This window comes from Aquarana catesbeiana, linkage group LG02 (genome assembly GCF_042186555.1).
Source record: "Aquarana catesbeiana isolate 2022-GZ linkage group LG02, ASM4218655v1, whole genome shotgun sequence".
Taxonomy (NCBI): domain Eukaryota; kingdom Metazoa; phylum Chordata; class Amphibia; order Anura; family Ranidae; genus Aquarana; species Aquarana catesbeiana.
The window spans coordinates 764,741,032-765,285,536 of NC_133325.1; the positions used below are offsets into that span (position 1 = coordinate 764,741,032).

A 544,505-nucleotide genomic window follows, 5' to 3' on the forward strand; every position below is an offset into this window, starting at 1 on the left:
GTAACAGACCACATGTGTAGTACCATGCCAACTGCGGGTCAGAGCTTAAGATGGTTCTTTACTTGGCTGTAAAGCAGGGGTAGGCAACCTCGGCCCTCCAGCTGTGGTGCAACTATAATACCTTCATTCCTCTGCCTCTAGGAGTCATGTCTGTGATTGTTGGACTTGTAGTTTCAAAACTCCTGGAGGGCCGAGGTTGCCTACCCCTGCTGTAAAGGATAGAAGGGTTTAGTTCTGCTTTGTTATACTATGTGAATATGTATAAAGTTGATGTTTTTATCCTCATTTGGCTGCAAAAGTGGACATCTTCCCCAGTGGTGCACAAACTGCAAAAAGTAAGCGAACGCTTTTCACTGCTCTTCATGGTTTGTCCACAAATAGTCAGTTTTAGGAGGCTAACGTGCAGTCTATGACCTAGCGGATAAGCCTTCCTTTGAAAGATTGAATTATACGGATCTCCTTCACAGCACTGTTCTATAATCATTACTCTGGGGAACTGCACTTTCCTGTCAGTGAACCAGCTTCTTCCTGGGCTTTACTAAAGTAGTGGCGAATCTTCACAAAGTTGGGTGAATAACGTCAGTTATCCAACAGTGAGAAGAAAGTTCTTGTTCACTCTGAATGCCCAGTCGCATAATATTAGTACAGGTCAGTGTAATTCAATCTTTAAAAGGGAGACTTTATAGGCAAGGTTGTCCAGAGTGGGTAATGTGTGGTAATAGTAAATTTAGCAGCCTCAAAAGAGCATTTAACTAAAACTAGAGTGCTGTACAATTGTTTGGGCTAGGTTAACATTTTGTGGCAATGCATGCTTTTTCAGCAATGCATAAAAACCATGCATCCCTTTGTAGATGCACAGTGGTGCCATTAATTCATAATGGCTCATGTATGCATCTTACCATGTGTTTTGGCACACAAATACATTGGTAGCACATTGAAAGAAATGGGCTTCCCTGAATGCAGTGCCTGAAAATGTTCAAAAACATTCTCTGCCACACCTGCAGGTGTGAACAGAGCACTAATCGGAGATCCAAAAAATTGTTGCAATAGATAAATGGCTCTTTATAGTCTTACTCTTGGTCAAAAACTGGAGGTTGCAGTCATGTTCCCAACTTCAGGTGTGACTGTAAAGTTGGCCATTTCTCTTGTCAAAAATAAGTGTTGCAATGCAAAAACACTTTTGCTTCACTCCTTACCTAATTGGTGTTGAGAATCAGAACAATCGGGGTTGGTTTTGGGAGCAGAACAATTGGTGCATTGAGAAAAGGTGTAGAAGGGGCTTCTAGAACTTGCACATCTGTGAGGATGCTGATGCAACCCATTGAAGGTGGCCTTTAGTGTTTGTGAGATGGTGGAATGGTAATAAAAGGAAGCGTGCCTGTATAGCAAAAACCTTTTTAGATATTACAGGGAAGAACTTCATTAGAACCTCTGATTAGCATGGTCTTAAATAGTTCTATTCAGCAGCTACAAAAAAAAACAGCCACTTGCCTGTCCCATGATCATCGGTGTGCTCACCCCAGTCGGTCTCCCCTGCTGTCCTGGGCATCTTTACTATGGGCTTGCGGCTTCACAGCTGGGTGCCTGCTGCACATTGTGAATGCAGTCTTCTGGGATCTGTGTCCCAGAAGACTGCAGGGGTCAAAATCGGGTACCTGCTATACCCACCCCCTGCTCATCAGAAGTGGCAATTGTTTAAGAGGAATAGTGTAATGTAATTTATTTATTTTTTTATATATATATATATATATATATATATATTTTTATATTCCAGATTGCATTAAAAATTACTATATTTTTTTTTTTTTTCTCCCCTTCTAGAAACCCGCTCCTCCAAAGGCTGAACCAAAGCCAAAAAAGGAAAAGGCTGCAGTAAAGGTAAATACAAATACTGATGATGGCTACCCAACTAACATTTTTTTTTTTTTAGTGGTGGAACTCTGTAGCTGCCATATACTGTTCAAAAGCTTTGAAAGGCCTAGGCACAATTCTGTGATCTCTGGTGGGAAGATTGGAGTTGATGGTCTGATCTACAGTTTGGCATATATCATGTGACTACTTAAAAATCTTAGTAAGAGTGGTAATCGCCACTTTGAGCAGTAAACTCATTAATCCCCTCTGCCTGTGGTTAATGGCATTGCAGTGTAACATGGCACATCTGATTGGTCGCCAGGAGCAATGGCTTCATGTCAAAAGGAATCAAATGAAACGATGTATAGGCAAAACTGTCCCAACATAGATGGATGTTGTCAAACAGAAAATGGCATTCTTGGAAAAGATTGAGGGCTAAACTGGCCAATAGGAGATGCCGTTTAACTAGCCAATAGGTTAAATGGTGGGTTTTTTCTTTTTTGGCTGGTTACTTTCAGACCAGTTGATTCTCTGAAACTATGAATAGGGCACAACTAAGGCTGAACACTGTCAAACTGTCCTACAACTATTTGAAAACTGTTAGTTTTTTTTTTTTAAATTTTAATGAAAAAGGTTATTAGGACACATTAGTCTGCAAACCAACTAACATAAGCTATATGTAGCACTTAAAATTGCAAGATATTCTGGTGGTGCTACATAATTTGGAGTAGGAAAATTAATTTTGAGATTGCTGGAATTTATCCAGATCCAACCAGGAAGAGGCAGAACAAATGCCCCAATGATCTGATACAGAAAGGTGAGGTTTTTATCAGACTTCTCTATACCAGTGGTATATCCTTAAAGGAGAAGTTTTGCAGGTAAAAAAAGTGCATTTTTGTTTTGGAAGCCTGTAAAGCATTGCATCAGTGATCAGCAGATCACTGATGCTATGCTGGTCTCCTGCAGATCTGTCAGTGTATCTGCTTGCTTGTACCTCATACGAGAAAGCCGATACATTCTGACAGGAAGAATCAATGAACTACTACAGCGCCGTGGTATTTAATTGAGAACTACAAGTCAACAGCCACTAACAAAGACTGTCAGGACTTGTAGTTTTCCGTTCACAGAACACTGAGTGATGCGGTGGAGCCCCACACAGCCGCGTCTTTTAAATTGTGAGCTAGCTGTCAAAGCAGGCAAGCGGGGTCCGTTCCTTTTCATAACCGGTTACACCCTGAATATGGGTGTAACCTGTTATGAAAGGTGATCTTATCCTTTAACTCTGACTATCTTCATGCTGGATTGATAGCATAAATATCAGGGCATAAAAGGTGCAAAGCTGCTGTTTATAAAAGCAATGAAACCAGATCTTCACTTTAGCCATATGCATCATTGCTGTTTGAATAGAATAACTTATTGCTTCCAATTTGCAATTTCACAAGTGTCCAGTTCCTGTGACTAGTGTACTGCTTATTCTCATTGCATTTTCTGAGCTTCGGAACTGCAGTTCATTTTCCCTTGGTTTTATATAATCTTTTTCTAGTTCAGTATTGAATATTTTTAGCTGCTGTAGAACTTGGGTCCCACCTGTCCTGTAGTCTGCTTACAGGGGTTGATTTACTAAAACTGGAGAGTGCAAAATCTGGTGTAGCTGTCCATGGTAGCCAATCGGTTTCTAACGTCAGCTTGTTCAATTTAAGCTTTGACGATAAACCCAGAAACTGTTTGGCTTCTATGCACAGCTGCACCAGATTTTGCACTCTCCAGTTTTAGTAAATCAACCCAACTGGGACTAGTAGTTGTCCAACACACACGGAATGTAGGCTCAGCTCAAGTGAGAGCAGTCGATGTAGAACGCATGTTTATGTTGTTGCTTTCTTTTCAGGAGAAGTCTGAAGACAAAAAGGTTCCAGCAAAGGGAAAGAAGGGTGCTAAAGGCAAACAGACTGAAGAGGCTAACAAAGATGAGACTAAAGAGGACGTGCCATCTGAAAACGGAGAGACAAAGGACGATGAGGTGGGTTTTCTCTGACGCTGACCTGTTTTAAAGCAAATACCATTACAGAACAAGATCCGCATGTAATTCCTGTCTGTTCTGTACGGTTTACAGACCTAGTGGTGTTTCAGGTTCTGTAAGCCCTGGTTCACACCAGTGCGTTTTTTTTAATCGCGCTACTTCAGTGCAATTTAATTGCGGCTTGCAACTTAATTTTAACAGAAGTCAATGCAAGGCGCAATGAAATGGCAGGAACCTTTTCAACTTGAGTTGCAACAATTCGAACTGTTCCATTGCCACAAATGGGGTGCAACTTGTCATGTGATTTGACAGTTCAAAATTGCATGACAAGTTTCACTGGTGTGAACCAGGGCTAATGGTGTTGGTATAAGTCTATGTATACTGACTTGTAAGGAGTCCTAATTGGTTTGTCACAACACAGCCCAGCATTAGTGTTGACACTGTCAAAGGTGAGCGAGCAATGCTTGAAGTGGTATTCTCACTTATGTCCAAACTGCCATCAACTGATGGTGCCACCCTCTGACTTTTTAGTATAGCAGGAGTAATGAGAGACTGAATTATAAATACTTGGAATGCAAGTTTTCTAGAGTATCGATGACCCTTGGTTGAGCAATAATTCTGAACTAACAACAAACTAAATCTAAAGAATGTTTTGTCTGCAAAATGAGCTTTAGGCAAAAAGGCCCTTTCTTGTAATTGCAACCTTGAGTATGCCTTCACAATCCAATGCCTGCATTGGTTTTAAACTGGTGTTTGGATTACTTCACCTGATATCATTTAGGTTTCAAAATGCCCCTGACTTTTCCTACAGTAAACCCTGCATACATGTAGTTTATTATAAGCCTCTTAATGCTACTACAGCATATATGTGCCCTGCCAGCCCAGTGTGCACTTGCTCAGATAGGGCATGCTGCCACATTTAGAATTGTAATTGAGGTGGCATTTTCTTGACCCCCTAAGTGAAAAGTAACTGCCGGTGCATTGAAAACACTTTGCAGATATGACAAGTGATGGGCAGATTACTGTAGACGGTGTAACTGAATAAGCTTCAGGCACTTTTTTTTTTTTTTTTGAAAACGGTACACTTTAAACAAATCGTTTTCTGTTCCCGTATGAGAAAAATCTGGAGTTCGTCCCTCTTGGATATTCGGAATCGGCTGTCGAAAGTTGTGTATACAATAATTGGATGAAAATTCTTTGGATGAAAATGTTCACCCTATTTTTTTTTTTTCTTAAAGCGGGGTTCCACCCATAAAATGAACTTGTCATTATTCAGCAGCATTAAACCTAAAAAATTATTTGGAAAAAAATTTTCTCACGTTTTGATGTCTGTTGCTAAAGGATGCCTTGGAATCTGCCTGCCTCTCCCTGGTGCCTGATGCAATTTCCCTTGGCGCCCGTGCTCGCTAGTGCTCCTGGGAGATGCTTGTCATTTCCCAAGAGCCCGTGAGTAGTGCCGAGGGCTTTGTTGCCGTCACAACTTTTGACGCCGCCTGCTGTGATGGCAACGTCAAGTGTACAGCACTGTGCCGTACATATGGCGCATGCATGAGAATGGGCAGTGCATGCTGGTTGCTCAGCTGCACCAGAGCCCGGAAGATGGTGCTTGTTGGCTTCACATGCCCATAAGTGCTATGGAAACTGCCAGGAATGAGGAATATAAGATATTCCTCTATGCAATCGAGCGCTGATTCAGCACAGAAATGGGAGTGCTATAAATAAGCATTAGAAACGATATTCATCCTTAAAAAAAAAAATTAACAGTGGGAACTCCGCTTTTAAGTTTGTGTACAGGCCTTAACACTAAAATCTGTAAATCTGCAGGTATCAACTGTCTATCTAGCCCTGTAAAGAAGAATTTAACAGCGGAAGCTCTGCAGAGGATCTGGCCGACAACGGCTGTGAAATGGGAAGTGATGTCACCTATAGTTAGTATGGGGCTTCCGTTATCGGCTGCCTTCTCTGCCCGCCTCCATAGCAACGCTGACAGCTCAGCGTGAGACCGGACCAGCTTCAAAAAAATGTTTAGTGTTGGGTTGGACTTCTACGTTCAGCTTTGACAAACTGGAAGCTGATTGGTTTCTATGCAGAGCTACACCAGATTTTGCACTCCAGTTTTAGTAAATCCTATAGTGACAGTTACCAGGTCTTACAAACTATCCTGGTTGTCTCAGGAAGTGTTCTGTTTCTGTCTTTAATGTAGATTACTTTTTGTAGTGACTTGAAATGTCTGTTTTTGTATTGTTCTAGGCCGCAGGATCCGACAAGGATGAAAAGGAATCGAAGTCTGAATAACCTACATCTTGTTCCAAGTCTTTTATCAGTGGTTCCTGTACCTCCCTTGTACAATTCAGAGGAATATTTTTATCAACTATTTTGTAAATGCAAGTTTTTTAGTAGTTTAATTCTAGAAAACACATTTTTAAAATAGGAGGGAATCCCACCATGTCTTTTTTGTTCCAAATTGTTTTTATTTTTAATACACGCTTGGATGGAAAGCCCATTTTTTTTAAAAAGATGTTATCAAGTGTGAAGTATTTACTGTGGAGCACTTAAAGGTTAATTCCATGGCTGGGTTGTGATGAGATGGTTCAAAGTAATTTCACCTCATTTTGACCTATGCCCCATTGATCTTGCTTGCAGGCCAAGTCAGAAGGCAAGGCCTGGATTTTGGTCTGATTCACAGTTTTCAAAGGGTTTTTTTTTTTTTAAATGTCTTAACAGTTAAATTGTTCTCTGTACCCATATTGTCTTGCGTACAATTTTTACATCTAATAAAAGTCCCCAGGTGATGGATTTCCCTCTGAAAAATTGTGTACTTATCTGTGATGTTACCATTTTTTTTTCCTATTTTATTTTTTTTTTTTTTTTTTTGGGGTAGTGGTATTTTATTTTCAGTATCTGTGTAAAAGTGCTGTGAATCTTTTTGGAAAACTTCGAGTGTGTAGTGAGTGTGATGTACTGGGAAGCTTAAAAAAATAAAAGCGGTTTAAAAATGTCAACCACTTCACTCCCAGGGCGGCTGCATTTGTTTTTTTTTGTTTGGTATCTATCCCATCATCTCATTTTTACGGAGAATGGGTTAAGCTAACAGCATCAGATACTGGTACGAGGGGTGCTTTGTGTTTAAATATTTTTTTTTTTTTTTAAATGCCAACTTGTCCTTTAAACTTCAAGTTGGGAAGCCGCTAGGGTTTGTTTGGTTTCTGACTTTAATTTTGACTACATGTTTTTATTCCTAGATTTCCAATCTACTAGAGTTTAAGGAAAAACAATGTACAGATTGTTCATAGTGTCTGTGTACTGATCACCAAACCAATAAAACCTGGTTGAAAAGTTAAGTAACTTTTTGGGTTGTGAACTCTGATTTCTAAAAAAAAAAAAAAAAAAAAAAATTTTACAGGAGGTAATTGCATACGAGATGTAACATACCAGAACAGTGCTATGTAGATGTGACTGTTTTTGGTTTTGCTTGTTATAAACTGGCTACCCTAAGTGCGCAAATCCCCCCCCCCCCCCCCCCCCCCCTTCCTTGCAAGGGTAAGGCCCCTTAAACATGGGGGGGGGGGGGGGGAATTGGTCCGCAGAGCAGGTGGATGACAGGTCCATGTTGTTGCTGTTCTCTATGGGGCAGTCAGATTGTTTCCATCTGACTGATCCGATCCACTCGACTAATGGGGAACCAATCCCCATCTGTCTGTTTTTGGCGACTCAGATGTGGGTGGATATGGACACATCTACCCACATCCGCTTCCCCATAAAGAACAATAGGTGGTACGATCACATTTGTGAAATGAGCAGGCGGACCCGATTGGTCTGCTGGTGTGAAAGGGGCCTAAAATGCTCATTCCCCTCAGGAATGGGTAATGTTAGAATAACTTTCCTCACTAATTGCTTCAATGCTCTCAGTTGTGGGGTAGCCCTTTGTGTACTGGCATGGCTTAGTCCTGCACAAAAGCACATGTGTGAACCATACCCATTGTAAACAAAGTGTTTCCAAATGTTCTGTAAATTGGATGCGGTGTAAGCCACATCTAATTCACAATAGTGTGAACCCAGCCTTACAGATTCTGAACAAGCAGTACTATAAGGCCCCTTTCACACTGGGGCGGTGGGGGCGTCGGCGGTAAAACAGCGCTATTTTTAGCGCTTTTACCGTCGTTTTTGCAGCTGTGTTCGGCCGCTAGCGGTGCGGTTTTAACCCCCGCTGGCGGCCGAAAAAGGGTTAAAACCGCTCGTACAGCGCGGCTATAGCCACGGTATAGCCACGCTGTCCCATTGATTTCAATGGGCAGGAGCGGTGAACACACCGCTCCAAAGATGCGGCTCGCAGGACTTTTTTTACCGTCCTGCCAGCGCACTGCTTCAGTGTGAAAGCCCTCGGGCTTTCACACTGAACAAACAACGGAGGCTGTTTAGGGACGGTTTGCAGGCGGTATTTTTAGCGCAATAACGCCTGCAAACTGCCCCAGTGTGAAAGGGGCCTAAGTGTTGTAAACAAGTTCTTACATTTTTCTTTCAGCCCCCTAACAGTGGCTGTGAGGCTAGGCGTACATGTTAAGATTTTTCTCATTTAGCCCTGCAGACTGAGCGAGAGAAAGCAGTAGTTTAGCCAATCCACTCTAAAGCCTGGTACACAGGATCAGATTATCTGACAACTAATCAACTTTTTTTTTTTTTTTTTTTTTGTTTACATGCTAGTCTCGTACCATAAGTGAAGTGGTTACTCAACTTACGAAAATTCTTGTACAACAAAATAAAACTTCTGAGGTGATGTTGTGTTGAATTATTTTGTAATGTATTCTTTCTTTTCCGAGCAGTCGGTCTCGCTCTTAAGATTATTTTTGGACGTAAACTGTACAATTTCAATGAAAATCAGACAATGTGTTCACGTACGTAAATTTTTTTTTATAGCGTGCAGCTTCAGTTTTTGTTGTCAGAATCAGCCGTCCAAAGCACTAACAATCAGATAATCGCTGATCGCTCGTCATACCAAATTTATACGTCTGATTTTTCTTTTTGTGTGTACAGGCCTTAAGATCTGTTTGACAGGGGCTTCAGCTTGCAGAAGAGCAGCTCTTTCAGTGAGCTTTTAAAGAGGGAGTAAACTGGCAGGGTTAAAAGAGAAAAATTCTGGCTGCAAAGTAAAGGCATAATGTGCTGCGTAACGTCACAACATGCGCATTTACGGGTGGGTGTTCCTTCAGACCATGTGCGCCAATGACATTGGCTGTATATACAGTAATGCACATTTCTCCTCCACACCCCCCCATGAGCTGAAGGACCCTGGGCACAGTGGAGGTTCCCAGAACGTCAGGGACCATAGTCCTGTTCCTCTTCCTTACCTGACTACTGTCAGTTTCCAGGATGTTGCCGGTCAGAGGTTCTCCTCGGTCTCCCTGGTGAGTTACCCTCTTGTCAGCCGTTGGTCCTTCATGAGGCGATGGCACCTCTCTCCACCCATGGAGAGAGGTTCCAGAGAACCCCCTCCTCCAATTTCAGGGAGCTCCTAGCAGTCAAAGAAGCTCTAAGGTCCTCTCCAACAACTCTATGACGGTGGCCTTCCTGAATCGTCAGGGGGGTACCCAGTCACGCTCTCTGATGAGTCTGGTGCAGGAAATCTTGGAATGGGCAGAACAGAGAGTACCATCAATTTCGGCAGTACATATAAGGGGGATTTTCAATGTAGAAGCAGATTTCCTCAGTCGACAGACCGTTCACCAGGGAGAATGGGAGTTAAATCCCGAGGTATTCTCTCTTGTGTGTCGACAACTGGGCATCCCAGAGATAGACCTTTTCGCCCGCAGGGCGAACAGGAGAGTCAAAAGGTTCTTCCCCCTGTCCAGAGAGCAGGGGTCCGAGGGGTGGACGCATTAGCACAAGAGTGGGATTTCAGCCTGGCTTATGCTTTTCCCCCCTTAGCATTGATCCCAAGAATTATTTAGAAACTCAGTCGGTCCAGGGGCAGTTTGACCCTGAACGCTCCCTGGTGGCCCAAGAGGACCTGGTTTCCCACTCTGGGAAATTGGTTGGTGACCTCCCCAAAGCACCTCCCAGAGCGTCAGGATCTTCTACTTCAGGGTCCACTTTGCCACCCAAACACGGGATTTTTCAAATTGACGGCTTGGCTTTTGAGAGGAAGAGCCTGCGCAGGAAGGGCTGCTCTGAGAAAGTAATAGAGACCCTTTTACTGAGCAGAAAGCCGATTACTAGACGCATTTATGCAAGGGTCTGGGGGGTCTTCTCCTGTTGGTGTGAAATGAGGGGGGCTTTTCAACAGGACATTCCTACGATCCTAGACTTCCTACAGGAGGGGGTGGATCGAGGCAAGGCAACCAAGACCCTTAGGGTCCAGGTGGCAGCACTGTCTAGCTTTTTGGACAGAAGTCTGGCTCTGGATCCATTGGTCAAAAGATTTTTGACGGCTAGAGAGAGGTTGTCCCCGGTTCAAATTACTAAATTTCCACCGTGGGACTTATCTCTAGTCTTAGAGGCCCTAACCAGGGCACCTTTTGAGCCGTTGGCTCAGAGTTCAGTTAAATAGCTTTCTTTTAAGACCGCCTTCCTTCTGGCCATTACAACGGCCAGGAGGGTAGGCGATTTACAGGCTCTATCTATGAAAGAGCCGTTTTTTCATTTGTTGGAGGACAGTCATCCTCAGGTAGGATCCCCTGCACCTTCCCAAAGTGGCCTCATGGTTCCATAGGTCACAGGAAATTGTCCTCCTGTCCTTCTGTGTCAACCCACAGAATGAGAAGGAAAGAGTTTTTTATTCACTAGACGTTAGAAGGTGTCTGCTGCTTTACTTAGAGTAAAGGAGTTCAGAAGATATCATCATCTGTTGGTCAGTTTTTGTAGCACAAAGAGGGGTGAGCAGGCATCAAAAACGACTGCTAGATGGATTAGACAAGCCATTTTCATAGCTTATGAACAAGCAGGTAGAACAGTCCCAGCTAATCTCAAGGCACATTCTACACGGTCTCTGGCAACCTCTTGGGCGGAAAGGGCTGGAGCATCGGTAGATCAGATCTGCAGAGCAGCAACATGGTCAAGTCAGAACACGTTCCTGAGACATTACAGAGTGGAACTACTGTCACCTCAGGATTTGGCTTTCGGCAGAAAGGTCCTGCAGGCTGTTGTCCTGCCCTAAGGTAGGCCTGAGCTACTTGCTCTTCTCTAAGGGTGACGTCCTGGAAGACAACTTGAGAAAATGACCAGTTACACTTACCGGTAACTGTGTTTCTGGGAAGTCTTCCAGGACAGCAGGCCTACTTCCCACCCATTTTGTGTTTAGTTAAACAGTTGAACATTGGAGGTGTTTTCACTCTCGTGCACTGGTGTGGGTCAGTACTTTTTCACAACTGAGGAGCACAGGGAGGGGCGGGGTTTTTAACCTCTATCTTGATTGTGTTTCCTGTCAAGTGGGACTGGTCATCTCTCAGGGTGCCGTCCTGGAAGACTTCCCAGAAACACTGTTACCGGTAAGTGTACCTGGTCATTTTTTTAATTAAAATAAGACAACAGTAAAGTGAGCCCAATTTTTTTTCTATATTGCGAAAGATAATGTTACGCTAAGTAAATTGATACCCAACATGTCATGCTTCAAAATTGCGCCCGCTCGTGGAATGGCGGAATATGTTAGGAATATGTAAATAGTTTAATGACCATAATTGGGACCTTATGATAAAAAAAAAAGTAGGCTGTGCTGTTTACACCCCATTCACACTGGTGCGACTTGTCATGTGACTTTGGCCATCAAAATCGCATTTGACACGTCATACCTCGTCTTTTCCAATGATAGCCATTCATATACTGTATGTGCGACTTAAAGTAGTTCATGCACTACTCTGGTCCTGCTTTACTGCAACTTGAGGGACATACATGTTAACCCTCAAAAGTCATACCTGAATGTTTTACATGCAACAGTGGGTCCGACTTTGCAGAGAGACAAGTCGGCCCCATCCAAAGTTGCACTCCAAAGTTCTACAAGTGTGAACAGAGCCTTATAAATGGTGTTGCAGAAAATGCGCACATATTGGTGGCCTGTGCCCTTTGATCGCCTTTGCTCAAGCTGTCATAAGCACAGATTATGAACAAAATGCGCAGTGCCAATCAAAGTGACCTGTGCCCTGTGAGGCCAATCACAGCAATAAAATGTTAACACTACCTGTGGAGAGCCTTCCCAATGGAGAAAGGACTTATGCCACGTACACACAATCGGAATTTCGGCCCGCAAAAGACCGATGAGAGTTTTTCGTCGGAAAATGCGACCGTGTGTATGCTCCATCGGACTTTTGTTGGCCGAATTCCAGCCAGCAAAAGATTGAGAGCATGTTCTCAATTTTTCGTTCAGAAAAATTTCCTATCCGAAAATGCGATCGTCTGTGGCAATTGCGCCGTGCAAAATTCCTACGCATGCTCAGGAACAATTCGACGCATGCTCGGAAGCATTGAACTTCATTTTCTCGGCTCGTCGTAGTGTTTGTACGTCACCGCGTCCTTGACGGTCGTAAGTTCAGCAAACTTTTGTGTGACCGTGTGTATGCAAGGCAAACTTGAGCAGAATCCCGTCGGAAAAGCCGTCATATCTTTTTCCGACGAGAAGTCCGATCGTGTGTACACGGCATTAGGCTACGATCACTGACTGTATATGAGGGTGTAAATCGCACACATTCCCGCAGCCGCACACAAAATCTGCAGGGGGTCCATTAACTCTTAATGGCAATCCCAAGCACTGAAAAACACGTTGTGATTTCATTGCGGCTGCATTTGAACAAAAAGGTACAGGGACCTTTTCTCTGCAGGCACAGCATCCCATTCAAATGATGATATGTGGCACGCAGAGCCACATATGTGTGAACTAGAGGTAAAGGAAGGGGGGTAGGCAATGGCAGATTTCAAGGTGGTGGATTTTGATTAACTTTATTTTTTTTTTTTTAATCCCTTTCACCCCTTAAGTAAGAAATGTACAGTGCCTTGAAAAAGTATTCATACCCCTTGAAATTTTCCAAATTTTGTCATGTTACAACCAAAAGCCCCTGTGAGTCAATACTTTGTAGAACCCCCTTTCACTGCAATTACAGCTGCAAGTCTTTTTGGGGATGTCTCTACCAGCTTTGCACATCTAGAGAGTGACATTTTTGCCCATACTTCTTTGCAAAATAGCTCAAGCTCTGTCAGATTGGATGGAGAGCGTCTGTGAACAGTAATTTTCAAGTCTTTGCCACAGATTCTCAATTGGATTTAGGTCTGGACTTTGACTGGGCCATTCTAACACATGAATATGCTTTGATCTAAACCATTCCATTGTAGCTCTGGCTGTATGTTTAGGGTTGTTGTCCTGCTGGAAGGTGAACCTCCGCCCCAGTCTCAAGTCTTTTGCAGACTCTTAACAGGTTTTCTTCTAAAGCCGCGTACACACGAGCGGAATGTCCGACCGAAAAAGTCAGACGGAAGCTTTTCATCGTATATACTGATCGTGTGTATGCCTCATCGGACTTTTTTTTTTTTTTTATAATTCTGACAGACCTAGAAATAGAACATGTTCTAAATATTTCTGACGGAACCAATTCCTAGCGGGAAAACCGATTGTCTGTATGCTGTTCCGACGGACCAAAAACAACGCATGCTCTGAAGCAAGTACGAACCGGAAGCTATTGGCTACTGGCTATTGAACTTCCTTTTTTCTAGTCCCGTCGTACGTGCTGTACGTCACCGCGTTTTGAACGGTCGGACTTTGGTTGGACTTTAGTTTGACCGTGTGCAGGCAAGACCGCTTGAATGGAATTCCGTCGGAGTTCCGTCGGAGAAACCTTCGGAGTTTATTCCGATGGCAAAACCGGTCGTGTGTACAAAGCATAAGATTGCCCGATATTTGGCTCCATCCATCTTCCCTTTAAATCTGACCAGTTTCCCTGTCCCTGCTGAAGAAAAGCATCCCCACAACATGATGCTACCACCACCATGTTTCACAGTGGGGATGGTGTGTTCAGGGTGATGTTTGTTTTTCCACCACACATTTTGCTTTTAGACCAAAACGTTCAATTTTTGTCTTATCTGACCAGAGCACCTTCTTCCACATGTTTGCTGTGTCCCTCACATGACTTCTCCCAAACTGCAAATGGCACTTCTTATGGCTTTCTTTTAACAATGGCTTTCTTCTTGCCACTCTTTCATAAAGGTCAGATTTGTGGAGCACACAACTAATAGTTGTCCTGTGGACAGATTCTCCCACCTGAACTGTGGATCTCTGCAGCTCCTCCAGAGTTACCATGGGCCTCTTGGCTGCTTCTCTGATTAATGCTCTCCTTGCCGGGCCTGTCAGTTTAGGTGGACGGCCATGTCTTGGTAGGTTTGCAGTTGTGCCATACTCTTTCTATTTTTGGATGATGGATTGAACAGTGCTCCGTGAGATGTACAAAGCTTGAAATATCTTTTTATAACCTAACCCTGCTTTAAACTTCTCCACAAATTTATCCCTGACCTGTCTGGTGTGTTCCTTGGCCTTCATGATGCTGTTTGTTCAATAAGATCCTCTAACAAACCTCTGAGGGCTTCACGGAACAGCTGCATTTATATTGAGATTAAATTACACACAGGTGGACTCTATTTACTAATTAGGTGACTTCTGAAGGCGATTGGTTCCACTAGATTTTAGTTAGGGGTATCGTAGTAAAGGGGGCTGAATACAAAGGCACGCCACACTTTTCAGATATTTATTTGTAAAAAAAATTAGAAAACCATTTATCATTTTCCTTACACTTCACAATTATCTGCCACTTTGTGTTGGTCTATTACATAAAATCCCAATAAAATACATTTACGTTTTTGGTTGTAACATGAGAAAATGTGTAAAATTTCAAGGGGTGTGAATACTTTTTCAAGGCACTGTATCTCTCTCCTTTATATTGATACTTTCATTTACCTTAACCAGCACATCCTTCATCTCCACCCTCCCGCTGTGTGACCTGTAATGTCTTCACCTCCTCCCACTTTATATGACCTGTATATTAAAGCAGTTTAAACCCAAACATAATATATTGCAGCCATATTAGTAATGTAAGGTCCTTGGTGTCTGCATTTGTTTTATTTTTAATGTGGCTTTTTGTTTCCTTTTTAACCTGTTGATCTTGCCTGTAAGTGTGAGGAAGCCTTGTATTCAGTAGTAAAATATCGTTGCTTCTCCTGAATTGCTTAGAACCATTTAGTCTAGGCTCACACTGAATGCAGCTTTGAAATCGCATGATTTCAAAGCTGCATGTTAGTGCGACTTCAGATGTAACCTGGCTGACATGTGTGCAGCTTCATGCACAGATATCTAAGCAAGTCACATTTTAAATCGCCAAAAGTAGTGCAGGTCTTACTACTTTTTCAAATCGGTGCGGCACCACAAAGTCGGCATTGCACTGATTTGAACAGTTCCATTGCAGACAATGTCAAATCGCATGACAAGTCGCACCGGTGTGAAGGGGACTCAGGCTGACTTGCTTTTGTCCTAGTTGCAGATAAGAAGTCGCCAATACTGCTTCAAAACACGGCACCACATACTGTATATAGCTAATGCTACTACATCGTGAGTCTCCATAACTTAGTAATGGAACTAGTTTGGGCCACCTTGGCCCAAATAAACTCTTTATGTGACAGGAAAGCTGGAACTAGGCTTCGACACTGACCGGTGCAATGACAATTGTCAGTGTTTATGTAAAATCTTTACCTTATGTAAAAGCATTAGCAAGCATTCAGCTTTAATTTGTTGGGTAGTCTATCTATGTCTACTAATACAATGGTCTCCAAACTGCGGTCCTTTGCTTGCTTTTATCCGGCCCTTAAAGCATTAGTCCCACCGCTAACACTAACAATGGGGCACTATTCCTTCCACTGACACCAACAATGGGGCACTATTCCTTCCACTGACACCAACAATAGGGCACTTTTCCTTTCACTGACACCAACAATGGGGCACTTTTCCTCCCACTGACACCAACAATGGGACACTATTCCTCCCACTGACACCAACTGACTAACACCAAAGTTCGGGCATTGTTTACTCCCACTGGACACAGGCCGGCTCCTCTGAAGCACAGTAAACTAGCCCTTTCTTTAGTTTGGAGAACCCCATTGCTCGTACACTACCCTCTCCCCAGACTGACAACCCTGAAGTCCAGAGGTGTCTCCATTACTCCTTCATTCAGAATGAAGACACACACAAAAAACAGGAAGTGTTACATTCAAGATCACTGGGTGAAAATAAAGGGGAAGAACCCCTAAAAAATAAAACAAATGCAGCGCCACATTTAAGGGCTGGTACGCTGCATTTTTGGATATGATACAGCTTGTATTTAGTGCACCATTACAAAGCTCCATGTTTCAACCCCTTAATACCAGCATGTTTCTTGATTTCCCTAAAAACTTGGGCAAAATTAGATAACTTCGGGGTGTTTGCCTTCCAAAAAAGGCATCATTTTGGGGGTGTCTCTGTGCTGTTCCTGCCTTTGTTTGCTATGTTTTATAATACAAAGTTAAAAAATGTTGATCTTTTTGTTTTTAACTTGTAAAAAAAAAAAATTCAACTCAGTGCTTATTAAATTACCACCAAAAGAAAGCTCTGTCTTAAAAAGGTGGTATAAAATTCCTTTGAGTATAGTGTTGCTTAACCGCTTACTGACCGTATAACTTACATAGATGGCGGCAAGGCGGCTCGGCTATGCCAGATCGTACGTGATCTGACACTTCGGGGTAGGGGGTACACCGCTGGCACGCAATGGATTAGCGCTGGCACCCAGTGATCGTAAGAAATCAACACAGGACAGAGCCCTGCCTTTGTAAACAAGGCAGAGCCCTGTCCTGTCAGCGGGGAAGTAATGGATTTTCTTTCCCCGCAAAACAGTTTACAATCACTTTAAGACTGGGCCCTGAGCAGCTCTTTCTTTCCTTCCAGACCTAGTGCATCAATTACCCAAATCAGTAACAGCCTCTATAGTAATCAATTCCTTTTTAGGTTGGCCAAGCTAATGGCTGTGTTTGCTGAGGGTGCACACTTTGGCTACTGGATGAGTATCTGCGTTCCGGGGTAAAAGAATAGCAACTGGATGGTAAAAATGCCTTGTGACTGACAGTGCCAGGACAAGGTAATCTAAAGCCCAAGGTGAACATGCCAAACTGTGCCCCCCCCAAATTCAGAGAAGCCTTTGTATTTTGTGAATGAGTTAAAGTGGATGTAAACCCAATGTCATCCTTTATAAACTACTGCCATAGTGGTTATCCATAAGGATATACATGCCTCCTGCATGTATCTTTACCTGTCAAATGTCTCCCCTCTGTCTGTTATGAGACCCGAAAATCTGCAGATTCTGTGGGTGGGTCTGTTGTCTGGAGCTCGGTGGGTGGAGTCATGATGTCAGTAGACTCCCCGCCCACCTCTACACTCCCCTTGTCAATATGCATTTTCTCCTGTGTATTTCCTACACTGAACTTCTGCTATGATCTCTAACATCCAGTGAAAAGACAGGAAAGTAACCACATGACTTCAGCATGCCAAATCATGCTGAGGGGTGGAACAGCCAATCCTTGCATAGCTGCTGAAGAAAGGAGTGGGGGTGGGAATTAAAAAATAATGCATGTCTTAGGCTAGTGCACCAGATGTAAATCACCTGTCACTCACAGCAAGGGGGAGGATTTGACAAAGTTTTTCTCTGTTTGTCAAGTTATATCTCCCTGAACAATAAAAGAGGATTGCTCAGAGCTGGATTAACTCTTTGTGGCAAGACTGGGCTCAAATGATAGTTAATCCTATACTCTACATTATGACATCAAATAAAAATAAAAAAATTTCCGGTTTACATCCACTTTAACATAATACAAAGGCTTCTATGATTGGGCAGGAGGAGGGGAGGGGCAGGCATAGCAGCTGCACTAACTCTAATGTTAAAGATGCTTAGACCTGAAGCATCAGTGTCGGGCTCCCAGAAATACAGTGATAGCTGTCTTCCAGCAGTGCAATAAAACTGTCAGATGTAAATAATAGAGAGAAGCTGAGGAGAAGTCATGCACCTCCTTGGACTTAGTGTGCCTTCATTTTTTACAAAGGAGCTGAATTCCTGAAATTCAACTTTAAGGAAAGCTGACTGGCTGGCGTAAATTACTGTATAACACATCACTACTGGTTGTGCTGTAGCTTAAACCAAGACTTAAAATGAAGTATCACTACATTCCCAGGTGATAGCTGTGGTGGCATAAAAAATAAAATTCTTTGTAGAGTGCAGTGAACATATAAAATTCCTATGATTTTTCAACCCAAATAAAAGTCAGCAGGAGCCCCTCCTTTAGCTGACATGTCGTCCTTTCTTCTCTGTCAGTATGTCGTTGCCACCTCAGCCCTTTAAAACCGAACACATATTAATTACACAGGTTCTGTGGCTGATTAAGGTGGTAATTAAACTCACTTGGTGCCTTATCTGCGATAAATTAGCCTCAGAACCTGAGTAATTCATATGTGTTCGGGTTTAAAGGGATGAGGTGGCAACTCTAGCATGTCGGCTCATTCCCGTTGAAGGAAGGGCTCCAGGAGGAGAGTTTGAATTATAGAAGAGCAGATGCGGTTCCTTAAGGACGTCATCCTGAAAATCTGCCTCCAGGGAGTGAAGCTGTACGACACTGAAGGAGGGGATTGTAACATCAAAGCTGTAGTGAAATGCTTTAAGACAGATCTGTATAACTGTGTTGGATTCATTCTAGAAACCCAAAAAGCTGAAGGACAGCACCCGGGAGCTGTACACCAAATATGTACAGAAGAGCAACAGACAACATCCGCCAGTGGCCATCGTACATCAGGGGTTTTATGGCTTAACATCAAGGAGGGGACGGCAAAAATAATTGAGACAAAAAAAATGGAGATCAAACGACTGCGAAATTCATTCCAATCACAGGTCGCACAGTGAGGATCTGACCTCCATCGGTGGGGGGGGGGCAGATTACCATTACTGACAGCCTCATGAGACCAATCACACATTCCCTGATTTTATTGTAATTAAACATTGCATTTAGTTCCCCACCTCTCTAGACCCCGTCTCTTTTCTCTTCCCAACCCCTCTCTTAACCTCTTCTCCTTTTTGGTTTTCTACACATTTTTCCCTTATTTGCCACTTCTGATCCTTTATATGCTGAATTATCTTTTTGTATGACTGCTCCTTAATAGACACAGTACAGCATTGTCATACATGTTAAATTATCTTTCTGTGTGACTCTGCTGGTCTATGTTTTGCAAGTATGAGATTAGCTATCCCCCTTTTTCTTTTTCTGTATACCATATCTTGAACAAAGAATTTGCAGACAAAAAAAAAAAGTCAGCAGGAGACAACATATTGTTAAATATGTTGGGAGGAAGGGGTTAAAAAGGTAAGCTCCTGAGTATTAATTCATCTTACAACTGTTGAGACGGATTATATGTTATTTTTGGATTATACGTTATTTTTGGATACTCATCAATGGACACTGATTTCTCTTAAGTGCTTTAAAAGCTGCATTTCAAATTAATTAATTAAAAATTCTATCAAAGGAAGCATCAAGGTTTTCATAGTTACACAGATTAAAAATTAAATAAAAAGCGAAACACGTAGGGTGTTTTGCTTTTTATTTATTTGTTTATTTTTAATCACCATCATTTCTACTGAAGGTCCATCTCACACTGGCAATCAGGATCACTTTATTATTAAAGTACTCTTCGCTGGTTCTCATCCTACCTATCCAACCACACCTTTAGCTTTACTTACAATTCCACTTCCTCCTCTCCTCTTCATTTCTCTGTCGGGGTCCCCCAAGGTTCTGTTCTTGGACCTCTCCTATTCACCATCTACACCTCCTCCCTTGGTCAGCTGATCGCCTCCCATGACTTCCAATACCATCTCTACGCCAGCAACACCCAAATTTATCTCTCTACCGCTCACCTCACTTCTTCAGTCTCCCCACGCATCATTTACTAACAGACATATTAGTCTGGATGTCACACCACTTCCTCAAACTCAATCTATCCAAAACAGCTCATAATTTTTCCTCCCCCATATGCCCCTTGCCCTGACTTCTCTGTCAAGGTCGATGGCACAGCTATCAGCCCGTCCCTGCATGCCAAGGTTCTAGGTGTAATCCTGGATTCTGAACTATCCTTTCAGCCCCACGTCCAATCACTGTCCAAATCTTGCTGCTTCAACCTTCGCAACCTCTCCAAAATATGCCCCTTTCTAACCAATGACACCACAAAGCTCCTAATTCACTCCCTGCATCTCTGCAACTCCCTTCTCATTGGCTTACCTTTACATAGGCTATTCCCCTCTTCAATACATTATGAATGCTGCTGCCAGGCTCATCCACCTTACCAACTGCTTACTGTCTGCTACTCCCCTCTGCTAATCCCTCCATTGGCTCCTGATCACCCAACGAATGAAATTCAAAATACTAACAATAACTTACAAAGCCATCCACAACTCAGCCCCCATCTACATTACTAACCTGGTCTCTAAATACAAACTTAATCAATCATTCTCTTCCTTCCTCCAAAGTCCTCCTGCTCTCTAGCTCCCTCGTCACCTCCTGCCATGCTCGCCTCCAGGACTTTTCCTGAGCTTCTCCCATCCTATGGGACTCCCTACCCCAGTTTGTCCGATTATCTCCTACTCTGCTTTTGGACGATCCCTGAAAATGTTCAGAGAAGCCTATTCTGCCCACCTAACAACTGTACTTTTATTTTCTCCATTAGCTCATCCCCCGCAGTTATTACCCTTTGTGTATCACTTGACCCTCCCTCCTAGATTGTAAACTCTAACTAGCAGGGCCTTCTGATTCCTCCTGTATTGAATTGTATTGTAACTGTACTGTCTGCCCTCATGTTGCATATCGCTGTGCAAACTGTTGGCACTATATAAATCCTATATAATAATAATAATATTGCATTCACTGGATTGCATCATTTCCTTGCCAGCAATATGAGGAAGGCATTGTGCCATCATTGACAAAATGCTGCACAATGGAAGTAGCCAAGGAGAGAGCTGGCAAGGGAGCAATAAGGTGTCCTGCACAGTGGTCCTGTCATGGTTGCATATTTACCAACATTTTCCTCCGGTGGACCACACATGATATGCCCACCTTCTGGGCAGTCATATCCGGATCACGCCCACTCTGTTGGAGGTCCTGCCCAAATCCCAGCCCCACCTTATTGCCACAGTCCCTTTAGCTATTGCCTTTTTTTTTAGTTACTGTGTATGCTCAGTAACTCAAATAAGGGTGATCAGGGCCGCTGATAAGACAGTACAACTGGTCCTGTTGTACTGGGCCCAGGCCTCATCAGCTAAACTTTTTTTGATAGCAGCAAACAAAAACTCTTGCACACAAGTGTGTTGATCAGGTGATCTTTAGTTCAAAATGGATAATGTCTCACGCCTTGCTGCCCTCCAGGATAGGGGTATCCTAGCAGTCAGAACAGGAAGAAAAAAAAGAGGGCGCACCAGCCTTGTGCATTATCCTTTGATAAGTTTATTAAAATAATTAATTAAAAACTACTCACAAGCATGTGAAAGAAAACCGCAATGTGAAAGCCTTTGACTGGTGGCAATCGGTCGCCAGGTGATGAAGATGAGGACCACTGCTGGCTGACGCATTTCGAAGGGATACCTTCTTCCTCAGAGCCTGCCGGCTTTTTGTTTATTTCTGCCTGCAAGGAATAATTGGATTTTATTAGACCACACCCTCACTTCTACTTGCTTACTATGGCTTAACTCCTTGCGCGGAGCAAATATGCTGCCTCTCAGCGACCGGGCCTTGACGCTGAGTGGCAGCATATTTGCGTGCTATATCGCCAGTAGAGCTGTGACGAGAGCATGCACCATGCGCACTCCTGGCACAGTTGCCGGCGGCTAACTTAAAGCTCACGTTAGCAGGTTGTGATTGGACGGTCATGTGACCGTAAGCCCGGCCCTGCCTCACAGCATACTAAACTCTTTAAAGGGCACTGGCTCTAAGGGGCTAAATCACATTTCCTCCCGGGCCCCATCGGGTCAACCGAGGGGCCAAAGGAGGTAGGAGCAGAGGAGGGACTTTTTTTTCATTTGGGGAGGGGGGGGGATAGGCGGGGAAATTCAGTGCCGCTGTTCCACTGCACCCTGGGGGGGGGGTGGTGGTGTTGGTGGGGTTGGGGAAGCCGCTTCAGGAAGGCTGTACAGGGCCCCATGATTTTTAACACCAGCCCTGAAGGTGTTGCTGTGATCCTGGGACACAGCCAAGGACACAACATCATTGGGACAGAGGACAGAGATGGGCAAATCTGGGATAGTTGGCACTATAGAGTAATGCACATATTCGCCAGCAAACCATGGATCATCTGTGAATTGTATATATATCCTAGGCAAAATGATTGGAAATCATCTAGAAAACCCATAAATCCTGTGCACTATAGAGTAGTCAGCAGTGACAGGATTGCTAGTCTGACATGACCCTAAGGATTCATTCGCAAAGAGACATCATACCTTTTTTTCAGCATGGGCAAAATGCACTAAAAAGAGAAAATCTGTTGTTTTCAATAAGACCGATTCACACCAATGAGTTGTGTTTCAGGGGTTTGGAAATGAAGTACTGCATGTTGTATTTTGGGTGTTTTGACCTGCATTTTGCTATTTAAATCTATGTAATCCTTTGAACAATGCATCATGCCTAAAAAAAAAAAAACATACCGACACACATCAATGCAACACATACAAAGGAATGCATTATAGTGTGAACGTGCCTGATTCAACAGAAGGCAAACCAAAATAACATTTCCATTATTTGCTTTCAAGGGAAAGTATTGTGTAATTTCAGTAAGCACTTTTTATTGTTATTTTTGCAGTGATTGAGATGTGACTTTCACATTTTTACTGTAGGTTCTATATTGTTATTGCAGAGATTTATGGATTCGACGCTAGAGGCAAGGTAGATTAGTCACTATACTAACTCTGCCCAACAACTGCCGAGATAAGTCAGCCACACTGGGAAAATATTGCATTGGTCTACTCATAGTTGACTTAGTTCATTTAGTAAAGGAGCAGATTGTTCTTTTAAAGAACTGATTTTAAAGGGGAATTCCACTTTTGTAAATATATATATCTATCTATATAGATAGATATATCTATCTATATAGATAGATAGATAGATATCTATCTTACAAAATTGCCATACCAATGATTATGTAATTTAATGTTATACAAAAGAATTACCTTTCCATTTCAATCTGAAGCCGCTATAATTTTCTAAAACTGTAAAAAAAAAAATTCAATGCAATATAGCAATCTGGAGCTGTTCTTCGGAAATGTAACTTATTGCTTGTGTGGTTGGCACACTGATTTTTTTTCAGACATCTGCAGTAATGTACATGTAACATTTTGGGTATCTCCTGCAAATTTTGGTGAGTTAGTACCACTTTAACCAGTTGCCGACCACCCCATAGCAGATTTACTGTTACAGGGTGGCCGCGCTGTGCAGGATCACGTATATATATGTGATCCTGCATCCCCATTTATCGAGCTTGCATTCACGCCGCCGGAGGCTCCCGATCAGCACCCGGCGATCGCTCATTACACAGGCAGAGCAGCAGGTAGCCTATGTAAACAAGGCAGATTGCCGTTCTGTCAGTATGGAAGGCATTGATCCTGTTTTCCTGCAAAGCAGGAACATGGATTAGTGCCTTCCGTTAGTAAAAGCACCTCCCCCACAGAAGTAAACCACTTTTGATCGCCCCTGATGTTAATCCCTTCCCAGCCAGTGTCGTTAGTACAGTGAAAGTGGTAATTTTTAGCACTGATCACTGTATTAGTGTCACTGATTCCCAAAAAAGTGTCAAAAATGTCTGTTAGGTGTCCGATTTGTCCGCCGCAATATCGCAGTCCTGCTAAAGGTCACTGATTGCCGCCGTTACAGGTAAAAAATAAATAAAAATTCCATATATATATCCCATAGTTTGCAGGCACTATAACTTTTGCACAAACCAATCAATATACGCTTATTGGGATTTTTTTTATACCAGAAATATGTAGCAGAATACATATTGGCCTAAACTGATGAACAAATTAGATTTTTTTTCCTTTTTTTTTATTGGATATGTTTTATGGGTGGCACAGTGGTGTAGTGGATAGCACTTTCGCCTAGCAGTAAGAAGGGTCGCTGGTTCGAATCTCAACCTCGACACTACCTGCCTGGAGTTTGCATGTCCTCCCTGTGCCTGCGTGGGTTTCCTCCGGGTACTCCGGTTTCCTCCCACACTCCAAAGACATGCTGGTAGGTTAATTGGATCCTGTCTAAATTGTCCCTAGTATATGAATGTGAGTTAGGGACCTTAGATTGTAAGCTCCTTGAGGGTAGGGACTGATGTGAATGTACAATGTATATGTAAAGCGCTGCATAAATTGACGGCGCTATATAAGTACCTGAAATAAATAAATTAAATAAATAAATATAGCAGAAAGTAAAAAAATATTTTATTTATTTATTTTTTTAAATTGTCAGTCATTTTTTTGTTTATAGCGCAAAAAATAAAAACTGCAGAGGTTATCAAATACCACCAAAAGAAAGCTCTATTTGTGGGGAAAAAGAACATAAATTTTATTTGGGTATAGCACCACATGACCAGGTATCGCAAAAAAATGGCCTGGTCAGTAAGTGGGGCAAATCTTCCGGAGGTGAAGTGGGTAAAAATACAGCTGTTTCTTTTCTCAGATGAGTGTAAAGCCCTTTTTGGATTCTGTACTCAATAATAGACTCCAACCCCCCCCCATCGAATTAACCCCTTTCCCTTGCCAACCCCCCTCCCCCTTTTCTTTTTATGTCCTGTCAACCTTACTCCCCCCTCCACCCTCCTCTTCCACCCCCCCTCCCCCTTCCCCCCTTCAACCTGTCCTCCCTCCCATCTCTCAGCCCTGCACTTCTTCTATATCTGCCACTCCACCTTACATAAAAAGAAGACCTTCTGAATCCTTCGCATTCATACCATTCATTATGCCCTGGCCTGGTCTAGCTAGCGCTATTGTTATTGAATATTACTGTTTGATCACCTTTGCACCTTGCAGTTTATGCACTTATAGATGTATCTTTCTGTTGACTATAGAATGATGCTGTATCACTATGCATATGTATGCCTTCCTTCCATTTTGCTTTACTGCGAATGCTGGATACTTTAAAGAATTTGTAAAAAAAAATAAAATACAGTTATTTTGTTCTTGACACATTCAGGTGATGAAATGTTTACCAGCCAAACGTGTGACGAAAAAAAGTAGATTTTTAACCACTTCAATACCAAGGGCGTCATATGACGTCCTGGGCTTTGAGCGGGTATATCTGAATGATGCCTGTAGTTACAGACATCATTCAGATATTGCCGGTTTCAGCCGGCGAATCTCTACACCATAGGAACGATCATAGCGGCCGTTCCGCCGCTTGATCGTTCCTATGGGAGGCGAGAGGGGACGTCCCCCCCCTCCCGCCGCCCTCCGGTGCTTGCTCCGACTCACCGTTACGATCGGTGAGGCGGAGAGTGGATCCGCCGGCGCCGGATGTAGATCATAGAGATTTCTGGTGGACCAGATGGTCCCCGGAATCTCTATGATCGTCGGAGGCCGGGCGCGATGTTATGACGTCACGCCCGGCCTCTCCATTCAAAAAAACGGCGCCTCTTCGGCTGGGAAGCGGTGATCGTTTTATTTTTTTTTTTAATTTTAGGCTTCCCAGCCTAGTGGTGAGATATGGGGTCTTATTGACCCCATATCTCACTATTAAGAGCACCTGATATGTCATATTGCTATTACAAGGTATGTTTACATTCCTTGTAATAGGAATAAAAGTGATCAAATTTTTTTTTTTTTCAAAAAAGTGTCAAAATAAAAAAAATAAAATATAATTAACAATAAAAAAAAAAAAAATGTTTAAAGTGCCGCTGTCCCCGTGTGCTCGCACGCAGAAGCGAACGCATATGTAAGTCCCGCCCACATATGAAAACGGTGTTCAAACCATACATGTGAGGTATCGCCGCGAACGTTGGAGCGAGAGCAATAATTTTGGCCCTAGACCTCCTCTGTAACTCAAAACATGTAACCAGTAAAAAAATGTCAAGCGTCGCCTATGGGGATTTTTAAGTACCGAACATTGGCGCCATTCCACGAGCGTGTGCAATTTTGAAGCGTGACATGTTAGGTATCTATTTACTCAGCGTAACTTCATCTTTCACAAAATGCAAAAACATTGGGCTAACTTTACTGTTTTGTTTTTTTTTTTTAAACACAAAACTGTTTTTTTCCCCAAAAAAACGCGTTCGAAAAATTCCTGCGCAAATACTGTGTGAGATAAAAAGTTGCAACAACCGCCATTGTATTCTCTAGGGTCTTTGCTAAAAAAACATATATAATGTTTGGGGGTTCTATGTAATTTTCTAGCAAAAAAATTATGATTTTTACATGTAGGAGCAAAGTGTCAGAATTGGCCCGGTATTGAAGCGGTTAAAAAATGGTTACATTTCATTGCCCCTCTAATGCCGCGTACACACGATTGGATTTTCCAACAGGAAATGTTCGATGTGAACTTATTGTCAGAAAGTCCGACCATGTGTATGCTCCATCCAACATTTGCTGTCGGAATGTCCGCCAACAAATGTATTTTGTCAGCTCCATAGTAGTGCTTTACCCTAAACACCCCCTAAAATGTGTACAAATTCCGAAAGGATGGTAGAGGGAAGGTAGTGTGAGTAAAGGGTTGAGGGCTGGACTACATTTACATACAGACAGATACTTGGAGAGATCTGGGGGGTGGATAGGGGTGGGGGGGTGGGAGGTTGTAATGATGGGACTAATTTTATATGTATAGCAGGGTTGGGGGTGACAACCTGGCTAGGCTGAACTGAGTTTGTATGAACGTTTTTCTTTTGTCTCAAAAAAAAAATTCTTAATAAAGAGGTGGGAAAAAAAAATAATAAAAAAATGTGTACAAATGTTATTCGTGTCCTTAAATTCTGTCAGAGTGCCAGAGGCTTTTTTTTGGGTCCCAAACTTATTTGGAACCCTCCCTCCCCCCGACCGCTAAGTCAACCCATAACAATCCTCTATCTGCTGACTTTGCCAAACGCATACACACTATACCTACCTCTTTTGTGGTCAGATTTCTGTATGAATTCCCCAAAGCATGTAGTGCAAGGTCCTGCCTAAATACTTTCAAATGGTACTATTTAAAGTTTTTGTATCCTATTATTATCTTGATAGGCAATTGCAGAATGTTAAAATTGTGTTCCAATTTGGACAGTGTGTGTATATATTTTTGTATTATGACACTTCTTACCTGTCCAGTGGGCTGCTAATAGTACATTATTTAGGCATTCATCTCTAAATGAAGTGGAGAGGGTTACCTGTCCAAAACATCTCCCCCCCCCTAAAATTTTAACAATGGGCCATAAGAAGAGGGGGTGAGGAACCTGATAGGTGGACCTTATTTTGTCTTTAAATACTCCCTAAAATAAATGTTATACTGATGGCCAAGAATGTTTGTTTCTAATCTGCTTTCAATGTTTATATGCAAAATGACTAATTTTTTTATTCTTGTTTACCTCCACAGTTTCCTTCCACACCACAGGAATGGCAGACTGTGGCCTCCCAGTTTGCCCAGCGGTGGGATTTTCCCAGCTGCGTAGGGGCAATTGATGGGAAACACGTCCACATAGTCCCACTCCCCAACTCAGGGTCATACTATTATAATTACAAGGGGTTCAATAGTATTGTGATGTTGGCGGTGGTGTCGGCTACTTACGAGTTCCTGTATGTGGATGTGGGGAAGAATGGCCGGATGTCGGATGGTGGAGTCATCGCCCAGACCAAGTTCTACAGGCATCTACAGAATGGCAGCTTGGGCTTGCCACCTCCAGAAGACAATGCGGAAGGACTCCCATTCGTCTTCGTTGCGGATGAAGCATTTGCGCTGGGGGACCATCTTATGTAGCCATTCCCTATGAGGACCCTCACCCCGGACCAGAGGGTTTTTCATTACCGGCTGGCCAGAGCCAGAAGAGTGGTGGAGAACACGTTTGGAATAATAGCCAGCCGGTTCTGCCTATTTCTTACACCGATACACATGGTGGAATATAAACTCAATCACATCATCCTGTGTTGCTGTGTTCTCCACAACTTTTTAAGGAGAAATTCTTTAAACTATGGTGCCTCAGTTGGGCCTGAGGCCGGAATTCATATTAATGAACCAACCCTGACGGCTCTTGAAACTGTCCGTCCTGGCTTGCCAGACAAAGTCTGAGACATTTTTAAAATACAAATATATTTGAAACTGAACAAATATTTGCTTTGATTTACTGCTTGGCTTTCCTTTAGCTGTCTCCTCGGTTATCTTTTATTAATGTTCTAATTTTTTGGCCTTTTTCAGTGCAAACGAAATTTCGTTGACCCATGAGATGACAATCTCTTCTTCGGCTAACTATTATTATTATGCTGTGGGTCTGCTACACACACACCTTGTTTTTTTTTTTAATGTATGTAATGCATTACTGACAAAAATATTAATTATTTTCAACACCATGACCGAAATTTGGGGAGTCATGAAAATGGCGTGATTGTGTAAAATTAGAAAGCACTGTTGGGTGTTATTTACTAAAGGAAAATACACTTTGCACTACAAGTGCACTTGAGACTGCACTGAAACTGCACTTGCAGTGCAAAGTGGATTTGCCTTTAGTAAATAACCCCCATTGTCACTAAAAACAACAGCTTTACTACAAAAAAATGCTTTTGAGCGTTGAAAGAAGAAGCCACACATTGTTGATTATCAATCTTTTTAATCAAAGCACAATCACATGTGTGTTTCTAAAAGGATTTTTGAGCAAACCAACATGTTTGTTGTATAACATTTTTTTAGGTCACATGAAGTAGAAATTGCCTTTTATGGTAAAACAGGCATGTTTAAAACCATAAAACAATACACAACTCTGGAACTTACAAAGTTCAACTTTTATAAAGTGAAGGCAATATCAGACATGATTATGTACAAACTGTGTTTGATATTGCGTTCAGCAGATTGGGTGATGTCACCCCCGTAAAAGCCAAATTTAGAAGATGAACACAAATTGCCTAATGTCAACATGTGCTAGCTGCCATCATGGGGGATCAATGGACGTGTTTTGTGGGTGCAACCCCTTCCTCTCAGCTACTTTATTATTGAGGAAGGGGTTGCACCCACAAAACACATACATTGATCTCCTGTGATGGCATATAGCACATGTTGACACACTGTGTGCATCTTCTAAATTTGGATTTTAACATACGTAAAAACATTTTGTCACAAAAAACTGGATTTCTGGGTGTTTTAGATTCTCCCTAAAACATCAATGATGTTCTTCATTTTGTTTTGAACATCATTGATGTTTTGCTTTAGGTTTTCTAAATCTCTATTACACCCAATTATCTCCCTGATGAGGATCTGGGCACTTTCACTGGTGAAATGACATTCCTCTTCCACAACATCCCGATCACCTACAAAAAAAAAACACCATGTATTATAAATATGCAGCCATCCATCTCTTACCTGAGGCTGTGGTCGTAGACACTCACCTGTTGTGGTGACAATTTCTACAACATCTCCCTCCTCCTCCTCTGGTTGGGTTTGGGGGATTTCCCCTTCTTCCGGAGGTGGGGGGTCCGTGGTCTCCTCTGATGAGTGGTGTCCTCCGAGTCTTTTCTCCCCTATGTGAACAAAAATAGGTATACTTAGCACACAGATATTTGATGGCAGAAATAGGAATATGAAACAATGAAGTAGGGTACAATTGTCTGTTTTGGCAGAGTTCCAAGCTGAAGAATTTTTTTGTCCTTTGTAAAGCTGGAATACTTACCTGTTTTGTGCAAGCTTCACAGATTGAGACACCCCTATAGTATACAGTGGAGCACCTGTGTGGGCCCCCTAATAAAAAGGGTGTTCTTTTGTCTCACACTAGTGCTCCAGCGTCCAGATGTGTAAACAGCTGCTAAGTGTACTCTCCTTACACAGAATCTAGTTAGCATTTCATTCTAGTTACAAACCCATCTAGACAACAAACTTTTATTAATAGAAGTAGGCCCGAAAAACCGTATTGAACTGCATCTGGCCAAAACATCGTATTTTAGTGGCCGAACGAACAATGCTTCCTACGAATAATTAATGTGCCCATGAACATGAAAGTTGCCATTTTAAAATGTACAACAGTAAAGAAAAGCACATGGAGCAGCACGAACGTCATAAAAAGATAGAATAGGAACACAGCACAACTACTTACTTTTTTTGCAGCACTCTCCTGATCCTTCTATACTGATCGTGCTCCCTTAATTTGAGGTCCGACCACCGTTTCCTCAGTTGATCTTTGGATCGCTGTACCCCAAAATTCCTGTGCAGACACTTCACAACTTTAGCCATGATCTTGGCCATAAAGGCCATATTTGAGGCCTCAAATCTTCTCCTCCGGGATCGTGACGTTTCTGGCTCTGGGCTTTCCTCCTCCTCCTCGTTGCTGCTGTTATCATGCACCTGTTGTCTCTCCACCATGTGCTCTCCCCCACTGCACCGAAAGAGAAGGGACGGGGAATAGACTAGAAAGAATGTCAGGGGCGGGCAGAGTTTCATGCATGAACAGTGTATATAAAGCGTAACACACGTGCGTCGTACGTACGATCTGTGAGCGAAGGAAGGAGTATCGGAAGCGTTGATCGTGATAACGAAGGTACAAGTTTAACTTGGGCCTATACTGCTTATAGATTTAGGCCTATATTGGGACAAGATTAGGAGAGTTTAGCCTGACATTATGGTCTGTCCTGTGTTGTGTCTTGCAGAGAAAATGGATGGCTTCAATGATCACAACTTCCTCCCCCTGTACATAGACAACTACAGGGAGCTGCCCTGTCTGTGGCAGGTCAAATACCCGCATTATAATCATAAACAAAAGAGGCAGGCAGCGCTGAAGAAATTGCTGGAGTTGGTGAAGCCGGTGGTCCCCATGTCAACTATCCCCTATTTAAAAGACAAAATTGGTGGCCTGAGGAGCACTTATCTTAGGGAGCGCAAGAAGGTCCAGGATTCCCAGAGATCAGGAGCTGCAGCAGATGACGTTTATGTACACAGGCTGTGGTACTATGAGAGACTTTGTTTTCTGTCAGACCAGACTGAAGTCAGGGAATCCCTCTCAACCCTTCCTTCCACTCTTCCTTCCACCCTATCTTCCACCCCAGCTGAGGCTTCCGATGTCCAACCTGGGACTTCCAGCCAGGAAGAAGTGGAGGAGCCCAACTTGAGTCAGGTATAGCATTGTTCTACATATTTCTTGGCAAATCATAAATGCTGTTTACTACATGTTATTATTGATCACTAATTGCTGATTTAATAAAGGTGTTTACATATCAATAGACAGTAGTGGGCAAAAATAATTGGGACAAGAATGAAAAATGCTGGGCTCAGAATGATAGTCTTTTCTATTTATTAACATGTCCCTTTTTCATACACAGGAAGACCTCAGCCAGGACGAGGCTGTGGAATGTGGCACACAGGAGGAGGCTGTGGAATGTGGCAGCCAGGAGGAGGCAGGGGTTAGTTGCAGCCAGGAGGAGGCAGGGGTAAGTGGCAGCCAGGAGGTGGCTGGGCCCAGTAGGAGCCTCACACAATCACAGGTTCCTCCCCTCCGCCTTCCAAACAAAAGACCCAGGAAGGGGAATAACCTGGAGGAGTCAGCGCTCAGGCTGATTCAGGAGGCTTCTGCGTCCCTCAGAGCCACCCCCACCCGTGAAGAGGCCTTTGCCTCCATGGCTGCCACAAAACTGCAGGACATGCAGGAGGGCCAATGCCTTATGTGTGAGGAAATCATTTATAAAACATTAAATAAGGGGTTGAGGGGCGAAATCACACCCAATACCCACCTGTGTGAGTTGCATCATCCTCCTCTTGCCACACCTCCAACACCACAGCCACAGCCTGGAAGGAAGAGTGGAAGGAAGACAAGAAAGTGATGGCCTGGGTTCAGTCTGGTCTGACAAAAGATGCAGGCTGTTCTATGAACACAGCCTGGGAACATGTATGTCATCTGCTGCTGTTCATGATCTCTTGGACTTCTGGACCAGATTGTACTTTCTTAGATAAGGACTCCTCAGGCTACCAATTTTGCCTGAAAATAGTTGATGTGTGCCCTGGGGGCCAAAGGCTTCGCCAATTTCTGCTGTTTCTCCAGCGTTGCCTCCCTCTTTATTTGGTTAGGACCCCTTAATAAAGTTTTTTTTTTAAAGTAATACTTGCCTATGTAGGTACATTTCAAAAATTAACAAGGGACACCAACACCAACCAACCTCCTTGAGATTAAAAAAGACAAGATAATAATGGTGTTGTGGTAACTTGACACACAAAACACACCCAAAACTATTCTGGAGATCACCAACAAACAAACAAAAAAAACAAAAACAGGATATCTGTATTTTAAAAAAATACAACAAATAATACCAAAAAGAAAAATTACAAAAAAATAAAGAAAATTTTGGTAGATGTGACAAATAAAAATATTATATTCATGAAATTACGAGAAATAATAAAGAAAGAAGTTTGTGAGAACTCTGTGTGAATATGAGCAGCAAAACAACTTCGTTCTTCTAGCATTATAAAGAAGAAGAGAGTGCGCTGCATTCAACAATTTAAAACATTGCAGCGTGTCGAAAGTGCTATATCCATTACAAACGCTAATTTTACCAGACCGAGCAGTTCCGTCTTGGAATTTATTCTGAGCATGCGTGGCACTTTGTGCGTCGGAATTGTCCACACACGGTCGGAATTTACGCAAATGGATTTTGTTGTGGGAAAATTTTATAGCCTGCTCTCAAACTTCGTGTGTCGGAAATTCCGATAGAAAAAGTCCGATGGAGCCCACACACGGTCGGAATTTCCGACAACAAGCTCCGATCGCACATATTCCGCCAGAAAATCTGACCGTGTGTACAGGGCATTAGACTAATGCACGGTTCCTTCCGCCCAGTCTATGTCTGGATAATTAAAATCCCCCATTATGATGACACTTCCCATCCTTTTTTTTTTTTTTTTTTTTAAGATATTTTATTGCAGTTTTATGACATACAGACATAAAACAAAAGGCTAACAAAAACTACAACACCAATAACAGAATGCTCCTAATCCAGCATATCATGAAAATCCAGGCACTGTGCAATAGTAAACTAGATATTACATCTACCAGTGGATATAAACATCAACAGAGAAGTCAGCTATATAGTTTTTAAACATCCTGGGCATAACAGAAGTTCCTGTTTAATACAACACTCACAAGGTGAACCCCTGTCATGGTAGTACAGGGGAGAGGGTCAGTAGGCTAGCCAGCCACCTTCCCCATATTTTGTAGAACGCTTTAGTCCTCTTGTGAAGGAATGTGATGTAGATAATAATAATAGTAATCTGAAAATGTCTATTTTCTTATGTGCATACATATTTTTCTCCTTACTCATTATATAAGTATACAGATTAGCTCTGTTCCTATATTTTCTCAAGATGGCGCGTACCCCCTACCTCCCACACATCAGAAGAACGCGGAACTGGAGATAAAACCAAAGAGAGCCAAACCTCGTTATGAAAATTCTCCATCTTCTTTATCTTCTTAACCAATGAGATGTACCTATTAGACTGACATAGCAATGACGTATTTGTGTGTATAAAACATTAACACCGCCTTGAATAAATTAGAAGTGTAACAGTAATACTGTGAGCGTGTCTCAGAGTGTTTACTTTTATATGCATGCATATCAACACTTTCAAAATTAGAGACAGCAGCAGATAACCTTGGGCTCGATTGGAGCTCTTAATCAAAACCATAACAGATGGTGCCGAAACCCGGGACCTCAGGCTACAGTCGAAGTTATACCGCGACAAGCATTCGGGCGTTAACTGATTAATGAGAGTGGGGTTTGCGCAGCCCTAACAGTACCGGTGAGTTGATTTATATTCTTACCACTGTACGACTCTCTTATCTTTCGGTTGACGGCTGGATTCTGTCGGTATGCTGAGACTGTCTTAGAGGCAGGTATTTCCTCGCCTGAGGTTGTTTTAACGAACCTGCTGATGGGTTTCTGCTGACTGTATTTTTTGTTCACTGTCTGCCATTCTTTGGGCTACGAAACTCAGCAGTCTAAGGGTGCTACATGTGTGAATGGGTAGTCTCATCGCCAGATGAGCTTTCGGCCTCTGGCATGAGATTGTTTCCCGTGTGGCAAACGTTATGGACGGGTTACTCTAGGTTCGACGAACCTTTGAGGGGAATTTCAGCTGCTGGCTTTGCAGCCTGGAGTGCTACATGTGAGAATGGGTAGTCTCATCTCCAGATGAGCTTTCGGCCTCTGAGATGAGATTGTTTCCCTTGTAGCAAAACGTCTATAAACGTGTTTATTTTGCAAGGTGGTCTGCCCTTGTGGTTATTTTAGCCTGCTGAAATTTTGCAGTTCGAAGAGTGGCAGGTGTAATGTCCTGTCGTGAGTGTATTTGTGATTTACTGTTTGCTACGTTGCTCCCTACTACCCCTGACGTGCTTGTACTGAGATTAAACGTACATTACCCGGTGACAGGGGGGTTTGGGCAGACCCTCGAAGTGATAGAACAGAGAGCCAGAGAGGAGGGTCATCAAACCATTAGTTGTCCTCATTCCCCCTTCAAACCGTCAGCCGAGACTGCGGCAGACGAACAAAACAGAGTTAGAGACCTTGGTTACGTCTTAGGAGGCCCTGAGAGAGGAGGGGGAGATGGGTCAGAACAACTCTAAACCGGAGAAAGGAATTTGTTGATAAGAACGCTGAGAAAAATATTAACTCCTTGGTTGTATGTATTCCCCTCTCAAGCCGTTAGCCGAGAAACAGAAAGTGATGTTGCAAAGAAGATGTTGAAATAGTTAACAAAGTTGAAAGAAGTGAGGAAAGTTATGTTGCTGAAGAGACAGGGAGAAAAATCCTGTGTGATAAAGAAAATTGGATAAAGGAAGTTAAGAAAGATGGCGATTGTATTATGTATGTGTATCACAGAGCTGATGATATGTTGGAACTTTAAACAAAGGAGGGGAGGGACAGCACTGCCCTCCGTCTAACAACCACTCCTTTCTCACTACCCAAGCACAACCCACTGTGACAACTCAGCCCGGCGGCCATCTTAGTGCACCCATGCCTTCACTTTCTACCCAGTCCAGTGCACTTCCTGCCGGCGGCCATCTTGGTACACCCAGTAAGCTTAAACAGCCTGTACCCAGCCCTCCCTGTTTTAAACCAAGATGGTTCATACCACACACCTGTCTTCCCCAATACGGGAGCATTACATTCCCAGGCCGGATATGTTAATGATGAAGAAGCATCTGAGTGGGAAGCCCGACAGCAGGCAGCAAGGCCACCCACTGATTTAACCCCCAATCCGGCTCCAGACTCTCAGTTCCGAGAGGATCTCAAACACATGCTGGCAACCGTAAAGAACAGTGCCTCTTGTCAGCCCCTGCCCCAACAACAGTCTCGGTTACCAGAAGGGGCACCAGTGATGTATGTCGCTTTTACTCTATCACAAACAGCGGCCTTAGTGACAAGTCTGCCTGACCCAGAGAAGCAGCCAATTCCCTTCTACCACAGGATAGTGCAGATACAAGAAACTTACTCAGCTGCCTGGAGAGACTTGATCAGCCTATGCCAAATCAAAGCAGGATATGTCTTTTGGCCAGTCATGCAGATGGCCTTCAATGATGCCTGCCTGACAAGTGCCACTTCCTACACCTCAGGCGTGGAGTTCTGTGCACAACTCCACGACTGGGCAAAGGAGAAGTTGACGGATCAGAAGACCACAATCCAAGATATTACCCAAGATAAAGGGGAGTCTGTGAAGAAGTATCATGCTAGACTCATAAAGGCACACACACACATGTTATCAACTGCTTTTGTTTCAGGGCTCAGAGAGGATATCAGAAAAGGCCTGATGGTGGCCCGCCCTGAATACCATTCAATGAAAATGTCTGATTTATTGTTGGTGACCAGAGGTATAGAAAATCAAAAAGGTAAAAAACCAACGCCCCTCATGGTAACCCATGACGAAGATCCCGCCTACACTAGTCCACCACCACTGCTCAATACCAGGGAAAGGATCATCTGTTACAACTGTGGGACATGCTGCAGGTGTACTCACCCAATCACACGGCATCAGCCTACGCCCCATAGGATATTATTCCTGTCGGCTGGATGCGGTAGCAAGAGGAGGCCTATTGTGTCTGCGAGCTGGATTTGCTACACAAGCCTTGCTTGACAAAACTTTGAACTTGGTCTTCGGACACTGCCTCGTTGTGCTTGCCCCCCATGATGTTGTTGCCATATTCAACCAAGATCCAGCCGAAACACTTGTCCACTACCAGACACTTGAGACTCCTGTGTTCCCTCCTACTGGACAGCATTACTCTATTAAGTTGTCAAACACTGAATCCTACCACCCTTCTTCCACTTCTCGAGGGGGGGAAAGGAGGAGGAGGAGTAGAGTCTTGACTTGTCACCCCATGACCAAACAGGACACGCGGTCACCACTGAAAACACTGTTCTACAAGCTGAAGCCTTAACACCGGTGATGTCTACACAGGAGGCAGAGCTATAAGCACTTACTACAGCACGTAAATGGGCAGAGGGAAAAAGAGCCAACATTCATATGGACTCAAGATATGCTTTCAGCATTGCCCATGATTATGGTGTTATCTAGGACAGAGGATTCCTGACGGCTGCAGGAACACCTGTGAAAAATTGATGCCTTGCTTCTCCCAACCCAAGTGACTATTCTGAGTAAAGCACACGACAAAATGAACTCAAAGGAAGCTTAAGGCAAGCATCTAGCCAATTCAGCTGCCAAACAGACAGCTGGTGGTCCACGGGAAGTGGACAGCAGGGTGGTAGAAGAAGACCACCCCGTGCTTACCTTACAGACTTTCCCAGTGGACAGAGTTTATCTAAAAGAACTACAGGAAACAACAAGTCCGGATAAGAAGGAAAGCTGGAAACGGAGAGGAACAACTCTCAGAAATGGACTATTCGAGTGCAACAAGAAGCCTTGTCTACCCAGGAGTATGTACCCAGCTGTGGTGCAATGGGCACATGGAGCTGCCCACTTGACAAAGACTTTTATGAACTCTCTTATCAACAAGTGTTGCACCAAGAGTTACTCCACTGACCGACAGCTTCTGCAGATCATGCATTATCTGCACCAAATGTAACCCAGGATGCACAGAAGAAGCACAGAAGAAACACCTGGCAAAAGCCCTATACCCCATTCCAGAGGATGCAAATTGATCATTCTCAAGTGCCAAGAAGTGACAGATTTGAAAACGCCCTAGTGGAAGTGGTCACGACTGCCAGGACCACAGCTAAGAAACTACTGAGTGAGATAGTATGTAGATTTGGGGTCCCAGAGGTGATATTGAGAGATCAGGGACCAGCCCTAACAACAACCCTTACAAAAGAGATTTGGGCAGCACTGGGGGTTCAGTTGGCACTACACATCCCATACCACCCTCAAAGTAGCGGGAAGGTAGAAAGGATGAATGGGACACTAAAAGCAGGATGTTAAAGATGGCCCAAGAGACTACCATGAGTTGGCCAGACAGTTAGCCCATTGCCCTGTTCAGTGTCAGACACACCCCCAGGGGAAACATGCCCTATCCCCTTATGAAATTTTGTTTGGTTCAGCTCCCAGACTTGGTTGTTACTTTCTATAACAGTTACAGTTACAGTCTGATGTGTTGACTAATTATGTAACCACATTATCACGAGAATTAACCTGAATGCATGTCCAGGTGTTTTCTTCCATTCCAGATCCTGAATTAGATACAGGAACACACCAACTACTGTCTGGAGATCCTTGAGCCAAGTTATGATGGTCCATTCCAAGTTTTGCTGACCACAGCTACCTCAGTCAAGTTGGCCAGGAAGAACACCTGAATGCACGCTTATCACTGCAGGAGAGCGTGCTTTCGGGTGCTGCATATCCTTTTTCTGTTTGATCTAGGGGGGAGGGGCCCAAGAGGTGGCCATCACAAAAATGATAACATAATTACATTTTGGTGTAACTCTTCAGGTACACATGTGACCACCTTTACCTTAGATTACTGTGACATAGTACCTTGTCCGTTTGACCCTTCATGGTGATGCCATTGGTACAGTGATATCCCTGACGGTAAGGACATATATGTATGCCACACAGACAGTTACTGGGGACAGAGTTGTGGTTTCTGTGGGGGCCAGTGGGTTGGAACACAGGGCCAGAATGGGCGACCACAGAGTGCATTAGACAAAAAAGATGAAAATAGAAAGCCCCCATATCCTAACCAAAGATATCCCTGATACATACACTGACCCAGCACACAGTCAGAGGAGGAAGCGAGCAGCTCTCTCCGGAAGCTTTGATCCTCATGTATACATACATGTCATAGGGGTTACAAGGGGGGTCCCTGATGAGTTTAAAGCCAGGGATCTGGTAAAAGCTGGTTTTGAGTCTTTGATCCCCATAACAACTGTCAGCAAGAATGTAGATTGGATTAACTACATGTCATGGTTATGCAATAGAGTTTGTCAATTAGCATGCCTGTCTCCATGTGTTCATCTCTAGAGACCAGCTGACCCTCACCTGACAGCTTTTGTAACCTCTCCTATAAGCATGGCCCCACCCCAGGCCCTATCAGGGAACCCTATATTAACCTGTGCACTGCAAGCCAGCAGTGCTGATCAACCACTGTGTGTTAGCCTCTGTGTGTACTTGCTGTGTTTCCTACATCTGATTCTGGTTACCGACCTTGGCTTGTACCTTACTTTCCTTGTTGTTCCAGTCTGCTGCCTCCTTCCTCTTCTCCTGTAGTGTGAGCGTGAGCTGTGAGACCCCGGGGGCCGCGACCTGGAGCCAGACTGCAGCGCAGTCCATCCTCACCACTAGAGGCTCTGGTGAACACCCGCTGGCTCTTAGACTCCGCGCCCTGGGGAATCTATGCTCTAGCTCCCAGTGGGATCTGTGTCAGTGATCCAGTAGACCTGATTCCTGAACCTCCCAGGGTACAATCCGCAGCAGTCAGCCGTAGGGTCTACTACCTTGCGGTGCACTCCTGATCCCAACGGTGTGCATCTGTCACCCAGCCTCTAGGTGACCTGACACTACACATATTATAACCAACAGAGATTTGTAAATTACTCTAAAGATGCCCTCCAGGGAATTTCTGATCAGTTAGCCCCCACTTCCTACATGACATTCCAGGACCGGATGGCCTTAGACATGGTGCTAGTGGGGAAAGGAGGTGTTTTGTAAAATCATAGGAAAAACCGGGAACCTGTTGTACATACATTCCTGATAATATTGGCCCAAATGGTAAGGTTACTTTAGCTATAAAGAAATGAGAAGATCTGTCACTGGAGTTGAAGAAGAACTCAGGTATCACAGACCCATGGGATCAATACTTTAGCTGGATGAGTGGGTGGCAGAAGGTGCTCGTCCAGATACGGGTAACGGTATTAATAATCCTGGTTCTTTTAACCCTGATTGTATGCTGTATTTTACCTTTTGTAAAAAAGTTAATGAGTAAGGCTGTAGACAATAGCACACCTACATTTCTCCACCAAGAAGAAGAGGACCTCCTTATGATGGAAGATGACAAACCCTTCACTCCTCTACAGTCACTCCCTGTCCAAAATCTCACAATCCTATAGGGTTTTAGGGATAGATAGCGCCTGACTGCACCTCTCCAGCTGTATTGAGGAGGGAAGTGAACAGTTGCTGCCCAATTCTATATACAGCCTAAAAGAGTTGCTGAGGAGAAGGGCCAGGCCAAAGTGGGACCTTTAGTATTAGGGACAGAAAAGAGAAAATAGTCATTTTAGGGGGGATTGTGAAGGAATGTGATGTAGATAATAATAATAGTAATCTGAAAATGTCTATTTTCTTATGTGCATACATATTTTTCTCCTTACTCATTATATAAGTATACAGATTAGCTCTGTTCCTATATTTTCTCAAGATGGCGCGTACCCCCTACCTCCCACACATCAGAAGAACGCGGAACTGGAGATAAAACCAAAGAGAGCCAAACCTCGTTATGAAAATTCTCCATCTTCTTTATCTTCTTAACCAATGAGATGTACCTATTAGACTGACATAGCAATGACGTATTTGTGTGTATAAAACATTAACACCGCCTTGAATAAATTAGAAGTGTAACAGTAATACTGTGAGCGTGTCTCAGAGTGTTTACTTTTATATGCATGCATATCAACACTTTCAAAATTAGAGACAGCAGCAGATAACCTTGGGCTCGATTGGAGCTCTTAATCAAAACCATAACACTCTTACGGGTGTCAAAAGTAAGTTTATATAGAGGCAGGGAATCATTGACAAGTTTAAGCCATATATTCCGCGTTGGGGTCTCTGACCCTTTCCACGTCAGCAGGAGGGACTTCCCCGCATAGAAATAGAGGATGCAACGTAGTCTCACATATGCTCAGCAGACAGTTTTTAGGTTGCACTATATTTGGCAAACCCAGTGCAGAAGATATGAAGGAGCCTACAGTAGGTGACCGCGATATTGTGTCAATCTCGCCGCTGTTATTGGCGAGATTTGACACCTGCTAGCCCCATCGCGGGAGCCAGCGCCAAGCTGGCTCGCTCATCGGGAAAGGAAAACTTTTTTTCCTTTCACGATGAGCGACAGGCAGTGCTGACAGCTGTCTGGTATGAATCAGGAGGGGGAACGCCGCACCAAATTTTAAATAAAAAACCGGTGTGGGTTCCCCCCCAGGGGCGTATCGGGCCCTTAGGTCTGGTATGGATTGTACCAGACCCCCAACCCCAAAGCACCTTGTCCCCATGTTGATGAGGACAAGGGCCTCTTCCCGACAACCCTGGTCGTTGGTTGTCGGGGTCTGCCGGCGGAGGGCTTATCGGAATCCCGGCCCCCTACCCTATGTGAATGAGTCTGGGGTACATGGTACCCCTACCCATTCATCTAGGGAAAAAAGTGTGAATAAAAAAACACACTACACAGGTTTTAAAAGTAATTTATTAGGCAGCTCCGGGGGTCTTCTTCCGACTTCGGGGGTCTTCTTCCGACTTCTCCGCTCTCTCCAGCCTCTTCTCCCGGTGTTCGGCTTCTTCTCCCGGTGTTTTCCGCCTCTTCTCCCAGTGTCCGCTATCTTCTGCCTGGCCCCTCTGCTATCTTCTGCCGCTCTTTTGTTAGAGGTGGCCTGGTCTTCTGCGCTGTCTTGTCCTCTCTTCTCTTCTTCCGATGTTGAAGATGCGTAGGGACTGTGGCGTCACAAGGGGGCTGAGTCACCGGGTGACATCACCCGGTGATAACGCCCCATGCTTATATAAGTGATCGCGCACCGCTCACACAGCATAACAGCGGGAGACAGCGTCGTGTCAACATCGGGAAAAGAAGAGAAGAAGAAGAGAAGAAGGAACAAGAAACAAGACACAAAACACAAGATGGCGAAGACCGGGCCACCACCGGGAGAAGAGGCGGAACACCGGGAGAAAAGGCGGAACACCGGGAGAAGAAGCTGAACACCAGGAGAAGAGGCCGGAGAGAGCGAAGAAGTTGGAAGAAGACCCCCAAAGTCGGAAGAAGACCCGGAAGTCAGAGGAAGACCCCCGAAGCTGCCTAATTACTTTTAAAACCTGTGTAGTGTGTTTTTTATTGACACTTTTTTCCCTAGGTGAATGGGTAGGGGGTACCATGTACCCCCTACTCATTCACATATGGTGGGGGACCGGGATCTGGGGGCCCCCTTTTTAAAGGGGGCTCCCGGATTCCGATAAGCCCTCCGCCAGCAGAACCCAACAACCAACGGCCAGGGTTGTCGGGAAGAGGCCCTTGTCCTCATCAACATGGGGACAAGGTGCTTTGGGGTGGGGGGTCCGCAGGGTGCCCACCCCCCCATGTTGAGGGCATGCGGCCTGGTACGGTTAAGGAGGGGGGGGGCGCTCGCTCGTCCCCACCCCCTTTCCTGACCGACCGGGCTGCATGCTCGGATAAGGGTCTGGTATGGATTTTGGGGGGACCCCAACGCCGATTTTTCGGCGTAGGGGTTTCCCCTTAAAATCCATACCAGACCTAAGGGCCTCGTATGCCCCTGGGGGGGAACCCACGCCAGTTTTTTAATTTAAAATTTGGCATGGCGTTCCCCCTCATGATTCATACCAGACAGCTGTCAGCACTGCCTGTCGCTCATCGCGAAAGGAAAACAAAAGTTTTTCTTTCCCGATGAGCGAGCCAGCGCGACATGCACAGTACCCTGTCGCCGAGAACCAGCGCGGTGGGATCGCACTGGAAACACAATCTCGCGGTCAGGTACTGTATGTCAAAACAGAAGTTGTGTACCAGTGGACAGGACCACAAGCAGTGGAGAAAATCAGCAGTTTGTCCACAACTGCGGAAGCAGTCAGCAGAGAAGGATAGTCCTATTTTATACAGTCTAGCAGTAGTGAGGTGTGAATGATGGAAAATTTTTAGTTGAATCACCCTGTCCCTCGAGGAGATAACAGAGGTTTTGAACATATCACAGAACTCAGACCAATCCTCTTCTGTAATAGAGATATCAAAGGAGGCCTACCTCTCTTGAGCCCTCCGAAACCTAGGGTTAGTGCCTGTCATGAGAGTGGAGTAATACGTGGATATAAGTTTCGTCTGGTCTGGGTCTCTCAGAAGTTTTTCCAAGTCAGGTGTCTTAATAGGACTGAGCAGAGAATCAGAGTACATATAGCATGTCTGAGTTGGAAATAGTAAAATATGTATGTCGATGGGATGTCAAAGTCTGTCTGTAGTTGAGAAAAGGATTTAAAACCCTGGGGGGTATGTAGATGACATAGGTATTTCACTCCCTTTGATGTCCATCTGATGGGGTCAGGTATACAACATAACTCCTTAAAGTTAGGGTTCAACCACAAGGGACTGTTGGGGGAGGTCTGCCATGAATCAGTGGACATTTTCGCAACTACCGTTCGGAATAAGGAGAGGGAGGTTTGGATTATCGACATGCCCGGTCCAGGTGGCGTGCATCCCCTATAGACAATGTTGTGGAGTGTCTCAAATGAGGAAACTATGGCTCCCTCAGTAGTGGTGCAGATATTATCAGTTAGGGTGGAGCCAATCATGAATGTTAACCAGCTGGGATGTTGGTAGTAAAGGTAGAAGTTAGGGAATGCCAGATCTGCCATATGTGAGGGGAGGCACAGAGTTTCTAGCGCAACTCTAGGGGACTGCCCGTTTCAAACGAACGCAATACAGATGGAGTCAATGCTTTTAAAAATAGATTTGGGAATTTTGCAAGGTGAATTAGCCATAACATACAGTAGTTTAGGTAAGTAAATCATTTTAAGGACATTGGCTCTCCCCATGAGATCCAGGGGCAGATCTTTCCACTGTTTGGTCTGTGTCTGTACTTGTAGCAGTAGGGGGTGTAGGTTATTGGCAATATACAAGGATATTTATAAAAAGCAGTACAGCGCATAAAAAGATAAATTAATCACTATAAAACAATATATTGCGTAAATGTCCATGCAGAGAAATTCCAGATAGAGATCCAAAAGTGCGGGTGACATCCACATAAGATGATTGACTGTAGTGTAATAAACCTCCACCAACGGTAACACCAGCCGCTCACCTCAGCAGGTGGACCCCTGAATGAATCAGTCAGGTCTAAAACAGCCTTTCCCACATTGGGAGATAAGTAGGAGCAGGTACACTTGCGGCCGGTCAGCTGTCAATCTTAGTAAGGCTCGCAGGGATCACATGCAATAGAATAAAGAACATCTAGTGCTCTCTTGTGTCACTGCCGCACAACCAGCTGTCCCATTAAAGTGAATGGTACTGTCGATGAGTCAACAGAGGGGTCAGAGGAGGAGCCGCTGCCTGGTGTCCTCCGACATGAGACCGACCGCCCAGACCTCCGACAATACTGACCGTCCTCCCCGATCTACACCGAGCCTGGCCCTTCACTTTAATGGGACAGCTGGTTGTGCGGCAGTGACACAAGAGAGCACTAGATGTTCTTTATTCTATTGCATGTGATCCCTGCGAGCCTTACTAAGATTGACAGCTGACCGGCCGCAAGTGTACCTGCTCCTACTTATCTCCCAATGTGGGAAAGGCTGTTTTAGACCTGACTGATTCATTCAGGGGTCCACCTGCTGAGGTGAGCGGCTGGTGTTACCGTTGGTGGAGGTTTATTACACTACAGTCAATCATCTTATGTGGATGTCACCCGCACTTTTGGATCTCTATCTGGAATTTCTCTGCATGGACATTTACGCAATATATTGTTTTATAGTGATTAATTTATCTTTTTATGCGCTGTACTGCTTTTTATAAATTTGAGTTTTGGGATTTGATAAGTTTTATCCTCAGTATTCAGCTGCTTTAGTTCTAGTATATGTGATTAGCGCTGGTTGATTTTTTTGTTAAATATACAAGGATAGTGGTAACTGAACTATAACCCCTAGATATCTAAAAGAGGTAGCGACTTGCAGTTTAGTGTTCGAGTGAATCAGCGGGAGTACAGTTTGATATAGTGGAAACAGGATAGATTTATCCCCGTTCACCCGGAATCCGGAATAGTCACCAAATGTGTTAACTTCAGACAAGTGATTATCAAGATGTATGAGGGTCCGCTAGCTAGACTAGAGTATCATCAGCATAGAGAGATATACGTTCTTCAATGTCATTTATAGGAAGACCTTAATAATCGTAGAGCTACGGATCCTTACAGCAAGGGGCTCCATAGCCAAAGCAAAAAGGAGGGGCAATAAGGGACACCCCTGCCTGCTACCTCTAGTAATTGGAAAGGGCTCAGTGACCTGAGAGTTAACTCTCAGTCGGGCAATCGGTGATGTGTAGAGTACCCGTATCCACGCTACGAGTCAAGGGCCAAACACAGTTGCATTACCCAAAATAGATAAGGCCACTCTACACTATCAAAGGCTTTACAAGTGTCAAGTGATACAATCACATGGGTAGAGCTACAGTCATGGGGACAGGTCAAATTGTGGAACAATCTATGAATATTCATTCTGGTTGAACGGCCTAGTATAAATCCCCCTTGATCACTCCCAACCAATTTCGCAACAACCCCATTCAGACAATTAGCCAGAATTTTAACATCCACAGATAGGTCTATAAGAGTCACATTTGAGCGGATCTTTCCGTGGTTTGAGTATCAAAATAGTTAAAGCCTCTCTCATAGAGGAAGGGAGCACTCCATCTTTCAGGGCCTCATTATATTTATTGAGTAAGATGGGACTCAAGAGGTGTCGAAATTGTGCATACCATTCAGCTGGAAAGCCATCCAAGCCCGGCGTCTTATGAATCGGGAGCTGTGAAATTGCCAGGTGATGAAATTGGTAATACATTTCCTATGTTTCATTAACAGATCATTGGAATACTAAGATTTATTCTCTTTACATTATAGACACGTCCCTGACTGTGCTGACATGTGAGCCTTTCGCTGTTGACCACTAGGTGGCGCTATCTCTCCCTGGTCTCCGGGCAGCTTTCTTGAATGGATGCCCTGACATCTGGATCCCCTGACCTTTCGGCGGGCGGCCAGCTATGATCAGGGACATTTTTTCACTGCCCGGTGCACGGGGGTCCCTGGGTCGCAGTCATACCTTGGCCGTGATCGGGACCTCTTTACCTGCAGGTGTTCTCCTGTGGGTGGGACTCCTTCCTGTTTGCGCCTCACTGTGAGGGGCAGACGTGCGGGACATATGTGCGCCGGTGACGTCCCGATGCGGGACGCTGTTCCGTCCCTCAGGGCGGGCCAGCGCCACGTGCCGCATCATCAGAGAACACCGTGTTTGAACACTGCAGCCATTCAATTGGCGCAGCGTTCTTTGACACCGGCCATAGCTGATCATGGTTGCTCATTAGCAATCATCATCAGCTGTACTTACCTGCCCTATATAATCCTACCCCCAGCTTAGGCACTCACATCGATGGTGTTATGCTGGAGGTATCACTTTCATTCAGGCAATCAGTTTAGAGCAGGGGTCTCAAACTGGCGGCCCTCCAGCTGTTGCAAAAGTCCCATCATGCCTCTGCCTGTGGGAGTCATGCTTGTAATTGTCAGCCTTGCAATGTCTCCTGAGACTTGTAGTTTCGCAGCAGCTGGAGGGCCGCCAGTTTGAGACCCCTGGTTTAGAGGTACGTTATGAGCACATCTCAGTAATGTCAGGATTTCAGACTTTTATACTGACTGAGCTTCTTACCTATGTATACTTTCCCTTATTACTATGACCAGCCACTCTTGGCTGGTCTTTTGCTGATATAATACAAGAGTGCTCTTCAGTGCCCTCACTGTTGCCTTTTGTTTTTTTGTCTCTTGTTCAGCTTTAGAGACATACCTGTCAACCAACTTCATTATACACTATTTAGTGGCCGGCTAGCTGTGGTTGGGTATTCCATCCTCATCAGCTAGGTGTTCTTGCAGTGGATTCAGTTGCCCTGTCTCCCGTACCTTGCCGCTGATGGTCAATTTCTTTCCCCTGGTTGTCACCATTCGATCTGTCCTTGGCTGCTTTGTTGATCCAGGAAGAGTTTAGACCAATTCCACTCCCCCCGCTTGTTCATCATCGATCGGCTCGCTCGTGTAAGTACTGATACCCAATGCTATATAGTCATCATATATTCTTTAACATGCAAGTTTCTGTTGAAAGCACGATTTTAATGAGAAATCTACATTGAATTACATTGTTGCTTTTCTATACTAATGTATATTATATTCATATTTATAGAACATTATACGATTGTCCTAAATGACAGTAAGCCTCTGAAGAAGGACGACACCGTCCAAAACATGTTAGGTGTCATTTTCAAGCATACATTCTCGCTAGCCTACCTTCGGTTTTAGGGCAGCTAAGTTTCATGCCTATGTTTTTGTACTGAGCATACTTGTTATTAACATTATATTTCTACATGGCCATTTTTTTGACATTGGAATTTTATCAATTGTGATTATTAAATAAACATTTTTATTCTATACCTGGTCTGCCCTAAAAAAATCCAGAGGGGTCACACCGTGCCTCGAGCACTAGGTTTTTTCTTTTGTTTGACATATTGTATTAGATGGACCAGGTTTACTGCACACACTGCCAATCCTTGCTTTATCAATTGTGTAAAGATCTAAGGAGCCAGACTCATGGACTCCAAGCCACGACCCCTCGACACTTCCTATTCTTGCTGCTAATCCAAATTGTGATAGGAGTTCCGTCTCCCCCTCCTCCCTCAGGTTAGGGGGCCTATAGCATACTCCCAGTATTATTTTCCCCTTAGTTTCCTCCCTTTGGAGCTCTACACGTAAGGATTCCACCTCCTCCCTAGCTCCCTTATTGATGTCATCTCTCACATTCATTTGTGCATTATTCTTGATATACAGGCATACCCCTCTCCCTTTTTTACCATCTCTGTCCCTGTGATAAAGGGAATACCCTTGAATGGTTGCCAGCCAATCATGAGAGCTGTTGAACCAGGTCTCTGAAATTCCCACAAAATCGAAATACTCCTCGTACAACAGTATCTCTAGTTCTCCTATCTTGTCCGCAGGCTCCTGGCATTGGTGAACATGTCACGTAGCTTAGACCGGTCGCATACTGTCTTCTTATTGGATGTTCTGAGATTGCAAATAGGACTTGTTACCATACTTACCTCAGGTTTATGTGCTTTAGTCAACCTACCACTAACGCCCCAATACTACCCTCTGGAATATGTTCCGCGCTGACTATTTCTTTTTTTTTTTTTAATTTATTTATTTATTTTTTTACTTGGAAAAAAACAACTTTATTGATATAAAATACATTTTACAAGCCATTTGGGTACACAAATGCAAGAAAAGTCAAGTACATAACATGACAGCAAAATTCAATAAGCAAAAGTTTTGTAAGATGTGAATTCTTATATCCGTAGGTGTGGTGGATCGATTAGTCCATTAATCCAACCTGCAAACTGCAAAATTGTGCCCCGGATGCAGAGAAGCACCTCACCGGTTATGACCCAACTAAACACAGGTCTCCCCATCCTCCAACCATCTGTCCCATATCTTAGAATATTTTTGCGAAGATCCCCTGTGTGCATAGATCAGTTTCTTGAATGGTAGGGTATCGTTTATTGCTTTTTTCCACATCTGTATCGTGGGAGGTACATTCTGCATCCATCTCTGAGCTATCACCTTACGCACCAAAAATATAGTTTCAGAGATGAATATTGTGTGATACTTATCCACCTCTACATCTGGCAGTAACCCCAATATACATAACTTAGGGTCCAGCACCACAGGGGACCCCATATTGTCATGGAGGAAACGGATAACCTGTGCCCAAAATGTCTGAAGAGGAGGGCAGCTCCATATGAGATGGTAAAATGAACCTGGATCAGCTCTGCACAAGCGACACGTCAGGTCCGGCGTGTGCTGGAACTTCGCCAATCTCAACGGTGTCAGATAGGCCTTATGAACTATATATATATTTGTGTCAGTCTATCTGACATCTTGGGAGATACTGTCTTGGTTCCTTCTAAGATCTCATTCCAGTCAGCGTCATCTATAGGTCCTATATCTTGTTCCCATTGCGTCTTAGCTTTGTGTGACACAACTGCTACTCCCCTTTGTCTAATTGTGTAGTAAATAAATAAAAAAATAAATACAGGAGTGATATCAGCTTTGAGGGGTCATCTCCTAGAATTATACCCAAAACAGGGGGAGGTTCCATTTCTAGTTCCAAACTCGGTAACTGGGTTTTAAGCGCGTGACGGAGCTGCAAGTATTTGAATGCTAGATGGTGTGGAAGGGAAAACTCCTCCTTAAGTGTCTGGAATTGCTTACACGCTGACTATTTCTACCTCTGGACCCTCCCCCCAGTCGCCTAGTTTAAAAGCCCCTCTAACTTTTCGGCCATCTTCACTCCCAGCAGATCAGCACCTTCCTCATTTAGGTGCAGTCTATCCCTTCTATAGAACTGGTGACCGACTGAGAAGTCGGCCCAGTTCTCCAGTTCACTGTCATCCACTCTGGATACCTTGGCCCCCCTCACTACACACAGAATCAGGCCCCCGACCACTACAACCCTGGCAGACAGACAATACCAGAAGCCTCAAAAAACAGAGCCGCGCCCTTGAGCGTCTGTGGCGTAAGACTAATGCCTCGTACACACAGTCGGACTTTGTTCGGACGTTCCGACAACAAAATCCTAGGATTTTTTCCGACGGATGTTGGCTCAAACTTGTCTTGCATACACACGGTCACACAAAGTTGTCGGAAAATCCAATCGTTCTATACGCGGTGACGTAAAACACGTACGTCGGGACTATAAACGGGGCAGTGGCCAATAGCTTTCATCTCTTTATTTATTCTGAGCATGCGTGGCACTTTGTCCGTCGGATTTGTGTACACACGATAGGAATTTCCGACAACGGATTTTGTTGTCGGAAAATTTTATCTCCTGCTCTCCAACTTTGTGTGTCGGAAAATCCGATGGAAAATGTCCGATGGAGCCCACACACGGTCGGAATTTCTGACAACACGCTCCGATCGGAAAATCCGACCGTGTGTACGGGGCATAAGTCACAGCAAGATTTTAGCCAATATAAATCTGCCCTCCAAAAATACCGCCAAACAGACCTACTTTATCACTCTCATTACCACCCTCTCATGCAGTCCCCGTCAACTATTTTCTACCTTTAACGCTCTATTTCGTCCACTAACTTACTCACTGCCCAGGAGATTGCTAATCACTTCAAAAATAAGATTGATACAATTTGTCTCAAGATCTCCACTCTACAGATATCCCCCTCACAGTTCACTCTTTGTTCTCCTGCACAATCAATACTCTCATATTGAGAGTACTAGCTACTATAGAGGAAGTCACTGCACTTTTTTCTAATGCCCACCTAACCTTTTGCCCCCTGGACCCTGTTCCTTCTCAAATACCCTCTGACTTTATCCTACACACTTTAACTCATCTATTCAACCTCTCCACTGGCATCTTCCCCAGCTCTCTAAAACATGCACTAGTCACTCCCATACCAAAAAAGGCCTTACTGGATCCCACCAATCTTAACAACCTAAAACCCATCTCCTTACTCCCTTTTGCCTCCAAACTCCTTGAACATTTAGTCTACAACCGACTGAGCGTCCACCTCATTGAGAATAACCTTCTTGATCCCCTTCAGAAACTGCTCACATAAAACTCATAAACGACTTACTAACAGCTAAAACCAATAGTCATTATTCCGTACTCCTACTCTTGGACTTCTCAGCTGCCTTTGATACAGTTGATCACCCCCTCCTCCTCAAAAAACTCAATTTGCTTGGTCTTAATGGCTGCACTCTCTGTTGGTTCGAATCTCACCTATCTCACTGCACCTTCAGTGTCACTTACAACTCCACTTCCTCCTCTCCAACTCCTCTTATCATTGTGGTCCCCCAAGGTTCTGTCCTTGGACCTCTACTATTCTCCATCTATTCTCCATCCATCTCCATCTACACATCTTCCCTGGGTCAGCTGATAGCCTCCCATGGCTTCCGCTACCATTTATATGCCGATGACCCACAAATCTTTCTCCCTACCCCTCAGCTCACCCCACTAGTCTGCTCACACATCACTAATTTACTAACAGACATATCAGCCTGGATGTCACACCACTTCCTCAAACTAAATCTATCCAAATCCAAGCTTATAATATTTCCTCCCCCATGCACCCCTTCCCCTAACTTCTGTGTCAAGATCAATGGCACAACTATCAGTCTGTCCCCACATGCCAGAGTGCTAGGGGTAATCCTAGACTCTGAGTTGTCCTTTCAGGCCCATATCCAATCCCTGTCCAAATCATGCCGCTTTAGCCTCCGCAACATCTCTAGCCACTTCCTGACCGGCTCACGCTGATATACGCCCGCACTTTTCAGAGGGATATTGTTGTTATGGCAGCAGCTAGCTACCATAACTCTGGTATCCTCTTCTTCAGTGAGTGGTCCGGTTTCAGACAAAAGTGGATTCGCCGCAAGATCACTTTTATTGGCTGTGGGAGAGGGCCCCCCTCCCGCCGCTCTCCGGTGCCCTCCGCCACTTACTAGAGCCATCGGTAGCAGCAGAGGCGATCGGGTCCTCTCCCTGGCTTGGTATGGAGACGAGTGAGGGGAAGATGCCCACCCGTCTACATACCATTGCAGGGCAGAAGCTACACCAAAACGTCACTTCCGCCCATAGCTCTTAAAGAGACATTATTATTTTTATTATTTTTAATTACATTTAATTTTTTATTGCATTCTAGTGTAAATATGAGATCTGAAGTGTTTTTGACCCCAAATCTCATATTTAAGAGGTCCTGTCATGCTTTTTTTCTATTACAAGGAATGTAAACATGAATGTAATAGGAATAAAAGTTACACATTTTTTTTTAAATAAAAGGTAAACTAAATAAATAAAAAAAAATTTTAAACGTGCATCGTCCCGCTGAGCTCGCATGCAGAAGCGAATGCATACGTGAGCAGCGCCCGCATATGAAAACGGTGTTCAAACCACACATGTGAGGTATTGCCATGATCGGTTGAGTGGGAGCAATAATTCTAGCCCTAGACCTCCTCTGTAACTCAAAACATGCAACCTGTACAATTTTTTAAACTTCGCCTAAGGAGATTATTAAGGTAAAAGTTTGTCGCCATTTCTTGAGCGGCCGCAATTTTGAAGCATGACATGTTGGGTATCAATTTAATCAGCGTAACATTATCTTTCTGTCAGAAATCATATAATCAGACTGAGACAGAAGTACAATTAAATCACACTTGTTTAATAATAAAAGTAAAAAGAACAAACGTAGTCAAAACATAGCCAAAGTTCAGTAACTGGAACAGATAGTCAGGCAAGCCAGAAGTCAGGGATCAAAGTAGTGGAACAGCAAGCAGGATCTGGAGCCAGAGGGGATGTCAGCAAAGCCAGTCTTTAAACAGGAACGCAGGAGATGTTTCTTGTGATGTGACCAAGGAGAAGGCAGAGCTCCTCTGGACTGGACGACTTAAGTAGGCAGGACTGACGAGCAGGATCATCAACAGCTGAGTAACTGTGGAGATAGATGGGAGCTGGCAATTAGCCGGCAGCTGAGCGGCCAGCTCATAGAAGGATGGGCTGAGCCCAGCCCTGACACTTTCACAATATGAATAAAATTAGGTTAACTTTACTGTTGTCTTATTTTTTAATTCAAAAAAGTGTATTTTTTCCAAAAAAAGTGCGCTTGTAAGACCGCTGCGCAAATACGGTGTGACAGAAAGTATTGCAACAACCGCCATTTTATTCTCTAGGGTGTTAGAAAAAAAATATATAATGTTTGGGGGTTCTAAGTAATTTTTGAGTGAAACATTTTTTTTTAAACACCAAATCTCAGAGTGTCATGGCTGGGCTCAGCCCTTCCTTCCCTGAGCTGGCCGCTCAGCTGTCGGCTAATTGCCAGCTCCTATCTCTCCACAGTTACTCAGCTGTTGATGATATCATGATGATATCAAGTAGTTGCCTACTTAAGCCGTCCAGTCCAGAGGAACTCTGCCTTTGCCTTGGTCACATCACAGAAACTCCTGCGATCCTGTTCAAGACTTGCTTTGCTGACATCCCTTCTGGCTGCAGATCCTGCTTGCTGTTCCACTACATTGATCCCTGACTTCTGACTTGGCTGACTATCCATTCCGGTTACTGAAGTTTGACTATGTTTTGACTACGTTTGTTCTTTTTTCTTTTATTATTAAACAAGTGTGATTTAACTGTACTTCTGTCTCGGCCTGATTTCATGGTTTCTGACACAGAGAGAGGCTCGGTCCTTAAGTGATTAAAATACGCCCCTTTTTAACCAATGACATCACCAAGCTTCGAATTCACTCCCTGGTTATCTCTCGCCTCGACTACTGAAACTCCCTCCTCATTGGATTACCTTTGCATACACTATCCCCCCTTCAGTCCATAATGAATGCTGCTGCAAGACTCATCTACCTTACCAACCATTCAGTGTCCTCCACCCCTCCCTGCCAATCCCTCCACTGGCTTCCACTCATCCAACAAATAAAATTCAAAGTACTAACAAGAATTTACAAAGCCATCCACAACTCTGCCCCCAGCTACATCACTAACCTTGTCTCAAAATAACAACCAAGACGCTCTCTTTGGTCCTCCCAAGACCTTCTGCTCTCTAGCTCCCTTGTCACCTCCTCCCATGCTCGCCTCCAGGATTTCTCCAGAGCCTCTCCCATCCTTTGGAACTCCCTACCCCAATCTGTCTGACTGTCCCCTAATCTATCCATCTTTAGACGATCCCTGAAAACCCTTCTCTTTAAAGAAGCTTATCCTGCTTCTAACTAATACACTGTTTACTTTCTCCATCAGCTCATCCCCCACAGTTATTACCTTTTGTATCAATTGACCCTCCCTCTTAGATTGTAAGCTCTAATGAGCAGGACCCTCTGATTCCTCTTGTACCAAATTGTAATGTAACTGTAATGTCTGCCTTCAGATTTGTTAAGCGCTGCACAAACTGTTGGCGCTATATAAATCCTGTATAATAATAATTAACAAGTCCAATTTGAGTAGCCAAAACCCCCAGGTCCAGTTTACTCATAAAAAAAAAAACATACAAAGGGTCTTGATTTGGGTCACAAACAGCGGTCAACTGGGTTCCTGGTATGCAACAGCCAATCAGATTTCTCCAACCTAACTCACTTTTTGCAGCTAGGGTGTGCCTTTTGTGCTTTGATATCCCATAGGCGCAGACATATATACCTTTGTATATTTCCTTTTAGAGCTATATATTGCTTAAGGCATGAGAAGCCGTTGATTGGTGGACAGTTCCGTCAGGCCTGCCAGTGTATATTGTTTCTTATATTGTTCACCGTAAGTAGTCTTCACTTACCTTTCCAACTGTTGGCTGTTACCTGTCTTAATCATATTTGTATAGTTATATACGCCCCTGCAGCTAGGTCTTCTTCCCATACGGCCATATGCTTTTCCAGGTTGGTTGCCTCTAGGTGGGGACGCACACTTTTGACATGCCAGTTACTGTTTATATTATCATTAAATAATTGTTACGTTTTGGATTCTGATGTTAGATACATTGTTGGCTGTTCCTGGTTTTAATTATATTTATTTTCTTTATGTGTATTAGACTGCAAGCTCCCGAGGAAGCGCTTACCACCAACCAGCTTTCCCTCTACTAACATCACCACATTTAATTCAGTTTGATCGAATTTTCTTACTGTGGTAATAGCTGGTTGTGTTAGGTGGTGTGAGCATTGTTTAGACTAAGCACCATGTTTTGTTTTTAACATATTATGCCAATATTGTAATTTTTAATCACAAAAATAAAAAATTCTATTTTGTATTTGAATGCTATGGGTGTGCCTCTAAAGTCCATGTCTCCTTCTTTTGAATAAATTCTGTAACGACTGGACCCATCCAGGCCTTTGGATCTCTCAATTACCAGGAACAGACTTCCTATTATACGGTAACAAAGTTTTTTGTTTTAACACGCATAGGAACAATTAAAAATTAAATCGTTCTGAGCTTGTTACAGGATTGTATGAGATTTTTAAGATATAAAAAGAAAACTTAAAGTATAACTAAAAGTAAAACTTTTTTTTTGGAATCAGTGGAGAAGGATTTGATCACCTGTCAGGTTTTCATTGCTGTGCTCGTTAGAGAGATTCGCCCTCTCTATATGTCATGTTTACCATTATCACCATTATCAGTGAAAGTAAAAAAAAAATATGAATTTTCGGTTGTCCCCAAGACTCTAGGCTCTAATTGGCTTGAAAATGGGTGGGCTAACTGCAGCTGATATTCTCTTACATATGCACTTTTACATTAGTAGATAATAGAACCTAGCTATCATTACTGCTGTTGCTATGGCGCAGGACACCATATACATGACTGGAACGCCATATACATGACAAGGACACGCAGGACGCCGTATACACAGCTGGTATGCCATATACACAACAGGGACATGTAGGATGCCCTATACAAAACTGAGAAACCATATAAACAAGTATGTGCAGGATGATGTATACACAGCTGGGACAAGTAGGATGCCATATACATGACTGGGACGCCGTACACAAGGCTGGATGCCATATACAAGACAAGGACACGCAGGACACCGTGTACATGACTGGGACACCATATACACGATAAGGATGTGCAGGATGCCATATACAAAACTGGGACACCATATACGAGACAAGGACGTGCAGGACGCCGTGTACACAACTAGGATAAACAGGACGCAATATACACAACTGGGACATGTAGGATGCCATATACATGACTGGGACACCATATACAAGGCTGGATGCCATATACAAGACAAGGACGTGCAGGACACTGTATACACAACTAGGATGCTGTATACACAACTAGGATGGACAGGATGCCGTATACACCTTAGGCCCTTTGTCCCTGCCCTACCCTCATATGTTCGTGATACAATTCACCTTCTACATATAATTGAGAGTGTCCACGTGTGTGGTGGCTCCATTTTGGCAACTATAGACGTGGAGGCCCTCTACAGTTCAATACCGCATTCTAGAGGGCTTGCATGCATTCCCAACATGCTATCCCAAATTAGCCACCATGAGGAATCTTTAAATTAATTTATACTCTCTCTTGAATATATACTCAAGCACAAAGTTTTTTAATTTGATGGATAACATTTCCTCCAGGAGCAGGGAGTAGCCATGGGCACCTGTTGTGTCCTTGGCTACACCAACCTGTACCTGGGGGAATGGGAACACACTATCTTTGAAGATGAGGGTCTCTGCCACACTGGTTTGCATGGCCGGAATGTGACGGTAGATTCTTTGCCACAGTTTCTGTATGGTTTTGCCTATGTAATAGCAACCACAGCCACATTGTAAGAGGTTATAACTCCCATAGTCTGACAGTTGGCAAAATGTCTGGGGATAAAGGTCCAGCATTGGGTAATCGTATGTTTTTTCCAGAGTCCATGTATTTACAATGGGCACAAAATCTACAGGGGAATGTGCCAAAAAGTTTACACGGAACCCTGAAATTCACTTTTGACCAGCATGTCACCCACAGAAGTAACACGTCTGTAGCTGACTAAGGGGGCAGGTGGTACAAATGATCCCAGACTAGGATCTGAGGTCAGGAGATGCCAGTATTTGCCAAAATTTTTTTGACTTTAAGGTGATCATTATATTATGTAGTGATGATCCTTGTACCCTTGTTATTTGCGGGTTTGTCCTTTTTGGAGAATAAGAGGTTGTGTCTGTTTTTAGTGTCTACATGCTTAAATGCCTTTTTAAGGAATTTATGACTATAACCTCTCTCTAGCAGGCGTTGTTTTAGGCCCTATGTGGCACAGGTACGTAGATGACATCTTCATACTTTGAGATGGACCTGAGGAACTACTATGTGAGTGCTTGGCTACCCTGAACCACAATGAGTTTAACTTAAAATTTACAATGTCCTTAAGTACCTCCAAAGTTAAATTTTAGATTGTTGAAATCTATAAAGACGTTGAAAATATGCTTTCCTGCAAGCTATTCAGGAAGCCAACTGAAGGGAATTAACACATATGCACGGAAGGCTGAAGACAAAGCAGCACTGGATCTAAGCACTGGCTGGGTTTAAATAGTCTATTTGGCGCCAGCGTCAATCGCGGGTGCGCGCAAGCGTCGACGTGCACGGGGATGCGTGACGGCTTGTGTTTGCGTGCCAGTTCTCGCATGCGCACATCTATTCGCCAATACCCAATTCCTACGAGCAAAGGGAACCAGTGTTAGTTTGCGCTCGGGAGTTCTTCTAGGGGGATTAACTTGTCTGCTGGCATGTGTATCCTGACAGGAATACCATCTTACACTCCTCCAGCTTTCACCCCAGGCCCTTAGTCAACTCAATACCCTACAGCCAATATCTGTGAATAAAACACAATTGTTCTAATGACGGAGACTACAAACAGGAGGCAAAGGGCCTAAAACGATGCATGCTAGAGAGAGGTTACAGTCATAAATTCCTTAATAAGGCATTTAATCATGTAGACACTAAAAACAGACACAACCTCTTATTCTCCAAAAAGGACAAACCCGCCAATAACAATGGTACAAGGATCATCACTACATAATCTAATGATCACCTTAAAGTTAAACAAATTTTTGGCAAATACTGGCATCTCCTGACATCAGATCCTAGTGTGGGATCATTTGTACCACCTGCCCCCTTAGTCAGCTACAGACGTGCTACTTCTGTGTGTGACATGCTGGTCAAAAGTGAATTTCGGGGTTCCGTGTAAACTTTTTGGCACATTCCCCTGTAGATCTTGTGCCCATTGTAAATACATGGACTCTGGAAAAAACATACGATTACCCAATGCTGGACCTTTATCCCCAGACATTTTGCCAACTGTCAGACTATGGGAGTTATAACCTCTTACAATGTGGCTGTGGTTGCTATTACATAAGCAAAACCATACAGAAACTGTGGCAAAGAATCTACCGTCACATTCCGGCCATGCAAACCAGTGACCCCGACCTCCCTTTAGGAAGACATGTAGCACAGGCCCACAGTGGCCACTTCTCCAAAGTGTCCATTCTGGTGCTGGACCGAGTGCATCCCAGTTCACGGGGAGGAGATCTCAACAAGCTCCTCCTACAGGTTGGGCTGAGGTGGATCTTGGATTTGAATGCTACCTCTCCACCAGGCCTTAATGAAGCTTTCAATTTGAAGCCCTTTTTACAGGGCTTCTCCTCTGGAGGCTTCGAGAGGGACATGTGACCTTATGGTCCTATTGTCACTTGGCAGACTTACTCCTGTAGACATACTGTCAACCCACTTACTTATGCACGTGATTTGGAACAGAAACAAGTTTTATTAATGGGCGATAAGGGAATACCCTGATATTGGCCCCTTCTCCCCCCCCCCCTTTCTCCTTTCCTCTCTCTTTCTTTCCCCCTTCTTTCTCTTTCTCCCCCCCCCCTCCTCTTTTCGTCCACCTATCCAGGCTATCCGTATATACCATTATTGTGGGCTCTTCTGTACAAACTCTGGCTATCTCTGTCTTTTGGATATGTATCTCTCAAACTAGTTATGCTTAATATACATGATAAAGTGATTTCCCAATAAGTTATGTATTTGTTATCCATATTATTGATGTTAACATTTCTGTGTTTTTTTTGTGTTTTTAATGTTCAGATTGGGCTTTATCTTCTTCATTCCTGTTCCATCGCACGTTTTTCAAGACTCATTGTATAGTGACTATCTTTTATCATTTCTGTTGCATCTTGAACAATGAGGCTCCTAGGTGCTTTTTGCATCTCGGGGCATCCCTCTGGGCTCAGTCCTCTCTGCTATGCTATGGATCGCATCGCACACCGATCCATATGTGCGCAGTATGGTCTTCTCCATCTGGCCTAAGATGTACCGCCCACTCAGTGTGACGGCGACCTTGCGATGTCTGACATCATTGCACCGTGTGCTCGGTTACGCTGGACGTCGAGGGATCGCCTGGCAGACGAGTCCCGGCGCACACCTGGTATACAGTGATCGGTAAAGCTCATCACCTGTGTTGGGCCCCCCGATCACCTGACATCTACCAGCTCCACCTATTGGACCATGCTCGCATTCTGGGCATATACTAAGTGACCCTTCCGCCCTTATAAGCCAGGTAAGCTCAGTCCTTGGTTGCTGCACAGCCAGGACCACACAACGTCCCATATTGGGGATACCTACATTAAACGGCAATCTTAGGTAAGTGTCTTTGTGGATCCTGTGTCCCACTGCCCTTTTTACTGCCAGGATATTCTGCTGCACGGGCCATTTGACCCGCTGGGAGTGGGAGGCCTACACCGTGGCACCCCTTGTGGTGATGCATCCCCAAGCATGCATTTCAGCTTTTAAAAACCTGTGTTCAGCAGAGTTTGCACCAGCGTCTTGTGTGCATGAGGCCTTAATTCTATTACTGCTTTGTACTTAATACATTTTGTATAATTTTTTTTTACTTTTTTTACATGTTTGTTACTCCTCTTTCTGGTTACTACCCTCTGCCCATAAAATCCCTAGGGCACCCCTTTTTGCATTTTCCTCTTTCGAATTGGGATGTGGCGAAGGTTTCCAGTAATATATAAGGAAAAATTAAAAAGTCCTAGCATCCACACTCACCTATCTGAGTATAAATTAATAAAGTATCAGCCAATTCGTCAGTAATAGACGGGATACCTGCCCTATAAGCAAAAACACGATATGAAAAAATAAAAGAGGGACAAGAGAGTCCCAAGAAAGCAAAAAAAAAGCAAAAAAAGGGGAAGGATCCACCACGGCTTATGATACAAAAATACGGTACATTTTCCAGTAATATATACACAACTAGGACAGACAGGACGCCATATACACGACTGGGACACGTAGGATGCTGTATACATGACTGGGACACCGTATACATGACTAGAATGCGAAGGATGTCGTTTACACGACTGGGACACCATTTACATAACAAGGGCGCACAGGACGCTGTATACAAGACTGGGACATCAAATACACGAGAAGGACGTACAGAAAGCCGTATACATGACTGGGACACCATATACACGACAAGGACATGCAGAAAGCCATATACATGAGTGGGACGCCACATACACAACAAGGACATGTAGGACGCCGTATAGATGACTGGGACACCATATACAAGACAAGGACGCGCAGGACGCCATATACACGACTGGGACGCCATATACACAACTAGGAAGGGCAGGATGCCACATATATGACTGGGACACACAGGATGCCATATACATTACTGTGACGCCAGATGTGCAAAGAAAGTTGTATAAATGACTGGGACACCATATAAACGACAACGACATGAGGAAAGCCATATACACGACTGGGATGCCACATACACAACAAGGACACGCAGGACGTTGTATACATGACTGGGACGCCATATACAAGGCAAGGATGCGCAGGATGCCGTATACACAGCTGGGACACCATATACAAGACAAGGACCTGCAGAAAGTCGTATACACAACTGGGACACCATATACAAGACAAGGACCTGCAGAAAGCCGTATACATGACTGGGACGCCATATACACAGCAAGGACATGCACAAAGCCATATACATGACTGGGACGCCAACTACACAACAAGGACACGCAGGACGCTGTATACAAGACTGGGACGCCTTATACAAGACAAGGACGCGCAGGATGCCATATACACGACTGGGACACCATATACAAGACAAGGACCTGCAGAAAGCCGAATACATGACTGGGATGCCATATGCACGACAAGTACATACAGAAAGCCGTATACACAACTGGGACGCCACATTTACAACAAGGACACGCAGAATGCCGTATACACGACTGGGACACCATATACAAGACAAGGACAGACAGGTCGCCGTATACATGACAATGATGCCCTATACACAACTAGGACATGCAAGACACAACTGGAACACGTAGTACGCCATATACCTGACTGGGGCGCCGTATATACAGCTGGAACACCATATACTCGGCAAGGATGTGCAGGATGCCATATACATGGCTGGGACGCCATATACACAAGAATAAGGATGATCTCAGGCGTGTTCGCAAACAGCACGTGCTGAACCCGCCAGGAAGTCGGCACTGCACAGCGCTAATCACAGGCAGTGAGACATTTCCCGATCTCTGCAACCGCGCATTGGGACAATGTCTCACTGCTTGTGATTAGCACTCCGCAGTGCCGACCTCCTGGTAGGCTCTGCACGTGCTGTTTGCGAACACGCCTGAGCTCATCCTTACACAAGAATGTGCAGAATGCTGTATACATACCTCTCAACTTTTTGGGATGGGAACGAGGGACACCTATCAGCAAAAGTATGCAGGCATAGGACACACCCCTTGTCACTCCCCCTTAAAGGAGAATTGTACAATCTATACATCTATATAGATCAGACCAAAATGAGGGACAAATGAGGAGGAAAGAGGGACAGAGGGACATTGCTCCAAATCAGGGACAGTCCCTCAAAATCAGGGACAGTTGGGAGCTATGTGAATACACAACTGGGACACCATATACAAGTAGGGTTGCCACCTTCTCCCTTTAAACCCGAGCACATATGAATTACACAGATTCTGAGGCTAATTTAATGCAGATAAGGCACCAAGTGAGTTTAATTACCACCTTAATCAACCTCAGAACCTGTGTAATTTATATGTGTTCAGTTTTAAAGGGATGAGGTGGCAACCCTATATACAAGACAAGGACGTGGAGGATGCCGTATACACGACTTGGACGCCGTATACCCAACTAGGATGGACAGGACACCATACACACAACTGGGACACATAAGATGGCATATACATGACTGTGACCTCGTATACATGGTTGGGACACCAGTGGTCTAGTGGGTAGCACTCTCACCTAGCAGTAAGAAGGGTCGCTGGTTCGAATCCCAACCACGACACTACCTGCCTGGAGTTTGCATGTTCTCCCTGTGCCTGCGTGGGTTTCCTCCGGGTACTCCGGTTTCCTCCCACACTCCAAAGACATGCTGGTAGGTTAATTGGATTCTGTCTAAATTGTCCCTAGTATGTATGAATGTGAGTGAGGGACCTTAGATTGTAAGCTCCTTGAGGGTAGGGACTGATGTGAATGTACAATGAATATGTAAAAAAGCGCTGCGTAAATTGACGGCGCTATATAAGTACCTGAAATAAATAAAATATACAAGACAAGGACGCGCAGGATGCCGTATACACGACGGGGAGGCCATATACAAGACAAGGATATGGAGGACGCCATATACACGATTGGGACACCATATATTCAACTAGGATGGACAGGATGCCATATACATGATTGTGACGTTGTATACACGGTTGGGACACTATATACAAGAAAAGGACGTGCAGGATGCCGTATACACGTCTGGGACACCATATACATGACAAGGATGCACAGAATGCCGTAAACACGACGGGGACGCCATATACACAACTAGGACGCAAAGGACACTGTATACACAACTAGGACGCCGTATACATGACTGGGACGGGACACCATATACAGACTGGGATGGACAGGATGCCATATACACACAACTGGGACACATAGGATGCCATATACATGACTGTGATGTTGTATACACCGTTGGGACACTATATATAAGACAAGGATGTGCAGGATGCCGTATACACAACGGGGACGCCATATACAAGACAAGGATGTGGAGGACTCCATATACACGACTGGGACGCCATATATTCAACTAGGATGGACAGGATGCCATATACACACAACTGGGACGCATAGGATGCCATATACATGATTGTGACGTCGTATACACGGTTGGGACACTATATACAAGACAAGGACGCGCAGGATGCCGTATACATGTCTGGGACACCATATACATGACAAGGATGCGCAGAACGCCGTAAACACGACGGGGATGCCATATACACAACTAGGACGCCGTATACATGACTGGGACGGGACACCATATACAGACTGGGATGGACAGGATGCCATATACACACAACTGGGACACACAGGATGCCATATGCATGATTGTGATGTCGTATACACGGCTGGGACACTATATACAAGACAAGGATGCGCAGGATGCCGTATACACGTCTGGGAGACCATATACATGACAAAGATGCGCAGAACGCTGTATACATGACTGGGACAGGACACCATATACATGACAAGGACGTGCAGGACATGACTGGGACATGTAGGACACCATATACATGACTGGGACGCGGTATATATGGCTGGGACATGTAGGACGCCATAAACGTGATGGGGATGCCATATACACGAATGTGATCCCATATATGCAACTAGATTATGATTATTATTTTTATTTATACCATTACTGACAATTTGATTCCTGATTTTATTATTTTCTTTACTATTTAGCACTACACAATGTCCTTTCAATGCATTTTCAATGCAGGGGTTCCAGCTGACCTACCCCCTCTATATATAACCCGCGCTGTGTCTGACTGAGGAACTACATTTCCCATGAACCTCCCGAGCGCCCACAGCCTCACAAGGGATCATGGGAATTGTAGTTCTCAGGAAGCGCTCAGCTGATCCCCAGGCAGCGCCGCACTACGTCACGTTCTATTGTGCAGAAAGCGTCTGAGGCGAGGCGCATCACCGCGCGCATGGATACCAGCGTTTTAGATCCTAAAACCTAAAGAGGGCAAAGGGGAAATGATCGAATTCCTTCCACCAGAAACGTTGGAATAGAGAGTGCGCGTCGCTGGGGGAGTCAGGAGGGAGTTTTATCGGGACGTAGGCGGTAAAAGAACGAGGGTCAGGGAGGGACTACTTGACGTGGAGATTGGTGTGAGGGGGGAGAGCGGAGGTGTTGGCAGTGAGAAGACGGAAGAGGCGGAGCCCGGAGCGGAGAGTGTGTGTAGATGTGAGGAGGCCGCTCCGAGGCTCGGAGGACACATAGACTGTCAGCCGGCATGGCTCACCCGGCCGGGCCCAGCCGCTCCAGGCAGCCTGCAGAGTCAGGTAACTGGTCAGCCCAGTCTCTGCTCTCCAGGGTCACACTGTGGATGGGGGCGCCATGCTTGTCCCGCGTTTTGCTGCTTCTTCATAAGTTGCCAATGTTTTCATATCATTTACAAGGGAAGTGCTGCTGGTGGCTTTCAAGTTGTGTTGTGTTGTGCCTGCAGGGTGCCAAATACACCACAGGGACCCTTATTATACCTCATACATGACTGAGACCCTTATTATGCCTGATACACGACCGGGACCCTTGTTATTCTTAATACACGACCGGGACCCTTGTTATTCTTAATACACGACCGGGACCCTTGTTATTCTTAATACGCGACCGGGACCCTTGTTATTCTTAATACGCGACCGGGACCCTTGTTATTCTTAATACGCGACCGGGACCCTTGTTATTCTTAATACGCGACCGGGACCCTTGTTATTCTTAATACGCGACCGGGACCCTTGTTATTCTTAATACGCGACCGGGACCCTTGTTATTCTTAATACGCGACCGGGACCCTTGTTATTCTTAATACGCGACCGGGACCCTTGTTATTCTTAATACGCGACCGGGACCCTTGTTATTCTTAATACGCGACCGGGACCCTTGTTATTCTTAATACGCGACCGGGACCCTTGTTATTCTTAATACGCGACCGGGACCCTTGTTATTCTTAATACGCGACCGGGACCCTTGTTATGCCTGCTACGCGACCGGGACCCTTGTTATGCCTGCTACGCGACCGGGACCCTTGTTATGCCTGCTACGCGACCGGGACCAGCAAGACATCAAATACACAACTGGGATGTTCAGGATGCCGTATACATGCCTGGTACCCATATTATGTCATATAAACACCCCGGATCCGTAGAATGCCATATACACAACTTGGACGCCTCATACTCAGCTAGGACACATAGGATGACATATACACGGCTGGGACGCCTCACACAAGACTGGGGGGGGGTGCACGGGACGCCTCACACAAGACTGGGGGGGGTGCACGGGACGCCTCACACAAGACTGGGGGGGTGCACGGGACGCCTCACACAAGACTGGGGGGGGTGCACGGGACGCCTCACACAAGACTGGGGGGGGGGTGCACGGGACGCCTCACACAAGACTGGGGGGGGTGCACGGGACGGCTCACACAAGACTGGGGGGGTGCACGGGACGCCTCACACAAGACTGGGGGGGTGCACGGGACGCCTCACACAAGACTGGGGGGGTGCACGGGACGCCTCACACAAGACTGGGGGGGGTGCACGGGACGCCTCACAGAAGACTGGGGGGGTGCACGGGACGCCTCACACAAGACTGGGGGGGTGCACGGGACGCCTCACACAAGACTGGGGGGGTGCACGGGACGCCTCACACAAGACTGGGGTGCCATATAAACACCCAGGACCTGTAGGACATCATAAGCACACCTAGGAAGTGTAGGATGCTGTATACACAACTGGAACAAATATTATGTCATATAAACCCCCCCAGATCTGTAGGACACCATATACACAACTAGGACACATGGGATGCCATATACACGGCTGGGATTCCTAATACAAGATTGGGGTGCACGGGACGCATTATACAGAACAGGGACATGCAGCCTGCTGTATACACGGCTGGGATGCCTCATAAACAACTGGGGTGCGCAAGAAGCCACATACATAACTGAAAATATTATTATGCCATATAAACACCCCAGATCTGTAGGACGCATGCATGACTGGGACTCCTCATACACAACTGGGGTGCGCTGGACATCATATACAGAACTGGGACACATAGGATGCCATATACACAACTAGAATGTGCAGGAGACTGTATACATAGCTGGGATGTCTCATAGATGACCGGGGTGTGCAGGACAGCGTAAACACAGCTGGAGTACGTGGGAAGCCATATAAACACCCGGGACCCGTAGGATGTCATATACACAACTTGGACATGTGGGACGTCGTATACACAACAGGGGTGCGTAGGAAGCCATATAGACTATTGGGACATGCAGGATGCTGTATACACAACTGGGGTGCGCAGGATGCCATGTACACAACTAGGACACCTCATACATGACGGGGGTGCACAGGATGCCATATAGGCGATTGGATGCTGCATACATGACTTGGGTGTGCGGGACGCCTCATACACGACTGGGGTGGGCAGGACGCCGTATACATGACTGGGCCCCATATTATGCCATATAAACACCCGGGACCCGTAGGACGTAAAATACACAACTGGCACGCCATATGCACAACTAGGATGTGCAGAATATCATATACACAACTGGGTCATGTAGGATGCCATATACTTGACTGGGGTGCCTCAAACACAACTGGGGTGCGCAGGATACCATATACAAAACTGGGACACATAGGATGCCCCATACACGGCTGGGACGCCTCATACACGGCTGGGGTGCACCGGATGCCGTATACACGACTGGGAAGCCATATCCATGACTGGAACATGTGGGACAAAGTATGCACGACTGGGACGCCCTGTACATGGCTGGGACCTGTTATTACGTTGATACAGAATTCTTTCTTTTCTCAGTTGTATTCTTCAATAAATATTTCACAGAGAAAACCGCAAAGTCAGACTGTGATCAGATATATTGTAACGTTGTAAAGTAACATTTTATCTGTGTGTGTGTTTGCCATACAGTGTAGTGTTACATTTGTTATATAAATGGCAGGTAGAGGAAAGTGTATGATGTTTAGTGACATTTTAAATGGCTAAGAAGCCGTTCTCATAGGTGGCAGTAAAACAGGTGGTTGGCTTTTTTACTGCTCCTCAGACTGCCCCCCTGAACTGTGCAATGGCGGCTGGAGGGGGTAGCGTGTGTTGCTTTGCTCCATGGTGTAGTGAAGAATTTACAGCATACACTGTTCAGCAGGCAGTGCTGCTGCTTAAATGTTGCCTATCCAAGTGAATAGTGCTATCTTGCTACTGCGAGCCATGTGTTTGCTTTAGGCTGCTTTTACACTGAGTTTTCCAAGCGTTTAAAAAATGTGCTTCAAAAGCTCAAGAAAATTGCCTCCCATTAAAATCAATGAATGTTTTCACACTGGGGCGGTGCGCTTCTGTTGTGGTAAAAAAAAATCCTGCTTGCATCATTTTTTGGAGCATGTTTGGGGAGCTAAATAGAAATGCCCCAAAAACGCACCTTACCATTGAAAGCAAAAACGCGCCCGAGATGCATTTTTAGTGCGTTTTTTGTCACATGTCCTGTAAAAACCGCAGACACGGCAAAATCGTGGTAAAGATGAATATGCATTTTTGCATCTCCTATGTGGGCTTGTTCACATTTGCTTTGGTCGCTGAAAAGCAATTCTTGTTTGGACCACTCTTCAGGCTAGGTTCATTAATTTCAATTTAAAAAAATGTATAAATTCCTGGACCCCATATATATATATATATATATATATATATATAATTATTTAAACTGTTGCACACAGATTCACATGGTGCTGCGGCACTAAGCCCCGGACCATTTGGCTGCCCAAAGACCAGAGCACTTTTTGCGATTCGCTTTAACTGACAATTGCGCGGTCGTGCGACGTGGCTCCCAAACAAAATTGACATCCTTTTTTTTTTTCCCCACAAATAGAGCTTTCTTTTGGTGGTATTTGATCCCCCCCTGCGGTTTTTATTTTTGCGCTATAAACAAAAAAATTGCGTCAATTTAAAAAAAAAAATGCATTTTTTACTTTTTGCTATAATGAATATCCCCAAAAAATATATAAAATTTTTTTTTTCCACAGTTTAGGCCGATATGTATTCTTCTACATATTTTTGGTAAAAAAAAAAAAAAAAATCACAATAATCGTTTATTGATTGGTTTGCGCAAAAGTTATAGCGTCTACAAAATAGGGGATAGTTTTATGGCATTTTTATTTAATATATATATATATATACTTTTTTTTTTTTTTTTTTATGGCGCACAGATCGGACACTTTTGGGGAGATTTTGGGACCATTCGCATACAGTGATCAGTGCAATTAAAAATGCATTGACTACTGTGTAAATGTGACTGGCAGTGAAGGGGTTAAGCACTAGGTGGTAGGGGTTAAGTGTGTCCTAGGGAGTGATTCTAACTGTGGGGGGGAGGGGCTATGTGTGACACATCACTGATCACCGCTCCCGATTACAGGGAGCTGTGATCAGTGTCCTGTCACTAGGAAGAACGGGAAGATGCTTGTTTACATCAGCATTTCCTTGTTCTTCCTCTCTGTGAGACGACCGTGGGTATCCCCGCTAACATCGAGTCCGCGGGACCTGCAGTCACACTCACGGAGGTCGCGGCGGCGCGCGCCCGCAAACCGCTTCCTAAAGGGCAACATACAGGTACGTTAATCTGCCTGTACGTGCCCTTCTGCCGACGTATATCAGCATGAGTCGTTCGGCAAGCGTTTAAAGAGTATTGGGTCTAGCCTGCAAGTCGAAAACACAAATAATTTTGTGAGTGCAAGTGTGAATCTAGCCTTGGAGAGCATTTTTACATTTGTATTGTGTCCTCACCGCCTGCTTTAATACCTCAATCCCTGCACTAGTGTGCATTGAACGCGGTTACAGGGTGCTTGCAGAATGGCCCTGTGCACGTGAATGGGTCATGCTCAACAAGGACTATACCTGCTAGAAGTGACCGGATATAATTCCTGCTGCAAAGCATGAAGCAATGGTTGAACATGGTAAAAATGTGTCTTTACTGCCCACAACCACTAATGTGAATGAACCCTAAAAAGCATTGCATCCTGGATCACTTTTTGGAGGAGCGATAGCGTGCTGCCTGTGTTATGGAGGCCTAAGGGTGGAAGGTACTCTGGGAGGTTGACGGGTGCTGCGTTTGGACGGTGCACTTAGTGGTACTTATACTATATTGTCAAAAGTATTGGGACACCTGCGTTATAACAGCTTCAACTCTTCCGGGAAGGCTGTCCACAAGGTTTAGGAGTGTGTCTATGGGAATGTTTGACCATTCTTCCAGAAGCGCATTTGTGAGGTCAGGCACTGATGTTGGATGAGAAGGCCTGCCACGCAATCTCCGCTCTAATTCGCCCTAAAGGTGTTCTATCGGGTCGAGGTCAGGACTCTGTGCAAGCCAGTCAAGTTCCTCCACCCCTAACTCGCTCATCCATGTCTTTATGGACCTTGCTTTGTGCACTGGTCCCAATCATCTGGTGGAGGGGGGATTATGGTGTGGGGTTGTTTTTCAGGGGTTGGGCTTGGCCCCTTGGTTCCAGTGAAGGCGTCAGCATACCAAGACATTTTCATGCTCCCAACTTTGTAGGAACAGTTTGGGGATGGCCCCTTCCTGTTCCAACATGACTGCGCACCAGTGCACAAAGTAAGGTCCATAAAGACATGGATGAGCGAGTTTGGGGTGGAGGAGCTTGACTGGCCTGCACAGAGTCCTGACCTCAACCCGATACAACACCTTTTTGGGGTGAATTAGAGCGGAGACTTCGATCCAGGCCTTCTCGTCCAGCATCAGTGCCTGACCTCACAAATGCGCTTCTGGAAGAATGGTCACACATTCCCATAGACACACTCCTAAACCTTGTGGACAGCCTTCCCAGAAGAGTTATAGCTGCAAAGGATGGGCCAACTCAATATTTAACCCTTTGGACAAAGACTGGGATGCCATTAAATGTGGGTGTAAAGGCAGGCATCCCAATACTTTTGACAGTAGTGTATGTTTAGGACAGTATTCCTCCCTGGGCTAATACTGCCCTAACTGTATTTACTACTTGATGCACCGAGCAGCTGTCAGCGTCTCATAGAGTTTCACAGTCTGCTGGTAGTGGGCTGGACGGTGTGCCTGCACCTACAGGCTATACTCGAAAAACTAGAATATCGCGCAAAAATTCATTTCACCAGTATAACTTAAAAGGTGAAACTAATATGAGATAGACTCATTACATGCAAAACAAGATAGTTCAAGCTGTGATTTGTCATAATTGTGATGATTATGGCTTACAGCTCATGAAAACTCCAAATCCACAATCTCAGAAAATTAGAATATTACATGCAATCAATAAAACAAGGATTGCACAATAGGGACGGAAAGTATTCAGACCCTCCTTACATTTTTCACTCTGTTATATTGCAGCCATTTGCTAAAATCATTTAAGTTCATTTTTTACCTCATTAATGTACACACAGCACCCCACATTGACAGAAAAAACACAGAATTGTTGACATTTTTGCAGATTTATTAAAAAAGAAAAAAGTGAAATATCACATGGTCCTAAGTATTCAGACCCTTTGCTGTGACACTCATATATTTAACTCAGGTGCTGTCCATTTCTTCTGATCATCCTTGAGATGGTTCTACACCTTCATTTGAGTCCAGCTGTGTTTGATTATACTGATTGGACTTGATTAGGAAAGCTACACACCTGTCTATATAAGACCTTACAGCTCACAGTGCATGTCAGAGCAAATGAGAATCATGAGGTCAAAGGAATTGCCTGAAGAGCTCAGAGACAGAATTGTGGCAAGGCACAGATCTGGCCAAGGTTACAAAAAAAATTCTGCTGCACTTAAGGTTCCTAAGAGCACAGTGGCCTCCATAATCCTTAAATGGAAGACGTTTGGGATGACCAGAACCCTTCCTAGAGCTGGCCGTCCGGCCAAACTGAGCTATCGGGGGAGAAGAGCCTTGGTGAGAGAGGTAAAGAAGAACCCAAAGATCACTGTGGCTGAGCTCCAGAGATGCAGTCGGGAGATAGGAGAAAGTTGTAGAAAGTCAACCATCACTGCAGCCCTCCACCAGTTGGGGCTTTATGGCAGAGTGGCCCGACGGAAGCCTCTCCTCAGTGCAAGACACATGAAAGCACGCTTGAAGTTTGCTAAAAAACACCTGAAGGACTCCAAGATGGTGAGAAATAAGATTGTATGGTCTGATGAGACCAAGATAGAACTTTTTGGCCTTAATTCTAAGCGGTATGTGTGGAGAAAACCAGGCACTGCTCATCACCTGTCCAGTACAGTCCCAACAGTGAAGCATGGTGGTGGCAGCATCATGCTGTGGGGGTGTTTTTTCAGCTGCAGGGACAGGACGACTGGTTGCAATCGAGGGAAAGATGAATGTGGCCAAGTACAGGGATATCTTGAATGAAAACCTTCTCCAGTGTGCTCAGGACCTCAGACTGGGCCGAAGGTTTACCTTCCAACAAGACAATGACCCTAAGCACACAGCTAAAATAATGGAGTGGCTTCACAACAACTCCGTGGCTGTTCTTGAATGGCCCAGCCAGAGCCCTGACTTAAACCCAATTGTGCATCTCTGGAGAGACCTAAAAATGGCTGTCCACCAACGTTTACCATCCAACCTGACAGAACTGGAGAGGATCTGCAAGGAGGAATGGCAGAGGATCCCCAAATCCAGGTGTGAAAAACTTGTTGCATCTTTCCCAAAAAGACTCATGACTGTATTAGATCAAAAGGGGGCTTCTACTAAATACTGAGCAAAGGGTCTGAATACTTAGGACCATGTGATATTTCAGTTTTTTCTTTTTTAATAAATCTGCAAAAATGTCAGCAATTCTGTGTTTTTCTGTCAATATGGGGTGCTGTGTGTACATTAATGAGGAAAAAAATGAACTTAAATGATTTTAGCAAATGTCTGCAATATAACAAAAAGTGAAAAATTTAAGGGGGTCTGAATACTTTCCGTCCCCACTGTATATAGAACAATATCAGACCTCTGAATAGTATAAGCATGCATATCTACTCAGTACTTGGTTTGGGCCCCTTTTGCAGCAATTACTGCCTCAGTGCGGCGTGGCATGGAAGCTATCAGCCTGTGGCACTGCTGAGGTGTTATGGAAGACCAGGATGTTTCAATAGCGGCCTACAGCTCTTCTGCATTGTTTGGTCTCATGTGTCTCATATTTCTCTTGGCAATGCCCCATAGATTCTCTATGGGGTTCAGGTCAGGCGAGTTTGCTGGTCAATCGAGCACAGTAATCCCACGGTCATTGAACCAGGTTTTGGTGCTTTTGGCAGTGTGGGCAGGTGCCAAGTCCTGCTCGAAAATGAAGTCAGCATCTCCATAGAGCTCGTCTGCGGAAGGAAGCTTGAAGTGCTCCAAAATCTCCTGGTAGATGGCTGTGTTGACCCTGGACTTAATGAAGCACAGTGGACCAACACCAGCAGATGACATGGCTCCCCAAATCAACACTGACTGTAGAAACTTCACACTGGACTTCAAGCATCTTGCAGTGTGTGCCTCTCCATTCTTCCTCCATACTCTGGGTCCTTGGTTTCCAAATGAGATGCAAAATTTGCTCTCATCAGAAGAGAGGACTTTGGACCACTGAGCAACAGACCAGGTCTGTTTTTCTTTAGCCCAGGTAAGGCACTTCTGACGTTGTTTGTTGTTCAGGAGTGGCTTGACGAGGAATACGACATTTGAAACCCATGTCTAGGATCCGTCTGTGTGTGGTGGCTCTTGATGCACTGACTCCACCCTCAGTCCACTCCTTGTGAAAGTCCCCAACGCTTTTGAATGGCCTTTTCCTGACAATCCTCTCCAGGCTGCGGTCATCCCTGCTGCTTGTGCACCTTTTTCTGCCACACTTTTCCCTTCCACATAACTTTCTATTAAAGTGGTTGTAAACCCTTACAGACCACTATGACCTACAGGTAAGCCTAGATTAAGGCTTACCTGTAGGTGCAAGAAATATCTCCTAAACCTACACAGTTTAGGACAGGGATCTTCAAACTATGGCCCTCCAGCTGTTGTGGAACTACATATCCCATGAGGCATTGTAAAACTCTGACATTCACAGACATGACTAGGCATGATGGGAATTGTAGTTCCTGAACAACTGGAGGGCCATAGTTTGAAGACCCCTGATTTAAACGGTCTGTCAGTCTGGTTCAGTAGTAATCACAATCATGGGAAAGACTGCTGACCTGACAGTTGTACAGAAAACCATCATCGACACCCTTCATAAAGAGGGAAAGCCTCAAAAAGGTAATCGCAAAAGAAGTTGGATGTTCCCAAAGTGCTGTATCAAAGCACATTAAAGAAGAAGTAAACCCTCTGGGGAAAAAAAAAAAAAAAAAATGCGCACCCTGCAAGACAAAGGCATAATGAGCTAGTATGCATAGCATACTAGCTCATTATAAATTACTTACCTGAGATCGCGGCCCCCGAAGCGGTCCTCGTTCCCCTCCTCCGTCGCCATATCTCCCGAACGAGGACCGCTTCGGGGGCTTTGATCTCAGGTAAGTCATTTATAATGAGCTAGTATGCTATGCATACTAGCTCATTATGCCTTTGTCTTGCAGGGTGTGCATTTTTTTTTTTTTTTCCCCAGAGGGTTTACTTCCTCTTTAATGTGCTTTGATACAGCACTTTGGGAACATCCAACTTCTTTTGCAGTTACCTTTTTGAGGCTTTCCCTCTTTATGGAGGGTGTCGATGATGGTTTTCTGTACAACTGTCAGGTCAGCAGTCTTTCCCATGATTGTGATTACTACTGAACCAGACTGACAGACCGAAAGGAACCCTTCGCAGGTGTTATGGCTTAATTAGCTGATTAAAGTGGGACACTTTGAGCCTAGAATATTGCACCTTTTCACAATATTCTAATTTTCTGAGATTGTGGATTTGGGGTTTTCATGAGCTGTAAGCCATAATCATCACAATTCTGACAAATCACGGCTTGAACTATCTTGCTTTGCATGTAACGAGTCTATCTCATATATTAGTTTCATCTTTTAAGTTGCAGTATCACAGTATTTGTGAAATAAATGAACTTTTGCGCGATATTCTAATTTTTTTGAGTATCACCTGTAAATGCCAGAGCCTCATGTACACTGGGTGTTTTTGCCTTAGTGTATGAGGCTCCAGCATTTAGGTGCCGGTAGAAAGTATAGGAAACCATCCGGCCTGCTGCCTGTCAAACTCTGAAAGGGTGACAGCTGCTGCAGCTGAGGGGTGCTCACACTTGAAGCAGTCCAGGTTGGATCAATGTAAGTATGGATATGTCATACCTGCTGGACCACTGTGGAAGCGGAGAATCTCTGTTGGTGATTGGTCACACAGGTATGACATATCCTTACGTCTAAGTTCACCTTTAAGGAAAAAATAAGTGCTAAGTATTTTTGTAGTAAAAGAAATGTGCATTTATGATTGCCTCCTACAGGAGCCTGCAAAGCATTGCACACGCGATCAGTGTCTGGCTCCTGCAGACTCTTCTCCAGCTCTCTGCCTTCACCTCCTGTATAGGTTTCCGGTTAGAAAGCTGAAGGAAGTATCAATGGACTGTGAGTATGCTGGTCAGTCCTCTTAGTCCATTGAGCACTACAAGCCATCGGCCGCGACGGAAGATGGGATTTGTAGTTTAGTCCTTCACAGATCTGCAGATGGAGCCCCAATGTTAATGTGATGGTGCCTGTGGAGGAGAGGAACTGCTGTCATGAACTTTAAATATGCAACTAAAAATCTATACCTGGAGTTTGGCTTTAACCCTTTCCAGACTATGTGAACTGGCCCTTGAAAAATTTGTGATGCCAAAGGTATGCATTCCATGGGCTCCCAATCGTAATAGCTGTGACTGGCAGTCGTAGTGATTACATGATTGGGAATACGGTAGCCAGCAGGGGAGATTGCTCCATCCTTGCTGTTGAGTATGGATAAGGGGAATGAAGTGACTCTCATTCAGCCCATGCACCACGGCTTGTGTGGGACCAGTATTTACTAAAGAGACTCAGATAGCTGCAGTTTGGTTTGAGGGGAGAGAAGTGGTAAGACCCGTGTAGAAACTATTCTTTCCTCCATGGTATCCTGTTCCTGTTTTTCTCTACTTTTCTCTAGGCTCGTTCACATGTGCAGCAGCCCTTGCCTCCCCTGAAAAGCAATCCGCAGTGGATCAGAGGGCATTTCACAGGCAGTGAGGAGTCAATATGTCATCCCTTCACTGCCTCATTTAACCATGTAAACGGTATACCACCGTGCCACAAAATGTGTGCATTGCACACCAATGTTGCGCAGCCTCGTAGACTTGAATGGGTCGTGTTTGGCAACGGTAATGCCCACCGAATGAGACATGCTATTTAATTTCTGCCACAACATGTGTACAGCCCTGAGTGGCAGCTGCTTGCCCTGGTTGAGGCAGGTGATAAAACCACAGCTCAACCACATGGTTTTAACACCCTTTGCCGCATGTGTGGACAAACTCTGAGCTACAGATGGGTCAATCCCCATAGACTTCTGTGGGACCAAGAGCAGAGCACTGGGTTGGAGAGTGGATGGACAGAAGTGGGATCTAAAATTTTGTACATATGTAGAGAAGCACCAGAGATGAAAGTGCGAATTGTGCATTGCTTACTTTCCCCAAAAGGACAGCTTTCTGTATTTCTCTTTACATACATACCCTCACACTAATTACAATGTACCTGATATGGAGATATCCCAACTACCAATTAAATTGTGTACATTTAGCCAACAACCCCCTTTTTTTTTTTTTTTTTTTTTTTTTTTTTTTTTAATTTCATTTCATTTCAAACAGAAAGTTGGTTCGCTAAAGAACTAAGGCCTCATGTACACTGCTGCTGGTAAATGGACGTTCAGGGGCAGTTCGATGCTTTTTTTTTTTTTTTTTTCAGCTGCCCCTGAACTCATCCAATGTTATCTTATGTGTACATGTACACAGGTTCATTTACTGTCGTTTTTTTAAGCAGTTGCGTTTTATAGGCTTTTCTTTGAAGGCAAAAAAATGAATTCAGACACCGAAGTTTCAGACGCTAAACGCGGTATGGGTGTTTTGCCGTGATTTTGTTTATAAGCGTTTTTACAGGTACCCTTTTTTTTTTCGTTACAAAACTTAAAAATGATAGCAAATGATGAAAAAACACTAAAAAAAAAAAAATTAAAAACTTGTAATTGCTTGCTATGTTCATATAGGGTTAGGTTTTCCCATTAGGGTTAGGGGGTTATGGTTAGGGTTTCCCCCTTGAAGAACAAGTTGGGGTTAGGGTTTCCCATTAGGGTTAGGGGGTTATGCTTAGGGTTTCCCCCTTGAAGAACAAGTTGGGGTTAGGGTTTCCCATTAGGGTTTAGGGTTATAGTCAGGGTTTTCCCCTTGAAGAACAAGTTAGTTTCCGGTTAGGCTTATGGTTAGGGTTAATTAAAAATATTTAAAAAATTGCAATTAAAATTTGCATAAAAAAGACAAAATAAATGAATAAAAAAAATGAAATTACACGTACAGCTTTAAAAAAAAAAATTAAACAAAAAATTCTAATAATCATTTGCAGTTTAAAAAATTAAATATATTAAAAAAATTGCAATTAAATTTTGCATAAAAAAGACAAAATAAATTAAAAAAATGATTACATATACAGCTTATAAAAAAATAAAAAAAAAATAAACAAAAAACATACTAATCAATTGCAATTTAAAAATTAAATATATTAAAATAATTAGCATTTTTTCTTCACACATGCTCATTATGGGATCCATAGTAAAAGCACCGAAACTGAGGTAGATACAAGTACATTCCTGCTCTCTCAGCTGCTGCTACTCACTCTGGTCTCACAGAATGGCTGAAATGGTTAAATACTGTTTTTTGGGCTTTGGGAGGGTCCTATGTTATCTTAAACGCTCCTAGACGCAAACGCGCCTTGCAGACGCAGCAAAACGGGCGTTTTTAAACCTCAGCATCCCGTGTACATTAGGCCTATTTGTTAAAGTGAATTTTCACTTTTCCAAATGAATGTTGGTGATTATGGTGAAGCTGTGTACTCTTTACTTAGTCAGGTGCTAGCACAAAGAATGTTTTTTATTTTCCTCACACATTTTTAGATGTTCAAAGTTAACACATTTTGAACAGTGAATGCTAAAAAAAGCTGAACATATTGTTTGCTTTGTGAACAGGTTCTCCTTTTTAGTAAGGTTGGCCATAGATGGGTCTCTTTTATTTATTCTTCCATTCAACCAGCGAGTTAAATTAAAAAAAAAAAAAAAAGTGACCCACTTTCCCCTGACCACACAATCAAGGTGGATAGGGGAATCCTCCCTGCTGTGTATTTATATTCTGACAGCAGGGAGACTTCCCTGCTAACAGAATACACAGATCAGCACTGCATTCTATAGCCTGCAGCGCTGATTGGAAAAAAATGCTCAACAAGGCAATTGAACAGAAGTCGTTTGGTAGAACCACAGTAGCCATACGTGCTGATTGGACTGATTTTTGATCCGAGTATGGCCAGCTTAAAGTGATCTTAAAGTGGAGGTAAAGTTCCATGCATATTTTGTACCTATAGGTAAGCGTATAATAGGGCTTACCTATAGGTACTGCAAATATCTCCTAAACATGCACCCTTTAGGACATATTTACTGCATGTGCAGCTGATGGCATCAGGGGCAAATGCGCTCTGAAGGAACGGCCACAGCGGCTCCGGCGCACATGCATACTAGTACATTATACTTTGCAGGTCAGGGGTGAAAAAATAAAAGGCAGCACCTTACTTCCTCTTTGACCAGTTGCCGACCAGCTTCCGCAGTTATTCTACGGCAGGTTGGCTCGGCTGTGCAAATCGCTGTAGGTGTACATGGCTTGCGTGCGCGGGTAGGGGCCCGAATGCGCGCGTCCCCTCTGTGATTGGATTTGGATTTCTCTGGCTTTCCTGCCCCACCAGGGAATGTGAGAATGCAGCAGGTGGTTCTGCCAGCTGACCATAGAGCTGATCTGAGACTAGAATGGCTCCAATCGTCTCTATGGCCTAAGAAACCGGAAGCTACGAGCATTTTGTGACTTTGGTTTCGCCGGATATAAACAGCGCCATTGGGAAAGCATCTGATTACACCGATCTTGGTGTGGTCAGATGCTTTAAGGGCTGAGGAGAGATCTAGAGTCTAATAGACCCCCTCTGTGAATCTAAAGTGGTAACCTGTAAAGGCTTTTAAAAATGTATATAGTTTGTTGCCGCTGCACGGACAAAAAGTAGAAAATATCATTTTTTTTTCCTCAATTTTTGGTCTTTTTTTCATTTATATCGCAAAAAAAAAAAAAATCCCAGAGGTGATCAAATACCACAAAAAGAAAGCTCTATTTGTGGCGGGAAAAAAGGACGCAAATTTAATTTGTGTACAGCATCGCATGACCGCGCAATTACCAGTTAAAGCAGCGCAGTCCAAAATTGTAAAAAGTGCTCTGGTCATTAAGGGGGTGAATCCTTTTGGGGCTGAAGTGGTTAAAGTCTGTTATTTTTAAACAAAAAAAAAAAAAAAAACATGTTATACTTGCCTTCTCTGTGTAGTGGTTATGCACAGAGTAGCTCAGATCCTCCTCTTCTTGGGTCCCTCGCCCTTGCTCCTGGCCCCTCCCTCCTTCCAAGTGCCCCCACAGCAAGCAGCTTGCCATGGGGGCACCCGAGCCGCTGCTCTGTCTATTCAGACATGGAGCCATGACTCAGCCCCACCCCCTCTTTCCTCATGACTCAATGACTTAGATTGGCGGGAGCCAATAGTGCCCACTGCTGTCTCAGCCAATAAGGAGTGCGGCTGAGGCTCTTGTGCAACATTGCTGGATTGAGATGGGTCTGAGGGGGGCTGCTGCACACACAAAGTTTATTACCTTCATGCATATAATCCACGACTTTAAAAAAAATCTTTCTGCCTTAACAACCACTTTAAATCAATCCCACTGACTTTGTTGTAAGGACTAAAAATACTCGTTACAAGTTTTATATGTGAGTTTTCCTGTAAGGTTTTAAAGCTGCTTTAATGAATTTATAAGAAATATTATATTTCTACCTAAACTGTTAGAATTGCCCATTGGGCTACAAGTATCACTGATTGAAAATCTGTGGTGTGGAGCGGACTACACAGTGTTATAAGTAGGACTCTCCACTGAGGTCCAAAGCAATATGTTCGTATTTATCAGAGCATAGCAGACAGCTAGGAAAGGGGTCCAGCTTTTTAATTCTGTCCAACAGTGGTAAATATTAGCGTTGCACCGATACAGCTATTGGTGCCGATACTAAGCATTTGCACGAGTACTAAATCTGATACCTTTTTTGCGATTTGCATTAACTTCTGTTAAAAGAAGTTGCAATGAAATTGGAGGTCCAAATCACATTGATCTGTTCAAAGCTGCACTGGTGTGAACCAGGCTTTGGGGTTCTCATGCGGCTTTTGTAATGGCGCCGGAGTAGAGCAATTTCAAAGCCACACTGGTGTGAACTAGGGCTTACAGTAGTTCTTCTACAGTTTTGAAATCGTGCTGAAGTGGGAAGATTTCAAAGCTATAGTCCTTCATAATTGTAAAGAAACGATAACATTTTTTTTTTAACCACTTAGAGGAAGTAAACCCTGACACAGGAGCCTGCGATGTCACCGCTGTCCCCTCTGCTACGGAGCGTCCATCTTCTTTCCGGGTATTGTGGCTCCAGCGCTGTGATTGGCCGGAGCCGTGATCACGTCACTCCCACGCAAGCGCACGGGAGCCGCCACTAACAGCATATCGCCGTTAGCAGCGGCATGCTCAGTGCGCCTACGCGCCGCTGTCTACAGCGCATGCCTGTCATTTTGCAAATATCTCCTAAACCGTGTAGGTTTAGGAGATATTTATTGGACCTACAGGTAAGCTTTAATCTAGGCTTACCTGTAGGTCAATGTGGTCTGTAAGGGTTTACAACCATTTTAAAGGACCGAGCCTCTTTCTGAGATTTGGTGTTTACAAGTTAAAAACTTTTTTTTTTTTTTTTTTTTGCTAGAAAATTACTTAGAACCCCCAAACATTATATATTTATTTTTTCAACACCCTAGAGAATAAAATGGCGGTCGTTGCAGTACTTTTTGTCACATCGTATTTGCGCAGCGGTCTTACAAACGCACTTTATTTGGAAAGAATTCAATTTTTTGAATAACAAAATAAGACAACAGTAAAGTTAGCCCAATTTTTTTATAATGTGAAAGATGTTACACCGAGTAAATTGATACCCAACATGTCACGCTTCAAAATCGTGGAATGGTGACAAACGTTTACCCTTAATCTCTACAGGCGACGTTTAAAAAATTCTACAGGTTGCATGTTTTGAGTTACAGAGAAGGTCTATGGCTAGAATTATTGCTCTCGCTCTACCGATCGCGATCTGTGGTTTAAACATATGTGAGCACTACTCACCTACTCACGTATGCGTTTGCTTCTGCACGCAAGCTTGGCAGGACGGGGCGCGTTATAAATTTTTTTTTTTTCTTATTTATTTTACTTTTTTCTATTTTTACACTGTTCTTTTAAAAAAAATGTCACTTTTTTTCCTATTACAAGGAATGTAAACATCTCTTGTAATCGGAAAAAAAAGCTTGACAGGACCTCCTAAATTTGAGATCTGGGGTGAAAAAGACCTCAGATCTCATATTTACACTAAAATGCAATAAAAAAAAAGTCATTTAAAAAAAAAAAAATGTCCCTTTAACTACTTGCCCACCAGGCCAATTCTGACGTTTCTCTCCTACATGTAAAAATCATAATTTTTTTTGCTAGAAAATTACATAGAACACACACATTATATGTTGTTTTTTTTTTTTTTTTTTAGCAGGGACCCTAGAGAATACAATGGCGGTCATTGCAACTTTTTATCTTGCACGGTATTTGCGCAGCACTTTTTCAAACACGTTTTTTTTGGAAAAAAAAAAACTCTTTCATGCTTTAAAAAAAAAACAAAACAGTAAGGCCCTGTTCACACTGGGGTGGTTTGCAGGCGTTATTACGCTAAAAATAGCGCCTGCAAACTGACCTAAAACTGCCGCTGCTGTTTCTCCAGTGTGAAAGCCTGAGGGCTTTCACACTGAAGCGGTGCGCTGGCAGGAGAGAAAAAAAACTCCTGCAAACAGCATCTTTGGAGCGGTGAAGGAGCAGTGTTTTCACTGCTCCTGCCCATTGAAATCAATGGGTCAGCGCGGCTATACCGCCGCTGTAGCAGCGCTATGCGAGCGGTTTTAACCCTTTTTCAGCCACCAGCAGGGGTCAAAACCACACCGCTAGCAGTCGAATACCGCCGCAAAAACGACGGTAAAGCGCCGTTAAACCGCCGATGCCCCCACTGCCCCAGTGTGAAAGGGGCCTAAAGTTAGCCGAATTTTTTTGTATAATGTGAAAGATGAAGTTGCGCCGAGTAAATAGATACTTAACATGTCACGCTTCAAAATTGCAACCGCTCGTGGAATGGCGCCAAACTTCTGTACTTAAAAATCCCCATAGACGACGCTTTAACATTTTTTACTGGTTACATGTTTTGAGTTACAGAGGAGGTCTAGGGCTAGAATTATTGCTCTCGCTCTAACGTTCGCGGTGAATACCTCCACATGTGTGGTTTCAACACCGTTTTTATATGTGGGCAGGACTTGCGTATGCATTCGTGTCTGCGTGCGAGCACACTGGGACAGGGGCACTTTGAAATTTTTTTTTTCTTTTTATTGTTAATTTTACTTAAAATTTTCTAATTTGACACTTTAAAAAAAAAAAAAAAATGTTTTGATCACTTTTATTCCTATTACAAGGAATGTAAACATCCCTTGTAATAGGAATATGGCATAACAGGACCTCCTTACAGTAAGATATGGGGTCAATAAGACCCCACATCTCACCTCTAGGCTGGGGTGAGAAAAAAAAAAAAAAAGATCACCGCTTCCCAGCTGAGGCGGCGCCTTTATTTTTTTAATGCAGAGGCTGGGCGTGACGTCATAACATTACGCTCGACCTCCGGCAATCATAGAGACTCCGGGGACCATCTGGTCCGCCGGAAATCTCTATGGTGGACATCCGGGGCCGGCGGATCCATTCTCAGACTCACCGATTGCAGAGGTGAGTCGTTAGAAGCACCGGAGGGTGGCGGGAAGGGGGGGACGTCCCCTCTCGCCACACGTAAGAACGATCTAGCGGCTGACCAGCCGCTATGATCGCTTTTATGGTGTAGGAAAACGCCGATATCTGATGCCTGTAGCTTCAGGCATCATTCAGATATACCACCATAAAGCCCAGGACGTCCATGGACGCCAAGCAGTTGGCAAGTGGTTAAGAGCTATGGGCGGAAGTGATGTTTTGATGTCAATTCCGCCCTGCAGTATTATGGAAATGGGTGGGGGCCATCTTCCCCTCATTTGTCTCTATGCCAAGCCAGGGAGCAGTCGCGATTGTCTCCGCCGCTAACCCGCAGCTCCGGTAAGCGGCGGAGGGCACCGAAGAGTGCAGGTAAATGTGATCTTGGGGCGAATCCGCAGCAGAGACCACTTTTATCTTGAAACGGACCGCCTGCTGAAGAAGAGGATCCCGGGGTTATGGCAGCTACTGGCAAAGTACTGACGTAAAACGGTGGCGGGCGGTCCGTAAGTGGTTAATAAGTAAAAAAAGGCTACTTTCACACTGAAAGCGTCGGCCTTTGGTGGTAAATAGGGATGAGCTTCGTGTTCGAGTCGAACCCATGTTCGACTCGAACATCGGCTGTTCGATCGTTCGCCGAATTGCGAACGTTATGGGCCGTTCGCGCTAAATTCGTGTGGCGCGTCACGGCCCATAATTCACTGCGGCATCGCAGTGCATTGCTGGCTGATGATTGGCCAAGCATGCACTATGACCCGCATGCTTGGCCAATCACAGCGCCGTCAGTAGAGAGAGCTGTAATTGGCCAAAGCCAGGGTGGCTTTGGCCAATTATGGCTCAGGGGATTTAGTACACACCCCACACTATATAAGGCCGCCTGCACGGCGGCCCTGTGTAGTGTGTGTTCCGGTGTGCTGAGAGATAGAGAGAGAGAGAGAGACAGTGTAATTTGATTTGAGTTAGATAGATTAGGCAGAACAGTCAGTCAGTTAGCTGCACTTACAGTGTATTGTGTATATATATGCATCCCAGGTGTTGCATATATATATATACACTGTATTCAGTTTAGCTAGATCCGTTCCTGTTATCTTCTATCTAGACTATTTACATTTAATGCAGTGCGTCCTGCTCACAGTGTTCAGCTAGATCCGTTCCTGCTATTTACATTTAGTGCAGTGCGTCCTGCTCACAGTGTTCAGCTAGATCCGTTCCTGTTATCTTCTAGACTATTTACATTTAGTGCAGTGCGTCCTGCTCACAGTGTTCAGCTAGATCCGTTCCTGCAATTTACATTTAGTGCAGTGCGTCCTGCTCACAGTGTTCAGCTAGATCCGTTCCTGCTATTTACATTTAGTGCAGTGCGTCCTGCTCACAGTGTTCAGCTAGAGTCGTTCCTGCTATTTACATTTAGTGCAGTGCGTCCTGCTCACAGTGTTCAGCTAGATCCGTTCCTGTTATCTTCTAGACTATTTACATTTAGTGCAGTGCGTCCTGCTCACAGAGTTCAGCTAGATCCGTTCCTGCTATTTACATTTAGTGCAGTGCGTCCTGCTCACAGTGTTCAGCTAGATCCGTTCCTGTTATCTTCTAGACTATTTACATTTAGTGCAGTGCGTCCTGCTCACAGTGTTCAGCTAGATCCGTTCCTGTTATCTTCTAGACTATTTACATTTAGTGCAGTGCGTCCTGCTCACAGTGTTCAGCTAGATCCGTTCCTGTTATCTTCTAGACTATTTACATTTAGTGCAGTGCGTCCTGCTCAGTGTTCAGCTAGATCCGTTCCTGTTATCTTCTAGACTATTTACATTTAGTGCAGTGCGTCCTGCTCACAGTGTTCAGCTAGATCCGTTCCTGTTAAATTCCTACTGACAGGCAGGCTTGTCTGGTTACAGTATATAAAGCTACCTGAAGAAAATTACAGGTGTTCTATTTGATCCTATTAGTACCACGGTCAGGCAGCTAGACTATTTACATTTAGTACAGTGCGTCCTGCTCACAGTGTTCAGCTAGATCCGTTCCTGTTATCTTCCTACTGACAGGCAGGCTTGTCTGGTTACAGTATATAAAGCTACCTGAAGAAAATTACAGGTGTTCTATTTGATCCTATTAGTACCACGGTCAGGCAGCTAGACTATTTACATTTAGTACAGTGCGTCCTGCTCACACGTGTACAGCTAGATCCGTTCCTGTTATCTTCCTACTGACAGGCAGGCTTGTCTGGTTACAGTATATAAAGCTACTTGAAGAAAATTACAGGTGTTCTATTCCAGCTTAGTGCAGCTACAGGCCATTAGTATGTCTGGAAGGCCAAGAAGGAGAGGCAGACAGTCACAAGCCAATAAGAGAGGGCAAGCAGGCTCTGTGTCTAGTGCTGGTCGTGGAGACGGTGCATCCTCATCAGCACGTGGCCATGGGACACGCTTGGCCTTTTTTTCGGCAGCTGGCCGTGTTGAGCCGCAACATGCGGAAGACTTGGTCGAGTGGATGACCAAGCCGTCCTCATCCTCCTCATCCTCTCTCACCCATGCCCAGGGTGCTTTGTCTGGCAAAGCAGCGGCCTCTTCCCCCAGCTCAATGTCATCAGTGACTCCTTCCCTAGCTCCACCATGTCCTCATGAGGATTCCCTCGAACTGTTTGACCACAGTGTTGGGTACATGCTCCAGGAGGATGCCCAGCGTTTGGAAGGCTCTGATGACGATACTGAGCTCGATGAAGGCAGTAACATGAGCACGGACAGAGGGGGTGCCCAAGAAGGACAGCAATCTGGCAGTCATGCTCCCCCTGCTGCAGCATACTGCCAGGTTTGCTCCAGTGATGAGGAGGGAGGGGATGATGAGGTCACTGACTCAACGTGGGTGCCTGATAGGAGAGAGGAGGAGGAGGAGGCGGCGGCACATCACCAACGAGGCAGGATGCCCTCCAGGGGCCAGCCTAAGGGCAGCACATTGACTGTATCACACCCCAAAGCTCCACATGTGCAGGGCGCTGCAGTCTCTGCGCGTTATTCAAAAAGTTCTTTGGTGTGGGCCTTTTTTGAGACGAGTGCATCAGATCGCACCGCTGCTATTTGCAACATATGTCTCAAGCGTATCTCGCGTGGCCAAAACATCTCCCGCTTGGGTACCACATGCTTGACCAGACATATGTTGACCTGCCATGCAGTTCGTTGGCAAGCGTATCTAAAAGACCCACACCAAAGAACAAAGAGGATCTCTCCTTGCTCCTCATCAGCTGAGATTTCCAACCCCACTAGACCTTCAGTCCTCTCTGAGACCTGCAGTGAGAGGAATGAAGGTGTAGAATTAGGTGTGTCACAGCCAAGTACTTGTGGGCAATCTGCTTTTGGTACACCGACGTCAGATTGTACCAGGCAAATTTCCCTGCCCCAGCTGCTGCACCGCCGAAAGAAGTTTGCTCCCAGCCATCCACATGCCCAGCGGTTGAATGCTAGCTTGGCAAAATTGCTAGCACTTCAACTGCTGCCTTTTCAGTTGGTAGACTCTGCCCCCTTCCGTGAGTTTGTGGAATGTGCGGTTCCTCAGTGGCAGGTACCCAAACGCCACTTTTTCTCACGGAAGGCAATTCCGGCTCTCTACCGGCATGTGGAAGGCAATGTCCATGCCTCGCTGGACAGGGCGGTCAGCGGTAAGGTGCATATTACCGCTGACTCATGGTCCAGCAGGCATGGACAGGGACGTTACCTAAGTTTCACGGCGCATTGGGTGACTCTGCTGGCAGCTGGGAAGGATGCAGGACAAGGTGCAGTAGTGTTGGAGGTTGTTCCGCCACCACGCCTCCAAAATGCTGATTGTGACACACCTCTCTCCTCCACCCCCTCCTCTTCTTCTTCCTCCATGGCCTCTTCCTCGGAACCAGCGGTGCTCCGTAGGCGTTCAAGGGGCTACGCAAGTACGCAGGCCAAAAGATGCCATGCGGTGCTTGAGCTGGTGTGCTTGGGGGACAGGAGCCACACTGGGGCAGAGGTTCTGTCAGCTCTGCAGGGGCAGGTTCAGAGGTGGTTGACGCCACGCCAACTTAAGGCAGGAATGGTGGTTTGCGACAATGGCACCAACCTCCTCTCTGCCCTCCGACAGGGACAAATGACCCATGTGCCCTGTTTGGCTCACGTCCTTAACTTGGTGGTGCAGCGGTTCTTGGGCAGGTACCCGGACTTACAGGATGTCCTGAGGCAGGCCAGGAAAGTCTGTGTGCATTTCCGCCGGTCATATAATGCCAGTGCTCGGCTGACGGACCTCCAAAAGGAGTTTAACCTGCCCAAGAACCGCCTAATCTGTGACATGCCCACCAGGTGGAACTCAACGTTGGCCATGCTGCAGCGGCTGCACACGCAGCAGAGGGCCATCAATGAGTACCTGTGCGACTATGGCACCAGGACAGGGTCAGGGGAGCTTGGTTTTTTTTCCCCACTCCAGTGGGCCATGATCAGGGATGCATGCACTGTCCTGTCACCATTCGAGGAGGCCACGAGGATGGTGAGCAGTGACAGTGCATGCATCAGTGACACTGTCCCCCTTGTCCACCTGTTGGAGCACACGCTGCGTGGAATAATGGACAGGGCACTTGAGGCAGAACAGAGGCAGGAAGAGGAGGACTTCCTTAGCTCTCAAGGCCCCCTTTATCCAGACAGTGTTCCTGCGTGCCCGCCGATCACACAGGAAGAGGACAAGGAGGAAGAGGAGGAGGAGGAAGATTGTGTCAGTATGGAGGTGGAGCCTGGCACTCAGCATCAGCAGCAGTCTTTAAGGGATCAGTCCCAAGAAACACATGGACTTGTACGTGGCTGGGAGGAGGTGGCTGCGGACCATGTCGTTCTTAGTGACCCAGAGGACTCCGGACCGAATGCCTCAGCAAACCTACGCTGCATGGCCTCCCTGATCCTGCAAAGCCTGCGTAAGGATCCTCGTATTCGTGGTATCAAGGAGAAGGACCAATACTGGCTGGCAACCCTCCTTGATCCACGTTACAAGGGTAAGGTTGCGGACCTTATCTTGCCATCGCAGAGGGAGCAGAGGATGAAACATCTTCGGGAGGCCTTGCAGAAAGGTCTGTGCAACGCGTTCCCAGAGACTGGGAGGTTACAAACTCCTGTTTCTGGACAACGTGTTGCTGAGGCTTCGGTCAGTCAAAGAAGGAGCGGTGGAGAAGGTGGCCGTCTGACCGATGCGTTCAGACAATTTTTTGGTCCGCAGCCCCAAGGTATGATCGGTTCCAGCAACCATCGCCAGCGTCTGTTTTACATGGTGCAGGAATACCTAGGGGCAAGATCAGACTTGGACACCTTTCCCACCGAAAATCCTCTGGGTTACTGGGTCTTGAGGATGGATCACTGGCCAGAGCTTGCACAGTATGCAATTGAGCTACTGGCCTGTCCTGCATCCAGCGTTCTTTCGGAACGCACATTCAGTGCTGCTGGAGGCGTGGTAACCGATCACAGGGTGCGTCTGTCCACCGACTCGGTCGATCGGCTGACCTTCATAAAAATGAATGAGTCTTGGATCACCACCAGCTACCAAGCACCTGATGCTGATGTAACCGAATAATTTTTTTTTAAATCTCAGATCCCTTCAAAGACTGCCTATGCTGATGCTGAGTGACTATCCCTGAGTAATTATCCTCTTCCTCCTCAATCATCACGCTGATAGCTTGTAAGAACATTTTTGGTTCTGGGCGCCACCACCAGTGCCTAAGGCACAATTTTTCAGCCCCTGTTTAACAGGGGCGTGTAATTACAATTTTTGATGTAATACTTTGCAGCAGGGCTCGTTCCTGCATTCCAACTAGAGTGTCTGTGAGGGGTTGCAGTGTTGTGGCACCAGCACCAGTGCCTAAGGCCCAATTTTTCTGCCCCTGTCTAACAGGGGCGTGTAATTACAATTTTTGATGTAATACTTTGCAGCAGGGCTCGTTCCTGCATTCCAACTAGAGTGTCTGTGAGGGGTTGCAGTGTTGTGGCACCAGCACCAGTGCCTAAGGCCTAATTTTTCAGCTCCTGTTCAACAGGGGCATGTAATTATATATTTTCATATATTTCACAGCAGGGCCCTGTGAGGGCTTACAGTGTTGTGGCCACAGCAACACCTAAGGCCCAAATTTCTGCTGAGTATATAGGGCAGGACCCTACTTTCAAACATCTAACTTACAAACGACTCCTACTTGCAAACGGAAGGAGACAACAGGAAGTGAGATGAAATCTACCCCTAGGAAGGGAAATTCTCTCCTGTAAGAGTTAATATGGGAAAACAATTTCTCCTTTCCACTGATGCTTTCCAATCCTTGTTCCACAAAAAAACCCAAATTTTCAAAAAACATTTTTCATTGGGACAAAAAAGTGAGGTGAAATCTTCTGAAGAGGAGGAAAGACAGCAAAACAAATGTCACAGGGGTGATAACCCTTCCCTATGTTTTCCAAAAAGCTTAGAAAAGATTTTTTGGCTGGAGCTAAACACGTTAAAAATGTTCAAAATTACAAACAGATTCTACTTAACAACAAACCTACAGTCCCTGTCTTGTTTGCACCGCCTGTATACTGCTGTTCAGAGTATATAGGGCCTGGTGGCCCCACACCTTTCCTTATTTTAATTTGGGTGCGGGGTTCCCCTTAATATCCATACAAGACCCAAAGGGCCTGGTAATGGACTGGGGGGTACCCATGCCGTTTGTCTCACTGATTTTCATCCATATTGCCATGACCCGACATGACATTAAACCCGCAAGCAGTTTTAAATGAGATTTTTTCCTTTAAAAATGACATTTGGTGCAGGGACTGTTCTAAACATGGGAAACACGCGTCACTTTACAGGCATACTATAGACACCCCCCAGGTACGATATTTAAAGGAATATTTCACTTTTTTTTTTTTTTTACGTTAAGCATCATTAAAATCACTGCTCCCGAAAAAACGGCCGTTTTTAAAAGTTTTTTTTGCATTGATACATGTCCCCTGGGGTAGGACCCGGGTCCCCAAACCCTTTTTAGGACAATACCATGCAAATTAGCCTTTAAAATGAGCACTTTTGATTTCGAACGTTCGAGTCCCATAGACGTCAATGGGGTTCTAACGTTCGTGCGAACTTTCGGTCCGTTCGCGGGTTCTGGTGCGAACCGAACCGGGGGGTGTTCGGCTCATCCCTAGTGGTAAAGCGTCGCTAGTCTTAGCGGCGCTTTGCCATAGTTTTTAGCTGCGCTTTTCAGCCACCAGCAGGGCACTTTTACCCCCCCGCTAGCGGCCAAAGAAAGGGTTGAAAGTGCCCGTGTTGTGGCGCTGCCCATTCATTTCAATACACCGCTCCCAAACCACCCCAAAGATGCTGCTTGGAGGACTTTTCAGAATGTCCCGCAAGCGCCACCGCTCCAATGTGAAAAGTCACACTGAAATGAATGGAGAGGCGGTTTTCAGGCTTTAGAGGCTATTTCTAGCGCTAAAATGCCTGAAAACCACCTCAGTGTAAAAGCAGCCAAACTGTTGCACTAAAAATGGGCATCGGTGATTTGGTATGGGTGAGTACTTGAGAAAAAGTATCTGTACGTGGCAGGGTGGCTATAAATCAACGATATACATTTTTTTTTTTTTCTCAAATTTATTTTAATAAAATGCTTTTGTAGTAAAAATCTATCTAAAGATAATTTTCTATTTAAGATAAATTAATCATTTAGTTTATTCAGCATGAAATAGAGCTTAGTTATGTAGCATGAGGCTGTATATTCTGCAATATTTACATTTTTGGTAAACTCATTCAATTAATCCAAGCTCTGCAAGGTGCGATAACATGCATTGATGCATTCACACAATTTGACAGCAACCATAATATAAGACAAAGTTCAGGAATATTCCGTTATCCAATTGTTTTGCACATCTATGTTCACTACAAACTGTATGATTGAATCGGTTCTGATATCGCTGTTTTACTACCCTGACAGCTTTTTATTCTAAATGGGAAACCTTCATTTTGTTTGCAAATTTTAAAGATACCAGCAAGAATGAGTCCTTACATTGAATGATCACCTGTCATTTCACATCCATCATGGCAATGCCTGTTAGCGGGCATCCACTCACCTGCTGCCGCCACGTCCCTCACCTTGTTGTGTCACCGCCGCATCACCAGTCGTCCCATGAAAGTCCTCCTCTGACCCGATTTTGGCTCACCGACAGTCTCATTAAAGTGAATGGGACTGTCGGTGAGTCGACAGCGGGTCAGAGGAGGAGCCGCTGCGGGACAGGGATAACGATTGCTTTTTAAAAATGTATAATTTCAATTGAGTTGATTTAAATCAAGCCTTTTACTAGTGATTTCAATCAAATCCACCCTGATACTCGGTCTTAAAGAAGAAAAAAAAAAAAAAAAAAAACTGATATTGGCACATCCCTAGTCAAAGTAACAAATGGAGTAATACTTTCTTGTGTTAGCCATTGGAGCAAGTACACAAGTATAAAAGTGAAAACCTTGTGAGATGGTAGTCTACCACAGGTGTAACAAAATTCACAATTTTTTATTCTGTTTTGTAAGTAAAATCCATTGTTCAACTCTATTTTCTGATGGCATAGTTTGTTAGTATTTACGAGAAGGGGCATTTGCATGGACAGGTATTTAACACCCTGGAAGTTGCCAAGTACGATGTGGCACCATCCATTGGGTCAATGATGCCTTGTGGACTAGAACGTGGACAGATTTTATTTTCCCGGTATTCCTCCCTGCCAGTGGCGGCTGGTGCTCAAAATTTTTGGAGGGCCCCCCCCGTCAATGGCAGCCACTTGTACCCGCCGACTCAGCCCCCCCCCCCACTCGCCAGGGTCGCGGCTCTGGCAGCACAGCCAACCCCCCCCACGCGCGGCTCTGACAGATCCCACCTGGCACTTACCGCCAGGCAGCAGCTCCTCTCAGCGCAGTGAGTGCACCAGAGTGGCGGTGACTTCCGCTCTAGTGTGTGTCTCCTCCGCTGAGTCCGCTCCTCTTCCTAAGGGCCAGGCATCCAATACGGTGGCCTGGCGCTTTGGCCAATCAGGAAACAGGTCTGACGCCCTGCCTCCTGATTGGCGGGGAGGAAGGTTAGTGTGAAAATAGCGAAAATGTATTCGCTCCCGTCCCACAATTGGGTGGGGTCAGGGCGCACTCTCTGCACCCTGAGCCCACCCTATTATGAAACATACATATATATATATATATATATATATATATATATATATATATATATATATATATATATATATATATATATATGCCTCAAAAAGTACCACCCCCTCCCGCCCCCACCATAGGAAGCCATGCGTCTGGCGTCCTGAAAGGGGCTGGGCGCATGGTTGCGGGGGCGGTGCTCGTGCGCCCACAGTGCACAGGCCGCCACTGCTCCCTGCTCTGGAAAGGAATTTTAAAATGTCACAACACATGTAATGTAAAAGCAGGTGCTTCCGATGCCTTTTGGAATGTTGCTTCCCCTGACATAACCTGTGAATGGTAGGCCAAATGAATACAGGCATCCAAATGTGAAAGTGCCATGTTTACAGCAAGCCTTTACAAACTATTTATAAGGCTTCAAGCAGTTTTGTCCAATCCTTTATGGGCGGCTCACACTAAACGTGGTGTGGGAAAGGCACGTGAACACACTGCCACAGCAGTCTGTATGTGGGTACCAATGCATTGTTAATGGCACTCCAAATGCAAGTAGTTTGGCACAGTGCATTTTGAAAAAGTAGTGCAAGCACTACTGTTTTCATGTTCCAATGTGTTTTGCAGCCCGTAATGAATGGGCTTTCAAAACAGACACACGGAAACAAGCATTCTGCGGTGTGAACAGGCCCTTTAATCAAGAAACCTTCGCTCCAGTAAGAGGAGATGTTAAACTCGATGGGTGACCCGATTTTGTCACTTTAAAGCAGAACTTCACCCAAAAGGGGACATTCTACTCTATATTCAAAGCCACCACGCAGCAATTGAGTGCATTGCAGGAAGACCCCATAGACCTACATTAGTCACGTACACCTGCTAAAAGCGACATGCTGCCAGGGACACGAGGCACAGCAGTACAGCTGTGTACAGCCATGAGTGGCTCCGTTCAGGTTGGGCAGTTAGGGGGAAGCAAAACCACCCGTAACAAGCTTCAAGTATTGCTGAATTTTACTGAAGCCTACAAGCAGCACTCCCTTTTAAGATTTGTATTTAACTTCCCCAAATTGGAGCTCTATGGTGCTTCAACATAGCTGATTAAGTTTGACTGAAAGTTTTGCAAATGCTTGGTTTGCTGCTGTACACAAGCTGAGGTCTGCCTGCATATAAAAGGTCATGGTGAGGACTGGCTGTGTTTGCAAACAAAAGTGCTTGGAAATTCATGCACTGTAGGTGTTTAAAATTGGTAGAACTGCATTATAAGTAGTTTTCAAGTGCAGCACTGTGCATGGAGTCTAAGGCCGGGTTCGCACATATGTGAATTGGATGTGGATTTGTCCGCATCCAATTCACATGACCGACTAGTGTGACTGGCTCTCAATGGAGCTGGTTTAGACAGGTCTGGGGCGTCTGCGGTTCGCATTGAAAAAGGGTCCTGTGCGTCTTATGGTCCGATTTCAGGTGTGTATTCAGGCAAAAATTCGGATCCGATTTGTACCTGAACCGGTGAACAGGGACGCACCGGACATCCTGCTGGCAAAACGCAGCCCCATATGTGTGAACTCTGTCTAAATCTACAAGCAGACATCAGTAGTCTGAATTACGGTATTGACAAGGATCATTGTATAAGCATGTTCTCTTTGGATGAAACTGAATTATTGTGCCTATGCAGAGGGGAATCATTCTACATTGGGGTCATCACCTGGCTTGTATTTTATTGGTTTGTCAGGTGAAATTAGGCATTGTTGTTAATGTTATTAAAGGATAACTAAACCAAAGAACAACAATGCAGTATATTGCAGCCTGAGCCTCCTACACATAAGAATATTGAATGAATGATCATCCTTTCTTTTTATTTTATTTATATTTTTTGCATGCTAGTTTCATTTGGAAAAGCAATAAGTTACTAAAATTATGAAAATTCTGATATGAAAATACAACTTCGGCAGTGATGTATTGTAATGTGATCTTTGGTTTCCGTGCATGCGTGGTCTTGGTCACGTTGTTTTTCCGTAGTAATACCATACTAATTACATGAAAATCGTTGGTTCTGGTATTGTGCGAGAGATTTTTTTCATGCTTGTTCAGATATTTTGTCGTGATCGCCTCTCCAAAGCTGTGTACTAATGATCAGATTATCAGACGATTGCTCCGAAAGCGGTATTTTGTGTCTGATTTTCTCTTTGTGTATACTAGGCATTGCAGTCCTTAGGCTGAATTCACATCTCCGCGTTTTGAATCGCAGGCAGATTTGCTGTGATTCTGCCTGTGATTTCAAAGCGCGAGGTGTCAATGATAAATCGCAGAATGCACATTTTAGGTGCCATTCATCTGAATGGCGCCTAAAATTATGGTGCGCTTCTGCCATGATTGTCGCTCTGCAAATCACATCGTGTGAAGCTTGTCGCCCCCAAAAAAAGTTCAGGAGCTACTTTTGGGTGACATGCTTCACACAATGCGAGTTGCCGCAATTGCAGCGCGATTAATCGCAGCAGAACAGCACCGCAATTTTAGGTGCCATTCAAATTAATGGAATATGTCCATTCTGTGATTTGTCATTCTCACCTCGGCGCTTTAAAATCGTGGCAAATCTGTTAGCGATTCAGAACGCCGAGTTGTGAATGCAGTCTTGGATGTAATGACTCCATACATTTTATTTTTTTTTTTTTTTTTTTTTTTCAAATTGAGAACAAATACAGAAAATATCTGTTCTTGTTGGGAATGCAAAGTCCTTGTCATTTCTTGTGGGTTGCACAGAAGACTATCTTCCTTCCTAGCTATCTCTGTGAACGATTGCTCTGCCCCCCCCCCCCCATAACATGGAGATGAGATATGGATAAGTTTGTAGTCCATATCAGGGGAGCAGCCTAGGGTGACAGTCATGGTTACTTCCATAGATACAGTGTTGGAGTTGTGTAGCCACCAATGGAAGGAAGTGTTGTTTGCAGGATTACTAGGTGAAAATAAGGCCCCTTTCACACTGGGGCGGTTTGCATGCGCTATTGCTAATAATAGCGCTTGCAAACTGACCCGAAACAGCCGCTGCTGTCTCTTCAGTGTGAAAGCCCCGAGGGATTTCACACTGGAGCGGTGCACTAGCAGGACAGGAAAAAAAAAGTCCTGCTAGCAGCATCTTGGGAGCGGTGAAGGAGCGGTGTATTCACCGCTCCTTCACCGCTCCTGCCCATTGAAATCAATGGGACAGCACAGCTATACCGCCGGCAAAGCCGACGCCACCCCCCCCCGCCCCAGTGTGAAAGGGGCCTAAAGCAAAAGAAGCTTGGAAAGAAAAAAAACAAATGCAGCGTCCACATCGAAGGCTGGCCATAGACTGTAAGAATCTGGGCCGGTTCAGCAGGAACTGGCCGAGATTCGAACCGTGTGTGGACAGGCTGAATGTACCAATTTGATCCATCAACTTGGGTATAACCAGCCTGCTGGATTTACCTGCGATTATTGCTAGTGTCTGCTATAGCTGCTAGCAATAATCATGGTCTTCTCTTGCCGGAAGAGTACAATGTCTTTGAAAGGAGGGATTTCCCTGTCAGCACTGCAAATTTCTTTGGTTGCAGGAAAGAAATTTGCACCCTCTATGGCCTGCCTAAGGACTGGTAAGAAGCTGCAGTATATTACATCTTTTTTGTTTTGGGTTTAAAACAAAATGGTTTGCACTGCTGAGACTTTTTTTTTTTTTTTTTTCAGGGTGGCAGAATTTCATACATACTTGTTAGTGGTCACTCTTGGGAAAGTCAATAGTAGTTGCCCAGGAAAATTCCGAGAGTCTCAGGCAAGAGATCTCTGCCAGACATGTGAAGGTTGCTCAGTCTGGCCACTCTTCGCTGTCTATTCTTGCCTCTTCATACCTTTTTAGATGCCTACAAAGACTAGAAGAAAACCGATTACTGCAGTGTTAATCCTTTGCTAAGTCTTTAATCAGTTTTCCTCTATTGACCCAGGTCTGTGTTTTGAAGAACTGATATTCTTGTTAGCATGTCAAAAATAATTTCTTGTGTATATACAGATTTCTTTTTTCTTTTTTAAAGTGCTATTAAACCCAAAAGCAAACATTTAATTATAGTATAGCTTACTAATTCTTAGATGTGATGGCTGCATTTTTTTTAATTTTTTTTTTTTATGCTTTCTTATTTGCACCTGGTGATCCAACCAGTAAGTCTGATGTTTTTTAAAAGAACAACCTCTCCTGCAAAAGTAGCAGTTACAGGGGTGGGACCAACCATTTAACACGGACAGGGGTACTTAATGGTCTGCTTTTTATTTATGTAAAACCTTTATCCCAAAAGGAAAAAGTTTGCTGTAACTGCTTAGCTGGGCTGGAGTTTGGGTTCAGTTTGTTAGTGTATTTAAAGCGGAGCTCCAGGCTACTTCAGAAATAAAATAAGTCAGTAGCTACAAATATTGTAGCTGCTGACTTTTAATATAAGGACACTTACCTGTCCAGGGATCCCGCAATGTCGTCACCCTGAGTCGATTCAGCGTCGGTGTTCTGCCGAGAAAGTTCCGCTCGGCGGATAAAGACCCCCTTCTACTGCGCAGGCCCTGCGCAGTAGGATCCGGCGGAAATAGCCGAAGGTGAATAGCTGAAAATCAGCTGTACACGGCGCCTGTAAGAGGGCCCCTTGCGGCTCGCCACGCTTCTGGCACGGCCTCGCTTCGCTCGGCTCTTTTTGATTCCCCCTCTAGGTCCACTTGGATGGTGGGGAAGGGACCTGGACCCAGGGCGCAGGCACCGTGTACAGCTGATTGAAGAGTTTGAACTTCGGCTATCTCCGGCGGCTGACAGTAGTTTGTACTGCGCAGGCGCTGCGCCTGCGCAGTACAGGGGGGGGGTGTCCTTATCCTCAGAGGGACCTTTCTCGGCAAGACACCGGCATCTGTAGTAAGGGAAACAGGAAGTGAAGCCTTGTGGCTTCACATCCTGTTTCCTACTGCACACGCACGTCGTGCTGTGCTTTCTAAATGATACCGCTGTCTTCTGGGACCTGTGTGTGCCCCGGAAGGCAGCGGGGGGGAGGAAGGGCCAGACATACTTGTAGATCTCCGCGGCGATCTTGCCCCAAAGTGGGAGCGGGTACCAGGGGTGGAAAGGATGAGGGGTAGGAAATGCACATAGATCGCTGATCTTACGTGGAACTGGGAGTAGGTACCTTTCAAAACCAGGTACCTGCTCTCACTGGCAAATGTGGCAGTGTGTGTGTGGGGGGGGGGGGGGGGGTAGAGAAGGGTGCGAACAAATGTAACTTCCCCTTTTGGGTGTAGCTCTGCTTTAAATCTGCCTGTATACCCCCCCTGACCGACAATACTGCTGTCCAATGGTGGCCACTGTGCTCTTTCGCCCAGGGTAGGTTCACACGCGTACAGCTGCTGAAGAGGTAAACCCGTGGTTGCCTCACCGGCAGCTGTCTATTGTGGTTGCAGAGTGGTGCACGACTCTGCACATCGCGTTGCTCCGTTTTTTTCTATTTTCCTCACTTTACTTTATTTGAAGTGTACAAAAGTATGATGCGACAAATCGCGCAGCACACCACCCCCCTACTGCATCCGCAACGTACAGCTGCCGGAGAGGAAACTGCAGTAGTTCACGTGATGCACTGCGCTCCTATACAGTGCACTGCAATAAAAGCAGCATGTCTTCGTCACAGCATGCTACAGCACAGCTCCCAGTGTGAATGGGACACACAGGAAGCAATCATTTTCTGTGTGTCTTTGGGGTGACAGGCAGTTTTAACAATGCTGTTGATGGGGGAATCCGTCCTGCTGCGCTATTGTATTCTGATAGCCGGAGGTTTTCCCGTCAGAATACAATAATCACTGCTGCCGGCTGTGATCATACAAGAAAACAATTAAAGGCAGAATTTCGATTTGTGTATGGCCAGCTATACAGTAAATGCTTTGATACATGTACTGTTAGGTTGAGCTTTTGTGGAGACTCTTATCTAGGAATTTGTCAGTAAAAGATTTGTAACAAATTTGTGTTGGCCAAACAAAAGGGCTTTTATTTTATCTGTGAAGTTCTGATGAATTCAAATTTGCTCTGTTTTTACCAACTGCCACAATGTTTTCTGTCTGTCTCTTTCCGCTCACAGTAGTTTAATGCGCTCTGTTAACTTACATATTTTCATAACTTGCATGCAAAAGTGTATAAAGCTGGTTGTGCATGGCAGTTTCAGCCGCTTCCTGATGAACTGTCTGAAGATGTAGTACAATAGTTTTTATTGTAGAAAGCATAACCGCGTAACAACTGTTCACCCATGTAGGGGTACAACATATCAGACATAACATATAGGCATGGGCAAGGAAACATATGATTAGTTAACTTTTATGAATTCTGCTTTGTCCACTGAGTGACCTAGGGGTACAAACCGCAGGTCCACATTGAGACTCTTGTGGATAATTTAAAGTGGGGTTCCACCCAAAAAAACAAAAATACATGAAAAATCCTAAAAAAAAAAACCCCCAAAAAATTTGGATTTTTTTTTTTTTTTTTTACTTTTAAATGCCTGTTGCTAGGGGGTCCCTCGTAGTCTGCCCCTTCCAGTGCCTGCGCTGGTGACATCACTTCCCCCTCGGCACAGGAAGGGCTCGGCTCTGCTCCCTCCCTCCTGTCAATCATCTGGGACCCATTACAGGTCCCAGGTGACTGAGCGGCCAATCACGGCGCGCGGCGCCGCTCGCGCATGCGCAGTGGGTGCCAGGCTGTGAAGCCACAGCCCGGCGCCCACAGTTGCAATGCCGGCGCCGCTGAATGGAGGTGGAGACGAGCGGGGCTTCGATCCCCCGCATCGCTGGACCCAGGGACAGGTAAGTGTCCAATTAAGTCAGCAGCTGCAGTATTTGTAGCTGCTGACTTTTAATTTTTTTTTTTTTTTTACTGGACCCCCTGGGTGGAACTCCTCTTTAAGGAAAGGAAATAGAAGGAAAGCAGGAAAGTGACCTGGAGTGTGCTGTGGTCACGAGGTCAGTATGCCTAAAAGGGGGCATATCCAAGAAGTAATTTAGAAATAAAGAAGTCAAAATAAAAAGAACGGGTAGGTGGGCTAACACGAGAAGAAATGTTGACGGAAGGGAGGCTTAGGGGCTGGCCTTTTAAAGTCTAAACTCCTCCCACAAACTCAGGCGGGTCTGCAGCACGCCTTCCAATCTGTCGCCTAGGCCAGAGGGCGAGCTGTCTGAAATTCACTCCATGGGTGACCCTGTTGTCACCGCCCCTCCCGCACAACATCCTTCTTTTGAAAAATCGAAGCAGCTGGATGGAAGTTTGCAGCGGAAGAGCAGCTTCATCCAATAAGATGCAGCCACACTCCAGGCCTTCTGACAGCCAGCGGCAACAGTTATTAACCCCTTCCTGCCGAACGTACACAGATGTGCGTACTCTCTTTGCAGGGTTATACCGGGATGATGCCCGCAGCTGCAGGCATCATCCCGGTACCGTTGTTTAGAGCGGGCGATCGGCTATCCGAGTATAACAACCGATGCGGCTAAAAGCCTCCCGCCGCTCTTACCGAACGGGAGGCTCGATAACCAATCGGCCAATTGGCTGGGGGCGGGCTGGAACGAAGCTGTGGGCGGCTTCATTCCAGCCTCCTAATCGTAAACACGGAAGCGACGTCATGACGTCACTTCCCGTTTACTCGGCTGCCAATGGCGCCGGTTTAAAAAAAAACAAAAAAAAACACAGTATTCAGAATCGCCGTTTTCAGTGATCTGAGTACTTTGAAGTGCAAAGGAGAGACCGGGGGTCTTTTAGACCCCCGATCCCTCCATAAAGAGTACCTGTCACCACCTATTACTGTCACAAGGGATGTTTACATTCCTTGTGACGGTAATAAAAGTCATCAAAATTTTTTTTTTCAAAACACGATTTATAAATATAAAAATAAGAAATTTTTTTTTTTTAAAGCGCCCCTGTCCCCGCGAGCTCATGCAGCAAAGAAAATGCATACGGAAGTCGCGCCCGCATATGTAGATGGTGTTCAAATCACACATGTGAGGTATCGCCGCGATTGTCGGAGCGAGAGCAATAATTCTAGCACTAGATCTCCTCTGTAACTCTAACCTGGTATCCGTAAAAAAAATTTAAAGCGTCGCCTATGGAAATTCTTAGGTACCGTAGTTTGTCGCCATTCCACGAGTGCGTGCAATTATAAAGCGTGACGTGTTTGGTATCTATTTACTCGAGGTAACATCTTTCACATTATACAAAAAAATTGGGGTAACTTTACTGTTTGGATTTTTAAAATTCATGAAAGTGTCCCTTTTCCCAAAAATGTGCATTTAAAACACCACTGCACAAATACCGTGTGATATAAAATATTGCAACAATCTCCATTTTATTCTCTAGATTCTCTAGCAAAAAATATGGATTTTAACTTGTAAACACCAAATTTCAAAACTAGGTTTAGTCATGAAAGGGTTAACATACAACCGAAGGTTAATCGTATAGATTTATTTTTGTGTGTATGACTAGCTTTAGGCTACAGCCACATGAATGTACAGTATGTAAAGTGCTGTGTAAATTGTCGACTTACTACATGCTGTAATAAATAAAAGCCATTTGGAGAAGTGATTATAAAATCTTTTCACCATGGACACTTTTTTATTTTTGTGAGGAATGATTATAACTCCTCAAATGTTTTCCATTCCCAGTGACTTTCCCTTCCATTTCTCATATGAATGTCACAGAAGCAGGGATTAAAGCCCAGCTCTGGCAAAGTGTAAATGATTCCTTGCAGTGGGGCTGCACCGCAAGAGTTAGTGATTTTACAGGTTCATTGTTTCAAAAAATAATTTTTATACTTGCCTGCTCTGTGTGAGGGTTTTAAATGGCATCCCTAATCCTCCTCTTCTGGGGTGCCCCGGCGGTGCTCCTGCCCCCTGCTTTTCATTGGGTGCCCCCACGGAGAGCTGCTTTCCATGGGGGCACCCTTGCGTCCATTGACACAGACAGCAGGACTCCGCCCCACCCCTCTCTTGGGTCACTGGATTTGATTGACCGCAGCGAGAGCTAGGGCTGGGGGAAAAAAAAAAAAAACGTTTTGAATCTTGAATCGGGTTGAGAGGTCAAATCAATTCAAATTTTCAGCAAATCGATTTTTTTTTTTCCTTTCCCACCAGGACCGGCGCTGACACTGCTCCGGTCCTGAGGAGCTGCGGGCAGGAGTTTTTAGGCTAGGCCACGGTTTCGGCCTAGTCCACGAGGCTGGACGCCGTGGACTATGCCGAAGCCGCAGCCTCGCCTAAAAACTCCTGCCCGCAGCTCCTCAGGACCGGCGCGGTGTCCATAAAAAAAAAAAAGAAAAAAAAACTCAATGTGAATCGCAGATTTTTTTTTTTTTTTTTTTTGAGAAAATCGCCCAGCTATGGCGGGAGCCAGTGGCTCCTGCTGCTATCTATCCAATGAGGACAGAGACAGTGGCTGGAGCTGCTGGAACGATCGAGTTTGGATAATAACAAAAGAGGGGGAGCTTTGGGGGGCTGCAGCACAGGTTTTTCACTTTAATGCCTAGAATGCAATAAGGTGAAAAACCTTGGGACTTTGCAGCCCCTTTATTGCTCATTATGTCTAGGGGAATGGAAAAAAACACTTTTACTTCCTGATCCTCCAATCTGCCAGCAGATTGTGTTCCCCTGCGCTCAGGCTATCAACTGTCCCTCAGTGTCATCATGTCCAATGCAGGGCTATGGACCCTGCTTTGATTTTAATCAGCATTCTCCAAACTGTGGCCGGGGGGGCTAGATGTGGCCCTTTGCTTGCCTTTTTCCGGTCCTTGGAAAACTGTTCCACTCACTGAGACAAGACACTGTTCCTCCCACTGACACCAGCGATGGGGCGCTGTTCCTCCCACTTATGCCAACATCCGGCCCTCCTATAGTCTGTAGGACAGTAAACTGGCCCTTTGCAGCCCCTGGTCTTGATGTCAGGACCCTAGACAACTGGAGCATGGGGGAGAAGAGGGTGTGGGGACCGGTCCAGCTGCAATAGGAGTGCAGGATTGAGAACACTTTTTTTTTTCCCTGCACTTAGGCTTTACAACATCAAATACTGTATATACTCGAGTATAAGTCGATCCGAGTATAAGTCGAAGCCCTAATTTACCACAAAAATTGGGAAAAACTTATTGACCCGAGTATAAGACGAGGGTGAGAAATGCGCAGCTACTGTAAGTGGAAAAGAGGGTCAACAATGCCCATTTGCATTCCTCACTGTGCCCATTTGCAGCCATAGGTCCCCCGAACTTCAAACTCGGTAGTTTAAGGTTTCCTAGATGCCCCCTAGCTGCAGCCAAAATTTGGGGTCTCTGAACCCAAAGGGTCCTGAAATGACATTGCTGCAGATGGACACAGTTAACCGAATTTGGGGCCCTGTATCTCGGGGCCACTTAGTGCAAACCCAGTGGAACTGGTACCACAACATATCCAAAGCTGGGGTTCCTAGCACCAAGTGGCCCTAAGATACGGAGCCCCAAAGTCGGTTCAGTAAATGTCAAGCACTTTTCTGCAGCAGAGAATGACATTTTCTGAACCAATTTTGGGGCCCCGTATTTCGGGGCCACTTGGTGCTAGGAACTCCAGCTTTGTTATGTTGTGGTACCAGTTCCACTGGGTTTGCACACCAAATTTGGGGTTCCTAGCGCCAAGTGGCCCTGAGATACGGGGCCCCAAAGTTGGTTTGGAAAATGAAATTTTTTGCTGCAGAAAAGTGCTTGACTCGAGTATAAGTCGAGGGGGGCACTTTCAGCACAAAAAAATGTGCTGAAAAACTCCGACTTATACTCGAGTATATACGGTAAGCTTTATTCACATCAATGATTTTATTGTAACTTTCTGTAAAAAAGAAAACTACTTTCTGTGAAAAGCTCATGTATAGGACATTATTGGAAATAATCTTGATAAATATGTCCCCATGCTTCTAACGGCCATATAGATGTTGGAAAATGTTGAGGAACCAGAGGTTGTGTGTAGCCACTTGTACCCCCAGGCATGTGAAAGATGTCAGTACAGACACTGGCACATAACTTAAGTCATCCAGTATTTTACATAGAACAATCTACTCACTAGGCTGAGAAAATCTGAGACAATGTTTTAATAGGTAACATCTGGAGATCTGTGAAGAAAAGTGTTTGTACCTTTTTAAAGTGTTACTAAACCCATAACAGTAAAATCAGCCTGTATAAGCAGTAAAGCATGCTTGTTATACTTATTGTGGAACCTAAGGGGCTAATCCTCCGCATTGTGTAAAAAAGCTGTTTGCTCCTGTCTTCTCTGATCCTCCCACCATTCTTCCTCTGTCCCTCAAGTCATTTCCTGATAAGAAAGAGCCTTTGGAGTCACTCTGCACATGCTCAGTTTGGTGTGTATTTCTAGAGTTTTTTTCTTTTTCTTGGGAGGGTGTATGTGTTTAGCACAGGGCCAATCAGCACTGTCTAGACAGAAGGTCAGGGCTACTGCAGCCTCATAGGACAGTCAGAGGAGAATGTATACTCCTACAAGGTTTAACCAGACACTGATAGAAGTCACATGACTGCCGATGAGAAAAGGTATTTAGCAGTTTATATTTACTAAAATTGCATTTCCATGTTCTGTGTAGTGGAAGACCAGATATAGTGAATGTAGGCTCCTGGGTTAGGTAACATCTCAAGTATAAACCGTGTGGACACTTTCCTTGTTTTGCATAACTTTTTTTTTTTTTTTTCCTCCCCTAGAGCTGTACTTCTTGATAGCGCGATTCCTTTCAAATGGACCCTGTATTAAGTCTGCAGAGGTAAGTTAGATTTTTATTTGCTAGTGATATCTACAGCAGCAGGTGCCTTTTTTCTGTTGGCAATGTAAGTAGGTTTTCCTGGCTACTTCAAATGCCAGATGGCTTCTTGACTGGACTCGGTGGCTCCAGAATTCAACATTATTTCCACTCCAAACTGAACTCCAGGCAGTCATTGAATTACACCAAGATTACACATATGGAGCTCTTTTACTCACAAAATGTTTTATATTTCCATCAATCCAGTTTTCAGACCTTTGACAGACGGGGCCAGGTTGGTGAGCTCTCTTCTTTTCTGCTGTTACAGTGCAGTTATCTCTACCTCCCAGTATATTGCTGGACAGCAAAAGAGCAGCAGCATGGTGAGCTCATCCCTCTTCTTCTGTCAACAAACACTATTTTACCAAAAGTACTGGGACACCTGCGTTTATACGCACATTAACTTTATTGGCATTTCAGTCTTAGTCCGTTGGGTCCACCCTTTGCAGCTAGAACAGCTTCATCTCTTCTGGGAAGGCTGTCCACAAGGTTTAGGAGTGTGTCTATGGGAATGTTTGATCATTCTTCCAGAAGCTCATTTGTGAGGTCAGGCACTGATATTGGATGAGAAGACCTGGCTCGCAGTCTCCTCTCTAATCCCAAAGACGTTCTATTGGGTTGAGGTCAGGACTCAAGCAAAGTCCAACAAGACGTGGATGAGCAAGTTTGGGATGGGTGAACTTGACTTGCCTGCACAGAGTCCTGACCTCAACCCGATAGAAGACCTTTGGGATGAATTAGAGCTGAGACTGGGAGCTAGGCCGCCTTGTCCACATCAGTGCCTGACCTCACAAATGCACTTATGGAAGAATGATCAAACATTCCCATAGACACACTCCTAAACCTTGTGGACAGCCTTTCCCAGAAGAGTTGAAGCTGTTATAGCTGCAAAGGGTGGGCCAACTCCATATTGAACAATGTGGGATGCCTTTAAAGTTTTTGTGTGTAAAGGCAGGCATCACAATACTTTTGGTAATATAGTGTATGTGCATGCTGCTGGAGTCCAAATAGATAAAAACATTCATTAATGCAGTTATGTATTTACTTAAAAAAAAAAACTATTTGAAGTTTAAGATAGACCGCACCAATAGGGTTGCGTTTCAAAAATCTATGCTTGCAACCTGGTGAGTTCTAAACAAACCACCAGAGATAATCCATAGATGGGGTTACAGCACCAAGAGCCTAATTGCTCATGGAAAAGATAACTGTTACAGTCAACTTGATGACATTTTTCTGTATGCTAATTAACAATGCACTTGTAAGACTGTAAATTACATTAAAACCCGTTCCTGTCCGGGTCACGCAGATATTCTGCGGCACAATGGCTTTCCTGGGTTAAATTCTGTATGGGTACGTCCTTCCCCTTAGTGGCCGCCAGAGGGTGCACGGCGGGGGAACCGATGTGCGTGGCCAGCGGGCACAATCGCCGCCGGCCCCATGCGATCGCATGCACGAGCGCCAGCACGGGGGTTTGTGTGTAAACACACAAATCCCTGTGCTGCCAGGGCAGAGGAGACATGTCGTTTGTTCCTACTAAATAGGAACTGCGAAATGTCTCCACCTAGTAAGTCACATCCCCATACATTTAAAGCACACTGAGGGAACACACATTCAACCCCTTGATCGCCCCCTAGCCCTTCTCTGCCTGTGACATTTACACAGTAATCAGTGCATTTTTTATGCCAATGGTCCCAGAAATGTGTCAAGTGTCCGATCTGTCTGTCGCAATACCGCTAAAAATCTCAGATCACCGCCATTACTAGTGAAAAAAAATTAATGCAATAAGTCTTTCCCATAGTTTGCAGACACTTTAACTTTTGTGCAAACCAATCAATGTACGCTTATTGCGATATATTTTTTTTTCTTTTTTTTATTTGGGGATATTTATTATAGCAAAAAGTAAAAAATAACGTTGTGTTTTTTTTTTTCCAAAATTGTTGCTCCTTTTTTTTAGTTTTATAGCCGCAGAGGTGATCAAATACTACCAAAAGAAAGCTCTATTTGTGGGGAAAAAAGGACAGAAATAGTTTGGGTACAGCGTCGTACGACTGCACAATTGTCAGTTAAAGTGACGCAAAAAAGAATTGTAAAAAGTGCCCTGGTCAAGAAGGGGGTAAAATCTTCAGAGGCTGAAGAGGTTAAAGTAGAACTATAGGCAATTTTATTTATTTATTTTTTTGGATAGAGTAAGTGAGGGCTATAACCCCATTGCTTAGATTTCCCTTAATTTCCTGTCCCATAGCCAAACAGGAAGTGAGAGGAAGTCCCTGCAAATGAAGGTAATCCCTTGGGGACCCCCCAGATCACTCAAACTAGTGTCCCCATTGCAAGATTTCCCCACTATTGCATCTCTGGGGACAACCCAAATTTGGGATTTTCTTTTCACTCCGGGGGCGCGTAGCGCGGCAATCGCGACCCTGATCTCTTTAACCATGTGATCGGCTGTTTCCAATCACAGCCGATCACGTGTAAACACGGAGGTTCCGGTAATCGGCGCGCCTCGTCTCACACTGACAGAGTGTGAGGAGAGGAGAGCCGATCAGCGACATCTCCTCACAGGGGACAGCTAGGGATGTAATCAGGGCACTGATAATCAGTGCCCTGATTACAATTAAGTGCTCACATATCAGTGCACACAAGTGCCACCTATCAGTGCACACAAGTGCCAGCCATCAGTGCCCATCAGTGAAGGAGAAAAATGACTTCTTTACAAAATTTACTGACAAACTAAGAAACTTTGGTGTTTTTTTTTGTTTTTTCAAACTTTATTTTTATTTATTTTTTTAGGAAAGAATAAAAAACCAAGGAGTGATTAAATGCCACCAACAGAAAGCTCTATTTGTGTGAAGAAAATTTTAAAAATTTCACATGGTTACAGTGTAGCATGACCGCGCAATTGTCATTCAAAGTGTGACAGCTCTGAAAGCTGAAAATTGGTCTGGGCAGGAAGGGGGTGTAAGTGCCCTGTATTGAGGTGGTTAATAAGTTACAAAGTAATCACTGGTTATAGAGTCCTACAACTAAAGTCAAAAGCAGAGAGGTGTATGCAGGGATCCCTAATCAGAATACAGCCAAATGATTCCTGCTCCAAGGGGAGTCTGAAATATGATACATATACACATTTGAGATGCCTAATGTATATACATGTGTATTAAAATATTACTAAAGGAACAAGTGGGGTTTAAAGTCATGACTTAACCCCTTCAATGACAAGGTATTCAACCATCCAGTGAACCTCCCTATGTTCTAGAGTGCTCATGCTACCACTGCCCCTCCTAGACTTGGTGACCTGCTCAAGTGTAAGTTTCAGATCCATGTGTGACCTTCTAAATACAATGTTTGAGAACAGGAAGCCCGGTCTGTTTGGACCTGATGGGGGTACCTGTGCTTTCAAACTCTGTCCCTAATTTTTTGAGTAGTTTAACCAATGTAAGAAAGGTTGCAGGGATACTTCACTTAATTGTATGTTATCTGACACAGCAGTTTAATGGTATATCTCTTCTAACCCATCCAAATGGATAATGATTTTTTTATTTATATTTTGGCTGAGAAACCAAATTGGTAAAAATATTGCCTTTTAATAATGTTGGTACATTCAGAGAATGTTAACAATGTTGTACGGGTTTTCGCAGCCCTAAGAAAAGTGTGGGGTATTTTACATAGAAGTTGATCAGCTCTTATGATTCTATCTATAACTGTGGGATTACATGTTAGGATATGCCATATGAAGAATATGTAAAGGCATTTGATACTAGCAAATACGTGTACTTTCCTTTGCAATTTTGCATGTATTATTTAGAGTTTGGTTCATTGTTTTTATTTTCAAGAAGGATAGAAAAATAACAATACAGATATTTGAGTATTGTATAATTTTCACAATCCGAAGTGCTCATATACTGAGAAGAGGAAAAAGTTGACTTTATGCAATGAAAGTGAGGCGAAGGGCATATAGCCCTGATCCCCACATTAGCAAGTTTCCCCCACAATCGTCACTCCCAGGTTTATCTAAGGGTCCTTTCACACTGGGGCGGTTTGCAGGCACTATTGCGCTAATAATAGCGCCTGCAAACCGACCCGAAAGTACCGCTGCTTTAATTCCAGTGTGAAAGCCCCGAGGGCTTTCACACTGGAGCGATGCGCTGGCAGGACGGGAAAAAAAGTCCTGCCAGCAGCATCTTCGGAGCGGTGAAGGAGCGGAGTGTATAACCGCTCCTTCACCGCTCCTGCCCATTGAAATCAATGGGACGGCGCGGCTATACCGCCGGCAAAGCGCCTCTGCAGCTTTGCGGTGGTTTTAACCCTTTCTCGGCTGCTAGCAGGGGGGTAAGACCACCCCCGCTAGCGGCCGCATACCGACGGTAAAGCGCCGCTTACAATAGCGGCGCTTTACTGCCAACGCCCCCACCCCAGTGTGAAAGGACCCTTAGGCACTTAGTCATGAACATATAAGGCTGTGCACAAACATTATTGGTACTGTAACAATGTTTAACAATTATTTACTGTTTCAAGTTTAAACTGAACTTCCGTCAAAAGATCTAGTTAAACATTTATTTTCCACATCTTTTCTTCTCACATTAAGGCCAGCTATACAATATTCGAAGCTCGGCTGGTTCAGCAGGAACTGGACGAGATTTTAACAGTTAATGGGCAGGCTGAATGTACCAAGTTGATCGATCAACTTTGGTAAACCAGCCTGCCGCATTCACTACTATATCCGCTAGAGGTAATCACTGTCTTCTCCCGGTGGGGGCAGATTCCCCCACCCCTCCCCCTGTTGAGAGAAGACAATGGCTGATTCCCCTTTCAGCACTCCCTGTGTTGATGGGGAAATCCTTGTAAATTTCTTTCCTGCAACCCGTGGTTGCAGGAAAGAAATTCGTACCATGTATGGCCAGCCTCAGACTATGGCGCCTTTCACGCTGGTGCGCCTTTGCTTTGCCTTTTCAGGACAATAAAAAAAGCATGAAAACTATTCCCCATTAAATCCTATGTAAACACTGCGGTTTGAAAAGTCCTGCAGCATCTTTGGTGCAATTTTTCAAAAGCGCACAAAAAAAAGGTACCCTCCAGTAAGTCCATAGGAACGCATCAAAATTTCAAAAGTTTTATAAGAAAATCTATTTCTGGTTTTAGTATAAATGCCACAACCTTGTAATAGTAATTTTACATGCAAGTAGTCCATCTGCATGGGTAATAGATGTATTCAAACGTGCTAAATCTCTGAATGAAGAGAGCCATTGGTCTAATTTTGGAAAGAAAATCTGCTGTATGTCTGATGTACGTTTTTAGTTTTTGTACCAGGGAGAGACAACTCTACCAAGAAATGTAGCCGCTGGACCAAACGGTGATCTAACATTGTCACTATTGGCCTGTCTGATGGATGGGTTGGATGCTTGTGCACTTTAGGCACTTTGTAGAATACTGGGGTAATAGGATATTTCACCCATAGATTTTTCAAAATTTCCTTAGAAACCATATCCAAAATTTAACTCCTGCCTTTTCTTAACGTGATATATATATATTTTTTTTTTTGCTAAATGTACTGCTAAAATAGATTGTGCATGCTCTTGCAGTTTTTTTTAGATTTTTTTTTTTTATTCTCCGAGCTTCCTTCTTTAAAAAACATCAATTTCTGTTTTCGGCCAAGTGCATCCAGAATTTTATTTTGGTGCGCCTCTATCCAAAAGCCTCTTCTCTGTGGTCCTCTGGCTGTCAGACAAACTCTAAAGTCATCATGTTCAATGCAGGAAGGTGAGGGCCTGCAGCCCAGAGCGCCGGAGAGAAGAACGTCAGTGGCTTAAGGAGTGAGGAATAAAGTAAGTCGGCTTGCTCCTCTCCTCACCAGATTTAACAGGGTTTTAAAGTCAGAAGGTTTTTTATCCTAATGCATTCTATGCATTAAAGTGGATGTAAACTCAATGTCATCCTTTCTAAACTCCTGCCATAGGGGTTATCTATAAGGATATACATGCCTCCTGCATGTATCTTTACCTGTCAAATGTCTCCCCTCTGTCTGTTATGAGACCCGAAAAACGGCATATTCTGTGGGTGGGTCTGTTGTCTGGAGCTCGGTGGGTGGAGTCGTGATGTCAGACTCCCCGCCCACCTCTACACTCCCCTTGTCAATATGCATGTTCTCCTGTTTATTTCTTACACTGAACTTCTGCTATGATCTCTAACATCCAGTGAAAAGACAGGAAAGTAACCACATGACTTCAGCATGCCAAATCATGCTGAGGTGTGGAACAGCCAATCCTTGCAGAGCTGCTGGGGGTGGGAATTAAAAAATAATGCATGTCTTAGGCTAGTGCACGAGATATGTAAATCACCAGTCACTCACAGCAAGGGGGAGGATTTGACAAAGTTTTTCTCTGTTTGTCAAGATTTATCTCATTGAACAATAAAAGAGGATTGCTCAGAGCTGGATTAACTCTTTGTGGCAAGACTGGGCTCAAATGATGGGAAATCTTATACTCTACATTATGACATAAAAAAAAAAAAAAAATGTTTGGGTTTACATCCACTTTAAGATAAAAAGCCTTCTGTGTGTAGCAGCTTCCCCAGCACCCCCCTAATACTTACCGGGGCCCCATCTCTGGCAAGCGATGTCCACGAGTCCCTTAGCCATCCCGGACTCTCCCTCCTGATTGGCTGAGACACAGCAGCAGGACTATTGGCTCCTGCAGCTGTCAATCAAAGTCAGTTAGCCAATCACAGAGGGGACCATGCCCTAACGGCAGCTCTGTGTCTGATTGGACACATGGAGCTGCAGCTCGGCTTGGGTGCCCCCCATACCAAGCTGCTTGCTGTGGGGGTACTTGACAGGAGGGAGGGGCCAGGTGCAGCGAAGTTTTATTTATTTTTTTAAACAAGACTTTACAATCACTTTAACAAGCAAAAAACCCTGAAGTGCAGGTGCACATCCACCCGTCCCAAACCCCCAGTTTTTTTTTTATTCATATCGAGAGATATATATATATAGATATATATAGATATATCTATATATATCTATATATATATATATATATATAGATATATATATATATATCTATATATATATATCTATATATATATATAGATATATATATCTATATATATATATATCTATAGAGATAGATAGAGATATATATATATATTGCATTTAGGTGCCCTTTTGATCCTGTACTACTTGTGATGACAGTAGAGTTTTTCCTTCCCCCTTTTGGTGAGATGGATGGTGGAGGTGCAACTGCTAACCTTTTAGGTAAGGTTTTATATGGATGCCTTGTCTTGATCTGACACTGGTAGGTGTTTGTGCACCAATGATTAATTGCTGCTCCTTGGACTATTATGTAATTTTTGTTTCAGTTCCTGCTAGTGGATTGCAGATTTGCTTGAGAAACAGTCAGGATAGCCTGAATCGACCATAAAGCGATATTTACTGTCCTTTGTTTATCTATTTCCATTGTTTCAACTGAATGTTAAAGCTAACTTTTTTTGTCTTTTAAATAAAAGATGTACCTATCTGCTCTCTGCAACAATATTGCACAGAGTGGTCCCTTGCTCCAAGATGTCCCTAATATATTTATTCTTAATCTTCTACCTAAAATTTGAGAAATAAAATTGCACATTCTTTTTGGGTTCTGCATTTGCTGAATGCATAATTCGTTCTATCATGCTTGCTGCACATAAAAACAGTTTAGTGGCAAGATAGTATGTGCAGCCCCTCCCCCCTTGTGTGTTTAAAAATACAGAGTAAGCAAGTTGTCATTTTAGCAAAAGCATGTTATTGCTCCAGTGTGCCACATGTAATTATACTCACAAGTGCATTCCAAGCCTCTGGGGGGGGGGGGGGGGGCAGCTGTGCCATTTAAAGCCACTTCCAAACTTTTAAGTTTGGAAGTGCACCGGTCATTTGTGTTTATATATGAAACTAGTTTATAGTAAAGTGCTTGGCCGTGAATGGATCTTTACCCAGGTCGGAATTTGTATAAGATGAAATCTGACTGCGCATATGCTGCAGGACCATGACTGAAAAACAATGCTACATTAGCACAGACCCCTGTCTCATAGGGGTGTCCTTTGTCACCCCTCCTATTTTACATGGCCATAGAAATGTTGGCTATATCCAATCTTATGAGCCCAAATCTTCAGTGCATTTTTGAGATGTGTACCATAAAATGCCTTCTCTTTGGATACAAATTGTATTGTTCATCACTTATTCAACTACTAAATGTTTCCAAAATCCTTCAGGATCTTAAAGGGGTTGTAAAGGTAGAAGGTTTTTGATCTTCATGCATTCATCAAAAAAATTCACTGGGGGTAAGATGCTTTTACCCCACAAGAAGTCGTCTAAGTCTCCCATTTACTGTTTACATATACTATTTCTCAGCGAAAGAGTTCCTATCGCTACTACCATATCTACTTCCTAACCATGGATTAGCACCTCCCTTTTGTCGCTGGCACTGAACCCAATTCCACCAATTATGCCCAAAAGCCCCCTTACGAATGAAAAGGTGCCCTCACTTTTAAGAATGGGGACACATTTGTTGGCGTTTGCCAAGTCTGGATCCGAGACATCCTGGACCTCTGGGTTAAATCTTCCATTTCAAGGAGGTGCAAAATAGTGTGCCGATCTCGGCCGCTTCCTAGCTTTTTGCCATCCAATCTGCCAGCTTCATACCAAAAGAAGTCAGATTTAATGACTCCAGGCACAAGAAGTGGTTGTATCTGTTTCTTTCAAAGAACGATTTCAAGGTTTCTATTCAAATCTGTTCGGTCAAAAAACCAAATGGGGCAGCTGGCCAATACTGGCCATAAAATCTTTAAACCGATTTCTGTGTGTGCCGAAATTCTGGTTGGAATTAACGAGAACTGTCATTGCTTCTCTAAGACCCGAGGAATTTCTGACATCAGCAGAGACAAGATGCCTATATACACATCCTATATGATCTCGCATCAATGTCTTCTGCATTTTGCTGTGGGGGACTAACCAATTTGTGGCACTACTATTCATGTTCACAAAAGTGCTTGCCTCACTTCTGGCTCTTTTATGACCCCAGGGCATACATGGCATAGATTACCTTGACAACAACCTTCTTCAGCCACAACCTTCTTAGATCTTTGGCTTGATAATCATCTTAAGTCTTTTCTCCAGCCCTCACACTGTCTGGAGTACTTGGATCTAATCTTGGACACGCCAGCATTTTCTTTTCCCCAAGAGAAGATTGCTTGTCTAAGATCCCACATAAAGACCCTCAGGTCAAAATGACACTCCTCAGTTTGCTTCGGCATAAGGGTTTTTGACTTCCCTTTTTCATGTTTCACTGCAGACCTCTTGAATACAACATATTCACGATGTGGAAGCACGAAGCAAACACCAGTCTTTGAATTGCCCAATGTTTCGGTCCAGCCAGGCATAGAAGCTCCCCCTGACTTGGTCACTCTCTAATCCTGGAATTTGCAAAGTATTTCCTTCACATGCTCTGGAAGATGGTGACAACAAATGGCAGTCTTAGAGGCAGGGGTGCAGTTTACAATTCAAAATTGTCTAGGAGCCTGGTCCCTACAAGATTTGAAAATGCCCATTAGCATGCTGGAACTGAGAGTCCTCATATTGTTTCTACAACACCGGACCTTTCTTCTGCAAGGGCACCCAGTCAGGGTGCAGTCAGATAGTGTCACAGCAGTGACATACATAAACCATCAGGAGGACACCAAAAGTCTGGATGCTCTAAAACAGGGATATGCAATTAGCGGACCTCCAGCTGTTGCAAAACCCCAAGTCCCATCATGCCTCTGGGTGTCATGCTTGTGGCTGTCAGTGTGTTGCTATGCCTCTTGGGACTTGTAGTTCTGCAACAGCTGGAGGTCCGCTAATTGCATATCCCTGCTCTAAAAGAAACAAGTCTGATACTCTTCTAGGCAGTGACTCACATTCCAGATCTTTCAGCCATCCACATCCCTGGAGTAGACAATTGTCAGGTAGCCTTCCTAAGCCACCAAAGCACAGACCAAGGGGAATGATCTCTGCACCCAGAGATCTTTCTAAATCAAATTCATTGCACAGATCAGCCCCGATCCTCTTCTGGGGTCCCTCTCAGGCGCTCCAGGCTCCTCCCCTTCATTGGGTGCCCCCACAGAAAGCCACTTTCCATGGGAGCACCCATGCAGGCTAGCTCTCGAGTTCCACTGCTGTCTATGGACACAGACAGCGAGAATCAGACCTGATCCAGTGACACAGGGTTTGATTGACAGCAGTAGGAGCCAATGGCTCCTGTTAATCTGTCTAATGAGGAGAGAGACAGAGTGGCTGGAGGGGGTGCTGGGTAGGCTGCTGCACACAAGGCTTTTTATCTTAATGCATAGAATACATTAAGATAAAAAAACCTTCTGACTTTACAACCCCTTTAAGGTGAAAACCCTTAAAGCTTTACAACCACTTTAATGTTGTGAGTGCTATGTGTCTGCAGGTTATCCTTTTCTGCAACTTCCTGGATTCCCTGCATACTTTGCAACTTCTCCTCTGCTGTTTGCTTTTAATTTCTAAGGCCTACATATCCCATGGTACCTTGCTGTCTGCAAACAGTGATTTCTATACTGACTCCGCCTCCTGAAACTCTTCTTCTCAGTACCTCTGTAGTTCAGAAGGCAGGCTCTGTGAATTCAGTGACACAGCAGTGCCTACTTGCAGGGCATAGTGAATGTGTCACAGAAAACAAGGAAGTAAATATGCAGAGAATTTCACAAAGTAAATTTGGATTAATAGGAGTAGGTTAGAAATTAACTAAATACAATAGGTAAATGAATGATTTTACATTTTGACCATGGTTCTGCTATTATTGTCATTTTAGTTCAGTTTGTTACCCAAAATTTGGGATATCTACCATTGGAAAGACCCGTCCTTTCTGTTGACAGGACGTTTCATGACACAGGAGGTTCCCTTTTTAAGTGCACGTTTTAAAAGGATAACTACACCTTCAAACAAATATTCAGGCAAAACGCTGGCTTGTGTATCTATTAGAGGTTTTTGATTTTATACCTGAGATCACACAAAAATATTCTTGCAGCGCCAGTCGGGGATAATGGCATTCCCTGTGTTGAGCTGGGTGCACAAGCTTGAGAGGCGGCTGCTGTTCTATGCTTGCTGTATATAGGAAAAGTATTACTGGTGGCACAGAGGTTGTGCTGCTACTTGGCAAGCCACACAGTAAAATTAAAATTTTTAGCATGATTTCAGGTGTATGATTATATACTTTTTATTAATATAGCAGCCATTGCAACAATGGAAAGTTTGGCTGTTTGATATACAGTAAAACCTTGGTTTAAGAGTAACTTGACTTGAGAGCGTTTTGCAAGACCAGCAACATTTTTAAATACACTTTGACTTGATATACAAGTAGTGTCATGTGACAACTGAGTATACAAGAGAAGAGAGGCGCCTCCTAAGTGTAGCAATATGGTTACATTTAAGGAAGGTACAACATTTAGCAACATATTGCTACACTTGGAGGCGCCTCTCTTCTCTTTTAAATGCTAGAGCTTCTGCTGGATTTTGCTTCTAATGCCCTTGTGAAGGCTTCCATTTGTGGATGGACATTTTATGGTTACACAACCTGGTCACATTCCTATATTTTTTTTATATGGACTATAAACTGAAGGACCTATGAATAAATGGCTGTGGAACTAATCGTTTGAGTTTACATTATTTCTTATAGGGAATTTGCTTTGATATACAAGTGCTCTGGATTACAAGCATGTTTCTGGAACGAATAATGCTCGCAATCCAAGGTTTTACTGTATTCTTAAAGCAACACCTATCCTGAAAGAGAACCTGTACTTTTCCAGTAAATATAAGACTAAAGCTGGCATTCCACTGGTAACAAATTTTTGTTGTATATTTGGCGAATGCTAAATTTTGAAAGACAGACCTCTTCGTTCAGTGCAGTGAAGCTACACATAAAAACAATTTAATGGAACTGGAGATATAGGTAGCTGAAGCTATATGCAGATCTCAACCTTTCCTGTAATGGTCACACTTGTCCAACACCCCTTCTCAGAATCTCCCTATTGATTTACAAGATCCGTCATAATAAAATTTTAAGGTGAACCTGAACTCAAGAAGTGAAACTTTCTATTTGATAGAACATCCAGAAACGTTAATTGTGTTTGAGCGATGCCTTGATAGATCTATCTTCTAGTCTTGAATTCCTCCTGAAAAATAGCAATGCACTTACTGTGCATAGACACTATTGTGTCTTGCACATCATAGCTGTTGATCTGCATTGTGAGGGCCATACTTTGTTAGATTTTTTTTTTTTATTTAACCTACAGGCTGAATATATATATATATATATATATATATATATATATATATATATATATATATATATATATATATATATATATATATATATATATATATAGTTAAAAAAAAATAAAAATGTCCGATTCCTCAATCCATGCTATCAGCACAGATAGATGACCCCTGTTGGGCTATTGCTGAAAATTCTCTGCCTGACTGCTTCCATTTTTCAATAAAAGGATATTGAGCAGGGAGGGGCCAACAGGGCCACCCACTAAGTGAATTTCAGGAATCGGTTGAAATTTAGTGTGTATGGCCTGCATTAGACACTGCTGCCTTTAACTGCTAGTCTAACAAGATTTGGGATAAGATTTGATACTACTGTGCTACTGTACTGTTTTCCTAGCTGGAGGGAAAACCATACCTGGGGACCTGCAGTGCAAGGATTCCCCGCTTCTGCTTCATTCTATGAATATAGCTTTTCGGTGCCTCTTGTTACTTGAATATTACCCCACTAATTATCAGATCACTTGTTATCCAGGACAAGCCCCTACACGAGAAAGCAAATCCCTTCCTCTACCAATATGGTTGACTCCACAGACACTCAATTTTCTTAAAAATTCAGCTGCTTGTGTCTCTAATTTTCTGATCTTTTTGACGTATGCGGTTAAAGTAACCTCCTTGCAATTTCATCATATGTTCAGGTTTGTGACAAGTTTACTATCGTCTTTCAACTGAAAAAATAAAAGGCAGTGCCTTCCTCCTTGCCCCATTTTCTGAAGTAAATTATATTCTCGGGTACCAAAGGTGCACTTTTGACGGTTTTAAATTGCTTATGTACCATTTGAAATAGACTTTACAAGTCAACTAAATTAAGTTCTATCTTCGCTTTCTTTGTTTGCAGATGCTGAGACAGGAGCTCAACGAATATAAGGTAAGCACTAATCTAATTTTATTCAGGATGTATGGGTTATGTCACTGATCATTTCTCTTTTTAACTCTTTTTAACTGAAATAGCCCCTTTTATTTGATTGCTCATTCACATATTCTGGGGCAGCAAGTAAAATCTAGGTGCAGCTGCACAAAAAAAAAAAAAAAACAGCCTGCATTTTCTCCTCTTTTGGCCACTTCAACACTTTGCTGTTTAGGCTGTGTGTTCTCTTCCCCTTCAGATTTCTGCCAGTGCAGCTCCTGTATACACAGCTGACAGTGACCGGCTTGTTAATACTGTAGTGCTGCTTTGGCAAGAGGGCGGAGCTGGAGAGCGAGAGAGAGCCAGCACATCCTTCCTGCTAGATGACACAATGATCATGTGGGGCAGCAGGGGTTAGAACATGCCAATCTTAAGTGCTCTAGTTTGTAATTTTGTCCAGGACTTACTGTCCAAGCAAGCTCAGTGGAAGAGCTGATGCTAAAAGAATTCTCCAAGAACCCCAATATTTTGTTGTGGGATCTGCTGGTAATTCTTACAACAGTTGGTGTCAGAGTACATGCATCTACATTTAAAAACTACAGTAATTTAATCTTAGTACAGTAGATGTGACAGGGAAAAGCCTTTGGTGTCTAAAAAAAACATTAGAGCAAGCCCTTCATTTTCAATTGAATATGTATGCTTTCTGTAACAGTAAGCTGTGGATTGATGAATTTAAAGCAAAGTTGTTTGGCCATAGTTACTGTAGACTTGTTTGGAGCAAGCCAAAGACAGAATTTCAGGAGAACTTTATACCAACTGTGAAGCAAGGTGATGAAATAATGGTTTGGGGTTGCTTGGTTGCTCCAGGGCCTGGACACCTTGCGGTCGTCCGGTCAACTATGAATTCTGCATAGATCACTCGGTTCTCAATGTTAGAGGCGACGGGGGTACGATGCTGTATCCACCTAGGTAAGTATGTTTCGAAAAAATTAACCCATACTTCTCTTTTAAAGAATATGCAATACTAGCATCTGAGGCCAAGATGTGCTTAATTTTTCAACAGTACAGCATTACATCTGTTGACATTTTTGCTAAATGACTATTTAATTTTTCCTTGTGCTTTTATTCAAGTACATCACCTTTATCTGTAGGCACTGTTAGAAGATCTAATGTTTGCATGTTCAAATATATTGGAAAAAGAAAATATTTCCATGACCTTGTGTAAATTCTGTCACTAAGTTCTCATGTGTTATGGTTAATTACATTTTTAATATTTTAACTGCATTTTTTAAAAAAGCTATCGTAGCGAAATGGTTCGTATAATAGCTTGATTTTATTTTTTTTAGCCTTGAGTTTTGAAAGGTTTTAGAGTTATAATTTTCTTCATTTTCTTCTCTATCCTAGCTACTTCCAAACAGATTGGATTGGCAGGGCAATGAACACAGTAGAACGTATGAGGAAATGGTAAGCACAATCTCATTTTCTGCTATTGTATGTTATTTTGTGTACTGTTTTTATACAGTGAGGCATACACACTGTAATGAGCCTGAAGTATCCAACCACCTACAGTCCCTTGAAAAAGTATTTATACCCCTTGAAATTTTCCACATTTTGTCATGTTACAACCAAAAACATAAATCAGTTTTATTGGGTTTTTATGTGATAGATCAACACAAAGTGGCACATAATTGTAAAGTGGAAGGAAAATGATAAATGGGTTTTCAACATTTTTTACAAATATATCTAAAATGTGTGGCGTGCGTTTGTTTTTAGCCCCCCTGAGTCAAAAACTTTGTAGAACCACCTTTCACTGCAATTAGAGCTGCAAAGTCTTTTTGGGGATGTCTCTACCAGCTTTGCACATCTAGAGTGAGATTTTTGCCCATTCTTCTTTGTAAAATAGCTCAAGCTCTGTCAGATTGGATGGAGAGCGTCTGAACAGCAATTTTTAAGTCTTGTTACAGATTCTCAATTGGATTTAGGTCTTAAATTTGACTGGGCCATTCTAACATATGAATATGCTTTGATTTAAATAATTTCATTGTAGCTCTGGCTGTATGTTTAGGGTCGTTGTCCTGCTGGAAGGTGAACCTCCGCCCCAGTCTCAAGTCTTTTGCTGACTCTAACAGGTTTTCTTCTAAGATTGCCCTGTATTTGGCTCCATCCATCTTCCCATCAACTCTGACCAGCTTCTCTGTCCCTGCTGAAGAAAAGCATCCCCACAACATGATGCTGCCACCACCATGTTTCACAGTGTGGATGGTGTGTTCAGGATGATGTGCAGTGTTAGTTTTCCGCCACACATAGCGTTTTGCTTTTAGGCTAAAAAACTCAATGTTGGTCTCATCTGACCAGAGCACCTTCTTCCACATGTTTGCTGTGTCCTCCACATGGCTTCTCACAAACTGCAAACGGGATTATTTATGACTTTCTTTCAACAATGTCTTTCTTCTTGCCACTCTTCCATAAAGGCCAGATTTATGGAGAGCACGACTAATAGTTGTCCTGTGGACACAGTGTCCCACCTGAGCTGTGGATCTCTGCAGCTCCTCCAGAGTTACCATGGGCCTATTGGCTGCTTCTCTGATTAATGCTCTCCTTGCCCCGCCAGTCAGTTTAGGTGAACGGCCATGTCTTGGTAGGTTTGCAGTTGTGCCATACTCTTTCCATTTTTGGATGATGGATTTAACAGTGCTCCGTGAGATGTTCAACGGTTGGGATATTTTTCTTATAACGTAACCCTGCTTTAAACTTCTCCACAACTTTATCCCTGACCTGTCTGGTGTGTTCCTTGGCCTTCATGATACTGTTTGTTCACAAAGGTTCTCTAACAAACCTCTGAGGCCTTCACAGAACAGCTGTATTTATACTGCGATTAAATTACACACAGGTGGACGCTATTTACTAATTAGGTGACTTCTGAAGGCAATTGGTTCCACTAGATTTTAGTTAGGGGTATCAGAGTAAAGGGGGCTGAATACAAATGCACGCCACACTTTTCAGATATTTATTTGTAAACAATTTTGAAAACTATTATTTTCCTTCCACTTCACAATTATGTGCCACTTTGGGTTGGTCGATCACATAAATTCCCAATGAAATGCATTTACGTTTTTGGTTGTAACCTGACAAAATGTGAAAAATTACAAGGGGTGTGAATACTTTTTCAAGGCTCTGAAAATGCTGGAAAAACATAATTGGAGAGGAATAAAGATTCTGTCTGCTGGGTGATGCTGACAATTCTTATTTTAATCGGTGGAAACCTTGTTAGCTGCTAAAATTAATAAATGCAATGAAAAATGAATAATAAACTAGCGAAAAATAAAATAGACAGCTGCCAGCACTCCCCACATTTCCCTAAATGTGACAATACAAAATTACATAACAAATGTGTGGCGCTAAGACCAAACTGTGAATAACTAGATGAAATAACTATAAAAAATGTATATATTGCACAAATTTACTAAAAAAAATATTGAATAAATGAATATATTAAATTACTAATAAATATATCCTATAAAACAAATCCAAAAACGCACAAATAACATTCAATTACCGTATTTATCGGCGTATAGAACGCACCCCAATTTAAGAGGGAAGTTTCAGGAAAAAAAAACTTTTTTTTTTTTTTTTTTTTAAATAAACCACTTTGAAGCAAAATAATGGTCAGTGAGAATCAATGCAGCCTGACTAGTGCCCATCTGCAGCTTCAGTGCATCCTGTTCTGTGCCCATCTCCCCCATCAATGCAGCTCACCATCACATATGAAATCACTGATCCGTCATCTGTTTCCTCGGCTCCCAGTTGGCAGTGACGCACACAGTCCCGCCTCCGCCATTGGCATTGGACCAGCTTCTGTGATAGACAGGAGCCGCCGTAAATAGCCGAAGATGAACAGCTGTAGTCTAGTCTGCGACTGTGCACTGTACCAAAGTCCCGCCTCCTTGTCCGTGACGGAACACTGTCTCAGTTTCCCAGCAGGGAGTCAGTGTTAAGCCTATCACGGACAAGGAGGAGGCGGGGCTTTGGTACACTGCATGGCCGCTGACTAGACTACATATCACAGCCCCGGGAGATTGTAGAGAATTAATTCCTTCCTTCCTCCCCCAGACCATTACCCTTCATTACCACACTGCAGACAGAAACCTTGACAGGACAGCCGGGAGATTGTAAGGCTGCAGAGGGACACAGTGAGGAAGGAGACTTTACCATATTTATATATATATTTGCTATTCTAATCATGAGAAGATCCATATAGAACAGAATCAATATATATATTTGTGGTGATTATGTATAGTTAAAATTTACAAATTGATTTATTCAAAATATTTAGAAAATTAAAAATTGGCCAAAAAAACAATTGATCAAATTCCTCATTTAATCCTCTAGGCGCTAATAAGCACAATTCGTATACCCACCAGGATTCTCTTTGACTGAGGGTCCTAGTACGGTGACTTACCCCTCCAGTGTCTTTTTTTTTTTTTTTTATGTATTTTTCTAAACCCCAAAACTTCCCTAATACTTTTACAATTCTTATTTTAGGCACTTTGCTAAACGTTGCACAGTCCTTTGTGCTGTGTGTTGAAACATGTGATTGTGCTGTGAATGACTGTAGTGCTCCATGTTTAGGTGAAGGGGTTTTTTTTTTAGAAATTGTAATTTTCTGAACTCGATCGGAGGATTTTTTAAAAATTTTTTGCATTAAGGAAAAACTCCAGGCAAAAATGATTTGGGGATCTCCATGACACGTTCCACAGATTTATCCTACTTTACGCCTTTACCATCAAGCAGTCTTCAATGTACATGTATTCAACGTTCCTTAAATCTGAAGGAACTATAGCACATTAGAGGGATCGGTGGCCCTGTGCTTATTTCTGCCATAAGCTAGTTCCCAGTCGGCAATGGAAGATTCAATATTTGTTCTTGCGTGTTCACTTTATCCCATTAAGGACCTTTTCTTTCCCCCTCTTTTAAGGACCAAGGGTGAACATTGTTCTGGCTGTTTTCAGGAGAACATGTTCTAATTCATTTTCTTGCCCTCTGATAAGTCGTTCTGCCTGTCTTCCCTCTCACATGTAAGTGTTTCACTCCAATCAGTTTTTGAAATTCCAAGCAGTCTTGGATTCTCATATTACGCTTCTGGAAACTAAACTCTTTCAGACTGGATATTGATCCTGAGGACCTGTGTGCACCCCGTAGCCTGCTTTCTAAATTTAGGCAAGGGTTAAAGGCATGTAAATCACCAAGCAAGTGCAGGATTAAAGCGGTGTCTTTTACACTTAGTTTTCTCTGGATTTGGAAATTAGAATTGTAGTGGTAATGGCACACTTGCAAAAACGCAGTTGAATACTGTCTGATTTGTTTACACTAACAGTTAATTCTTTGGGTTAAGTTTTTAGGGCCTACCCATATATGTTTGAAAGGTAGAGTAGATAAGCCTAGCAGGGGTTTCCTGAGACTAGAAAGTTATTTCAAGGGTTCCTCTGTTGAAAAGGTTGAGAGAGGCTGACCTATACCATGACCTGGATTATGAGAACCTTTTCAGATAATGTGATTTTTAATTTTTTTTATTTTCTGCTTGCAGGTATCGGCTAACAAGTGTGTAGCGCCAGACCATTTGCTGAAATTATGTCAGAGTTTAACAACGTTTCTTGATAACCACTCTCCAGCAAACCTATCCAGAGCAAGTTCTCTGCTTGGCCTTGTCAAACAGTCAACATTGCGTACAGACAAAGGTATATTACTCCTTAATGAATTCTTTCTTTCTGTTTTAAAGGAACCTCTACCAATCGAAATATGGGAACTTACTTTCTAGACCATGGTTCAGAGATTCCCTTTGCTTGGCTGTGGCTGGTTTAAAGCCCAACTCAATGGGAAAAAAATAAAAAAAATCCATCTTGCAGTGGGACTAAACTGCACTGCAAAGATTAGATGCCTGTTATGTCAAGGGGATTTCAGAGCAGGTTGTATCTCTTACCTTCTACCCTGCACTGGCTCTCTCCTCCTCTACCTCGAAGCTCTGGTCTGTGGGGTGGGGGGGTGGGGCATCATCCTGTACAGCACAGGGATATTAAAGTGATTTTGTAAAGGAATTTTTTTTTATTTAAAAAAAAAAAAAAAAAACATTATTTTACCTGCTCTGTGCAGTGGTTTTGCTCAGAGCAGACAATAGAAAAAGAAAATGCCGCTCCAGGTGAGTGATGGAACCAGGAAGGCTGGGGAATGGTCTCCTCCCAGGGGTGCTAGCCTCGGCCCGCCGGCCGTGCAATATAGATAAAAGGAATGGATGGCTGCACACCGAGGTAATGATGAATCTCTTTATTGTAAAATCCTTAACATGAATAACACCACAGGACAAGCGTACAGGTAGATGCGTTTCACACAGCGACGCTGAGCTTATTCATTTGCACAGAGCAGCCCCAATCCTCCTCTTCTTCGGTTCCCCCCCGGTGCTCTGCCCCCCCCCCCACCGCCCCCCCTGCTGAGTGCCCTCATAGCAAGCCGCACTGGCTCAGGAGCTCCAACCTGTTAACTCCTTCTACACCGATGTCTGTTAGCTTCTTGGACTTAGTGTTCCTAATCCCAGGACCCTGCATTCACTATATCTGGTCTCCCACAGTACACAGAACATGGAAATGCAATTATTTTAGTAAATATAAACTGCTAAATACCTTTTCTTATCAGAAGTATATAGCAGTCTTCTGGCTTCTATCAGTGTCTGGTTAAAGCTTGTAAGAGGAGTTTTCATTCTCCTCTGACTGTCCTATGAGGCTGCATGACCCTTGACCCTCTGTCTGGACAGTGCTGATTGGCCCTGTGCTGATCACATGCACCCTCCCAAGAAAAAAAAACCTCTAGCAATACACTCCAAACTGAGCATGTGCAGAGTGCTTTCAAAGGCTCTGTCTCATCAGGAGATGGATTGGGGACAGTGGAAGAAGGGAAGGATCACAGAAGACAGGATCAACAGACTTTTTACACAGTGCAGAGGATTAACCCCTTAGGTTCCACAGCGAGTATAACAAGCATGCTTTACTGCATATACAGACAAATTTTACTGTTGTGGGTTTAGTAACAACTTTAACTTGGTGTACCTTCACTTTTTAGTAAGTGGCTGAATTCCTGAAAATTAGCTTTAAAAAAAAGTGAAATGGTATTAAGGGATTAATACAAAATTACAAAACGTTTATTGAAGTTCACACTGCTAAAAACAGGCTGGATACTCCCAGACCGCAAGTTCCCCGCTGTGGAAATGACAATGTTGTCAACCCCCTTTTATGTGTCACACATGGTTCCATATCACATGGTTCCAATGCAGTCAGAGTGACACAACAACATATGGTTAAACAGTCATAGAATGGTGCATCAACAAAGCATATCATTATGGAACACCCTTAGGGATGTAGTAAATATAAACCATGCAAGCCATTATGGATGAGCAGAGACTAGAACAAGCAGCTTAAAGTGTTACTAAACCCACAACATTAAAATCAGTCTGTATATGCAGTGTATATATATATATATATATATATATATATATATATATATATATATATATATATATATATATATATATATATATATATATATATATACTCAATGTGAGACCTAAGGGGTTAATCCTCTGCATTGTGTAAAAAGGCTGTTTGATCCTGTCTTCTCTGATCCTCCCCTTCTTCCACTGTCCCCAATCCATCTCCCGATAAAACAGCCTTGGGGCAAGCTGCACATGCTCAGTTTGGTGTGTTACCAGGGAGGATTGTTTTGTTTTGTTTTTTTCCTTGGGAGGGTGCTTGTGATCATAAATATTGATGACATATATTCAATACAAATTAATGTCCATAAGTGAATATGAGGGACCACAGAGAGGTCCTAATAAGTAACAAAATATGATCCAAGTGGAAATTGACAGTCACTGTAATCTTGAACAGGCATCAGAAAATTGAGAGTGACATAGAAAGTCCTCCACCAGAACCACCTGTCTCTTACCGGAAAGATTGGACTCATGCAGGTGTACACCTGACGAGCAAGGCCAATCAGCACTGTCCGGACAGAGGGTCATGGGCCCTGCAGCCTCATAGGACAGTCAGAGTAGAATGAAAACTCCTCCTACAAGATTTAACCAGATACTGGTAGAAGTCACAAGATTGCTATTTACCACTGAGGAGAAAAGATATTTAGCAGTTTATATTTACTAAAATAATTACTTTTCCATGTTCTGTGTACTGTGGGAGACCAGATAGAGTGAATGCAGGCTCCTGGGTTTAGTAACAATTGAACATCTGTATGTAAAGGAAAACCAAACTCTGAGTGGAGCCAAGTTGATACAATGCTGCTTGAAGGCTGAATCAAGTGCACATGCAGCCTACAAGACACACATGTATCCAGTGATGTGCACAGAAGTCCTCTTTCTTTACAAACAACCTGTCAACAATGAATGCAGTTTACTGTGTATCAAGTCATTACTTGGAAACTCTCAGATAAACAGCGCAGCTACACAATGTGCCTGTTCAAATGCTCTTTAGTTTGCTTTCAGACAGCAATGGCAGGATAGATGAACACAAGCCAGCAGGTAAATAAGGTGAAACACACAGCAATAATCAACTTTTCCCAAGGCTTCTGCTGACAAGGCAATGCTGAAGTGCTAAGATAAACTGTCACTGTGTTAAGTTGTATATAAATCACACATGATACCGTTGCTCTCCTCGGTTATCAATGAGAGCTGAACACCACGGGTGATTCTCGTCATCTGTCCAGAGTCCTGCTGGGCTGTGGGTCCAATGTGCTCGCAAAAGAGGAACGTACACCAACCGGTTTAATCTACTTACATGTGGAATCTGTCAGGGTTAAGACAAGGCTAAACCCTGCATGGACAAACCTGTATTTAAAGGGTAACTCCACTTTCATGGGGAAAAAAACTTGCTAAATTAAAAAAAAAAAAAAAAAATATATACAGTATATTGTATTCAATTGCAACACAAGTCATATTGTAATTAAGAGCCTTTTCACCCTGAGGAGTTTTACAAGTGCTTTGGCATTACAAAAGAAAGCTGAAAACTCACGAAAACTGCTTCCCATTAGAATCAATATAAACTTTCACACTGGGCAGTGCGCTAAAACAAAATCTGACATGCAGCATCTTTGGGGCATGTTGTAAAAGCTAAAAAAAAAAAAAAAAGCATCTAAAAAATGCCCCTATCCATTGAAAGGAAAGGAAGTGCCTGAAAAGCGCTTCAAGCGCCTTTAAAATGTTTTTTGAAGAAGTTTTTGAGTCACGTGTTCTTTAAAAAGTGCACCGCAAATGCCTCAGAAGTGCTGCAAAAGCCCTCCAGCGTTTTTTGGACAGTTTAGAAGCACCTCAGTGTGAAAGGACTCTAAATGTTAGTTAAAAATTACCTTTTTCCTTTCAATTCTGCAAAATGCAACATGGCTCCCCCTGGGTATGTAATTTCCTGCTTGTGTGATTTGCTTGTACTGATTTTCCCAGAAGTCTGCACTAAGATACAAATTAGATTTTGAGCATCCCCTGCAACAAAAATTACATTTTTGGTGGAAAACTCTCAAAGGGAAATTGCGTCTGATGGAATGCAGACCTTGCAATTTCCCTCATTAGAGCTTTGCGGGTGAAGCAGCTGATTTATTATAAAAACGCTCCCATACAGATTCACTTTGCACCTGAACACTGGCAACACAGTGATGTCTTCAGAATAATAAACGGTAGGAATCTGCATCAAAGTTTGTTAAAATTTTTGCAATGTACATAGATCACCCAGAGGGGAATTTTTTTTTTTTTTCAACAAAAGGGGAGTTTCTCTTTAACCAGTTCAGCCCCGGAAGATTTGGCTGCTCAATGACCAGGCCATTTTTTGCGATACGGCACAGCGCCGCTTTAACTGACAATTATGCTGTCGTGCAACGTTGTACCCAAACAAAATTGACTTTCTTTTCTTCCCACAAATAGAGATTTCTTTTGGTGGTATTTGATCACCTCTACGGTTTTTATTTTTTGCGCTATAAACAAAAAAAGAGCGACAATTTTGGGAAAAAAAAACAAAAACACTATCTTTTACTTTTTGCTATAATATCCCAAATAAAAAAAAAAAAAAAAATTTTTTCTCAGTTTAGGCTGATATGTATTCTACATTTTTTGGTAAAAAAAATCGCAATAAGTGTTTATTGATTGGTTTGTGCAAAAGATATAGCGTCTACAAACTAGGGAATAGGTTTATGGCATTTTTATTTATTTTTTTACTAGTAATGGCGGTAATCTTTGATTTTTTTTTTTTTTTTTTTTTTTTATCGGGACTGCGATATTGCGGCGGACAAATCGGACACTTTTGACACAGTGCTATAAAAATGCACTGATTACTGTATAAATGACCCTGGCAGGGAAGGGGTTAACTGTGTTCCCTAGGTGTGTTTTCACTGTGGGGGGGATGGGACTGACTAGGGGAAGAGAGATCGGTGTTCATACTTGGTATAAACACACGATCTGTCTCATCTCCCTTGAGCGAACTGGGATGTTTGTGTTTACACACACACACACATCCCCGTTCTCGTTCTGTAACGAGCAATCGCGGGTGCCCGGCGGTGATTTGCGCCCCGCCAGGCACTCGCCTCCAGCAACGTCTTAAAGAGCCGACGTACAGCTATGCTGGCTCGCGCAGGGGAGCCAACCTGCCGCAGTGTAACTGCGGCAGCTGGTCCAGAAGCGGTTAACGATTGCTTGTTAACACCTGCCCGTGTGGGACCTCTGACTGCACTGATTACACTTCCATGCCCAAATGTTGGACACCTTTTCAATGAGGAATTAATGGGGAAAATCAAGTAATTTTCTTTCCTTCCACCCATAGGATGAGATGGGGTACCATTTATTTGACAAAAGGATGCCAACTAGCACTTCAGTTCCCTCACTGTAGGTTCCCTTATATCAGTGGTTCTCAACTCCTGTCCTCAGGACCCACTACACGGCAGGTTTAAAGTATTACCTTGGGGGAGATGCAAACTAGAAGAGCAAATTAAATCACCTGTGATGTATTTCAGTTATTGTGCAAACCTGATCAGTTAGTGGATCCTGAGGACAGGAGTTGAGAACCAATGTCATAGATGGACTGTCTGATGGGGCCTTTGCTAGGCCTACCTTGAACTTCACTTGGGCTGTTCTCCCAGTAGGCTTTAAGTTCCTCTTATAACGGCATTCCTGTAAAGCATATGTCAAGGAAAAACTTTTCAAAAAAGGTTTGTGCATCCCTGGAATTTAATTTTTATACATTCACACTTCCCCATGTTTTATTCCTTTCATCACACTGCAAATACAGAAAAGTAACTGATGTGCCAGAAATAAGCGGGCTCCTTTTTTCCTCTTTTACGTGACAGCACAGTGTATATTGGCTATGAATTCCAAAATAAATGTAAGCTTAGAAAGTTATCAACTCTTACTATTTCTGGCAAAACCAAAAGGTGTTTTTTGCACTTTTAAAAAATAACAGCAGTATATTTAGCAGGCGAAAAAGGCGCAAATGAGAGGTTAATTGTTAGTTTTAACACACTTGAAAGATTATTTTCTAGACACTTTCTCATATGCCTGTATTTTTTTCATACCACATTGTTTTTACTTGTCTTAAGGTCACAGAAATGCTCAGTGGAGTCAGAAGTCATTTGCCACTCTTCAGCGTGGGAGACCACCAGAAGTGCCTGTTACCAGGAGGAATCCTCCATTTGTTGGTATGGCAAAATCCTTTCCATATGTATGCTGCATCTGACAACACCCACTAATCACTCTCACTACTACGTTTTTTGTGTGTTTTTTAGTGGATGTGCATCAGGGGAAACATCTTACCGGGGCCATGCAGTTCGCTTCTGCATTTCCTGTTACCATGTACCAGCAGATAAAGATGCAGAGGAGGATTCTGGGTCATCTCTCTTCTGTCTACTGTGTTGCATTTGACCGAACAGGTCAAAGAATTTTTACTGTAAGTTGGCTAATTCTAAATCCATAAATTAACAATGTTTAAAAAAAATATGTAAAACCCTTCACGCCCAAAACCAAGGTAATTGGGACTTTTATATGTGCCACTGAGAAATCGCACAAAATGTAAAATATCAGTAGTTTTTTAATTTTTTTATTACATCTTTCTAAGACCCCTCTCACACTAGGGCGCATTGCAGGCACTACATCGCTAAAAATAGTGCCTGCAAAGCGCCCTGAAACAGCCGCTGCTGTCTCTCCAATGTGAAAGCCCCGAGGGCTTTTACACTGGAGCGGTGCGCTGGCAGGACGCTGAAAAAAGTCCTGCTAGCAGCATCTTTGGAGCGGTGAAGGCACGGTGTATACACCGCTCCTGCCCATTGAAATCAATGGGGCAGCGCGGCTATACCGCGGGCATAGCGCTGCTGCAGCAGTGCTTTGCAGACGGTTTTAACCCTTTTTCGGCCGCTAGCGGGGGTTAAAACCGCCTCTCTAGCGGCTGAATACCGCTGCTAAAACTACGGTAAAGAGGCGCTAAATATATCGCCGCTTTACCGCCGATGCCCCCACTGCCTCAGTGTGAAAGGGGCCTAAAAGCCTACCTAGAACAAAGGACATACTGTATTAGCATATAACACACACAGGTGTATAACACACACCTGAATTTTAGGAGGGATATTTCAGGAAAAAAAAACTTAAATTTTAATTAAAGAACTTGAAGCAAAATAAGGGTCAGTGCCCAACAATGCAACCTGATGAGTACCCATCAGTGCAGCCCGATCAGTGCCCATCTACAGCCTCACTATTGCCCATCAATGCAGCCTGATCAGTGCACAGGGATTAGAGATGCCGGATTACATAGAGCGAGGAGCTCCCGTTTACTCGGCGGCCACTGTAAAACGAAGTCCTGCCTCCTGGACTGGCTCCTATGATGGAGAGAACACTGGTCCAATGTCGGGACATATGATGTCTATCATAGCCGATCCAGGAGGTGGGACTTCGTATTACAGTGGCTGTCAAGTAAACAGGAGATCCCTGCTCTGTAATCCGGTGGCGCTCAACCCTCCCCGGCAGCCCATGTAAAATATTGGCGTATAACATGCACACATGATTTGCCCTCTATTTTCAGGGGGGAAAAGTGCGTGTTATACGGTAATTAAAAGCACATGGTTCGATGTTTGTACTATGTACAATGTTTAAAGGATAAGGTTAACATTAGTCCCTGTTCCCACCAGTGCGACTTTTCATGCAATTTGATAGTTCCAAATCTCATGACAAGTCTCACTCCATTGCCAGCAATGGAACTTCATATCGCCGCAACTCATTTTCTAACTTCCTGGCCATCAAAATAGTTTTCGGAGCTCATAAGGCCGCCTTCCATGGAAAGTGGAAAAAAAATCTCTTCTCTCCAGCTATCGTGTATTGTTCACTCTTTTTAAACTCCATGTGGCACAGATCTAACAAGTAAGGCCGACACATCCTCCCAAGGTGGAAATGGACCCTATCCTGTGGACTACACCAAGCGTTGGCAGGGCCCTAATTTTGCCACCAGCAACGATCATGCTGGCTGTGGGCCCCTCCTGTAACAGGGAAGAGATGGGGTGCAATTTATTTGACACAATAGCACTTCAGTTCCCTCACTGTAGGTTCCCTTAGATGGGCTCTCTGATGGGGCCTATGCTGGGCTTTACTCTGAAGGGCGTTCTTCATTTGGGCGGTTCTTCCAGACCCAGATTATAAAGGGAGAGGCTAGGCCCACCCATGGTACCCACCCAGGGAGGGGTTTCTCTAAAAGGGGTGTGAACGCGTCCCTTGTTTGGCATATGTGCACTCGGCACAGTTGATTGGCTCTTTGTGCTAACTATCTCCTAGTTTGAGCTCTGCTGCACAGTGACTGCAGGAGGCTGTTATTTGCACCACTAAATTTAAAACATGTTTTAGTATTCTCGGTTGCATTTAAAATGTGAGTCCTACTCCACACTGTAAAAACACTACAGTACTTTATCTGCATCCAGTTAGGTGCATTGCAGATAGACTTGTCCTGTTTAGTTGGTTTTGTATTCTTTAAAATAGGTTAGCAGTACCTTTTTGCAGATGGGTTATAAATCACAAGTTGTCGTTGTTTTTTTTTTTTTTTTTTTTTTTTTTTTTTTCCATAGCTAGTACTCATGTAGAATAAAGTTGGCAGTACACTTTGCAAATGCAATGAAAGTGGATTTGTTTCTCCCACATATATTTGAAAACTTATGCTGTAAAGATCTCTAAATACGGTTTTAGATTATTAGACTGTTTTGCCATCTTTGTCTTTATAGGGCTCAGATGACTGCTTGGTGAAGATCTGGTCAGCACTTGATGGCCGGCTGCTAGCTACACTAAGAGGTCACTCAGCTGAGATCTCGGAACTTACTGTGAACTATGAAAACACTCTGATTGCTGCTGCAAGCTGTGAAAAGATTATCAGAGTTTGGTCACTAAGAACTTGTGCCCCTGTGGCTGTGCTGCAAGGTCACTCTGTGTCTGTAACCTCTTTACTTGTAAGTATCTAAATGTTTGTGAATCACCTAGAAAATCTTGGGCCCACATGCACCGACAAACCGATTTTTGTTTCAATGTTTTCTCCTTTCACACTGGGGCGTTTTTCAGTCGCTTTTGGGCTAAAAAGCGCCTGAAAAACACCTCCCCTGCAGCCTGTGTGAAAGCCTGAGTGCTTTCACACTGAGGTGATGCGCTGGAAGGACGTTAAAGTCCTGCAAGCAGCATCTTTGGAGCGGTGTATACACCTCTCCGCCACTACTTCTGCCCATTGAAATGAAAAGGCACTGCTGCTGAAGCGCCTGCAAATCGATGTGGCAGCGGCGCTACACGGGGCATTTAACCCCTTCATCGGCCGCTAGTGGGGGTTAAAAGTGCCCTGCTAGCGGCCAAATAGTGGCCAAATAGCGCAGCTAATATGACAGTAAAGCGCCGCTAAAACTAGTGGTGTTTTTACCGTCAACGCCCACCCGCTCCAATGTGAAAGCCTTTGTTACCCTAAAGAAAAAAAAGATTCTGTTCCCTTTTAAAACGTGTTATACAGCACAGTGCTTGTGCTGTGTAATTTGGCCCCTTGTATCATATAAAATACCTGGCTCATCCTGCCTGGTTCTGCCCTCCACCCTGTAAACTGACCACAGTTTATCATGGCTGGTGTCAGCTCGTGGTAGTGCCCGTCCCTTCCCCTCCAGCTGCTATAATACATGTTTATATGTATACGATCCCCTGTGTTTAATAAGGTTATGTGCCCCAGTGTCTGTGTTTTAGAGAAAAAAAACGGTTTCTAACTTTTATATCAGAGCGTCTCATGACTCCTATCTGCTCTCCTCCCCTCCTCCCTGGCTGACGTCAGCTGGAGTTCTTGGCCCCTCCCGCTGTAGTTGTCAGCCCTGGAGAGGAAAGAGCCAAGGAGTTAACTGAGCACCGGGAGACATAAGGTAGAAATTGTCAGATTTTTTTTTATATAACATTGACACTGGGGCACATAGCGTGTTAAACACAGGGATTGTATGCTATTAAACAAGTGGCTTTACAACCACCTGCGACTTGGGACAGCAAAGTCGCATGACACGTCATACCCCATGATTTCCAATGAGTACCATTCATATCTGTACGACTTCAAAGTAGCCCCTGCACTACTTTGGTCCAACTTTGATGCGACTTGAGGTCCATAGACCTCAAGATTACACAGGCATTGCTTCAAATCGCGTCAAAATTGCACGACTTTCAGGTCACACAAGTGTAACCGGGACCTTAATATGGCATCGCCAGTTCCCCCATGGTCATGGTTAACTTCTTAATAGAGAACGATAATCTGGAAAAAGAAAAGGGGGGGGGATTGGGAAAGACCCTTGATACTTAATACGGGAGGTTTAGGGCAGTGTAATTGAGAGTGAAGTAATGCAATGAAATTTAAAACAAATTTTATTGCAAATATGCATTTAAAAGAGCTCATGGGTCAGAAACAACCATTACAAATTTTCAACCATAAAATACAGTCATCATAAAACAACAAACAGGCATTGAATAATTAAAAGTAGTTGATGCCCATAGTGTAAAGTGGTTTATTCCAACGTGTTTCCCAGACCATTGCTGCTTCATCAAACTATGTAGACAACTGAAAAAATTGTTTAACAATACATTTTATTACATTGTACATACGGGTATCACCATGCATGTAATATGGAGACTTACCATCTAGACTTTTTAGCCAAGCTTGCGTAATTCGCTGCCATCCGAGGGGACGACCCAAATAACGCACCAACCGACCTCCACCAACGAAGGACAGGGGGGGGTGGCACAACGGTTATGTGACCACCCAGGGAGGAAAGCAGAGGCCCCTGACCAGCCACACCACAGCAACTGCAAAAGTGGAATATCCTCACTAGACTGAAACCACTTAACTTGCCCCACCACTAATAGAGAAGGCACAGGTGTGTGCCATAAACATGCTGTCACCCCACAAGCCCTAGTCCACTATAAGATCCATACTAAATCACCCCCAGTCATAATATATTCACATACAGTGCTTGTACACTGCTGTAGTGACCACATGAGTACCACAGCTGTCCTGCTTTGTTGTATGCTCCCATTTCTCAAAGTACCTACAGTAATACATTTCTACCTCGGGTAGTATTTGTGCCGCCTTTGGATAGCACTGGATGTAAACTTTATTCCTTAATTAACTTTTAAAGTTTTGTGTTTTTTTCCCCTTTTTTGCAACTATATGTTGGTAATGGCAAAAATGATTGCAAAGATTTAAGGAGACACATTTCAGGCATTCCATGCATTATCAAACTTGCTAGATGTTTTGTGTTTGAAACAATACAAAGTGTCTTCAGCAATATGAGAAAAATGTCAAGTTTGCCTGCCTGTAATCATTTGAAGATATTTAAAAGAAACATGGTTACAAATGGCACAGTGTGATCTTGGCAGAAATTGTAGAAATTTGAAAGCACAAAAATTGGACTTTAAAGGCACCAATTATACAAAAAATAAAGTAAATTGTATTACATGTATATTACAAACACATGTTAAAAAATACTGCCCAATGCAATGATGACTAAACCTCTTCAATGTGAATCATACACATCAAAAACATGTCAAAATAAGACCTATAAATGTATACTGAATAATAACATGAATTGCTAGCTCTACATGTTTCGCGAGAACGCTTCTTCAGAAGCTGAGTAATTTTTAAGAGAGGAAAAGAGGCAGTCAATAATTTTAATGGCGTACAATCAATAAAAAATATTTGTCTGAAGGAATCAATGTGCCCCCCATGGCAGCAGTCTGAACAGGATCAGATACAGGGCATGCAAGTAGTGCAATGGACAACATGTGGGGGCGTGCCTAGTAGGAGTGGCAGGAAAGTATCTTGAGATAGGTATACCATGCAACAACATACAGTGCAATCAAGCACTAAATGTGGGTATATCCAATATAACCGTGAATAATATAAACGGCCAACACCCCCCATGTATCAGAGACCTGTGCTGATATATCCGAAGAGAGTATGTAAAATATAAGTCACTAGTAGTACCTTTTATATGCAGTATAGATGACTAAACTTCGATTTGTTAGTAGTAATAAAAAGGCATATAGCAGCCTAGAGAATATTAGGCAGCAAAAGGACTACCTATAAAAAGTATGAGTATATAATCACTATAGAAAAAGATCTGTTGAATTCCAACAGTATGCAGGGTCTGTAGAAATGTAAAGGGTGAGGAGCACACCATTATTAAAAGCATAATGGTCTCACCTAGAGCTTGGGTAGTAATTTGTATGACACAAGCCAGGTGGTGGGGCAATACAGATATTGAATCCAAATTTCTTAAAAAGGAAGAGGATGTAACAAGATGGTAAAGGTTTATACTTAAACCGCAACCAAAGCCAGCAGGCTTGGTATGTGTGGCATCTAAAACAGAGCAATGAAATTAGTACAGCAGAGAAGAAAAAGGCAATCACTAGGTTCAAGTTGGAGTATAAGACAAAAAGGTATTGTACCATCTGTAATCAATTGGCAGGCAAACAGGTCCAAGCATGCAGGTGGTAGGTAGGGTGTGTTGGCCGTGATATAGGGCTGAATAGACAGCCCTATATACACATCCCAATCAGGTGTGTGGTGATGACTTCTGCATCACCTGACTCGGCCGGAGTTGTGTGTGCGCGCACCGTCGCCGTGATCGCACATGCACAGTACAAAGAGCACCGCAACAGGCGCGACCACAGCCGCGGGAGCGTCACACACGTGCCAGGCAGGCACATGGAAGCTACTTTCGCATCACCTGACTAGATCGGGGACGCCTGCGCGAGCATCGCCGCCACGCTCGCGCATGAGCAGCACAATACAGTGTGATCTTGGCATTAAATGAATACATGCTCCTAAACTTTGTGCAAAGCAGTATTAAACCCAAAACCAAAAATGTATTATATTGCAGCTTAGCTATCATTAGAAATGGTGGCTGCATTTGTTTTCTTTTTTTCCTTCTCTGTTTTACCCTGGTGATCTGCCCAGTAACACCTCCTGTATTAGAATGCCCCCACTCTGGATGAAGAAGCACAAGGGGCAGATTTGGAAAGCAACATTGTCCGTCTGGGGGAGGGTGTGTATGTTAGAACTACTTGCAGATTTAAATACAGTAGCAAATTGAAGCTCAACTCTAGCTAATACTTTATAAGCAGGTACAGCAAACCGTTTTTTTCCTTTTGGGATAAAGGTTTTACATAAAATCTGATCATCAGTCTTAAATGGTCTGTCTCATACCTATGACTGCAAGAGAGCCTTCCTGTTAAAAAACAGACTTACTGGCTGGATCACCAGATGAAAATAGAGGAAGGCCTAAAAAAGGAAACTAATATATTCATCACATGTAAGAATTGGTAAGCTGCAATATAAATGTTTGGGTTTAATAATGCTATAAAACCAATATTTTTAAGTTATAATTACACTCTCAGCAATCAGCTAAGTATACAGTTGTAATATCTACCTTTTTTTCCTCCTAATAACTTGTAATTTTGTTTTGCCAGTCTTATGATTCACATGCCTCTGCCACATCACACAGCCAAGGACATTACTCTATTTCAGTGTTTCTCAACTCCAGTCCTCAAGGCGCCCTAACAAGGTCATGTTTTCAGGCTCCTCATTATTTTGTACAGGTGATTTGATCAGTTTCACTGCCTTAGTTATTACCACAGTCGTTTCATCTGAGGGAAATCCTGAAAACATGACCTGTTGGGGCGCCTTGAGGACTTAAGTTGAGAAACACCGCTCTTTTATGATTCTGCTTCTCCCCTCTCCTCGTTGGTCAGAGTCGATGAGACTGATTCTTTGTCCAGTGAGGTTGCTTGAGGTGACACAGGAATCTGCACTGCGGAGCAAAGTAATAGGTGTGTCACCTGCTGTTGGTGCAGTGTGGAGGTAGTGTATAAATGACAAAATCCACTCTCAATAGGATTATTTTGTCAGGTAAGCCTGTTCATATATTTTGGTCCATTGACCTTGAGTTCAGCTTTCAATAATCGCCAGGAAGCATCATTACTGCATTGGTAACAGTGCATTCCATCTCTGCCCTTCATTCTGATATTGGGTCCTGCCGTGTTTCTTTTGGAAAGCAATTAAGAACCGTGTGCATTTGCCCAGCACCTTGATTTTCATGTGAACGCATACATCCCAATTTGTAGCCTCTCCAACCTCCCACAACTTCTGTCAAGAAAAGAAGGGTCTATAATTTTTATCATAGGTGTATTTTCTAAATGATGGAGACAGAATATCAACCAAAAATCAAGAAAAAACACGTGATACAAATGTTATTACAGTTCAGTGAGTAAAATAAGTATTAAAATCCCCAAGAAAAACATGACTTCGTACATGGAGAAACCCTTGTTGGCAAACAGAGGTAAGACGTTTCTTGTAGTTGGTTACCAGGTTTGCACACATATCAGGAGGGATTTTGGTCCACTCTTCTTTACAAATTTTTTCTAAATCCTTAAGGTTTCTTGGCTGTCGCTTGGCAACTCAAAAGTTTCAGCTTCCTCTAGGATTAAGGTCTGGAGACTGGCTAGGCCACTCCATGACCTTAATGCTTCTTCTTGAGCCACTCCTTTTTTTGCCTTGGTATGTTTTGGGTCATTGTCATGCTGGAAGACCCATCCACGACCCATCTTCAGTGTTCTGGCTCAGGGAAGAAGGTTCTCATCCAAGATTTTGATTTGATTTTTGATATGGGATTTGTACTGCGCAGAATGCGCTCCGTTAGGTCCCTCAAAGTGGCAAAGTCAGCCTGTACCTTTAGCACAGAAACAGCCCCAAAGCATAATGTTTCCACCTCAGTGCTTGACTGTAGGGATGGTGTCCTTAGGGTCATAGTCAGCATTTTTCTTCCTCCAAAGATGGCGAGTTGAGTTAATTCCAAAGAGCTATATTTTGGTTTCATCTGACAACAGCACTTTCTCCCATTCCTTCTCTGAATCATTTAGCAAACTTCAGACGGGGCTCGTACATGTGCCTTCTTAAGGAGGGGACTATGCGGGTGCTGCAGGATTTCAATACATGGCGGCGTATTGTGTTACCAATGGTTTGTTTGGTGACTCTGGTCCCAACTGCCTTAAGATCATTCACAAGCTCCTCCCTTGTCCTGGGCTGATCCCTCACTTTTCTCGTGATCATCCTTACCCCATGAGGCGAAATCTTGCATGGAGCTCCAGACCAAGGACGATTTTTTTTTTTTTTTTATTTGTTCCTTTTGCAAATAATCGCTCCAACAGTTCTCCTTCTCACCAAGCTTCTTGCTGATGGTCTTGTAGCCCATTCCAGCCTTGTGCAGGTTTACAATCTTGTTCCTGATGTCCTTTGACAGCTCTTTGGTCTTGCCCATGATGGTGAGGTTTGAATGGAAGAAAGCAATTCTGTGGACAGGTGTCTTTTTTTTTTTTTTTTATACACATAACGGGTTGTCGTTAGGAGCACCTTCTTAAATTGACAGGACTAATCTGTGTACCAGATGAGCACATACTGGAGCCAGAATTATTGTTGGTTGGTAGGGGATCAAATACTTATTTTACTCAATGTATAACATTTGCATCATGTTTTTTTCTGGATTTTTGGTTTGTTATTCTGTCTCTATCATTTAAAATACACCTATGATGGTTATAGACACTTCATTTCTTTGTAAATGGGCAAACTTACAAAATCTGCAAGGGGATCAAATAATAATTTTCGGGAGCGCATGCGCGGATTCTCCAGAGATGGCCGCTTAGCCACGGAGCTCCGCATCATCCCGATCCTCTGAGACCCGCCACAGCCGACAGAGCCCTCGGACCGGGCCGGTTCCACAGCGGTTCGCTCGGGGAGACTCCCGGGAACACCCGGATGAACGGGTGTAACGCTAGAAGGAGCCTTTTTAAACAGCTAGAGGAGACATCCCTCCTGTCAGGCCGGTCCAAGATGGCGGCCGCGACCCCACGCACACAGGGTCTGATTCAAGAGCCAGAGAACTCCATCGCAGACCAGAATGAGGGGACAGCCTCTATTTCTGGACTAGGGATGGCCACAGTGGATTCACACTCCATGCCCCCGGTCTCACTAGCCTCCACTGAATCCCTGATAGGGAGAGCCATGGGGGATTTCCACCCCACCCCCCTAAACGACATGCTGTGCAGCCCTGATCATGCTGGGATAGAGAGACGTACACCTTATCCACCCCCTACAGATCTCCCAGCATTAATGGAGGCGTTTTCTACAATGCTGGCCAGAGGACTCGCTCAGACAGCTTCTCAAATCACTACTGCCATACAGGCAGACCTCCAACACCTAGGCCTGAGAATTGAACAAATTGAGCAGAAAACAGACCAGTCAGCGGCCAGGATCAATCAGAATACAGCCAGAATCCAGGACATACAAGACCAACTTGATGTGGCCCTCTTTAAGATTTAGGATCCGAGGCCTCCCTGAATCTATAAAGGAAATCCAGCCGGCGGTTCACATTCTCCTCAAGAAGCTTATCCCGGATATCCCTGATCACAAACTGGAGCTGGACAGAGCACACAGAGCACTTCAGCCGCCGAGGAAAGATGGGCTCCCCAGGGATATTATCGTGAAGCCCCACTATTACTCGGTGAAAGAAGACGTGATGAAAGCTGCATGGACGAACACCAAGCTCACTATTAGAGAGCATCAAATACAGATTTTTGCGGACCTTTCCCCCCCTCACGGTCCAAAAACGACGGTCCCTTAAACCGTTGCTACTAATACTATCTCAAAAAGAAATTACCTACAGGTGGGCCTTCCCCTTTCGCCTGAACTTTTCTTTCCAGAATAAACCCTATGGCTTTTAATCCTTCACTGAAGGTGAGCGACTTCTGATTCAACTAGGCCTCATTTCCCAGGAGATGACACCCCAGTTCACAGGACAAGGATCCTCATCAGTCAAGAGACCGTCTCCTCCTAGCCCAATTTCGCCAGTCTGGCAGAAACAACAAGTCAAGAGGTCCAGGGACGGACGACCCCCTTAAAGACCCGACTGAAGACAACTGTGATTTCCCTTTGACCAGCTCCCGCTGAAACTGAACCGTCGGATCCACAGAAGATCCCACCTGAGCCTTTGGCAATGGTTACCCCCTTGTTATTTTCATTTTGGTTCCCCCCCCCCCTCCTTTTTGACACTTAGTGGCACGGCTTACGCAATTTATACATAAGCTGCAATTCTTTTATATTTGTTTACCGATTTTCCGGGACACTTTTATGGTTTGACGGAGGGAGGAGACTGGGGGGATTTTGGGGGTCCCTGGGAGGTATGGCTCCTAGGTAACCCTATAGAAACCTTCCGTACCATTGTTATAAAGTACTAACTCCTCGCCCCCCCTCTTCCCCCCTCTTTGTTTTTTTGCGGTTTACTTCACAGATCATACTGTTTATGTGCTAGAAGGCCTGTGCCCCGCTAGAGGCTAGATAAGAAAATATTAAATGTTTTTAGGGCGGGCGGATCGGAATGGCTGCCATACGCTTCAACCAGTTTTCGTGAGGATGCTACAAGCCTCTCGGAAACGTTCTAAAATTTCCAGGGCGGAAGAAAGTCACGCCCCCCTGGACTTGGGGGATGAGGGCGGCAACACCTTCTCCCCTAGTATTACCCAATATAACGATATGTACAAGACTTACTTAACATGCTCTTTTTTCTCTGTCCTATTCCTCCTCTTCCACCCCCATTCTCTCTCCCACTTAACAGGTCACCTCAGATTCACGATCAACCAGGGGAGGTCCCGGCGACGACTCTCAGGCTCAAGGCGGCAGAAACCTTCCCAACATACTATCCATCCTGACCACCAGGGGTAATCTTCAATTTTCCTTACAGTGCCCCCACCTCTTTGATCCATGACAGAGCCCGCTAAGGTACCGTGTAAAATGCTGATCCTTTCTCACAACGCCCAAGGGCTAAACTCCCCCATCAAAAGGCGGAAACTATTCCACCAATACCACAGCCTGAAAGCGGATGTCATCTTCATTCAGGAGACACATTTCCCCTCCTCGTATACTCCGACCTTTCGTCACCAAAAGTTCCCACACTTCTACTTGGCTAATGCTGAGAGCAAAACCAGAGGGGTGGCGATAGGCTTCTCCAGAGGAATTAACTACTCAATCTCTGAGGTTGTCAGGGATCCAGATGGCCGATACTTGATGACCACAGGCACAATAGACGGAGAGGCATACACCTTCCTCTCTTATTACGCCCCCAACAAGGGTCAAGGGAAATTCTTTGAGGTCATGTTTTCTAAATTGAGCCCACTCTTTCAGGGAAAGGTGGTTATAGGTGGGGACTCGAACATCTCCTTTGATACGGTCCTTGATAAATCCTGTGCACGAGGATCCGTGGCCAGACGCCCCCCTAGGCAGAGTCTCAAAATTGCTAAACAACTAAACGCACTAGGGTTGGTGGACATCTGGAGAGAGCTCAATCCGCGAACTAAAGATTACACCCACTATTCAGCCCCACACCAGACCTATGCCAGGATAGATCACATCTTTTTACCAGCTATCTCAATCCCCCTTGCAATACAGTCCCGAATTAAGGACACCTCACTATCAGATCACTCTATAATGTCCTTGACAATGGAATGTAAACAGGGAGTACGACAAACCTACAAGTGGAGACTAAATGAATCTTTATTGAGCAACCCAGTACACTGCTCGCTGCTAGAGACATCGATTAAGGAGTATTTCCACACTAATGACACAGGATCGGTCTCACCCTCGATGCTTTGGGCGGCACATAAATCGGTGGTGAGGGGGAGTCTGATCCAATTAGCCTCTAAACTGAAACGGGAGAGAAAGGCTGATACCCAAAAACTCATGGACACCTTCCTGGCTGCTAGTAAGGCACACAAACGCAGCCCGACGTCGGAATCACTCTCCAAACTAGATTCGGCCCGCGTCCAACTGAACCTGGCCCTGACCACTTCTGCCGAAAAACATCTCTGTTGGACAGGAGCCAGGTTCTATTATCAATCTAATAAAATAGGGACCAAGCTGGCGACTAGATTGTGTCCCAAGGCACGGCCCATCTCTATCCCAAAAATCCGAACAGCCACTGGGGATCTAACCCAGAACCCCATTCACATCATTAACACCTTCCATACCTTTTACCAAAATCTATATACAAACAGTTACCCTCCCTCGCCTTCCAACATAGAGGCCTTCCTGAAAGACCTCCCAATACCTAAACTTATTGAAAACCATAGAGAGCTCCTAGACGAGACCTTTTCTGAAGCAGAGGTTATTGACGTTATCAAATCACTTAAACAAGGCTCAGCTCCAGGCCCTGATGGCTTCTCTAGCGGTTATTACAAAAAGTTTAGCCCCCTGCTGGCCCCCTACCTGACACGATTCTTTAACTCACTACGGGATGGAGCCCCCCTGGACAGAGACCGCAACGTGGCCTTTATCTCAGTAATCCCAATACCAGGAAAGGACCCCAGTGAGGTCGGTAACTACCGCCCTATCTCGCTTATAAACAAAGATATCAAAATCATGACAAAAATGTTGGCTACCAGATTGTCTAGTCTCGTAGCGCAGTATATAAGCAAAGACCAGGTGGGCTTCATCCCGGGGAGGCAGGGACCTGATCAGGTGCAAAGAGCTATAGATATAATTTCCCTATTGAAATCCCAATGGGATGGAGGCCCTCCACAAGCTGGGATGCTACTCTCGATAGACCTGGAGAAGGCCTTCGACTCTGTAGCTTGGCCTTACCTGTTTGAGATTCTAGAGAGATGGGGATTTGGCCCCCATTTTATGGGGACCATTCGCTCACTCTATTCTACCCCCAATGCGCAAGTCAGACTTAGGGGTCACTACTCAGAAAGCATAAATATTAGAAAAGGCACCAGACAGGGTTGTCCCCTTTCCTCACTGATCTTCGCTATCGCCATTGAATCCTTAGCCATAGCCATCAGATCAAATCCAGACATCAAGGGGGTCTCAGGCGGTTCCCAAGAACATAGCTGCGCATTATTTGCGGATGATATGTTATTATTCATAACATCTCCCCTGGTATCCATTCCTGTCCTCCTTAAAACGTTCCAACAATTCAGCAAAGTCTCTGGCCTCTCCATCAATACCAAAAAGTCACTAGCGCTCAACATTTCGATCCCTCCACCTCTTCTAAATCAACTAAAACACAATCTACCCTTTACCTGGGCCTCCACTTCAATATCGTACTTAGGGATTACTCTTACAGATGATATTTATAAACTTTACAAAGCTAACTATCCTCCGATGTTTCGGAAATTGGAGAATGACCTCAAAACCTGGGCTAGAAGTGATCTATCCTGGCTGGGCAGGATAAACGCGGTAAAGATGACCCTGATGCCACGGATTCTATACCTGTTCCGGTCCCTGCCAATTCCCGTTCCCAAAAAGGACATTGATAAATTCCAATCTAAAATAGTGGCCTTCGTCTGGGGTAAGAGGGGTCACCGTCTTTCTAGAGATATCCTTTTCAGGCATAATAATCAGGGGGGGCTGGGCCTACCGAATATAGGGTGGTATTATCAGGCGGCGCAACTAGTGCAGCTATCTATAGCATACGGGGTCCGAAGCCTGACTGGCTTGCAATAGAGAGACATGCGGTTCCCAATCACACAATAGATTACCTTCTGTGGTGCTCGCCAAAATTAAGACCCCCAATACTAGCCCCTACCCTCTCCCATTCAGTATCCCTGGCACACGTTCTACACAAACAAACCTCCTTAATCTCTACCTTAAAACCTCTTTCTCATCTATTCCATAACCCAAACTTCCAACCGGGGATGAATATTCAAGCCTTTAAATGGTGGTTGAATAAAGGCTTATTCAGAATAGGGCACTTCTATACCTCATCGGGCCCTATCTCCCTAGGAGATTGCCTAAGCAAACTCGAGATGCCCGACAGGGAGCGGTTTCGTTTCTTCCAGATTAGGCATTTCCTCCACTCCCTATGGCCGGATAAATCGCCCCCAACCCCACCAACTATGAACAGTGGTGCTATAATCTCATGGATCAGAAAGGTGGTATTTCACTTATTTACGCCTCATTAGCACTGAACAAGACGAAGCCTGCCTATGCCCGAGCCTGGGAGTCTGACCTGGACCTCCATCTGGATTCGGAGGTTTGGTTCTACTCCTTCAGACGCTCCTACAAAGGTATTATGAACACAGGCTTAGTGGAAGCAAACATCAAATTACTCACTAGGTGGTACCATGTCCCCACAAGACTAGCGAAGATTTATCCAGATGCTTCCCCTCTGTTTCAGGGGTTGCGGTCACTTGGGTACCATCCATCATATTTGGTGGACGTGTCCGCGGGTTCTGGAATCATTTCTTTGCTCTTGTTCGCAAAGTCACTAAAACACCGATCCCCCAAGACCCTAAAATAGCGCTGCTGAACCTTAGAATCAACAACATTCACAAACATATGCAAGCTTTAATCTTCTTTGTTTCTGGGAGCCAAAATATCTCTAGCAAGGGCCTGGAAGAAACCCAGGGTCTCTATCCAAGCGACAAAACGCAAGATCTCATGGATAATGACCCAGGAACAGATGACGGCAACGCTCCTAGACAGGACCCAAAAGTTTGTAGCCATATGGGAACCTTGTGCGGATTACACTAGGGTATCATTGTATCCTGGTCATATATCGCCATAATCTGCCTGTCCACTAGAGGTGACCTCCACAGTCCCCCCTCCCTTCTTCCCCCCCACTCTTTCTATTCCTCTCTTTTTCTCTTGTCTGTCCCCTACCAGGTAAACTCCTGATGCGTAGAGGGGCATCAGGGGCTGTCACCTATTATTGAGCACAAAGAACCGAGGTAACCTCGACAAGCGGGAAGGAATCCTCTCGAGGAGCCTGTGTACAGGTTCTGGATACACCTTCATATTTACGAGGGAGAGTAATTGCGAGATGCTCAAAAGGCCCAACGAGAGCTAAAGGGGTTGCAGTAAGATCCCAAAGGGGTGACCCGTGCAGCTCTCTGGTGCCCATTTCTATAAGATTGACTCTCCCAATCTTTCCATGTACCAATCCCATTGTTCCTATCTTGCACCCTCAACCTATACTTCTTAGTTACCTTGGTTAACAAGGTTCTTTCTTATGGACCTCTGTTTCATCCTCTGTAGCTGTTTAAATTATAGATATTCAAGACCCCTAGCTGGGCTCTTGTATTCAGTTTTATACAGTTATGTTTTGTTTTTTTTCCCCTTTTCTTGTTTTGTGTTTATTGCTGATGTACTAAATACGTCTTTTTCCTTCATGATAGGGTCATGTTGGCCCAGATCATAAGATATCGATTTTGTAACGATTATTTGTACTTTGTTCTTAAAATTCTCAATAAAAATTATTCAAACTAAAAAAAAAAAAATAAAAATAATTTTCGCCACTGCAAATGTTTTTCATTGGGTCGTTCCACTGTTCCTCCCCACAACCCAGCACTCTGCCTCCTTACTGTCACGGAAGGGATGGTGTGTTCTAATGATGGGCCTTGCTGACTCCTCTCCAGAGTGTTTTATGGTTGTGACCATCAAGTTTAATTTAAGCTTCATCAATCCAAATGATTTTGTACCAAAAGTTTTGAGAGTTCTTTACGTGCTTTGTAGATTCTTTCCTTAGTAGCTGTGTGTACATCAGGCTGTATAATGATAATTCCTGAAGAGCTCCTGAGACTGTAGGATAAGTCACATAGCTGATTTCTTGACTTTTACTAAAGCCTCATTAATACTGGGCATTTAGCTCCGGTGCTTGAGGCTTTGGTGTTTAGCTGCAGCTGGAGGGCACAAGTGCACTGCAACAGTACTTTTGTTTAGGGCAGTATACGTCTGGCATCCAATGCCTGAAATGTGATTACTTCCTAGGCATTTGTCCCTGGGTGCATACTGCCTGAAACATACATACCGCTAGGGGCACTGTCTAGCGACCAGGGGTCTCAAACTGGCGGCCCTCCAGCTGTTGTGAAACTACAAGTCCCATGAGACATTGCAAGGCTGACAGTTACAAGCATGACACCCACAGGCAGAGGCATGATGGGACTTGTAGTTTTGCAACAGCTGGAGGGCCACCAGTTTGAGACCCCTGGCTCTAGCCGCATGCGCTGTTAGACCGTCAGAGTTTGACAGGCTGCCAACAGTGGGGCTATATGATGCAATTGTGCCATCCAGTTGCATCTAAACGCCAGAGACTCATGCATTGGGGCTAAACGCTCAGTGTGCATGAGGTTTATGTAGGATTTTTGTTCAATCAACCAGGGTTTTGATATCTTATTTCTGTAGTATTATGTTAAATCCCTGTTCCCTGTTTTTGTAGTTCAGCCCACTGGTCAAAGGTTCTGTGCGCTACTTGGTGTCTACAGGAGGAGATGCAACTGTCTGCCTTTGGCATTGGAATGTGGACACCCTGCAGTTCAAGTGAGTAGCTTATTGGATACCATTTTTGCTTCTCTAAATTGGCAAACATTACACTATATGAAGGTATTTTGTAAATGTAAAATTGGGGGGTTCTGTGTAATTTTTGGATTTTAATTCAGGTTGGCTACAGCAGCCAGAATGTGTGTAAACTTCACAAGCCAACTGTCTGCTTTCATATCTGCAATTAATATGATGCCAATTAAGTGGTAAAAAAAAAGGTATATGTATAATTGTAGCATTTGGGGATATGAAAGTAAACAAGCAAAAATAAAGATATGAAATAAATTAGCACAAGCTTTTCAGATGCCTAGATCAGCCTTTTTCAACCAGGGTGCCTTGGCAAAATGCTTATAATTATAACAAAAATTGTTTACAAGCCAGCAGGTGGATGAAGCCTTTTAGTTACACAAAGCCAGGGGTTTTCATTATGCACCATTAGGACTTGCTAGACACTGGCATCCTACCAACCAATGACAACATCAGTTAATAAGTCTGTTGCCTCCACAGCATCCTTGTTTGACCCTTTTTGTGTCACTCTCCCTCATCACTGGGGTGACATTAGCTGACTGATGGAGAGAAATTGAGGGAGAAGAGAAACCTAGGAATACTAGTCAGTACCAGTGTGCAAAAGTGTATTTACTTTGCAAGAATAAATCACCTCTAACTTTGGGTGTCCTATGTGTGGATGTTACTGCATTATGTAAAGCTATTAGAATAGTTTTTTACATTTTAGAATGGGGCGCCTTGAGACTGTGCATAATTTTAAAGGGTGCCTTGAATGGAAAAAAGGTTGAGAAACACTGTCCTAGATCAATATTTCCGGGATAAAATCTTCTGTTCTGAGCACCATACAAACACCAAATCCTTCAGGACACTTATATCTGAGGGTAGCCACAGTGCTGTTATGCAAAGGGAAAAAGAATGTGGACCATGTTTCTGTTCAGTTGGTTCCCAGATTAGGAAGGCACTGTGTTTTACAAGGAAACCATAAGACAGCTGGTTCAATTCTTTTATAGTATGTACCTTTTTAAACTGATGTTTTTTTTATTGGTTTTACTAGATGTTTAGAATCTTTGTCAAGTGTTAAATATTTGAGTATCATGCGATGGCAGATGAACTTATATTTTTTTTCTCTTGATAACCAGTGATCGACCTTTGAAATTTATAGAAAAATCTGGACCTGGAGTTCAGATGCTTTGTTGTTCCTGCAGTGTTGGTAAGTGATGGTAGCTATTAGCACTGTGTCCTGATAAACTTCTTAAGTTTAATCCGCTTATAATTTGCCTTTCCAGCTTTCTCTTACCCCCCCAAACGTACAAATTTTTTTTTTTCTTTTTTTACTAAAAACTTACCGTTGTATTCATCATTGAATTTCTGTGCAATGCAGCGATATAATGGTTCATGGGAGGGGTTGGCAGGACACTGCTATGGTAATGCCCTCATGTGGTGCTGAGCCTTCATAAATGAAAACAATGTAATCGAATAAATGTAAGGGGAAGGCCAGGGACGATCAAGCTGGGTAGAAAAGGGCTAGATCATGCATATTGTCCTCCAGCCAGGAGAAATGTCTGACTTGTGTGACTGAGTTGCTGCAGCTTCTACTATTTGCTTTTGAGAAGCTCAGTGTGCACTTTAAAGTCAGTCTCTGAGTTTTCTCTTGTGGATGCTGCAGATCTGAGGACATGGAAGAGGAAGATCCATCCTCTGCTATTGGGATGAGAGGTTTGCTGCTGAAATCTTTCTGAAACGTAGTTACCATTACTACCCCTATTGAAGGGATATGCTTGTGTCTGATGTTTGAAGCAGCCTGAAACTGTCTGCTTTAGGGTCTCCAGCCTAGATTCCCCAAACAAATTCCCAAACTTTCATAGATTTTCCCAGTTCATTTTTTCTATTAGAGCCTGTCTTGTACAGTGGATGGCCTCGCCCGGAAAAACTTTCAGCAATATTTTTGCTCAGCAATACCCTGTTGAGGAAAGTTTCCTTAAAGGAGAAGTCTATCCTAAGCTTGTTTGGCTGGCCTTCTCCTATGGCTCACAAGAGTGCAATTCATTTCTGAATTCCGCTCTCTGCTGATGTCACGGATATCAGTTCAGGCACCGCGTCATCACAACGAAGTCTGGTTCCACCAGCTGCCTGGACTGATGGCCGTCTCAGCCTCTCAGCGACCTGCTGAGAGCCTGAGACGGCCGTTCCCCGCCCCTCCACAGCTCAGCGCTCCAGTGAGTGTGGAGGAGCAGAGCTGCTGATTGACAGTCGTCAGCTCTCCTCTCAGGGAGCTGTGAGAACCGAGCTATCGGCGGTGTTCGATGGCTTGGTTCTCGGTGCAGATGCGCTGGAGGACAGATGCAGCATCGGACTGATGCTGCAGCCACCTAGATAAGTATAGATTTGGCAAAAAAAAAGCCATACTTCTCTTTTAACCATTTGCCTCCAAGCCAACCCCCACACATTATGTTTTGTTTTTTTTTTTTTTTTTTTTTTAGCAGAGACCATAGGGAATAAAATGGTGGTCATTGCAACTTTTTATCTCGCATGGTATTTGCACAGCAATTATTCAAACGCTATTTATTTTGGAAAAAACGTTTCATGCCTTAAAAATAAAACAAAACACTTAATTTAGCCCAATTTTTTTGCATAATGTAAAAGATGTTACGCCGAGTAAATAGATACCTAACATGTCACGCTTTAAAATTGCACACACTCGTGGAATGGCGCTAAACTTCGGTACATAAAAATTCCCATAGGCGACGCTTTAAAATTTTTTACGGGTTACCTGTTTAGAGTTACAGAGGTTTAGTGCTAGAATTATTGCTCTTGCTCTAACGTTCATGGCAATACCTCACATTTGTGGTTTGAACGCTGTTTACATATGTGGGCTTGACCTATGTATGCGTTCGCTTCTGCGGGGGGGCGCTTTAAGATTTTTTTTGTTAGTTTTACTTTTATTTTACTATTTTGACACTTTCTTTTTACCTTTTTTTTTTTTTTTGGTTATTTTTATTGATCACTTTTACTCCTAAAATGTAAACATCCCTTGTAATAAAATAGGGCATGACAGATCTAGAAGTCCCCAGATCTCACCTCTAGGCTGGGAAGACTGAAATAAAAAAAGATCCTGGCTCATTGCCTCGGCTGGGAAAGGTCATAGAGACTTCTGGGGGCCATCTGGCCTGCAAGATTCTCTATGGTAAACTTCCGGCGCTGGTGGATTCTTTCTCTGGCCCGTGGATAGAAACACCGGAGGGTGGTAGTAGGGGTTGGGGACACCCCCTCCTGCTGCCTGTAAGAACAATCATGCGGCTGAAAAGGCCGCTATGATTGTTCTTATGGTTCAGGGAATCTTTGGCTAAAAAAAAAAAATCTGAATAATGCCTGTAACTGCAGGCAACATTCAGATATCACTACTCAGTCCTCAGTCTGCGACATCATATAACGTTGCCCCAGTGAGAAGTGGGTAAGAAATGGACAGTCCCTGTGACTGACCCAGTCAATTCTTAGCTTAAAGCGGAGTTCCGCAAAAATGTTTCTTTCTAAAGCCAGCAGCTACAAATACTGTAGCTGCTGACTTTTAAAATATGGACACTTACCTATCCAGGGCTCCTGCGATGTCCTCACCCGAAGCCTATCTGGGTCTCGGGTGGAGGCGCCGCCGTCTTCGGTAAGGGAATCAGGAAGTGAAGCCTTGCGGCTTCACAGCCTGGTTCCCTACTGCGCACGTGCAAGTCGCGCTGCGCGTCCTTACTGGTTCCTGCTGTCTTCTGGGACCTGTGTGTCTCCTAGAAGACACGGGGGGGGGGGGGGGGGGGGCGGAAATGGCATAGATCACCGCGGAGCCTGCGGTGATCTATGCCTGGAATACCTGTGTATTAAACAGGTATATTTTCCCCCCTGAAAGGTGCCAAATGTGACACCGGAGGGGGGGGGGGGGGGAATCTGATCAGCGGAAGTTCCATTTTTGGGTGAAACTCCCGCTTTAACAAGACCTAGATGGTTCCTGTGGCAGACAATTCCAGGGCAGTTGGAGGCACTCACTCCATTCTGAATCTTAAGACTTTCCACTTGTTCCTGTGTTCAAAATGTCCACATGGAATGTGTCGGGTAGCTTTCTGCCTCCCTTCTTCAGAGGGACCCTCTGGCCTCCATGGGCATCAGGAATGCTTACTTATGCATCCCCATCTTTTCACTTCATCAGCGCTATCTGTATTTTGCTGTGGTCAAACAGTACCAACTTATTTGCCTTCCTTTTGGGCTGTCCACAGCACCCTGGATCTGTGCCTGGGTCCTAGCTGTCGGTATCTATGCTGTGAGATAACTAAATGATCGCCTGTTAACCACTTTTTTAACTTGTAATGGTGGTGATCAGCGATTCATTTATTTAGTTATTTATTTTTAGCGGGGCTCTGACATTGCGGCGGACAGATCGGACACTTAGCTGACACTTTTTTGGGAACCAGTGACATTATTACAGTGATCAGTCCTAAAAATATACACTGACACTGTATAAATGACACTGGCAGGGAAGGGGTTAACATCAGGGGTGATCAAAGGGTTAGCTGTGTTCCCTCATTGTGTTTCTAACTGTGGGATAGGGGGTGGGCCTACTGATTAGCAGAAACACTAGATCAGAGTGTCCATGCCTGACAGCATGGTGGTCTGCTTGTTTACATTGACAGACCGGCATTCTGTCTTTGTGGGGAATGATGGCGGGATGCAATGTCTGCCGGGCCCGCTGATTGGCTCCCCCCTGTGGCCAATTGTTGTGCAATCGCGGCTCCAGTGGCGCGCGTGGGCCCTCCAGTGGCGCGCGTGGGCCCTCCAGTGGCGCGCGTGGGCCCTCCAGTGGCGCGCGTGGGCCCTCCAGTGGCGCGCGTGGGCCCTCCAGTGGCGCGCGTGGGCCCTCCAGTGGCGCGCGTGGGCCCTCCAGTGGCGCGCGTGGGCCCTCCAGTGGCGCGCGTGGGCCCTCCAGTGGCGCGCGTGGGCCCTCCAGTGGCGCGCGTGGGCCCTCCAGTGGCGCGCGTGGGCCCTCCAGTGGCGCGCGTGGGCCCTCCAGTGGCGCGCGTGGGCCCTCCAGTGGCGCGCGTGGGCCCTCCAGTGGCGCACAGGTACGTGATTTTGTGAAATAGAGCCGCCTTGCTGCAGTATATGTACAGAAGTGGTTAAAGGATAAGTCTAAGCAAGCCATCAATCTCCTGAAGCCATCACTGGACCCAACTCCTCGCTTGTAATGTCTGGAGCTGCCCGGGAACAAACTACTCTCCTTGGCTCGCATGCTCAAACTCTTTGGTCCAAGATCCAACCCCCAATATATACAGTGCTCAGCATAAATGAGTACACACCTTTTTGAAAAGTAAGATTTTAATCAATATCTCAATGAACATGAGAACCACTTCCAAAATTTTGATAAAACTGAGTTTTCTAGAACATAAACAAACGCTCATTACATGAAAGTAAGGTTAATAATATAACTTGGATTACAAAATCTTCAGTTTTACTCAAATTAGTTGATGCAAAAATGAATACACCCCACAACAAAAACTACTACATCTAGTATCTTGTATGACCTCCATGATTTGTAAGGACAGCACCAAGTCTTCTAGGCATGGAATGAAGAAGTTGGTGACGTAACATCTATCTTTTTCCATTTTTAATAGACCTCTTTTAGAGCCTGGATGCTGGATGGAGAGTGATTCTCAACTCGTCTCTTCAGAATTCCCCATAGGTGTTCGATTGGGTTCAGATCAGGAGACATACTTGGCCACTGAATTACTTTCACCCTTTTCTTCAGAAATGCAACGGTGGCCTTATATGTGTGTTTTTGGATCATAGTCATGTTGGAAAAAGTGCACGACGACCATGGGCACAGAGAGATGGTAGCATCTTCTCTTTCAATATAGAGCAGTACATCTGTGAATTCATGATACCATCAATAAAATGCAGCTCCCCGACACCAGCAGCATGCATGCAGCCCCACAGAAGGACACTGCCACCACCATGTTTCACTGTAGACATCATGCATTTTTCTTTGTACGCCTTACCTTTGCGACGCCATGCAGTTTTGAAGCCGTCAGTTACAAAAACATTGATCTTGGTCTCATCACTTCAAAGTACAGAGTCCCATTAGTTGTCTTCTTTTTAACATGGGCCCTGGCAAATTCTAGGCGTGCTTTATTGTGCATGCGCTTTAGGAGAGGCTTACTTCATGGACGACACCCATGCATGCCATTCCTCTGCAGTGTACACCGTATTGTATCAAGGGAAACCATCACCCCAGTTTGGCTTTCTACTTTAGCTGACAGCAGTAAACTTGCATGGCGATTTTCTTCAACCCTTCTCATCAGAAGATGCTCCTGTTGAGGTGTTAACTTCCGAGGATGGCCTGGGCATCTCTGTGAGATAGTTGCAGTTCCACCATTGTTACATTTTTGTATCACTTTTGCTACAGTATTCTGACTGATAAGTAAAGCTTTGCTGATCTTCTTGTAGCCTTCACCTTTCTTGTGTAAAGAAATTATTTTCTTTCTCCAGGCCTTGTGACATTTCTCTTCCAGGTGGTGCCTGCGAGGTCCAGATATTTGTTTCCCAGCTCTGGAGTCTAGAACCCCCCCAAAGATGGAAAAAGTTCTCACAACAGATGCCATCATTTCAGACTGGGGAGGGGCCTTGGATGCCCTTTCCGTGCAGGGACCTTGGCAGTCAGAGAAAGCTTGAATTCCCATCCACACCATCCTGGAATTTAGCAGCTTGGTTGTCCTTTCTATGATTGAGGTCACCTGACCAGAATCCATTCAGACAATGCCAGGGTGATGGCCTACCATCAGAGAGGCACCAGAAGTCGTGTCACTCAATAGGAAGCAAACCTGGTTCTGTCTTGTATTCTCCAGTCCTGTCTGCCATCCACATCCCAGGCAATTGGAAGACAGATTTCTTCAGTTGTTAACATTTGGTTCCTGGGGAATGGTCTCTCCACCTGGAGGTCTTACAAGTCCTTTGCTACGAGTGATGGACATCAGACAATGGATCTTTTGGCTTTCTAGGTTGAACAGCAAACTAGACCAGTTTCTGATCCAGGATCCCTTCGTGTTTTGCATTGGTAATCTGTAGGATCAGTTCAACCTAATCTTTGCCTTTCCACCTCTTACTGCTCCCTTGCCTGCTCCGCAGGATTGAGATTGAGCATTCTGGAGAAAGATCCTCACTGAACCAAACTGGCCCAGTAAGGCCTCATATTTGGACATATTTAGACTATTAGCAGACTGTCTGTGGTCCCTTCCAGATTATTGGGACCTTTTGCCCCAGAAACCTGCTTCTCAGTTGTAGGCTTTAATGGCATGGCTGTTGAAACCCAGGCTCTGAGAAAATATGGTATCCCTCTGCTTTGATAGGCTACCAAGTCAACTTCTTTCAAAGTATGCCATCTCAACTAGAAGGCCTGCTTTGTGTGGTGTGAGGCTAAAAAAAAATTCTTCCTAGGAAGTACTCAGTGGGATGCATTTAGCCTTTTTATCAATCTGGTCTGGACCAGCATCTGGCCTTGAGTACCAGCAAGGGGAAAATCTCTGTCCTGGCCATTCTGTGTCAGAGACTGTAGGCCTCCTGTTTTTTAGTTAAGACCTTTTGTGCAGGGTGTTGTGAACATTGCTTCCCAAGAGTGCCCCCCTGTGGCACCATTTGGGGGTCTGAACCTGGTTCCTTTGGCCCTTCAGAAGCCACCCTCCTAACCCATTAGTGATGTTTTCTTGTTTGACCTCAATCACAAGGTGTCTTTTCTCATTGCTATCACCTCTGCATGGCAGATTTGAGTTGGTGGTCCTATTTTGTAAAGATTCTTACTTGGTGTTACAAAAGGTTTAGGTTATTCTAAGGCCTATGACTTCTACTCTCCCCAAGGTGGTTTCCTCCTTCCTCGTTACCCATAACTATTTTCTTCTCTCCTGTTCTGAATCATCCCAAGGAAGTTTTCTCTTTACTACCGATGTGGTGCTCACTGAGAGTCTACTACTAGCTTCCTTTCTGCTATCAGATTGCCTCTTTGTCCTTCCTGAAGGTTCAAGAAGGGGGGGAGCCCTGTTTCATGCCCCATCATTACTAAGTGGATTAGACAAGTCATCTTTCAAGCCTATAGCCCTAAAGCAGGAGTCTACAAACTTTGTAAACAAAGGGCCAGTCTACTTCCCTTCAGACTTTGAGGGGGTCGAACAGTGGCCAGTGAAAGTAGAAAATGCCCCAGCGTCAATGGGAATAAACCATGCCCCATCATTGGTGTCTGTGGGAGGAATAGTGCCCCATCATTGGTGTCTGTGGGAGGAATAGTGCCCCATCATTGGTGTCTGTGGGAGAATTAGTGCCCCATCATTGATGTCTGTGGGAGGAATAGTGCCCCATCATTGATGTCAGTGGGAGGATTTGTTTCTTTTACTAACAGTGGAGAGGCCCCCAGTCAGAATACAATGTCCCAGCGGGTGATTTCTGCATCCGCATTGCTTGCACGGATGCAGGAATCCTTCCTTTTTTTTTTTTTTTTGTTCAGCCCCCTGGCTGAATTAAATTAAAAAAAAAACAAAAAAACATCTGATAGTGTGTACCCAGCTTTACAGCCTTTCTGTTAAGGCACATTTATCAAACCCATTTTTTCTGCTAAAAAGTTAATTGTTCACACAATCAACATATATAACAATTTTTTGGTAAAATATCAACTATATTTAAAATTGAGCACACTTGTTCATAAGTGATCACCTTAAAAGCCATTACAGGTCAACAGTTCAGAGAATGATGCCCCTAGAATTCTTGCTCTGTTTGAGGCAATACCTAAATGTGTAATACAGCAGCCGTTTTCGTATGTAGGTGCACCTGACCCTATGTTTATATTGTATGTGTGTACACCCCCCCCCCCCCTTTTTTTTTTTCTACATGCATCGCCTTTATTTTTATTTTTAAATTGCACTTTATTGCTAAACAAAATATATACATAGTAGGGTTGAGGTTTTTATTTGATGGCATAGTAGAAATCCCAGGTCCTCTTAGAGGAGAAATCGGACGTTACACATGTATGGCCCTCTATATATCTGGATACCTCAGCAGTGAGATCTTCCTTCCTGCCATAATTCTAGACTCTGTTCTTGGCCACTTGGGAGTTTTTTGGGTGTCTCCGCCCACCTTTGTGTTTTCCAACTCTTCCTGTTGCATTCTGCATAACAGTTAAAAAAAAAAAAAAAAAAATGAAATCCCAATAGGTATGGTGGGAATCTCTAATGGCCATTGTAGCTGTGCAGTCTCAAGCACATGGATCTTGGCGATGAAGAAAAACTGTTTTTGTTAACTTTCTCTAACATCTACAAAAAACTCTGATATCTGTTTCAGGTAAACTGATCTTTTAAGGTACAAAGCAGGGAGTCGAGACTAAAGCATGGTCAGTGACAGGCAGGAGAATTTTCTTTCCTTTTTGTATTTTATGCTAAGTCAAGCAGAAGATAAGACAAGTCAAAACATTTTAGGGTTTTTTTGTTGTGTTTTATGATGGTCTTTCTTCACTCCTTGTACTTGCACTGCATACGTTCTTGTGGCAAACAGTGTTTTCTATTATAGGTGGAATGTTTATGGCTGTTGGTGGCAGTGACCATGCTATCAGAATATATTATTTTGGCAATGAAACACCAGAGAAATTGTCAGAGCTGGAGGGTCACACAGTGAGTACTGGTCACATGTTATCAGTTTTATTGGAAATGCTAAAAAAAAAAGCTGAATTTTGGGTTGCTTGCTCAGTTGCAATTGCTCCTGGACCTTAAAGCAACCCTGAGGTTCAAAAGGCCGTCTTTTTGTATATTCCTGTCCATCTAATGTTTCTCAAATCTTTGCCTTGTTCAAGGGATAAATTCTCCAGCATAGTCTTCACATGGTGCCCCTCAGTGTGCCACGTGGCTCCTGTATTGCTACAAGAAACAAACGATCTAGGGGCAGCAGATAGAACCTGAATGTGTGGTGGGACATCTGGAAGCCTGTCTGATTTGAAGATTATGCTGGAAGTCAGCTCTAGAACGGAGTGAAGATTCAGGAATGGGCAGCAGTACTATTTGTTTCGGGGGTGGGGAAAGGCTGCCCAGTGCAGCCCGATTTAATACTTTGTAGTGTGGAGCACCTCAGAATTGATCTAGGCTTGAATATTTACAAAACTGTTAGCTGCCACAGCCTGAAAATGGGTCTGGGTGTAAGTTAATACATGTGCTCATGATTGAACATTATTTGTAGCAGAGAAAATGTGTGTGAAAAATACTTTTGACCAATATTTAGTTACAGGAGATGTTTCTGCTACTTTAAGATGTATCTCTTCTATAAACATCACTCAAATGCATTTTAATGTAGCATCTTATTTCCATTTGATGGCTTAAAAATAAAGCAGATATTGGCTTCCTTTCAAGCAATACATTTGTGTGTTTGTCACCCCAGAGTAGGAATTGTACAGCACACCATGTTTAGATTCTCCCAAGCCGCTACTCCTATGAATAGTGCATGTCCCCTGTCTGCAAGCTGCAACCAAATGGGAGACGGCTGCCTTGTGGAGAACAATGGTTGGGTTGAGTCTGACCACACCCATTTGTCTGCAGCTTGAGGACACTGCCAGTTTATTCTTTGTAATGTCTTACTACCCATGATGAGAAAATCAGACTAAAAAAAAAATTCATTCGGAGCGATCGTCCTGTAATCTCTGTTCGTTGGTACAAAGGCAGCCTATATCAAATGCACACTAAAGCTGGCCATAAAGAGCTTAAATTTATGTCCATTCTTGCTGAATCGGGCAAGTTTCATGCTGTGGGTTGCTCTTTTCAGCACCAACCAGCTCTACAAATTTTGATAAATCAAAGAAGGTAGGTGGAAAATGATCAGCCGAACAGTAACTGCACTGTAGTGATTCAGTCACTGTTTGAGTGTTCAGACAGCTGGGAGTGTTGCGGATGTCTGAATAGAGTATCTTGCAGGGGAGATTACACCATCCACGCTATCGTTTAGCATGGATTGGGGGAATCAATAGTTTTTTTATCTGTTAAGCCTGTGGCTAGCTTAAGAATGTGTTTTTTTTTTTTTTTTTGGTTTTTTTTTTTTTTCTTTTAGATGTGGTCTCTGTTTTACAAAATCTCCATATATAGCCCAAAGCCTTTCTCTTATTTTTTTTCTGTTGGCTAATGTGCAGTTTGCATCTCCTACTGTCTGAAAAAGCTTTTTCTTTTTTATGCAGGACATAATTGACAGTATCCTCTTCTCATTCAACAGTGAAAGGTATGTTTTTATTTCATTACTGACACATTGAAAGTGGATTTGTAGCTGTAATGGTATGCATGAAAAATTGTATTTAAACATATTTTTCTTTACATGATCATTTTAGATGCATTTTTATTTCTGTATTTGTATATACATGCCAGAACAAAAAAAGTAATATAGTGCAGCCTACCACTACTTGTGGTGATGTGTTTTCTTTTTCTTTTTTAGTCCAGGTTCACACTGAGCTGCGGGAATGAAGCCGTGCAAGTTCAGCTGAACTCGCACAATTTCCCTCCCGCATGTCGGTCCCGATTTCGGCTGCAATTTCACAGACATCGGTGCGGATTTCTGCACAGATGTCAATGGAAATCGCACCCCAAAATTGCAAAAAGTAGTACAGAAACTACTTTTTGACATCAGTGCGGCATTGCACCGATTAGTATGTCAAATCGCACCAATGTGAATCAGGGCTCAAGGCTGCTTTTTTTTTTTTTTTTTTAACACTTTAACCTGGTGCTCCAGCCCTAGATCTGATCTGTATCAACAAAGGAGCAGCATTGTGTCCCTTGGGCAGAAGTGCTTTAGGACTACAGAACCTCTTCCCCAGTCCTTTTATTCATTCCTTGGAAGGGGAGGAACTGTTTTGTCTCTACAAATATAGCTGTAAACATTGCAGGTAATGCTACATAGTACACAGGAACCAGTGAAATCATTGGATTTCTGGTAGGTTCAACAGATATTTTGCACTTCTCAAACAGGTGTAACAAAACACTTTCAATTGTACATATAACAGACTAAAAAGTAGCACATAAAAGCAGGCCTTTGTGTGGGTTAACATACACTTGAGCCTGGTAAACACAAGCAGTTTTTTTTTCGTTCAACCCATCGGGCTGAAGGAAAATAAGGACTGAGAAGCTTTCTGTACTAAGTATGCAATGATAGTACAGTGATCTCCCTTCTGAGCTACTGTGTTCGGACTCCTGTCAGAACACATTGGCTGCCAGCGCTGATCAGGTGCTGTTTTGTTCAGAATGCCCATTTGACAGAAGCCGGACAGGTTACTGTACACACTGGCCGAATGTCAGCCGGTTTCTGCTGAACCAGCCGACATTCAGCGACCATATCGTCGGGATCCACCCAGGAGTCTGGACTGGTTCAGCCTCTCAGCAAGCCGCTGGGAGACTGAGCCAGCCCTCTCCTCAGCCCAGTGCCCCAACAAGCTGTAAGGGAGCAGAGCAGACAGCAGTGACTTGACAGTCAAAGGCTCTCTGCTCAGAGCAGTGGTGAGAACTGAGCGTTCAGCTGTGTTTGATCGCTCAGTTCTCAGCCTTAGAGCCGGCGTGGGACACAGAAGCATCATTGGATTATTGCTGCATCCACCTAGGTAAGTATGATTTTTTTTTTTTTTGTTAAAATGCAACCCAATGCTTCTCTCTTAAACTGGGAGAAATGCTAACAAGCCAAAAAAAAAAAACTTCTGTTCTGAAGCAGGCATCCAGAATCTTTTATTGCTTGTGCCGTCACATCTTTAACATCGTTTTTGAATAAGTGAACAGTATACAGAGTCTGTTCTGCTGCAAAAGCTGAGATTTGTGACATGCTAAGAACCGGGTATGAGCAGCAAAATTTCAGTGAAATAGATTTTGCCTTTAAAGAAATTCACCTCCAAATGACTCCATTCCTTTTCACTGAAGTTGCTGTGAAAGGAATTTCTTATCCCTAGACATGGATAAATGAAACAGACAAAATGTTAGAAAAAATGCAGGCAATTTGAGTAGATGTGGCTCCTAATCATTATTTCCTTTAGTTTTTACACTTTTGACAGAAAAGACGATGAAGCCAGGTGGAAAATCCTTGTCTGAACAGTGACTGTGTCCAATCAGATGTCGCTGTTTTAGGTATTCAAGCCACTGGCTGGGGAGATTCCTCCATCCATGCTATTTTGCATGTATGGGGGAAGTTACCGCTTTTTTTTTTTTTTTTTTTTCTGTTCAGTTTGCAGGCTGAATGAAAAATCTAGGGCCTTAACACTTTTTACAAGCACTTTAGGGGCAGTGTGGTTAAAAAAAAAATAAAAATGCTGCATGCTTTATCTTTGATGTGCTTTCATCAAAATACATTTTATAAAGTAAAATGACAAAGCACCTAAAGTGCACGGCACTAGGCCTACACTGTGAATGGCTAGCTTAAGAATAATCACTTTATTACAGGTACTTGTATAGCACCGTCAATTTATGCAGCGCTTTACATTATATACAGTATTGTACATTCACTTCAGTCCCTGTCGTCAAGGAGCTTGCAGTCTAAAGCTGGCCATAAATGGTTCAAATCTCGTCCAGTTCATCAGGGGCAGGCTGAGTGTACCCAAATCGATTGTTGTATGACTTTGGTGCATTCAGTCTGTCGGATTTTCCATGCGATTATTGCCAGTGGGTTGATTTCATAGGGTTGATTTCGGAGAGTGTAAAATCTGGTGCAGCTCTGCATAGAAACCAATCAACTTCCAGGTTTTATTGTCAAGGCTTAAAAGAAAAGTATGTTTTTTGTTTTTTTGGATATTCATACTTACCGAGGTGGATGGAACATCAGACCAATGCTGCAGCTGTCCCCCGGCATCTCTGCATTGAGAACCGAGCTCTCCCCTCCCCAAATGGTGAGCTGCTGACTGTCAGTCAGCATCTCTCCTGCTTTGCTCCTCCAAGCTCATTGGAGCACTGAGCTGTGGAGGGGCGGGGAGCGACCGTCTCAGCGGCTTGCTGAGACTGCCATTAATCAAGGCAGCTGGTGGATCCAGACTTCCTATGTCGGGATGATGCGCTGCCTCGACTGATTCAGTGATGTCAGTTGAGAGCGGACTCCAGACCGCTCTCCACTGAAAACGGGTCACAGAAGTGCAAAACGAATTGCATGCCTGTGACCCATAGGAGAAGCCCAGCCTAAAAAGCTCAGGCTGGACTTCTCCCTTTAATTGAACAAGCTGAAGTTAGACGCACGATGCACAGCTGCACCAGATTTTGCAGTTTTAGTAAGTCTACCCCACTATGTTGCCCTGGCAGGGATGGCTCCCCTGTGCACCTCCCCGCCAGGAGAACGCAACAGATCTGCGGGAGGGATTCCCCCATCAACACTGACTCTGATGGGGAATCGAGCGAAAGAAAATAACAATCTATGGCCAGCTTAACCGCTTGCCGACCAGCCAGCGCAGTTATACTGCAGCAGGTTGGCTCGGCTGCGTGAATCGCCATAGGTGTACATCTGGCTCCTACACATCTGTGGGAGCCAATCAGCGAGTCCGGCGGACATCGAGCCCGCAATCGTTCCCCGCAGAGACAGAACAGGGATCTGCCATAGTAAACAAGGCAGATCTGTCAGACAGAGGATCACACAGAGCTCCTGTCTTTCTGCTATGCAGGAAGACGGATATATGTGTTGTCCCATGCAGCCCATCCTCCCACACAGTTAGGGAACACAGTTAACTCCTTGATCGCCCCTGATAACCCCTTCCCAGTCAATGTCATTAGTACAGTGTCAGCGCATATTTTTAGCACTGATCACTAGAATAATGTCACTGGTTTTCAAAAAAGTGTCAGAAATGTCAGGTGTCCGATCTGTCCACCGCAATGTCAAAGTCCTGCTAAAAATCACTGATCGCCGCCATTACTAGTAAAAAAAAGAACACTCAATATACGCTTATTGGGTTTTTTTTTTTTACCAAAAATGATGTAGCAGAATACAAATTGGCGTAAATTAATGAAGAAAAGATTAAAAAAATTATATATATATATATATAGTTATATAGTGTGTCCCACTTGGTAAATTTACAATAGGGTGGTAGCTTATAAGCCGCCTTATGCATTTTAAGTCTGGTGTGGTTCTGTTTCTGTTTGGCACATCAGTTGAGGGGGGTCTGAACCAATAAAATGATGCAATAGGAACATTGTAAAGTGTAAAAAGAGCTAAGAATAAATTGGCTGCATTGATTTTGAGAAAAGCCTCCAATTTTAAATCCATTTTAAGCTTTTCTTTTAGAATGATCATCTGAAAAGAATGAGGCCATTTCTCTATCGTGTTAAATGGGAAATTCCCACTTATATTTCAGGTTGTAACAACTAGGACAGACTGCGATCTCAAAATAATGAAGCCGCCTTCAAATTAGATGTTCATTGAACTCCAGTCTATACCTGTTTATAAACCCAAGGGCACTTAAATATCACTGTAAATACATGGAATAAGAAGCACAAGAAATTGTATGAAAATTTCCCTAATGTAAACGTTTAAGCCCAGTTAAAGTTTTGGCAAAAACATTTCACTTGAGGCTGCATCAAATTTATGCTTATTTCTATCTTTAGAATGGAGCCCCTGTTTTGGTCTAAAACTCCTTTCCTCGGGCTGCAGAGAAATGCCACTTTCAGTTTAATCTCTGTGTCTGTTTGACACATTCCCTATTAAAAGAGAAGTATGGGAATTTTTTTTTTCCCCCCATAATCCTACTTACCTAGGTGGATGCAGCATCTGTCCCCCGCCGCCTCTTCACTGAGAACCATGTGATCAAACACCACCGATGGCTCGGTTCTCTCAGCTCCCCGAGCAGAGAGCTGCTGCCTGTCAATCAGCAGCTCTCCTCCTCCACGCTCACTGGAGAGCTGAACTGTGGAGTGGCAGGGAGCGGCCGTCTCAGTTGCTTGCTGAGATGGCCATCAGTCCAGCCACCTGGCGGATCCAGACTCCCAGAGTCGTGGTGCCTGAACTGACATTGGTGACGTCAGCAGAGAGCAGGCTGCAGACCACTCTCTGCTAAAAAAAACGGGTCACAAAAGTGCAAAACGAATTGCACTCCTGTGACCTGTAGGAGAAGACAGCCAAACAAGCTCAGGCTGGACTTCTCTAAGTCGGAGCTAGAACTCTGCAATTGGCAATGCTCACACTCCATGCTTGTTGTGGAGCTGAAACTCTAACTTGGTGATGTGGGGGGGGTATGTTTTTCTGATACCCAAAGATCGCTGCTCTTAACCTTGGTACACATAGATCGAAATTTGGCCAGTTCAGCAGGGACTGGCTGAATTTCGATCTGTGTGTAGCCGTCTCTGTTAGAAGCTGATCAGGACTGCTGGAAAACCTTGTTAGATCAGCGTCTTGCAGCCAATAGACTGCAGCACTGATCAATGTATTCTGATATCGGAAAGTCCCCACTGTCAGAATACATACTGTGGGGTGGGGATTTCTGCACCTACATTGCTTGTGTGGATGAAGGAATCTTTTAGTTTTTTTTTATTTAATTTTTTTATTTTTTTTTCTTCATTTTGGATAAAGTAATGGAGGGTTATAATAACAGTCAGATTTTTTTTTTCCGCCATCTCTGTTCCATTTCGGAGATTTCCTTCCCTATAACCAAACAGGAAGTGAGAGGAAATTACTGCAGATTAAGGGAATCCCTTGGGGACCCCCAGGTCACCAGAACTAGTGTCCCCATTGGACGATTCCCCTCTATTACTTTTGGGGACAACCAAAAATCTTAGATTCCTTTTTTTTTTTTTTTTTTTAAATGGTAAACCGGACAAATAGAGAGAGGGCACAGACCACAATAAAGATTGACAGTGTTCTAATCCTTCTCCATTCTATCCAAAAAAATAAAGTTTTGCCCTTCGTTATACTTCATCACTGAGAGCATCGATCCTTCTCTTCAACCAGGGAAAGAGGAGTTTGGTGCTTCATAAGGATGATTTGAAAATGATGAAACTTGAATTAGCAACTTTAACTAATTTTTATGCTTTTTTTTTTCTTCACTTTTAACGTGATAATCTGATAGGCGTGTTTTTTTTTTTTTTTAAGGTTCGTCAGTGGAAGCAAAGATGGAACAGCTCAGATATGGAGCTTGAAACAACAGGAATGGCACAGTATTACGCTTGATATGAGTGTAAATGTGGATGACAGGTATGCGATTAAGGTTGAGGTAACATAAATAATAATTCCTGTGATCTCATCAATCCTACTGAATAAACTATAAAGTTACCCATAGACCATATGTGGCCCACAGTCGTCGTGATCGTTGTGTGGCCCCTGCAGTCCCTCAGAACCTTTGTCTGAAAACATTCTGTGCTATATATAGGCGGTCCTATAGTTACAAACATACGACTTACAAACGACTCCTACTTACAAACGGAGGGAGACAACTGGTGAGGAAATCTACCCCTAGGAAGGGAAATTCACTCCTGTAAGCGTTATTATGGGAAAAAGGTGTCTCCATTGAAGCTTTATCACCAGTCCAAATTTCCACAGCAACTTAAAATTTTCATAATCCAATTGCCATTGGGACAGAAAGTGAGATGAAATCTTCTGAACAGGGGCACAGGCAGCAAAACAAACATTATAGGGGTGTAAACCCTTCCCTGTGCTATCCAAAAAGCTTAAAAATAGATTTTTGGCTGGAGCTATACTTTAAAAATTTACCTGTTCCGGCTTACATACAGATTCAACTTAAGAACAAACCTACAGTCCCTATCTTGTTTGTAACCCAGGGACCGTGTATATATATATATATATATATATATATATATATATATATATATATATATATATATATATATATATTTCTCAAGTCAGAAGTGTGGACATTTACAGGTGCATCTCAAAATTAGAATATCATCAAAAAGTTTATTTCAGTAGTTCAATTCAAAAAGTGAAACTCATATATTTTATATAGATTCATTACACACAGAGTAATATATTTCAAGCATTTCTTTCTTTTAATTTTGATTATGGTTTACAGCCAGTGAAACCCCAAAATTCAGTATCTCAGAAAATATTGCAGAAGACCAATAAAAGGATTTTTTCATTTTCATTTTTAATACAGAAATGTTGGCTTACTGAAAAGTATGTCCAGTATAGTATACCTTGAGGCGATTCAGTTCGCATTTGCTGTGCTTTACAAATCATTCATTCATTCATTCAGTATGCAGTCAATACTTGGCTGGGGCTCCTTTTGCATGATTTATGACATCAATGCGGCGTGGTATGGAAGCGATCCATCTGTGGCACTGCTGAGGTGTTGTGGAAGCCCAGGTTGCTTTGATAGTGACCTTCAGCTTGTCTGCATTGTTGGGTCTGGTGTCTCTCATCTTCCTCTTGACAATACCTCACAGATTCTCTATGGGGTTTAGGTCAGGCGAGTTTGCTGGCCAGTCAAGAACAGTGATACCATGATCGTTAAACCAGGTATTGGTACTTTTGGGTAGTGGGCAGGTGCCAAGTCCTGCTGGAAAATGAAATCAGAATCTCCATAAAGCTGGTCAGCAGAAAGAAGCATGAAGTGCTCTAAAATTTCCTGGTAGAGGGCTGTGCTAACTTTGGACTTGATAAAACACAGTGGACCAACACCAGCAGATGACATGGCTCCCCAAATAATCAGACTGTGGAAAAAGTTTGCATTACAATCTAGGTCCGAGAGTCTGGAGGAAGAGTGGAGAGGCACAAAGTCCAAGTTGCATGAGGTCCAGTGTGATGTTTCCACAGTCCGTGATTTGTGGAGCTTCTACAATGCAGGAAAACTAAGGGTAGAAACTCTTCCGTGGAAATGTAACAACCAATCATGGTGATGCCGTGGTAGGGTCAGCTAGCCATTTAGACCACACTCTCCTATTTTGCAGGGCAACCCTGATTTAGCATAGGTATCTTTTTATATAGTGGAAGCTTATTATTCACTAAGCTTTTCCAGAAGGAAATTGATGGGAAGGGTGGTTTTTTTCAAGTGTCACTTAATAGCATTCCTGGCATAGAAGAGAAGACTGACCAGTGTCCTCTCAGCTACAGTGGGAATCTGGTTCCCCACCAAACCCAATAAGCAGATCTCCATAGTTGGAGGTACCCGGATTAATGACACCGTATTAATTTATAGACAACACATCAGTCCAGAACCCAGTGATGACATGGCAAGTCCAGAAAATATTGGAGAAATCTCCCGAGGATTGACCACATCTCCAATACTCTGGGGAATGTGAACAATTTATTTTATTTAGTCTAGAGGGAGTCAAGTAGGCCGTATGTACCACCTTAGATTTTATAAGTCTGTCTTTCAGGGAGACTAATGTGTGGAAAGTCCCAAATATTACGCCAGCATCCTCATCCAGGTGTTGGATGTCACACTACCACTTGGCCCTAAGAGCATCTAGGGTAGGTAGGGATATTGAGAGTGAGAGGTGGGCTTCTCCGTACATTCAGTCCTTGGCACTCATTCAAGGGCTGATTGTGTCACTACGAGGGAGGCCTGTGGAATTTGGTTGGAAAAGGCAAGGGACAGCAGCAGATATCAAAAAATGTATGTAGTAGGAACATTAAAGTCAGATGATAGGTGTGTGAGGGGTTTCAATGAAGCATCCGTTACCACTTGAGAAATGTACTTTGTTGTATTTGGTTCATGCTCCCGGTTTGGACAGCATATAGAAATGGGATAAGGAGGGGTTCAATCAGTGTGGAGTATTGGGTGAGACTGCTTGATCCCGGAAGTCTTCTTTTGAATCACTTTAATCTATTATGCAGAGATACGCTTGGCACATTTGACCAGTAGCCAGTTAGCCCCTGGGTGTGTTTTAGTTCGAGAGAAAAAAAAAGAGTAACCAGAACACTTGCAGAAATCCATTCCGAACAAAAAGAACATGCAGCATGTGTTCCTGGTGGAAAATTAACCCCCAAAAGCTCTACTATTGACACCCTTTTTCTTCTGGAAGTTGGCTTTCTCTTTAATAAACTGTAATTTGCCCAGAAGCAAGCTTTTGACTGAATGAAAGTACTTTTGCTTTCTTGAGTTGTTACTATTTTGTTCAAACCTATTTTTATTTTTAGATACCAATGCAGCGATATTCCACAATATTCTAAGCCAAAAGTCCTTATGATTGCATGGGATCTTACCGACAACTTTGTGGTGACTGCGTGTAGTGCCCACCTGCTAAAGGTCTGGGATTCTCATACTGGCAGCCTGCTGCATGTTTTGAAGGTGAGTCTCAGGCCATCGCACTCGGAAATGGTTTTTTATTTGTTTTAAAGATCTTCACTAAAGCACAGTTTGTAGCCAACATTGGCAGTTTGCTTCAAAGGGTAACTCCACTTTTGTGGGGAAAAAAATTGGCAAATAAAGAATTAATATAGCGCATACAGTTGTTACACAAGTCAAATTGTAATTGAATGTTATTAAAAACCACCTTTCTTTTTCAATCTGCAGTGCTGTATTTTCTGTAAAATGCAATATGGCTACTTGGCTGCCTTCTGTACACAGGGTGGTGTACAGAACGCCCCCTAGATATGTCATTTACTGCTTGTGTGATTGGCTTACTGATTTTCCCAGAAGTCTGCACTAAGGTACAAGTCAGATTTTGAACATTTTCCTGCAACAAAAATGTTATCTTTGAGATACTCCCAAAGGGAAAATCATGTTTAAAGGGATGCAGACCCTGACACTTTCCTCATTAGAGCCCTGCAGATGCAGCAGCTGACCATTATAAAATCACTCACATACAGATTTAGTATGGACACAGACAAACAGCTATTTCTCCAGAATAACAAAAGGTGGGAATCTGCTTCAAAGTTTGTTAAAATCCCTGAGGGAAATTTTTTTCCCAACAAGAGTTATTCTTCAAACTCAATCTAGTGTAAAAAAAGCACTGCTCCAATCCCTTTGTATGAAAGATCAGATGCTGGCCCTTCCCGTGAGCACATCTCACCCTTCATAATTCTCCATGTGTTTGGGCCACACACTGTAAATGTTAACTGCAGCAGTAAAGTAAAAAAAAAAAAAAAGCTTTAGCTTAGTCTCCTCCCATAGTACACCCCCCAGATGTGTTTCACCTGGATAGGGCTTAGTTGTAGAGGTCCTCTATGATTTATGATAAACAGATGAAACACATCGGGTTGGGGGGGGTTACTACGGGAGAAGACTAAGCTGAAGCTGGTTTTTGAACTTGACTGGTGCAGTTAACATTTACAGTGTGGGGGACCCAGTCAAATGCATGAAGTTTGCTTTATAATGTTGAATAGGGATAACTTTCTGTGCAGTAGCTGTTATTGCCATCCTTATATCTCTACCTGGCCAGGTCCATGTGAGCTGTCGCTACTCTGCTTCAAAATGGTTTCTCTCTGAGCTGCCCTTGTATGAGCTGCACACATTTGTAAGGATACTGGGTACCTGACTAGCAGTTCATCTGTGTATTTGAAGTGCTGCTGTCACAGCAACCTTGTGAAATCCCAGCGTATTATTTTCAAGGAGCTACTAACTTGCTAACAAATCAAATGTTAAAGCAGAGTTCCACCCAAAACTGGAACTTCCGCTCATTTGTCTCCTCTCCCCCTCCCGTGCCACAATTGGCACCTTTCGGGGGGGAGGGGGGACAGGATACCTGTCAAAGTCAGGTATCCTGTTCCCACTTCTGGGAGGCTGGGCCTTCGCCACGTGACATCACCGCGGGCGTCCCTCCTCGTCCCTCCTCGTCCCTCCTCGTCCCTCCTCGTCCCTCCTCGTCCCTCCTCGTCCCTCCTCGTCCCTCCTCGTCCCTCCTCGTCCCTCCTCGTCCCTCCTCGTCCCTCCTACTCTTCCTGTCGCCGGGCCAGTAGGAGAGAGGAGCGGGGCCTCGCGCTTGCGAAGTAGGGTTCTAGGCATGAAGCCGTAAGGCTACACTGCCAGGTTCCCTTACCCGCAGTGGCAACGGCAGCACTCGACAGCTGATGGAAACATCAGCTGCTGTACCGACATCACGGAACTCCAGAACAGGCAAGTGTCCTATTGTTAAAAGCCAGCAGCTGCAGTATGTGTTGCTGCTGGCTTTAAATTTTTTTTCTTTTTTTTTTTTTGGGCTAAACACCGCTTTAACAAACTAGAGATACATTGTAATTGCTCATCAGGGTTGGATCTGAATTATTGCTGAATAGTAAACACAGCAGTCTTGTATAATTGAAAGTTTACAAGCTATTCTCTCATTGCCAAGAAAGGAGGTCATGACTTGCATCAACTGATGTGTGACAGCTCTTCATATGAAAAATTTGTATGAATTTATCTGCAATAGAACAGCTCACTGATTACTTCAGCCGCTGGTTAACCATGCTATAGAATGTCCTTGATAGGTGACACGTTGAGGTTGATTTACTAAAACTGGAGAGTGCAGCTCTGCATAGAAAACCATCGACTTCCAGGTTTTATTGTCAAAGCTTAAAGAGTAACGCCAGTTTTGTGGGGCAAAAAAAACGGCAAATAAAAAAAAATTAATATAGCATATACAATTACGACGCAAGTCATATTGTATTTGAATGTTATTAAAAATGACCTTTCCTTTTCAATCTGCAGCCGCTGTCATTTTCCGAAAAATGCAATATGGCTACCTGGAGTTCTGTACACAGAATGTGTACTGAACACACCCCAGACACATTTCCTGCTTGTGTGATTGGCTCACCAATCCCAGAAGTCTGCCTAAGATACAAGTCAGATTTCAGGCATGCCTTGCAACAAAAATGTACCTTTTGGTGAGATACTTAATAGGAACATGTCTAAAGGGATGCAGGCCCTGCAGCTTTCCCCATTAGTGCTCTGCAGCTGCACAGCTGATAGATAATTATGAAACCACTCCCATTAGAACCACTCAGCACGGAGGAACGAATAGAGATTTCTTCAGAAGAACAAAAGGTAGGAATCTGCAACAAAGGTTGCTATAATCCTTGCAATGTACATAGATCACCCAGAGGGGAATGTTTTTTTTTTTCCCAACAAAAGTGGAGTTACGTTTTAATAGAAGAAGCTGAAGTTAGAAAAGTTTGTCTACCATGCACATCTGCACCAGATTCTGCACTCTCCAGTAAATCAACCGCATTGTGTGGGTGGGCCTTGGTGAATGCCTTGCAGAATTGAAATGCTTCTCTCCTACCTTTTTTTTTTTTTTTTTTTTTTTTTTTTTCTGTAATCTTTTGAATATGGTGTACTAGGTTATTTGTTTTATAAATAAAGCGTGTCCTGCTGCCCACTTTAATAAGGGTCAGTGTCCAATGTCTCATTAAAACCACATTCTCTGAAGCAGGGTTACCCCATTGCACCTTTTTACTACATAAAAGCAGTGGCAATAGTGGAGTAGAAATTGGTGGCACGCTGATGCCATCTACGATGTAAAACCATTTTTAATATATTAAATAGAGGAATCTCAACATAAAGTCTCCCCTGTCATCCTCCCACTCCTGACATGTTTCACCCCACAAAGGGCTTGATCATGGAGAAAAGCAAATTGTGGACTTCCATTGTTACTATAAATCTTAGTGATGTAATTTGCAACAACCATTGGGAATTTATATTTGTGGGCTGACAGCTGGATTGACCACTGCTGCTTGAACTCTTATTAAAATTTTTCTAGTTTCATCTGTTATTGTTTACATACAGGGTCATGAAAATGACATTTTTGTCTTGGAGCCTCATCCGTTTGATCACAGGGTGATGTTATCTGCAGGGTATGACGGAAACCTCTTCTTATGGGACATTATTAATGGTGTTCAAGTAACGCATAGCTTCAATGCAGTAAGTTCTTTATGAAAATTATTTTAAAAGTTTGGATGAGAGAACTTGTTACAATGAAACATTTGAAGAAAAAGCTATGTGTGTTAACTTTTAGGGTCTGCATCGATGGGCTTGTGTTATTGGAATGGGTTTAATTTTTAAAGATGTTAACTGATATACTCATTTCTGGATGTTAGATCTTTTAGACTGTTCAGGTCATCCCTTCTTATGTATTCTCATCTAGAAGCTTATGTACAGTGCCTTGAAAAAGTATTCCCACCCCGTGAAATTTTCCACATTTTGTCATGTCACAACCAAAACTATTTTATTGGGATTTTATGTGATAGACCAACACAAAGTGGTACATAATTGTGAAGTGGAAGGAAAATAATGTTTTTCAAAACCTTCTTTCAAATATCTAAAAAGTATGCATTTGTATTCAGCCCCCCTGAGTCAATACTTTGTAGAACCCCCTTTCGCTGCAATTACAGCTACAAGTCTTTTTGGGGATGTCTCTACCAGCTTTGCACATCTAGTGAGTGACATTTTTGCCCATTCTTCTTTGCAAAAAAGCTCAAGCTCTGTCAGATTGGATGGAAAGCGTCTGTGAACAGCAATTTTCAAGTCTTGCCACAGATTATCAATTGGATTTAGGTCTAGACTTTGGGCCATTCTAACACATGAATATGCTTTGATCGAAACCATTCCATTGTAGCTCTGGCTGTATGTTTAGGGTCGTTGTCCTGCTGGATGGTGTGTTCAGGGTGATGTGCAGTGTTATTTTTCTGCCACACATAGCGTTTTGCTTTTAGGCCAAAAAATTCAATTTTGGTCTCAACTGACCAGAGCACCTTCTTCCACATGTTTGCTGTGTCCCCCACATGGCTTATTGAAAACTGCAAACGGGACTTCTTATGGCGCTTTTTCCAACAATGGCTTTTTTCTTGCCACTCTTCCATAAAGGCCAGGTTTGTGGAGAGCACGACTAATAGTTGTCCTGTGGACAGATTCTCCCACCTGAGCTGTGGATCTCTGCAGCTCCTCCAGAGTTACCATGGGCCTCTTGGCTGCTTCTCTGATTAATGCTCTCTTTGCCCTGCCTGTCAGTTTAGGTGGACGGCCATGTCTTGGTAGGTTTGCAGTTGTGTTTTTTTTTTTTTTTTTTCGGATGGTGGATTGAACAGTGCTCCATGAGATGGGATTTTTTTTTTATAATCTAACCCTGTTTTCAACTTCTCCACAACTTTATCCATGACATGTCTGGTGTGTTCCTTGGCCTTCATGAAGCTGTTTGTTCACAAAGGTTCTCTAACAAATCCTTGAGGACTTCACAGAACAGCTGTGTTTATACTGAGATTAAATTACACACAAGTGGACTGTATTTACTAATTAGCTGACTTCTAAAGGCAATTGGTTCCTCTAGGTTTTAGTTGGGGGTATCGGAGTAAAGGGGGCTGAATACAGATACATGACACACTTTTCACATATTTACTTGTAAAAAAAAAATTTAAACCATTTATCATTTTCCTTCCACTCACAATTATTTGCTACTTTGTGTTGGTCTATCACATAAAATCCCAATAGAATACATTTACATTTTTTGATTGTAACATGACAAAATGTGGAAAATTTCAAGGGGTATGAATACTTTTTCGAGGCACTGGGTGTTTAGGATCTGTAATTGTGCGTATGAAAAGCATGGATAAAGATCTTGCGTTTTTGTGATGGTTACAGTACATTTACACTGTCAATATATTCAGTGCATTCAAAGTACTTTTGATATGTACTGCGGGGAACAGTTCACACTCCTTGGAACAGGGTTTATGCACGACACCAGTTCTAGTGTTGTGCATCCACCTCCCTCCCTCTGCGAATCTGTTCACAAAGCACAGCATAGACGTCATTGTTGTACTTTGTTACTGACACAGGAGAGTGAGCAGGGCAGAGAAATGACACTGGAAATCCTCATTCATAGACTCCATGCCAATGCAGCAGCTAGCAAGAAGTACGACTCCCCACTGTACATGTTAGCCGCACTCAGAGGAGCTTAGAAAGGTCTGAAATGATAACAAATTGATAGTGTCAATAAAAGTATTAAAGCGTTTAACCAAAAAAAAAAAAAAAAAAATGTATCTTGCTCTTTTAAAGCATGTTATATGACACAGTGCTTGTCCTGTGTCATTTGGCCCCCGTAACATCTAAAAAACTTGTCTGATCCTGACAGTTTCTCCCCACCCCTCTGTAAACCGACCACGGTGTATCATGGCTGCTGAGACCAGACACTGTGGTCAGTTTACGTGCCTTCATCATCAGCAGCCTGCGATCTGCTCCTGTGTTGTCCTCCCCGTCCCCTCTGTGTGTGAGCCGCCCCTCCCCCCCTCTTGCTGCTCTCATAACACTAACCTGTATACACCATCAGCAATGCCTCCTATTGCAGTTATCCCCCTCTGTGAATGATATGTAAATGCTGTAAATACCTCCCATTTAAGAGCTAAGATTGTGATCACATGAGCAGTCAGCTCTCTCCTGCTTCCCTCCAGCAGAGGAATCCCAGCCCCGCCCGCTGCATCCCTGAGGAGAAAAGGAGAAAGCTGGCTGGTCATGTGATTGCAATCTCAGCAGTGAAATTGGGTATTTGCAGCCAGTGGTGGTTTGTGCTCAAAATTTTTGGAGGGTGCAAACAAACTGAAAAATACTGACACCCCCCCCCCCCCCCATATCAATTGCAGCCACTTGTGCCCAGCCATACGCAGCCAGGCGTGTCCCCCGGCTCGGTTGTTGCTTCACTTACACACCGCCCCCCTGCAGCCCTACGGCGGCACTTACCAAGTGACGGGGCTTCCTCCTCTTCTTCTGTAGTGGCGGGAAGCAGGGGGCTGCGGCTCCTGTGTCTGCTCAGCTCCTCAGGCTTCCTTCGCCGTGTCTCCTCTTGCACGTTAGGCATCCAATAGGATCACCTAATGCTTTGGCCAATTGGGAGACAGGTCTCACTGACCTGCCTGCTGATTGGCAGAGAAGAACGTTGGTGTGAAAATTAGGGAAAATTAATTAGCTATGTCACGCAACAGGGTGGGATCGGGACGCAGCCGCAACGTCAAATGGTTCCTCGGGCTCGGCAGTTTGAACGGTAAGCCCGAGAAATGCTGGCGGGAGGGGCATGCTCGGAAGGCTTTCACAAGAGAGTCAGCTACGGGCTGAAAAAAACAATACCAGGGGTTATGGCTTGATAGCTTCAGCCATAACCCCAGTAAACCACTTCAAAGCCACAATGTAAATATATGTGTTGCTGTCTTGAAGTGGTTAACAACACCGTTCCAGTTTAAGGCAGAGTGACAGCATCTGAGCATATCCCATCCTGAACATTTTAATATTTTATCTCCAGTGCTACTCATTCTGTGGTCACCACTGCAAAATTCTCCATTCCTAATCGTATGGGTTGTCCCAAGCACTGTCACATGAAGAAGTGATGACATTGCTCCCCTTGTGCGATGACACTAGTTTTTTTTTTTTTTTTTTTTGGTGGCAGCTGTAAGGAGTACATGTGGGGGTCGTTTAAATTGGTTAGGAAGTGGGCTTTACACAGTCAAGTCACTTTGCTTTAAATGTGCAAGGTGACGTATCACAGAGTGCTCCTTAACTCCTTTCCGCTACATGTACACGTATGCGGCCTCACCTGAAGTGGGTCTTCTTCCATGAGGCTACATATATGCATATGTGCCTGTGTTTGGGAGCGCACTGCGCAGCATGCTCCCAACAAGGGAATCGGGCTCTCCATACTAATATAGGAACCGGAAACCAGGTTCACAGTTGGCTGATTGCTGTAATAGCTGCTGATTGGATATTAGTGATCAATCGCTGAAAAAACTCACCCTTGTGTATGTTTTCTCTTCTGAATAAACAAAAGTGTGTGTGTGTGTGTGTGTGTGTGTAAAAATAAATGAAGAAAAAAAATAAAGAAAAATAACTAGATCATGCTTTGATCTACTGTAGGTCAGGGTTAGAGTTTGGGTCTGGGTCAGTATATTTTAGGTAGGATTTAAAACAAGTAATTTTTAGATTTGTGTGGGTGTGTTTTAGGTAGGATTAAAAAGCAAATTGTGCACGGTTTCTGAGCCCTACTATGGGTACAAACAAAAATAACATTTATTATCACTGAGATTGTCTGGAGTCAGAACATTTATTTTGAGTTGTTTTTTTGGTGGTAGGTTATGTTAGTAGCAAGAAAAATACAAATACGTTTAAAAAATAATACTTTTAATTTTTGCTATTTTTGGGCGTTTTCCTTAGGAAAAAAAAACAGGAGATATTCATTACCATTTGCCACCAAATGAAAGTCCAATTTGTCCTGATACACCTGGGTACACTAAGTACTTTAGTAAAAATTGTGTTTAGGTAATTTTTTGTATTACCCTCCATCATGAAGGGGTAAGCACAGCATGCTTGCATACTGAAGAGTTGTGGAAGCATTCAGTGTGAAATTGTTTCTTAGATTTTAACTCTGGCTTTAGCATAATTGAGAAGTACTGCTGTTGGAATTGGTATTATTATAACCACCCTTGCGAAATAAATGACTCTCTTCTGTATTTTTCAATCCAAGATTGAAGGGCAAGGTCACGGTGCCATTTTGGACTGCAAACTATCCAACAATGGGCAGCACGTGGCGGGTACAGATTCCCATGGACATCTACTGATTTTTGGCTTTGGCAGCAGTAAAGCATATGATAAGGTAGGTCTGATTAATCTAAAGTCGATCTGCAGTAGGAAGAATTGGAAAATAAGCATTAAAACACATACTAGGGACACAGCTAACATGCTCATCCTGAGAGCATTTTTTATGCCACTGACTAAAGCAAAAAAATGGTTACAATGAGTAACAAATGGACTATTTTTACCACATTATAGTGTTACTAAACCCAGGAAATATAAACTGTTAAATACCTTTTCTCGTCAGCAGTATATAGAAGTCTTGTGGCTTCTATCAGTTCCTGGTAAAGCTTGTAGGTTCATATTGCACTGAGCTGTCCGATCAGGATCCAGGACCCCTGAAGCTCTGTCTGGACCCTGCTGATTGGCCCTGTGTTGATCACATGCACTCTTCCAAGAGAAAAAAACCTCTCTAGCAATACACACCAAATTGAGCATGTGCAGTCTGACTTCAAAGGTTCTGTATTATCCAGACATGTTCTGGAGCCAGTAAAAGAGGATCTGTTGTGCATACAGAATCAAACAGTCTTTTTACACAATGTCGAGGATTAACCCCTTGGGTTCCACAGTGAGTATAACAAGCATGCTTTACTGCATATACAGACTGATTTTACTGTTGTGGGTTTAGTAACACTTGAACTGGGGTTAACAGACAACAGACTGTCATTAACAACTTGCTGACTGCCCCCCGTCAATTGAAGCAGAATGGCATGTCTGCGAAAATTGCCGCAGCTGTACGGCAGGCGCTTTAAGACGTATAGGAGGCGCACACGCCTGCAGCGTCCCAAAGGAGCCGATGCACGTGCCAGCAGCTGTCCGGCGGACACCCGCGATCACTCCTGACAGATCGAGAACGGGGATTTGTGTGTGTAAACACACAAATCCATGTTCTGCCTGGGGTGAGGAGACTGATCAGTTGTTCCTGGTATATAGGAACAACGATCTGTCTCCTCCCCAAGTCAGTCCCATCCCCCCACAGTTAGAACACACAATGAGGGAACATATTAAACCCCTTGATCGCCCCCTAGTGTTAACCCCTTCCATGCCAGTGACATTTATGCAGTAAACAGTGCATTTTTATAGCACTGATCGCTGTATAAATGTCAGTGGTCCCAAAAATGTGTGAAAAGTGTCAGATCTGTCCACCGCAATGTCACAGTCCCGATTAAAAATCGCAGATCACCATTACTAGTATAAAAAAAAAAAAAATGCCATAAATCTAGCTCCTATTTTGTAGACACTATAACTTTTGCGCAAACCAATCAATATGGTTTTACCAAAAATATGTAGAGGAATATATATATCGGCCTAAACTAATGAAGAAATTTTTCTCTTTTTTTTTTTTTTAAATTGCGATATTTAGTATAGCAAAAAGTAAAACATATTTTGTTTTTTTGGGGTTTTTTTTCCAAAATTGTCGCTCTTCTTTTGTTTATAGCGCAAAAAGTAAAAATCGCAGAGGTGATCAAATACCACCAAAAGAAACCTCTATTTGTGGGAAAAAAGTTGTTTGTGTACAACGTCGCACGACCTCGCAATTGTCAGTTAAAGTGACGCAGTGCCATATCGCAAAAAATGGCCTGGTCATTAAGGGGGCAAATCCTTCCGGGGCTGAAGTGGTTAATCCCCCAGTCCCTTCTCTTTGTTTCAGGCTATCAGTCCCAACAATAGGCTGTAACTTCCTTCTCCCTTTGTCCACACACATCACTAGGTGGAGGGAAAAAAAAAAAAAAAAACGGCACAGCCTGGGCTCCCTTCAAAGAGCAACTTGCTGCTGTGTGCCTGGGGTAGTGGCCCGGACATTACTGCACTGGTCACTGCTGAGTTTGAAACTGCAGGAAGCTCCCAATAGCCTGAAGTTCTGGTAATATTTTAACTGCAGTCCCTAGGCAAAATCCAAGGAGTTCCCACTTCTGAAATAGGATGGTGGAGAGGTTTTCCCTGGACCAGGAAGATACAGGCATTGAAAAACAATCTTTGCTGGCATTGTGCTTTTAACAAACGCAAATATCATTTGTGACTGGAAAAGAGTTCCTAGAAGGTATCTATATCTTATATCTATGGATATTTTAACAATTGCACAGTGCTGTATTGTGCTGGCCGTTGACAAAAGCAGAAGTTTGGATTTAGGATGTCTATTGACTAAATAGATTGTTAAGCAAACTTTCCAAGCATGCAGGCCTCAAGGTACAACCATGTCTGACCTAAGACTGTGTATAGAGACAGTTACTTAGAACACCTCAGGAGTAATGAACTAAAACAAGAACACAATCTGGCAAGAACTAACATTCAGATATGAAAAGGAGTTGAGTAAAAAAAATAACTGCAGCCCTTCCTTCAGAGATCATAGTTTTTAAAGAAATATTTCCTAAGCTCCCTCTGCTAGCACTGACATCCTCCAAACCTAAAACAACTTATCAGAAGCTCACTGAACACATCAGAACACAACATCACATCCCCATTCAGGCAGAAAATGTCAAACAAATGCCAGGTTTACAGAATCAATACAGAATACAAGCAAATCTCAATTTTGGTATACAAGGTCAAATGTTCAAAATGTCCTACAGGTCTCTTTTGGTGAAAGTGGGCAAACACTACTTTGAAAAAAAAAAAAAAAAGAATCTACACAGATTAACTATCAATCACAACGAAGCTGAGCTCCCAGTAGCGGCTCATTTCTTCAGGAGACACCACAGTCTAAATGACCTTTGTGTTACAATGCTGAATGGAGGTTTTACGTCGCCAAAAGAGCGATTGTAGTGGGAACGCAAATTCATAAATATGTGATTTTTCTGTGAACAATCATCCTAGACAAATCTTTACACACCTTACAAAGGCTCACACCATCTCCACTTACCCCTTAGGTGTGAAGTGTGACTGAACTGTTCCTCCATCTCAGACACTGATCCCTATGTGTATGTCCTAAATTATTTGCAACCGATGCCACTCATGTGTCTAGTTGATAGGTTGTGCTTTTTGTTTCATGCATATAAAATGCATTTTTATCACTTTTCATGTTGCTTAAAAGAGGAGTATGGGAATTAAAAAAAAAAAAAATTTATACTCACCTAGGTGGTAAGTCCGATGCTGCATCTCTACCCCAATGCATCTAGGAGCGAGAACTGAGCGATCACATGACCACTGATCGCTCAGTTCTTAGTCTTCAGTGAGCAGAGATGGGTGACCTCCAGTCACTGTCTCTCTGCTCTGCTCCTCCAGTGCTCATTGGAGTGCCGGGCTGTGGAGGGGGTGGGAGCGGCTGGTTCAGGTGCTTAGCAGCTTGCTGAGAGGCTAAGGCAGCTGCCTTTCGGGTATCTTGGGGATCCCGACATTAAAGTCAGGATCCCTCCAATGTTTAGGCTGGCTGACTGACACCAGTGGACTTTAGCCTGCTGTCAGCTGAATACGGGTCACAGGAGTGCAGAGCTAAGTGCACCCTTGTGACCTATAAGATAAGTAGGGCCAAAAGAGCTTCGCCAATCCTTTGTAAGAATTAAATTGAGGTACGTCCCCAGTAGTTTTATGCATAAAATGCTTTTTTCTTGCTGTTCATATAAATTAAAGAAGAAGCTAGAGTTCTTTGGCGGCTTGCACTGCAATCTTTTAGGTTAGCCAATTCATAGTAATCACCCTTATTCTAAATATCTACAATGTATATTTTTGAACATACATTTGCATTCCAGGTAGAGCTGAAAAGTTTCACTTATGCTCCAGCTTGTGTCAGAATTTGATCAGCTCTGCTTAATCTCTGGGCAATGGAGCCAGAGCTTTGCCAACCCTAATGTAAAATATAAATTGATGTACATTTTGAGTAGTAGATTTCATCTTTTTCAGATTCCAGATCAAATGTTCTTCCACACAGACTACAGACCTCTTTGTCGTGATGCAAATCATTTTGTCCTTGATGAACAAACCCAACAAGCTCCTCACCTCATGCCACCACCATTTCTGGTAGATGTTGATGGAAACCCACATCCAAAAAAGTATCAGCGCCTGGTACCTGGGAGGGAAAATTGTGCAGATGAGCACCTGATTCCTCAACTGGGATACATGGAGACTAGTAAGGCTTTTCCCATTAAAAAAAAAAAAAAAAAAAAAAGTCTTGGTTTATACTATTTAGATTCAGGTGGTTTATACATCTGAGACTTGTTTTGCAGTTGCGCTGCATTTTTAGGATGTTTCCTTTTGAATACTGTTAATCCCGATGGATGATGCATTTTAGAATGTTAGATGAAAGACATTGGGAACATTAATTTAGGCAGGCCATACTTTATGCTATCTTTTTCATTAAACCAGTGGGTTGAACGAAAGAAAATGCTTTGATTTCCCCATCCAGACCTTTGATGTGGATGTGGGAATCCCTCCCACTGAGTATTGTATTCTGACAGCAGTGAGTCTTCCCTGCCATCAGAATACAATGACCAGTGCTACCGGCTGTAGCTGGTGGCACTGATCATTCGGGAAGAACCTGGCTGGTTGTACAGAAGTTGATCGATCGACTTATGTACAACCCTTCTGCCCATACATGAATCGAATTTCAGTCTGTCCTTGCTGAATCGGCTGAATTTTGATCTATGTATGGCCAGCTTTGAAAGTGTGTCATGTGAATGGCCACAGTTTTTTGGACTAAAACTGATCAATGACTTTAAATGAAACCAAGTGCATCCTGCTGAAACATCTTAAAATTGTGGCATGCTTCTCTGTTTAACAGGTGATGGTGAAGTTGTGGAACAAGTAATCAGCCAGCGGACAAACTATGATCAGCAAAACCAAGAGCGGAGCGTCCTGGATGGGATGATCAGACGGCTACAACTCCAGCAGGATCAGAGACGTGTCCTCGAACAAGAGCCTGGCTCCAGCAGACAGGCTGTCTTGGCAGATCCTGCAAGAAGAGGTCAGTTTGATTTTTCATCACATATTGTTTTAACCTTTTTATAACCAATTGAATTGAACTTTACCAGTTCAGCTCTAACAAGCATTTCCTAACTCACAATATGATTGATCTTGTATCCAGACATCATATCTCCTCCAAATATTGGTCTGAGACGCAGTGGGCAAGTGGAGGGTGTCCGTCAGATGCATCACAATTCACCCCGTAGTCAAATCGCCACTGAGAGAGATCTGTTAGCCTGGAAGAGGAGAGTGCTAGTTCCAGAGATACCAAGTAGCATCTTCAGGTATGTTGGTGGAACAATCGTTACATTGTTAACAATCTCTTGCACGACCTAGAGAGCATTATGTGAGAGGTAGGAACTCGAGATAGAGGATTTCAGATTTTAACTTTTATTAAAATAACTACTGATCTGAATGTCAATGTTTAGGTAGTTATTATAGAGTGACAGCACCATGTGACAGTCTCAGAGTTGTTCACCTGCATTGTCACCCTCAAACGCTTTTCCAGTGGAGATTACTGCTGGCTGTGCCTAGGCCTCACATAGCCCAAGCAAGTCCCACTTTGTTTTGTTATCAAGAAACCCACCCTAAGAAATGTCATTCAGTCATTCTGGAAGTGCTTGTAGACCAGGGGCAGGCAACCTTTAAAGAGGTGGAGATCTACCTTAACAACATAGAAGTCAAAGATCACCGAGCACAGTGTCATCTCCTCCCACTTGATTTAAACCTCCTAATTGCCGTACTACTGTGTCCCAATTGCGTACATTGCACGGCAGTCATGGGCTTAAATCGGGTGGCGAGGATACAACATATTGCCTCTTCACCACCTGTCAAACACACTTGGATCACTTTTCAGAGGAGCAGCAGTGCCTGCTGCACTTGTGAATGAGCCGTAGTTGCATTCGGCAGCGGCACCCTTAGGGCTCATTCACATCACTTGAGTCGTAGTTTTACTGCCCCTAATCTGTATCTCCTTTAGCTGCTGAGGCAGCAGCCAAAGGTGTACACATGCTGTAGCAGGAATCAAAACCCATGTTGCTTTTGGTGAGTGTTACTGCCTGCCAATTGCGACCCATTCAAGTAAATGAGGCAACTCTGCAAGTGTCCCGCAACTGCATGCTTCTGCGGGGTCCAAGGGGGTGAGAAAGCAACACAACGCTGCCGGCTTTAACTCCTTGTTTGCTGTACTGCACAAGGTTGCAGGGCACTTGCAGAGTGGCCTCATTCACTTGAATAGGTTATGCTTGGCAGGTGCTACAGCCACCAACCATGACCAGGCATATAACTCCTGCTGTGACGTGTACACCCATGGCCACTGCAACAACGCGTAAAAACATTTCTTAACCATAGGGTTTTACCACCCCCCAAACTGTAAATGAACTGTTTTGAGCCCCGTATAAGGCTGCTTTCACACTGATGTGCTGCAGTTTACCTGCAGTGCATCTGCGACTTTCCTGGGTTAGCTGCACTTTGCCATAGACTTCTCTTAAATCCTGCAGGTGTGGTGCACATTCTGAAAGCGCTCCAAAACTCCTGCATTCAGAAAGTGCACCACACATGCAGGATCTAATAAGTCTATGGCTAAGGGCAGCAAACCCGCAGGTACACTGGGTAAACCACAGCACATCAGTGTGAAAGCAGCCTTATACTATTATGGTCCGTGTATTGCTTCACACTAGTGTTGCCAACCGACAGTATTTTTACTGGCAGCCAGTAAAAAAAACAGGCAATTTTCTCCTGCCAGTAAAAGTAAAAAGTTGCCAGTTTAAAATATGGCTACGACGCTCGGCTTGGTCTGGAGCCAGCTGAGACCATCCGAGTGCCTGCTACAGTGCGTTTGGGCGGCTCTAGCGGAGGCGGTGCCTGAGCATGTCGTGTGATGTCATGGTGCAATGGAGCTAAGCAGAGTGACCAGAGCCTTGTGTGCAGGTCTGTAGTATGGGAGCAATGCAGGCTGGAACTGGGACCGTCGGTGCTCTTTAGACTGGAGGGACCACTTGGTTTGGAGAGAAACTGTCTCTGTGACAGGAGGGAACGTGTTGTGTCAGTGAGGGGTCATCATCATCTGTGCTGCTGCACACTGCTGTCAGTGTCACTGTGAGAGTCAATTTTATGTGTGCCTGCCCATTGTAATATCTTGCCCCCCTGAGTCCTGTCCCTGAGCTACTTACTATATCAAAAATAAAATGAGAAATATGTTGTTTGCCTTATTATCTACCTTAAATCCTATTGCTAATTGCGTATTGTATTTGTTTGTAGCCTAAATACTCTTATTTGCACTTAAAACTGTAATTTTGTAACTTTTGGAAATGTCAGTAAAAACTTGGCTGTGCTAGTAAATTTTGGGTGTGGTGTCAGTACATTTCAATCTGATAGGTTGGCACCACTACTTCACACTGACCTGAAGATCTCTTCTTTCCTGCTGCTGGTACCACTCTGGAGACTACTGTTTGATACTCTGGGATGGCGGGTCAGCGAGCCCAGACCGCAATCCACAGGTTGCTTACCCCCGTTGTAGACTGCATGGGAGCTGCTTCATCCCAGTATGAGAGTATGGCTGTATGCAGCACATGTACAATTGGATAAAAAAAAAAAAGTTAACCGGCCCAGAAGAAGCATTAATTGCAGAAGTGGCATTCAAAGTCTCTTCTATCATAAAAAGTCTGTCTGCATTTTTTGCTAAATATTGTTTAGTTCTTTAAACTGAACTCCAGGCACAAACTGTTTAAATAAATCTCTCAATAGCCACAAAATATACAAACCACTTCGTGTGTACCAAATGTTTTTGCAACCTGTAGCGGAAACCCCTTCCCACATTCCGCTTGAGTGTTTCCATCATATACCGCTTCCCATAAGTTTGAACATAGATATCAGATATTACAGCCCCATATTGCAACCAAGAACGAGGCGAAACTAGCTAAGTTACAAAACTGGAAGACGCTTTATTTTAAACACAGACACATACTTTTATATCCCACAGGAGGACAATCCCCTCCTGATCATATTACCCTAACAATACAAACTGTAACCAGAAACCTAATTACAACAACCAACATATACTATAAACATTATGTTAATTAGCCACCCAGATAACTCAGAGGTCTCATTGCAGATCAGACTTGCCGACTTCAAGCTCAGAAGACACAATACACATTATAATTATAAATGCACAACACCTTCAGATAATAGCAGGAGACCCCAGTAGCAGACTGTCCGGCTCCTATACATTGAACAGAGGCCAATGTGACCAGCTCTCTCAATTAACATGTATAGTTCAGAATCAAACAAACCAGGAATAGTCTTCATATATTTCCTGGGAGAAATTGTGGATAAATATTACTGTTCCATTTTCAAGTAATCCAAACCAGATTCTCAGTGTCCATTAAGTAGTTGTTCATCATTTTCTCAGTCACCCTGTGCCCCTAATAGACACAGTGTGACTTGCACATAAGAGGGGCATGAGGAGCTTGAAGCAAGGGTTTCCCAACCTCTCCAAGGGAAGCGCTGGGTTCCACGGGCCTCCCGTCACACAATCCAATAACCTTGTAACAGACACATGAAAATTGACATCCTCACTGTTCTGCAGAGAGCAGAGCTGTGAGAGGGACTCAGCAGGCCCACCTATTACAGACTGCCTTCAAAAAAACTACAGGGGGGGGGGGGGGGGGGGGTGCAGAAACAAGACCAGTTACCCTGCGCAAGGAAATACAACAGCAGTTATGGGCCTTTAAGGCCTCTTGTACACGGTTACCTAAAAACTCAGCATTTTTAGGCATATAGACATTTTTTTGTTTTTGTTTTTTTTGCTGATCTAAATGCAGCCAATTGTTTTCAATGTGCCTGTACACACAGTAGCATAAACATACGCTGCATATAGATGAGTACAAAAATGATAGAAATCTGAGTTATTAATTTGAAGAGGTTAAAATTCCATTATGGGAGCTTACATTTTTTGCTCCTGTACAATCAAATATGTGCAAAATAAATGCAAGATTTTGGCCAGGAATAAAGATTTTCAAACATTGTTGAGCAAGTACCAGAAAACAGGAAGCTCCTGCACAGAGGCCACATTTCATACTAAATTATGGCACGGTTCTGGAAAAAATGCACAAAGATCCATACCTCCATGTATTTAGATGACATTTGCTTACCCTGGAGTACAGCTTTAGGAAAAAAACAAAATTCAGTTTCTCCTGTACATGCACTGTTGACGTCCTCTGATAAAGCCTGCTGTGGGCAAGAATTAGACTTTCAAAATGGATTTTCCTGGATAATTGCTATTGCCTTCCCCAGTGCATGGAGCGCTTCCTTCTCTGCTTAATAGTCACAGATGTACATGTTTATACAAGGATTGTTTAGCAGTCAAGCAATGCATGAATAACTGGCACCTAGTGTCTGTAGCCACCTTCACACAGGTTGGCATAGTACATCAGTAACTAGTATTCCAATCATATACCAGTTATTGTTCTAATGGCTTAACCTCATAACTGTAACATGACATCTCCTCCACTTCACAATTCCTGCTGGCAGGAGCACAGTGACTCTGTGAAGACAACAATGCATCTAAGGCTTGTCATACACAAGTCAATAGATCGACTTCTTGGGAACGGCCCTTCATAGATCGAAATTCAGCCTGTTCTGCTGAACTGTCCAATTTTCGATCTATATATGGCCAAGTTAAAATAAGGTTATGCAATAAAATTGCAAATGTTTTTTTCAAAAAATTCATTAGCATGTTGATGAAGGGGGTGTTAGAAGGAAGGAACCGAGGAAGGCAACTAATGAGCAGACTAAACTTCCAAATTTAATGGAATCTGACCCAAAGCTTGTTCAAGCCACCTGTGATGGAAGCAGCCATTTCAGCTTCATAGAGGTTGCTGCCCCGTATTTGTTGTACAGCCAATAACAGCATTAGGGGCTTCTGGGACTGATATATTGTTGCTGGGCAGGTTTGTTTTAACATCCTGTGCTACTTTTCCTGGCACTCAGTTTCACTCCTTGTCTGTCTTTTATATCCTGTGTTGCAGATTGGAAGAAGATTACAGAATTGCTAGAGGTGGGCAGGAAAAGCTTGTTTTTGCAAAGCACAAAAGGAAGTTACGAGACTCTTCTCAGGAGGTGAGGAAAAACTTTTTCTGTGCATACTGAATAAAAAAATTAAACAAACAACCTATATGTGATGCTTGCAGTCCTCTATTCTGCTAATTCATCCATCAGACCCAGTTTGTACATTATACTAGGAGAGCCTTTGTACATGGGAGACTTGATGTGATGTGGCGGGTCCATGTTAAAGGGCCACTCTGCTCAGCTGAGTGCTAACTGGCCCTTTTTAAAGTTAATGGCTTTTTCACTGCCCAGTGAGAATCTTTACTTGCCACTGAGGCAGTCTCATTGAACACTGGCATGGCAGATGGTGGGACATAGTCATGAAGTCAAGCACCCAGTTGCAAGGTGAATTTGAATTGTAAAGGAATACAGAATACCATTTCTGGGTAATAAACCAAAATAAGCAATAATCTTGTGATGTGTGCTCTTAGGCAGCACTTTTACATATAAAACCACCCACTGGGTCACTTTAAACACTTTGCTACCTGAGCAATTTTTTTATTGTTTACACACATTAAAATCTGAATTTTATGCTAGAAATTACTTTAAATCACCCAACAATTACTGTATATGTTTTCTGAAAGCAGAGTCCTTTTTGTTTTTTGTTTTTTTAATCCAGCAAAGATTTTTATTAAAAATGCAGCAACATACATTGCCTACAGTGCATAGGAGTGTAAATTACAGCGGAAACACCCTCCACTGAGATCAAATCCAGAAAGGTATTAAACACAATAATACATTACCAAAGTCAATTTGCATAAAAAGGAAAACCAGAAAACATTTATTTTTTGACCTTTCAGAGATTTGGACCATTCTGTCCACTCTTGAGTATGCTATCATTATACCCTGCATAAATGAACCAAACTAGCCAACACTGAGCCCAAGCAGCCTATCCATGGTCAAATAAATCGGTGCAAGCCCCCGGAACATCTGACCACCATGCCCATAACCTCTCAAAAAGCAAAGGCGATTTAGAATAAAATTGTAATTGCAATTTTGTATGTTGCATCATATTTGTTAATCAAATGCATAATTTCAGGAAAAAATACTAATGAATTTTAATGCAAATAAAATATAATACCCATTTTTTTTAGAACAATATAAAAGATGGAGTTCCATTGAGTAAATGGATACCAAACATGTCAAACCTTAAAATTGTGTGCTCCTATGAAATTCCAAGAAACTATGGTGCCCAAAATTTTCCACAGATTACACTTTAAAAGCCTTTGCAAGTTCAGTTTAGTGTTCACTGTGAATTATGGCCACAGAGCTATTGTGACTGCAACGTTCCTGTTAACATCTTACATGTGGTGCAGTTAATGTTTGCATTTGTGTAGGGGGATATTTTAACATATTTATTTTTTAACTTTTTTTTTTTTTTGCTTCAACTGCTATCACAAGGGGGCTAACAACCCCCCCCCCCCCCCATGTTGATAGCATAGCAGATTACAGGTGCACTTTATGAAGACTTTAGAGCTGGCTCCATCACTTTTACTTGAAAGCCAATTGAGGCTGAAAAAATCCACAGCAAATTCATGGATGAAGCAGCCATGAGCTTGTTTTTAACCCCATGAATACCAGGATGTTTATAAATGTACCTTAGGTAGTGTTGCACTAAGCCCATTATGAGTGAGTTGACCATTGCTGACATCTTCTGAAAAAAAGAAGCTTGGAAGTTATGACACACTGGCCGCAGTTTTCTTTTCTCTAGCTTTTTATATGTCAACCATATTGATATTATTCAGAGTGACTTCTGTGTCCGTGATCTGCGAAAGAAGATAGTGCGTCGCAGAAAACCACCACGGCCTGATGTAGAAGAACTTATAGAATTTTCTGCTGAGGAGAAAGAAGAAACCATGTCTTCTGTGGATGAGGAAGAAGTAAGGAACTGCAGTTGTAACATTATCATTGTGCTTAAAGTGATACCAAAGTCTTGTTTATTTTTACACAAAAAAAAAAAAAAAATATTTTTACCTGCTCTGTGTAATGGTTTTGCACAGAGCAGCCCAGATCCTCCTCTTAGGTCCTTCGCTTGTGCCCTCCCTCTTGCCTAGTGCCCCCACAGCAAGCAGCTTGCTGTGGGGGGGCACCCGAGCCACTGCTCTGTGTGTCCATTCAGACACGGAGCTGGGTCTTGGCCCCACCTCCTCTATCCTCATTGGCTCGCTGACTTTGACAGCAGCGAGTGCCAATGGTGCCTGCTGTGTGTCTCAGCCAATCAGGAGGGAGAGTCCTGGACAGCTCAGTCTCTCTTGCAACATTGCTGGACCGAGAGAGGGCTCAGGTAAGTATTAGGGGGCTGCTGCACACAGAAAAAACCTTCTGCTTTTAGATCCACTTTAAAGTAACTTTGCAAACTCTGCATTTTCATATGTGTACAGTAACACCTTTTATCATTGGTTTGTTTTTCCTGAGCCCCAGTGAGGTGATGTAGCCTAGGTTGAGGTGATTCCTTAAAGGAGACGTCCAGCCTGAGCTCATTATCTGGGCTTCTCCTACGGGTCACAGGAGTGCAATCCGTTTTGCACTCCTGTGACCCGTTTTTCAGCAGAGAGCGGTCTGAAGTCCGCTCTCTTTTGATGTCACACAGATCAGTCCAGGCATCGCGTCGTCATGACAATAATGTCTGGATCCGCCAGGTGCCTGGACTGATAGCCCTCTCAGCAAGTCGCTGAGACGGCAGATCCCCGCCCCTCCACAGCTCAGCGCTCCAGTGAGCGTGGAGAAGCAGTGCTGCCGATTGATAGTCAGCAGCTCTTTGCTCGAGGAGCTGAGGGAACCGATCCATTGGTGGTGTTCAGTGGCTCGGTTCTCAGTGCAGAGACGCCGGGGGACAGATGCAGCATCAGACCAATGCTGCATCCTCCTAGGTCAGTATGATTATGGGTAAAAACCGGATTCCCATACTTCTCTTTTAAGTGGCTGAAACACTGAATCTTTTGAAGCAAGCTGCATTGTGAGTGGTTGCAGCAACTAAGAACTGCACAGGCAACGAGGTTCACAGAATTGTTTCATCTCTGAGCTGGCATCTCACACCAGGAAGTAGGTGCTGACACTGAAGGGGGAGAACTGTGATTTGTGAGAGGTAATACATGTAAATGTGAGGCCTACACTTTACTCAGCAAGACTGCAATTAGGCTGCGTTCACATCTGAGCATTTTGAACTCGTAAAACGCCAGAAAAATGCCCAACAAGCAAAATCCCATAAATTTTAATCGCACCTGTTACCATCTGAGTCATCTGAAGCTCAAAGTACGTGAGCTTCTTTTTGGGCTGATTACAGGCAGTTTTCTGCTTTTTACATTGGTGACCTTTTGACCTTTATTAAATTGCGGCCAAAACACGCGACTTTCTGCCTGAAAATGAAACGCTAAGGTGTGAATGTAGCCTTAAATTAAAACCTATGATGAAGTTTCTGGATAAATTACTGCAGGTGCCTGTAGGTAAAGGGGGTGAGTGATGGCCGCTTACAGGTTCAGTTCAATATGAAAAATGTATTTGAAACTCAGTCCACTTTATGGTAGACCTGGGGTGTTTTAAACTATTTAGGGATAAAATAAGGAGTTAGAAGCAAATGTAAAGAAGCGACTACACATGCTTTTTCTGTATCCTGAATACCCCAGTTCAGATTATCCTTCCCTGCCCATGTATGCGTCTATTGGTTAGGCACAGTTAAAATGAAGGAAGGCGATGGAATGATCTTAAACTCAGTGCTGTAAGGCATTAACACATTCAGCTTCTAATTAAATTCTTGTTTCTAGGTAATGCCATATTTATGATGGTATGCACTGTGCTTTCTGTTTAGTGCAGGACAATGATTTTTTGCTTTAAAAAGTTTGTAAACTCTTGTGAAAAGACAAAGGCATAATGAGCTAGTATGCATTGCATACTAGCTCATTATGAAATACTTACCTTAGAACAAAGCCCTCCAGCGGTGCCCGCACACTGCTGAGACGGCTGTCCTAGTGTTTTTTCCGGGTTTGCGAGTTGGCGGAGCTGTGATAATGTCACTCCTACAAACGCGTGGGGGAGTTGCCAGTCACGGCACAGGGCTCTGAAGAAATGTGGAAATAAAGGTGCCACTCTAAGTGCAGTAAAACACATGGAGTTTAATAAAAACTGTAAGAAGGTACATTGTAAACAGGAATGTTGGCAGAAGCTGCCGGATATTCTGGAAGTGGGTCTGATCCGGTTCCTGGATTGCAGTGGTCTCCGGTGGACAGGCTGCGCCGATGGATACTGACACTTCCTGTCGTTGGAACGCACGCTGTGAACCAGGGGGATGACGTCACTTCTGAAAGTGGGAACGAATAGGCGACGCGTTTTGCGGAGCTACGCTCCTTCCTCAGGCCTAACGTGGGCTGTGATTGGGCAGGGCTTATACAGCCAGTGGGTAGCGCTGATAGGTTGACAGAAAGCTCCATGCATTGGATAATGCTACGATCACTCAGAACTATTGAGGAAGTGGCTGATCAGATCACATCAGATACCGGGTTGTGTTAATATCACAGTGCATAAATTACATTAAAAACAAGCTAAAAATGAGAACGCACATAAGGGACTATGTGTGTGTATGTGTAAAGGGAAATCAATGTAAAACCAATTGGAAGGCCTTTTTTCCAGTGCTGATGGTGCCGCGTGAGCCCATGAAGCAGGGGATAGCACAGGATGCTGAGAAAAGGAGGATAAAAAATGTGCGGAATATGAAAAAGGGGAGGAAGGATTGATGTGCAATTTGAAAAAAGGTTGATGGATGAAAATGAGTATGAAAAAGGGGGGGGGGGGGGGGGGGTTATTAGAAAAAATCAAAATAACAAAAACCATAAAGTGTAAATAAATGAAAATAAATAAAATGAACTAAATATACAGAGGAAAATGGAAATAAAAATAAATATATATATATAAAAATAATATATATGAAAGTAAAAATAAGCGCAGGCTTACCTATAGGTCAAATTCAGTAGTAGAGTTTACTTCCTCTTTAATGCTCCTCTCCCTGTGCAGTTCTGTCAACTGCTTGGTTGAATCCATACTTTTTTTGTGGCTAATTGATTTTTATTTCAGTTGTTACTGAGCAGGAATGCTTGCTGCATTACTTTTTGTATACAGGTAGCCACCAGAAAGCACATCAGAAGACATCATTAAAAAAGTAAACCAGCAGAAAGCATGTAAAAATGTCATGTCACTTCAAAGATTAATTAAAATGTCCACATTCACTGTAGATGGGCAGTGTGTTCAAACTACTGGTATCTAAATTTAAGTGAACTTTCTGTTTTGGGTGGAGCTGGAGTATTGCATGTCCTTGCTACTTTTTATTGCCCGATTGGTATTACATGTTAATGTCCAGCATTTTTAAACACATAATGGTTTTTCTGCCATAGACAGAGAATCAAGCAGAAAATTCATCGGATGCTGCCAGTGATGACGAGGAAGAATGGGGAAATACAAGGTACAGTATTCACTATTGACCTATGTGAGCCTAATGAAGCACCTACCTGTCTGAGTGACTTAAAAAGTTTCATTATCGGTGACAAACTGATCCCCCTTGCATACTATTACTCATCACGTGCTCCAGAAGCATGATACAAATTTATAAGTAGCATGATAAAAACACTTTGAATGTTGTGTTATCAAAATACACTAAAAAGCCTGTAGGGTTTCTAAGGTGTGTAGAAGGGTAACTGATAGACCCACCTAACATTGAATACGCCCCGCTTTTGCCGCCCAAACCGCATGAAAACCACTAGACCTCTGAAAGTGTGCTGTGGTATCTGGCACCAAGCCGCAAGTAGCAGATTCTTTAAGTCCTGTAAATTGTGAGGCGGGACCTCCATAGATCAGACCTGTTTTTCCAGCACATCTTACAGATGCTTGATGGATTGGATCGGGAGAATTTGCAGGCCAAGTCAACACTTAGAACTTGCTCAAACCATTTTTGCAGTACGACAGGGTGCATTATCCTGAAAGAGGCCACTGCCACCAGGCAACTCCGTGAAGGGGTGTACTTGGTCACCAACAATGTTTAGGAAAGTGATGCATGTCAAGTAACATCCACATGAGTGACAGGACCCAAGGTTTCGCAGCATCACATTGCCCAAAGCATCACATACCGCATCCGGGTGCCTTCTATTCCCCAGGTCAGCGACATGTGCACACACACCCGGCCATCCACATGATTCAGAAGAAAAAGGGCCGGCCCAAGACATTGTGCTGCCTGGGCCCAAGAATGAAATGCTGCCCCACTCGGAAAAAAAATCACGTCCACCAAAAAGCCCCCACATTCATTATTTTATATCATAATAATTAAAACTAAAATTAAATTCATCAGAAAATCTGATTTACATGCAACAGCACCTTGTCTATATGCAAAATTATATCACAAATCATTACGTTCAAATCCAAACCTTTTTTTTTGTTTATAGCACAAAAAATAAAACCGCAGAGGTGATCAAATACCACCAAAAGAAAGCTCTATTTGTAAGAAAAAAAAGGACATAAACTTTGTTTGGGTACAACGTCGCACGAGCGCGCAAACGTCGGTTAAAGCGACGCAGTGCCGTATTGCAAAAAAATGGCCTGGTCATTAAGGGGGCAAATCCTTCTGGGGCTGAAGTGGCTAGTCAGGGCTGGGCAAGGGAAGTCCCTATCGGGCTTTCATGTCTCATCAAATTGTTATGTGTGTTTGTACTTAGTTTTGATTCAGACTCCCACAGACAATGCTGCTATGGGGAACTCACTGGTGGCAAAATGGACAGGGTGAGGATCGTAGGCGTCTGCAGCCTGTTGCATTAGGGTGTGTCCCCCAAAGCTCAAACACACGTGTGTGTGTATGTGTGTGTGTGTGTGTATATATATATATATATATATATATATATATATACACACACACACACATTATATTGTCAAAAGTATTGGGACACTTGCCTTTACACACATAATTTAATGGCATCCCAGTCTTAGTCCGTAGGGTTCAATATTGAGTTGGCCCACCCTTTGCAGCTATAACAGCTTCAACTCTTCTGGGAAGGCTGTCCACAAGGTTTAGGAGTGTGTCTATGGGAATGTTTGACTGTTCTTTCAGAAGCGCATTTATGAGGCACTGATGTTGGATGAGAAACCCTGGCTCTAACGCATGCCAAAGGTGCTTTATTGGGTTGAGGTCAGGACTCTGTGCGGGCCAGTCAGGTTCCTCCACCCCAAACTCGTTCACCCATGTCTTTATGGACCTTACTTTGTGCACTGGTCCAAATCATTTGGTGGAGGGGGATTATGATGTGGGGTTGTTTCTCAGGGGTCGGACTTGGCACCTTTAGTTCCAGTGAAGGGAACTCTTAAGGCGTCAGCATACCAAAACATTTTGGACAATTTCATGCACCCAACTTTGTGGGAACAGTTTGGGGATGGCCCCTTCCTGTTCCAACATGACTGCGCACCAGTGCACAAAGCAAGGTCCATAAAGACATGGACTTAGCAGGGGTGGTGGAAAATTAACTTCATGTGCAATTCACATTATAATAGTGACTAAAACATATAAAATTAAGTGTAACAATGTAAAAAATAAAAATTCCAAGGTGCTATAATGGTGTGAACTATCCAACTAAAAAGTTGTTGCACTTGAAGTTTTTTGTATTACAATTATCTGTAGAGGGGTTTCCACCATCCCTGCTAAGTTTTATTAGTTATGTCTTGTTCTCCGTTTGAAGTAGATGTGAAGTTGCATATCACAGAGACCAGTATTGTGGTAATATTGTGCCCCACCAGGCCGCCCCCCTCCCCCCATGGACAATGTGCCTGGCTGCAGAGTTCATCTCATCTCCCCATCCCTGCAGTAATGTACACTGATTGGCGGCACTGATTAGCACAGAGGAGATGGGGAGTTTCACATTGAGCAGATCATAAGGCTTGCCAGAGCCCCTCTGCGTCAAAACTGTCAGCTAATGTAACTGCATTGAGAAATCAGCTGTCACAACTCAGCGGTGATGTCGGGGGTGGGCGGAGCCACGGGACTGAGAAGCTATCAAACACCAGCCAATCATCGGGCTGTTTAAGAAAAGGGCCGAGCCACATAAATGTAGCGGCCCGTCCAGACCCCATCCCATTGGCTGGCGTTTGATAGCTGTTTGGTCCCGCCCACTCCCGACATCACCACTGAGTTGTGATAGCTGATCTCTCTCCCTGCATACAGTTACATTAGGTGTCACAGACTCAGCGGCTCTTTTTTTCAAACCATGATTGTTTATCCTGCAAGACACTCACAATCTTCATTTCATGCTGATCCAGGTAAGCTTACCTTTTACCGGGGCTATAGCGATTCCTAGACTTTTGCATGCAGTTGCAATAATGATTTTGGCCGCTAAAAACATAAAGTAAATCAAAGTGTGTGCGTGTCTCGGCACATTCTCAGCCGGTTTGTGTCTGCTTCTTTAGTAATATTCACCATAGTAACTGAGTATATAAAAGAGTGTAGCCTCATCCAAAATTGGAGAACTTTAGGGCAAGTCCACCATATGTGCAAAATTTTGCCCAACTGACCACAACCCCTGAAGCAGGAAGCTGACGAGCATGGGAACATCTTCAAGTATCACCTGGCATAAACTTTTATACCCTGCTTCAATCAGAGCAGTATTTAGCACGCCTTTGTGGATACAGGTACTCCAAAAACTCCAGTCCTCCACCTCAGGAGCTATTTTCAGATCCTTAACGTGTCACCTGGTAAGAAAGTTTATCAGATGGAGTGATGACCAGTTTGTATAACGTAGATGTGCACCCCTGCAGTGGGGTCTTTTGCATACATCGGTTTTCAAACATGGTGCATACTGCTAATCAGGACTATATTTCTGTATAGTGTTCAGAAAATGGTAAATTTGCTGCAGATGGAAGTTCTCTGAGGAAGGCATCTCCAAGCTGCGAATAAAGTACGACGAAGGATATATCCCTTTTATGATAAAGAAAATCCCCTATATCAGGGATCTGCAATTAGTGGACCTCCAGCTGTTGCAGAACTACAAGTCCCATGAGGCATAGCAAGACTCTGACAGCCACAAGCATGACACCCAGAGACATGATGGGACTTGTAGTTTTGCAACAGCTGGAGGTCTGCTAATTGCACATCCCTGCCCTATATGGTAGAGTCCCTTATTCAACTACCAACCAAACCTGATTGCTTACCAGGTGGAAGAGGGGGTTGTTGAAAAGGGAAGCCACAGGTATATGGGGAGAGTGCAGGGGCCATCTTCTACAGTTAATTCCCCATACATTTATGGAATGGGAGAGCGTACGACATAAGATCTGCTTACGATTTTTATTTTTCCAATTTGGAGACTTGTGTGGGGGACCTTTTGGAAAAGGTCCCGGTGGCCTGAGTCTAGATGGAGGGGGTCTCTGATCCCTCTCCGGTGATCTCTAGGAAACTCTTCTAGAGGTGGGGTTTTGTAGGTTTGTGGTCTGGAGGTTTCCATATGTATTGACTGGTTACCTTACCACCTTCCTGTCGAGGTGGGGGAACAGTGACGGGCACTGTAGTTTCACCCTCCCCAGCCATGATTGTACTCTGCAATTCAAACACTGTCCCTGTTTTGTAGTCTCCTACATCTCTACTGATTTTTTTCTTTTTTTTGTTCAAGCTCTTCCATTTTCTTATAGCTTTTTAAGGCCAATAGACCATTTGGAGGGGGTCCAAAGTATTGAATCTATCGCAATTGGAAAGCAAGTTATAGCCTGTAAGGACACCCAGTCTGGCCAATAATAGCTACTATGGAGCAACCTTCAGATTTTTGATGAGTTGCTTATTTACAATTTTGCATACCTAGTCCCAAAACCTAAAGATTTGTTATCTTATCAGAAACCTTTAGAAATGGTAATTGTGCCAAAGCAGTACCCTGAAAGATTTACCTTTTTGTCTTGAGTTCAGGTAAATATCAATGCACTGTCTGTGCTTAGGCACTCCTGTTCTGTAGATTTGATGATGGTACTACTGTATCAGTGTAATCGTTGCTAGAGAGGACCAGCAGTAAAAAAAATCTCCCAGCTCTTGCTTCAGTCGTTCTGTGAATCCCTTCTTTCTCTATCTCTTCTCTGATTCTTGATCATTACGCCACCAATTATGGGAGAAGGTGGGGCAACTTTGACATAAGGAAGCAAAGCCCCAGTTCCTTATGAAAATGGCTGTCCTAACACAGTGTGGAACAAAGCATGGTGAACAGTAGTGTGGAAAACCTCAGCCCTCGGGAACAGCTTCCAATGTACAAGGCCCTCTTTTAAAGCAGTTTTTTTACCTTTTCTGTGTTGTAGTGACTCTTCCAGCGAGTATTCTGATTGGACGGCAAATGCTGGAAATAACCTGCATCCTCCTAGCAGAGTTTCTGCGAGGCAAAGAGCTAAAAAGTTTATCAGCAGTTCTGAGGATGAGAGCTCTGCAGAGGAGAAATCCCCAGAGAAGGCTTCAACTCCAAGACAGAGGTCACCCGAACCCAGAAATGAGAATGAGGTATGCTGCATGCTGAACATCCTTTTTAGTCGGCTAGTGTTACCCCATTCTAAATCTGACGTTTACATTTGTTTTCTAGTCTGCGGAAGGTGTTCAGAGGCTTCCTGTAAGCAGAGAGCTCTCAAATGAATGGCATCCTTCAGTATGGATCACAGATACAAATCCTCGAAGGTCCCCTTTTGTCCCACAAATGGGAGATGAAGTGAGTTAATAGATGAGTGAGACCTTTTTGTCAATATCTAGTGTTCACTTTCTCAGGAGCTTTTATAACCTGAAATGTCAGGTGGTTTGGTTAAGATATAGTAAGCATTGTACAAGAATCAACCTCAACCTAGTATCTGCATTTACCATGTGCTGATGAATATTTAAATGTATTGAAATAAATATATATATATATTACAGCTGCGCGATTAATCGTTAGGAATCGCAATCTTTTTCCCTTCCTGATCTTCAAAACAGCATGTCACAATCTTTACAGAGTTCTCACAGCTGGAAAAAAAAAATCCAGGCAGCCTGCCAAGTTTTATTACAACACTGTAATTAGTAGAAACTTTATCTTTTCGTTCTTTTATCAAAGGAAAGAACTCTGCGTGTAGATGAGAGAAGTTTAACCATTTAAATATTAAAAACAGTGATGAATCCCGCGCCACAAAATAATTAAAAAAATGCTAATGAGCTGCTATCCCCAAAAACTGAATGATAAAATAGTGCATAGAGCTGCACGATTCTGTCCAAAATGAGAATCACAAATTTTTTGCTTAGAATAAAAAGATCACGATTCTCGCGACGTAAAATCTTTCACATTATACAAAAAAAAAACTTTACTGGTTAGATTTTTTTTTTTTTTTTTTTATTCATTAAAGTAATTTTTTCCAAAAAAATTGCATTTGAAAGACCGCTGCACAGTGTGACATAAAATATTGCAACAGCCACCATTTTATTCTCTAGGGTGTCTACTAAAAAAATATATGTTTGGGGGTTCTAAGTAATTTTCTAGCAAAAAAAAATCATTTTAACTTGAAACCAACAAATGTCAGAAAAAGGTTTAGTGTTTAAGTGGTTAAACTTTTTTCACTTACACAGGAAGTCTATTCCATTGATAAATTGTTACAAATCCCCGTGCTGGCTCTCGTGCTTGCGAACGCGCGTGGCCGGCCATGTGCATCCGGGTCCCCCGCTGTGCAGCGGGCGCACACCTCCGGCGGCGCTCCTGGGCAAAGCCGTATATATACGGGATTTCGCCCAGGAGAGCCATTCTTTCGTAGTATATCTGCGTGAGCCAGTCGGGAACCGGCTAAAGGGTCTCCCTTCTGAGGTGTTTTAATACTACACCCAAGTACTCTTTTTGTGGCTAGTAAATGTCTTCAAAAAAGAGGAGCAGGGCTAACACTACAGGGAAGGGCACACCAATGTTGTCAGTAGTTCCTCATGAACCTAGTGGTATCCCTAGTGTTGTATCCCCTGAAAGACCAGAGGCTTCCGGGCAATCTGAGCCGCTGCGCCTATCTGGTATTGTGCCTGCAGTCAATGCTACTGCTTCACCCTTTATCACTAAGGATGAACTGTCCTCGGCCCTAGCCGGGTTAAAGCACAGGATTGCTGGCATGACTGCCTCCATCCCGCAGGGTAGCAGAAAGCGTGACAGATCCCCCTCTCCGGAGCCTCCTAGTCTGGAGCAGGAATGGATTAAGGATGGGGAAGAGCTTAAAGCTCAGGACTCTGTGGAGGGCCCGTCAGATAAGTCAGCTTCCGAGCAATCTGGAAAAGAAGATATCCAGTTGCTGTCTGCCTCTCAGTCGCAGAGGCTTTTGATCCTTACTCTGACCGAAATGGTTCATTTTGCCTTTAAGTTACCTCTTGCAAAGGTGACTGAGCCCCCCTAGTCCTCTTTGGGATCCCTGAGGCCTCTTCAGGCCGCACAGGCTTTCCCCCTACACCCCCTGTTGGAACAGGCGGTGTATGCTGATTGGGAACATCCTGACAGGTTTTTTTATTTCCTCCTAAGGGGTTTTCCCTTTTATATCCCATGGATGAAAAGACTCTGACAAGAAATTGGAGTCATTATTAAAGGCTTCCTTTTCTTGGGCCAGTTCAGCTATTCAGCCAGCTGTTGCAGCAATTGGTATCTGCCAGTCTGTAAAGGATCAGGTCAAATGCCCTGATAGGCCTAACCGGGAGGATGATTTGCCTGAAAGTAAGACAGATATTTCTCGAGCACTGTGTTTTGCTATTGACGCCTTAAATGATTCAATACAGCAGGTTTCTCGTTTGGCTCTCTCGTCTGTACATATGCGCAGACTCTTTTGGCTTAAGAACTGGTCAGCCGAGCTTCCTTGTAAAAAGTTATTGGCAGGTTTCCCTTTTCATTGGAAACAGTTTATTTGGTGATCATTTGGACAAATATATCCAAAAGATTTCCGGAGGGAAGACTTCTCTACCTCCTGTGAAGAAAAGCACCAGAAGTCCCTCGTTTTAAACCTCAGGGACTGCTTCCTCCAATGTCTCAGCATCAAGGCGGTTCCGTTGCCAAAAGGGGGCAAGCCGCAGGGCCAGAAGAAACCCTGGGTCCAAGATTCTTCTAAACCCAGCACCAAGCCCTCCTTTTGAGGGGACGCCCCCACTCCATCGAGTGGGGGGAAGGCTGCTGCACTTTGCGGACATTTGGAGAACAATAATTCAAGACGAGTGGGTCACCTCAATTATGTCTCGTGGTTACAAGCTGGAGTTAGAGGTTTTTAAGATCCAGTGTTACCTCGGATCCTCCAAAAAGAATCTTATTGCTTCAGGCACTACATAATCTAGTGCATTTAGGAATGATTGTAGAGGTTCCGGTATCCGAAAGAGGCACAGGGTTTTAATCAAACCTGTTTACGGTTCAGAAACCAAAGGGGGACACAAGGCCCATTTTGGACCTAAGCGCCCTGAACAAGTATCTACTGATACAGTCCTTTCGGATGGAGTCTGTCCGCTCAGTAGTAGCCTCACTCCAGAGGGGAGACTTCCTAGCCTCCATCGATATAAAAGACGCGTATTTACACATACCTATCTTTCAACCTCATCAGAGGTTCCTACGTTTTGCAGTAGAGGAACGTCATTTTCAATTTTGTGGCTCTACCCTTCAGGCTGGCTACAGCTCCCTGGGTGTTCACAAAGGTCCTAGCACCAGTGTTGGGTCTTTTAAGGGCCCAAGGGATCCTTTTGCTCGGGTATCTGGACGACCTCCTACTGAGAGATCACTCATTACTGGCTCTAGAACAGAGCATAATATGCACAGTTTTTGAAAAGCTTAGGCTAGATCATAAATACCGAAAAGTCAGCCTTGAAACCAGCCCAAAGTCTAAAGTATTTAGGTCTGATCTTAGATGCGGTTCAAGCAAGAGTATTCTTGCCATCTGTAAGGATCTGTGCCCTAAAGGTTCTGGTACGTCAGTAAGGGGCACCAGACAACCCTCCATTGGGCTCTGTATGAGTCTTCTAGGGAGGATGGTATCCTCCTTCAAGGCAGTGCCCTATGCCCAGTTCCATTCCAGGCCTTTACAACAAGACATCTTGTTGGCCTGGAACAGAGGACAAGCCCTGGATTATCCAGCGTGCTTATCTCCTCGGGCACGCTTAAGCCTAAACTGGTGGTTGCAGGATCAGAACCTGCGAAAGGGAAAATCCTTTCTCCTGGTAACTTGGAGAGTACTGACTACAGATGCCAGTCTCTCAGGCTGGGGAGTGACTCTAGTGGGGCTCACAGCTCAGGGGAAATGGTTAGGGACAGAACAGATCCTGCCCATCAACGTCCTGGAATTACGGGCAGTGCGTATGGCCCTACGGTCATGGATGGTGAAAAATTCAGGACTGCTCTATCAGGATTCAGTCCGAAAGTGCCATTGCAGTGGCCTATATAAACCACCAAGGCGGTAGCAGGAGTCGTTCAGCTCTGAAGGAGGTGAACCACATACTAGTCTGGGCAGAGGGACATGTGCCGATTTATAACGACAGTCCATATCCCGGGAGTAGAGAACTGGAAGACAGATTATCTCAGCCGCCAGCAGATCGGCCGGGGGAATGGTCCCCATACCCAGGGATGTTCCAGGAAATTTGCCAACGTTGGGGATGGCCAGAGGTCAACCTACTGGCATCCAGGTTCAACAACAAGTTACAGCAGTTTGTGTCTCGAACAAGAGATCCTCTGGCAATCAGAGCAGTTGCTCTGGTAGTTCCATGGAGCCAGTACTCCCTGGTTTATGCTTTCCATCCGATCCCTCTCCTTCCACATTGATTGTGCAGGATTCGGAGAGAGGGGGTTCCAGTCATTCTGGTGGCACCAGCCTGGCCCAGAAGGCCCTGGTTCCTGGAGATTGTGAGACTGACAATAGACGGGCCATGGATGCTTCCACGTCGCCCCAAACTACTGTCTCAAGGTCCTATATTCCACTCCAATTTACAATCTCTAAATTTGCTGTCTGTTACAGAAACAACCATTTGAACAAGGAAATTCCATTAGACTTGCTGTCACGCAAGCTAGCTTTCCTGATGGCTATCACCTCGGCTAGAAGGGTGTTGGAGTTGGCGGCCCTTTCATGCAGGGAACTGTACTTGATCCTTCACCACGACAGGGTCGTGTTACAACCTGTTCCATACTTTTTGCCAACAGTGGTGTCCTCCTTTCATTTAAATCAGGATATTATTTGCCGCCTTTTTTCTCAGCCTCGCTCGGCGGAAGAGAGACGCCTGCACTCATTGGATGTTTGGGCAGTCAAGATTTGTCTAGATCTGCGGAGATCTGAGGATCAGATTCGTTTTTTGTTTTACCAAAAGCACCCAAGAAGGGACAGGCAGCTTCCAAGGCTTCCATTGCCAATTGGGTCCGTCAATTGATCATTCAGGCCTACGGTCTGAAACATAAAGCTCCCCCCTTTAGTGTGAGAGCTCATTCTACCAGGGGTGTAGGGACCTCCTGGGCTTTTCGCCATCAGGTATCTGTGGCTCAGATTTGTAAGGCTGCTACCTGGTCTTCAGTGCATGCGTTCACAAAATTTTATCAAGTAGATGTTCGATCAGCCAAGGATTTGGCTTTCGGCCGCAGTGTACTGCGGGCTGCCATACAAGTTCTGATAGCTATTGTTTGGCAGGGTGTCTCCCTCCCCTCAAGGCTATTGCTCTGGGATGTCCCAGTAGATAATGAATATTAGCCTGACTCTGTGTCCAATGATGTATAAAAAAGAAAATAGGATTTTTTCGTCATACTTACCTGTAAAATCCTTTTCTTTGAGTACATCATGGGACAGAGAGATCCCTCCCCTCTTTTTTGAGGATTCAGTGCTTGCTACAAAACTGAAGTGCTTCCTGTGTGGGAGGGGTTATATAGGGGATCACTTCCTGTCTGAAGACCTTTGGTCTACCAGTGTCCTTTCACCTGGCAGTGGAGTATAACCCAGTAGGTAATGAATATTAGCCTGACTCTGTGTCCCATGATATACTCAGAGAAAAGGATTTTACAGGTAAGTATGATGAAAAAAATCCTATTATAATGTTTGGGGGTTCTGAGTAATTTTCTAGCAAAAATATGATTATTTTTACATGTAGGAGAGGAGTGCCAGAATAGGCCCGGTAGGGAATTGGTTAAATACAGGTTCACTATAACATTTGTAGTCAGTTTTGTTAACCTATGGCTGTGTTTTGTTTTGCATTGATATGTTAACAGGTAGTTTACTTCCGACAAGGTCACGAAGCGTATATTAATGCAGTCAGGAGAAGGAACCTCAGTATCTTAAACGTAATGAAAGAGCCATGGAAAAAATGTGAACTTAGGGTAAGTGCTCCATTTCTGTAGTCTGATTCAAGGGGTATCCTATAGTGTGCCAGAAGAATGTTGTACCTAGACATCTTTGTGTAGACATTCTCTTCTCGGTCTTGAGTTCTTTACGTGTTATGTTTTTGACCAGGACCAGGAGTTGGTGAAAATTGTTGGGATCCGATATGACATTGGACCTCCCACTTTGTGCTGTCTTAAACTTGCCCTGATAGACCATGTTAGTGGAAAGCTCATGGGACAATTCTTCTCTCTCAAGTATGTTTTTCCTTTTGCTTTGATTTGATTATTTATAACCTAATCACTATTTATACCAGTTAAACACTTTTATTTTCTCAAGTTTATAAGGTGATGGAAGCCCTAATAGTAGATAATTATAGATTTGTAGGCTGTGACCGTGTCCACCTCAGCTTCTCGATTTGATTCCTTGGTAGCAGATATATTACACCTTGCAGAAAAGTTGTGATGGATGCGTATCCCTATGCCAGACCACTGTGACTGGTTTCAACATACAAATGCCTGAATTGGTTGGGTCATTGGCAATTGTGTAGTGTACACCCAGTGCTAGTGAGCTTCATAAATCTTTAGAGTCATGCACTTGAATTTTATTGAAAATTACGTTAGTAATTTTAAAAAGGTTGAGCTCCTTCTACCCATGTGTCCTTTTAATTTGTATCCCTAACATCATATTTTTCGCACTAAGGTTAGTTGTTTGAATTTTTTTGCAGCTTTTGCCTAAATTTACGTGGTACATTCTCTGATGATGCAGAAATATTTTAGCATAAAATTTAGCATATTTCACACACTGCTTGATTAAAATGTAGCTCCCCCCCTCCTGCAGATTAGCCATATCTGCAGGTCAGCTGAAGCCTTGGGGGCTGTCTACTGAGAGTTAAATGTTGATCATGGGTTTTTTTTCTGTAGATATCATGACATGCCAGATGTGATCGACTTCCTTGTATTAAGACAGTTCTATGATCATGCTCGGAGTACAAACTGGCAGGCTGGTAAGTTTTGTCTGTTTCGATAACTGAATCAAGCAGCTGTATTATTATCACTGTTGTTTTAATAATAGGGACATTCCTATGTCAGCTAGAAGTATTATTGTTGTTTGTTTAATGGTGTTGTATTATGCATTGCTGTTTAACCAGCAAGCAATAGCTTTTTGTTTCCTTTGGTATAAAACAGGAAAAGAACCATCTGAAATCAAGAACGCAATTTTTAATAAAATTGTAAAAAGAACATCATATCGCCTTTTTTGTGTGGGTTTTCTTTTCTCGCCTTTATTGCCCTTTTTTGGTAAGGGTGTGTTTTTGTTTTTTGTTTTTCCCCCCTCACTCTGTGGGTGATGGTAACTAGCAACTATTTTAGGAGCCTATAGGTTTACTTTGTTTAAAGCAAAGTTCAGTCAAAGATTTGGAATTTGTAGAGTTTTTTTTTTTTTTTGTCATTTTTTTTTACCACTTTAGCTCCTAAAGGTTTACCCCCCGTCATGACAAGGTCTTTTTTTTTTTTTTTTTTTTGCAACATGGCACTGCGTTACTTTAACCACTTAAGCCCCAGAAGATTTTACCTCCTTTCTCATCAGAGCACTTTCTACAATTTGGCTCTGCGTCGCTTTAAAGAGGAAGTAAACCCTGATGGGTTTTACTTCCTCTTTGTTTCCCTGCAAAGGTAAAGCATAATGGGCTACTATGCATCGCATAGTAGCCCATTATGTGTCACTTACCTGACACAGGAGCCTGCAATGTCCCCGATTTCCTCACTAGCAGCGAACGTCCATTCTTCACCCCTCTTCCTTCCGGGGCTGCATGCTCCAGCTCTGTGACTGGCCGGAGTCGGGTGACATCACTCCGCGGGAGCCGCCAGTCACGGCATGACCCCAGCTTGAAACGGCACAGAGTGCCCTTTCAAGAGTGTGCATGCACCGAATACATTTTTACTTTCTGCTGTAAAATATACCCAATAAAAAATGTAAAAAATCTAATTTATTCATCAATTTAGGCCAATATGTATTCTGCTACATATTTTTGGTAAAAAAAAAATCCCAATAAGCGTATATTGATTGGTTTGCGCAAATGTTATAGCTTCTACAAACTATATATATCTATCTCTCTATCTATATATCTCTATATATATATATGTCTATCTATCTCTATCTATCTATCTATATATATATATATATATATATATATATATATATATATATATATATATATATATATATATATATATAATGTGTATGTGTCAGCACTTTAAACGACAGTAGCTCCTCTATTGGATTGGACTACATGGGCCAGCCTTTGCTCTCCATGTGCATTAATGACCCTGTCACTGATTTTCTTTCTTTGGACCACTTTATGATGAGTTCCCAGTCTGCAGTGGTCAGGATTTATCACAAGAGCTGCAATTTTGGAGTTGCTGTGACCCAGTCATCTAGCTATTGCAATTTGGCCCTTGTCAGAGCTGCTCATATCCTTGCACTTCCCCATTTTATTCTGCTGTCAAGAGATCAACTTCAGGGACATGTTCACTTGATGTCTAATATATCCCACCTGCTTTCAGATGCCTTTGTCACAATTTAATTAAGGTTATTCACTTTGCCTGTCAGTGGTCATAATGTTATGGCTGATCAGTGTATGTTCCAAACCACCATACACTCCCATTAAGATGCAAGTGGCATGTTTACTTGAAACTTGAGACAGAAATCCTGTAAGGTCCTAAAACTCTTCTTTAATGGGAGTTCGGAAACCATTATATAAAAATTACTTTCACAACTTTTTACCTCCTCTTCTGTTTTTTTTTTTTTTCTTCTTTAGGTGACAAGTTCCGTTCTATAATAGACGATGCTTGGTGGTTTGGAACAGTGTTGAGTCAAGAGCCATACCGGCCCGAATATCCAGATAGCCTTTTCCAATGTTATACTGTGAAGTAAGTTTGTCTTTCCCCTGTGTCCTTTCTTTATACATTTGATTAACATTTTGATAAATCTTGTTTTACATGCATTTCTTCGTAATAGGTGGGATAATACAGAAATTGAGAGGCTGAGCCCTTGGGATATGGACATCATTCCTGATAATAGTATGTCTTTTTAATGTTACTCTTCTGTCACATGAAACTTTCCAGTAAAATGTTTAAAAAAAATCTTAATCTTACAGTACTGGTCACAGGCTTCATAGCAGCAGCGGCCAGTCCATAAGGGGCGCCACCCCTCTAATCTCTATGCGCCAGCCCCTTATCTCAATTTTTTAAGCACAGGATTAGAGCCGCAGAGCAATACGCCCCCAGCCCACCTACTTGTGAGATTAGCGAATTAACATTCACTATTGTCTTCCTGCTTCTCCTCCTGGCCAATCAGGACAGGAAGCCAGCCTGTCCTAAGACCAGATTGGTTAGGAGGAGATGCCAGGGAAGCCACTAAAGCTGCCCACGACCTGAATGGGGTAAGTGCCCCCCAAAAAATGGAGCACCAGGGCACTGCTTCATAGATCCTTGGCTTTAGGCTTGTACCTTCAGGTGACTAAACACTAGCAAAATTTTTGAGGACACGCCCCATGGGTGCCTCCTCTGTAACCCTACCCCACTCCATGAGTCAGTTTTTTGTTGGTGTCCTAAGGTGATGGACCTCTTCTCCCTTACAAAGAAACCTCTTGGCTTAACTAGTTACAGTATATTTTCAAATTTCCTAAATAAACTGTTTAATCTCCAGCTCCTCTGTCTTTACATGAGTCGGATCACAATATGCCCTGCCTTAAAGAGGTGGACATAGAAGGGAACCAAGAGGACCCAGGGACAGTGTTAGATGAGGCTGTAGAATATTTTGCACCCCCAAACTAGTGGTGTGCTGAAACCAGAAAATTCAGGATGCATCTGGCCGGAAATCGAAATTTACAGTTTTTTTTTTTTTAAACATTTTTTTTCTTAAATTTAATTCATATGTTTGGTGTTTTTTGCATCAATGTCAACGGGACGCAGCATTATCGGCAAAACGCTGATAACCCTATTTTCGGTCGAAAATTTTAGGTGGCTGATATATCTTTGCAACCCTTACTCCAGCTTCCTATACTCCTGAAGCTGCAGCTTCTTGCAACATACTTACTATTGTGGGGATTTTTCTGCTGTGTACAAAAGCCTTGGCATTGTTGCACTTAATTATTCCCTGTCATGCCTCTTTGGGTACAAAAAGACCTGCAAAATCTATAAAGACATGCTCCTGAATAGTGGGCATTTTGAAGAGTGGGTCACCCCAGAAAAGATTTTTACTCCTTTAAAAATTATTGGCAAACTCTGTCCAGTGGAAGATGAGTTCTCTAATATATGGTCGGCTCCACTCTTATGCCGCATACACACGGTCGGATTTTCCAACGGCAAAATGTTCGATGGGAGCTTGTCGGAAATTCCGACCGTGTGTAGGCTCCATCGGACATTTTCCGTCTAAATTTCCAACAAATAAAATTTGAGATCTGGATCTCAAATTTACAACCGTTGTCGGAAATTCCGATTGTGTGTACAGAATTCCGACGCACAAAATTCCACGCATGCTCGCAGTCAAGCAGAAGAGTCGCACTGGCTGTTTAACTTCATTTTTCTCAGCTTGTCGTACATGTTGTACTTCACCGCGTTCTTGATGTTAGGAATTTCCGACAAGATTTGGTGACCGTGTGTATGCAAGACAAGTTTGAGCCAACATACGTCGGAAAAAAAACATGGATTTTGTTGTCAGAATGTGCGATCGTGTGTACGTGGCATTAAACATCTCACTATACCAATAAAAATGCTCCTTCATTGAAACATTCTGTAGTTTCAGAAGCTTATAAGGTGCTCTCTTTACACTGGCAGACCCAGCTCTCGACCAGCTGTCACTACGATTTGTCAAATAGCAGCTGACTGGACTAAGGCAATAAATAACCAACATAATTCTGTTTTTCAGACTTTGCCTTACCTGAGCAATTTGCGGCAGTTACCTTCTACTCTGCTCTTTTGTATTGATTCTCCTAGAACATGTGATGAAACTAATTTCCACAATAGCCCTAATCCCCATTCACATGCAGAATCTTGTGTTTCAAAGGCTTGGCAGTTGAAGCTGCCTGTAAAATGTGGCTGTCATGTATGCTCTTTTAAAGGTGGATGTCTTTTTTTTTGGAGGCACAAATTCATAAAAGATGTCACAAGAGGCAAGGTTCTACTTAAACAGCAGGAGACTCCAAACCCCCCTCCTTTCCTCAGGAGCCTCCATCTTTTCAAAACACAACACAATTGTTCTACTCAGACCTCAAAACCTAAGTTTTAGTCTTTTCAGCATACAACTTGGTCCACAAAGCCCACAAATCTTCCCCAATGCCCTTTCCCAATATAGGGGCACCATCACTCTCAAGAGTAGGGGGACGTCTGTTTATAGCTTGCCTCCTGGGTCCCAGACTTGTGGGTTCAATCGGTGGTTTCAAAGGGGTGCAAAATAGAGTTCAAAGCTCTACCCCTACTGTCATCTCTAAAATCAATCAAAAATTGCCCAAGGGTAGTCAGATTTGCTGAGTCAAGCAAATATAGAAACATCTGTGTACTTTTTAGACCCTGCAATTGATGCCAGCTGCTGCACACTGAATATCCCACTGATCTCAAACTATATAAACCTAAAAATTTAATGCAGCAATAAAACTTATCACTCCCCTCATCATTTATCCAATTTCTAAGCATACAACCTATTACAGATATTCATCACTGTGCAGTTCTGACAATGACCTTTTGCTGACTAATTGTATTGGCTGAGGTTTGGCCTGTGGCGCAATTTCCGGTGGTTGAAACATGCGTATGTACTCAGAGAAATACAATTTATTGCAATTTATTTTATGTATATTATTTTAATAAACTATACACTATAGAAGCCTTTTGTTTGTACCCAATGTATATATGTGATTGATGTAGACCGGGACCTTTGGAAGCAAACAGGCACTGGTCTGCTACCACTGGGGTACCAGGAACTCTGGAGAGGAGTGCAGATATAAACGATACAAGCACTCTTGGACCCACTCTGTAAATAATGGTGTCTCAACATCTGGTGAGTGCATTCACTGCAGGGGACAAAAGTGGTTGCACCTGAGGGAGGTATCAAAGCTCGCGGGTACTGACACAGACCGCAGTGTGAAATTTTAGACACGGTGGATTTTTTGTGGACGGATATTCATAAATTTTCTTTTAAGGACATCACTAAATACCTTAGCACAGTTAATTGTTTTTAATAATGCAAGACACAGTAATGAGATGTTTACGTCATTATTTATTGCATAATATTTTCAGCACTACAATATATATATATATTATTTTAAGATAGGATGTTTCAACTTATAGATTTTTTACTGGTATGTATTTGGCACTTTAGCATGGCACTTGGTTTTGTTGGATGAATTGCATAGGGATAATTAAGTAGAGTTGTATACTTCTAAATTGGATATATGGTGAGGGGAATGATTGGTTTTACTGCTGCATTTAGATTTGCAGAATGTCTTGAACCATCTCTTGTCCCAGTAAGTAGTTGTGCCAGTACCTCAACAAGATGGGTTCAAAGTATTCTATTTAAACCTGTTCACAGAACTAATGCCCAATGGCAGCATTCCTTCAATTTTCAAAATTTTGCATGGAATTTGCTAGGCCAGTGATTGTCTCTTTGAGACAAAGGGAATACCTGCCCATCCATAGACATTCAAGCTGTCTATCTGCCTATTCCCATTTAGCCACTTAATCAGTTTTTTTTCTGCACTTTGCCGTAGCAGACAGTCATTTTCAGTTTGACATACCTCCTTTTTGACCTATCCACTGCTCCCAGAGTATTCACAAAGGTCTTAGCACCTCCTTTTTTTCACCTCCTTAGAGTTCAGGGCATCCAGATCACAGGATATCTGGATGATTTTCTCCTGTAAGACTCGTCTCCCTTCAGCTGTCTGCAAATATCCAGAGGGCAATTTTAGATGCTCCAGGCTGAATGATCAATTTCCAAAATATGCTCTCCAGCATTCTCTTCACCTGTAAAATTTGGGCTTAGTCCTAGACATACTCCAAGCAAAGGCTTTTACCTCCAGAAAGAAAATGCCCTCTCTGAGCTCACACTGAGGAGTTGCAGTCAGTCATCCCAGAGTGAGATTCTCCATGAGAAATCTAGGCCTCATGGTATCCTCCTTGGAGGCTGTGCCATTTGCCCAGTTTTATTTGAGACCTCTCCAGCACATCTTGTTGACTTGGCACAAGCATACTCCTTCCAACCTACCCATACTCTTGTCCAGTCAATCAAGACATTTCTTAATTTGGTGGATCTCCAGCCCAGCCTTAACAATAGGGAAATCGAAAACAGATGCCAGTCTTTTTTAGGCTGTGGAGGAGTGTTCCAGCCCCTCATGGTTCAGGGAGTAGACATAAGTGGAAGCCAAGCTCCCCATCAACATCCTGGAGCTCAGAGCAATATGGATGACTCTGCAACACTAGACATCCCTTCTGCAAGGACACCCAGTCAGGGTGCAGCCAGACCTTGCCAAGGCTACAGCCTACAGCAGCCACCAAGGGGACACCAGGAGTCGTGCAGCCTTGAAGGAAGCAAGCCAGATAATCCCATGAACAGAGACTTTCACATCCCAGGAGTGGACAACTGGTAAACGAAATGGAGTGAGGGAGAGCTGGCGATTTTCATTGCAGTAGACTGACCCAGAAGAGCAAGGTATACAGACCTACTCAGATTACTAAGAGTTGACCCCTGGCCTCTTCCCAACTTGTCAGACCTGCTGCTGAGATGGAGGGTTCTCTGAGTCTCTCATTCCTACCTTGCTGAGAGCAAGAAAAGCCGCTCCAGAAAGATCCATTATTGTACCTGGAAATCCTTCTTTACCTGGTGTCAACACAGGCACTTAATTCCAGAGATTACTCTGTGCCTCGTATTCCAGCCTTCCTACAATCAAGTTTTGACAAGAATTTAGCCTTATGCGTTTTGAAAGAACAGATTTCAGTCCTTCTACATTTTTTTATTTTTTATTAAAAACCTCTGATTTGGCTCTCACTTGCCTAAACCCTTATTCCAGGTGTATTTCGTATCAGGCCCTGCTTGCAGTGCCCTGTGCTTCATTGGGACCTTAACTTTGTTCTCTCTGCCCTGCAGAAACCACCTTTTGAACCCATCAGAGATATTCTTAAATGACCTCTTGTGCAAAATGACCTTTTTGTTTGCTATCACTTATTGGCAGATGTTTTGGCTACAAGCTCTCTTCACAATGGAAAGGTAGTTCTACTCCCAAAACCATCCTTAAGGTAGTATCAGTGTTTCACCTCAATAAAGACATAGTCCTGCCATCCTTATGTCCTGCTCCAAAGCACCCAAAGGAAATTGTTCTTTATCACTTGAATGTATTCAGAGACATAAGAGTCAACCTCAAAGTGCAACAGCTTCGACCAGAAAGATAAATCCCCTATTTGTCCTTTCCTCTGTGCATTGCAAAGGACATCCTTCTTCAAAGTCCCCCATCTCTCAATGGCTAAGTTATCTGATTGCTACAGCTTACACTCTCAAGGTCAAATTTTTCCTGTGCTTTTATGTGCCCACTCCAACAGGCCAGTGTGAGTTTCCTGGGTGTTCTGGCACCAGGCCTCTGTAGCAGTCCACCATCTGGTTTTCTGTTCAAAGCTCTACCAGGTAGACGACCAGTCTTCTGCAGATGTATCTTTAGGCTGCAGGGTTCTTGTAGATGCACTCTGAAGTTAGGTCTGTTGACCCTTGTTGTGGTGGGGCCTGTTGGAACACTTTGGTTTGCCTAGTTGTTTGCTTACCACTCTCATTCATTACTTGGGGACATTCCAGGGTCTAAGAATACTGTATGATTAACATAGGAGGAATTTTGACTGACCTGTAAATACCATATATTGAAGTACAGGTCACAGGCCATTCTCCCTTCTCTTCCATGGTTCCTCTGCATTGCTTGCTACAAAACTGATGACTCAAGGAGTAGGGTTATATAGGAGGTGCCCTCAAAAAGCTTTTGCCAGTGGCCCATCACATGGAGGTATCTGCCTATAACCTAGGGTCTATGAATATTCAGCCTGTGTTCTGTACTGTATTCCGAGATGTAGAATCTATAGGCAAGTCAAAATACCTCTTTTATCAGCAATGGAACTTAAAGTGGATGTAAACCCGATTCATGAAATTTGAGCTGGGCACATATCTGCAGTGTTTTTCTTATCTCTCTTTAGAGCCCTATGTCCTGTAGCTTTGTCCTCCTCCATTCTTCTGTTATCAGCCTGATAACTTTTTACAAGCTCTCCAAGACGGGAGCCTGAAGTGTGCGTTGGGGGAAGTTGTAAATAGATTAGCAGACTGCGAAACAATTCACAGGCAACTTCTGCATGTGTGGAGAGGAGGTGTGCCCCTTTCCTCCAATCAGCTGTCTCCAGTGTCTAGCAATAATCCACTCCTACAGATGAATGAGGAAGTAAAAAATCTAACAGGATGTACTTTCTAAACAGTATATAAAGGTGAAGACAGAAAATATAAAACTTATGCAGGGAGATGCTTCATCTGTGTATCATCTGAATCTATTCACTTCACTGGGTATATGTGAGGGATTACATCCACTTTAAAGTGCAGGTGGATTAAAAAGTAAACCCTAACTTAATGACATGACATTTCATCATAAACTGACAACTTTTTTTTCTTTTTAGTTAGCAATGATACTCTATAACAGGAAGTGCCTGAACCAAGGGGCAGCTGCATAGTAATTTTTACTGCTGAATACAGTTCAACTTTAGGACTTGCTGTTTTGGGTGTATGAAGTGTAATCTAAATCCCTGGTTTATGTAAACGGGGGTTGATTACTTAAACCTGCAGTTGCCAGAGACTTGTCTACACAGTGACAGTAACCGTGCATGAGGGAATTTATGGATTTGCCAGTCCATTTACGTTTAATATATGTTGCTTAGTGCAGTTCATTATTTATTTTTATATATTTTTAGTGGTTTCACCAGAAGAGCCAGGAACCAGCGTCTCCATAACAATTGAAGAGATGGATGCTTTGCTCTATCGCCCACAGGAGGGAGAATGGGGGGATAGTGATCAACACACACAGTGTGAAAGAATTATTTGTGGCATCGATCAACTTTTTAATATGGGTTAGTAATTGGGTGAATGTAAAGCTAAATACCTAGTTCCCTCGACTGTTTTATTATCATTTTTAGATATCACCTTTAATATCCTTATTTGCTCAAATGGTTAATTTTTTGACAGATATCGCTACATCTTTTGCTGCACCTGTGGATTTAAATGTCTATCCGGAATATTGCATGGTGGTGTCATACCCTACAGACCTCAGCACTATACGTATGAGACTTGTCAACCGTTTTTACAGGTGAGATGCATGCACACATGATCCATTTTATCTTCTATGATCTTGATATTAACCCCTTATATGCGGCCTCTTGGCGCAAAGAGGCCGCATATTTGCGTGAATTGCGGTCAAGACAGCTGTGCTGAGAGCGCACGCGTGCTTCAGGCACTGTTACCAGCGCCTAACTAAAAGCTCCGTGTCACATGACAGACAATCACGGAGTCTTAAGCCCCCGGCAACCTAAACCTCTTGAAGGGCTGGGAGGCGCCGGCGTGAAGAGGTTAAAAAAAGTAAACTTTTTTTTCTTTCAGTTTTGGAAGTGTGGAAGGCTTAATAAGCTTTATTGGTATTTTTGTACAATTGGGGAGATTTTCCTTCACTTCCTGTCTGGTCACCAGGACCAGATACTGTCATGGCCAAAAATATTGGCACCCCTGCATTTGACTGATAATGCACCACTTCGCCCAGAAAATTGTTGCAATTACAAATGTTTAGGCGTGTTTATTTCTTTGGTATTTATTGGTATGACACAAAAAGACAATTCTGACACTTTCCACGAAATCTTCAAAAATGAACTGGGCAAAGTTGTGAGCACCCTCAATTTAATATTTGGTAGCACGTCCCTCAATGAGTTTCTTACATCTCTCTACTGGAATTTTGGACCGCTCTTCTTTCGCCAACTGTTCCAAGTCTGGAATTTGGAAGGGTTCCTTTTCCAAACTGTTTTGAGATCTCTGCACAAGTGTTCTATGGGATTTAGATCTGGACTCATTGCTGACCAGTTCAGTACTCTCCATCGCTGTTTTAAACCAATTCTGGGTGCTTTTTGGCGTGTGATTTAGGTCATTGTCCTGTAAGTACAGGGCTTTTTTCCTTTGCCCATCCTCTCTTCTCCAACCTGTCACCTAACAGAAAAGCTGGTAGAGGAAGTTTTCTACACAACTCACCTCTAACGGCTTCTCTGTACTAGCGCTGGGCACCCAGGGCTCCTACCCTCGAGCAGTGACGAGTGCATTGGGTCCCGGCACCGCAGCTCCCTGTGATCATTCCAGAGGCAACTTCTGTTCCTGCCGCCGCTACTCAGACACTGTAGCATGGAGCCGAGTAAAGAGCTCTGAAACTCCTCCTTGACTCTTTGCTACAGTTCTAATAGGTGGAGCTCTTCAGTCACACTGTACTGTGCTGAGATTAAAAAAAAAAGCCTGCGCATACCATGCAGAGCAGTGTCGAAATTCCTGCAGAGGGGAGGGAGCTGTGAATGGAAAAGGGGAGGACGACGGGGAGAGGTGGTTGTGCAGAAAAACAGGCATGGGAAGGTTGCAAGCTTATTGCAGGGGTGAGAGCTTGGGAGGGGAGAGTGGATTTGAGCAGAGAGTACAACTGAGAGAACTTTAGCAGAGGGCAGAGGTTGGGAATTTTTGTAGAGAGGAGAACTGGGAAAGAGTGGGTGGGGGTAGGGGGGATATGTGCAGAGAGGAGAGATTTAGTAGGTGGGGATTTGTGCAGGGAGAAGAACTTTGGGGGGGGGGGATTTGTGTAGAAAGGGTGCTGGGGGAGTGGGGGGGAGGAAAGCTGTGGGGGGGGGGGGGGTTGTGCAGAGAGGAGAGCTGGGGGGGGGGGGGGGATTTGTGCAGAGAGTAGAGCCTGGGGGGGGGGGGGGTTAATTTTCACAGGGAGGAGAACTGGGATTGGTTTGTGTAGAACTGGCGGGGAGGGGGATTTGTGCAGAAAGGAGAGCAGGGAAAGTGTGTGTGGGGGGGGGGATTATTTGTGCAGACCGTTGAGCTGGCGGAGGGGGGTGATTTCTGCAGTGGTAAGAGCCGCAGAAGGCAGGTTGTGGAGGGGGGAGCAGGTTGTGCAGAAGTTAGAGCTGTGGGGGTCGGTTCAGAGGCGAATGATTGGGGGGGGGGGGGGGTGCTGGGTTCCATGTTACATATTCCTAACCCCTAGACTCTGTATTCAGGGCTATATGTTGCATATTTCTGAACATTGAATGTAAGCACTATCCCTTTTGCTGATTATTTCTTGCGCCCTGTAAGCTACACACTTCTACCCACTGCACAAAACAGACTCCTGATCTCTGTGTGTTATGCACTCCTGGGTCCTGTGCTTTGAGTCAAGTTTTTGAGGTTAAATCAATTTTTCACCATTTTAACTGGTTGCCGGTGTGATTTCTATATTGTCAGCACCTGTTAATTGATACTGGTGAGTTTAACTTCAAATTATAGCAGCATCACAAACTTGCAATGCAGTTCTTTCTTACAGTGGTGCCAATAATTCTGTCCAGTCCATTCTTGGAATGTTTCAGATTCGGCTTTTTGTTTTTCCACTTTTTTGTGTCATACCAATACAAACAGAAGAAATGAGAGTGCCTTACAAAACACGAAAATGCCTAAACATTTGTAATTGCAACAATTTTCTGGGCAAAATGTTGCAATATCTGACAAATGCAGGGGTGCCAATATTTTTGTCCATGACTGTATGCAAAATCTCAAATAGTGGCACATAAAGTAGTAATACAGTAGATCTTAATTGTACAGGACACAGGCTTGGATATTTATAGACTCTGGGTTTTAGGTACTACCTTCAGGTGATTGACCACCAGCAAAGCTTTTCGATACGCTGCCTTTGGCACACCTCTATAACCCTAGCTCACTCCATGAGGTTTTTTTGATAGTTTCCTGTAGGTTATGAACCTCTTCTCCCCTGTGGTGTACTTTCTATGCTTAACTAGTTCTTATTCACCTCAAATTTCTCTTCAAACAACCAATAACTGCCGCCTTCTATAACAATGGAAGCTGTGCAACCTCAGTAATGCCTTGGGAATCTGGACCCTACGCTGTAGGGACAGCCTGTAATGTTGCTTTGGGAAAGCTTTGGTGGGTGTTTGGCAGGGGGACATTGCGGGCAAGTGGGTCCGCAACATAGTTGATTGAGGTTACAAGCTAGCATTTCAGAGCATCCCTCCTTTTGCTCTTTATGCTTTCAAATGTTTTTAAACCTGCAAAAAGACTGAGTGATCATCCTGGTCCAGAAGAGCGTAAAGATTCTACTCTAACCACTTAACGGTCCCTAGACCAAATGGCCATGTTTGCCCCATCCTGGACCTCCAGAGACTGAGTTTCTCAGAGTACAGAAGTTCCGAATGGAATTGGTCTGGTCACTGGTTGTCTCCTTGCAGCAGGAAGATTTTCTGGCATCTGTGAGTATTAAAGATGCTTATCTATGTGTCCTAATATTCCTACCTCACCAGTTGTTCCTGTGGTTTGAGATTTAAGAATTTGTGGCCCTGCCTTTCAGTCTTTGCACAGCTCCCAGGGTATTTACCAAGGTGCTAGCCACAGTCTTTGGGGCTCCTACATGCTCAGGATATTCCTTGTCCTGGCTTCCTGTGCAACTTACTTCTGAGGGAGCATTCCACTCAGCTTCTAGAGTTTAGTGGCAATCGAACAGTGCAGGTTCCGGAGAGCTTTGGATGGGTCCTGAACCTTCAAATGCTGGCCTTCGTCCCAACCAAAAGATTGGAATAGATAGGCCTGGTGTTGGAGTTAGACCAATTGAAAGTGATCCTACCCCAGGAAAAATGCCTGTTCTGAGCACTCAGGTTGAGTTGCTAAACTGTGACAAACCCCTAGATTCAGCTTTTCATGAGGGTACCTTTTACCCAGTTTCATTCCAGATCCCTCAAACTGAGTATCTTATCGACATGGGACAGGGGAACAGTCATTGGATTCCCCAATGTAGTTACACTTCAGAACAAGACTGTCTCTGGACTAGTAGATTTTTTCATAAATGCTGGAGATGGGAACATCTTTCCTCCCTCTGTCCTGGAAGGTCTTGATGATGGACTCCAGCTTGGCAGGCTGGGGTGGAGGTCTGGACAGTCAGTCCAAGGGAATTGGTGACCACAGGGGAAGTCATTGCTCATCAACATCCTGGAATTAAGGGTGATTCATCTTGTCCTGTTGCACTGGATGGTGTAGGTGGAGGTCCTCCCTTTTAAGGGCTCAGTTGGACAGTGCCACAGCAGTGTTCTACATAAATCATCAGGGAGAGACCAGAAATGTGGCTGCTCAGGATTCAGCAGATATTATCCTGTCTAAGGCAGAGCTTCATGTTAAACTGGATACATACTATACAATTTTCTGTAGACTTTTTCCTTCAGATTTACCAAAACCATATAATATGAGGTCAAACCTTAAACGTTTGGTAAATCTAAAGGAAATCCGACAACAAAATTTGTAAAGTGTTTATGGGGTCTTACTCTCTGCCATCCGCATTCCTGGCGTTGAATATAGGCAGGCAGACAACCCTTTTTCCATGGAAAGCACACATGGCTAATACTTTAAAGTGTGGGGCCCCCTGGATAGACTAAAATGCTCAGGGTAACATTGACCATACTCTACGCCCTTTATAGCCTACCTTAGTAGAGATTGCTGAGGCCTACTGGTTGGACTACTCGGGTTTATTTTTTTTTTTACATTTCTCCCTCCTCTCTGCTTTCTTGGATTCTTCTTCCCAGACAAGTACTTTTTCTTCATAGTCCCACACCCCCTTTTTTCCCCTCTTGCCTGTTAGTAGCACATCTGCTTTCCTTTTTGTTACCCAGTGAGCCCATCAGCCCAGCCAACCAAGAGCAAACTCTCCCTTATTTGGAATATCGCTTCAGAACTCTTTACAGCCCTATCTTGCTCATCTCGTGGAGTCTTATTGTGGTTATTTGCTTAGGCCTTTGCTACTAAACAGTACCTTGTTTTGTGACTGTTTTACTATGCGGTTGTTTGTCATTTCATACACTTAACTGCCTTTTGCATGCAGTCTATTTATATTTCTCTATGCGAAAAAGAAAAATCTTCAATAAGACCCCTTTCACACTGGTGCGGTTTGCAGGTGTTATTGCGCTAAAAATAGCGCCTGCAAACCGACCCAAAACAGCCGCTGCTGTTTGTTCAGTGTGAAAGCCCGAGGGCTTTCACACTGAAGCGGTGCGCTGACAGGAGAAGAGAAAAACTCCTGCCAGCCGCATCTTTGGAGCGGTGAAGGAGCGGTGTATTCACCGCTCCTTCACCGCACCTGCCCATTGAAATCAATGGGACAGCGCGGCTATAGCCGCGCTATATGAGCGGTTTTAACCCTTTTTCGGCCACCAGTGGGGGGTTAAAACCGCACCACTAGCGGCCGAATATCGTGGTAAAATACTATATAAATAGCGCTGTTTTACCGCCGACGCCCCCTGCCGGCCCAGTGTGAAAGCAGCCTCCGTCCTTTGTAAAAGAAAATAGGCAGGCAGATTTCCTCAGCCGTCAGTTGCCGTCTTCGGGGGAGTGGGCTCTTTACCCAGAGGTGTGCAAAGATCTCTGCCGATTGGTGAGTAATGCTGGTGGGTCTGGCATCATGTTCAATGCAAAGCTGGGCAGATTTATATCCAGAACCAGGGACCCCCGAATGTCTGCGGTGAGAGCTCTGATGACATTGTGGGATCAGTTATCCCTAATTTATTTCTTTCCACTGCTACAGCTTCTATCTTGTCTGCTTTGCAGGACACTGGATCCAGGTAGAAGGCGTTCCAGTAATTCTGAATGCCCGACCTGGCCCAGGAGAACGTGGTACTCTGACATCGTAAATTTGCCGGTGGACGAAAGTTGGATCCTCTCATATATTGACCTGATCTCCTGTTACAAGGTCTGATCCTCTATTCTCCTTTACAATTGCTGGCTATAATGGCATGGCTGTAAAGTCGGCGTCCTGAGAGACAGATGAACCCTTGATTTGATCATTCCTACATTGCTGGAAGCTAGGAGGTCAAGTTCAAGGAAGTAGTATGTTGCAGGCCACATTCTGGCGTTTCTGCAATCTGAGACAGGCCTTGAATACAATCAAGGGGCGGATTTCAGCCTTGGCGGTCCTCTTTCAGAGACCTATTGCTTTGCATTTCTTGATTGTGTGCCTTTGTACCAGGGGTCATGCGTATTGTTCCACTGGTCAAACTGTCGGACCTCAACTTGCTATTTTCTGTATTGCAGAAATCCCCATTTGAACTTATTCAGGACAGCACCTTGGTCCTTCTGATATGGAAGGTCAATTTTCTGGTTTCCATCACTTTGGCTTGAGTCTCAGAATTGTTTGCTCTTCTGAGCCTAGGTTGACATCTTTGCATTCACTGCCTGCCGCATTTGCACGGGCACAGCAGCCCATTAATTTGAATGTGGCTGCTGTAGCTACAGGAAATGCAGGGAAATGATCCCTGCGCCTTTTCATAACTGCAGCAGCAGGGAAACAGCATGGGGCTTTTTGCATTGTGTGGTTTTATGCACCTAAAAAAGTAATGAGCTTTCAGATGCGTGGGGTGCCATTAACAATTAAAGAACCACATGTTATGCCTGCGATTTTATATGCATTCCTAGACCCAAATAAGTGTGAACCTAGCCATAGAAGAACCTTTCCTGGTGTTTCACTGTGAAAAGGTGGTTTTATGGCTTCAGCCGTCTTTTTTACCCAAGGTGTCTTCAATCCATCTTTACCAGCATTGTTCTTCTTTCTGTCCTAAGCCTCAGATGACAGGGGATAGGGCCCTTCATACCTTGGATGTGGTTTGCGCAGTCAAGACCTGAAGTCTTCTGCTAGAAGCCATTAATCTGGTTCCCTCCTCATGCTTTGGTCACACAAGGAAGGGTCACGCATCTTCCAAACCTTGCCTTTCTCAATGGATCCATCAGCTTATTGCTCAAGCTTATGGTCTAAAGGGCAACATTTTACCATTTGCAGTGTCCGCTTATTCTGCCAGGAGTGTTGGTACTTTCTGGGCTGTTAGATATCAGACTTCGTAGCTCAAGTTTGTAAGATTGCTATTATCTGCGAACCACACGGGCCGTGCGAACAGTGGCAGCCGCGCATTAGGTGCGCCGCCCCCGTAATCCATGCGCCTGGTCCCTAATCTCCATGCAGGGCGTTGGACGCATGGATTACAATGAGGTGGTTATTCTTTCCTTTTTTTTTTTTTTTTGGTGCATGGGATTAGAGCCGGAGGCACTGCGACCTGAGCCCACCCTGTTGTGTGACATTAACAAATTAATATTCGCTAATGTCTTCCTGTTTCTCCTCCCAGCCAATCCTGGGTCCTGGGACCCCATTGGCCGGGAGGAGAAGCAACGGAGGGGGAAGCTGCCGCTGTAGCCATGACCTGCTTGGACTAGCTGCAGGGCTGCTGGGTTGCTCGGGGGGGGTGTGAGGGGTGTGGGTATGATGTGCGGTTGCGTCCCAAGCGACGCGGGGGGGGGGGGGGTGTCTATCTTAGACCCCCACCCCAATGTAAACCCTGAAGTCTTGTATGATGAGCTCTCACTGCCGTAGTTATGAGAATTTTAAGATGATCCTTTCTAATTTTAGTCTCTTTCTTATAGGAGGTTGTCTGCACTAATCTGGGAAGTGAGATATATTGAGCACAATGCCAGAACCTTCAATGAACCTGACAGCAACATTGTTAAATTGGCCAAGAAAATCACAGACCTTCTACAAAGATTCATCATGTAAGGATTGGCTGTTATATGGTGTTTTGCATTTTGAGTTTTTAAAGTATATCTAAAGCCAAAACTTTTTTTTTTAAATTTCTGTATCTCAGGGATATTTCCTTTCCTCAGAAAACAGTGACCCGATATCTTTCCCATCTGTGGAAAATCCCAACTTGGTTGACACGCAAACAAGAGCCTCCATTGGAATATTTCTCCTCTATTCATGTTCTGTTGGCGACTCAAAATTTTGAATTTACCACTCTTATTGCATTGGTGATTAGAACAACTGGCCTTCATTCACATCTAGGCGATTTGAATTGTCAGCGAAATCCCTGCGATTCCACAATCACGGCAAAACGCGAGACACATTTGCGATGCCATTATTTATCAATGGCACCAGAAATGCGGAGGGATCTCGTGCAAACAAATGTCCCGTGAAATCGCAGCAAAATCAGTCCGCATTTGTGGTGCCATTGGGAAATAATGGCATCGCAAACGCATCCCGCGTTTTGTAGTGATTGTGGAATCTCGGGCATAATCGTAGCGATTCCGCCCTCGTTGCAAATTGCTTAGGTGCGAATGCAGCCTTAAAGCAGAATTCCACCCAATAATGGAACTTCGACGAATACCCTCCTTTTAGAGGCATCCAGCTCCCATGTCCTCCCGGGGCTCCGTGGCACCGGAAGGAAGTTCACCTCTCCCCCCTCCCTCCCTGCAATCTTCTGGGACACGTCACAGGTCCCCGAAGATTGCCCGGCCAATCTCAGTGCGGCTCATGCATGAGCAGTGCATGCCCGACTGTGAAGCCACAGCCGGGCGCCCGTAGTAGTGATTGAGAGGAGCGGGGCTTCGTACGCCCACATCACTGAACCACTTTTTTTTGTAGCTGCTGACTTTTAAAGTGACTCATCAATAGGGACACAGACCGCAATAAAAATAGTGGTTCTAACACCGGTCCTCACTATCCAATGTTAAAAAAAAAAAAATACGTTTTTTGCCTTTAAATAAACTTAGTTTTTTTTTTCCCGTGTGGTAGCCCTATGGGGAATAGACTTAATATCTATCTCTCTTTTGAATTGTTTTGTAGATTAGTATTTTAGTCTGACATTCTAATATTTTAAACATACCTGCTTTAGTTTTTTTTTTTTTTTTTTCTGCAGCACCACTAGGAAACTTGGTCATCTGTAGGTGCTACTGAGTGGCTGTAAACACTTAGTATTAATGTTTTTCATGTAGTACATATTTGTATAATGCTCTTCTCTGTGCTACTTAAAGAAAAACTCCAGCCAAGCAGATAAATACACAGGAGAAAAATGTCTGTCTCAAGATGTGCATTTTTGTTCAGCCAGATGGGAGACACCCCTAGCAGTCAGCCACAGCCAGGTTCCTGGACCACTTTGCTGAATAAATCTAAAAGATCTAGTCTGGTCCAAGACTCTACCCAGCCTATGACTGTGAAAGACCAGCAGCACATTGATGAAGTTATCCCTGTGTATTCTCTTTCCTGTAAGCATGTTCATTGTAAGAGGTAGAGGAAAGTAATACTGTTGCATTATAAATGGACCCCTTTATTCTTATAATGACACAGCTGGCTTAAGTGGTGTTTTTATCTGCCTGGAGTTCAGCTTTAACCACTTGCTTACTGGGCACTTAAACCCCCCTCCTGCCCAATTTTTAGCTTTCAGCGCTGTTGCACTTTGAACGACAATTGCGCGGTCATACAACACTGATTTATCATTTTTTCCCAAAAATAGAACTTTCTTTTGGTGGTATTTCATCACAGCTGGGATTTTTATTTTTTGCTAAACAAACAAAAAAAGATGGAAAATTTTGAAGAAAAAAAAAATCATGTTTCATAGTTTGTTATAAAATTTTGCAAACGGGTAATTTTTCTCCTTCATTGATAGGCGCTGATGAGGCGGCACTGGTGGGCACTGATAGGCTGCACTGACGGGCACGGATAGGCACAGTCAAGGCGGCACGGATAGGCACAGTCAAGGCGGCACTGATGGTCACAGTCAAGGCGGCACTGATGGTCACAGTCAAGGCGGCACTGATGGTCACAGTCAAGGCGGCACTGATGGTCACAGTCAAGGCGGCACTGATGGTCACAGTCAAGGCGGCACTGATGGTCACAGATAAGGCGGCACTGATGGTCACAGATAAGGCGGCACTGATGGTCACAGATAAGGCGGCACTGATGGTCGCAGATAAGGCGGCACTGATGGTCGCAGATAAGGCGGCACTGATGGGGGCAGATAAGGCGGCACTGATGGGGGCAGATAAGGCGGCACTGATGGGGGCAGATAAGGCGGCACTGATGGGGGCAGATAAGGCGGCACGGAATGGGTGGCCTGAGATGGGTGGCGCTGGTGGGCACTGGTAAGCGGCACTGCTGCCTATTGCTATGTGGCACTGGCAGAGGGCATAGGTAAGCACTGAAGATCTGGTGGCACTCTCCGTGAGAGGGACTGATGTCCCTCTCACAGCCGCCGGTGATTGTCTTTTTTTTTTCCTCCCCACGCTGTCAGCGCGAGGAGAAAAAATAGCTGATTACCGGCTCTGTTGATGTCACATTATCAGCTGTCATTGGCTGACAGCTGATCACATGGTAAGGGGTTGGGATCGACCCCTTACTCTGATCTGTGATCAGGCGAGTCTCATAGATGCGCTGATCACAGAGCGCGCCGCACGCACCCTGCAGGGGGCACGCAGGCCGCTCGTGCACGGAACTACGTCAATAGACGTAGTCCCGGCAAAGCAGGTCTGCGCTGTAGCCGTCATTCGGCTATAGCGCGGATCTCTAGTGGTTAAGCATATCCTCTAGAAAAACTGTTAAGTTTTGCACTTAGTGTAGATAATTTGTATATAACTTTCCCTTCAACCCTCACTTATTCTGTTGCTGCTCAGAGGCAGTGCTATATGCTGGTTCTGTCTTTTTACAGCAGTGCTATATAAGCCTGGATTCACACTGATGTGATGCCAGACATCGCATGTGATTCGCACCTCATGCCTGTGCACATCGCATGCGATGTCTGTGCGATGCGAATTCAGCCATACAAATCGCATCGCATTTGCACCAAAATGGTTCAGGACCCTTCTTTTGGAACGCACTGGAATCGGATCGCATGGGTGTTCAGACCCATGCGATCCGATTCAACAATTCGCACTGTGTTCTGCAAACCGATTTGTGGGTGTCAACTTTGTATTGACACCCGCAGCGGTTTGCAGAGAGCAGTGTGAACTGCCTGCGAGTCAGGTGCGATGCGGAAACCTGCACCAGAATCGCTGTGGTTCCCGCATCGCACCAGTGTGAGGCAAGCCTTAGAGCCGGAGAAATGCCATCTTCTCTCGCATTTCTTTTTGTCCCAGTTATGTACGATTTAAAGTGTTCCTGTGCTGGCATCATTGCATAGCCCTATATATGGGTGTTTTTCTGAACGTGTGGTGGAGGACTGTATAAAGAAGGCCTATTGAAAAATATGCAAGTTGTTTAAAGTGGTTTTAAAGGCAAATTTTTTTTTTCTTTACCTCGATGCATTCCCTTTTTTCTTAACGCAGCCCCAAATAAAAAAACTATCGTGCAAGTAAGAAAGAGGCCTTAAAGATTTTGAATATTAATGGGTCTTTATGACTGACCCATTGCACTGACATACTGTAGTCATGTCACTGACATCATGAAGTGTCATGCGTGCAAAATCCAATCATTGCGCCATTTTAGTTGCAGTGCACATGCCAAAGTCCACATCCATATGAGCATAAACATCCACCTGTGCGTGTTTTGTATGTTATCTATATGTCACTGTTGCTGTGCCCCTGTGCCAGTTTGATTCATCATTCCAAAGTCACTGTCATTGTAACAGTTGCTATAAGAGTACTTGTGGGCCAGTCACCTCATATTACTTTGCTTTAAATGCAGGTACCAAAATATGAAAATTGTTTCCATGGCACGCTGATGTACCTATGCTAGTTAAAGGCCCATCATGCCATATTTACTAATTTCAATAATGTACAGTGCATCTGAAAAGTATTCGCAGTGCTTCACTTTTTCCACATTTTGTTATGTTACAGCCTTATTCCGAAATGTATTAAATTAATTATTTTCCCCAAAATTCTACAAACAATTAACAGCCTTTGCTCAATACTTTGTTGAAGCACCTTTGGCACCAATTACAGCCTCGAGTTTTTGAGTATGATGCTACAAGCTTGGCACACCTATTTTTGGGCAGTTTCTCCCATTCTTCTTTGCAGGACCTAACAAGCTCCATCAGGTTAGATGGGGAGTATCTGTGTACAGCCATTTTCAGATCTCTCCAGAGATGTTCAATCGGGTTCAAGTCTGGGCTCTGGCTGGGCCACTTAAAGTGATTGTAAACCCTCGTTTTTTTATTTTTTTTTTTAAATAACAAACATATCATACTTCCCTCCACTGTGCAGCTCGTTTTGCACAGTGTCCCCTCTTCTGGGGTCCCCCGGCAGCTCTCGCAGCTCCTCCCCTTATCAGATAACCCCCTAGGAGAAGCGCTTTCTCGGGGGGTTACCTTGCTGGCACGCTCCTGAGTCTAGCATTTCGAATGCCGGACTCGACCCTGGCCCCATGGTCATTGGATTTGATTGACAGCAGCGGGAGCCAATAGCTGCGCTGCTATCTATCCAATCAAGAGCCGAGACCCCGTAGAGAGAGGGAGAGCGCATCTCTGCCGGGGGAAATACGGGGCTTGGCTAAGTAAAACGAGGGCTGGGGGGCCGGTCACTGCCAGGTGTTTTTTCACCTTAATGCATAGGATGCATTAAGGTGAAAAAACACAAGGGCTTACAACCTCTTTAGGGACATTCACAGAGTTGTCCTGTAGCCACTCCTTTGTTATCTTGGCTGTGTGCTTGGCATCATTGTCCTGTTGGAAGATGAACCTTAGCCCAGTCTGAGGTCCAGAGCACTCAGGAGCAAGTTCTCATTAGGATGTCTCCGTAAATTGATGCATTCATGTTTCCCTCAATCCTGACTAGTCTCCCAGTTCCTGCCACATCCCCACAGCATGAAGCTGCCACCACCATGCTTCACTGTAGGGATGGTATTGGCCAGGTGATGAGACATGACACTTGCCATTCAGGCCAAAGAGTTCAATCTTTGTTTCATCAGACCAGAGAATTTTATTTCTCATGGTCTGAGAGTCCTTCAGCTGCCTTTTGGTAAACTCCAGGTGGGCTGTCATGTGCCTTTTACCTGTGGAGTGGCTTCTGTCTGGCAACTCTACCATACAGGCCTGACTGGTGGAGTGCTGCAGAGATGGTTGTTCTTCTGGAAGGTTCTCCCCTCTTTACAGAGAAATGCCGGAGCTCTGTCAGAGTGACCATCGGGTTCTTGGTCACCTCCCTGACTAAGGCCCTTCTCCCCCGAACGCTCAGTTTGGCCTGCTCCTAGAAAGCGTCCTGGTGGTTCCAAACGTCTTCCATTTAGGGATGATGGAATCCACTGTGCTCATTGAGGCCTTCAATGCTGCAGAAATGTTTCTGTACCCTTCCCCAGATTTGTTCCTCCGTACAATCCTGTCTCCGAGGTCTACAGACACTTCCTTGGAATTCATGGCTTGGTTTGTGCTCTGACACGCACTGCTAACTGTGGTACCTTATATAGACAGGTGTGTTCCTTTCCAAATCATGTCCAATCAAATTTACCACATGTGGTCTCCAATTAAATTGTGGAAACATCTCAAGGATGATCAGTGGAAACAGGATGCACCTGAGCTCAAGTGAGTATTATGGCAAATGCTGTGAATACTTATGTACATGTGATTATTTTTTTTCTTTTTGGTTTTTATTTTTAATAAATTTGCAAAGATTTCAAAAAACGTATTTCACGTTGTCATTATAGGGTATTCTTTGTAGAATTTTGAGGAAAATTAATGAATTATATCCCTTTTGGAATAACGCTGTAACATTACAAAATGTGATAGAAGTGAAGCGCTGTGCATACTTTCCGGATGCACTGTATTGCCTGTATTGTATTGCCTTGAATATGCATTCAGCTCATTGTATGTTCTGTCTCTGTCTTCATACATGACATTTTCTCCCAGGTCAGCCTTTTTTTTTTAAATTAAATTTGCTAAATCTCAGTCCCTGCTCTTCATGTGAACTGCTTTTTGTCCCTGCATTAGAGTTATACAGTTGGTCATTGCAGTAGTGATGTACAGTTGCTGTATGAACTCAGGGCAGACTCCTAATAGGACTGTATTTTGAATAGCCCTGCATCTCTCGGGTAATCCATTTGTGTTTTTGTATGTGTATTAATAGTTTGGCCCCTATTCACACAGATCTACATTAGGAGCCCTAAAACAAAATGAAAACATGATGAAAGGCTTTGTTTTGCAGGGACAGCAGCTGTACACGCATTGAAGACCTGTGCAATACTACTGAAGAGCAGGACTCCTGTGATGGACAGGTAACTTTGTGCATTAATTTAAATTGTGAAGCGCTACCTAACCCAGGGCCTATAGCACTAGACCCTTGTACTGTAACTCAATAGTGACTCTTAAACAGTAATACCTCAGATTGCGATTTAACGCTGTTTACGAGTGTTTCCCAATGCGAGCTATTTTTTAAAAATCCTGACTCGGTTTGCGAACGTTGTCTCGCAAGACCAGCAGGATTCAAGCCAATGGGGTGTGCAGTACTGCATTTGGCCAGAGATGCGGGGGCGCCGGTGAAACTCGGAAACACTCCGTTCCCGAGTGTCTCCGAGCCTCTCCCAGTGTCTCCGAGTGCATCCGAGCGGGCTCCAAGTGTCTCCGGCGCCCCCCCCCCCCCCCCAATCTCTGGCACATGCATACGATAGCAGGGTTTTTTGAGGTTGTAGTTGCCCTGTACTGCAAACAGGTTCTATAATCACATTGATATCTAAATTAATTTTACACCTAATTCAAGCATTACTTGTGACTGTTCACCATTGGTCAATGCAGACTTTCCCTGTGCAGATCTTGCAGGTGAGCACCAGCTATTACCAAGTTTTAGCTTCACTCATCTGCTGAGGAATGGAATGGCACTTCCAGGGGCTCAGTGTTGCATTCACAGATAGGGCAGTTGCTTAATCACTCCAGCTCTGGAAGATTTTCCCCCCTTCATGACCAGGAAATTTTTTGCTATTTAACACTGTGCTACTTTAACTGGCGGTTGCGTGGTCATGCAATGCTGTACGCAAACAAAATTTATATTATTTGTTACCCACAAATAGAGCTTTCTATTGGTGGTATTTGATCACCACTGGGTTTATCTTTTTTGCACGATAAACACAAAAAAGAGCATTCATTTTGAAGAAAAAAATTTCATTTGTACGTTGTTAGAAAAACATATCCAATAAAAAAATGTAAAAAATCAGATTTCTTCATACATTTTAGGCCAAAATGTATTCTGCTACATGTCTTTGGTAAAAATCCAATAAGTATATATTATTTGGTTTGCGTGAAAGTTATAACTTATACAAACTATGAAATGTATACTGGCATTTTTTTTATATACTAATAGTGACTTTATAGTGGGACAGCAGGCAATCTGACACTAATGGCCCATACACACTATCCGAAAATCGGACAAAAAATGTCGCTTTCGAAACGATCGTACGATAATTGGATTGTTAGTACAGAGCTTTTCGAGAGACGATCACGACACTTCATCCGATATCATCTGATGGGACAAACGAAAATGTTTCTCGAATGATACCAGATTGTAAGATTTTCGTATAATCAGTACAGTTGTCGTCCGAAAATACAATAAAAATACACTTCAACACATGACTTCCGATTTTTTTTTAAATTCTGTCGTACGAGAGTTTTCGTAACTTTAGTAACCTCTCCATTTTTGATATGCGACTAGCATACAAAAAAAAAAAAACGGACGATCTCTGGTCCGATTTTCAGATGGTGTATACAGGCCATAACTGGCACTTTGTGGGAACTGGCTAACTGCCACTGAGCTCTCCAGTGACACTAATACAGTGATCAGTGCTAATAATATACACTGACACTGTACTAATGACACTGGCTGGGAAGGGGTTAACATCTGGGGCGATCAAAGTGTCAACTATGTTCCTAACAAATGTTAATGTGTGCTGATTTTATTTAGCAATGTGCCGTTTTTTTTCCCCCTTTGCAGGGAAACAAAAACCGGCACATTGCCGCTGTCAGAAGACAGCTTTGTGTTTACATACACAAAGCTCTCTCCTGTCACTCGCTACAATGATCGAAGGGGCCTGGCCATAAATCATTGGCCGTGAACCGCTGATCGGCATTTGCTGGACCTACCCGGAAATACTGAATCGTGTGTGTGTATGTGTGTGTGTGTATATATATGCACACTGTAGTTTTACTGCTGCAGTCGGCACGCGGTTAATGATCTGTTCTAAGAAATTTCCATTTTTTGCTTGTCGCTCCCATAGTGGAGATTGCAGGTTTTTTCGTTAAAGTATATGTGAACCCTTACCTTGTGTTATATATATATATATATATATATATATATATATATATATATATATATATATATATATATATATATATATATATAAAAAAAATTTCCCAGTGAATAGCTGTGCAGGGGGTGGTGGAGTGGCAGCACAAGCCAGAAAACTGATCATGCTGGGATGAAGGTGCTCTCCTGCCTAGCAGGGCCAGTTTGAAATGGGAAAGTAGAGGGACTGGCACGAAAAAGAGGTATTTCACACAAAGGAAGCAATGCAAAGAGGGCGGGATACTTTAAAATACAAGCACATTTCAGGAATATGGAATGTTGGGGTAACATTCTTTAAGCAGTTTGGTAACAGTTTGTCGTTTTGGATGTATACATTGCAGCCCACTATCTGTTGTTTCTTGTATATTTTTCAGGAAAATACAGTTGATCAACCTAGATCATCAGGAAACACAGTAAGTTTTGTAGATCCAGAATCTTTAGCGGCAGAAAATGATCCTTGAGTTGCTTTAATTTTAGGCATCATGAGCATGGCAGGTTGAGGCATCTGACCTATTTTTGCACCTAGAAGAGAAAGCTGCATTCAGCGTGTAGAGAAAATAGCGGAAATGGAGAATTTAATCCATCAAGCTAAAGAGAACCCGACGAAATATCAAAACGTGGGCTTGCTATTTACACTTTCGAGACTCCTGAGATTTCCAACATCTCTTAAACAACTCATAACTTCACCACACAGTGTGAACAAGCAGACGTCTCCCACACACATCTTCATCCACAGCAAGGATAGAGTCCCTGCCACCTCCACCTACCCATTCTTAACCATCCCTCGCAAAACGAGAGCCCCCCGCACATCACTTGGGGGAAAAAAAATAAAACCCAACACCAACCTTCGAATGTAGGGCCAACTTAAAGAAATTATATAGGTGAGCTTCTCTACATAATTGTCTATTGCCACAGGTTAGCCCTACAAAACCCTTATAAACACGAAGAGGGTCAGCTCCACCACTGCGTAAACCAACACTGATGGGTCATCTCAAAAAGACAACAACCGCCCCCTCCCTCACACAGTTTGACCCCCTTAGGGGTGTTGGGATTCGGGTAGGATTGCATTGGTTCACCTGATCCTCTAATGCAGACTCTCCAAGACCTCACAACAGAGACTCCTCTGATCACAATACTCTATACACGCTACAAATGCTCTTCATGTCAGATGTATGAGTACATGTACCGAATTTATCAATTGAAGTTTCTGTTGCTCTTGTCTGTAAACTTAAAATTTAATAAACGTTTGAAAAAAAAAAAAAGAAAGCTGCAACATGCAGCTGCCCACAGTAATGGGTAGCTGTACGCAGGTATACACTATGCTTGCATAAACTCGAACACGGTTGTAAATCCCCAAGCACAGCTTTTTTTGCGTTCCTGGATTCACTCCTGTGCACGCATTTATGCAAGCAAAGCATATATCCACATACAGCTTCCGTAGAGCTATTCAATAATGTGGGCAGGTCTACCCTGCAGCTGTCTCTACAGTTTGTAAATACAGTAATACCTCGGATTGCGAGTAACGCGGTTAACTAGCGTTTCGCAATACAAGCTGATATTTATTTTGAATCTTGACTCGGTTTGCAAGTGTTGTCTCACAAGACGAGCAGGATTCAATGGGGAAACTATGGGAAAACTCGCTTTGATATGCGAGTGCTTTGGATTCCAAGCATTCTCCTGGAATGGATTATGTGCATAATCCAAGGTTCCACTGTATGCCCAAAATTTACATTGGATGCCTGAAGGCATCCATGTGCATTGATTTGATCAAAGATTGTATGGCTCAGAGTAGTGGGAAACAAAGTCTTACTTTGGAAGTTTGCAGTCGGGGTGTCCAAGCTGAGGTGTCCTCCCACACACCAATAGACAAACGGTCATCGAGTAAAAGAGGCAGCCGGCAACTCCATATCATCAAGCATATTTATTTTCAAGCCTCCACAGTGAGTACAGTCAGCAGCAGACTAGTTTAGGCGATAAGCCTTGTTCACAGCACTCATGCATGTGCATTGAGCGTCACGTCCAGCCTTGCAGTTGTAAATACTGCCGTGTACTTGACTGGAAAGGCCGAGATTTTTTTTTTTTTTATCTCAGCCTTTCCTGCCTAGGGGGAGAGATGTGGGGTCTTATAGACCCTACACCTCTCCATAAAGAGGACCTGTCATGCCCTATTCCTATTGCAAGGGATGTTTACATTCCTTGTAATGGGAATAAAAGTGATCAAAACAAAATAATTTAAAGGGAAAGTGTTTAAAAAAATAAAAAAAATTTTTAAGTGCCCCTGTCCCCGCGTGCTCGCATGAAGTGAACGCATAGTACGGCGTGACCACGTGTAGATGGTGTTCAAACCACACATGTGAGGTAGATGCGTTAGCTAGAGCAAGAGCAATAATTCTAGCGCCAGACCACCTATAACTCTAAACTGGTAACCTGTAAAAATGTATAACGTGTAAGGGTTCTGAGTAATTTTCTAGCAAAAAAATGATTTTTACATGTAGGAGAGGAATGCCAGAATAGGCCCGGTATGGAAGTGGTTAAATAAACAGGAGATTTCACTACCATTGTATTTTTTTTTAATTATTATTTTCTCTAAACTGGAAACCTATTAAACATTTTTGTTCCTTTATTGTCACATATTACAAATTTTGCATTTGATTACTGCCCATTATAATGTAAATTTTTTTGCAGCAGAGATTAAAAACCGTGAATAGCTGGAAGAGGTGCTGCATGGACCTGGTTGAATTCATTATAGTATGTGAAGATTCTGAACCATTCAGACAGCCTGTAGACCTGGAGCGGTACCCTGTAAGTGTGAGCAGGTGCTTTTTATAAGCAAGCTTGTATATGTAAATTATAAAATAATTGGGGCCTATTATTTTGGTAGGATTGGACAGGAGTATCAGTTATCCCATTGTTAGATTGCTGCTTCAGGAATGCTGTAGAAACACTGGGAATGTCGTTTTTACAGTTTCTGACATCTGTTTATCGTTGCGCATCATAGAATATGTCCTCTTACTGGGGACAGCAGATGCACTTTTCCACAGTCAAACGTAAACTTACACATGAAGCCTTGACCTCCGCAAGGCTCAAAGTGTAGTTTGAGACCATGCAGAACACTAACCTAAATTTTTTTTTTTTTTTTTTTTCCATTTAGAGTCAGAGGAAGTCTGTAATCTTTGGGTTGGACTGCTGCCTACAGAGGAATTGGACACTGGCAAGCACACAAACTGTAGCTGGCCCAGGTTAACCGCTTCAGAGTTTACTATTGTTCTAGGAGGATGAACATCTTTTACCTCTGCTGTGATGCTCATGGAGTGAAGCCTGTCCATCTTTGAAGTGTTCCGTGGATGGAGCTATGATGCGCTTGTGGGCAGGCACCCGGCATTTCAATTTATCCCTGCAGGGAGGATGGGAGCAGTGTTCCCTTTGATTTGGCAACGAACTGGAGTTTCACTGCCTGCCCTCTTCTCAGGTTCACCACACAGATGTCTATCGAACGCACTTAGGTCTTTTGGATCAAGATTTCACTGTCTCCGTTCCTGTGGCAGAACAGCTCCAGAGTTTTTACTCCAATCTGTTCACGGTTTCCCATTTCAAAACTCTGAATATCATCATTTGAGTCCTGAAATTCTTCTACCCAATTTATCATCACCTCCTTTCACACGGGAGACCTTCTGTAGACATCAAAAGATGCTTACATGTCCATATGTTTATAGCACACCGATTATTATGCTTAGCTTTGGAGTCCTAAAACTACCGGTTCATGGCCCTGCTCTTCAGCCTCCAGTCTGAACCTCTGGTTTTTCACCAAGGTGTTGGCAACAGTACTAGCCTTACTGCTCTCTCACGGCATCCTTATTGTAGGATACTTACAAATCCTCCTGTTGAGGAAACCGCGCAGGCTCTGTTGGACGTAGCTTTGATTGTCCAGACTTTACCACAGTTTGGATGGATCTTAACCCTTCAGCAGTCCTCTCAGACTCGTCATGTGGAGTTTCTGAGTCTAGTCCTGGATACAGCTCAGGGCAAAGTGTTGCTTCCACAAGAGAACTGTTTGGTTAAAGAGCTGTCTGACTGTTTTTGCATGAGAGTCCCTGGCTTGATTGTAATCTCCTTTTGAAGCTGTTTCTTATACCCACTTTTACTCTGACCTCCGCAGCGCAACATTCTGTGGGAAAATTCAGTCTCTAGACGAACCTATTTGTTTGTATTGGCCCAAGTTATCTTTGGATTGGTGGCTCAGAATTCAGGTCCTGGAGTCATGATATGCCTTGCTTGCTTCCTACCTATTTTATAAGGTTCTTTGTGATGAATGGCACTCTGTGGGCTAGGTATGCACCTTATTTATGTAGGGGACTTGGTCGTTGGCGTAATCTCGTGTCCTTACGGCATCCTGGAGCTTTGGGAAATTTTGCTGTCCCTGCACTGTTGGACCATCCTGCTTGGAGGATCATCTGATTCAGGTAGACATGGCACGTACATCAATCTTCCTAGAAGAACCAGAAGTCTTGCTGTGCAAGTGAGGTAGATGGGATCCTTTCCTGTGCAGACTTTTGTTCCAGTCTTGTCAGCAGTGTGTAATCTAGGTGTAGACCATTGGCAGGCAGTTTTCCACAGCCGGCAGCCCCTGGACCTGGGTTCAGAAACAAACTGGAGAGGTTTGCCTCCGGGTACAGGGGTCCTCCTGGGATTGCAGTAGTGCTGTTGGTGGTCTATGTAGTTCCTCAAACTTGTTCTTTGTTTGCTTCATAAGGTCAAGATGGAGGGCTTTCCATTGCTCTGGACTGGCAACTGCTTTGTGGCAACTGCTAGATCATCCGCATCCCTCCATCTCAGTGGCTGTTCCAGGGGAATCTGAGTCGGTGATTCCTATGATGCGCAAAGCAAAGACGTTTACTTCAGCAAGGTCTATCATTAGACATGTATCGACATACAGGGGGTCTCACATATAGTTTCTCCCATCTGTTCCCTTGTGACTTAGGGAATCTGGTCCTCTGTCTTTCAGAATCCAATGATTGAACCCATTAGACACACCTCTACAGCCTTATCCTACAAAGAATCCTTTCTGGATTTGCATAGGGACAAGGTGGTGTTGCGGCCCAGGACTACCTAATTACCTAAGGTAATTTCTGCCTTCAACTTAAATCAGTAAAATGTTCGTCCATCTTTCTCTGTCCAGAACTAGTTCACCAAAAAGAAATTTCCCTCCATTGTCTGCATGTTTTAGGGCTACTTCATTAATTCCATGAATGCTTCCTTGGCTTTTCAGCATCAGGAAATAGCTTCTCAAAATTGTACAGCTCCGACCTGGTGTTCTGTTCACATGTTCTCCAAGTTATACCAGGTGAATGTTTCTGCCCATGCCAACTTCAGACGTATTGCCTTTCAGGCTGCTTTTTGATCTGCAGACTGCCCCCAGTCTTTTTTTTGTTACTGGCCAGTTAGCATTTGTTGCCCATTACACAGTTAAATAGCTTTTGGTAATTCTAGAGATTAGGCTTTGTGTTCCTTTCAAAGGGGGAAAAAATATTCAGTTTTTGTACTCAACACTGCTGATAACATCTTTTCCTGGAGTTCATTGAGGGGCACATGTCCCCTCAATCTGTGCTTATGATCATGCTCTTGGTTGTCTTTGCTATAAAACCATGACCAGTGTTCAATCCTCCTGTAGGCAGCAGTATAACCCGAAGGATAAAGACTGTGTCCCTAAATGCAGTCCAAGAAAAGGATTTTATCCTGGGTGCAGAAATCCTATTTTTGTGTTTGTTTTGGGTAAAAATGTGCAAGAATATGAACTTGACTCTTTTGAGGTGTTTTGTTGTGCCCTTGTTTTAACCACTTGCCAACCGGCTCCTGTACATACACGTCAGCAGTTTAAAGATGGATATCTCAGTAACGGCAGCAGCTGCTGCCACAACCGGGGTATGCATCTTTTGGGTCGGCGATCCTGTTTACGATGATGGTGGTCTCTGCGGCGTATTCGCAGCGAGATCACCGTTGGCAGCGGGAGAGGGGCCCTTCACCACTTACCGGAGCCAGCGGCGATCGGGACCTGTCCGTGGCTGGGTATGGAGACGAGTAAGGGGAAGATAGCCCCCACCCGTCTCCATACTATAGCAGGGCGGAAGCGACGTCAAAACATCACTTCCGCCCATACATCTTAAAGGGCCATTTTTCTGTTGTCATTTTTTTAAATAAGTTTTTTTTTTTTTTTTTTTTTTATTGCATTTAAGTCCAAATATGAGATCTGAGGACTTTTTAACCACAGATTTTATATTTAAGAGGACCTGTCATGCTTTTTTTCTATTACAAGGGATGTTTACATTTCTTGTAATAGGAATAAAAGTGACCCATTTTTTTTTTTTTTTTAAAAACAGTGAAAAAATAAATAAAATCAAGTAAAATAAATAAGAAAAAATGTTTTTTCACAGCGCCCCGCCCCGACGAGCTCGCGCGCAGAAGCGAATGCATACGTGAGTAGCGCACGCATACGAAAACGGTAGTCAAACCACACATGTGAGGTATCGCCGCAATTGTTAGAGCGAGAGCAATAATTCTAGCCCTAGACCTCCTCTAACTCAAAACATGCAACCTGTAGAATTTTTTTAAATGTCGTTTATGGAGATTTTTAAGGGTAAAAGTTTGACGCCATTCCACGAGCGGGCGCAATTTTAAAGCGTGACATGTTGGGTATCAATTTACTCGGCATAACATTATCTTTCACTATCTTTTCAATATAAAAAAGAATGGGCTAACTTTACTTTTGTCTTATTTTTTTTTATTCAAGAAAGTGAATTTTTTCCAAAAAAAGTGCGCTTGTAAGACCGCTGCACAAATACGGTGTTACAAAAAGTATTGCAATGACCGCCATTTTATTCTCTAGGGTGTTAGAAAAAAAAATGTATAATGTTTGGGGTTCTAAGTAATTTTCTAGCAAAAAAACTTGTTTTTAACTCGTAAACACCGAGTCTGATTAAGAGGCCTGGTCTTTAAGTGGTTAATGACTTGTGTCGCTGGAACAGGAAATAAAGGGAAATTTCCCTCAACAGACACATGCTACAGTTATAACCTGAATTAGTCGCTAATGCTTCCTCATGCTTTACAGAACCCCAAAAAAAAATTGCTGAAGAACAATGTGCTTTCTGTCTGTAGGATTACTATGATGTGGTAAAGACCCCTATGGATTTTGGGACCATTAAAGAGAAACTGGCAGCCGGGAATTACAACAGTCCATTGGAGTTATGTAAAGACATGAGATTGGTCTTCTGCAATGCCAGGTTGTACACACCCAACAAGCGCTCTAGGGTGAGAGCTGCAGATTTAAAATATTTATTTGCCTTCCACAAGCTTTTTATTGTGTTTTTAATAACTTTTTACTTTGTTTGATGTGCTTTGAGCAAATCAAGGTTTCCAGTTTTGCTAGACAACCTTTTAGGTTGGCTTCACATAAGCTACAGTTGCACAGATTTTACCTTAAAGAATAATTCCATTCACCAGCAATGTTATACATGGTTACATTGGTCCAGCTTGGACCATTTCTGTCTGATCAATCCCAATCACTGAAGTAGACTTTGCTACTTTAGTGATCTCTGCTTTTAGGTTCCATACTGAACGGCCAGCCTGATGCATTGTGAACACCCCAGAGATTGGCTGCTCTGCGCGGGTGCCATTCAGACATTGAGTAGCATTCTCTGAATTAGTGCAAAGCCTTCTCTGGTTGAATGAGATCAAAAGAGCAAAAAGCCACTGCCCCATGTCTCCACCCCGTCCAGTCAGAGAACCCTTTGCAGTTCAGAAAATGCAAAAACTTCTCTGAATGGCCGCCCTTCAATATTCAAATGGCTGTAGAGCAACCCCTCAGGACAGGACCCAGAAGCAAGTGAAGATCACCTGAGTAGTGGTGTTTTCAGTGATTTCAAGCTTCCAGGGGCATCAGCCAGGTGTAGTTACGTTGGTCTAAGCTGGACCAGTGCAACTACATAGAACATGACGATGCCTGGAATTCTTCATGTAATCTGTTTCAGCTTACCAATCATTAGATGTAGTGACTGCATTCATTTCCTTTTTTTTTTTTTTTCTTTTTTTAGGCTTTTTTTTTTCCCCCACTGTTTTCACCTGGTGATATGGCCAGTAACACCACCTGTATTAGAACGCCCCCACTCTGGATCAGTCAGCACAGGGAGCACCTTTGGTCAGCAGCATTGTCAGTCTGGGAAAGAAACAAGGGGGGGCGGGGGGAGGCACCTCTAAGTGTAGTATTAAAACAGTATAATTTATTGCACAAGATTAAAAACACTTACAAGATATAAGTAGGAGTAATGCTCATCATAAGTATGTGGTCCTGGCTGTTCTACTGCGTCCCAAAGGTTCCTTGCACGATCCGAGTAGCTGGGAAAGGTTCAGGTTCTATGCTGCACAACATCACACCAGAACCTTTCCCAGCTACCCGGATCATGCGAGAAGCCTCCCACTTATATCTTGTAAGTGTTTTCAATCTTGTGCAATAAATTATGCTGTTTTAATACTACACTTAGAGGCGCCCCCCCCCCCCCCTTTGTTTCTTTTATATTTTTTGCAGAGTTGCTGGACACACAGAGGATGGCTGCCTCCTTTTTAAATCACCCCTTTACCGTGGTTCAACTTTGTTTTTACCTAAAGGCTGACTAATCAAATGTACATTATTACAAACTAAGGGCATTGCCTCCTGGAGCACCAGATACCCAGTTTGCCTCCACTTGTCAGTCTGGGAAGAGGGGGTAGAGGTAGACTACTATCAAATTTTAATTAAATCTAAACAAATTTAAGCCAAACTCTAGCTAATACTTTGTAATCCGTTGCAGAGAACAAAACTGATCATTGTAGGCAGGGTCGCCATCAGGAGGTTACATGTACTAGGTCCGAGTGTCTGCCGGGGCCCGGTGACAACCAGGAAGTGTGCAGGAGAGAGGAGCCGGAGGAGATATAGTGCAGGTCTGCAGGAGAGACGCGGCCGTAGGCTAAGCATTGTAAGCTGGCAGGGCTGGTACTCGGGAGATGGTATGAGGGAAGGACTTAACAGCCCTTCAGTTGCCCATTGGCTGAGGCAGCAGGAGGCGGCTGCTCCGCCTCCTGCTGCCTCCTTAGCCAATAGGTACACAGTGTGCACTGTCCATCACTGAAGAGCCTCGTGCTTCCTGTGTTGGTGGGAGGGACAGAATTCCTCTGTAAAGAAGCTGCTGCAGAGATCGAGGTAAGTGAAAAGAAAACAAGTGTTTCCCTGAAGCTGCTAGAAGGCATGTACAGTGCACAGCCTGTGCTCCCCTATCATCAATCACTGTATTGCCAGACCTGTTGCTGTCCTTTTAGCAGAGTGAAAGTAACATTACACATGTGCAGCATAGGTTTCAGCTTATGTCACCATGTTAAAAGGACAGCAATATGGGTAGCATTACAGTGATTATTAGTCCAGGTTTAACTAAACTAGCCATGCAGATTGCTTTTCAGGCCCCTTTCACATGAGTGGTCCGATCGGGTCCTCCTGTCCGTTTTTTAGGCAACCTGATCGGACCGCCCATTGTTCTCTATGGATCGGCAGATTTAAATGGAAATTTGTCCGTTTACACCCGCCTGCCTCTAATCTTCACTGGCTAAAAGAAAAGATTGAAGGGCCCCCATTCCCCTCCATCTGGCCAGATCAGAGGGCAATTGGGTGTAAACGGACAACATGAGCAGACACAGGACTGTCAGTTTCCCACTCAGCTCAGCAAGGGATCTACGGACAGATCCCCTGCTGAGAAAAACTGGATCGGCCCCTGTGAAGATTGCAGCTAGAATGCAGATAAGAACGGCCATAGATGGTTTGAATTCTGTTTAGCAGAGACTGGCTGAGATTCAAACTATGTATGGACAGGCTGAATGTACTCAAGTTAATCGATGGATCAACTTTAGTATGACCAGCCTGTCAGATTTTACATGCAATTATCGCTAGCAGCTCTTGTAGCCACTAGCAATAATTACTGTGTTCTCCTGGCAGGGGCGGTTTTCCCACCCCCCACTGGGAGAATACAATGGCTCCATGGCAGGGATTCCCCCATCAACACTATCTGTGTTAATAGGGGAATCAAGCTATTTTTTTTCCTGCAACCCGTGGGACACAGATGGGGACAAACAATCATAATTTGGCCAAAATCGGGGAAAAAAAGTGCTTGCTTTAGATATACTTTAGTATGATACATAACTAGAACATCTAACAGGGTTATGTCATTGCAGGAGATTTCCCCTCACTTTCTGTCTTGATGTCACCAGAAGAGGAAGTGAGGGAATCTCCCTGTGGGAATATAGCCAGCAATTGTTTATATATGTTTTTATATATATATATATATATATATATATATATAATTTTTTTTTTTTTTTTTTTCTCAATATAATTTGGACATTATAAGTCAACAATTGCAAGCTATTTCCCCACAGTGAAATTCCCCCACTTCCTGTTCTGGTGAAACTAAGACAGGAAGTGAGGGGTAATCTCATGCATTGATATAACCCTATTAGATGTTCTAGTTGTGTATAAAAAGTATATATAAAGCAAGCACTTTTTTTTTCCATTTTGGCTAAATTATGGAAGAGTTAAAACTACATTCTTTTTTTTTTTTAATATCTGTGTCCCATTGTGAGGTCACATAGGCGCAACAGGTAGTGAGAGAGAAATACCCTTGGAGACAGTTGCCACCAGAACTAGAGTCCCGGGATGGAGGAGGAGGACGACATGGGATGGAGGAGATGGGACTGGAGGAGTATGTGGGATGAAGGAGATGGGACTGGAGGAGGAGGATGTGAGATGAAGGAGAATGGACTGGAGGAGGAGGAGGAGGATGTGGGGTGAAGGAGATGGGACTGGAGGAGGAGGATGTGAGATGAAGGAGAATGGACTGGAGGAGGATGTGGGGTGAAGGAGATGGGACTGGAGGAGGAGGATGCGGGATGAATGAGATGGGACTGGAGGAGGAGGATCTGGGATGAAGGAGATGGGACTGGAGGAGGATGTGGGATGAAGGAGATGGGACTGGAGGAGGAGGATCTGGGATGAAGGAGATGGGACTGGAGGAGGATGTGGGATGAAGGAGCAGGGACTGGAGGAGGATGTGGGGTGAAGGAGATGGGACTGGAGGAGGATGTGGGATGAAGGAGATGGGACTGGAGGAGGAGGAGGATATGGGACTGGAGGAGAAGGACATGGGATCAGGGAGATGAGACTGAAAGAGGGGGACATGGGATGGGAACGGTGGAACTGCCAGTGGGCGGGCCCTGGGGAATGTTGATGGTCAGGGGTGGGGAGGGGCCAGGCCTAAAACTGTGTAAGGGGCCCCAAAATTTCTGATGGTGGCCCTGATTGTAGGCACCCCTGTCCATGGTAAATGGTTTGTCTCATCCCTGTAACTGTAAGAGGGCCTGTTCTTTTTTTAAAAACAGCAGACTTACTGGCTGGATCACCAGGTGAAAATAAGAAAAAAAGAGCCAACAAATGGAGCCATAACATCTAAGAATTGATAAACTGTAATATGTTTGCTTTTGGTTTTAATACTGCTTGAACATACCACAACGCTCAGCACAGTTGGTGCAGTGCAGCTAACCCCAACACACATAAGTGCAAGTGGTGTTTTGTTTACACATAAAAGGTAAAGTTCACCTTCGGGGAAAAAAAAAATCAATCCACATATTTTTGCAGGGAAAAAAAATGTAAATTAATTTTTTTCCCCAGGAGCCTGCAAAGCCATTCGTCCACGAACAGTGGATCGCAAGTGCAATGTCAGGCTCCTGCAGACACATTCTCCAGCTTTCTTGCCTGTACCTCTGTGCAGGCTTTCTGTTAGGAAGCTGGAGGAAGTGAGACCGTGTGCGGCACGGTTTCAGTATGGTATATATTTAATTATATGTGGAAACACATATATAATGTGGGCAGTAGTAGAAATAGTTACAACATAAAAAGGATAGATATATTTTTGAGTACAGCACTGATTGCGCTGAGGTTTTTTGTTCCATAAGCTGGAGGAAGTGTCAATGAACTATGAGGGCGCTTCTCAGTGCATGTATAGTTCATTGAGAACCACAAGCCATCAGCCACAGTAGAAGTTGGGACTTGTAGTTTCCTTCATTCACAGATCTCTGTGAATAAATGACATGGCTGTGGGAACAGAGCCCAGTACAACTACACCGATTTTGAATGACAGAGGTGGAGAGAAACCCCTGCCTGCTGTCAGGGGGGTTAAGGGCAATCAGAGGGTAAGGGGGGAGATGCTGGAACATGTTACTCCCATGTTTAGGGTGTAACATGTTTCAAAGGGTGAACTTGCCCCCCCTTTTCTTTTTCTTTTTTTTTTTTTATCTGATTTTTGTCAGTACTTTCTTTGTATTTACAATCCAGCCGCATTTTTTAGTAGGCCTACTTTGAACATATTTGCAGACCTTATATAATACAGACCTTTATCTGTAGCCTGTAGCAGGGCAATATGCAGAGATGAGAACGGTAGCCTCTGCAGGATACTCAACTATATACAAACTATACAAGTATACTATTTATATTTCTTGCCAGCAATTAAAGTATAGTTGGGTGATCAGGTTATTTCCTAGTGTCTATGGATGCTTTTGCAGTTGTATTGCATGATTGAAGAGTCGTCCTCTCTGACCCTATGCTTTAAAATTATCTGAATATGTTCTATTTTCATTTAGATCTACAGTATGGTATTAAGGCTTTCTGCACTTGTAGAAGAGAAGTTGAAGGTTATTTTGTCAGATTATAAAAATGCTCAAAGGTCCAAAAGCAAGTCTGGAGAATCAGGCAACATGAAGAGAGCTGGAGCCAAGGAAGGGAAAAATACCAGAAATTCCCTCAGGTAAGTTGTGGTTTTCTGGGTACCTAATGGGGTTATTTACTAAAACTGGAACGTGCAAAATCTGATGCAGCTCTGCATAGAAACCAATCGGCTTCCATTGTTTTTTTTATTTTTATTTTTTTTCTCCAAAGCCTAATCGAACAGTTAAAAGCTGATTGGATACCATGCAGAGCTGCACCAGATTTTTGCACTCCAGTTTTAGTAAACCAACCCCAAACTATCCCTAAATTTCAAATGATCCTATTAAGCTTCCCCTACTTACACCCCTTAACCCGCTGGATTTATTATTTAAACTCCAGCCAAACCCTAAAAAATGTCCACACATACAGCACTGCTCTGCCCCACCTCGCTCTCTCTCCTCATTGGCTCACTGGCTTTGATTGACAGCAGCCAATGGCTCCCATTGCTGTGTGAGCCAATGAGGAGAGAGAGACCTGGGAGAGCCACTGCTCTTATGCACATCGCTGGATTGAGATGGGACTGCCATTTGTACTCAATACAAATGATTCTCGGAAAGCCAAAATGCATTAACATTTAAAATATTCCCTTAGCTGAGGGAAGATTGTCATTTGTATACTTCAGTCTGGAGCCACTACTGTGGCTGAAAATTCACAAAACATATTTTTGCATTCAGTTTATGCATTCAGTATTTGCTTAGGGCAGTGAGTTTGTGAGAAATGCTTGTCAGAGTACTCCTTTTTCAGCATTAAGCATTTAATTGTTTTGCAGTGACGTCTACCAAAAAAATGTCAGACAAAGAAGAACATCTCCAAGTCAGAGAATGAATGGCTCCCTGCAAAAAACTTCATTGCGACCTACCTCAAGCGGAACACCACCTACTACCACCCAGACCAGCATAGGTAGTTCCTCTGTTAGACGCACGCGTGGACAATCACCTGACAGTGCCTCGGGACCTTCTGCTAAATCTTACACAGTCAACAGAGTGAGACATAACGCAGCAAGCTGCTCTTCATCTTCAGGTGGGTATAGTAAATTGATCTTGTCACCTCCGCGGCAGTAATAAACTGCAGACACCCTGAAAGCTATGAAATACTGTCTTGTTTTGGTGGATTAAAAAGGCAAATGTTTGGGGTTTTTTTCCCTATGCCCCATGACTGCACAACTGGGACTATCAGCTAGGGACAGGAAATCGATTAATAGATTAAGGCAAGACCAATTCCTTCTAAGAGCAGGTACTGCCATGGGACCTCATGGTGGTGTTCATGTGATCTGTTTGTGGCAACCTTTTAGGTTGGTTCTTTCTTCCCCATAGCCGGTATAACTCAAGATGGAGGGAGCCTGCTAGCGTAACAGCCTGACTGAGACGTGGAACTGGGGATACAGGGAGTAGGGGATTCACCAGCCAGCTTCTAAGGGCCCTTTCACACTGGGGCAGTTTGCAGGCGCTATTGCGCTAATAATAGCGCCTGCAAACCGACCCGAAAGTGCCGCTGCTTTGTCGCTTTGTCACTGCTTTAGCGGTGCACTAGCAGAACGGTAAAAAAAAGTCCTGCTAGCAGCATCTTCGGAGCGGTGAAGGAGCGGCGTGTATACCGCTCCTTCACCGCTCCTGCCCATTGAAATCAGTGGGACAGCGCGGCTATACCGCCAGCAAAGCGCCTCTACAGATGCGCTTTGCAGTGGTTTTTAACCCTTTCTCGGGCGCTAGCAGGGGGTAAAACCGCCCTGCTAGCGGACGAATACCGACAGTAAAGCTCCGCTTACAATAGCGGTGCTTTACCCCCGCCCCAGTGTGAAAGGGCCCTAAGTGCAAGTTCCTGCAGGTGGCAGGCAATCCTTAGCCTTTCCAGCATGCTCCAAGTGCGACTTAATCACGGTCTCCTCTTTTGTGCACTAGGAGCCTATATAGTAATAGCTAATGCTGGGTGTGTCGAAGGGAGCAGAGTCAAGGAAACCAGGTTTCTGTGTCACATGGATAGTGGTTTTTATATTGATTTGGCTGGTTAGTGATAAATGGAGGTTAAATAGCAGCTCTTTGGTATGTAGACATGTGCTGTTCCTAATGTATTTATCTTTATTTACATTTTAATACATTCTGGTGAAACACTTGATTCAGCTGATCAGTGCTGGAAGAGCTGCTAGTCTTTGGATGTCAAACCAAGTCCTAGCAGCTACACCTCTACATTCCCATCAGCTATCTGTATCTATCTGCTCCAATGATCTCCCTTTGTTCATGGATTGCTCTGAAAACTCTGTTTTCATACCCAATGCCAAGAATATACTGCTAGGTTAACTGGCTTTCACACAAGTTGACTCTATTGCATGTATGTTTTGTAACTGCAGTAGAGACTTCAGAATGTTAGCTGCTTTTGGGACAGGGATTTTTATGAATAAGGTAGTGTGCTTTGTAAAGCACTGCAGAATTGGTTGAGGGTATATAAAGAGTAGAAATATTCTTTTCTTAGGTGTATATTGTGTACTCAATGGATTTAGCCACCTGGTACACTTAACCTATAATGTAAAATGATTTTAGTGTTGCTTTGTGTTAATAACATGTATTGTGTATATCCTTTTATAGAGAGTGACACAGACTCCTCTTCATCCTCTTCTACCTCTGCTTCAGCACATTCCTCCCGCACGTCATCTTCTAGCTCTGACGGTAAGTCCCATGACAAAACTGATTCCTTACATAAAAAGATAATGCAAAGGCAGAGCCACGAATGTGAGATACACCAATGTCTTTAATTCCAGCTGTGTTGGGTAGGTCTATTAGAAAAATATTCTGTTTATCTGAAAGAGTTGCAGCAACTCTTTCAGATAAAATTGATCTGGATGGGTTAGTGTGTTTATTCAACTTTACCAACTATGTAACTGAAATGTTTGCAGAAGTATTAAAAGTTTTGTGGTTTTAGATTACGGTTAACCATTTGAGTACCAGCCTGTAATACCCCTTCATTACCAGTTCATTTCAGTTTTCAGTGCTATGATAATTTCACAATTACTCCATCATGCAGCGCTGTACCCAAATTCGTTTTATACTATTATTTTGAGACAGGGCTTTCTTTTGGTGGTATTTAATAACTGCTATGTTTTTATTTTTTTACTATAAAAAGGGGAAAAAAAAGTTAAAGAAAAAATATTCTTTCTGTAAGTGTAAAAAATAAATGCCAGAATAGTACAAAAATCCCCAAAATGATCCTTTTTCTTCTGAAAGTAGACACTCCAAGGTGATCTCATTTTTTGCCACAATTTTTTGGAATTGAAGGAACATGCCAGTACTGAGAGATAGAGCTTGTTAACCATTTCCAGCCAAAAGGACATCATATGATGTGACATGATATCTGAAAGATGCCTGTTTAGGCGCTTGATTGCTTTTACAGGCGGCGGAAGGGGATGTTCCCCCCCCCCCCCCCCCCCGGTACCACCCTCCGGTGCTTCTGCTGGATCGCCATCGATGAGCCGGAGAATAAAATCGCCAGTGGGCGGCGTTTTACCCTAGAGCTGACTGCAAACCAGATGGTCCCTGGCCAGGTCTATGACCCTTGAAGGCCGAAAGTAACGTCATGACTTTGCTTCCAGCGCTGGTAGATGTAATTACTGCAGGGTTTTTCGCTGGAAAGCCAGAAATCTATTTTTTTTTTTTTTATCTCGGGCTTTCCAGCCCAGAGGAGATATCTTGGGACTTATAGAGATCTTGCTGTAGAGAGAACCTCTCATGCCCTATCCCTATTACAAGGGATGTTTACATTACCTGTAAAAATGAATAAAAGTGATCACAAAAAAAAGAAGTGTAAAAAAACAAATAAAATTTTAAAAAAATTTAAAGCGCTCCCATCCCCCCTGCTTGCACGCAGAAGCAAATGCATACATAGGTCACTCCCACGTATGTAAAGGGCGTTCAAACCACACGTGTGGTATTGCTGCGAACGTTGGAGCGAGAGCAATAATTCTAGTGCAAGATCTCCTCTGTAACTCTAAACTGCTAACCTGTAAAAAACATTAAAGTGTCGCCTATGGAGATTTTTAAATACCCAAGTTTGGGTTTCCACGAGTTTCCACGAGTGTGTACAATTTTAAAGCATGACATTCTAGGTATCTACTAACTCGGCATAAGATTGTTCACATTTTACAAAATAACCGGGCTAACTTTAGTGTGTTTTTGTTTGTTTTTTTAATTCATGAAGGTGTTTTTTTTTTTCCCCCCAAAAAAATCGTGTTTGAAAAATTCCTGCGCAAATACCGTGTGGCATAGAAAATTTCAGCGACTGCCATTTTATTCCCTAGGGTCTCTGCTAAATAAAATATATATATATAATGTTTGGAGGTTCTGAGTAATTTTCTAGCAAAAAAAAATTATGATTTTCACATGTAGGAGAGGAGTGCCAGAATTGGCCCGGTATGGAAGTGTTTAAAGGTGTACTAGATGCAAGCCTTGTACAGGTAATACAGAGAAAGAAGGCAGTGAAGAGGTTAATGTACTGGTCACATACAGTGGGAGGATGGAGCTGAAGGGATTAATGTTCAGATGGGCAGGGTATGGGAGGTGAGGGGTTAATATGCAGGTCACATAGAGACAGCATTATACCTACCAGTTGTAGGAGAGGAAGGGGGCAGAAAATGGTTTAAAAACTAAAATAATTATTCACTGCAACCAACAGAATGACTTAATGAAAGCTGCAGGCACTGATCCATTCATTCTGTGCTCATTGAGAAGCACTGAGCTCTCTCCTTTCCCTGTAGTAAAGGGAAGGGGAGAGATCTTTACAGTAAACAATACCACGTGATCTCTGTGATTGCCAATCACTGCGACCGCATGGTACCTAGTTGGGTTTCTGAGTACACAGCAATCACCTGGCGGATCGGCCACCCAAGGTCTGTTCATCCTGTGCCATGCACTGGGAAAATAAAGGGCCACCAAACCGTTGTTGATACACGCACAGTAGTAGGGAAAAAGCGGAGTGATTAAAGCCGAGCGCCAGCAAAAGGGGAAGCTCCATTTGTTTGCTTCCTCCTTTTCTGCTGCCACATTTGGCACCTTTCAAGGGGGGGGGTCAAAACCAGGTACCCGCTCCCACTTCCGGGTAAGATGGCCACAGTCGTTGTGCGGTGATCTACAAAACTTCCTACCCCTCCTCCTTCCTCCCCCTTGCTGCCTTCTCGGAGACACTCAGGTCCCAGAAGACAGCGAGACCGTTCAGAAAGCATGCGCAATAGGAAACGGCTGTGAAGCCCCAAGGCTTCACTTCCTGTTTCCCTTAAGTAAGAATGCCGGAGCGGATGGATGGATCGGCTTAGGGTGCCGACATCACGGGCTCCCTGGACAGGTAAGTGTTCTCATATTAAAAGTCAGCTACAGTATTTGTAGCTGCTGACTTAAAGTGGTGTTCCGGCCGAAATTATACTTTTTAAATAAAAATACCCCTATAATACACAAGCTTAAGTTAGTCTGTAAACTGAGGTCTGTTTTGTTAGTTTATAGCAGTAGTTTGTTATTTTGTAAACTTACAGCAGGCCGTGGCCATCTTAAGTGTGGGCATCTGAAGCCAGACTGTATTTCTTCCTGGATCTCATCCTTGCAGATCTCGCACATGCTCAGTGCAGCACAAGCAGTGTAATAGGTTTCAGGTCAGGTTGCCATAGCAACTGCAGTGTCAGAGGAAGTTGCCGCCCCTTCCCAGAAGGCATTGCAAACAGGAAATGATGCAATGGGCCACCGCTAGAGAGGAGGAAGTGAAAAATGAATACAGCAGATATACAGTAGGTGCTGAGAAAAAAACATTTTAAATATCCAATTCGTTTACAGTGCACAGTTTAGTGAGGGAGGCTGAAGAGTTGTAAAAGTGAGTGGAACTCCACTTTAATCCTTTCATGCCTAAGCCCATTTCTGACATTTGGTGTTTACAAGTTAAAATCCGTATTTTTTGCTAGAAAATTACTTAGAACCCCCAAACATTATATATACTTTTTTAGCAGAGAATCTAGAGAATAAAATAATGATTGTTGCAATATTTTATGTCACAGGGTATTTATGCAGCGGTGTTTTAAATGCAACTTTTTGCGAAAAGGGACACTTTCATGAATTTAAAAAAAACGAAACCGTAAAGTTAGCCCAATTTTTTTGTATAATGTGAAAGATGATACGCCGAGTAAATAGATACCAAACATGTCACACTTTATAATTGCACGCACTCGTGGAATGGCGACACACTATGGTACCTAAAAATCTCCATAGGCGACGCTTTAAATTTTTTTTACGGTTACCAGGTTAGAGTAAGAGGATGTCTAATGCTAGAATTGTTGCTCTCGCTCTGGCGATCCCTCACATGTGTGATTTGAACACTGTTTACATATGCAGGCGCAACTTCCGTATGCGTTTTCTTTGCTGTGCGAGCTCGCGGGGATGGGGGCGCTTTAAAACATTTTTTTTTTCTTATTTATTTTATTTATTTTTATATTATTAAATTGAGTTTAACAAAAAAAATGTGAGCACTTCTATTGCTGTCACAAGGAATGTAAACCTCCCTTGTGACAGTAATAGGTGGTGACAGGTCCTCTTTATGGAGGGATTGGGGGTCTAAAAGACCTCCAATCCCACCTTTGCACTTCAAAGTATTCAGATCGCCGAAAACAGCGATTCTGAATACTGTATATTTTTTTAAATCTGGCGCCATCGGCAGCCGAGTAAACCGGAAGCGACGTTGTGACGGCTCTTCCGTGTTTACATTCAGGATCATTCCTGTCTGTGGCTAGACGCCGGAAGTGGTGCATCGGGTCTCCCGGTGGGACGGGAGGCCCAGTCAGAGCGGCAGGAGGGGGGAAATGTCCCCTCCTCGTCCGGGATAACAATCAAGCGGCTTTTAGCCGCATTGGTTGTTATCCCTGGAAAGCCAATCGCCCACTCTAAAAAAAAAACGGTAATGGGATGATGCCTGCAGCTGCGGGCATCATCCCGGTATAACCCCCGAAAGCCCAGGCCGCATATCTGCGTACACTCAACAGGAAGGGGTTACATTTTTTTTGTTCCCCCAGACTGGAACTCCTCTTTATGCCCTCATTCTTATAATTCCTAAGCTGTTGGAAGTCTATTAATCTCAGATGGGTCTGCTTTCTTTTTACAACACTAGGACCAATCCATGTGAATATAGTAGGCAAATTTTCCCTCTTTGCAATCTTTGTGCAGTGACCTGCATCATTATCTACAGGACAAAAGCATTTGCAATCATGTTTGTAAGCTTGAGCTCTGCCATTGATGATCCTCTTCTCAAAATGTCTTGCTCCCAGGCAGTCATGATGACCACTTTGCTTCAGTTTTGTGTCATTGATCCAAAATACGTACATTAAGGACTTAACTTTTCTCTGACTTTCTTGATCTGCTTACTTGTTCCGGATCTGTGAGACAAAATATCCAGGGGGTCAGTATAAGAGAAACTAGTTTTTTTTTTTAGAATAGAATCCACAATATCTGCCCCTGCCTTTCTCACAGAACAGGTTTGATTTAAATAAAAATAAAAAAAGACTAATAGCAGCTCATATTTATCTTTTCAAACATTCCCCTAAAGTAAGGCCTCATTCACACGAGGCGGTTCCGCTGCCACGGAGTCCGCCTCGGTCCGCCAGCTCAGCGGGAGATCTCTCCATTGATCTCCGCTAAGCCGGCTGATGAAAGGTCTGTCTCTGCTCACTGAGCGGGGAGGGGCTTGTCGAGCGCCGCTGCTTCCTTTGGAGAGATCGGACGAAAACGGACAGCATGTCCGTTTTCATCAGATCTCACCCGATCCGCCAGGGACGGATGTGAACGTAGGGCCATCCGTCTGCTTTTAGCGGATCGGACCGGGTCGGATGTCATTGGACATTTCACCGCTGTCATCCGTCGCTCCGTCAACTAACATGGAGCGCCTGTTCAGGTCTGCCGACAAAACTGACAGGCGGACCTGAGCGGTCCGTTCATGTGAAAGGGGCCTTAGAGGTCTGTGTATGCATACTCTGCCCATGCCTCAGTTGTTTTGGTTGTTTGAGAAATATAACTTTCTTTTTTTGTTTTAGCATCTCAGGGCAATAACCAAAGGAGAACTGTATCTGTTAAAAGGAAAATTCCAAGCTATTCTGATGATTCAGACTCTGCATATGAGGGAAAAACTCATCATGGAACAAGAAAGAAAACTCTCCGCAAGAGCGCTGCCATGGCAGCTAATAAGATCAAGTGTATGACTGACGTGGAAGACAGTGCCTCCAATTCAGATAGTGACTGTAGCGCAAGCAAAAAAAGCAGAAAACTGCCAACCCGGACAGCTGCAGCAAGGGCCATGAAACTGCTCTTAGATGGCAGTGAGGAAGAGACTGCTTTAAGAAGTGAGAGCGATCAGGAGCGTGGAAGGAGGAGAGCCTCTAAGACCCCACCAAGGATGTGTTCAAAGCCCCCCCGAGTCCCACGGAAGTTAAACACTGACTCCAGCATCTACAGTTCAGATAACAGTATAAAATCCCCACCTCCAAAACATTCTGCAAGTAATGATTTGAACAGGGAAGGCCATCATATCAATGGTGGCAACCAAAGTAGGGATGAGATCTTGGACTCTCCATGCCCTCGCCTGGCCACCAATTCTCGTAGGTGCATTGTGGAATCTGACTCGGACTCAGACTCATCGTCCTCCCCAGAAAGTGTTGTGACAGTATTAAAGGAAGCCCAGAACAATCTCAGCCATAGACAACCACAAGAATGTAGGGTAGTCCTAACCAATGTTTGTTTAGCTGGGGCAAATGCATACTTACGGAGTCCCTGTCTAGACAGACCATTGCCCCGGACTGCACATCAACCTAGAAGCTCTGACAGTGATTCTGATTCAGCATTTGAAACTTTGGTCAGCAAAAAGCGAAAGAGTGACGCATCCTCGGTAACATCTCCTCCTGCTAGAAAAACAAAAGTATTAACCGACTCCGAGGACACATCCGATTCAGGAAGTGAATATAACAACTGTAAGTTCTCAAGCTCTGAAGAGAGTTCTTTACCTAAAAAGAACGGAGCCCAATTCTCTGATTCAGGGTCCTCTCTCTCAGACAACACAAGCGTTGTCAAACACAGAACGAACAAGAGTCCTTCAGTGAGACCCAAAGCAACTGATCAGAAGAGGAAACGGGCAAAGAGCAGCTGCGATGACGATTGGGAGCATCGGGACACCGGAAACCGCAGAAAAAAGTTAACTCGTAGCACTAAGATCCGTACACGGAACCAGGGCAAAAGGACCGTGCGATATGACGATGACGAGAATGCAGCTCAGAGTGACGAAAACTTGAATGGCAGGCAGAGTAGCGATACCTCTGTGAGGAGACTGACCCCCAGAGACAGGGCCAGGAAGTTCTTGCGATAACCAACACAGCAAAAAAAAATTACTGACTTTTCTAAATGTTGAAATTCAGGGAATATACTTCTATTTTTCTACAGAAAGAGAAACTATGAATGTGACTACAAACTGTACATGTTTGACTTGCACTTGTTATATTAAAGCATTATCAGCACAGATGCCAACATGTGCCTCGAGATGGGGCAGGGGACATCTGATTGCGCTAACTAATGGTGTTTTCCGAGGTTTTTAGAACCCGCAAGCTTAGTTTTTTTGCAGTGAGAGTCCATTACTTAGACCCTCATTTTATTGCTAGACTTCTCAGCCATTGATCTCTAATTTGCACAGTTTAAGTTTACAAGTGTTTTTTGGGCTTTGTTTTGTATTTTTTGTTTTTTATTATTCTTGAAAAATTAACAGGTGCAGAATACACAAATAGTTTAGCTCCATTTTCCTTAAAACTTGAAGATAACCTTTCTTCCCATAATACAGATCAGTGCCATTAATTTATTTCTAGTCTCAGAAAGCTAAATCTTCTTTCTGGAATAATTTTTCTTTTCTAGTGCACGTTTTCCCCTTCAGGATACTTTCTGTCATAACTCAGAGTATTACTTTACCATACCATGTTATGGTAAAGGCCAACATAACAAATCAAGGATAGATGAGGATAGTGTGCCATACCAAGTTATAATAAAGGGCAGCATGAGAAACAGGATGGAATAGAAGAGTGTACTGTACAATATTTTATTAAAGGGCACCATAACAAATTGAGGATAGATAAGGTTAGAAGAGTGCGCTGCTTATATGCTCTGCTGTTTTTTTTCCACTTTGTCTTGTTTAAAGCTAAATTCCAGGAAACCTCAAAATTTTCCCTTATGTGTTCATTTAGTCTAGAGTTTGGCAAAAGCAATTTAACTTGCTCGATTCTCTGTACCTCCATCACAACGCTCTCCCTTGCTCCGTCAGTGGACTGTCCCTCAGCATCGGCCTTTTGTCCCTGAATCATTCTTGATGGATGTCAGGACCTTAGACCACCGGAGCATTGGGGAGAAGAGGTTGTGGGGACCAGTGTAGCAGCACCGAAGAGCCATCAAGAGTGAAGAATCGGGCAAATAAATCTACTTTTCTATACCCCTGGATCTAAATTGAGCAGTTCACCTTTGCAGTGTGGGCGTGGGCTCCACTGCTAAGGAGGAAATTCAATTTTCTTGGAGTTTACCTTTAAGAGGAACTTGTCACAAATTTATAACCAGTGCAGGAACCCTCTGCTAGAAACTGCCACTTTGTCTACTTGCAAACCTGTGGACAGTCAGTTATGCGAATACTCTTTAAAAAAAACAAAAGAGCAACAAAAGAGCTTTAAAGTGACACTTTTTCCTGTAAATATTAAAAATGAATGATCCCCTTCAAATAAAACATATACATAGACTTTGTGGTGCAGGCAGCAAAAGAGGTGTGCATTCCTTTTTGTTTTACATTGGCGCTTTAATTGTTTTCGCAAAGAAGTTGCTTTAAAACAAGCTATTGCTGACCTTTGAAACTGCAGGCAGAAGTGGAGCAATTAATGACGTTCTGCTGCAGAACAACCTGAAGGTGTTCACTAGGGTTGGGGTCAGGGCTGTGTGCAGGCCATTCAAGTTCTTCCACACCAAATTCAAGGAAACATGTTTTTTTTATGGAGCAGCTATTGTGTACAGGGCGCAGTCATGCTGACACAGAAAAGGGTCTGTTCCAAAATGTTGCTACAAGGTTGGAAGTGCATAACTGTCTAAAATGTATGCAGCGTTAATGATACCCTTCACTGAATTGGGTAATACTGGAGGGGTTCCCATATGCTTTTGAACATATAATGGGGTGTAATGGTCAGGTGTCCGCATACCTTTGGCCTTTATAGTATACCTGTAAAGTAAATATAAAACATTTGTGTATGAAGAGCATGTTTTGTAGCTGTAAAGCTCTAGTAGTAACTGCTAGATGTTCACAGATTAGTGACAGGTATGCTTTAAAGTCATGATTTGAGTTTTTGGGTGCTGTTGTCTTCCCTCTGCCCCCCCATGCATTATTGTACCTGTTAAGTTTATAAAAAGCTCTCTACCATTCAGGTATAGCTGAAGGCACTTCTACGAATCACTCAGATAATAACTTTAAAAGAAAAAGGGCTGTGGGTATAATGTTTTATAATTTCACACGGTCCACCCATCTCCAGCCAAGACAGCCACAACAAATACATATCAAATGATTAGCGCTCAGTACTGGCAGCCTGGCAATGTTAGTTTATGTGGACCTTTCAGCACTTAAAACAAGTGAAATTGCAAAGCTGTACAATTGGGTTGATTTACTAAAACTGGAGAGTGCATAATCTGCTTCCATGTTTTTTGTTTTTGTTTTTGTTTTGTGTTTTTGTTTTTCAGGCTAGGTTCACACTGCTGCAGTGCGAATTTACCGCGATTTTACCGCGAATTTACCGCGATTTTACCGCGAATTTCAGGAGTTGGATATAGCTGCGATTGATAGTCTAGCCAATGGAATCATAATGTAAAAAAAAAAAGGGTCTTAACTTCCTGTGTACTTCCTGGTTTTTGTGGAGAGTAGTGTGGTGGAATTCGCACATATGTGAACCAATCAATGCGATTCAAGAACGATTTACATTGATGTCTATGGAGACTAAATTCGCAACCCAACGCAGTAAACTCGCACAGGACCTTTTTTTCACGCAGGTTATATTCGCAACGCGTCGATGTGAACGGCACTAATGTTAATCTATGTAATTTAAATGACTTGCGAATTTGAGCGATCGCAACGGCTCAAATTCGCAATAGAATTCGCAGCAGTGTGAACCTAGCCTCAAAGCCTAATTGAACAAGCTGAAGCTAAAAGCTGATTGGATACCATGCAGAGCTGCACTAGATTTTGCACACTCCCTATTTTAGTAAAGCAACCCTAAATTATCTATTAAGCCTCCCCTACTGAAACACTGTACCCACTAGATTTATTATTTTAACCTTTAAACCCTAAAAAAAAAAAAAAAAAAAATTAACAAAACCCTTAATCGTTGAATATAAATTTACCCCTAACCTGTTCTGTCAAACTAGATGACTTCTCCTGGCCTTGCTACTGTGTGAAGCGCTGTCCCAACAAATCCTTAGTGTATTTTTTGAAAGTATACAGCTTCCGTATATCCCATACAAGAGACACAAGAAGCATTTCTCGTTGTGGTTACCAAATGAATATCTGCTCTTTGAGGAAATCTTTGAACATGTTGAAAAATGGGATATGGTGTCTGAGAAGGTTTTCCTTTATCCAGGTCATGGTGTAGCTGGTAGTAGTTGGTCACGTTGAACTGGACTTGTTTTCTGTACTGTTGAAGGCTAAGAAAATTGTTTGGATAAGGAGAATAAAAAAGTCTTCACAATTGCAAAACAAGTACTGCTGAACACAACTAATGACTACTAGCTGTAATTGGATTGTTTCTTCACAGAGAAATTGAACTTTGAAGTGGGTGATAAAAACCTGTGTTGTGTAGATAAGGAGAAAATATTTTAAAGCTAGCTATGAGACTTTTCCAAAAAGCTCTTCATGTCCATGCAGATGAATTGAATGCAAAACACAGTTTGACACACGACTGTTTTTCGACTCTACATCCCATTCTCTAAACCCCCCTCAGTCAGGGGATGGAGCCTCCATTTCCTTGTCTTTATTTGCTAGTAAGGTCTCTTTGTGGACAACCTACAGCACTGGCTGAATAGCCTGGCTTTGTGGTAGAGGTAAAACACTTCCCTTATCCCTCCAACGTAACCTTTATCAAAAGCGTGGATTGTGGGACAACCATCAGTAGTATTGCTAATTATTACCTGAATAAGTCAACATATTTACTTATAGATCTTCCATTGTTTTCAACAAAATAAATTTGTGTTAAACCAACAGAAATTTGCGTTGGGTAATATATTTCCATCACACATGACAAAAACCTTTATTTTGTGGACTTCATGCTATTTTCAGTTTTACCTAAACAGATTTATTTAAAAAAAAAATGTAAAAAATATTCTGATTAATTTTAAAAGCCGGTAGTACAGTTTAAACTGTTTCTTTGTAAACAGGAATAAGCATGTAGTCTACACCATGCCATTGTCGCCCTTGTTTTAAAGGGCTGGTGTGTGTGAACCCTTCACCCAATTTAAAGGATCTTGTCACGAATGCTCCTGGGAAACCCTGGCTTCTCTTGTCTCTCAGAAGTGGTGACTCTGACCCCTGGCCTCAATATTGGACTGTATCGCCTCCAGTGCTGCGCTAATATGGCAGCAGCATCTAGACTGCTTCCGTTGGAAGTTTGATTGCTCATTGGAGTCCCTTTGCCACATGTTAAACTGAAAGGCATGCGTATACAGTGTTTTTTTTTTTTTTTTTTTTTTTTTTTAATTAACAGCCCTAAAAAATGTCAATTTGCACTGTTTGCTTTTTGGGTCACCTCAGTATGGATGTACACTGTGAATGGAGGTATTCTTAATGGCTATTTGATTCATATTGAAAAGTGTTTTCTGCTACAGATTAAAGTTATGTGCAATTTCAGGTGTTGTGTCTTATTTGTTTCCCCTTTATGTTGAACCCATGGCAGATAGTAAGAAAAACAAATGTATTTAGTTATTCAATAACACAGCAGACTTATTTCTGGGTTCCTTCTTCTAAAATGTATTATGTGCTTGCTTGTCCTGCAGATCTAAGGCGATGTAACCAGCTGCCTGAGCAATGACTAAAAAGATTCTAACCAGTCAGGTCCACAAACAAACCTTTTACAGTCTGTGTACCCACGTTAACAAGACACTGGTCACCGCCCACACCCATAACTGGCCTTCACAGTAAGGAGCACATGGAGGGCATATACATACATACAAGAAAAGGACAATTCCATAGCTCAACTCACCAACCAGTCTGCTGACCAACCAAAGCAGCAAAGGCGTCCAGTGTGTCCCCGACCCAAATATACACACTGGACGCCTTTGCTGCTCTTGCTGGGTGTCCAGTGTGTGTCCTGTCCCTTTAAGGGGGCTAGGGCGGCCTCCAGGCTCACCTGTCTCACACCTATCCATTCAATGCATGTGCTTCCACTGTGGAGACACTTATAAATTTAGTGTTAGGACTGCAAGTAATACAGGGTGCCTTGACGAGGCCTTGCAGCTTTCACATGCGTTTGCAAATGTGTGCTAACTAAACCCCTGCTTTTAACATACGGTTAGACAGGTAAATTTGGTTGGTCAGCAGACTGGTTGGTGAGTTGAGCTATGGAATTGTCCTTTTCTTGTAAGTCTGTGTACCCAGCAGTGTTAATTTGGGCAGCAAATTTTGATTTAGTTTTAGTCTTAGGAATAAAATGGCATTTTAGTTTTAGTCCTATTTTTAGTCTTCTGCAAGTGTTTTAGTGGACTAAATCTCCAGTACGATTTAGTCGACTAAAACCTTATGGGTGTAGTAAAATTTGTAATGCATTATAAGCATTTCTCTACAATTTCCAAACTCATTATATACTGCTGCTGGCATGAAAAATCAAATATGTTGTTATTAATGGTTAGTTTTGAACATGCACTACAGACACAGATTTAGTTGTTATATAATGTCTTTATTTAAGTAAAACTATTTAGTCAAGAATATTGTTCTTACAAAAGGGTAACGTAAAAATACCAACCCCCCCCCCCCCCCCAAAAAAAAACTAAGAATTCTTTGCGTGACTGTCATGCCAACAGTAAAGTATCCTGAGACCATTCATGTGCGCAGTTGGCTACTTCTCAGCCAAGGGAGTGGTGGGCCCACTCACAATTTTGCCTAAGAACACAGCCATGAATACATGTTACAAAAACATCCTCAGGCTCCGAGAACAACTTCTCCTAACCATTTAAGAACAGTTTGGTGATGAACAACAATGCCTTTTCCAGCATGATGGAGCTCCTTACCATAAGGCAGAAGTAATAACTAAGTGGTTTGGGGAAGTGGGAACAAAAAACTGAAATTTTGGGTCCATTGTCAGGAAACTACCCAGACCTTAATCCCTTTGAGAACTTGTGGTTGACCGCTGGTCATGGTCAATCCGACCTCAAGAGGCTGGTGAGTGAACCAAAAAAAAAAAAAAAGAAGAAGAAAAACATCTCTCAGAACCCACTGGTCCTGGGTTTTTTTTTTACAGCTCAAAAATGCCTAGGTAGGCATGAAGCCATAGACAGACAAGCTGCAAAAAACGCTCAAAAAAGCGGCTGTAAAAACGTCCGTGTGCATTAGGCTTTATTGTGATTTTCTTTTTTTTTTTTTTTTTTTACCAAATACATGTAGAATACATTTTGGCCTAAATTTATTAGGAAGAAATCTCATTATTTTGGATATGTTTTGTAACAGAAAGTTGAAAATATGTGTTTTCTTGTTTACATAGCAAAAACAAACCAGAGGTGTTAAAATGCTGTGTTTGTTTTTTTTGCTATGTAAACAAAAAAAAAAACAGGTGATAAAATTATATAAATTTCATTTGTGTACAGTGTTGCATGACTGTGCAATTACCAGTAAGGGTCCTTTCACACTGGGGTGGTTTGCAGGTGCTATTGTGCTAATAATAGCGCCTTCAAACTGACCCGAAAGTGCCGCTGCTTTGATTCCAGTGTGAAAGCCCCGAGGGCTTTCACACTGGAGCGGTGCGCTAGCAGGACGGTAAAAAAAAGTCCTGCTAGCAGCATCTTCGGAGGCGCTTTACGGTGGTTTTTAACCCTTTCTCGGCCGCTAGCAGGGGGTAAAACCGCGCCGCTAGTGGCCGAATACCGACGCTAAAGCGCCGCTTACAATAGCGGCGCTTTACCGCCGAGGCCGCCCCCGTGTGAAAGGGCCCTTAAAGTAGTGCAGTGCTGAATAGCAAAAACTGGCCTGGTCATGAAGAGGGTAAAACCTTCCAGAGGTCAAGTGTGAAAAAAGCAATATATAAAGGTACAGGTAAACCCCGTCTTTGCTTGTTTATGCCGCTGGTCCCGTCCAGAGTCCAGGCTTCGCCTGTCATGCTGAACATACCTTCAAAGCGGTCTTCAGGGTCTGGGTGTCATAGGAATGGACCACGGCCCTGGACCTGAATAGCACCCTGCGCTTAACTCACTGTTGTGCCAAGGTGAGCGCCAAACACAGGCTCTAGTGCCAGGGGCAAACATTACAGGCTAACCCCACTGGTCTGGGTACAGAAAGTGATAATGAGCCATTAGGTAATAAGCAGTCAGATTTTGATAGAAGTGTCTGTTGAAGGAAAACTAATGAAAAATAGAAAAAAAAAAAATTTCTTCTCCAATGGGGAGACGTGGTCCATCACATAAGAACATAAGAGCCAAAAAACTAGAACTTTATGGAGTGAACAGGCTTATATAGATACACTGGCAGTAAAGCAAAGGAGTGCCCAATCACCTAAAGGTAACCAGAAATATCTCCTAAGAATCAATTCCTGAGTCCTGCTCTGTATGGTTAAGATATTGTTTTTTTTTTTTTCATTACATACACAAAGCTTTAACATTTTACTAAACCCACAAAAGTAAAAAAAAATCTGTCTGTATATGTAGAAAAGCATGCCTATTATACTCACTGTGGAACCTAAGGGGTTAATCCTCCGCATTGTGTAAAAAGGATGTTTGATCTAGTTTTAGTGAATGCAGGCTCCTGGGTTTAGTAACACTTTAGGTAACCTGGGCTCAAAGGAAGTGGACTGAATGATGCGGCTTGTCATTCAAGCTGGAAGAGCAGCGCCATCTATTGGAGAAAAGAATTTCTGCAGAGAACAGCACTAAAATTTGGGTGTGCATGCAGACATGGAGTAAAAAAAAAAGTGAAATTTACAAAGAGGAAATAATATGTTATGGAAATGATTAAGAGCTCCAATCGAGCCCAAGGTTATCTGCTGCTGTCTCTAATTGGAAAGTGTGGCTATGCATGCATATAAAAGTAAACACTCTGAGACACGCTCAGCACCGTTACTTTTTACACTTCTAATTTATTCAAGGCGGTGCTAATGTTTTATACACAAAAATACGTCATTGCTATGTTAGTCTAATAGGTACATCTCATTGGTTAAGATAGAAAAGAAGATGGAGAATCTTCATAACGAGGTTTGGCTGTCCTTGGTTTTATCTTCAGTTCCGCGTTCTTCTGATGTGTGGGATGTAGGGGGTACTCGCCATTTTGAGAAAATATAGGAACAGAGCAAACCTGTATACTTATATAATGAGTAAGGAGAAAGATATGTATACACATAAGAAAATAGACATTTTCAGATTATTATTATTATCTACATCACATTCCTTCACAATCCCCCCTAAAATGACTATTTTCTCTTTTCTGTCCCTAATACTAAAGGTCCTACTTTGGCCTGGCCCTTCTCCTCAGCAACTCTTTTAGGCTGTATATAGAATTGGGCAGCAACTGTTCACTTCCCTTCTCGATACAGCTGGATAGGTGCAGTCAGGCGCTATCTATCCCTAAAACCCTATAGAATTGTGAGGTTATGGACAGGGAGTGACTGTAGAGGAGTGAAGGGTTTGTCATCTTCCATCATAAGGAGGTCCTCTTCTTCTTGGTGGAGAAATGTAGGTGTGCTATTGTCTACAGCCTTGCTCATTAACTTTTTTACAAAAGGTAGAATACAGCATATAATCAGGGCTAAAAGAACCAGGATTATTAATACCCTTACCCGTATCTGGACGAGCACCTTCTGCCACCCACTCATCCAGCTAAAGTATTGATCCCATGGGTCTGTGATACCTGAGTTCTTCTTCAACTCCAATGACAGATCTTCTAATTTCTTTATAGCTAAAGTAGCCTTACCATTTGGGCCAGTATTATCAGGAATGTATGTACAACAGGTTCCTGTTTTTTCCCATGATTTTACAAAACACCTCCTTTCCCAGCTAGCACCATGTCTAAGGCCATCCGGTCCTGGAATGTCATGTAGGAAGTGGGGGATAACTGGTCAGCAATTCCCTAGAGGGCATCTTTAGTGTAATTTACAAATCTCTGTTGGTTATAAAATGTGTAGTGTCAGGTCACCTAGAGGCTGGGTGACAGATGCACACCGTTGGGATCAGGAGTGCACCGCAAGGTAGTGGACCCTACGGCTGACTGCTGCGGATTGAACCCTGGGAGGTTCAGGAATCGGGTCTACTGGATCACTGACACAGATCCCACTGGGAGCTAGAGCATAGATTCCCCAGGGCGCGGAGTCTAAGAGCCAGCAGGTGTTCACCAGAGCCTTTAATGGTAAGGATGGACTGCGCTGCAGTCTGGCTCCTGGTCGCGGCCCCCAGGGTCCCACAGCTCACGGTAGACTACAGGAGAAGAGGAAGGAGGCAGCAGGCTGGAACAACAAGGAAAGTAAGGGACAAGCCAAGGTCGGTAACAGGAATCAGCTGTAGGAAACACAGCAAGTACACACAGAGGCTAACACACAGTGGTTGATCAGCACTGCTGGCTTGCAGTGCACAGGTTAATATAGGGTTCCCTGATAGGGCCTGGGGTGGGGCCATGCTTAGAGGAGAGGTTACAAAAGCAGTCAGGTGAGGGTCAACTGGTCTCTAGAGATGAACACATGGAGACAGGTATGCTGATCGACAAACTCTATTGCATAACCATGACATGTAGTTAATCCAATCTACATTCTTGCTGACAGTTGTTATGGGGATCAAAGACTCAAAACCAGCTTTTACCTGGTCCCTGGCTTTAAACTCATCAGGGACCCCCCTTGGAACCCCTATGACATCTATGTATACATGAGGGTCAAAGCTTCTGGAGAGAGCTGCTCGCTTCCTCCTCTGACTGTGTGCTGGGTCAGTGTATGTATCAGGGGTATCTTCGGTTAGGATATGGGGCTTTCTATTTCCATCTTTCTTGTCTAATACACTCTGTGGTCGCCCAGTCTGGCCCTGTGTTCCAACCCACTGGCCCCCGCAGGAACCGCAACTCTGTGCCCAGTAACTGTCTGTGTGGCATACATATATATCCTTACCGTCAGGGATATCACTGTAACAATCGCATCACCATGAAGGGTCAAACGGACAAGGTACTATGTCACAGTAATCTAAAGTAAAGGTGGTCACATGTGTACCTGAAGAGTTATACCAAAACGTAATTATGTTATAATTTTTGTGATGGCCACCTCCTGGGCCCCTCCCCCCTAAATCAAACACAAAAAGGATATGCAGCACCCGAAAACACGCTCTCCTGCAGTGATAAGCATGCATTCAGGTGTTCTTCCTGGCCAACTTGACAGAGGTGGCTGTGGTCAGCAAGACTTGGAATGGACCATCATAACTTGGCTCAAGGATCTCCAGACAGTAGTTGGTGTGTTCCTGTATCTAATTCAGGATCTGGAATGGAAGAAAACACCTGGAGATGCATTCAGGTTAATTCTCGTGATAATGTGGTTACATAATTAGTCAACACATCAGACTGCAACTGTAACTGTTGTGGAAAGTAACAACCAAGTCTGGGAACTGAACCAAACAAAATTTCATAAGGGGATAGGGCATGTTTCCCCCGGGGGTGTGTCTGACACTGAACAGGGCAATGGGCTAACTGTTTGGCCATCTCATGTTAGTCTCTTGGGCCATCTTTAACATCCTGTTTTTAGTGTCCCATTCATCCTTTCTACCTTCCCGCTACTTTGAGGGTGGTATGGTATGTGTAGTGCCAACTGAACCCCCAGTGCTGCCCAAATCTCTTTTGTTAGGGTTGCTGTTAAGGCTGGTCCCTGATCTCTCAATATCACCTCTGGGACCCCAAATCTACACACTATCTCACTCAGTAGTTTCTTAGCTGTGGTCCTGGCAGTCATGACCACTTCCACTAGGGCAGTGGTTCTCAACTCCAGTCCTCGGGACCCACCAACAGGCCAGATTTTAAGTATTACCTTGGGGAGATGCAGACTAGAATACTGCAATCACTGAGCAGCAAAGGAGATCACCTGTGATATATTTCAGTTATCTTGCAAACCTGGCCTGTTGGTGGGTCCTGAGGGCTGGAGTTGAGAACCACTGCACTAGGGCGTTTTCGAATCTGCCACTTCTTGGCACTTGAGAATGATCAATTTGCATCCTCTGTAATGGGGTATAGGGCTTTTGCCAGGTGCTTCTTCTGTGTTTTTTTCTGTGCGTCCTGGGTTACATTTGGTGCAGATAATGCATTATCTGCAGAAGTTGTCGGTCAGTGGAGTAACTCTTGGTGCAACACTTGTTGATAAGAGAGTTCATAAAAGTCTTTGTCAAGTGGGCAGCTCTATGTGCCCATTGCACCAAGGCTGGGTACATACTCCTGAGTAGACAAGGCTTCTTGTTGCACTCGAATAGTCCATTTCTGAGAGTTGCTCCTCTCCGTTTCCAGCTTTCCTTCTTATCCGGGCTTGTTGTTTCCTGTAGTTCTTTTAGATAAACTCTGTCCACTGGGAAAGTCTGTAAGGTAAGCACGGGGTGGTCTTCTTCTACCACCCTGCTGTCCACTTCCCGTGGACCACCAGCTGTCTGTTTGGCAGTTGAATTGGCTAGATGATTGCCTCGAGCTTCCTTTGAGTTCATTTTGTCATGTGCTTTTACTCAGAATAGTCACTTGGGTTGGGAGAAGCAAGGCATCAATTTTTCACAGGTGTTCCTGCAGCCGTCAGGAATCCTCTGTCCTAGATAACAGCATAATCATGGGCAATGCTGAAAGCATATCTTGAGTCCATATGAATGTTGGCTCTTTTTCCCTCTGCCCATTTACATGCTGTAGTAAGTGCTTACAGCTCTGCCTCCTGTGCAGACATCACCGGTGGTAAGGCTTCAGCTTGTAGAACAGTGTTTTCAGTGGTGACCGTGTGTCCTGTGTGGTCATGGGGTGACAAGTCAAGACTCTACTCCTCCTCCTTCTTTCCCCCCTCGAGAAGTGGAAGAAGGGTGGTAGGGTTCAGTGTTTGACAACTTAATAGAGTAATGCTGTCCAGTAGGAGGGAACACAGGAGTCTCAAGTGTCTGGTAGTGGACAAGTGTTTCGGCTGGATCTTGGTTGAATATGGCAACAACGTCATGGGGAGCAAGCAGAACGAGGCAGTGTCCGAGGACCAAGTTCAAAGTTTTGTCAAGCAAGGCTTGTGTAGCAAAGCCAGCTCGCAGACACAATAGGCCTCCTCTTGCTAACGCATCCAGCCGACAGGAATAATATCCTACGGGGCGTAGGCTAATGCCGTGTGATTGGGTGAGTACACCTGCAGCATGTCCCAGACGTTCGGATACAAAGAGCTTGAGCGTTTTGACGTAGTCTGGGAGCCCTAGCGCCTGAGATGGCACACTTGAGGGCCTCAAACTTAGATATTTCTTCAGGAGACATCTGGAAGGGTCTGATTGCAGAGCATCAGTAGGAAGGCTTCTGGAATCCATGCTCTGCACTAGGAAATTAGTCCAAGGAAAATGACAGGTGTTGAGCACCACTGCAATTTGGGCTTTGAGGCTCTGCAGCCCTGGTTGGCAAGATAGCACAACAGGCTTTCTGAGGTGACTTCAACAGGGGGTAAGTCAGCTGCACAAAGGAGAAGGTCATCAACATGTTGGAAGAGAATCACTTCGGGGTTTTCCTCTTGTCATGTGTCAAGGATGATAGCCATAGCTTTTGCAAACTGGCTTGGAAAGTTCTGTGCCCCTTGCGGCACAACTGTTTAGGTATGTTGCCGTTTCTTTCTGTGGATGAATGCAAAAAGGTACCAGCAGGAGGGGTGAGGGTGGACACTGAAGAAAACATTTGTAAGGTCCACCTCTGTGAGGTATTTTGCAGTCAAAGGCATCCAGAGCAGGTACCTGGTTCTCCTTTAGGGGTTCTCTTCTTGGGGTAATTGTGGTTTCCGGGGCAATGATGCGCCCTCTTTTAGCTTGACTGAAACTGGTGGCACCTTTAAGTGACCGTTGTCTTCCGGTCCTGTGGACCATAGGCACACAGGGATTCTGTCAAGTACTTCCTGCAGTATTGAGCTTGAAGTTTTTGCTTCATTAAGTGTCATCAGGAGAGGCAAAAAAACACAAAGCAGATGAGTCTTCTAAACATAGGGGAGTATGTAACTTCATCCCCCTTCAGGTGTGTCCTGATTGAGGCCTGTAGTCTGGACAACACATCAGCTCCTAGTAGATTCAAGGGACATGTAGAGGACACCACAAATCTGGCAAGCAAATCAGGAAGTGGACTGGAGCGGGGCACCCCATCCATTCCCACGCAGGAAACATCAATAGTGGAAAGGAAAGAATTATCAGGCAGGTTCACCGCCCTCAACACACTTTTGGCTGCACCCCTGTCAATGAGGAAAGTGGTAGGTTTTTCGTCTAGGACATCTTGGGGCTCTGCATTCTTTCCTAAAGTGACCCCGTTTCCCACAGTTGTAACAGGTGATCCTTTCCCTGGTATTGGGCAGTGGTGGTGGACTAGTGTAGGCGGGATCTTCGTCATGGGTTACCATGAGGGGCGTTGGTTTTTTACCTTTTTGATTTTCTATACCTCTAGTCACCAACAATAAATCAGACATTTTCATTGAATGGTATTCAAGGCGGGCCACCATCAGGCCTTTTCTAATATCCTCTCTGAGCCCTGAAACAAAAGCAGTTGATAACATGTGTGTGTGTGCCTTTATGAGTCTAGCATGATACTTCTTCACAGACTCCCCTTTATCTTGGGTAATATCTTGGATTGTGGTGGTCTGATCCGTCAACTTCTCCTTTGTCCAGTCGTGGAGGTGTGCACTGAACTCCACGCCTGAGATGTAGGAAGTGGCACTTGTCAGGCTGGCATCATTGAAGGCTGTCTGCATGACTGGCCAAAAGACATGTCCTGCTTTGATTTGGCATAGGCTGATCAAGTCTCTCCAGGCAGCTGAGTAAGTTTCTTGTATCTGCACTATCCTGTGGTAGAGGGGAATTGGCTGCTTCTCTGGGTCAGGCAGACTTGTCACTAAGGCCTCTGCTTGTGATGGAGTAAAAGCGACATACATCACTGGTGCCCCTTCTGGTAACCGAGACTGTTGTTGGGGCGGGGGCTGGCAAGGGGCACTGTTCCTTAAGGTTGCCAGCATGTGTTTGAGATCCTCTCGGAACTGAGAGTCTGGAGCCGGATTGGGGGTTAAATCAGTGGGTGGCCTTGCTGCCTGCTGTTGGGCTTCCCACTCAGATGCTTCTTCATCATTAACATATCCGGCCTGGAATGTGATGCTTCCGTATTGGGGAAGACAGATGTGTGGTACGAACCATCCTGGTTTAAAACAGGGAGGGCTGGGTACAGGCTGTTTAAGCTTACTGGGTGTACCAAGATGGCTGCCGGCAGGAAGTGCACTGGGCTGGGTAGAAAGTGAAGGCATGGGTGCACTAAGATGGCCGCCAGGCTGAGTTGTCACAGTGGGTTGTGCTTGGGTGGTGAGAAAGGAGTGGTTGTTAGACAGAGGGCAGTGCTGTCCCTCCCCTCCTTTTGTTTCAAGTTCCAACATAGCGTGGTAATTTCACATACTGTATCATCAACTCTGTGATACACATACATAATACAATCGCCATCTTTCTTAACTTCCTTTATCCAATTTTCTTTATCACACAGGATTTTTCTCCCTGTTTCTTTAGCAACATAACTTTCGCCACTTCTTTCAACTTTGTCAACTATTTCAACATCTTTTCTCCTCTTCACAATATCACATTCTTTTCTCTCTCTGTTTCTCGGCTAACGGCTTGAGAGGAGAATACGTACAACCAAGGGGTTAATATTCTTTCTCACTGCTCCTTATCAACAAATTCCTTGGGTGTGGGCACATAAGGCTGCACTCCTAGCTGCTACTGTCTGCTATAACCCTGTAATGTACGGTTAATCTCAGAACAAGAACAAACACGTCAGGGGTAATGGGGAGCTACGGCCCGCGACCCAACAGATCCCCCGGGTAGCCCCCCCTCCGACCTTAACCAGTCCCCAACCCCTCTCGTGTATAGCAAACAGTAAACCACAAATACACTCAGGACATTACACCTGCCATTCTTCGAACTGCAAAATTTCAGCAGGCTAAGATAACCACAAGGGCAGACCACCCTGCAAAAATTAACCCGTTTATAGACGCCTGTTACACCTCTCCAGCCAGAGGCCGACAGCTCATCTGGGGGTGAGACTTCTGTAACACTTTCAGACTGCTGGGGGCTCCAGCAGCTGAGATTTCCCTCAAAGGTCCGACAAACCCTTGAGTAACCCATCCTATAACCGTTTGCTACAAAGGTAAACCCTCATCTCAGAGGCCGACAGCTCATCTGGAGATGAGAACACACATACACACATGTAGCACTTTTAGACTGCTGAGTTTCGTAGCCCAAAGAATGGCAGACAGTGAACAAAAAATACAGACAGCAGAAACCCATTAGCAGGTTTGTTAAAACAACCTCAGGCAAGGAAATACCTGCCTCTAAGACAGTCTCAGCATACCGACAGAATCCAGCCGTCAACCGAAAGATAAGAAAGTCATACAGTGGTAAGAATATAAATCAACTTACCGGTACTGTTAGGGCTGCGCAAAGACCCCCTCTGTTATCTTTCAATTAACGCTCAAATCCTTATCGCGGTCTGGCTTCGACTGTAGCCTGAGGTCCCGAGTTTCGGCACCATCTGTTATGGAAATGATTAAGAGCTCCAATCGAGCCCAAGGTTATATGCTGCTGTCTCTAATTGGAAAGTGTGGCTATGCATGCATATAAAAGTAAACACTCTGAGACACGCTCAGCACCGTTACTTTTTACACTTCTAATTTATTCAAGGCGGTGCTAATGTTTTATACACAAAAATACGTCATTGCTATGTTAGTCTAATAGGTACATCTCATTGGTTAAGATAGAAAAGAAGATGGAGAATCTTCATAACGAGGTTTGGCTGTCCTTGGTTTTATCTTCAGTTCCGCATTCTTCTGATGTGTGGGATGTAGGGGGTACCCGCCATTTTGAGAAAATATAGGAACAGAGCAAACCTGTATACTTATATAATGAGTAAGGAGAAAAATATGTATACACATAAGAAAATAGACATTTTCAGATTATTATTATTATTATCTACATCACATTCCTTCACAATATGCAATGGGGGTTATTTAAGAAAGGCAAATCCACTTTGCACTGCAAGTGCTCTTGGAAGTGCAGTGGCTCTAAATCTAAGGGGTAGATCTGAAATGAGGGGAAGCTCTGCTGATTTTATCATCCAATCACGTGGAAGCTAAAATGCTGTTTTTTTATTTTCCTTGCATGTCCCCCTCGGATCTACAGCGACTTTACTTCCAAGTGCACTTGCAGTGCAAAGTGGATTTTCCTTCAGTAAATAACCCCCATAGTACTATCATTACATGTGTAGTGTCACCCCCTCTGAGGGCTGCTGGAAGATGACTGACCCCAAAGGTTACTTGTCTCCAACGCAAATCCTGGCTCCTGAGACCACATATCCCATGATCCCTTGCTTCCAGCTGTGGTCTCTGCTTGCTCTGCATTCAAGATCGCCCACGGTACATTTACATCATTACTTTGACGTTAAATACTGTTATTACTGCAGCAGCTAGCTGCCAAAACCCAAGTATTATTTTGTACTGTGGGCAATTCTGCATCTGATAAAAGTGGTCCTGGTGGCGGATTTTCTACAGGATCACTTTTAGAGGCAACGGGAGAGGTGCCCCCCCGTGTTAATTTCCAATCGTGCCGATCTGAGCTGTCGGGTGCCTGAGCAGGAAGCCGAGTAAGGGTAAGATAGCCCCCACTTGGCTCTATGTTCTTGGAGAATGGAAGTGACTTCTGCCTTTCGGCCTTAAAGGGATAAAAAAAAAAAAAAAATTCTCTTAAAAGGCAAAATTTCTTTTTTTTTTTTTTTTTTTTTTTTTTGCTTTTAACCACTTCAGCCCCGGGAGAATTTACCCACTTCCTGACCAGAGCACTTTTTGTGATTCGGCACTGCATCGATTTAACTGACAATCGCGCGGTCGTGCGACGTGGCTCCCAAACAAAATTGACGTCCTTTTTTCCCCACAAATAGAGCTTTCTTTTGGTGGTATTTGATCACCCCTGCGCTTTTTATTTTTTGCGCTATAAACAAAAAAAAGCGACAATTTTGAAAAAAACGCATTATTTTTTACTTTTTGCTATAATAAATATCCCCCAAAAATATATAAAAAAAAAATTTTTTTTCCTCTATTTAGGTCAATACGTATTCTACATATTTTTGGTAAACAAAAACGCAATAAGCGATTATTGATCGGTTTGCGCAAAAGTTATAGCGTTTACAAAATAGGGGATAGTTTTATGGCATTTTTATTAATAATTTTTTTATTTTTTTTAAATGGCGGCGATCAGCGATTTTTATTGTGACTGCGACATTATGGCGGACACACCGGACATTTTTGACACATTTTTGGGACTATTGTCATTCATACAGCAATCAGTGCTATACAAATGCACTGATTCCTGTGTAAATGACACTGGCAGTGAAGGGGTTAACCACTAGGTAGCAGTGTAAGGGTTAAGTGTGTCCTAGGGGCGTGTTTCTAACTGTGAGGGGCATGGCTGTGTGTGACACCTCACTGATCTCTGCTCCAATGACAGGGACCAACAAGTGTCTGGGGAATGCCCAGGAAAAAGCCAAAGTCTACTTACCACCAGCTTGCAGACAACCAAATTGACCTATCTAACAGTAAGCGTTAAAAAAAAGGGTTTAGTCTGCACGCATTTGCAAATGCATGCATGAGCCACAGAGCCACGTCACGGCACCCTTGTATCTGTGGTCCTAACACTAAACTATGAGTGTCCCCACAGTGGAGGCACATGCATTTAATGGATAAATGAGAGCAGGTGGCTGGAGGGGAGCCCACCCCTCCTTAAAGGTACAGGAGCACACCAAACACCCAACAATAGCACAATGGCTGCAAAGGTGTTGGTGCACTGCTGGACCAATACAAACACTCACATGATAACAAAAGCTTGCCACCACTCTCATTTATAGCTGGCTATCGCAGTAAGCAGCATTGGTTGTCTGCAAGCTGGTGGTTAAGTAGACTTTGGCTTTTTCCTGGGCATTCCCCAGCCACTTGTTGGTACCTTTTTTAGCCTCCCAATGCTGCTTACTGCGATAGCCAGCTATAAATGAGAGTGGTGGCAAGTTTTTGTTATCACGTGAGTGTTTGTATTGGTCCGATGACAGGGAGCAGAGATCCAGTGACACTGTCACTAGGCAGAACGGGGAGATGCTGTTTACATCATCTCCCCATTCTTCCTCCCCGTGAGGCGATCGCGGGTATCCCTTCGGCGATTGAGTCTGCGGGACCCGCGACCCGACTCGTGGAGCTTGCCGCGGGCGCGCGGCCGCTGGCCGCCTCTTAAAGGCAGAACGTACAGGTACGTGGTTTTGCCTGTACGAGCCCTTCTGCCGCAGTATATCTGCGTGAGGCGGTCGGCAAGCGGTTAAAGGTAAATGAGAGATCTGAGGTCTTTTTGTCCCCAGATCTGTCAATAAAGATGATCTGTCCTGCTTATTTCTATTACAAGTGATGTTTACATTCCTTGTAATAGGAATAAAAGTGATCAAAAAAAAAATATATATTAAAGGGACAATGTAAAAATGAAAAGTAAAATAAATAAGAAAAAAAAAAAAATTAAAGCGCCCTGTCCCTCCGTGCTCACGCGCAAAAGCGAACGCATATGTAAGTCACGCCCATCTGTAAATGATGTTCAAACCACACATGTGAGGTATGGCTGTGATTGTTAGAGCGAGAGCAATAATTCTAGCACTAGATCTCCTCTGTAACTCTAAACAGGTAACCTGTAAACATTTTTAAAGCATCGCCTATGGAGACTTTTAAGTACCGTATTTTGTCACCATTCCATGAGCGAGCGTTTAAAGCATGACATGTTGGGTATCTATTTAGTCGGCATAACATCATGCTTCACATTATACAAAAAAATTGGGCTAATTTTACAGTTTTGTTTTATTTTAATTTAAAAAGGTTTTCTAAAAGAAATAGCGTTTGAAAGACCGCTGCGCAAATACCATGTGACATAAAATATTCCAACGATCGCCATTTTGTTTTCTAGGGTCTCTGATCAAAAAAATAAATATATATATATATATATATATATATATATATATATATATATATAATATGTTTAGGGGTACTAAGTAATTTTCTTGTAAACAAAAAGTTCCAGAATAGGTCTTAAAATCTTAAAGTGGCTAGGCTGCAGCGCCTGCTTGCATCCCCTGGAGCGACTGGGTCCTTGCTCTCAGCTAAAGGCCATGGTCCCAAGAGAGGGACTCTTCCCCGAACCAAGCTATTTATGTCCTCAGCCAGCATTCTTCTTTCTCCCAGCTGGCTGGAACTAGTAGTGTGCAGCAATCTGGCTCCAATGCAAATCCTGGCTCTTCAGACCACATATCCCACGGCCCCTTGCTCTCAGCTGTAGTCTCTGCTTGCTCTGCATTCAGGAGATGATGACAAAGTGTCCAGGCTGAGCACTAGAGGGAAACAGACTCATTGCAGCTGGTGTTACAGAATGCAATTACTAGCCAATTGTGGAAATGCAGAACTACCAGGCATCTGTAGCAACAAATGAGTACATCTAATAGACATTTGGAGTATGGCTATAAATAATGAAATACATTTATGGATTTATAGTTACTTTGATCCTTTAGATGTGTGGCTCTGAAGGGAAATCTACTGTAGAACCACCACTGGTGGGTCCCATATGACAGGGGTGGGGGGGGGGTGTTAAAAGAGAAGTATGGGATTGTTTGTGTTTTCTTTTTTTTTAATCATAATTACTGAGCTGGATGCAGCGTCGGTCTGATGCTGCATCTGTCCCCCGCCGGCTGTAACACTGAGAACCGAGCGATCAAACACAGCCAATTGCTCAATTCTTACAGCCCCACGAGCAGAGAGCTGGTGACTGTTAGTCACCAGCTCTTTGATCTGCCAAATGACCCCCCCCCCCGCTTACTGGAGTGCTGAGGTGTGGAGGGGTGCGGGAAAGACCAGCTCAGGCTCTCAGGGGCTCGCTGAGAGGCTGAGCCGAGTGCCAGTCCAGGCATGTGGGCGGATTTCGACCATATGGCCACGATCTTTCCCAAGCCTAGCCTGGTCTTTGAGATGTCAGCCGTCAGCGGGCTTCAGCCCGCTGTCTGCTGAAAACAGGTCACAGGAGTGCCGGACGGAACACATGAGCTTTGGCTGTGCTTCTCCTTTAACCACTTCCCGGTTCAGTTATCCTGACTGGGCGTCATATGAAGCTGCACACCCGTGGGGGCGCACATCGCGGTGATTGGTGGTGCGGTGTGTCAGTCCGACAGAGGCTCTTTACCATATGATCAGCCGTGTCCAATCACGGCTGATCACGATGTAAACAGGAAGAGCCGTTGATGGGCTTTTTCTCACTCGCGTCTGAAAGACGCGAGTAGAGGAGAGCCGATCAGCGGCTCTCCTGACGGGGGTGGGTTTGCGCTGATTGTTTATCCCCCCTCGGATGCCCACACTGGACCACCAGGGAAGCCGCCAGGACCACCAGGGTAGCCCCTAACATGTGAATGGCCAGGTACATCCCCCATGGCCATCCACATGTGCCAACTTATGCATAACATATGCCAATCAGTGCCCACAAATGGGCACTGACTGGCACCATTATAGAACTAATAAAATCAGTGATGCCCAACAATGCCACCCACCAGTGTAATCAGTGCCACACATCAGTGTCCCATCCGTGCCACCTATCAGTGCCCATCCGTGCCACCTATCAGTGCCCATCAGTGCTGTCTATCAGAGCCCATCATCAGTGCCCATCAGTGCAACCTCATCAGTGCCACCTTATTGATGCCGCCTTATCAGTGCCACCTCATTGATGCCGCCTTATCAGAGCCCGTCATTAAAGAAGAAAATGTACTTATTTACAAAAAATTTTAGGAGAAACAAAGAAAAACTTTTTTTTTTTCAAAATTTTTGGTCTTTTTTTATTTGTTGCGCAAAAAATAAAAATTGCAGGGGTGATCAAATACCACCAAAAGAAAGCTCTATTTGTGCGAACAAAATGATAAAAAAATTTAGTTTGGGTATAGTGTTGGATGACCGCGCAATTGTCATTCAAATTGCGACAGCGCTGAAAGCTGTACATTGGCCTGGGCAGGAAGGTGTATAAGTGCCCGGTATTGAAGTGGTTAAACAGAATCTCTAGATACTTCCGGCAGTAGAAGAGTAAAAGTGATTTTTTTTTTAGACACTGGTATCAGTGAAAGGGGCTCCATGGACCTTCCTAGCAGCGAAGGGGGTTAAATGGAACTTCAAAAACTTTGTGGCAGTGAAGCGGTGACAGAGACTTTTGAGACCGCCCCCAGGAGAAAGTTACTTTGTTTCACTTTCATTTCTAGGAAAATAAACTGCGTAGCTGTGGGAGGAGTAGGAGAAACTCCTTTATAAAAGACATCAGGTCAGAAGTCCGTCCTCATTCTGCACTGGGATTCAGGAGGTGTCCTCGGCGGTGAGTACCGCTCTCTCATAGGCAGTGCATTGTAACCCATGTACAACCAGTGATTAGCATTGTTGCTTTGGTATGATGACAGCGAGGACATATTATCTATTGGGACAGTGGAGAGAGCAATGATTGTTTGCAAAGTGTCATAGCAATTAATCACATTTCTCTTCTTATCAGTCCAGAGTGGCCGGTAACAACTATTAAATTGTTAGTGTTAAAAGTATTGTGGGTTTAGTGTTACTAAAACCACAACAATAATATCAGTCTGTATATGCAGTAAAGCATGCTTGGTATACTCACTGTGGACCCTAAGGGGTTAATCCTCTGCATTGTGTAAAAAGGCTGTTTAAATCTGTTTTCTCTGAACCTCCCCTTCTTCCATCATCCCCAATCTATCTGCTGATAGAATAGAAGCCAGGGGACAAGCTGCACATGCTCAGTTTGGTGTGTATTGCTAGAGAAGTTTTTTTTTTTCTTGGGAGAGTGCATGTGATCAGCACAGGGCCAATCAGCTCTGTCCAGACAGAGGGTCAGAGGTCATGCAGCCCCATCGGACAATCAGAGGAGAATGAAAACTCCTCCTACAAGCTTTAACCAGACACTGATAGAAGTCACAAGACTGCTATATACTGCTGATGAGAAAAGGTATATAGCAGTTTGAGTTTACTAAACTATTGGATTTCCATGTTCTGTGTACTGTGGGAGATCAGATATAGTGAATGCAGGCTCCTGGGTTCAGTAACACTTTAGGGTGGGTTCACACCTAATACAGATGCGGCTCACAGTAGGGGGTCCGATGCGTCCCTGTTCTCAGTTTCAGGGATGAATCAGGCCCCAATTATTGCCTGAATTCGGACCTGAAAGACGCCAAAGACGCACAGGACCTCTGTGCAATCAGCTCCGCTGCCGCCACAGATATGTGTGAACCGGCTGCAGTCTCTTGTCATGCGAATTAGACGGGGGGGGGATCCACATCCAATTTTCACTAATGTGAACCCAGCCTCAAAGATTTTTTTCTGATTGGCTGCTAAAGATTGCCCCACCTGAGGCTCTTTCGCCTACTACTTACAGTGAGCCAGAATACGTGTAAATGGTCAATTCCAGCTAAATGACCTCTTTGTTTGTTTTTGTTTTTTTTGCTCTTCAAGGTCCCATGGGGAGATCTCCCTAAAGAGGACACAGAGTGCATTCAAATATTAACAGAGGTTCTAACCCTTCCCAACGCTATCCATAATTGTGAGTGGTATTAAAGTATTTTTTTTTACCTAATCCAGAAGTCTGATAATTGGAGGAGAGCAGGCTGAGTTCCCAGCACAGTGTACTCATGCTTAGTGTGGTTTTTTTTTTAATAAGAAAGCAGAGGGTCTGGCAGGAACACCAGGGATTTCACACAAAAGGAAGCAATACAAAGAGAACAGGATACTTTTTAATACAAGTACATAGTACCGCACACACATACAGTGGGGACGGAAAGTATTCAGACCCCCTTACATTTTTCACTCTTTGTTATATTGCAGCCATCTACTAAAATCATTTAAATTCATATTTTTTTCCTCATTAATGTACACACAGCACCCCATATTGACAGAAAAACACAGAATTGTTGACATTTTTGCAGATTTATTAAAAAAGAAAAACTGAAATATCACATGGTCCTAAGTATTCAGACCCTTTGCTGTGACACTCATATATTTAACTCAGGTGCTGTCCATTTCTTCTGATCATCCTTGAGATGGTTCTACACCTTCATTTGAGTCCAGCTGTGTTTGATTATACTGATTGGACTTGATTAGGAAAGCCACACACCTGTCTGTATAAGACCTTACAGCTCACAGTGCATGTCAGAGCAAATGAGCATCATGAGGTCAAAGGAACTGCCTGAAGAGCTCAGAGACAGAATTGTGGCAAGGCACAGATCTGGCCAAGGTTACAAAAATGTTGGTTCCTAAGAGCACAGTGGCCTCCATAATCCTTCAATGGAAGACGTTTGGGACGACCAGAACCCTTCCTAGAGCTGGCCGTCCGGCCAAACTGAGCTATCGGGGGAGAAGAGCCTTGGTGAGAGAGGTAAAGAAGAACCCAAAGATCACTGTGGCTGAGCTCCAGAGATGCAGTCGGGAGATAGGAGAAAGTTGTAGAAAGTCAACCATCACTGCAGCCCTCCACCAGTCGGGGCTTTATGGCAGAGTGGCCCAACGGAAGCCTCTCCTCAGTGCAAGACACATGAAAGCCTGCATGGAGTTTGCTAAAAAAAAACACCTGAAGGACTCCAAGATGGTGAGAAATAAGATCAGGCCCGAATTTACTCCCTTTGCCGCCCCAAGACAGGGTCCTTCAATCACACACACACACTTCACGTCCTTTATCGAACACTGAAAATAACTGGCTTTAATTGTACAGACTGAAAATACTTCAGGGTAAGCGCGCGAGGGGTAAGGATTTTTCAGGGCAATGGCTGGTGTTAGTGCTTCAATCAGGATGATTGAAAAACATTATTTCTATCATTACATTGTAATATAAAATAAATAAAACTCACCATAATGCAGAATCATTGGGAGCCCTGAGTGTCACTTGCCACCATCTCTTGTCACTTGACACGCTGCCTGCCACCAGATGGAGATGTCACTTGCCACGCTGCCTGCCACCAGATGGAGATGTCACTTGCCACGCTGCCTGCCACCAGCTGGGGATGTCACTTGCCACGCTGCCTGCCACCAGCTAGGGATGTCACTTGCCACGCTGCCTGCAACCATATGGGGATGTCACTTGCCACTATGCCTGCCACCAGATGGGGATGTCACTTGCCACGCTGCCTGGCACCAGATGGGGATGTCACTTGCCACGCTGCCTGCCACCAGATAGGGGGGGGTCACTTGCCACGCTGCCTGCCACCAGATAGGGGGGGTCACTTGCCACTATGCCTGCCACCAGATGGGGATGTCACTTGCCACGCTGCCTACCACCAGATGGGGATGTCACTTGCCACGCTGCCTGCCACCAGATGGGGATGTCACTTGCCACTATGCCTGCCACCAGATGGGGATGTCACTTGCCACACTGCCTGCCACCAGCTAGGGATGTCATTTGCCATGCTGCCTGCCATCAGATGGAGGAACAGCAGTGCGGGCAATGAGAGATGTCATCTCTCTCCCCCGCCGTCGCACCGGTGACATTACTACCTACGAATTTTTCAAAAATGGCGGCGGGCGGCGCAATCATGCTACTGCGCATGTGCCGCCCGGCCGAGCGCGTACGAGCTTTCCCTAGCCCGGCCGGCTTCAGAACAGCGCATGCGCAGTTGCGTGTTCGGCTCGCGCCCATCTTTTCTACGGGCATCGGTGCCAGTGCCCCTAATAGGCTTTAATGGGCTGCCCGAAAGGGCCGCCCCTGCACCACTGCCGCCCTGAGGCCTGGCCATTGGTGGCCTTTTGACAAATCTGGCCCTGATTAAGATTCTCTGGTCTGATGAGACCAAGATAGAACTTTTTGGCCTTAATTCTAAGCGGTGTGTGTGGAGAAAACCAGGCACTGCTCATCACCTGTCCAATACAGTCCCAACAGTGAAGCATGGTGGTGGCAGCATCATGCTGTGGGTGTGTTTTTCAGCGGCAGGGACAGGGCGACTGGTTGCAATCGAGGGAAAGATGAATGCGGCCAAGTACAAGGATATCCTGGACGAAAACCTTCTCCAGAGTGCTCAGGACCTCAGACTGGGCCGAGGGTTTACCTTCCAACAAGACAATGACCCTAAGCACACAGCTAAAATAACAAAGGAGTGGCTTCACAACAACTCTGTGACTGTTCTTGAATTGCCCAGCCAGAGCCCTGACTTAAACCCAGTTGAGCATCTCTGGAGAGACCTAAAAATGGCTGTCCACCAACGTTTACCATCCAACCTGGCAGAACTGGAGAGGATCTGCAAGGAGGAATGGCAGAGGATCCCCAAATCCAGGTGTGAAAAACTTGTTGCATCTTTCCCAAAAAGACTCATGACTGTATTAGATCAAAAGGGGGCTTCTACTAAATACTGAGCAAAGGGTCTGAATACTTAGGACCATGTGATATTTCAGTTTTTCTTTTTATAGAAATCTGCAAAAAAGTCAACAATTCTGTGTTTTTCTGTCAATATTGGGTGCTGTGTGTACATTAATGAGGAAAAAATGAACTTAAATGATTTTAGCAAATGGCTGCAATATAACAAAGAGTGAAAAATGTAAGGGGGTCTGAATACTTTCCGTCCTCACTGTATACCTATCAGGAATATGAAATGTTGGGTTTACATATTCTTGAATTGATTGCTGTGACTTTGCTGTAGGTGACAGGTCCTCTTTTTATATATGGCAAATCTCCTCTTGCTCTTGAACAGTTTAACACGTTTTCAATCCATTAAATCATGCCCTGCAAAATCATTCTATTTCAATCCTCCCAAATTTTCTTCTTATCAGGTCTGCATACTCCAAAATGAAAACTGATGCATCAGATGTAGTGGAAGGTAAGGTGCTCCATGTATCGGGGGTATGTTTGGAAGGGCCTCTGTGCAGGATCCCAAGAACCAAAATGTAATATCTTGGAGCTTATCAGTCCCTAGATGTGGTGGCTTCATTAGTTTGACTTTCTTATTTAGTTACACCTGGCAATTCTACCAGTAACACACTTCCTGTCCTAGGGTGACAACGCTCACTCACCGTACTACCCGAGTACCCAACCTGCTACATGAGGGCCACACACACTTAATGGCCACATTATTAGGTACACCTTGCTAGTACCGGGTTGGACCCCCTTTTGCCTTCATTCTTCGTGGCATAGATCCAAAAAGGTGTTGGAAACGTTCCTCAGAGATTTTGGTCCATATTTGAAAGGGTTAATTCTGCCCGGTTAATATGAATGGCCAGTGGATTCCTCTGCAGAGCTCTGGGAGCAAACAAATGAAGAAGACACAAAATGGTCTCAAAGTATGCTCAGCTTTAATGGTAGCTTGGCTCGAGATTTTATAAAAACTCAGAACAAAAGGCGTCACGTAGCACAAGAGGAGGGGACAAGACATCAAGCATATACATGTATAGCTATATTCAAACTAGCAAGTAGCAACATGCGTCACAGGACATTGGTGGTCAGCCTGTCTGGGGACATAGTCTCACATTCCGTTATTTATGGGGCTCGTTTGGCCTGCTGTTATGCTATGTGTGAAAGTACAGCAGAAGGACACTTTGTTTCTCAAGCATTTAATGTTACAGTGCATTAACTGTTTCTAACCCTTCAATATTGACATGATAGCATCACGCAGTTGCTGCAGATTTGTCGGCTGCACATCCATGATGCGAATCTCCCCTTCCACCACATCCCAAAGGTGCTCTATTGGATAAGATCTGGTGACTGTGGAGGCCATTGGAGTACAGAGACCTCATTGTCCAGTGGTGAGATGATTGGAGCTTTGTGACATGGTGCATTATCCTGCTGGAAGGAGCCATCAGAAGATGGGGACACTGTAGTCAGAAAGGGATGGACATGATCAACAACAATACTCAGGTAGGCCGTGGAATTTAAATGATACTCAATTGGTACTAAGGGGCCAAGAAAATATCCCCCCACACCAATACACCACCACCACCAGCCTGAACCATTGATACAAGGCAGAATGGATCCATGCTTTCATGTTATTTACGCCAAAAATTCTGACCCGACCATCTGAATGTCACAGCTTAATGTCGAGACTCATCAGACCAGGCAACCTTTTTCCACTCTTCTATTGTCCAATTTTGGTGATTCTGTGCAAATTGTACCCTCAGTATCCTGTTCTTAGGGGACAGGAGTGGCATCCGGTGTGGTCTTCTGCTGCTGTAGTCCATCTACTTTAAGGTTCAATGTGTTGTGCATTCAGAGATGGTATTCTGCATACCTTGGATGTAACGAGTGGTTATTTGAGTTACTGTTGCCTTTCTATCATCTCAAACCAGCCTGCCCATTCTCCTCTGACGTCAACAAGGCATTTCCCCCACACAAGGAATATGTCCCCCCAAAAACACTTTTTGGGGAGGATGTTCGCCAAGTGAACTCATGAGTAAAACTATATATGAGTGTGTTAGAACGTATTCATAACAAATGAAGAAAAAGAAAAGAGAGGAATCTCATATGAACATATCACAGTTGCAAAAAAGACATAAAAGGTCCATCAAGTGACTACACCTAAAGTGTTTGTCTAATCAAAGTAAGTTCACTCAGTAGATCATATAATACAGTTTCTAGATGGTTCATAGAAACAATAAATATAGTCTTTTTATAGGAGATAAATTGGTGCAATCAAAGGCATAAATAACAGGTATACATGGTAGACGTGACTTCACATATGGTAGTTATAGATGTACATCAAACATCAAGGAAAGGCAATGGGTACTCTTACCCCCGAGTGCGGACCCACACACCAGCAGTGGTGAGTCAATCAAGCATAAAACGTTCATCCACGATAAATCCTCCAGGATCTCTGCAAACGGGACAGTGCGTGTCAGCATCAACTTCAAGAAGATACCATGAGAAGCCGTCACCATCCGAACACCAGCGAGAAGGTGTATGACCTCTTCCACCCGGCGGAGTGAATCATGGGAAAAGAAAGATAAAAAGGCCTCCACCTAGAGCAGATAACTCCGGTATCAATAATTTTATTAGAATAAAATGGCTAAAAAAAATGTACAAAGCATCCCTCACGAAGTGTACAAACGTGATCACAGACAATAATAAAAAAAAGCGCGGTATATCGAGCCTAGCAGGCTATGTACCCTAAAGCCGCGTACACACGAGCGGAATTTCCGACAGAAAAAGTCAGATGGAAGCTTTTCATCATCTATTCCGATCGTGTGTGTGCCTCATCGGACTTTTCTTTTTGAAAATTCTGACGGACCTAGAAATAGAACATGTTCTAAATATTTCAGACGGACCCAATTCCTATCGGGAAACACGATCGTCTGTATGCTGTTCCGACGGATCAAAAACGGCGCATGCTCTGAAGCAAGTACGAGACGGAAGCTATTGGCTACTGGCTATTGAACTTCCTTTTTCTAGTCCCGTCGTAAGTGTTGTACGTCACCGCGTTCTGGACGGTCGGAGTTTGGTGTGACCGTGTGTAGGCAAGACCGCTTGAATGGAGTTCCATCGGAGAAACCTTCCGAGTTTATTCCGACGGCAAAACCGGTCGTGTTTACGCGGCATAACAATTTTTTTCTGATTGTTTAAAACTGGTAGCGCAACTTTGTCCTATTTTTATTTTTCCCCACACAACTGCCGCACACTGAATATTTTCTCTTTTCCGGACCATTCTCTGTAAACCCGAGAGACGGTTGTGCGTGAAATTCCCAGTAGATCAGCAGTTTTTGAAATACTCAGACCAGCCTGTCTGGCACCAACAACCATACCACGTCCAAAGTCATTTAAATCCCCTTTCTTCCCCATTCTCAGTTTGAAGTCTTCACCATGTCTAGATGCCTAAATGCACTGAGCTGCTACCATGCGATTGGCTGATTAGAAATTTGTGTTACCCAACAATTGAACAGGTGTACCTAATAAAGTGGTATTTACCAGCTAAATGGATTGGTTTATTTTTTTCTCATCTGGCCACCATGTTAATTTAAGGTGTGCAATCAGGCTTTGAAATTGCGCAAGTTCAAATAAACGCGCACGATTTCAAAGCCACGCTTCAGTCTGACTTCGGGGGTGTCTTAAAAGACATCTGTTGCGGATTCATGCACAGATGTCTAATTAAATCAACCTAGAAGTCGCCAAAAATAGTGCAGGAACTACTTTTGGAAATCGGTGCGGCATTGCACCTATTGGGGCGCTTCTATTGCCGGCAATAGGCTCTGATTTGACATTTGACCTAAGGCCTCGTTCACACGGGTGAACTGCAGAATACACCTGTGTGAGGGCCGTGTTTGCCCTCATGAGGATGCATAGGTGTTCCCTGTTTCCCATGCATCCCCGCTGCTCTTAATTTGCCATGCGGGTGCACAGACAGTGTGCTTTCGGAGTCATGCACCTGTACAGCTATCAAAATGGGGGTATGACTGCTAGAGATCATTGACATTACAGCCCCTCTACAAATCCCCACTCCCCCCTAGGGAATGCTGGGCTCCAGGCATCACACAAGAACCAAAGAGCTGCATGTGGCAGGGTGAGCACTAAGGATATAGGGGATAGGTTGTATTAACATGAACAAGTGGGTTACAAAATAAAAAAATGAACAATATAAGAAGAAGAAGAAGAGTCATTGGGAGGGAGTGGGGGTGGTGGGTTTGGGGTGGGGTGGGGGCTAATATTATGCATATACTGTATTTCCAGTATTTCTTGGCAGAGAACAACTAATAGGCTCTAAACTGTACAGTGTTTTATAAATCCAAGAAAGTTACAGTACTCCAAAAGTCTTTCACTCAACGTCTAGAATTTATTTCAAGTGCATCAACAGGTAAAATGTTATATATTGATACATTTGATATACACTTGAAATAAATTCTAGACATTACACAAGAGAATTGGAGCAGTTTCAAGCCAAGAAATTTGGATTGAGATATATATATATATTTATACAGTATATATATTCAGTGGCGGCTGGTGCTAAACTTTTTTTTTGGGGGGGGGGGGCGGCAAATAACCCCCCCCCCCCCCCCCCCAGGTCCCCATTCACTCCTCCAGGGTAACTGCGCCGCAGCTTCCCTGGCTTCTCCTCCCGGCTAACCCAGTCTTCTTTAGATCCGTCTCCTGCCCTGATTGGCCGGGAGGAGAAGCCGGAAATCAAATATTGATTCGCTAGTGTCACAAGTGGGTGGGCACTGCGCCCCGAGCCCAACCTTTTTCAAGCCAATTGGAGCCTCAGGCTCTAATCACGTGGCTTGAAGAGAAAAAAAAAACTCATAGAACCCTATGAGTCCGGTGCCCCGAATGCATCCCTGCACGGAAACCGTGGGGGGCGGCACCCCTGCGCCCCTTATGGACCGGCCGCTTCTGCCTGTAATGTAAAATGACTTTAGTGTTCCTTTGTGTTGGTAAGTAACATGTATTGTGTATATCCTTTTATAGAGAGTGACACAGACTCCTCTTCATCCTCCTCTTCATCCTCCTCTACCTCTGCTTCGGCACATTCCTCCCGCACGTCATCTTCTAGCTCTGGTGGTAAGTCCCATGACAAAACTGATTCCAAACATAACAAGATAATGGCTCCAAGGGCAGAGCCACTAATAGCAGGCGCAGAGATCAGGTGTTACAACGTGAGATACACCAATGTCTTTAATTCCAGCTGTGTTGGGTAGGTCTATCAGAAAAATATTCTGTTTATCTGAAAGGGTTGCATGAAAATGAAGTTGAACTGGATGGGTTAGTGTCTTTATTCAACTTTACCAACTAAGTAACCATTACATTTTCCCAGAAGTATGAAAAGTGTTGTGGTTTTTCATTGTGTTTACCCATTTGAGTACCAGCCTGTAAAACCCCTTCATGACCAGGTCATTTTTCAGTTTAAATGAGTTTTATAGAATTACTTTAAGACAAACAGTGCCTTGAAAAAGTATTCATACCCCTTGAAATTCTCCACATTTTGTCATGTTACAACCAAAAATATAAACGTATTTTATTGGGATTTTATGTGATAGAGATAGACCAACACAAAGTGGCACATAATTGGGAAGTAATTTTCCAAATTTTCTACAAATGATTATGTGAAAAGTGTGGGGGGTACATTTGTATTCATCCCCCCTGATTCAATACTTTGTAGAACCTCCTTTCACTGCAATTACAGCTGCAAGTCTTTTTGGGGATGTCTCTACCAGCTTTGCACATCTAGAGAGGGACATTTTTTGCCCATTCTTCTTTGCAAAATATCTCAAGCTCTGTCAGATTGGATGGAGAGCATCTATGAACGACAATGTTCAAGTCTTGTCAAAAATTCCCAATTAGATTTAGGTCTGGACTTTGATTGGACCATTCTAACACATGAATATGCTTTGATCTAAACCATTCCATTGTAGCTCTGGCTGTATGTTTAGGGTCGTTGTCCTGCTGGAAGGTGAAACTCCTCCCCAGTTTCAAGTCTTTTGCAGACTCTAATGCCCCGTGCACAAGGTCGGACATTGATCGGACATTTTGACAACAAAATCCTACGATTTTTTCCGACGGATGTTGGCTCAAACTTGTCTTGCATACACATGGTCACACAAAGTTGTCGGAAAATCCGATCATTCTGAACGCGGTGACGTAAAACACGTACGTCGGGACTATAAACGGGGCAGTAGCCAATAGCTTTCATCTCTTTATTTATTCTGAGCATGCGTGGCACTTTGTCCGTCGGATTTGTGTACACACGATCGGAAATTCCGACAATGTATTTTGTTGTCGGAAAATGTTATAGCCTGCTCTCAAACTTTGTGTGTCGGAAAATCCGATGGAAAAAGTCCGATGGAGCCTACACACGGTTGTAATTTCCGACAACAAGCTCCGATCGCACATTTTCCTTCGGAAAATCTGACTGTGTGTACGGGGCATAACAGGTTTTCTTCTAAGATTGCCCTGTATTTGGCTCCATCCATCTTCCCATCAACTCTGACCAGCTTCTCTGTCCCTGCTGAAGAAAAGCATCCCCACAACATGATGCTGCCACCACCATGTTTCACGGTGGGGATGGTGTGTTCAGGGTGATGTGTAGTGTTGGTTTTCCGCCCCACATAGCGTTTTGCTTAACGCCCAAAAAGTTACATTTTGGTCTCATCTGCCCAAAGCACCTTCTTCCACATGTTTGCTCTGTCCCCCACATGGCTTCTAGCAAACTGAAAATGAGACTTCCTATGGCTTTCTTTCAACAATGTCTTTCTTCTTGTCACTCTTCCATAAAGGCCAGATTTGTGGAGAGCACAACTAATAGTTGTCCTGTGGACAGATTCTCCCACCTGAGCTGTGGATCTCTGCAGCTCCTCCAGAGTTACCATGGGCCTCTTGGCTGCTTCTCTGATTAATGTTCTTCTTGCCCGGCCGGTCAGTTTAGGTGGACAGCCATGTCTTGATAGGTTTGCAGTTGTGCCATACTCTTTTCATTTTTGGATGATGGATTGAACAGTGCTTTGTGAGATGTTCAAAGCTTTTAATGAAGCCCATGTATTTTACATTCAGATTTGATCAGTTGATCATAGGATGCATTAAGGTGAAAAACACGAAGGTTTACAACCTCTTTAAGCCTTTTATGTAGAGACACTTGCCTCACGTATACAGTTATACCTCTATAGACTTTGGTCTAGATCTATTTTTGTATTGTCCTGCTGCTCCATCTGCGTCTGTGTCCATTAGGGTGTTGTGCTTCTTTGACAGCAAGAACGTTGTTCTAATATGTATTGATCTATCTCCAGAAGAAGCACATTTATTGTTGCGAAACTAGTCGAGCAAGCTACGTATATCTTTAAAAGCAGTTATGACACCATCTGAGTTGGCTTATGTGATCCATTTTTGACTACCTGTAGGATTTTAGCTGCCTAGGTCAACATTTATGCTATTACCTGTGGTTTATTTGCTTTACTCAGAATCTCCCTAGGCCCCCCATTGTATCATTGAAGCCCAGGTTTCTGAATGGATGGTGGACAGGGGAGAGGGTTTTAATCACTTTTGCACTTTTTCGTGTATTTTATCTCATGTGTGTCTAATATCTTGTTAACCACTTCTGGACTGGCTCACGACGATATACGTCAGCACTTTGAAGAGGAACATCGTTGTTATGGCAGCAGCTAGCTGCCATAATCCCGGTATCCTCTTCTTCGGTGAGTAGTCCGGTTTCAGATAAAAGTGGTCTCTGCAGCGGATTCGCCATGAGATCACTTTTATCGGTGGCGGGAGAGGACCCCCCTCCCGTCACTTACCGGAGCCGCCGGCAGTGGCGGAGGCAGTCGCGTCCTCTCCCCTCTGTGGTATGGAGCTGAGTGAGGGGAAAATGGCCCCCACCCAGCTCTATACCATTGTAGGGCGGAAGCGACGTCAAAACTTCACTTCTGCCCACAGCTCTTAAAAGGGACAATTTTTTTAAATTTTTTTTTACAAATTACATTTTTTTCTTTTTTTGTATTGCATTTTAGTGAAAAAATATGAGACCTCCATTTTATTCTCTAGGGTGTTAGAAAAAAAACAATATATAATGTTTGGGGGTTCTAAGTAATTTTCTAGCAAAAAAAAAAATGATTTTAACTTGTAAGCAACAAATCTCAGAAAGAGGCTTGGTCCTTAAGTGTTTAAATCAGACATAGCGTTTATTAAACTGAAGCAAATATACATCACAATTACAACCATAAAGCATATTCTCAACAGTCGGATTCCAGGTCAAACAAGCACATACTACGGTACATTATAGCGGGCATAGTCAAATGGTAATCTTGTACAATAGATACTTTTATAGACCAGTAGCAGAGGATAAATGAGTCATTATAAGAATTATCCATTACCAGCTCCGTGGGAGCAAGTCCCGGGACCGCCAACCAATCACCCCATAGTCTGTCAAATTTGCTGGGACTCCCTCTATGCTGGAAGATAATTTTCTCCAGTGTGAGAGTATAACCCGTATTACTTACCCATTCTTTGTGGGTGGGTACTCTGTCCAATTTCCACAATTGCAGAATGAGTTTACGAGCCTGCAATACTTTTTCAAGGCACTGTATAGAGCTATACAAAGGAAAAAAGTCCATAAATGTTAAAGAAAAAAAAGTTTCCCTTCCTGGGGAGGTGATCAGGATTTTTTTTTTACACATTATGATTGCTTATACCAGTGAATTTCACTGGTATAAGCAACCATTTTTACTGAGTGAAATTGATTAATTCAGTGTTTAGTATTGTGGTTATCTGTTTATTGCCCACAGCTAATCACATGGTACAGATGGGCTGTGATTGACCCTGTCTGTAACATGTGATCCCTGCGACCAATCACAGCTAGCAACACAATTGTACACAAGAAATTGTATGGTTTAAAGCCATTCCTTGTTTACAATTGTCATGTGATCTGCTGTGATTGGTCACAGTGATCACATGGTACCGACAGCAGGTTGGTACACTGATCAGTCATATAGTGGACACAGCTGGTGACAGATTGCACTGGAACGCAGCGTGTTTGGGGGGGACGCCATATGACATCCACCCTGAATGACAAATGTCCCACCCAGTCATCATCTGACAATAGGCTGGGTGGAAAGTGGTTAAATTAAAAAAGGCAGAAATAGCAGCTCATATTTATCCCCTCAAACATTCCCTTGAAGTAAGAGGTCTGTGTACACATACTCTGCCCATGCCTCAATTTTTTTGGTCTTTTGAGAAATATAACTTGTTTTTTCTTTTTTGGTTTAGCATCTCAGTGCAATAACCAAAGGAGAACTGCATCTGTCAAACAGAAAATTGGAAGTTATTCTGATGATTCAGACTCTGCATCTGAGGAAAACTCTCATCGGGGAACAAGGAAGAAAACTCTCCGCAAGAGCGCTGCCATGGCGGCCAGTAAGATAAAGTGTATGACTGAGGTGGAAGACAGTGCCTTCACTTCAGATAGTGACTGTAGCGTAAGCAAAAACAGCAGAACACTGCCACCCCGGACAGCTGCGACAAGGGCCAATAAACTGCTCTTAGATGGCAGTGAGGAAGAGACCGGGAGTGAGAGTGATCAAGAGCGCAGAAGGAGGAGAGCCTCTAAAACCCCAAAAAGGACTTGTTTAAAGTTTCGTAGGTGCATTGTGGAATCTGACTCAGACTCAGAAAGTGTTGTGACAGTATCAAAGGGAGCCCAGAATAATCTCAGCCATAGACAGCTCCAGGAATGTAGGGTAGTCCTGACCAATTGTGTAGCAGCGGCTAATGCATACTTACGGAGCCCCTGTCTAGACAGACCATTGCCCCGGACTGCACATAAACCAACAGGCTCCGACAGTGATTCTGATTCAGCATTTGAAACTTTGGTCAGAAAAAAGCGAAAGCGTGACGCATCCTCGGTAGCATCTCCTTCTGCTAGAAAAACAAAACTATTAAACGACTCCGAAGACACCTCCAATTCAGGAACTGAATATAACAACTGTAAGTTCTCCAGCCATGATGTCAATGGTGGCAACCAAAGTAAGGATGAGAGCTTGGACTCTCCATGCCTTAGCCTCGCCACCAATTCTTGTAAGCGCATTGTGGAATTTGACTCAGACTCATCGTCCTCCCCAGAAAGTGTTGTAACAGTATTAAAGGGAGCCCAGAAAACTTTCAGACATAGACAACTAAAGGAATGTAGGGTAGTCCTCACCAATTGTGTAGCTGAGGTTAATGCATATTTACGGAGTCCCTGTCTAAACAGACCATTGCCCCAACCTGCACATCAAACAAGAAGCTCTGACAGTGATTCTGATTCAGCATTTAAAACGTTGGTCAGCAAAAAGCGAAAGAGTGACGTATCCTTGGTAGTATCTCCACCTGCTAGAAAAACAAAAGAATTAAGTGACTCCGAAGACATCTCCAATTCAGGAACTGAATATAACAACTGTAAGTTCTCCAGCCATCATGTCAACGGTGGCAACCAAAGTAAGGATGAGAGCTTGAACTCTTCATGCCCTCGCCTGGCCACCAACTCTCATAGGTGCGTTGTGGAATCTGACTCAGACTCATCGTCCTCCCCCAAAAATGTTGAAACAGCATTAAAGGGAGCCCAGAGCACTTTCAGCCATAGACAACTAAAGGAATGTAGGGTAGTCCTGACCAATTGTGTAGCTGAGGCTAATGCAAACTTACGGAGTCCCTGTCTAGACAGACCATTGCCCCGGACTGCACATGAACCCAGAAGCTCTGTTAGTGATTCTGATTTAGCATTTAAAACTTTGGTCAGCAAAAAGCGAAAGAGTTACGCATCCTCAATAGTATCTCCTCCTGCTAAAAAAACAAAAGAATTAAGCGACTCCGAAGACACCTCCAATTCAGGAAGCGAATATAACAACTGTGACTTCTCCAGCTCTGGAGAGAGTTCATTGTCTAAAAAGAACGGAGTCCAATTCTCTGATTCAGGGTCCTCTCTCTCAGACAACACAAGTGTCGTCAAACACAGGACGAAGAAGAGGAATTCTTCACCGAGACTTAAAGCAACTGATCAAAAGAGAAAGCAGGTGAGGAGCAGCAGCAATGACAATTGGGAAGATCTGGACACTGGAAGCCGCAAAAAGTTAACACGTCGCAGTAAGATCCATACACGGAACCAGGGCAAAAGGACCGTGCGATATGACGATGAGGAGAATGCAGCTCAGAGTGACGAAAGCTTGAATGGCAGGTGAAGTAGAACTACCTCTGTGAGGAGTCTGACCAGAGAAAGGGCCAGGCAGTTCTTACAATGACCAACAAAGCAAAAAGTGTAATGACTTTTCTAAATGTTGAAGTTCAGGGAATATACTTCTAGTTTTCTACAGAAAGAGAAACTATGAATGTGACTACAAACTGTACATGTTTGACTTGCACTTGTTATATTAAAGCATTATCAGCACAGATGCCAACATGTCCCTCGAGATGGGGCAGGGGACATCTGATTGCGCTAACTAATTGCATTTTCCGAGGTTTTTAGAACCCACAAGCTTAGTTTTTTTGCAGTGAGAGTCCATTACTTAGACCCTCGTTTTATTGCTAGACTTAACCACTGAACAGCCATTTGCAGAGTTTAAGCTTACAAGTGTTTTTTGGGCTTTTTTGTTGGTATTGGGTTTTTTATTGAAAAAAAAAAAAATAGGTACAGAATATACAGTTTAACTCCATAGTTCCCTAAAACTTGAAGATCTTTCTTTCCATAATACATTTCAGTGCCATTAATCTATTTCTAGTCTCTGAAAGCTAAATCTTTTTTGTGGAATTATAATTTTTTTTCTAATGCACGTTTCTCCCCTTTAGGATACAACCAGAGTATTACTTTACCATACCATGTTATGGTAAAGGCCAACATAACAAATTGGGGATAGATGAGGATAGTGTGCCATACCAAATTATAATAGAGGGCAGCATGAGACACTGGGGATGGAGGAGAAGAGTGTACTGTACAATATTTTATTAAAGGGCAACATAACAAATTAAGGATAGATAAGGAGAGAGGAGTGTGCTACTTCTATACTTTGCTGTTTCTTCCACTTTGTCTTGTTCAAAGCTAAACTCCAGGTAACCTCAAAATTCTCCCTTGAAAATGCTCATTTAGTCTACAGTTTGACGAAAGTAATTTTACCTACCCGATTCTCTCTGTCCCCGGCAGACAACGCTCCCTCTTGCTCCGCCAGTGGACTGTCCCTCAGCATCCAATGCAGGGTTATTGTCCCTGAATCATTCTTGATGATGTCAGTACCAGTGCCGGGACGAGGACATCTAGAGCCAGGGCGAACATGCTAAACTGCGCCCCCCAAGACGTTTGAGCATTATGTGTTAGCAAAAATCTGCCCCTTTCTGAAAACCCCCATCTCAGCACAAATCTTTGCCACCCCATCCCCCGAATCCCCCCCTCCCCAAGAAAATTCACCCTTCCTAGCACAAATCCTCTACCCCTAAAATGCCCCATCCTAGTACACATATCCCCCAATTTCAAATCCTCCCCTCCCAGCACAAATTGCCCCCAAGTCCTCCCACCTAGCACAAATCTTCTTCCCCTCATTCCCCTCCCAGCACAAATGCCCCTAAATCACCACTCTTTGCACCCCCCCAAAATCCCCCTCCTTGAACAATACTTTTTTCCAGCAGCCCCCCAAATTCCCCTTTCCACCACAAATCCCCTCCCTCCAACCTCCTTGTGACGCTCCACCACCTCACATGATACCACAGTGCCTAGGTGGAGAATTGGGCAAGTAAATCTATTTTTCCATGCCCCCTGGACCTAAATGAGCGGTTAACCTTTGCAGTGTGGGCGTTTGCTGGAGGTTAGCTTTAAGCCCAGGTTCACACTAAGCTGTCAGACCTGATTTCGGCGGTGATTTCACAGACATCTGTCAGACAGATGTCAATGGAAACTTGCACCCCGAAATCGCCAAAAGTAATACAGAAACTACTTTTTGAAATCAGTGCGGTGCCGCAAATGCAGCTTCGCACCGATTAGGATGGTGCCATTGCCGGCAATTTGACATGTCAAAGCGCGCCAATGTGAACCAGGGCTGAGGGGAACTTGTCACAAATTAAAACCTGTGCAGGAACCCTCTGATAGAAACTGCCACTTTGTCTACTTGCAAGGCTGTGGGCAGTCAGTTATGTGAATACTCTTTAAAGCTCATTTGTTGTCTTTTTTTTTTTTTTTTTTTTAAATAAGTGACTCTTTCCGGTTAATAATAAAAATAAATGATCCTGTTCAAAGAAAACATGTACTTAGAATTTGTGATGCAGGCAGTAGAAAGGATTCCTGTGTTTTTGTTTTTGTTTTGTTTTTTACATTGGTGCTTTAATTCATTATTTAAGAAAAAAAGTTGCTTTAAAACAAGCTATTGCTGACCTTTGGAGCTGCAGGCAGAGTGGAGCAATTCATCCTCAAAGTTAAAAAAAGAAGTAATGAAGTCCTGCTCCAAAACAACTTGAAGGTGTTCACTAGGGTTGGGGTCAGGGCAACATACCTCCCAACATTTTGAGATGGGAATGAGGGACACCTACTATCAAACGTATGTTGGCATACGACACGCCCCCTGCCACACCCCCTTAAAGTAGAATTAACCCAAAAAAAGTTTAATTAAATCCACAAGGGTTTTTTTTTTACCACTACTATTCCTTCATATTGGTTTTTAAAATGTACAAATGCAGCAATTTAGAAATCAGATGAAAGGTTTAGCACTGGGAAACACTTTTTGAAAAATAAAAAGTGCATTTTATATACATCTATATAGATCAGACCAAAATGAGGGACAAATGAGGAGGAATGAGGGACTGAGGAACATTGCTCCAAATCAGGGACAGTCCCTCGAAATCCGGGACAGTTGGGAGCTGTGGGGCTGTGTGCAGGCCATTCGAGTTCTTCCACACCAAATTTAAGAAAGCATGTTTTTTATAGAGCATGTAATGTACAGGGGCACAGTCATGCTGATGCAGAAAAGGGCCTGGAAGTGCGTAACTGTCTAAAATGTATGCAGCGTTAAAGTATAACTTAAGGCAAAACTATTTTTTTCGTTTTGGGTAGAGTGGAGAGGGATTAGAACACCTGTCAGTTTTTATTGTCGTCTCTCCCCGTTAAGCAGATTCACCCTCTCTCGTTGTCCTGTTTACCATTATCATTGAAAGTAAAAGAAAATCCCACATTTTGGGTTGTCCCCAGAAAGGTAATAGAGGCAAAATCTTCCAATGGGGACACCAATTTTGGTGACCTGGGAGGTACCCAAAAGATTCCTGCAGGGATTTCCTCTCACTTCCTGTTCGGCTATGTGACAGGAAGTGAAGGGAAATCTCCACAATGGGACACAGATGGCAAAAAAAAAAAAATTAACAGAAGTTATTAACCTCCCTTACGCGATCCAAAATAAAAAACAAAAAAAATTGTCTATAGTTCTACTTTAATGATATCTTTCGCTGTAAAAAGCTGCATTGGGTAATCCTGGAGGGGTTCCCATATGCTTTTGGACATATAATGGGGTGTAATGGTCAGGTGTCTGCATACCTTTGGCCATATAGTATACCTGTACAGTAAATATAAAACATTTTGTGTATGATGAGCATGTTTTGTAGCTGTAAAGCTCTAATAGTAAATGCTAGATGTATGAACAGAGCCGTTGCTCCAAATTTTACATCCATGTAGGTCCGCACACATGTCCCTGAGCCCCCCGTCCCCCCCCCCTCCGTTTGAAGATGCCCCACAGATGCCCAATAGGGTTTAGGTCTGGAGACATGCTTGGCCAGTCCATCACCTTTACCCTCAGCTTCTTTAGCAAGGCAGTGGTCGTCTTGGAGGTGTGTTTGGGGTCGTTATCATGTTGGAATACTGCCCTGCGGCCCAGTCTCTGAAGGGAGGGGATCATGCTCTGCTTCAGTATGTCACAGTACATGTTGGCATTCATGGTTCCCTCAGAGAACTGTAGCTCCCCAGTGCCAGCAGCACTCATGCAGCCCCAGACCATGACACTCCCACCATGCTTGACTGTAGGCAAGACACACTTGTCTTTGTACTCCTCGCCTGGTTGCCGCCACACACACATCTGAACCAAATAAGTTTATCTTGGTCTCATCAGACCACAGGAAACGGTTCCAGTAATCCATGTCCTTAGTCTGCTGGTTTTAATCAAACTGCGGGCTTTCTTGTGCGTCATCTTTAGAAGAGGCTTCCTTCTGGGACAACAGCCATGCAGACCAATTTGATGCAGTGTGCGGTGTATGGTCTGAGCACTGACAGGCTGACCCCCCACCCCTTCAACCTCTGCAGCAATGCTGGCAGCACTCATACATCTATTTCCCAAAGACAACTTCTGGATATGACGTTGGATATGATATGATGATCCATTTTTAACATATGTTGTTATTACATGAAGTCTTATCTATGTGTTTTATTTTAAATAGTGAGACCTGTTTTTCTCCAACAATCCCTGAGTGTGTCCTGTCGAAGCTAGACAGGGAAATGCTTTCACGCACAGGGGCTCACTACTATATACTATGCATGTTCATTTTTGCATTATGTTTTTGTTTTTAATTCTTTATCCTTTTTTTTGCATTTTGTACCATGTATTGTTATAAATAAAAATTGAAATTTTTATATCTTCTACTGTCCACTGTGCCCTTAAAGTCCGACCTTTGGGCTATTTTATGCCCTATTTTTTCTTTTATACCAAATTCCCATACGGATGTGGCCATAGGAGTGTTCTTTCTATATTTTCATACCCCTCCCTAAAAGCAACCCCCGCGCCCCCCCCACTTTTTTTTTCTTTCCCGGTGTTCTGTCAGAATAGGCAACCCATCAGATTAGGTAATGGAAGCGACGTTCTGTCAGCTGAATACTTAGTGCGCATGCTTGCTAATCTGATAGAACACCTGCAGTCAGAAGGCGCCAGCGGACATCTTACTACACCCAGCTACATCTTGAATTTCATAATCATTTAACTAATAAAGTGAGCGTATATAGATCAATATAGTATATTGAGATCTGTCATTCTGTTCTCATGTTACATTTTCAAAGCCTAAAGGTTGACCAGTGCAGGGTGTACCAAGATGGCCTCCTCCACCTTCCTACTGTGGGCGTCCAGCTTCTTTCAAAATATAACATTCAAAACAGCATCACAGATGTCAATATAATATATTTATTTATATCCGCTCAGTTTATTGCTAAAATGTCTGTGAAATTCAAGACGTAGCTGGGTGTAGTAACTGACTGCAGGTGTTCTGTCTCATTAGCACACCTGCTACGCATGTGCAGTAAGTATTCAGCTGACAGAACGTCACTTCCGTTACCTAATCTGACGGGTCGCCTGTTCTGACGGAACACCAGCCTCTTGCTCAAATCTTCTTTTTTGGGTTACAGAATTGTTAGGATGCCAGTGGGTTGGTAAGCATGATATTGACTCAATTGCCCTGAAGTTGTCTCTTTGGCATTTTTTGTGACTATTTGCCTTTAACATTACAAACTTCTAAGTAGCTCTCATTAATGGATTCTTTGCAGATGTAGCACCCTGTTTAGGCAGGGTTGCTATTAAATTTATTTGCCAGGCGATAGTTGCCTTGGCCAATTGTTAGGAGATCAATTGATTTCCCCCTAATTCAGGAATTACTGCACTTCTCTCTTCTGTCTGGGTGGACGTGTGTTATGTTGCCCCGGGCTGCTAGGCTGTAAGCCTTAGGCCTATCCCGGGGACATCTGGCTGCTAGGCTGTCTGAGGGCCTATCCAGTAGCAGGAGAGCAGCAGAGGGTTGGGACTGCGGGCTTGTAGTCCAACCAGAAGTAACGGTTCAGCTGGCCGGGGAACCAGTTGTGGTTGGAGGTAAAGGGGAAGCTGTCGCCACTAAAGGACCATCCATCTTGTTATCAGAAACCATTGTGAGTAAGCTGAGGCTAGTACCAGAGCAGACTTCTCGCCAGCCGGGGATGGTGAAGAAGTGGGAAAACCTCGTGCCAAGTCAGGGACCCAGCGGGACAGCAGAGGAGACACTTGTGGAGCAGCGGCAAGTTCCAAGCCAGGGACCTAGCGTGTCCGCGGGGGTGACGCTTGAGGAGTATCTGACTGCCAAGCTAGGAACCCAGCAGGGAAGCGGGGGTGACGCGTGAGGAAGATACTGAGTGCTAACAGTGGAAGAGCTCAGGGGATCCAGTGGCTATTGGATCTGAAGTCTAGTAAGAGAGACTGGGAGCTTGGTAAGTGAAGGCCCACAGTAAGTGATTGTGGGGTAAGCTGAGAACTGTTCGAGTTGCAAATAGTTGGATACAATTACAGTTAGTAACTTCTACAAGACAGTTGCCACAGGAGACAGCGTCCTACCTATACAGAAGTGGTGTCCGGCTGGAGGCCTTCCACTGTATATCTGTCTGCTTATAGGAGTTCCAGAGTCTGCCAATTAAGATTGCATCTACTTAAAGTGGATGTAAACCCAATGTCCTCCTTTCTAAACTACTGCCATGGGGGTGATCTATAAGGATATACATGCCTCCTGCATGTATCTTTACCTGTCAAATGTCTCCCCTCTGTCTGTTATGAGATCCGAAAAACTGCACATTCTGTGGGTGGGTCTGTTGTCTGGAGCTCGGTGGGTGGAGTCGTGATGTCAGTAGACTCCCCGCCCACCTCTACACTCCCCTTGTCAATATGCATTTTCTCCTGTGTATTTCTAACTGAACTTCTGCTATGATCTCTAACATCCAGTGAAAAGACAGGAAAGTAACCACATGACTTCAGTATCATGCTGAGGTGTGGAACAGCCAATCCTTGCAGAGCTGCTGAAGAAAGGAGTGGGGGAGGGAATTAAAAAAATACTGCATGTCTCAGGCTAATGCACGAGATGTAAATCACCTGTCACTCACAGCAAGGGGGAGGATTTGACAAAGTTTTTCTCAGTTTGTCAAGAATTGTCTCACTGAACAATAAAAGGGGATTGCTCAGAGATGGATTAACTCTGTGTGGCAAGACTGGGCTCAAATAATAGCAAATCTTATACTCTACATTATGATAAAAAAAAAATAAAAAATTCAGGTTTACATCCACTTTAACCACTTCAGCCCCGGAAGGATTTACCCCCTTCCTGACCAGAGCACTTTTTGCGATTCGGCACTGCGTCACTTTAACTGACAATTGCGCAGTCGTGCAAAAAAGGATGTCCGAAACAAAATTGACATCCTTTTTTTCCCACAAATAGAGCTTTCTTTTGGTGGTATTTGATCACCTCTGTGCCATTCTGCCGACGTAAATGTACAGGAGCCGGTCGGGAATCGGTTAAGGATGTCCTGGCCCTAACCTTCTCTCCCCAGTTCTGTTTAGGAGACAATAAATCTCTTTGCATTCTAAAAGTGTCTGGCGCCCACCGTTTCATCTTGCATTACACCCACCATGATTACAACCCACTCTACACAGAAGGATGTCAGTTGTCCCTGACTCTGGAGGTCACCATTAGGCCTAAAGGGGCCCGGGACTTTGCTACACAAGTTTTGCTCTATCCATGTTATAATATGTTATTAGGCCATTGCCATCCTAGTCCTACTGGTAGTAGTTGGTCACATTCAACTGGACTTGTTTTCTGTAATGTTGAAGGCTAAGGGTCCATGCACACTCACTTAAAAATCACTGCTTCTACAGGAGTTTTGCCTGTAGGAGCAGCTCAATGCTATTCTATGTGTCCACGCACATTAGGACGATTAAAGGCATATTTTAGGCTTAATGTCTAGAAGCAGAAAAAAACCCTTCTGGTTTGTGTATCTGATTGGAGCTTTCTGGTAGAAAAAAAAACGCTAAACTTGCCTAAACTATATGAGTGTTTTTTTTTCTGCCAAGGGAACTGGCGTTCTTTTTAAGCCCAGTGTGCAAGGAGCCTAAGAAAGTTGTTTGGATAAGCAAAAAAAGTCTTCACCATTACAAAACAAGTACTGCTGAACAAAACTAATAGCATGTAGGATATCTGTAATAGGATTGTTTCTTTACAGAGAAATTGAACTTTGAACTGGGTGGTAAAAATCTGTGTTGTGTAGATAAGGAGAAAATATTTTACAGCTACCTATGAGACTTCTCAGAAAAGCTCTTCATGTCAGTGCAGATGAATTGGGTGCAAAATAAAGTTAGACACTTGGAAGACTGTTTCTCGACTCTACATCCCATTCTCTAAACACCTCAGCCAATTTATGTGGCCTCCAAGTTTCCTTATCTTTGATTGCTAGTAAGATCTCTTTGTGGACAACCTACAGCACTGGTTTGATAGTGGTAGAGGTAAAACACTGCCCTTATCCCTCCAACATAACATTTATCAAAGGCATGGATTGTTGGACAACAATCGACAGTATTGCTACTTAATAGTGTAGCACCCTTGTCCTAAACGCAGGGCTACAGGTAAATTTAGTTGTGCTGGGTGGTAGCCAGCCTGGCTAATTTGTAGTGTTTAGTGATTACATGACTTCTGTTTAGTTCCATTCAATTGTGGCTTCTCCCTTTTGTCAGTAGGTGGCACTGCTGCCTTTGACATTAGTATGATGAGCTACAGTACATTTCAGTTATGGATAAATATACTTTTCTCAGCCAGTCATATTTTCTGCGATACATTCTGGGAAAAGCTATTTAATGGCACAAAGTCAGGTGACTGAATCAGTTCTTAGCCCTGGGCAGATGTGTATATAGTTCCTGGCTGCTAGGCCTGAAGCCTATCCAGGTGGCTGCCAGCTGCTAGGCCTGTCCGAGGCCTATCCGGGTGTTCAAGTATATGCAGAGGAAAGCCTGCTAAAGATCTGGAAATGATTCTAGAGGGATGGAGTTCTAAGGAAGCACCAGCGGTGACTTTTCATGAGCTGGAGGCTATAAAATGGCTGGGAGGACTTCAGAAAGAATTCATCCAAAGGAATCAGTGTGTGAAGCTGTGAGTAAAGTTCAGTTACTATAGGAGACAGCCTATCCTACTGTCAGAGACCATGAAATCAGACCAAGACAAAAGTACAGTTAAATCACACTTGTTTAATAATAAAAGTAAAAAGAACAAACTTAGTCAAAACATAGCCAAAGTTTAGTAACCGGAACGGATAGTCAGCCAAGCCAGAAGTCAGGGATCAATGTAGTGAAACAGCAAGCAGGATCTGGAGCCAGAAGGGATGTCAGCAAAGCAAGTCTTTAAACAGGAACGCAGGAAAATGTCTCTGTGATGTTGACCAAGGCAAAGGCAGAGATCCACTGGGCTAAACGGCTTAAGTAGGCAGGACTGACGAGCAGGATATCATCAACAGCGGAGTAACTGTGGAGAGATAGGAGCTGGCAATTAGCCGACAGTTGAGCGGCCAGCTCTGAGAAGGAAGGGCTGAGCCCAGCCCTGACACCTATAAAGTACAGATGTGATGGTTCAGCTTAAAGGCTCTTTTTTTTCTGTCCTGCTGTCTACCTTACCTCACCTATTTTTGTCTAAGAAGTCTGCCAATCTGCCTATTGCAGATCGTTATTAAGGGTGTCCTGTGCCCTATCCCCTCTGGGGTAGGCACTACAATAGAATAATAATAGTATTTCAACATTTTTCTTTTTTTATGTCTTCCATCGCTTTCAAGAAAATAAAATTGTGTTAATTAAACCAACAGCAAATTGTGTTGGGGCTGCCAGAAAATACATTAAAAATCCAGAACAATTATGATAAAATAAAAAAAAAAAAAATTATATATATATATATATATATATATATATATATGTATATTGAGAATACACAGTCCCTACCGATGACTGCAGGAGCTAGGAGCCCCTCCTAGCTCCTGTAGTCATCGGTAGTGACTGTGTATTCTCAAGCTAGTTACTCTCAATATACATATATATTTATCATAATTGTTCTGGATGTATTTTCTAATGTATTTTCTGGCAGCCCCAACACAATTTTTGTTTTCTTGTCAAATAAAGAACTTCTATTATATTTGGGATCTCCATCAAGTTTAATTCATCACCCCTTAGATCAGTGCTTCACTATCTGGTTTTATATGTTTTTGCTCCTTTGGCCTTCTGAGTTTTTGAAGCTGCGGCCTCAGTTTGGTGATGATTTATTTCTTCAATAAGGCTCCCCGGTTTTCCTTTCTTGCGCCTGGTTTCTGTTGACTTTCTATCAGGGCCAGAATATCACCGGCCTGATGGCTGACCAACCCTGCACTGGAATCAGGGAAATCATTACTTCCATTAACCTGAATAGTCCAGAGTCCTAAAAATCTCTAACAGAACAGGGGGAGCATGGAGATCCAATGCAGTTAGACTCTTCAACAATCAATCCTCCATAACTCCCACATGGGAAACGCAAACTGAAAGAAACAATAGAGACAGGAACTATGATAAACAAGAAACTATCACCTCTGATACCCATGAGAATTGTTTGAATATATGGCCCCCGTGGATTTTACACTCCCAGCCAGACCAGGGAGCACCACATTGAGCAACTAAATACCTGGATGGTCCATCTCTCCTACCTTGACATTTTTCTCTTTGCCGAACTCTCATTATAATCTCTGAACTAATCATTATATCTCGTTATAATTCCTTTCTTATTTGAAACTCCTCAATTTATTACATCTTAGGAATACCTCAAAAGCAGGGTCAGATTGATATGTTTGCAGTATCTTGGAATTCTTGCCTCTTTCCCAACACCGGACAAACCCAGGATACTGTTTTACTCATAATTACATAATACGTGCAGAATATCTGTGACTGTAACTCATTTGATAATAGCTTTTAACTTTGTTACATCTTATTGTGTATACCCCCTTTTTTTCCCCAATAAAAATAACAGAACAAGAAACAATAGAGATATGGGGTGCTTCTAAAAGTTATAATGTGTCCATGTATAAAGCTCACCTCTCACGATAGGCAATGTGAAAAAACACATATAATACGGCAAATTAAAGTGGTTTGTAAAGGCTGAAGGTTTTCTACCTTCATGCATTCTATGCATGAAGTTAAAGAATCTTCTGTGTGCTGCTCCCCCCACAGACCCCCTATTACTCACCTAAGGCCCCTCTCGATCCAGCGATGTGCACTGGAGCCTCGGCTGTCCTGGGTCTCTCTCTCTCTCCTCATTGGCTGAGACACAGCAGCGTGACCCATCGACTCCCACTGGTGTCAACCACAGCCAGTGAGCCAATGAGGAGAGAGCGAGGGGGGCAGGGCTTTATGTGTCTTTTGGACGCATAGAGTGGGGCTGGGGAGCAAGCAAGCATCAGTGCCCCAAAAGCAAGCAGCTTGCTATGGGGGCACTGGTCAAGGGGGAGGAGCCAGGTGTGTCGGCAGGGAACCTGAGAACAAGAGGATCGTTGTAAACCATTACACAGAGCAGGTAAGTATAACATGTTTATTATTTTAAATAAATAAATAAAAGAACCTTTAATATCACATTCATAGAAATATTTAATCCCATCAAATGTACGTATAGCTCTACTACAGGCAATCCTTACTAGATACACCTTTCATTACTAGAGGAAGATCACTTTTGTGCAGCGAAATAGAACAGACATAATCACATGGAAAGGCTCAACTGGTTTGAATATCCGATAAAGTGAACCATGGCTAAAACAGCTGATTATATGTCTAAAAAAAAAATTAGTTTTACAGAGCACGAGATGAAATCAGATAAAACTCCAATTTAATAGAAGTTAAAACATGAGTTTTGGAGCAAACATCGTTCCCTCTTCAGGAGTTACACTGCTCCTAAAGAGGGAGCGACAGTCGCTTAAAAAACTGTTTTCTTTCTCTATCCAGATTGTAATTGAAGGTGTATCTAGTGAAAACTGGAGCAAGGAATCCTTTTGATGTGATGTGATTATTTAATTTGATTGCCATGATACACTTTTGTGTTTTGTCTGTCATCTTAAGAGGTTAACACGATACACTGAGACATTATCACTTGTGAACTTGCTAATACTCTTAAAGGGTCCCATCTTTCTACTGTGTTCCCCTCTAGGAAGGAATCCTAGTGATGGAGATGGTCCAAGGGACTAGGCCATTGTTCTATACTTCAGCATTGAACCAACAAGCTTCATGGACAACCGCCAAGGTGTTAGTCGAGCAACGCCATGGCAGTAGCTTACAACAGTCATCAGGGTGGCACCAGAAGCCATGCGACCCTTCAAGAGGTGGACTTAATTTTAGCTTAGTCGAAATATAGACACGTCTCATCCTTGTCTGATGGTTTACATTTCCAGATTAGACATTTGACAGGTGCACTTCCTCAGCATATGAGGGAAATGGTCTCTTCACCCTGAGTTCTGGGACTTCTGTGGCCGATGAGGGGAGCATTGAATGTGTAGATCTCATGACATCCCACTTCAACAACAAAGTAGAGAAGTTTGTGGCCAGGACCAGGGATCCTCGGGCCTTTGCACTGGAAACACTGGTGACCTTGTTGAATCACTTTAATTTGATCTATGCCTTCCTTACCTTGGCTGCTTCGCTGGATCGAAGTAGTGTGTGTTACGGTGGTCTCGGTTTCACCAAACTAATCTAGGAGAACTTGGTACTTGGACATCATCTCCTGGGGAAGCTCTCCATGGGCACTTCCTGACCTGCTGGCTTAAGCTTGGTTGCTGAAGCCCGGGTCATGAGGGATCATGGACTCTGACTTTGTTATTCCTATACTTCCAAAAGCTACGAATGTGACCTTGCAGAAAGTCTATCGTTACACTTGGAAAGCTTACTTCGCATGTTGAAGGAACAGAAGATGCACCCTAGATGTTACTCTATGGGATGTATCCTGATGTTATTTCAGTCTAGTATGGATCTGCACTTGGCCTGGAGTACCCTTGAGGGTCAAGTTTCGTCAATGGCTATTCTCTTTCAGAGACCTTTGGCCGTTCCCACTTTGTTCATAGGGTAGCTCACATAGCTCCCACATCCGATCCCTGGTGTCTCCATGTGATCTTAACCTGGTCATGTCTGCTCTTTAGAAGCATTCCTTTAAGCCCATTTGTGAAATTATTTTGGCTGACCTTTTACATATAAGGTAGCTTTCTCATAGCTATCACGTCCACAAGATGTGCTTCAGAACCCGGAGATGTTTTAAAAAAAAAAAAATAGTTGCACAGCGGGGGGATTAGCTCATTGGTACACAGAATTTTGGAGTCCACGTCCGCTCTACCTCCAGCCCCCTACTGAGTGCCCCCTAGCCCCAGTTGCCCAGGAGGAAGGGACAGTGACAGATGTATCAGCAGTGCTGAGCTGGTCCCAGGCTCCCAGCTCCAGAGGATCCACCTGCATGAGAAGCTGCATTCCAATCACTCCAGCCCTCAACCCCGATCCCCCACCCCACCCCACCCTCAACTACCCTGTCCTCACTTACTTCCCTATTCCCCCACCCCCCTGTCCTCACCCCCACCCTGCCCTCACTTACCCCCTACTTTGCCCTCACTTACCTCCCTACTCCCCCCCACCCTCGTTTAGGCAGCACTGATGAGCATTGATAGGTGGCACTGATAGGCAGCACTGATGAGCATTGATAGGTGGCACTGATAGGCAGCACTGATAAGTGGCACTGATAGGCAGCACTGATGAGCATTGATAGGTGGCACTGATGGACACTGATAAGCGGCACTGATAGGCAGAACTGATGAGCATTGATAAGTGGCACTGATAGGCAGCACTGATGAGCATTGATAGATGGCACTGATAGGCAGCACTGATGAGCATTGATAGGTGGCACTAATAGGCAGCACGTTGGCCACTGATAGGCGGCACTGAGAAGTGGCACTAATAGACAGCACTGATATGCAGCACTGGTGATATGCAACACTGATAAGTGGCACTGATGGGCAGCACTGATGAGCATTGATAGGTGGCACTCATAGGCAGCACTGATAAGCGACACTAATTGGCAGCAATGATAACCGGCACTGATAGGCAGCACTGATGAGCATTGATAGGTGGCACTGATAGGCAGCAATGATGGGCACTGTTTGCGCTGCACTGATAATCAGGGCACTGATTACCTGTACAGATCTCCCCTGTGAGGAAATGCCGCTGATTGGCTCTCCTCTCTTCACACGCTGTCAGTGTGTGGAGAGGAAAGCCGATAATTGGCATTTCCTTGTTTACATGTGATTGGACACAGCTGATCACATGGGTAAAGATGTACCGTGTCCTGGGGGAGAGTGGGGCGATGTCACATGACGTCGTCCCAGAACAACAGAACCACCCCGCTGCTGCCATTTCCTTATACGGCGGGTGGGAAGTGGTTATGGTGATTTTAAGGGATGCTTAAAATACCCACATCCTATGAACTGACTCTAAGAGCTCTTTCACACTGCCAGCGTGGGGGCGTTGGCGGTAAAGTGCAGCTAGTTTTATCAGCACTTTTCCGTTGTTTTAGAGGCCCTTTTCGGCCGCTAGCGGGGTACTTTTAACCACCGCTAGCGGCCAAATCAAGGGTTAAAAGTGCCTGCAAAGTGCCGCTGCCGAGGCGCTTTGCAGACGCTTCGGCGCCGCTGCCCATTGATTTCAATGGGCAGGGGCGCTTTTGGAATGGTGTATTCACCGCTCCTAAAGCGCCTCAAAGAAGCTGCTAGTAGTATTTTTTTTAAGTCCTGCCAGTGCAGCGCCCCAGTGTGGAAGCACTGGGGTTTTCACACAGGGATTGCAGATGAGGCATTTTTCAGGCTCTTTACAGGTGTTATTTTTAGCGCTAAAGTGCTTGAAAAACGCCTCCAGTTTGAAAGGGGTCTAAGCAGTGGCGGAATTACCATTTCCTTTGTTCTCCTATCTGCTCTACCACCCATAAATCTGCACTACACACGCCCCTGAAGAACCCTCTCTCAGCTCTGGTCATTCCACACTCCCATATGTCTGACACCCTTTCCATCCCAGTGTACAGGGGAACCTTGGTTTACGAGTAACGCGGTTTACGGGCATTTTGAAAGACGAGCAACTTTTTTTTTTTAAATCCTGACTCGGTTTGCGAGTGTTGTCTTGCAAAACGAGCAGGATTCAAGCCAATGGAGTGTGCAGTACTGCACTTGGCCAGAGGCTCAGGGGCCCTGGTGACACTCAGAATGGTTCAGAGCCGTTCGGAAATACTCTGTATCACCCAGAAACACTTGGAAATACTCCGTTCCTGAGAGTTTTCGAGTCTTTCCGAGGGTTTCCGAGTTCAGCTGAGCTGTCCCCGAGTATTTCTCCAGCGCCCCCCCACCTCTGGTCACATGCGGTATTGCATGCAATAGAAGTCATTGCGGAACAAATTATCTTCGTTTCCATTGACTTCTATGGGGAAACTCGCTTTGATATGCGAGTGCTTTGGATTACAAGCATTCTCCTGGAACAGATTATGCTCGTAATCCAAGGTTCCACTGTATTCCTCTACTACCTGTCCTTTCCCTATAATGCAGCCTTAGCACTTTCTCTGTACTCCTTCATTTATTGATTTATTTATGTCTGGTACTTATACTTCATGCATACCTCCCAACTTTGGAACTTGAGAATGAGGAACACCTAGGGATGGAAAACACATGCGAAGCGCACCGCGGCAATAATGGGCTGGCTAAAATGGGTTGAAATTTGAAGTGGCTTCTTTAACAGGGTTAGAGTCTAAAGCGGTATTAAACCCACAAGCAAACATTTATTATATTTCAGCTTACCAATTCTAATGCAGTGTACACACGAAATGTTCGATGGGAGCCTTTTGTCGGAAATTCCGACCGTGTGTAGGCTCCATCGGACATTTTCCATTTGAATTTACGACACACATAATTTGAGATCTGGATCTCAAATTTTCCGACAACAAAATCCGTTGTCCTAAATTCCGATCGTGTGTACACAATTCCGACGCACAAAGTCCCACGCATGCTCGGAATCAAGCAGAAGAGCCGCACTGGCTATTGAACTTCATTTTCCTCGGCTCGTCGTACGTGTTGTACGTCACCGCCTTCTCGACGTTCGGAATTTCCGACAACTTTGTGTGACCGTTGTGTATGCAAGACAAGTTTGAGCCAACATCCGTCGGAAAAAAAACATGGATTTTGTTGTCTGAATGTGTGATCGTGTGTATGCGGCATTAGATGTGATGGCTGCATTTGTTTTCTTTTTCTTTCTTTTTTAGGCTTTCTTCTATTTTCACCTGGTGATGAAGCCAGTTAGTTTTTTGTTTTTAAAAAGAACAAGCTGTCCTACAGATGTAGCAGTTAGAGTGTTGAGACAAACCATTTACCACTGACAGGGGTGCTTACAATGATCAGCTTTTATTTATGCAAGACCTTTATCCTGTAAGAAAAAAATCAGTTTGCTGCAACTGCTTATAAAGTGTTAGTGTATTTAAATCTGCTAGTCCATCTAATACTCCCCTCCCTCCAGATTGGCAATGCTGCTGTTCAAAGGTGCCCCCATTGCTCTTTCATCCAGAGCTGTGTCTCACTGATACAGGAGGTATGTTACTGATCAGTTTACCGGGTGAAAAAGCCTAAAAAAAAAAAAAAAAAAAAAACTAATGCAGCCATCACATCTAATGATTACTAAGCTGCAATTTAATACATTTTTGATTTTGGGTTTAAAACAGGTTTACAGTGGTATATATTGCCATGTATACACTCAGATACAGTCAAGGGCTGAGGTATACTTAGTCACCCTTTATATCAGAATCTCCCCTTCACATTAACCGCTTCAGCCCCGGAAGATTTTCCCCCTTAATGACCAGGCCATTTTTTGCTATACGGCACTGCAACGCTTTAACTGACAATTGCGCGGTCGTGCGACGTTGTACCAAAACAAAATGTATGCCCTTTTTTTTCCCCACAAATAGAGCTTTCTTTTGGTGGTATTTGATCACCTCTGCAGTTTTTATTCTTTGCGCTATATACAAAAAAACAGCAACAATTTTGAAAAAAAAAAACACATTATTTTGTACTTTTTGCTATAATAATTATCCCCAATTTTTTTTTAAAAAAAGGTAATTTTTTTCCTCAGTTTAGGCCGATATGTATTCTACATATTTTTGGTGATAAAAAATTGCAATAAGCGTATATTGATTGGTTTGCACAACCAAAAATAGGGGATAGATTTATGGCATTTTTATTATTTTTTTTTTTTTTAATAGTAGTGGGCGATCTTTATTGGGACTGCGACATTATGGCGGACACATCAGACACTTTTGACACATTTTTAAAACCATTGACAATTATACAGCGATCAGTGCTATAAAAATGCACTGATTACTGTGTAAATGTCACTGGCAGGGAAGGGGTTAACACTAGGGGGCGATCAAGGGGTTAAGTGTGTTCCCTGACTGTGTGTTCTAACTGTAGGGGGAGGGGACTGACTATAGAAGATGACAGATCGTGGTTCCTAGCTATTAGGAACTCACGATCTGCCTATCCTCTCCTCACAGAACAGGGATTTTTGTATTTTACACACAAACACACATAGACGTTCCTGTTCTGCCTCTCGTGCGTGCGACCGCCAGCCAGCCACGAGCATCGGCACCCCCGCAATGCAGCGGGCGTGCGCCTGCTATCCCGCTTAAAGGAGCCAACGTACAGCTACGACGGTTCACGGGATCGTGCCGACTTGCTGCCGTATAATGACGGCGGCTGCTCGGCAAGTGGTTAAAGTCCCCTCTTTCACAGCATAAGTCCCCTCCTTCACATCAGTGGTTCATCTTTACATCAGAAGACCCCCTGACATTAAGAGCCACCCTGTCACATCAGAGTCCCCTTTTACAGCAGGAGTCCTTACTTCACATCAGCAGTGGCCCTTTAAATCAGGAGCGCCCCTATACATAACATCAGGAGTCCTCCTTAACATCTACAATGGCCCTTAAATTTGGGGCCCCTTTCCCATCAGAGTCCCCCTTTAACATTGGTAGTCCCCCTTTACATCTGGAGACCCGATTACATCAGCAGTCTTTCCTTCACATCAAGCCTTGGGGGTGGGGGTGGTGTTAGGAGGGGTGATCCAGGGATATGAATGAAGTAGACAGGGGTCCTAAGCCTAGGATGCAGACAGCTAAGAGGGAGAGAGTGCAGGCTGGATTACAGTGTGAAGTGGAGGGAGTTGGGCTGTGGATGGGAGAAATATCTGGGGAATGGAGGAGCCCAGGAGTCTATCAGGAACTTGTGGCAGGTAAAGGGTGCAGGCATTTAGTGACCAGAGAATGGAGGTCTGCTGTGTCGGAGTGACTGATGACAGGGAAGAGGAGATGTGTGTTAGGATCAGAGATGCTGGAGGGGGAGAAGAGCAGGGATCAGAGGGTTGATGGGTAAGCAAACTGTAGAGTTCCGATGTGACAGTGCCAATGCAGGAGCGCTACAGTGATAGCGTGAAGCTGGAGAGGAATGAGAGCACATCCCGCACCTCCTCCCTGCTCTCTCCTGATTTGACTTTTCCCATCCAGCGCTAAGCTGACAGGAGTAGTGATGCCGCTGTCACTACTCCTGTCAGCCTTGTAATGGCAGAAACGCTCCTCCTGGCGCCCCCAGCTCACATGTTACCGTCACTCTTCTGCTTCCCCCTTGGCCCTGCTCTCTGCCCCTGCCACCCCCACTGCTGCCTGGATGATGATCCCTGAACAGCCTATACGCCCTCGTATCTTTCTGATGGACGGCTACGGTCCCTCACAGTCACCGTTGGCTGCAGCCCCATCTTCTGCCTTTAACACTTCCTGGAGGGAACGAGGCAGACAGGCATTCCCTCCATATCACTCCGCCAGGCACAGCCAGGGCCGGAACTTTAAACTAACTGTTGGCAAATGCGGCACTAGCTGCCTCCGCCCCTACATAAAAAAAAAAAGAGTTCCCGTTCTGCTACTGCCTCCTGGGGCCCCACTGATGGAAGGATGGGGCCCCGGCAAATGTTATTTAATGATTGGTCAGTCTAGGAGCTGCTCACAAGCTTTGAAAACTTCCTGCACTCTACAAGAGTGAGTGGCAGTGGAGGCAATGTGGGAAATAGCTCAGCTGAGCGGGACTGTGGGACATAAGTCTGAGTGTGGGACATACGTCTGAATGCAGGACATAAGTCTGAATGCAGGACATAAGTCTGAATGTGGGACATAAGTCAATGCAGGACATAAGTCTGAATGTGGGACATAAGTCAATGCAGGACATAAGTCTGAATGCAGGACATAAGTCTGAATCCGGGGCTGTCCCGCAGAATCCGGGACTGTTGAGAGGTATGCTTCACGTACTTTTACTACCTAGACCCCCACCTATTCACTCCTTTTTATCCCTAAGGCCCCTTTTTCACAGGTTGGGCTCTGCCAGGAGACTGCCTGCTCAGTAAACATAGCTCCCAACTGTCCATGATTTCGAGGGACTGTCCCTGATTTGGAACAATGTCCCTCTGTCCCTCTTTCGTCCTCATTTGTCCCTCATTTTGGTCTGATCTATATAGTTGTATATAAAATGCACTTTTTATCTATCAAAAAGTGTTTTCCAGCTTTCATCTGATATATAAATTGCTGCATTTGTAAATTCGAAAAGCCAATATAAAGAAATAGCAGTAGTAAAAAAAGCACTTGTGGGTTTAACCAATCTTGTTTTTTTTGTACAATTCTCCTTTAAAGGGGCGTGGCCAGGGGTGTGTCCTATGCCTGCATACTTTTGCTGATAGGTGTCCCTCATTCCCATCTCAAAAAGTTGGGAGGTATGAGTAAAGAATCTGTCCACTGATCCCTGCTGAGCAGATGGATGGCTGGTCCATGTCCACTCCACTTATGCAGAGCAGACACGGACACAGCCTGTTCTCCTCTATGGGTGGGCGGATGTAAGTGGACTACCTGTCTGTTTATATCCAACTGCAGTGGCGGCTGGTGCTTTTTGTGGGGCGCAAACAAACTGAAAACTTCTGAAAAAAAAAAAACATCAATTGTATCCTCACTGTACCATCAATCGCAGCCACTGTGCCCATTAATTGCCGCTACTGTATCCAAATGCAGCCACTGTGCCCATCAAACGCTCCCACTGTGCCATATCAAACACTCCCACTGTGCCATTAAATGCTGCTACTGTGCCCATCTTATGCAACCACTGTACTCCATCAAATGCAGCCACTGTGCAGCATTGAATGCAGCCACTGTGCCCATCATATGCAGCCACTGTGCCCATCAAATGCAGCCACTGTGCCCCATCAAATGCAGCCACTGTGCCCCATCAAATGCAGCCACTGTGCCCCATCAAATGCAGCCACTGTGCTCCATCAAATGCAGCCTTACTGTGCCCCATCAACTGCAGCCTCACTGTGCCCCATCAAATGCAGCCACTGTGCCCCATCAAATGCTCCCACTGTGCCCCATCAAATGCTCCCACTGTGCCCCATCAAATGCTCCCACTGTGCCCCCCGCCCGCCATCTGCACCCTGTCTCGGTGGCGGTGGGACAGCTCCTCGATGTCTTCTCCCGTCCTCTCCTATGATTGGACGCCTGATAGGTGTCCAATCACAGCGCCTGTCGTTTCAGCCAATCAGGTGAAGGGTAACAGATCAGAGCACCTGATTGGCGAAGAGGCGGTTTAGTGTTAGGAAAGCAAATATTCATTCGCTTTTCTAACACAGCTGAGTGACCTGCAAGCGCCCAGCATGGCGCTCGCAGCTCACCTTTTTTGATGCCAATTAGAGCCTATGGCTCTAATCAGGTGCTTACAAAAAAAAAACCCTGCCACTGTAATTCAGGCGCCTGGCGCCCGAAAAGGGGCCGGGTGCCTGAATAGGGGGTGGCAGCGGCAACCATAGATAGATTCATGCAATGCATGAATCTATCTATTGATGCTAGAGGGGTGGCAGGAGAGAGGGGGCGGTGCCCGTGCTCCCTTATGGACACATCGCCACTGCCCAACTGCCATCCAATCCAGTTCACCAGACAGATGGGGATCCCTGTCTGTTTTTAGCGGATCGGATTGGATGTCAGCCGGTGTAAACGGGCACATTTCTGTTTACACCTGTAACTCCATAGAGGAGAATGGAGGGTCCAATCGGGTCTGCCTGAAAAACTGACAGTCTGGCCCAATCAGTCCACTCATGTGAAAGGGGCCTAATAGTGGACTCACATCAGTGTGCTGCAGTTTGGCCACAGTGTGATTGTATGAGCAGTTCACATGCGGTTTATGGTACGTTACTAATAAATTCTTTTAGGACATGCGTTTTCATGAAAGTACATTGAATTCATGCTTGCTACATATTTGATGTGCTTTCAGAAAACACACTGCCTAATAGAATTCAATGAGAGCGCACCTAAAACCACATGTAAAGCACACATACAATCACACTGCGGCCAAATTGCAGCACCCTGATGTGAGCCCACTATGAGGCTCGGTTCGTACCTTTTGCATGACAAGACTGTGGACAAAATTGTGGCTTTGCCGACACACACAAACACTCTTCTGTCCTTTAATAGACACACAGCAGTGCTATTAATTGTTAATGGCACCCAACACATCTGCTAACACATACATTTTCACAAACAACATGGCGCCACATGGTGTTCCTATCTCAAATGTCAGCTATCACGGGTCTGTTTAGAGCCCTGATGTTTCACCAAAGCCAAACAGCTGTTTATCATGAAAAAAAAAGTCAATAAATAAATTCTAAGAACTGTTTAAAAAAATGTAAAAAAATAATTAGGGCTTGCTTTGGTCTCTGAAGAGCAATTCGCATTCAGATTGCTCTTCATAGATCATTTGACAGACAGTAAGGAGGCTTCATATTGCCTCTGCGCCTCCTGCTTTAACCCCTTCAACTCTGCACTAGCATGCCATAACCATGTGCATTGCATGCAGTTGTGGGGCGCTTGCAGAGCAGCACCATTCACTTGAATGGGTTGAGTTCAGCAGGGGGTATAATGCCATGTCACTGGGATTAATGGGAAGTGCTCCAGGCTCAGAGGGGGGGGGGGGGGTCAGGGGGTCCTTCGTGCTTTCTTGCTCCAGGGCCCTGAAGGTTTTAGTTAAGCCTCTGGGTCTAAGTTGAATTAAACAATGGAGGGGAATTTACTAAAACTGGAGAACTCCCATTTTAGTGCGGCTGTGCATGTCAGCCAATCGGCTTCTAACTTCAGCTTGTTCTTCTAACCACTTCTGGACTGCCGCACGCCGATATACGTCCTAACTTTGAAGAGGCATATCTTTGTTATGGCACCAGCTAGCCCAGTGATGGTGAACCTTGGCACTCTAGGTGTTTTTGAACTACATTTCCCATGATGCTCTTGCACTCTGCAGTGTAGTTGAGCATCATGGGAAATGTAGTTCCAAAACATCTGGAGTGCCAAGGTTCGCCATCACTGAGCTAGCCACTTCTTCGGCCGGCGGTCCAGTTTCCGATAATAGTGGTCTCTGCGGCCGATTCGCCGCAAGATCACTTTAATTGGCGACGTTAGAGGGCCCCCCCCTCCCGCTGCGCTCCGGTGCCCTCCGCCGCTTACCGGATCCGTCAGTAGCGGCGGAGGCAATAGCATCCTTGTCCTTGCTGGGTATGGGGACGAGTGAGGGGAAGATGGCCCCCACCCGTCTCCATACCATTGCAGGGCGGAAGCAACGTCAAAACGTCACTTCCGCTCATAGCTCTTAAATGGACATTTTTTTTTTTCAAATGACATTTTTTTTTTTATTGCATTTTAGTGTAAATATGAGATCTGAGGTCTTTTTGACCCCCAGATCTCACATTTAAGAGGTCCTGTCATGCTTTTTTTCTATTACAAGGGATGTTTACATAATAGGAATAAAAGTGACACTTTTTTTTTTTTTTTAAAAGAACAGTTTAAAAATAAAAAATAAAAGGAAAATAGATAAGAAAAAAAAAAATTTTTAAACGCGCCCCGTCCCGCAGAGCTCGCGTGCAGAAGCGAACCCATACATGAGTAGCGTAAACTAGGAACAATCAGCGCAAACTAAAGAATACAAAATAGGTGCAAGCTGAACACTATAGGGATTCACCAAGCCTATGTATCAAATTACAAAACAATATTTAAATAAATAAAGTGATGCGCTTGTATTATCCCATTAATATCATGCTACCTCATTGTGTTGTCAAAACACGTCCTAAAATAAATGAATACATTGTATAAACTTGTTACAAATCATAAGCAGTGAGAACCACATCAAACCATATAAGATAAATTAATGACATACAATGTGTTCAAAACCTTCATGCGGGATTCCCTTATTAGTGAAAAGACCTCCCGGGGATCTTATTCCAATATAAGATATTTGATAACCAGTGTTCTTGTGAAATAGTGATAAAAAATAAATAAATAAAGTAAATATAGATTATCTAAAATCCAATCCACTCAAATAATACTTGTAATTGGTCACTCATTAGAAGCAAAATGATACCTCCTCTTCGTTTTAAATCAGGGCTTTGTGAGTTTAGATGGATCAGCGGTGCATAGGCTTAATCCCGTTCATCCGCCGGCTTGGATCGATTACTTTCCGGTTCTAGTGTTCTCCCCCATATGAAACATAAGAATGGGAAAATACCATTGCGCACATATCAACCAATGCATACATGAAGCAAAGACCCAAATAGATACACTCACATGATCTCTACAACATAGATCGCATTCTCTAGTAAATGGTCAGTTAACACTTCGCTCCGTGCTGCTGCTGTTTGAATCACTTGCAGACTGCACACTGCCAAGAGCGCCACAGGCTCCTTCTCCCCACGCGTATCGGGACCCTTGAGAAAGTCACGTGCCCAGTGACGATACGCGTGGGGAGAAGCAGCCTGTGACGCTCTTGGCAGTGTGCAGTCTGCAAGTGATTCAAACAGCAGCAGCATGTATGCATTGGTTGATATGTGCGCAAGTGAACAAAAGCTCGGTGATTGGTTTAGTTTTCTCCTCACGCTGACAGCGTGAGGAGGAAAAAAAAGCCGATCACCGGCTTATGTCAAAGGGACATCGGTCCCGAAGAGGAAGGAGGCACAGATGCCTCATCTGTGCCTCCAAGTGCCATCTGTCATTGCCACCTGCCAGTGCCCACAAGTGCCACCTATCAATGCCCACAAGTGCCATCTATCAATGCCCACAAGTGCCATCTATCAATGCCCACAAGTGCCACCTATCAATGCCCACAAGTGCCACCTATCAATGCCCACCAGTGGTGCCAATCAGTGCCACCTAGCAGTGCTGCCATCAATCAGTGCCCAACACTGCCACCCATCAGTGCCGCCTCATCAGCGTACATCAACGAAGGAGAAAAATTACCTGTTTGCAAAAATTTTATAACAAAATATAAAAAAAGGATAATTTTTTTTTTAAATTCTGCCTTTTTCAATTTTTTTTTAACAAAAACTAAAAACCGCAGAGGTGATCAAATACCACCAAAAGAAAGCTCTATTTGTGGGGGAAAAAAAAAATGATAAAAATTTCATTTGGGTACCGTGTTGTATGACCGCGCAATTGTCATTCAAAGTGCGACAGCGCTAAAAGCTGAAAATTGGTCTGGACAGGAGGGGGGTTTAAGTGCCCAGTAAGCAAGTGGTTAATTAAAAAAAAAGTGTATTTTCTCCAAAAAAAAAGTGCGCTTGTAAGACCGCTGCGCAAATACGGTGTGACAGAAAGTATTGCAACGACCGCCATTTTATTCTCTAGGGTGTTAGAAAAAAAATGTATAATGTTTGGGGGGTTCTAAGTAATTTTCTAGAAAAAACAACAACCTGTTTTTAACTTGTAAACGACAAATCTCAGAAAGCGGCTCGGTCCTTAAGTGGTTAATCTTTGACAATTAAACCTGGAAGCTGATTGGTTTTCTGTGAAGAGCAGTGCCAGATTTTGCGCTCTCCTGTATTAGTAAATAACCCGCACTGTATTATAATGAAAAAACAAAACAAAAATAATTATATATATATAAAAGCAGCTTTTTATGAGGTCGACCACAATATTTCTGATTTATAAGGACAATTCCTGTATTCTGTAGATCTGCACCTTCTCCTGTCTATCAGCCATTCAGAGTGAATACTCTCATCATACACCCTCCTCTGTGGGAGGAGTCAGTTGCCATTCCTCACGCTGATAAAGCCGTCATAGCTATCTAGTCTCTGATTGGTTGAAGCATATAGGCGGGGAATTTGATTTGCGCACGGCGCCGCTTCCTCCCCACATGTTCTTTTCCGCCATGATCTGGGACAGATGGAGGTGTTGTTGGTCAGCCTGTTGCTGATCCCATGTGTAATGTCAGCCAGCAGTGAGTATCGTCCTGTGCCATGGACTGTGTATGAGGGAGGAAGTCCTGTCCGCATCGGCCGACTTAGCATTACATCCATATGTGCGGTGTACAGGAGAGGGGGGAGGGGGGAGGGGGGCGAGAAATGTCACCTCTACCAACTGGGGATCCGCCGCTCCGCCCCCCTTTCCGTACCTCTGTCTGCTTATACTGGGGTGGGGGCGGAGTTATGTGTTCCCAGCCTAGCCCCGCCTCCCTACTCCCCGCAATCCCCCCACCCCCACTCTGCAGTGACTGCTGCTGTGAAGTTACGGGACAGCTCACTTCCCTCACCCCCCCCACACTCTTGGTACACTCCAGATCCCCCCTTTCTTCTAGTCTCTGAACCAGTGGGCGGGGCTATGGTTGGCTTAATTTAGCCACGCTTACTAGACTTGGGGGGAGAAGAGCCGCAGTGCACCAAGTAGTGTGGGGGGGGGAGGAATAGGTGTGTACTGTGAGACAGAAGAACACCTACTACTGATCTCTGTATTCTGTGTCACTTCCCAACTTTGTAGGGGTCGGTAGTAAGTGGGGCGGAGTTCAGAGGTCGGTAGTGGGGCGGAGTTCAGAGGTCGGTAGTAGGTGGGGCGGAGTTCAGGGGTCGGTAGTGGGGCGGAGTTCAGAGGTCGGTAGTGGGGCGGAGTTCAGGGGTCGGTAGTAGGTGAGGCGGAGTTCAAAGGTCGGTAGTGGGGCGGAGTTCAGGGGTCGGTAGTAGGTGAGGCGGAGTTCAAAGGTCGGTAGTGGGGCGGAGTTCAGAGGTCGGTAGTAGGTGAGGCGGAGTTCAGAGGTCGGTAGTGGGGCGGAGTTCAGGGGTCGGTAGTAGGTGAGGTGGAGTTCAAAGGTCGGTAGTGGGGCGGAGTTCAGGGGTCGGTAGTAGGTGAGGCGGAGTTCAGGGGTCGGTAGTAGGTGAGGCGGAGTTCAGGGGTCGGTAGTAGGTGAGGCGGAGTTCAGGGGTCGGTAGTAGGTGAGGCGGAGTTCAGGGGTCGGTAGTAGGTGAGGCGGAGTTCAGGGGTCGGTAGTAGGTGAGGCGGAGTTCAGGGGTCGGTAGTAGGTGAGGCGGAGTTCAGGGGTCGGTAGTAGGTGAGGCGGAGTTCAGGGGTCGGTAGTAGGCGAGGCGGAGTTCAGGGGTCGGTAGTAGGCGAGGCGGAGTTCAGGGGTTGGTAGTAGGTGAGGCGGAGTTCAGGGGTTGGTAGTAGGTGAGGCGGAGTTCAGGGGTTGGTAGTAGGGGAGGCGGAGTTCAGGGGTTGGTAGTAGGGGAGGCGGAGTTCAGGGGTCGGTAATAGGGGAGGTGGAGTTCAGGGGTTGGTAGTGAGGCGGAGTTCAGGGGTCGGTAGTAGGCGAGGTGGAGTTCAGGGGTCGGTAGTAGGCGAGGCGGAGTTCAGGGGTCGGTAGTAGGCGAGGCGGAGTTCAGGGATCAGTAGTAGGCGAGGCGGAGTTCAGAGGACGGTAGTGAGGCGGAGTTCAGGGGTCGGTAGTAGGCGAGGCGGAGTTCAGAGGACGGTAGTGAGGCGGAGTTCAGGGGTTGGTAGTAGGTGAGGCGGAGTTCAGGGGTTGGTAGTAGGTGAGGCGGAGTTCAGGGGTTGGTAGTAGGGGAGGCGGAGTTCAGGGGTTGGTAGTAGGGGAGGCGGAGTTCAGGGGTCGGTAATAGGGGAGGTGGAGTTCAAAGGTCGGTAGTGGGGCGGAGTTCAGGGGTTGGTAGTAGGTGAGGCGGAGTTCAGGGGTTGGTAGTAGGTGAGGCGGAGTTCAGGGGTTGGTAGTAGGGGAGGCGGAGTTCAGGGGTTGGTAGTAGGGGAGGCGGAGTTCAGGGGTCGGTAGTAGGTGAGGTGGAGTTCAAAGGTCGGTAGTGGGGCGGAGTTCAGGGGTCGGTAGTAGGTGAGGCGGAGTTCAGGGGTCGGTAGTAGGTGAGGCGGAGTTCAGGGGTCGGTAGTAGGCGAGGCGGAGTTCAGGGGTCGGTAGTAGGCGAGGCGGAGTTCAGGGGTCGGTAGTAGGCGAGGCGGAGTTCAGGGGTCGGTAGTAGGCGAGGCGGAGTTCAGGGGTCGGTAGTAGGCGAGGCGGAGTTCAGGGGTCGGTAGTAGGCGAGGCGGAGTTCAGGGATCAGTAGTAGGCGAGGCGGAGTTCAGAGGACGGTAGTGAGGCGGAGTTCAGGGGTTGGTAGTAGGTGAGGCGGAGTTCAGGGGTTGGTAGTAGGTGAGGCGGAGTTCAGGGGTTGGTAGTAGGGGAGGCGGAGTTCAGGGGTTGGTAGTAGGGGAGGCGGAGTTCAGGGGTTGGTAGTAGGGGAGGCGGAGTTCAGGGGTCGGTAATAGGGGAGGTGGAGTTCAGGGGTCGGTGGGGAGGCGGAGTTCAGGGGTCGGTAGTAGGCGAGGCGGAGTTCAGGGGTCGGTAGTAGGCGAGGCGGAGTTCAGGGGTCGGTAGTAGGCGAGGCGGAGTTCAGGGGTCGGTAGTAGGCGAGGCGGAGTTCAGAGGACGGTAGTAGGCGAGGCGGAGTTCAGGGGTCGGTAGTAGGCGAGGCGGAGTTCAGGGGTCGGTAGTAGGCGAGGCGGAGTTCAGGGGTCGGTAGTAGGCGAGGCGGAGTTCAGGGGTCGGTAGTAGGCGAGGCGGAGTTCAGGGGTCGGTAGTAGGCGAGGCGGAGTTCAGGGGTCGGTAGTAGGCGGGGCGGAGTTCAGGGGTCGGTAGTAGGTGAGGCGGAGTTCAAAGGTCGGTAGTGGGGCGGAGTTCAGGGGTCGGTAGTAGGTGAGGCGGAGTTCAAAGGTCGGTAGTGGGGCGGAGTTCAGAGGTCGGTAGTAGGTGAGGCGGAGTTCAGAGGTCGGTAGTGGGGCGGAGTTCAGGGGTCGGTAGTAGGTGAGGTGGAGTTCAAAGGTCGGTAGTGGGGCGGAGTTCAGGGGTCGGTAGTAGGTGAGGCGGAGTTCAGGGGTCGGTAGTAGGCGAGGCGGAGTTCAGGGGTCGGTAGTAGGCGAGGCGGAGTTCAGGGGTCGGTAGTAGGCGAGGCGGAGTTCAGGGGTCGGTAGTAGGCGAGGCGGAGTTCAGGGGTCGGTAGTAGGCGAGGCGGAGTTCAGGGGTCGGTAGTAGGCGAGGCGGAGTTCAGGGGTCGGTAGTAGGCGAGGCGGAGTTCAGGGGTCGGTAGTAGGCGAGGCGGAGTTCAGGGGTCGGTAGTAGGCGAGGCGGAGTTCAGGGGTCGGTAGTAGGCGAGGCGGAGTTCAGAGGTCGGTAGTGGGGCGGAGTTCAGAGGTCGGTAGTAGGTGAGGCGGAGTTCAGGACTCGGTAGTAGGTGGGGCGGAGTTCAGGGGTCGGTAGTAGGCGAGGCGGAGTTCAGAGGATGGTAGTGAGGCGGAGTTCAGGGGTTGGTAGTAGGTGAGGCGGAGTTCAGGGGTCGGTAGTAGGCGAGGCGGAGTTCAGAGGACGGTAGTGAGGCGGAGTTCAGGGGTTGGTAGTAGGGGAGGCGGAGTTCAGGGGTTGGTAGTAGGGGAGGCGGAGTTCAGGGGTCGGTAGTAGGCGAGGCGGAGTTCAGGGGTCGGTAGTAGGCGAGGCGGAGTTCAGGGGTCGGTAGTAGGCGAGGCGGAGTTCAGGGGTCGGTAGTAGGCGAGGCGGAGTTCAGGGGTCGGTAGTAGGCGAGGCGGAGTTCAGGGGTCGGTAGTAGGCGAGGCGGAGTTCAGGGGTCGGTAGTAGGCGAGGCGGAGTTCAGGGGTCGGTAGTAGGCGAGGCGGAGTTCAGGGGACGGTAGTGAGGCGGAGTTCAGGGGTTGGTAGTAGGTGAGGTGGAGTTCAGGGGCTGGTAGTAGGTGGGGCGGAGTTCAGGGGCTGGTAGTAGGTGGGGCGGAGTTCAGGGGTTGGTAGTAGGTGGGGCGGAGTTCAGAGGACGGTAGTAGGCGAGGCGGAGTTCAGGGGTCGGTAGTAGGCGGGGCGGAGTTCAGAGGTCGGTAGTAGGCGGGGCGGAGTTCAGGGGTCGGTAGTAGGCGGGGCGGAGTTCAGGGGTCGGTAGTAGGCGAGGCGGAGTTCAGAGGACGGTAGTAGGCGAGGCGGAGTTCAGGGGTCGGTAGTAGGCGAGGCGGAGTTCAGGGGTCGGTAGTAGGCGAGGCGGAGTTCAGAGGTCGGTAGTGGGGCGGAGTTCAGGGGTCGGTAGTAGGCGAGGCGGAGTTCAGGGGTCGGTAGTAGGCGAGGCGGAGTTCAGGGGTCGGCAGTAGGCGAGGCGGAGTTCAGGGGTCGGCAGTAGGCGAGGCGGAGTTCAGGGGTCGGCAGTAGGCGAGGCGGAGTTCAGGGGTCGGCAGTAGGCGAGGCGGAGTTCAGGGGTCGGCAGTAGGCGAGGCGGAGTTCAGGGGTCGGCAGTAGGCGAGGCGGAGTTCAGGGGTCGGCAGTAGGCGAGGCGGAGTTCAGGGGTCGGCAGTAGGCGAGGCGGAGTTCAGGGGGTCGGCAGTAGGCGAGGCGGAGTTCAGGGGGTCGGCAGTAGGCGAGGCGGAGTTCAGGGGGTCGGCAGTAGGCGAGGCGGAGTTCAGGGGGTCGGCAGTAGGCGAGGCGGAGTTCAGGGGGTCGGCAGTAGGCGAGGCGGAGTTCAGGGGGTCGGCAGTAGGCGAGGCGGAGTTCAGGGGGTCGGCAGTAGGCGAGGCGGAGTTCAGAGGTTGATAGTGGGGCGGAGTTCAGAGGTCAGCAGTAAGTGAAATGCAAAATCAGCTCTGGCAGCGAAAGGGTTAAAGGCCAAGTCCACCTTGCTGGCTAAGTTTCACTGTACCACCTATATTTTGGGTAAAACAAAATGTGGCATTCTGCAGCCCCCTGTCCCCCCTGTACCTGGATTGTGGGGTTCTTCTTCCATCAACATCATATTCATATATTCAGTGTCTATACTGTATAATGTAAATAAAAAATAACATAAAAAATTATCTATCTATCTCCATACATACAGGTGCATCTCAAATTATTAAAATATTATCAAAAAGTACATTTATTTCAGTACAAACACACAGTGATATATTTCAAGCATTTCTTTCTTTTAATTGTGATGATTATAGCTTAGAACTAGTGAAAGAAAAATATTTGTGTGTATATATATATATATATATATATATATATATATATATATATAATGTATCTCAGAAAATTTGAATATTGTGAAAGTTGAATATTTTAGACTCGTGGTGTCACACTCTAATCAGCTAACTAACTGAAAACACCTGTAAAGGTTTCCTGAGCCTTGGTCATTCAGTCTGGTTCAGTAGGTTACACAATCATGGGGAAGACTGCTGACTTGACAGTTGTCCAGAAGACAGTGATTGTCATCCTCACAGAAAGGTCATTGCTAAAGAAGTTGGCTGTTCAGAGTGCTGTATCCAGGAATCCACCACACATACACAGACGTATCCAGGACATGGGCTACAATTGTCACATTCCTTGTATCAAGCCATTCCTCAACCAGAGACAAAGTCAGAAGCGTCTTACCTGGGCTAAGGAGAAAAAGCACTGGACTGATGCTCAGTGGTCCAAAGTCCTCTTTTTGGATGAAAGTAAATTTTGCATTTTATTTGGAAATTAAGGTCCCAGAGTCTGGAGGAAGAGTGGAGAGGCACAGAATCCAAGTTGCATGAGAACCAGTGTGAAGTTTCCACAGTCAGTGCTGATTTGGGGAGTCATGTCATCTGCTGGTGTTGGTCCACTGGGTTTTATCAAGTCCAAAGTCAGAGCAGCCCTCTACCAGGAAATTTTAGAGCACTTCATGCTTCCCTCTGCTGACCAGCTTTATGGAGATGCTGATTTCATTGTCCAGCAGTTCTTGGCACCTGACCATACTGCCAAAAGTACCAATATCTGGTTTATTGATCATGGTATCACTGTGCTTGATTGGCCAGCAAACCCGCCTGACCTAAACCCCACAGAGAATATGTGAGGTATTGTCAAGAGGAAGATGGGAGACACCAGACCCAACAATGCAGATGAGCTGAAGGTCACTATCAAAGCAACCTGGGCTTCCATAACACCTCAGCAATGCCACCTGCTGATCGCCTCCATACCACGCCGCATTGATGCCGTAATTCATGCAAAAGGAGCCCCGACCAAGTATTGCGTGTATACTATACTGTACATAGAAATGTTGGCTTTCTGAAAAGTATGTCTGTTTTAAAAAACTTTTTTTTTTTTTAATTGGTCTTATGTAATATTCAAATTTTTTGAGATACAGAATTTTGGGTTTTCACTAGCTGTAAGCCATAATCCTCAAAATTAAAAGAAAGAAATGCGTGAAATATATCACTCTGTGTAATAAATCTATATAATATGAGTTTCACGTTTTGAATTGAATTACTGAAATAAATTAACTTTTTGATGATTTTCTAATTTTTCGAGATGCAACCGTATATAGTGTGTGTGTATGTGTGTTGTTTTTTTTTTTTTAATTCGTTTTTGTTATTGCTAAGTCACTTTTATACATGGCTCCAAACTGCCCTGCACCCACTCTTAAAAGGATTGCAGGGTTCTTCTACCCGGCAGCTCCTGACACTCTTTTAATCTGGTATGGCTCTGCCCACACCGCTGCATTCTTCATTTACAGAGATCTGTAAATGAATGAACTACAAGTCTCTTCTGCCACTCGTAGTCTGTTGTGTCATTGTTCCTCCAGCCCTGTAACTGAAGGTTTGTATCTCGGTACGGACATGTAGCCGAAAGGAGTGCCTGCAGGAGGCTGTGCATTGTCCCGCAATCCACTGATTGCGGTTGCCATGCTTTGTGGGTGCCAATGCAAAAAAAATATATTAAAGCCCAACTCTGGGGAAAGTAAAAAATACTCATTTGCAGAGGGGCTACCCAAGGGTTAAAGTGGAAGTCCATGCAAAAACTAAAATCCCTGCATCTACAGACACCACGGATCTAACACTAACCTCTCTATCCCTGTAAAGAAAAAAATGAGTATACATACATTTTTTTGGAAGCCAATCTGACCCGCTCCGATCGCATCCCACGCTAAGCTGACAGCTACGGCTTCGCTGTAGAGGCGGTTGCAGAGGAGACAGAGGACAACGGAAGCCCCATAGTGACACTATGGATGACGTCGCTTCCCATTCATTTTACAGCCGTTGTCGGCTGTGTCCTCTGCAGAGCTTCCACCTCCTGGAGATCGGGTCGGAGCGAGTCAGATCGGCTTCCAAAAAGGTATGTATACTCATTTATTCTTTACAGGGATAGAGGGGTTAGTGTTAGATCCGTGGTGTCTAAAGATGCAGAGATTTTAGTTTTTGCATGGACTTCCACTTTAAGTGCTTGTTTACATCTAGTACAGGCCCATCATCGGTCTTGATGTCAGAGGCAAGAGGAAGCTGGGGCAACCGGTATTGTAGAATGGAGGCTTGGGTAGGTAACAGTGCAGTTCCCAGTCCTCCTAAATATAAATGAGCATTAAACATGGTTGTAAAGGAATGAGGATTTTTTTTTTTTTTACTTTCCTGCTCTCTATGCAGGAAGGTAAAAAACCTGTGTGTAGCATCTCCCAGCCCGCCCAATACTTGCCTGCCCCCCATTTCGATCCAGTGATGTGCACAAGAGCAGCGGCTCTCCTGGGTCTCTCTCCTCACTGGTTGAGCCACAGCAGTGGGACCCATAGGTCTCGCTGTTGTCAGTCATAGCCAGTGAGAAGGGAACAGGGGTCAGGGCAGAGCCATGCACTGTGTGTCTTATTGACTCAGAGGGGGCTTGGGAGCAAGCACGCATGAGTGCCCCCATAGCAAACTTCTTGCTATGGGTGCACTCGACAAGGGGGAGAGGCCAGGAGCGCCAGTGGAGGATCGGGGCTGCTCTGTGCAAAATCATTGCACAGAGCAGGTAAGTATAACACATTGTTCAAGGCTGGGTTCACACTTGAGATTGCAGAGCGGCTCACAGCAGGAGTTTGGTGCATCTCCATTCACTGTTTCAGGTCTGATTTTAGCTAGAATTTGGGGCTGAATTTGGACATGAAACGGACCAAAAGATGCACAGGAATCCTGTGCAATTCACACCGGAGCCGCTGCGGAGATGTGTGAACTGGCTCAATAGAGAGCCGGTCATAATCTCCTGCTATGTGATTTGTTTGCATTAAAACCCCCATCCAATAGGTGTGAACCCAGCCTACAAGAAAAACCCCTAAGCCTTTAATATCACTTTAACTCTTGGGGGCAGCCCTACTGCAAGGGAAGATTTTTACTTTCCCCAGGTTCAGCTTTTGTAGATTATAAAAAAAAAAAACAGTGGAACATACCATTAAAGTTACCCTGTTGCCAGACTATTGCCTGTGAACTTGTTAGTCATACAGTCAGGTACACTACTGACCTTATATTTTATGTTCTATTCTTGACTTTTAGTCTGTGATTCATTTTTACAACCAGCATCAGATACGGATCCAGTAAGATGTTTGAAGCCGGAGCCAGCCAAACTTGGTGGAAACATCACTCTTATTTGTACCCTCCCGCACCGCATGGAGGTCATTCAGGTGACGTGGTGTGAGATAAAAGGCAATAAATATAAAGTCTTGGCATCTTGTAGCAAAGAATATGGGCCACAAGTAAATCAAGAATTTTCAGCATTTATTTCTATCGTTCCGTTGGATCCAGGCGAAGATTTCTACAGATCAACCATTGAAATTTCGAAGTGGGAGAAGGAGGATGAAGCTTGTTATGGATGTTACTTTAGCATAAAGCATTCTGATGGTGTTTATGGTGAAGTTTTCCTGGCAGATATTGGTAAGTTGGATCTGGAACTATTCATGTTTTGACACGTTAGATCAGGGCTGGACATTGCCTGGTCGCCAAAAAAACCCTCTTGGGTGACTGGCTCATTGTGAGCCATTTCTCTGATCTTTCCACTGCCTGCCTTTTCAACACTTCATCCCTTGTTTCAACATTACTTCCTTTTGATCACTACCATCAGCCTTCTCCTCCCCCGCGCATCCTACTCCTCCCCCGCACATCCTACTCCTCCCCCGCGCATCCTACTCCTCCCCCGCGCAGCCTTTCCCTTTCTAATGCACGCTCTGTCAACCTTTTACATTCCCTGTCACAACATTCCTTTCCCTCTGTACCCTTCTCTGCCGTCAGTTTGCTGTACCCCTTTTCTCCAATTCTGCTTTCAGCATCACTCACTGTGTGGTGCCTCCCTCCTGTCATTCAGTGAATTACAGTACAATAAGTTTTATCCCCCATCTCCTGGGGATATCGCCTGAAAAAAGCCTCAGCTGCAATCCCAGTGTGCGCTGCGCTGGCAGGGCGTCACAAAAAATCCTGCCAGCAGCTTCTTCCCAGCGGTGGATACACCGCTCCTGCCCATTGAAATCAAAGAAAATACACATAATACAAATGTTATAAATTGAGTTGCAGTTCAGTGAGTAAAATAAGTATTTGATCCCCTACCAAGCAACAATAATTCTGGCTCCTACAGACTTGCTACACTATGGGGTTTATTTACGAAAGGCAAATCCACTTTGCACTGCACGTGCACTTGGAAGTAAAGTTGCTGTAGATCCAAGGGGGATATGCAAGGAAAATAAAAAAACGCATTTTAGCTTGCATAGGATTCGATGATAAAAATCAGCAGAGCTTCCACTCATTTCAGATCTACCCCTTAGATTTAGAGCGACTGCACTTCCAAGTGCACTTTCAGTGCAAAGTGGATTTGCCTTTCGTAAATAACCCCCTATGTGCTCATGTGGTACACAGATTAGTCCTGTCAATTTCAGAAAGGTGCTCCCAACGACAACCTGTTATGTGTGTAAAAGACACCTGTCCACAGGATCTCTTCCATTTAAACCTCACCGTCATGAGCAAGACCAAAGAGCTGTCTAAGGACGTCGGGGACAAGATTGTAGACCTGCACAAGGCTGGAATGGGCTACAAGACCATCAGCAAGAAGCTTGGTGAGAAGGAGACAACTGTTGGAGCAATTATTCACAAATGGAAGAAATTCTAAATAACCATCAATCGCCCTCAGTCTGGAGCTCCATGCAAGATTTCCCCTCATGAGGCAAGGATGATCATGAGAAAAGTGAGGGATCAGCCCAGATCTACACGGGAGGAGCTTGTGAATGATCTCAAAGCAGTGGTTTCCACTGTCACCAAACGATCCATTGGTAACACAATGGGGGTTATTTACTAAAGGAAAATCCACTTTGTACTGCAAGTGCACTTGAAAGTGCACTGAGAGTGTACTTGGAAATAAAGTCGTTGTCGATCCAAGGGGGGCATGCAAGGAAAATAAAAAACAGCATTTTAGCTTGCACATGATTGGATGCTAAAATCAGCAGAGCTTCCCCTCATTTCAGATCTACCCCTCAGATTTACAGCGACTGCACTTCCAAGTGCGCTTTCAGTGCAAAGTGGATTTGCCTTTCGTAATTAGCCCCCAATACGCCATGGCTTGAAATCCTGCTGCGCCCGCAAGGCCTCCCTTCTCAAGAAGGCACATTGTACAAGCCCATCTGAAGTTTCCCAATGAACATCTAAATGATTTAGAGAACGATTAGGAGTACTTGTGCTCAGTCTAAAAATAGCGCCTGCAAAGCACCCTGAAAGTGCCGCTGCTTTGTCTCCAATGTGAAAGCCCCGAGGGCTTTCACACTGGAACGGTGCGCTGGCAGGACGCTGGCAAGTCCTGCTAGCAGCATCTTTGGATCGGTGTATACACCGCTCCTGCCCATTGAAATCAATGGGGCAGCGCGGCTATACCGCCGTGTTGAGCGCCTTCTTCCCTCAGCCAGAACACTGATTATGGGTCTTTCAGCAATGACCTAAAACATACCGCCAAGACAACAAAGGAGTGGCTCAAGAGGAAGCACAATAAAATCATGGAGTGGCCTAGCCAGTCTCCAAACCTTAATCCTAAAGAAAATTTATGGAGGGAGCTGAAACTTCGAGTTGCCAAGCGACAGCCAAGAAACCTTAAGGAATTAGAGAAGATCTATAAAGAAGAGTGGACCAAAATTCCACCTCAGATGTGTGCAAACCTGGTCACCAACTACAAGAAACGTCTGACCTCTGTCCTTGCCAACAAGGGTTTCTCCACCAAATACTAAGTCATGTTTTGCTCGGGGATCAAATACTTATTTTATTCACTGAACTGCAACTCAATTTATAGCATTTGTATCGTGTTTTTTTCTGGATTTTTGGTTGATATACTGTATCATTTAAAATACACCTATGATAATAATTATAGACCCTTTTTTCTTTGTAAGTGTGCAAAGTTACAAAATCTACTGGGGATTAAATAATCTCTTTCCCCACTGTAGCATTTGGGATGCATTTCTGCTTTTTTAAACCCCAAAAGCTGATCAATGTGAAAGGGCCCTTAGAAAACAAACTGAGATTGCAGTACCAGATTTCATCAGCAGATGTCAGCATAGGAGAAACCTATTTTCTGTTCTGGCCCTTTGGTATATGATGTGCAGTCCTCAGACTTCAGTAGTTAGTATTATTATTATTATTATTCAGGATTTATATAGCGCCAACAGTTTACGCAGCACTTTACAATATAAAAAGGGAGACAATACAGTTATAATACAATACAATAGGATTAGTAGGAAAACTATATCAGCCTCTGGTAATATGTTCCCAGTTTCATTATGTCTTCTGCAGCAGTGCATCCAGAAAGTATTCACAGCTCTTCACTTTTTCCGCATTTTATTATGTTACAGCCTTATTCCAAAATGCATTAAATTCATTATTTTCCTCAAAATTCTACAAACAATACCCCATAATGACAACGTGAAAGAAGTTTGTTTAAAATCTTTGCAAATTTATTAAAAAAACAAAAAACATCCCATGTACATAAGTATTCACAGCCTTTGCCATGACACTCAAATTTGAGCTCAGGTCCATCCTGTTTCCACTGATCATCCTTCAGATGTTTCTACAACTTGATTGGAGTCCACCTGTGGTAAATTCAGTTGACTGGACATGATTGGGAAAGGTACACACCCGTCTATATAAGATCCCACAGGTAACAGTGCATGTCAGAGCACAAACCAAGCCATGAAGTCCAAGGAATTGTCTGTAGACCTCGGAGACAGGATTGTATCGAGGCACAGATCTAGGGAAGGGTACAGAAACATGTCTGTAGCATTGAAAGTCCCAATGAGCACAGTGCCCTCCATCATCCATAAATGGAAGAAATTTGGAACCATCGGGGCTCTTTGTAGGGCCAAACTGAGCGATTGGGGGGGGGCCCTTAGTCAGGGAGGTGACCAAGAAGCCGATGGTCACTCTGACAGAGCTCCAGTGTTTCTCTGTGGAGAGAGGAGAACCTTCCAGAAGAAAAACCATCTCTGCAGCACTCCACCAATCAGGCCTGTATGGTAGAGAGGCCAGGCAGAAGCCACTCCTCAGTAAAAGGCACTTGACAGCCTACGTGGAGTTTGCCAAAATGCACCTGAAGAACTCTCAGACCATGAGAAACAAAATTCTCTGGTCTGATGAAACAAAGATTGAACTCTTTGGCCTGAATGGCAAGCGTCATGTCTGGAGGAAACCAGGCACCGCTCATCACCTGGCCGATACCATCCCTACCGTGAAACATGGTGGTGGCATCATGCTATGGGGATGTTTTTCAGCGGCAGGAACTGGGAGACTAGTCAGGATCGAGGGAAAGATGAATGCAGCAATGTACACAGACATCCTTGCTTAAAAAAATGCTCCAGAGCACTCTGGACCTCAGACTGGGGTGAAGGTTCATCTTCCAACATGACAACGACCCTAAGCACACAGCCAAGATAACAAAGGAGTGGCTACAGGAAGACTCTGAATGTCCTTGAGTGGCCCAGACTGGAACCTGATTAAACATCTCTGGAGAGATCTGAAAATGGCTGTGCACCGAGGCTCCTCATTCAATCTGAGGGCGCTTGAGAAGTCCTGCAAAGAAGAATGGGAGAAGCTGCCCAAAAATAAGTGTCCCCCAGCTTGTAGCATCATACTCAAAAAGACTTGAGGCTGTAATTGGTGCCAAAGGTGCTTCAACAAAGTCTTGAGCAAAGGCTGTGAATACTTATGTACATGGGATTGTTTTTTATTTTTAATACGTTTTACAAAGATTTCAAAGAAATTTCTTTCATTTTGGCATTATGAGGTATTGTTTGTAGAATTTTCAGGAAAATAATGAATTTAATCCACTTTGGAATAAGGCTGTAACATAACAAGATGTGGAAAGAGTGAAGTACTGTGGATACTTTCCGGATGCACTGTATCCCCAGGCAACAAGCATTCCATATATTGAACATTATGTGCAGCCCTTTGGTGATGTCAGGGGCCGCATTTGAGGCCCCCTTTAGCTAATAAGTTGACAACCACTGGTCTAATCCTATTTTTCATTATAGGTCTATCAAATGAACTTGCATGTTCAGCCTCCGGGACGGACATCAACATCACCATGAATCCACTAGAGTTAAAAACACAAAGGTCTAAGCATGATGTTAATGGGAACTCTCTACTTAAAGGAAGATATCATGACCTAAGCGTCAACCCCTCCTGTATATTTGTTTCACGAGAAGCAGGGGGTAAGTAATGCTCTAAATCTGAACTCCTAGGAAAACCCCTAAATACATATACAAAGTATGGATAAGGACGGTCAATTGTAAGCACTGCCTCTGCTGCTACCTCTTCGTTAACACCGCTGAGCAACTGTTTGAATTTAACACCACCATGGGAAATGAGATTTTTAACCGCTTCAGCCCCGGAAAATTTTACCCCCTTCCTGACCAGAGCACTTTTTGCAATTCAGCACTGCGTCGCTTTAACTGACAAACGCGCGGTCGTTCGACGTTACACCAAAACAAAATTGACGTCTTTTTTTCCCCACAAATAGAGCTTTCTTTTCAGTGGTATTTGATCACCTCTGCGGTTTTTATTTTTTGCACTATAAACAAAAAAAGAGCGACAATTTTGAAAAAAAAAGATTTTTTACTTTTTGCTATAATAAATATCCCCCAAAAATATATAAAAACAAAAAAAAAGTTTTTTTCCTCAGTTTAGGCCGATATGTATTCTTCTACATATTTTTGGTAAAAAAATTGCAATAAGCGTATATTTATTGGTTAGCGCAAAAGTTATAGCGTCTACAAAATAGGGGAAAGATTTATGGCATTTTTATTATTTTTTTTTTATTAGTAATGGCGCGATCTGCGTTTTTTTTTTTTTTTTTAATCGTGACTGCGACATTACGGCGGACACATTGGACACTTTTGACACTATTTTGGGACCGTTGTCATTTATACAGCGATCAGTGCTATAAAAATGCACTGATTACTGTGTAAATGACACTGGCAGGGAAGGGGTTAAACACTAGGGGGCGATCAAGGGGTTAAGTGTGTCCTAGGGAGTGATTCTAACTGGGGGGGGGGGCAGGGCTACCACTGACATGACAGCGATCACTGCTCCTGATGACAGGGAGCAGTGGATCTCTGTCATGTCACTAGGCAGAACGGGGAAATGCCTTGTTTACATAGGCATCTCCCCTGTTCTTCTGCTTCATGACACAATCGCGGGCCCCCAGCAGACATCGAGTCCGCGGGATCCAGGGTCATGCTGTACGTGGCGGGCGCGTGCACCCACTAGCCCAACCGATTAAAGGGGACGTACAGGTATGCCCACTTGCCTACTGCTGCCATTGTGCCGAGGTATATCGGCGTGCAGCGGTCGGCAAGTGGTTAACCACCTCCAGAATATTTACTTCCCTTCGTGACCAGGACATTTTTTTTTTGCGGTACAGAACTGCATTATCTTAACTGACAATTGTGTGGTCGTGCGACGCTGTACCCAAATAAAATTTATGCCATTTTTTTTCCAAAAAATAGAGCTTTCTTTTGGTGGTATTTGATCACCACTGGGTTTTTTTTTTTTTTTTTGCACTATAAAAAAAAAACTGAATTTTGCGACAAAAAAAAACAAAACAATATTTTTTACTTTTCTGTTATAAAACATTTCCAAATAATAAAAAAAAAAATGTAAAAAGAAATAATCTAATTTCTCCAGAAATTTAGGCCAATATGTATTCTGCTACGTTTTTGGTAAAAAAAAAAAAAAACCCCACAATAAACATATATTGATTGGTTTGCGCAAAAATTATAGCGTCTACAAACTGGTGTGTGTGTATATGTATGTATGTATGTGTGTGTAATATATATATATATATATATATATATATATATATATATATATATATATATATTTGAAAAAAATCTGATTTAAATCCCCCAAAAACTCCATATCTTGGAGGGGTGTCATACTTTACGCATATGGTCATGTGTCAGCTAAAATTTGTCCACATAGTGTGTATTTAAATATGTTTTTTTTTTTTTTGTTATTTATTTTTTTTTAATTGGGTAAATGGAGAAAAAATACCAAAATACCAAAGCCCTATCGATGATATAAAAATATTGCACCATTATTGGTCTTGTTTTCAGGCAAAAAGGAGTTAAAGGAAGGATCAGATGTAATGGTAGTTTTGCAATGTAACGCAACTGGAACAGAAATATCTCAAATTAACTGGAACAAACCAGGAACTGCTGTTGGAGAAAATAATAAAACTACAGATGGCAACGTTACCACCATCACAAGTTCTCTTCTGATCCCACTGTCCTCACTGTCCCCTGATCAAAAAGTATCTTGCAACGTAAATCATGCCACAGAAGGTAGGTCTACTTTCCTAATATCACTGCACTGACTATTAAAGAGAGTCGGCACCATGGACCGGCCTTGCAGAAGACAACTTTGCTTGGTCCAAACCAACTATTTAAAGTTTAATGAAACTTGGTGTTAGGTTTCAACTCCTTATTAACCCATTGTTTACCTAATCATCTCTAATTATTCTAATTATTCCGCCTTCCCCTTCTCAACATAGCTCTTATTTTCCTGCTGATTTTTGTTTATTTGTATGTTGTTGTTGTTTTTTTTTTTTTTTTTTTTTTCTCGTTTAATATTTTTAATAGAGAACATTTTAAATAATTACAAGAAGGTTACAAACAATTGGTGGTAACATGTCTCTAATTGGTAGCATAGGCGAAGCCATACAGCATTATTGAAGCATGCACAGGAAAACCTTTCCATGGCATTTCACCTAGGTGTGAATATTAATCCTTCGGGGAAGGAAGCAAAAAATGGGACCAAGGAGGGGAGACGAGAGGAAGGTCAAGCGGGCACCCTAGGTTTGGTAGTAGGAACAAACTTCGGATATGTGGCTAGGGGGCAGTAAACCCAATGGGTTGAGTCACAGTTTTACTTGCAGTTCATACATAACTAGACAATGTACAAGCAGCAAGAGAGATTGAGATGGAGCGAGCAGGTAGTCTGCCAACCCTGAAGTGTTAAGTCTCCAGTGGATTGAGAAACAGATGCCAAGTTGTTGTGATGGCACAAAAAAGGAAGAGCGGCGTGGTGCTGCAGATTCCTTCTTGTTTCTGAAAATAAACTGAAAAATGGAAGTTGAAGATGCTCATGTACCACAACAGAGCAATCCTGTGCTTTACTGGTATTGCTTTCAGATCAGGAGGCCTTATTCATGTCTGCATGTTGGAGGTATGTCAGCAGTGAGCATTTGGGTCATAAGATGTTTCTCTACTTTTTGCCACAGATCCTTTTTGATAATGCCCTTCTCTGACTACAGAACTGTAAGTGAACCCCTTGCTTTGCCCACACAGGGGAAAGCAACAGGCTCATCTAAAGTGGAATTGTGGGTAAGTATTGGTAAATGAACCTCTTGCTTTGGCATGCATGGGTAAAGCACAGATTTACTTTAAAGTTTTTAATAAGTGCAGGGGAGATAGAAGCCTTAAAATAATACTAGGGTAATTTTCTAGTGGCTGTTCTCATAGGCTGAGTTCTCAGCTTTAAAGTCTAAGTCTACAGTGCCTTGAAAAAGTATTCATACCCCTTGAAATTTTTTAGTTTGTCATGTTCCAACCAAAAATGTAAATATATTTTATTGGGAGTCCTGCATGCCACATTTTTGATGCGGTTTCAAAAAATACGTAGTCTAATAGACACTAATGGGAGCGCACCTAAAACTGCAGGTAAACCTCACAAACAATCATGCTATACCCAAACCGCAGCTCACCGGTGTGAACCCGGCCTTAGACTAAAAGGATGCTAATTCTGGTGTGTGTATCTTTTGTGGTTTTGCTTATTTTTCCATATTTTTTTTCTCTAGGCAATTCAGACAAAATGGCGGTGAAGGCTGTTAGAGAATGGATCTGGGCACCGCTTGCTGCAGTAGTAGTAGTGGCGACATTAGTATTTTACATTTGGAAGAAGCATAAAAGGTAAATAAAATGGGTACTAATAGCCATGGTCACAGTTAAAGGGCTGGAAGCCAGACACATGGATTCCCTACACCCTAAGTCAGCCTTTCTCAACCAGTGTGCCGCGGGATCAGGGGAGAGAAGGGCTGTCAGATGAGCCCGATCTCCCAATCACCTGCCGAACTGTACATCGGCACTGTGAGAAGCTCCGTCAACCTCAGCAAAGTGAAAGTAAAGTGCAGGGGAGTGTGCTCTGCTCTCTGCTTCCCCCTACAGTGCAGTACCCGGCTGAATGAGGAAACTGGAAAGGTACTGTGCTAGAAGCTAGATTTGTTTTAAAAGGGCTTTATACATGTGTCTGTGTGTGTGTGTGCATGTGAGTGTCTGACTGTCTGTGTGTGTGTGTACGTGTGTGTGTGTGTGTGTACATGTGTCTGTGTGTGTGCATGTGTCTGTATGTGTGTGTACATGTGAGTGTCTGTCTGTATGTGTGTTTGTACGTGTGTGTGTGTGTGTGTACGTCTGTATGTGTGTTTGTTCATGTGTGTGTGCATGTGTCTGTATGTGTGTGTGCATGTGAGTGTCTGTATGTGTGTGTGTACGTCTGTATGTGTGTTTGTTCATGTGTGTGTGTGTGCGCATGTGTCTGTATGTGTGCATGTGAGTGTTTGTATGTGTGTCTGTATGTGTGTTTGTACATGTGTGTGTGTGCATGTGTCTGTATGTGTGTGTGTGTGCATCTGAGTGTTTGTCTGTATGTGTGTGTGTGCATGTGTCTGTATGTGTGTCTGTATGTGTGTGTGTGCATGTGTCTGTATGTGTGTGTGTGTGCATGTGTCTGTCTGTATGTGTGTGTGTCTGTATGTGTGTGCATGTATCTGCATGTGTGTGTGCACGTGTCTGCATGTGCGTATGTACAAGTGTCTGTATGTATGTGTCTGTATGCGTGTGTGCATGTGTATGTGTCTGTATATGTGTGTGTGTGTGTGTATGTTACTTTTAATCCTGACACCCCCCCCCCCCCCATTCCTGTACCATCAGAACTGCTTTTGTAGGTCTTGTTTGTGATAGCAGCAAGGACTGCTTCTCCTCTGAAAAGCAACCTGTGCACAGATTGCTTTTCAGAGGCATTTGACAGGCGGTAAAGAGGCATTATGTTGCCTCCTCACCACCTGTTATAATGCAGCATCACTACACCGCAACCGTGCAATGTACACAGTTGCAGGGTAGTTGCAGTTCAGCCACATTCACCCTGGGTATACCTCCAGCTGCAGCCACAACATGTGTACACCCCCAGCTGTTGTCTCTGCAGCTAAAGGGAAAGAATTTGGGGGTGGTAAAAACAGCTTAACCATGTGCTTTTACCACCCCTCCAACCCGACATGTGAACAAGCCCTTGGTTCACATCTGTGTTGCTGCATGCTGTGTGTAGTGCAGCCCATTCATTTCAATGGGCTTCCCTAACCACAAAAATTCAGGGAAGGAAATCCTGACCTTTTTTTTTTTTTTAAATTGCACTGCACCAAAAGCACCCCACATTTTCCAATGTGTAAGGTACCATTAAAAATTAATGGCACCCCTAAAGAGCAGAGCATTTGTCTGTGTGTCAGGAACGAGTGCGATTTTGCGCATGTTCCGTGACACACAGTAACGTGAACCAAGCCTTGGACTGGGGTGCCTCAAGACTGAAAATACTTTTTAAGGGCGCCCCAACTGGAAAAAGGTGGGCCGGGGCCAAGCCACACTGTGTACCTCAATAGAACGCATACAATGGGGCTCAGGATTGAACCTGCACAAGTACCCCCCTTTTGCAAGCGGCTTGCTGGGGGGGGGTACACGAGGGCAGGAGGAGCCAGGAGCACCCCAGAAAATGAGCTTTGGTGCCCCCTTAAATTGATATTAACCGCTTGCCGACCAGCCGCCGTCATTAGACAGGGGCAGGTTGGCATGGCTGACCGAATTGCCGTAGCTGTACGTCGCGCACTTTAAAAGCAATAGGGCTGCCGGATGCGCGTGGCCGGCGCCTGCGTTGTCCGCCAGCCACTCGCAATCGCTCCATGGAGAGCCAGAACATTGATCTGTGTATGTAAACAAACAGATCCCCGTTCTGACAGGGGAATAGAGAGAGATCGTCTGTTCCTAGTGATCAGGAACAGCGATCTTTCTCCTCCTCCAGTCAGTCCCCTCCCCCCACAGTTAGAAACACCTCCCTAGCGAACGCTTAACCCCTTGGTCGACCCCTAGTGTTAACCCCTTCCCTGCCAGTGACATTTATACAGTAATCAGTGGCTATTTTTAGCTCTGATCGCTGTATAAATGTCACTGGTCCCAAAAAAGTGTCTGATCTGTCCGCCGCAAAGTTGCAGTCCCTCTAAAAAATCGCAGATCGCCGCCATTACTAGTAAAAAATAAATAATAAAAATAATAAATCTATCCCCTATTTTGTAGACGCTATAACTTTTGCGCAAACCAATCAATATACACTTATTGCGATTATTATTTTTTTTTAACAAATATGTAGCAGAATATACATATATATATTGTTTGTGTGTGTGTGTGTATATTTATTTATTTTTTATATATTGGATATGTTTTATAGCAGAAAGTAAAAAATATATATATTTTTTTTTCAACATTTTCGGTCTTTTTTTATTTATAGCGCAAAAAATAAAAACCAGAGAGGTGATCAAATACCACCAAAAGAAAGCTCTATTTGTGGGAAAAAGAGGACATACGTTTTGTTTGGGTACAACATCGCACGGCCGCGCAATTGTCAGTTGAAACGACGCAGGGCCGTATCGCAAAAAATGGCCTGGTCATTAAGGGGGCAAATCCTTCTGGTCTTTAAGTGGTTAAAGGATTTTTTTTTTTTTTTTTGTTAATTACAAACATGTTTTACTTGCTCTGTGCAATGGAATGGTTTTGCAAAGAGCAGGTAAGTAAAACATCTTTGTAATAAAAAAAAATCCTATATCACTTTAAGGGGGCAAACTCCTGCAAGCATAGAGTGAAGACACTAGGTCATTTCAACTGGTAAATCTCTGACACTCCCAGGAAGTGTCCTAACTTGCTGCTAAGATCCACCCCCACATATTCCTATTGGTCCATTGCTATGGATGGATAGCCTCAATGACCAATAAGAATATGCAGGACAACAAGCATTGCGGCTATCGGAGTCTAAGCTTTTTCTGGCAGAATGGCCCAACCTCTGGCCATGACAACAATCTAACTCAACCTTAACAATATTTAGCTGGGATGGGTTTTGGCCTATTTGGTGTTTTTTCTTTTTTTTTTTTTTTTTTTATATTTTTGTAAAGCAGACCAGCCCATCCTCCCTCCAAATCCACCATCACCAACTTTAAAACAAAAGCCAACACTATGTAAAAGTATTTGGGGTATAAATTAAAATGGTATATATCAGCTGTCACTAAATGGCGGCCCGCGGTCCGAATACGGACCGAGCAACGTTCCTGTCCAGACCATCAGGCTGCCAGTGTACAGCGCCACATCCCACTCCTCCACTCAGCAGTCATTGGTTGCGTCCCTGCAACTAATGATGTAGCGTGTGTGCCCCGCCCCCTGATGCTTACTATCGTCACGCCATGACGTCACGTCCCCGTCCCCTGCTCTTTATTATGTCTTGGCTCTTGGCTCTCGGCTCTCACTCGGCCGGCCGCGAGGTATATGTATGCGCACCCCGACCCCTTCAGCAAGACTCCCAGCGGCACAGCTCTTTCCCTTTGCAGCTTGTTACCTCTGTTGGCTCCCGATCCCTGCCTGCCTCAAGGTATGTGGGGTGTTTACCACACTGATGGGCACATTTTCTCTTAAGGGGCACACTGATAGGAACATTTAATGTAAGGTTCACTCTGATGGGTACAACCAAATGTGCCCATCAGAGTGTCCCTTAACATAAAATGTGCCCATCGGTGTGCCCCTTAACATAAAATGTTCCCATCAGTGTGCCCCTTAACATAAAATAAGGGATATTCTGATGGGCACATTTTATGCTAAAGTTCGCTCTGATAGGCACATTTTATGTTAAGGGGCATTCTGATGGACACATTTTATGTTAAGAGGCACGCTGATGGGCACTTTTTATTGTGCCCATCAGCGTTCCCCTTAACATAAAATGTGCCCATCAGAGTGCCCCTTATTTTATGTTAAGGTTCACTCTGATGGGCACAACAAAATGTGTCCATTAGCATGCCCCTTAACGTAAATGTACCTATCAGAGTGCCCCTTAACTTAAAATAAGGGGCATGCTGATGGGCACATTTTATGTTAAGGGGGCACTCTGATGGGGACACCTGATGTGATGGGAACACCCGATGTATAGGGGCACTCTGATGACGGCACCTAATGTAAGGGAGCACTCTGATGGGGACAAATGATGTGAGGGGGCACACTGATGGGAACACTCGATGTATAGGGGCACTCTGATGGGCACACCTGATGTGATGGAGACACCTGATGTAAAAGGGCACTCTGATGACGGCACCTAATGTAAGGGAGCACTCTGATGGGGACAAATGATGTGAGGGGGCACATTGATGGGAGACACCAGATGTAAGGGGGCCTTCTGATGAAGAATCCTGATGTAAGAGGGCATTCTGACTGGATTACCTGATGTAATGTGGCACTCTGATGGGGACAGCTGATATAAGAGGATACACTGACGGTGGCAACTGATTTATGGGGGTAGTCTGATGGGGGCATTAAATGTAATGAATTACTCTGGTAGGGGCACCTGATGTAAGGGAGAACACTAATGAGGACATTTACCACAGTGTGTGGAAGAAACAGTAAGAAAAGCGCCAGAGAGTGCGGCTTGCGCCAAAAAAAGGAAAGTAGACACATACAATCTTTTATGGCACAGACTTGTGATTTGGACCTCGGCGGAGAATTTTGGTATATATCAACCCACAGGTGTGCGTAGCCTATTGCATTGGGATGGCACTGGCAACATAGCTCACATCTGTGAGTCCAGGGCTGTGTCATCAGTGCCCCAAGAAACCGGGAAGTAGGAAACAAATGTTACGTTAAAAAAAAAAAAAAAAGCTTTGATCTTTTTAAATCGGATGCATGCAACATAGGATTTTTTTTTTTTTTTTTTATGGTAAGGGTAGGGAGGCCCACTTCACTGTGTATAAACTAATCTTTCATATTGATTTTTTTTCAGTACTTGTATCAATGTTATTGCAGCTGGAGACTGGTCTGTACATAAAATTGAGAAAAATACAAAATAAAGGCATGTGTAATTAAAAAAAAAAAAAAAAATCAGATAACCTAATGGCGCAGAAAAAATATGTTGTTAAATGTCTTACAGTACTAGTATTAGTGACTGTTTGTTTTTAGCTCCAACAGCAACATAATATGTTCAGACCTGGGTGCCCGACTACAGAGAGGACTGCTGCTATCTATGTGTAAGCAGTGGTCTCTCTGCATGATCCAAAACACCCATCTCCCAGGCCCACACGGATGTCAGATTGGGAGCAGTGGCTGTATCTGTGCATCTGCTACATCCTATTTGACATAAATAGACTTAATGAACATATTTGTAACATTAGGAAGGGCTTTAAAGGACACAGTGTGCCATGATACTATATGGCGGCTCATAACCATGACTCCTCCAGAACTATTTTTGTAGGTATAGATACTGTAGCTTTATCCAACACTGGAGGGGGAGTGCTATTAGGAAGGACATTTTCTAAGTCGGAGACTAAATGGATATACAATCTAAAATTCTATACTCCCAATGGGCTTAACATTGATTGGGTCAATAATGCTTTTATCGATGATTGCCTAATACCCTTCCTGGTCTCAAAGGGTGTATGTCGATAATATACAACATTACCCGTTTGTTTATATGTTTAATAAGTATTTTTAGAAGTCATGGTCCCATTAATAATTTTCTTGTGTATGTGGTCATCATTGTTCTTAGTTTTGTGCATATTTTTATTTTTTAGGTTACCGATATTATAATTTGGCTAACTTTATGAGCTATATTTTATTGTAAATTTTTGTCATACTTGCATATATTGTTTCCTTGCCTGACTTGTCCCATAATTTATCTTTTGTTCCCACTAGAGGGAGTTGGACAATCCCTTTCCAGTGTTCAAGATCCCCCCCCCCCCCCCACTAGTTTTCTCAAAATACGTTTTGGTATACAATTAAGAGTGAGGCTTGGTTTGATTGATTTAAAGTGATTGTAAAGTCTGGTTTTAAAAAAAAATAAACTTGTTATACTTACTTGCTCTGTGCAGTTGGTTTTGCACAGAGCAGCCCCAATCCTCCTCTTCTTGGGTCCCTCTTCGCTGCTCCTGGCCTCTTCCTCCCTTAGAGTGCCCCCACAGCAAGCAGTTTGCTATGGGAGCACCTGAGCCAAGTCACAGCTCCGTGTATCCATTCAGACACAGTGTCCCGGCCCTGTCTCTCTCTTCTGATTGGCTAACTGTCTTTGACAGCCTCGGGAGCCAATGGCACCGCTGCTTTGCCTCAGCCAATCGGGAGGAGAGTCCCGGACAGCTAAGGCAATCGCTGAAGAGATATTGGGCTCAGGTAAGTAATTAGGGGGGTGGTGGGGTGGTTGCTACACACAGAAGGTTTTTTTTATCTTTGCATAGAATGCATCGATAAAAAAAACTTCTGCCTTTACAACTCCTTTAAGTCTCTTCAAAACGAACTTTGGTCAATGTGAGATGTTCTATGCAGCACAGGTTTAAGCAAGCCTTGGTTTTACTTGCGGTGACACAACATGTCGTGCCCCAGAAGTAGTCCTTTGTGACAAAACACGTAGGGCGACGTGACGTGCTTGTGTCATCGCCTCAAACCGGTAGTGATGCTAAAACGCCATTTTTGCCAGCTAGGAGGGTTGTCTTATTACGCAATTGATTTTAACCATTGTAAGTGTAATTTTTAAGGCTCACTAAATTTGTTTTGAAGGGTTTTACGCTTAATGGTTTGTTTCTTTCCTTCATGTCCGTAATTATGGGTTTGGAGTGAAGGGAGAACTCCCATTGGTCTGGAACTCTATAGGTACCGCCACCACGAGTGGAGTATTTAGAGGATCATATGCAAACCAGCCTGTTTAACCTTTCTCTTACCAGAAGGTCCCGGATTCATGGTAAGGGTTCATGCGATTCCTCTTGGTGGTGGCTTTCTTCAAGAGGTGATGGCTTTGACTCACCACACTTTCATTTTAAGGAAGGATTTGGACTTTTTCACATGGAGGTCTTCACATAAGGACTATATTTGTGATTTCACAATTATTTTATTAAATTCATAGTTTTATCAGTGCAGCACTTTATTTTCATATGAATAGAACTGCCTGCAGGTGGATGCACGGAACCCTGGTGCATCCAGTGATGGCAAAACACAGACCTCACATGGGCGCATGTCTAAAGTGGAGGGCCACCCAAAAGAAGAAGCTCTGCTTTTTTGCCCCCCTCCAGTGCCACATTTTGCATCTTTCGGGGGGGGGGGGGGTACTGTACTACCTGCTTTTGACAGGTACCCGCTCCCACTCCTGGCTGACTTTGCCGCGGCAAACTCATCTAGAAGTTTAGCCCCCCTCCTCCACCCACCGCCGGGCCATTCACAAAGCGAAGCACTCTTCGCGCATGCAAAGTAGGGAGCCGCAAGGCTTCATTGCTGGTTTCCCTTACCTGAGATGGCTGCGGCAGCACCCTTGAAAAATCGGCTCGGGTGAAGACACCGCTGGAGCCCTGGACAGGTAAGTGTACTTGTAGCTGCTGGCTTTTTAATTTTTTCTGAAGGAGCCTGGAGCTCTGTTTTAATTACGCCGATGTGAACATGGCCCAAAGCTCGCCAATCACTGAGGTTTACAATCCCTGCTGTTCGCACAGCTCCAAGTGTGACCCTGTGGGGTGGGGTATGACTGCTGCGGACGCATCTTTTGGCAGCCTGCTGCCCGGATCTGAGCATTTTATACTACCGTTGGCAACAATGTATTTGTTCAATTAATTTTTACATGAGGCTTTAATTTGTCTTCAGTAATCGCACTTTGGTTGCATTTGTGTTGAACATACGTAATTGGTATTTTTTTTTTTCTCGCCTTTTTCAGTTCCTCTCAAAACACTAACGGTGAAACGAGCAAAGATGAAAGCCAGCTGAAAAATGCAGAAGAAACTCCAATCAAAGGTCCTAGCGAAAACAGAGATGTGAGTTTGTGGCCGTTAACCAGAAAAATGTTAGGTGGGAAATGTGGGACCATCACAATGTAGTATACATTTCATTTACTGGCTGTCAGTCTTCTTGAACTGCGTTCCTGGTAGTTGGGGCCACTAAACAGACAGTCATTTTTTTATATAATGACTGTTGGGGTTGATTTACTAAAACTGGACAGTGCAAAATCTGGTGCAGCTCTGCATAGAAACCAATCGGCTTCCAGGCTTTATTGTCAAAGCTTAATTGAACAAGCTAAAGTTAGAAGCTGATTGGTTACCATGCACAGCTGCACCAGATTTTGCAGTTTTAGTAAATTAACCCCAGTCACTTTGCATCTCTTCAGGGATAAATAATTTAAAGTTGCTTTCTAAACCACTTGCCGACCAGCCGATGCAGTTGTACTGCGGCAGATTGGCACAGCTGGGCGAAACAACGTTATGTAACGTCGCTTCGCCCTGCGCCCGCTGCTCGCCCACTGAGCCGATGCGAGTGCCCGACGGTCACGATCACCGTCGGGCTCCCGCGATCGCTCGTGACACACGGTGAACCGGGATCTGTGTGTGTAAACGCACAGTTTTCGCTTCTCTGAGGGGAGAAGAGACGTCTGTTCATACAGAGTATGAACAGCGATATGTCATCTCCCCTACACAGTCCCCTCCCCCCTTCAGTTAGAACACACACTAGGGAACACAATTAACCCCTTCCCTGCCAGTGACATTTTTACAGTAATCAATGCATTTTTATAGCACTGATCGCTGTATAAATGCCAATGGTCCCAAAAATGTGTCAAAATTGTCCGATGTGCCCGCCATAATGTCGCAGTCCCAATAAAAAATCGCAGATCGCTGCCATTACTAGTTAAAAAAAAAAATGAATACTAAAAATGCCATAAAACTATCCCCTATTTTGTAGACGCTATAACTTTTGCGCAAACCAATCAATATACAGTTATTGCGATTTTCTTTTCTTTTTTTTTTTTTTTTTTTTTTTCTTTTTACCAAAAATATGTTGAATACGTATCGACCTAAACTGAGGAAAAAATGTTTTTTTTATATATATTTTTGGGGGATATTTATTATAGCAAAGTAAAAAATAATGCTTTTTTTTTTCAAAATTGTCGCTCTTTTTTTGTTTATAGCGCAAAAAATAAAAACCGCAGAGGTGATCAAATACCACCAAAAGAAAGCTCTATTTGTGGGAAAAAAGGACGTAAATTTTGTTTGGGTGCAACGTCGCACAACCGCGCAACTGTCTGTCAATTAAAGCGACACAGTGCCGAAACGCAAAAAGTGCTCTGGTCAGGAAGGGGGTAAAATCTTCCTGGGCTGAATCGGTTAAATTGCAAAAACCACTGCCGGCGTTCTGCCGAGAAAGTTCCGCTCGGCGGATAAGGACCCCCCTCTACTGCGCAGGCTATTCCGGCGGAAATAGCCGAAGGTGAATAGCTGAAAATCAGCTGTACACAGTGCCTGTAAGAGGGCCCCTCGCGGGCTCGCTTCGCTCGCCACGCTTCGGGCACGGCCTCGCTTCGCTCGGCTCTTTTTGATTCCCTCTCTAGGTCCACTTGGATGGTGGGGAAGGAACCTGGACCCAGGGCGCAGGCGCCGTGTACAGCTGATTGAAAAGTTTGAGCTTCGGCTATCTCCGGCGGCTGACAGTAGTTTGTACTGCGCAGGCGCTGCGCCTGCGCAGTACAGGGGGGGAACTTATCCGCCGAGGGAACTTTCTCGGCAAGACACCGGCACCACCAGTATCCGCTATCTTCTAGGATGGCTGAAAGCTCTTCAGCATCTGACACATCCAGGTGTGTCCGACATCTGATCGCCCTGCTGCACACTGTGGTTTCCCCCTCCTGTAAGGGCCAAAGAAAGGAGCCACAGCATGCAGAGGCGGATCAGGTATCTGACACTCCTGGAGGAGTTTTTTTTTTTAGGAAGGACTCTGAGGATTTTGTGATCAAAATAAAATTCTCTTTAACCACTTGACCTCTGGAAGATTTACCTCCCCTTCCTGACCAGACAATTTTTTGCGATACGGCACTGCGTTAATTTAGCTGACAATTGCACCGACATACGACGCTGTACATAAGTAAAATTTATGTCCTTTTTTTCTTTCCCCCACAAATTAGAGCTTTCTTTTGGGCGGTATTTGATCACCTCTGCGTTTTTTCTATTTTTTGCACTATAAACAAAAAAGACTGACAATTTTTGGAAAAAAAAAAAACTATTTTTTACTTTCTGCTATAAAACATAAAAAAAAAATGTAAAAAATCTAATTTCATCAATTTAGGCCAATATTTATTCTGATACATATTTTTGGCAAAAAATATCCCAATAATCTTATATTGATTGGTTCGCGCAAAAGTTATAGCGTCTACAAACTATGGGATTTTTATTCTAGTAGTAATGGCGGCGATCAGCTACTCATAGCGGGACTGCATTATTGAACATTTGGACACTAACTGAAACTTTTGACACTTTTGGGAACCAATGACACTAATACAGTGCTAAAAATATGCACTGTCACTGTACTAATGACACTGGCTGGGAGGGTGTTAACATCAGGGGTGACCAAAGAGTTAACTGTGTGCCTAGCCAGTGTTTTTCTAAACCGTGTGTGGTGCTTTTACTAGGGGAAGACATGGATCTTAGTCCCTGCTTTGCAGAGACACAGGATCCATGCCTTCCCTCCTGTCAGAACGGCGATCTGCCTTGTTTACATAGGCAGACTGCCGTTTTGCCTCTCTGTTGGAGGACTGGCAAATCCAACATTTTAGAATTGGCACAGAAGCAGGAGGTGAGGGGAAATGTTCCAGTGGGGACGCTTTTGGTGACAATTATCTGAGAGGATCTCTCCTAACTTTGAAGAGATTTCTTATTGTGTCTCTGTGACAAGGAGTGATTAGAAGAAAGGGAGAAGAAAAAAGACTGAGGTCTAAACCATCCCTACCAAAAAATGGAGTTACATGTTATTTAACAAAAAATAATAAAAGGTAAAGGGGTGCAATATAAGCTTTTATAATTCCATACGCTGTGACATGGTGTTGTTAGCTCTCTGGCAGAGTCCTTTATACAGTGAGTTTACTCCACACTGGAAGTACATTTCAGGGCTTTTCCTGGCCACTATTATTTAAAGAAAGCAAAAAGAAAACAAATACATATCTTCCCACATAGGGGGTTCTCACCATCAGTACGTCAAACTTTATCAGCCCTGTGGTTTAGGCCTCATGTCCTTGGTCCTCTAGACCAGGGGTCCCCAACCCCTGTGCCCTGGACCAGTGCCTGTCCAGGGCCTGTTGATCACGCCGCACGGCAGGGGACGAGCGGCGACCGTGGTCCGCACGGGGCTATCGCAGACCGAGATTGTCGTTTACCACCTGCTGTGCAGCCATACCTGTGTGTCCTCTCCTGCTCCTCTTCCCGCCTGGCCAACAATGTCATCCAATCAGCAGGGCAGGGGGCAGGAGGAGCTGCAGATTGGAATGGAGAGTTCCTACTGCCCTCCTGATAGAATGACATCGTCGGGCGGGTGGGGGAGCTGGCAAAGGAAACACAGACTGATCACAAATCCCTGCCAAAGGTAGGAGTCCTGTGCAGGGGAGGCAGAGATTGGAATGGGAAGTGTGATGTTAGAGAGGAGGGGGGGAGGGGGGCAGACTGCAGGGGCACTGTAATGGAGGAGGCTGTGATTGCTAGGGGCACTGTAATATTAAAGTGTGCCCCCTTTACATCAGTGCCCCCTTTACAGAGCAGTCCCCATTACATTAATGTAAAGGGGACTGCACTGTAATGTAAAGGGGGGGCTGTGATGTGAAGGGTAGCTAAGAACGCTGATATAAAGGGGGACTGTGCTGTAAAGGGGGGCTGAGAACAGACTCCGTGAATAGCCCACCCCCCCATTACTGGGGAAATTGGTTGCCGTGAAACTGGTTCCTGGTGCCAAAAAGGTTGGTGATTGCTCCTCTAGACTGTCTAGGACCCATCCCCAGTGCTAGTACACAAACGCTGTACCTCTTCCAGCTTTGTGTCTTTTCTTTACAGCTCCCAGCTGTTCTGTCTCATAGTCACAGGTTTGGGGCACCTCTGACCCCTGGGTGAGACCCTTTTTCCTGGCTCCTTTCTCTCAGACTCATGCCCCTGGTTTGGGGCACCTCTGTTCCCTGGGTGAGGCCTTGTCTCCCGGCTCCTTTCTCTCAGACTCTGGCCACTTCTGACCCCTGGGTGAGACCCTGTCTCCTTTCTCTCAGACTTAGGTCTTGGCTTGAGGCACCTCTGACCTCTGGGTGAGACCCTATCTCCCGGCTTCTTTCTCTCAGACTCAGGCCTCTGGCTTGGGGCACTTCTGACCCCTGGGTGAGACCCTGTCTCTCAGCTTTTTGGCCTGTCCCGCCCCATACAGCCTGGTGCAGATGTGCACCTCTTGTCTCCCTTACAAACTGTGACCCCTTCGGAAAGGTGGGGCACTGACCTCTCATCCTGATACTGCTAAAAGAATAGCACACGCCTGTGCTATCAGTGGGCCTGTTTTCTCCAAAACCTGGCCCAGACTGCCTTATCACACAGTGGCATGGCCTCATCCTGCAACAACGCTTACAGAATTGTATATATGTGAAAGAATTGCCATGTGAACACATGCTATAGAATCAAAAAAAGTAATACGGCAGTAAGGCGATTCATATAGTACATAAGCACACTAAAGGTAGAAGCCAATAATTGTGTTGTAAATTTCCTCTATGTATTTCTTTTAGGAAACCCCAGAAAAAGATTTTGGTGGGAAGAGACCTGAAAATGATGGCCTGCTGAACCCAACAAATGGCTACTCTCCAAGGAGACTGGAGTTCAATTGCAACGATCTGCAGTGAAATGACTGGTATTCTCTTTTTTATAATGAATTACATCCTGGTGCAATACCGATTGCATAGTTGTCAATATATCCAGAACAATTGTCAGGATGCTTTCCTGTGATGAAGGTCCCACCTGCTATGGCAGCTTATGTGCTACCCCCCCTCGCCGGGATGCTTGAGGGTGTATTTATATGAAATGAGCAGAGCTGTTTGTACTGTGAAACTCCATGTACAATTTGTTCTGTGTGAATGGCAGCAAAATCAAATGATGTTGAGCTATTTTTCTCTTCAGGTCAGATGTTCTTTATCCATAAGAATGGCCTCAATAAAGAAAATATTGCATTATCTCCATTAGATAGAGCTGATGATCATAGGAAAGAAGTATTTCTATGAACATTTGTAGAGTTATTCAGATTATGGTTACTGGATGGAGCTGATGATCAGAGGAAATATTTATTAGGAAGTATGTATAATAATCCTCAACTGTGGAATACGTTTTCGGAAAGTCAGTGCAAACAAGATCCCTGATCTTCAGGTTTGTGTATTGAAGACATTGGATCTGCATGATGGCCAAACAACAAGCATTTTTAGGAGAAGAGGTCAACCTTTCTCAGAACAAGCTTCCTTTTAGCTAAAATGGCCGCTTGAACAAAAGTAAGCATTAAAGTGATTGTAAACCTTGAATTTTTTTTTTTAAATGAAAATAACAAACATGTTATACTTACCTGCTCTGTGTAATGGTTTTGCACAGAGCAGCCCCAATTCTCCTCTTCTGGGGTCCCCCGTCGGTGCTCCAGGCCCCTCCTCTTCTCCGGTGCCCCAACGGCGGCGAACCGCTCCCGCTGTTATTGGACACAGCAGGAGCCAATCAGCAGGTCCAGCCAACTCGGAAACAAAAAAGATGTACAAGTACGTGATTTTGCGCTGAAGGGCCGCCCTGCCACAGTATATGTGCATGGGGCGGTCCGGAAGCTGTTAAACTGATTTCATCTGCAGATCGAAGTTCAAGCCTTTGATCTTTTGGCTGAGCAATGTTGTTAAAAAACATCCAATTGCCAGGACTTCAATTTACACTTCAGCTATCAATAGGGGAACCCCACTGACAACTGAATGAGTCATCTGTTGTAGAGGATGCAGCGGCCCCTCTCCTTAAAGCAGTGTTCTGCCAAATTATTTTTTTTAGAGTCAACAGCTAAAAATACTGCAGCTGCTGACTTTTAAAATATGAACACTTACCTGTCTAGAGCGCCCGCGATGTCCTCACCCGAAGCCGATCTGTACCTTGGCTCTCGGGTGCTGCCACCGCCATCTTCAGTAAGCAAATCGGGAAGTGAAGCCTTGAGGCTTCACTTCCTGGTTCCCTACTGGGCATGCGTGACTCGCGCTTCGCGATTCCACTGGTCCCTGCTGTCTTCTGGGACCTGTGTGTCTCCCAGAAGACAGCGGGGGGGGACGGAGAAGGCGCCGGAAGTGGTGTAGGTACCTGCGGGTGGATCGGGTATCTATGCCCGGAAGTGGGAGCAAAGTACCTGTATTAGACAGGTATCTACCCCCCCCCCCCCTGCAAGGTGCCAAATGTGACACCGAAGGGGGGGGGGGTCCGAAAAGCAGAAGTTCCATTTTTGGGTGGAACTCCACTTTAACAACTGATAAATGCCGCCTTTTTTTTTATACATTTCAGCTGTCAGTTGAGGGGGGGGGGGGGGGTATCCCACTGTCATCTGAAAGAACAGAGCCTGAAAGTATCCGTTTCTGAGCATTTGCACGAGTACCGCTACTCGGACAAACGCTTAGTATCTGCACCAATAACGATACAGGTATGTGTGCAACCATATAAAATGTAATATGGGTACAGTGTTGCATGACCGCACATTCATTCACTTCATTCAAAGTGTGGCAGCGCTGAAAGCTCAAAATTGGCCTGGGCAGGAAGGGGGTGAAAGTGCCCAGTAAGCAAGTGGTTAATAGATGATATTCAGGACATGATTGTTTCTGGTTTTAATTTTTTTTTTTTTTTTTTAGGATGTATACTTTGCCGCAGCATAGATATTTGCAATAGCTGAAAAAGTTTAATGACTGATGCAGTGGTAAATGAAGGAATTGAACAGACAATATGTTGCCACGTGGTGAAGGACAACTCAGCAACTACCACTGCTAACCAACAACCAGCTGGGCATAGATAACTCTTTACTGAGCTGTAGAGTGACATTCAGTTACAGCTCCATGTACCACTTCCCTCTCTGCTTTCCTCCTCTGTGTACCTCTTCTCCTTTCTTGGAAATGCTTCCCAGTATTGCAATCCTTTACTTACTGTTCCCCTCTTCCTCCACTGCCATCTTTCATATTGGACTTCAGTTACTCTTTTCTTTTCTACTTCCTCTCAGCTCTACCCTTTTAGTACCGTGCTCTGCAGCCATTCTTTCCCATATGTGTGTGTTTTTGTATGTATTTGTGTATATATATGTGTGTTTGTTCTTTATAGATGTTTTTACATGTTTTTTTAGATGTAGTTGTTTGTGGCTGCCATACTCTGTCAACCCTATAGGATGGTTTAAAGTCAGAACAAAGAAAAAAAATCTCACCATAATACTAGCACCTGTGAGCTTGGTATAGTGCTATTGAACAGAAATCATTAGTAAGACCTCATCTGGAATATACAGTTCAGTTTTGGGCTCCAGTTCTCAAAAAGGATATCGGGAACTGGAGAAAGTGCAGCGAACAGCAACCAAACTGATAAGAGGCATGGAGGAGCTCAGCTATGAGGAAAGATTAGAGGAACTGAATTTATTCTCTCTTCAGAAGAGGAGATTAAGGGGGGATATGATCACCATGTATAAATACATAAGGAGTCCATATAGTGAACTTGCTGTTGAGTTATTCACTTTTAAGTTCATCACAGAGGACAACGGGGCTTTCTTTACGTCTAGAGGAAAAGAGATTTCATCTCCAAATAAGAAAAGGTTTCTTCATAGTAAGAGCTGTCCTAGGAACACATTTAACCCTTTGATTGCCCCTGATGTTAACCCCTTCCCTACCAATGTTATAAGTACAGTGACAGTATATATGTTTTAGCACTGATCACTGTATTGGTGTCACTGGTCCCCAAAAAGTGTTAACTGCTTGCCAACCAGTGCACGACGATATACATCGGCACAATGGCACGGCTGCGCAAATGGGCATACCTGTATGTCCCCTTTAAGACGTGGCATTGTGGGCGCGTACGCCGTGACCGATGTCCGCCGGGGGCCTGCAATCGTGTCACGGAGCGGAATAACGGGGAGATGCAAACAAGGCATTTCCCTGTTCTGCCTAGTGACATGACAGAGATCTACTGCTCCCTCTCTCGGGAGCAGTGATCGCTGTCATGTTGTAGTGAGCCCATCCCCCCCACAGTTAGAATCACTCCCTAGGAAAAACTTAACCCCTTGATCGCCCACTAATGTTTAACCCCTTCTCTGCCAGTGTCATTTACACAGCAATCGATGCATTTTTATAGCACTGATCGCTGTATAAATGACAATGGTCCCAAAATAGTTTTAAAAGTGTCTGATGTGTATCAATATACGCTTATTGTGTTTTTTTTTTTTTTACCAAAAATATGTAGAAGAATACATATCGGCCTAAACTGAGAAAGAAATTTTGTTTTTTTATATATTTTTTGGGATAATTATTATAGCAAAAAGTAAAAAAAATATTGCTTTTTTTCAAAATTGTCGCTCTTTCTTTGTTTATCGCGCAAGAAATAAAAACCGCAGAGGTGATCAAACACCACCAAAAGAAAGCTCTATTTGTGGGAAAAAAAGGACATCAATTTTGTTTGGGTGCAACGTCCCGCTAGTGATATGAATACCACTGCTAAATGCTTCACTTCCAGATGCAGCAGGAAGATCCAGTCTGTGTTAAAAAAAACCAACCAATAAATACTGCAAAATTAAATAAATTATCTCCTGCTGTATTGGCTTACTTTTTTTGTGAATTGCACGTTCCGGAGTTAAATACGCAAATATTCATGCATTATTTAGCTCTTAGTGAATTGAGCCTATAGACAGGAATTGTTACTAAAGTGATGCATGTTACAACGGGGAGTATAGTTGCATTGTGTTCATGTTTTGTCACTCCCCTATAGATTGTAAGCTCTTGTGAGCGGGGCTCTCTTCCACACGTTTCCAGCTCTGTACTGTATGTTGACCCTGTTTGTATTGAGTCATAGAATATATTTCCTCTTAGAAGGAGCTTGTTATGACCTAAAGCACAGAGCATGCGGTTGCTGACCACCTTGTGAAAATGCTAGTTGCCTGGCTGTATTTCAACCCTTTTTTGAACCACTGTATGCAGCCAAATTGGGTCTTAGTGAACAGATAATTCCTGGTCTACATATTGTGCTGGCCGTCATAGGCAACTAGTATTTAAAAGGAGAGGGAAAGCACTGGTGTTTTTTTCATGACAGGTCCTCCGTAATGTGTAATTCCACTTACAATTGTATACGCAGCCCTGTCTGTATACCGGCATTGTCATTCTGTGTACTTTTTTCTTTGACTATCTAAGAATTAAAGATTACATTTTTCCACTTTTATCTGTTTCCTGGCTGTAAACATATATATATACAATGTCTATACCGTTTGGTCCTCAGCCTGGTTCCTATTATTTTACTATACTGGTGTAGCTCCCTCCTTTAGTTAAGCTGCTAGGCTAAATTTATTTTTTGGCTTTACTGCAGTCCGTGGAGCAGTGATCTATTATTTTTGTCTGGTCAGGGTTTCCTAGCTGGGTGTTTGATTTTTCCCACCTGCTTCTGGAAAAAGTTTCCAGAATATGGGGCAGGGAGAATCAAATGTCCAATTTGACTTTTTTTTTTATATAACCCAAGCCAATTCCCTGGAAGGATGCATCCAGAAGGTGTCTGGGGAGGCAAGAAATGTCTGGGAGGCCTTCCAGCGTGTTTTTCCTCTGCCAGGAGGGTTCCAGTTTTCTTGGAAGTACCCAGATAGCAAGACAGACTGCTGGTTGGAAGCTAAACAGTGGGGACCTTTAACTCGGTGGGCAATTTACATATACAAATGAACCCGATTATTTTACTTCTCGGAGTATGTGACAACCTTATTTCTAATACACACAAAAAATTGTTTGTATTCTACACCTCATACTATGCTAGGAAAACTATACTAATTAAATGGAAGCAACCTGACCCTCCCACGGTCTCCCAATGGAAAGCCTTGGTAAATTCCACATTACCACTTTACAAACTTACATATATGAACCGCAAATGCCCTAAGAAATTCTCCAAGATTTGGGGAACATGGTCCAAACAATAAGATTGACATGACTGGCAGGATCTGTGGTGAACCAGCGTCTGATGTGTCCTCTCTCTCCCCTCCCCCCGGTCCCCCTTTTTTCTTTCCCTTCCCCCCGTCCCCTCCGTCCCTCCTCTCCCCCCCCAATTTCTTGATCCTTCATAATTCAATACTCAGATTAACTGGCAAATAGATAAAAGTATAATCTGACTCAATACCTGAAGGTATTGTTGGGTAGAGGATATTACTGAAACCCTATATAAGTATTGAGGTTTCATTTTTCCTGACGCAATTACTTTTATGTACTATGAATCATACGCATTGACATAATATGATGATTGAAATCTTCTGATTTGAAATTGTTTACTATGACTATGTATATCTACTATGTAGCAGCACTGCACTGCACAGCACTGTTGTATGTTCGTATGTTTGTATGCTTCAACTTTCTCTTTTCTGTTTAAAAAAAAAAAAAACAGTGGGGACCTTGAGTGAAGAATGTGATCAAGTTTTGCTTTTTGATTACTGGGTTGCATTTTTAGTTTTTTTGGAGCTTTTCCTTGTACCTTTTTAAGGGGAATGGTTAATTGGTCACAGGTGCTTGAGGGGCCTATATAACCTTCTGTAGAACTCATTGTGAGCCTGCTCATCTTTGAGCTTGCTGGAGCTTAGATCAAGTGGAACTGTACTAAGTGGCGAGTTAAAAAAACAGAGTTGAAAACAAGAGGTTGTAACAGGGGTCAAGTACCTGTGCAGGTTATGGTTCTAATCAATCGATCATTTGAGACCATCATGTGGCTTCTAGTTGACATATTTGATGTATTCTTGATGCCTTATTGCATGCGCCCATACACATGTGCGTATGAATATTTATGGAATGACATTTATTATAATGTTCTTTTCTTACATATGGTTCATGTTGGTGACATGTTTTATTACAGGTTCCATGATCAATAAATACTATTTTATTCCACCCACCTCCTCGTTGTCCGTGGACCTCATTTTAAAGTCCCAAAACTCCCATTCTTTTTTTCTGAACCAGGGATGGAGGCACAACATACATGTGCCTCATTCAAAGTCCCAAATCCCCCCTCTCTTTTTCTGCATTTAGGGATGGAGGTCCATGGACAGGGATAGCAGTGTTCCCCTGCTACCCATATGTGAGGTTTTTCTAGTCCTGGAGGGTATTTTACCTTGTCCGGGTTTGCACACAATTACTGTGTGTCCATGAGATTATGCAGCATAGCTGTGACACATTTATTTATGTGGGACTGATGTGGCTCTTGGATCACCGGGGCTGGTGTGTTGTCCGATGTCCAGGAGCTGCAATGCGCTCTGTGTGTCCCCCCCCCCCCCCACTCCCGCCCTATCAGGACCGGGGGGGAGTGAGCATATGCCTGGTGGGGAGGGCGGGTGCGCATCAGCGCCACGCATCCTGCCGCACGTGTGATGTCATATTTGGCATCACGACGCGCAGACAGCAGGTTTTCCATCTCAGCTGGGTCATGTGGGCATCCCCTGTGGGCGGTGCTTCTCGCCCACGTCAGAGCCCCTCCGTGCACATGCCGTGCCTGCGTGATGCTGGTGTTAGTCACCGTGCACGTGGTTGGGGCGGGTGTACATATATGGCCGCTCCCGACACAGTCTGGGCGCTACAAACATGATGACAGATTTTACCACAGCACTCGTTTATTCTTCTGGGAAACATGTAAGCTATTACTAGGCTACCCCACCTATATATCATTACAGCCAGTCATTTCTTTTTTCTTTTTTTCATTTATCAGTCCTGACCAATCAGGACTGTTTCTGCTGCCTTTTTTGTTCATACCACATTCTATGGGAATTGGATGTGATTTACTTTTTCTTTTTCTTTCATCCCATTTCAGTTTTTCGCTTTGACTTTTTCAATTCTTATTTTTCCCTTCATTTGATGCATATATTTTTTAATCATTTTATTAACACATTATGATATACTGATTATGCATCCCCTTTTTCTCAGATCCCTTTTGGCAGTCATTACTGGCACGGTACTGTCTCATGTCTAGACCTAGTGCTCCGGGTTCTGTGTTTGTGGGGGGCTCTATGTATGCGCCCCGCCAGTGCACGGTTCTACCACCTCCGCTCCCGGCAAGGACTACTATTCTGGCCTTGGCTCCATCATCATCACACCTCCCTGCACTGATTCTATGTAAGTACTCAGGGGGCGCATACTTACCTCTTCCTGCTACAATCAGTTGCATATAGATTAATTGGTTACTTTACTACACCTTCATAGATATTTTGAGCATTCTGCCCCTGATGAGTGGTTTACACGAAACGCGTCGGGCATTTTGTTAAGCAGATACATGCTCACATCTTACCATCAACTCAGAACATTCTCCTCCAATCAAATTATAGTTCTACGGTTTCATATAAGTTTTATTATCACCGCCAAATGCTTTTATGTGTGTGTGTGTGTATATATATATATATATATATATATATATATATATATAATGTATTCATTGTATGTATCAATCGATCATTTGAGACCATCATGTGGCTTCTAGTTGACATATTTGATGTATTCTTGATGCCTTATTACATGCACCCATACATATGTGCGTATGAATGAAGAATAATGTTCTTTTCTTACATATGGTTCATGTTGGTGACATGTTTTGATACAGGTTCCATGATCAATAAATACTATTTTATTCCACCCACCTCCTTGTTGTCCGTGGACCTCATTTTAAAGTCCCAAAACTCCCATTCTTTTTTTCTAAACCAGGGATGGAGGCACAACATACATGTGCCTCATTCAAAGTCCCAAATCCCCTCTCTCTTTTTCTAGACTAGGCGGAGGGAACCACGCATTCGTCTCAGGCTCGCCAGATCCTAAATGTCTTGCAGGACAATTTCATGGTTCAGATGGTAGACGCACCAACTAGAAATAAAGCGTTACTGGATCTACTGATTACCAACAATACAGACACAGGAAACAGTGATCACAGGTCAATTGGCTTCAGTATAAATCACACCAATAGGAAACATAAGGGGAACACAAAGACACTGAATTACAAAAGAGCCAACTTCCCTAAACTACAAACCTTTTTTGAAGGCATGAATTGGGACAAAATCTTAGGAACAAAGAACACGGAGGAGAGATGGGTTTGCTTTAAGAGCATATTAAATAAGGGCATTAGCCAATGCATCCCATTGGGTAATAAATTTAAAAGAGCAAACAAAAGCCCTGAATGGCTTAACTCCGATGTAAAAATACATATAAAATCAAAGGGAAGGCCTTCAAAAAATACAAGGTTGAGGGATTATCATCAGCATTCAGACTTTATAAAGAATGCAACAAGAAATATAAGGGTGCAATAAGGGCGGCTAAGATAGAACATGAAAGACACATAGCGGAGGAGAGCAAAAAAAAAATCCAAAGAAATTCTTTAAGTATGTAAACAGTAAAAAAGGGGTGGACAGACCACATTGGCACCGTAAAGAATGAGGAAGAACATCTGGTTACAAAGGATGGGGAGATGGTGAAGGTATTGAATTTATTCTTCACGAGGGAATTTGGGAGCTTCAGTAAACAAAACTGCAGTGTTTATCCTCATGACACATCACAGGAAGCACCTCCATGGTTAACAGAGGATAGAATTAAAATTAGACTTGGGAAACTTAACAATAATAAATCACCAGGATGGCTTGCATCCGAGGGTACTTAGGGAACTCGGTCAAGTAATTGCCATACCATTGTTCCTAATTTTTACTAATAGTCTACTGACTGGAATGGTACCAGGTGATTGGAGAAAAGCCAATGTAGCACCAATATTTAAAAAGGGCCCAAAATACATCCCTGGGAACCACAGACTAGTTAGCATCAATAGTATGCAAGCTCTTGGAGGGGATGATAAGGGGCTATATACAAGATTTTGTTAACAAGAGCGATATCATTAGCAGTAATCGGCATGGATTCATGAAAAGTAGTTCTATGAGGAGGTGAGTTGCCATCTAGATAAAAGAAGGCCCGTAGACGTGTATCTGGATGTTGCAAAAGCATTTGACACAGTTCCTCATAAACATTTACTGTACAAAATAAGGTCCGTTGGCATGGACCATAGGGTGAGTACATGGATTGAAAACTGGCTACAAGGGCGGGTTCAGAGGGTGGTGATACATGGGGAGTACTCGGAATGGTCAGAGGTGGGTAGTGGGGTCCCCCAGGGTTCTGTGCTGGGACCAATCCTATTTATTTTGTTCATAAATGACCTGGAGGATGGGGTAAACGGTTCAATCTATGTATTTGCAGACAATACTAAGCTAAGCAGGGTAATAACTTCTCCACAGGATGTGGAACCCTTGCAAAAAGATCTGAACAAATTAATGGGGTAAATGAGGTTTAATGTAGAAAAATGTAAAATAATGCATTTGGGTGGCAAAAATATGAATGCAATCTTTACTCTGGGGGAGAACCTCTGGGGGAATCTAGGATGGAAAAGGACCTGGGGGTCCTAGTAGATCATAGGCTCAGCAATGGCATGCAATGCCAAGCTGCTGCTAACAAAGCAAACAGAATATTGGCATGCATAAAAAGGGGATCAACTCCAGAGATAAAACGATAATGCTCCCACTCTACAAGACTCTGGTCCGGACGCACCTAGAGTATGCTGTCCAGTTCTGAGCACCAGTCCTCAGGAAGGATGTACTGGAAATGGAGCGAGTACAAAGAAGGGCAACAAAGCTTATAAAGGGTCTGGAGGATATTAGTTATGAGGAAAGGTTGCGAGCACTGAACTTATTCTCTCTGGAGAAGAGACGCTTGAGAGGGGATATGATTTCAATTTATAAAATACCGTACTGGTGACCCCCACAATAGGGATAAAACTTTTTCGCAGAAGAGAGTTTAATAAGACTCGTGGCCACTCATTAAAATTAGAAGAAAAGAGGTTTAACCTTAAACTACGTAGAGGGTTCTTTACTGTAAGATCGGCAAGGATGTGGAATTCCCTTCCACAGGCGGTGGTTTCGATAACTTCAAAAAACTTTTAGATAGGCACCTGAACGACCGCAACATACAGGGATATACAATGTAATACTGGGCTTATTTTAAGGTAAGTTTAAACGTAATGTGTAAGTATGCGAAGCAAACTTGCACATTATGGCTGTATCTTGCAGGGTACAAAAAAAAAAAAAAAAAAAAGTCCATCGGTTTACTACCGCTTTAATGCACATAATGCCGTGTACACACGAGCGGACTTTACGGCAGACTTTGCTCGGCGGACTTTACGCCGGACTTTGTCAGCTCCTTGCGCCGGACTTGGACACACACGATCACTCCAAAAGTCCGCTGGTTTTGAACGCGGTGATGTACAGCACGTACGATGGGACTATAAAAAGGAAGTTCAAGCCCCACTACGGCACCCTTTGGGCTCCTTCTGCTAATCTCGTGTTTATCTCGTGTTAGTAGAAGTTTGGTTAGAGACGATTCGCGCTTTTCACACTTCAGCTTATTTCGATCGTTTTCTGCGGTTCAGTTTGTGCTTGTGAGGTTTGTATCTGCTTTTCAGTGCGTGTTGGTCAGTTCGTAACCTGCCTAGCAGGCCATTTTGGTCCACTCGTTCCTGATTTTCAGGTCGTTCTTCATAGGCCTTGCTGTTCTTCAGTGCGTTTGTTATAAGTTTGTTTGTTTGACCAGCCGACCGTTTTGAAGCCATGTCGCGTGAACGTACTCGTTCTCGAGTTCATGCTGCATGGGGACTTGGTGTTGGGCTTAATACTTTGACCCGAGTCCAGTCCATGAACAGGGCGAGGAGGAGTTCATGGATGAAGAATTGGTTGCGCAAGCGTGACCAGTTCTCTCATATGCCTTTGCTCCGTGAGATCCAGGAGTATAATCCTGAGGATTTCAGGAATTATCTCCGGATGACGGACCCCGTTTTTGAGCGTCTGCTGGCTATGCTGACCCCCTATATCAGCAGGCAGGATACCTGCATGAGGCAAGCCATCAGTGCGGAGCAGAGGCTAGTGGCCACTTTATGTTACTTGGCGACTGGGAGAAGTCTTCAGGACTTGAAGTTCTCGACAGGCAACTCCCCCCAGGCTCTGGGGATCATTATCCCAGAGACCTGTTCTGCTATTATTCAGGTCCTGCAGAAGGACTATATGAAGGTAAGTTTTATCTTTTAACATTACATGATATGTATTAAATGTTTGCTAATGTATTGTCTAAATGTCCTCGTTACCTAATTACCATGCTTGGAATATGCTATGAATGTCCCCTTTATCTTCATGCATGACTGTTTTTTGACATTAATCATTTTTTGCCCTACATGCATATTTACCTTCAATAACCTCCCCTCCATGCAATCCTGGGTCCATTTATATCTCTAGCCTATAGTCCCTTGAACAATGTATATTGTCTGCTGCATTGTACTGTTTGACCCTCCCCCACCCCCTCAAATGTTTGAAACTGTCAGGTGTGTTTTTGACCCTAATTTAAACCCCTCCCCCACCCCCTCGAATGTTTGAAAGTGTCAGGTGTGTTTATTAACCTAATTAGTACCCCTCCCCCACCCCCTCAAATGTTTGCAACTGTCAGGTGTGTTTTTTAACCTAATTAGAACCCCTCCCCCCACATCAATGGGCCATGAGAGGGGATGAGTAATCTTATAAGTGGGCCTTATGTTTTTTAGAATTAAAAGCAAAAAAACACATATTAATAATGTTCGACTGCTGTTGTTCAAGAATGTTTTTGTGACATCTGATATCCAAGTTATGTTTAAAAGTACTTATCTTATTTTTTTTATTGTTTCACTCCACAGTTTCCTTCCAGTACACAGGAATGGCAGACTGTGGCCTCCCAGTTCGCTGACCGTTGGGACTTTCCCAACTGTGTCGGGGCGATCGATGGGAAGCATGTCCGCATAGTGCCACCACCCCATTCGGGGTCTTATTTCTACAAATATAAGGGGTTCCATAGTGTAGTTTTGATGGCGGTGGTCTCGGCACAATTGGAATTTATGTTCGTGGACGTGGGGAAGAACGGCTGGATGTTTGATGGAGGAGTCTTTGCACAGACCGAGCTGTGCACTTGATGAGGCCGTTCCCCTAAAGGACACTCACCCCTGAGAGGAGGGTATTTAATTACCGGCTGGTCAGAGCAAGAAGAGTTGTGGAAAATGCCTTTGGGTTTCTGGCCAGCCGCTTCCGTTTGTTCCTCTCGGCCATAAATCTGGCGGACTATAAAATCATGTCATACTGGCTTGCTGCATTCTCCATAATTTTTTGAGAAGACATTCAGCTACATATATGACCTCTGTTGGGCCTGAGGCTGGACTTGTAGTTGACCAAACCCTCACAGGCCTGGAAATTGGCCGTATTGGCTTGGCCCCCCAAACCGCACGTCAAGTGCGTGACCGATATGTGAATTATTTTAATGGTCGGGGGGCCATTGCTATTCAACAAGAGCTCTAATTTCTGAAAAAAATAAACAAAATTTTTTTTAACAAAAATATCTTGTTTTTATTCTTGTTTGCATTTAGTTTTGTCTGTCTCCTAGTGCACTTGTAGTGGCAAGTGCATTTCCCTTTAGTTAATAAGGCCCTTTGTCACTGTAACCACACAAAAATTTGCAAAACATCTTATTGATAAATAATCAGCCACACACATTGTAGTAGTAAAATCATTTTACTGTCTGCACATTGAAAGGTGCATTTTTTGGAAAGGTTTTTTTATTTTTTTTATTTATTTATTTTAAAAAAATGGGTTTTTTTGGTTATTTTAGGCATATTTCCAGAAAAATAGACCTTTTGTACAAAATTAAAATTAACAACAGTGTTTTTAAAAACATACAAAAAAACAAAAGAACTTACAAAGTTCAACATCTGAATAACGGTGCTGCTGATGTCACCCTTGTAAAGCCGACAATTTGCAGATGCTCAAAATTGGGTATTAACCACTTCAGCCCCGGACCATTATGCTGCCTAAGGACCAGAGGTCTTTTTTCAATTTGGCACTGCGTCGTTTTAACTGCCAATTGCGCGGTCATGCAATGCTTTACCCAAACGAAATTTGCGTCCTTTTCTTCCCACAAATAGAGCTTTCTTTTGATGGTATTTGATCACCTCTGCGGTTTTTATTTTTTGCGCTATAAACGGAAAAAGACCGAAAAATTTGAAAAAAAATGATATTTTCTACTTTTTGTTATAAAAAAAATCCAATAAACTTAATTTTAGTCATACATTTAGGCCAAAATGTATTCGGCCACATGTCTTTGGTAAAAAAAATGTCAATAAGCGTATATTTATTGGTTTGCGCAAAAGTTATAGCGTCTACAAACTAGGGTACATTTTCTGGAATTTACACAGCTTTTAGTTTATGACTGCCTATGTCATTTCTTGAGGTGCTAAAATGGCAGGGCAGTACAAAACCCCCCCAAATGACCCCATTTTGGAAAGTAGACACCCCAAGGAAATTGCTGAGAGGCTTGTTGAACCCATTGAATATTTATTTTTTTTGTCCCAAGTGATTGAATAATGACAAAAAAAAAAAAATTTTTTCAAAAAGTTGTCACTAAATGATATATTGCTCACACAGGCCACGGGCCTATGTGGAATTGCACCCCAAAATACATTCAGCTGCTTCTCCTGAGTACGGGGATATCACATGTGTGGGACTTTTTGGGAGCCTAGCCGCGTACGGGGCCCTGAAAACCAATCACCGCCTTCAGGATTTCTAAGGGTGTAAATTTTTGATTTCACTCCTCACTGCCCATCACAGTTTTGAAGGCCATAAAATGCCCAGATGGCACAACCCCCCCCCAAATGACCCCATTTTGGAAAGTAGACACCCCAAGCTATTTGTTGAGAGGCATGTTGAGTCCATGGAATATTTTATATTTTGACACAAGTTGCGGGAAAGTGACACTTTTTTTTTTTTTTTTTTGCACAAAGTTGTCACTAAATGATATATTGCTCACACAGGCCATGGGCATATGTGGAATTGCACCCCAAGATACATTTAGCTGCTTCTCCTGAGTACGGGGATACCACATGTGTGGGACTTTTTGGGAGCCTAGCCGCGTACGGGGCCCCGAAAACCAATCACCGCCTTCAGGATTTCTAAGGGTGTAAATTTTTGATTTCACTCTTCACTGCCTATCACAGTTTCGGAGGCCATGGAATGCCCAGGTGGCACAAAACCCCCCCAAATGACCCCATTTTGGAAAGTAGACACCCCAAGCTATTTGTTGAGAGGCATGTTGAGTATTTTGCAGCTCTCATTTGTTTTTGAAAATGAAGAAAGACAAGAAAAAACTTTTTTTTTTTCTTTTTTCAATTTTCAAAACTTTGTGACAAAAAGTGAGGTCTGCAAAATACTTAATATACCTCTCAGCAAATAGCTTGGGGTGTCTACTTTCCAAAATGGGGTCATTTGTGGGGGGTTTTGTGCCACCTGGGCATTCCATGGCCTCCGAAACTGTGATAGGCGGTGCTTGGTTTTTGGGGTCCCGTACGCGGCTAGGCTCCCAAAAAGTCTCACACATGTGGTATCCTCATACTCAGGAGAAGCAGCAGAATGTATTTTGGGGTGTAATTTCACATATTCCCATGGCATGTTTGAGCAATATATCATTTAGTGACAATTTTGTGCAAAAAAAAAAAAAAAAAAATTTGTCTCTTTCCCACAACTTGTGTCACAATATAAAATATTCCATGGACTCGACATGACTCTCAGCAAATAGCTTGGGGTGTCTACTTTCCAAAATGGGGTCATTTGGGGGGGTTTTGAACTGTCCTGGCATTTTATGCACAACATTTAGAAGCTTATGTCACACATCACCCACTCTTCTAACCACTTGAAGACAAAGCCCTTTCTGACACTTTTTTTTTTTAACAGAAGGAATGTTTATTGAAGTATTAAGACATTATACATGAGATCAGTAGTAATCACATTAGCATATATCCACACGACAGAACCAACAATGACTTTCTTGTTACTCTGAGTTCATCAATCATAATCAAATTACCCTTCATACAGTATATCCACCATAATCCTCCCCAAGCCCTCCCCCAACCCCCACTAGGACAATGCCCACAGTTTGTTTAATAGGTATATCAGCACCTGTATAGGATGTACCTGTCTGGCTTAGTTCCCATAGCAACACAAATGATAGGGGGGGGGAAGGGGACGGAGAGAAGGGGGTGCAGACATGTACACAAAGAAGAGTGAAGAAGGAAAACACAGAAGGGATGCGAAAAGAGTGTGTAGGAGGGGGGGAGAGAACACCATCTATTCACCAGGCTGAACCTTTCCTAGACCCCAGGAGGGGGTCGCGTCATGTTCCGCCACCATCCATATACTCCAGCGTCCTCTATCTCCTGAGTCCATACCTTATGAATCCCAATCTATCCATCTACACTGTGATATGCCTGGCCTGAATCCAGGGTGCCCATATTTTTTCAAATTTTTGAGGGCAGTTCCTGCCCATGTACGTAAGTTTATACACGGGCAGGACCGTGTTTATAAGCGCCCTCCATGTTGACAGTTGAGGGGGATCTGGCACCTTCCACTTCAAGAGTAACGCTTTCCTGGCATAGTATGCCGCATAAAAGACAAATAATGAATTATGTTTGGTCGTTTTAAGGTTATCAGTGATACCCAGTAAGAATATCAGGGGATCACCCTCCAGATTGAGTCCTGCCACAGTGTTCACTTCAGCAATCACTGCCCGCCAGAATACCTGAATGAGGGGGCATTCCCACACCATATGTATAAAGGTACCCACCGACTGTCTGCATTTGGGGCACGTGTCCATCGCCGCCGGGTATATTTTGGAAAGCCTAGCAGGGGTATAGTATACTCTGTGTAGAAATTTTAATTGGACAAAGCGATCTCTGGCTGATCTCATAAGCGGAATGCATTGCTGCAGACCCTCCGTCCAGTCCTCTTCCGTTAAGGCAGGTATATCTTTTTTCCAGGCCTCAAAGAGTTTAACTGTGTTAGCATCTTTCCTGCACGTGAGCCTCATATATATATAGAGGATAATGTGCGATCTATCTCTTCCGCCATTAGGAGGGACTCGACCGAGTTGACAGCAATTACAATCCCATCCGGGAACTGGGCCCTCACAGCGTGCCTAAGCTGGATATATCTAAAGTACATCCACGGCGGCAGATGAAACTGTCTCCTGAGTTCTGCCAAAGATAGAAGCCTTCCCCCTAATATAATGTGTTTTAATTTAGTTATCTGAAATCTGGCCCAAATTTGTGGGTCCGGAACAGATCCAAGATGTCGCAGATTGGGATTACCCCAGAGCGGAGTGTGAGGGGACATAGCGCCCTCCTCTACTAAGCAATTGGTGACTGTTTTCCAGGCTAATAGTGTAGTTCTCATGGGAGTAGTCACTTGTGAACTATACTTGGGACCACGGTATACTAGGTTGGTAAGTTCGGAATAAGATCCCAAGATGGCCGCCTCCAAGTTTACCGCTGGGTTTGACTTGTCCTGAGTGAACCACCATCTTACAGTAACCAATTGTGCAGCCCAATAGTACTTTTTAAAATTTGGTAAGGACAATCCTCCCTCTGTAAGGGAGAGCTGGAGTTTTGATTTCGCCACCCGGGGAACCGAACCCGCCCAAATAAATGTAGAGATTATGCGATCTAATTTAACAAAAAAGGCATTGGGAATAGGAATCGGGGTATGTCTAAACACATACAGAAATTTAGGGAGAAAGGTCATTTTGATAAGGTTGACTCTACCAACCGGGGTAAGGGGAAGGTTCTTCCACACCCCGCATTTAAGTGATAACTGTTGGAGAACAGGGTATAAATTATCCTCTAGGTATTTTTTGAGATCGCGTTGAACATATATGCCTAGATATTTAAATCTAGTCGTTACTTGTAAAGGAATCTGTGGGCCTATTATTTGTTTTCCCGAGGTCAACTGGAAGAGGAGTGATTTGTCCCAATTTATCCTTATCCCAGAGAAGTATCCAAATCTGTCTATAATGGCTAAAGCTGCGGGCAGTGAGCGGTGGACATCCTGCAAATATAGCAGCATATCGTCCGCATATAGAGATACCTTCTCGACCAGGGGGGGAAAGAAATGCCCCGGACCTCATCAGCGGACCGTAGAAGCTCTGCCAATGGCTCAATCGCCAGCGCAAAAAGAGCCAGAGACAGAGGGCAGCCCTGTCTCGTTCCTCGGTGGAGTGGGAAGGCCGGTGAGAGTATACCACCTGTACGGACTCTAGCCGAGGGGGCCGAATATAGCATCCTCAGCCAGGCTATGAATTTGGGCCCAAAACCAAATTTTTGAAGAACGAGCCATATATATTCCCACTCCACCGAGTCGAAGGCCTTCTCCGCGTCTAACGAGGCGACCGCTGCAGTATCCTCCCCGGTCGGGACCCCCGCTAGCAGAGTGTATAACCTTCTCAGATTAATATCTGTACCTTTCCCTGGCATGAAACCACTTTGGTCTCTGTGAACCAGGGCTAGGATAACTCTATTTAGACGATTGGCCAGCACCTTCGCGAGGATCTTTGCGTCCACATTGAGCAGCGAGATGGGTCTATATGAGGAACACAGCTCTGGGTCCTTTCCAGGCTTGTGGATGACCACTATAACCGCTGTCAACATCGAGGGGGGTAGAGAAGAGGCTTTAAATGAGGCCTCCAGCACTTCCAACAGTCTGCAGGCCAATGTATCTATATGGGCCTTATAGAACTCCGCCAGCAGACCATCGTCGCCCGGTGTTTTTCCGGCCTGCATAGAGCCAACGGCCCGCTGTATTTCCTTGAGAGTGAGCGGAGCGTCCAGACCCTCACGGGTCTCCTCCGTCAGCACAGGGAGTTCAACTCCCTCCAGATAAGTTTGAAGTTCGTCTATAGAATATCCGACCCTGGAGGAATATAGGTCCCTATAGAAGGAGGCAAAGCAGGCATTAATGCCTCCAGGGTCAGAGATTATTTGCCCTTGAGAGTTTTTAATGTTAGCAATACCTGGCATAGCCGAGTGCTCTTTAGACAACCACGCCAGAAGTCGGCCCTGTTCAAACACTCTCTGTGACTGGTGTAGTAACAGTTTCTTGGCTGACATAGTCCTTAATAGCATTACCTCACAGAGGGCACACTGCAGGTTCCTCCGGGTCACCTCATGTTTGGTATTCACGTATGATTGCTCAAGTTCAACCGTCCTCCTTTCCGCGACCACCAGTTCCTCTCCTGCCTTACGTCTAACCTGCCCTATCTTCTGCTGATAATAGCTGCGCACCTGCATTTTAAAAGCGTCCCAACTAGATGGTGGGTCAGTGGCAGGGGGGTTCACATTCCACAGGTCTGCAATGTGTTCCTCCGCCTCCGGGGCCACTCTCTCATCGGAGATCCAAAAGCGGGACAGACGCCACAGACAGTCGGCGGGGGCCTGGTAGACATTTATGCAGAGCAGGATAGGGGTGTGATCAGATATCCCCCTTGGTAGAATGGATATCTCTTGGACTTTTGGCAAAACCGATCCACTGACGAACACTAAGTCTATTCTGGACATAGCTGCATAGGTGGCGGACTGGCATGTATACCTTCTCAGGGAGGGGTGCTTCCACCGCCAAACATCAGTGAATCCGAATGTGTCTGCCCATCGAGACAGCGGGGAATCACTGGCCCCTCCCGGCGACATCCTACCTAATGCTGGGCATGGAGGCATATTGAAGTCCCCTGCTATCACCACATTATTCACTGACATGTTGGCTAACCTTTGGGTGATTGTGTTTAAAATTGTTAAAGATGCTGGAGGGGGGATATACAATCCCACCACTGCCATAGGTGTATTTGCAATGGCAGCGTTCATAATTACAAATTTTCCCCCGGGATCCAGGTGCAAATCAACCAATCTAAATGGGAGGGATTTGTGGATAAGCACACTCACCCCTCTGGCATAAGAGGAGTAGGTGGCATGGTAATAGTGCCCTACCCACGGCTTTTTAAGCCCAAGAATTCTGCTCCCTGTTAGGTGGGTTTCCTGAAAAATACATATGTCAGGGCGGTGTGTTTTCAGAAAGTTGAAAACCAGAGAGCGCTTTATCCAGGAATTAAGTCCCCGGACATTCCACGATATAATTGTTAAAGGGGCCATATTTGCAAATAGAAATTAATACGCCATGGCACAGCTATCCAACATAGTAGTGCACCTGGATCCCAGGATACAATCCACACTCCCTTCCACCACACCCTCCCCACATGGTAAACAGAGATAACACAGTCAGCATCCATAGTGGCACAGTTACTTCGTACACATTCCTTCATCAGAACTAAGAACATTTTTAACCCATTCCAACTCCCCCCCTCCCCCCTCCCCACACATCCCCCCAAACTGGGTTGTGCTAGTATCCCGAACCAAATCATAGTCAACGACTATCTGGGGTCATGACCAAAAGAGAAAAAAGAACACACACAAAAAAAAAAACACAGTCGCTTCGTTGTAACAGGGAGCGTGTAGTTACAACTTGTCCGGAGGAGATGCCTCCAACGATGGGGAAAGAAAAAGAAGAAAAAATAAAAAATTATTATAGGGGGGGCTCCAGAGTGCTATTTCGTGCATATCGCAGGAACTTTAGGGTACTGAAGTGTAACATGTCCCAGTCCAGCGAGGAGCAGATTTAAGGTGAAAGTAATATTAGCATTATATACTCCAGTCCTTCATTTATATACATCAGTACCCATAAAGGCGATCTCCTGTCCCCATGCTGGAAGTAAAAAGAGTCTTGCACATCTTAGTAAGCTATCAATGCACACAGGGGTACAGACAATCCCCTCCATTTCGTTCCAGGGAGCATTAGGCCTTCAGGTGTTGATATCAGACAGAATGGAGGGGGAGTATAATCAAAAGGCTAGTGAAGGGCATATGCCGAGGTAATAGGGCATTCGCATACAGTTAGTGCATGGGTGACACGGGACAGGATTGAAAGCAGAAAGGGAAAGCAAGACGTTACTCACGGGATTGAAGCAGTAAGCAGTTGCAGACACAGGGAATTCGCAGTTCATCGAGGCGGGAGAGTATTCAGCCATTGCGATGCTTCTCCTGGCGAGGTGAAAAATCTCGTGGTCTCACCATCTTGTACCCTGAGGCGTGCCGGGAATAACATGCTATATTTAATAGCCTTTGCCCGGAGAGCCCTCTTCACATCATCGAATGACCTCCTTAGCTTTTGTGTATCCACCGAAAAGTCCGGGAAGAACATGAGGCGGGCTGATTCGTGTCTGATCTCCTGCATCTTCCTGGCTTCTCTGAGGATTAGGTCACGATCACGAAAATTTAGCAGCCGGAATATGAATGTACGCGGCGGGGATCCCGGTGGCCCTCGCTGGGGGGGCATCCTGTGTGCTCTCTCCACCGCGAAGAAGGACGAGAAGGCCGCCTGTGGGAAAAGCGTGCGGAGGAGTCTCTCCATGTAAAGAACCGGGTCCTGGCCTTCCGAACCCTCCGGAAGTCCCACGACTCGGAGGTTGTTCCGGCGGTTCCGGTTCTCCGCGTCTTCGGATCTGGCTTCCAGGGTTCTGACTCTTATCTGCAGGGTATGCAGGGAGGCTGTATGATCTCGGACCGTGTCCTCTGTATCACCGAGCCGACTCTCCGTCTCTGTAACTCTCTGGCGTATTTTGTCGAAGTCCTGTCGAATCCGACCAACCTCCAGCTGGACCGTATCTATCTTGGTAGTTAGATCCGACAGAGATGACTGACATCCAGTGATCGCCCGCATGAGGGCATCGAAGTTGCTCTGTTCCAAGAGCGCTGGGGGAGCGGTCTCCGTTTGGGAAGCCATGCTGTGTCTGTCTGCCACGTGCGGCGCCGTCTCTCCCTGAGGCTTAGAGGATCTGGGAGCGTTCACCCTCTGCTGTGTCTTAGATTTGTGCCCCATTCGTCTCATTCCCCAACATAAACAGTCTAAGGGTATATTAGCAGACCTCAGGGGTCTCAGGGCATATAAAACAGGATAAAATTCCCCTGCTGGAAACAGAGCTCCTCAACAGTGCGTCCTACTCCGCCGCCATCTTGGCCACGCCCCCCCCCCTTTCTGACACTTTTTGTTTACATGAAAAAATTATTTTTTTTTGCAAGAAAATTACTTTGAACCCCCAAACATTATATATTTTTTTAAAGCAAATGCCCTACAGATTAAAATGGTGGGTGTTTCATTTTTTTTTTTCACACAGTATTTGCGCAGCGATTTTTCAAACGCATTTTTTGGGGAAAAAACACACTTTTTAAAATTTTAATGCACTAAAACACACTATATTGCCCAAATGCTTGATGAAATAAAAAAGATGATCTTAGGCCGAGTACATGGATACCAAACATGACATGCTTTACAATTGCGCACAAACGTGCAGTGGCAACAAAATAAATACATTTTTAAAAGCCTTTACAGGTTACCACTTTAGATTTACAGAGGAGGTCTACTGCTAAAATTACTGCCCTCGTTCTGACCTTCGCGGTGATACCTCACATGCATGGTGCAATTGCTGTTTACGTTTGACAACAGACCGCCGCTTGCGTTCGGCTTTGCGCGAGAGCAGGGGGCGACAAGGGTGGTTTTTTTTTTTGTTTTTTTTGTTTTTTTTATTATTTTTTTGCTTTTTTATCTTATTTTTAAACTGTTCCTTTCATTTTTTTTTTTAAATCATTTTTATTGTTATCTCAGGGAATGTAAATATCCCCTATGATAGCAATAGGTAGTGACAGGTACTCTTTTTTGAAAAAAATGGGGTCTATTAGACTCTAGATCTCTCCTCTGCCCTCAAAGCATCTGACCACACCAAGATCGGTGTGATAAAATGCTCAATTTCCCAATGGCGCTGTTTACATCCGGCGAAATCTAAGTCATGAAATGCTCGTAGCTTCCGGTTTCTTAGGCCATAGAGATGTTTGGAGCCACTCTGGTCTCTGATCAGCTCTATGGTCAGCTGGCTGAATCACCGGCTGCATTCTCAGGTTCCCTGTTGAGACAGGAGAGCCAGAGAAAAACACGGAAGACGGTGGGGGGGGCATCATTCTGGTATAACCACTCAAAGTTGTGAATGGCGTACCTGAAGACAAAAAAATGGTTAACAAAAAAACACAGTGAACGGTAAAGTATAAAAAATTGCATAACTGAAAAACAAACATGATAAAACATAATAACAATAAAACATTGCAGAATAGAATACAGTAAAAAAGAGCAGAACAATAGAGAGAGAATAGAGAGAAAGAGAACAATAAAACAACTATTTTTTTTTATATTTTTTTTTTACACTTTTTTTGTAACTAACTTTTATAACTGTAACCGGTTCCAGGTTCGGGTCTCTCAAAATGCGATGGCATCTTGGGAGACCCTGTGAAAGTGTGCCTAGTCTGTGCAATGCTGTACCCTATGCTAATACTCAACTAGTGAATGGTAGCGTTCAAAACATTCACCAATGCAAAGACCAGTATTGTCAGGACAGGAGGGACAATAATAGAGGGTGTCACGCCTTTATCCGCGCTTGCTGCAGACTCAACATCTTTTTTGGGGGGTTCGTTGGGTAGGGGTACTCAGGAGGACATAAAAAAATGCATCTCATGCAGCCGACTGCATTTGGTTGGGGATGTGAATGGGGGAAGTACGGGCGCTGCAGAAGTGGTGGGTTACCAATTAGGATTGGCGAATGCAGCAGGAAGGGCACTATGGGCACGATGGCCTGTGTTTGTCTTCTTCTTGGTGGCAGCGGGACACTACTTGTGCTTGCCACCTCACCAGCTTGAACTGCACTAATGGGACTCGCCACATCACCAAGTGTTACTGCAGTGCTGATTTGACTACGACCGGGGTGTACTAGGCCGCTGGTGCTTGCCAGTTCACCAAAACGCTACCAAAAAAACTGTTAGCGATCGCAGGGATCAGGCCTGACTCTGCGAACGCTGCAGTTATGCGTTTAGTGTTTTGTAAGTGTCAGTGATCGATCGATACTGCACTTGGGTGGGCTGGGCTGGGCCGGGCGGAGGGGTAAAACGCAGGTGCTAGCAGGTATCTGGGCTGATCCCGCTAATACTGCGTTTTTGGGAACCCTAAACTGCTAGGGACACTAGTATAGATCTGATCGGATCAGATATTGATCCGATCAGATACTATACCACTAAGGGAGGTGTACGGTGCGTTAGTGGGTGTTAGCGCTACTGACGCTAACCTGACGCTGCCTGGGGCTGGTGCTTGCCAGTTCACCAAAACGCTACCAAAAAAACTGTTAGCGATCGCAGGGATCAGGCCTGACTCTGCGAACGCTGCAGTTATGTGTTTAGTGTTTTGTAAGTGACAGTGATTGATCGATACTGCACTTGGGTGGGCTGGGCCGGGCGGAGGGGCAAAACGCAGGTGCTAACAGGTATCTGGGCTGATTCCGCTAACACTGCGTTTTTGGGAACCCTAAACTGCTGGGGACGCTAGTATAGATCTGATCGGATCAGATATTGATCCGATCAGATACTATACCACTAAGGGAGGCGTATGCTGCGTGCGTGGGTGTTAGCGGTACTGGCACTAATCTGACGCTGCCTGGGGCTGGTGCTTGCCAGTTCACCAAAATGCTACCAAAAAAACTGTTAGCGATCGCAGGGATCAGGCCTGACTCTGCGAACGCTGCAGTTATGCGTTTAGTGTTTTGTAAGTGACAGTGATCGATCGATACTGCACTTGGGTGGGCTGGGCCGGGCCGGGCGGAGGGGGCAAAACGCAGGTGCTAGCAGGTATCTGGGCTGATCCCGCTAACACTGCATTTTTGGGAACCCTAAACTGCTGGGGACGCTAGTATAGATCTGATCGGATCAGATATTGATGCATTCAGATACTATACCACTAAGGGAGGCGTATGCTGCGTGCGTGGGTGTTAGCGGTACTGGGGCTAATCTGACGCTGCCTGGGGCGACGCATATCACCGCCGGGCGATCAGGGGGCTAAACCTTTATTCGGTAATAAACGGTGGGTGCCCTGACACTATAAAAAATAAAAGAACTAACCAGCGTCACCCGAAACAGTTATACGGTGATCAGTGGTGAAAGGGTTAACTAGGGGGCAATCAAGGGGTTAAAACATTTATTAGGTAGTATATGGGGGTCCCTGTCGCTATAAAACGCTGACGGCGAACCTAAATATTTACGCCCCTAACTAGCGTCACCAGCGACACTAATACAGCGATCAGAAAAATGAAAGGGTTAACTAGGGGGCAATCAAGGGGTTAAAACATTTATTAGATAGTATATGGGGGTCCCTGTCGCTATAAAATGCTGAGGGCGAACCTAAATATTTACGCCCCTAACTAGCGTCACCAGCGACACTAATACAGCGATCAGAAAAATGATCGCTTAGTGACACTGGCGACAGGGGGTGATCAAGGGGTTAAAACTTTATTAGGGGTGTTAGGGGGGTACCCTAGACCTAAAGGGGGCTAACACTAACTGCCCTAACACAGTAACTGTCATAAACTGACACCATGCAGTAATCAGAAAAAAAAAAAAAAAACCTGCTTGGTGTCAGTGTGACAGGAAGGGGTGATCGGGGGGGATCGGGGTGTTTTGTGTGCCTGGCATGTTCTACTGAGTGTGTGTGTGTGTTTTCACTCACTCAGATGTCTTCTCTCCTCGGCGCCGCAACGGAAAATACCGAGCCGAGGAGAGATGACATAATTTCCTTTGCTGCTGTTTAGCATACAGCAGCAAAGGAATGTTCTGATTGGCCGGTGGCGATCGCGAGGGGGGGGCCACGAACGGATGGCCTCCCCCTCACCTCTGATCGCCGGGGGACAAAAGAGGACCGCCTCGGGCACCGGGGGGGGTCCGATCGGACCCCCCACCCGCGGGAGGCAGATCACGTACATTAACGTATATCGGCGTGAGGCAGTCCTTAAGTGGTTAAAAAAGGTTCAAGTCAACATGTGCTATCTCCCATCATGGGGGAGCAATGTACGTGTTTTGTGTGTGCAATCCCTTTGTTCCTCTCACAAACAAACATTTTGATGATGAAGGGGTTGCAAACACAAAACAAGTACATTGATATCCCCTGATGGAAGATAGCACATGATGACACACCGTGTGCATCTGCAAATTGTTTTTGTTTTTTAAGGAAAAAACTTTAAAAATTGAACTATACACAAACTTCACAATGAAATGAAGAACATGATTGATGTTTTTAGGCTAAACGTTATTATATTCTGCCCAAAGCATCAATCATGTTCTTCATTTCCTGTTGCATGGTGTCCAGCCGATTCCTCATGCTGTCAATTTGGTCACGCATTCGATCAATTTGGCCATTCCACAACATTATCTGGCCAATAAGTCTTTGTGCACTGTCTGTGCTAAATGGCTCTTCTGCTTGACCGTCCACAACCAGAACTTCACCTAAAATGTGTTGCAAAAAAAATGGGTTAAAATATGGACGCATAAATAGATTTCCTTAAGCTGGGGTGTCAGTCACTCACTTGGTGGGGTTGAAATGTCGCACACTTCCTCCACCTCTCCTTCCTCCAGCTCGTCGGGTGGGCGTGGTCTTGGGCTGGGGCTAGGGGTAATGTCAGCTTCAGGCTGGTGACTTGGGGGGGTCCTGGGATCCTTGGACTGATGTCTGAGTCTTTTCTCCCCTATGATAATTAAACAAAAGGTATAGTTAAAACACAGTGATATTTTTTTGTCAAAAAATTATTATGAAACGTTGGTTATGAGTTGGGGACAACTGACATTTTTTGTCCACAAATATTTAGAAGGCAGGATGAAAATTCCCTCTGAACAACAATTAAAAACAAGACACATTTTCATGCAAGTTTCACAGATGCAGACAGCTCAATGATCTCCTATGTGTATTACCCCTCAAAAATTTCTTTATGGTCACATAGTACACTATAGTGCTCGTGATTCTAGATGTGGAACCAGCTGCTGTGTCCTGTCCTTACATTACACTGAATCATTTTTGAAGAAGCATTATATTTTCAAACACATCTACACCACAGGGGGGATACAATAGGGAAGAGCGCCTAAATTGGAAGAATTTGATTACCAGATAAAAGTACCATCATCCCAAATCTAGTACAAGTCTAGTACAAGGAGAGGCAGGGGGTAAGGAACGGCCGCAGTTGGCTGCTTCTGTCGGCCGATATCCCAAAACATCTACACCACATCACCACATTTTTGGAATCCGACAAATTCTCAAGACCTAAACGTATGTCCAACCCTGTACCATCGCATTTTACAAAGAACGGTCTTTACGAACGATGCTGTATAAACGACAAAAATATGGATCAGCATGCAAGTTAAGTATCTCAATAGGAACACACAAGTACTTACTTTTTTTAAGCAGCTTCTTTATTCACCAATATTGTTCCGGCTCCCTACTTTTGATGTCAGACCACCACTTCCTCAATTGTTCTTTCGACCGGTTAGTGCCAAATTTTGCTTCTAGAGCGGTGACAACTGAGGCCATTATTTTGTCCTTCCGCATATTCGGGCGTGTGTACGGTCCTTTTTTCCCATCGTAGTCCTCCCTTCTCAATATGGACACAATCTCCACCATCTCTTCAAAAGCCATGTTGGTGGCCTTATATCTCCTCCTGGATGTGGATGGTTGTGGCTCAGGGCTTTCCTCCGCGCTACTTCCACTTAATCTCTCCGCCATCTTTCTCTATATACTCCCACTGCACAACGAGTGAAGGGGTGGGGACAAATCGTACTAAAGAACGTCAGGGGCGGGCGACGCAGGCGGAGCATGACACATGCGCAGTGTATATAAAGCTATTACGATGGCCTACGTATGTCCGTGCGGAAGTAGCGAGCGTCAGAAACGAAGGTAAGATTAAACGTGGGTGTGTTCGTGTTTGTTGAATGTGTTTTGTGTGTGTGTGTGTGTGTGTGTGTATATGTGTCCCCTAGATTATGCCAAAAATAATCCTGGGAGTTCTGACTGACATTACAGTTTTTATCTTGTGTCTTATCTTTCAGCAAAAATGAATCCCTTTATGGAGGCAGATTTTTTGACAAGATTCATTGATTTGTACCAGGAAAACAAAAACCTGTGGGAGGTCAAACACCCATTATATTTCAATAGAGATGTGAGGAAGGCAACACTGGGCACACTTTTGGAATTGTGGACAAGAAAATTGGTATCTTGAGCAACATGTACAAGCGGGAACACAATAAGATCCAGAAGTCGCTCAGATCCGGAGCAGCAGCCGGCCAGGTTTATGTACCCAAGCTGTGGTACTACCAAAAACTGCGATTTCTAGATGACCAGACAGAAGCAAGGCAATCACTTTCGACCCTTCCCCCCACCCTTCCCTCCAGCCTTCCCCCCACCCTTCCCTCCAGCCTTCCCTCCACCTCCACCCCAGCTGAGGAGTCCCAGGAAGAACTGGACCTTTTCATCCTTGATGAAGTGGATGCGCCAGCTTCAGCCAGGTATCCTTTTTTGTGGAATTTGTGATTGTGTAAATATTAATGATGTAAACGTCTCAAATTTTTAAGTGCTTCATAAAAAATAACTTCATCACAAATCTTAATATGTAGACATATCACTAGACAGTAGTGGCCAAAAATATACTAACTACAGATATTGGTGAGCTGCTGGAATAATGGTGGGGTCAAATAGATAGCCTTTACTATTTGTTTAGAATTATATTTGCAAGTCATGAGTTGAAAATTGTGTGTGATTGCGTAACCCAAAATTACAACTACCGTTTATACTCGAGTATAAGTCGAGTTTTTCAGCACATTTTTTTGTGCTGAAAGTGCCCCCCTCTACTTATACTTGAGTCAAGCACTTTTCTGCAGCAAAAAATTTCATTTTCCGAACCAACTTTGGGGCCCCGTATCTCAGGGCCACTTGGTGCTAGGAACCCCAAATTTGGTGTGCAAACCCAGTGGAACTGGTTCCACAACATATCCAAAGCTGGGGTTCCTAGGACCAAGTGGCCCCGAGATACGGGGCCCCAAACCTGGTTCAGAAAATGTCATTCTCTGCTGCAGAAAAGTGCTTGACATTTTCTGAACCGATTTTTGGGGCCCTGTATCTCGGGGACACTTGGTGCTAGAAGCCCCAGCTTTGGATATTTTATGGTGCTAGTTCCACTGGGTTTGCACACCAAATTTGGGGTTCCTAACACTAAGTGACCCCAAGATACGGGGCCCCAAAGTCGGTCAACTGTGTCCATCTGCAGCATGGTCATTTCGGGACCCTTTGGGTTCAGAGACCCCAAATTTTGGCTGCAGCTAGGGGGCATCTAGGAACCCTTAACTACCGAGGGGACCTATGGCTGCAAATGGGCACAGTGAGGCTGCAAATGGGCATTGTTGACCCTCTTTTCCACTTACAGTAGCTGTGCATTTCTCACCCTCGTCTTATACTTGGGTCACTAAGTTTTTCCCATTTTTTTGTGGTAAATTAGGGCCTCGACATATACTCGGAATGACTTATACTCGAGCATATACGGTATGTCCCTTTTTTTGACCCAGGATGAGCTCAGCCAGGAGGAGGCCTTGACCAGTGGGAGAGAGGAGGAGGCTGTGGCTGGGCCCAGTAGAAGCCTCACGGAGTGTCAGGTGCCTCCCCTCCGCATTACCACCAAAAGGCCAAGAAAAATGACACAAATTGAGGAGGAATCCCTAGCCCTCATTCGTGAAACGAGCAAAATCATAAGCACACCACCCAATGCAGAGGAGGCGTATGGGACATATATGGCCAGCAGATTGCTGGAACTGGAAAAGAAGCAACGCCTCCTCTGTGAGGGTTTGATCTTTCAGGCCTATCAGAAGGGCTTGAGAGGGGAGCTTACTGCTAAAACACATCTAGCAGATGAAGCCACTCCTCCTCCTCCACCTCCTCCTGCCCCAAGTACACCACCAGAGGCACAGCCTCCGAGGAAGGCTGCAGAGAAGCATGGAGGGAAGGCTGCAGAGAAGCGTGCAGGGAAGGCTCCACGGAAGAGTCGAAAGTGATTGCCTGGCTTCTGTCTGGTCTGACCGTGCTCCCTAGTCACAAGATATCAATTTTCTTGTCCTAAAACTTGATGTGTGTCCTGGGGGACAAAAGGCTTCACAGATTCCAAAAGTGTTTCCAGTGTTGCCTTCCTCATTTTTTTTGCCAAAAATAAATGGATTTTTTATTTACCTTACATTATTGACTATGTGTTTGTATTTCAAAACGACATTTGGTTTGGGAGTAGGCAGGTACAGGTCAAAAAGACTATGTGTGTTTTTTCATAAAGGCTAAATCATTTAGAAAATCAAGTGCAAAGTACTAGTGAAAAGTGCACTTGAGAAATTGCACTGCAAGTGCACTTGTTGGAAGTGCAGTCGCTGTAAATCTGAGGGGAAGAGCTGAAATGAGGGGAAGCTCTGCTGATTTTATCATACAATCATGTGCAAGAAAAAGGTTTTTTGTTTTTTTGTGGTTCCTTGCATGTGCCCCTCGGATCCACAGTGAATGCACTTCCAAATGCTCTTTCTGTGCAATTCCAAGTAGAATTTGCACTTGTAGTGAAAAATGAATTTGAATTTGAAAAATAAACCCCCCTATGTCTAATTAACAATTAACAATTAACTAATTAACACCAACCTCATTAAGGTTCATTAAAACAACACAAAATATTAAGGTTATTGTGGTAACTTAAAACTCCAATACTAAAAAAAAAATTTTAGCACACATTGTAAAATAGATAGTGTTTAAATCTAAAAAAAAAAAAAAAAGATGAGTCCAAAATCTAATTTAATACATTATTTATGGAGTTTTGGCTTTTTAAAAATATCATATTAGTCATGGCATGAGGATAAATAATGAAGAAAGCAGTTTGTGAGAACTCTGTGTGAATAAAAAGCCTCAAAACAACTTCATTCCTCTCGCATTATAAAGAAAAAAAAAGCGCTGTATTAAAAGATCACAGAAGAGGAATGTGCTAGCTTCAATAAGAAGGCTAGTTTTACCAGACCGAGCGCTTCCGTCTTGTAATTGCTTCAGAGCATGCATCAGTTTGAGTTCGTCGGACTAGCACACAGACGACCGGTTTGTCCGCTAGAAAGAAGAGTCCGTCGGATAGATTTAAAACATGTTTCAAATCTAAGTCCGTCCAACTTTTGAGCAAACAAAGTCCGCTGGAGCCCACACACGATCGAATTGTCCGACGAAATCCAGTACGCCGGACCAAGTATGCCGTAAAGTCCGATCGTGTGTAGGCGGCATTAGTCCGTCCAACTTTTGAGAAAACAAAGTCCGCTGAAGCCCACACACGATTGAATTGTCCGACCAAATCCGGTACGCCGGACCAAGTCTGCCGTAAAGTCCGCTCGTGTGTACGCGGCATGAAAACTACCGTTTTTTTTTTTTAAGAACAGCTTGGGGGGGGGGGCGGCACCCATGTGCCCCCTATGGACGGGCCTCCACTGCCTAGACTGACACTAAACTAATATTCTACACTGACAATTGAAGCAAAATAGCACAGTATAGCACACTATCTAATAGCACTGAACAGAGCCCTGTTCTATCTCTTTCCACCCAAAATCACACTGAAAATGGCTGCCATTAAAAGAATACTTTTATACTGTGGGGCGGGAATGAGCCATGATTGGATAAAGTCATGATGACAGTGTCCAATCATGACTCTGACAGTGCTCTTTGCCCTGATTGGCTGAAGCTTTCACTGCTTCAGCCAATCAGGGCTTGCAATGCACTGTTCAGCGCCACATTGCATTATGGTCAGTTCGGGGAGTCGAACAAACGGTCAAACGACCCATTTGTTCGGCTATTCGCTGAATGACCGAACAACGAAAGTTCAGCCCGAACTTATGCTTGGGCCGAACCCATTCGCCCATCCTTAATTACCAGAACCTTTAAATACTTGTGGCAGTGACCAGGACCATCTTAAGAGCATTATAGGCCCCCGGGCAATACAGTGCACTGGGGCCCTGTCTACACAATCACGCACGAGAATAAAAATGCAAATTATCAATAAGGCTATATTTATTTTTACTTCCAACAAAATCAGTGTTTAAACATTAACACAACATTTGGACAATATAACTTTTGATGGGCACAGTGGCAGCGTTTGATGGGCACAGTGGCAGCGTTTGATGGGCACAGTGGCTGCGTTTGATGGGCACAGTGGCTGCGTTTGATGGGCACAGTGGCTGCGTTTGAAGGGCACAGTGGCAGCTTGATGGGCACAGTGGCTGTGTTTGATGGGCACAGTGGCAGCTTTTGAGGGGCACAGACAGTGGCTGTGTTTGATGCACAACTTGAACTTACTTAAGTAGACAGTGTTAGACTTACTTGAGGCCGCCGGCCTGGTGTAGTACAGTGTGTCACTCACAGCAGCAAGGCAGCGCCAGCTATCAATCAGGGGCATCTTTCCGCTCTGCTCCCTCTCCACGCCGTCTGAAGAACATGGCAGAGGTGGGCAAAGCTTGTTTACTAGCCACTAGGGGTGGCCGTGGCGCGCTATAAATGCTGGGGCGGCCGCGGCCTCTGACTGACGTCACTGGTTGCTAGCTAGATGCCGGGTGGCCGGCGATTCTTGCAAGTGAGGAACCAGTGCAGTCACTCAACTTAAGCAGCAGATTGCAGCGCTGAGGATTGGCCCTGGATGGGGCCCTCCAGGCAAGTGGGGCCCCTGGGCAACTGCCCAGCGTGCCCAGTGTAAAAAACTGCCCTGGCAGTGACTGTGAAGGGGTTACATAAAACATACAGACACTAGTGGCACTGAACCTGCATGCACTTGTGGGGGTTTCACAGAACCTATAGAGCAACCATTCCCAACCTTTTACCACTGAGGAACCCTTGAAATATTTCTCAGGTCTTGGGGAGCCCCCGAAAAAAACAATTCACTGGGGATCAGTGGGAAAATGTCTATTACATTGGTCAGCAGTGGGAAGAATGCCCCCCTTATTGCTGGCTAAAAGGATGATTTATATCATGGTGCTGACTGTGCCAAGTGGTGTTGGTCCCGGAGCTATGCAGGTGTCATCAAATGGCAGGCCAATCAGCCACCACTTAAGTAACTCCTAGAAATATCTGGGGGAACCCTGGTTGAGAATGGCTCCTATAAATATTTCTGGCAGTGAAGGGGTTACACAGAACCTGTATACAACTGTGGCAGTGAAGGGGTTACATGGAACCTGCATACACCTGCGTCAGTGAAGGGGTTACACAGAACCTGTATACGCCTGCGGCAGTGAAGGGGTTACACAGAACCTGCATACACCTGCGGCAGTGAAGGGGTTACACAGAACCTGTATACGCCTGCGGCAGTGAAGGGGTATACACAGAACCTGTATACGCCTGCGGCAGTGAAGGGGTATACACAGAACCTGCATACACCTGCGGCAGTGAAGGGGTTACACAGAACCTGTATACACCTGTGGCAGTGAAGGGGTATACACAGAACCTGCATACACCTGCGGCAGTGAAGAGGTTACACAGAACCTGTATACACCTGTGGCAGTGAAGGGGTATACACAGAACCTGCATACACCTGCGGCAGTGAAGGGGTTACACAGAACCTGCATACACCTGCGGCAGTGAAGGGGTATACACAGAACCTGCATACACCTGCGGCAGTGAAGGGGTTACACAGAACCTGTATACGCCTGCGGCAGTGAAGGGGTTACACAGAACCTGCATACACCTGCGGCAGTGAAGGGGTTACACAGAACCTGTATACGCCTGCGGCAGTGAAGGGGTATACACAGAACCTGCATACACCTGCGGCAGTGAAGGGGTTACACAGAACCTGTATACGCCTGCGGCAGCGAAGGGGTTACACAGAACCTGCATACACCTGCGGCAGTGAAGGGGTTACACAGAACCTGTATACGCCTGCGGCAGTGAAGGGGTATACATAGAACGTGCATACACCTGCGGCAGTGAAGGGGTTACACAGAACCTGCATACACCTGCGGCAGTGAAGGGGTATACATAGAACGTGCATACACCTGCGGCAGTGAAGGGGTTACACAGAACCTGCATACACCTGCGGCAGTGAAGGGGTTACACAGAACCTGCATACACCTGCGGCAGTGAAGGGGTTACACAGAACCTGTATACGCCTGCGGCAGTGAAGGGGTATACACAGAACCTGTATACGCCTGCGGCAGTGAAGGGGTATACACAGAACCTGCATACACCTGCGGCAGTGAAGGGGTTACACAGAACCTGTATACACCTGTGGCAGTGAAGGGGTATACACAGAACCTGCATACACCTGCGGCAGTGAAGAGGTTACACAGAACCTGTATACACCTGTGGCAGTGAAGGGGTATACACAGAACCTGCATACACCTGCGGCAGTGAAGGGGTTACACAGAACCTGCATACACCTGCGGCAGTGAAGGGGTATACACAGAACCTGCATACACCTGCGGCAGTGAAGGGGTTACACAGAACCTGTATACGCCTGCGGCAGTGAAGGGGTTACACAGAACCTGCATACACCTGCGGCAGTGAAGGGGTTACACAGAACCTGTATACGCCTGCGGCAGTGAAGGGGTATACACAGAACCTGCATACACCTGCGGCAGTGAAGGGGTTACACAGAACCTGTATACGCCTGCGGCAGCGAAGGGGTTACACAGAACCTGCATACACCTGCGGCAGTGAAGGGGTTACACAGAACCTGTATACGCCTGCGGCAGTGAAGGGGTATACATAGAACGTGCATACACCTGCGGCAGTGAAGGGGTTACACAGAACCTGCATACACCTGCGGCAGTGAAGGGGTATACATAGAACGTGCATACACCTGCGGCAGTGAAGGGGTTACACAGAACCTGCATACACCTGCGGCAGTGAAGGGGTATACACAGAACCTGCATGCACCTGCGGCAGTGAAGGGGTATACACAGAACCTGCATGCACCTGTGGCAGTGAAGAGGTTACAAGAAGGCACTGTATAGTGAAGGGTATACAGAGAGGTGCAATATTTCAGTTTCGTTTCTTGCAGAAGGGATCAGGAAGAGGAGGAAAAAAAAAACACTCTAAGCAGATGAGATGAGAAAACAAATCTCATTCTGCAGGGGGACTGACACACCGTCCACACAGGTGAGTACTGGACTGGCACTGGTGAGTACTGGATGGCGCTGGTGAGTACCGGACTGGCACTGGTGAGTACTACACCGGACTGACACTGGTGAGTACCGGACTGGCACTGGTGAGCACCGGACTGGCACTGGTGGGTACTGAACTGGCACTGGTGAGCGCCGGACTGGCACTGGTGAGCGCCGGACTGGCACTGGTGAGCGCCGGACTGGCACTGGTTAGCGCCGGACTGGCACTGGTGAGCACCGGACTGGCACTGGTGAGCACCGGACTGGCACTGGTGGTCCACTATAAACACTTCTCTAATCAGTGGTTGGCACTGTCGCCTGTGAACACTGACATACAAGGACAGGACAGGTGTTAGGAAAGTGCAGAGAACAATGATGCCTTGTATAGTGCAGTCAAAAAGAAATCATGATAGAGACAGGCGTGCGCACAGGGTGTGTCAGGTGTGCCTGGGCACACCCTAATCACCCCGTGTGGCACAGATACCCTGTTTGGACCCCTGATGTTTCACCAAAGCCCCCTAACGGGGATCCTAAAAGAATTGTAAAAAAAAAAATGTAATAAAAAAATAAAATAATAAAAATAAAAACTACCGACACCATCCACTGCCCTACTGACACCAATCTCTGCCCTATTGGCACTGTCATTATGTATACACATGCACATACATGCATATATGTTTGAGCTTTGGGGTGCACACCTATGGATAGAGATTTAACCTTTTCACACTCCCACTAAAAAAAGAAAAATGTTTTGGATGGAATTCTACATTAGGAGTTTTTTCTGACGGGAGGCTGGCATGTGTAATACTGTGATTAAACATGGGAAGGGGTGTTTGAAGGTAACACTTTGCTACCCTAACTGTTGTGAATCTAGGACCTCAGCCACACCTGTGGTATAACCATTAAGGATGAGCTCCAGCGTGTTCGTACAGCCCACGTGCAGAGCCCACCACTGCGCTTATCACAGGCAGTGAGACATTGTCCCGATGTGCGGCTGCAGAGATCGGGAAATGTCTCACTGCCTGTGATTAGCGCAGCGCCGTGCCGACTTCCTGGAGGGCTCTGCACGTGGGCTGTGCAAACACGCCTGAGCTCATCCTTAGTAACCATATATCTCAGGAACAGAGCTGAGGCTGTCAATCAGCTGAAGATTCCTACTCTGTCACCATTTTTCTCTTGGTGTCAGGAAACATTGTCAGAAGTGATTCATGTTGATAGAGGAGGAAAGCAGCAGACAGAAGTTCAAGTGACACTTAGTGCTCTGGACTGAGACAAGTACACACTATAGAGGGATATGCTTTATACATATTTCATGTCTGAGGCTTACAACCACTTTAGCCCCGGAAGATTTTACCCCCTTTCTGACCCGAGCACTTTTTACAATTTGGCACTGCGTCGCTTTAATTGACAATTGCGCGGTCATGCAATGCTGTACCCAAATTTGTGTCCTTTTTCCCACAAATAGAGTTTTCTTTTGGTGGTATTTGATCACCTCTGCATTTTTTATTTTTTGCGCTATAAACAAAAAAAAAACGACAATTTTGAAAAAAAAAACCCACAATTTATTTTGCTATAATAAATATCCCCAAAAATGTTTTTAAAAAACAAATTTCTTCATCAGTTTAGGCCAATATAAATTCTTCTACATATTTTTGGTAGAAAAAAATCGCAATAAGCATATATTGATTGGTTTGCGCAAAAGTTATAGTGTCTACAAACTATGGGAAAGATTTATCTCTTTTTTATGGCATTTTTTTACTTGTAATGGCGGTGATCTGCAATTTTTAGCCGTACTGAGACATTGCAGCGGACAGATTGGACACTTTTGACACATTTTTGGGACCATTGACATTTATACAGCGATCAGTGCTATAAAAACGCACTGATTAATATGTAAATGTCACTGGTAGGGAAGAGGTTAGCACTAGGAGGCGATCAAGGGGTTAAATGTGTGTTCCCTGGGTGTGTTCTAACTTTATGGGGATAGGACTGACTGGAGGAGGAGACATATTGCTGTTCCTACTTACTAGGAACAAACGATCTGTCTCCTCTCCCCTGACAGAAGAGGGATTTGTGTGTTTACACACACAAATCCCCGTGCTGGCTCTTGTGCCAGTGATCGTGGGTAGCTGGCAGGCACGTGCATCGGGTCCCCCACCGTGCAGTGGGTGCGCGCCTCCGGCGGCTCTTAAAGGGAACAACGTACCAGTACGTTGTTTTGCAAAGCAGAGCCATTCTGCAGACTTATATCGGCATGAGCCGGTCGGCAAGTGGTTAAGGGATGGTGAAGACGGGCTTTGGGCTTGTTGATGGCATCAGTCTGACATCAGTTTGAGATTATTCTGAGATCATTCACAATTCACTGACAGGTGCATTTGACCCCCAGTTGACTTCCTTCTGCCCAGCTTTTGACCTACTTCACATGGGTTTTGCATTCCTATAGACTTATACAGAATTGCAAAACCCAATTATTATTATTATTATCATTTTTGTGTAATTAACTCCTTCATAAAACAAATCCTAACTCCTCAACACAATTGTGCAAATTTGATGTGTTAGCAAATTGGAACATATCATCACAACTACTTTGTGCATCCAGGCGGATTATACCGAAAATTGGGCTTTCATTTGGTGGTAAAAAATGATAATGGATATCTCCTGATATTTTTTTTTATTATATTGTCAAAAAAAAAAAAACCTGTAGCTGTATATTTCTTACTGTTACCATAACCTACCACCAAAGAACAACCCAAAATACATTCTCCTGCACCTGAAAATCGCAGCAATACCCCATATGTGTATATTATTTGTTGTTTGTACCCGTAGTACAGCCCAGAAACACTGGTGTGCATTTTGCTTTTTTTTTGTTATCCTACCTAAAACACACCAACACTAAGTGACACTGATACTAATTAAAACAGTTTTTTCTTATCTTACCTAAAATACACTGACCTTGACCTTTGACCCCCCAGCCTTGACCTTTGACCCTGACCTTAAAGTGATTGTAAAGGCACCGCTTCTTCAGGAGTTGTATTCATGAGGAGTATAATATATAAAGAAATATAAAAAAAAAACCACAATAATATACAGAAAACAAAAAAAGCTGTTTATTTTGTTTATTTATTGAGAAAAATATAGGTGTGATACATTTTATGAAGTACAATATGAAAGTAGCTAAAATTACATGTAGGGTGTCATACAAAAGCTGAGCATCATATATACAGATTAGTGGATTACCAACATAACGTACAAGTCTAAGCATCCTCCAGGGGATGTACTAGAGTTAACACGAGAGGGCCCGGCTACACCCTGAGTATAAACCTTACTAGCGGGTGTCTGTGCCCACTATGCAGTCCAGGGTTCCTGCTTATGTAGGTTAGCTTGTACATAGGAAGATTTGAGGTAATAGCCTGTTCCCAAGAACCCACGGAGGGGGGGATCGGGAATTCCACTTAAGTATGATTTCTCTTTTAGCGTAATATAATAGAAAACATACAGTATAAGTATTTTGGTGTATCTGGGTCTTTGGTCGTCATCATGAATGCTTAAGAGCAACAGTCCAGGGGTGACCGGTAAAGCCAGCTGAAGACGAAAGTTTATAAGTTCAACCACCTGCATCCAGAACCGGGCCACTCTAGGACAGCTCCAGAACATATGCATATATGTACCCTCCTCTCCACCACATCTAGTGCAATTAGCAGATCTTTCTGGGTACATGCTATGTAACCTCTGGGGTGTAAAATAGACTCTGTGCAAGAATTTGACTTGGATCAACCTGTCACTAGATGAAATTAATGTCTGAGCACGTTCTCCAAGACAGTCTTCCCAGTCCTCCCTGTCTAAGTCTGGAATGTCGGTCTTCCACTTCTCCCAAAGGGGGAGTGACATCCCAATAGGTCGAAATACACTGTGGACAAGGGTTCAGATAATTGTTCTAGGGCCAATCTACCTTCTATCGGATCCATGTCTAGCTTCGGGATAGTAGGGAACTGAGCTCTTATGGCATGACGCAGCTGGAAGTACCTGAATGTCATCCAGCCAGGTAGACGGAATCGGGTCCTGAGTTCTGTTAGTGAGAGCAGTCTGTCGGTCATTAGAATATCCCCCAAAGTCTTTATCCCGTACCTAGCCCAGATCTGAGGGTCAGGGATGGTACAGAGATGCGGGAGATTGGGATTGACCCATAGCGGGGTGAATGAAGACCATCTATTGGGGCAAGTAAATCTAGTCCTTGCAGCAACCCATACCCTGAGTGTAGTCTTAGTGGACTGAGGTAACATACCATATGCTTGGGGCCCCCTGAAAAATCAAATTCCCCAGTTCCTGAAGAGAGCCTAATGCCGTGTACACACTGTCGGACTTTTCGACCGGACTTGTCTGACGGATGCCGACGGACCAAATCGGGCGGACAATCCGATCGTGCGTGGGCTTCACCGGACCTTCAGCGGACTTTTCCAGTCGCAAATCTGACGGACTTTAGATTTGGAACATGCTTCAAATCTTTACGTCGTAACTCCGCCGGACCCAGAAATCTGCTCGTCTGTATGCTAGTCCGACGGACAAAAACCAACGCTAGGGCAGCTATTGGCTACTGGCTATCAACTTCCTTATTTTAGTCCAGTGTACGTCATCACATATGAATACGTCGGACTATGGTGTGATCGTGTGTAGGCAAGTCCGGTCGTTAGAAAGTCCGTTGAAAGTCTGTCGAAAGTCTGTCGAAAGTCTGTCGAACGGGCTGTGGACTTTTGTAGCTGAAAAGTCCGACTGTGTGTATGCGGCATTAGATTGCTACCTCTAGACAGACCGCTGCATTTGCTTGTGACCATACAAACCACCATCGGACAGTGACCAGCACTGCCGCCCAGAAATACACACGCATATCTGGGATTACCGGGCCTCCACACCTTACCGGAAGGACCAGGGTATGTTTTGCTATCCTAGGAAGTGCCCCTCTCCATATAAAGCTACCCATACACTTCTCCACCTCCTTAAAGAACAGGTTGGGCATCCAGGTCGGGGAATTACAAAAAACATAAAGAAATTTGGGAAGGAAGTTCATTTTCAAGAGGTTAATTCTTCCCATAAGATTCAGGGGTGAGGACCATGCCATAAATTTCTCCTTAAGTTGGGTAAGTATAGGAGGTATGTTAGGATCAGAGTAGTTGGCAGCATCCCTTCTAACCTGGATGCCCAAGTATTTAAACTGTTCTGCCCACACCAACTGGTTGTCTGGGGCATTAGTGCGTGTTAGGGATCAAGAGGGAAAAGAATTGAATTATCCCAGTTGATGCCCACTCCCGAGTAATGTCCAAATTTGTTGAACAGGTCTAGGGCCGCCGCAAGAGAGCCATCCGCATCTTGTAAGTAAAGCAGGGCGTCATCCGCATATAAGGAGAGCTTCTCCTCCAGCGGACCCACCCGTTGTCGGAAATTCTGATCGTGTGTACACAAATTCGATGCACAAAGTGCCACGCATGCTCAGAATAAATTAAGAGACAAAAGCTATTGGCTACTGCCCCGGTTATAGTCCCGGCGTACGTGTTTTACGTCACCGCGTTTAGAACGATCGGATTTTCCGACAACTTTGTGCGACCGTGTGTATGCAAGACAAGTTTGAGCCAACATCCGTCGGAAAAAATCCATGGATTTTGTTGTCGGAATGTCCGATCAATGTCCGACCGTGTGTACGGGGCATTAGTGTCCATGTGTGGTCGACAACGGCTGACCTTCCCATCCCTCCATCCCGCAGGTCCCTCAAGTAAAGGTTCTGCCTGGTACCCCAAAACCTGCCCGGAGGCAACTAGAAACTTGGGAGGCGTGTAGTGGGCGTGGAGTAACAATTAAACCATCGTAGCAATTCTTGCACGTTTATCCTGGAAAAAGAAAGGGCAGTCAACAGAATCTGCAGCATATAGTTCCCATCAGGAGGTGCTGGATTTGGGATAACAAAGTACCTGAGGTAAGTAGTACCCACCACTAATACTGCGTTAGGCTGAGCTGTTCGGGGGTGTCAGAAAGAAAGACCCCCTCACTGTAAACAGATAACAGGTTCGGGCAGCGGTCAGGCTCCGCAAGTAACTGAAAAGTACCCATACCTTCCATCGAAACAACTTGATGGAGTTGCATGCAAAACAGAGGCCAACTGGCCCTGCAGGGATTGGCACATATGCAGAGCCTGAAATAAAGTGTGTTCACAGTCAGGGGAAACTTCACCGATGTGGCGGCAGAGACTCCATCCAGTTGGTTGCATCTCTTGGGGAGGTAAAAAATCTCACAGTCTCCCCGTCCACGACTCGCAGCTTGGCTGGGAAGTACACTTGCGCAGCATCAAAGGACCTGCGGAGCTTCTGTGTCTTAACAGAATAGTCTGGAAACAACATGAGCCGGTTGTTCTTGTATTGTATATCCCCTGCTATTCTGGCGACTCTTAGTAATTCATCTCGGCCTCTGAAATTCAGCAGCTGCAGAATAAATGTGCAGGGGGGGGTCCCTGAGGGCCAGGCTGTGGCAGCATGCAGTGAGCCCTCTCCACAGTAAAATATGGGGATAGCTGAGCTGCAGGCGGGAGGGAGCGCAGAAGCTCCTCAGTAAAAACCGTGGGATTCTTCCCCTCAGCCCCTCCGCTAATCCTATGATGTGGATATTGCTGCGGCGGCAACGATTTTTGGCATCTTCTGCTCTGTATTCTAGTGTTTTTAGCTTGGACTGCAGCATGCGGAGAGCCCCATCATGCTCTGCAACCATGTCCTCCACATGGCTCACTCTCCGTGTTGGTCAGGCGGGACCGGACCTTGTCCATGTCCTGGCGGATCAATCCCATGTCCAGCTGCACTGCCTCTATCTTGCTGGTAAGGGTTGTTTGGCAGGTGGCTATGGCAGCGTGGCAGGACCCAATAGCCGCCATGACCTCTGGTATGCCTGGGGATTCACTGGGGCCTGTGCAAGGGATTCAGTCTGTGATGGCATATTAGCATGTGTTGTGCAGGCAGGCTGCGGCCACAGTTCAGGGCCGATAGTGGCGGGGATATCAGGGGGAAAACGAATCCTCTTACCAACCTTGCCGCAGCCCGGTTTTCTGGACACCATCCGCCGGCTATAGCTGCTGTTTGGAGTGTCGGTTCTCCCAGGTATGCAAAAAATAAGGAGAATTTCCAGAAGAGCTCCAGGATGTGCGTCTGATCACTCCGCCATCTTGGACACGCCCTGACAAAGAAGTGCTAGACACACACATAAATATACTATTCAATAGACAACAATAGACAGACCCAGAAAGTTCCCAACCACTGTCAAAAAGTCCTGTAGACAGGGCGGAGCTTCTTCAGGAGACAACTCCCGAAAAAGCGGGCACTCGGCGAAACATGTAGCGTGTGTGATTGGAACTATGTTGATTGAGGTCCCTCATGTGATGGAGGATACCTCTTCTATTGCCCAATCTGTATTTGAGGAATTTATGCTTTGCTAGAATTGTGTTGTGTCCTCTAATAACAAATAACTTGTCTTTGTCTCCCTCTTCTATCTCTCTCCTTCTATAGGTGAATTTTTAAAATTAATGCAATAAATATTTGTATATATTTTTTTAAAAAGTGTTGTGTAGTTCATACCATACCACAAAAGTCCTAAGTGTCTCAATCCAATTTTTTCCTCTACAATTGAATGAAAAAAGAATTGTGTTGTTGTTCTAATTCTAAAATGTAACCTATTGACTTCTCATGACAGGACAACTTTGTGAGCATAGGAAGCCAGGTGACCCTACAGCTGGCATCATGTTCGTTCGGAACCGTAAATGTCGTGCAACCAGGCGTTCTCAGAAGATTCACCCGGTAGGTCTATTGGAATATAAGCTTCCCTTTAGTTCCATCTCCATCTTCTCTGTTAAGAAACGTTCACATTATTTTCCTAGGTCCTGTTCCCATTCGCAATTTTTTTTTTGCGTGATTCACATAGGTTTCCGTGTGGCATGCATAGAGCAGCCAGTTCACTTAAATTATTGTTATTATATAGCGCCAACAAAATGAAGGCAGACATTACAGTTACATTACAATTTGGTACAAGAGGAATCAGAGGGTCCTGCTCGTTAGAGCTTACAATCTAAAAAGGGAGGGTCAATTGATACAAAAGGTAATAGCTGTGGGGGATGATCTGATGGAGAAAATAAATAGTGTATTAGTTAGAAGCAGGATAGGCTTCTTTAACCACTTCAATACCGGGCACTTTCGCCCCTTCCTGCCCAGGACAATTTTTAGCTTTCAGCGCTGTCGCACTTTGAATGACAATTGCGCGGTCATGCTACACTGTACCCAAACTAAATTTTTATCATTTTCTTCACACAAATAGAGCTTTCTTTTGGTGGTATTTGATCACCTCTGCGGTTTTTAATTTTTGTGCTATAAACGAAAAAACACCGACAATTTTGAAAAAAAGAACTGATGGGCACTGATAGGCGGCACTGATAGGCAGCACTGATGGCAATGATAGGCGGCACTGATAGGCGGCACTGATAGGCGGCACTGGATAGGCAGCACTGATGAGCAGCTACTGACAGGCATTACTGAGTGGCATTTTAATGGGGCACTAACAGGCATTACTGATGTGGCACTGATTGGCACTTTTTTAAGGCACTGATTGGCACTGTTGTGGGCACTGACAGGCATTTATAGAGGGGGACAGTCTGGCAGGTGATGGGCACTGATTGGCAGCTGATGGGCACCTTTTGAGGGGGTCTGTGCTGATAATAAATGTCCTGATTATGAGCACAGACCCCCATCTGACAGGGGGAGCCACCGATCAGCTCTCCTTGTCAGCATGAACCGAGGAAAACCTTTTACCGTCACTTCCTGGTTCACGCGATGATCAGCTGTGATTGGTCACAGCTGATTACGTGGTAAGAAACTTCTGTCAGAGGCTTAAAACCACGATTGGAGTTGCGGTGTGTCAGACTGACAAACAGCACCTCCGATTGCCGCGCTGCGCACCCCCCTGCAGGTGCGCGCCGGCTCTGTTATCCTGATCACGTCATATGACGTCCGACCAGGATAACACAACCACTTTGCGCGGTCATTTTGCTATACGGCGGGCAGTAAGTGGTTAAAGAGTTTACAGGGATCGCCTAAAGATGGCTAGATTAGGTCGGACGGATTGGGGTAGAGAGTTCCAAAGGATGAGAGAAGCTCTGGAGAAATCCTGGAGGCGAGCATGGGAGGAGGTGACAAGGGAGCTAGAGAGCAGGAGGTTTTGGGAGTCCCGAAGAGAACAGCTTGGTTGGTATTTTGGGACTAAGTTAGTGATGTAGCTGGGGGCAGAGTTATAGATGGCTTTGTAAATTCTTCTTAATACTTTGAATTTTATTCGTTGGGTGAGTGGAAGCCAGTGGAGGGATTAGCAGAGAGGGGTGGAGGACATTGAATGGTTGGTAAGGGTGATGAGTCTTGCAGCGGCATTCATTATGGATTGAAGGGGGGATAGCCTATGTAAATTGGCTGCGCTATGCATGTTGGTCGCACCAAAGAAGTTTATGTACCAAATTTTGGCATTTTTTTCACGCACGTTTTGCAGCAATTTTTGTGCATTTTGACACTTAACAATTATGGCAAAATCGCACCACGTTTGGAGTGCCATTAAGAAAGAATGGCTCCCAAACTCACATCAGGCATTTTGCCACAATTTTAGCGGCATTTGGTAATGCGGGCAGCACTGATTCTGTCTTTGATACCAAATCACTAGATGTGAACGAGGCCTCAGACTGGCATGCATTCTTTTTAATAAAGTTAAGAAAGACAATAACCCTGGAGTTACTAATAGATATGCAAGAAAAGGAACTTAAAGTGGTTGAGCTTTTATCTCAGATCCTCAATGATGCTGTTAGATTGATAAGAATATGTGCTGTTTTGGGTCAAATAAAAGGCAAAAAAAATGCTTTAGGCTCAGTTCACACTATTGCAAATTGGATGTGGGATCCCCGCATCCAATTCACAATAGCAGGAGATTGTGACCGGCTCTCTATGGAGCCAATTCACATATCTCCGCTGTGGCTCAGGTGCGAATTTGCGCAGGGGTCCTGTGCGTCTTTTGGTCTGTTTCAGGTCCGAATTCAGCCCAAAATTCAGGCTGAAATCAGACCTGAAAGGGTGAACGGGAGCGCACAGGACCCCTGCTGGGAGCCATATCGGTAATAGGTGTGAACCGAGCCTTAGGTTACATGCACACTAGTTTAAAAAAAATGCTCCTAGCAGCTTTTGAGCGATTTGTTTTCTACTGTTAGAAGCAAATAGTGTTATCCTATGTGTCCATGCACACGATTTTAATCTAGAAGGGTTTTTAAAGCTTCAGCTTCCAGGAGCAGAAAAAACCCTCTTTTTTTGTTTTTTGTTTTTAGGAGCCAACAGAAAAAAACGCTCATAAATGCTGCTAACCGATTTCCAGTGTTTTTTTGTTCACTTAGCGGGTCGGGAAGCCGGCCGCCGTGTCCTTAACAACAGATGACTCATTTACTAAAAAAATTAAAATAGAAAAAAATTGTTCCCTGGTGTAAATCCAACGTCAATCACAATGAACGCTGGCTGCCGACCAGCAAAAAAAATCCACATCCGACGCTGGCTCCTGCCGAATGACAGCTCCGCTGCCTCTCTCCGCTAAATAAACAAAGAGGCAGGGCCACTCGATGATGTCACTGGGTGGCCCCTTGTGACGTCATCAACCCAGCATGCCCTGGTTGATGACGTTACAAGGGGGCAGGGGAATACCACACAGTTTTTTTGCCGGCATTCTTTTGTTCACATTCATCTGTCAGCGGGGAGTTCCCTGCAGCAATTATTATAACATAACATTTACACAAATTATAAACAGCAGTACCTAATAGTGTACCAAATTACTCACACAAAAAATATTAGAGAATGACCCCCGATGGAGGAAGTACTTTAATGCACTAATGAGAAACCCACAGGGAGTGACTGCAGAGAAGGAAGGAAGGTGCAGATGACAATAATTGGAGACCATCCAACAGTTCCAGCTGTGTTGGATGGCATCCCACAGCAGTCTGTGTCTCCCAGCTGGGACTGTTCGATGGTCTCCCATATATGTCATCGATGCCTCCCTTCCTTCTGTGAAGTCGCTCCCTGTGGGTAGAAATGTGCAATTCATTTTGGACTGAATATAAATTCGGACAAATTTTTGGTTGTTCGGATGTAGCCGAATCTCCGAATTATAGTAACGATTTTGGTGAAATTTGTTTCGTTTAATTTTGTATATTCGCTTTCTAACTAATTTCAAATTTTTGGAACGATTCGAATTCGGATCGGTCCAAAAATGATCAACCAATTAGAATTCTGGATGCTAATGATAGCTGGTTGCTAATGAGCTGGCAGGGAATCTTGTTAAAGGGGGCTTCCAGTTTCCAATAAGCCCCCCGCCCGCAGACTCCCACAACCACCAGCCAGGATTGTGGAGAAGAAGTTCTTGTCCCCATCAACATGGGAACAAGCTGCTTTGGCAGAGCCCCCCCTGCCCCAAAGCAACCCCCCATGTAGGAGGAGGGGAGGGAGCTCGTTCACCCCCCCCCCACCCGCTTTCCTGGCCTGCTAGGCTGAATGCTCGGATAAGGGTCTGGTATAGATTTTGGGGGGACCCCACGCCGTTTGTTTTTTAATTTTGTCATGGGGTTCCCCTTAAAATCCATACCAGACCTAAAGGGCCTGGTATGGTTTTGGGGGGGCTGTTAGAAAGTTTCTTTAATCTAATATCTAATATACATCAATTAAAAAATATTAACAATGAATGAATGGATTAGATCTTTATAGAATAATTGAGTTGAATATATATATTTATATCTTCTAGGTATGGATAAAGTGAAATTATATAGACTTATACTTGTAAAAGTATACATATAAGCATAAACATTCCTATGGAGAACCAAACATGTGTTAGTAATTAGGGATCTTACATTGGTTTCCCTTACCTTTCCCCAGCACAGATGGAGAAGAAAGGTTTCACATTTCTTAAGATGCAAAAGATTGTGTATATATGAGAATATAAGTTTGTTATATTACAATATTTGTTGATTAGGATATTAATAAGAACATTGGAGTTTCAATGAATATAATTTATATATATATATATATATATATATATATATATATATATATATATATATATATATATATATATATACACAAGTATAGTTTCACATACTCTTCTTACCCATCCCCATGATGGAATGTTGTGAATAGAGATGGTGTTGTATTTCAACATCTCTTTATTTCCCTGCAAAGGTAAAGCATAATGGGCTACTATGCATCGTATAGAAGCCCATTACGTGTCACTTACCTGACACTGAAGCCCTCGCTGTCGCCATTGTCCCCATGAGCAGGGAGCTTCCATCTTGGCCCCTCTTCCTTCCGGGGTCGCGAACTCCGGCTCTGTGACTGGCTGGAGTCTCATGATGTCACTCCCGTGCATGCGCGCGGGAGCTGCCAGTCACGGCATGACCCCTATTAGAAACAGCACGATGTGCCCTTTCAAAAGGGCGCATGCGCCATACTCGCCGCTCGTCATTTTAGTAAATATCTCCTAAACCGTGGAGGCTTAGGAGATATTTCAAGCACCTACAGGTAAGCGTTAATATAGGCTTACCTGTAGGTAAAAGTGGTTGTACAGGGTGTACAACCACTTTAAGAAATAATACATTACTGATGTTATTTTTACATTCTACATTTTGATATTGTTCTTGTAATATTTTGCTATTTTATTATTAAATCAATTTTTGAGTTATTACACAAGAACAGACTTTCTTGGAACTTTTCTCATCAATATAATTTACAGAATATCGATATTTAATACCAGAAAAAAGGTATTTAACAGGGGCCTGATGCTGTTTTTTTCCCAGAATTTTCCATTGTCAGCATTCTTTTGTTTTCATTTTAGCTGTCAGTGGGGAAGCCCGCTGACAGCTGATGAGCCATCGGTTGTTAAGGTTGCGGCGGCCGGTTTCCCGGCCTGCTTCTTAAAGTGCTTCCTCCTTAAACTATGGTACTGTATACTACTTTTACCTACAGGTATAATAAGGCTTACCTGTAGGTACTGTGAGTATCTCCTAAACGTGCACTGTGTAGGAGATATTCAGAGTGCATGCAGCCGATGACTGGACAGTGCCGGACCTTCAGAGCCCATGCTGTAAACGCCAGCTTCTGCACACCTGCGCATGAATGACGTCATTGTGCCCCCCGGGCCACTCATGTAGTTGGACTTGGAGGCAGCAAACCTGGAAGGAAAACCAAGAGAGGATTGAAGCCCTCTCAGCGGTGACAGCGCGGTGCTGGAGGGCTTCGTTTTGAGGTAAGTCTCTCATAATGTGCTAACGAATCAACAAAAAGAAATTAGTAATATAACAAATCTATCTGAAATGCGCCAAAATGAATTTTTCCATTCTGCACATGTCTACTTCTGTGTTTCCCATTAGTGCATCAAAGTATTCCCTCCATCGGGGGTCATTCTCTAATATTTTTTGTGTGAGTAATTTGGTACACTATTAGGTACTGCTGTTGAAATTTTGTGTAAATGTTGTGTTATTATATTTGCTATGAAGTATTATTTGTTTGTTTTTATAAGCTGCCCCCTCCTGAACCCCTGAAGAAGCTCACTCTGTGAAATGCATTAGGATTAAGCGCCTCCCTATACCTTCTATTCATATAATAAACTTGCAACATTATTATTATTATTATACAGGATTTATGTAGCGACAACATTTTACGCAACGCTTTACAACTTGAGGGTAGACAATACAAATACAATATGCTTTAATACAGTAGGAATCAGAGGGCCCTGCTCCTTAGAGCTTACAATCTAAGATGGAAAGTCAAGAGATACAAAAGGTAATAACTGTGGGGGATGTGCTGATGGAGAAAATAAATGTACAGTTGTTAGGTGGGGGCCAAATAGGCTTCTCTGAAGAGATGAGTTTTCAGGGATCGTGTCACGTACCTGGTCGGAGTCTGAAGTGACGAGGTCAGCCTCTCTTTTATCTCCAACCTGAGTCCCGCTGAGAGTGGAGACAGAAGGACCCAAGGGACAGGAGGAACACGAGTGCCTGCAGATATAGCCCCAGGAGCTTGAAGCAGATGATGCGACTCTTGGAAGGCAGAAAGTCGCAGCAGGTCGCAGGAACGTAGTTGCGGACACCCAAAAGACAGCGTTTAGCCAAACAGGAGACAGAAGCGAAATCACAAGGATAGCCGGGTTCGGTAGCAGGTGGGCAGCAAGGTACCAAGTCATCAGGCAGGAGCAGGGTCAAATAGGAAGCCGGGATCAGGAACCAGTAATCAGAAGTGTAGGAGAGTCCAGAAGCAGGGTCAAAGAAAGGCAAGGTTCAGCAACGGATATCAGGCAGGTAATAGCAGGGTTCAACAGGGTACGGGTACAGGAACAGCCTAAGATCAGTCAGCATCTGTTACAGGTCAGTGTGCCCCTTAAATAGGCCGTCTGGCACCAAAGGGACACGCAGGCGCGCTTCTACGGATGTCCACACTCCTTTGCACAAGTGCATTGGCGCGTCTGTGATCCGAAAAGTTTCTCATGCGCGCATGCATGCGTGCATGCGCCAGGGGCTTAATGATAGTCCTCTTACAGATCGTCTGAAAGTGGACAAGGTCGGAGAAAGTCGGACAGATTGGGGTAGAGCATTCCAGAGGATGGGAGAGGCTCTGGAGAAGTCCTGAAGGCGAGCATGGGATGAAGTGACAAGGGAGTTTGAGAGCAGCAGGTCTTGGGAGGAGCGAAGAGAACGATTAGGTTGATATTTTGAGACTAGGTAAGTGATGTAGCTGGGGGCCAGGTTGTGGATGGCTTTGTAAGTTATAGTTAGTATCTTGAATTTAATTTGTTGGCTGAGTGGCAGCCAATGGAGGGATAGGCAGAAGGGTATAGCAGACGCTGAGCGGTTTGTGAGGTGGAAGAGCCTGGCAGTAGCGTTCATGATGGACTAAAGTGGGGATAGCCTATTTAGAGGTAAGCCAATGAGGGAGTTGCAGTAGTCGAGGTGAGAGATGACCAGGTAGTGGATTAGAAGCTTTGTGGTGAAATTGGCTAGGAAGGGGCATATCTTGGAGATGTTGTGGAGGTTGAGGTGGCAAATTTTGGATAGCGATAGGATGTGGGGCCAAAAGGTTAGTACGGAGTCCATGATTACACCTTGGACCTTGGCGTGTGGGGACAAATTGATAGTTGAGCCGTTGATATTGACATATAAATATGGGAATGTGGCATCTGGGGAGGAAATATCACAAGCTCGGTTTTGGATAGGTTGAGTTTGAGGAAGTGATGTGACATCCAGGCTGATATGTCTGCTAGTAAGTTGGTGATGCGTGAGGAAACAGATGGAGAGAGCTGGAAGGTGGAGAGATATATTTGGGTGTCATCAGCGTAGAGATGATATTAAAAGCCATGGGAGGCAATCAACTGACCCAGGGATGTGGTGTAGATTGAGAAAAGGAGAGGTCCAAAAACAGAACCTTGGGGGACCCCGACGGAGAAAGAAAAAGGAGAGGAGGAAGTAGAGTTCTAAGTGTCACTGAAGGAGCAGTGGGATAGGTAGGATGAGAACCAGCGAAGAGTACAGCCACGGAGACCAAAGGAGTGGAGTTTGTTGAGGAGGAGGGGGTGGTCCACTGTGTCAAAGGCAGCAGAGAGGTCCAGGAGAAGTAGTACAGAATAGTGTCCGCTGGTTTTAGCTGTTAGTAGGTCATTTGAGAGTTTAAGGAGAGCAGTTTCTGTGGAGTCCTGAGGGCGAAATCCGGACTGAAGGGGATCGTGAAGTTTGTTCATGGTCAGATGGTCGCTCAGTCTGTTGTAGACCAGTCTTTCAAGAAGTTTGGACGAGAACGCGAGTAAGGAGATGGGATGTAGGTTGTTAAGATTTGTTGGGTCCAAGGAGAGCTTTTTTAGTATTTTAGAGAGTTTGGGAAGATGCCGCAAGAGAGGGAGAGGTTGAAAATGTGAATTAGAGTGTAGAATCGAGTCAGAGGGTGAGCGTAGCATTTGCGAGGGAGCAGGATCCAGGGGGCAGGTGGTTAGATGAGTGTTAGATAAAAATGTAGCAACCTCAATAATACTAGCAGGGTTGAATGAGGGAAGTAAGGATTGTATCTGTGGTCATGGGGTTTCTGTGCGTTGGAGATCTCCTCATGAATTGTAACATACCATTATGTACTGTACAATTAATTATAAAAGGGAAATTGTTTGGGGTTGCTATAGTGTTTGATTGCATATAGCAATGTTTTTATTATGGGGATATTCATCCCATATTTTCATATGATCGTACAATAAACATTTTTTAAACAATATGTGTGTCTTTCTTCCTGAGGGTGGTTGTGTTAGCACCTTAAAAGTCCCATTTACTCTTTCTCTTGTTTAATGTAAAGTCTTTCCATTGTGAACTGAAAGGTAACCAGGAGAGTCCGCCTAAACCTGCACTACCACCTCTGCACTGGATATAATGAAAAGCACAAATGAAGCTGCCACTTAAATATCAAAACATATAAAAACTGAATCCCCCCTCCAATGGTGCAGATGGATAGCGGCGCTAACTTTAACAATAGTGAAATAAACAGTGAATGAGAATAATACCTACAATAAATAGTCACTTAAAGAAATATGTGAAAACTAAACAATGACAAAATATTATAAATGAATAAAGTCCAAAGTAAAAATAAAGAATTCAAAAAATAGTCCACAGAAAACAGTGATGATGATATGTGATAAAATACACCACTCCAAGAAAAAAAAGAAGTGACTATTTATTGTAGGTATTATTCTCATTCACTGTCATATGGTGTATGGTAATATTTATTTATCACATTACAGTTGGAATATTGGGGGGCATTTATTTCTGTGTATACACTAGAGTGTTTTATTCATTTAGATCACTAATTTTTTATGGGCTATAGAAGTGATTATCATCTATCACTTTTGAGATACAGCACACCCCCAACTCGCTCCATGATATTAAGTATGGTGGGGTTGTAACCTGTTTATTTCACCATTGTTAAAGTTAGCGCCACTATCCATCTGCACCATTGGAGGGGGGATTCAGTTTTTATATGTTGGAGGGTGGATTCAGTTTTTAAAAATCTTTCCATTGTTTATTTTCTTTTGAAGTTTTTGGGCATGTGTAGCATGCCCAATGTCCAAAACTAGTTAAAGATAGAATAGTTTACCTTTTTTGTTTGGCTTGGCTAACAGGACCTCTTTATATATGACAAAATGCCAATACTCTTGAATATAAAAACAGGTTTTTAACTTTTATTAACTTATATATTTTTTACTCATTATTTTCTCTGTTCTCATTCTTCCACTTTTTTTTCTTTTTTCTCTTCAAGTCTGCAGACTCCAAAATGCAATCTTGTGGGTTTTCCTTCGATCCATCATTTATTCCTAAAGGTAAGGAGAACTCAGTGCAGCGAGTATGTGTGATTAGCCCAGGGGCCAACCAAAGCCAGAGTTCTACAGCCACTGCAGACCATACAGGTCCTATGATGCCATAAATAGATGGGCCAGTCCCGTTATACAGACAATAAGGCAGAAGATTTCGAATAATGTTTGACCAATAGACAATCAAACCTTGCATCCTCAGAACCCGAAACCCACAGATGATCCCCAGAAAAGCAAAAGATCCTTAGAAAGCATGGTCAAAGTAGCTCCAACAGGGAAAAAAATCTTTCCTGATCCTCCAAGGCAGGGGTCTCCAGACTTCCAAAACAAAGGGCGATTTTACCGTCCTTCAAACTTTAGGGGGTCCGGACTGAAGTCAGCGGGAGTAGAAAATGCCCTGGCATCAGTGGGATGCCATAGGCTTGGTGGTCAGTAGGAGTAAAACAAATTAGATCATTGAATGCAGTGGGAGGAATAGTGCCCCATCATTGGTCTCAGCGGAAGGAATAGTGCCCCATATCTGGTGTCAGTGGGAAAATTAGTTCCCCATCATTGGTGTCAGTGGAAGGAATAGTCCCTCATTTCAGTGAAAGAAATTGTGCCCCAAGGTCCGGATAAAGGCAAGTAAAGGGCCACATCTGGCCCGCGGGCCACAGTTAGGAGACCCCTGCTCTAAGGCAATCAGATATTCACTAGGTAAGCAACATACTGCAACCTTTCTCAAGCAGGGTTCCATAAAACCCCAGGATTCCTCCAGCGGTAGCCAGAGGGTCCTTGAATGTGGCTAATTGACCTCCCATTTGATTGTGTCTGCATAGTAACAGGTCCAGATCCACTTGGCAGAGCCAGTGCAAGACAACAATTAAAAGCTGCCTGTAAGGAAGGCATTCTTCCCATTGACCACTACCATAAGGAGCATGTTTCCAATAGTTCTCCTGGACTGATCTTATCAGGGGTTTACTGAGACCTGAAAATAATTTCAAGTGTTCTTCTGGGGGAAAAAAGGTTGAAAAGGTTGATGTATAGTGTTATTTCTTATAAATATTGATAGCCAGTTATATTTTATATATTTAGAAACACATCCATCTCTTTTGAAGCACTCTACAAAGTTGACTAGAACTAGATCCTGTGAAAGTCTATGACATTTTAATGGTTCTTATTTTAAAGAGGCTTTTTCATGTGCATAATAAAATATAAAAAGTTATCTAAGTGTAGCGGTACCTCTGTGGGGCCGCTGTGTGTAGTAGTTTCACCTGTCACCCTACCCAGCCCGGCATTCACCTCCAATCACTCTCCAGACAATGAACAGTCCAATAGCTTTGTTTTTTTTATTTATTGAGGGATTAAACTTGGATGGGGTAAAGGAATTATAGTATTATTCGATGAGATGATTAATTGGAACCTCTATTCACATTCTCTAAAGCTCCAGCCTCCTCCAGCACAAATGCACAATGCTTATTTGTAGACTGTTTCTTCCTCTCTTGTGCAATACTTGATTCCTGTCACAGCTAGCACATGGTAGGCCCAACTCTAATCAAGCCAGACTTTTGGAATTGCCATTTGCTGGCAGGGACAGTGGCCCCCTTTAGTGTAGCAACCAATGGTGAAAGGCTAGCTGTATTAGGATGCACTACTGGTGCCAGTCAGCCCTATGCAGACTCTGACAGCCCTCCTGACTGCAGCTGCCTGACTTCAATGCCAGTAACATCACAGTCTCTCCCGCTTGCTCTACATCCATCTCAGTCTCCCAGTCTGCTCCAGCATGCCTCTCCCAGCTCTCCCGAGTGTGCCTGTCACTCACCGACACCATGCGGATCCCTCCTGAAGACTTGCCCGACATTGTTCCCTGATTTTCTCTCCTGCTCCCATTCAGGACACTCCTTGGGTTGTGTGGGGTTACTTCACAGCTCCAAACCCCTGGCCCAAGGTCACCCCCCCCCCCCAGACTGGGGGGGCTCCCTCCAAGCCCCAGACAGCCTTACACTCCATCTCGCAGTTCTTCCACCGAACAACTCCTCCTCAGCTGGGCTGACCCAAGGTATTTAAGGAGGCCTGCCCCCTGCCAATCCTAGTTGGGGATTAGTCAGGGCTCCCTGAACACCCCAGGCAACTCCACCTCTCTTCCCCTCCTCTGCTTCTAGAATTGAGAGAGGTAACCAAGAAGTGACACTGCCTATGAGTCACCAGCCAACTCTAAACCACTCCCAGCTCCACAGATCAAAACAAACAGGCCTAGCTTTAAGCTAGGCCTGCCTAAATTTACCTGCACTGGCCAAAAACATAACTCTAGCACCTACCTAAGGTAGAGTGTGCTACATAAGCCAGTGTTTCTCAACCTTTTACGGTGAAGTACACCTGCAGGTCTAAAAAAAATTCCTAAGTACCCCTGTCTTGAGAAAGGCACTGATGAGGCGGCACTGATGAGGCTGCACTGATAGGTGGCACTGATAAGCTGCACCGATAGGAGGTACTGATGGGCACTGATGAGGCTGCACTGATAAGGGGCACTGATAAGCTGCACTGATGAGGCTGCACTTATGAGGACTGATGAGGCTGCACTGATAGGGGGCACTGATTAGGCAGCACTGATAGGAGGCACTAATGGGCACTGATAGACGGCATTGATGAGGCTGCACTCATAGGTGAGCATGCTGGGATGTGTAGTCCCTGAGCAGACACAGGGAGATGGAAAAGTGACAGGCAAGACTCACTTTTTTTTCCTGTCTGCAGTGTGCTGGCTATGTGAAGGATTGCAGAGTGTAGAGGAGATCAGGGAGCCGCAGCAGGCATCATCCGGATGGGTTCTTCACACATGGCAGCTCATATATAAACTGGCCACTCTGTATGTAGCTTCTTACAAGCTGCGCAAGGAGCCTCGTATCTCTGGAACTATGGATGGGATAGGACTTCAGCTACATACCCGCCAAATTTGGGTTCTCTGCGACTCCAGGTCGCAGAGCTACAACCCTCAAAGCTGATCGTTTTTTAATTTTTTTTTTTATGTTCATGGCAGGTGAGGCTCTGCCTCCCATGACGGCACGTCCCTGATGGAGAGTATTGCGGTGGGTAGTATGTGCAGAACAGGAGTGTATGAAGGTGGGTAGTATGTGCAGGAGAGTAGTGTATGGTGGTTGGTTAGTATCTGCAGGAGAGGAGTGCAGAGTGTGTGTAGGTGGGTATAATGTGCAGGTGAGGAGTGCGGAGTGTACAGTGCTGGGTAGTATGTGCAGGATGGTGTCAGTAAGGCAGTGGACGTTGTCAGTAGTTTTTTATTTTATTTTATTATTTTTTTACAATTTAATTTTTTTTTTTTTCATTTTTTCAAAATGCTTTTTGGGGGCCAGTGGATGGTGTCAGTAGGGCAATGGACAGTGTCAGCATTTTTTTATTAGTATTATTTTTTACAATTTTATTTTTTAAGTAATTTTTTCCAATTTATACTTGTATTATTTTTTTTCACAATGATTGGGGGTAGCGGACGGTGTCAGTAGTTTTTTGTTTTTATTATTTTATCTATTATGTTTTACAATTTTGTTGTTTATTATTTTTTTTAAACAATTTTTAAAAATTTGTTTTCACAGTGCTTCTAGGGAAGGGGGTGTGGGGTATGTGGCAGTGAATGGTGTCAGTAGTTTTTTTATTTCTATGTAGTTATATTTTTTACAAATAAATTTGCGGCAGTGGACAGTGTCAGTAGGGCGGGGGGCGGGGGGAGTGGTGTCAGTAGTTTTTTCTTTTCTTTTAATTTTTTTACATTGTATTGTATTACATTACATTGTATTTTGTATAATTTTTTTACAATTTAATTTATTGCAATTTTTTTTATCAGCCCTGTTGGTGGGCTTTGAATGAAATATTAGGAGTCTAAATAGACCCCTGACATCTCCCCTTTCAGACAAAGAAAGGGACTGAGGACACAGATTCCCTAGTTCCTTTCTCTGCATTGAAGATGAATGAACAGGTGACAGAGGCTCCTGTTCTATCATAAACTGATGCAGTTTGCTCTGCGATCGCTCACTGTGTTTAACTGAGGAAAGGAAGGGGTCGGTAAATTGGGGGCGGAGGAGGAGGACAGGGAGCCAGAGGAGGAGAACAGGGGACCAAAGGAGCGGCCGGAGCACACGGGGCAGTGCCCCGTACACACGGTCGGATTTTCCGATGGAAAATGTCCGATCGGAGCGTGTTGTCGGAAATTCCGACCGTGTGTACACAAATCCGATGGACAAAGTGCCAGGCATGCTCAGAATAAATAAAGAGATGAAAGCTATTGGCCACTGCCCTGTTTATAGTCCCGACGTACGTGTTTTACGTCACCGCGTTCAGAATGATTTTCCGACAACTTTGTGTGACCGTTTGTATGCAAGACAAGTTTGAGCCAACATCCGTCGGAAAAAATCCTAGGATTTTGTTGTCGGAATGTCCGAACAAAGTCCGACCGTGTGTACGGGGCATTAAAGTGTAAGTAAACCCTCCTATTGTTTTCAGCCAAGGAAGCTGCCATCTTGGCCTCTGTTTAATCTACAACTGCCATGATGCTGCACATGTGATCAGTTATAACACCAGCCATTGGATGGTTTGACAGTTTGGTCGAGAGCACAACCAATGGGAGTGTTACATTTTCGGCACGTGCCATAAATGAAACTGGTTTTATGAAAGGGTTTACTTCTGCTTTAAATTCATGAAAAAAAGATTATTTATTTGCAAAATTTTATAACAGAAACAAAGAAAACGTGTTTTTTTCCCCATAATTTTCAGTCTTTTTTTGTTTATTTAGCAAAAATATAAAAAAACAAGTGGTGATTAAATACCACAAAAAAAAGCTCTATTTGTGTGAACAAAATGATAAAACTTTAGTTTGGGTACAGTGTTGCATGACCGTGCAATTGTCATTCAAAGTGCACTAGCACTGAATGCTGAAAATTGGCCTGGGCAGGAAGGTACCCGGTATTGAAGTGGTTAAGCTGACCATACAGGGAGTGATAAACAGTCCAAAATTTGCCCATTTGGTGGCCCTGTTGACTGGTGCATACCCAACATCCCTTGATTGACAAATCCTATAAGCCAAGCAGAAAATTGTTGGCCAAACAGCTGCTGCATCCAATCAGAAGCAGCTGCTCGTTGGGTATTTTGGCAGCTGGCAGGGCTGGCTCACAAATAGCTGCAGCAGTAGATTCATCTATCCGCGCCATGTAGGCAGCCTTCAGGCTAAATGGAAAAAAACTGTATGTGTATGGCCAGCTTTACTGTCAGCTTTCTATCAGCCCAACTATCTAACAGACTCAACTTGTTTGTACTTCATGAAGCCTGTGCATTGTAACTCTTCTCTTTCTGGTATTACCAATCACATACAGACTCCCGAACCAATGTTACTTCCTCCATATCAAGGAAAATCTATGAAGAAGTCAGTCTGCAGAGTTCATAAAACATGGGAGTGATATTAATAGGAAAGATCATTTAAAGCGAACATCACCAAAAAAGGAAAGTTCTGCTATTCCTCCTTGTCCCCTGCCTTCTCTACCATTATTGGATGTTTAATTTTTTTCTTTTAAGAGAGTGGGTACCTAGTTTGACAGGTACCTACTCCAACTTCCTAGGCCATTCCCTAATCGATCCGGGTGGAAGTTTACCCTCCTCCCCCAGTTCCCCAACTTCACAGGTCCTAGGAGGTTGGGAGTCCCTAGAGAAAGCGCAGAGCTACTTGCACATGCAGAGTGGGAAGCCAGCTGTGAAGCACCAGGAAGTCACAGCTGGCTTCCTACATCCAAGATGGCAGCGCCAGGAACCCAAAGACCGTTGAAGAACTGGCCTGGGTGAGGACAGCGCTGGATCCCTGGACTGGTAAGTGCGTGTTTATTAAAAGTCAGCAGCTCCAGTATTTTTGCTGCTGACTTTTCATTTTTTTCTAGCGTTCCTCTTTAAAGGCCGTTGGAATGCCACAAATGTTTGAGACATGTCTGATCGCCTTTCATGCTGGTTTATCTTGGATTTTTGTAAGTGCGACTTTTATCTTTTACAATTAAATCGTTTTTATACTGCACCATGAAAGCGCACTCTTGCTTTTGTTTTTGAGCTACTTTGGAATAGTGTGAGCAGATGGAGCCAGTTATGGTCTGAGGGAGACCTTAATTCCTTACACCCTGTTTGACTACCTGTAATCCAGTGGTCATTTACTTCTGGTAAGTAGTTTGCTATACACGCATTGGGTGTGGAGTTAGACCTTCCTTGTTCTGGTTCGCCATCACACACTCCCTCTTTCACCTGTGGTGTTCTTTTATATGGAGCACAGAGGAGGACTTTTGGGTTCTGTGAAATCTACATATACGGACATTGTCTTTTATAGCACATATATGTTTTAAGATTAAGTTCACTGTATATGATCATTGATCAATTGATTGAATCTTTAGTGCAGCACTATCTTTCTATTATATATTTGGAGTGTCTATCTAGGCTGGCACTTTCTAGGGGGGAGCAGGTACCTGTTTTTGACAGGTACCCGCTCCCACTTCTGGTCAGATGCCCCACGGCCCCTGGGCCACATCACAGGTCCCAGAAGACTAAAGGAGCATTCACAAGGAGCAGCACAGCTCATAGGAAACCGGCTGTGAAACTGCAAGGCTTCACTGCCTGTTTGCCTTACTTGACATGCCAGCGCCTGCACCCGAAGCTGATTGAAGAATTGGCTCGGGTGAGGACATCGCTGGATCCCTGGACAGGTAAGTGTCCTTATCTTAAATGTCAGCAGCTACAGTATTTGCCTGGGTTGAGCCTGGAGCTCCCCTTTAAGCTCTAGCCACACGTTTCAGAATAAAATACACTGTCCAGGAGGCTTATTATATAATATTTTTGTAAAATACCAAGCCGTCAAGATTTTTGCTTGCAATTTCAGATTTCTGCTTTGGAGTGGCATCACCGCTGAGTCAAGCCCCAGTGGTAAGTAAACATACAGCTTCTAATTAACTCTAACTGAGTGTAATGGATAATTGTTAAATTAAAGATTACTTTTGTTGTATAGAGCTGCCATATGTAAAATCGGTGACTAATCTTATTCGAACTTGCACTTGAGACCAGCAAAATTGGGCTTTAATTCAAAAGATGGGTTTTGATAAATAAATAAGTTACATCTCTGTGACGGTTTTCATTATCCAGACCTTGGTATAGCTAGTAGTAGTGTAGCAGAGTTCCCATTTACTCACAATGCTCAGATGTAGGCGCAGACCCCTTTAACTCCTTTTTCCACAAATCGATGGCTTCTTGGACACACCCAGGGGAGAAAAGTTTCTCTGGTTCCCTCCCTCTGCAGCTCAGAGAGGTCACAGTTGATGAGGCAAGGATAGCTGGGAAAGTGGCCTTCAGCCAGGTAAGAGGCTCTTCACTGTGAGAACCAGCATGAGTGCAACAGAACCACAACATAATAGCATGTAGCTTCTCCAAAAGATCAAGCTACTGTGAGGAACCCCTCACCAATTGCTACCAGAGTCCTCCAGTTCCAGTGGGGTGGCACTTCGTCCTTGGGCCTTGAATCCCTCCAGCTGTACACCTGTATTTCCAGAGCTACCCTGGAATTCAGCATGAGAGATGATGTTTTGAGTAGCTGTTCTGTGCTGTTTTAGTGACACAGTGATTCTCAGCTTGACTTTCTGTTGTTAGGCTCAGTTCACAACTATGCAATTTGCCTTTGGTCGTTTCTGTAGTGCTTTTTGCTGTGCGTTTTGCCCCGATTTGCGTTTTTAAGTTTTTTTATGAACTGTAGTGCATTCCTGCAAAAAAGCACCAACAAACGCATAGGTGTAAACTGAGCCTAAGCCCAGGTTCACATTGAGGGCGATTTCAAACCGGCAATGCAGTCCGACTTTGGGGGCGATTTGAAAGACATCTGTGCAGGCTCCTGCACAGATGTCTATTCAAATCGCCCCCGCAGTCGCTAAAAGTAGTACAGGAACTACTTTTGGGAATCGGTGCGCTGCCACACCGATTTGAGAAGTGCCATTGCCGGTAATAGCGATTTGACATGTCAAAGCGGCTCGATGTGAACATGGGCTCATAGAGTGTTATAGAGGCTATGCTACAGAACTACATTACCCTAATTGAATCACAGTGAAATTGCTGTGAAGAGTTCATATTTGTGCAGTTTTCGAAATCTTTTTTTTTTTTTTTTTTTTTTATTATTATTATTCTACGGCGTATGCATACTCTTTGCCATTCTGACCCTGTTTTTAAATTCTGATTATAATTTTTTAGCTGTTAGTAACCTGCAAGTTATGGTTACTCTTTGTCATATCATTCGACCAAATACCCAAAGTATTAGTAGCCACATTTAATTGGACTTGTTCTATAATGTTGAAGATGTTTGGTTGTTCATTCAAGCTGCCTCCTCAGTTACAACACAAGTCTAGTGTAATGTTGACCCAAATACAAGTGGTCAAAGACTATGGGGTTGATTTACTAAAACTGGAGAGTGCAAATCTGGTACAGCTGTGCATTGTAGCCAATCAGCTTCTAACTTCAGCTTGTTCAATTAAGCTTTGACAAAAAAAAAAAAACCTGGAAGCTGATTTGGTTTCTATGCAGAGATGCTCCAGATTTTGCACCCCTCCGGTTTTAATAAATTAACCACTATAACTGGCTAATGTAGCTTCACCTGTAGCAAACCCCAAACCTTTAAAGTAAGTGGGCCAACCAGTACTTGGTTGCCCCCTGGACTAAATACACAATGCTATTCTAGAGTTAGGACTACAGTATACAGAGGAGCCTTGGCCTGGGTACTGCGGCTTCTACATATATTTTCAAATATGTGCAACTAAACGCTCTGTTTTTAACATGAATTGTTAGACAGGGTCATTTTGGATTGTTTGCAGGCTAGCTGGTAAGTGTGCTGGGAAATTTTTGTTTGTTTGTGAAATACACAATGCTATAGTCGCTGGCCAAGTGGTACCAGAGGCAGAGCAAACGTACATAAAAGAGTATCTGTGGTCCCTGGAAGAGTCTGGTCTTGACCAGTGGTGTATTTTGGTTTTGTGCTGCCCTAGGCAAGACTAAAAGTGGGCGCCCCTCTGATTTAAATGTGTCCCACCCCTTCCTGTTTAAGATCCACCCCTTCATCTGTAAAATCCACGCCTTCCTCTTTATGCTCCACCTCTTCCTATTAGTGCTCCACCTCTTCAGGGGAGAGAGAGAGAGAGAGAGAAGAGGGTGAAAGAGAAGGGGGTGAGAGAGAAGGGGGTGAGAGAGAGAGGGGGGTGAGAGAGAGAGGGGGATGAGAGAGGGAGTTGAGGGGATGAGAGAGATAAAGGGGTTGAGAGAGAGAGGGGAATAGAGGTGGAGGGAGAGAAAAGAGAGAGTGGGGATGAGAAAGAGAGAGGCAGAGGGGAAAGAGGTGGGGGGGAAAGAAAGAGAGTGGGTGGGAGAGAGGAGGGATGAGAGAGATAGGGGTTGGAGGGAAAGAGAGGAGGGTGGAAGAGAGAGGGGGTGAGAGAGGGAGGTTTTCCCACCCCCCCCAAAAAAAAGACACCAGACTCGTCTCTCACCTTTCCGCAGGCCGTCGCCTCTTTTTTACCAGCTGTATGTAGTGAGGCTGCCGAGGCACGATCACAGCCCGGGACTCCGACCTGCTCTGCCAAATAAGCTACTTCTGGCATCGGAGACTGTAGCCACCACCACCTCCTGCTTCCACTTTGCTCCCCGGTCAGTCCGCGGCCACCCCTGGTGTCACCCCTCTGGCGAGTGTCACTCGAGTTCAGTCCACACCTCCATAGCGACGCCACTGCTTATAGTGTCTCTTATGTCTGGGGGCGGCGCCACCCCCCCTTGAAAAATGCCACCCAAGGCAAACGCTGAATGACTAATGTTTCAGCAGCTGAGTATCCGGTAGCAAATCTAACAGCATTCAGAGGTCAAGGCTGACAGCAGACAGTAGCGTAATCCTGGGACAGGCAGTAAGCATAATCCAGAGACAGGCAAAAGTCAAATCAGGGCAGGCAGCAGACTAAGGGCTCATGCACACAGGGCTTAAACACCTCTTTTACAGGTGTTTGTTTTTCTTCAGCCTGTAAAAAGCACCTCTTTGTTAGCCTATGTGTCCATGCACACATAGGCATTTACAGATGTATTAAAAGAGTAAATAGTAATCCAGGAAAAGGCTGATGTCAGGCAGGGTCTCTAGGGTCACAATAAAGGTTCAGACAAGGGCAGCCCATCCATATGGGACGCAGGGGCGCCTCCCCCCTAATCTACATGCTGGGGTGCCGGACGCATGGATTTCAAAGGGTTTTTTAAATTTTTTTGAAGAACATGATTAGAGCCTAAGGTTCTAATTGGCTCCAAAAAAGGGTGGGCTTGGGGCGCATGAACCCCTTCCCGTCCGTCTCCCGCAGGGTGGTGATCGCCGCCTTCCCATCTGTCTCCCGTGGGGGGAGGGGATTGCTGCCTTCTTGACCGTCTCCCACAGGGGGTGGCGTTGGTTTGCCGCCTCCCCCAAAATATTGAGCACCAACCGCCACTGGATTCAGAGTATTATTGTACAGAGACAGTGTGGGCAGAACTATCACAAACCCAACAACACAACACCATCACCATCGCTGACCAATAGGGGTGATCTGGCAGGGCAGAAACATACAAGATGCATCTAACATTCACTTGAATGTTATTACCTACTAGTAACTGTAAATGAAAATCCCCTTTTATTCTTTCTTTTCTCCTCAAGGGACAACCAGATAACGTTTTGAATCAACAGTATGAAAATCAGATCCATCCCTGTATTGATCTCATTGACTCGCTGAGGGCGCTGGGGATGGAGAAGGATCTGGCCTTACCAGCAATTGCTGTTGTTGGTGATCAGAGTTCTGGGAAAAGTTCTGTATTGGAGGCTCTGTCCGGAGTGTGTCTCCCCAGAGGTAGCGGTAAGAATTTCTGTCTTTTGGTATAATTTTTGTTATATCTATATCAGTTTCCTTCCATCTAGATGGTAGCTCACTTCCTCGTAGAATGTTAACAGATTGGTCTGGCAGGAACGACCCTTAAAATTATTGGAGATAGTCCCTTATAATATCCTACAATCATTTACCTACTATAAACAGAGCCATACAAACCATTCTTTTATGATAAAACTGACCAAACATTATTAGATTTTCCCTTTAAAGTGCTGTCTGATTGGTCAAACCGAATAAATAAGAAGTGGCAGAGGGTAGCAAGAGAGTCTGAGCTGTCTAAGCAAACCAACAAGATTCCTTTTTTAATGCTTTCAGCTACATTGGAAAAAAAAGGAAAAGTCAGCTTTGTCTTTAAAGGGGTTGTAAACCCTCGTGTTTTTTCACCTTAACCTCCCTGGTGGTATGATTATTTCAGATTTTTGATGCTGAAAGCGGTACAATGTATTTGCATGAAAATTTGGCGTTTTATATTGTAGGCCTGTAATTCTTAGGAATAACGTGCTTAAATCTGTCCAAACAAGAGTCTAGTAGACATCCCGGGTATGATAAAGTTTAAAACACGAAATCATAAATTATAATATAATAAATGACTATAAATAATTATAACAAATATTAATATAATAATAATAAAAATGATTCAATAATGTAATCAAATCAAAAACACTAAAATTTGCTCAGTTGCAGAATTGTCGCTGTCATTACTTTCAGTGTTTGATGACATATTTCCCCACAAATCACTATCGCTCAATTCTGCAAGCGATTCTAATTTATTATTGCTGTTTTATAGCTGGTCTAAAACCACTTTTATGTAAAGGGACGGTTTTGGTTGCCATGGACAATCTCCAGTTTCCAGGCAGAAAGAACAGTATATATAATATAAAAGGGCATGCAGGGCACTGGACAAACCACTAGGGACAAAAGGGATGTGAAATAAATTAATACAGTAATGTAATCTGTAAGATTACAATGTATTGTATATGTATTGTGCTTTTTACTTTTTGAATTTGGCGCCATTCTCCGTCCCCGTGCGTCGCAACGCTTGCAGGGAACAGAGCCCGGCTCTGTGATAGATCGAGCGGAGGACGGCTCACGCACAGAGCAGGGAGGACATTGCAGGATCCTGGGGGCAAGGTAAGTTTGCTGTACCTGGATCCTGTTATGCGATCCTGAGTGTGGCTCGAGGTTACCGCTTTTGGTGCTGAAAATCCACCCCGAGCCACACTCAGGAGGTTAATGCATCCTATGCATTGAGGTGAAAAAACTTCTGAATGTGTAACGTGGAAAATCCGCGCTACCCCCCAAGTAAAGGTGCTCATAAAATAAAAATGTATTTGGTATCAAACCAGTAAAATGACGGTGCTGCAACTAAAAAAAACTGGAATATTCAGCTCAAAATCATGTGTAACATAAGAATAGATGCGCAACCAAATAAGTGAACAAACTAATATGTGCGACCAAAGGTGCAAATAATTATGCGCAACATAAAAGGAGCAAATCAGCGAATTAATAAACAAATAACATAATTAGTGTAAATTAATGAATGAAAGAAAAAAAATGTCCATATAATGTGTCATTCAGTATGCACTCCATTCAATATAAGCGAATAATGAACAAATAGGTGCAAGGAAAAATATCACAGCTAGTGTAAATTAATGAAAGAAATAAATGTCCATATGTTGTGTCATTCTATATAAATTCCATTTAGTATAAGTCCTTCAGTGCAAAACTTCAATATGAGGGCAAACAATTCCTTCCACGATGTATCCCCACAGAGCATCCAAAAAATACTAAGCCAAGGAAAATAAATGCCAGATGGCCGCTTACCAGAACCATAGGATCTCTGTTACGGAGATCAAATAGGCATATACAGGGAGAATCTTTCAGGCAGGGGGGGGCTGGTTCACACATCCTCTCCTCCACCGGCAAATTCAAATGCTACAATGTACTCCGTAGTTCCTGTTCCAGAAGGATGCATTAGTGGAATTTTGTTATAAAAAGAAGAGAGACGGCTTCATAGTGCAGTAGGTTTGAAACAACAGTTCCTTTATTCCATATCATGGACAAACTGACAGCTAATGCCGCGTACACACGAGCGGACTTTACGGTAGACTTGGTCCGACGATCTTTCCGATGGACTTTGTAGCGTAGGTGCGCCGGACTTTCAAATGGACGGACTTGGACACACACGATAACACCAAAGTCCGACGAATTTGTACGTGATGACGTACGACCGGACTAAAATAAGGAAGTTGATAGCCAGTAGCCAATAGCTGCCCTAGCCTCGGTTTTAGTCCGTCGGACTAGCATACAGACGAGCGGGTTTTTTGGACCGGACTCGAGTCCGTCGGAAAGATTTGAAACATGTTTCATTTCTAGGTCCGTCGAACTTTTGGGAAAAAAAAGTCAGCTGGAGCCCACACACGATTGAATTATCCGATGGGGTCCAGTCCGCCAGAAGTCTGCCGTAAAGTCTGCTCGTGTGTACACGGCATAAGAAGCACTGACAGACAATGCAAAACGAAAGACACAGCTGCGGCTTACGGAGAGGCGATTCCATGTTAGAAAATGAAAATATTCATTTGCTTTTTTAACACATCTGGGTGGACTCCGAGTGCAATACTCTGCGCTCTGAGTCAAGCCTATTTTGAAGCCTATTAATAAGGTTCTTCAAAATACACCACCGCTGCTGTAAATCAGGCGCTGGCGTCCGAAAAGGGGCCAGACACCTGAATAGGGGGTCGCAGCGTTGGCCATGGATAGAATTATGCTTTGCATGAATCTATCCAGTATTCATAGCGGGGGGTGGTGAGGATAGAGGGGGTGGCTCCCGTGCACCCTTAATGCACGGGCCGCCCCTGTTATATAGTCTTCCAGATACAAAAGGCCCTTTGAGGGCATCCATAATGTTGATGCAGCCTGTGATGAATCTGAGTTGATACCGCTGCTTTAGGTGGAGACAGGAGCACCATTTGTAGTCCACAGTCCATATTCCCTTCGCACACGTTGCTGGAATAAGCTCTGAAGGTATTAGGTGCTATAGCGACAGCCAGCTGGATAATGGAACCAATGCGATATGTAGATATTCGCCAGCACACCCAGGATCATCAAATTTGTCCAAACGGTTTTGTCAGACTTTTACTTACCAGACTGATGAGTCCGCTTGGGCAGAGGGTAGACTCCCTTACTTATCCGACTCACGGCCCCTGGTAGAGCAGACAGGAGGCACGAGAGTGCGGAATGGTATGAGAGCCTGCTGAAGAGATCCAGGTACAGGATGAGAGATGATCTTCAGACAACAGGTCAGTAGTCCGTAACACTGGTAACAGGTGCTGAGCAGGAGCAAGACAGGCAGATCGGGACACAAGCAGGGTTTGGCAACAGACTGGCAGCAAGGTACAATAGGAGCAGGCAGAAGCGGAGTCAAACAGGTCAAGGTCAGGTACAGGCAGCAAACAGGAGAATCCAAGGGCAATCCGGGTCGTCAGGAGATCAAGTAAACAGGAAGACAAGACAGGAAACAGGAACTATGGCACAGGAAGCTGATGATCAGGCAGCACTGAACAGAGTGCCTGACAAACTTAAATAGGCTGGCTTGCTCACAGGCACGCCCTCTGGTGGCCAATCCCATGACCAGCAAGGTGAGCTCTCTGACAGGTTTTTAATCAAAGAATGATCACATCACAAAATGTGATATGCCTGATGAAGGGGCCTTGCGTGGCTCTAAAACATTGTACTACACTGTTTTGTGATGTGATCATTTTTTGAATAAAAATTGATTGATTGATGATCCTTGTTGTGAATATCTACATAGGAGCTCCATTTGGAGACGGAAAATAGATCCTGCTTTGGGATAACTGGAAAGTCCTCCACCTGTATCTCAACAGCACTCTCAAGTGGTTGTTGTTGGGTGCTGTACTGCATAAGGAGCAGGAACTGTTGGAGTCACAATGTTGGCAGACAAGTGAGCCCTTGTTGCTGAAATATCTGGGGAGACTACTTAGAAGGGAAGCACAAAGAGCACTTATCCTATATGATCAAATAGCTATATCTTCCTAAATAACTCTTTGATACTAATTTTCTATTCTACAGGTATTGCCACACGTTGCCCCCTGGAACTCCAGTTAAAAAAGTCCCCAAAGGGATCAACATGGTGTGGAAAAATAAGCTATCAATTTCATAACATAGCCCTTACAAGTCCGGCTCAGGTGGAGAATGAAGTCAGGAAGGGTAAGCATTCTATATATTCTTAGAGGAGAAGTAATAAAGTCTGTCTGTACAGGTTAAAAGGTGACTCCGACTCACATTTTACAGAACAGTTTTAGCTGCCAAAATATTTGTAAAATAATTCACATGCACCTACCACTCTAAAGCCTGCTGTGTTATGTGACTGCATAGGGGAAGTTCAGCAAAGGTGGGTACCTGTGGGTGGAAGCAAGCTGGCAGGTATTCTTTAATATGCCGTCAAGAAGAGCTGTGTGAGACACAGACCCCACAGAAGCCACACAGAATTCAATGTTAAGCGCACGTCTTCACATATCTAAAAGGAGTTTTATTAAGCAGTGAATGTGACTTTCACCAAGCATTCTCTCTTCCAATGTCAATTTTAAGTGTTTCTTGCACTTAGGCTAGGCATCAGATTGTGTATTCATCTTCTTATAACTTTTTTTTCTTCTCTGCTCCTTGAGAGGTAACCATCTCTTCACCTTATACCTCATGTATATCATCTTTACTCCTGCCCTTTCCATATTACTCCCTCGTCATCTCAGTCTCAGCCCACGTGCTGACGTAACCTTGAGAACACTGCAACATGTGCACTGGGGATATTTCACTCAACCCTGGCCCTCTGCTAATTAACTTTCACCCCACTATCAGCACCCTTTTTCCTCTGGAAGCAGAGGCAATACACACTTTCTAAGTTCTATTCCCCTGCTTTCAAGAACCAGTGCCCCTTCTCATGTGCCCTCTGGAATGCCCCTCTGTCCATGACCTTTTTTTTTTATTTCTAACTCCCTTAACCTACTTGCTGTTACTGAAACCTGGCTTCAGGAATCTAATTCTGCCTCTCTAGCTGCCCTCTCCCATGGTGGCCTCTACTGGACTCACTCACCCAGGCCCAGTGGATGAAAAGGAGGTTAAGTTGTTATCTTTCCATCCTCACAATGCAAAGCTCAGTTCTTCCGACCTCTCCCTCTCCTCTTTTGAAGCTCTTTTATTTGTCTTATTTCCGCAGTATCTCTTAGGTCCGCTGTGGTTTATCAGCCTCCTGGACCAGTATCTTACTTGCTTGATGACTTCTCTGCTTGGCTACCCTATTTTCTCCCCTTTGAAATACCCACCATCATTCTTGTGAACATCAACATCCCTGTCGATGTTAACACCCCAGCTACCTCTCAACATCTTAACCTGATCTTAACCTTTGACCTAACAAATAGACCTGTTGTTTTTGACACAGTTAACCACCTGCTCCTCCTCAAAGAATGCCACTACCTTGACCTCCAAGACTGCTGTTTCCTGGTTCTCCTCCTACCTATCCAATAGCTTATTCAGTGTCTCCTACAAATCTGCCACTTTCTCTCTTTTTTCTCCATGGTTTTGTCCCCACATACTTTCTACTTTCTATCTCCAACTCCTCCCTTGATCAGCTGACAACCTTGCGTGGATTTCAATAGAATCACTATGTGGATGACTTGCAAATCTATCTTTCCTAAGTCTACCCTTCAGTCTCCTTGTGCATAACTAATTTGCTAATGGACAGATCGGTTATGGATGCCACATCACTTCGTAAGACTTGATTGTTCTAAAACTGAGCTCATAAAACCTCCACCTTCCCGTACTTCCTCCCCTGATATTTCCATCGAAATTATTAGCACAACTATCAGTCCCTCTCCTCATGTCAGGATGCTACTTGTAACCTTCTATACCTCCCATTTGGCCTTCCTCTACATAGGTTATACCCCCTTCAGTCTATTATGAATGCTACCGCCACACTCATCCACCTCATCAACCACTCAGCATCTGCCGGCCCTCTCTGCCAATCCTTTCACCAGCTTCTAATCACCCAAGAAATAAAATTCAAAATATTACCAATTTACAAAGCCATCCACAACTCAACAACAACACAACATCTCAAAATATCAACCAAACCATTCTCTTTGCTCCTCCCAAAACCTCCTGCTTTCTAGCTGCCTTGTAACCTTCTCTCCTGCTTGGCTCTGGGACTTCTTCAGAGCCTCTCCTGTCCTTTGGAACTCCCTACCCCAACTTGTACAGCTATCTCCTATTGTGTCTGTCTTTAGGTGACCCCTGAAAACTCATCTCTTCAGGGAAGCCTATCCTACCCTTACCTAACAACTGAATTTTACTTTCTCTTTCAACTCATCCCTCACAGTTATTGTCATTTGTATCAATCGCTCTTCTGTTTAGCTTGTAAACTCTTGGACCCTCCTATCACTCTTGTCTTGAAATGTATTGTAAGGCTTAATTTACACGGCACGTCTTAAAACCTCCCCTAAACGATTTAACTTGACAGATGGTAAACAACGTTTAACCGGTTCAATACAGGGCATTTTCACCCCCTTCCTTCCCAGACCAATTTTTAGTTTTCAGCGCTGTCGCACTTTAAACGACAATTGCGCGGTCATGCGATGCTGTACCCAAACAAAATTGACGTCCTTTTTTCCCCACAGATAGAGCTTTCTTTTGGTGGTATTTGATCACTTCTGTGGTTTTTATTTTTTGCGCTATAAACAAAAGAAGAGCAACAATTTAGAAAAAACACAATATTTTATACTTTTTGCTATAATAAATATCCCAATTTAAAAAAAAAAAAAAACACATTTTTTCCTCAGTTTCGGCCGATACGTATTCTTCTACATATGTTTGGTAAAAAAATCGCAATAAGCGTATAAAAAAACAAATGTGAATGGCTGCATCATGACAATTTTTTGTTTTCTTTATCTCATTTTGTAGCTCAAAACTGCATGGCTGGGACAGGGAATGGTGTCAGTGATCAGCTGATCACCCTGGAAGTCATGTCCCCGAACGTTCCAGACCTGACGCTGATCGATCTGCCGGGAATCACACGAGTCGCTCTACCTAATCAGCCCCTAAATATTGGGCAGCAGGTTTGTCTTATGACCTTAAATGAATGATCTGATATGTGTAATATCTTCGAAAGTACTATAAAAACTTAAATACAGCGAACAGCAGGAAGAGCCATAGCACAACTCATACCCAGAGCTTTGTTGAACCCTATGATTGCATTAGGGATACAATTAAAGCAGGTTGTATACTGATACATTTCAGACTCTTATGGGGCGTACACACGGTCGGACTTTATGGGAAGCTAGGTCCGACGTACTTGCTGCCAGACTTCCGGCGGACTACCGCCGGACTTTCTGAACTGACGGACTTGCCTACACACGACCGGACTTTCCGGAATCCATTCTTTCCGCCGGACTTTCAGAATGAACGGACTTGCCCACACACGGACAAGTCCGTTCATTTTGAACGTGACTCGGGTACGACGGGACTAGAAAAGGAAGTCAATCTCGCCCGCTTTTATCGGCGAGATTGACACCTTGCGGGCCTCGTCGCGGGGCATCCCAGGCCCTTAGGTCTGGTATGGATTTTAAGTGGAACCCCCTACGCCGAAAAAACGGCGTGGAGTCCCCCCCAAAATCCATACCAGACCCCGATCCGAGCACGCAGCCCGGCCGGTCAGGAAAGGGGTCCGGGCCTCCGCTAGCAAAAGAGCGGCATGAAGATAGCGGAGGAGCCGGCAGAAGAACTGGAACACCGGGAGCAGAGGTTGAACACCGGGAGAAGAGCCCAGAGAGAGCGGAGAAGAACCAAAGAATGGGTTGCCCTATGCGTGAAACGCGTTTCCCAGACTAAGTTACGCTTTAAAAATCGTGAGTGGGATTGTTCCTGCTATGTGAAGTCTGAACAGGGCCTTAGAGTTATCATGAGAGCAAGAGGCGAGGGGGAATCTTCCAATGGGGAAAAAAGTTCTGGTGACCATTGTCGAAAACAAATACTCTCCTGTCACTTCCTGTTATGCTTTCAGGAGCTATGGGACAGGAAGTGAAGGGAAATCTCTGCAATGCAATGCGAAAAATAAATCTGACAGGAATGATAACTCTCCCTTACCCTATCCAAAATGAAAACAAAAAAAGGTTTGCCTTAGTTTTGCTAAGCAGCACAGCATCGTGCAGCACACAAAACAAAATAGTTTGTCAGGTGGCCCCAACACCCCCAGAGTGTTGGCACTTGGTGCAGAATGCACCCATCTAAGTATGTCTCTGCTCTTGTTCATTCACATAATGCCTTATATTCTGTGAAACCTTTCGTTAAGGGTGTCTATTACTTGGCCAGTTAGCAGGCTTGATGGGCCTGCTGTGCATGCTGGGAGAAATAATTTACTGTATATCTGAGGCTGAGGTTTTTTTTACCCTAAGAGGACACTGCTGTGATATCAGTCCTGTCTAGTCTTGGATGTTGCTGAATCTCCCCAAGTAGGATGCCTTAATAAAGATATTGGCTGCAATGGAGTGCAATATGGGTGTAGGGGAAGCAGACTGCAGAGGTCCTCCACATGGAGGTGGTGAGAGACTTCTGAGTAGGGAAGAAACACAGGAACCTTTCCATTAATGTTCTGCCTTAAACCTGAGTTAGCAGTTGAACCTTAAATGTCAAAGAGCCATTAAGTTTCAGTGCTCGGCCAATACGTTAGTACCTGGTGAGTGAGGGACCTAGAAAGTTAGAGAGACAAGCAGAGACTGTGTTTTGAGAAGAAATTTGCAGGTATCCGGGTTCCCCTTCATCCTCCTATCCATTTCTTCAGGCACATGTGCAATAAAACTTTTAAAACCCAAAGCAGTGATTGGCACCCAACTTTATTACCAACCTAAGGACAAAAACTTCAGCCCGAGAGCGAGGTGCCTGGGACATTAATCACCAACTAAGAGAGTCTGGGGGATTTCTAAAGCAGCTATTGAGTAGCTGAAAAGTCCTATACCTTTAAAAAGTGTACAGCACTACATTTGGAGTTATATTTTATATTTTATATTTTTTATATGGTTATATTTTAACTGAAAAAAAAAATCAAATTTTCACAGATTAAGGAGATGATTATTAAGTACATTAGCAGACAGAAGACCATTATTCTGGCCGTGGTCCCCAGTAATGTGGATATTGCAACCACCGAAGCTCTAGAGTTGGCAAAACAAGTGGACCCCAAAGGAAATCGGACACTAGGTATGTGGAAACTTGTGCAATATTTTATACATTTTCATTGGATTTTTAAAATACTTCCAGGCAATGTGGTTTCCTGTTCGTACCCCCCCTCCCCCCGATAACTGTATAGAGGTTGCTCCTGCACAAATACTTACCATGCTTCATACTATAGATCAGGGATCTCCAAACTACGGCCCTCCAGCTGTTGCGGAACTACATGTCCCATGAGGCATTGTAAAACTCTGACATTCGCAGGCATGACTAGACATTATTGGAAGCCCAAAAAATTAAATTAAATTAAAAATGAAAAAACTAGATAAATTGCAGCCCACCAGTCTACAGAGGTGGTGGTTGCAATGGCTCCCTTTTCATGCTGAGAATATTTTCAGTAAGTACAGAAAATACCTGTTGATCCTGCCAGAAATGCGGTGGCCTTGTCACTTTTTGTGAGCGGAGAAGGCAGCATAAACAATGGTATCTCTCATTTGCAAACTACTAGTTCCATCAATCCACCATATAACGGAGATGAACGAAGACAGACAGGCATGTTTGAAGTCCAGCCTTGGTGGCAACCATGGAGAAATGAGCGCAGACACAAATGGCCAGGAATTGTGTTATTTGCAGGATTACCAGGTGAAAATAAAAGGGAAGAAAGCCTGAGAAAAGGAAAGGTAATGCAGCCACCACATCAAAACACCCATGGACAATTATGTGCGGTGTGTGGGCATTAAAGCCCACCCTCTTTGCTGCCGCACAAATTCTTTATGTGGGCAGCAGGAGGTTACTGTCCCACTGGGCTGTATCATTTTTTTCCCCTATGCCAGTGGTTCTCAACCTGGGGGTCGGGACCCCCTCGGGGGTCGAATGATGATTTGCCAGGGGTCACCAAATCCTGGGCTGTTCCTGAAGCCTGCACCGCTCTCCCAGCATTTTTGCGGCCACCCAGGTAGGCTGTTCCTGTAGCCTGCAGCCGCCCACTCGGCCTCTTCGCAGCCGCCCATTCAGTTCTGGCTGGGGGGCAGAGACTAGAGGTCAGCTGACTGGTGAGGAACGTGAAGTGGGAGGGGCTGGAAGAGACCCTGATTTCGGCATTGGTGTAATACGGTACGACTGGAAGGGACCCAGGTAGCGCTAAATGTCTGTGGATTAGGGGCGCAAATTACTTGTCTTGCCTTGTGTGCTGACAACCTACGCTACGAAAATAATTTTACTGTTCCGGGTCCCCACAACTTGGGAAATTTTAGCAAGGGGTCACGGCACTATAAGGTTGAGAACCACTGCCCTATGCAAATGAAATAAAGAGGACCTGGTGCCATCTAGTGGTTATTTACCAGAAGGCGCAGACTTGCCTGACATTAGGGGGGAATTTACTAAAAATGGAGAGTGCAAAATCTGGTGCAGCTCTGCATAGAAGCCAATTAGCTTCCAGGTTTTATTGGCAAAGTTTGAAGGGTAACTCCACTTTCGTTGGGGAAAAAAATAGCAAATAACAAAAAAAAAAAAATAATATAGTATATACAATTGCAACACAACGTCATATTGTGATTGAATGTTATTAAAAATTAAATATTAAAAATTACCTTTCCTTAACCACTTAAGAACCAGACGCCATCGTTTTACGTGTGTATTTGACACTAAATACCATTGTTATGGCAGCAGCTAGCTGCCATAACCCCAGTATTTTTAAAAACGGCGGGCAGCTGGCTTTCAGATAACAGTGGTCTCAGCAGCGGATTCGCTACGAGATCACTTTTATTGGTTGTGGGAGAGAGCCCCCCCCACCACCTCCCACCACGCATCGGTCGTCTCCACTGCTTACCGGAGCGTTCGCTCCCCTGTATGGCTGAATGCTGAGTGAGGGAAAGATGGCCTCCACTCGGCTCCATAGCATTGGATGGCGGAAGCGTTAAACAAACTCTTAAAGGAGAATTTTTTATTTTTTTTTGTAAAAAAAAAAAAAAAAAAAAAAAAAAAAAGGACATTTATATTATTTTTTTTTTTTATTGTATTTTAGTGTAACTATCTATGAGGTGTGAGGTCTTTTTGACCCCAGATCACATATTTAAGAGGTCCTGTCATGCTCTTTTTCTATTACAAGGGATGTTTACATTCCTTGTAATAGGAATAAAAGTGACCCTTTTTTTTTTAAAAAGGACAGCGTCAAAATAAAAAATAAAAAGTAAAATAAATAAGAAAAAAAAAAAGTAAAGCGCCCCGTCCCGCCGAGCTCGCACGCAGAAGCGAACACATATGTAAGTCGTGCCCGCATATGAAAACGGTGTTCAAACCACACATGTAAGGTATCGCCGCGATCGTTAGAGCGAGAGCAATTATTCAAGCCCTAGACCTCCTCTGTAACTCAAAACTGGTAACCTGTAGAAATTTTTAAACGTCACCTATGGAGATTTTTAAGGGTAAAAGTTTGTGGCCATCCCACGAGCGGGCGCAATTTTGATGGGTATCAATTTACTCGGCGTAACATTATCTTTCACAATATAAAAAAAAAATAGGCTAATGTTACTGTTGTCTTATTTAAGTCAAAAAAGTGATTTTTTTTTCCCAAAAATTTGCGCTTGTAAGACTGCTGCGCAAATACAGTGTGACATAAAGTATTGCAACGACCGCCATTTTATTCTCTAGGGTGTCTAAAAAATATATAATGTTTGGGGGTTCTAAGTAATTTTCTAGCAAAAAGAAAATGATTTTAACTTGTAAGTGGAATGTTACAATTGTACAGAAATATCTTATGTCAACAATTTTGGGTTTTGTTATCTTAAAATTTAATAAAACTTTATAGTTTAAAAAAAAAAGTGACCTTTCCTTTTCAATCTGCAGCTTTGTAATTTTCTGTAAAATGCAATATGGCTACTTAGAGGTGTTCTGTACACAGAATCTATACAGAACGCCCCCAGATATGTAATTTCCCGCTTGTGTGATTGGCTCATTGATTTTCCCAGAAGTCTACACTAAGATACAAATTAGATATCAGTCATCCCCTGCAACAAAAATGTCATTTTTGGTAAGATACTCCCAATAGGGAAATCACGTCTAAAGGGATGCTGACCCTGCAATTTTTCTCATTAGAGCCCTGCAGGTGCAGCAGCTGATTGATAATTATGAAAACCACTCCCGTTAGAATCACTCAGCACAGGAGCACAGAGGAACAAATGTTAATGTACATAAGTCAAATGGTAATCTACATAAATCAAACAGAGGGGAATGTTTTTTTTCTTAAAAGTGGAGTTACTCTTTAATTGAACAAGTTGAAGTTAGAAGCTGATTGGCTACCATGCACAGCTGCACCAGATTCTGAGTGCTCCAGTTTTAGTAAATGCCAATCATCATCCCCACATATAAGTGGTGTGATAATATATCTTCTTGTACCTTATTACACAGGAATCCTGACTAAGCCAGATCTGGTCGACAAGGGAGCAGAAAAAGAGGTTATGAGAGTAGTGAGAAACCTGGCCTACCCACTCAAGAAAGGCTACATGATTGTGAAATGTCACAGGCAGAGCGGACTCCAGAGCAATCTTTCCCTGGAAGATTCCATAAATAATGAAAGAGCTTTCTTTGAAGACCACGAACATTTCAGGTATTGTTGTTGACCTTCCAGCTGTCCCCGGTTTGACAGGACCGGCAACATTTTAGGAACTCTGAACAATTAATGCCTAAAGTGCATGTGAAGCCAGAAATGTTTTTTTTTTTTTTTTTTGATAAAGTGGTTTAGGGTTATATGTTTGTCCTGAAGAACACTTTTACAAGGACTGAAAGTGAGGGCAAATCCAACATTTTGCATTTGCCCTTTGGCATGGGAATAGATGTTGAAGCAGCATGTGACAGAGGGAGCAGGGGACAAAGAAGTAGACGATGGGGGCACTTCTGACAATTGTGTGACAGGGGATTATAGTTACAAAAGAATGTACCATTAACAATGGTGTTTGTTTTTATTTTTCCTCTCTAGTGTTCTTCTACATGAAGGTTGTGCAACAGTCCGAACAGTGGCAGAAAAGCTGACTGTGGAACTGGTGAAGCATATTCATGTAAGTCGTCTGTTTGCAATAGTAAATCTCATGGGATGATGTACGGTCCATGGTGCCACTGTAGGATGTATTAACCCTGTGCCGTGTAAAGGGTAAAAAGTCTAGTGCAGTGGTCTCCAAACGGTGGCCCGGGGGGCCAGATGTGGCCCTTTGCTTGCTTTTATCTGGCCCCCTCACTATTTTCATCCACTGATCCCAACAATGGGACATAATTATCCCCACTTAAACTAATAAAGGGGCAGAATTCCTCCTAAGGACACCAATGATGGGGCACTATTCCTCCCTCTGATACCAATGATGGGGCACTATTCCTCCCACTGATACCAGTGATGGAGCACTATTCCTCCCACTGACAACAAAGATGGGGCACTATTCCTCCCACTGATACCAGTGATGGAGCACTATTCCTCCCACTGACAACAAAGATGGGGCACTATTCCTCCCACTGATACCAGTGATGAAGCACTATTCCTCCCACTGATACCAAAGATGGTGCCTTTTCTACTCCCAATTAGTACAGTCCGGCCCTCCCAAAGTCTGAAGGACAGTAAGCTGGCCCTTTGTTTAGAAAGTTTGGAGACCCTTGGTCTAATGTGACAAACCCACATCTACATACTTTTTCTGTTCTCCCTCTACTTTTTTCGGGTCTTAGGTCTCTTATTATGTTCCTCTTGCTTACCTTTTCTTTTTTTTCCCTAATCCACCTCAAGTCTGAACTGTACAACTCTAAGTACAGAGACTGGAAGGTATTCTATCCCCCCTCACATGGTTATCTATGACAATCTTTACCCCCCCCCCCCACAACTAAGGGGTTGGCTATGTCTTATGCCCCATACACACGATCGGAATTTCGGCCCGCAAAAGACGGAAAATGCGACCGTGTGTATGCTCCATCATTTTTTTGCTGGCCGAGTTCCAGCCAGCAAAAGATTGAGAGCATACTCTCAATTTCTTGCACGGGAAAAGTTCCTATCCAAAAATGCGATCGTCTGTGGCAATTCCGAAAAATCCCTACGCATGCTCGGAAACAATTCGACGCATGCTCGGAAGCATTGGACTTCATTTTCTTGGCTCGTCGTAGTGTTGTACGTCACCGCGTTCCTGATGGTCATAATTTCAGCGAACTTTTGCGTGACCGTGTGTATGCAAGCCAAACTTGAGCGGAATCCCGTCGGAAAAGCCGTCATATCTTTGTCTGGCGAGAAGTCTGATCGTGTGTACACGGCATTACCTGCACTAATTATGTTATGGAATATTGGGGGTTGATTTACTAAAGGCAAATAGACTGTGCACTTTGCAAAGGGCAGTTGCACTCTGCAAGTGCAGTTGCTCTGGAGCTTAGTAAATGGGGTAAGGCTTCACTTTTTCAAAGAGTAACCAATCACGAGCAAGGAAAATAAAGAAAAATGCATTTTTGCTTGCACATGATTGGATGTTGGAAGTCAGCAGAGTTTTTGCTTATTTACTGAGCTCTGGAGCAACTGTCCTTGCAGAGTGCAACTGTACTTTGCAAAGTGCACGGTCTATTTGGCTTTAGTAAATCAACCCCCATAGTCTGTGCCCTTGGAAATTACATTTCTTTATGTAGTTTACTCAGACAAGGCTTTGCTGTTTGTACTTTTTTTTTTATCTGTTAAAATAAATAAAACGCTTTTTTGACCATAAAAGTCTAGTGTGACAATCGGCAACAGAGATATCCTCTTCTGTTCATGTCTACTTTGTGGCGCAGTCACATCCTCCCCATAGCAAGGATAACTTTTCACGCAAATGCCGCAAATCATTGAACAGTTTCTCAGTTCCTTGTGTTTGGTACACACATAAGAGGTTCAAACTCCATTCCATTACGGGCCGCATGAGCATCACATACCTCCCAACATTCTGAGATGGGAATGAGGGACACCTACTAGCAAATGTATGTAGGCATAGGACACGCCCCCCCCGCCACACCCCCTTAAAGGAGAAATAACCAAAAAAAAAGTTATTTAAATCCACAAGGGCTTTTTTTATAACTGAAAGAGAAGAGAACTAATGCGCAAAACCTAAACTCGCTCAAAAAAACACAAAAAAAATCTGAGAATCTGCCAACATATGAAAGTGTTCCCACACAGAAATAATAAATGAATAAAAAAGTATGTGGCGCTAACTAAAAAAAAAATTTAAATACTAAAAATAGTGAACATAAATAAGTGTGATAAACACACTCAATGAATAACACTTTCAGGGCCGTGTTAAAGTTAATGTGCTGGGTAATCAAGTGCAAGTAATCTTCAACATAGTATATGGTAATAAACATTCATAATATCAAAAAATAATAAAGTGCAAACAAAACTATAAAGTGCAAAAGTACTTGGAAAGTGCTGATAGTGCAATCAAAGTCCAATAATATGATAGAATCTCCAAGTGACAGTTCATATAAAAAAGCAAAAAGTGCATGTGCAATATGATCGAACGAAATCCACTTCATCCAATTGCTATCACCATCCGTGGTGAGCCACTCGTTTCCCCCAGCCTCTCACCTATAAAGACCCCTACAGGTCAAGTCAAGCCTTGGTATGAATATAACCAGGATCCTCAGCGGTCGATTTCCCACAGATATCCACAGCAATACCGGTACCAGGGTGGACTTCAGGCTCATCGGAGGTAGTAAGGTCATGCAATAAAGGAGGGGGGGGGCTCCATAGTGCAGTATTTCAATCCAATTTATTTAAACAAACAAGTAGTAATTTACAGTTTAAAATCCTAGGTACAGCTATGTAGGGTACTTCCGGTGTTGGCCTCGACCAGAAGTAACGACACCTGGCTCCTCCCTGACGCGTTGCGTCACTGAACACGTGACTTCATCAAAGGGTTTTTGCTTTTTTTTACCACTAATATTCCTTCATATTGGCTTTTAAAATTTACAAATGCAGCAATTTAGAAATTGGGTGAAAGGTTTAGCAGTGGGAAACACTTTTTGAAAGATAAAAAGTGCATTTTATATACAGCTATATAGATCAGACCAAAATAAGGGACAAATGAGGTGGGGAAGAGGGACAGAGGGACATTGCTCCAAATCAGGGACAGTCCCTCGAAATCCGGGACAGTTGGGAGCTATGGCATTACGGTTGCCCTCAAAGGGCCGGTTGTATCTGTAAGAGTAGATGTCCAGAGAAGCCCCTCTCCTTACATGAGATGTGAAGAGCCCCCCCCCCCACCATCAGAATTCAAGAGTTCCCCAGCCTTCCTTACATCACAGTACAACCCCCTTCCCTTGTGCTGCTGTCGGGAAGAAGCTGGATGTGGTGCTGGGAAGCAGAAAGTGTAGGGTCTGGAGGAGGACAGTAGGAGGGCTGAAGTCAGCTGCCAGAGTTTGCTGGATTCTGAGACCAGGGGAGGCGGTGACGAGGGGGTGCTGTGGCTGCACAGAGAGGAACAGGATCTGTAGGAAAATTACCTTTCCTTTTTAATTTGCAGCAATTCAATATGGCAACCTGAAGGTTTTCTGTACACAGTTGGTGTATAGAACACCCCCAAAAATGTAATTTCCAGCTTGTGTAATTGGTGATTTTCCCAGAAGTCTGCACTAAGCTACAAGTCAGATTTAGGCACCTCCCTGCAATAATAATTTCAGTTTCGGTAAAATACTCCTTAACGCTGGGTTCACACCATTGCCACGTGCGGCTCACAGCAGGGGGCCCGGTGTGTCCCTGTTCTCTGTTTCAGGTCCGATTTCAGCCCAGATTTTTGGCTGAATTCGGACTTAAAACGGACCAAAAGACGCACCGGACCCCTGTGCAAATTTGCATCGGAGCCACAGCGGAGATATGTGAACCGGCTCCAAAGAGAGCCCACATCCAATACGCAATAGTGTGAACCCATGCTTCATGGTTTAATACTGTACTTCTAAAGGGATGCTGACACTGGAAACGAGAGTGCACCAGCTAATTATAATTTATTTATTTTTATTTATTTCAGGTACTTATATAGCGCTGTCAATTTACGCAGCGCTTTACATATACATTGTACATTCATATCAGTCCCTACCCTCAAGGAGCTTACAATCTAAGGTCCCTAACTCACATTCATACATACTAGGGACAATTTAGACAGGATCCAATTAACCTATCAGCATGTCTTTAGAGTATGGGAAAAACCTCTGCGGTTTTTATTTTTTGCACTATAAACAAAAAAACCTCCAATTTTGAAAAAATAACAATATTTTTTACTTTCTGCTATAATAAATATCCAAAAAAATATAAAACAAAAAATGTCTTCATCGGTTTAGGCCAATATATATTCTTCTACATATTTTTGGCAAAAAAAATCCCAATAAGCGTATATTGATTGGTTTGCACAAAACTTATAGCGTCTACAAAATAGGAGATAGATTTATGGCATTCTTATTTATTTATTTTTTACCAGTACTGGCGGCGATCAGCGATTTTTAGCAGGACAACGACATTGTGGTGGACGGATCGGACACCTAACTGACATTTTGGACACTTTTGGGGATCAGTGACATTATTATAGTGATCAATGCTAAAAATATGCACTGACATTGCACTGATTACACTGGCAGGGAAGGGGTTAACATTAGGGGCGATCAAGTGGTTAAATGTGTTCCCTGTTTGTGTGTTTTAACTGTATGGGGGATGGGCTGCCTGAGGAAAGACAAAGATCCGTTGTCCTGCTTAGCAGGAAGACAGATCCCAGTGTCATCCCCTGACAGAACAGAGATCTGCCTTGTTTACTTCAGCAGATCCCCGTTCTGCCACTGTGGGGAACGATCGCGAGTGACCAGTGGACATCGAGTCCCCTGGACCCGCTGATTGGCCAATCGGAGCGCGTGAAAAGCGCACAAATCGCCGTAATGGTACAGGGATTTGTGCAGCCGAGTCACCTTGCCACAGTACATCTGCGGCGGGTGGTCGGCAAGTGGTTAACAATAAAAACAATTTTAAAGAATACATTCATGTAATTTGTAAAAAAAACTTTTCAATGCTTTGTAAAATTGCTGACAACTGAAGTGTAAACAAAAAAGTTGCGGTAGGTATTGGTAATTGGTTTCGGTGAGTACTAAAAAAAAAAAAGAAAAAAAAAACCCTAATATAACTTAATGGTAATTTTTTTAAATTTATTTACAAATTACATTATTTTTCTTTACATTTCTTTAAATTTGAGCAAAGAGTAGACATGTGCACTGCCAAAAAATTCATTTGTTTTTGTTTTAGTTTCATTTGTTTTTTGTTTTTTTCAGAAAGTCAAAAATTTACAAAAAATTTGAAATTAGGAATTCATAAATCTGAAAATTCATAAATAACAAAATTCAGAATTCGTATATTCGTAAATTTGAATATTCGTAAATTCTAAAATTCGAAAGTTCGGAATTGAAAAATTTGAAAATTTGGAAATTCGGAAGTTCGGAAATTCGAAAATAAGAAAGGAAAATCCAAAAATTCGAAATAATAACTAACTAATAATAACTAATAAATTATAGGTATTGGAATTTCCTTTCAAATTTGGCTGTTAGTGAACGTAACGAACATGAATTTATCTGAAGTTACAAATCTGAACAAATGGAACAGAACAAAATAATAAATAATAATAATAATACGTTTTTATTATTATTCTTATTAATATTATTGTTATTTATTATTATTAATTCGTTTAGATATGGCATTCGTTATTACAGATAATTCGTAACTTCGGATAAATTCGTATTCGTTACGTTCACTAACAGCCAAATTTGAAAGGAAATTCCAATACCTATAATTTTATAGTTGGTAATATTTAAGTTTTTGAATTTTCAGATTTTCGTTCTTATTTTTGGATTTTCCTTCTTTTCAATCTTCGGATTTTCATTCTTATTTTTGGATTTCCAAATTTCCGGATTTTTGAATTTCCAAATTTTGGAATTTCCACATTTTTGAATTTCGAATTTACGAATTTTCGAATTTCCGTTTTTTTTTTAAATTTCTGAATTTTTGAATTTCGAATTTTCGAATTTCCAAATATTATATACTGCGGATGGGTGGCCCATGCAGGCAAAGTGGTGTACGCCGCTGCCTGTTTCCGGGTTTAGGGTGTGTTCATGCGCCCCCCCCCCCCCCCCCACGACACCCACTGTAATTGTACACAGCAGAAGTCTGTCAGCAAGTCCTTGGGAGTGATTCATGGCCAGGACTTGCTGATCGGCTGTGTACATTCACAGCCCAGAGCCCTATGTTGATTGGGGAACGATCTTACTGCAAAGCAGGGGTAAGAAACAAAGAGATCTGTTCGTAAAAGCAGCTAGGAACAACGATATGTCTCCTCCTCTAGTCAGTCCCATCCCCCCCACAGTTAGAAACACAAACGAGGGAACACATTTATCGCCTTGATCGCCCCCCTTGTGTTAACCCCTTCCCTGCCAGTGACATTTATACAGTAATCAGTGCATTTTTATAGCACTGACCGCTGTATAAATGTCATTGGTCCAAAAAATGTGTCAAAAGTGTCCGATCTGTCCACCGCAATGTCGCAGTACTGCTAAAAATCGTTGATCGTCGCCATTACTAGTAAAATAAATAAATAAATAAATAAATAAAAATTATAAAAATGCCATCTATCCCCTATTTTGTAGACGCTATAACTTTTGCGCAAACCAATCAATATGCAATTTTTTTTTCTTTTGTTACCAAAAATATGTGGAAGAATAAATATTGGCCAAAACTGATGAAGAAATTTGATTTTTAAAAAACATTTTTGGGGATATTTATTACAGCAAAAAGTAAAAAATATATATTTTTTTCTTTTCAAAATTGTCGCTCTTTTCTTATAGTGCAAAAAATAAAAACCGCAGAGATGATTAAATACCACCAAAAGAAAGCTCTATTTGTGGGAAAAAAAGGATGTCGATTTTGTTTGGGTGCGACGTCACATGACCACGCAATTGTCAGTTAGAGAGACGCAGTGCCGTATTGCAAAAAATGGCCTGGTTATCAAAGCGGTGTTCCCATTTAAAAAAAAAAAAAAAAATTAAAAGTCAGCAGCTACAAATACTGCAGCTGCTGACTTTTAATCGGACACTTACCTGTTCCAGGGTCCAGCGATACGGGGGATCGAAGCCCCGCTCGTCCCCCCCCCTCCGCTCGGCGGCACCGGCACTTTAACTGTGGGAGCCCCGCTGTGGCTTCACAGCCGGGCACCCACTGCGCATGCGCGAGCCGCGCCGTGCGTCATCACTGGCCCTGCAATCATCTGGGACCGGTCACGTGTCTCAGATGATTGACTAGAGGGAGGGGGGAGAGGCGATCTCTCTTCCTGCGCCGAAGGAAGGGACATCAGGAGCCCAGGCACCGAAGGAGGCAGATTACGAGGGACCCCCTAGCAACAAGCATTTAGAGGTGAGAAAAAAAAATTTCTCCAAATGTTTTTTTTTAAAAAATTTTAAGCACATTACTAATTTTTTTTTTTTTTTTTGGGGTGGAACTCCACTTTAAGCAAGCAAATCTTTCGGTCTGTAAATGGTTAAAGTAGCGCAGTGCCAAATATCAAAAAATGGCCTGATCACAAAGGGGGTGAAACCTATCAGAGCTGAATTGGGTAGCCTCCCTGGCGGTTTTCCCGAGTTTGGCTCGGGGTTAAAATTCAGGACCATTAGCGGTAACCCCGAGCCACACTCGGGATTACATTGCAGGATCCTGGTGTGGCTTTACTTACCTTGTCCCCGGGATCCTGCGATGTCCCCCGCGCTGTCTGCGGGCTCTGTCCTCCTCCAAAGCCTCTCCTTGCCAGGCTCCGTTCCCTGCGAGCGTCGCAACGCACGGGGGCGGAGCCTGGTGGCAAATTAAAAAAAATGTAAAAATCATAACACATACAGTACTGTAATCTTACAGATTACAGTACTGTATGAAATGATTTTACATCCCTTTTGTCCCCAGTGCTTTGGCCCATGCCCTGCATGCAGTTTTATGTTTTATATACTGTTCTTTCTGCCTGGAAACTGGAGATTGTCCATAGCAACCAAAAAGTGTCCCTTTACATCAAAAGTGGCTTTAGACCAGCTAGAAAACAGCGATAGTAAATTAGAACACTTGCAGAATTGGACGATAGTGAATTGTGGGGAAATTTATTTTATTATTTATTTATTTTTATTTTTTTAATTATTTATTTTTATTTATTATATTATAATTTATGTTTTTGTGTTTCAAACTTTATCATACCCGGGATATCTACTAGACTCTTGTTTGGTTATAAAACGCCAAATTTCCATGCAAAATAATTGTACCGCTTTCAGCACCTAAAATCCGAAATAATCATACCGCCAGGGAGGTTAAGGCACCAGATTTTTTTTTCATACACATATCTAAAAGAATAATAAAAAAAAAAAAAATTAAAAAAAAGATGGATTTGCATTTTATTGCATGTGAGAGTGCTGGAAGACATGCGGTTTTGCGTTATTTTTTTAGGTTTAGTGTTCATCACTTTTTTTTTTTTTTTTTCAGAGTACATTGCCCACTATGGAGAAACAGATCATAAGGAAATTATGGGATGCAGAAGACAAGCTAAACCTAATTGGTTCATGTGTCCCTGACACTGATACAGAGAGGCTTGCTTTTCTAATAGAGGTAAGAGATGCAACACAGACAGAGAAACTTCAGAAAAGTTGTGCTCAGTGCAGTGGTCCTGTTCTTTGTGGGGTTGTTACCTGTAATCCAGCTGTTTCTTAGATATCAAACAACCTCGCTTTTCTAAGTTTTGCAAAGTGACTATGCAATAGCTCTTCTCTCCTCTTCGCTATAAGATAGTAGCGTTCTGTAGTCATAACCCACTAGACTTCTTCCAGATCAACAGCTTCAACAACGTCTCGGATATAACAAGGGAGCAAATAAGAGAAGTCAATTTTTATGGATATTTTTACATATTTTACACCAACTTGGACCAATGTAAGTAAACTATATTGTCAAAAGTATTGGGACGCCTGCCTTTAAACACGCATGAACCTTAAAATGGTGTTCCGGACGAAATTATACTTTTTAAATAAAAATACCCCTATAATACACAAGCTTAATGTATTCTAGTAAAGATAGTCTGTAAATTGAGGTCTGTTTTGTTAGTTTATAGCAGTAGTTTGTTATTTTATAAACTTACAGCAGGCCGTGGCCATCTTAAGTGTGGGCATCTGAAGCCAGACTGTATTTCTTCCTGGATCTCATCCTTGCAGATCTCGCACATGCTCAGTGCAGCACAAGCAGTGTAATAGGTTTCAGGTCAGGTTTCCATAGCAACGGCACTGTCAGAGGAAGTTGCCGCCCCTTCCCATAAGGCATTGCAAACAGGAAATGATGTGATGGGCCGCGGCCAGGGAGGAGGAAGTGAAAAATGAATACAGCAGATATACAGTAGGTGCTGAGAAAATTTTTTTTTAAATATCCTGTTTTTTTTAAATATCCTGTACAGTGCACAGTTTAGTGAGGGATGCTGAAGAGTTGTAAAAGTGAGTGGAACTCCACTTTAATGGCATCCCAGTCTATAGCCTCGTACACACGATCGGTTTTTTCACAGACAAAGCATCAGACTTTTGTCCGAAGGGCGTGTGCCATGAACTTGTCTTGCATACAAACGGTACACAATTGTCAGACAACAAACACGAACGTAGTGACATACTACGTGGAATTTCAGCTCTTGAGCGCCGCCCTTTGGGCACCTTCTGTTAATGTCGTGTTTGGTGAGCATTGATTCCGAGCATGCGTGTTTGTACTTTGGAGTTTTGTGTGATGGACTTGTGTACAGACCACTGTCCGCCGAAAATTTACTAGCCTGCCATCCAACATTTGTTGGCGGAAAGTTGTCTGATGGAGCGTACTAACGGTCGGATTTTAGGCAAACAGTCTGTCATCACACAATTCTCAGGCGAAAATCCGATCGTGTGTATGAGGCTTTAGTCCGTAGGGTTCAATGTTGAGTTGGTCCACCCTTTGCAGCTATAACAGCTTCAACTCTTCTGGGAAGGCTGTCCACAAGGTTTAGGAGTGTGTCTATGGGAATGTTTGACCATTCTTCCAGAAGCGCATTTGTGAGGCCAGGCACTGATGTTGGATGAGAAGGTCTGGCTTGAAGTCTCCACACTAATTCATCCCAAAAGTGTCCTATTGGGTTCAGGTCAGGACTCTGTGCAGGCCAGTCAAGTTCATCCACCCCAAACTTGCCCATCCATGTCTTTATGGACCTAGCTGGTCCAAATCATTTGGTGGAGGGGGGATTATGGTGTGGGGTTGTTTTTCAGGGGTTGGGCTTGGCCAAGCTGGACTAATGTAACTATGTAAAAATATCCATACCTGGAAATTCTCCTTTAATAAGTTCCAGACTTTGGTGGTACCACATACAGCCTAAAAACTTCATCAAAGTACACAGGGTGTATTCTGTATACCAGGGGTGTCCAAACTGCGGCCCGCGGGCCAGATGTGGCCCTTTGTTTGTCTTTATCTGGTCCTTGGGGCACTATTCCTCCCGCTGACATCAATGATGGGGCACTATTCCTCCCGCTGACATCAATGATGGGGCACTATTCCTTCCACTGATGCCAATGATGGGGCACTATTCCTCCCACTGATACCAATGATGGGGCACTATTCCTCCCACTGATACCAATGATGGGGCACTATTCCTCCTACTGATACCAATGAAGGGGCACTATTCCTCCCACTGATACCAATGACGGGGCACTATTCCTCCACCGACACCAACAATACCATTTTCTTTACTCCCACTGACCACTAAGCCTATGGCTTTGATTACTCCCACCAATGCCAGGACCTTTTCTTCTACCTATGGTCAAAGTATGCCCCCCCCCAAAGTCCGAAGGACAGTAAATTGGCCCCTTGTTTAAAAAGTTTGGAGACCCCTGCCATATACAATATCCCCCTGGCTCTGTTGCTGCCTACCCAGCCCCCCCCCCTCCCTCCTCACTACAGCTACTGCTATGTTGTAAACCAGGGCTGCCCAACCTTTTAAAGAGCAAGGGCCACTTAAGCGACTTACTGGTCGCGGGCCGCAATAAGCGGAGCAGGCGGATGACAGATCTGTGTCCACTCTGCATATGCAGAGCAGACACAGCCCATTCTACTCTATGGGCCCTCCGATCCGATCCAACCAGACGGAGGGGGACGGATTGCCTTGGGTTTTTTTTTTTTCAGCGGATCGAATTGGAGGCAGGCGGTTGTAAATGGACACAAGTCTGTTTACATCTGCCGCTCCACAGAGCTGAATGGAGGGTCCGATTGGGTTTGGGTCACCTCTTAGGTAGGGTGACCAGACATCCTCGGTTTCCGGGGACAGTCCCCGGATTGCGGACTCTGTCCCCGGACCAAGTCTGTCCCAGGTTTTGTCCCCGGATGGGATTTGAACGGGGGCTGGGGCAATTTCAAAGACAGTCAGTGCAGAATAGAAAAAAAAAAATCTGAATTGCACACCCCCCCCTGCTCCGCCGCACCTACTAGCTTAGGTGTATTTTTTCCATTATCTGTGCCCCTTTCTGATGATCATGTGCTGGTCAGAGCGGAGGGACCATTTCTTCAGTTTCGGGTGCATGCCCATTCAGCTCCGCTCGCATTTTCTTCTGCCTTGGCTCAAGTCCCGGCCAGCCGCCTGCCTGTTTATCTCCGATCGTGGGGCTGCCACTGCCTTCAAGGCTTCAACACAGGTGTGCTTTGGGGGTGTCTGTGAATAGACTACATTACACTTTGTCTGTCTGGAATAATGGATGGTATCATAACTCACAGGCAGCAGGCACTATATCATGGCTCTGGCTGGATCTGTCACAGTATGTCACATACCATGGCTGCTGGGTGCTGATTTTGTTAACTTATTGTTAACTTATTGTCCTCAATCCGGGGACTGTCCCCAAAACCGGGAATGTCTGCCTGTGAGTTATCATAATGCTGATGAGTTGCTGATCGCCTGATAGCAGATTTACTGCTGCAGGGCGGTTGCGCTGCGCAGGATCACGTATATAATTAATCCTGCATTTCTGGGTATGGGAGCCAATCAGCAGCTCCGGCGGACTCGATGTCCCCCGGTATCCTCTAATCTTTATGTACAAAGGCAGAACGGTGGTCTGACTATGTAAACAAGGCAGATCGCAGTTCTGTCAGTATGGAAGACATTGATCCTGTGTTCCTGCAAAGCAGGTACAGGGATCTATGCCTTCCCTTAGTAAAAGCACCTCCCCCGCAGTGAAAAAAAATACTTGTTAGGTACGCATTTAACCCTTTGATTGCCCTAGATTTTATCCCTGTCCCAGCCAGTGTCATTAGTACAGTGACAGTGCATACTTTTAGCACTGATCACTGTATTAGTGTCACCGGTTGCCACAAAGTGTCAGTTAGTGTCCGATTTGTCCGCTGCAATATCGCAGTCCCGCTATGAGTCGCTGATAGCCGCCATTACTAACTGCGCTGACCCTAAATAATATATTTATCTTACCACAAAAAACGTGAACAATTTTTATCTGTGATTCATCAAAAATTATTAATAAATTACCACCTTCTAAAATGGACACTCACCAGAAACAAGGAAAAATGCGCCTTTGGTCTATGCTGGGTTAACCACTCCACTCATATAAGTATGTCTGAAGATTCCGAAATTGGTTGCCAGTAATCGCTCCTTGCACCTTCACATTAATCTCAGGATCTCATAAAAAGCAGACAGCCATCATTACGCAACATGTTAAAATTTATTCAGTCAATGAAATAGGTATATAAAATTTACACTCACAAATTTAGTGCCTATAGACCGGCAATAAGCCTTTCCAGCAATGCTTTTTAGGGCTAGCTAGTGCCGTTCCGTCTCCTGGGATCAGTGTGCGGTCCAAGCCTCGATATGGCGCGGGTTAGGGCAGGAAGTCACGTCGGCATTACCCAGAAGCCTCTACACGTTTCACATTCAATCATAAAATAGGTATATAAAATTGGCACTCACAAATGAAGTGCCTATAGCCCGGCACTAAGTCTTTCCAGCAATGCTTTTTAGGGCTAGCTAGCACTCTACGCGTTTCGCACCCAATCATGCGGCTTCAGGAAAGCTTCCTGAAGCCGCATGATTGAATGCGAAACGCGTAGAGGCTTCTGGGTAATGCCGACGTGACTTCCTGCCCTAACCTGCACCATATCGAGGGTTGGACCGCACGGTGATCCTGCCTTTGGTCTATGCTGGGTTGATATAAGTATGTCTGAAGATTCCCAAATTGGTTGCCAGTAATCACTCCTTGCACATCCACATTAATCTCAGGATCTCATAAAAAGCAGACAGCCATCATTGTGCAACGCGTTAAAATTTATTCAATCAATGAAATAGGTATATAAAAGTTACACTCACAAATTTAGTGCCTATAGACCGGCACTAAGCCTTTCCAGCAATGCTTTTTAGGGCTAGCTAGCGCCGTTCCATCTCCCGGGATTGGCGTGCGGTCCAAGCCTCGATATGGTGTGGGTTAGGGCAAGAAAGAAGTCACGTCGGCACTACCCAGAAGGCTCTACGCGTTTCGCATTCAATTATGCATCTTCAGGAAGCTTTCCTGAAGACGCATGATTGGGTGCAAAACGCGTAGAGCGCTAGCTAGCCCTAAAAAAGCATTGCTGGAAAGACTTAGTGCCGGTCTATAGGCACTACATTTGTGTGTGCCAATTTTATATACCTATTTTATTGATTGAATACTTTTTACTGCGTTGCGCAATGATGGCTGTCTGCTTTTTATGAGATCCTGAGATTAATGTGGAGTTGCAAGGAGTAATTACTGGCAATCAATTCAGGAATCTTCAGACATACTTATATGAGTGGAGTGGTTAACCCAGCATAGACCTAAGGCGCATTTTTTTCCTTGTTTCTGGTGAGTGTCCATTTCAGAAAGTGGTGGTGTTTCACGAATTGGTAAAAAGTTTTCCCATCGTCTCTGCTCCACAGCCGCTTTCTTCTTCTACCTCTGGCTCCATCCATCCCAGAGCAGAAGGCCACATCAGAGGGCTCCGCGGGCCATATGTGGTCCCCGGGCCATTGGTTGGGCACCCCTGTTCTAAACAATGTAACAACATTACTATTACATTGTACTCACTGTATTTCATCAATATTCAGATCAAAGATTGTTTATTTTTAAATGGTTTCCATTTACTAAGACTGAGATTTTCGTTTAAAACTTGTAGTTTGGTCTCACCCATTACTGTGTTTCTGATACAGAAGATCATGAAAAGCACAGAAACCAATGTATTGCAGTTTGTCTGAAGTGAGTTGTTCCTGTTGCCCCCAAACAGAGAATTAGGCAGTTTGCTGAAGGAATTGGCAAAGCTACTCGAGGGGAAGAGGAGGTCACCGACGCACAGCTGAAACTTTTTACCAAAATCCAAAAACGCTTTAATCTCTGGGAACTAAATCTGAACAGCTCAGCCGACCAATGTGAGTAATGCCGAAAGTGGCCGCACTAATTTACACAGGTTCTGCACCAGGACGATGGGAAACAGGATGTGGATCGCGCTTTAAAGCGAGCCAGGCCTTTGCCTATGTAAAACAAAGCAATAGGTTTACCTAACTGCCATAGGCGTGCGCACAGGGTGTGCCAGGTGTGCCTGGGCACACCCTAATCTCCTTGTGTGGTGCATATTCCCCCCTGTTTAGACCACTGATATTTCATCCCCCCAAAAAAATGTTACAAAATACAATAATTTATTTAAAAATAAAATAAAAATAATGACACTGTCCACTGCCCTACTGACACCATCAGAACATATACACATGCATATGTATTTGAGCTTTGGGGTGCACACCCTAATGCAAGAGGCTGCGCACACCTGTGCTAACTGCTAACTGTAGTCCTGCACAGATGTACATACTCCCTTTTGCTCCCTAGCTCCCCCCTTTGGCTATCAGGAGAAGAGAGGTGCACGATGAAAAAAATTTGTTTAGTTTCAAATTAATTTGTTAAGTAAACAATTTAGTTTTGTCATATTCATTATCAGTGGCGGCCGTTGGAATTTTTCTTGGGGGGGGGGGGGGGCGGCAAACAGTATCATAGCAACGCAACGCCCCCCCGGTCGGTCGGTCGCACTGACCCCATCACCGACACCTGGGTGGGCTCCGGTCGCATCCTCTGCGACCGGAGCCCACCCTATTTTGAAGCCTATTAGAGCCTCTGGCTCTAATCGGGTGCTTAAAGGGGTTGAAAACCGTTGTGTTTTTTCCACCTTAATGCATCCTATGGTGAAAAAACATCTGGCAGTGACCGCCCCCCCCCCCCCCAGCCCCCCGTTTTACTTACCTGAGCCCCGTATTTCCCTCAGCGGAGACGCGCTCTCCCTCTCTCCATGGGGTCCCAGCTCTTGATTGGATAGATTGATAGCAGTGCAGCTATTGGCTCCCGCTGCTGTCAATAAAATCCAGTGAGGTGAGCGGCGGGGGGCGGGGCCGAGTCCGGCATTCGTGTCTAAGGACGCAAATGCTGGACTCGGAAGTGCAACCGCAAGGTAACCCCCCAAAAGAGAGCCTCTCCTAGGGGGTTATCTGATGTGGGGAGGAGCCGCGAGAGCCGCCGGAGGATCCCAGAAGACCAGGTTCAGGGCCACTCTGTGCAAAACGAGCTGCACAGTGGAGGTAAGCATGATATGTTTGTTATTTTAAAAAAAAAAAATGAACTCTTACAATCACTTTAAAAAAAACTTTGGTTGATCGTGTGTAGGCAAGTCCGTTCATTCGGAAAGTCCGTCGGAAAGTCCGTGGAAAAGTCTGCCAGACCGAGTCCGTGGAAAAGTCCGCCCGTGTGTACGTGGCATAAGAGTGATTGATTGAGAACTGTGCAGGGTGAGAGACGGACCACAACAACCAGCAGCCCCTATCGGGGGGCGTACCACTACACATATATTTGTTTTATATTGATTCATATTTTCAGAAGTTATTTCAGAAGATTGCCTATATTCATTTTAACGTGTTAAAGTGTTACTAAACCCAGGAGCCTGCATTCACTATATCTGGTCTCCCACAGTACACAGAACATGGAAGTGGAATTATTTTAGTAAATATAAACTGCTAAATACTTTTTCTCATCAGCAGTATATAGCAGTCTTGTGATTTTCTATTAGTTCCTGGTGAAGCTTGTAGGAAGTTTTCATACTGCACTGAGCAGTCCTATGAGGCTGCAGGACCCCTGACCCTCTGTCTGGACAGTGCTGATTGGCCCTGCGCTGATCACATGCACTCTCCAAGGAAAAAAAAAAAACTCTCTAGCAATACACACCAAACTGAGCATGTGCAGCCTGACTCCAAAGGCTCTGTCTTATCCGGACTGGAAATGGAAATGGAATGAGCCTGGTTGGACGATATCAAAATGCTTCAAACATTAAAAAAAGGCCCAAACTATTGCATCCTGTCATCCAAATGAATACAAACGAATCTGTTGTTTTGTTAGAATTTATTTTGGATTAGTTGAAATTCGTTACTATTGTGATTCGGATACATCCAGATTTCTGAATAACGAAAATTTTAACCGAATTCCGATTTGTAGCGAAACAAATCGCACATGTCTAATCAGGGGAGAAGAGCGTTAGCCTTGTGAAATCTGCAAGGGATGATTTTGAGATTGTCTTTGTTGAGGACTGTCTGCCTGCCTCCATGTGATAGTCATGGGCACCTGAGCAGTCCATCAGCAAGCAGCAGTGCCGTCATGTGGGAGGAATGGGTGAGAGTCACATGATCTCCTGTACCCACAAGTGGCAGATACTTTCTTTGTTCTCTGTGGCTGAACAGTAGACGTGTATTGCCGAAAAATGTGTTCCTTTTTGTTTCTTTCATTTTTTTATTTCTTTTTTCTTTTTTTTGGGGTCATTCGTTATGATCGAAATTCATAAATTCGTAAATTTGAAGATCCGAAAATTCGTAAAATTCAAAAATTCGAAAGAATGAAAATCCGAAAATTCTAAATAATAGCTAACTTACTAATAATAATAACTAACTATTCCGTTATAGGTATTGGAATTTCCTTTCAAGTTTGGCTGTTAGTCAAAGCAACAAATACAAATTTTTCAGAAGTTACGAATTATCCAAAGTAACGAATGCCGCATCTAAACAAATGCAATGGAACAAATTAATAATAAATAATAATATCAAAACGTTTTTATTATTATTATTATTATTGTTATTTATTAACCACTTACCGACCGGCCACTGTATATATACATCATTTTTTGAAGGTGGATATCTCGGTAACGGCAGCAGCTGCTGCCACAACCGAGGTATCCATCTTTAGGGCCGGCGGTTCTGTGTACGATAATGGTGGTCTCTGTGGCGGATTCCACCACCACCCCCCTCCTGCCGCTCTCCCGCGCCCTCCGCTGCTTACCGGAGCCGTTGGTAGCGGCGGAGGTGATCAGGACCTGTCACATCCGTGGTATGGAGACGAGTGAGGTGAAGATGGCCCCCACCCTTCTCCATGCCATAGGAGGGCAGGAGCGACGTCATAACGTCAGCTCTCCCCATACGTCAGGCATGTCCAAAGTCCGGCCCGCGGGCCAATCGCGGCCCGCGGTCCGGTTTCGGACGGCCCGCCTGGTAATTTTGACATATATATCTTTTGTGGCCCCCAACGAATCCCCGAGCGCCGGGGGCCATAAAAGATAGATATGCTGGCTGCCTTGGAGGGGGCGGGACAAGCGCCGTACAGGATACAGGAGAATTTCCTGTTTACACGGCGTCCTGTGTAAAAGGAAGTCCCGTCTCCTGCGCTGCCATTGGACAATTGTTTTGTCCATCATAGGAGGCGGGACTTTCAATTAAAGAGGCCGCCGTGTAAACAGGAATTTCTCCTGTATATCTGTTGGCGCTCGTCCCGCCCCCTCCCTGTCTCCTCCAAGGCTGCAGATGGACATGAATCAGGCTGCACTGACAGCAATGGTGAGTCTGCATTCATGTCAATGTGGTGGGGGCTGCCGTATTTATGTCAGTGTGGTGGGGGCTGCATTCATGTCAATGTGGGGGCTGCATTCATGTGAATGTGGTGGGGGCTGCATTCATGTCAATACGGTGGGGGCTGCATTCATGTCAATACGGTGGGGGCTGCATTCATGTCAATACGGTGGGGGCTGCATTCATGTCAATACGGTGGGGGCTGCATTCATGTCAATACGGTGGGGGCTGCATTCATGTGAATGTGGTGGGGGCTGCATTCATGTCAATACGGTGGGGGCTGCATTCATGTGAATGTGGTGGGGGCTGCATTCATGTCAATACGGTGGGGGCTGCATTCATGTCAATACGGTGGGGGCTGCATTCATGTGAATGTGGTGGGGGCTGCATTCATGTCAATACGGTGGGGGCTGCATTCATGTCAATACGGTGGGGGCTGCATTCATGTGAATGTGGTGGGGGCTGCATTCATGTCAATACAGTGGGGGCTGCATTCATGTCAATACGGTGGGGGCTGCATTCATGTCAATACGGTGGGGGCTGCATTCATGTCAATACGGTGGGGGCTGCATTCATGTCAATGTGGTGGGGGCTGCATTCATGTCAATACGGTGGGGGCTGCATTCATGTCAATACGGTGGGGGCTGCATTCATGTCAATACGGTGGGGGCTGCATTCATGTCAATACGGTGGGGGCTGCATTCATGTGAATGTGGTGGGGGCTGCATTCATGTGAATGTGGTGGGGGCTGCATTCATGTCAATACGGTGGGGGCTGCATTCATGTCAATACGGTGGGGGCTGCATTCATGTCAATACGGTGGGGGCTGCATTCATGTCAATACGGTGGGGGCTGCATTCATGTCAATACGGTGGGGGCTGCATTCATGTTAATGTGGTGGGGGCTGCATTCATGTCAATACGGTGGGGGCTGCATTCATGTCAATACGGTGGGGGCTGCATTCATGTCAATACGGTGGGGGCTGCATTCATGTCAATACGGTGGGGGCTGCATTCATGTCAATACGGTGGGGGCTGCATTCATGTCAATACAGTGGGGGCCACATTCATGGCAATGGAGTGGGGGCCGCAGATGGGCACTGATTAGGCTGCATTGATGGGCACTGACCCTTATTTTGCTTCACAGTTCTTTATTTAAAATTTAAGATTTTTTTTCCTGAAACTTCATTTTTAAAGTGAAGGTGCATGTTATAAGCAGATTAAATCCGGTATATCCAAATAACACGCCCAAGCTCATCTATTCACCACACACAGCACAAAGGCAAGAGAATTCTTGTTGGGCCGTGTATTAGTGCTCGGATGGACACACTTAGACCAAATTTTAATGGTTTAAGAATGTCAGGCAAAATGGTCGGCCCTCAAGCATGTTCTATTCATCAAATCTGGCCCTCTTGGAAAAAAGATTGGACACCCCTGCCATACGTCTTAAAGGCATATTTTTTTGTTGTCTTTTTTTCAAATGACATTTTTTTTTTTTTTTGCATTTAAGTCCAAATATGAAATCTGAGGACTTTTTGACCCCCCAGATCTCATATTTAAGAGTTCCTGTCATGCTTTTTTCTATTACAAGGGATGTTTACATTCCTTGTAATATGAATAAAAGTGATCTTTTTTTTTTTTTTTAAAACAGTGAAAAAACAAATAAAATAAAGTAAATAAATAAGAAAACAAAAAAAAAATTTTTTTTTAAAGCGCCCCGTCCCGACCAGCTAGCGCGCAGAAGCGAACGCATACGTGAGTAGCGCCCACATATGAAAACGGTGGTCAAACCACACATGTGAGGTATCGCTGCGACCAGTAGAGTGAGAGTAAAAATTCTAGCCCTAGACCTCCTCTGTAACTCCAAACATACAACCTGTAGAATTTTTTAAACGTCGCCTATGGAGATTTTTAAGGGTAAAAGTTTGACGCCATTCCACGAGCGGGCGCAATTTTTAAGCGTGACATGTTGGGTATCAATTTACTTGGCGTAACATTATCTTTCACAACATAAAAAAAATTTGGCTAACTTTACTGTTGTCTTATTTTTTTTATTCAAAAAAGTGAATTTTTTCCAAAAAAAGTGCGCTTATAAGACCGCTGCGCAAATACGGTGCGAAAAAAAGTATTGCATTGACCACTATTTTATTCTCTAGGGAGTTAGAAAAAAAAAAATATAATGTTTGGGGGTTCTAAGTTATTTTTTAGCAAAAAAACAGTTTTAAACATGTAAACATCTAAAATCCAAAATGAGGCTGGTCCTTAAGTGGTTAATTTTTTTTTTTTTTCACAAGAAACTTAAGTGGTTAATTATTAATTAGTTACATTCCATTCGTTTAGATACGACATTTGTTATTTCGGATTATTTCATAACTTCGGATAAATTCGTATTCGTTACATTCTCTAACAGCCAAATTTGAAAGGAAATTCCAATACCTATCATTTAATAGTTAGTAATAGTTAAGTTATTATTAGTTAGTTATTATTTCAGATTTTTGAATTTCCGGGTTTTCGGATTTTCGTTCTTATTATCGGATTTTAGTTCTTTTGAATTTTTGTTCTTATTTTTGGATTTTCGAATTTTCAGATTTCCGAATTTCCGGATTTTCTTATTTCGAATTTCTGGATTTCAGGATTTTCAAATTTATGAATTTAAGAATATTCGAAAAAATTTGCTAAACAGGTTTTTTTTCGTTAATTCAGGTATTTCCAAATTAACAAATTTGTCGAAGTTTGTTAAAAAACACATTCGGGAACTGAACGAATTGCACAGAGTGGTGGTGGTGGTGGGGTTATAGGAAAAGCATGTATGTGCTGCTGGAGAAGTGGGCAGTTAAGTGAACCTGTTGCTTTCCTTTGCATGGCCACAACGTATGGAGTGCCGCTGCTCTTTGAAATATGAGGCCTGTCGCAGCTGCAGTTCTTACTGTAGTAGGGAATTACAGACCTCCATGAATGGTTGTAGAATGGGCATCAACATTATGATCCCTGGATCTTATTACAATAATGCAAGTCAAATTAAAATGGTATTTTTTTTTTAATGTTTTTAAGTTTTGGGTAGAATGAGCAAGGGTTAGAACAGTGGTGGTCAACTTACTTATAGGTGGCCTCAAGTGTGGCCCCTGACATTACCATAGGGCCAAACATAATATTCACTAAATGTAATGCTAGAGAAAGCAGCCAAAGGCTGTGGACATGTAACAGGAGATGGACAAAGACTACAGACATGCTACAAGAGATGGTGAGAAACTGCAGGTGTGCTATATAAGTTATTGGAGAATGGCGACTTGCTTAAGGAGACAGTCATAAACTGGAGACACATACACTATATTGTCGAACGTATTGGGACGCCTGCCTTTACACGCACATGAACTTTAATAGCTTCCCAGTCTTAGTCTGTAGGGTTCACTATTGAGTTGGCCCACCCTTTGCAGCTATAACAGCTTCAAATCTTCTGGAAAGGCTGTCCACAAGGTCCATAAAGACATGGATGAGGGAGTTTGGGGTGGAGGAACTTGACTGGCCTGTACAGAGTCCTGACCTCAACACGATAGAACACCTTTGAGATGAATTAGAGCGGAGACTGTGAACCAGACCTTCTTGTCCAACATCAGTGCCTGACCTCACAAATGTGCTTCTGGAAGAATGGTCAAAGATTCCCATAGACACACTCCTAAATCTTGTGGACAGCCTTCCCAGAAGAGTTGAAGCTGTTATAGCTGCAAAGGGTGGGCCAACTCAATATTGAACCCTACGGACTACGACTGGGATGCCATTAAAGTTCACGTGCGTGTAAAGGCGGGCGTCACAATACTATTGGTAATATAGGGGGAGATTTACTAAAACTGGAGCACTCTGAATCTGGCTCAGCTGTGCACGGTGGCCAATCAGCTTCTAACTTCAGCTTGTTCAATTAAGCTTTTGCAATGAAACCTGGAAGCTGATTGGTTTCTATGCAGAGCTGCACCAGATTTTGCTCTCTCCAGTTTTAGTAAATAACCCCCATAGTGTAACATAAGACTGCTGGAGAGCATCGCTGTTACAGCTGCTTTCTACAAATCCAGGATTCATTTTTTAAATTCCCCTTTAAGAATAAGGCACATTTGAGATTTCTACCAGTATGGTCCATTGTAAACGATCATAGGAACAAACATAAAAAAAAAATAAAAGGATGGAAGGGCAAAAAAAAACAAAACAAATAAGACATTTAACTACTAGAAGCCAATCTAAAGAATACTTCTCCTTCACTGACTTGGATAAGCACCAAAGCAGAGATACTGGGGGTTGATTTACTAAAGGCAAATAGACTGTCCACTTTGCAAAATGCAGTTGCTCCAGAGCTTAGTAAATAAGGAAAAGATTTGCTTTGCAAAGAATACCCAATCACATGCAAGGAAAACTAAAAAAAAAAAATGAAAAGGCATTTTTGCTTGAACATGATTACATGATGGAAGTCAGTAGAGCTTCTGCTCATTTACTAAGCTCTGGAGTGACTGCACTTGCACAGCGCATAATTTATTTGCCTTCAGTAAATAAACCCCACTGTCTTCAGAGGGCTGCACTGTAATTGCCAAAGGGCTGAATGGGCCTAGTTGGCCATAGGTTGGGCAGCAGGAGGTTAGAACTATTATTGCTTTTTATAATAAAATGTATTTAACCCATAGGTGTGCGCAGCCTATTGCATTAGGGTGTGCACCCTTAACCTCCCTGGCGGTATGATTATTTCTGATTTTAGATGCTGAAAGCGGTACAATTATTTTGCACAGAAATTTGGCGTTTTATATTGTAGGCCTGTAATTCTTAGGAATAGTTCACTTAAATCTGTCCAAACAAGAGTCTAGTAGACATCCCGGGTATGATAAAGTTTGAAAAACGAAATAAAAAATTATAATATAATAAATAACTATAAATAATTATAACAAATAATAATATAATAATAATAAAAATTATATAATAATGTAATCAAATCAAAAACACTGAAATTTGCTCAGTTGCAGAATTTTAGCTTTCGTTACTTTTAGTGTTTGATGACGGATCTCCCCACAAATCACTATCGCTCAATTCTGCAAGTGATTCTAATTTATTATCGCTGTTTTCTAGCTGCTCTAAAACCACTTTTGATGTAAAGAGACAGTTTTGGTTGCTATGGACAATCTCCAGTTTCCTGGCAGAAAGAACAGTTTTATATATATAAAACTGCATGCAGAACACTGGGCAGACCACTAGGGACAAAGGGGATGTGTAATTATTTGATACAGTACTGTAATCTGTAAGATTACAGTATGCTGTATCTATACTGTGTGTTTCACTTTTGAATTTACCGCCGAACTCCGTCCCCGTGCGTCGCAACGCTCGCAGGGAACGGAGCTCGGCACTGTGAATCGAGCGAGACACAGCGGCTCGCCGATCACAGCGGGGAGACATCGCAGGATCCAGGGGACAAGGTAAGTATGCTCTTCCTGGATCCTGCGATGCAAGCCCGAGTCTGGCTCGGGGATACCGCTTTTGGTATAAAAAATCCAACCCGAGCCAGACTCGGGAATACCGCCAGGGAGGTTAAGCTCAAGCACACATGCGTGTGCGGGTGTCTACATATATATGACCCCGGCACATTGATCTCCTTGCCGGCACAGTGAAAGAGAAGAGCATAAACACTTCTCTTATGGCAGAGCCGGTAAGAGGGAGATCTTTCCCCTGTTTCTGCTGCTACACAGAGCGATAACATTAATGTGCACGGGGTGATTAGGGTGTGCCTGGGCCCATCCGGCACACCCTGTGCGCACGCCTATGATGTAACCTGAATTCCATTGATTACATCTGATGGTAAAGTGGTGAGGATATTTAATATTTGCACTAACAATTTTATTTATTTTATTGGGATATCATTGTCTCTTTTCCTCCCTTGCTAAATGTGAGCCTGGGATCTTTGAACCCAAACTGGTTATAAGGTTTTGTAGACTATGCCAACTTCGAAGCAGTAGCAATATAACCAATTGCCATATTATATCAGAGTAAGCGACAAGTTAGGTTTTGTTTTTATATTGCTATTGATTCTTATAGAAATAATAGGAATAACCTGATTGGTTGCCGTGGACGGCATTTCCCCATTCACGTTGCTCATGCACAAGGCTCGGTGTGCTTTGCAGTTCAGCTGTCTTGGGTCTGGAAAATTCAGTAATTGTCCCTTGTTATTTCAGTCCCTAAGGAAATAAGGAAGGGCATTGATGTCTGGGAGAATCAGTACCGAGGCCGTGAGATGGTTGGAATCGTCAGCTTCAGAACATTTGAAAATATCGCAAGGAAGCAAATTCAGAAATTTGAAGATCCAGCAATCGTAAAGTTGAATGAAGTCACAGGTGAGCACAAAGTCCTATGCAGATGACTGCAGACCATACCTTTTGTGTATTTATTTCATTATCTGCCAACCTGATTACCACGGGCATGCTCCGGTTTTGAAGAATTGCCCTTTAAAACTGAACTCCAGGCAGATGTAAAATACACAAATTAATACAGCTCTGTGTAGCACCCTGGAGTTTAGGCAGGGTTGCTCCTCACAAATTTACCTGCCAGGAATAATTATCCTGGTGGATTGATAGAGATCTATTGATTTCTCCCTAAGTTTGGCCTTGTTGCGCTTTTCTCTTCTACCACTAGGTAGCCGGGTACTTGGTGGTACTAGATACGAGAAGGGCAATGCAGGGTCAGGGTATGGGTATGTGGGGTATCTCAGCCAATAGGCAAGGAGTTTTCTTAAATCACTTGGCCTGCTGGGAGAACCTATATATTCAGGTGGAGTCAGGTGATCTAGGTTCTGTGCTACCCGGACGGCTGTCTGGGTGGAAGTGTGTTGTACTGCCTGGGCTGCTAGGCTGGAGATTGGACCTATCCTGGGCACATCTGGCTGCTAGTCTTTCTGAGGGTCTATCCAGAAGCAAGAGAGCAGAGCAGGGTTGGGACTGTGGCTTACAGTCCAACCAACAGTGATGGTTCTGCTGGCCAGAGAACTTGTTGTGGTCAGAGGTAGAGGGGAAGCTGTCGCCAGTAAGGGAACAACCGCCTTATTACCCGGGACCACAGTGAGTAGCTGGAGCAAGTACCGGAGCAGCATTCTCACCAACCGGGGACGGTGAAGAATTGGGAAACTTCAGTGGGTATCAAGCCAGGGACCCAGCCAACGGAGCTGACGCTTGCAGAGCAGCCTTGTGTGTCAAGCCAGGGACCGAGCAGGCCAGTGGGGTGAAGCTTGAGAGGTATCTAGAGTGCCAAGCAAGGGACCCAGCAGAGAAGTGAAGGTGACACTTGAGGAAGATACCACTGTGAAGATTGAAGGAGCTCAAGGAATTCAGTGGCAGTAAATCAGTGGGTCTAGTGAGAGACCAGGAGCTCAGTGGGCTGAAGAACTACAAGAAGTGATCGTAGTGGAAGTGAAGGAACTGTTACACTTTGTGTTAGGAACTGTTAAAGACTGTCCCCATAGGAGACCGCATTCCTGCACAGGCAGATGTGGCGTCTTGCTGGATGCCTTTCACTGCATGGCTGTCCTCCTATTGAAGTCTCGGAGTCTGCCAATTAATCTTGAAACTACCTAAGGGTGTCCTGGACCTAACCCTTTCTCCCTTTAAAACGTTTGTTAAGAGAAATAAACTCTCTTTTGCATTCAAGGTATGTCTGGCGCCCAATAACTTGAACTACTTTGCAGCCACCCTGCCTCACAACCCACCATATACAGAAGGATGTCAGCTATCCCTGGCCCTGGAGGTTCTCATTACACCGAAGGAGGCCTGGGACCTTGCTACATCTGTATTCATCAAAACAGAGCGCCACCCAAAGAGGGAAGCTCTGCTTGTTTGCACCCTCCTCCCCTCCACTGCCACATTTGGAACTTTTTGGGGGGGAGCGGGTACCTGGTTTTGACAGGTACCCGCTCCCACGTCCTGGTAGGATCACTGCAAGGCGATCTACATAATTTCCAGCGCCTTCCCCCAACTGCCTTCTGAGACACACAGAGGTCCCAAAAGGCGTCTGGACCATTCAGAAAGCACAACGCGACTCGCTCATGCGCAGTAGGAAGTGGGCTGTAAATCCCAAAACTGATTGACGAATCGGCTCAGGGTGTCGACATCGTGAGATCCCTGGACAGGTAAGTGTCCTTATATTAAAAGTCAGCAGCTACATTATTTGTAGCTGCTGACTTTTATTTTTTTTAATTTTTTTTACAGACTGGAACTCCTTTTTTTATTTTAAACATTTGTGTCAGTACCTGAATTTGTCTTGACATCAGCTTCTTGCAATCCCCTGTATAGTAAAGTGCAGATCAGGAGAGGGAAAAAAAACACCAAGGGGTAGATTTACTAAAGTCAAATAGACTGTGCACTTTGCAAGTGCAGTTGCACTCTGAAAGTGCAATGATTAAATGAGGTAAAGCTTTACTTAAAAAAAATATCCAATCACATGAAAGAAAAAGAAAAAAACTGCATTTTTGCTTGCACATGATTGGATGATGGAAGTCAGCAGAGCTTCTGCTCATTTACTAAGATCTGGAGAAACTGCACTTGCAAAGTGTACAATTTATTTGCCTTTAATAAATCAACCATAAAGAGCCAGTCAGTTGTGCTCATGTGCTTACAAATGACATGCTGATCGGAGGAAAGAGCAGAGTGACAGAGAGATGAGTTGTTTCTCCTTTCACTACCCGGTCTTAGGCTAGGGGAGGGACAAAACCCATAATGCTAGGTTCACACTGCTGTGATCTGAATTTGAGTGCAAATACAGTAGGTGACCGTGATATTGTGTCAATCTCGCCGCATTTCCCGGCGAGATTTGACAACCGCGAGCCCCGTCGCGGGAGCCAGCGCCGAGATGGCTCACTCATCGGGAAAGGAAAACTTTGTTTTCCTTTCCCGATGAGTGACAGGCAGTGCTGACAGCTGTCTAGTATGAATCCTGAGAGGGAACGCCGCGCCAAATTTTAAATGAAAAAACCGGCGTGGGTCCCCCCCCCAGGGGCATACCAGGCCCTTAGGTCTGGTATGGTTTGTAAGGGGAACCCCCTACGCTGATTAATCGGCGTGGGGGTCCCCCCAAAATCCATACCAGACCCTTATCCGAGCACGCAGCCCGGCCGGCCAGGAAAGGGGGTGGGGACGAGCGAGCGTCCCCCCCTTCTGAGCCGTACCAGGCCGCATGCCTTCAACTTGGGGGGGTGGGTGCCTTGGGAGAGGGGGGCGCCCTTCGGGGCCCCCCCACCCCAAAGCACCTTGTCCCCATGTTGATGAGGACAAGGCCCTCTTCCCGACAACCCTGGCCGTTGGTTGTCGGGGTCTGCGGGCGGGGGGCTTATCGGAATCCGGAGGCCCCCTTTAATAAGGGGGCCCCCAGATCCCGGCCACCCACCCTGTGTGAATGAGTATGGGGTACATGGTACCCCTACCCATTCACCTAGGGAAAAGTGTCAATAAAAAAAAAACACAGTACACAGGTTTTAAGAGTAATTTATTAGGCAGCCCCGGGGTCTTCTTCCGACTTCGGGGGGTCTCCTTCCCTCTTCTCCCGGTGTTCTGCTTCTTCTCCTGGGCCCCTCCGCTATCTTCTTCCAGCTCTTTTGCCAGCGAGGGGCCCGGTCTGCTGCCGCTGTCTTGTCGCCGCTGTCTTGTCGCCGCTGTCTTGCCGCCGCTGTCTCGCCGCCGCTGTCTCGCCGCCGCTGTCTCGTCGCTTCTTCTCTTCTTCTGATGTTGACACGACGCTCTCTCCGGCTGGAATGCTTTGTGCGAGCTGCGGAGCCATTTATATAGGCGGTGACCCCGCCCCCTTGTGACGCCATGGTCCCAGCATGCGCAGGGACTCTGGCGTCATAAGGGGGCGTGACCCCAGAGTCCCGGCGCATGCTGGGACCATGGCGTCATTGGGAAAGTTTTCCTTTCCCGATGAGTGAGCCAGCACGACATGCAGAGTACCCTGTCGCCGAGAACCAGCGCGATGGTATCGCGCTGGAAACACAATCTCACGGTCAGGTACTGTTACTGAATGGATCCCAGTTCATAGACTATGGGGTTGATTTACTAAAGGCAAAAAGGCTGTGAACAAAGTGCAGTTGCTCCAGAGCTTAGTAAATTAAGTGAAGCCTAACTTTGCAGAGAATACCCAATCACGTGCAAGGAGAATAAAAAAACTGAATTTTTGCTTACATATGATTGGATGGTGGAAGTCAGCAAATCTTCTGCTCATTTACTAAACTCTGGAGCAAGTGCTCTTGCAAAGGGCAACTACACTTTGTGAAGTGCACAGTCTATTTGCCTTTAGTTAATTAACCCCTATGACTGCCATTTTGGGTAGGCCTGATAAATAATATTGGCGGTTTCAGGTCTGGGCACAGCCCAACTTTCCCTGATTTCAAGGGACTGTCCCTGATTTGGAACAATATCCCTCTGTCCCTCTTCCCTCCTCATTTGTCCCTCATTCTGATCTATATAGTTGTATATAAAATGCACTTTTTATCTTTCAAAAAGTGTTTCCCAGTGCTAAACATTTCATCCAATTTTTAAATTGCTGCATTTGTAAATTTCAAAACCCAATATAAAGGAAAAGAAGTGGTATAAAAAAGCACTTGTGGGTTTATCTAATTTTTTTGTATAATTCCCCATTAGGGGGCGTGGCAGGGAGTGTGTCCTATTCCTACATACATTTGCTAATACCATAGCTCCCAACTGTCCCTGATTTGGAGCAATATCCCTCTGTCCCTCTTTCCCCCTCATTTGTCCCTCATTTTTGTCTGATCTATATAGTTGTATATAAAATGCACTTTTTATCTTTCAAAAAGTGTTTCCCAGCGCTAAACCTTTCATTCAAATTCTAAATTGCTGCATTTGTACATTTTAAAAGCCAATTTCAAGGAATAGTAGTGATAAAAAAAAGCCCGAATTTATTTAACCTTTTTTTGTGGTTAATTCTCCTTTAAGGGGGGTGTGACAGGGGGCGTGTCCTATTCCTACATACGTTTGCTAATAGGTGTCCCTCATTCCCATCTCAAAAAGTTGGGAGGTTTGTATTTTGTGGATCAGGGGTGGGCAACCTGGGGCCCTCCAGCTGTTGTGGAACTACATTTCCCATGAGGCATTGCAATGCTGGCAGTTACAATTACTCCCAGAGGCATAATGGGACTTGTAGTTCTGCAACAGCTGGAAGGCCCCAGGTTGCCTACCCCTGCTGTAGAGGATGCAGGGGGTTTGGGCCCCAGCTATCAGGGTTTAGCAATGCCATCTCCAAGATATGTTTACATAAAAACATTTAGGGCTTGATTAGACTTGCAGTTGGGGGAGGGGGAGGGGTGGTAAAATCCACGTTTTTAGCACCTTCCAACCCCACCCTCCCCCTTGCACAAGCAGATGGCAGTGTTCACATGGCGTGGTTGCATACTTTGCTTCATGCCTGGGGCAAAAATGATCACTGCCGCCGAACGTGATCCATTCAAGCAAAGCAGGACGTGCCAGAAACGTCCTGGAACTGAGTCTAAAGTGCCAAACATGGATCACTTTTAGGAGGCACGGCCGTTTAGATGCAAGTGTAAACGTAGTCTTAGAGCTACCTGTAATGAATGGATGGCTGGTGTCCTAATTGCCATGCTTACAAACACTAATTTTGCATTTTACTTTTTCTAGAGCTCATCCGATCATCCTTTAGTAATATTGCTTCAAAGCACTTTTTGCAATTTCCCAATCTCTACAGAAGTGCCAAGGTAGGTCTTGTGTCTCCGTCCTTCTTGCTGCACAAATTTTTCCACTGCACAAATGTAGCAGTTAAAGCGCAACTCAGTGAATTTTTTTTTTAAGCGTATGTTAACCCTAAATTTATTTTTCAGTAGGTTTAGCACCATGCCTCATTGTAAATTAGAGACCCCAGATCTCTCAATAAAGAGGACCTGTCATGGCCCATGTTATTACAAGGGATGTTGTTCATCCTTTCTGATAGCAATAAAAGAGATAAAAAAAAAAAAAAAAGATACGGTGTAACATTTTTTTTTTTTTTTTAAATCAAATAATGAAATAAAAAAAAGATTTTTGTAAAGAGGCACCATGCTCACGCACAAATGCGAACATAGGTCACATGGAGTGAGTCACCTGCTCCTCCATACTGGTAAGCAGTGTCGGCTGGTGGAATTTTTTTTTTGGGGGGGGGCGGCAAGCAGTGGGTCGGTCGGTAGCACTTGCCCCATCAGTGGCAGCCTCCCGCTCCCCTGCTCTCCATCACCGGCGGCTTCCCCTGCTCGGCGCCCTTCCATTCTCCTGCTCTCCATTACCGGCGGCTTCCCCTGCTTGATGCCCTTCCATTCTCCTGCTCTCCATCACCAGCGGCTTCCCCTGCTCGGCGCCCTCCCATTCTCCTGCTCTCCATCACTGGCGGCTTCCCCTGCTCGGCGGCCTCCCATTCTCCTGCTCTCCATATTGCTTCAAAAAAATATGCTACCGCTGTAATAAGTGCGCCTGGTGCCCCGAAAGGGGCAGGACGCATGAATAGGGGGTGGCCACAGCGGCCATGGATAGATTCATGCTACGCATGAATCTATCCATTATGCATATAGGGGGGTAGCGTGAGAGAGGGGGCGGCGCTCAGGCAACCCTAATGGATGGGCTGCCACTGCTAGGAAGTAATAGGCATATTCTTCTGCATCCAGTGAGTGACGCAAATTTAAGAATAAGCTGCTGGGGTGGGTAAAACAAGTGACTCTTTGTTAAACATGAAGTACTAATGCGACGCTAAACATGTAAACAATATATATAGTAAAGTGCTAGAGTGTAAAAGATAAATATAAAGCAGCTGACTTCTGAAGTGTTGCCAGCACCAAAATAATGAGTGATTTGTGATGAAGCAGCGCTAAATACCTCTTAAAAAATACTAAATATGGATAACTAATAATAAAGTGCTAATACTGTTCCCGGGTGTCTTTGAACCAATCTTACAGTATAAAGTGCTAATATTAAAGTGCTTGTAACAATATAAATTCTTAATGTGCAAAATGATGCAATAATAGTGACATCAAAAAAATTATAATTCATAGAGATGATGTAACTTCAAATGCTAAGCAAATAGTCTCTATAAGGGTAAGTACATCAAAGAAAGGAAAAAGTTCTAATGCAGATAATATAAAGACTTGTAGGAATCCTTCTCCAATCCACACCCTGTGTGCTCTAGCCTCTCACCTCAAGGGGAGACCCCAAATGGGTCTAGTCATGCATCAACAGATCAACAAATGTCCTTTTCCTCCTCCTTGGGTATATCTTAAACGAATGGTCACTGAAGTCTCCAGGCCTCGAGGTTTCCATAGCGAACTGGATTTTACAGAGAATTACAACACTACAGATCAAAAAGACAATTTTTTAAAAGGAGTTGGTCGTCACTGCGTGGTCGTGCGACGTTGCACCCAATCAAAATTGACGTCCTTTTTTTCCCCACAAATAGAGCTTTCTTTTCGTGGTATTTGATCACCTCTGCAGTTTTTATTTTTTGCGCTATAAACAAAAAAATAGCGACAATTTTGAAAAAAAACGCATTATTTTTTTACTTTTTGCTATAAGAAATATCCCCAAAAAATATAAAAAAATACACCGTTTTTTTTCCTCAGTTTAGGCCGATACGTATTCTTCCACATATTTTTGGTAAAAAAAATTGCAATCACCGTTTATTGATTGGTTTGCACAAAAGTTATAGCGTCTACAAAATAGGGAATAGTTTTATGGCATTTTTATTGATAATTTTTTTTTACTAGTAATAGCGGTGATCAGCAATTTTTATCGTGACTGCGACATTATGGCGGACACATTGGACACTTTTCGGGCGATTTTGGGACCATTCACATTTATACAGCGATCAGTGCAATTAAAAATTGGTTACTGTGTAAATGTGACTGGCACTGAAGGGGTTAACCACTAGATGGCGCTGTAGGGGTTAAGTGTGTCCTAGGGAGTGATTCTAACTGTGGGGGGAGGGGCTGTGTGTGACACGACACTGATCACCGCTCCCAATTACGGGGAGCTGCGATCAGTGACACTGTCACTAGGCAGAACGGGGAGATGCTTGTTTACATTAGCATCTCCCCGCTCTTCCTCACTGTGAGATGATCGCGGGTATCCCCGCAGTAGTTGGGTCCGCGGGACCTGCGATTACGGTCACGGCGGGCGCGCGCATGCCCGCAAGCCACCTCTTAGAGGGCATTGTACAGGTACGTTAATCTGCCTGTACGTGCCCTTCTTCCGCAGTATATCTGTGTGAGGCGGTCGGGAAGCGGTTAGGAGTGATTAATGGCTTCTTAGTGGCTCAGCAGAATGTGACAACAAAGTGTTGATTTTGACACGGGACCTTTCTCAAACAACGAACATTTACAAGCTCAGATTATTTTAACGGCACATGGACAAATTTGTTATACCATGTACGAATTTGGTGATTTTAACCAGACTTAGATTTAAGGTAAAGACAATTTCCAATAAATAATTTTAACTAAAACATACATTGTCACTAAGCCATTGACTATAAACTGAATCAGCTTCAGTGAGATGATCCACGTATGTGAATCCCTCTGGATGAATTGAAAAAGCAACAATTCATAGTGCAGTTAGAATTATCACAAATTCAAATCTTGTACTACAAAACTGAATAGTTCAGCTATATGTATGTCTCAGTTAATTGTCTACAGACCAATAGAAATGTATACTTTACCAAAAATCTGAAAATCCCTTCTCTGAGAGATATCAGCTGTTTGTACCAATGGACACCTCTTCCTCCTTTAATTTTTCCGTTCTCCCCTTCTGCACTTGGAATGGCAGTCGCTGTAGATCCGAGGGGGACGTGTAAGGAAAATAAAAAACAGCATTTTAGCTTGCACATGATTGGGTGATAAAATCAGCAGAGCTTCCACTCATTTCCAATCCCCTTAAATTCAGAGCGACTGCACATCCAAGTGCACTTTCAGTGCAAAGTGGATTTGCCTTTCGTAAATAACCCCCATAGACTTATATGGGCAACAAACAGGATGAAAAAGAGCCCAGTGTAGGTAGCTTGTGTGTTGTGTATGTATTTCCATGTTATACTTCGTTTTAACTGTACTACTTTTAGAATATGTTTATTTTTAACGGGTTAATCTTTTTTTTTTCTTTTTTTGCTTGCTCAAGGCTAAAATTGAGAATATCTGTAACATGCAGCAGAAGGAAGCAGAAAAAGGAATTCGGACTCAGTTTACATTAGAGAAAATTATTTATTGTCAGGATATCCTTTATGGTGGATCCCTGAAGGAAGCCCGAGAAGAGGCCACAAAGCCGTGCTTGGTAGTAAATCAGGACAAAGTTTCCAACCAGTTTTCTTTATCAGTTCAGGTGCAACCTGTAGCGCAGCCCAGGCAGTTTTCTTTTGATCAACCAGCTAAGGTGCAACCTGAAGCACAGCCTGGCCAGTTTTCTGTTCTCCTACCAGCTAAGGCGCAACCTGAAGCACAGCCCAGGCTGTTTTCTTTTGGTCAACCAGCTAAGGCGCAACCTGTAGCGCAGCCCAGGCTGTTTTCTTTTGGTCAACCAGCTAAGGCGCAACCTGAAGCACAGCCCGGACAGTTTTCTTTTCTTCAACCAGCTAAGGCGCAACCTAAATTACAGCTTGGCCAGTTTTCTTTTCTCCAACCAGCAAAGGTTCAAATTGAAGCACAGCCTGGCCAGTTTTCTATTCTCCAACCAGCTAAGGCACAACCTGAAGCACAGCCCAGCCAGTTTTCTTTTCTCCAACCAGCTAAGGTGCAACCTGAAGCACGGCCTGGACAGTTTTCTTTTCTCCAACCAGCTAAGGTTCAACCTGAAGTGCAGCCCGTACAGTTTTCTTTTCTCCAACCAGCTAAGGCGGAACCTGAAGCACAGCCCGGCCAGTTTTCTTTTCTCCAACCAGCTAAGGCGGAACCTGAAGCACAGCCCAGCCAGTTTTCTTTTCTCCAACCAGCCAAAGTTCAACCTGAAGCACAGCCCAGCCAGTTTTCTTTTCTCCAACCAGCTAAGGTGCAACCTGAAGCACAGCCCGGCCAGTTTTCTCTTCTCCAACCAGCAAAGCTTCAACCTGAAGCACAGCCTGGCCAGTTTTCTGTTCTCCTACCAGCTAAGGCGCAACCTGAAGCACAGCCCGGACAGTTTTCTTTTCTTCAACTAGCTAAGGCGCAACCTAAATTACAGCTTAGCCAGTTTTCTTTTCTCCAACCAGCTAAGGTTCAAACTGAAGCACAGCCTAGCCAGTTTTCTTTTCTCCAACCAGCTAAGGTGCAACCTGTAGCGCAGCCCAGGCAGTTTTCTTTTGGTCAACCAGCTAAGGTGCAACCTGCAGCACAGCCCAGCCAGTTTTCTTTTCTCCAACCAGCAAAGGTTCAAATTGAAGCACAGCCTGGCCAGTTTTCTATTCTCCAACCAGCTAAGGCACAACCTGAAGCACAGCCCAGCCAGTTTTCTTTTCTCCAACCAGCAAAGGTTCAAATTGAAGCACAGCCTGGCCAGTTTTCTATTCTCCAACCAGCTAAGGCACAACCTGAAGCACAGCCCAGCCAGTTTTCTTTTCTCCAACCAGCTAAGGTGCAACCTGAAGCACGGCCCGGACAGTTTTCTTTTCTCCAACCAGCTAAGGTTCAACCTGAAGTGCAGCCCGTACAGTTTTCTTTTCTCCAACCAGCTAAGGCGGAACCTGAAGCACAGCCCGGCCAGTTTTCTTTTCTCCAACCAGCTAAGGCGGAACCTGAAGCACAGCCCAGCCAGTTTTCTTTTCTCCAACCAGCCAAAGTTCAACCTGAAGCACAGCCCAGCCAGTTTTCTTTTCTCCAACCAGCTAAGGCACAACCTAAACCTCGGTACGGCAAGTTTTCTTTTCTCCAACCAGCTAAGGCACAACCTAAACCTCGGTACGGCAAGTTTTCTTTTCCCCAACTGGCTAAGGTACAATCTGTAGCACAGACTCAGGTGCAACCGGTTGCACAACCCAACCAGTTGGAGTTATCAATTGTTGAAATGTCCTTCCACATCCAGGCATATTTCAAGGTGAGTCTTTTGTGCATGATAAAGGTCCTTTTGAACCGGCCACAATTGCACTTATAAGACAAGAACAGAGCGTGCACCAGCCTTGCGCATTAACTTTGTGATACATTTATTGAAGTAATAAATTAGATGTTATTTCAAGCAGCCTTATCATCCCTACTCAGTTCACCTCTGTAAACTACAGAACATCTCCACCCTATTCTATGTAAATGGGTAGAAGGATAGTTGTTAGACATGTGCGCAGCCAAAAAATCCATTCGTTTTCATTTCATTCGTTTATTTTTTTTTTTTGTTTTTCAGGTCATTCGTTATGATCGCAATTCGTAAATTCGTACATTCGCTCATTCGTACATTCGTAAATTTGTATATTCTTACAGTCGTACATTCGTAAATTCGTACAATCGTAAATTTGTAAAATCATACATTTGTAAATTAGAAAATTCGGAAATTTGTAAATTCTAAATTTGAAAAGCCAAAAACCCGAAAATTCGAAAATCTGAAATAGTAACTAACTATTAAATTATAGGTATTGTAATTTCCTTTCAAATTTGACTATCAGTGAACGTAACAAATACGAATTTTATCGAAGTTACGAATTATCCAAAACGAATGCTGCATCTAAACAAATGGAACGGAACAAATTAATAATAAATAATAATAATAAAAGGTTTTTATTATTATTATTGTTATTAATTATTATTAATTCATTACGTTCCATTCGTTTGGATACGGCATTCGTTATTTTGGATCATTCATAACTTTGGATAAATTTGTATGTGTTACGTTCACTAACAGCCAAATTTGAAAGGAAATTACAATACCTCTAATTTAATAGTTACTAGTAATAGTTAAGTTATTATTAGTTATTTATTATTTCAGATTTCCGAATTTACAAATTTACGAATTCACTTATTTACGAATGTGCGAATGTACAAATTTACCAATTTACGAATGTACTAATTTACGAATGTACAAATTTTTCAAATTTACGAATATTCGGAAAAATTCGTTAAACGGGTTTTCGTTAATTTGGATATTTCCGTAATAACGAATTTGTTGAAATTCGTTAAAAAACGAATTCGGAACGAAACGAATTGCACATGCCTAACAGTTGTCCTGTAGTCCTGTATTAGGGTGACAACCCTCCTCCTCTATAGGTTCAGTAGAGTGTTGTCACCCTAAGACAGGAAGTATGTTACTGGCAGGACCACCAAGTGAAGACACACTTTAAGAGGGCTGCCTAAAGTACCAATTCGTCATCCATGCTCTAACGTCTCAATCATTTTCTTTCACCTAGAATGCAACGACTCGCCTGGCCAATCAAATCCCTCTTATTATTCAGTACTACGTCTTGTTCGAGTTTGCTACACAGCTTGAGTCTCAGATGATGGAGCTGATCCAGGATAAAGAGAATTTAGATGTGCTCCTACAGGAGAAGCAGGATACGAGCAGAGAGAGGAAGACCTTAAAGGACCACATTGAACGTCTACGTGCTGCTCAACAGCGACTAGCAGGATTCCCCAACTAGAACTCGCTTCCCTATGGACCTCATATGATCACACAAGCCTCTGTAACCATCCTAAATAATCATCTGTTACAATAGAATGCACAGCACCATAATAGATAGTAAGCACCTTTGGCTGCGGTACAAACCTAACTACATTTCCGTGACTGACCACTATTCTTGTGAAGAAATGTTTAAAAAAAATATTTTTCAAACTAGCTGAAATATCTTGTTTATGCAAAGTGTTTATATGTCATAAATAAGAAGCAACTAATTTACTCCATTTACTTTTATTTATACCAATAGGTTAAACGAATAACTATTCAAATGGTGAAATATAAGTAAAAAGTTACCAAGTGCCTATTAAAACTGGTGCTTATGTGAAAAAAAATCAATTGTATAGATCTATGCGTTCATAATCTTTCAACACACCAATTCAATTATTACTTGTTCCTCTTTAAAAAAACTAGCATAAATAAACACCCTTGTGATGTGCCATAAAAGATAAAGTCCATATGAGGATATCTTGTATTGTAGATCAATCATGAATCTTCTGCTTTGGAACAAACAAATAAATGATCTTCCCGCTATAGGTAAAGTAGAAATGCTCGCTTAGGCCCCTTTCACACTGGGGCGGTGGGGGCGTCGGCGGTAAAACAGCGCTATTTTTAGCGCTGTTTTACTGTTGTTTTTGCGGCGGTATTCGGCCGCTAGCGGTGCGGTTTTAACCCCCGCTGGCGGCCGAAAAAGGGTTAAAACCGCTCGCATAGCGCGGCTATAGCCGCGGTATTGCCGCGGTATAGCCGCGCTGCCCCATTGATTTCAATGGGCAGGAGCGGTTTAGGAGCGGTGAATACACCGCTCCTTCACCGCTCCAAAGATGTGGCTTGCAGGAGTTTTTTTCTTCTCCTGCCTGCGCACCGCTTCAGTGTGAAAGCCCTCAGGCTTTCACACTGAACAAACAGTAGAGGCTGTGTGCAAACAGGAAAATCCGGACCGCCGCACTCCAGGAAATTATAATCCAAATTGCTTTATTGTAAAATCAGGAACATGTCATACAGGACATCATTGACAGGGTGTACAGGCAATCAGCTAATGCGTTTCGCACTATGTCAATGATGTCTCCGTTCCCAGTAGAAGCCTGTTGAGGGGAAACGCGCGTCGGATGGAGCAAGTGGCTGTGATGCCATCACGTTTTATTCATTTTTTCCCTATGCAATGAGAAGGCTCAACCCTCTGCTGCCTGTGAAACATTTTTTATCCAGTTCCCTTTGCTGTGCACTATTTGCGGTGATGTTGCTGTGCAATTTGATTTGATTTTTGGCTTGCAGTTTCCGAAATGCTGTGTTCTTAGTGCTGTGTGCAATTGTTGTGAAATTACAAGTGACTTTTAATAAATTTTTACATCTACACTATGGAGTTTCCCCCGTTTTGTTTTCATTGAGGGGTCTGGATGTGTGGAGGATTGAGGGAAGATAATTGACCTTCCCTCCCACAGCTGTGGAAGTTTAACACCTGAACCCAAAGAAAGTGTCTGTTGGTTATTCCATTCAATGGCGTCCCTGGGGGGGGGCAGAGGGGGCCCTTCTCCCATCCTTAGGACAGGAGAACCAGCCTGTAAATTCCAAGAGATGCCAGACCAGTGCTGTCAATAGCAGGGGCAGGACAGCAAGAGGAGGCTGGGGAACCCCACAGTGGCAGAACACCAGGGCCCGGTGGCAAGACAACCTTTGCAACCCTGATAGTTCTCCCACTGCTTTGGATCCTTATATTTTCTTGGTATGCTGGTGACATATATCTCTTGTAGGAAGGGAGCTCACTGCAGAAAATGTGAAAGGGCCGTTGTGGGGTTGTAGTAAAGGGCCCCAGGATATATATATATATATATATATATATATATATATATATATATATATATAAAATATAGTTGCCCCCCTATATTTGTCCCTGTCCCCCCATGTGCCCCCCCTAAATATGAAAGCTGGAGACGCCACTGATTCCATTGAAGAAAAACAGGAAAAACTTTCTGGATTACTACCCAGGTGGAGATCACAGATGCCGGCAGGCGAATGCAACAAGCCTTTAAGATCTCTATAATTTGAGATCCTTCAGATTCGGTAAGCGAGCATTTCTACTTTACCTATAGCGGGAAGATCATTTATTTGTTTGTTCCAAAGCAGAAGATTCATGATTGATCTACAATACAAGATATCCTCATATGGACTTTATCTTTTATGACACATCACAAGGGTGTTTATTTGTGCTATTTTTTTAAAGAGGCACCAGTTTTAATAGGCACTTGGTAACTTTTTACTTATATTTCACCATTTGAATAGTTATTCATTTAACCTATTGGTATACGTAAAAGTAAATGGAGTAAATTAGTTGCTCCTTATTTATGACATATAAACACTTTACATAAACAAGATATTTCAGCTAGTTTGAAAAATATTTTTTTAAAACATTTCTTCACGAGAATAGTGGTGAATCACGGAAATGTAGTTGTATACATTGTATTCAGATACATAGTTATTGGTGGCGCGCTTGTAAATTTTTTTTGTTACTTTGTTTGGGTCCTTTTTGTATTTTTGACTTACACGAGCAGCTGCACCGTTTTGTTGTTTTTTTACATATGGTTAGAGCAAAATATACTCTTTTGATACAGTGCGGTACAAACCTCCCCAGATTATAAGCCGGCCCCATCAGGATCTCCTAAAGGTTGGAGTTTCGGAAAAACCACAGCCTGCATCCCACGATAAAATTCTGGAACCTAACTGACCAATCATGAGGCCCGGGCAATAATACACAGGATGTTGTTTGTTTTTTTTTTGTAATGCACTTCAGTAAAATAAGAGAAAAAAGTGAACAGCATTACGTGTAGAAAACAACACAGAGCTCCGCCCCTCATTGCCCATACATGGCATGCAATGGGGTAGATTTACTAAAACTGGTGCACTCAGAATCTGGTGCAGCTGTGCATGGTAGCCAATCAGCTTCTAACTTCAGCTTGTTCAGTTAAAGCGGAGTTCCACCCAAAAATGGAACTTCAAGTGACGGTGACCCCCTGACATGCCACATTTGGCACGTCATTTTTTTGGGGGGGGGAGGGGAGCGGATAGCCTCCTTTTAGAGGCATCCAGCTCCCACTATCTCCCGGGACTCCGCGGCGCCGGAAGGAAGTTCACCTCTCCTCCCCCCGTCCCTCCCTGAAATCTTCTTGGGACACATCACAGGTCCCAGAAGATTGCCCGGCCATTCACAGTGCGGCTTGCGCATGCGCAGTGAGGCCACAGCCGGGCATACAGTAATAATCCCCGATGCCGTGAAGAGGAGGGGGAGAGGAGAGGGGCTTCGTGCACCCACATCGCTGGACCCTGGGACAGGTGAGTGTCTGATTATTAAAAGTCAGCAGCTACACTTTTTTCAGCTGCTGACTTTTAATTTTTTTGTTTTTGGCGGAACTCCGCTTTAAGCTTTGACAATAAAACCTGGAAGCCGATTGGTTTCTATGCAGAGTTGCACCAGATTTTGCACTCTCCACTTTCGGTAAATTACCCCCAATGTGTTATCGCAGGGACTGTGTTTCCTCCTTCCTGTTGAGTTTTGGCTTAATGGGTGTCTCCTTTGTCTCCAGTGCCTTCCTGGTGACACGCCAACATGGGAACTGCCACCACCCAGTGCCTTGCCCGTGGGACACATGAGCTGCCTTCTGGTGCTCTGGCACTGTGGTGTGTACTCAGTAGGGGCTGCTGCCTTTCAGTGCTCTGGCGCTGTGTACGGTAGGGCTTGCTGCCACTTTCTCCGGACAGAGCATGTGCAGTAGGGTGCTGTTGTCGCTGTGCCTGGCCAATGCATGCATATTACTGTGTTTGGCTTGCAAAGCACTCTACTGTGCAACAGTGCATGCGCTGGTTGAGCACAGCTTCAAAGACCCCTTTGTACTTGCCAGGCACAGTGCCAGATCTCAGAGAGAAGCCCCTACTGTTCATGCACTTGGCAGACAATGCCAGCAGGTCCTATTGCACATCGGTCCTACTGCTGTGTACAGGTGGCACTCCTGGGGGGGGGGGGGGGGGGGGGGACATTAAAAGCAAAAGATTAAGGGGCACAAAATTATTTTGCACTATTTGGGGGGAACTTAATGTATAGGGTTTTAATTTCAGGGTTTTTTACTACTTTAACCGCTTCAGCCCCGGAAGATTTGGCTGCTGAATGACCAGGCCATTTTTTGTGATTCGGCACTGCGTTGCTTTAACTGACAATTGCGCGGTCATGCGGCGCTGCACCCAAACAAAATTGACGTCCTTTTTTTCCCCACAAATAGAGCTTTCTTTTGGTGGTATTTGATCATCTCTGCGGCTTTTATTTTTTGTGCTATAAACAAAAAAAGAAAAACAATTAAAAAAAAAAAACACAATATTTTGTACTTTTTGCTATAATAAATATCCTTATTTTTTTTTTTTAAAAAGTAATTTTTTTCTCAGTTTAGGCCGTTACGTATTTTTTTACATATTTTTGGTAATAAAAATAGCAATAAGCGTACATTGATTGGTTTGCACAAAAGTTATAGAGTCTACAAAATAGGTAGATAGATTTATAGCATTATTATTATCATTATTTTTTTACTAGTAATGGCAGCGATCTGCGATTTTTATCAGGACTGCGACATTATGGCAGACACATTGGACACTTTTGACACCTTTTTGGGACCATTGTCATTTATACAGCGATCAGTGCTATAAAAATGCACTGATTACTGTATAAATGTCACTGGCAGGGAAGGGGTTAACACTAGGGGGCGATCAAGGGCTTAACTGTGTTCCGTCTCTGTGTTCTAACTGTAGGGGGAATAGGACTGTCTAGGGGAGATGACAGATCGCTGTTCATACTTTGTATGAACACAGGATCAGTCTCTTCTCCCCTCAGAGAACCGGAAACTGTGTGTTTACACACACAGATCCCGGTTCTCGGTGTGTCACGAGCGATCGCGGGAGCCCGGCGGTCATCGCGCCCGCCGGGCACTCTCATCGGCTCCGGGGACCACGGGGCGAAGTGACGTAACATACGTCGATTCGCCGAGCCGTGCCATTCTGACGCAGTAAAACTGCGGCGGCTGGTCGGCTCGTATGCACATGGGCTTATGAATTTATGTTCCAAATATGCTGAAAGTTTCTACCAAAACATGGCCAAAACAATGCCTCTAATGTTGTATATGTACAAATGTTTATGCACGTGTAGCGGTACCCCCATAGGGGCTGCTGAAAGTTGTGGCCCACCTGTCCCCCTGCCCAGCCCGGCATTCACTTCCCACTCACCCTGGAGACAATGAACAGTCCAGATGTTTGTTTTGTTATTTTATTGAGGAATTTGAACTTGGATAGGGATAGGAATATATGGGATGCCCAGTAGAAAGAACAATTGGTTGATTGTATTTTCAATAAGTTGGGACACTATATACACTTTACAACTCCAGTCTCCTCCAGCACAACACTTGCTTGCAGACTGTTTCTCTCTCTCTCTCTCTCTCTCTCTCTCTCTCTCTCTCTCTCTCTCTCTTTCTCTCCTGCACAACACTTCACTTCCAGGTACAGCTAGCACATGGTTAGGCCTAACACTAGGATTACTACCTGTCCAGGTTTCACCCGGACAGGGTTTTGAATCATGTGTCGGGGTTTCAGTATGCCTGAGACCCGGACACAATATTCAGACAGGGATGTGGCTCGGAACAGGGCCTGACAGGAGGGTGAGGGGGCACTATGCACGCTGCATTACTATTCTCTTTGGAGTTACCAAAGGTGTCCCGGGTCTGTTACAATTCTATAGTGTATACTAAAAATTTTTTTTTGCTGTACACTGCTAAAGTGTTCGGGTTTAGCTTGAAGAAAAAGTGGTAACCCTAGTTCACACTGACTCAGTCAGGCCCTAGAAATTGCCATTTATAAGCAGGGACCGTGGGTCCCTTTAATGTAGCAAAAGAATAAGAAGTCTTTAGTGGTAGCTACTGCTCCCAGCAATCCCTCTTCAGGTCCTGCCAGCCCTCCTGGCTGCAGCTGCCCGTCTTCACTGCCCGTGACATTGCAATCCTCACTGCTCCACACCCAGCTCTGACTGTTTCCTCCCAGTCTTCTCTGGCATGCCTCTCTAGTCCTCCCGACAGCACATGTCACTCACCAACCCTCCTGGCTGCACACATCGGTGGTTCCCTCCTGAAGACTTGCTCTGACCAGGGGCGGACTGACCATTCGGGCACTGCCCGAGGACCCCATGCCACTAAGGGGCCCCATCAGGGTTTCCAGCCTCCATAAAACCAGGGACAGTATGTAAAAATCTGTGTTTTAAAAAAAATCCCAAGATTATAGCTGCCCCGCCTCTCCAGTACCTTTTCAGTGTGTGTGTATGTGTATTCTGTGTGTGTATACTGTGTGTCTGTGTGTGTATACTGTATGTGTGTGTGTAGACTGTGTGGCCCCATAATCTATTGCCTGGGGGCTCCATAATCTCCTATTGCCTGGGGGCCCCATAATCTCCTATTGCCCGGGGGCCCCATAATCTCCTATTGCCCGGGGGCCCCATAATCTCCTATTGCCCGGGGGGCCCCATGAGTTGTCAGTCCGCCCCTGGCTCTCACTGTCCTCTCCGACTCCTCTCTGTGCCTCCTGGTCTTGAAGGGATCCGCCCTGCACCCGATTCCCAGGCCCAAGGTCACCCCCCCCCCAGAATGGGGAGTGCGCTTAAAGGCCCCCCGACAGCCTAGCACTACATCCTCAGTTCTTGCACCTGACAACTCCTCCCCAGCTGGGCTGACTCTAGGTATTTAGGGAGGCCTGCCCCCTGCCAGTCCAAATTGGGGATTGGTCAGGGCTCCTTAGAACACCCCAGGCAGCTCCACCTCTCTTTCCCTCCTCTCTTCTAGAATACAAAAAAGCAGGAGGGAGGTAACCGAGAAGTGATACTATCTGTAAGTCCCCAGCCTACTCTAGGCCACTCCCAGCCCACACAGATCAAAACAAACAGGTCTAGCTTCCAGCTAAACCTGCCTGAATTTACCTGCACTCACCAAAAATCTCAACTCTAGCACTTACCTAAGTAGAGGGTGCTACACACGTAGTGTAAATGCATCCTACTAACCAGAATAATAAAATGTTCCAGCTATTGGAATACATTTACGCACATACGTGTTTATGCAAGAAAATCATGCTCATAAGCTCCTCTCTGAATGCACCGTTTTTTAATCCTCTAACCGCTGCTCTTATAAAACTGATCTAAATGTCTGATGTGCCTGGCCACATAGGCTAACATAGAACTTCATCTAGAGGCATAAAAAAAAAGAAAGGCTAGACAACTCTAATGCCCCGTACACACAGTCGGACATTGATCGGACATTCCGACAACAAAATCCTAGGATTTTTTCCGATGGATGTTGGCTCAAACTTGTCTTGCATACACACGGTCACACAAAGTTGTTGGAAAATCCGATCGTTTTAAACGCGGTGATGTAAAACGCGTACGTTGGGACTATAAATGGGGCAGTGGCCAATAGCTTTCATCTCTTTATTTATTCTGAGCATGCGTGGCACTTTGTCCGTCGGATTTGTGTACACACGATCGGAATTTCCGACAACGGATTTTGTTGTCGGAAAATTTTATATCCTGCTCTCAAACTTTGTGTGTCGGAAAATCCGATGGAAAATGTGTGATGGAGCCTACACACGGTCGGAATTTCCGACAACAAGGTCCTATCACACACTTTCCGTCGGAAAATCCGACCGTGTGTACGGGGCATGAGAGCGGCATTTTTTCTGGTGTAAAAAGAGCCTGACATTCTCTAAAAATATAGCTAGGCCAAAAGTATGTGGCCTGTCCCCTTGGGCAATCCCATTACCAAATAGGCAGAGTAGGCACCGGCCTATGGGCCTCACACTGTTTAGGGGCCTGTGACAACAGATCAAAAGAATACTGTTTTGATCTTGAAAGAAAATTACATTGAAGCTTTCTTAAATTTTTTACAAAAGATAGAAAAAAAAAATCAACTCAAAGAAATGAAACCTTTTCATGAAAAACTCTATAGAGAAAATTCTGTATTAATGTAATGTATCCAATAACAACTTACATACATAAGCCATTGACATCAGGTTCACGTTACAGTTTGTCCTTTAAAAGCTCATCTTCTTTCAGCTGTCAGTTTGTAAAAAATGTCTGTGTAACCTACATACATGTAATTTACAGTAGTGATGGTCACTGTGCACTGTTTGCCCCCCCACCCAAAAAAAAATATACCACCGGCCTCCACCGGCTGCTTCTCTTTTCATTGTCCAGCCAAAAGATGGGTGTGGAGAGGAGACCTAAGTGAAAATAAAATTGCAACAAAGAAGGATCAATTTCCCTCCCACAGGACTGTGCTGTGTGGCAGAGCTGTAAAGCCTCGTACACACGATCGGATTTTCCGCAGACAAAACCTTGGACTTTTGTCTGAAGGGCGTTGGCCCCAAACTTGTCTTGCATACAAACGGCACACAAACACGAACGTAGTGACGTACTATGTGTTTTTTCAGCTCTTTAGCGCCACCCTTTTCATGTTAGTAGAAGTTTTGTGAGTGTTGATTTGTGCTTTTTCATTTCGCGCCTTTCAGTTTGTTTCTGAACGGCCGTTCGTCAACCAGACATGTTGCGGAATCGGAGGAGATAACGTGTTATTTATTATTGGCCTTGGAGTTATTGCTTTGACCCAAGTCCAGTCCAGGAACAGGAGGAGGAGGATTTCTTGGACCAAAAATTGGTTGCTTTATTAATCGTGACCAATTATGTCATATGCCTTTGCTGCGGGAGCTCCAGGAGAATAATCCAGATGATTTTTGGAATTATCTCCGGATGACGGACCCCTGCTTTCACCAACTCTTGGCATTGTTGACCCCCTATATTAAGAAGCAGGACACGTGCATGAGGCTTTTATTTTATTTTTTGGTTGAATAATAATGATTTGATTTGGTATATTTTCTAGATTTTTGGATGCAGAGAATGCACTTTTTGGTTAAGTTCTATTGGCAGATAACATGTCTAATTGTATTTGTTTTCTTTTTTTAATGCACAATAAAAAAAATTGTGTAGAATAATACTTGGCTATGTGTTTTACTTCAAATGACAGTTTGGGAGTAGGCAGTTACATTTTAAAAAATACAATATAAAATTAACAAGGGACACCAACATAGTTGTATCTTTGATCTTAAAAACTACGGGATAATGGTGTTGTGGTAACTTGCCCCCCCAAAAAATAACAAGCATAATAATATTATTCTTGATATCACTAGAAAAAAAAAAGCCTTTGAAAATTAGTTTGCAATAACTCCATCAGTATCACCAGCAAAGCAGCTTCATTATTATCCCATTAAAGAAGAAGAGAATTGTGCGCTGCATTTGGAGATTTCATAAGACCGACCGCTTCTGGCTCCTCCTTGCTTCCGAGCATGCGTGTTTGTACTTTGGACTTTTGTCCGATGGACTTGTGTGCACGCGCTCGGAAAATCCGACAACAGACATTTGTCCGCTGAAAATTTTAAAGCCTGCCATCCAACATTTCTCAGCGGAAAATCTGACAACAATTGTCCGCTGGAGCGTACAAACGGTCGGATTTTCTGCCAACAGCCTGTCATCACGCAATTCCTGTCGGAAAATCCGATCGTGTGTACGAGGCTTTTATCTCAGGTTTTCATGCACAAAAATAGAAATCTTTTGCCTGGTGTTCAGAGGGCTTGCCAGGAAATTAGGAAAGGGCGCAGGAAACCCAACGGACACCCCCAAACTCAGGGCGTGCGTTGACATCTGTTGGTGTCATCACATTACGTACACTTGCTTTGTGTTCATGCACCTAAGGGCTCATTTACACTTGCTTCGGCTTCAACACACATTAACTGCTTGCCGACCAGCCGCCCCAGTTTTACTGCAGCAGAATGGCACGGCTGGGCGAAACAACGTTACCTTACGTCGCTTCGCTTTTTGGCCACTAGGTGCCTGGAGCCGATGCGAGTACCCAGCGGGCACGATGACCGCCAAGCTCCCACGATCGCTCGTGACAGAGCGAGAATCAGGATCTGTGTGTGTAAACACACAGATCCTGGTTCTTTCAGAGGAGAGGAGACAGATCGTGTGTTCATACTAAGTATGAACACCGATCTCTCTCTCCTCCTAGACAGCAGACATCCCAATCTTCAAAAACTCATTTCAGGGAGGTTTAATCAATTAAATGCAGCCTGATCAGTGCCAATTAAAGTTTGCCGTTTTTGACATACATAGGCATTCTGTGTCTCTTATTTTTCTTTTTTACTAGTAAATGTTTTTTTTTGAATGAGTACAGTCTGCTTCAGAGAGAAGGGAGAGTGCAAAACTGTAAGAGCCCTTTCATACTGGGGCGGGCGGGCCTTCGGCGATAAAGCGGCGCTATTTTTAGCGCCGCTTTACCGTCGCTATTCAGCAGCTAGCAGGGGCGGTTTTAACCGCCGCTAGCGGCCGAAAAAGGGTTAAAACCACCAGCGTTTGGTAAAACCTACAGCGCAGCAAAGATGCGGCTTGCAGCCTTTTTTTTACCGTGCTGCAAGCGCACCGCTCCAATGTGAAAGCCCTTTGGCTTTCACACTGGAGAGACAGGAGAGGCTCTTTACAGGCGCTATTTTTAGAGCTGTAGCACCTGTAAAGCGCCTCGGTGTGAAAGGGGTCTAAGTGCTGGAACATGGAAAGTTAAATTTGCAATAAAATGTATTATGTCATATTATGGCAAGTTCTCCTGCCATATCCCCAGCACTCAGCTCTTCACAGAGGAATCCGCTAGGACTGCCATTGTAACATCAAATATTATAAAGACTTTTGGCATAATCTACCGAAAACTTCTATTTGCAATATACATTACAGTGTCATATGGTGGCATACCTCCGGGTGTAGGACATGAAGAACAGTCAGCCTCGGGTAGAACAAACTGGGGATGCTCTATAATCACATTCCAATTCACCTGCATCCAGGGGCAGACTGACAACTCATGGGGCCCCCGGGCAATAGGAGAAGATTATGGGGCCCCTGGGCAATAGGAGATTATGGGGCCCCCAGGCAATAGGAGATTATGGGGCCCCCAGGCAATAGCCCTGTGCCATAAGGGGCCGTTCCTTAAGAGCCCTGTGCCGTAAACGGCCGTTCCTTCAGAGCCCTGTGCCGTAAACGGCCGCTCCTTCAAAGCCCCGTTCCGTAAACGCCCGTTCCTTCAGAGCCCTGTGCCATAAACGGCCATTCCTTAAGAGCCCCGTGCCGTAAACGGCAGTTCCTTCAGAGCCCTGTGCCGTAAACGGACGTTCCTTCAGAGCCCCGTGCCGTAAACGGACGTTCCTTCAGAGCCCCGTGCCGTAAACGGACATTCCTTCAGAGCCCCGTGCCGTAAACGGACGTTCCTTCAGAGCCCCGTGCCGTAAACGGACGTTCCTTCAGAGCCCCGTGCCGTAAACGGACGTTCTTTCAGAGCCCCGTGCCGTAAACGGACGTTCCTTCAGAGCCCCGTGCCTTAAACGGACGTTCCTTCAGAGCCCCGTGCCGTAAACGGACGTTCCTTCAGAGCCCCGTGCCGTAAACGGACGTTCCTTCAGAGCCCCGTACCGTAAACGGACGTTCCTTCAGAGCCCCGTGCCGTAAACGGACGTTCCTTCAGAGCCCCGTGCCGTAAACGGACGTTCTTTCAGAGCCCCGTGCCGTAAACGGACGTTCCTTCAGAGCCCCGTGCCGTAAACGGACGTTCCTTCAGAGCCCCGTGCCGTAAACGGACGTTCTTTCAGAGCCCCGTGCCGTAAACGGACGTTCCTTCAGAGCCCTGTGCCCTAAATGGCGGCTCCCGCATGCGTGCACGGGAGTGACATCATTGCAGCTCCGGCCAGTCACACAGCCGAAGTCCACGAACCTGGAAGGAAGACGGGTGAAGATGGGAGCACCTGCAGTGGTGACAGTTTTTTGAGCTAAGGGCATTTTTCAGGCGTTTTGTTTCAGGTGACAAAACGCTCAAATGTGAACAGGTGCCATTGAAATGAATAAGATTTTGCTTGTTGGCCGTTTTTCAGGCTTTTTTTTGGGTGTTTTACAAGCGTTTTATGAGCTGAAAACGCTCAGGTGTGAATGCAGCCTTAGGGTTGCCACCTCATCTCTTTAAACCCGAACACATATGAATGACAAAGGAGTCGGAGGCTAATTTAACCACTTAAAGACCAGCCGCCGCAGTTATACTGCGGCAGGTTGGTTCTCCTGGGTGAATCGCCGTCATGGTACGTCGACTGGTTTAAGACCACTAGTGTTAACCCCTTCCCTGCCAGTGACATTTATACAGTAATCAGTGTGGCTATTTTTAGCTCTGATCGCTGTATAAATGTCAACGGTCCCAAAAAAGTGTCTGATTTGTCCGCCGCAATGTCGCAGTCCTGCTAAAAATCGCAGATCACTGCCATTACTAGTAAAAAAAAAAAAAAAAAACAATTATTATTAATAAAAATGCCATAAACATATACGCTATTTTGTAGACACTATAACAATCAATATACGCTTATTGCGATTTTTAAAATTTTTTTTATCAAAAATATGTAAAAGAATACATATCAGCATAAACTGATGAAGAAATTTGTTTTTTTTACATTTGGGGGGGGGATATTTATTATAGTTAAAAAAATTGTCAGTTAAAACGACACAGTGCCGTATCGCAAAAAATGGCCTGGTCATTAAGGCTCGGTTCACACTGCTGCGCTGTGAATTTGTTCCGTTTTTTGTCCTGTGGGAGGTGCGAATTTACAGCGAATTTACCGCGAATTTCAGGAGTTGGACATAGCTGCGATTGATATTCTAGCCAATAGAATCATAATGTAAAAAAAAAAAGGCGCTAACTTCCTGTGTACTTCCTGGTTTTTGTGGAGAGTAGTGTGGTGGAATTCGCACATATGTGAACCATCAATGCGATTCAAGAACGATTTACATTGATGTCTATGGAGACTAAATTCGTAACGCAACGCAGTAAACTCGCACAAGACCCTTTTTTTTTATCGCATCGCATTCGTAGAGGAATCGCAACTCGTGTATGTGAACGACCGTCATTGAAAACAATGACTTTAGGGATGACATGCGAATTTAAAGTGCTTTTGACACATCGCATTCGTTATGAACTCGCATCAGTGTGAACCGGGCCTAAGGGGCCAAATCCTTCTGGTCCTTAATTAATTAATGCAGATAAAGCACTAAGTTAGTTTAATTACCACCATAATCAGCCCCAGATCCTGTGTAATTTATATGTGTTTGGGTTTAAAGGGATGAGGCGGCGACCATAGGTTTACTAACTTCGGAGGGATTTCCCCTCACTTCCTGTTTTCACCGTGGTACAGGAAGTGAGAGGGATTAACCCCACCCCGGGATTGAAAAAAAAAACCTGTTATAACCCTTCGTAACTAAAAAAAAAAAAAAAAAAATTGCTTTAAGTTCTACTGTTCTAATGTTTTATTATTCCCCTTTAGAACTATTATAGCAGCTCTGCAGGACCGGCCACTAGGGGGCGCCAACGGCGCGAGCGCCCATCTCTTACAACGTGGACACAGAGTCCTGGAATTGCCCACGCCCCCCCTGAGAGCTGATTGGAGGGCTGCAGTTCTCTCGGGCCAAGGGACCATTTGCAGCGCTATATAAAGGTTTCCATGGCAACAGAGCAGAGGCGCGCACGTCGCCTGTTCTCTATGGTATCTTCAATGGTTCGGTCAGGGGGCGCCGCACTGCCCCACTCACACCCGTCACGAATTACACTGCTGCGGGGCAGTGTGTGGGTGGAATGCCCGTGGAGGCGTTTTGTGTGGCAGTGCGGAGTTTTGTCCCGGGCGGCGGCCCGTAGCTGAAGCCGGAAGTGCTGTGGGAGCCACGTGACCAGACCAAGGCAGCTGGAGGAGGCGAGACATGGAGGCCTAGCCTGGAGGTGATCACGTGAGAAGACCATCATCAGTGTCCGGGGTGGTGGGAGGACTTTCCTGATGTGGAGGAGACCTCCATCTAGGAGGACAATATCAGACAATGTCCCACCATAGGCTGTCAGGTCATTTCTTCATTCATTTCCCATTGAAATGAATGGAAATGCACTAAAATGTGATCACACGTATGTCTGCGCTTCGTGGCACACCTAAACGCGTCATTGGCGGGCGCCGATCTGTGTTGACGATCGATACAGAGCACATTGTGACGAGCGTAGAAAATTCATTTCTATGGATTCCAGCGGGAAATGCATCTGGGTTGGAAAAAACACGGGGTGGAGTCACACCCCCTTTTTTTTTTTTTTTTTTTTTCTTGAACCCACGGCTTGTTTGCGCTTGCGTCACCCTCTGAAAAGCGATCTACTGCAGCCAAGGAGTAAGGATGTGGGCTCAGGCGTGTTCGCAGCCACACACGCGCCCGCCACGAAGCTGACACTCCGCAGCGCTGATCGCAGGCAGTGAGACGTTTCCCGATCTGTACAGCCGCAGACCAGGAAATGTCTCACTGCCTGTGATTAGCGCTGCGGAGTGTCAGCTTCCTGGCGGGCGCGTGTGGGTGCGAACATGCCCCATCCTTACCAAGGAGGTGGTATATTGCCCCCCCCCCCCCCCGATCGGTATTTTGGCTCTTAAAAGCCTTCAAACAATACATGGTGGCGGCGTGACCTCCATTCACGTGGTTGGCGGCAGTGATGCCCACCAAGAGTGACGCGAGAGGATAATTTTACCGCCATCTTAGCGGAATTCTTTCGCTGCCGCTGATGTATGCGGCAGCAGCAACAACAGCGGGTGGCTTTTCACGTGTGGAAGCCGGGAATGAGTGGAAGGTGAGGCTGTCAGGTGGAAGCGATCTAGCGGCTTTACAGCCGGCCGGTCCCTTTTGCACACCCGTTGTACATTCGACACCCCCCCCCCCCAATCCACAAGCAGATCTCCGCCATGTTTCCCAGGTTTTACAGTCCCACCTACCGACCTGGGACCGGTGTTCTATAAAATAGTGCCTCCCCCCCCGGATAATGGCGCTGACGACCTGCACATGCGCAGTACGCAACGTTACTCTAGCTCAGTGATGGTGAACCTTGGCACCCCAGATGTTTTGGAACTACATTACCCATGATGCTCATGCACTCTGCAGTGTAGCTGAGCATCATGGGAAATGTAGTTCCAAAACATCTGGGGTGCCAAGGGTCACCATCACTGCTCTAGCTAATATGTTCTTCAGCTGGCGTGACGTCAGCACTTCCATAGTGGGTGGTAAAAGCGGCAGCTGAGGGTGGAAGTGATGTAGTACACGTTGCTTTCAAGTTCTCACGGCATAGGGGAGACCAGTGAATACACCATGCCGGTGTTCTATCGAAAAGTGCATCCCGTCAAATAATGCCTCTGACCATCTGTGCATGTGCAGTGCTGACACGCCAGCTGATCGAAATATCAGCTAGAGCAGTAATGGCGAACCTTGGCACCCCAGATGTTTTGGAACTACATTTCCCATGATGCTCATGCACTTTGCAGCGTATGATGAACATCATGGGAAATGTAGTTCCAAAACATCTGGTGCGCCAAGGTGCGCCATCACTGAGCTAGAGTAGCATTGCGTACTGAGCATGCGCAGATCGTCAGAGGCATTATCCAACAGGGTGCACTTTTTGATAGAACACCGGCATGGTGGGTGCTGCCGGATGGAGACCAGTTAACATCCATTCACTGGTCTCCCCTATGCAGTGAGAACTTGGAAGCCACGTGTATTACATCACTTCCACCCTCAGCTGCTGCTTTTACCACCCACTATGGAAGTGCTGACGTCACACCAGCTGACCAACATATCAGCTAGAGTAGCATTGCGTAGTGCGCATGCGCAGATCGTCAGAGGCATTATCCGACGATCTGCAAAGGGAGAATGTAATCGTCAGATTCTGCCTGCCTCTCTGCTCATGTGGGAGAATTGGGGTGTGTTGCAGGGCGGGCCAGCGTCCTGAAACGCACTCAGATCCGCCTGTCACGTGGTCGGTCAATTCTCCCGCATGAGCAGAGAGGCAGGCAGAATCTGACGATTACATTCTCCCTTTGCAGACTGTCAGATAATGCCTCCCGATGATCTGCGCATGCGCAGTGTTGACATCACGCCAGCTAATCAAAATATCAGCTGGAGTGAAGTTGCATGGTGGGTGCTGCTGGATGGAGAGGAGGGAGACCAGTGAACATCCATTCACTGATCTCCCCTATGCAGTGAAAACTTGAAAGCCGCGTGTATTACTAGTTCAAGGGTTATCACTCTCATGCCACCAGATCATTTGAACAAAAACGAAGAAAAAAACCCACTAAGGCGGACTTTGAAGGCAGATTACATATAGTTACATAGTAGGTGAGGTTGAAAAAAGACACAAGTCCATCAAGTCCAACCTATGTGAATGGACAGTTTATAAAAAAACAAAAAAAAAAAAACAAACACTTTCTTCAAATTTAAAGGTTAAGTTCACCTTTACAGAAAAATCTGTAAGGTGAACTTATGCTGGACTCCCTCCTCACCCCCCACGGTATCGCTGACCTGGAGTCCGGCGATCACTCGCACTGACACATTTGTCACCACTTCACCGTGATTAATGAGTCATCAGGGATTTTTCTGACCCCTGATGAAAGTCCCCTATGTGATGCCATTTTGGTGTGACAGGTTCTCTTTAAATAGTCATCAGGGGTGTTTTTGACCCCTTGATGCCTCACCTGCCCTCCACTGAAGCTAATGGAGCACAGAACACACACCATTAGCTTGGTCTTCCATAGTGGGTGGTAAAAGCAGCAGCTGAGGGTGGAAGTGATGTAATAATACACGTTGGATCGACAATATTGGTTACAAATAATATTTTATTCATACATAAAAATGACATATACACAAAAATATAACGTTTTTAAAAAAAAAAAGTATGTGTCCACTAACAGAAAAAGAAGTCACATATACCCAAATGACGTTCAACAGTATGACATCAAAAGAATGCGTGAGCCCCTGTGTGTCTACGCGTTTCACTTGATCGCTTCTTCAGGACACACATTGGGGGGGGTATAGAAACAGGTCTCAGTGGTCAGGGCGTGTAACAATGCCTGCATGAAAATCTCCCTGGGCAGGCAACAGAACAATGCAGTAGCCACAACCATAATCCAAAATTGGCATAATGAGCCAGATAATTGTGCCTCTAGGGGCAAAAGAAATTCCTACATGGTAGACTTCACATCAGATAGTGGTCACACAGTAGCTATATTGACATAAGTAGTCCACAGTCTGTCAGATCATTATAGCTTGTTAGTGTGCCCATATGTTATCCCCAGGAGCTGTCACCAGCACATGCCCGAACCAGTGAGACCTGTTTCTATAACCCCCCCCCCCCCCCATGTGTGTCCTGAAAAAGCGATCCAGCGAAACGCGTATATACACAGGGGCTCATGTATTCTTTTGATGTCATACTGTTGAACGTAATTTGTCATTTGGGTATATGTGACTTCCACTTTTTCTGGCCATCCCTTGGCTGTTAGTGGACACATACCTTTTTTTACATCCTATATTTTTGTATGTGTATATGTCATTTTTATGTATGAATAAAATATTATTTTTAACCACTATTGTTGATCCAACGTGTATTATTACATCACTTCCACCCTCAGCTGCTGCTTTTACCACCCACTATGGAAGACCAAGCTAATGGTGTGTGTTCTGTGCTCCATTAGCTTCAGTGGAGGGCAGGTGAGGCATCAAGGGGTCAAAAACACCCCTGATGACTATTTAAAGAGAACCTGTCACACCAAAATGGCATCACATAGGGGACTTTCATCAGGGGTCAGAAAAATCCCTGATGACTCATTAATCACGGTGAAGTGGTGACAAATGTGTCAGTGCGAGTGATCGCCGGACTCCAGGTCAGCGATACCGTGGGGGGGTGAGGAGGGGGTCCAGCGTAAGTTCACCTTACAGATTTTTCTGTAAAGGTGAACTTAACCTTTAAATTTGAAGAAAGTGTTTGTTTGTTTTTTTTTTTTTTTTTTTTTTTTTTTTTTATATAAACTGTCCATTTAGGTTTTCGGCCAAGTGCCTTCAGAATTTTTGGTACACGGCTGCAAGAGGACGTGTACTGAGTGAATAGCTGGCATAAGGGAGACACGGGTGCATCAGACAGCCTCTAACCCCCAAATGACCCCTTTTTGTAAAGTAGACCGTCCAAGGTATTTAGTAAGAGGCATGGCGAGTTTTTTGAAGTTTTAATTTTTTTTCCACAATTCTTTGCAAAATTAAGATCCTCCTTTCTTTTTTTTTTTTTTTTTTTTTTTTTTCTTTACAAAATTGTCATAACAAGTTATTTCTCACACACAGCATATGCATACTTCCAATTACACCCCAAAACACATTCTACTACTCCTCCTGAGTACGGCGATACCACATGTGTGAGACTTTTACACAGCCTGGCCACATACAGAGGCCCAACATGCAGGGAGCACCATCAGGCGTTCTAGGAGCATAAATTACACCTTTTAATTTCTTGACTACCTCTTTCTACACTTTTGAAGGCCCTGGAGCACCAGGACAATGGAAACGCCCAAAAGATTACCCCATTTTGGAAAGTAAACACCCCAACGTATATTCTGAGGCACAATGAGTCTTTTGAACATGTCATTTTTTTTTTTTCCCACAAGTTTTTGAAAAATGTGGAAAGAAAATGAAAACGCAATTTTTTTTTTTTTTTTTTTTTTTTTACACAAAGTTGTCAATGTATAAGATATTTCTAACACACAGCATGTACATAGCAAAAATTACACCCCAAAATATATTCCTCTACTCCTCCTGAGTATGGCGATACCACATGTGTGAGACTTTTACACAGCCTGGCCACTTAGAGGCCCAACATGCAGAGAGCACCATCAGGTGTTCTAGGGACATACATTTCAAATCTAATTTAACAACTACCTATTACACTTTTGTGAGGCACTGTAATGCACTGATGTGGCACGGCTGGGCATGGCTGAGCACAGTTGGGCATGGATGAGCATGGCTTAAAAATGCCTATGCCACTTACAGCTTCTAAATGCCTTGGTGGACATGAGGCCATAGGTTAACATGAAGAGGCGTCTTTAAGCTGTAAAAAACGCTCCTAAAAGCGGCTCTAAAAACATCCGTGGGCATGAGGCCTTATCAGAGTTATGCCCCGTACACTCGATCGGAAATTCCGCCAGCAAAAGTCCGATGTGAGCTTTTGGTCGGATATTCCAACCGAGTGTATGCTCCATCGGACTTTTGCTGGCGGAATTCCCGCCAGCAAAAGATTTAGAGCAGGTTCTCTATTTTTCCGACGGAAAAAGTTCCTATCGGAAATTCCGATCATCTGTAGCAGTTCCGACACACACAATTCCTACGCATGCTCGGGAACAATTCGACGCATGCTCGGAAGCATTGAACTTCATTTTCTCGGCTCGTCGTATGGTTGTACGTCACCGTGTTCTTGACGGTTGAAAGTTCAGAGGACTTTTGTGTGGCCGTGTGTATGCAAGGCAAGCTTAAGCGGAATTCCGTCGGGAAAAACCATCCAAGGTTTTTCTGACGGAAATTCCGATCGTGTGTACAGGGCATTAGAGCGTTTTTGCAGCTGAAAAACTCCTCTTAAGGCCTTGTGCACACTGGATGTTTTTGGACATTTTTACAGCTGCTCTTTTTTAGCTTCAGACATTTTGTTTTTTTTGTTTTTTCTACAGTCAATAAACTCTCCATCATGTTATCCTATGTGTCCATGCACACATAGGCTGTTATCAACTGTTTATGGCTTTAAAAAAAAACCCCAAAACTAGTGCGTTCTGAGAGGAGTTTTTCAGCTGTAAAAAAACACTCTAACGTCAGAAAACGCTGATAGACGCCAATAACTGCTTGAAACCACGTCTCACCAACGTTTTTGATCCATTAAAACAAAGTAAATTAAAAAAAACGCTAACGTGGAAAAATGCTGTTGCAAAAATGTTGATAAAAATGGCGTTTTTATAACGTTATTTTAACGTTCAGTGTGCATGAGGCCCAAAACACGCTAGTTGTGGGGAGTGTTTTCTGGCTCCTACCAAAAACTGCTGATAACAGTCTGTGTGCATGGACACATAAGATAACATGTTGGGGAATTTACTGGCTGCAGAAAAAAACGTCTGACTCCAAAAACGGCAGCTGTAAAAACATCCAGTGTGCATGAGGCCTTATTGTCAAAGTTTATCCTCCTCCCCACCCGTGCTATAGCTGAAAGACGGCTACAGTGCGGGCCTTTATTGCCGGGAGGGCGTCCATGTACGTCCTCCTAGGAATGCGCCGCCCTGCGGGGCCCATGTGCCGCGTTCTGTGATCAGTGAGTTGAGAGTCGGCTGATCACAGATCGGAGTAAGCAGCCAATGACAGCTGATCACATGATGTAAACAGAGGATCGTAATCGGCTTTTTTTTTTTTTTTTCCTCGCGCAGACAGCGTGAGGAGAAAAAAAAAAGCCGAGTAGCGGCTTCTGTCAGAGGACATCGGTCCCGATCACAAAGAGCTACTGCTGCTCTGCAGAGCCCACCGGTGCCACCTACCAATGCCCACCAGTGTCGCCTATTAGTGCTGCCAATCAGTGCTGCCTATCATTGCCACCTATTACTGCAGCCTCATCGGTGCACATCAGTGAAGGAGAAACATTACCCGTTTTCAAAATTTTAAAAAATAAAGAATGAACTTTTTTTTTTTTTTTTTTTTTTTTAATTTTTGGTCTTTAGCAAATAAAAACAAAAAACACTGCAGCGATTAAATACCATCAAAAGAAAGCTCTATTTTTGTAAAAAAAAATATCATTTGAGTACAGTGTTGCGTGACCGCGCAATTGTCATTCAAAGAGTGACAGCTCTGAAAGCTGAAAATTAGCCTGGGCAGGACAGGAGGGTTTAAGTGCCCAGTAAGCAAGTGGTTAATTGAACAAGCTGAAGTTAGAAGCTGATTGGCTAACACAGACACAGCTGCACCAGATTCTGTGTGCACCAGTTTTAGTAAATCCTCCCCCAAATTGTTGGTAGCACTAGTAATGAAATTATAAGGGTTCACATACTTTTTTATTATTTTTTTTTTTATTCCCCCCCCCCCCCCCCCCACAGGCTGACTTGATTTCAAACCAATCCTTTGGTAATGCCTAGCAATGTGAAATGTTTTGTTGAATATAATCCTCTTTGTTATGACAGCTCAGGTTGCAGTATATTTTAGAAGTCGCTAATGCGGAAATGCAGGGAAATTCCCAACTGTAAAATTTTTCTTTGTTAAAAACTAAAGTTGTTTATATAAAAAAAACATGCTGATAATAATTGTGATGGTTTTAATTTTGTAGGTGGGATATCCAGGATGGCTGCGATACCTGTGGGAATACTACGAGGATGCATGTCCTTCCATAGATTGGTGTACAGACCCTGCACTTATGTGTACAGCACCTGGCCTGGCTGCGTTCACACAAACCACAAGAAGAACATACTGGATCCCAGATGGCCTCACACATACCGTTTATATAACCCCCTCCTGAATACTTGGTGTCCTTCCAGGTCTCAGAGCTCACCTCTCAAAACAGGCAACCAAGCTGCCACAAGGCGTCACTTTTCTGCTGCTTCTCTAGTTCAGTCAATGCCAGAAAATGTCCAGCCCTACCTGCGACTTATAAGACTGGATAAGCCAATAGGTAACAAAAAAAAAAAAAAAAACGCACCACATGCAAATTATGTAAGACACTTGTCAAACACAATGCCGGTGGGCTGAATCCGGCCTGCCGGCCAATTTCATGTGGCCCTTGCAGCTGCGGCGCCCTCCTGGTCTCTGCCCACCCCCTGTCTCAGCAGTCGTCGGCAGAGAGGAGGATAGAACTCCTCCACCAGATCCTGTGCTTCTCTGTGTAGCCCCGGAGAGGCTTGTGTCTGCCCCCCACCCCCTGTCTCAGCAGAAAGGAGGATAGAACTCCTCCGCCATATACTGTGCTTCTCTGTGTAGCCCCAGAGAGGCTTGTGTCTGCCCCCCCACCCCTGTCTCAGCAGTCCGCAGCAGAGAAGAGGACAAAATTCCTCCACCAGATACTGTGCTTCTGAAGACAGCCACAGAGAGGCTTGTCTCTGCCCCCCCCTCTCAGCAGAGAGATGGACAGAACTCCTGCTACAGACCCTGTGTCTCTCTGTGCAGCCACTTATCTCTGCCTCCCCTGGTCACAGCATTCAGCAGACTCTGGCAGCTGTCTCCAGTCCTCCTCCAGACACTGCACTTTCTATACCCCACTCCCAGCTTCTACCTGGCAGCAGCACAGGGTAAGGGAGGATGGGGGACTCTTAACTTCTGATGGTGGGGGGCTCTTTACATCTGAAGTAAGGGGGTGGGTTTGCCCTGGACTATTATGAGAATAATACAATTCTATTCCAGTTAAAAATGAGGGTCGCACACTGCTGGTATCGACCATAAGAAACTTTTTTGTAGACTGCTCAGACAGAACATCATGGCAGATCCAACTGGCCCTTAAAGGGCAACCATAATGCTGATGCGGCACAGGATGAAATTGACTTTGACACTCCTGTTGTAAAATAATCATCTAATTAGTCAGTGCAGATTAAGGATAAGCTGTGCCATGGCTAATATTTTTTTATGAAAAAGCTTTTTCCCTGGCTGTCCTTTTTATTCTATGGCTTCAGTGCTGACCTGAAACATGCATGCAGATCCGGAGTCCTGATGACACCGCCTGCATGATTGTTCAGAGTTTATGGAGACAGAGACGTCAATAGAAGCTTATATTTCTGCACCCAGGAGTACAGATGTTTGCATACAGTCATGGGCATCAGCCTTTGCAAATCAATGACCAGCTGTAGCTGTATGCTGGTAACCACTCAACTGAGGGTACAGATGAACAGCCCTGGACACAAACTATGTCCAGGGCACACATTGGTCCCTCTATACTTGTAAACGTTGGGATCTGCTGTTGCCTACATACAGCGTACAGTACAGAAGTAACAAGACGGGGGGCGCCACCACCTAAGTGTTGCAATTTATTTTAAAACAATAATATGCATTCACCTAGTAAACATAGTATATTCACACATTAATAGTATTGCTTGACATCTGTGGTTCGTCAGGGAAGCTTGCCAGCATGAAAAGATCCTGGAAACTAGCTGTAGAATCTGTTCAGCAGGTAAGCATTACTTGGCAAAGCAGAAAAGAGGAAAAGCTCCTCCTAAGTGTAGTAAGATCAGTAAAAATGTATTAGACCCCTAAATAGGGCTACTCTTCAAGTATTAAAAACATAAGCTCCTCTGTCATGAAGAGAATTCATGTGTCTGGGTTGTTACTTGCCTGATCGCTGAGGAGATGTGCCTTGGTGGCCTCAGAGCCGCTGTAGGAAGTCCGCTGGTGCTTTTATGAAGCCGTGGCGCGCACCGCGAACCGCAGCGTGGAGGAGGCGGTGACGTTGAGCGTGGTGACCTCAGAAAATTCAGGGTGCTTTGCGACGTGTTTCAGAGCATGCGCCGTGCTGTGTCCGGGCATGCACGCTCCTTTCTCAAGTGTTAACAGGCAATGGAGAGGTTGCAGGAAGCAATTCGGTCAGTCAGATGCTGTGAATCAGTGTGGAATGCACCGCTGGCCGGAAGCGATATGACGTTGGGGAGGTGCAGGATTGGGACAGTGTCAGGGTAATGGGCATGGTTACGTGTTTCAGGGCTCTGAAATGCGTAACCACGGAGCACTGAAACGCATATCCACGCCCATCAAGGTGACGCTATCCTGATCCTGCACCTTCCTGATGTCACTTACAGTTCCGGCCACTGGTGTGCTCCACGCTGGTTCACAGAGTGACAGACCCAGCTCCCCCTGTCTTGTTACGGTTCTACAACAGAGGATACTCCACAATCTGTCAGAGGAGCAGCAGTCATCTCTATAAGTGACCAATTTTTAAGCAAGTGGCACTTGACATTGGACCCGTATGGCCCTGTAAAACTTTTTTTTAAATACTTTGTTATGTGTCTTATTATTTATTATTATTATTATTATACAGGATTTATAAAGTGCCAACAGTTTGCACAGCTCTTTACAATGTAGGGGGGGGGGGGACAATACAGTTCAATACAGAAGGAATAGGAGGGCCCTGCTCATGGAGCTTACAATCTAAAGGGAGGTGGTACAAAAGGTAATGGCTGCAGGGGGTGATCTGATGGAGGTGACTCGGGTAGGGTTCTTAGGTGGGTGTGTGGGATAGGCTTCCCTGAATAAGTGAGTTTTCAGGCATTTCCTAAAGGTGGACAGGGTAGGGTCTGAGGCAGACATACTGGGGCAGGGAGTTCCAGAGGATGGGAGAGTCTTGGAGGCGAGCATCATTCATCATACAGTACAGGCAGCTGTATACAACATCTGTACTTCTGGTTAAGAAATACTCCCTTTGCTCAGTGTACAGCCCTCTGTGAGGCCATAGAAAGCACCTCACATTCTGAAGAGAATCGCCTGTCCCCTGCCAGCATTCTGCAGAAGGACTCTTGGAGGGGGGTGGGGTCATCATGGTCCGTGTCCAATTTTAACTTGTATTCTTTTAATTAATTGCAGGAACCTGGTTGCTGTACCTACCCTGCACCTGGAGCATTGCCCTGGCAGCAGATCCGGGGAGCCTGCCTGACCTCTCTATGCTGGCGTTGTTTGGCACAGGGGCGATATTGATGCGTGGTGCTGGGTGCACTATTAATGACATGTGGGACAAAGATTTTGACAGAAAGGTATGCCGTAAATAGACATATCAAGGGTTGCCTGGATCTAAATGTGACTACCAAAAAATGTCAAATTTGGGTGGATTGGTTCTTTAATAACTTGATAATCTGTAGCAGGTGTGGACAACTTCGGCACTTTAGCTATGGTCCAACTACAAATCCAATGAGGCAGAGGCATGATGGGATTTGTAGTTTGGAATGCTGCGGTTGCTCACACCTGATCTGTTGTATAATAACTGACATGGGGCCGAGGTTGACGGTACTTTTGTTTTGTTTTAGAACTTCTTTTCTCCCCATGCAAGCCAGTGGGAATGCAAAAGCAGTTTGAAGGTTAATTTCAGAAACGTCCTAAATGCACATGGAATGCGTCTGAAAGCAAGCTGCATTTGTCCATGGACACAAGCTCAAAGCCCGTTCACACCAACACTAACACTGTGCGATTTCTGTGAGCGAGATGTATTAAAATAATATAATTTGACTGAGGAAACTATTAAAATTGTGTTTGTATGTTTTGGTATAAGTTGTACATGTATGTAATAAGTGTTGGGGAACTTAGCATCTGAGGTACCCATTGGTTGGATTGATCTCTCGACATTAAAAAAAAGATTGGGGGAGTTGGGGGTGCACATTTTTGGTTGTGGATGGCCATTACCAAAACATTTGCGTTTTTGTGCCCCCTAAAATCTAACTTTAATGTGTGGGTTTTTTTTTTTTTCCTGAAATTTTGTGATTCCTAGACCTTTGTTGGTAATATTGTGTGACATAAAAAATTGGAGCCACACTATTTTATTCTCTAGGGTGTCTGCTTTTAGAAAAAAATATCATGTTTTGGGGGTTTTATGTAATCTTCAGGCCTAAAATGATTTTTTTTTTTTAAATGTGCAAAAACGGCTCATTGGTTGGGGAATTTTCAGGGTCTCCTCAAAGCAGAGGCATGGTCATGGGTGCACATCAGCCTGGCAGTAGAGCTGTTGCTGTTAAAACTATTAGATTTTACAGCTAATACAATATTTTTAGCACACAAGAGTACAAGAGACAAATCATGGTCGCCATGGTGACAAGAAATTTGCATTCTGGCACCTGGGCTGCCGCCCAAATGCTTTCACCCCCCCCCCCCCCCCCCCAATGTATCCTGGGCTCCGCTTGCTCATCTGTGGGCCCAGGAGCGGCATAGTGGGTGCTGGGTAGAGGGGAGGGAGGAGAGTGGACATGCGTCCGCTCTCCTCTTTTTGTAGCTGACCTGGACGTGAAGTTTATGACGTCACTTCCGGGTCCTTTGTAACGCTAAACTGCTGACCCATAGGGAGCTTTAAAAGCGTCGCCTATGGAAAATCTAGGATACTTGCACTCATATTTAAGGTTTGATATGTTGGGTATCTATTTACTCGGTGCAACCTTGGCTTTTATATTTTACCAAAAAAATTGGGTAATTTATTGCGTTTTTTTGCCTCCCCAAAACTAACTTTAAGGTTTTTTTTTTTTTTCTGATATATAATAAATATATATATATATATATATATATATATATATATATATATATATATATATATATATATATATATATATATATATATATATATATATATATATATATATATATATATATATATATATATATATATATATTAGATTAATTTCCAGGTAGCAGGCGCTACCGGCGGCTCGCTCCCACAGCAATTGTGCACAATAGAAGCCGCGGTCTCAATGTCCGCCGGCACACGCTGATCATTCAGTGCACAGGCAGAACGATAGTGTAAACATACTCGGGATTACATCTCAGGATCCTGGTCCAGGTTACTTACCTTGTTCCCAGGATCCTGCGATGTCCCCCTGCTGTGTCTGCGGGCTGTGTTCCCCGCCCGAAGCCTCTCTGTGCCAGGCTCCGTTCCCTGCGATCGTTGCAACGCACAGGGGCGGAGCCTGGCAGCAAATTAAAAATAAAGTAAAAATCATAACACATATAGTACTGTAATCTTAGAGATTACAGTACTGTATGAAATTATTTCACATCCCTTTTGTCCCCAGTGCTTTGTCCAATGCCCTGCATGCAAATTTATATGATATATATATATATACATACACACAGTTCTTTCTGCCTGGAAACTTGAGATTGTCCATAGCAACCAAAAAGTGTCCCTTTATGTCAAAAGTGGCTTTAGACCAGCTAGAAAACAGCGATAGTAAATTAGAACACTTGCAGAATTGAGCGATAGTTAATTGTTGGGAAATGTATTTTATTATTATTTTTTTTAATTATTTATTTATTATATTATAATTTTATGTTTTTGTGTTTCAAACTTCATCATACCCGGGATATCTATTAGACTCTTGGTGGACAGATATAAGTGTGTTATTGTTAAGAATTACAGGCCTACAATATAAAATGCCAAATTTCCATGCAAAATAATTGTACTGCTTTCAGCACCTAAAATCCGAAATAATCAAAGCATGGACAAATGCTACGTGTTTTGGACAGACTGTTCTTTTTAAGCAACAGTTCAAATAGGATGACTCTCTCTAGCAGAGAAATAGATGTCCATAAAAGTTGAGAGGTTCTAACCCCTCGCCACTTTTTTCTAGAGCTAAAAACAAATGTTTGGCTTTTCGTACTCCTTCTAAGTTCCTCCAGTGCTAAGATATTTCATAGTTCAGGATAGTTTACAGCTTCAACATTGTTTATGACTCCAAATCTGATTTTGTTTTTATCTCTGAAGGTGGAGAGAACGGCAAGTCGTCCCATTGCAGCGGGTGACATCTCTCGGTTCCAGTCCTTGGTTTTCCTGGGCGGTCAGCTTAGCGTGGCTTTGTGTGTACTTTTGTGTCTAAATAATTATAGGTGGGTTCATCTTATTTTAGAATGGATAGTTGTACATTGTGATTGTGGAATTGTATGGCCTGGCAGATCTAGGCAGACCATGGAATGTGAAAATTGCTTGATTCCACCATTCAACAAAGTCCATTTTGATGGGGAAATCCACTCCTGCAGTGCTGTATTCTGCTGGCGGGGAGCCTTCCCCACTGGTAGAATACATTGATCACTATTGCCACCACCAGTGATTAGGTGAAAAAAAACAGATCCTTCTATAAAGAGTACCTGACACTGCCTATTACTGTCACAAGGGATGTTTACATTTCTTGTGACCGCAATAAAAGTGAGAAAAAAAAAATAAAGAGACAGTGTAAAAATAAGAAAATTAAAATTTTTAAAGCGCCCCATCCCTCCTTGTTCGCAAATGTAAACCGTGTTCAAACCACACATATGAGGTATCGTGGTGATCGTTAGAGCGGGAGCAATAATTGTAGCACTAGATCTCCTCTAATTCTAAACTGGTAACCGGTAGAAACTTTTAAAGCTTCGCCCATGGAGATTTTTAAGTACCAAAGTTTGTCGCCATTCCACGAGTGTGTGCAATATTAAAGCGTGACATGTTGGGCATCTTATTTACTTGGCGTAAATCCTTCACATTATACAAAAAAATTGGCCTAACTTTTTAATGTGTTTTTTGTTTTTTTGTTTTTTTTTTTTTTTTTTTTGTTTTTTTTATTCATTAGTGTATTTCTTCCAAAATTGCATTTGAAAGACTACTGTGCAAATATATTGTGACATAAAATATTGCAACAATTGCCATTTTATTCTCTAGGGTCTTTGCTAAATAAAAATATGTTTGTATAGCAAAAAATACAGATTTTTAACTTCTAAGCAACAAGTGTCAAAAAAGGCTTAGGCATGAAGGGGCTAAGAATGGCAGTTGTTTATATTAGCCAGTAGTTCAGCAAACTAAATGACATTTAATAAAGGTTTGGAACAAAGAAAGAGAACCTGGTGCCAAAAGGCACGGTTGGAACCCCTAAGGGTCTGTTATAGACAGACCAAAAAATCGAGTATAAAAAGTATAAGTTTATTTTGTATAACAATAGTATGCATATAGATCAATACATAGAAACAGTATCTGATGCCCAATTGTACAGTTGTATGAGCAAACCACTGTCCTGGTGCGGGACGGAATAGTGATGATCCATACAGAGGTAAAACACCTTACATGTTACGGACTAAAATGTCCTTCTTCAGGGGTTATTTTGGTTCAGATGGGTACAGATTTTCTACAACAGAGAAAATGTGCAAATAGTACAGTTTAGTATACAATATTTTAATATCAACATTATAACAATTGCAAAAAATATAACAAACGGACCATGTTAATAAAATTTGCGTGATGGAAAATTTTATTAACATGGTCCGTTTTTGTTAGCAGTTTCCATTCATGGTTAAACATCTGGGATCCCTCTCCCTCGCTCATGTTTGGATCTGAGGCACCCCTTGCTTCACTCCCGGCGCGCACGGGTCCCATGGCTTCTCCCCTACATTATGGAGGGGCGGTCTGAGACACCGTTATGGCTATGGATTCTCCGGTTTCCGTGTTTTCCTACGTTCTGCGCTCCAATCTGGAGCACAGACGGCAGCCACTCGCGCGTCGGCGGCGCGATGACGCGCGACATCACTCCGCCCTCTTTGGGCGAGCTTGTTCTGCATGTCATCACGCCGGGGGACTTATGGGCGGAGTTTTCCAGCAATTTTGGCCGTGCTTCTCCACCCGGCCGCTGAGGCTAGTTGACGGCTATCACAATTTACATTGTGATTGGCCTGATGCCTTGACGTAGGCCCTTTATATACCAGCACTCCTAGCATTGATTGCACATGCTGAAGGAGTTCATGGTTTAAAAGCAGCACATCTCGATACATCCAGTATTTTAAGGTATGCTTAGTATATTTATTACTATCAAATAGACCTTTACCTTATTCAGCCTTGTTGATGCTGCCAGGTCTCTTTTTTTGTAGTGCTGTATTGAATGCACTTAATACACCTGTTAGTGACCTTCACTATGCCTTATGTTTTTAATATAGTGACACTGGCCCAGTTCAAGCAGGAGCTTTTTGTCCACAGTCTTGAGTCCTTGCAGTGAAGCATTGGTTGCCCTTTTGTCTTTCTGAACTTGGAATGGATCATATATGCTGTACATGATTGGAATGACCATCTCTTATTCCTCAGACTTGCTCCATGTGGATTATTTTACTATGTAAGTAGTCCACACATATCAATACACATGTACACACAATAATGTTGACATTAATTATTGTATACTAAACTGTACTATTTGCACATTTTCTCCTGTTGTAGAAAATCTGTACCCATCTGAACCATATTAACCTCTGAAGGACATTTTAGTCCGTAACATGTAAGGTGTTTTACATCTGTATGGATCATCACTAGTCCGTCCCGCACCTGGACAGTGGTTTGCTCATACAACTGTACAATTGGGTATCAGATACTGTTTTATGTATTGATCTATATGCATACTATTGTTATACAAAATAAAAATAAATTTTATACTCAATTTTTTGGTCTGTCTATAATAGAGCCTTTTGGCACCAGATTTTCTTTCTTTGTTCTAATTTCCAGGTCGGACAGACCAAATTTTTGTCCACACACATTCCAATCCCTCTCTTTCCTTGTTTTTAATAAAAATTTACATCTAATAATTTCTGTCTTTTAGCATTGCTCTAGGAGCGTCTTCCTTGTTGCTGGTAGTTACCTATCCACTAATGAAGAGGATCACCTACTGGCCACAGCTTGTATTAGGTAAACCTGCACATATCACAGATCTGACAACCCTTAAAAGTATGGATTAGCTCTGCCTGACAAGGTAGAAGGAATTATGAAAGTAGAAATATCAGAAAGTAGAAATTATGCTGTTTTTGTTTTTTACAGACACAGAACTCACAGCTACTTTGTATACATAGTTACATACATAGTTGGTAAGGTTGAATAAAGACAAGTCCATTTATACTGAAGGGTTGGGGGGCATTAGTGATGAGAAATGGAGCAATAGCACAGACTGAGCAGCAGAGTGTGTGTTTTTGTTTTTTGTTTTTTTTTTCAGTGCATTACGGTATGCGGCCAAAAAATGCAGCAGGAACATTATGGGGAGTTGAGTTGTATTACAGCCCATTCCATTTTGAATGGACTGCCTAATATGACACTATGCAGCTCGACACGTGAAAATACGCTGCTTTTGTGCAGCCCTTGTGAAGTGTCAGGAACCATACTTAAGGCCCTCTACAGAGTTTATGTCCCTAAGGCGGGGGGTGTCAAGCTGTTAATCTCGATCCACCCATTGACCACGGGCAGCCGACAGATCGTGAACATGTCCCTGCTTTGCCAGTAATCCTCCCAGCCTCCATCGCTCCCCTCTACACTGCAGAGCGGGGATTGGGAGGCAGCACAATACTAGATAGAGGGCGGTAGCTGCCGGAGTTGACTTTAAAGGGTGGTTAACTCAACAAGCTTCCACTCCCGCCCTCCATCCAGTATTGTGCTGCCTCCTGATCCCAGCTCTGCCGTACACCTATTGTAAGTTAGAAGAATGCTACCTACACACTAATGTGTGTTTGTGTCGGGGAAATAATGTGAAGGGGGCAAAGAACACTGCTTGGGGGGGGGGGGGGGTGACGTGAAAGGGGGCAGAGGACACTACTGTATGGGAGGGCACAGGGGCAGAGGACACTACTGTGGGGGGACAGAGGACATAACTGTAGGGGGGATGATGTGAAGTGGGGCAGAGGATTCTACTGTAAGGAGGGGTGATCTGAAGGGGGGCAGAGGATTCTACTGTAGGGGGAGTGATGTGAAGGGAGCGGAGGATTCTACTGTAGGGGGGAGTGATGTGAAGGGGAGGCATAGGATTCTACTATAGGGGGAGTGATGTGAAGGAGGGCAGAGGACTCTACTGTAGGGGGGAGTGATGTGAAGGGGGCAAGGGATTCTACTGTGGGGAGGAGTGATGTGAAGGGGATGCGTAGGATTCTACTTTAGGGGGGAGTGATGTGAAGGGGGGCAGAGGATTCTACTGTAGGGGGGAGTGATGTGAAGGGGATGCGTAGGATTCTACTTTAGGGTGGAGTGATGTGAAGGGGATGCGTAGGATTCTACTTTAGGGGGGAGTGATGTGAAGGGGATGCGTAGGATTCTACTGTAGGGGGGAGTGATGTGAAGGGGGCAGACGATTCTACTGTAGGGAGAGTGATGTGAAGGGGGCAGACGATTCTACTGTAGGGGGGATGGTGTAAGTTAGAGCGCTACCTACACACTGGTGTGTGTGTTTGTGTCGGGGGGGATAATGTGATGGGGGGTGATGTGAAAGGAGGCAGAGAACGTAACTGTAGGGGGGATGATGTGAAGGGCCATAGGATTCTACTGTAGGGGGGAGTGGTGTGAAGGGGGGCAGAGTACACTATTGTGACACGTGTTCTTCATGCTGTCTTTTTTTTTTATTGTGGGCTAGTACATGATCTATACTCACTTTCCTTGTACTACATTCTTACCAGATGACTTATTGGTTGCATGGATATGAATGCATTAATATCTTTACCTTTCCACACAGGAATGACATTTAACTGGGGAGCCTTGTTAGGCTGGTCTGCTATTAAAGGTTCATGCGACTGGTCAGTGTGTCTTCCCTTGTATGTCTCTGGAATTCTGTGGACACTGGTTTATGATACCATATATGCACACCAGGTAATTCTTGTGTTTGTCACTGAAAAACTGGGTATGTCTGGGGAAAATAAAATGCGTATGTAGTACATCTCTGTAATAGATGCACCAGGAATGGTGTCAGCCCTGCTAATTTGTCTTTTGAGGAGCTTCGGAATACCCGCTGCCTGCAAAACATATGGAGGAGGTGTTCTAAAGTCCAAAGGAAGAACTGGGAGGGCCAGTTGCACTCCTTGAGATAAAACTGCAGAGTATACAGGACAGCACTGAATTTCTGACAGGATCAAGGGGTATTTGTTTTCTTACTGAACAAATAAAACCGAACAATTCCAACGGTATATTCAACAAACCAAAAGGGAGAAAATTAATTAGGCCTCGTTCATGCTGGGAAAACTAAAGCGCACGACCGAGACAGGCCGTGTTTGCCTGCATGGGGATGCACATGTTTTCCATGGAGGCAGTCCCATTCATGTCAGTTGGACAGACACAGAGGCTGCTCCCAATCTCACATCCTTGCAGGTGCAAGGCCCCAAATGCAGACAGTGTGTGTTCAGGGCTGTGCACCCGCACGTGTGTCAGATTGGGTGTAGGGTCTGTGTCCATGCAGCTGTTGCATCCCAATTGACATCAATGGGCCTTCCTGTGTGGGGATGCACGGAAAAACGCCTGCGTGCAGCTACACACAGCCTTCACGGGCGTACGCATGAGTCCCTAAAGTGTATCTAAACTTCAAACCAAAAATGCCATATGTTGCAGTTTTTAAATTAAGTGCCTGCAATAGTTCTCTTTTTTTCAGGCTTTCTTTCCCCCTTTAATTTTTACAAGATGATCCTGCCAGTAACACACTTCTTGTCATAGGGTGGCAGGCTGGACTTTAAACATGTTCAGCTCAAAGGAAGTAACAAGGACACTACATTTCTAGCAAAATCAACATGTATTTTGCCCAGTCGTCTTCCAGGTCAGCCCTTGAGAGATGGCGCTCCTCCTCACACACAGGAAACACGTTGCCATTAATTTCTTTAAAAGGTGGTCCCTCAGGTCCCTGATCAGTCTTAGTGTTTCCTCCGTCCGGAGGAGACCTGTTGCCTAAAGGGACCGCCGGTGGCTCCATCTCCCAAGGGCTGCTCTGGGACATGTCTCATGGCAAGCACGGTGTGAGCTTCTGGGCTGCGGGGGTGACTGCACCCTTACCGTATGGTTGGCGGAGGAAGTTGGACGTGCGGCCATGGGCAACCCACCTTAGGCTGCAAGCTAAGGTGACCCGGATTCTGGCTTCTTTTGAGCCCAGGCGTGGAGAAAGGCACCGATGCACCATGCTCTTGGCTGCTTCAGTGGGGGGGCGTGTACCCGCGGTTGGAGGCCGCTTGACCCAGAAGACGCGGCGGTGGGGTGATGTCATCGGCGTGTGCCGGGGAACTGGTCCACCCCCTTAAAGGTGCGGGAAGCTTGAATGCCAGGCTGGTGCCATTATTGTGGACTCGGTTGCAGGGGACAGCATGGATGCCACAGGAAGGTCCAAGATGTAGGAGGACAATGCTCTGTCATCTATCCAGGCTCCCAAGGATGCAGGCACCAGCGGGACACAGGTAGGCACCAGTGGGTGACCCTTTGTTGTCCAGTTTGGGAACAGCTACCTAGGTGGTCTCTATCACGCTGGGGCACTACAGGGTTTAGTAAGGTGTCACTGGGTGTGCACGCTGTTTGGTGGGTTGAGTATACTTTTTTCTTTTCTCGGACATCACGGGACACAGAGCCACAGTAATTACTGATGGGTTATAGGGTATCACTAGGTATTGGACACTGGTCACACCCTAATCAGGAAGTTCAACCCCCTATATAACCCCTCCCCTTCCAGGGATACCTCAGTTTTTACACCAGTGTCTTAGGTGATGGACGTGCAAAGATGTCCTGTGCTGAAGCTCCAAAGGGAATATCCTAAGATCCTATACTGGGGCAAGCCAGGCGACCGGATCCATTCAAAGTGTCTTTTCATGGCCGAATTGGATGGTACCCGGGCCTCGTGTCCGAAGAAACGAGGTTTTACCTGTAACGCTTCTCTTTTTAGAGAGCTGGACCCGCGGATCAGAAAATGGCTTTAAACTTCCTAATTTCTGGCGAGGTGCTTTACAGGCCCAGAACTGAAGGATCCCCCTACTGATGGGGGCCCCAGTCTCTGACGGTTTTTCACAAACGGAGCCCACCGTGAGAGGCGAAGGCTGGGTCTGTATAAACTGAACCCTGCGGCCTGGATAAGGTAAGAGGAGATTCCACAGAATTTCAATTCTAGTGGCTCTTCTCCTTTAAGGTAAATGCATGCTGTGCCTATTGTGACCACCGGGGGCGGCCAAGAGCACAAACCTTCTCATGCTTGATTCTGTCTCAGCGTCCGCTGCACAGGCTCTCCCTCCAGCTCCAAAGGTAAGATGGTGGGGGGTTTTCTCTGCTGGGATGGTCCCCCCAGGCTAGGGAGAGGCTCAGGTATGCTGTAAGGCGGGTGAGACCGCACTGTCACAGCCGCTACCGCCGCCGCCACCGAAGCCGCATTGCGATGCAGGGCCCATCACTGCCGGCCTCCTCCGTATTCCCCCACCCCCAGCCTTCCTTCAGGCTTGCCAGGAAGGGTCGGCTCGCGCGGGAAGCGCTCGTTTTTCAAAAACGGGGGGGGGAGGGGGGGCTAGGCGTCAGCACAGCATCAGCGTGCTCAGACGCCCACAGTGCCAAAGCATGGCTATTTAAAGGACACTGTACAGGTGCTCTGAGCTTTGGAGGGACGCAGAGCTGACAGTCGCATGTAAGGTGGGACACAGGCATTCCCCTAGGCTGCATTTACTAAAGAACACCGGATTGGGCATTTGGTAGCAAGGCTTTTAGCCAGACTACATCGCTCAGCAGTCAGTGTTCGTTTTTGATACCTCACACCTTGTTGCTTTGCACTATGGGTAGAAGAGGTTCAAGCACCCCAAGAACCAGAGGCACTAGGGGGTCTCGTTCAGGTTCTGAGGACCCCCTGTCTGCTACACCATCCCCTCCTGAGGGACCAGGGGCAGCTGGACAGGGAGAGCCATTGGGGTTAGGGGCTACATCTGCTGCCGGCACTTCAGCCCCTGTGTACATTACACAAGAAGTTTTTTCCTCAACCATTTCTGGATTAGAGAAAAAACTAATGGCCGTGATTACATCTTCACTCAGTGGAAGAAAACGCACAAGGCCTTCCTCTGCTCCCCAAGACCCTCAGTCAGAGGAGCTCTGGGATAAAGGAGATGAATCCCTTTCAGAGGATCGGGATGGGACGGATGATTCCTCTTCGGAGGATTCAGGTGGAGAGCGACCCTCTGCGACTTCCCAAGAGGAGAAAGTCTTAGTGCAGATCCTCACTGGTTTGGTCCGTTCCACATTTAAGTTGCCCATACCTGAAACTGTTACAGAATCCTCTTCTGCTTTGGGGTCACTGAAACCTTTCCAAGCAGCACATGCTTTTCCTGTTCATAATTTACTTGAAAAGCTGCTTTATTCTGAGTGGGATCACCCAGATAAGCGATTTCTTCCGCCGAAAAAGTTTTCTACACTTTATCCTATGGAAGAAAAATTTATTAAGAGATGGGGAATACCAGCTATTGATGCAGCCATTTCCTCTGTAAATAGTAATCTGACTTGTCCTGTAGACAATGCTCAGATGCTCAAAGATCCTGTGGATAAAAAGATGGACTTCTTATTGAAAGATGTTTTCTCTTTAGCAGGATCAGTGGCCCAACCTGCAGTAGCAGCGATTGGAGTCTGTCAATACTTAAGAGACCATGTTAAGCAGGTCATCAAAGTATTACCTGAACAGCAGGCCCAGGGGTTTGCTAACCTTCCTGCGGCTTTATGTTATGCTGTTGACGCCATTAGAGATTCTATCGTGCAAACCTCTCGCCTATCGCTTGGGTTGGTGCATATACGTAGAATATTATGGTTGAAAAACTGGTCAGCCGAAGCACCATGTAAGAAGCTCCTGGCTGGGTTTCCCTTCCGTGGTGAAAGGTTGTTTGGAGAGGACTTGGATAACTATATCAAGATGATCTCCTGTGGGAAAAGCACTCTCTTACCTGATAAGAAGAAGAGTAAGCGTCCCTCTTTTAAACGGACTCTTTCCCCAGCGCCAGGGACATCAGCCTCCAGGCAGTCACGACGGTCTCCTCCGTCTGGGGCAAGAAACAAGAGTCAACCCCAGGGACACAAGAAATCCTGGGGGAAAAGGTCTTCTAAGCAAGAGACTAAGACCTCTTCATGAAGGGGCGCCCCGCTCGCTCGAGTGGGGGGAAAGACTGCTGTAGCTCTCAGGGCCCTGGCAGAAGGACTTCCAGGACAGATGGGTAATCTCCACGGTAACCTTAAGGTACAGACTGGAGTTCCAAGAATGTCCCTCTCCTCGTTTCCTCAGATCAGGTGTTCCCAGAAAACCAGAATAGAAGCAGTCGCTCCTTCTAGCGATAAAGCGACTTTTGTCGCAAGAGGTCATTGTGGGGGTTCCCACAAAGGATCAGGGATTGAGACTCTGTTCCAATCTTTCTATGGTCCGAAAACCAAATGGGGACGGCAGACCCATTTTGGATTTGAGAGATCTGAAACGATTCCCAAGGATGCAGTCCTTCCGTTTGGAATCAATTCGGACAGTAATCTCCATCCTGCAGAGAGGAGAATTTCTGACATCTATAAGCATCAGAGATGCAGGCCTACATGTGCCCATTTTTCCTGGGAGCTGATTCTGACAGTCAGGGCCAAGAAGGGTCTTTCTGTCCGCCTTTGTATGAGGCTGCAGGGGAAGATGGTGGCTTCATTCGAAGCAGTTCCCTATGCGCAGTTCCAAGCAGAACTGTTGCAACACAGTATTCTGTTGACCTGGAACAGGAAGGTGCAGGCATTAGACTTTCCAATGCACCTGTCGCATGCGATGCGTCAGAGCCTCAGTTGATGGCTCATACCCGAAAACCTACAGAAGGGGAAATCCTTCCTACCGGTTGCCTGGGATCCTCTTGCAGGCAGGACGGATGCGTTGGTGATTCCGTGGCATCGGCTCTCACCGAGTTATGCATTCCCTCCCATTCTGCTACTGCCACGGCTCCTTCGCAGACTCAGGCAAGAAGGGAAGTCGGCACTTCTGGTGGCCCCCGTTCGGCCCAGAAGAACCTGATAAGAAATAGCAGGGATAATGGTGGGTTCCCGGTGGACCCTACCGATACACCCAGACCTGTTAGCTCAAGGTCCGGTGTTCCAGCCTGCCTCACAAATGCTAGATTTGACGGGTGGGCTATTGAATCCCACGTTCTGAAAAATCGTGGGCTTTCAGGTCCTGTCATATCTACCTTGATCAATGCAAGGAAGCCAGCTTCCAGAATGATTTATCATAGAGTCTGGAAAGCTTATGTATCCTGGTGTGAATCCAGAGGTTGGCATCCCAGGAAATATGTCATAGGTAGAATTCTGGATTTTCTACAATTAGGATTAGAGATGAAGCTGGCCTTGAGTACCATCAAGGGCCAGGTGTCGGCCTTATCAGTGTTGTTTCAACAGCTGCTTGCTTCGCATTCTCTGATCCGAAACTTTATACAGGGGGTGATGCGTCTTAATCCTCCGGTTAAGGCGCCCCTAAACCCCTGGGACTTGAACTTGGTTCTATCGGTGTTACAAAAACAACCTTTTGAACCAATACGTCAGATTCCTTTGGTCTTACTGACGAGGAAACTAATTTTCCTGGTAGCTATCTCTTCTGCTAGAAGAGTATCAGAAATAGCAGCTCTTTCCTGTAAAGAGCCTTACTTGATTATACACAAGGATAGAGTGGTACTGCGCCCTCATCCTAGTTTTTTACCGAAGGTAGTTTCAGATTTTCATCTCAACCAAGACATTGTGCTACCTTCCTTTTTTCCAGAACCTTGTTCTTCGGAAGAAAGGTCATTACATTCTTTGGATGTAGTAAGAGCAGTCAAGACCTATCTGGAGGCAACTGCTCAGATTCGCAAGACGGATGTCTTGTTCGTGCTGCCGGAGGGTCCCAATAGAGGACAGGCAGCGTCAAAAGCGACCATTTCTAAATGGATTCGACAGTTGATTATTCAAGCTTACGGTTTGAAATGGAAGGTTCCCCCGTTTCAGATCAAGGCACATTCCACAAGGGCTATTGGTGCTTCTTGGGCAGTGCATCACCGGGCCTCTATGGCTCAGATCTGCAAGGCCGCAACCTGGTCTTCAGTTCATACATTCACCAGATTCTATCAGGTGGATGTGAGAAGGCATGAGGATATCGCCTTTGGGCGTAGTGTGCTGCAGACAGCGGTACAAGGTCCTCAGGTCTGATAGCACCCTACTTGGTTGTGATTCCCCCCCCCCCCCTCAGTTGGCATTGCTTTGGGACATCCCATCAGTAATTACTGTGGCTCTGTGTCCCGTGATGTCCGAGAAAAGAAAATAGGATTTTTTATTACAGCTTACCTGTAAAATCCTTTTCTTTCGACGGACATCACGGGACACAGAGGTCCCGCCCCTCTTCTAATACACCTATACTGCTTTGCTACAAAACTGAGGTATCCCTGGAAGGGGAGGGGTTATATAGGGGGTTGAACTTCCTGATTAGGGTGTGACCAGTGTCCAATACCTAGTGATACCCTATAACCCATCAGTAATTACTGTGGCTCTGTGTCCCATGATGTCCGTCGAAAGAAAAGGATTTTACAGGTAAGCTGTAATAAAAAATCCTATTTTCTCATAGCCATAGGCCTCTGTGTTTGTCTTGGCAGGCCAAGCCTTCTAAAGAACCAAAGCCCACTCCCAGAAAGCGGTGTGCAAAATGTGCTACCAAGATGCCCTTAGAATACACAGAGCCGCATTGCCAAGTGTGAATCGACAGACTGGTTAATCAGTCAGATGCAATCTACACAAAAATCTTTGGATCCAAGAGGCAGGATATGGCCACTACCTTTAAGGATCTTAAAAAAATGTATTGCAGAGGTTAAACCTTCAACAGCTCCCTCCTGGAAGTTCCTCTTCCATAGCCTCGCCAAGATCAGTCGCCTCAGGGTCGCAAGAGACGGTGAGGGGAAAGAGCAGGTAGCAGTGTGGTTAGCATAATAGCCACCGACAGCTCAGATTTGGAGCAGGAAAAGGAGGCACAAGTACAAATTGTGCCCAGAAGATGTAGAGGACTTACTTGGGGCCATATATAAGACTTTGGAGATTGAGGAAGAAAAAGAACTTCCATCAAAACATGACCTGATGCATCAAGGTCTTAAGAAGAAAAAGTCCAAAGTATTCCCGGTCCACCAGGTGATGTTGGACGTTGTGAGGAATGATTGGGCAGACCCAGAAAATAAACCCTTTTTTGCGGCTAGTCATAAGAAGCGGTTCCCTTTCAGTGACGATCCACAGGAAGTATGGAATAAAAATCCTAAATTGGATGCGCCACTAACCAAAGTTTCCAAAAAATCTTCATTGGCCTTTGAAGATATGGGGCATCTTAAAGATTACATGAATAAGAGGGGCGACATATCCTAAAGAGAGCTTGGGAGACAAGTGTCGCCAGCCTGAAGCTGGCACTCGCCACCACTTGCGTGGCAAGAAACCTGGAATTTTGGCTCTCCCAACTGCAAGACCATATAGAAAATGTCACGCCCAGGGAAGAAATTTTGAAGACCCTACTGATCCTCTGTAAAGCAGTCGGCCACATAGCAGATGCATCCGCTGAGTCCGTCAAACCGGCAACAAGAACAGGGGGCCTAGCTGTGGCAGCCAGATGGGCTATTTGGATGAAGACCTGGCCAAGGGACCCTGCATTCAAAATGAAACTATGCAACCTCCCATTATCCGGAGACTGTTTGTTGGGGACAGGCTTGGATGAAGCCCTAGAAAGAATGGCAGACAGGAAGAAAACCTTCCCGATTGAAAAGCGCAAACCTCCACAAAAGAGGTTTTTTCGTGGACGAGCACAAGAAGAAAAAGGCTACACCAAAAAACTGGACGGGTCACAAGGGGAAGCCGAAGAGTTAATGTCCTGTTTAGCTCTTCTAACCAAACCTCAAAACAATGTCGACGGATCGCCAGTAGAAGGAAGGATGGCTACCTTCCTACCTCAATGGCAGAAGACGACAGCCAATCAATTCATTCTAGACATCGTTGCGAGGGGCTACTCCCTGGAATTCAATTGTCATCCTTCTAGAGAGATTTTTATTAACAAAACTTCCCAGGGATCCCGAAAAAGCAAGGGCTCTCCCGTTGTTGCTGAGGGAGATGGTAGACCAGAAAGTCCTTACTCCAGTCCCATAGGAAGAGAAACAAAAGGGTTTTTACTCTCTCACGTGTTTGATCAAAAAACCTTCCGGGAAGTTTCAATTGATATTAAATCTAAAGCAAGAATCCATATTCTCATTCAAAAATATCCTTCAACCGGGAACTTTTTCATGGTGACCATGGATCTCAGGGATGCCTATCTCCACATTTCCATATGAGAAGAATCCCAGAGATACCTGAGGTTGGTGGTGGAGATAGAGGGGAAGGAATATCATATCCAAGACAAGTGGGTTATCTCTACGGTATCTTGGGTATACAAAATAGAATTCCGAGGGTGTCGTCGTCGTCCCCCCCCCCCCCCCCCTCTCGGTTCTGAAGGTCCAACCCACAGATCTGGTAAAGAAAAATGTTTTTTCTTCAGGCAATAGATCATCAAAGGTCACAAGGAGTGATTTCAGAGGTTCAAGGGTTTTTACTCAAATCTTTTCATAGTCCCAAGCCGAATGAAGATGTGAGGCCTATTCTGGATCTTAAGGCTTTGAATAATTTTCTAGACATTCGCTCTTTTCGGATGGAGTCAATTCGTTCAGTCGTAGCCTCTTTGCACGGAAAGGAATTTTTGACGTCCATAGACATCAAGGACGCATACCTGTGCCAATCTGCAGATCCCATCAAAGGTTTCTGCGTTGCACAGTAGGCAACCAACAACAGCGCCACAGCACCTCGTGTATTCACAAAGGTGCTGACTCCAGTATTGGTAGGTCATAAGAGGGAGAAAATATCCCTCCATTCGCCTGTGGATGAGGCTACTGGGGAAAATGGTGTCTTCATTCGAAGCAGTCCTTTATGCACAATTCCACTACAGAACAACATTCTGTCTGGAACAAGACTGTCCAGTCTCTGGACTGCCACATATCTCCGGCTAAAAGGGCGCCAAAGCCTCAGCTGGTGGATGATGGCCAAGAATCTGGAAAAAGGAAAGGCCTTTTTACCAGTGGTCTGGAAGGTGGTGACGACAGACGCCATCCTCTCTGGATAGGGGGCAGTCATAGAGGAAGCCATCGTACGGGAAAGGTGGTCCTGGAGGGAGAGGTGCTTGTCCATCAACATTTTGGAGATTTGGGCAGCTCGCTTGGCCCTAAGATTCTGGACATCCAGATTACAGGCATGTCCTGTGAGGGTCCAGTCTGACAACACCACAGCTGTGGCCTACATCAATCATCAGGGAGGCACCAGGAGTCAGACAGCCCAGAAGGAAGTGTACCGCATGCTGACCTGGGCAGAAAGATTTGTTCCGTTCCTGTCAGCTGTGTTTTTTCCGGGTGTGGCAGGCTGACTTTCTGAGTCTGTTTCTGTTTCCAGGGGAGTGGTCCCTAAATCCCAAAATCTTTTCGTCGATTGGGGGGGGTCTGGATGTAGACCTGCTGGCATCCAGGTTCAACAGGAAACGGGTCAGTTTTGTGTCCAGAACCAGGGACCCGCTTGCATTAGGGGCAGATGCCTTGGTAATACTGTGGGATCAGTTCTCTCTGATCTATGCCTTCCCTCCAATTCGGCTGTTGCCAAGGCTACTGCGCAGGATCCTGGAAGAGAGCAAACCTATGATTCTAGTAGCTCCGGCCTGGCCCAGAAGGACTTGGTACGCACAAATTGTAAGGTTGGCGGTGGGGAACCCTCTCGCAGGGTCCGATATTCCATTCTGCTTTACGGTCTCTAAATTTAACGGTTTGGCTATTGAAACCAGGATTTTAAAAAGATCGGGGCATCTCTGGGCCAGTATTGTCTACCATGACCTAGAGTCTGGAAATCCTACATTGCCTGGTGTGAGGCCAGGAGATGGCATCCCCGAAGATATATCATCAGGAGAATTCTGGCTTTTCTGCCAAAAGGGGTGGAAATTAATCTGGCTTTAAGTACAATTAAAGGTCAAATGTTGGCCTTAGCAATTGTTTTCCAGAGGCCTATTGCTTCTCACTCCTTAGTACGAACATTTTGTACAAGGGATGATGCGGGTGCTTCCCCCGCTCAGGCCACCTCTGTGCCCATGGGTTTTAAATTTACTCCTGCGGGTTTTACAGAGACAACCTTTTGGAGCCTATACGGCAGATTCCTCTGCTCCTTTTGACAAGAAAAATTTAGTTTTCTTGGTTGCAGTGACATCGGCCAGGAGGGTGTTGGAATTGGCGGCTCTGTCCTGTAAAGAACCATATTTGATCTTGTACCAGAATAGGACGGTTTTGCGGCCACAATTGGAATTTGTGCCTAAGGTAGTGTCCAGTTTTCATCTGAATCAGGATATCATTCTGCCTTCCTTTTTTCAGGGTCTGTCTGAAGATGTCGGCTCAGGTACGGAAGACTGATGTTCTGTTTGTAATGCCGGAAGGTCCCAAGAAAGGACAGGCAGCATCTAAGTCGACTATTTCCCAATGGATCCGCCAAGTGATTGTTCAGGCATATGAATTAAGGGGTAGAACCCCACCTTTTCCAGTAAGGGCACACTCTACCAGGAAAGTGAGTGCTTCGTGGGCAGTTCATCATCAAGCATCAAAGGCTCAGATTTTCAAGGCTGCTACTTCCGTCTTCGGTGCATACATTCACTAGGTTTTATCGAGTAAATGTCAGGACTCAGGAGGATGTGCCATTTGGACGCAGTGTGTTGCAGTCTGCAAAATAGATCTTGTTGTTCTGATGGTGTTTCTTTGGTCATAATGGGTTCCCTCCCCTCAAAAGCATTGCTTGGGGACATCTCAGTTAGTTATTATGGCTGCTCTGTGTCCTGTGATGTACAATAAAGAAAATAGGATTTTTTCTACAGCTTACCTGTAAAATCCTTTTCTTGGAGTACATCACGGGACACAGAGGTCCATCCCCTCTTGTCTGGGAAGTTTACTGCTTGCTACTAGGCTTGGTTACTGAATCACTGGATCGAATCAGTGAATCAACTCACTAGAGAGTTTGAATGAATCAAATCATGAAAGTGAATCTGATTCAATTCATTGTCAAAGATCCTCCCCTTTCAGGATGTGTAGGGAGCTGAAAAAAACAGCAGCCTCAGCTCATGATTTGTAAAATTGGCTATAACATGATTAGCTGTGAGCTATCAAGACTTCGTGTTTCTGAATAAATCAGAGAGCACACAAGGTTCTCTTTTGTATGAGGTCTGTGTGTGAAGCAGGCAGCAGCTAGTCAAGTCAACTCTGTGATGACACTCGGGAAGAGAGCACATAAGTATCAACATTATGTTTTGTAAAATGAGCTGTATGAGCCCGCAGCATGACTCCTGAATCTATGAGTAACTCATTAGAGCACATTAGATTCATGAGTTGTGTGTGAGTCAGCAGAGCAGCATAAGGCCCCTTTCACACGGGACGGATCCGTGATGATCCGCCCCCTGAACATCGACTTGCTCAGCGGGGATCGCTCCGTTGATCCCTGCTGAGCCGGCAGCTGAAAGGGCGGTCCCTGCACAGTGTGCAGGGACCGCTCTGTCAGATCTCCGCTCTCCCCTATGGGAGATCGGATGAACACGGTTCGTCTGTCCGTGTTCATCCGATCCGCTCTACAGACTGATAGAAAAATAGGATTTTCCTCAGTCTACAGAATCTGCTGGGATGGATGATATCGGGTGTCAGCGGATATTCATCCGCTGACACCCGCTATCCCATAGGGATGCATGTACGTCTGTATTTCATCCGAAAATGGATGGACGAAATACGGACATACTGTCCGCACGTGTGAAAGGGTCCTAACTCCTGAATCTGAGTGACTCATCAGGTCACATTAGATTCATGAGCTGCCGTGAGAAGTCTTTGAATGAGGCTTGGTTCACATTGGTGTGATCATGCGGGAAACCCTGCAGTTCGCACATCGCACCACACTGCCCTATGCGATTGCAAACTGCTGGAAGTGCCAATACAAAGTTAATGACACCCCCAGATCGGTTCGCATATCGCAGTGCAAACTGTCAATTCGGACAGGAATCGAATCGCATGGGTGTGTGAACACCCATGCGATTCGATTCAGGTGTGGACCAAAAAAAGGGTCCTGTGCGACTTTGATCCAAATGTGAGGCAAATTCAGCCATACAAATCTGTATGGCTGAATTTGCATCGCACAGCGCACTGAACGCAGCACTGCGTGAACCCAGCCGAAATCGCAGAGAGCACACAATCATTCTGTATTTTAAAATGCGCTGTGCATATATGAGCCAGCAGCATGACTCCTGAATCTATGAATGACTCGGTCTAGAGAGCTCACAATGAGTCTCTGATTCATGAGCTGCGTGTGTTAATCTTATTTTGAAGAAATGAGTTGTGAGTCGATTGAGTGATTCAAATCATTTCACTGAACTGATCCAAATGATTCGACTCACTAAAATGAATCACTATGCCCAAGTCTACTTGCTACAAAACGGAGGTACTTCCTGTGTAGGAGCGGTTATATTGGGGAGGAGTTCCTGTCTTTTTTTTTTTTTTTTGATTTGCCAGTGTCCATTCACCTATAGGTGGCGTATAACCCAGTTATTTATTATGGCTGCTCTGTGTCTCGTAATGTACTACAAGAAAAGGATTTTACAGGTAAGCTGTAGAAAAAATCCTATTATTGAGTTCATAGTATTTTTTAAATTTAAAATACAATCCAACTGTGTTTATTTTCAGGATAAAAAAGATGACCTGGTCGTTGGGGTCAAATCAACAGCATTGCGATTCAATGAACAGACGAAGCCGTGGCTAAGTGGATTTAGTGCGGCGATGCTTGCAGGCCTTACACTGACAGGACTCAACTGTGACCAGACATTTCCCTATTATGCCTCTGTAGCACTCATTGGGGGACATCTTGCTCATCAGGTAACTTTTTTTTAACCTCATGACCGTGATCAATACAAGGAAACAGGATGACGTACACCGATCAGCCATAACATTATGATCACTCACAGGTAAATGGAATATCTTGTTACAATGGCATCTGAAAATTGGTAGAATATATTAGGCAGCAAGTGAACATGTTGTCCATGAAGTTGATGTGGTGAAAGCAGAGAAAAAAATGGGCATCGCAGTTTGTTGTGTATGAGGCTGTAAAGCCCGTGGTGACCCATGTCCACAGCCAAAAGCTTCTACAATGGTCACATAAACACCAGAACTGGACTACGGTGCAATGGAGGAAGGTGGCCTGGTCTGACGAATCACGTTTTTTTTACATCATGTGGATGGCTGGGTGCGTGTGCGTCACTTACCTGGGGAAGAGATGGAACCAGGATGCGGTATAAGAAGGCAAGTCTGCAGAGGCAGTGTGATGCTTTGGGAAATCTTGGGTTCTGCCATTCCTGTGGATGTTACTTTGGTGTCCATGAATCAATGGGTCAGGGCTGTTTTAGCAAAAGGGGGCCATACTCCATATACGGTTGGTGGTCTTAATGTTATGGCTGACCGGTGTATATTGTATGACCATTTATGACAAGATATCCTCTGTAAACGTCCTCTTTCGAAAACATAGTGACAAAGACGCAACACCTGCTGTCTACTTGATTTTGCTCAGGTCCTCATTTTTCGTTTGGGGTTGTTTTTGTTTGTTGTTTGGAAGAAATGATTCAGTTTGATTAAAGGAGAAGTCCAGCCTAGGCTTGTTTGGCTGGGCTTCTCCTCTAGGTTACAGGAGTGCAACTCCTTCTACACTCCTGTGACCCGTTTTCAGCACAGAGCGGATTGACGTCACACAGATCGGTCTAGGCACCGCATCATCCCGACTATGGGAGTCTGGATCTGCCAAGTGCCTGGACTGATAGCCGTTTCAGCCTCTCAGCGAGCCACTGAGATGGCCACTCCCCGCCCCTCCACAGCTCAGCACTCCAATGAGCGTGGAGGAGCAGAGCAGGAGAGCTACAAACTGACAGGCAGCAGCTCTCTGCTCGGGGAGCTGTGAGAACTGAGCCATCGGCGATGTTTGATCACTCAGTTCTCAGTGCAGAGATGCCGGGGGACAGACGCAGCATCCACCTAGGTAAGTATAATTCTACAATAACCCCCCCCCTCAACTCCTACTTCTCTTTTAAGTTGGCCATTCACAATAGTAAACATTAACAATAGGAGATCTTTGTGCTACTTATATATGCACTTTGATTTAATTGGTCCACCATCATGGACTTCAGCACTCTTCTTCCTGGCTTAACCACTTCCTGTTCATACACCGACCTAAGGTTGATTACCAGGATCATGACTGCAGCTACTTTTTTTTTTTTTTTTTTACCCCCCCCCCAGCGATTCTCTTTCTAGTAAAAGTAATCCAAGAGACTATGTAGATGACCCCTCTCCTACTGCCACCTTTACCAGGCTCATCTGTCTGATCAGGGAGCCTGGTAAGGATGCGACCGGCGGCATCTGATTCCAGGCACACATTGAAGGGAACCGATGTTCCTCCCACTGTGTGACATCAGAAACCGGAAGCGACAAGGATTTGGTCACTTCCAGTTTTGGTCTGTGTAAATAAAATAAATAATAATACTTACCCCCACCCACCATGCTCATGCCCAATGGCGAACGTGTCTGTTGGTCCCACACGCATATGTAAAAGGCAATCTCATCACACATGTGGGGTATCGCAGTGAATGTCAGCATGAGAGCAATGATTCTAGAGCCAGGCCTCCTGTGTAACTCCAAGCTGGTGACCTGTAAATGCTTTTAAAGCATTCCCTTTGGAGATTTTTAGGTACCATAGTTCGGTGCCGTTCTATGCATACATCCATACACAATTTTAAAGTGTGACATGTTTGGCATCTAACGTAACATCATATGTTATATTTTGCCAAACAGTTGGGTATTATATTGTATTTTTCCGCATTAAAATTCCTTATAGCGTATTTTTTCCAAAAAAATATCATTCAAAAAACCAACTTTGCAAATATCATGAGACATAAAAAAAACACTCACCATTTTATTCTCTAGAGCCTCTGCTTAAAGTGGTTGTAAACCCTTAACGGACCACTTTTCCCTACAGGTAAACCTATAATAAAGCTTACCTGTGGGTACTGGAAATATCTTCTAAACCTGCATGGTTTAGGAGATATTTACCATATACGCTTGCGCCGACGTCATCGGCACATGCACACTGAAGAAAGGGCACGATCGTGCCAATTCTATAATGCTCGTACAGTGACCGTCGGCTCCCGTGATTCCGGCCAGTCACAGAGTCCAGAGTCCATGGCCCCGGAAGGAAGAGGGTTGAAGATGCACGCTTCCTGCAGCGGGGACAGCGCAGGCTTCCTTTGCAGGTAAGTGTCACATAATGGGCTAGTGTGCGATACATACTAGCCCATTATGCTTTTACTTTGCAGGGTTTGCAGTAAATGAAAGAGGAAGTTAAACCCAATAGGGTTTACTTCCCCTTTAAAAAAAATAAATTATATATATAATCAGGAGTAGTTTTCCAGCAAAAAAAAATGCTGATTTTACAAGTAGGAGAGGAATGTCAGTAATGTCAGCGCGGGATAAAAAGGTGACTTAACACCATACACCCGCCGGTCCCCCCTCTAATTACCCCTGTGGGTGATGAGCTGACTGTGCCCATGCATCTGGTGTAGCGGTCCTGGATTTTGAAATTCCCCATTCTTCCCCTACTTTCTGTATGGCTTCTGTGACCGATTAGAATGATTCAGATTGGCTGCCTTGAAAATTGAGTCGCTGCATTGGCTGTTTGGGCACTGACAGGTCATCACTCACAGAGGTAAGTATAGCGGAGCTTGGAATGAAGGTGGGGGAGGGTGGTACGGTGTTCACCTTTTTAATTTTTCCTGAAGTGGTGATCTAACCCTTTAACTAGCACATTGATTTCCTATGAAGCACTATTTGTTTTGCTTCCCCCAGATGATATACAGGAAACTTTCATAAATCAATATCATAAGTGCATATTTGAAATGACTTTTTTTTTTTTTTTTTTTTTTTTTTCTTTTGCTCTTTAACAGATTTATACTTTAGACATAAACAATGTAGAGGACTGTTGGAAAAAGTTTAGTGCCAATCGCAACGTGGGGTTTTTACTTTTCTTTGGCATTGTCTTTGGAAACTTGTGGAAGAGGAAAGACACCAGTGAAATCAAAGATGTATCCAATCACAGCTCATGATGGACGCATGTATGGTCAGGGTATGAGCCTCTCACAGAACCGATCTCTACCAGCTGGAACCCAGAGGCACTGATCACCCACATCACCTTACAGGACATGTTTATCTCTTGTGTATGTCCCCTTAAAAGAAGCACATCACTGAACTCGAAATGTTATTTCAAAGATTTATTTCTAGTGGACAGACCTGTTCTTCAAGTCAGTAACCAAACAATGTTTCGGACATTATGTTTCAAGTAGAATTGCAGCCTAGACCCAACTAGTCTTAAAAGTTCACTGCTTCTCACACCTATGTTGACTAATGCAGGCCATACAGACATGGAGCGACTTTTTTTTTTCTGAAACCATGGACAGTGTTGACAAGGGAATCCCTCCTGCAGAGCCATGGTATTCTCCCGGCGGGTAGGGGAAGCCAATATCTGGGCTCGTTAAAGACTAATAATTATATGAATTGATTATTGATATAAGCAGCTGACACAAAAGTTACCTGATTAATCCAAACAAAAATAACAATAAAATGCAGCGCTTAAAAGAAACAAAACCACCAAGTGAATAGTGTGTTATTTAAATACAATGTTAATAGTAGATATATCTGGTCCATAATGTCATGGATCAAAATTCTAAGAGTTCAGTGATGATGATCCAAAGCAGTAGGTGTTGCAGTAAAGGCCACCACCGATGAGGACGACACGCGCTGACCCTTCCCCTAAGCGTTGTACTACCCAGATAAAGTAGTCAAAACAGCTTTGGTTACAAAATGGGCTTGAAGCTCCTCAGAATCCACAGTGACTGTGATCATCAAGCTAAGTCTCCTTCCCAGATGTTAATCGGGTATGTCCTCTTCAGTCTGCTGTAGTTGCTGCTGGTGGGAAGAATCTGCCAGGGCTGCTGGGACATCCAGGCCTTCAGGGCATTGTTCCCGTTCCTTTCTGTTACTGAAACATTCTGGCAGCGGTTTCCAAACGTTTGGTTTACAAAATATTTTGGGGATGAACGGGTTGTTGGTATGATCAACTTTTTCTCTGAATTTAAGTTGAGGTTTTGAAAAAACCTTTCCAGCTCTTTCACCGCTCCTGTAGAATGATGAGACATGAGAACAGCTTTATTGTGCCATGTGGCATAGGTGTTGGGAGGTGCAGGGGACATTTTTAAGGTGATTGTAGAGGTACAATTTTTTTTTTTTAAACAACCATGTTCTCCTTACCTGCTCTGTGCAATTGTTTGACACCGTGCATCCCCAATCCTCCTCTTCTGGGCTCTTCAGCTCTCAGCTACCCCCCGCCAAGTGCCCACAGAGCACGGTTCAGCCCTGCCCCCCGCCAAGTGCCCACAGAGCACAGTTCAGCCCTGCCCCCCCCCCCCCCCACTCTGTTAACAGGCTGTGATTGACCGATGGCTCTGGCTGCTGTCTCCAAGCCTATGAGAAAGGAGAGAGTATAGAGAGACGCTGCTCTCTTGCACATCGCTGGATGGAGATCCGGCTCAGGTAAGTATAAGCGGGGGCTGGGCAGGGGGCGCTGCACGCAGGTTTTCTACCTTAATGCAGAGAATGCTATAAGGTAAAAAAAACTTTCTGCCTTTTTAGAACCACTTTAAGACTAGTTTTAAGGTTTGGGCTGGATTTCTACTTTTCCAGACTGGTTGAGTGCCTGTTTTCTCTGTAATGTGTTCTAGAGGTGACCATACTATAATCATGTTTATTTTATGAAAATTAAATAATTTTTTAATATATCCTCTTGTCCATGTTTTCTTTTAAAACAGCTTTGTAGATATTCTTATTGATTAGTAATGTACTGCTATCATTTTGTCCAATGAATTATAAAATGTTAGATTCCCATACTATCAAGCTGATGTCCTAATGGCAGCATCTTTTTTAACATTATGTGAACCTACCAGTGTCGCCTTATGCCTAGGCTGGAGACAAGCTATCTGGAAAAATCAAATCAACTGTTTTGCTTGCTGACAGAATGAAGCATTTTCTCCCCAGCCGTGACGGACAGTAGCAGGAGGGATCTGTGTATATACTGCCAGACATCATCCCTGGACCAGTGTGCCCGTCCAGGAAGGTAATGTCTGACACTCACCTTCTAGGGAGAAATGAGGGTTGAAATAAAGAGCACTGTGATCTCTTTGAGTGTTGAGAAATATGTTTTTGTTGTGATTACAGTGGAAAAGAGTTCGGCCCCTTTGGGTCAGTCTGTCATTTCTTCAGACAGGCCCAATCTGACCCTCCAGTCTCCTCTATGGAGCAGCGGGTGTCAACAGACGTGTGTCCAATGACACTCGCCGACATTCGATCTGATCCTTTCCGCTAAAAACAGACGGATGGGGATCCGTTTCAAATCCCATGCATTTAAAGCATATACATATGTGAAATATCATCTAAACATAAATTGTGCAGCGTTATGGGTGAGACTACCCAAAACAATTCCCCTTTCAACTTTTCAATTAGTATCTGGAAAACAGTGGCGGCTGGTGTGTTGTTTTTTTTTTTTTTTTTTTTTTTTGGGGGGGTGGGCAGCAAACAAACCCCCCCCGGGCCGCCGGTGTAGCTGCACTACCACCCCCCACCCCCCCAACCCTGGATGCGGGCAGTGATAGCGTGGCGGTCTCAGGGGAAAGCTGCTCCGGCGTCCTCTCATGGAGAAGCTTCTGCGGTGTCTCCTCTCTCCTCCTCCTCCCAGCGCTAGGCGTCCAATAAAATCACCTGATGTTTTGGCCAATTGGAAAGCAGGTTTCATAATACCTGCTTCCCGATTGGCCGGGAGGAGAATCATTCGCTGTTGCAACACACCAGGGTGGGCTCCAGACGCAACGCTCTGCGTCCCGAGTCCACCCTATTTTGAAGCCTTTTAGAGCCCATGGCTCTAATCAGGTTCTTAAAAACAAAAAAAAACCCTGGCTGCTCTATATTATATGGCTGGTGACCCGAAAGGGGCCGGACGTGTGAATAGGGGGTTGGCAGTGGATAGATTCATGCGTAGCATATAGGGGGTGGTGAGGATAGCATAGCTCCCAGCTGTCCCGGATTTCAAGGAACTGTCCCTGATTTGGAACAAAGTCCCTCTGTCCCTCTTTCTTCGTCATTTGTCCCTCATTTTGGACTGATCTATGCAGTTTTATATAAAACTGCAACTTTTATCAATTTTTATCTTTAAAAAAGTGTTTCCCAGTGCTAATCTCATCTAATTTCTAATTTGCTGCCTCTGTACATTTCAAAAGCCAATAGAAAGGCATAATAAGAATAAAAAAGCACTTGTGGGTTTAAGTAATCATTTTTTTTTGTATAATTCTCCTTTAAGAGGGTGTGGCAGGGGGCGTGTCCTATGTCTACATACTTTTGCTAATAAGTGTCCCTCGCTCCCATCTAAAAAGTTGGGAGGTATGGGATGGAGGCAGGGACGGCACCCAGGCGCCCCTAATGGAAGGGCCCCCCCTGGTGGAAAACAAATCACACACAGCTTATACAGTAAACAATTTCTTAATAATCCTCCAAAAGTGATTAGTGAAAAAAGAAAAGTGTAATGCTGATATATCCAGAAAAAAATCCCTCTTCAACACACCACACCACAACAATAAGGATACGCCCTCACCCTCCATGTTATAAGAGGTCTGAGAAGTGCCTGATATCTGCGTTACTAATCACTGAATGTTCTTTTTTTTTTTTTTCAGGAATCGCTTTTGAAGGATTATTGGGAAATTGTTTACTGTATATGTTGTGTGTGTTACTTTTTACACATACTAATTGAAAGGGGATTTGTTTTGGGTAGTCTCACCCATAAGGCTGCACAATTTATATTTAGATGATCTCGATCTCTATCTCTATCTCTATCTCTATCTCTATCTCTATCTCTATCTCTATCTCTATCTCTATCTCTATCTCTATCTCTATCTCTATCTCTATCTCTATCTCTATCTCTATCTCTATCTCTATCTCTATCTCTATCTCTATCTCTATCTCTATCTCTATCAAACATTGGAAGACATCTGGTGTTCAGAGTTATTGTATATGAATGTGAGTTAGGGACCTTAGATTGTAAACTCCTTGAGGGTAGGGACTGATGTGAATGTATAATATATATGTAAAGCGCTTCGTAAACTGACGGCGCTATATATGTACCTGAAATAATAATATAGATGTTATTTTGAATCTTTCTTCTCCCTTTCCTTTTTCCTTTCTCACCCTCTCCTCTCTCTCTAGTCATTCACATTATAAAATAGCTTGGTAATTGCTTTGTAGATAAACAAGTTAGTAAACACACAAGCCTAGTGTTCTATGGTATAGCGCCCTCTGTAGAAAAATGCCCACGCATGCGCAGTACGGGACGACACTCCAGCTGATTTCCCGACGGGGGCATCCGCAGGAGGGGGAAAGGGGGGTCAAGTGCCCCCCCCCCCATGGAATCGTCATCGCCACGCTGCAGACTTTTTTCTGAGTCCGCTGGCTGCTCTCTGTGTCTGACATTTTATCATCTGACGCCCCCTCACCCCGGCCCGATCATCCAATGCGATGCTCGCCTCGGCTGCTCAGCTCCAGTCATTGGCTGCCAGCCTGCTTGTGTTGTGTAGATCCGGCCGGCGTGGCACTGGCCCCGCCCACTCAAGTGGCCGAGTCAGAGTCAGTGATACGCTGCCGCCTGCCAGTGCTGCCCTGGGCCTAGGGGATCATCATCACAGACAGGAAATACTGGGGCATACACAGTGAAGAACCACAGTTAACATCAAGACTCGGGAGGAGCATTTTTTATATATAATAATATATTTCTTTGCTTGGAAAAGTGGGACAGCTGAGCTGAGCTATAATTGCAATTTGCTGGAAAGATATGTGTGTGTGTACAGTTTAAGATAAGTCATCTTCACTTATCACTTTGTATTGGATTGAAAGCATGGGCGTCCGCAAGGTTACTGTTTTACTTGATAAAAACTATACAGTGACAGTATGAAGATCGATGTATTGCAATGTAAAAAGCTGTACATTCTCTAGGCTATATGGGCATGATACACAGTAACTTCCCTGTCATCGGAGCAGAGATCAGTGACGTGTCACATGTAGCCACCACCCCCCCCCCACAGTTAGAAACACGCCCCTAGGACACACTTAACCCCTACACTGCCACCTAGTGGTTAACCCCTTCACTGCCAGTGTCATTTACACAGGAATCAGTGCATTTTTATAACACTGATTGATGTATAAATGACAATGGTCCCAAAAATGTGTCAAAAATGTCCGATGTGTTCGCCATAATGTCGCAGTCACGTTAAAAATCGCTGATCGCTGCCATTTAAAAAAAATAAATAAATAAAAATGCCATAAAACTATCCCCTATTTTGTAAACGCTATAACTTTTGCACAAACCGATCAATAATCGCTTATTGCGATTTTTTTTTTTTTTTTTTACCAAAAATATGTAGAAGAATACATATCGGCCTAAACTGAGGAAAAAAAATGTTTTTTTTTATATATTTGTGGGGGATATTTATTATAGCAAAAAGTAAAAAATAATGCGTTTTTTTTTCAAAATTGTCATTCTATTTTTGTTTATAGCGCAAAAAATAAAAATCGCAGAGGCGATCAAATACCACTAAAAGAAAGCTCTATTTGTGGGGAAAAAAAAGACGTCGATTTTGTTTGGGAGCCACATCGCACGCCCGCGCAATTGTCAGTTAAAGCGTCGGAGTGCCGAATCGCAAAAAGTGCTCTGGTCAGGAAGGGGGTAAATTCTTCTGGGGCTGAAGTGGTTAAAATGATGCCCCCCCCCCTAGAAAAACGCCAATTCTGAGACGTCACCATAGCGCATGCGGACATTGTGGGAGGCATTTTTCGTCGGGAAACTATTTGATGGCCAGAATTGAAAGCTATGCAAACAGCAGAAGGAGACCGTAGTTGTCAGATGGCTCGCTGTTGCGGGGCGGCCCGTCCATTAGGGGCGCCAGGGCGCTGCATCCCCCTATCCTCGACACCCCTTATATGCAGTGGATAGATTCATGCTTGGCATGAATCTGTCCGTGGCCGCCGCCTATTTATGTGTCCACCCCCTTTCGGGTCACCGGGCATATGAATTTGAGCGGCCAGCTTTTTTTTTTTTTAAGAACCTGATTAGAGCCATAGGTTCTAATACGGTGGACTCTGGAGTCAGGACGCAGAGCATTGCGTCTGATACAAGGCACTGACACCAATGATGGGAGCAATCTTCACTGAAATCAACGCCCAAGCGCTTGATGCGCCTAAATGCGTTACACGTGTTTACAAGTGTCAAGAATTTTTGCTGCCAAAATTTTGCTAGCAGGAGGTAAGATATCTAGGAGAGTTGGCCAAAGCATCCAGTGTGCATGAGACCTTATGGGGATACATAGGACCACCAGATGTGTGGAAGTGAAGGGGTTACGTGGGACCTCCAGATGTGTGGAAGTGAAAGGGTTACGTGGGACCTCCAGATGTGTGGAAGTGAAGGGGTTACGTGGGACCTCCAGATGTGTGGAAGTGAAGGGGTTACGTGGGACCTCCAGATGTGTGGTAGTGACGGGGTTAAACAGATTCATCAGGCATTTTTGGCAGTGAAGGGGTTACGTGGGACCTCCAGATGTGTGGAAGTGAAGGGGATACATGGGACCTCCAGATGTGTGGAAGTGAAAGGGTTACGTGGGACCTCCAGATGTGTGGAAGTGAAAGGGTTATGTGGGACCTCCAGATGTGTGGAAGTGAAAGGGTTACGTGGGACCTCCAGATGTGTGGTAGTGACGGGGTTAGACAGATTCATCAGGCATTTTTGGCAATGAAGGGGTTACATTGGACCTCTAGATGTTTGGTAATGAAGGAGTTGCATGATACCTACAGATGTGTGGTGGCGAAAGGGCTCAGTGTGACTTCCAGATGTGTGGCAGTGGCGTGTTAAATGGGTTCAGCCATTTTGGCAATAAAGGGGTTACATGAGACCTCCAGATGTGTGGTAGTGACGGGGTTAAACAGATTCATCAGGCATTTTTGGCAGTGAAGGGGTTACGTGGGACCTCCAGATGTGTGGAAGTGAAAGGGTTACGTGGGACCTCCAGATGTGTGGAAGTGAAGGGGTTACGTGGGACCTCCAGATGTGTGGTAGTGACGGGGTTAAACAGATTCATCAGGAATTTTTGGCATTGAAGGGGTTACGTGGGACCTCCAGATGTGTGGAAGTGAAGGGGTTACGTGGGACCTCCAGATGTGTGGTAGTGACGGGGTTAAACAGATTCATCAGGCATTTTTGGCAGTGAAGGGGTTACGTGGGACCTCCAGATGTGTGGAAGTGAAGGGGTTACGTGGGACCTCCAGATGTGTGGAAGTGAAGGGGTTACGTGGGACCTCCAGATGTGTGGTAGTGACGGGGTTAAACAGATTCATCAGGCATTTTTGGCAGTGAAGGGGTTCCGTGGGACCTCCAGATGTGTGGAAGTGAAAGGGTTACGTGGGACCTCCAGATGTGTGGAAGTGAAAGGGTAACGTGGGACCTCCAGATGTGTGGAAGTGAAAGGGTTACGTGGGACCTCCAGATGTGTGGAAGTGAAAGGGTTACGTGGGACCTCCAGATGTGTGGAAGTGAAAGGGTTACGTGGGACCTCCAGATGTGTGGAAGTGAAGGGGTTACGTGGGACCTCCAGATGTGTGGTAGTGACGGGGTTAAACAGATTCATCAGGAATTTTTGGCATTGAAGGGGTTACGTGGGACCTCCAGATGTGTGGAAGTGAAGGGGTTACGTGGGACCTCCAGATGTGTGGTAGTGACGGGGTTAAACAGATTCATCAGGCATTTTTGGCAGTGAAGGGGTTACGTGGGACCTCCAGATGTGTGGAAGTGAAGGGGTTACGTGGGACCTCCAGATGTGTGGAAGTGAAGGGGTTACCTGGGACCTCCAGATGTGTGGTAGTGACGGGGTTAAACAGATTCATCAGGCATTTTTGGCAGTGAAGGGGTTACGTGGGACCTCCAGATGTGTGGAAGTGAAAGGGTTACGTGGGACCTCCAGATGTGTGGAAGTGAAAGGGTTACGTGGGACCTCCAGATGTGTGGAAGTGAAAGGGTTACGTGGGACCTCCAGATGTGTGGAAGTGAAAGGGTTACGTGGGTCCTCCAGATGTGTGGTAGTGACGGGGTTAGACAGATTCATCAGGCATTTTTGGCAATGAAGGGGTTACATTGGACCTCTAGATGTTTGGTAATGAAGGAGTTGCATGATACCTACAGATGTGTGGTGGTGAAAGGGCTCAGTGTGACTTCCAGATGTGTGGCAGTGGCGTGTTAAATGGGTTCAGCCATTTTGGCAATAAAGGGGTTACATGAGACCTCCAGATGTGTGGTAGTGAAGGGGTTACATGGGACATTCAGATGTGGCAGTGAAGGAATTACATTGAACTTCCAGATGTGACAGTGAAGGGGTTACATGGGACATTCAGATGTGACAGTGAAGGAATTACATTGAACTTCCAGATGTGACAGTGAAGGGGTTACATTGAACTTTCAGATGTGTGACAGTGAAGAGGTTACATGGGACATTCAGATGTGACAGTGAAGGGGTTACATGGGACATTCAGATGTGACAGTGAAGAGGTTACATGGGACATTCAGATGTGACAGTGAAGGAATTACATTGAACTTCCAGATGTGACAGTGCAGAGGTTACATGGGACATTCAGATGTGACAGTGAAGGGGTTACATTGAACTTTCAGATGTGGCAGTGAAGGGGTTACATAGGACCTTCGGATGTGGTAATAAAGGGGTTACATGGGACCCCCAGTTGTATAGAAGTGAAGAGGTTACACAGATTCATCAGACACTTTGGATAATAAAGGGGTTACATTGAACTTCCAGATCTGGCAGTGAAGGGGTTACACAGATTCAGTGAAAAGGGTTGCAGGGATCAGTGAAAAGTAACCATGACTCGGTTTCCATTCAGCAGAAGTGAGAGAGGAAAACTGTGTTTCACTTTCTATTCTCCAGAATAGAAATCGGATGGGGGAGGAGCCACATGACATCACTGTAATAAAAGCGGAGGAGGGGGCGAGCTCTTCCCATCCTGATCCTGGAGCCCTGCACAGGTGGTGAGTACACATCTATCTCTTATTATATACAGCCGGAGATTAGAAGGGATATAATTACAAGGGATACTGAGATAAGGGCTCCCAGACATGACCGGCCTCATTCTAAAAGAGTTCCTTATTCTTCATCAGTCCTAAATACAGCAACCAATCAGAATTCATCTGGTACTCATCTGATTTCAGAAGCATGAACTTAATGTGTTCTGCACTCCAGAAAATGTTTATTTAATAGACTATTTCAGAAGTCTTATAGAAATAGAGTATACAGTAAGGAAATACCATCATCCAAATTGACATATAGAAATAGAGAGGGTGGAGATGTAAGGGAAGTTGCCGAGGCTGACCAATATACATAAACACCCAGGGGATTTAAATGGACTATCTCTGTACTGATACAATAACTAAATTGATTTAGTAAAATGCATATTTTTTTTTAACAATATACAAACAATGTTAAAGAAGTATATATATATGACAAGATATACACCACACATAACTAGCTCATAACAGGTTCACCCGTAAAGTTTCTGTTAAGGTGGGGTATAGGAAATTCCTCTGCCGTTTTCGCGGTCAAACGATTCTTCAGGAGGATAAAGGGTCTATAGAGAAAATAATGTATTAAAAAAAGGAATTGCATGCTATACAATACTTACAAGGCATACTATATGTTACAATCAACATTAATACAAAAGAGGTTGCTCACCCAGATGGACCAAAAACGGCTAGCAACAGGATCCCACAAATCCCCCCCCCCCCCTGGCGGACAAGGGGGATTGTAAGTGACCATCTCTAATTAAAGTAATAATGATAAAAGTCAATATAGATAATAGGTGTATGGGTACTAAAAAATAGTGGTGGGGTATGGTGGTAGGGAAACCGAGATGGTGTCCAAGTGTGTAGGAAAAGAGAGGGGGAGAAAGGAGGGAGGAGGGGGGAGGGGGTAAGGAGAAGGGAGGAGGGGGGAAGGAAGGGGGAAAAAGGGAAAGAGAGGGAGGGGGAAAGGACAAGGAAGGGGAAGGGAATGCAGAGAGGGAAAGGGAGGGAAAAAGGGAAAGATGAGGGAAGAAAGGAAGGGGTGGTGCAGTAGAGAAGACTGATGGGGACCAGGGAGGTGGGGCCGCCTCCCTGGTCCCCATCAGTCTTCTCTACTGCACCACCCCTTCCTTTCTTCCCTCATCTTTCCCTTTTTCCCTCCTTCCTCCCCCTCCCTTTCCCTCTCTCCATCCCCTTCTCCTTCCTTGTCCTTTCCCCCTCCCTCTCTTTCCCTTTTTCCCCCTTCCTTTCTCCCCTCCTCCCTTCTCCTTTCTCCCCTGTCCTTTTTCTACACACTTGGACACCATCTCGGTTTCCGTACCACCATACCCCACCACTAATTTGTTAGTACCCATACACCTACTATCTATATTGCCTTTTATCATTATTACTTTAATTAGAGATGGTCACTTACAATCCCCCTTGTCCACCGGGGGGGGGGGGGATTTGTGGGATCCTGTTGCTAGCCATTTTTGGTCCATCTGGGTGAGCAACCTCTTTTGTATTAATGTTGATTGTAACATATAGTATGTCTTGTAAGTATTGTATAGAATGCAATTCCTTTTTTTAATACATTATTTTCTTTATAGACCCTTTATCCTCCTGAAGAAGCGGTTTGACCGCAAAACCGGTAGAGGAATTTCCTATACCCCACCTTAACAGAAACTTTACGGGTGAACCTGTTATGAGCTAGTTATGTGTGGTGTATATCTTGTCATATGTATACTTCTTTTTTAACATTATTTGTATATTGTTAAAAAAAAAATTTGCATTTTACTAAATCAATTTAGTTATTGTATCAGTACCAAGATAGTCCATTTAAATCCCCTGGGTGTTTATGTATATTGGTCAGCCTCGGCAACTTCCCTTACATCTCCACCCTCTCTATTTCTGTATGACAATTTGGATGATGGTACTTCCTTACTGTATACTATTGAATAATATGTGAGGCTATACTCAACATTTGATTATTTCAGAAGTCTGATATATACCGTACTTATCTCCGAGTCCTGAATTTGTCCTCAATAGAAAAATAAATAAATATATATACTGTATACACTTGTATTTCATATATATTTGGGCTTGTGTGTGTGTGTGTGTGTGTGTGTGTATAAATATACAGCCCTCAAAAATTCCACTCGCCTGCTCGCATTTGGTGAGTGGAATGTAGTGCAGGGCGAGCGAGGAGCAGGGATGGACCAGGTTGACCGTTTCCTGGCTTAAGCGATCAGCCAGGAAACTGTCAGCCGGAGGACACAGCAGAGTGGCAGGACTGGACTGCCCTGGTGCCGCTCTGAGCTGAGGCTGCAGCGCTCCCCTCCCTCTCTCTTTCCTCCTCCTCCTCTTGTGTGTCACAGAGCTGGGTCTGTGTTCGGCGGCACGGTGTAACAAGGTCCCGCCCCCTAGACCTGCTTGTTTTATAGTAGATTGAATCAGTTTTCCGCCTATGAAACGAGCAGGTCTGGGGGGCGAGACCTTGTTACACTGCGCTGCCGAACACAGACCCAGCTCCATGACACTCAGCGGGACATGTGTATGATCCATCATCCAGGTCAGTCTGTATTGATGATGGGGCACAGTAAAGCTGCATTTGATGGGACACAGTGAGGCTGCTTTCACAGGCAGTAAGGCTGCGTTTTACGGGTACAGTGAGGCTGCGTTCATGGGCACAGTGAGTGAGGCTGCATTCACGGGCAGTGAGGCTGCATTCACGGGCAGTGAGGCTGCGTTGTACGGGTACAGTGGGGGCTGCCTTCACGGGCACAGTGAGGCTGCCTTCACGGGCACAGCGAGGCTGCGTTCAGGGGCACAGCGAGGCTGCGTTCAGGGGCACAGTGAGGCTGCGTTCATGGGCACAGTGAGGCTGCGTTCATGGGCACAGTGAGGCTGTATTCACGGGCAGTGAGGCTGCAATGATGGGCACAGTGAGAGTGCAGTAATGGGCATAGTGAGCCTGCATTCATGGGCACCGTAAAGCTGCATTTGATGGGCATAGTGAGGCTACATTGATGGGTACAGTGAGGCTGAATTGATGGGCACAGTGAGGCTGCATTAATGGGCACAGTGAGGCTGCATTGATGGGCACAGTGAGGCTGCATTTATGGGCACCATAAAGCTCCTTTTGATGGGCACAGTGAGGCTGCAATGAAGGGCACAGTGAGGCTGCATTGATGGGCACAGTGAGGCTGCATTTATGGGCACCATAAAGCTCCTTTTGATGGGCACAGTGAGGCTGCATTGATGGGCACAGTGAGGCTGCATTGATGGGCACAGTGAGGCTGCACTGATGGACATAGTGAGGCTGCATTCATGGGCACCATAAAGCTGCATTTGATGGGCACCGTGAGGCTGCATTGATGGGCACCGTGAGGCTGCATTGATGGGCACAGTGAGGCTGTACAGATGGGTACTGATATGCTTTATGTTAATATTGTTAAAGTTGCTGTTAATACTTATTTTTGGAACTTAATTCTGCTTAAAACATTTACAGTGTAATTTCATGAGACAATTTACAAGGGCGTGTTTAGGGGCGAGCTTAGGGGTGGGGCAGGGGAGGGTTTGGGTGGGGCAACTAGTGGCGAGTAACTCTTAAGGCCTGGCTAGTGGCTCAGGACTTGAAATTTTGAGCCCTGTGTGTGTGTGTGTGTGTGTGTGTGTATATATATATATATATATATATATATATATATATATAATATTATATAAGATATTATAATATATAAACTTCGGGTGGGTTACTGCCTTCTCTTCTCTTCTCTGGTTTAAGCTGGAGCAATGTCAAGGTGTGCTCCCTGTCTTCCACCAATATCCGTTAAAAAACAACAAGGGGACACATTCTCCAAATGCAAACACTTTACTGAATCTTCAAGTCATCAGGTTATCAAGTCATGTACATCAGCAGCATTGATCCCACAGCCAGATGAATGGTCTGTGCTAATGTACTTCCTTGTGCTGCTGGATCTGTGATGACATCATCGTTCAGTCTGAATGTAATCAAATATAAAGGACCAGCGTTATTATATGAGCTGTGTGTGTGTGTTAGCTAGGGCCTAAAGAGACCCTGTCACATGTGTAACATCTGTATTTTATTACTGCATAGGGAATGCAATACTCACTACTAGGGCTCATTCACACCTTCTCCATTCATTAGGTGCTTTTCATTAAAGGAAACTTCTACGAATAGAGTAGGGGGTGAAAAGGGTGGGGATACCAGGTACTCTTGACAAGTCTTGCCGATAGCATTAACCCCCGCAGCACTGGAAGATTCCCAATGCGTGGGTAATGGGGGTAAGGGTTGAAGATTTAAGCAAAGAGAGCAGCTACCAGCACGTGGGACACTTCTCATTCAATGTACGTACTGTGCGGGAAAAAAAAGATGAACTAAACTTATTACAGTATTATACCCAAAACCAAAAATATATTATATTGCAGCTTACCAATCAGTAGATTGTAGATTGCAGGGGCGGACTGACCATTGAGCCACTCGGGCAGTGCCCGAGGGCCCTGGGCCACTAGGGCGCCCCATCAGGGTTGCCAGCCTCAGTAAAACCAGGGACAGTATGGACCAGGGACAGCCAATACACAGTATGGACCAGAGACAGCCAATAGAAACATGTCTGTGTATACTGTGTGTACATATATGTGTATACTGTGTGTATACTATGTGGCCCCATAATCTCTGATTGCCCGAGGGCCCCATGAGTTATCAGTCCGCCCCTGAGTAGATGTGATATAGCTACATTATTTTTCTTTTTTTTAGGCTTTTTTTCCCCCCATGTTTTTACCTGGTGATCTGGCCAGCAGCACACCTTCTGTATTAGTGAGAAAAAAAACTGGATGAATGAGAACAGGAGGCACAGCAGACAGCAGCATTGTCAGTCTGGGGGGAGGCGAGTGTTAAATACATAAGCAGATTTAGATACACTAATAAATTGAAGCTAAACTCCAGTTCACACTTTATAATGAGTTACTGAAGAGGTCCCTAACCCCTGGGCCGTGGATGGGTGTCGATCCATGGCCCCGTTGGAGGCCAGGCCCTGCTGCAGGGGTGGACAGCAAGAGATTGAGGTCCAATCTGTGTTGGCGGCCACTCTAGGGTGGCCACCTCATCCCCTTAAAACCGAACACATATTATACTGGTTTTGTGGCTAAGTAAGATGGTAATTAAACTCGCTTCCTTACCTGCATTAAATTGGCCTCAGAACCTGTGTAATGCATATGTGTTTGGGTTTAAAGGGATGAGGTGGCAACTGTAGGCCTCTTGCATAGCCGCCTGGGCTCCGCCTCTTGTCAGGTTGGCGGGGGAGTGGTGGGGGGGACTGCTCTGGGCTCTGCGTGCGAGGGATCTGGATCCTTGTGTGAGTCTAGTGCACTGTACCCTCCCACCACCAGAGGGCGTCTGCTCCCCTTCTCCCAGCACCACCTCTCTCTTCCCTCTCTGTGGTCAGCCACCCTCCCACCACCAGAGGGCGCCTGCTCCCCTTCTCCCAGCACCACCTCTCTCTTCCCTCTTTGTGGTCAGCCACCCTCCCACCACCAGAGGGCGCCTGCTCCCCTTCTCCCAGCACCACCTCTCTCTTCCCTGTCTGTGGTCAGCCACCCACCCACCACCAGAGGGTGCCTGCTCCCTTTCTCCTTTGGTCATGTCAGTGTATGTATGTGTGTGTATATATGTGTGTGTGTGTGTATATGTATGTATATATAGTCAATTACAGCTTCCAACTGCATAGAGCACACTAAAGAGAACATACAGCCCCACCTAGTGGCTTAAAACAAAAATGACAGTACCAATAGAGCATTAATATTGCACACTCCAAAGTCAGATAGCAATAACCAGCATTGAGTAACCAACAGCATTCTACCCCAATATCCTTTCTATAATCAGGTCCACTGGGGCCAATCCTGGTGCATCACGCCAACCTCCCCAAACCCTCTCATATTTAGTAGGGCATCCATGGTGCTGGTAAATATCCTTTTCATATCTTAAAGTAGTACCCATATGGTCTAGCAATGTTTTGCCTTCAGTTCTACTTAAAATGTATTAGTGGGCTAAATGTGAGTATAATGTCATGTTATCACTTCTGTGTCCCCACGGGCATATTTTCCTCACTTCCTGTCTGAGTGACCACTGTGGGGCAGCAAGTGACCTGCCCCAACCACCCTTACCCACTTTTTCCAAAAAAAAAAAAAAAAAAAAAGAAAAAGCAGGAGACGTGCTTAATCATTTTTTTAAATACTCATTTGGTATAGGTGAGAGGTCCTCCTTTTTTTTTTTTTTTGTCATTTATGCCCTCTTTTGGTGTTTGTTTCCTCAAGCTTCTGACAGATCATTTTTATGTACCTTTAGAACTTCAGCCAGTCAGCAGCCTCCTTTATTCTGCACACCTTTGAGCCAGCAGACACAAAGCTCGGAAGCTTAAGCTAAATATCATTGTTGCTTTGGCTAAATACTGAAGAACCGTGATTGACCAGAGGGAAGAGACCATAGATCTGATCATGCTGGTCGAAGTGGAACCTCTAAACAGTGCAGGTAAAATACAAGAGCTTTCCTTGTATGAATTTGTTCATGTACAACAGTCATCTCCAACCTATGGCCTGCTGGCAGGAAGTGGCACCTGGCCTGTCTTTATCTGGACCTTGGGGCACTACTCCTCACTCTCACATGAGACACTATTTCACCTACTGACACACTACCAATGGGTCACTATTCCTCAAACTGACACCAAAGATGGGACACTATTCCTTCCACTGACACCAAAGATGGGGCACTATTCCTTCCACTGACACCAAAGATGGGGCACTATTCCTTCCACTGACACCAATGATGGGGCACTATTCCTCAAACTGACACCAATGATGGGGCACTATTCCTCAAACTGACACCAAAGATGGGGCACTATTCCTCAAACTGACACCAAAGATGGGGCACTATTCCTCAAACTGACACCAAAGATGGGGCACTATTCCTCAAACTGACACCAATGATGGGGCACTATTCATCCCAATGCTATAAACAATGGAACGCTTTTCCACTCACTGACACCCAAGATGGGGCACTATTCCTCAAACTGACACCAACAATGGGACACAATTCCTTCCATTGACACCCAGAATGGGAAACTATTCCTCCCACTGACTTCAATTATGGGACATTTTCCCTCAAACTGACACCAATAATGGGGCACTATTCCTTTCACAGACACTAACGATGCCTCCCACTGACACCAAAAATGGAACACTATTCCTTCTATTAACGCTCAGGATGGGGCATTACTCCTACCCCTGACAACTGGCTAGTTGTTAAGGCTCAACCATCCTGCCACTGCATATACACTATGTTACCAAAAGTATTGGGACACCTGCCTTTACACGCACATGGACTTTATTGACATCCCAGTCTTAGTCTGTAGGGTTCAATATTAGGTTGGCCCACCCTTTGCAGCTATTACAGCTTTACCTCTTCTGGAAAGGCTGTCAACAAGGTTTAGGAGGGTGTCTATGGGAATGTTTGAACATTCTTCCAGAAGCACATATGTGAGGTCAGGCACTGATGTTGGACAAGAAGGCCTGGCTTGCAGTCTCCACTCTAATTCATCCCAAAGGTGTTCTATTGGGTTGATGTCAGGACTCTGTGTAGGCCAGTCAAGTTCCTCCACCCCCCCAAACTAGCTCATCCATGTCTTTATGGACCTTGCTTTGTGCACTGGTAGGCAGTCATTTTGGAACAGGAAGGGGCCATCCCCAAACTGTTCCCACAAAGTTGGGAGCATGAAATTGTCCAAAATGTATTAGTATGTTGACGCCTTAAAAGTTCCCCTCACTGGAACTCAGAGGCTAAGCTCAACCCCTGAAAAACAACCCCACACCTTAATCCTCTTCCACTAAATGATTTGGACCAGTGCACAAAGCAAGGTCCATAAAGACATGAATGAGTGAGTTTGGGGTGGAGGAACTTGACTGGCCGGCACAGAGTTCTGACCTCAACCTGATAGAACACCTTTGGGATGAATTAGAGCAGAGACTGTGAGCCAGGCCTTCTCGTCCAACATCAGTGCCTGACCTCACAAATGCCCTTCTGGAAGAATGGTCAAACATTCCCATAGACACACTCCTAAACCTTGTGGATGGCCTTCCCAGAAGAGTTGTGGCTGTTATAGCTGCAAAGGGTGGGCCAACTCAATATTGAACCCTACGGACTAAAGCCTCGTAAACCCGATCGGATTGTTGGCCAACAAAGCGTCAGACTTTTGTCCGAGGGGCGTGTGCCGTGAACTTGTCTTGCGTACAAACGGTACACAATTGTCGGCCAGCGAACACGAACGTAGTGACGTACTACGTGGAATTTCAGCTCTTGAGCGCCACCCTTTGGGCACCTTCTGCTAATGTCGTGTTGGGTGAGCATTGATTTCGAGCATGCGTGTTTTTACTTTGGACTTTTGTGTGACGGACTTGTGTACAGACGATATGAAAATCTGACAACAGACCGTTGCTCCCCGAAAATTTACTAGCCTGCCATCCAACATTTGTTGGCGGAAAGCTGGACAACGATTGTCTGATGGAGCGTACTAAGGGTGGGATTTTAGGCCAACAGTCTGTAATCACACAATTCCCTGCCGAAAATCCGATCGTGCGTGCGAGGCTTTAGACTGGGATGCCATTAAAGTGTGTGTATGATATATATATATATATATATATATATATATATATATATGTATGTATGTATGTATATATACACACACACACACACACACACACACACACACCCCAATACTTTTGGTAATATAGTGTATATTAATGGCTGGCGGGAACAGGTTAAATTACACGTATCCTTTAAGACATGGTGCACATGGGGGCTTATTTGCTAGAAAATGATCGCATATGACATACTTTGTGATAAATCGCTAAAGATTGCTTCACATAGGGAGCGATGGATTGTTGCAAGTGCCTAGCAATAATCACTAATGGCAGTACAATGCTTCATATTGGTTCAGTCAATCAGTACTACATGCAACCTTGTATGTTTAGTGATTACTACCAAATCAACAGAGGCAATCATTTTAGTAGAGCAACCACGCTTGTTAAAATCGCCTGTGTGGGCCCAACTAAAAACGTAAAAATGGCTGACGGGTTCACGTTAGAATTTCAATAGAAAAAAAATTAAAAATTAAAAAAAATAAATAAATCATCTATGGGGTGCTTAAAAATGAGTTGTATATATCTACAAAAGTGTTTATTGATAAAATAATAACAAATATGAGCTTTAGACTAGGTTCACATTTGTGCTTTGTAGGAAAGAGCGCAAAATCGCGCAATGTTCATGAAATGCACTAAAAAAACACGTCTCTTTTGCAGGCAGGAGGCAATGTCATCAATTAACATATGAGCGAAATCGTGAGCCAAAACGCATTGGTATCAATGAACTGTGCATTTTGGTACTGCACTTCTTTTGCGTGATTTTCACACATAAGGTTGACTATTCAAATGAATGGGCTGCCTTAAATGCGATGTGCAAAGACGTGCAAAAATGCATCTACATAGCTGTCAATAGAGCCTTACTGAAAACACACATTTGTTCCTATTAAAATGCTTCTTTTTATATGATTTTTCAGAACTATCCAACGGCTTGGAGGAGACTGAGGATGCCATTGTAAGTAGTGATTTCTACTGATTGCTATCAATATTTATCAAATCCTGATTATATAAACAGAATGGCCATATTTAACAATTGCTCCAGCATGCGATTGGACAGTAAACCATCCTCAGCACAGCACACTAGTAAAATCATCACTCTGCCGTCCTCTCAGGACACTCCCACAGTGAAGTTCTCTACAGTGCTGCTGTGCAGAGGATAACAGGAGGCTGATTTCAACAGGAATTTGGGTACTTGCCATTCAGGAGCCAAGTGTGAGGATGCAGAGGGTAGGAAGTGTGTGTGTAAGGACCTTAGATTGGGATAACGACAATGGATTGGTTCCACGATAGAGGTAAACCTAGGATAGGGACATTAGATTGGTCCTGTGGGTATAACTGGATAAGGACATTAGATTGGTCCTATGTGTATACCTGGAATAAGTGGGATAAGGACATTAGATTGGTCCTATGGGTGTAACTGGATAAGGACATTAGATTGGTCCTATGTGTATACCTGGAATAAATAGAATAAGGACATTAGATTGGTCCTATGGGTATAACTGGATAAGTACATTAGATTGGTCCTATGTGTATACCTGGAATAAGTGGGATAAGGACATTAGATTGGTCCTATGGGTATAAGTGGATAAGTACATTAGATTGGTCCTATGTGTATATACCTGGAATAAGTGGAATAAGGACATTAGTTCTACGCTATGTGTGTTAACTGGGGTAACAACATTGGATTGGTTCTACAATATGGGTATGTGACGGGAGTCACTTTGGGCGGGGGGCTTGTGGAGCCCAGCTTGCCTTGGGGTGCACTGGATGCACTTGGTCCAGCTCCCCCGGCCCCTCCTATGTGTAGATCATCCTGTGTCCATTAGTGGCACAGGGTGACCTAGAACCCCAGTCTGATCTGTGCTAGTCAGACTCACTGTACAGCCACACTGGAATGTTGTATATATTGTGTGTTGTAAACTCTTTGCTGGGATCGTTTGGGGTGTGGCTGTGTCCCATTGTTCTGTTGCGTCTGTCTGCCTTAGGAGAAGTGTATTATGGGATGGATGTTTGTATTTGTGTTCATGGCCTGTGGACTGGGGGGCAGGGTGGAGAGGGGAGGGGGGGATTTCCTCCAGTAGCTCTCCCTGCTGATTGGACAGTCTACCCCGCCCCAAATGCAAAGGGAGGGGGCGTTGTTCTCTGAGCGTGTAACTGTGTTTGAATAAACAGTTCATGTTCCAGCTTGCAGCCAAACGAGTCCTGCCTTGTTCGTGGTTGTAATATGCGGCAATAATATCTAATACCTATATTCAGACTGGAGGAAGTGGTGTATGACGGAAGCACTCAAGCGGGGTGTGGGAGGTTCTGTTACAGGGTATAACTAGGATAGGGACATTAGATTGGTCCTATGGGCATAACTGGTACAAGCACATTAGATTGGTCCTATGTGTATAACTGAGATGGAGACATTAGATTGGCCCTATGTGTAACTATGTTGTGTCTTTATGTTTGCGAATAATCGTGGGAAGGACTTTAGACTGTAAGGGCCCTTTCACATGGGCGACAGTCTTTACTGTCCTCTGAAAAGTGATCTAAGGTGGGTTTTATATTGAAATGCTGTGTTGCAGCCTCAAACCAAGGGGCTGCCTCACAGCTGTAGTGTGGTCCCATTGACCCCAGTGGCCAGGACCACCTGTCAAGCTCTGCAAGCTGAGGGAAACTTTCGGTAGCATGTGTACTACACTGTCTAGCTGCAATGTCAGAATTTAGGTAGATGGTTGAAATACGGTAAAAAACGCAGATCAACCATCTGTTTTTACCTCCACTTTGCCACCTTTGTGAAATAGCCCTGAGATCTTTTGAAGGCACAAAGTGATGTGCAGGGGGGTCTGAAAAGAAATCTTCATTAAATGAATAAATAATAAATGAATGTAAAAAAACATCACAGATTGTCCAACCTCTTTTTATTCTTATATTAAGGGATTACCAGAAAATGTTCTGAATCAACAGTATGAAAATCAGATCCGCCCCTGTATTGATCTCATTGACTCGCTGAGGGCGCTGGGGGTGGAGAAGGATCTGGCTTTACCAGCGATCGCAGTCATTGGTGATCAGAGTTCTGGGAAAAGTTCTGTACTGGAGGCTCTGTCCGGAGTGTGTCTCCCCAGAGGCAGTGGTAAGTTGTTCTTGCATATTATAGAGTTGGTATGTCATCCCCTGGATGAGCTGCTTTCCTCCCATAATCCATAAACATAGTAGCATGTTGATTATCATTGACCCAGATTGGCCCAAGTGCGCATGGTTGGTCATGCTATTCAACTGTACGCTTCCTCAGGGGCAATGACAAATGAAAATGGTTCAATGTAGAAATATCTGAGCAGAAGACTTGTTTTGAAGTTGCAGGTTCCTGATGATCCTGGTGCCGGCCTTCCCAAGCATGCATAATGAGAATTTAGATTCACTGGCTGCATGTTTGTTTCAGGTCTGTTGCCGATTAACCCTTACCTAACCTTTAATCTGCATATTAACAATCCTCAGCATCACGCCTCATACTGGGGATACATTAATAAACCTCCTTCTGTCAGGTCACCTTGAGGCTAGGTGACAGATGCACACCGTTGGGATCAGGAGTGCACCGCAAGGCAGTGGACCCTACGGATGACTGCTGCGGATGGGAGTTCGGGTATAAGGAAAGCAGGGTCGCTGGAACACCAACACGGATCCCACCGGGGTTAGAGCGTAGGATTCCCTGGGGCGTGGAGTCTAAGAGCCAGCAGGTGTTCACCAGAGCCTCTAGAGGTGAGGATGGACTGGGCTGCAACTGGCTCCAGGTCGCGGCCCCCAGGGTCCACCAGCTCACACCGACAGTAGGCAACAGAAGGATAAGGATAGTACAGGAATAAGCCAAGGTCAGGGCCACAAGCAGACAAGGACAACAGGGTACACGCCAAGGTTCAGGGTCACAGGCAAACAAGAAAAGTCAGGGACACGCCAAAAGGTCAGGGTCACGAGCAGACAGGAATAGTATAGAACACGCCAAGGTCGGTAACAGAGATAAATGTAGAGCACACGGCAGGCAGGAACAGGAAGCCAAACACACAAAGGTTGATCAGCAGGGCTGACCTGCAGTGCAGAGGTTAATATAGAGTTCTCTGATAGGAGCTGGGGTAGAGCCATGCTAGAGGAGAGTTAATAAAAGCAGTCAGGTGAGAGACAGCTGGTCTTTGGAGATGAACACATGGAAACAGGTAGGCTGACAAACAGACTCTATTGCATAACCATGACCCCTTCCTTTGGGAGCTAGCAGTCAACACTTTGCACAGTTGCTGGCTCTCAAACTCAGCTCAGCTTCTCACGAATGGTTGAGGACCCATCAGAGTGGTTCTTGGTCATGTGATCACTATGTCGGCTATGAACTAAAGTTAAAGCAGAACTCCACCTGAGAAGGAAAGTTCCACTGATCCTCCCCCTCCCACTCCATCCCCCTTCCCTCTGTATGTATTGGATTTTTTTTTTTCTCTGGGAGTAGTAGGTACCTTCACTATATTACCAAAAGTATTGGGACGCCTGCCTTTACACACACACATGAATTTTAATGACATCCCAGTCTTAGTCCGTAGGGTTCAATATTGAGTTGGCCCACCCTTTGCAGCTATAACAGCCTCAACTCTTCTGGGAAGGCTGTCCTCAAGGTTTAGGAGTGTGTCTATGGGAATGTTTGACCATTCTTCCAGAAGGGCATTTGTGAGGTCAGGCGCTGATGTTGGACGAGAAGGCCTGGCTCACAGTCTCCGCTCTAATTCATCCCAAAGCTATTTGTTTGTGCTTTGTGCACTGGTCCAAATCATTTGGTGGAGGGGGGATTATGGTTTGGGGTTGTTTTTCAGGGGTTGGTCTTGGCCCCTTAGTTCCAGTGAAGAGAACTCTTAAGGCGTCAGCATACCAAGACATTTTGGACAATTTCATGCTCCCAACTTTGTGGGAACAGTTTTGGGATGGCCCCTTCCTGTTCCAACATGACTGCGTACCAGTGCACACTTAGTGGTTACACTAAGATGCCCATCTAAGAGGTTTTTTAAATTGTTTATACTTCCCCGCTGACACCACGGATTGTGGAAGGGAGTTCCACATCTGTACCGTTCTCACAGTAAGGAACACCCTATGCAGTTTACATTGACATTAAAAGTTTGGTTTTTATTTTTTTAAAATAACAAACGTGTTAAACTTACATGCTCTGTGCAGTGGTTTTGCACAGAGCAGCCCCAATCCTCCTCTTCTGTGTCCCCCCAGCGCTCCAGGCCCCTTCCCTCCTGCTATGGGGGCACCCAAGCAGGCTCGCTTCCGAGCCTCTGCTCTGCATATCCATTCACACGGAATGCGGCTCGCCCCCACTGTCTCCTCATTCGGCTCCCTGGCTGTGATTGACAGTAGTGGGAGACAATAGCTACCCCTGCTGTCTCAGCCAATCAGGAGGGGGAGAGCCGAGGCTCTCGTGCACATCGCTGTGGGAGATTAGACAAAAACGCACATTTAGCAGAATGAGGAAGAGTTATAACTTCTGAGAATTTTTTTTATTGCTGTCCGTGCCTTCCTGTTTTGTGACAACTGCACCTCCCCATTTCTTGTACAGATGTCACAGGGACAGAAAATAGGGCAAAATCATCTTAAAGAGGAACTTCAATTGTTTTTAAAAATAAAAGTCAGCAGCTACAAACACTGTAGCTGATGACTGTTAATAGACACTCTAGAGCTCAGGAGTCTGGTGCTGTCTTCGCTGTCTTCACATCCTTGGTGCCACCATCTTGGCTGTGGGAGATGGCTGTGACGATCTTCACATCCTTGGTGCCACCATCTTGGCTGTGGGAGACGGCTGTGATGATCTTCACATCCTTGTTGCCACCATCTTGGCTGTGGGAGACGGCTATGACTATCTTCACATCCTTGGTGCCACCATCTTGGCTGTTGGAGATGGCTGTGAAGATCTTCACATCCTTGGTGCCACGATCTTGGCTGTGGGAGACGGCTGTGACCATCTTCACATCCTTGGTGCCACCATCTTGGCTGTGGAAGACGGCTATGACTATCTTCACATCCTTGGTGCCACCATCTTGGCTGTTGGAGATGGCTGTGACGATCTTCACATCCTTAGTGCCACCATCTTGGCTGTGGGAGACGGCTGTGACGATCTTCGCATCCTTGGTGCCACCATCTTGGCTGTGGGAGACGGCTGTGACGATCTTCACATCCTTGGTGCCACCATCTTGGCTGTGAGAGACGGCTGTGACGATCTTCACATCCTTGGTGCCACCATCTTGGCTGTGGGAGACAGCTGTGACGATCTTCACATCCTTGGTGCCACCGTCTTGGCTGTGGGCGATGGCTGTGACGATCTTCACATCCTTGGTGCCACCATCTTGGCTGTGGGAGACGGCTGTGACGATCTTCACATCCTTGGTGCCACCATTTGGCTGTGGGAGATGGCTGTGACGATCTTCACATCCTTGGTGCCACCATCTTGGCTGTTGGAGACGGCTATGACATCTGCTGTTCCGCAGCCAGCTCCCCACGCCGCATGCACAAGATCGCACTATACAGAGTTTCTGCGGCCTCCTGGGACATGTGGCATTTCTTAGAAGGTTGCGAGCGGGCCAAGGTTTCATAATTCTAGGCCATAAGTGCGGAAGTGGGAGTGGGTACCAGTCAGATGTAAAGGTCTGTTTTAATGGGATCACAAGCAGAGCCCATCAGGAATTTTTAAACACTCCCCTAACCCTAACAAAAACTAAACTTTTGCTGGAGCTAGGCTTAGCCGAAATTACCTTACTATTTAAATCAGCTAAATATATTCCAGCTGCATCAAAGCAGAAGGTGTGCCAGCATACTGCAGAGAAGGACCCCCTTGCTGTTTATATTGAAGTAGGTGTCTCTCTGTAGATGTCTGACATGACCCTGCTAAGTCAGACCTTTAGTTTTGCATTTAGTAAAACATGCTCAATGCTGATCGGAGATCTCCCTGTTGAATGTGACATGTTGGATCTCTGCAGAGAGATCATTGCTTCCACACTGAGTCCTTCTTGGGTGCATGCTAGCAGGGGAACAGGCTTTTCCATTCTGGCTGTGTTTGCATCCTAACCATTTGACTAACCGTAACAATCCCATATTTCAACTCCCTATTTTGCTGAATCTGCTGCTGCTTGCTCCCTGGAACTAATGAAAAATCCTTCATTTTTTGGTCCCCCAGTCCTCTGTTTTGAGGTGGAGGGGCAGGCTCTCAGATGTAAACAGTAGACAAATTTTCCTCAAAGATCCTTTGAGAAAGTCACGTGTATGAGTGACGAAACGTGTCAAGGCAGGGCCAGTGACGTCATTACGCCACATGTTTGAAGCACAAGAGCCCATTGTTTTTTGATGAGCCCTGGTGATGGACTTTATTCACTGATTATATTTCCTTTCAATTGCATATTTTATTTATATTACTGATATATGTTAGGTTGTTGCTGTGACTTACTTTTATCAAAATAAATTTTACTTTTTTTTTATATACGGGTTTGATTTTCCTAGTGGGTTTTTTTTATTTATTTTTTTTATGAAATGGTACTCCAGAAACAGACTTCCACCTCCCCACCATTTTATTTTATTTTTTACAAAATAGCAATAGGGAGTTAAACAAAACAAACCGTAAGACAATGCACACCTTTGTTTTAATGTAAATTGAATATATTCAGTTGCTTTACACTGAGAAAATAATATGATGCTGAAACATTTTGTAAAAGGATTTTATTCTCACTTTCTCCAGGAATCGTCACACGTTGTCCGCTGGAACTCCAATTGAAAAAGTCCCTGAAGGGTACACAATGGTCTTGCAAAATAAGCTATCTAGGCGAATCCATAGATATTGAAAGCCCAGCTGACGTGGAGGATGAAGTCAGGAAGGGTAAGCTGTCTTATGTGGCTGTATAGATGTGATGCTACGACAACTATTTCTAAATATAATGTCATAGAGGGGTTTATAAATAGTCTGACTATGCCAACAATACCACAACTATCCCACAAAAGTAGTAAATTTAAGCCTTTTGATAATACTCAAGAATAACCCACCCAAATAAAATGAAAAAGTAAAATTTTTACTTAAATGAGAAATTTGGTATTTTTTTTTTTTTTTCAAGAATCATACTTACCTCGGTGGATGCAGCACCTGCCCCCTGCCGGCTCTAAGACTAAGAATCGAGTGATCAAACACCGCTGATCGCTCGGTTCCCGGAGCTCCGTTATCAGGGAGCCAGAGCTCTCTGCTCTGCCCCCCGCACTCGCCGGAGGGCTGCGCTGTGGAGGGGGCGGGAGCAGCTGGTTCAGGTTCTCTGCGGCTTGCTGAGAGACTGAGCCAGGGGCCGTTCCAGGATTGTGGGCAGATCCGACCATATTGCTTCCATCCTTCCCCAGCCTGGACTGGCTCTGTGAGATCAGCTGACAGCGTGCTTCAGCCCGCTGGTCGTTGGAAACTGGTCGCAGGAGTGGAGAACAAACTGCACGCCTGTCATTCACAGGAGAAGTACAACCAAACAAGCTGTCTGTGGATAAAAACAAACTGTGCAGCATTGACTGAAGTTGGAACATGCCCTTTCTATAGGTGTAGGCCATTTACGTACCTCCCGACGCCTGACTGAAAAAAATCCGAAGAGATAACACTATCACATGCTGCCTTGTTACTAGGACAATGCTAAGACACTCCCAGCCATTACTACAGGGGTGTTGCTAAGTGGGAAAAAGACCAGGGGCTTCAGCCCGGAGGTAAAGCTGGCGGGCGGGGAGGGTGATAGGCTCACTTGCTTGACCTACCTGGCACATGCACTGACCTAGCTGACGCATGCACTGACCTACCTGACGCATGCACTGACCTACCTGATGCATGCACTTACCTACCTGACACATACACAGATTGTTGCTGCTCTGCCTTACCTATAGTGTGCGAGTACACTGATCCTGGCATTCACCACCACTCAGACAGCCCTGCAGGCACCAGGCAGCCAGAGCCAGGATATAAGAGCCGCCCATTTACACAGAGCGAGCGGGTATCTCCCAGTGCCCCAGCGCCTATGATGGATGTCGCACATCCCACGGTCCCGGCATTGGACTAGTGTGACGTCCATCATAGGAACCGGGTCCCGGAGGCGGGACTTTTTGTACGTCCCTTGGCCGCGCTGGATAAGCAGATCATTCCCTGTTGCCTGTGTAAACGGCTCGGGGCTAGGAATATCGAGACCCGGGGGTTTTTGGGGGCACACTCGGGGCTCCAGCTCTCATCAGCGCCCCCCCCCCCCAACGCCACTGCATTACTGTTTATTACAGCCATAACGTGGATGGGCGCACACTTGCGCAACACCAGTAAGCTAATGAAAGGCATCAACATATCTCCCTGAGGTCCAGTGCTGTTATGTTTTATCTGTGGATTATTGTTCAATCAAAGTTTTGGAGTTTCCACATAAAATTGTGCGGCCATCCACTTTATTTTTGAAGCTTTTTTGGTTGGGAGCCTGGACAGCACCTGGTAGTAGATAATGGGTGGACCGACTTGGAGCGGTGCTTCCTTATTGTTGGACTTATTACTGCTTACTACTATTATCTCAGGAGCGAGCTTGCAACCCACCACACCTGAGGTCTACTGTCTTCTCTGTCGCAGCATCCATGAGTTCAGAGGTACTGCGACAGGGGAGAGAGAGTGCGTGCAAAGAGGTTTGAATCAGCTGGGTGGGTCTTAGCAACGTCCTAGCAACAAGGCAGGATGGGATGATGCCATCTCTGGGAGTTTATTTATTCAGGCTTCAAAAGGTACATAAATGGTCTACACCTATAGAAAGGTCATTATTTAACTTTGGTGGTCAAAGCAGCACAGTTTGTTTTTATCTACAGGCACCCCTTACCTGCATAGGCAGTTTTTAATTTTTTGGTAAAGGTGAACTAATAATTCAACTTGATTACAGATAATGGCTTATAGAAGTAACAGTCTTAGCTTTGTTACAGCCCAGTGCTCAGCAGGGATCCTTTACCCACAGCTATTGCAGTCCGCAGAGTTTAGTAAGTGATGATGATGACATGACCAAGTACGACCCATCTCAGTCCACCACCAGAAAAAGTTATGAGCTGGTTTAATGGTGCTGAGTTCAAGAAATCAGCAGCTTCTTAGTGCACTGTACCTTCCAGATTTGTGAGGCAACACCTCAACACTTCCTCTATGAGCCCTCATATAGCTGCCTTACCGGTCCGGGGCTTAGAAACCCCCTTGGTGTATTCTCCTAAACGTACCTCGTCAGGCCGTCGCATATGTGGCGCCGACCAATCAGAACCCGCAAAGTCCATCCTGTCACTGTGGGCGAAGAGGATAGAAAGCCGTGGGGATTTCAAATCCCCTGACTGGTAAAGTGGCGATACAATTTTTCAGAAAGGGAGATTGCCGCACTCCAAGTTAGCAGGACCAGGTGCGCTGGGGTGGGGGCCCAGTGTAAGTTCATCTTACAGATTTTCTGTAAATGTGAAACTTACACTTTAAATGCATTAAATACTTTGTCTATTTTGTCTAGCAGTTTTACTTACCTGATCCTCTGCTCCCCAGCAGACAGAGGTCATGTGTCAGGAGGCAGACTTGAGGCTCAGGTAGAGATCATGTCAGGGGGCAGAGTTGAGGCTCAGACACAGGTCATGTATCAGAAGGCAGAGCTGCGGTTTAGACAGAGGTCAGAAAGCAGAGTTGATATTCAAACAGAGGTCATGTGTCAGGAGACAGAGTTGAGGCTCAAGTAGAGGTTATGTGTCCGAAGACAGAATTGAGGCTCAGACAGAGGTCGTGTGTCAGGAGGCTGAGCTGATGTTTAGACAGAGGTCAGGAGGCAAAGTTGATACTTAGACAGAGGTCATATGTCAGGAGGCAGAGTTGAGGCTCAGGTAGAGAGGCCTTTTGTGAGTAGGCAGAGTTGGGGCTCAGGTAGAGAGGCCTTTTGTGAGTAGGCAGAGTTGGGGCTCAGGTAGAGGCCTTTTGTGAGTAGGCAGAGTTGGAGCTCAGGTAGAGAGGCCTTTTGTGAGTAGGCAGAGTTGGGGCTCAGGTAGAGAGGCCTTTTGTGAGTAGGCAGAGTTGGGGCTCAGGTAGAGAGGCCTTTTGTGAGTAGGCAGAGTTGGGGCTCAGGTAGAGGCCTTTTGTGAGTAGGCAGAGTTGGAGCTCAGGTAGAGAGGCCTTTTGTGAGTAGGCAGAGTTGGGGCTCAGGTAGAGAGGCCTTTTGTGAGTAGGCTGAGTTGGAGCTCAGGTAGAGAGGCCTTTTGTGAGTAGGCAGAGTTGGGGCTCAGGTAGAGGCCTTTTGTGAGTAGGCAGAGTTGGGGCTCAGGTAGAGGGCTTTGTGAGTAGGCAGAGTTGGGGCTCAGGTAGAGGCCTTTTGTGAGTAGGCAGAGTTGGGGCTCAGGTAGAGGGCTTTGTGAGTAGGCAGAGTTGGGGCTCAGGTAGAGGCCTTTTGTGAGTAGGCAGAGTTGGGGCTCAGGTAGAGGGCTTTGTGAGTAGGCAGAGTTGGGGCTCAGGTAGAGGCCTTTTGTGAGTAGGCAGAGTTGGGGCTCAGGTAGAGGCCTTTTGTGAGTAGGCAGAGTTGGGGCTCAGGTAGAGGGCTTTGTGAGTAGGCAGAGTTGGGGCTCAGGTAGAGGCCTTTTGTGAGTAGGCAGAGTTGGGGCTCAGGTAGAGGTCTTCTGTCAGAAGGCAGAGTTGAGACTCCCTGCAGAAATAACTATGGCATCTGTGAATTATTCACTTTTTTTTTTAGCACAAAACTGCATTGCTGGTGAAGGAAATGGAATCAACGATGAACTGATCACCCTGGAAGTTGTGTCTCAGGATGTCCCAGACCTGACGCTAATCGATCTGCCAGGAATTACACGGGTCGCTTTACCTAATCAGCCTGCAGATATCGGACACCAGGTTTGTTTCAAGACCTTCAACAAATAAAGCCATTTAATGGAAAAGGGAAATTTCAAGTTACAAATAATAGTACAAGTTACCTTTTGGGGCAAAGATTTTAATAGCACTATCCATATTTTAAACCTTCCATGACTTGTACACAAACTGAAACTTTGAGATATGGATTATTATTCTTGTTAAAGCCAAGAGCCAGCCAACATTTTATTTATTTTTTTAATTTTGGAGGGATTTCCCCTCACTTCCTATCCCTGTGACGTTTATACAAGAAACATGGGGGTAGCGGCATGGCCAAGACAGGAAAGCAAAACCAGAAATAGAAACATTTTCAGAAGTGCTAATCTTTCCTTATTCTAAATGTACATATAAGCACTAGATCTTTTTCTATTGGTATCCAGTGTGAGAAAGAACCATCTCATTAATCGAGCTGAATTGCTTCAGTGAGGCTGCTCATTTATACCAGAACCCCCCCCCCCCCCCAAACAGGAAAGGGGGGTCTTGAGAAAAGGAAAACTCTACAAGAAGCAGTGGAAGCACCACACAAATGGCCAGAGATGTTTTAGCAAATATTCAATTGAAATAAAGGCAACACGTTTCGGGCAGTTTGGATACTCCCCCTTCATCAGGGTTTGTTCATTGTAGGATTTTAAATGTGGCCGGGCTTCCTTTGATTTGCAGTGATAGCTGTATATCTGTGAAATTAGATTTTTCAGCGTAGAGTACTCTACTGTGCTCTATAGCATTTAATACACCTAAGGAAACCCACTCAAAGAAAGCCCCCCACTGTGAAGCCGACAGTACCCAGTAAACTAGCAAGATTTTCTTAATTAATATAATAGCCAGGTATCCGGGGCTTAAGGCACCACATCCCACTGATTAAATCCAAAAAATGTATATACCAGAAACAGGATTTTTAAGGTGCCATAATTAACATGACAAAGTACTCATAAAAATATCACATTTTATTGTGATATGCAAACACTAAAAAACATAATTTTATAAAACCATTACGGAACATCCATGCAGGTGTATCGTATATACAGTATCTTCAGCTCGACATGTTTCACCAAACACTGGCTTCTTCAGGAGACTTGTGAAGTACTGCATACAATGTCACTACAAACAGTAAAAAAACATAATGTATAAATAAACACTGTGAATATATCAAAATGTCTTACAAAGAATTATCAATGTAATATGACTTACACATTTGAAAATACAAAAATATAACAAAACTACTGTTTGTAGTGACACTGTATGCAGTACTTCACAAGTCTCCTGAAGAAGCCAGTGTTTGGTGAAACATGTTACAGTATATACAGTACACTATAGCCACTTTATGGATGTTCCATTATGGTTTTTAGTGTGTGCATATCACAATAAAATTTGATATTTTTTTGAGTACTTTGTCATGGTAATTATGGCACCTTTAAAAATCCAGTTTCTTGTATATACATTTTTAAGATTTTCCTAATATTCAAGTTTCAACTCATCAGCTATTTGCCCACCTGTTAGCCTTATAGAGTTTTCTCAAGTGCATTGAATGCTGGGAGTTGTAGAGCACAGTCTTTCTGGTGTACCCATTCCTTCAAAGGAGCCTGGATGGAAAGATGAAGCTTTTTGATTTTAGAGAAAGAAATGAGAGCAATATATTTGGTTGAAGTGTTTTGGTGTAGATACACTTCAAGTACCACTTAAAGCTACCTTTATAAGTTGTATATAACATTGTACAGCTAAAGTAGATATAAAGTCAAAACACTGTCTTAGTTTTGGATAGTGAAAGGAAGAATGTCAGCTCTTCATTTCTCCATCCAGCTGGGAACATTCAACCTATTTTTCCAGTTGACCATTGTCACCAGGACAGAAACTGATGGGAACTTTACATTTTACACTGGGGGAAATCTTATCATTCCAGATACCTGCAATTTCAGAGAACATAAAACCAAATTTTTTTCCGTTTTTTTTTTTTTTTTTAGTTTACTTCTTGTTATGCCTTTGGAACAGGAAGTGAGGCTAAGGCTCCCCAATGGGACACAGTGAACGAAAAACAAACCAAAAACAACTTTCTCTAACCATTCCCTAATTTACTAATTCCCTAAATTAAAATAAATACATAAATTAAAAATTTTTATATATATATATATATATATATATATATATATATATATATATATATATATATATATAAAAAACCACTTCAGCTCCGGAAGGTTTACCCCCCTTCATGACCAGGCCATTTTTTCCGATATGGCACTGCATTACTTTAACTGACAATTGCGCGGTCGTGCGACGCTGTACCCGAATAAAATTTTTCCTTTTTTTTCCACAAATAGAGCTTTCTTTTGGTGGTATTTTATCACCTCTGCGTTTTTTTATTTTTTGCGCTATATACAAATAAATACCAACAATTTTGAAAAAAAAAAACCAATGTTTTTTTACTTTCTGCTATAAAACCTACCCAATAAAAAAAAAAAAAAAGTAACACATTTCTAAATTTAGGCAAATATGTATTCTGCTACATGTTTTTGGTAAAAAAAAAAATCCCAATACGTGTATATTGATTGGTTTGCGCAAAAGTTATAGCGTCTACAAACTATGAAATTATTTATTTTTTATTCTTACTAGTAATGTTGGCGATCAGTGACATATAACGGGACGGCGATGTTGTGGCAGACAAATCGGACACCTAACTGACGGTTTTTGGGGACCAGTGACACTAATACAGTGATCAGTGCTAGAACATATACACTGTCACTGTACTAATGACACTGGCAAGGAAGGGGTTAACATCTAAGGCAATCAAAGGGGTGTGTGTGTGTGCTCAGACTGTGGAAATGTAAAGATCCTGTGCTCCTGTGTAGCAGGAACACAGGATCAGCACATTCCCCTTTCACAGATTGGCGGTCTGCCTTGTTTACCACCGCTCTACCTTTCTCCTGAACGATCGGCGGGTCCCGGCGGACATCGCAACCGCCAGACCTGCTAATTGGCTCCTGCTGTGTCCAATCACAGCGGGAGCAGGTCGCCAGCAGCGCGCGCGCACCCCAGATCAGGGAGTGCCAGATCTACACTGGGCGGTCCACAACAGGTTAACAGCTTGCCCGACGGTATACTGTACATATACATCAGCAAGGTGGCTCTCCTGTACAGAATCAAATACCTGTACGTGATCCTGCACTTCCAGGACTGGGGCGCTCACGTGTGCCACCGGCGACCCTCTCCCGCTGTTATTGGACCTAGTGAGAGCCAATCAGTGGGTGCGGGGGACTCGATGTTCACTGAGACCCGCCCATCGTTCGGGACAGAAGCAGAACGGCGGTCTGCCTGTGTAAACAAGGCAGACTGCCGTTCTGTCAGTAGGGGAGGTAGTGATTGTGTGTTTCTGCCAACCAGGAACAAGGATCTCTGCCTTCTCATAATACAAGCCCATCCCCCACAGTGAGTAAGCACATTTTAGGCTTACATTTAACCCTTTGATCGCCCCTGATGTCAACCTCTTCCAGTGTCATTAGTACAGTGACAGTGTATATTTTTAGCACCGATCACTGTATTAGTGTCACTGGTCCCCAGAAGAAGTGTCAAGTGTCCGATTTGTCCGCCGCAATGTCGCAATCCCGCTATAAGTCGCTGATCGCAGCTATTACTAGTAAAACAAAATAAAAATTCAATTAACATATCCCATAGTTGGTAGATGCTATAACTTTTGCGCAAACCAACCAATATTATTGGGAATTTTTTTTACCAAAAATATGTAGCAGAATACATACTGGCCTAAATTGATTAAGAAATTTGATTTTTTTTTTCTACATTTTCTTATTGGGTATGTTTTGTAGCAGAAAGTAAACACATTTTTTTTTTTTTGTTTATAGCGCAAAAAAACCCAAAAAACTGCAGAGGTGATAAAATACCATCAAAAGAGAGCTCTATTAGTGGGAAAAAATGGACATTAATTTTATTTTGGGTACAGCGTTGCACGACCGCGCAATTGTCAGTTAAAATATCGCAGTGCCGTATTGCAAAAAATGGTTAAAGTGGCTCTAAAGACTCAAGGTTATTTTTACCCTAATGCATTTTACACATTAAGGTGAAAAAAAAAAAAAAAAAAAATTCTTCTGAGCGCAGCCACCTGAGCCCCATCTCAATCTAGCAATGACAGCCGTGGCTCTCCAGGGACTTTCTCTCTCCTCATTCTTCTGCTGCTGTCAAGCACAGCCAGTGAGCCAATGAGGACAGAGCGGGGGTGGGGCCCGAGTCGCACTCCATGTGTAAACAGACACACAGAGTGTGGCTCAGGATCGAGCCTGCTCGAGTGCCCCCATAGCAAGAGGCTTGCAACTGGAGGCACTCGGGGGGGGGGGATTCAAGAGTGCCAGCGAGGGACCCAAAAAGAAGAGGATCGGGGCTGCTCTGTGCAAAACCATCGCAGGTATCAGGTGAGTGAAATATGTTTGTGTGTTTTTTTTTTCTATTTTTAAATCTTTCCTTTAACCCAAACTTTTCATATCGACTTTATTATGTAAGCGAGCTTGTCCTTTATGTTTGATTACATTTTATGTTTGATTACATTTTATGTTTGATTCCATTTTGACCAAAACAAATGTTATGTTTCTACAGATCAAGACGATGATTAAGAAATACATCAGGAGACAGGAGACCATTAATTTAGTCGTGGTCCCCAGTAATGTGGATATCGCAACCACTGAAGCTCTAGAAATGGCAAAACAAGTGGATCCCGATGGAGAGCGGACACTAGGTACCGTATGGCTACATTTCAGTGGGGGGGAGGGGACACAAAAAACAATCTGTACAATTTTTGTTAAAAATCTCTTTTACCATAAATTTTGTAATGGGAGGGCTCCCTCATACGCCCTCATGTTACATGATTCTTAGTAGATCTTAAAGATGAACTCAAGCCTTACCTTAGACTAAACCAGGGATATGCAATTGGTGGACCTCCAGCTGTTGCAGAACTACAAGTCCCATCATGCCTCTGCCTCGGGGTGTCATGCTTGTGGCTGTCAGAGTCTTGCTATGCCTCTTGGGACTTGTAGTTCTGCAAAAGCTGGAGGTCCGCTAACTGCTTATCCCTGGACTAGACTATACACCTGATTTATAATACCAGTAAGACCTTCAGTCTCGCTGCAGCAGTGCAGATAGAACCTGCCTAAATTCCTAGCTGGAAGACATCCAGCATCATGGGTGTCCAACCTGTGGCCGTCCAGCTGTTGCGGAACTACAGTTCCCATCATGCTTAGGGTTTCCATCTGTCCGGGATTCAACCGGACAGTCCAGGTTTTTAATCATGTGTCCGGGTTTCAGTCCACCTGAAACCCGGACACAATATTCAGACAGGAATGTGGCTCGGAAAAAGGGCCCGACGGGAGGGTGAAGGGGGCACTATGTGCGCCGCATTACTATTCTCTTTGGAGTTCCCAAAGGTGTCCCAGGTCTGTTACAACCCTATAGTGCATATTAAAAATGTAAAATAAATTTGCTGTGCACCACTAAAGTGTTCGGGTTTGGCTTGAAGAAAAAGTGGCCACTAAGGATGAGCTCTGGCGTGTTCGCACAGCCGACGTGCAGAGCCCGCCAGGAAGTCGGTACTGCGCTATTTACAGGCAGTGAAACATTTGCCGATCTCTGCAGCCACACATCAGGACAATGTCTCACTCCCTGTGATTAGCGTTGTGCCGACTTCCTGGCAGGCTCTACACGTCGGCTGTGAGAACACGCCAGAGCTCATCCTTAGTGGCAACCCTAATCATGCCCTTGCCTTTGGGAGTCATGCTTATAACCTTCAGCGGCTTGCGATGCCTCCTGGGACTTGTAGTTCCACAACAGCTGCAGGGCCACAGGTTGGGCACCTATAATCTAGGTCAGTGATGGCGAACCTTGGCATCCCAGATGTTTTGGAACTACATTTCCCATGATGCTCTGGCACTCTGCAGTGTAGTGGAGCATCATGGGAAATGTAGTTGCAAAACATCTGGGGTGCCAAGGTTCGCCATCACTGATCTAGGTCTTTCCTCCCCAGCTTGATAGACCCATCCCTTAACATTCATTGGATTGTAGCTCTTCCAATCATCATGGTGGCTCGGCATCCATATGTGGGTTTTACCTTATGCAAATGCAGCATGCCTAGGAACCTCTATTCTTGTAGACCAGGGGGTCTCAAACTGGTGGCCCTCCAGCTGATGTGAAACTACAAGTCCCATGAGGCATTGCAAGGCTGACCGTTACAAGCATGACTCCCACAGGCAGAGGCATGATGGGACTTGTAGTTTCACAACAGCTGGAGGGCTGCCAGTTTGAGACCCCTGTATGTAGACTGACACACACATCAAGGCATTCTGATATTTGCCAGCTAACTGCTTACATCAGGGCTTAGAACTCTTGAGAGGAGGCAGAGTGCATACCTCCCAACTGTCCCTGAGTTCGAGGGACTGTCCCTGATTTGGAGCAATATCCCTCTGTCCCTCATTCCTCCCTTATTTTGGTCTGATCTATATAGATGTATATAAAATGCACTTTTTTATTTTATTTATTTATTTTAGGTACTTATATAGCGCCATCAATTTATGCAGTGCTTTACATATATATTATACATTCACATCAGTCCCTACCCTCAAGGAGCTTACAATCTAAGGTCCCTAACTCACATTCATACATACTAGGGACAATTTAGACAGGATCCAATTAACCTACCAGCATGTCTTTAGAGTGTGGGAGGAAACCGGAGTACCCGGAGGAAACCCACGCAGGCACAGGGAGAACATGTAAATCCAGGCAGGTAGTGTCGTGGTTGGGATTCGAACCAGCGACCCTTCTTACTGCTAGGTGAGAGTGCTACCCACTACACCACTGTGCCGCCTATGTTATCTCTCAAAAAGTGTTTCAGGGTACAAAACCTTTCATCCAATTCCTAAATTGTTGAATTTGTAAACTTTAAAAGCCAATATAAAGGAATAGTAGTAGTTAAAAAAAAAAAGTATTTGTGGTTTTAACTAATATTTTTTGGTATAATTCTCCTTTGAGGGGGTGTGTCCTATGCCTACATGTATTTGCTAATAGGCGTCCCTCGTTCCCATCTCAAAACGTTGGGAGGTATGAGAGTGCTGTGATGATGATTTCAGCAAGCCATGTACAGCACTTTGCCAGCCCTCCCAGCAGCCATGATCTGACTGCATTGCTCAGAGAAACACAGAGACCCAGTGATAACAGCGGCGGACCTAAAATAAGGAATGTGATGAAGTAGGAAGATTTTAAATAAAATTTTCATTAGCATACCTCCCAACTGTCCCTGATTTCGAGGGACTGTCCCTGATTTGGAGCAATATCCCTCTGTCCCTCATTCCTCCTCATTTGTCCCTCATTTTGGTCTGATCCATATAGATATATATAAAATGCACTTTTTATCTTTCAAAAAGTGTTTTCCAACCTTTCATCTAAATTGCTGCATTTGTAAATTCCAAAAGCCAATATAAAGGAATAGTAGTGGTGAAAAAAGCACTTGTGGGTTTAACCAATCTTGTTTTTTTTTTTTTTGTACAATTCTCCTTTAAGGAGGCGTGGCCAGGGGTGTGTCCTATGCCTGCATACTTTTGCTGATAGGTGTCCCTCATTCCCATCTCAAAAAGTTGGGCGGTGTGCATTAGCATGTTAACAAGGGAGGGGAGGAGAATCCCAGGAAAGAAAAAATATAAGCAGAATAAACTTCAGCTGTAAGGAGACTGTACAATTCAGTTGTAACGTGTTTGTCTTAAACTTAAAAAGTCCAGGCTGAGTTTTAAAAAGGGAATTTGCTTCAAGACCATTCCATTTCGTAACTGCCCCTTTCTTCTGCTTATTGGTAAGGCATTTCCTGGTTCCTTCAGAAACCACAGAGATTATTTCCACAGCCATCTTTAATAAGTAAAGCAGAAGTAGTGTGCTAGTAGTGTGCTACTACCCAATATGATCAGACGATTGTTTAGAGCTACCTGGGTGCAGAAAGGCCGTCACACAGCTGCAGCACCAAATGAGAAAAGACGGTTTGCAACTCCTTGCTTCCTCTTTAACCGCTTGCCGACCGCCCGCCGTCTAGCTCATTATACCTTTACCTTTTACAGGGTTTTTTTTTTTTTTTCTTTTTTTTCACATGTGCGGGTATACAACTGCTTTCATAATTGCTGTAATGTGTCTAATACAATTATTCCCTATCCTCATCAGGTCCATCTAGGGGGGGGCAGTGGTTCTCAACCCCTCTAGTGCCGTGACCCCTTGATAAAATTTCCCAAGTTGTGGGGACCCCTAACAGTAAAATTATTTTAGTAGCGTGGGTTGTCAGCACCCAAGGCAAGACAAGTAATTTGCGCCCCTAACCCACGGACTTTTAGTGCTCTCTGAGTTCCTTCCACTCGTACAGTAATAAACCCCCTTATGGTACATTTTATTTTAGGATGTACCACTCTTTGTTCTCCTTTCTTTCCCTTTTACCTCTATATCCTAAATTTTAGTTTTTTTTTCCCCATCCCTCTCTCTAGCCGTCTTTCTTGTTCTTTCCCTCCCTTTCTTTGTTCCTCCCCCTCTTTTTCTCTCCCTTCCATGTGTTCTCTATTTTTACTCCTTGGTGGGGGGAATGGGATCAGTGGCAGTGCTGATCAATCAACTTAGGTGCTCTTGATGAAGGTCATCTGCTGATCTGAGAACTGTAGTGGGGACTTTTAATGGCAACTTTAATCACAGGTAGTGTTACTCACTGTGTCTCCGACTTTGTGGTTTCTCGTAGCAGTGACACCTATGCCGAAATCAGGAGATAGGGTCTCCTCCAGCCCCTCCCACTTCACATTCCTCAGCTGACCTCTAGTCTCTGTCCCTCAGCCATGTCGTGAACCGAATGGGCAGCTGCTAAGAGGCTGAGTGGGCGGCCGTGGGCTCCAGGGACAGCCCTGCTTGGTGACCGCAAAAAGACTGGGAGAGCGGTGCGGGCTTCAGGAAAAGCCCAGGATTCGATGACCCCTGGCAAAAACAACATTCGACCCCCAGGTTGAGAACCACTGATCTAGGGGCCATAATGCAGTATTTTTTTTTTTTTTAATACCTTAATAAGAAAAATGTTGCATTATGGTCACAAATACTTGTGGATCCTGTGTTCCGTCAGATTAGGCGACCCGTCAGAATGTGTAGCGGAAGTGACGCTTCTTCGCCACCATCTTGCTACATCCCGCACCCGTCCACCGTAAGGAAACAGAGAGAAGTGGACAAGCGGACATCTTGTTACACCCACCGGAGTTTCACATTTTACAGTTATTTATAACAGTAAACTGAGGTTATATAGTGAAATACAGTACTTAGAACTCCGTCTGACTGTTTAGATGTTGAATTTTAAAAGCAGCGGCAAGCCTGCTAATCTGACAGAAGTTCGCTGCTTTTAAAATTCAACATCTAAACAGTCAGACGGAGTTCTAAGTACTGTATTTCACTATATAACCTCACTAAAATGCAACTCTCCGGTGGGTGTAACAATATGGTCGCTTGCCCCTGTAACGACACATTCGGCGACCCATCGCAGTTTGCTTCCAGAAGTGACATTCCGCTGACAAATTACGCACTGCGTAAGTACTCCATATGCGTTCCACTAATTTTTGCCACAATACCGTGCGCGCTCCCGCCTCGGTGTTTGTATTGTGTATAACGTCACTTCCGTGACATTATCTGATGCTTTCACTGGTCGGTATTGTGGCAAAACTTGTGGAACCCATATGGAGTATTTACACATGCGCAGTGCGTAATTTGTCAGCGGAACGTCACTTCCGAGCAAACTGCGATGGGTCGCCGAATGTGTCGTTACACCCTCTTCTCTCTGTACCTTTACTGTGGACGGGTGCGGGGTGCAGAAAGATGGCGGCGACAAAATGTCACTTCCGTTACACATTCTGACGGGTTGCCTAATCTAACGGAACTCCTGCAAGTTAAGTCATCTAATGCAGCTTCCTGTAAAGTGTGACAACAATGCTGCACTGCTTCTGAAACCTGAGCAGAGTTGTCACTCTCATGTAGACACAAGGCTGTGTCTTTTTTTTTTTTTTTGCACTAGTGTAATGAAAAAATGTTGCAGGGCGGTATGACCTTTAGCATTTTGTCACCGCTCATTTACAAGGCTATAACGTGCCAATCAGCACCTGGCCACACCTAACCCCACCCACTGCTTTTTGGATAGACAGTTCTGCCTCTGTTGCTGAAATCCTCCCACTGTGAGCTGCAGTGTCTGGGCAGGGGAGCCTGTTCATCATTTTATAAGGCTTGTATATCACATAACTGGATTAGGGACTTGTTTTGACTGTCATACAGGAGATTTTAATTGTTCTTTACCTGATATGATATCAGCCACGGAAGTGCATTGTGTTCAGTGTGTCAGCTGACTCATAGACTTGCATTGTGAAATGGAGCAGTAAAGCACAGCCACTGTGCAGCTCCCTAATGCAAGAAGCGGAGCCTGCAACATAAGCCATTTGTATAATGGCAAAAAATACACAGAAAAGCAAGATTTTAAAAACATTCACATATTACTATGATTATTTACATTAAGCTGATATCCTTTACATTTACATATTTCTTTAAAAAACATGGAAAAGATTTTATGATCCTCTCAACAAAAAGTGATATCTGATCCTAAATGATGACATTATGTCGGGCGGAGCTGTAAACTGCTGCCATCTTGTGGCTGTTTACCAGATGGCACAGACTTGCCTTTAAAGTGGTTGTAAATCTTGGACACAAAATATGTACAAAGCATATTCTTCTATAGTGTGTACTTGTCTCAATCCAGAGCACTGTGGGAGTTATTTACGTAAGGCAAATCCACTTTGCACTACAAGTGCAAACTACAAGTGCAAAGGGCACTTGAAAGTGCAGTTGATCTGAGGGGAAGATCTGAAATGAGGGGAAGCTCTGCTGATTTTATTATCCAATCATCTGCAAGCTAAAATGCTGTTTTCTATTTTCCTTGCATGTCCCCCTCAGATCCACAGCGACTGCACTTCTAGGTGCACTTTCAGTGCAATTTCAAGTGCAATTTGCACTTGTTTTTTTTTTAACAATCAGGAGTGCTTTATTGAGAACAGTAATACAGTATAAAAATACATACTTTTGTGGAGTAGAAGACATACATTACAATACTTTGTTATTACATATGCCACATGTTCAATTGCAATCAGTATAGTACATATTAGATCAATATGTGTGAGTTTGCATCAAGAAAATTGTACTTAGGAATCAGGTGCAGTTTGCACTTGTAGTGCAAAGTGGATTTGCCTTTAGTAAATAACCCCCTAAGTATAATTTCTGTCTGCTGGTTCCTTCCTCTGCTTATCAGCATGATTCACTTCTGACATGTTTTCCTGACACCAAGAGAAAAAAGGTGACAGGGGAGGGAGCGCCAGCACACAGTCTGTGACAGCCTCAGCTCTGTTCCTGTGTGCTGTGTAAAAGGAGGGGTGTGTCTCCTTCCTCCAATCAGCTCTCAGAGCTCTCCTCGCTGAGCTCTGCAGTGTGTAATTTCAGATCTCCACCCCCTTTTTTTTTTCTGACGGCTCAGACAAGCTTTATATATTCTGGACTTTGAACAGCTGTAAATAATAGAAGGCCGCAGATAAACAGGTACAGCTTATGTAGGAGAGTTTGTTTAATCTCTGCGCATCACCTGAGGCCAGTCACATCACTGGGTATATGTAAGGGTTACAATCACTTTAAGTTTGCAAACCTCAAATAATAATTGTCTGGCCCAGATAGACCAGAGCTATATAATCCACAAGGCAACCCAGAAGGGAGCCTAGGGCCAGTAAATGTCCAGGGGGCCCGGCTACAACCTTTATGTTTCTGCAGTAAATTAAAGTGTTTGTTAACCCAAAAAAAAAAAATGCAGATCCTGGTCCCTTAAAGCAGATTACACAGTACAGCGCTTGTGCTATGTAATCTGCCCCCCTCTAAACTGTAAAAAAAAAAAAAAAAACCTGAACATTCCACTTCCTGTATGCCCTCTCTAAACAGACCATGATAACCAAGGCAGCTCCACCCCGATCACCATGGTCAAAGTGCCTCCCTCCATGATAGGCTGCCCTGCTCTGCTCTCCTCTCTCCCCTCTCCTTCCTGCCTATAATCCCCCTCTGTGTCTGTCTCCGGCCCGCCCCCACCTGCCGCTGTTATTGTAACATATAATTCAAAAATGTTCACTGCCAGCCTTTCTATTAGAGGCTGGCATAGCACACTGTCATTATTCTTCAAAAACGAGGGCTGTAAATACCTAATTTGGGCTGTCTTCAGGCCGGTCACGTGACTCGCGGCCCCTTTACAGCTATGAGACAGAGCTTCTGCGGAGGAGATGAGCCGCCACGTGATCTCCCTGGCTGACATCAGAGGGAGATCACGGCCCCTCCTTCAGAAGCCATCCATTGGAGCTGGAAAGCGCCCGCGAGTCACGTGACCGGCCAGAAGACAGCTCAAAATAGGTATTTACAGCGCTCGTTTTTTAAAACTACTGACACAGTGGGCTATGCCAGCCTCTAATATGGGTTAACAAACCCTTTAAGGTTATAGTGCAGTTGGTCAGAGCCTTGCAGCTACCTGTCATTTCTCAAGGGAGTATGCACAGGTGTGCGCACAGGATGTGCTTGGGCACACCCTAATCACCCCGGGTGCAATGTTGAAGGGGGGGGGGGCATGGTGAGAGCTTCAGCGTTCGGATTTCTCCTGTGCCTTACTGAGGCAAAGTAATTGTCTTGATGTCGCCAACTAAGCTGCAAGCTTCTTTTGTCTGCCGGCCAACCCACCACCCGTAGCACAGAACCACTCAGCCGACAGAACCAGTGCTGTCAGTCCCCCCCACACAGATGGGAGAGGAGAGAGCTGGTTGTGCTCCTCCTCCTGCCCTCTCCTCCTGTGTATGCCCACGACCACACTCCCCAGCAGTGTTGTGCCTCAGAGAAGGGGATGTGTGGGTGGGTAGTTTGAAGCCCAGCAGCCAGAGTAGGAAGGATGCAGCCTGCCAATTTCTTTCTTTCTTTCTTTCTTTCTTTCTTCTTTCTTTCTTTCTTTCTTTCTTTCTTTCTTTCTTTCTTTCCTTCTTTCTTTCTTTCCTTCTTTCTTCTTTCTTTCCTCTTTCTTTCCTTCTTTCTTTCTTTTCTTTCTTTTCTTTCTTTCTTTTTCTTTCTTTCTTTCTTTCTTTCCTTCTTTCCTTTCCTTTCTTTCTTTCTTTCCTTCTTTCTTTCTTCTTTCTTTTCTTTCTTTCTTTCTTTCTTTCTTTCTTTCTTTCTTTCTTTCTTTCTTTCTTTCTTTCTTTCTTTCTTTCTTTCTTTCTTTCTTTCTTTCTTTCTTTCTTTCTTTCTTTCTTTCTTTCTTCTTTCTTTTCTTTCCTTCTTTCTTTCTTTCTTTCTTTCTTTCTTTCTTTCTTTCTTTCTTTCTTTCTTCTTTCTTTCTTTCCTTCTTTCCTTCTTTCCTTCTTTCTTTCCTTCTTTCCTTCTTTCTTTCTTTCCTTCTTTCTTTCTTTCTTTCTTTCCTTCTTTCTTTCTTTCTTTCTTTCTTTCTTTCTTTTCTTTCCTTCTTTCCTTCTTTCCTTCTTTCTTTCCTTCTTTCCTTCTTTCCTTCTTTCTTTCCTTCTTTCCTTCTTTCTTTCTTTCCTTCTTTCTTTCTTTCTTTCTTTCCTTCTTTCTTTCTTTCTTTCTTTCTTTCTTTCCTTCTTTCCTTCTTTCCTTCTTTCTTTCCTTCTTTCCTTCTTTCTTTCTTTCTTTCCTTCTTTCTTTCTTTCTTTCCTTTCCTTTTTTCTTTCTTTCCTTTTCTTTCTTTCTTTCTTTCCTTCTTTCTTTTTCTTATTTCCTTCTTTCTTTTTCTTCCTTCTTTCCTTCTTTCCTTTCCTTTCCTTTCCTTTCTTTTCTTTCTTTCTTTCTTTCTTTCTTTCTTTCTTTCTTTCTTTCTTTCTTTCTTTCTTTCTTTCTTTCTTTCTTTCTTTCTTTCTTTCTTTCTTTCTTTCTTTTCTTTCCTTCTTTCCTTCTTTCCTTCTTTCCTTCTTTCC

The 544,505-nt window shown here is 44.3% G+C and overlaps 6 protein-coding genes across 14 annotated transcripts in view; all 6 read left to right on the forward strand.

Annotated features, from left to right (window-relative positions):
• Window positions 1-7,213, forward strand: part of HMGN1 (high mobility group nucleosome binding domain 1) — a gene marked incomplete in the record, with an annotated part of 10,231 nt that extends 3,018 nt beyond the window's left edge. The window contains 4 exon segments of one of the 2 annotated variants that reach the window (XM_073617244.1): window positions 300-335; window positions 1,822-1,878; window positions 3,737-3,868; window positions 6,119-7,213. In XM_073617244.1, coding sequence (XP_073473345.1) covers window positions 300-335; window positions 1,822-1,878; window positions 3,737-3,868; window positions 6,119-6,163 — 270 coding nt within the window. 2 annotated transcript variants of the gene reach the window in all.
• Window positions 7,214-63,085: 55,872 nt separating this feature from the next.
• On the forward strand, window positions 63,086-252,224 carry LOC141129299 (bromodomain and WD repeat-containing protein 1-like). The gene is made up of 40 exons (XM_073617246.1): window positions 63,086-63,478; window positions 102,160-102,218; window positions 115,442-115,471; window positions 116,855-116,914; window positions 121,035-121,185; window positions 127,076-127,174; window positions 127,262-127,422; window positions 129,731-129,952; window positions 144,278-144,378; window positions 145,524-145,594; window positions 153,964-154,064; window positions 155,609-155,649; window positions 161,461-161,562; window positions 164,467-164,617; window positions 168,032-168,166; window positions 172,743-172,871; window positions 176,684-176,909; window positions 177,561-177,743; window positions 177,864-178,026; window positions 182,770-182,860; window positions 184,594-184,728; window positions 188,230-188,297; window positions 193,139-193,334; window positions 193,414-193,536; window positions 199,030-199,137; window positions 199,271-199,395; window positions 200,062-200,144; window positions 201,957-202,068; window positions 202,157-202,218; window positions 209,119-209,274; window positions 209,390-209,510; window positions 216,890-217,015; window positions 223,367-223,436; window positions 225,868-225,906; window positions 228,179-228,295; window positions 232,643-232,795; window positions 238,196-238,359; window positions 239,089-239,339; window positions 240,899-240,979; window positions 246,364-252,224. The coding sequence occupies exons 1-40, from the start codon at window positions 63,430-63,432 to the stop codon at window positions 247,683-247,685; spliced, it is 5,937 nt and encodes a 1,978-aa protein (XP_073473347.1). The 5' UTR covers window positions 63,086-63,429; the 3' UTR covers window positions 247,686-252,224.
• A 16,815-nt stretch (window positions 252,225-269,039) lies between these two features.
• On the forward strand, window positions 269,040-344,242 carry LOC141129300 (uncharacterized). Of its 5 annotated transcripts, none has more exons than XM_073617252.1 (8): window positions 284,334-284,453; window positions 317,731-318,108; window positions 322,725-322,904; window positions 324,810-325,037; window positions 326,552-326,663; window positions 334,729-334,825; window positions 339,580-339,701; window positions 341,698-344,242. In XM_073617252.1, exons 1-7 carry the CDS (start codon window positions 284,447-284,449, stop codon window positions 339,691-339,693), a joined length of 1,116 nt encoding a protein of 371 aa, XP_073473353.1. In that variant the 5' UTR covers window positions 284,334-284,446; the 3' UTR covers window positions 339,694-339,701; window positions 341,698-344,242. The 5 variants fall into 5 exon arrangements, with proteins under 5 accessions (XP_073473350.1, XP_073473351.1, XP_073473348.1 ...); XM_073617251.1 differs by lacking the exon at window positions 284,334-284,453 and adding an exon at window positions 308,958-309,395; XM_073617247.1 differs by lacking the exons at window positions 322,725-322,904; window positions 324,810-325,037; window positions 326,552-326,663; ... (1 more) ...; window positions 339,580-339,701; window positions 341,698-344,242 and adding exons at window positions 269,118-269,173; window positions 270,316-270,403; window positions 273,613-273,659; window positions 278,228-278,320 and having other exon boundaries at window positions 282,512-284,453; window positions 317,731-317,864.
• Window positions 344,243-373,930: 29,688 nt separating this feature from the next.
• Window positions 373,931-454,271, forward strand: LOC141129301 (interferon-induced GTP-binding protein Mx2-like). 3 transcript variants are annotated; one of them, XM_073617253.1, is made up of 16 exons: window positions 373,931-374,033; window positions 381,758-381,861; window positions 391,405-391,465; window positions 398,343-398,386; window positions 402,156-402,351; window positions 406,471-406,608; window positions 409,351-409,505; window positions 411,501-411,639; window positions 415,015-415,213; window positions 415,583-415,661; window positions 424,127-424,249; window positions 429,926-430,067; window positions 439,759-439,917; window positions 445,216-445,292; window positions 448,720-450,603; window positions 451,898-454,271. In XM_073617253.1, the coding sequence occupies exons 2-16, from the start codon at window positions 381,805-381,807 to the stop codon at window positions 452,126-452,128; spliced, it is 3,684 nt and encodes a 1,227-aa protein (XP_073473354.1). In that variant the 5' UTR covers window positions 373,931-374,033; window positions 381,758-381,804; the 3' UTR covers window positions 452,129-454,271. The 3 variants fall into 3 exon arrangements, with proteins under 3 accessions (XP_073473354.1, XP_073473356.1, XP_073473355.1); XM_073617255.1 differs by having other exon boundaries at window positions 448,720-450,416; window positions 451,898-452,132; XM_073617254.1 differs by lacking the exons at window positions 373,931-374,033; window positions 381,758-381,861 and adding an exon at window positions 388,755-388,838.
• Window positions 454,272-465,715: 11,444 nt separating this feature from the next.
• Window positions 465,716-502,479, forward strand: COQ2 (coenzyme Q2, polyprenyltransferase). Of its 2 annotated transcripts, none has more exons than XM_073617257.1 (8): window positions 465,716-466,075; window positions 473,475-473,816; window positions 476,705-476,871; window positions 479,577-479,698; window positions 482,416-482,501; window positions 484,303-484,436; window positions 497,330-497,518; window positions 500,626-502,479. In XM_073617257.1, exons 2-8 carry the CDS (start codon window positions 473,489-473,491, stop codon window positions 500,782-500,784), a joined length of 1,185 nt encoding a protein of 394 aa, XP_073473358.1. In that variant the 5' UTR covers window positions 465,716-466,075; window positions 473,475-473,488; the 3' UTR covers window positions 500,785-502,479. The 2 variants fall into 2 exon arrangements, with proteins under 2 accessions (XP_073473358.1, XP_073473357.1); XM_073617256.1 differs by having other exon boundaries at window positions 465,720-466,067.
• Window positions 502,480-509,730: 7,251 nt separating this feature from the next.
• The window catches only part of LOC141129304 (interferon-induced GTP-binding protein Mx-like), a gene marked incomplete in the record, with an annotated part of 37,546 nt that continues 2,771 nt past the window's right edge, over window positions 509,731-544,505 (forward strand). The window contains 7 exon segments of the mRNA XM_073617258.1: window positions 509,731-509,852; window positions 516,229-516,411; window positions 519,491-519,528; window positions 521,496-521,691; window positions 526,312-526,449; window positions 530,309-530,463; window positions 535,075-535,213. Coding sequence (XP_073473359.1) covers window positions 516,378-516,411; window positions 519,491-519,528; window positions 521,496-521,691; window positions 526,312-526,449; window positions 530,309-530,463; window positions 535,075-535,213 — 700 coding nt within the window.

Bases quoted from the DNA above. Each gene is read 5' to 3' on its own strand.
- LOC141129299 (XM_073617246.1), top strand. From the start codon at position 63,430: ATGGCTCACCCGGCCGGGCCCAGCCGCTCCAGGCAGCCTGCAGAGTCA. The intron at 116,915-121,034 runs GTAAGCACAATC...TTCTGCTTGCAG, and splicing joins GTAGAACGTATGAGGAAATG to GTATCGGCTAACAAGTGTGT. The intron at 172,872-176,683 runs GTAGGTCTGATT...CATCTTTTTCAG, and splicing joins GCAGTAAAGCATATGATAAG to ATTCCAGATCAAATGTTCTT.
- LOC141129300 (XM_073617247.1), top strand. From the start codon at position 273,629: ATGAAAACTGATGCATCAGATGTAGTGGAAG. The intron at 273,660-278,227 runs GTAAGGTGCTCC...ATCCTTTTATAG, and splicing joins TGCATCAGATGTAGTGGAAG to AGAGTGACACAGACTCCTCT. The intron at 278,321-282,511 runs GTAAGTCCCATG...TTTTTGGTTTAG, and splicing joins GTCATCTTCTAGCTCTGGTG to CATCTCAGTGCAATAACCAA.
- LOC141129301 (XM_073617253.1), top strand. From the start codon at position 381,805: ATGTTCGTTCGGAACCGTAAATGTCGTGCAACCAGGCGTTCTCAGAAG. The intron at 415,662-424,126 runs GTAAGTCGTCTG...TTTTTTTTTCAG, and splicing joins AACTGGTGAAGCATATTCAT to AGTACATTGCCCACTATGGA. The intron at 424,250-429,925 runs GTAAGAGATGCA...GCCCCCAAACAG, and splicing joins GGCTTGCTTTTCTAATAGAG to AGAATTAGGCAGTTTGCTGA.
- COQ2 (XM_073617257.1), top strand. From the start codon at position 473,489: ATGGCTGCGATACCTGTGGGAATACTACGAGGATGCATGTCCTTCCAT. The intron at 473,817-476,704 runs GTAACAAAAAAA...AATTAATTGCAG, and splicing joins AAGACTGGATAAGCCAATAG to GAACCTGGTTGCTGTACCTA. The intron at 479,699-482,415 runs GTGGGTTCATCT...TCTGTCTTTTAG, and splicing joins TTGTGTCTAAATAATTATAG to CATTGCTCTAGGAGCGTCTT.